A 478,003-nucleotide genomic window follows, 5' to 3' on the forward strand; every position below is an offset into this window, starting at 1 on the left:
AGCTTGAGAAATAATGTAAATGTCTTAGATGTTAAATGTCTAATGGAGTTTATCATTTCAGCATTAGTAGTAATAACTACCGATTATTATGCTGATATTATGGATTTTCTGATTTGATCTCAAGCGTCTAATTGGCCATCTGATCAAAGCATTTTTGAGTGATGGCTGTCAGGGTTGGTAAGCCAAAGTTTGCCAAAAAATACCACTAAATGGCTGCTTATAGTAACAATAACAAACATTTGGTTTTTGTGACATTGTTAATATTTCTTATGAGCAGCACCTTTGCACAAGCTTTACCTTGTATGTTTTTTTAGTCTACACACTGAAGGTATTGTTGTAACTGTATGACATAATGGATCATTTTCTATCAATGGAAAAAACTTAAAACTAACAACAAATTACACAATGGTGCAGGTCATGTGACCACCGTCTTGTGACGTAAGGTTGCCCTTGCCCTTAGTGAGATAGGGATAACTTTTCTATTAGAGATTCTAACTAAAAGAAAAACACTCATGAAACTACTAAAATAAATCATTACAATAGCCTGGTAAAGGTCTGAGTGCTTCTGGTTCTTTCATGCTACACATTAACTGCCTTTGCTGCTGCATTTACTGCATGCTTCCTTACACAACATTTCACATTTTAGTCATTTATGTCTCCAAATGATGAAAAAAAATTGTCTCCTGTCATTCAGACTGCATTTGATTGCTCCTAAAGCATCTTCTGCAGAAAGGGATTATGACCATAGACATACAATCACATTCACAAAGAATCATCTTCAGCAACAAAGAGAGCACAGAGCATCAGTCGTCAGTGTGAGATTACAAAAACAGACAGAGAGACAGAGGATGTTGAGACAGGCCACATTTACAGAGGAACCATGACGAGCATTTAAATACACTTTGATCAACCAATTTTCCAAGTGGTTTGAAGCACAGAATTGCTGTTCATTTAATTGCAATGGATGCGAACACTGTATTGGTTTGATATAGTTTTTCTTCTCCTGCAGTACCTACGAAGTTGACTTTAAAAAAAAAAGAAAGTTTAACAGCAATACAATTCAGAAAGATAAAAATATGAAGAAAAATGGACCCTAATAGTCAATCTTGAGAACAGCAGATTTACTCACAGTGACGTGTCACTTTCTGAAGCAGATTCTCAGCCATTCTGGTCGCTTCTTGGTGAACAGACAATCTTACAAAATACACATGGCAGAGCTGTCTCTCGGCCAAAACAGACAAATACTAAACAAACAGACTGCAGGAAAACTATGAACAAAAACAATAAGATGGTCCATGTGTCTCCATTGTGTCATCCTGGGCTGACTCCAACAGACCCTGTGGTACTGTTAACACATAAACCCACAAAAGAAAAAAGATAGATAATGCATACGTAATGCACATCCTAGCATGCTTACACAACACTACCCCATCCCATAAACATCACCCTTCCACCATCTGATTTATTCATGAAGGTTGATTAGGCTCCAAGGCCAATATAAGCTAGTTGCATCATTGTGTGGGTAAATTGCTGTTAGTCAGAGCTGCTTGCTAGATTTACAGCTCCTTAATGGGGCGAAATTGGAGGAGCGATGGTCGGTTTAATTAAGGAAGCAAAAACAGCTTCCAGTGCATTGATGCGTATATGCAGAAGGTACATTCTGGCGGTGCCTGATGGAGGGTAGATGGGTGTGTGTTTACATATGTTTATCATCATTTATTTAAGGAGGCTGTGCAGAGCACCTCTCTTCTGTTACGGTACGCCTTTCCCACTAATTCCCAGCTGGAATCTGACAACTGGCCAGTGCTGTTCTCTACTGAGCCTCTGGTAAAATACATTAAGGCTATATTCAAACAGAAAGCCTTGAGGGTCCCGTTAAGCAAAACCAGGCTCTTCTATCAGACAGCTTTGGCCAGCATCATTTGGTCGTGTGTAGTGATGACTTAGTAGTTTATCAGTGAATCCACTGAGATGCTGCAGATTCTTCAGACCTCAGCATAAAACATGTTTGGCAGCTCATTAACAACGTGAGCCATATCAACTGATGCAGCATGTCCAGAGTTAAGCTCCATAGCCTTTGATATTTTGTCTTTTTTTTCTTTTTTTTTTTTACTCCAGATAGAAAAAAAAAGCCTATTACCTAAAAATATCTAAATAAATATATATAGTGTTGTATTAGTTAAAGTGAAGAAAGAGAAGAAATATGATATGGCTAATCAAGTACAAAAGCCATTTAACCACCTTGCCACAAAGTTGGTAATAAAATAACATTTTGATTTGTTTAGATTACAGTAATTTGCATGCAACTATTTTAGGTCATATTTCTTTCATTTTTTTAAAAATAAATATTGCAAAGGTACAAAGTGAAATAAAGTTAACATTAAAATTTTTAAGTGACTAAAAATATATTGAAATCTGACGGGTGCCAAGGGTGTCCATGTACAGAAAAAATGAATGGAAATGCATGCTAAACCACCTCCACATGGGGAGATGGTTTAAAAAAAAAAAAAAAAAAAAAAAAAAAAGATAAGATCCAGGCTGACAGTTTTAATAAGAACTGTTTTTGCAGGAACTCAGTATTCATCCACTTGTGACACATGCACTGAAACTGAAGTTGATGTTTGTGTGTATTTCTATTTTAACCCAGCAGTTACACAACTCACACTGGACTGACTTCTTTGGTTTAATTTTCCAGGAAGTTTCTTGGGAGTCCTGCTTCTAGTTGTGCACAGAAAGTAGATGGTGAACACCCTGCGAGAAGCTGCTCTGCTGTTGCTGCTTCCAGTTAAGGCTGACAGAGTTGGAACACTAGTGGCTTTAAACTAAGAATCATAGCAACACATTGGCATTTTGAATTTCACTGTTATTGATGATAAAATATTGCAAGTCTTTGCATTTCACATTACATATAACATGATCATGATCTCAAAATTGCTTTTTGGAGAGAAAAGTATTTATCCCATTATATTTATATATATACACATATATATATATATATATATATATATATATATATATATATATATATATATATATATATATATATATATATACACATATACACCGCTGTATATATTCTGTGTATATAACATTGTGCTCATTATAAACCATTTTTGTTTGAAATGATGGAGGCACATGAACTGACTGAATGCTGGGCCACCTGCTGTGACTCAGAAATGATTCCAGTGAAATTACTATGCATGATGTCTTAAAGGAGATTTGATGTTATCCACCATGAAGCTCAGCAATTTGTCAGGTTTTTATTTTGATGAGAGGATTAAAACCAAACTGGAACAAATGTTAAATAACACCTGTACAGGTAAAATTCCATACGTGTTTCGATCCAACAAAGATCGCATCAAGACAAAAATATATTTGAGCTGTTTTGCTGATCAGTTTGTTTACAAGAGTCAATTCAGTGCTGCTCTACAGCAAAGAGGCAATTTTCCAATTTAACAGCAGGTTAAAGTTATTTGTTTTGTTTTTTTTGTTTTTTTTTCCAACCTTTTTCCTGCTTTATTTCATTTAATTTATTACATTTATCAAACCAGGCAGGTCACTAAGAACAAACTGTTATTTTGAATGGCGGCCGGACAAAAGGCAAAGCCTCTTGAGTAAATTGGACAAGGAATAAAAGACATGTCTCAAATTGAAGGGCACCAGGATAAATTTAAAAAAAAAAAAAAAATTGAAGCAGCCACTACTTGCATGGAAAGAGGAATATCAATGGCAGATGATTGAAAAAAAAAAAACAAAAACGGAGAAACAATGCAGCAAAACAACAAAAAAAGATGCGCAATGATGGGCCATAACATTACAACCACTTTCAGGGACAGAAATCATCATGTTTTGATCTATTTTGTGCTGGGAGCCCTGTAACCTGGCATTCGCAATGATACTCCTTTACTACTCGCTACATACCCATACATGTCTGCAGCCCTGTCATTTCCTCTTGTTTAAAACAGCAGGACGGCAGTGAGCACCATAAAAAACTGCTTAGGGAGGGCTCGAGGAGCATGCCGTCTAGTGTGAGGTGCTCTTCGGGACTCGAAAAATTCCCTATAAATAAATCTGATGGGTTCTGATGGCAGCTGTGTGAAGCCAAACCCACCAGACCCAAACGGTCCACTGCTGTCGTCCCACAGACACTAGAATAATAACTAATTCCATTTTCCAGTTGACATTACTATCCTTTTCTGTTCAAATCCAATCAAATCAAACTTTATTTCTATAGCACTTTCCGTGCTTAAAAACAAAACAAAGTGCTTTACATAATAAAACAATTTGCATCAAAACAGATAAACACACACACACACACACACACATACACCTATAGTCCCCTTTCACCCACCCACAACAACCCTCACCCATGCCCTATTAGCCCCTATAACAGTTAAAAGAAGATGAATGGCCAGGTACATTTGTACTACATGTGCACCAGATAAGGAAACAATATGGGCAGCTGTTCATTACAGACTTAAATTCTGAGGTCTTTAAGACCTCTTTTTCTCTCTTAAACAGAGACAGTTAGTAGAATCATTGCACGAATAGTTAAATCTGTCATCGTCCATGCTATAATGAACAACGGCTACTCAGTCTAACTACACTAACCATGCTGCTGTAGCCATGGGGCAAAGCTCTTACAGCTCCTGCATTTATACGCCCCTCTACTATTTATTTATTATGTAAAAAAAATATTTTGATGGTGTAGTGACTTTACAACAGAATAAATCTAACACATTCCTTAAAGTGCTTACTCACCACTAATAACTTGGTAATGAGGCTAATTAGAGTATTTGGCCTTCAGTACAAGGCTGCACATGCACTGTTGAGACCAAAATGGAAAACCAGTGTTACAAATGGGGCTCTTGCTGTTTAATTTGATTTTTAAATTTCTCCTGATATTTCTGGTTCACCGACTCCAAACCAACAAACCACCAAGTCCAAGTCAAAATATTATTTTCTTTCAATAACCCGGGGCACCGAACAAAAATGAAGCTTTTCCAACAAATACAATGTTATTTATTTGACTTTTCCATTCAGACTTGTGAAGAGCTCCAATTCAGCAGATAAAATAAACACAGGCACAGCCAAGAAAAAGAGTCCAATGTCGCAAAAAACCTGAGCTGACTCTGCTCCTTAAGGGAAAGAAAAGTTGATAAAAGCTCCTTCTTAATCTGGGATTGTGCTCTCCTACAGGTCGATGATCGCCACAGATTTAGCTGATCTTTCATTTCAGAGTGAATCTGCTTTTACCTTTTGTCTCTGAGTTCATACATTAAAGACAGGATTTATTAGTCTGACACGCAGCCTGGCTGCTTCAGGACTTCCTGAACACACCTCCTTTATCTTTCTGCTTAAAGTCCTGATGTCAAGATCAGGGAAACATAACTCCAGCTAAGCACAAAGCATTGCAGAATAAAGTGTTTTCTATCTTCTTCATTAATTTCTTAACCTCAAACTTAAAACATCATCATATCCAGTCTACAAGCTCAGTGTGTGTCTGTATTTCTCTGTATGTGGCTGTGTGAGAGTCTTCTCAGTGAGTGTGTGTGTGTGTGTGTGTGTGAGGAAGTTCATAGGAAACAAAAGGCTCTCATGCATTATGGGCAGCTGATAAAAAGGCGAAACATGAACCCATTAAGGCCCTGGGTCTTATCTATTAGCCAGGAACAATCTCAATGACCTTTCTGTCTACAATAGCCTGACCTTTAAGCAAGTCTGACGCAGACATGCGGCTACTTAATGATCTTTACCCCAACAGTACGGCTTTATTCTTCCTGCCGATTACCAAAGGGGGCTGTAATTATCATCCATTATTACTGAACCTTTTGTTTTGTTTTGTTGCTTTCCTCCCTTGATTCTTTACTTGTGAAAATTTGGTTTTTGAATTATTCATTTTCCAATATGTGACTCCATTCTTTGGCTTGATCTAGAGTCTCAAAATAATATATATGACACTCCGAGTGCCACATCAACAGGATTTTAATCATTCTGTTTAAGTGAACAGGTTATGGAGTGAATATGTTGCTCCTTGAGCAAAAAAATAGGACGTTTCCAAACTATCCGATCAGAGTTTACTGAGCAATTATTAGATGTGGTGTCAGCTAAATGTACTAAGGTAAAAACAACTGATTCTACAAGAACATAGTTTAGGTGAATTAATGTGTAATGGGTTATAGTTATTACATGAAATCAATGCCACTCTCAGGTTTGTGCAATAAAAATAAGGTTACAGCAAGTTACTAAGTAGTTTTTAATGATCATGCACACAGAAAACCGAAAAATGGCAATTCTGCCTCTGAAAAGCCTTGAAAGAAAAAGCTCGAAACTCCACAAATGATCAGTTGATAGAGCCCGTGTCCAGCACACCATTCTCAGAAGAAGAAAATAAATGCTCGTGCATCATTCAAATGTTCAACTTGAGTTGAACAAGTTGACAAGGAAGATGTTTTTTTTTCCTTACAGTATTTCAATAAAATTTTAGAATATTATATATATATATATATATATATATATATATATATATATATATATATATATATATATATGTTTAGGGCTGTGATGATATGCTTTTGTCACGATTCGATTCCGATTCCGATTTTTTGGGGTGCCGATTCGATTTAAATTGCGATTCTCACAATTCTTCGATATTCTTCATTTTTGTAAATTAAAAGCAAAAAAATGCATAAAACTTTTTTTTTTAAATCATTATCTTGATTTCAATTAGGAAAAACAACACAGTAGCCAGACCATCATTATGCTGCTATAATGCCCAAGAAAACAAGTAAAAAGATCAGTAAAAACAATAAAAATGACCAAATTTTTGTAATGGATTATATTTATTTATTTGAAAAGAAAAAAAAAAATTTTGAACAAAAAATCGATTTCAAAATTGTGAAGCAAAAAAAATCCAGATTCTCGATTTTTCAATTTGATTTTGCCACCCCTAATATAATATATATATATATATATATATATATATATATATATATATATATATATATATATATATATATATATATATATATATATGCATGTATTGTATATAACATGATATATAACATGATCATGATCTCAAAATTGCTTTTTAAAAGTATTTATCCCATTTTTCTGATAGTGTGTGTGTGTGTGTGTGTGTGTGTGCGTGTGTGTGTGTGTGTGTGCGTGTGTGTGTGTGTGTGTGTGTGTGTGTGTGTGTGTGTGTGTGAGCAAATTCACATTTCATTCTCAAAAAACAATATGACTTGTTTACAGTTCTGGGTTGTGATTTATAATATTTATTTTTATTTGGGAAAAACAAAAGTCACAATAGTCCCATTGATATGCTACTCTAGAGAAGAGTACACCACATGGTTCACTGGTCAAACAAAATATCAAGAGACATCTGGACTACATCATCAATACTGACAAAGTGTTACTTTAGGACAGTTGCTTCAGAGCTATAGATTTATTTACAAGAAGGTTTGTCTCCCAGGCAACAGTCCTAAATTGCCTGAAGTCAGTCATCAATGTGCTGCGAAAACAAAAAGAAATCTGAATGATCACCATCTAGTTCCTGTCAGGCAGTTACTCTCCCACATCGAAGCCTTTACCCCAACTTGTCTGAGACAACAATAGTTTGGGACTCTTAGAGATTCAGAACGTTCTCCTTCTCTGGTTCTTCGCACTGGCCTGAACCTTCTGAACCTTCTGAAAGGACAACATACATTTTGTTCACTCATCTGCTTTTAGTGTCTGTATCCCTGACACTTTTAGACTTCATTAAGTAATATTCACCTTAATAGCAAGCCCTTGAATCCTTCATGTCCTGTAAGAGCCGCCTGGTGATGTGAAACTGAGCAAGAACGTTTCCTGCACAACAGTTTTGAGGATCAGATGTGAGCCGAGCTTCATTCCCTACTTCCACTACATGCATTGTGTTTCTGCTCTCGCATGCACAATGCAAACATTCTGTGTATCCATGCTACAAAGAACCAGCCATTTTAGAGGATTGATACATAATTAAAACGCTACAGTATTTATAGTGATGGTGTCCAACCTGAGTTCTTCTGCAAGGACCCCACCAGCAGACTAGTAACAGACAGCCCAGCAACAAGTTTTCCTTTTTTTTTTTTTTTTAAATGTGATTAAGACAACTGATCTGTCTCCACACACACAGGGAGCTTTCTGCTACAGAGACCATCCAAGTATACTGCATCTGAGCTCCACAACAGCTGATAGAAAGAGCAGCAGCAGGGTGTCTCCAACATCCAGAGGATCAGTGAGATCCAGGATTCCTGCCCTGGAGGACATCTACAGCTTCCACTGCCTTAGAAAACCCACCAGCATCTGTAAGGGCTCCACACACCCATGCCATCATTTGTTTGAATTCCTTCCATCTGGCAGCTGGCACAAGGCCTTTCAAACACCCACACTTTCAGCCTGAGAAATGGCTCCTTCCTCACAGCTATAACTGCTCTGATTCAGTCCACCACATGCCCCATTATAAGCTGACCGACTGCTCTCTTGAATGTCTGGTACAAGTGACCTCACGCACACACACATGCAGCACTATGACAGCAATAGGCTACGCAGCTCACAGCAGTCTCTCATCCATTCTGAGCTGCTGGCCAAATATTATAATCAATATCCGTATGAGCAACACAGTGACTGCTGCCGTAGAAACCTGCACTATACAGAAACAATCAATTCACCCAAATTTGCTTTTCTAAAAAACTAAAAGAGAAAAAGAAATGAGATGTTTGCTGCATTTTCTGGTGTTTGGACTGTTGTATTACTATTTAAAGCTTGAAATCCTTTTTATACTGTTGAGGCTGTACGTACGGTTTATTTAATTTCATACCTAATTCATATTGTTTTCTCACTGTTGCATGTATTTAACAATGACAAAGTGTACTTTTACAACAAAACATGCTGATTATGAACTTTACATCAGCCCAGGTAGTACATATACAGTAGTATAGTTAATTTATATTACTGCTTACATGTTAAGGGAACATTGTCCAAGTACGATGCAGTATCATAATCATATGCATTTCCCTCAAAGCATAAAGAATTTTATGGTTGTCTTCCCTAGCTCCAAAAGAAGTCAACTCTTTTTCACTGCAGCCTTTGTGTTCTGCACTGGACTCTGCCTGAGTGGAGAAAGTATCTGTATAGATGAGTTTTCATGAGGAAGTAGTGTGTTGCAAGACAATATGCAAACTCCATTTGGGAAACGCAAGCAGCAATAGAAGCATGGTCACACTTACATAGTCACTAATCACTGTTCATTCCTGATATCTTGCTTCATATTATTCAACCTGTTTGCTGATCCAGTCATCGTTTTGTTTCGTCCAGTGGGTTTAATCATCCTATATAGCTCATGTTTTACTATTTGTGTTGATCATGTTTTTGTTGTTGTAATTAACTTTTCTTTTCTTTCTCCCTCAGTTTATCTGTCAGCTTGGCAGCTTTTCTTTTCTTGAAGAAAAAGATGTTGCAGGTGGTGTTCCGCTTCCTTACAGGTGTAGTCTGTTTTTTTTTTTTGTTTTGTTTTGTTTTTTTTTTTTTGTTGTTGTTTAGATTGAACATCTATGTTTATCTCCATCTGGTGTCCTCTTGTCCTTGGTCCCTCTTTGCTTTCTTTTCTCTTTTCTATTTACCTCCTCCTTTTTTTGTCCCCCAACCCTCTTGTCCAAAATTAATTCAGCAAGAGAGAAATTTAAAAATAAAGAACAATACATTTTCAAGATGGGCCTTATTTCATTAAGTCCCTTTTAGCAAAGAAATTTTTGTTGCCACAACACAGGAGCCAGACCATCATTCTGCTTGCTGGATAAAACAGAAAAAAATCAATAAAGAAAATAAAGGAAAAAATGATATTGCAAAGAAGTAGTATACATGTCTATATAATGTAAATAAGAACAGAATACACCAAAAAGATGAATTCAGTTGTTGCTGAATCTGAATATGACCGTATCTGGGCCACTAAACTGTAAAAATCTCAATATTTCTGTGGATTTTACTTTATTCAATGCTGACCGTGACAGCGTTGAAAATCTAGACAGGATTTTGGATGCTCAATGTAGGCAGAAAATTTGCTCAAATTTCCCCATTGAGCATGCAAACTAAATGTTTTAACCTGAGTTTCTGGTTGTTTTTAAATGCAGCACCACTTTACTGGTCATAAAACAGTTCACAGATGGTCTGAGTATGTTTAAAATATGGCAAAAACTCAAGCAGCACATATTGATTTGATAAAGTCCACAAAGTCATAAGCAAACACTGTTTTATCAGAAGTTTGACTTATTTTAAGTTTAAGGTGATTAGAAAACATTGTTCACACATCAAGGCATTTCCTAGTTTATTGTTTTTGTTTATGCAAAATTTGTAAACAAGTGCAGTAATTTCCTTATAACAGCTGCTGTTGAGCGGGCTGGACGAGTTTGTGGGCTGTTGTTAGTCAAAGTGAAAACAGTTATTTTCCTCCAATTTGAGCCATTACAGAGACGTACCGCATTTTCTTCACTTTTCCTGACTATCTGGTCATTTGATTTCCCTCAGCGACTTCTTTAGAGAGACAGAATAGAGGCTTAAGGATGAGCACAGACTGAGCCCCTTTTCCTCCATGTCCTCATTTAATTGACTAATCTGCTCTGCCCTACCCATGAGCGCAATAAGCCAGTTGTCGACTCAAAGAGACCACTCACTTCAGATAAATGAAACAAAAATAAAAAAATAAAAAAAAACATTCAACACTGTAGCTGGATTTTATCCTAAACGGGGAGTGGGAAGAGACTTGTGAATTCTATTAAGATGTATGAGAAAACAGTTGTCAAAGCCATTTAATCGCGCTTTCCGTTTCGCTTAATCCTAGCTGGGCAGATGTCTGCCTGTAGGTGAAGCAGGACGGACAGTTGAGTCATGTAGCCAGTCAGAGGCGAGAACTGAAGGGAAACAAAAATGTCACATATACTTGTCTTGTTGTCTATGTGAAATATGTGCGTAGTTCATGTTTATGGGAGTGAACATTGGATACACCGAGCCCTAAATCTGCACATTGAACCCTTCTGTCACCTCTCTCTAACAGCCTTTCTGTCTCTCTGTTTCTCGTCATTTCCTTGCTTCCACAGGCTTGTTTGTCTCCTGTTATTCTGGCAATCATCGCTATCATAAAAATGGGATGCACAAATCAAGATGAAGAACTTTGTTGGAGCCACCAGCTGTGACATAAATCTGCATGATGTGCAAGTGTGAAAAGGAATGATGGAGAGGCTTAAACCGTGTTGATAAAGTTCCTGAAAAATGCTCACGCGTATAATTCGGAGAAAGAATATTACAAACACGGAGGAGTAGTGGTTAGTACTGCAAGAACATTGCTGGTTTGATCCTCAGCTAGGGAAGGGTCAAATAGTGGCTTTTCTGTGTGGAGTTTGCATGTTTCTCTCCGTCCAAAGACATGCATATTAAGCTGATGTCTGGTGCAGGAACTATAAACACACTCTTGTTTAGCACAATCTCTAACTGCATCCTCAAGTCTGCAAATAACACTGTTAAGCCAGGAAGCGTAGCATTTTTTGCATCCATGTTGTATTGAAATGGCTCATTAGCTGAAGAGGAAGATGATCTTATGATTGCTAATTGTCATGTGAGACTTTTGACTTGACTCAGTGCACACATGTTACTGTGATAATCACAACAAAGCCACACGTTCAATAAACCAGCTGCGAGGACTAAATACAACAGCATCACAGTAAGGGAATTAAGGCATGGAAGAATTGCTCTGAGCAAATGAAAAAAAAAAAAAAATTATAACCAACGCATCTGTTTAACACCATCAAATTAGGAAAATGTGGGGAGGAATTCATCCAGTAACCAATAACATGTTAACATGTGCATTGTCTCTAAGAGTGTCAAACTGCCACTTCACATAGTCATGAGAATGCTGCCATATAAACGTGTTTTTAGTTCTTTTTCACAATACAATATTATTTACAAAAATTCATTCACTCTGCAGTGGTTGTAAAGTGTGCAAAGCAAAATTTAGTGATGACAAACAATTTGCTGGCAGAAAAAGATGAAAGCAAATATTTTAAAGATTGCAATCTACTGTATCACTTCTGTGCACATGCTTCCTGCTACAGCAATCATTAAATTTGTGTCAGGTTAATGGCAGTATGCAAAACTTTCTACTGGGATTGTTACGCAAAAACAGTTTCAATATTTTCACAGCGATAAGGGAAAGTCAGACAGAGGGCACAACTAAATGGTATGGACTGTTTTTCATACAGGCAAGTGAATCACCCAAAAACCACATTTTATCGTTGCAGTATTGTAAAGGGAGCTTGCCAGCATGCCGAGTCTTTCATGTAATAATTCCTGTTTACCACAAAGACTTTAAGGGATTGCTGCTACAGTCGCTCGGTTGTCCTCGGTCAGTCTGCTTAGTTCAGTGAAGTCCAGGAGACGCATGGGTGTGTTATTGTCACCAAATCTGTCACTGACAACAAGATGTCAGAGGATTAAAAGGTTAAAAAAAAAAAAACCTCTCGTCTCTCATACTCATAGCTATTTTTGTTATTACAAGAGCACTACATTCTCTCTCTCCTCCTTTAATCTGATAAATAGACATCGCTGTCATTAGTCATGAAGGTCAGAGAAAGTTTTTCTGGTTGAGTAGCTGCCAGAAATCTATCTACAGCACAAAGCAAATGTCAATATTGGAATGAGTTAAGGATAAATGGGTGATAATAGACAGTCAATGAGGATGAACTGCAGAGCGGCAAGTATGAAAACAACCCACAACCCGAGTTATACTGGGAAACATTCCACGACTGGCAAATCTGCAATGCCGTAAAGATGCAAACATTTTTATAACAAAAATATCATTTCAATTGCATTTCCTTTATTTTTTCACATCCTCTGGAACATGACACAATCATAAAGCCACCGATCAATATCGCTTTATGAGCAGGAAATCTGAGTGGCAAGCCCACTTAATAAAACGGCGAGTAAGCAAACAGACTGTGACCCTATCTGTCTTGCAATTCTACTGGAAAAACAATTAATGTGTAGACTTGCAGTCATGGAAAAAGTTATCAGACCACCAATCTTTTCCAAACAAATGAATCTTAATTCATACCAGGCATTTAAAATGACCAGGAAATTTTGGTAAACAAGGGTGGTCTAACACCTTTTTTTCACCACTGTAAATTGTCTAGTCGGGTTGCCAAATGAAATCAAACATCAATATGGTCAAAAACATGGATGCAGTTTAGAAAGAAGTACTTAGATTCCAGTCTGATGCCCCAAGGCTGTTGACTTGCACTCTGCCTGGTACAAACACCAAAGAAATCAACTGGTCTCGTCATCGTCTACAAAGATAAGGGTTTGTCAATAAAGGTCAGTGAAAGCATCAGGAAATAGATATTACTTCAGATCATAGTTTATATTCAACAAATGCAAATAACCCTTTTGAGGCAAATGACCTCAATGGTTGCCGGTGGTAACCAATTCTATTTGCACCTGGGGTGGTATGTGTGGTGCATTTGAGTGTAATTTTCTGGTGTTTTTGAGTAAATTAAAGGCTACAATGAAAGCAACATTTTCTTTTTTCTTTTTTATAATGCTTAACAATATAAAAAGTTTTTATGTTTAACATGTTAAAGAGGAATATCAATGAGCAAAGGCCTACAGACAAACTTCCCCTCACCTTTTGAGGATTTAGGATTTAGAGTGCATCAATGTATCTCTAAGATGCTTGGCAGCACATCTTCCTCAGACTGAGGAAGGGCATCTAATCTGTGCTGGATTTTTATACCTGCCTCCCGCCTCGGGTAATCTGAAGTACATCATGCATCTGGCAGAGCTTTATTTCAAGAGTCTAGAAAATGGATAAGCAAGTGACAGAGATAGAGATAACGTTAATCCCACAATGACGGCAGGTCGAAAAATGAGTGGCTACTATGGAACAACAGGGTAATGAAGGCCTAGAAGCCACAGCTAAGCCGTTCTGAAATAGAGTGGGGCAAATAGAAATGAAGGGGGGACAGGCAGAGAGATAAGAAGAAAAAAGGCTGATAGAATGAGAAGAAAGACGACAGATGATGAGGAAGGGTGAGAATAAAAGGAAAAGGGAAAGAGTTGTGAGGGTGATCAAGACAGGCTAATGGAAGCACGTAATAATGTGGAAAAGAAATAGATCCCTTTGGGAAGCAGCAGCGTTTGAGCTGCATTATTACAAATATATCATTCTGTATAGCTAAATGAGGCTGCAGTGCATGCACATCCAAATCTCGTTTGCTCGTGTTTTTGTTTTTGTCTTTGTTTTGTTTTGGGTTTCATTTTTTAGGTTTTCACAAGTCCTAAAATGATTGATGGTGAAGTAGATAACTTCTTCGCATTAAAAGTTTATGACAACACTGATATGAGATATATGGGAGATGAAATATAGAATTTTTCAAATGTCTAATGGAGCAAACATGTCAGAAATTTAAAGGTTTGATGTTCAGGCCAAAGTGGGAAAATCTTATGCAGCAACACAAGGTTTAGTTCCATCAAGCATTGCATCATTTTTCACTAAGATCTAGTATTGGTGACAGGAGAGTTCGACCACTGTAAAACATTCTCCAGCATGTTCTAAAGATTTTCAGTGGGGTTCAACTCTGGACTTCAGGAGGATGGTTTCTCATGCATTCTAAACCACTTTTTTTTTTTTTTTTTTTTTTTACAATTTTATCCACAAGAATCCTGACATCTCACAATATGTCCACGCCATCAGGAGAGAAATAAATTCTATTGATTGAATAACTTGAGCATTCAGTCAGCTGACCTCATTTTTTGGACACATAATGTTGCTGAATCTAAATCTGCCTCTCTTTTTCCTCTAATAGCCCTGCCACTCTGGAATCATCCAGAATCATAAGACCAAAGACTCTCTATTGTTCCAATCTTTATGCTCCCTAACAAATTGAAGCCTTTTCTTCGGTTAGCTTCACTGACTGGTGTTTTCTTATGATAACTCAGCTGTTCAGTCCCAACCGCTTCAGTTTCATTTACGTTGTTTATTTCATGGAAATGCTTTTACATTTATCATTAATCATAGCCCTGAATTTTACTGTTGTTTTTCTTCAATTTGATTTTGTCACATGTTTAGATGACTGCCAATCAAAACTATTAAGGACTTTTTTTCTACAACATGTTTTCCTCAGAGACAATGGTTCTCTACTATCCTTCCAGTGTGTAATAATGTGTGGACAGCCCTTAACACCAATTTAAAAGTTTCTGCAATCTCTTCAGGTGTTTTCTGCATTTGATACACACCAACGATTTGAATTTACCATAATCTTTAATATTGTTGCTTTTAAACATGAAAAGCTACTCATTACATCAGCAGGAGTTAAATAACCAGGGAACAAGAAGAGAAATGGCACATTTGCCAGTCAGTAGCTTCCCATAATGCCTACCTCCGCCTCTAGATGTTTGTTTTTTTGCTCTTTTGGCCACTGTACATATATCATAACGGGACCAGATTATTGATCTTAAATTAAATTCTTCTTATTCTTTCTATGATTATTTCTTTTGTTTTACTTTTATCAGAAGGATTGTGAACTTTTAGAACTTACAGTTTGGAGAACATTTATTACCGATTTGTCAGGATGAGCAATAAAGTACATTTCCCATCGATCTATTAACTGTCTATTGAATTTTCAATAAATAAAATAAAAAGGCTGGTTAGTACGCCTTCATATTCTAAAAAAAAGAATATAGCAACTATCTATAAATATGAATATTTTCTATTTCGTTGATCCAGTTATTACCTTTTTCCTTCATAACATGTTTTTGTTTTCAAACCAAATGGAGATCAATATGTCATTAAATGCTTTCTTGACAGTCAAACTGCTGCAGCCTATTTTACAATTACAAGGCAGTAAAGTCAACATACAAAGGGCTACTTTTATATGCATAAGATCAGAAAGATATTAAATTAGATAAAAAAAAAAGTGCAAACATTTAATGGAAAATAAAAATACATTAATCGCTGAAAACAAGGTTTTAGCAGTAAGGTGATTTTTTTCATTACATTTTTAATACCACTACCATGCTTGTTACCATAATAAAATCCACTTACGCCTTAACACAATTTCATACTAGGTGAGAATAATTTTAGTTTCCAATTACAAGAACATTATAGATAACCAGGAATAATGAGTTTGTTTTTAAAATGGGAGCTGCTAAATTATGAGAACAATTCAGTTGTAGATTATATTGTAGCTACTGTAATGTTCTATACCATGCATTTCCGAGTGCAGTCTCAGTCAAAGCTGGAGCCAGACAAGGACTGGGAATGACAAATCTCTTCAAAGCGACACCTCTGTGACAGTCCTGAATAAAATGTTTGACTCAAGTGTCAAATATTTGAACTCCTTGAACTGTCAGCCTTGCTGTTGATCTATCTCGCCAGGCAATCTCAAAAGTGAACATGTCACACTGGTGGAGGGTAACAGAAATCAAGCTCTCATGACACCCTTTTTGTTTTTTGGGTTTTCTTTCTCAGTCTATCGTAAAATTCTGTGAGGTTTTGTCATAGGTTTGCATTGCACAGCAATCGGATGCACTTTCCAAATTCAGATGTCTACGGGAAGTAAATAAAAAGAACTATATACTATAGTACAAATACATTTCATCTTTTCATGTGAATGTTCTACATGAAAACACCTGTCTAAGCTTCAGTCTCCCTGCTGAGGGAGACCGACTGCCATTCAATGGTGTTTGACATCCAGATCAGAATCGGAGTTGTGCTGAATGTTTAAGGCTGTTATTGCAAACATGTATTATCATTTTGTTTGCTTTGTTTTTTCAAGTATCTAATAACTGTAGCATACAATTTTATCATCCACACTCTTGAGTGGACAGCATATACAACTGATTTAGTTGGTCAACAAGAATATTTTTCCTTTTGAAGATGACCAAATTTTGACATACTCCACATTAAACAGTGTTTTACATAATAATGAGGGAGTCATATTTTGAATGATGTGTTTAATTATGATTACAGTAGAGGCTGACTGTGATGCTACAGATCACAGCAGGTTTGCAGGATGGGGCCAGTGCCATTTTCATTAGCCTTAGCAACAACAACAGCACTGACATCAAAAGCACAGAAGACAAGAACATTTTAAAACTGGTAAAATTTCCTAAAATATCACCTTAAATATCAACTGCTATTAAACCTGAGAACAAACGTTATTTATCTGCAGTGATAATATCTCAAGGTTAGTTGTAGTTTTTATGGAACTATGAGCTAATTTTCTTGTAATAGAGAACTAAATTGATCCTTTTCCTTTTCTGACAAAACTTATTATGAGAAAAACATGTGTTTGGTTCAGATCACAAGATAAAGATGAGAACCTATTTTTTATTTTTTTTATTTATTTTTTTTTTGTTTTAATTTAAATCCCACCTGAGTTCAGCTTCCAGTATCACTGACGTGGCTTTTATGCAGATGATCCATTAGAAAACACAATAATTCCACTGCATTTGCTGTAGTTCAATTATTTGAGGAGACAATATCATTTAATTGTCAGCAAAGTGGAAAGGTTGTACAGATCTCACCTCTGAACTGTTGCCAACAGCTGCTCAAATACACATTACTGCTGAAAGCATCAGGCCATCCCTGTTTGCCATCTGACATTTCCAGCTTTAATCAGCTACCGCAGTTGTCAGGATGCCATCTATGCACACCGACGAAACACACCTCGTGGCTTTGAAATGGCAGCCTTTTGTTTTTGCATGCTTATGAATATAATAAATTTGTTCTCACAAGAAAACAAGTTTTATTAACTGGACATATAAGACAGTTTGTCAATAAAGCACCACTCAAAGGTTTCAGCTTTGCTGCATTTTTGTAACATAAATGCCCAGTGAAGGAAATATATTCATTATATTTCCTCTCTTTTATTCATATATACTGTATATGATGTATTATTGCATTGATCAATTTTTTATAAATTTCTTAACACCGGACGAATTTCCAGTGTATTATGTTACGATCATCTAGCCAAACTTGGGTCTTGGATCAAGTTTTTGAATAGATTGCATCTGATTTTAAGCTAATTAGAACATGGATTGATTATTCACTCTCATTCTTCAAGGGAACACAACGGACATAAAGGAACGTTGAAGCTCGTGGCCAATTCCCTGAAGCCTTTTTGCCAACTGTGTCCTCAGTCTGGAAGTTAAATTAAAAAGGAAAACATCGAAAAAACAGCAACAGAAAATTTGTATGGAAGCCAGTTAATTAATAAATAAACAAATCAAAGGGAAATCCGTATGAAGACATTAATGCCAAAAGCACTTTGTCTCTATACTCTACTCATTAGAAGTTTAATGAATCCTTCAATTTTCACCAGTTATTTATGATGCCCTAACAATATGGTGCAGCCACATACATCACAGCCCATGTTTTAATTAGGACTGAATGGGTTATGTCACTGTGATGGAGAATGGGGTGGGATAGGAATACCGATGCGTGGTGGGGGCCGTGCAGCTGTCAGCCGTCGTGCATCAGTTCTGCATCCATCCAGCTTAGAGGCGCAGCAGCTTCTTTCACACCTGTCTCTGTCAACGCACAAGCAACTCTTCATCAGCACATATGAAGGAAAATGGATTTTCTTTGCATTTTAAACTGCAGAAGTAACAAAGGTAAATTTAAGCAGTAAACACAGGACTTGGGCAATTGCTACATCTGTTGGATAATAAAGGACACCTGTTCAGATTTGAAAGCAGCAGTTTTCTCCGCAGCTGTCACAGTACTCACACCTTGTGAAATCCTTGTGTTTTTCTCACCCTTGTTCTATTTGGCAGTTGACATTGTCCCAAAGGTATTGCTTTGTGACCCTGGGATCAAGCCAAACTACTAAATATTTATTACGAAACTGTCAAATATGTTGCAGTCTACTTGGTGAACGGCTGGAAAACTGACGGTTTCTAAATCGACAGGATTTTTTTGCCGTATCAGAGGTTGAAAGCTCAACAGAGGGATTTGCAGAATTGTCAACAGTTAAAGTGCTTGTTACATCAGCCTGAATGTGCACAGATCCAATCACGACTTGATAGCTCAATTAGCAACTGAGCTGGCTGTCGGCTCAGCGTCGTCTAAGCGTGGGAAAGCATCAGAGGGAACATTTGAAGAAAATTAAGCACCGCATTTTCACCTTTCGCTTGTTAAATAAAAGAAGTTTGCTTCTGCACATGTTGCAAACTTAACCTCAACCTGAGAAGTGTGTCATCACTGTTGCATCAGCTGAAGTCCGTTGGGAGAAACCCCCTCCGCCATCTCACTCTTTCAAACTTCCAATTTTCCAAGAACATTTGATTGCTAATTGCACTACCTCGCAGGTGTGTGTGTGTGTGTGAACGTACAGAAGAATGTGCATGTCTGCATGTGTGTTGAAGTCAGCAAGCTTTAATATAATATTCAAATGTTCCCATGGTGCTTGTACATCAGGGAAATATTAAAAGCTTCTCTTCACCAACTGTTCCAGTGAGAGTGAGAACTGAGCCTAATGATCAGAAGAGGAAAGATTCCCTTCAGATCTGCCAAGCGAGCATATTCTGTGACTCTTCCCTTCCACAAAGCTTGATATTTAATGCATATAGGTGCCACGGCAGGCAGTGATGGATGGCGGGGAACGTTAAAGTTGACGTCCCGCTGGCAGAAAAGCCGTCAAAACAGACTTGCCGTCGGTGAGGCACATCCCATGCAGAGAGAGAAGGGGGGGGGTTAGCAGGAGAGAGGCGAGGGGCTGAGAAGAGTGGTGAAATGTGTCCAGGTGACAGAAACCACAAGAGACAGAGAGGAATCATGGAATCATGTAATATGTAAGAGAATGATGTGCTGATCGAGATGAGACCTGATGCAGAGTTGAGGAGCAGTTGCAAAGTGAAATGGAGCATAAACATCATTACATGATAAATTTTTCACATTACCATCTAAAGCTACTTATTAAAAGGCTTCAAATGAAAATAGTGTTTAAGGGAATCCAGCCTAAATCAAAACTCAACTTTTTCCTACTTTTTAAGAAGAAATTTTGATCATGGATTTACAAGCCTGATTACGTTTGAGTGGAATTTTGTAAACCTGGTGTAAAACACGCATTTATACATTGCCACAATCCATTAGATGAATTTTCAGAAGATTTATTGGCTGTATGGTGAGTTTAACCCTTTCTCTACATGGTAAATACCCCTTTAAGACCAACAGTCTCGCTGGCACCAACAGGATCTGGAGTGTACAGTACAGCCCAACCCATGGTGATCTGTTCAATCGTAAAGGGTGAATAGTAATGTAATGGTAAAGTAATGGATCACTATCTGCTTAAAATGATCAGTTTTTCTGTTCACATTTCCAGTAAGCTTTCTCGCCAGTTCTGTCAGACATGTCTATGAAATAAACAAAAAGATCTGCAACCTGTTTGTAATTTGGAGAAGTAAATAACAGACATATAGTCTTAATGAGGTAAGACCAAGACTGCAACATATGTTGTCAACATATTTGGCTGGATGGATGGATGGATGGATAGATGGAAGGATGGATGATGGATGGATGGAGCTAAGTTATATTTAATTATCAAAAATGCATATTGAAAATAACTTATATAACCAGACAGTAGAAGTTTCACCCGCAGTTTAAACATTTATAAACGGTTTTCTGTTGCTCATCTTACACAGATTTGAGAAAAAAAATGGTGTTGCAACTCATTATCACTGTAAAACTTTGCAGGAAAGAAGTTTGAATAGCACTGTAATTTGTCAGTTTAATAAAGATATCAGTAAGATTACTTTTAACGGTTTGTCCTTGACCACATGTGTTGCTGCACACAGTCCTCCAGTGTTGTGTTTAGAGGTAAATACCGTATGTGTTAACCATATCCTACTTGGTTAGATTGTTAAGGTTATAGTTTATGAGTGGGATTAACAAACTAATAGAAAAAAATTCATAGCTGAATGTGGCCTAAGGGATTCAAAGTATTAATTGGTGATTTAGTTTCTAATAACAAATTACTGTGCTTCTGACTCATCTTGATGGTACAGGGACATCAATTATCTACATTCTTGACACCACCCTGTAAAAAACTGCACATCACAAGTTTATGTTTCTGACAACTATGTTGCTTGCATGTCATGGATCACACAGAAACTGGGACAATGACAGTTTGGGAAACGCACTCTGGTGACTGAAGCAAAGTAAATTAAAAGAAAAAGTGCTGAAAAAAAAAACACAAGAATCTGACTTTTACTTGCTGGAGAGAGCTCAGACAAGAGACAGGATTCAAGATGAACAACAGGTTGACAGTCTGCTGAATTTCAGTGGTGTCACTTGAAAGTAATAACAGGGTTTTTCTTCTCCTATCAATGTGCAATAACTATGAATGTCACTGAACCCATGCCAGAACTTGTTAATACAGTTCTACCACATTTAGTCCACCAGAAATGGAGTTTATTGATGCTACACTAGTTTCAACCATCATCTTACCAGATGTACCACACTTATTGTATACTGGGAAATACTACAGGTTACTTTCTGATGACATACAAATTTACACCAGACCACACCTTCAGGGTGATAGTCATCTTGCTTCCAAAGCTATACAAAATTAAGTAAAATATACCTTTTCATTATGCCAGTAGAGTCATCGTTCCGGCCCACATAAATCTAATCAAGGCCTCTCCTCTGGAGGTTACTCCCAGCAGGCTATTCATCATGTATGTATCACATGGAAGAACCTGTAGTGTATAAAGTATAATGTTTCATCTTGCGATGACAAGTTTTTCCAGTAAAACATGCACAGTGGTTGCTGAGTGACAATACCCACTACATCTTGTAACAGGCTACCTGACAAGGTTGTGGGGTGTTTACTGTGAAATGTATGGTGGATGCTGCCTCGTGGCTGCTTTGTGCCAGACCTTACCCAAATGCTGTAACTCTAATGGATTCTAATGTAATTTTTCCATCATGCAGCAGGTGTTTCAGAGCCGTCTTCTACAGTATGTCACATTTCTCTCTGCCTCAGGGAATAAATAAGGTAAATGTAATATATATAATGCAACTTTTTAAAACTGATTATCTTTTTCTCACAAAGATTTTATACATGTTTCATTCTAAGTCATAGCCCTTGAAAGTTGGGAAGCAGTCTACATACATGCACTATTCAGATGTTTAGTCTATTTTACTTAAAATGATCATCTAATACATGAATGGATTAAGTCCATGAATAAATTTGTTACACTAGATAAACTTAAAGCTGACATAGTCAGTGGTAATTAACAAAAAAATAAAACAGTTATTTCAAGTTCATCACATAAAGGCTTTCAGAAAGGTAAAAATAAAAGTAAAAGAGGGAGAGAGAGAGAGAGAGAGAGAGGGAGTTTGGGATAAAAGCTGAGACTCTCATGCTGGCAAGTGAACAACAGCCCATTGTTGTCCTCAGTAACAAAAGGCCACAGAAAACTGGACAAGGACACACAAATTGTCAAAAGACAGTAATGACTCAAGTCTTTTAGTTAGTGAATTTTGGTCTGAATGAGCCAAATAAAGCGAATCACAAAGAAAAGTCCAACAAAGAGATGAGAACTTTGAGCAAAAGAGTACATGGTTGCTGCCTACACTAATGCAAAAGTGCTATGTGTGTGTGTATATGTGTGTACGCTGCTTTTAATAACTAGTCTTAAGCAAATTGGCTGGTTAAATTTATCACATTTGAAGTCAGTGTAACTATGCAAGCCTGGAGGAACAACTGTGGGATGTATGAAATTGGCCTCGTACACAGCCGCTTTCAAGCAATGCAGAAATCACTTAGACCATGATCACATGGATTTAGAATAAACATAGATATACATTACAAGTCAGTTCAGCATCCTTAATATAACTGATGTTTTATTTAGGCTAAAATTTTCTGTTCTGGATTAAATGTATCAAATGGATGGATGGATGGACGAACAGACAGACAGACACATTGGATTTAGATAAATATAATCAAGTAATTGGCATGTGTAACCTCCACTGTATTTTATTCCAGAGCATTTCATTTTAATCAGCAAAGAGCATTTTACTTATGTATATTAGCACTACATAACATATTACACACGAAGTACTAAGTTACGACACCAGAATACTAAATTCCAAACTAAATCCTATGTTACTACGTGTACCTAAACATAAACCTATGTGAAATTATTTACTTCCTTAAAAAAAAAAAAAAAGGAAGAAAATGTACGTTTTTTCCCCTTGCTTATAAAATTTATTTAATCAATTGTTTTGGAGCAAGTAACATTAAATGTTTATGTCATCTACATTATAGTGTAGAACATACAAAAGGAAAAGAAAGGCAGAAAAAAGTAAAAAAAAGAAAAAAAAAAAAGTTCATCTAATAGTAAATAAATACAAATCTTGAATATTCCATAATCAAGAGAAAAGCTGGCAATGGGTGAAAGGGGCCAGAATTAGGCTTAACAAGCAATTATGCAAAATTGCAGATTGCAAAATATGTAATTGTAAATAAGGTTTTTTTACTATAATTTTTCTGAAGAGATTCTGGAGTCTTGGGAAATCTCAGGATGTGAAACAACTGTTTGAATAAGATACTGTATAAAAAAATTCTTATAGTCTCTGAAAAACATTGTGGTGTTAAACACCAGCGGCATCAGGAACCACACAATTCTCTTTGAAGACTTCGTCACATTTATAATCAGCGTATGAGAGTACAGTATTGTGTGTAAATGCCTGTCTTGCGCTACAAGATGTTACGGTTGTGTTTTACCTCACTGACAAATTTTGGAGGCAGCAAACTCTCCCCAGTATTAAAATGGGGAGGGTTACTGATAACTGTCTGAACGCTTTTGAGAGGTCATTTAAAAAATGAAGAGATGTCCAGTTTTAAGATCAAATATCTTGCACAGTGGACATTGGGGAAAATGGGAAGAGGTTTACACATTATACAAGACCAGGGTGAAAAAAAAAAAAAGGCTCTGCATTGGATACGAAGGAAAATTTGGTACCTGATCGGTATCTGGTGAGTTATGACAGCTGTTTACAGAAGGGAACCTCTTTGTTACAATGTCATCTCTTTTATTAGATGTAGCTGAATTTTCCCCACTAAAAACCTGTTTATTCACTCTCCTTTTGTCCTGCTCAAACTTACATATTCAAAGTAAACTTATTCTACACCACTCATTTGTCTTATTTTAAACTTCAAAGAATAAGTGACCTATGAACATAAAAAAAAAAAAAAAAAAAAAAACCAACATAAGTCTTATATCTATTACCTGAAAGAATTGTGGACTAAAATCAATGGGTATTGAGATTGTAAACATTGTGGGTACATAGCTGGACCTTCTTATATTGATAAGATAAGTGGCAAATATGTTACCGAATATGTAGCTTCAGGCATCTTCAAATAAACAATCATCTCTACTATTTAAGTGTCTGCGAGGGAAAAGACAGAAAATAGATGCTGCAGCTATGATACAGCCGTATTTGCAGACTCGTCACAGATCACTCATCAAAGAACCTTTTAAATCAAAAGCAATTCCCTTTGATTTGGGAGTTTCTCTAAATAAAACATGACTGCTTTTTAAAAGGCCTACTTTTTCTCGGTGCAACCAGTCTGTTTATTCCAAACACACTCCTGTGGTTGCTGCCTTCGCCAGTAAATGCATCACTTCCCGTGCAGCAGAGTGCTTCAAATCTTTGACAAGCTGGAGGTTGAATTGTATTGTGTTACGTCAATAAGCAATAGAGCACCCCTCAGGTGTAGGGAAGGGCGGTGGACTGCCACCTCAACTGCTCGACACATGTCTGCCGATATCCACATGACACTAATGACCCCAAGCTATGAATCGTTCTGGCAGATATTTCAGTCCATATTTCATTTAAAGGGATACAGCTGAAGGATTTGTGTATCAAGGAGGGCAATAGTGGAGCCTCCAAACGCTGCTGAGCTACTCCTTGAAAAATGGCACAATGATCACATATGTCATCACCATGCATACCTAAGATTGACCCTGGAGAAGTGAAATTAGCTGCTGGATATGAAGAAAAGACTACATGAATAAGAGATGGGTCATACATTTTCCATCAATCCTGGCTTAGTGTTCTCATTAAAACGTTTTTTTTGCTTTTAGCGAGGTAAAGAGGGAGTCGGTGGGTGGGTGTTTTTGTCTCCTCTGAGGGCCATTCCTCAGTCCATTGGTCATATTGCTCACTTCAAACCACCTCATCAGCTTTAATACCTTCTATGAGATGATACACCCATCAACCTGCTCAAGGAGACACACGCACAAATATTCATGTTTAATATGCTCATTACCGCAGTCAAGGATATGCAAACACCTTCACTTTGCACCTCAGCACCTCCAGGTCCTCAAGTTGCCAGAAGCTGTGCTCTTGTCTGTGAAAGGCACATACTTAAGAGTACACACATGTAGGCCAGAGCATTTGATCAATAGGTAATTCCTGATGGCAACAGACCCGGAAAAGGTCACTGAACCCTAGCCAGATACAGATAATGACAAACATCCATCTTGACGTGAAAGGAGCAGATGAGGAGACGGGACACCAGCCAGGGTCCATGACATGATGTGATGTGTGTGTGCAAGCTGCTGCCCTGATTCCTCTGACCTCCTCTGATGGCCTCCCCCGGTCAGACCAGCCTGACTTGCTTTCCACACTGCTGTTGGTCCACTTACAGTTTTTCCAATGAATTCTCAACCATGAATTTCAAGTGGGTCTGCGTTCCAGTAATCCCTCCAATACATTTTTTGAGGTGAGGATAAGATTATTGGAGCTCCTTGATGATGGGTGCAACATATTTTAAGTGTCCCTGATAATTCTGTGCTTGGGCTATTTAGGATCTATGACTTCCAAAGAACTTATTTAAAACAGAATAGTCAATTTTAAGTCTACAATTTTAAACCCTATGTCTATATTGTGATTAAAAGGAAATAGATTTTTTTTCTTTTATTTATTTATGTATTTATTTAATCTAAACCACAGGCACTTGAAATGCTTTCATCAAATGTTTTCGTCATGATGATCAGCTTCTTTTTGTAACTACTGCATGCATGTTGCCCATCAATGTTTCAGGTGTCCTCTAAACATTATGGCCAATCTGCCTGTTAGGTACTGTAGAATCTGGAACATTTTATCTTTTTCCCTCATCACAATTTTTAAAAAATTCCAATGTGTTTACACAACAATCGGTGTGAGGGTATAGTGTGCGATGCTTCGAATCTTCAGCTGTAAGATACAATCACTGTACCTGGAAAATCAGGACACTTTTGTGTGAGCGTTTTTATATTTTTCATAGAGTTTTTATGTGAAAGATGCATTGAAACACAACATGAAAACGTACGTTTCTGGACGTTGCATGTGAGGAGGGTGGAGGTTGCAGTCCACCCTGGATTGAAGACATGGCCTGCTGCTATTTGCTGCATGTTATCCATTTTTTATCTTCCCATTTTCATGGTGCTTTCAATCAATCAAATAACTACTACCACTACAAATGCAAAAAGCTCTTATTATTTAGGTACATTTTGGCATCTTTAATTGCTAGCAATGATTTGCACCTTTGAAATTAAACAAAAGGCCACAGCAATTACCCAAATCACCATTTATTCCCCTTACAAGGAATTTCTCTGACAGCAGCAGTTATTTTGAGTACGGACCATGAACATGTATTTTCTGCATGCCGTCTTTCTAGCAATTTAATCTTTTTTATCCAGTTTTTTTTTTTTTTTTTAATGGTAATATGTACTTACTATGCCGGTGGAAAATCTTTGTCCAAAATTCTTGTCAAAGACATTTTTGTTTTGCGGTTAACATTAATTGGCGACACTGGACAGTAGTCAAACAGGTTTCCTATTTTTCAGATTTCAGAATACCTGAACATCATGGATCAAACAGTGTAGACTCAATTTAAATCTACATTTCAAATGCAGCAGCTGGTTAACTAGGAACAAACTGTCCATTGCAAAAGTAAAAGAAACAAAAAATGCTGTCGTTAACAGGAGATGGTTAACATATGAGCACTATAACAGATCGATATTCTAGCTTAATGCATCGAAAGAGTGCAGGTCTTAAAATAAGAAACGAAGCTCTGCATCTGGACTGGGTGGCTCATGTCGTCATGAAGAGCTGTCAACTTCGGGACAACTCAAACTTTTCAATTAGGCTGCATGTAGGTAACTCCATTATACATGGCTGAGATCATGAGATGGTCACAGTCTGCTTCACAGTTCTGTGAAACAGACCAGTAGTGGGAAATGTAATCTATAAGGAATATTTCAATTTTCCCACCATTAGTTTCCAGAGATTTTAATTAAGCATAAGCTATAAATCTTCATTTTTTCCTCATTTCTCTGCTGTCCCGTTTTACATTCGATGAGCTCAGTCAGTGTGCTGCATAAGAAGCAGCACGGAGGATATGCAAAGTCTCCTTTGCTGCATTAGTTTCAGCACACAACTATGACGCCGTGTTAATATTTGAAATTCCACTGCCTCCAATATACTAAACCACTCTAAGCTGTAAATGTCTGCCCAACAGGCATTTTTTTCAGTTTTGTTGTGTTTTTGTTTTTTTTTTTTCTTTTTACTATGTAACAAGACAAATTAAAAATAACACACATTTTCACTGCTGAAGGAGCAAATGAGGTAATTATTAATCATCTCATTTGTGTATCTGGTCATTTAAATGGTCTATGTAAGGGGCAGAGATCAAGAGATTACTCAGCCATTGTAACATTTAGCAAATCAAAGTAGTGATGTGTTTACTCAGCTTTCTATTGCAACCCTATACACTGGCTTCATGCAACTATAAAGATATGCAGACAGCCACCCTAGACTGTCTATAATACCCTCATGAATCTCCAAAAGTAATGGGATTTACATAAATACATCCACACAGTCTTGCATAAATATAAAGAAATACACAAAAGCTCTATCTCACATCATAATCCTCTGCATCTTTTATCTCACATAAGTCATCATGAAGCTCAGACAGTTCGGAAATTAAAAATATGTAATTATCCAGCATGTGTTTTTGATGGTGAAATAATTCGTTTTGGATTTTGCTGGAAAGGCACAGTCAGTGTTCAAAATATAGTAATATGGATGGACATGTTTGCAGGAGCCTTATTTTGCCTGCAGGATCAGTCATAAAAATCTGGTCACTTTTCCTTTTGCATCATGTGAATCTTTATTTTGCACTTTCATAATGTGTTAAAGGCCGTTGAATGAATCGCTAGCGAATTGGGCGGAGGCATTCATAAGACGTTAAGATGAAGCAGAAAGTGTTGATCCCTTCGCCTTTCATCCAGCAGAAAAAAGTTAAATATCTGGTTTGTGGTTTTATCTGGACTACTGTCAGTCTAGACTAACTACCTCTGAATATTTCAGCTATCCTGCCAAAAAAATGTTGCACAGGCAGCTTGTTCTTTAGAGGACTAAGCCGAATGACATCAGTGACTTTTCTCATGGCAACGTCTTTATGCTGACATTTATTTCTGTGATTAAATTTGGAACTGACATTGAGCTCAACTTTGGGATAAATTTCTAATTAGAGGGGTTGCTTAACTTTTCCTGTAGCACCAAAAGTAATACCAAAAATGTCTGTAGTTCCTTTAAGCTCTGCTTTTATTTATGTTTTTTTTTTCTTTTTGAACACCTCGCCAGAAAGCTGGAGCCTATCTGGGACGGGTCACCAGTCCAAACCCAGCGCCATGTCCAAAATCGCATCCCCAAAATTAAATGAATATGATGCTGCAGTCTATTTGTCACGAGGACAGATCACTTGTGAGATTTGTTAGGATGTGCAAACATCATTGCATGTGATACTGGTGAAGAGTAAACGAAGCACAAATTGAAAATGTTTCAGGCTCATAACCAAAGGATATATATGAATATGAGATTATTAGACCAGAACAATGAAGCTGTAGTATCAAACCTCTGTCAAATCCTATTACTATACATGAATGTTGTGTCTGGAAAGGCCAACCCTGATATAGCAAAGCAGAACAAAATTTGATATGTTGCACTACAAACAGTTCAGGCAAATGAAATGGACATTGTGGCACAATTTGATACAGAGTCGACTGACTTTACCAGACCAGTGTTTCTTAATCCTGGTCCTTGGGACCCACTCCCCATGTGTTATAGGTAACCCTACTTTAACACGCCTGACTCAAATGGCACATTATAAGGTTTTCATAGATCTTAGCAAGCAGTTAAGTTAATCTGCATCACACTACAAAAACTGAAATCTAAGTAAGATTAAAAATCTTAAAGTGAGTACACATATGCTTATTTTTTAAAGGTAAGATGTTTTAAGAGTTTTTTTTACTTGTTTTGGGAAGTCTTGACAAGCCAAATTTTCTTGTTCTGTTGGCAGATAATTTATCTTATTTTAAGCAACATTTACCTAATTTTTGTATATTTTTTCTTGTTTTTTGAGGCTGAGTTTTTGCAGTGCAGGTGTAGGCTACTGGAGTTGGTAGGAACCAGAGCATGCAGGCTTAGGATCAGGCTTAGGGAACACTGTACAAGACTATACAGACAAGACTAGACTGACACCACACATCATCATTCCTGCAATTAAACAAATAAATTTGAACAAGTGTCTTCTCTGCAGTCCTATCGTGTGATGATGACAGCTTAATTTGTTGCTTTACCTAGGAAAAAAAAAAAAAAACTAAAATCCTCAATTTATTCCTCAACTGACCATATTCAGACACTCCCAATCATGTCTTAAACTCATCTTCTTATGTGCTTTCAAACTAGTAATACTCATCTGAGAATTCTTCTGGATCCATGCTAATCAAATCCATATTGATTTATCATTGTGATCACTATTTAGTCAGGTCAGTTTTTAAAACATCCTAATCCCTCAGTGTAGTAGTATTGAGACAACACATCATGAATAATATGTATTCCCTTGCTAACTGAACATTCCCATTCTGATATTTTTTCCAATTATCACACAAGCTGTGATTCTCCAGTGCTGCACTCAGTCGGCAAGTTATTAAGAAAAGAACAGGAGGGACGGGGTGATACACATGCCTTATTGTCTTATTCTTGGCCAGCAGCTGTTTCATACAATGCTGTTCTAAAACTTGGGAGCAAATCTTCTCTCCTGTTTAAAAATCAATACTTTCTTTTGCATGTTTTTAATTTTCTTGCCTCGTCTTCCTTCAGAAGCTCCTCTACCTCATCTAAACCTCCTCCGGCTGATCAAGAAGACGTATCACAAGTCTCCATGCACTCCGTTAGAGACTTTCTCCCGCCAGTGCAATCAGTGTTCCGTTCACCCTCCACACGAGCCGATCCTTCCTATCTACTGCCTGAGTAATGGGCTTCAATCCGAGCTCTCTGGTGACCTGCAGGGTCCCCTCAGTAGCCTTTTCCTCTCCACCTACTCACGCTATACTCTCTCTCTCTCGGCTGCCAATTAAAAAGCAGCGACGGTGGTGACAGGGGCCCCGCTGGCACGAGTGATTGGATGAGCCCCAGGCTGTGGGAGTCGGAGGCCCGTCCATCTCCTTTGATCTCGGCCGACTTCCCCATGACCAATAAATCATTTTCTCAGCAACTGGCGCCTCTTTGACCGAGGCAATCAAGAAATTCCACTTTATCTGCTGCTGATATCAAAGCCAGCTTCGCCGTTAAACATTAAATGGTGATTGTGAGATGACCCCAGGATAGGCTGGGGCGCTCAGTGAGCCAAGTCACATGTGATTTATTTGTGCGGCACCAAGGAGGAAGAGACCCACAGCGCCATGTAACCGCATGGAGGGAAACAGATTTACACATCCAGACACACATCTGTCACAAAGTTTAACTATCATTTTGCAGCATTTTCAAAGAGTTCTGGTTTTCTATCTCTTACTTCACCAACAGCTGAGCAGAGCAACTGCAAGAATGAGATAAAATACACTAAAAGCATAACGTAGGAAGCATCTCATAAGAGCCTTCTCTTATTTCCATGGCCAATACCTCTGACAAGGTTCCAGATTAAACCAATCTGCCAGATTTTGGATTAAGGGAATCGTAACTGTTCAATATTAATCAAACTATCAATCAATGGCCAACTTTGATATAAAGAAGAAAAGTTTCCTTTTCAAACCAGTGTTGGGGAACCTTGACCCTTATCATGACAGTTTTCCATGCCTCCCTGTTCAAACACACCAGATTCAGACGAATGAATCACTGCGAAGATAATGATAAGCTGTTGAATTCATTTGATTTGAATCAAGTATGCTGCACCAAGGTTAAATGGGATACCTGAAGGATTCCAGCCTTCAAAGACCAGGGATCCCCCACCCCTGTTTTAAGCTATCTATTTCTATCACAGTTGGTCAGCTCTGAGGCTGGTGGAGGTACTGGTAAGAAGGCCCCAGACCAGGAAAAGAGGGCACATGTAAATGAGGGGTTTTTGAATAAAGGGTTTTAAATAAAGGAGATAATTGAATAAAGGAATAAATGAATAAAGGAGATAATTAACTGATTTGTACAAATGAAGTTAGTTGGTCATCTAATGTAAAAATCATGGCTGTAAAAGTTAATGCAAAGCAATGACTTTGTAAAGTCAATAATTATTAATTCATTAAAACAATTGATTACATTAATGTGCATAATGACTGAATGACAAGCGTGATGCTTTCGTCACATCTGACAATCTGGTCCGCAGTTGTTACCAGTTGGTTAATGCACCAAATATTTGCATGCTGAAGAAGAAGACATGATGAAGAATACAGTAGTATGAGGATGAATTACATGCACAGTTGCATTACATGCTGCATTCACTTACACTTGAGGTTCATCCAAAAGGTCACTTTGTACTGAATATTTGTTTAAATTTAAATTTAAATTTTTGGGGTGGCGCTTGGGAGTTCAGTCCGACTTTCAAAGGTGGGTCACTCCCTCCCTCAAAGCCACCATTCTGGCTCTATTCTTGTCTTTTTGGGTGTTACACAGTGAAAAAAAAAAAGTAGGTTAAATTAGACTGCATTTTTAAGCTGCATTTAAATGACTTTTGGTTTGAGTTAGTTGTAGATGCATAAACTGAACTAAAGATAAATCTGATTCAACATGTTATTCAACATATAGTCACAACAGTTTTATCACGAATTGTAAATAAAAAGAATAGTATTTTAACATGTACAAACAGTAGCTGTTTATCAAAACCTTTGGCCAAGACAGAGCGGACTCATTTTCTAGTTTCCAGCTGTCATCTTTTAATCTTCTGCATACATTTTTACAAATCAGCGAATCCATTTATTTTAAGTGTATTCCTGTATTTGTCATCTAAGCTTCACTACATTGCAAAGCTTCATCAGAAGGTGTCTCAGGTATAACGGAGTCAAACTGAAAAGACTAAATAAATGAACAAAAGAGAATAATTAAACCAAAATAAAAACCAAGACTGCAGTAAAGGTCAGTCTGCTCAGTGTAATGTAGAAACCACTCAGGAATTCCCACACAATTGTGAATGCCAGGAACTCGGGTTGCACATAGTTTTCAAAGGATATTAGAGCTGATATGCAGACCGAGGTGAGAGAGCAAATATATGGAGAGAAAGCTTTGTATGAAGTACGCTGCAAGGCATATGCATGTTGTTAAATGGGGACATTTTTTTTATCTGCACTACAGTCATCATGCAACAAAACTAGGTATGAACATTCAATTAAAATGTATTAAATGATCATTGGGAGAATTAACTATCAATCTTAGATTAATCATTAATATTTCTATATTAGCCCTGCGATGGACTGGCGAGCTGTCCAGGGTGTACCCTGCCTGTCGCCCAGAGCCGGCTGGGATAGGCTCCAGCTTCCCCGCGACCCTGAATTGGAATAAGCGGTTCGGAAAATGAATGAATGAATGAATGAATGAATGAATTTCTATATTAAAATTTCTTATTTATAGACTGTTAAAATCCAGTGATAGTAGAAAATAAAGTCTGTTTCCTCATTTAGATCTTTATTTCATGATTAACAACTGTTGGGGCAGTTAAATATGATTAATTCAATGATTACACTGGTAAATATGTGCTCACATAAAATGTCAACACCAATCAAAAGATGTGTTAGTTTTATTGATTAAAAATAATGTCTTCAATAAAACTCCTCACGATTGATTAATCAATCAACAATTAATTATGCCAGTCCCTAAACAGAACTACTGTCTGACTCCACTTACAGCCAAATTCTAAAATGCTTAAATACTATTTTTCATTTGTGTTTAGGTAATGACGACATCTCAGCCAAAGCACTTTGGTTGTTTCTGAGGTCAGTAGATTTTACAAGCAGAAGAAGGCCTCTGCAGGTTAATAAATAAATAAGTGGATGAATATACTGGAAAGAGATTCGACTTTGATCAAACACTGACAACTTTAGAGACCCGTGGAGACAAACGCTCACTGGGTCGCTCTACAGGTCATTGAGCCATACGTTTCATGACATCACATCACCGTTAAGTCTCATCACCTCTTGTAGGAGCAAAACTCTCCATCAAGGTAAATTTATTCACTTGTAAACCAAGATCATGTAAACACAAACACAAATCAGTGCACCGAAACGCCCATGGACACAAGCATTTATTAGCTAAATTTACCACCTCTGCAACTTGCAGATGCAAAACTCATCTGCAAAAAAGCCCCCACATTTACACAATTAAACACACACACACACACACCCAAAACACTTAAGTTACATCCCCTACATTACCAGTGCCTCCCTCTTCCCTATGCATGGATCACTCCCAGTCAATAGCAGCAAATCCCCTCGCAGTTTCTAATCAGACGAAGGACTATCGGAGCTTAGCTAATGAATGCGCTGGAATAATATAATCTCGATAATCTCTATAAAGCTTCTAATTGAACCATATGCAAAATGTGATGTATTACTTCATCATGTCTTCTTTTATGTGATGTTGTTAGTGACCTTGACTGGCTTAGTGCGTCACTGTCGAGGCAAGAGTCCAATCCCGTTAAAGCTATTCACTGTTGCTGGCACATCACAGCTGACTGCGAGATCAGCCAAGGCGCCAAGTTGAAAGCGGTGCCACAAACTTGGAAGCACGTCTGATCCTGGGAGAAATTAAAGTTAGAGAACAAAACGTAATGGCTCCAGGATAATGTCTTAAATACAGCATGCAGAATATTGTGTGATTACCCTGCATTTGCCTGAAGGCATTTTTGACCTGGTTATGCTATAATTCAATTAGATTAAATCACCTCAATAAAACATTTATTAGATGTTTGACTTTATATTCATTTTGACAAATTCCAAGCAATTTTGGTTTGTGAGACTTTCCCAAGGACATTTTACTACATTCTGCGTTTGCCAGGGTTTGAACCACCACACACCTGGCACACATAGATAAAAAGTAGAAAAAATAGAAATCCTGTGTAAAGAGACCTATCATTAACTGAGAGAGGAGAAATATACTGGAGAATGTGTGTTACTATTATTATTTTTTTTAACTTGTGAAAAGTTTAGTATAAATGTTTGAGTCCTTATTCTTGTCTGACATTTTGGGTCATTGGTATTCCCTTTCTTAGTAAACTAATGAGCAGAAGATTTGTAAGCAGGGAAATAAACTGATGCTGAGGTGTTTAGAGAGGAAAATAAAAAGGAGTGAGAAAAACATTTTTGATTTTCCAACAGGTTTATACGATCCAGGTGTAATCTGTTTTCCCTTTGTGTTTTAAGCTAAATGTTTCTTAATCAACTAGTAACAAGAATTATATTTATTTCCCTTATTTGTACATTCTGACCACTACTGTTATTAACTAGTGCAAAACTTTTATCCTTTCCCATAGCAGGTAACCTGGTGTTTCTGAGTCTCCTCTTCATACCCCCACCAGTGAGAGAGGTGACAGACTGTCTTTCGTTCGGTTCTGCTTGTTTTTATGAACTGGCACCATAATTACAACTATAAACTGGACTTAATTAGTCTAAATTGAACTAAATTTGATTATAAAGAATTTTACTGAATTAAACTGAATCTGGGATAGGCTCTAGGCCTCATGTTGACCTCACACTGGACCTGATGGGTAGAGCTGACAGACAGAAGAATGAATGGATGGATGGGTTGGTCTTAAGGAAACTACTGTTTTTGTAAATTGTCTCAAGTTAAAAGCTTGTATAGACAGAAACTGAACTGAAAATAAACTATATTGGAACTGACTCAACAGTTATACTGCATTTCTATGCACAAACAAAGAAATTTGATAATGGGTTCTGTTTTTTGCCACCAAGAACATTCTTAGCTTAAGCTGCCATTTGCTATCCAATCTGAGTTTTCTACTTTATATCCTAAAATAAATGTATGGTCTCTGTCACACAGCAACCTGAGAACAAACTGAAATCAAAATGTCAAATGACGCCATTGTAAAACCACAAATGAAAAAAACTCTACTTGGAGATTACTACTATTGATCTATTTAGGTTCTTCTCAGTCTCTGTACATATTTATATGAAAAACTTTTAAACTATTTGAACTCACAAAATAGGCCAGTAAAAAGTTGGTTTTGATCAATTTATGTGGTAATGATTTGTATAGTTCTACTGTTGCCAGAAGACATGCGAGATTTTTAATGGAAAGCGAATTTTATGCTTTCAATCTGAATTTTAGACCCGGGGGAAGAAATCGGTCAAATGATGGTGGTTCTTTTACAGATGTTTACTCTGCTTAGCCTCAGTTTTGAGCAGAAGAGGAAGAGCAGAGGAGCAGTCTTGCAGAAATTTGTGAGACTCACCAGGAAATATCCAGTTGAAGGGCAACAAGAAAGGTCAAAAGTTCATGTTGTTGTTTTTCTCTCATAACTGCTTTGTTTACTTGCACTGCAAAAATTAGGGTGAAAATGGTTTTGTGTGAATGCTATCTTTTGTGTGAGTTTGGATGAGATTTATAGAATATATATGTCTGTATTTAACGTTAAAACACTTGTGATCAGATCACTCACATTTTAGTCTGAACAGTCACACTGGCACCCATGTAGAATTCCCTGTTCTGGGTCCATGTTGCAGCAGAACTGCAAAGTTTAACACTGTCACACCACACCAACTCACAACTTTTCTACTGTTGTCTGTCTTCTCATACAGCAAACAGGCAACCAAACAACCAGGTGACATCCTGATAGTGATGACTGATGCCTATTAAACCAGACTGTTTTGTTGTGTTTTTTAAAACTGTAAAGGCTGAAGATGGAGATCAGATATTTTCAGATCAAACCATAATTGTAAAAACAATAGCTACATACCAGACAGCAGATATTTCAGAACCGCAAAAGTTTGAAATCCTTATTTAATCTGAGAAGCATAAAAAACCATGGCAAAGGCCGTGCCTGAGCTCTCTGCTGTGGTACATCTGGATACTGGCCGCCGTACATTAAAAATAACTCAGTAAACCAGTCTGATTCCCATCTCTATGGATACTGTGCACATGATTAATTGCAACTTCTTCAAGAAAATGTTCATTTGAAGCTAATAGTACATCAATCTTTCTGCTATTAATTGACAGGCACATGTATGTTATCATACATGACACTTGACATAAAAGACTTGATCGTCAATATCCCCCCCCCCCCCCCCCCCCGCCTGTAAATCTGTTCTGTGTTCTTGTTCTCAAGCCGCTCTGAGCTGCTTCTCAATGCTGCTCATCTCAAGTATCAGCCCGAGCTGCTTTATTATTTATAAATATTGATTCAGATCAAAAGCGTTCCCATTGATTTCACACTTTATAGATGGCAGAAAAACATACAAACACACACACACTCAAATTTCATAAAAACTCACTACGATCTGGAATGACACACATCTGAACCCTGTTGGGATTGTAAAATGCGGAAGCATATTCATGTTAGCACTTTCCCCAAATATATCACGCATGAGTAAGTTCAAAGCTCTTATTGGGTTAGTCAGCCAAAACGAGGTGGAGGGGGGGGGGGGGGGTTATTAGATGGCATTTTGGAATTTCTTCTCATGAATTAAATATGTAATCAGGCATGCAAACTGAGCCAGACAAATTTGGAGTTTTAACTTCACTGAAACCAAGCCAATAAAAGAGGAAAAATGCCTCTTAGCAGCATAAATTAACATTATTACCGGCATGGCAATTTGGAAGTCATTTCCCTCCCTTCATTTGGAAGAGTTTCAGCGAGTTAAGTATCGCATTTCACCATGACAACAAAAGAAAGTCAGATGAACTGTTGCTGGTATTCAATTTGCAACAGGGATTATAATGAACACAAAACCTTTGCTGAATTGTGCACAGACCCATGCTGACTGCTCCTATCATGGAAGCCATGAAGCATTTGAAATTAAATTAAACCCTTGAATATTTTCCTGTGAGCGCAAAATGTTCGATTGTGAAAATTTACTGTCTTGAAGTGTGTCTGTGCAGGATGCCACACATGTAATGGACTTTAATTAAAAGGGAACTGCCTTTATGAGCTTGACATTCAGAGAACAATGACAAAAAAATGCACTTAATGGGTGATACTTTATTATTCATTTTTATGACCACATAGTAAAAAAACAGAGTAAAAAAAAGCCTTTTTGTTGCCAAAAGAGTTTGAATTTGTTTATTATCAAAACATGAATCACATTTAACACGTTTAGAAAACCAAACTAAAAAGGAAGGTCCAGGGTTTAGGGTTTGGTTTTGCTCATCTTTGCTCAGAGTCAGAAGGCGTGATCAGGTAATCCACCCTTCTTTTTCCTCACTATATTCATCTCCACAAACTCCACAGGGGAACAGCTGTGTTTCTGCAGCTGTAGAGACTTTTTCCTGTATTTTTGCCAACATGTCTCTGTCTCTGCCTTTGTCTTTCTGCTGTTTGATGCGCAGTAGGTAGTGTCAAGAGGTTTATATCAGCTTACTGTTTCTTGTGGTTAGGAAAAAAAAGAAAAAAAAAACACTAAAAAGCTGCTTAAAACTGAAATGTTTGCTTCTGATTTTTAAAAGATCCCTAAACTTCAAATATTAGTCATTTGATTTATTTTAACGCAAGTCAGCCTTTTCATGGCTTTGTTTTTCAAAGCTTCCGTTGTTTTCTTCATTCCTGCCTTGTGTTGACCAGCTAAAGCAGAGGAAAGTATATTACGTCTTTTTCAATGCCGTTATTGGTACAATTTCAACATCTCTGCTCTTCACTGCCTCACATTTATGTAAGCACAGTGACACACATTTAGCAGGGGCTGTGGGGACATATCGAACCAGGCAAGGAAGTTATTATCAAGACTTCCCAGATGCTGCAGCATGTTGGCCCAATGCATCTATGTGATGGGTTTTAATAATAACACCCCAGCCCTTCTACTTCGTTCCACTTTAAAGCAACCCGCTCAATCGGAGCTGGAAAGACGCCGATGTTGGGTTGTAAAATATATTGTAGAGCAAAGAAGTTTGTTACTGATGTGAGAGACAAGGTGAAGCTGTGTTGTTTGATTTCAGTTTTTTTCTTCCCTTTACAGTCAAATTTCCCTGCCCTGAATGCACCGTGTTAAGCAGCATGACTACAAAGTAACATGGACGTGAGCATACTCCCCAACTTCTCTTAGCGCTCACCTTCTTTTTTTTGTTTTTCTCTCTCTTTGTATTATCCAAACTCTGAATGCTTGCACAAGCACCAAGTACATAAATTCTAATAAAGTGGGTCAGGAAAGTACAATTGGTACATTTCTCCAGCACAACCTGTTTGGCTTACGGCAGGATGCGAGTGTGGAAAAGGGAGCAGGTGGTGGTGGTGGTGGTGGGTTAGATCTCCTTTAACAGCAACAGTAAAAATCAATGTGGGGAGTTTGGATGTCAGAGCCAATGAATCCAGATGATATGGCTCAATACGCAGATCAATGCCGCAACATATAATCATTGTATTTCTTCCCACTAAATGTCTTTCCTCATCATTATCAGGAAGTGGAGGAGAGGCAAAAGGGAAAGTGGATGAGTGGAAGGTGAGAGAGAGAGATTCTGTTGCAGCCGGTTGTGGTACCGGATAACTCATAAAAAATGAACTGCCTTGGAGCTGAGAGGGTTTGATGTTCCTTAATGTTCCTCCTTCCAGCATGTGACTGGGACCTCGGTAACAGGTTTTATATTCGACATCACTGATGCATGATGTTAGAGCAACAATGCACTTTGTGTTTATGCAAATCTTTGTTTCCATTTTAAAATTTACATCCCTGGAACATGCAGGAAGGCAGTAACAGGGAAATTACCTTGTAGTCATGTTGGTGTTGCAAGCCCTTAGACTTACAGGAAATTATTTAATTCTGGCCTCACAGGAACTATTTTTTTGTATTTTCTATTTTTTTTAGAGCAGGTATTGTGCATGTTCTCATTTAAGTCTGATTAAAAAGTTGCCAAAATATTCCATCAGAGGAAGCGAAAACATTCCCACTGAGAAGCTCAGTCATTTCAATCACTAACAGATTAAATAGATGAAGTCGATAATGTTGTGAAAATGGCGAGTGTCGAGTGTCTGAAGCAGTCACGTTTCACTCTCTATGCTGGAGTGCTGGAGGCAAGTGAGACGGATGGACTGACGGATGGACAAACTTTTTTATTTTACAGGAACACGCACAGCAAACCATTGAACTCAAAGGGAAACTGCTATGGTGGTAGGCTTTGGCAAAGCTGCTATTTTCTACCTACAGTACCTGGACATTTGTTAAAGTATGCACTAAAATACAAAATCAATTAAAAAGATAAACAGTTATGTTTCCAAACACCCTCACACACACATAAACAAACAAAAACACATCCAAAAAAAACAAAAACAAAAAAACAATGGGGAGTTTAATGGTATATAGATCTGAGTGAGTTGGGCCTCATTCAGAGAGCTCTGGTCCTCTAAGGCTATTGTACTGCAGGTTTTACATATTTCCTGCTTAAACACACCTGATTATGATTCAAAGGTCATTGTCGACAGGCTTGGGGGAACTTGGTAATAATGATGAGAAGATCTTTTTTATTTTAAAACAGGTGGGTTGGAGCAGCGAAACATCAAAAACCTGCAGGGTAGCAGCCCTTACAGACCAACACTCGACATGTCTGCCCAAATTAAAGGGACATTACAATAATAACAAAGAAAAATGTAACTTTTAAAGTCTGCAAACACATACAGCCACACAGCCTGAGATTAAAAAGTAAATGTAAGGATTCTGATCAAGTTTTGTGTCTCAATGAATCCGGGTTTTTTGGCACCGCAGAGCGAATCAACAGTTTATCAGGTGGTAATTGTGCTTTAGCTTGTTAATTAAGATACTCTAAAGCAACGCAGAATGTATTGTAATATATCTCCATTTGGGAGGCATTGACATATGCAACCATTTGGGAATTTCTATGTCAAGCCATCAGTAGAAATAAATTAGCCTTCCCAACTTTAACTCCTCCAAAATTTTAGCTTCAAATGCAGTATTCACTGTGGAAAGTCATCACTTTCATTTTGTTTTGATAGCTACAGCAAATTCAATCAGCAGTTTGACCTAGAAAGAAAAGGAAAACTCTTTAAGCATTATTTATTACATCACATCTCCAATGCTTCAGCTAAGTGTATGAAAAAGTATGTTAAATCAAATCTGGTGTTTATCCTATCAAGTGTGAAAGGCACAAAAAAAAACAAAAAAAAAACGGGAAAGACGAGAGAATTATTTGTCAAACACCAAAGAAATTCTTGGCTAAAGGCTAGATAAGATCACTCTAGGCATCTCTGAAACCTCACATAATTATGAAGTAACAATAGCCAAACCTTGCTGAAACAAAATGCGTCAACAAAACCATTTTCAAAAGCAACATGAAAATGGACCAATCCCTCAACTGATTTTCCAATGAAAAACTCATTAACAAGACGCATTTTTCTACACCACTCAACAGCTTAGGCCATAAGAGTATTTGGAAGCTGCTTATAATAATAAAAAAAAGAAATCCTCTGTGGATTAAATAAAGAAGGAAGTTTCTTTTTCTCTCCACAGTGGTAAAAAGGGTATTAAACACACCCCACCCACATGCATAACACATGACACACAAGTGCCCCCTGACTCTCCCTACCCCCTGTGAAGATTGAAATGTCAGCAAGGATTTAGACCGCTGCACTTCATGTCGGAGCCTGGCTCAGGATTAATGTACATATGGGGAACAATTGAGCGTTCACTGTTCTCAGTGAGGCTGACTGTCCGCATACCGTCCTACTACATCTGCAGCGGGATGTGTGAGGCTTTTCTTTCAGAGGAAGCGAGCACTTTGATTTACTGTGCAGAGACAAAGCAGGGAGGAGAATGAAACATTTCAACAGTCCCTCCCTTCTTTCACTCCGCAGCACCGTTTAGTTTTAAACAAGACACTGAAGCCAGGAATGTCTAAGAGACGAGCCATGTTAGTGGTGTTGGTTTTGTGGGATATTGTCTCTTGATTTATCTGATTTCTCTTTATCATGGGGTTCTGAATTGAGTGTGTGCATGTGTGTGTGTGTGTGTGTTTGTGTGTGTGTGTGTGTGTGTGATTCACAACACATTCAAGAGATGATAAAATCCACAACACCAGTCTATATCTCTCAGATATACAGAATGACATCACTTCTTTCGTTAAACTCCTCAACAAACCCTCTCAATGCAGCAGCGATACAGAGGTACAGTACCTCCATCAATCAATAATCAATTACTGGAGCTCCACATTGCTCAAGAGCATCTTTCTGTGCGGCTTGATAACGTTGCTTAAAGATTTTTCACTGCCACATCATGGTATAACGTACATAAAAAAACAACACGCGGACAAGTCGATAATTGTAGATTGGTTTCCTATCTGGTTTATAAATACTTTGCTTTCAAGGAAAGGTTGAACATAGATCAGATTTGAACCCCATCATTTCTGTGAAAGGTATAACCTTCATGAGGATAGAGTTTCTTCAGAGCGAACGTGACCAAAATGAAGTCTAACAATAAAAACATTAATAATGATAACATTACAGACAATCATGGTACCACATGTAACTAGAACCCCATAATGAAACTGCATCCTATTCTGGATATAAAAACTAGTTATTTTTAAATATGTTGATTCATTTAATAGTTTATTTATACATGACATGGTAAAAAAAAATACTTTAAACTCTGTCCGATCCAATAAAATTTTTATTAAAGTAACAGCACATATGTTTAGGACCCTGAAACTGCAGCTGACTCATTTTGATGGCAGAGTCATATTTAGAGACGTCATTGCTCTGCAGCAACCTGAGGCCGAGAAACCACACTGGACAACATGGTGCCCCAGGCCGTAGCGTTACAAGACAGTTTTGCTTCACTTCACAACATCACATAGCATCAAGTTGTTCTCAACATAATAGCCCTTTTTAACATATGCTGAGTCAGCAAACAAACACAACAGGACATCAGAGGAAGGAAGGAAATGTCAAAGAGGAAAAAAAACAGCAATAATCAATACAAAATTCATAATTGGACTGACTTTTCAGCACTAACTAGACAGAGCTGAAAGGAAACAGGCTGAAGCCAGATTATCCTTCACTAGGGGGCGCCAAAGTGAAAAAAAAAAAAAAAAAAAAAAAACCTGCCAAAGCTCAGTAGTGCTGCATTAAAGCTGGGGTAGTAATGTTGGGGGGCGAGCAAGGAGTCAAAGTGTAACCCTGTCTTGGCTCCTCGCCCTCTGGTTTTGCTCCTTGCATGATGCAACCTTTTTTTGTTTTTTTACCTCTGCCAAGGAGGTTATGTGTTTACCGGCGTTTATCTGTTTGTGTTCAAGACAACTCAAAAAGTTATGGACGGATTTTAATTTAATTTTCAGGAGTTTTTGGATATCTGTAAAAGAAGAACTGATTTAATTTTGGTGGTGATCCGGATCACTGTGTGGATCCAGGAGTTTTTAAAAGGCCTTGGTGGAGGTTTGCGTTCTCCGAGTGCTTTTATAGTTCGCAGTTTTTTTCACCAACATTTTTCTGTTTCTCGGCTGTTTAGCGGGAGGAGGCAAATAAACCAAGCCGGGTCGGGGAAATCCTTCCTGCATTTTCTCAGCCATGTTTGCCTTCCGAGTTTCTTTGTTACTTTTTAGTATTTTCATCCTAACATGCTATTTATATGCAGGGTGTGACCCAGAGTAAAAACAAAACATGTCTCTAAGCAAGATTACCTACCCCAGCTTTAGAGTTCATCATGTGTCCAAAACCCAAAACTTTCAACTCAAAAAAACACCAAGAAGGACTCACACTGAAGAAGATGTGACTCCTCAACATTTTGGCTATTAAGCACGATCTTCAGGATCAGTGATCAACCATCAAGGTTGTATTTCAACTTTAAAGTTTAATGGAGTATAAAATTCATTAATGACACAAAGAATAATGCTTGAAAATATTATCATTATTATTATTACTATTAGCATTATTATTCAAACTTTACAGAAAAATTCAACTATTAAACTTATACTAATTTTCATGTGGAGCCAGTAGAGAAATGTATAATTTTTCATCAATACCCTTTACATGTATATATATATATAAGTCACCTTTGTAATTATGTTACTTTTCATAAATGTATGAAATAGTTGTTCATTCTAATCTTCAGCATTCAATTATAAAATATTATAGGGACATAAAATTAAAAAGTCTTTATTTTGCAAATGTTGATTTAATGCTGCTAGTTTGTAGAATACACTGATATACTTCAAGTCTACACACAAAACCTCTGTTCAAACCAATCCACATATAATAAATCCTATAGTATTGGTAAATGTGTGAAATTATTATTCTATTCTGTTTTTTTTTGTTTTGTTTTTTTTTTTTTTAATGCTTTGCTGGGTTTGATGGTTTATGCTTGCAGAATATTCTTCTAGTCTAACTCTGACCAAAATAATTGGAGAAGTTCATTGTCCAAAGGTTAGATGGCTGTTTTAACTAGTAATTAGGGCTGTCAATTATTTCACAGTCAATTGACTATCCCATTAACGGACTTATTGTTTCTTTGTTAAGGCTATCATCAACCCAAATCATAAAATGCCCCAAGTGTGGTTGCATGATTCAGTGTTCCTGCATAAAGAAATGGATGCAGTATCAACTCAACCTGAAGAAAATCCATTGTCATGACACCAACACAGCACAGAGAAAGAGCAGCCCTTCTGTAGATGAGATATTCCAATGCATTCACAGCTCTTTTTAAAAACCCTATATGTACACCTTGCACTTACAAAGACAGCCTGCAAAGCTTGGAAAGGAGGCTTTTGGCCAACCTGAAAGCACATCACATCAGCCTTAGAATAGGCGGAATTTTCAATGTCTTATCCTTGGAGTTTGAAGGGCAAAGCCATACCATATACTTCAGTCAATCACTAAAGAGCACATGCACCGAGGGCACGCATTTACATTTTTATACACACATTAAGCTGATGCACTCGTCTGCATTCTGGCTTACAATGAAAACACAAGAAGATCCAGTTCAGTTTGCTTAGATTGTCTAGATCTAAGGTTGGACTGCATATCCTTCGCTTATTTCCTATTGAAATACAGTGAATGAGGAACATCTGGAAAGAAGAAAAAAGTGGAGGAAATAAGGATATATTTTGTGGTGGAGGATTGAATTGGCTTCCAGTGGTACTTTGTCACTGGGAAGAAATAGCAGAAATATCTGCATAGTTATGTGATGGCAGACTGGCATCTTCACAAGGTCTAATCTGAGGCTGTTGGCTATGAAACAGGACTGCTGAGGCCCATGTAGTTCTGATGTGCATCATTAAAAGCGCATAAGTCATTTCAGTGCAGGGGAATGTACTTTTGCACGCCTACATCACTTCTGAAAGTGCAGACTGGGGAGCGTCAAAAGGCTTTTAAATGGATTCCACAGGGTCTGAAGCAAAATGAGAGGTGGTTTGATTTAGCGCTTATTTGATTGTGCTGCCCAAATGTTACGATGCTGAGAGAATGCATAACGGGTTACTGGTGAGTCACAGATTCCATTTCACCTATTGTGGATTTATCATCCCCAGCCACAGAAACAAACAGCAACAAAACTAAATCAGGAAACAACCAAGTTTCCTTTTACACATATAACACAGTGTAATGTGTGGTGTAGTGCGCGGCCTCAGGCAGTGATTCAATAAAGATGCTGGATATTATATAAGTGCACTGAGATGCAATCATATTGAAAGGGAAGAGAGGCAAAAAAAAAAATGTGAGGTGTGAAGTACTGATTACTTAATGCTGTTAAATGTCATCTAAATACACATCTCTAACTTTCTTCGCTTCAGGATTTAACATAGAGATCATCGCAGACATGGGTGACATCTGGAGCCTTAGTGTGCTGGTACAGCTGATCGTCTATCTATTCTGGAGTCAGATTCTTTCCTTTATCATTATTCTCCGGCCCGTAGGCCCGGTTGAACGTTGTGTAATGCTTTTAGGTTACAGTGAACGCGGCCTCTTTTTAAAATGCTTCATACCATTTCATCGTAGCCAACATATCACACAAAAAGACCAAACCATGTGTTAATGCATCTCTCAATGCAACTTCAACACACTGTGACACTCAGCTCAGTGGTTTTCTAAAGGAGTGGCACAGGTTTCATTCGAACACGGAGCAATGGAACGTTTGGTGCTGCTTTCAGTGGATTCATACGCATTTGGCCCCCACGTTTATTATGTAAAGGAGCACATTTGGGCACAGATACCCAGTCATTTTGTATGAGTAGGCGTGTCCAGACTTTTGACTGGTACAGCGTGGGTGTAATCTAAAGCAGGTACAGTCAGTTTTTCTTCCAGTAAATTAGTTGTTAAAGCAGAATCAACATAGCATATGGGTGGCGGTAGATCAGGAGGGAGAGCAGTTGTCTTTCAACTGGGAAGCTGGGAGATTGATTCCAGGCTGACTGTGTGCCGAAGTGTCCTTGGGCAAGACAATGAACCCCAAGTTGCCCCCCGATGTGTCTGTCAGGGTAGGAGTGTGTGTTCTCATTCACATGTAAGTTGCTTTGGATAAAAGCGTCTGCTAAATAACTGGTTAATACAATATATCATTTAAGCAAGATTATTATTGCCCTGGAAAAGAAAGAAACGCAGAGTAAAAGTCATAAGCGAACACTGATTTCCTTGTGTTTTGTTTTTTGAGAGGAAAGAATTTCTTGTCCTTTTTTTCAGAAAAAGTTTCCTGATCAATAGTTCTCCAACCTTTCTGAAGGTCTTTCAAAGATTTTCTTTTAACATTGGCCGCTTTTTCTGTCGTCTTAGTCCTGTTCTTGCACCTGACAGCTTCCAGGAGAAAGTGTGTTTTCTTTGTTAAACCTCTTTACACTCACATAATCATTAGAGGACAACAAAGCGTCACTCAAAGGATGAACCAGTTTTGTCTTAACAAACATTTGAGCAAAGATTTTATTTTAAATTGAATCTTTAGCAACTTTATTACCATCAAAGACAAAAAGCCTGTTATCGTTTTTTTTTTTTTTGTTTGTTTTTTTTTGTTGTTTTTTTGCTGCATCTATGAGAAATGCCAAAGAAAAAGACATTTTGCAACAACTAACAGACAACTTGTGCATGTAAGCATGATGTGCAGTGTGTCCTTAACCAATTTTGAGGAAACTGGTCATGCAAGGTAAAAAAAAAAAAAAAGATAAGAAGCATCAGGCGTAATAGCAGATGAACCATTTCTTAAAGAAATGTCAGTAAGATCTACGGGAAAACCCAGCAAAGACCTGATACAGGATCGGCTAGAAACATCTGGACCTTTAGTTTATCCATCTACTCTTCACTGCAGCCTCATGAGAAATTTCTTTCATGGAAGGTAGACTGCCAAGAAGTTATTTTTAAGGAGGGGGAAATCGGGAGAAAGAGCTGAAAGACTGAAAATAGGTGTCAGCAACAGATCTTGTGAAGAGATGAATTTTCCCCAGAGCCGGACCCTCGACATTACTGAAGTAGCGTGGAACCAGGATGACTGAAAAGGGAACAAAATGCAGTCAACATCCAAAGAAGAGCAGCGGAAAGTCCTTCAAATAGCCCAGAGAACTATTCCTCAACCTTTATTAGATTACAACAAAATGATGTGTAACTTAAGATTCCTGCAATTTGCTTGAGTTTACCGTAGTGTGGTGCACAATGCATGGTGGGGTGTAACATTGTCCGGATATTTGGCTTTAGGTTTGTGGATGACAAATATTTTTAAAAAAGCCCGTAGCACAGACTTGGTGCTTCATGTATTGAAAAATGTCTTGACCAGAGAGAATTACTTGGTTGGTTTGCAGGAAATACATGGGTCCTTTTTCAGCTTTCACAAATGGGACAAGATAAGGACGTCTCGTCCACTCCCACAAAGCCCTCAATTTTATTTTGCAGCAATCACGTTAATACTGCGTAACTGGTTGCAGCCGCACTACTTTGCTCTAAATGCACATTATAAGATGAAATAGTCTTGAAGCAAGCAAGACAACACCATTTACAATTCTGATGATAAATAGCAGCAGTTTTGAGTGGGCTTACATCATTTTACAGTCAGTCTTGGCTAAATCCTCCACTCCCACTTGTCTATATTCTCTAATGGCCAGTTCCTCAGCCTACATCACTGAATGGAGGTTCTAACATTCCTTTTCAGTCCAGTCCTGACGTCAGCGTGGATGTAGACTTTAACTGCCATTAAATAACGTGTCATTAGAGCCCCAGTGTCACGCACTCTGCCTTTCATTTGCATCCTCTCAGAGCTACGGTATTTCACAGAAATGTCTGTGTTGTTGGCACATCTCACCTACATTTCAGATCATACAATGAGTAAGGACGGAGCTCTTCAGGTGAAAGTATTTTTCTTTTGTGATTAGATGTGCTTGCAAATGGGATGTTTACTTTGATTTGAAAAAAAAAAAAGTATTTTTATTTTTCCTCCACTTGGTGCTCTGAGTTTTTTTTTATTTGTCAAGCTGAATATCCACCTTTTCCACACACGGATATGTTTAGGAGTTCCTCTCCTGGAGGGAGAAAGCTTTTATGTCTGTGACAGTGGGTTTACAGTAGAAGTCTGAGGCAGCATCCCCTCTACTCTGAGGATTTCTTGCAAGCGCATGCAGCAGGTTCGACAAAGTAGCTGACGGGTAAATGCTGTGCTTACATGGTTCAGAGCATTTGTGAGGAATTGTGCAATGCGTTGCAGGCATTCGGGGTGACTGATGGAGCAACAACATCACGCGCACGCAAGCAGAGAGAGAGACATTCAGGTGAGAAGGAGAGGCAGGCAGGCAGGAAGGCATTCGTCATGAGGGGAGACAACAGGAGCCCACATGGTGGTGAGATGAGGCAAAGCAGGGGTTGAAGGACAAGTCAGGCTTTTTTATATGGGGGAAAAAATTAAATGACGGGGTGGTTTTTGTACTGACACACACATACACACTTTGTTGGGAAGTTGCACGAATGCATTGAGCCAATCGTAGACGTTTCCAGTTCATCAGAATGTGGGAATGCAAAACTATTAAGCTCACATTTCCCTGCATCCATTAAAAAAAAAACGTTTTGAACGCACTTTTTGGAGAGCGGAATGACACCTAAAAAAATCCACACTTGACTTGAGATATTCATTTCCACGTCCACACTCTTTGCATTTTTAAACCAAAAAAAGAGGACTAACAAATCCTTTCTGGCCGTTCTTCACGATGTTAAACAGGACAAACTCGCCTCCCATTAGCTCTTTTCCCATTCCCAGCATCTCTGATCGATCATGCGTCACTGACCATCCGGAGTCTGGATGTTCTTGTACACGTTAAGTCAACAGCGCGCTACGCGTAAAAACGCGCATGGCACAAAGGGAAAAAAAAAAAAAAAAAAAAAGGAAGGCACAACAGCAATACGCTTACACCTCCTTATACACCCCCCCAAACCCGACTTTTTGTTGTCGCTCGAGTGCATAACACAAACTCAAACTCACCCCAGGGTGCGAACGCAGTCCTCCCCCCTCGCGTCTCTGTGTGTTTGTCCGCGTATCCGGTAAAAAAAAAAGAGGTGGGAGAACACCAGCAGCAAATGCGCCAACGAAGCGGTGGACGGCAGCCAAAAGCCACCGACTTCCCTCTTCTTTCTCTTCACTTCCTCTTTTTTCCTTCTCTCCTCACTCTTCCCTGCTTCTCTGGGGCAGCTTGAGCGGCAGTTGCATTAATCCAGGCATTGTCCTCCTCATCTGCACACTTGGAGCAAAGATGGGTCGATTTTAAGAGCGGCGTCGGAGCACACAAGTTGGGAGTTCACAGAAATCTACCTTTCAGACTAAATGTTGTGTCCAGGGTACTCCTCGCTTAGAGACAGCCTGAGAGAGCAGTTCGCGTATTCACAAAGCTCCGAAATGATGCTTATGAGTCAAACAAAGAGTTCAGTTGTTCTTGTGATGCAAGATGTCTGTAAGTCTGCTTTAAAAGAGACTGGAAAGCACGAAATGCGATATAATCCCAGGAGGGTATCTTCTTCTCTCACTTCCCTCTAATCCACAACAACTCCATTTGGAGAGGCTGCAGCGCACCTGCGGCCTGAGCAGCAGAGACGCGCAGGTATCTACTATCTGAGCACCTCCTCCCCTTTCTGCCCCTGTGTGTTTTAGTCCGCGTTTTTTTTTTTTTTTTTTTTTTTTTTTTTTTTTTCTTTTATTCCAGCTTTCTCTGCGCCACGGTCATCACTCAGTGTCAAGCCTGGCGTTGCTTCTCAAAGAAGCTCCGGAAACGTCTCTTTTCACCGGCGCTCTCCTCTCTCCTCTCCCTCTCCTCTCCTCAACAAGATCCGTCCATCCTACTGTTGTAAAAAACCACACCTCCCTTCGGCGGCGATTGGCTGGGAAATCGGAGAGGGACGGAGGTGAGCGCCGCTGTGATGCGCAATGAGGAAGGGAGGAGAGACAGGATGGAGAGAGGGAGCCAGGATGAGAGGATGGAGAGGGAGATGAGAGACGTGGGATGCAAGAGAAGTGGAAAAAAAGGGAAAAATGGAGGGAGAGTGAGCCAGAGGAGTAGGGTATAAGTGTGTGTGTGTGTGTGTGGTGTGTGTGTGTGTGTGGTTGTGTAAGGGAGGGAAGTTCATGCACTGAGCTCTATGTGTTTGAGCCCAAAGGGACAGGCTGGCTAATGAAAGTGAAAATGCCTCCCTTCTATTTTTGACCCTATAATACTCTTTCAGTGTTTAAGCCAAAATATTTCAGCTGCAACTTTCGCTTTGACTCCCAGCAAAATCACACTTCACACTGACAATGTCCCTCCGCTGATGAGCACAATTAAACACTCCTGTCTTTGCGCCGGTCCGTCAGCCTTGGCTACTTCTCTTTATGAAATCTGGTGTCTGTCGGCGAAGCAGCTTCCTCACTGAGCCGGTGATGAATAAGTAAGTGGTTTAAGGGAGACTGGAGGGTGAAAAGCAAGTTGAATACTGCCCAGGGGTGTCAGGGGTGGAAATAAGGAAAAGCCTCTATTGCTTTTGTAATGGGAGCAAATGAGGTGGGCCGGATATTGTTGTGGCACAACCGCACACAGTAGCAGGGGAGGGTTGAAAACAAACAAAAAAAAAAAGACTTGACAGCTCCTGGGAGAGCCTTTGATTGATGGCAACGCTCCGGGGAGTGTTTCAATATGAACTTGGTTAACTTGAAGCTACATGAAGCATTCATCACTAGCTGCCATCCAGGAGTGAGATGCTCCCCTCAAGCTAGGCAGCATTTTATTTAGGAAAGCACCTGGGGAACATCATCACAGGGGTTGCAACCATTTGCAGCTATTTTTAAGGTTCACGTCAAGTAATCTTCAAGACTCAAAATATCAACAAGGAGCACCAACTTCAGGTTGCTGCTCATCAAGCTTAAAGCTGGGGTAGGTAATCTTGCTCAGAGACTTTTTTTGTTTTACACTGAGTGAACTGGTTCCTCGTCCTGATAGTAGTCGATACATTTTGTAATCATAAACCATAAGAAATATAGTTAGAACCCTTAGTTTACTGTAAATCTGTACTCTGACCAATCCAAACATCTGGAATGAATTGATGTTCATTTCTTATATTTTGTAAGCTTCTTCTCCCGGCTCCTCTCCTCCCCTTCCCGCAGCGCATACCTGATAGCCACACCCTGCATATAAATAGAGTGTTAGGATGAAAATACAAAGTAGTGACAAAGAAATTCAGAAGGCAAACATGGCAGAGAAAATGCAGGAAGGATTTCCCCGACCCGGCTCGGTTTATTTGCCTCCTCCCGCTACACAGCCGAGAAAGAGAAAATCATTGGTGGAAAAAGCTGAGAATAAAAAAAGCCTTGGATCGTGTCAGGAGCAGAACCAAAACCAGAGGGGGAGGAGCCAAGACAGGGTGCCACTCCTATGTGGTTCATCAATCAGATGGTTCCATTTATATTAAAGGGGTGCTATTATGGTACTTGGAGTTTTCTGAGCTTTCTACAGTGTTAAATCCTCATCAGACATGTGAATGACACTGTTTTTTTTTATCACCTAAACACATGTTTGAGTTTGAGTTCCAGCACTCTCTCCATTCGGTTTCCATGGCGACGAAAAATGCGTCGTTTTAGAGAGTTTTTTTTCTACTTGGAAATCCTTGTGACGTCCCGGAGGATAAGGTTCGGTGATTGGTTACCTTCTACTAGTTAACAAGGGCATGTACAAATACATCAGGTGGGTGGAAAACGTCGGATAAAGTTATTTCCAACGATGGCTGGTGAGTTTACCAAAGAGAGACATCCTGCTGCATTCATTGCTGTGGGTTGCTGTTTTCCACTTTGTTTTCAGGGTCTGATTCAGGTTCCAACATGTAGAGCTGTATGCTATGTGTTGACATTGTATTTTGTTTCTTTATTGAGTTCATATGAGCCTAATTTTACATGAGCCCACAGTCTCATGTAAAATTCTTTAAAATATTAAAACTATGCACATGCATTACATGCATGTAAACTAACTGCTCCAATGCAGAGTAAGTCCTCCCAGGACTAGTTTCAGAACAGAGTATACATGTTTTATTGGATCATAGACTAATTTCAGCAAGTCCTATATGAAACTGTCTAACAGGTTGTTGACACACTGACGTAGTCACTCCTTCATCACTTCCCGGATGACATTTGTGCAGTAAAACTACTTGGTTAAGAATATGATAAAAAAAAAAAAAAAAAAAAAACTTGGGTGAAATTTGTAGATAATTAGAAGCTGCATTTCCGTTACTTTTTTTTTTTTGCAAAACTAAAGCAATATTTGTAAGTTTCAACAAACAATTACAATTTGCAGGTGTTTCCATTGAAACTACGAGCCCCAGCTCTTGTAAAATCTCGTCAGCATTTCAGCTTCTGCATGGTAGCCACGTAGCATTATTTCAGTTTTTCTTTCTCATTTTATTTTCTAAAACTTTGACATTTGCTGTTGTGTGTCGCGTTACATGGTAGAAGTGTGGATCCAAATGCAAGAACAGGAGCCGGGGATGCAGATTCAAGATGTTTTATTTAACTAATCTGAAAACTAAAATGTTAAACTAAGGCACAGAGAAGCAAACACAGGATAAACTAACACATGGAGCAAAAACATGAAGCTAACAGAAAAACATTGAGCTAACAAATGAAACTAACAAAATGAACCAGCAAACAGAACTGAAACCAAAGAATATAAATACAGACAGAAACAGAACCAGCTCAGGTGTAACAACTTAACTTTATGAGTCCAGGTGAATCTAATAAACAGGAAAGCAAAACAGGAAACAGGAAAAAATGGAACTGAGTAGGAAAAACTACAAATTAAAACAGGAATCCAGAACTAAAAAGACAAAATGTGACAAAATGTGCAAACCATGATAGTTGTGTGTTCCATATCACGCCATCTTTGCCAGAAATGAACTGGTCACGAGCACCCTTGTCACTTTTCGGGTGAATGTGAAAAACATTTTTCATCACACTTTTGAAATATATTTCTATAAAGAAACATTAAAAAAAATCACCTCACGATAAAAATATTTTAGCAATATTTGAGACTTTTTGAAAAGTAGTGATTTTCTTTGTTTTGTTTTTTTTTGTTTTTTTTTGTTGCAACATTTAGTTTTTGCACAACTCCATGGAAACGCAGCTGTAGTTGGAGCTAAAATACGTACATTTACTTACAGCCTTCCTGTCATTGATTCCATTTTCACCTTTCAAATCCTGTTCTTCTCTTATTGTCTGAGGTCTCATCCTCACCCATCCATCCATTTCCTATACTGCTTAAACTATTCCAGGGTTTTGGGAAGCAAGAGCCTTATCAAAGACAACGAAAGACCATGACTTACATCATGCTTGCATGATTGTAAGCCACACAAGCATGCTTTGGGAGGAGGACAGTCAGCTTAGCAGGTGATAACATGGAGATTGAATCATTATTTTAAAACTCAATAACTGGAAAAAATAAATAATTTAAAAAACATTTGGAAACTGGATAATGTTGTTTATTTGTTTGTGGTGTCTGGGTTCCTGACTTGGATGTTGTTAAAACTTAAAAAGGCACTTGGCTATTTTTTATTTTTGCAGAATCACAGCTGCAAAGTGGAGCATCATTAAATTTCTACTTTTCACTGTTATATGCAAAGTAGACATGCAAGATATAGAGAATCGAAAGAAAAAAATTGAAGAGTTTAGTTCTGCTCCATTATGTGTGCAAATATTTTTGTCTTGTCCCTCGTCAAGTGACCCAGAAAAGCATGTCAGTAAACCAGCATGAATAATGCCGGGATCCTGGAACTGGGACAGCTTAATGGAGGCCTATCGTTGTTGACGTGATTAATTACACCTATACTTCTCCTACAGGGGGTGTCAAAACCATAGGCATGGAGAGGGCTTGTTGTTACAAAGTGGACAGTAGCTGAACTAAACACCTGGAACCCATTTCTTTAACTGGTTTGGAGAGCAGTTTATGGAATTTACACCTCACAGCAACAACAGCTCAAAAAATGCAAAGAAGAGACTCAGGCATCAAGGGCAAAGCAAAACACCGAATAAATGGTGAATATGACAACCGTTGATGCCACACCACATCCTTGATGTATCAAAGTGATCTGCCAAACAGAAGCATTTTTAAAAAAAAAACATTTCTCACCTCAGGTAACACACAAACAGAAGAGCTAAGCCTTCATCGCTGACAGCTATAGAAGATTTCATTGGAGGGATGAGCATCGTTAGCATGAAGGCACTGCATTTGGTGTCACACTCAAAGTCAAGTATGCTTACATGTGTCTTCTCATCACGACACTCAGTGTCGGATTGTTCATTCCTGCACTTGTCATACCTCCACCGCAGCCCCCTCTGAAACAAATGAGGGATTAAAACGGAGTCGTCTGCAACAGAAAGCCCCGATAGGAGAAGAAGACGCTGACAGCTGCTCACTGCAATCCACAGAATATGTATGTCTTTTGTCTGAGGGTTTAGAAAGTACGACACCCACTCAGCAGCACAGCTTGATCTCAGTTTTTTCATTATTTCCTTGCTGCTGCGATGACACTGAGAACCGGACAGCAAACGCTGTTTTAAAAGCACCAAATGATGATTACAGCAATATCACATTTGTGTGTCTTCAAACGTGCATTCATAAGAATCATTGACTGGTTTATTACAACATGCTGTGTTTTCATAGTGTGTCTCACAAACCTGGAATACAATACTCACGGCCACACGTCAGATTACTAGCCTGGAACTGTTTACAAAACATCCAAAATAATGGTTGTTAGATGATAATAAATGTTCTAGCTACAAGACAGCTGTTTTCTCCTTATGTCTTGTTATTGATAATGTTGTGTGAATTTTACTCTGTTGAAATGCACTTCTTTTGCAACACACTGAACACTTTAACATCATGTGATGTAACTCTTCACTGTACAAGTTGACCTAGACCTCATTGGATGGGGCACTCTCTCGTGTATGTGATAAATAACATTCTTATTTTGTTATTATTTTTTTCTTTTTATTATAGTGATTATTTTGAGCCTCAGTCCCTCCCATGGGCTCACCATCTGCGGGAGGAGCCGTAGGGGTCGGGTGCAATGTGAGCTGGGCGGCAGCAAGGGGCGGGGACCCTGGCGGTCCGATCCCCGGCTGCAGAAGCTGGCTCTAGGGACGTGGAACGTCACCACTCTGGTGGGGAAGGAGCCTGAGCTTGTGCGCGAGGTTGAGCGGTTCCGACTAGATATAGTTGGACTCACCTCGACGCATGGCTTGGGCTCTGGAACCAGTACCCTCGAGAGGGGCTGGACCTTCTTCCACTCTGGAGTTGCTCATGGTGAGAGGCGCCGAGCAGGTGTGGGCATTCTCATCAGCCCCCAGCTTGGTGCCTGCACGTTGGGGTTTACCCCGGTGGATGAAAGGGTAGTTTCCCTCCGCCTCCGGGTGGGGGGACGGGTCCTGACTGTTGTCTGTGCTTATGCACCGAACAGCAGTTCAGAGTACCCACCCTTTCTGGGGTCCTTGGAGGGAGTGCTGGAGGGTGCTCCTTCTGGGGACTCCATTGTTCTGCTGGGGGACTTCAATGCTCACGTGGGCAATGACAGTGAGACCTGGAGGGGAGTGATTGGGAGGCATGGTCCCCCCCCTCTGAACCCAAATGGTGTTTTGTTATTGGACTTCTGTGCTCGTCATGGATTGTCTATAACGAACACCATGTTCCAGCATAAGAGTGTCCATATGTACACCTGGCATCAGGATTCCCTGGGCCGCAGTTCAATGATCGACTTTGTAGTCGTATCGTCGGACCTGCGGCCACATGCCTTGGACACTCGGGTGAAGAGGGGGGCGGAGCTGTCAACTGATCACCACCTGGTGGTGAGTTGGCTCAGATGGTGGGGGAGGAAGCCGGTCAGAGCTGGCAGGCCCAAACGTGTTGTGAGGGTCTGCTGGGAACGTCTGGCTGAGTCCCCTGTCAGAGCGAGCTTCAACTCCCACCTTCAGCAGAGCTTCGAACATGTCCAGGGTGAGGCGGGGGACATTGAGTCCGAATGGGCTGTGTTCCGTGCCTCTATTGCTGAGGCGGCCAGCCGGAGCTGTGGCTGCAAGGTCGTTGGTGCCTGTCGTGGCGGTAATCCCAGGACTCGTTGGTGGACACCAGCAGTGAGGGATGCCGTCAAGCTGAAGAAGGAGTCCTATCGGGCCTTCTTGGCCTGTGGGACTCTGGAGGCAGCTGATGGGTACCGGCGGGCTAAGCGGCATGCGGCTTCGGCCGTTGCCGAGGCAAAAACTCGGGCATGGGAGGAGTTCGGCGAGGCCATGGAGAAAGACTTCCGGACGGCTTCGAGGAGATTCTGGTCCACCATCCGGCGGCTCAGGGGGGGGAAGCAGTGCTCCATCAATACTGTGTACAGTGGAGATGGGGTGCTGCTGACCTCAACTCGGGACGTTGTGGGTCGGTGGAGGGAATACTTCGAAGACCTCCTCAATCCTACCAACACGTCTTCCCATGAGGGAGCAGAGCTGGTGGACTCAGGGGTGGACTCTCCTATCTCTGGGGCTGAAGTCGCTGAGGTGGTCAAAAAGCTCCTTGGCGGCAAGGCCCCGGGGGTGGATGAGATCCGCCCGGAGTTCCTTAAGGCTCTGGATGCTATGGGGCTGTCCTGGCTGACACGCCTCTGCAGCATCGCGTGGACATCGGGGGCAGTACCGCTGGATTGGCAGACTGGGGTGGTGGTCCCCCTTTTTAAGAAGGGGGACCGGATGGTGTGTTCCAATTACAGGGGAATCACACTCCTCAGCCTCCCTGGTAAGGTCTATTCAGGGGTCCTGGAGAGGAGGGTCCGCCGGATAGTCGAATCCCGGATTGAGGCGGAGCAGTGTGGTTTTCGTCCTGGTCGCGGAACAGTGGACCAGCTCTATACCCTCTCTGGGGTCCTGGGGGGGGCATGGGAGTTTGCCCAACCAGTCTACATGTGCTTTGTGGACCTGGAGAAGGCATTCGACCGTGTCCCCCGGGGGCTCCTGTGGGGGGTACTCCGGGAGTATGGGGTACCGGACCCCCTTGTACGAGCTGTCCGGTCCCTGTACGACAGGTGTCAGAGCTTGGTCCGCATTGCCGGTAGTAAGTCGGATTCGTTTCCAGTGAGGGTTGGACTCCGCCAAGGCTTCCCTCTATCACCGATTCTGTTCATAACTTATATGGACAGAATTTCTAGGCGCAGCCGAGGGGTTGAGGGGATCCGACTTGGTGGCCTCAGGATTGGGTCCCTGCTTTTTGCGGATGACGTGGTCCTGTTGGCTTCATCTGGTCGTGATCTCCAGCTCTCGCTTGAGCGATTCGCGGCCGAGTGTGAAGCGGCTGGGATGAGAATCAGCACCTCAAAATCTGAGACCATGGTCCTCAGCCGGAATAGGGTGGATTGCCCTCTCCGGGTCGGGAGTCAGGTCCTGCCTCAAGTGGAGGAGTTTAAATATCTCGGGGTCTTGTTCACGAGTGAGGGAAGGATGGAGCGTGAGATCGACAGACGAATCGGTGCGGCGTCTGCAGTAATGCGGGCTCTGCGCCGGTCTGTCGTGGTGAAGAAGGAGCTGAGACAGAAGGCGAAGCTCTCGATTTATCAGTCGATCTACGTTCCTACCCTCACCTATGGTCATGAGCTGTGGGTCGTGACCGAAAGAACGAGATCTCGTATACAGGCGGCTGAAATGAGTTTCCTCCGCAGGGTGGCCGGGCTCTCCCTTAGAGATAGGGTGAGGAGCTCAGTCATCCGGGAGGGGCTCAGAGTAGAGCCGCTGCTCCTTCGCATCGAGAGGAACCAGTTGAGGTGGCTCGGGCATCTGGTCAGGATGCCTCCTGGACGCCTCCCTGGTGAGGTGTTCCAGGCACGTCCCTCGGGGAGGAGACCCCGGGGAAGACCCAGGACACGCTGGAGGGATTATATCTCTCGGCTGGCCTGGGAACGCCTCGGGATCCCCCCATCAGAGTTGGCAAATGTGGCTGGGGAGAGGGAAGTCTGGGCTTCCCTGCTTAGGCTGCTGCCCCCGCGACCCGACCCCGGATAAGCGGCAGAAGATGGAGTCTTCGTTCATTAACAGGTTTGTTGTGATAATGTTATGTTAGTTTGCCAAGAGACAAAGAAGGAAAATTAGCTTTGCTACAATCCAGCATGTTTACATAAGAAATGTATATAAAAATGCACATTCTCTTTAAATGAAAATAACCAAAACATACTCCTCCTGTTCTGGCAAACATATTATTTAAAAGATTGAAATCTTTTTAGCCTTAAAAAATACAGACAAATTTGTTGGGAAGATGCAAAAATGTCTGCAAAGATTTAGAGCTTGGATGATTTTAAACTGTGCAAAAAAATAACATCACCAAAGGGAAATTAAGTTCAGATTAAACATTTACATTCAAATTGCTTTGCCCAACCATCAACCCTGTGTGTGTTTGTAACGAGCTAAATGAAGCATTTTACTGCTTCTTTTTAAACACACACTTCCAGGAACATTTGAACCAGCTCTCAGAGAATATATGGTGGTATGAGGCAGGGAGAAATTTAAAAGGCTATTTTGGCAAAATGGAAAAAAAAAAAAAGAAGAAGTTTTTACAAAAGTTGCGTTAATTCGCCTAATTTTTTCACAGCGTCTTTTGTGCTACAATAATACACGTCACGAAGAGTGTGCTAGTAATTCAGTTCAAATCAGCTATATTTGTATAGCACCACTTCACAACAATGTTGTCACAGGGCACTTTACATACACATCATTTCAAGCCAATTCATACATATCCTATAATAGAAACCAACTGATTGCATCGAATAATGACTTCGATCCAATCCCCCATCCTGAGCATGCACAAGGCGACAGTGGGAAGGAAAAAACTCCCTTTTAACAGGAAGAAAACCTTCAGCAGAACCTGGCTCAGGGAGGGCAGCCATCTGCCTCGACTGGTTGGGGTGGAGAGGACAGGAAAGACAGAACAACATGTACAACTGCAGTGATGCTTTAGCCACGATCTTCACTACAGATGTAGGAAAGCACATTGGACGCTTTATTATGCTGTAACTAAGCCTAAGAAAAAAGGTTTGATGGTTTTTCCTAAATGCACATGTATTTTGTCATTCTTACTTTCAGTTGGCTTTGGCTCTAATCACTGACGCTATCTTTGGGGAACTGCTGCTAACTTAACATGGACAGCCTATTGGTTAAAACTCGTGCTTGTATAAAGGGGAGGTGTGAGCTTTTGAGGATTGGGCATGTGTGTAACATGTTTTGCAACATCAAAAGAAAAAAAAAATCAGTATTTCTCTTCTTCTGTCGCAGCTGTCAGCCTTGGAGACCAGCATTCAAACAGCAGTTTTAAAAGTGAGTCGAGTCAGTCAAAGAAGATACCTGTCATTTTTCTGACTGCAGCTGGCCCTGCAGGTTATTGATACTCCACAGATTTTGACACTGTGGAGCCCTGCCTAGCATTTAATAGGTTCATCAAAATAAAGGTTTTAAGTACCTCAAGGAGTGCAACATATGGGAGATAGCTCTGGTGCTTTGCTCAGACAAAATTTAGGCAATTTCTTTGAAAATTTGTGGTGCTCATTTTGCTCTTTCCGACAGATATAACAGTACTTTGTCACAGAAACTCTGAATGAATTTTCAAATGGCCCTGTGATGGAGTGGCAACCTGTCCAGTAGGGGTGGGAAAATTTAATCGAAGAACATAATTTTTTGCTTCACCATTTCAAAATCGATCATTTTGGGTTTTTTTTTTTTTTTTTTTTCAAATAAATTAAAATAATCCAGTATAAAATTTTTGTAATTTTTTATTGTTTTTATTGATCTTTTTATTTGTCTTCTTGGGCATTATAGCAGCAAAATGATGGTCTGTCAACTGTGTTGTTTTTTTGTTTTTTTTTTCCCAATTGATATTAAGAAAAATGACGAGCAAAACAAAAGGTTTGTTTTTTTTTGTTGGTTTTTTTTTTTACATTTTTTTTGTTTTGAATTTACAAAAATCAGCAATAACAAAGAATTATGATTATTGCAATTGAAAAATCATAATCGTACTGAATCAGGACAAAAGCATATTGTCACAGCTCTACTGTCCGGGATATATCCTGCCTTTCCCCTGATGACTGCTGGGATAGGTTCCAGCTTCCCATGACCTTGAATTGGACTAAGCGGTATAGAAAACAACTGACTGACTGACTGCATGAAGTTCTGGCCAAGGCAGCAGTGAAAAGGAGATTTATGATTAAATAAATTTAAAGCAGAGCAAAATTCAAGTTCTAATGTCACCTTTTTAAATAATGTTGAGAGGAGGAATGAACTATAACCATTAAACTGAAAAGTTAACCACTTGGAGAGTACATACTTCCACCAAGCAGCTTGCATCCACCCATACTTTGATTTCTGCCCTATGTACTGTAGTCCTACATTTAATTTATATGTAGACACCATTACATTGCTAGATTCACTTAAAATGGAACTATTATGTGCATTTCAGGCTAATTTTTTTTTTATTTCTGAGACCAGAAGGGCTGGGATTGATTGAGTTATTGCCCTATATCGCTTTCTTTACTTCAGACCGACCCTCTCCGTAGGCTGTCAGATCAGCCTGTGGGCAAAACGAGTGGATTGAGACTCTTCCGCATTAAGCCCCGCCTCCCGCCACTGCACTACATTGGGAGCGCGCAACACAGCTGCTTTTGTCGTCATTGTAACGTCTCATAAACAGAAGGATTAGGCTCATATGAACTCAATAAAAAAACAAAATACAATGTCAACACATAGCATACAGCCCTACATGTTGGAACCTGAATCAGACCCTGAAAACAAAGTGGAAAAAGAGCAACCCACAGCAATGAATGCAGCAGGATGTCTCTCTTTGGTAAACTCACCAGCCATCGTTGGGAATAACTTTATCCACCGTTTTCCACCCGCCTGATGTATTTGTACATGCCCTTGTACGGAACCAAAAAAAAAAATCATGACAACTAGTTCAGTAGGGTTCACATGATGTTGCTGACAAACTGACTGACAGACAGACAGACAGAAAGACAGATAAGAGCTGGTAAAAACTTAACTTCTGTCACCTGTTAGCAGAAATAAAAATAAGAAGGGCACTCATCTACTCATGTGTAGCTCCAGTGTTGGTTAAAAATGTCTCTGTTGTATCATCCTGTCAACTCGTGCTTCCAAACGTGGACCCTTGTACATTTTACATAATAGCTTAACTTGAACTAATGAGTCTGAGTGTCATCAACGTTTAGGGACTTTCCATTAATATTGTTTTCATGGTGCAAAGACCTATTTCCTGACATTATCTGCTTCCGGCGTGTAATGCGGTGCTTAAAAGGTCATATTCCTGCATTCCTTTGTGTTTTCATTTAAATGAAAATGAAAACACCAGCAGAGACGCAGCATCACACAGTCAAAAAAAAAAAAAAGAAAAAAAAAGAAAGAAATAGAATGAAGAAAAAGTTAAGGACAAAGATTTAAATAGTGACATTTGCTCAGAAAAGTCAGCTGTTTTGATAATTTAAAAAGTTCAGTGAGTCTGTGAATCTTTGAGCCTCAGGCAAAGCATGGTTTCACCCCGAGGCTGTGATCACAAAGCTCCATGAAGTCACTGCTGCAGTCTGGGCCTGCAGGCTGCTCGGTAATTTTACACTGTCTCAATTGTGAAAACTCAGAGGCAGCTAAGTACACAAAGACTTTTATTAAAAATAATAAAAAATATCACAATAATATACAAAACCAGTTCTCTTGCTCCATTCATGATTATAACCAAATATGTTTACACCAAAGGTTAATCATCACGTGTCTCTTGAAAGATTGTGTCTCTGCTCCACAAAGTCCCAGTCACCTGAATAAAGGCTCCACCTAAGGTAACAGACAACACTGTTGGGAGGAATATGTTCGCAGTGCTTGCAGTTGTGTGCAGATGTGTGTTTCTGAGTTCATTCAGTTTGCTGTGATGACAACTAAAGCTCGAAAATGAGATAATAAATGCTGCAGTTACTTCTGTGTACAGATACTATTACTGCTTTACTGGATGCTTTCTTTGTAGGAAACCATTCAAATCTATTTTTAGCTACTGTACTGAGAAATACTGTGGTTATTTCCGCTGCTGTGTATCACCATTTATCCGACGATCTTTCCGAGAAATATGTTTCTCTATGCTGTTCAGGAAAGTTCTCCCTGGTCAATATGCTGTAGTTCGTTCTCTAATAGTGATTTGCTTGCTGTAGCAGTGTCGCTAATTCAGCCGTCTGACAAATTTTCTTTTTTTTTTTTTTTGATGTGAAACAAGACCAGGATAGCCAGTTTGGCTTTGGCATCTCAGCATACTAGCGCCGATAAAAATAAGATGTGATATAGCTGTGCAAGTATCTGCCTGACCGGCCACTGGTTCCCAAACCATAGCCTCACCCCTCCTCCAGACAGGTGAGCTGGAGCAACACCGACAACCACACCTGCGGTCACGCCTGGACTGGGACAAAAAATTAACCCAGGCATGTTGAGCCGAGACTGGCGCACCAGGTATGGATGGCAAGACAATTAAAGCTGTGAATGAAAACAAAGTTTCTTATGAGAGTGCTTATACACTGCCTTGTTAATAAACTAAAACAACACCACCCTCCCTGTCCCATTATTCTATAATGTAGCTGTCATAGTCAATAACTTAGCGGAAACCAAAAGTGGAACTTTCCTCAGCATTACCATCCATCATAATATATGGCAATGTTAAAATCACCAGTTAGGATAAAGTGGGGAAAAATCAATAGAGATAACCAACATTGATTTAGAAAATTCATGAATAAAACTTCCACAGTGTCTTGGATCTCTGTAGATGATTAAAATTGGAATTTAAGAATAAAATAAGAATAATAAGATTGAGAAACCTTTAAAAGTTCCATTGTTGGAAAGGTACAGGTGCAGTAGCAGAAGCACGCAGGTGATATTATAGAGAATATACACAGAAAATTAAACAGTACTAATAACATGTACAATATATGGTCTGACAGGTATTCCAATTAAATTAAAGTACCAAATACAATATCTTTAAACTGGAACAAATATTTAAATGAAAACTGCATTTGTTTTGGTTCCTTAACTTTAAATAACTAACAGTTTTTTTTTAATGCAGTACAGAATAACAGAAAGAAGAATGTGTGTGAATCTGAGGCATCAGTGTATCCACTGAGTTCAGCAGCATAAATCTAGCCTATACTTCAGCCAGCAAACTTTACTTGTATTCCAGCTTTACAAGAAAAAATATATCAGTAGTTTCTATTGTTCACTTGTTTGAAATGAGGAGGTGTACAAGTTAGGGTTAGGGATGGCAGTGCATGTGTAGGATCATGTTTTGTGTCCACGTGGCTGCAGCGAAGCGGCTGTGCAGTGATAAAACCTGCAAGAATAAAACTGCATATTTTACACACTAACCACATGCAAGCAAGAGTAAAGCAGGGAAAGTGTAAAAATGTCAGATTGTGTCAGTGCTGCACTGTTCTGTATGAGAGTCAAGACCATTGAAAAAGAAGAAATTGGAGTGGAAAATCAAATCATGTCAACATTTCTTAGCTTTTTAGGGAACTAAAATTGTTTGCACTACACACTTCTGTCTGCCATGACATTAATCTAAGTTTTTTTTTCTGCCTTTATAAGGTGTCTCATGTCTCTTCTGGTACAGCGTCAAAGGCTCAACTTCCACTTAATGAGGCCTATATGCTTAAAGTGAAATTGTCAAAAGATTTACAAATAAACCCTTCATCCAATCTGAGCACAAGTCAGTGTGACTCGGTCCTACACAACTTGTTGTCCATTTTGCTTGTTTCTTTCTTTTTTGCCAGAAAGAAAGCACCGAGTTATTATAGCTACCTTTGACTTTCCCAGCTGCAGTGGTTTGTTTGCTCTGATTAAAAGTGTCAACTACAAGCCAGAGTCCCATTAATTCTAATTGTTGGCACTGACACAGGCCTCCCATTACATTTCCTGTCATTGTTTGGACTGTCTACAGGCGTAATACTTTATCCATTCTGATTTGTAGGCAGAACCACAAAGTATGCTTGCATTAAATAAGATTGGCAGAGTTTCCTACTGCCTGCTGTGTTATGTACTCCTCTTTTTCTGACATGGAGATGTGGCTCCAGTTAAAGCACAAAAACTGGATCTTGGCCACAAGAAAGGCAGGGGTTCCATCTTTTTTCCTTAATGTTTCCACTTGCTATCAAAGATTGCCTCATGAAACAGTGTGTAAACATATTCACTTGCTCGGCGTAATGAATCTGTTAAACTGCCAAGTGACTCTAATGCCTCATTTTCACTGCTGTCTCTGTGGACTCCTTCCTGTGCATAAAATTGTTACAAGTGTGATTGTAGTCTGTGGAGGCACAGAATCCATTTTTTTCTTGAACTACTCCAGGGAGAGCAAAGACACACCTTCTTTCTGTGTCCCCTAACTTGCAGAGGCCACACACGCACCATACAAACAGCTAAATGTCAAAAACAAACAAAATGAAGAAATGACAATAAGCAAACAAGGAAATAGCCTGTTATAGCTACTCTTCTATTTATTATATAATACAGTAGACAGAATACTTCCAGTTAAAACTAATTCCTCTTAATTTCTCTGACATAGGCCACGTCTAAGCCAGTTTTGTTTGTTTTCTTTGTTAAAACCTTGTTTTCAGCAAAAAAAAACCCCAAAACCTACCAATACCTTCAGCCATGATTATTCCAGTATTTCTAGTTAAAGAAGACATTGATCTGTAAAATCAAAATAAGGAAATGTTATTTTTCCCAGTCTGTCCAGTTCAATACATTCATTGTTTCCCAATTATAATCTAAATCACACAAATTTATAACGTGCTCCATTCATTCATTGTCTATCCCACTCATTCCTTTATTGCAGATTCACCATTTCTTTCCTGCAAAGATTCTTTCTTTCTCTCTTTTCTTTAGCATGGTTATTAATGTTATCACTAGCAGTTAGTACAGGGAATAACCTCTGTCAGGATCAAACAGGCTATCCTGTCCATCAGCATCAGTTCGTCTAGAAAGTAGTTGAACTATTTCTGTCTTGACAAACAAAACTGACTGTAGTTTTTGGAGATATATATATATATATATATATATATATATATATATATATATATATATATATATATATATATATATATATATATATATATATATATATATATATATCTTTTTTCAGCTTCCATCATTTCCTTTGGATCAGGTAAGTTAATGGAAACGCTCCCTGATCTCCACACCATCAAGCTGCTCTAGATGTAAAATAGTTCAGCTCCGCAAACACTTGTGGGAAATATATTTACAGTAAACCTCAAGAGCAGCTCTCATTATGTCAAAACATGTCAAGTTGAAGTTTCTGCCATCTCTTGCAAGTGAAAAGTGAGTAATTTATTTAGCAGGAATTGAGCAGTTTAATTTTGCAAATTTCCAACAGTGCAACATCTGTATTGCAGGTAATGAATTATTTACACCGACGTGCATTTAAAAATATCTTCTTTAAAGTATTTTCAACTGTTAGGGTCTATCTGTTTTGAACTTTAGCCTCCTTCACTCTTTAATCTTCATCATCTGCAGATTAAAGACATTAAAAAAATATATCCAAATCCAAGCCAGAGCTAAATTTGATTTGACTGTGTGTAATGCTCTCTACCAGTCTACCCTCCTCTCTTTCTCTTTCCTCTCCTCTCAGACTAAACTCTGACTGCCTCAATGTCACGGCAGCGAGGCAAAGACAATTAAGGTGTATAAATATGTAAATATGGTCACGGCAGCTCAGCGGGAGGAACAGCGTAATGACATTTTGTGCCCTCGTTTGGCTAATCCCCAAGACACCTCCGAATTAGAAACCTTAATGACAACCAATAATGCACAGATGGTCAAACTCTGGGGGCACGTCGGCCCTTCTGATGCTGCCTCGGCTCCTTGCGGCATTGCTCTTCATGCCAACAATACACACACAGGCAAAGAGGCTCCGAGATAAACACATGGACCCTGGCTAGCCGGCGTTTTCATGCAGGGAAGCAGGCATACAAACATGCGTGATGCAGAACACACACAGCGTAAACACATACACATGCACATTACCTAGCCAGATGTCACCTGTACCCATGGGGGTGATCATGGTTGTAACTAGAAGGTCAGGTCTTGGCAGGCCGTTTAAGGCCAGGCGAGGCTCTGCTTCAGTGTGCTTTTCATGTGTGTGTGTGTGTGTGTGTGTGTGTGTGTGTGTAGAGGTTATTGTTTGGTGTCTCAGGTAATGTGTCCGGTGAGGCTTTATGGCAGATGTCGACCATCCGTCTTGTAAAAGCTGACACACAGAAACACTCAGTCGCCGCATCTCAAGAGACAGAGTCGACGCGAGAAGAAGAGCGCTTTCGGTGGAGAGATTATGCGTGAAATACAGAGAAAAGCAGAAGAAGAGTAAAGACAGAGCAAGGTGCTTTGGCTGGTTTCCGACAGTAATTAGTTCAACAAAGCTATTTGTGCTTCCAGCCTCTATTAGGTGGGAAAGTGTTTCTGTGGGGAGTAAGCAAGTTTCTACAAAGGACAAAGCAGCATGGGAGACTTCACTCAGATTTACTCGCCCTGCTTTGATTTCCGAGTTGAAAGGACTGAGTCAAAGAAGTTAAATAAAAGTGAATAACTTGAATAATGGGTCAGTGAGGTGACTAGAAATGAGGGACTTTTCTCCCCTTTTGTGAGTGTTTGCAAACTGGCATAGCTCTTCAGTTTCTGCTGGAAAAATGTATACAACAGAGTTGTTGTCATGTAAGCAGCAGAAATCCCACAACTCTGTCCCGCACTGGTGTGTTGCCAGCATTTGATGTCTTTCAGGTATATTCTTTGATTGCAGCCAAATTATGACCAGTGTGAGACCTGACGCTGTACCAGTCAGAAGTTTGGACACGTTCGACTGGAACTGTGTGTCATTCCTCTCAAAGGTTGGGGAGGGAAAACAATGTAGAAATGGATCCAGCATCCTTTGAAATAAGAGCAAACAGAGGGAAACTCTTTGTTTGTGCACCTGATTTCATAACCATTGAAGTATCTGGCTCCAACTGCATTGCTGTGAGAAAAAAAGGGTTTATTGCAGAATCACTGAGAGAAATTGTGGAAATGATCGAGTTGGTTGGCAAAGGTTGAAGACTCAGAATGGCTGAAGGCTAGGCATGCTGGACACTGAGCTGCTGGTTGAAGCCAATCAGAATTTATCGCAAGATGTAGTTTTTTTTTGGAAATGCAGACTTAATACCTGACATGAATACAAGCAGTTTTAGGTTAGGTAAAAGTATGAAATGTGAACCTGAAAAATAGAAGATTTGCATTTTTTTTTTTTTTTTTAAGTAAATGAAATGTGAAGCAGCTCTTTTAATGTTTCCTTTGTTTCATCATTAGGAGTACACAAGCACTCTAACAAGTCTGAGGGCGAGTGTTTCAGGAGCTCGTCTGAATATTACAAACTGCTGTAATAAAAAGGAGCAGGTTTGTGTCAGACACCCAGTAGAAATATTGCTGTTGTCTGTGATTTTCCTGTCAGAATGTGCAAGGATTTGATCATATGCAGGAGACCTTGACACCATCTTAAACTCCAGTGTCTTCTATCTAAGCAGCAAGAGACTAAAAAAGACCAAATGACCATGGTAGATGAAGGAAGAGAGCCAGAGCATGTCATGCTAAGTCAGCTCGGATACGTTCTTCTACATATCTACTGATGGTGAATGTTCAGTCCAAGGAGAATTAACAGATGTTTCAGCAACACAGTCAAATATCCACATGTTAAGCACTGACAACGAGTTCTGTGGGAGTGGATGTTTGACACTGAGTTTATCAACCTTCCATGTTCTCATTTTTGCTCCTCCTTCAAATATCCTCTGAGCTGATGAAAGAAACCATAATCTGTTCCAATGCTTCTGCCTGTGACTCAGTTTTTACATTTACATGTTTTTGTGTGTGTGTAGTGGCAAAGAGCCCTTTTGTGTGTAATTTCATTATGCAATTGTGTGCTGAGTTATGATAGATAATTTGAATCTAGAAGAAGTAGATTTGTCAAGAAGCTAATTATAATCGCACCTCTCCAGCTGTTATTGATCTCATGGGAGCTTCCAGGTGCCTCATTTCCTGTCCTCGCGCTTCGTTTTGCATTTTCAAGTTGCAGCATGAAAAAAAAAAAAAAAGGTTCCATGGGAGCTGGAGTGCATCTCCGGCCTTTCAGCATGTTCACCGCTGCTGAGATGAGGGAGAGATATAGAAACGTTGCAGCCTGTATGCCTGCCCCCCCTCCTTAAGCTGACACGCCATGGTGATATAATGTTATTCTGGGTGAAAGACTCATTATACATGTGGCAATAAATTAATAATGCTCCAAGATATTATCCATCACCAGAATTTCCTTTAATAATTTATCAACTACCGTATCACACTTCGCCCTGTGAATCATGTGTGCTCATTACACCGTCTGCCACGGTCCGAGCAGCAGACTCAAAGTAGATATTTGCAAAGAAATATTTGTTGATGGCTGTACAGAACAGGGGAAAGCTACCTACTGTGGACGACTGTTACGAGTAGAAGGGACAGTTTAATTGGCTTGGATCAAAGCTTTTCTGTGAATCCCCCGTACCAGAGTACAGGATTACTGTTTGTATGTTTGCAGAACGGTCAAAGGTTTTAGGGCTGAAAAATCAAATTGGCATAAGCAGCATGCTGCATCCAAGTTTAATACGAGGTTCTTTTCATCAGTCATTTTAGCTGACTTTACTGGAATCTACCTCATGTTAGATCTAAATCCTCTTTAATAAGTAAGAAAGAGGCTTTTAAAAGTGGAAGCTATACGGAGACAGCCATTAAGACTTGGTGAAAAACCTGCAAATGGCAGATGGAATGAAGATAGATTTGGTGCACTGCAGTAAGTGAATCATTACAGCAGAGACATGTAGCTTATTTAGGCAGGTGAAAATGTAAATAATTCTGTGGTAATGTGGAGGTGATGCATCCTTATTTTCTTTTAACAGTCTTATGGTATCTGTCTAAAATGAACATTGTTTTGTTTAGTCCACCTGGAAGCAAAGTTAAAATAATTATCAGGCTGATTTTAAAACAAGAAATACAAAACTTCATTTCTAATTATACAGACAAATCATGTGTTGGAATCAGGATATTGTTTGTTTAATACGCAGCAGAATACTCCATTTAATGTTAGCAATGCCTTCAATGATTTAATCTTCTCATAATAATTATCATTTAATATTGTTTAAACTTTTGTTTTGTGCAAACAAAATGACTTTCACACATCCACTGGTAAGCACCACACCTCATCACTGTGTGTTTGATGGTTTAATGAAAGGTAAAGATTAATTTGGGAAGGGATTTGGAAGTTCTTTCATTGGTTCATGTGGTGTGTGTCATGTTTCAGGGCTGGAAGGAGAAGATTCAGTGTGGGGGGTTCCGTTTCAGAAAGCCAGTGACGCAAACTGACTTACACTTTCCAGAAGGTACCTGGAACAAGAAGGAAAGAAATTAAAAAGATGTATGAATAAGGGACCATAGGTATCTGTATGATTTTTAGTGTTTCCTGCCAGAGGACTGCAGATTTAAACCAGTCTAAGGCTTACTGGCAACTGTTACAGTAAAACTGACATGGCCCCTTATAAATAAAACAATAACAATAATGGAAAAATCTGTATAAATTGATGAATGAGGGAGGTGAGGATGAGTGACGAGGGAAGGGGAAGAAAGATCAATAGATGAGAAGGTGTGTATTGATGAAGTAAAGGAGGATGGATGGTTGAGAGAAGAGAATAAGGATAGATTAATGAATGTGGGAGAGAGAGGATGGATGGACAGGAGGGTGGAGGGGGGAGTCAAAGTGAATGGATCACAATGAGATGGTTTGAAGTGAATTTATCTCTGAAGGGTTCTGGGATGACTCCGTTTTGAATTGTCACTAAAAATAAAGCTGAATTGAATTAAATTGAATTGAATTGAATTGAATTGAACTAAACTAAACTAAACTAAACTAAACTAAACTAAACTAAACTGAACTGAACTAAACTGAACTGAACTGAACTGAATCAGGGCTGCATGGTGGTTAGCATTATGGCCTCACAGCAATAAGATTGCTGGTTTAATCCCCGGCTGGGGTGAGGCTCAGACAGTGGTCTTAATGTGTGGAGTTTGCATGTTCTCCCCGTGTAAGTGTGGGTTCTCTCCGGGTACTCTGGCTTCCTCTCATCGTTCAAAGACATGCATGTTCGGTTAATTGGTTGCTCTTACATTGCGCATGGGAGTGAGTGTGAGTGGTTGAATTGAATTCTCTGTGTGGCCCTGCGATGGACTGGCGAGCTGTCCAGGGTGTACCTTGCCTTTTGCCCAAAGACTGCTGGGATAGGCTCCAGCTTCCCCGTGACCCTTCACTGGACAAAGCGGTTAGGATAATGAATTAATAAACTGAGTTGAATTGAACTGAGTTGATCAAAAAGAAAGAACAAGAATAGGGAGGGTGGAGTGGAGAAAATGAGATAAATGAGACTGCCGAGAGGGTGAACCAAAAGGATCATGAGGTGACAAGAGTTGTGGTTGAGACACAGTCTTGATCTAAAACCTGCAATTATCTCTGGATTATCTCCGTGCATTGAGACATGTCCTTCACATTATAGTTAAGTTTTTAGGTGTATTTATATCCCTGACAAAGATTTTTTGTCAAAAAGGGGCAGTTGAATTAACAGAGAACCATGGACGTAACTTTATAGTACCAAGGTGTATGAGAAAAGGAAATCATAATTTTAAAAAAAATGTTTTATTAAATGTACTTTTTAGAGTCACGCTCATCATTTGTTGCTATTTCCCAGCCAGTTTTAGTTGCCATGTTTGACAGCTAGAGAGCTGCACATGACTGTGAACCAGAACATCAGGGTCTATCCGGTTCAATCACCTAACTTTCTGCACTGCAGTTTGAAACTTTGCTGGTTTCTATTTATTTCTGTTCTGGCTTTTAATGCATATTTAAAGACTTATTGAAGGCAGGTTTTACACTTTGTGACACATGTAAAAAAGTTACAGCTGCTGTATTTCCATCTAGTTTTGGAAAACAGACTCTGGCAGGGATTGTAAACAAACAGAGACACACTGACTATGCAATATACACTGCATAAAACCCACATGACAGCAAAATCAAGAATTATTTTAGGATTATTTAGTAATGTGCTTACATGTGATTAATGGACACAGAACAGAATGGACAATTCAGTAGATGTTACAAGACAGCCATGGACAGCCAGGATATATTGTCACTTGTTTTTAGCACTTTTGCACAATTTTCCCACAGACTGTAAATTAAGGTGCAGAATCAAATTGGAGACCGTTTACTGGTTTCATGTCAGTTTTCTTTGTCTTGCTTAATTATATTCTAAGATTGTATTTTGTGTCTGTGAGGACAAAGAATAATATATTTTCTACAACTTTTCCTGCTTATGTCAATCAAAGTCTGGTTCTGCTGGGATAAAAAGTGACATCAGGACAGAAAGCATCACTGAAAGTTCCCGCAGTATGGAAGCAAAATTTAGGATGACAGGGTGCCCATGGAGACAATTCACACTGCTTGACAGAGTGGCCTAGGTTCTAATTTTAGCCATAACAAAGAACGTGAACACTTGACAACAGATTTTTTAGACCCTGGCAGGTGGCTGGGATGGTTTGTGGCCTTCCTGTCCTTCCTGTTGTTTACCTGCTTCTGGATTCTGGTCAGAGTATAAAACAAATGTAAAAACTACATACAGAATTTGAACTAATTTCCATTATGAGACTCTTTATACTGAGTGATTTTTTTTTATTATTATAAATTAAATTCTAGGAGGCTGAAAGATGACTTTAAAGTACTGCTTTTAGTGTGATTTCCTGTGGATGAATTAAGGCGTTGTTTAATCGTCTTATACCATGGTGCCACATAGCAAACATAAACAAATGTTTTTATTTTTTACAAAATTTGCTGAATATGCTAAAGTTTAGGAACTGTTTTACAGTGGGTTTGATTTAAATTTTATGCCAAATAACTATTGTCAAGTATGTTTCCTTTATTCACTTGACCAAAACCAGCTGATGAAAACCAGTTGATTAACACTTCATTATGGTGACGCTTATTACAGAATGATATAACAGTGATTTAACTCACTGTTGTACGTGCATGTATATATGAAAAAAATGCATGCCAGCTGATGTTAAAATGATCACTGACATTGGTATAAGACTTAATAATCTTTTCTTTCTGTTGATTTTGTGCTTTTAGCTTTGGTAATTTTATCTTTTATTGCATTTAATTTCTTATCTGTTGGGTGTGAGGTAATAGGGAGTCTGAGATGGGTTGGTTTTTTTTTTAGTTCTGGGTGTTATATTATCTTGTCATTGTTCAAAAGTCATCTCTTGCATTACTGCTTTATAGAGGGACCCCTGGAAGACGGCTGCTGCCAAGGCAGGACTGAAAGGGGATCCTTGATACAAATAAATAACTAAATAAACTGATTCATCTCAAGTAATTTTCTTAAAAGGTTTGATTTCTATTCTTAGTGTCTTCCTCACAGCTTGTTTCTTTAATGGTAAAATCTTTGCATATAAGGCATCATCTTCTTAAGCATGGTATTAACTTTCTCCATATGACCTTTTCTTTCACTGGCAGGGTGTTTATCCCATAGAGCAAAATGGCATTTTCTGCTGTTTAAACTACGAGGGATACTTTTCTTGTTTCTTTTATGATCTAAGTCAGATCTTTCTTAGTGATACTGAACTGTGGCACAGATAGCGCATGTTAATGCTGATATCTGGGAGCCAGAGAAATGAAGATAACAGCTTTTATTTGTGAAAAATCAGCAGCAATGGTGCAAAAATCATCACAAATGTAACCAGTCAGTCATAAATATGTGTCATCTACCATGCAAGATGTTTACGGACAGCAAATTAAAATACTCCATTAAATGTAAAAATGTCTACTATTAAAAATTCTGCAGCTTTATGCTTGTGATTAAATTATAATTCTTAAAAAAAACATAAGTTCAGCAGAATGATGGACTTTCATTCACCCTCTCTTGCGAGTAACTGTCCAGTTTTGACTCTCTCTCTTGCTCTTTCCTCTTGCCTGTTTCTTTTGCGCTCTTCCTCTGATGATGTCCTCTTGCATTTTTTAAAGCATAAAGAAAAAAATCACCTGTCAAAGTACTAGAAGAAAAGTTGTGAAATGCTTCCCAGCCTTGAGTGAAGGACACTGCTGGCGAATGATGATTGTACATAACAAAAGTCACCATGCCATTAAAACTAGCATGAAACACATATTGTAAGGTAAAAAAAAAAAAAAGTTATATAGAGGTACTTTAAAGTAATTGTTTGGTGCTTGTCATTGATGACATCCTTCGATTATTAATAGTGAACAGGTTTGGCTGGCTTCACACAATGAGTGTGGCCGATGTATTATGCATGCTGTGCTGAAATGCTATGTCACAGCAGGATGTGTGAATTCACACCATCGACTTTGCTGTTGCACCACTGCTGCACAGCAACTGATGCACCACACACACTGATATTCCTGGTTAACATCTTTGTGCGATGGTCGGTATGAATAAAAAAAGGAGGAGCTGAAAATTGCAATAAAAGTTGTTTGTAGACAGACACATGCCACTGAAATGACTTAAAAATAAGTCAGTACCATCTATAGACACTATCATATATTGACTGTAAATTTAAGTTTTAAATTTGAAAGTTCCACATTGCTTCACATCAATCTGACCATTAAAGGAGAAACACAGTAAAACTCCAGCCAGGATGCAGCTTCTTCTCAGGTTACACCACAGCTGAGATGCGCATTGCGGATCACTCAGCCTTTGCAACGCAATGAAGTTCTTATTTTAAAATAATTGCAGTGGAATACATGCAAACTCTAGATAGGACACAGTGCATAGAGAATTTGACAATGCAGGGAAAACTATCGCACAAGCTATGGCATTAAAGTAACCATGTTGCTAAAAATAAGTTTAGCAAGGGAGAGTTTTAGACTGCAGGATAAATCAAGGTCCTCTTTCATAAAATATAAAAACATCCACATACTTCTGTTTCAAGCTTTAGTTGATGTTTCAAAGTACTGTGTATAAAGATGACCGAGATCTAGTGGAAAACATTGGCATATAGATTGCTTCAAATGCCCAAGCTAATGTGAGTGGATGGTGGCTGTCAGAAGCCAAAATTCTTTCAGCTATAAACATGGTTTCATCTGTGAGAGGATCCAGTGGCCTCGGGTGCTGTGATGATCGCACTAAAGGTCACTACTTCAGAATTGTGTACATGCCTTCTTTTATTTGTTCTTTAAGGTGATACTTACCCCATACAGTGCTGCAGCATCTAACAAACACAGTCAGTACTGCAGGTTTAAAGCTCAGAGACCTCTCCAGACACCTTAGTAAAATGGCCGTTACCATTTACAAGGATCCACAACAAGTAGATATAAATGCTTCATTCTGACAGAATAGAAAAGTTATCTTAGTATAAGAAGATATCAATAGAAATACAGTTTTGAAGATATATATTTCTGTCATTGACCTTTGATTTAGTTGAACTTTTTCTATATTATTTAAACCCTGCAGACAGGCCAGAAAAGATGGAACTCTTTGGCATGGCTTTTTTAAACATTCAGACTGGGGGTGTTTCAGTGGCTACAAGTATCTTCCATTATTTAGGACTATCGCTTGTGTCCATTATCTGAAATGATGTTATGCAAACATAAAACACGGGTGTGGATGGGATTTGTAAAAGCAGAATGTTGCAGTAAAAGGACCAAAAAACGGAGATTCTAGTTATTACCAGTATTGAGGATGGTTTCATGAATATGTGTGTTATATGCACAAATTACAACCCTTTTCTCAAGAGCAGTTTTCACATAATTTGCTGCTTAGCTGCCTAATTGGCAGTTTCATTTGAGTTATTTTTTTTTTATTTTACTAAAATATAAAACGATTGAGAAGCAGCTCTCATTTCCAAGCATGACCTGTACAAATGGCTCCAGGACAGAGATAAAAAAAAAAAAAAAAGAAAATAGCTGCACATAGAAATAATAATATATAAACATACAAAAGATAGGTGAAAAAAAGATCTCCATAAAACAAGCATTTAAATCCATGAACATAATGGGCTGTATGTATGTGTTTATGACAAAGGCATGTGTGTGCATGTATGTGTGTGATTCAAGTGACGACCAAAGTGACTACCATGAGCAAAAAAAATCTTTCAATCATTTACTGATGAAAAGAAAAAAAGAGGATTTGAGGCTAAAAATAGTAGACGTTTTGGGAATAATGAACTTGATGTGGCAGCTTGTCAGTGGTCAGATCATTAGCTCCCTTTGGCAGGAATATAGTCTCCTGCTCCATCTATGTTACCTCTGCAATCTAAAAATCCACAGCCATGTCTTCTTAACTATCTGCTGTCTACACTGTAACATCAACCAAATACAATGACACATATTTCAATAGTCCTGTGACAAGAGCAAGTCAACTGGAAATCTGTTTGTTCCCCTGGGAATCCCTTAATCTCTGACAGAAATGGAAAACTCCAGGAGACTAAATGGTTCGCAATAAATCAAACAGAACAATTATGGGATGATTTATTCGCTATGACTAATATTCAGTCCAGTTAAACAACATATTAAAAACAGTGTAATTATTATTAATTTGATTTTAAGATTTGCATTAGAGGATAATGTCGTGCAAAAGTGCTCGTCCCAGAAATGGATCTGCCTCCATGCCTCTCCAGCCACTCAGAGTTGTATCAGTGGAAGTACAATTACTGCTTTATTCTTGTGGAGCGAGTTATCATGTAAAAAAAGAGACCTGATTGCACGCCTGTGGTGTCCATGGTAGCAGGAAAAGAATGTCCTCTGAATGATGTCTCCAGATAACTTCAATTAACGTGAGATTTTGTCATTTGGAGTAATAATGATTAATTAACAGATGGTAATTTGGCAGTGGCTGCTAGTGGGAGTGATCTCCTGTATCTTTTTTTTTTTTTTTTTGTCTTGATGAAGCCCCCCCACTGAACAGACGCTGTTGTTTCCTTGCTGTGTTGTGTGGAGAATGTGAAGAATTGTCCATTACATTCAGTAGCTTGTGCAGCATTTTTTTCTGAATAATCAGCTCCAGTGGCTCACACAGAAACACAATGATGTGGCCCCTTTACAACCTCCATGCTGTCCCACAGATGCAGATCAGTGTCTGATGGACAATAACATTTCCGTGTGACATTGCCACCAGCCAATTGAAAGCGCCTATTTTTTTTGACTGAGGCCCTGTCTTTGTTGCTGAGGGGACATGTTCAACATTGAAAGCTTGATTTGATTCTGAAAAAAGTGCAAAGTCATTTTGTTGTTTCTCAGTTTCATATTGGCAAACAGTGTGAATTAGGCACAATCCTTTGACTGGACTGACATGTTGAACAGGCATGTTTTTTTGCCACCTCAGGCTTAAAAAAAATAAAGATGATTCAATTTCCCCTTTTTTCAAACTGAGTCAGGAAGTCAGAGCGGTGTTAGTTTAATGTAATCTTTATTTAATCCTATAAAGCAGAAGCTCAGGCTTGTTCACAACTGGCTAGAATGTACTTGTGAGCACTATGTCCATGTAGTGGGCTAATGTTTTACCTTTCTGGCTCATTTTCAACAAGAATGTATTAATTGCTAATAGAGGTTGTTATAATGAAGAACTCATGTTAGAGAAAGCTTCAATGTGACATAGAGGAACAGGAAGTTTAAAAAACTGCAGCACTGATGCTAAAAGTTAAAGTGTTTCTTATTTATTATTGGCATTTATTATTAGTTTTGTTTAATCATTTATTTAAACATTAAAGTGTGCAGAAAAGTTCTCCAAATATTTTCTGAGTTGATTCTCTGTATTGTAAGTTTCTTATGATAACTTCTATAGTGAATCAGGTTACAATTTCAGTCCCTCCATCTGCAGCTTTCTGTTAGATTAGTGAAGTCAGGTTGAAAATGATTGTTCTGTTTGATTTACAAACCAAAAAGAAAATATGTTAATCTTCTAACTGTTCTTGTGAGTACTGTTGATCACAGTCATACAAGCCTATGTAAAACGAACTGTTCAGAGGTTTTAGAAAACTGCAGAGGGAAGCAATAACACACACATCTTCAGTGTCATGTTAAAACCTAATTATAAAATATTAGCTGATGAATATTTATAAATTTTCCTTGTAATAAAAAAGAAAGACAGGATGCTTTAAAAGAGCAGAAAACTGGTTTCAACCTGGAGGTAACCACCAAGGGGCAGGGCACAGCACTTGGACTCTGAAAGAGAGGGTCTTGGCTGTAGCCTGGAGAATGAGGCGGGGTTGGATGTCTAATCCCAACCCTAACTCTAATCCAAACCCTAACCACGCCCATTTGACATCCAACCCCGCCCATTTGACATCCAACCACGCCCATTGAATGTCCAACCCCGCCCAATATCCAGCCCTGCCCCATTCTCCAGGATTAGAATGGGGCAATGCTGAAATAGTGAACAGGCTAATCTTCCGGTGACATTGGACTTCCCCAAAATTTCTGTAAACAGTTTGCCACTCACACAACATGTTACTTCGCATCAATGCAAATGGCCTATGAGCTAAACAAATGCTAGGGATGCATGACAGCTATGATACATATGGATACGCACTGCTGATAGCAAGTATTTCCCGACCCAAAGACTATGTATAGAGGGAGACGAAGGATGAACAAGACACTAGTGTTATTCAATAACTGAAACATGGTGAGAAGCAAAGCCAGGAAGTAAAAGGAACTGGAATGAACAAGAACAACTATTGAAAAAGAAAAAAAGCAAAGAGGCAAAAAAAAAAAAAAAAGAAAAAATTCTTACAAGCTGGTGTTTTTCATCCACATTTAAAGAAAAAAAGTTACAAAATAGATTAATAGGACAGCGTGGTGACCTGAAGCTCCACAACTAAACTTGAGCAGAATTTTCACACATATTCCATATTCAGGTTAATTCGGGATCTATTTTGCATCTTGTCTCTTCTCTGAGCTTTCTCTATATCTTAAACGTCAGCCTGATGTTGACTTTTATTTTGTCCTTTGCTCTGATCTTTGATCTATTTCTTTCTTTCTCTAGTAGTGAAAAACAGTATATAAGCCATGAGATGTAGCAAGTTAATTATGGTCTCTAAAATGTATATAATAAATCTCAGTTTGCCATCAAAATGAATCAAAATCACAGAATTTTACGGGACAACTGTGTCGTAATCCTTTATATGAATCTTCAAATACTCATGTCCTTTTCTTACAGCAAAAGAACAATACAATGTTGAAGAATATGACAAGCTCATAAACTGGATGAAAGTCAGTCATACAGAAAGCTATTGTTTCCTCTTCACCTTAACTGTCAGGACACTGTTCACTGTCTTCATGTGTGCCTTGGTATAAATCATAAATAAAAAGCATATATTTTACCTTAATTCTAATTATGCTTCCATTATGAATAAATGACTAATCTAAAACTTAATAAGTCAGTTCTATTTGCCTTAGTCCCCAAACATTGTTTTATGATTGCAGCACAAATCATTTTTAACATTTCTCATGTGAGATTGTGGTGATGCATTGTTCATATTGTAATCTTCTGTTGTCCTCATTCTAACAAGTTAAAATCCCAGATACAAATAACAATTTCTACATCCAAGAGTAGTGCTTTTCCATTTTAGTTCCATACAGCTTAGCTTTAATCACAATATCCAAAAAATCAGAATCAGAATGGTTTTTATTGCCAGCTACAGGATAAAGGGCATTTGGGTTGGTTTTGGTTTTAGCTGCAAAATAGAATAAAGAGTGCAAACACACATAAAATCCAGCAAAGGGCTATTAACAAATATACAAGTGTTTTAAATATGTACACAAATGCTCACAAACATAGAAATAAGTAATGGTATACTGCCTTTTAAAGATTTTTTCCACATTGTTCTCCAGTGATGTGAACAGAATTCCCTTCAATACAACTCACCCATCATTATCCATTTAATTCAGTGACCTCTATTTGACCCAGTTTCCCTGAAGCTGGAGCTGCACTTTTATCCAAGTAAGACCACACATCCCCACATTGCAAAGAAATAAAAACATGTGACAACAAAAAAAAAAAAAAAAAAAAAAGTTTTCCAACCTCAAAAGACTTTGAAAAGTTCCAGCCTGTTCCAGCAAAGATTAGAGAATATGACATCAGAAAACTGCCAAACGTAGAGCACAAAGTGTGCAGGTGGGATGAGAGGTTCAAACTGTTTTATTAATTCAAATGAGGCAGGGCAGAGTGGGTTTTTGGTATAATCAAAGAACAGATAGGTCTTACATTTCACTCCCACTAGCCAAAATTTCCTGTTATTTCAGTCATTAAAGGTTTGTCACATTCTATGGTATGATGAGACCACTGATTATCTGATCACAGTTTAATAGGAAGACAATGTGGAAGACATGAGAAATCAAAGTGAAAAAATGCTTCTAAAAATGTTTTGAGATGTCTGGGATCATCAGAGCAGAACAACCATGACTATTGTTTTTATTTGGATTTAAAATGGCCTGAAGAGCCCTTGTTGAGCTTTTAGGACTTTTCACTGGATTATAAGGGAATCGAGAGTCAAGAATTGAAGTTTTAACGCCTCACAAACTACTTTAGAAACCAACTATTATCTGCTTGAGTATGCTACTAAAAGAGTCATTTGAAGAAGGTGTGACATTATTCAGCCTACCAACAGCTCTGTAAAATACCTTTCAAATGAAATACAAGCTTACTGTAGTTGGTGTCTTTGCTAGTTTCCGTTCTTTGAAAGTTGCCTGACAAAAAGAGGTTGATGAGAAAGGGAGGGAAATGCAACAATATGCCACAGGCTTTGACTGAAACCCAAAGAGATAAACAACGATTTACACCTGCTGGTTTGGAATTCAGGAAACTGACTGAAATAAATAAAAAAGATCTTCAGTTATGACTTTATTTACAATCATTTTTATCAAAACTGAAAAAGTCAAATCAAGCCAGCCGCATCGGTCTCCGGCTGCAGATTTGCAGTGTTATGTTCAGGTCATACTGCTCTGCACAATGCATTCCCTTTCCATCTGTTAAGCCTTTCATGCATTGCTATGATTGGCACAGTTGTCGCAGAGCCATGAAACCAGTGATGTCACTGGCACAGAGTGGATTTATTAACCACCACACCGTCTGATTCATATTAAACTTCTGCCAACATTTTCTAATTCTTTTCACTGCTGCAGGTTGGAGAAGCCCACAGGGTCTGTGTTGCAAAGACCAATTTATTCATCTTTCTCCCATTCACAGTCAAAACAGGAGGATGCTTTAATGATGGAGGCAACTTTAAGAGCTATATAAACACCGATGATTCAAGAGGATTGAGAAGGAAATGATCTACAAACATACACGCACACAGAAAATACATCTATACAATGAAATCCACTGCAATTTCAGGGTTTTACAATCCTCTGGCTGTAGCTTAAAAGGCTCTGCATAATCTGCATCCGTTTGTCTGAAGTGGCATGTTTACATCATGTGCTGAGCATTTGAAGAGGCTGTAACTGTATCTACTGCAGCCTGATCCGAACGTGCTGTTGGAAGTTCCAGCAGCACGATGACAAAGGCCTTTTCTCGGGTGTAATCAACTTTGCTACCCACGCAGGGGATGAGGGGTGAGGGAGCTGAAAAGATGAATCTGTTTGGTTCTGATCACAGAACAAGTCATACAGCAGGCCAAACCCTCGCTAGTTTGGCAACGGGAAGAGTCTCAAGATTAAACAGTGAGATCTTTCTCTTGATCAGGCTCGCTCAGTGTCCCCTCCCCGCCATCTCTGCACCTGCTCCTCACAGCCCACTGATGTATGTGCTCTCTTTTCGCTACCCCTTACTTTCTCACTCTCTGCATCTCAGCTGTCACTATCTTTCTTCTGCCCCCTCCTCATCTCCTCTTCCCCAACGTCACCTCCTTTCACTGCTTTTGATTATCGGCAGCGACTCGGAGCTTGTGCGAGCGTACCTATCGCAATTTTATCTCTGCCTGGCTTGCAATCACTTTCACATGTGCACAGTCTGACAATCTCTTTGCACTTACATTCATTTTCTGGTGTCCATCTCTCGCTCTTTTCTGACACGCACGCTCACACTCACACTCACAGTAACACACTTTGTTAGAGAATGCAGACAAAACTAAAGGTGACCCGTTTTTTTTTTTTTTTTTTTTTTGTGTTGATCACAGTATGATAAACAAAGGAGACGCGTCTTTGAATCCATGGCAGGAGCAATGGATTTCCTTTTTTTTTTTTTCTCACCAAATCAGGATAGTTTCAGTATGCTGCTAAAAGCACAATTAAACAGGCTTCAGATGGCCTGAAGATAAGTGGAGCTAAAAATAATGGTATTTTATAGATTCTTGGTGAGAAGATGAGTGACTTCTGCACTTTAACAGAGAGATCAGAGGTCCTGTGTGGTGTAGAAGAGCTTGGGTTTGGAATAAAGGAGAATGCAGACAGAAATATGCCCATTGATATTGAAGTTCCAAACTGTGTCTTCAGTTGGAAAGAAAGTTAATTAATAAACAGAAATATTTTAGCACTACTTATGGGTAAGTAACGTGATGCTGCTAGAATGAATTAATATCTTCTGGCTTTGCAGCATAGTGAGGCGCCTCAGGCCTATATTTTCCAAGAAAAAAAAAAAAAAACAACATTTAGAACCTAATTGTAATGTCATTTGAAACCATATCGTGGTAAAGACTTGATGATAAATATGGCAAAAACAAAAACAAAACAAAACCAAAAAAGCTCACATTAAAGTGCATTTTTCCTTTAACAGGAAAAGAGTTAATGTGACTATGATGGTACAGTCACAGTAGCTCATACAAGTATTGCTAACAGATTAGCTCAAAAAAACACAGAGAGACAAAAAAAAAAAAAACAACAGCCACTGTAGGTCTGAGCAGTTTTATTTTCAACAGCTTCTGCTGAGTCATAGTATCACATAAAAATAAAAAGATGAAAAATATGTTTTGGTTCAAGTGGTGAGACTCACCTTAAATACCAGCTCATTGTGCAGGTTAAAAACATTTCTTTCCTCATGCACCTATGCATGAGATCTGCACAGCAACTTTTAATTCATTTTGCTTTTAACTATTTTAAGATAATTTCGGATTTTATTGTGATTTTGCTCTTTGTGTTGTCTGTTATACTTTTATTACACAATCTGTAATGCTTTTAATGAGTCACGGAAAGCACTTTGAATTGTCTTGTAGATGAAAGGTGCTATACAAACAAACTCGCCTTGCCTTGCCTTGTCAGTTCATACACTCAAAGTTTCTGTGGTCGAGACAACTCAGATAAACAAGTGTCAGGTGTGTTCAAATAAATTATTTTTAAAGTCCAAATTTTCTGATTCTAAATTAAGTCCAGACTCAGTATGTTTGTGGGAATGTATTCTCCATACATGAAAATTCAATGTTCCGCAGAAATGCAAACAAACCTGAAATGCCACATTATTTCCTTCATTTCAAGCAAATTATGCCAGCATGTAATTACCTCTGGCTAACTAACTAACTAACTAACTAACTAACTAACTACATAAATGAATAAATGGACCTGATTCAAGATAATGACGGATCCATGTACCAGCATTTGTCATCCTGGGTTCTGAAGCTGTGTGTTCCCGTGTGATTATTGCAGGCCTCTATTTCTGGATGTTCTATTACTCTCTGGACCCCACTTAGATCATCTTGGCCAGTGCTGTTGGCAGAATGAACCCTTCTCTGAAGTCAGAGCAGCAGAGATGCTTTTATAGGCTCAGGGTATTTTTTTTTTTTGACATTTACACCTGACAAAACATCTCATACAGCTGGGCCGAAATGAAGTGAAGCTCTAAGGTTAAGGAGAGACTAAAGATAATCTTGAAATACATGTTGCTCCTATTACCACACAAGGAAAACCTTTTTTTAAAAAAAACATGAAAACATAAATAAATAAATCAATAAAAACAATCTGCTAGGCTAATTTAAACTGTATAAAGAAATTGAGTTCAAGAGGGCAACTGTATAACAAAGAACCATTCGCCACTGATGTTACTGAAATTATTCCAAGAATTCTTAGCTGAAGCTTCACCACATTCTATGCAATAGAAACTGAACACAGCCAGATATTTTATTTATTTATTTATGTTTTTTTTTATCACTGGTTGCTTATAAATAGCATTTAGTGACATATCTCTTTCTTGGTGCAGAAACCTCGACAGGTTGAGCAAACCTTTTGAATTGACTCTTAGATACTCTACTTCTGAATGCCGCCTGGCACTTAGTGTTAACAGCACTTCCTGCAGGTCTTTGCAGAGAAATGTGTCTTGCGAAGAAGATTAAACTTAAGCAACCATCGAATTTCTAACAAATGATGGAATAGCGTGTTCGATGAAGGCAGTTGTCAGTTTATCAATTTCATGCTCTGGGGAGTATTTGCAAGAACTTGGAAGGGTAAATAACTGGAGTATTGGTAGGCACATCAGGAGAGGAAAAGGTTTCAGAGTGAAACTTTGCAAGCAAGTAATTTATTTTTAATATGTTGTAATTTATTGACATAGATAAATATTCTGCATCATGCCAGCTCCTCATTTTACAGAATCAGATGCTGACATATGTGAAACTTGTTCAATCTTGGAAACTTCTCACAATTTACCATGAAGTAAACTTCAAATTTGCTTTCAAGTTGTACTTTTAGACTGTCGAAGTAATAACGGCTTAGACATAAAAAAAGAAAAAAAAAAACAAAAAAAACATAGACACCCAAATACTGGACAATTTTTAAATAGTGATTCAAAACTCTTTAACCAGCTTCTTGGGGAACAATCAGCCCACCATAAATAATGAATAGACTTGCAAATTAGTTCCCTTATTCTCTATAATCACTGTTTAGTTTTGAGGAGTTCACTGTGAGAGGCTGACTGTTACTCTTCCCAGCATTTTATTTGAAGCTTTGATCCTTATTCCTGCCCTATTTGGGTCTTGTAAATAGTTTCTGTAGGGAGCAGAAGAACACTCAGAGAGAATGCACTTAATGGGCGACTGCAGAGCTGCTTAAATATTAAATGGATGGACAGTGGTGACACAGAAAACGCAATCTTCTTTTCTTACGGCTTTGCATCCAAATCCAAATTGCAGTTGTGTGGGGATTTAGAGTCGAAAAGACCTCCATAAATTTAATTCTCAATGCTGTTTAAACTGAGTATGTGGATGTTTTCAGTGGTTTGTTTGAAATATTTCCCTTAAAAATTAAGTGTGGTGTGATGGATGATACTATTGTCTTGTCATAATTAACACTTTTAGCACTATATGGTGTTGCTGCATAAAGGTGACTACTGAGAAACTGCCTTCTGCTACAACCATGCTGGTTGTGCACAGAGCAGCTGTGAGTGATAATGTTTATTTTTATATTTTATTTTATTTATTTTTATATATACTCTGTTCATTTTATTTATTTTTATATATACTCTGTTCATTTCCATAATCCAATTCTTAAAAGATGACAATACCACAGTGTAAGATTGCACACAAAAGATTAATCGGGTCTGTTTTCAACTCTTGTGTTTAAATTCTATTGCTTATATTCTCATAGTTGTTTACTGTATAAATGTCGTACATACATATTTGCAGCTATATGAGCTGATTAATTAGTGATCAACTACTGTGTCACCACTGGGTATACAAAGGACCATTAACAAAAAGGGCTCAGTCACTGTGTTGCATTTATTTTTTAGTTAGTTTGACGTAGAATTGAACTTCAGTCTGTCAGCGAGGCCTTTCACTCTGACAGGGATTTCAGTATTGCAAATTTACACAAAAAAGGCTAGGTGGCAACAATGCTAGAGAGCTAGTAGCTACCTCACCACATCACACACAGCTTATTCTAATTTGCTGCAAAAGCTTTCAACTTAGTTCAGTTTTCAACATCTATAAGGAATTTAGTTAACAACATAGTGAAAAGATTCAGGTAAGAGACATGCTGCTTTCAAAGTGATGTCATCTCTTGTGGAGTTGCTGGTTAGTTTACGAGGACAATGTCTCATCTTTCAGCAGAATGACACCACTGTGGCTTCCTAGACACAATGCATGCAACAAAATCTCCTGCATGCAGTCCTGTCATGCATTTAAAAAAAAAAATGTACCATATAATGCTTCATTAGGAAGAAAAAAAGACAAAAATCACTGAAGTTTTGTATTTTGTTAGAATTGACACTTTTTTGCAGTAATTTATTCCATTAAAATGATGTTTCAATTGTAGCTAACACAGACACTATTTATGGGACATTACAAACACTGACGGCACAATCAGTAAGTGAGTGCATCTGCACCATCAACGGTGCAATTATGCACACATCCAGGCTAGAGTCCAAAGCATCAAGAGGTCAGGTTCACAACTACAGTGCTGTCCCTTGGAGATGATATGCAAATTTGAATGTGAGGGCAAATATGAAATTAAATTCAATTTAGAAAATGCTTTTGTTCATGAGACTCTGGGGCTACTTTGGGTGGATTTGCTATTTGGAATCTATGCTGAGCCATTACAGAGCTATTTAGAGAGTTTATCGATCAATTACAGTAAAGGGGTCAAAGGCATTAAAACACCACCAAACAGCCACACAGTCGGTGCACAGCAGTGTATCTACAAAAATCATGTGACTGATCATTGAATAGAAACAAGAGGCGTTTGTTTTCTGCACTGTGAGAGCCCGCCGGTGTACCACACTCCCGCTCACTCACTCAGCTTCCCTCTCATCCACCGGGCTGGGAGACTCCAGCAGCCTGCAAGAGAAACAGCGAGGAGGGGGAGAGGAAAAAGGAGCGACGGAGATGGCGAGCATCAACATGGAGCCGAGACCGCTGCTGCGGCTGCTGGGGCTTGTTTCGGTCCTCCTGGCCTTCCTCGCGTCTCATGTCCGCTGTCTTAACGGCGACGAGGACCAGGGCCAGGACACGGAGTGCAAAATGAAGAGTGTCACCGTGTCGGCGCTGCCGTTTTTGAGGGAGAACGACCTGAGCATCATGCACAGTCCGTCGGCCTCTGAGCCCAAGCTGCTGTTCTCTGTCAGAAATGATTTCCCCGGAGACGTCGTGGTGGTGGACGACCTGGAAAACACCGAACTCCCCTATTTTGTCTTAGGTGAGTTTTGGAAACACGATGGTCAGCGTGCTTCATTAGCTTCTAATTGAGAGGATTAAACCCCGCAAACTCTGCTGTTGCACCGCACATCTGTCTATTAGCTCAGGCCTGGCTACATTACCATGGTTTCACTGTTTTCATAAATGGACAATTCAGCAGCCGAAATGGACAACCAACAAAAGTATCGGCTTTCAAGGGTAAAAACCTTTCTAACAGCTGATAATTAGCCAAACAGCTGTTAGAAAGAGCAACACTAAGCACTCTTTGTTGTAAAAACAGGCCTGGTAGCATTCACTTGCTAGTAAACACTTTCTCTGTTGGCATAAAAACTAGACATAAATTGACAGTAGGCTACACTAGAGGCACACTGAAATGAAGTTTTATTAATATTTTCTTGCTAGCTTGTGCTCATGGCTCAGTTAGCGAACAGGTGTGAAAAATAACCTGCTAGTTGACACGCTAGCAAGGACGCAGCCAAACTTTACAGCCTGTACAGCAACTTGCACGTGTTTGTATTTATGGTTTATCTGTGCGGTCTGTTTCTTCATATGTGTTTTCGGTGGATTAAAATGTAACCCTTCATGTCCCTTGTTAGTTTTTTTTGGTTTGTCAAGAGTAAAAGAAACGTACAACAGGAGAAGCTCACGTAAACTGGATTTTAGGACAGCCTTTAATTAATGAATTAAATGCAAAATTAATGAAAAACACTTTATTAATCCCCAACGGGGAATTCAATGGAAGAAAACTGCAAGTTTGGCAGGAGACGCTGGAGTTGAGGGTGTTTAAATTGGCTGGCCGCTGTCCGTGGTGCTGAATGTCTGCTGACGCTCTGCGTGACAGCTGCTGCTGCACGAGATCATTCTGCATGCAGCGGCACGAGACCATCTTTGTGGCCTTGTCGAAGTTTGAGGTTACACCGAGCTTTCTCTGCTTTGTGTTGTAGAAAGTTTGTGTGAGAGTTGTCCAAACAGTAAAGATGGAGCAGGCTGTGATTTGGACATTTTATCTGCTGGTATCTGCTTGTTGTGAATGTTTGGAGCGGTTCCCCACATGATTCACGTGAAGCTTTGTAGGATCATGTTTTCTTTTGTTGTACCGATAAAATCCTTAAAAAATGACCAATATTTCTTTGGAAGTAATATGCTTCACAGAAATCAACTTCTTTGTACAATTTGAACATGACTTAACATTTTGGTGTTTCAAAAAAAAAAAAAAAAAACAACTCCCAAAATAACAGAGCTATGCTAAATTCCACATTTGGTAAAACTTTTTTTTTTCTGCTATGACTTCTCTGAACTAGTCTGTGATGCTGATGGAAATTTGAAGTGGTGGTGCTTAATGTGTAAAACCATGAAATGGAAATTTCTGCTGATTTGAAAGATTCAACAGCGTTGAATAGATGGTTTTAAGACATGTCGTGGTGAAGACATGGACAGTGTGTACCCACACAAAATTCTGCTTCATGGTGAACAAAGTTTTGGGTTAAGTGTGAAATTCCCAAGCTAAAGCTAAATTTGTCCTTATCTTATCTCATCACTTCATATGTGTATCATGTGACAAGATTAAAGCCTGAACTTCTCTGTGAGAAAATTGATTGGTTATTTTTATAACCATATTGCGAAAACAATTTCTTTTGAAAATGATAAGAGACAGTAAGTCATAGATGTGAGGAAGACACATGAGGAAATGTAAGGAAGTCTGTGTCAAATAATTATCATATGTTCATCATCTTAAATTCATCTGAAAATGTTACCATTTAAATTAGACTCTTTAGTTTTATTCACCGTTATAGTTGGAACTATAATATAATTCATGTTTTGCAACAGCCCGCAGCAGAAATCATGGAAGCTGATGTGTTGCTGCAGGGCGTGCAGATACTTGTGGCTGACAGGTCTCCAGACCATGATAAACAACAGGTGCAGAAATAAAATAAAAAATAAAAAAAAACCTTTCAACCAAAGTGAATGTCCAGAAAAACATGTCAAGCTAAAGTAGAACTAAGTTGTTTCCATTTATAGAATTTAACACTTGAAAAATTGGGATTTTTTAAATTATTTTTTTTAACAACAAGGACAACTATCTGAAATGTGCTGTTGCTGTAAACAACCCAACAAGTAAAAAAGCTCACATGATTTTCACAGGTTATAGAGTTTAGGAAATATATAAGTAAAATACTTTACCTTTCTATAATGTGTCACACAGCAGCGACATACAGTATCTCAAGTAACAGCAAAAACCCTTTATATTTGTGTCTTTTATGGTTTTGATTTTTTAAAAAGGAGGAAATGAAGTAAATCATGAATTCCCTGCATGTCAGGAACTTAGTAAGACCCTCAGTGGTGGTTTTGTTTTGACTGCACTTTGCAGATCCTGCTAAAATCTTACTGCAATGCTATTTTCTGTAGATCTGTAAATCTCTAGAGAGTGTAAATGAAATAAACGTATCTTTAGCAACCATCTGTTAAAAAGCCCTTTGTGGATTTTCACATGTAATTTGAGAATAACCTAATGACTAAGGTATTCTTCATTCCTTTTCCATTTTGTTTTCTTTCTTCTATGCTTTCATCTCATCTTAAATTTCTGTTTTTCTCATCTAGCAGTAAAATACTGCTTGAAACTCTGATTGCTACTAAAGCTCTAAGATGGTAATCCTTCCCATGTACTCTGTCAACTTTGGAAAAAATATGACATTACAAATGTATTCAGGTTACTGCTTGTGAGCACTTAACTGTCTTCTTATTGGTTTCTCTCGATTTGTGAACATTAACAACTTTCCTTTTCACAGTAATGTGCAACATCGTAGAACAGTAAATGCTCCAACACATCTTTGAAGTGTTGAAGTTAAACTGTGATGTTGAATCATCAGCCCAACTAAACTTATTAAGTTTCAGGATATTTCTATAGGTTTTATCACTGTATTAGAAGAAAACATAGCACCCTCATCATACTTAAAAATATTTCTCTTTAGGATATTGCACCATCCTTTACACTGCCTAAATCAGGGGTGTCCAAAGCCAACCCTCAAAAGCCGAAGTCCTGCAGGTTGTCATTGTATCCCTGTTCCGACAAACCTGGCTTACATCAAATGGATCCAAAAGCTTATGAGGATCTGCACAATGTCTGATTAATTTGAGTCAGGTGTATTGGAGCAGTGAGACATAGAAGACCTGCAGGATGGAGGACTGGAGCAGGACACCCCTGGCCTAAACTTTTGCATGTTTTTAAGCCTTGGTCTCTCTGTTTGGCATCCTCATGAAACTGAGCTTGAAGGAATTTTAAAAGATTTTACATTTTTCCAGGTGACTGTTTGTCATTGTTTATCTAGCTTAGTCTCATCATACTTTGTAGTTTTAATTTTCACTTCTACTTACCCAGGGGTCATTCCAGGTGACGACCTGAAAAAGTTGGTTCAAACATGAGCGATGCTGTGCAAACTTGCCCATATTTGTGGCTGCGCTGCAGGGAGTTGATTGTACTTTTCCACTCAGCAGTGGATGCTCAAGCTTTCATCGCAATGAGTAAAATGTGGTTGTACTGTCACTGAGATGGTGTATTTCTATGCCTGTTTTAATTAACAGACATATGGATGTGGGGAATTGTCCTACATTATAAATATCCTGAATGATGTTTGCAGCATTATTGAGAGTATCCACCTTGAGACCACTGGATCTGAATTGTTTGAATAGTTCATTTAAAGGCCTAATTTAGACAGCACTTGATTCATTATGGGGTAGAGGAATCTCTTAAGACTGGCGCTGCATATTGATGAATCTCAATTTGTGTCTGACATTTCTATGTGTAGCTTTCTGCTCTGGGCCGGAAAACTTTTAATGAAAATTCACACCGGGGAGGCCAGTGCAATTCTGCGTTTGGGGTGCGAGTAACTTTTCTGCTTTCCAAATACAAACAGTGCAACAGCTGCTGTCTTTTATTTATTTGTTTATTTATACTCCTCCTCTTTTATTTCCTGCTTGATTTCCTTGGCTATTTAACAAACCCCTTTGTGATTTAAAGGGTGTCGGCTTTGAATTGCAAACCAGAGTTTCATGTTGTGTAAATGCCCTCTCAGATAACAAAGCATTTTGAGTCAACACAGTGTAGCTGTATTGATAAAAAGCAGTAATTGCATTTGAACCTGTGCGATAAGATTACTGCTGAGCTTCACTTTAGAAGAAGCACTCAGCTCTCTGTAGTTGCTATTTAGGATTTGAGCAGTTTTGCTCTAGCCTTTACTATGTTGTTGAGGTTACCACAGTCACGCTCTGATTAATGTGGCAAATATTCCTTTAAGCCTTTTTTTTTTTTACTCTCCTCATAAGAAAATAAGCTGTATACGTGTTTTTGTCAAGTGTTAATATAGTGACAGGAGACAAACCTGAGCAACTCTTAGGAAATCTAGAGACAATATGCAGAGATCCATTTCAGTGTAAAATTTGCTGTTGGAAATATGGAGTGTTTCCTTTTTGGTGCATCACTTTGGAAAATGCATTGGGATGAGTTTTGCTTTCTTGTGTTTGCAGTGTGGAAGCATTTCTTTATGCAAACTGAAGACATGCACTGATCAAAGCTCAAAAAGTATTTTCATCTGTACCTTGATATGCTTTATGAAAATCCAGTAAAAAGCATCTGAATATTTACAAATGTTAACTTTTTTCTTGGCTGTTTTGTTAATTAATTTGATATTTTTTATTTTAAATAAAAGAAATATCAATCAAAACAAAACATAATGACAAAGTTATTCAACTGACAACTATGCAAAAACCAAAGCAATCCTTCCTGTTTTGTATGCATGTTTTGAGCTATTTTTAGTGAGAGAATGCCCAAAGATGGGTGCTTTATTGATGTGTTTGTGAAAGAGATGGAGAAATAGAGGTTATAGCAATGCACTGTGAGCAACCTAACTGTGAGAAACAATTATATCAATTTCAAATAGTAAAACAATGGAAAATCAATATGAGGAAAAGTTGTCAAATGTACATGAGCATCTCTTAGTATCAGGGTTGCCATGTTAATAGATTTTTTTCTTGCTTTAAACATTCAGCTCCTTAAGCATGGATTTGTTGAAACAAGTATTTGTATTGAACAGGTAAATACAGATTATTGTTAGTGTGTTGAGGAAAAGAAATATGTTGCGTTTGGGGTGCTATAGATATTGGATGCTGCAATGGTATAGATTGTGAGAGAAAAAATGTTCCAGAAATGTTGCTTCTAGCATTCTCTGTGAGATGAAAAACATTCATGACATACATGTATGTAAAGTAACATAAACATCTTTAAGTAAGTTGAGCATTGGTCTGTTCAGAGGACCATGTAACTATAAAATGTGGATGCCTTATGCTCCAGCAAGTTGACACAAAGGGTTTTAATTGACTGTTTTCCAGTCCCATTTTCTAGTGCTTTTAGCCGTCTGACTAAAAGAATAAAAATATTTGGAAGTGAATGAGAGCAACTTCATAGGGAATGCTGCTTGTAATGGACAATAAGGTCTCAAAATAAAATGTCCGATATTTTTCAAACGACACCCGATTTTAGTCATTTTTTTAACTTTTCCTTCTGAAAAACAGAAAAAAAAACCTTACCAAAAGCAACATTACACCCAATTTAAGAACAGACTTGGGAGAAAAGGCAAATATTTTAATCTGAGGTGTTCGTTGGGCAATTTAAAAAAACGTGAAAAGAATTGCATTTTTTTTTTTGTTTTGGGGTGGGGTGGGGGTGGGAGGTTGCCATTTATAATCTTGTTATTAGGTCAAAATTATAAAAGTGTGGTCTCTTTCCTGGTTTCCATTAAACAACGGGTGACAATAATCAGACACGGGGTTTTAAGCACATTTTCTACCATAAAGTGATATAAAAAGTCAGAAATTCTAAGTATCAAATATGATACTAAATATGACACATACATGATACTTAAAACAAAAACTTTTTTTTTTCTTTTTTTTGGTGACATGCAGACATAGATCTCTTTAATTTCTCTTCTGTTACTTCTCAATATATTGCTTAAAAGTACATTTAACTGCTTTCCTTTATAGTTGGTTTAAAGGAAAGCACGATCAGTGTTTGAAAAGAACAGTACAGAAACCATTATCATAAATGGGAAAGTAGATTATGCTTTAAATGAATATAATTAAGCTTTCTTTTAAGCCTACTGATGCCACATGCTTCATAGTAAAACGACAGAGTATCACTTTAAATGCACAACCCTGGCCGCTTCCCTCTGTTTAATATACAGTAATAGCTTATCACACAGTCGTCCTCTCAGCAGCAGCAAGTCGTTCTGGCAAACACAGTCCCTCATCTTCCATTCCACCCCAAGGCATTTCATACTCAGCTAATCCCTGATAATTATTTGGGTTGTTGAAAACCTTGGAGACAAAGATATCATAACCATATTTAGGGATGCTTTCAATGTTAAAAGGAGAAACTATAAAGCAGATCCTTCATTTGAAGACGAGGAAAATGAGAAATAATATTTTAAAGCATGCTTGTTTTAATTAACACACCTTGCATAAATTTAAAAAAGTATAGATCTGGTTTCATGTGTATCCGATGAAGGGGCGCTACTTGGGTTGATTTAAATTCTACACATTTTCTTTACCATTTCTCACATTGGCTCACATTTTTCATGCCAAATTGCTTCTCTGTGAAGCATCTAAGAAGCAATTTGAGAAGGTGGAGGAGATTCTGTGACTGACAGTAAATTGTGACTGTGAGACTGTAGCCACTCGTTAGTGTCAGAGAAGCCAGGCTATGTTATTAGAAGTTTACCCTTTTGGTGTTGTGTCATAAATTGTGTGGGAGGTGAGGTAATAAAGTTGCCCTCTGGGCGAGACTTGAACTGTATTTTCTCTGTCAGTGATTTGCACATCTTAGTCGAAAAGCTTTGAGGGAGGTCGCTCTAAACTGCCTCCCATTCAGAAGATCTTTGTGGAACAGTAATTTAGCTTGTACAATTCATATCTGTGTAGGAAGAACACGTTGCTGCCACTGAAATGGGCATAAAACTTTAAAAGGGCTTGTAAATGTCATGGCATCTTTTAGTCCTCACTGCAGTGCGGTCATCATATACAGTGCAGCAAAGCAGAAAGGACTTCAATACCTGCTCGTCACTTAGCCTTCTTACATTTGATGTGCAGTTAAAAACCCATTAACCCATCATTAATGTAAAAAATAAAAATGTATTACTCTCCTGACATGTAGGCCTCTATATATGTTTTTCTTTTTTTTTTTTCATTCAGTGCTTTTACAATTCTGTGCACCACCTTTAATTGCAAGATAATTTTAACCTTTCATATATTTACAGTGTCACACCAGGTTGCAGTTGTTTTTATCCATAGCAAGTGTATTTGTTACACTTTCTTTAACTTAAGCTTGAGCTTGAAGCCATTATTTTTTCACCTTAAAAATGTATGACATGCTTAAAAATACATTAAAACAGCAACATTTTTCTTTTTCTCCCACAGTCTAGATGAAAAGTAAATAATAACACTGTTATTACTGGTGTTAATGCCGCTGCTATACGTTATAGTTATGTAAATACTGGGAGCCTCTGCAGTCAAAATGCCATGCTCTGGGCTTAAGCAATGGATGACAATGGATACAATCTGGCTGCAAAGCAGTGATGATGTCCATTTTTATCTGCATGTGAAATATTTTAAACCCGCATCACCTGGATTAAAATAATGGAGGGAGATTTGAGGCTGCATTGTTACAGGAGGATTTAGCTGAAAAACATCATTATAATTATCAATAACTGGCGAGAAGATCTTCACAGCTTTCCACAGTAAAGGTGGTTTCTATCACTGAGAAGAAATTTTAGCATGAGATGAGATCATGAAACAATGGCCTACTACTGCGTAGCCCAGAGCAATTAAAACCGCCCTCATATACTCCTGCCATAATGAATATGGTACAGAGACTTTTAATTACTGCACTTGTAAGGTATCAGAGGCACTTTGCTGAGCTTAACAAGCACAAAACTTGTATTAATTGGATTCTTGCACTACATATAAAGCTTTTCTCTTATTACAGGTGAGTTACATAATTACAGCCAACATATGCTCACATATAGAACCAGATGTTTTTCTTTTCTTCTTTATACTCAGCGACAGAACATCCTAAGTATTTTCGATGTGTCCAGTATACCTGTATAAGAAAGAAGTTGATAGGTCACATTCCTTTCACAGCATGTTCAGTTTTTACTTTTTAGGTTTTATATATGGATTTTTTTTCTTAGGCAATTAAAATAAAAAGTTTACTTTAATAATTAAGTCTGTAATAGCTGATTAATCTTTGATTTAAATGTTTCCCCACCTCACACGTTATTTGTTATTTTTTGTATAGAAACAAACATGCTGTGGCTTCTTATTAAAGCAGCTAATAACTGGTTTGAATAGTTAGTTATGGGTGACTTAGGGTTTGATTGTAGGAAAAAAAAAATCAGTCCATGTGAAACAGAAACAGTGTTTTGGACTATGATTGTTGCTCTGCTGGAGTAGCTCCAACCAGAACCGGGGTCAGTGACCTCCTTCCTTAGAGAGGTGGCTCAAACTGATACCTGGGAAATGTGTCAAAGCTTTTGACAGGTACTGTATATGTAAAGTTCCAATTTATTTATTTATTCATATTTTTCATTACTTCTTCTTTATACAGGTCAAATAAGAAACCATAAATAAAAAGTGCCATTGATATAACATTATTTACAACTTTGAAAATAAATAAAAAGGAATTATTTTTAATTAATGTGAGATGAATTAGATAAAACTACACTTTATTTCACATTTAATGGTACCTCATCACATTCGTAGCCCTGCACTGCACAGTATCGTAGCTAATTACAAGATATCTTTCATATTCATGTTGTACTGATGGGTGTAGCTTTGTAACATCCATGAAAAATAATTGCATAAATATATTTGTGCTTGAGGTATAGATCAGTAGATTACAGTGATTGATGAGACCAATTTGTTGGAACTACGATAATGTGATGATATTGTGAGTCTCAATAACCCTTTGTTAATTCAACTAGTTTAGAATCACATATTGGAACACATCACAAGGTAATTGGTCACAATTGTAAGGCTGTTTTTATTTCTTCTTTACTTTCATAAGTTTGCATTCTTTGAACTCATCCTGTCCAAAACTTATATTTTGCCCAGTATGCATGTGGCGAATCTTTAGCACAGCAGAATCCTACATTCCTTCATGGCTTCATGTCATCTTTGTTGAGGATAAACCTGCTTCTCACATCAAGCAGAGATCAAGGATTGTTTTGGTGTTTGCACAAGGCAAGGACTAAGAACTGTGGAGGAGAGCGTACGAGGAGGAATTAGGCAGGGGGAGAGCAAAAAGATGAAGATAGAGAGAGAGAAGGAGACGGAAAGAGATTGGGAGGCACATAACTGCTAGTGAATGGTTACCATGGTGACGTGGTCGGGTGCTTAGACAGGAGTTCTAAAGAAAGGTGGCGTTTTTTATCACCGCAGCAGGGGAAGGCAGGATGGAAGGAAAAAGAAACATTTCAGGTGGCACCTTTATCTCCCCCCACTGCTCCTATCTGAATAATAACTATCATAAAAGAACATTAGGGTATCAAACATCCAATCATCAGATTTTCTAAAGCTCAGGGACAGTTTAGTCTCAGTTACAGATTTGCCAGACTTCTCTTTTCTTTTGTTTACTCCTGTGATACCAGAAGCAAACCAACAGTTCTTCAGTTGTAAAGAGGCAAAGCAGAACCAGAAACTGGAAAGCTTCTAATGGTCAATAACATTTCCATTTCCATTTCCATCTGAGTTAAAGGTACATGATATATAGGACCCACAACATAGCTTACTGCTACAAAGTGAAAAATAGCATTAATTATTGATTGCGTCTTGTGAAGGTTACTTGTAAACAAATGGAAGTTTAGTTTATATACAGCCTTTGCCACAAAAGATGTTGTGTTTGTCCTTGAGGCATAAAGATCTTTATATTATTTATTTACAATGTCTATGGAGAGTTTTCAGGGCTTTTTTTTTTATTAATGTCAAACTGGATCAATTTTGCCTCCCCTGATATGTTTACACACAGTTCACCAATATTTTGGACTGGGTTTTTATTTGTTTAAAGTAAAAAAAAAAACATTTTCTATGTAAAAACATATACACTCACAGCACATTCACTGATCTTTGTAATATTCTTTTACAGAATACAAAGAAACATTTTCTTTTATTGCTTTCATGAGCAAATAAGTTGATTTTCACAGGAGAACAAATATAAATCAGAAAAAAAGCTCATATATGTATTCATATATCTATATCTATATATATCTATATCTATATATATCTATATATATATCTATATATATATATATATCTATATATATATAGATATATAGATATCTATATATCTATATATCTATCTATATATATATATATATATATATATATATATATATATATATATATATATATATATATATATATATATATATATGTTGCAATCTTTGCCAGCCTCAGTTCACCTTGTGGATATAGTTCTCAAATATGGTGCTGCTACCCAGATGCGTTTTATTACGCTGTCAAGTCATGAGAGACCAAGGCAGAAAGAAACTTTAATCTGTATGCAGACTCACAGGGGCCACTGGGAGACGGTAAGAGGGTGGACAAACAGCCTGACACTGCCGAGGAATATTTTCCATCCTTTCGCAAAGATTCAGGTGTGGTCATTTATGACAACCCATGAACACACTGTGTTTGAAATTTCTTACATCAAATAAATGAAAAGATAAAGGAGTTTTATAATGTCACATATAAATTTAGAGAGGTGAAAATCAAATGACTGAAGGCTCTTCAGAGGTTTTTTTCTGATTAGCTTCTAACAAAAAGAAGAATCTATAGATGTTCTTATGTTGAGAACGGCCAACTAGTTTCTTGGTTTCCCCCTATGATGTCCTGATTTCATCATCCCTGTAAAAGCAATACATCTTAATTTGCCACTGTCACCACTGGCTGGCCTCGATCTGTCAGTTTCTCAACCATGGGGATAGGTGTTACACACAAGAAGGACATCGGTTCAAAGGCAATACGACATTCTAGCAGTCGTTTCTGTCGAGGGCTGCTTATGTTAAGCTTTGATTGAGTTCTGCAGAGTGTCACTGGATTTGTTGCAAAACTTCCTATTTATCTTAACTGACCTTCAATATCAGAAGTACATTGATTTCAAATAATTTTTTTTTATCATCACTTGAGTCAACTAAATAAATAGTAAAGGATTTTTTTCACTAGTAAGCTGGAATGTTTCTCTGTTATTACAACTTCACATTTAATATTCAGTCACTGCAAGACGTTAATAAGGTTATAACATTTTATTAAAACTACATGTAAAAGATTAGAATGCTCACTTTTTTTTTAGCTCTTTAAGCATTCAAGCTAAAATACTTGATAATTTCATTGAAAACATATGCTTGAAGATAATTTTACATAATTTGACATATCTTTTTCAAGGTTCAGTAGTAAATAATGATATTGAAAATACAGGGTTTTTTTGTTTTTTGCTCTACCAGAAACAGTGTGCCATACCATACCATACCATACCATACCATACCATACCATACCATACCATACCATACCATACCATGCTATTTTATTTCTAAAGCTCTTTAAAAACAAGACAGCTGACCAAAGTGCTGTACAATAAACAGCAAAGGCATAGAAACAGCATACATATGAGAACAAAATAAAAAAAAACAAATAAAAAAAAAATACATGAAACAGCTATAAAAAAAAAAAAAAGTACACAGATGACAAGTCATTCTTGTTAGTGTAGTTTTGGCACCTTGCTTGGCACTTACTTAAAGTGGAACTATTATGTGCATTTCAGGCTAATTTATTTTTATTTCTGAGACCAGAAGGGCTGGGATTGATCGAGTTATTGTCACAAATCGCTTTATTTACTTCAGACCGACCCTCTCCGTAGGCTGTCAGATCAGCCTGTGGGCAAAACGAGTGGATTGAGACTCTTCCGCATTAAGCCCCGCCTCCCGCCACTGCACTACATTGGGAGCGCGCACCGCAACTGCTTTCGCCGTCATTGTAACATCTCATAAACAGAAGGATTAGGCTAATATGAACTCAATAAAAAAAACAAAATACAATGTCAACACATAGCATACAGCCCTACATGTTGGAACCTGAATCAGACCCTGAAAACGAAGTGGAAAACAGCAACCCACAGCAACGAATGCAGCAGGATGTCTGTCTTTGGTAAACTCACCAGCCATCGTTGGAAATAACTTTATCCAACATTTTCCACCCGCCTGATGTATTTGTACATGCCCTTGTTAACCAGTAGAAGGTAACCAATCACCGAACCTTATCCTCTGGGATGTCACAAGGATTTCCAAGTAGAAAAAAACTCTCTAAAACGATGTGTTGTTCGTCGCCATGGAAACCGAACGGAGAGCGTGCTAAAACTCAAACTCAAACTCAAACATGCGTTTAGGTGATAAAAAACAGTGCCGTTTACTTGTTTGATGAGGATTCAACACTGTAACACCGTAGAAAGCTCAGAAAACTCCAAATACCATAATAGCACCCCTTTAAATTATGTACGCTTTTTATTTCTCTACTCATTATAACATAGTTTTCAGTTTGTTCAGCTCTTACTTGATAATGAACTTGTGGACACCCAAAATAGATACCGACCTTCTACATGAATCTGACAAATAGTGTAATCATGTTTTAAGTTTGTGAAGGTGGATTTTGCCATTAAACCACCAACATGAAGCATGCTCTGCTTAAACATACCTCAACCACTTTATTGTGAATCTAATTCTCCCGATAATGAAATGTCATATGTCATATTATTGTATAAGGATATGTCTCTCAACATCATTAATAACTATGTTTAGTTGATCCAGTAGGAAATAAATTACGCATAACTTTTACCCCTTGAGTGGTATCATTTATATTAACCTCATGTATAGATGGTTCAGCAGCTTGTCTGACATCTTCTGTCTATAGTTTACTTCTGTGGAGATATTTGTAGCTACCTCCTTTCATATCTCCATCTCCCTTTGGCATTTCATGACCTTGTTATGTCAGTCTTATTCTGAACTAGGGAGAAATATGGCTACTTAAGATCAATCAGTCAAAGTGCAAAATGGGACATAGACTTTCTCCCCTCAACTCTCAAGGAAGCTGTCTAAAAGTTAAAGTATGTTTATTGGAGTTCATTTCAGGGGTGACAGACTGTAAGTTTCATTGTTTTTTTCCCACTATGGCCTTAATATGTCAAACACGGCATATTTTATCTTTAAGGTCAAAGTGTGTTTATGTGTTTATTGAGTGCCTTATGGTGCCATTATTCTTCCCAGTTTTATCCCAGTTTTTTTGGGTTTTTTTCTCGCTTTGCCATTTGGAAATGAGCTTTGAAATTAAATCATCAATATGATGTGAGTATAGTCAGTGAAATACAATAAACCTAAAATATTTGCTTAATCAGATTTTGATTAAACTTTGTGGCAAACTTTCCCCTGTTCTGCCACTGCCAATTGCTCATTTTACAAAATGGCTAGAGTGATATGGCGCACATTATTATCACCGTTATGCCGCATTGATTGGGCCTGCAGCCTAATTGTCAACTAAATGACATAGATTATGATGGGCACCATGTTATCAAATGCAAATAATGTAACTAAATTACAACATTATCAGCCATGCATGAGAATTGTTGTGATCAAGAGCTGTTTCCATTTTGTACCAAGATAATTAGCTTAAATAGTTGCCAACCAAAGACCTTAACTGACTGGAAGAATAATAAAAATGTGTTTGAGTTGAGACAAGTTGTTTTGGAAAAATGCAGTTAGCGACTCTGTGCCATATTGAACTAATTAGAATTTAGCTGCTTCAAAATGGCTTGAAATCAAGACATGGTTGTGGAGTAAATTTGATGCAAAAGTTATCTGGAGGAAAACAAAATAAAAGTTTGATTTCTTTTTTCCTTTGTAGAGCTTTACTTTTAATGTGAGAGGAAATATTTCCAAGAGATGACTCTATTTATGATCCCATCCTTCCTCCCACAGTGATACTGCACCAGATATCAGGCAAGCGGTGCTGTATTACTTGTTACAGGAAGCCTTTTTTCTCTTCCCGTTTCATTCACCTGGCTTCCGCATGGAGCAAACAAAAGAAATGTGCAGTAGTGGAATGTCTCATATTTCATTCCAACCTTCCATTTTATTACCGAGCTGGCACTGCAACATTTCAGTGAGTTGTCTCATAAAATCACCTGGCCGACCGTGTCAAAGGCGGATATAGCATCTGGAAATTTAAGCCCGGTCGATTAATGTGAAAAGACTTTTCTTTTTTTTTTTTTTTTTTTGAGTTGAGGCTGTTGAGGCTGGCCAGAGGCTGGCACTAGAGCTGCTGCAGATGGCTGTGAATGTGGCATTAATGCCACATTCACTAAGCTGGTGAAATATGCACATGGTCATGAATTTTCAATTTGTCAGGGTTTGCTTCCTTGCAGGGTATTATCACCTATAAACCATATGGAGGGTAAAAATAGAGTCTATTTGTTATAAAATGGACAGTGACACAGAGGGCTAGGAATAAAGGAAGTATAAAGTTTAACAAGACTTCGTCGGAGAAGAGATTCTCTAATGCTCTGGGCTAAGCTTAGTAACTACTTCTCAGCTGAATTCTGTAATAGTTTATGGGAATGCTGGATATGTTATCGCTTCACTGAAATGATTGGCATCACCTTTCAATAAGATTCCATTTTTTTTTTTTTTAAATTAAAATACTGATATCGACTGCTTAGCAGGTTGGGAGAAATTTATAGCTGAATTTTGTCAGTTTGGAGTTTACAGCTGTGTTTAGATTCAGAACTTTATGTGTGCCTTTGAAATGTCAAATGCTTGTTTGTTTTTTTTTTTTTAAATAACAAGAATTGTGTCTGTATAATTATATTTCTATCCATGTTTACCTTATAAGAGTCTTCTTTATCTCAGGGTACGTTGCTTCGCCTTCACCTACCGTCATTATTTGATCTTAAATAATAGGTGAAACTTTTATCTTTTACCTCTGAAAGAGGAAACACGTCCATCTTTTACATTTTACCATTAAAAACACTGAAAATTGCTTTGTTTTTTTCTTTGTATTTCATTAAAATAATAAAATTTGTTCATTACAAGATGTCTATCTTGGTCTTTTAAGATCAATAACTCATAAAGAAAAGCTGCAAGTGCTAACACTGTTAAATCCATAAACTGACTAGATAATTACTTTTTTTGTTCCTGTGCAACGGCTATGCTGTCAAACATTTCGATTGTGTGTAGGTTGAACCCACTGCAGGCAGAGATGACAGTCATACCTACAGAGATATGATGGTGGCTGCAGAACGTGCTTGTGATGTTGTTGCATCAGACTTCTGAATGTGCACAGTGTTGATCTCTCTTATTGGTTGGGTGACTATTAGCTTATGGTCTGCAATGTTATAAAACCTGAAAAAAGTCAGCAGTCCAGTCTGGTTTTATTGATTTAATTTTGTTCACTCTGTATTTTGAGTGGGTTTTTTTTTTTTTTTTGTATGATTTCGGGCTTTAACAACAAGACCATGGTTTATTTTGGGGCTCGAGCTGCTTCATAGTCTGGATCACAGCCTGCAGCTTAATACTTCTTCTTCATACTGTTCTTTATGAAGCTGATATAAATGGTGATCGTGCTCAAACCTTTATTTAGATCCTGTTTTTGGCATTCTCTACAGGAAGCATTATTTTGTCATTTATCGGGACTTTGAGTTTAAACCATCTCTAAATAACTAAAACACCAGCTCCTTTTCAACAACTTCCTCCCTCTCTCTGCCTGTGTCCATTTTCCTGCTATAGGAGTGAGCAGCAAATGACGGGTAGATCATACTTTGACTCAGAGAAAGAGGCAAAGCTGTGAAGCTGTGTTATAGCTAGGTAGATTAGAAATGCACAAACTCAAGGTTCTCTTTGGATAGCTCTTACAGAACATGGACTCTGTCTATATAAACTGTGTTGTCTAAATCTCATGTTAGATTATATCCATAATGTTTAAAAATACAAGATATCACCTGCTTCTCAACTCCTACTCATCTGAATGGACAAATTGGGCATCAAGTTATGCATTTGTCTGTCATTCATTGTCAGACAAGTGAATAACCCAGCACTGTGTCCATGTAATGCATCAAGCCTAAAACAACTGTGACCAAACATATGTAACAGCTGAACAGTCTGAATGTAGGAGGGCTCCGTTTTGGTAAACATTCATTTTACATTGCTCACTACTTGTAAAAAGGGGGGGGGGGGGGGGGGGGGGGGGGGAAAGAAAGTGTTTGGTATTGAGAGATCACTAACCAGAGAGGATACGTGCCTGTGTTTTCCAGCATTCCTTAAATAGGGTGCGACATTAAGCTGATGATTAAACCCCTTGAGGGTGACAGGTGAGGGAAGCAGGAGACAGCGTAGCGAGGTTGTGAAAGACAGCTGACAACAGGAAAAGGAGTGAAGGAGATGGAAGAAGGAGAAGGAGGAGACAGACGACAAACCCGTGAAAGTGGAGTGAGAGAAAGGATAGCGGGTTGAAGAGGGACGAAAGATTTGCATCGAGAGGAGATGGAAAGACAAACAGAGCGAGAGATGAGCTGGTCGATATATTAGATTAAGGGCTGTAATTGTCAGTAAGTCTGAGCCTTGCTGCTGATGAAGCTTGGCTTTCTTTGGTGTGTGGTAATGGAATTAGCTTTTAGATGTAGTCATTCTCAATATCCAAATGCTAAAGCGTTTCTTATTTACTACCACAGTGTCAACGAGGACACGCACAAAAGCCAAGCAATAAGTAGCTGTCTCTTGTTGAAATGTGTACATGGAGACGTGCACTTTGTTATTCAAACATTTGAATGAAGCATCTGAGCTGCTGTATTGCAATGCAGACACCATTTTGTTCCAAAAGATTGTGCTGACCTCAAATAAATAAATAAAGAACTGCATTATTTACCACACAATAGAAGCATCACATTTAATCATGTTGTATTGGAGAGGCAGCAGAAAGATGGAGAATAAGTTATTGCCATGTGTACTGGGAACTTGTTTTGTAAAAGGTGAATGCCTGATTTTTTTTTAGCACTCAGTGACTCGGGAGCCTTTTGAATCATCTATGTGTGGACATGTCTGCGTAGTAAGATAGCCTCCTCTCAAGTCCGGAGTGTCTTTTTCCTTTTTCTATTGTTCTCCTTTGACATTGCCTTGCTGACCCAGAGTGCAATATGCATCTTTCCAACTAAATACTGACACACTTCAGCAGTGGCTGGATTGTTTTTTTTTTTCCCCACTCATAACATCAGAAAAACATTAGAATGGTAATCATCTCCCTCGTGGCTTTGACTGAAGATACGATGCTACAAACAGAAACTCATATAAAACCAGCACCGTTCCTGGAGGGAGAAATGGCCGTTTAATTCTTTATGAGTGTTGGAGCTGAAAGGAAAAAAATCTCAAACTGCGAAAAACCCAAAGTTTTCCCCTAGACAGAGCTATTTATGCAATTTAGGCAAACATCCTTTGAACAAATTAATTTTACCACTTTAAAACTGTGAGGATGCTCAGATATGAAGCTGTTGTTGGAACAGTAGTGTCTACTGTTTGGCAGCCGAATACAGCCTGTGTGTCACCTTCACCAGCTATCCTAACAGCTTAGTAATTCAAAATACAATACATAAAATTGCAGATTATGCTGTGTGATATAAGGACTATGCAGCGTTTAACTATGTAAAAGTAAAATGTAACCGTGATTTTAATATTTGAATATAAAAAAAAGGCAAATGTGGATTTTAAAAGGTTAGTTTGACACAAAAAGTATTGACGTACAATAATTAGAATAGAGTCTTAAGTAGTTTGTGTTAGACTGCAGTGTTGTTTCAAGGCTAAGTCTGCTGGCTTCACCTTTGGCAACAGGTAATGGTGGAGTGTGGGGGGCAGATGGTATGTGTCTTGAACATGAATAGCAACAGAAGTGACATTTATAAAAGAATAGATGATGGACTAATAGGCTGGGTGGGAAAAGAAGGATGATTACTGCAACAGATTAGTGACATTATGATTGATGTGGAGGGTTTGACAGGGTATAAAACAAGGTTATAGCAGGGTAGCAAAGGAAAAGTCCAAGTGGTGTGAAAGATAGGGGAAGAGATGGATCAGATGTGCCTTTTCTGAACTTTGACCGAAGCTTCATTTGAACATTAAGCCTACAAGGTCATTCCTATTAAAATTCATACATGCTGGCTAATGTTTTCACCAGTGCCATTTAGCTATAGTAGCTTATGTGGAAAATAAAATGGCACAAATTTGGTTCCAAGACCTAAAAAACCAAAAGAAAACTTCCATGCGTTGTCGATAACACAAACACTAACTTTAAGGCATTTACAACTTAATGAGAAGTTATTACTTATGAGAAGTAAAACATGTCATTATAGCTAACATTTTTAATACTCAACTACTTCATTAAACTGCACCCTCCCTACATTGTCTCTGCTTGTTTGGAGTTATGAATAGTTGAAAGCCCCTGGCCACATGGCTAGACGCATCTCATAACTGCTTTGATTATTCAGGTTTGTTTTATTAGCATGGATGTTATACAGTTGAGATGTTGGCATCATGGTCTGTCATTAAAACACATAGGTTTTTTTTTTTGCCAGTTTGGTACAGGAAAGCTAACAGCTGTTCACGATGGGAGCATCAAAAGTGCAAAGTTTTCACTATGACTGAATAACCTAAAAAATAGCCATAGCAGTTTAAGCCAGAGCTACTGTATATCAGGGGTATTTACACCATATTGCTTCTGCATCAAACACTTTTTAAGCTTCAGAAGTTTAGCAACCAGTTACAAAGTGTGTTCAAAAACAGTCTGGTTTGTGTCATTGTGTGGTAATATAGACTGTGCGACTTATAGTAGTCTGGTACTGCCTGAAGTAGAGGTTGTATGGTGTAAATGTTCATAATCCAGCTTTCATATTATGACAGCTTTTAGGTTTGAATGGGTGCTAATAGTAAAAGTAAAGTCAGCTGTAGTGATGAGCTTGTCTTGAGTAGAGTTTCCATGTGCGGTTCAGTGACTTGTTGTCAACACAATGTGCTGCTGCTGTCACTGCAGGGTTCATATTACAACCATCTAACCCTTGATTTGGCAAAAGACCATGTTTGATAATTTCTTTGGACATACAAAATGGTCCATGCACCATATTTTACAACAAGGTCCGCCAGTTCAAACAGAAAATATGACCCCTGCTTTTTAATGTCAACTTATGCCTGATATCTAGAGAAAGGGAGAATTATTGGGTATGCATGTGTGTAGCTTGTGTAAGTGGCCTTGCAGAGCTTGCATGTGCCTGTTGTGTTGGGTCAATGCTGTGCAGGTTGTCATCTGCTTGTGTCGGGTCAATAAGAAACCTAGTGTTGCTGCTACTTAGATTTGCTCTTTGAGCTGCAATTGGATTTACCAAACAGGAAATCACTGAGATCTTCCCTTAACACTTCAGTCCAAAACTGTGACACTGACATGTGGCAACATTTTATTTGGTATAAAAGAAAAACGTCTTCATCTGTTAGCATGAAGCACTTGTACAGTTGTCACTATAGTAGGGATATTCTTTTTTTACAAAAAAAGCTTGAACTTCATGTACTTTTTTCATTTTGGCTAAACAGGTATGTTGTTTCCCAGCTTCAGCAGCGTAATGCAGATGGATGCACTGATGGACCTGCAGCACATGTACTGGCAATGTTTCTAAAATAGGAATCAACAGATCAATAAAATACCACAGTTTAAAGAGCTTCAATGCTCTACATTTATGGGTTACATTTTATCAATTGAAAAATACACAGTTTTAGCAAATCTGAATTAAAGATTAAACTTGATTTACTGAAAGGAGAACTAATTTGTCAGTGATCTAGCTTAGTTTGTTTACTCTTACCTTAGCAACGTTAATGGTTATTCTTTCTATTATTACAGATTTTATAATGTTATTATTTAGCATGATTTTGGCCTGAGATCTACGATTTGTCCTGTCTGGGACCCAAGCAACCGGTTTAGCTGTTTGTATCATATTTGTGAAAACAGCTGTGTGTTGGGACATAGACTGCTACATTAACCCTCACCACAGTGCTATGTGCAAGTGTAGAGTAAACAGATGTTGTATTTTACCTTAACCATGATCAAGACCCCGAAAGGCTTTAAATCCACCGCTTGAGGCAACAACTCTGCCCTCAGAAGCAGGAGGGAGCAATCCGCTTTATAAGAGGGTTCCATGTTTTCAATGTCCAAGGTCCTGACTCTCATCCCAACTACTTCCCAGTAAGCTGTAAAACACCCCAGTGCATACTTAAGTTCACGGTCATGTTCACAATCCTTTCCATGAAAATCACACACAAAACTGGTGACAAGAGGCAACCCCAGTGTGGGCAAGAACCAACTGGGAATGTGTTTTACTTCTTGCCAAGTATGCTGACACAGTTCATTCTTGGATTATATAATCATTGTCTGGCGTGTACCAGTGGCTCCGATACCTTGTACTCCCCTAATGCTCCCCACAAGAATCCCAAGAGAGATACAGCATAAGTATTTGAGGGTTCTACAACACACAGATGGCATTTTTTCCTGTTGTATCTGTGGCTCTGTAAGTCACAGCCTTTTTGTTTCTATGTGATAGTAGATATAATCCTAGATTAAGAAAAAAAAAAAACAAAAAAACAAAACAATAAAAACAGCTTGGTTTGTTACCAGTAGTGTGTAAAAAAACAAGGTCAGGCTGATACAACAGGAAATGAAAGATTCTCTGTTACATCATCGACAAAAAGAAAATATCTGCAAATGTCTATTCTAACCTAAAAAGAAATTTAATCTAGTGGTTCCCAAACTTTTTCTGCAGGGCCCTGTTTTCATCGACAACAATAATGCCATCTCTCTCTCTCTCTCTCTCTCTCTCTCTCTCTCTCTCTCTCTCTCTATATATATATATATATATATATATATATATATATATATATATATATATATATATATATATATATATATATATATATATATAGGTTTGGTTTATAGTATTTCTTACAACTGAAACTTATGTCTTATGATAAGCTTGTATTTGTCACAAAAGGAATAGTTTTCAGTACCTGGTTCCTTTTTTGTTGAATTTAATCCATAACAGTTCAGCAGTTTTTGCTCCCATTACTCCAAATGCCAGAATGACAGTAAATTCCTTCCAGGAATGTGGTCTTCCTCTCTAAAATGAGCATGACTGTTTTTCACTCAAAAATAAAGGTCTTGAAGTCCCCTCTCTTTACTTGCAAAAAAAATAAATAAAATAAAATAGAATAAAAAAATGCACCCAAGCATGAAAAAACCCAAAGTGCAGACCTGATGTTTTGACAGGCTGCACTTAAAAAAAAAAAAAAAAAAAAAAACTTGCACAAACATAATTCATGAAAATGGAGACATTCAGAGAAACCAAAGAACAAAACCAGCTCCCTTTATCATAGTCTATTTGTTCCACTTATCTGATGTAATGTATGTCATAATGACATAATTGCGGGAAATTAACAAACAAGGTCTTTTAAAGAACCCTACTGGGTAAGCCTTTGTCATGTATTTATTTTTTCAGTCTCTGAGTATTTTCCTGTATGTCTCATAAAACAAAGATGAACTATTAAGCCTTTACGTAATGTAAAACTACATTGTATTTTTTCCTAAAACTAAGAGCCAAATACTCTTTGTATTTGAAGGAAAAGCTGGTGCTTCAGGAGAGATGATTAGAGCTACATTTACCAAACAGTTCTTATTTCATACCTTTCCTTTTATCACATACTGTTTGTCTAAACATTGTAATTTTTAAAAACCTATCGTGATCATGAAGTGTTTGGCTATGATGGGCTTAGCTGTGAATCTGTGGCACGTCATAAGAAGGTTAAGCGAGCATCTGTTGGTCACAGAACATATGGCCATTTGGCTGTGTTAGTGCAAGGCAGCGGAGGCCATTTCTGTTTATCTAGCAGGACCTTGTTACATATCCTGCACAGGACTCACATGAAAGGGTTACAGCCAGAGATCCTGAATAGATCGATGTTCAGGAAAACAAAACATGGCTCTTTCCATTTAGATTGGTTTTATTGTAGTTGTTTATCCACCATCTGATCCTAATCAGACTTGAATTCAGGAATTCTTGTGCATCAATTCCTCACATAAAGATTTTATCAGACAAAGAGGACATGCATCCTTAATTCAGATGGACTTATCTGGCATCTAAAACAGAGGCTTTTAAAGAAGATATTACTGACATGCGTTCAAAGGAGGGTCGAATCAGATAGCTGCTGTTGCGTTTACATACATACGCACACAATGTCAGCAGGAAAGATGTATGGCCCTGCGTCTAATCAGCATATGATTGTTGTCCTCTGCTCACCATCCTTGTTGTCATTGTCTTTTTATTTTTTTACAAGCCTTCCCTTTTCTTATGTGCCATATGTGCTAACAGATGTTATCGTCTTTGCCCAGAGGTAGAAGACAGATGACCTGTCGTCACAACTGAAGCTGAGAAATTGTTTGTATTTCCTTTTCCTTCTTTTTTTTTTTTTTTTTTTGTGATGAAGGCTTCACATTTGCATTCTGTACCAGTTTTTACTTTAGCTGCCCACACCGTAACAACAGCTTGTGTAAGGACGGTTGATTTTATAGGAGTGAGGAAACATTTTAGATTAGTGTGGTAAGCTGACTGCATGCTGATCTTCACTGAAGACATACACTCCAGTCTCTGCAGTACATTGAAAGGGATGCTCGCCATGCCTCATCACCTCAAATACAATACCATGCAGCAATGACAGAAGTATATTTACAGATGAGATTATCCACAAACACAGGAAAGCATTTCTTCAACTCCCTGTGGAGATGCATTAATATGCCACAATCTCCCAAGCATTCTTTCTGGACACTATGCCAACATTGCAGTTAAACCACAGCTTGCTTTATTTACAAGACCATCACATTTAATTAATGTGCCTACAATTCAACATCCCGAGTTCCCCTCAAGAAAAGAAGTGCCGCTTTGCTTAATTACTGCAGAAATTAAATTTTAATAAAGCTAACAGAAGAACTCGACATGCAATCAGGAAGCCATTAAATAGATGAAGGTAATCCTGAAGGATTGAAGTAAAATTAGAAATCAGCTGAGAACAAAAACAAAAACAAAAAAAATAAGGTAACAGCAGGGTCGAAATGGATATTTCATCAAAGCTTGTCTAAAATGATGGAAGAACACTATTTTATTTTTAATAATGTTTTTGTATTATTTAATCAGTTTTTTTTAAAAAGTTCCAAAAAGAAATAGATATAAATGAATCGATTCAGGTATTCTTGGATTATACAACTGTTTATTTATCCTTATTTTCTCCAAAAAAAGCATGTCAACTATATTAAAATAGTAGAGGGATTGCAACCATAACACATCACAGCTGAGTAATGGCAACATCATCCAGTAAGACTTGCATTACATGGCTTGTAAAAATGGCTGTAAGTGGCACTGCTGGATATGTGAGAAATTATATGTGCAACATGACAGCTAGCAGACCTAATTTAAATGGATGTAGACTGAGTTGACAGAAAAAAAAAAACCCCAAAAAACCCATCCATTTTTAGACAGGAAAAAGAAGATGCAGCATCAAAATCCTTATTTTTGATGTGCGTTTTGCTTTTGGCCTACAGGATAGCATAAGGATGGTCCACAGTAGCATTCATCAGAGCTTGTTTAAAATCACCAAGACAAATGGTTGCTGATTGCTAAAGGCATTTTACTGTTGTCTGTCAGCTCTGCCAAAAACTCACTGTGAGTCATTACATGTGATTGTGTGGTTAAGTAATGACTGTTCAGTCTTAACCATTGTTAGCAAAAACCAAGCAACATAATGCTATGCATTTAACAGGGTGTGGGATTAGAGTTTACTTTTGATGTTGATATGGCTTTAAACAATCATACCTAATAGCGTTTTTTTTCAACATATTGTGCAATAAATAAAATGCAAAGGTGTTGCATTCAAAGTAATTTTTATTTTATATTTGATTTGACTGAGTTCACCTAATTAAAAAAGTAGGATGAAATTAATTAACTTGCAAGCATGTTGTAATGATCTTTTAATTTGGGTTAGACCTTAAAGCTAGGGTAGGTATTGTTGGGGAGCTGGCAAGAGGTGAAAATGGCACCCTGTTGCTCCTTGCGAGATCCAAGACTTTTTTCTCACCTCCACCAAGGAGGTTATGTTTTTACCGCCGTTTATCTGTTTCTGTTCAAGATAACTCAAAAGTTATGGACGGATTTTATTCAAATTTTCCGGAGTTGCTGAAAAAGTGAAAAAGAAGAACAGATTCAATTGTGATGGTGATCCGGATCACCGTTTGGATGCAGAAATTTTTGTAAAGGCTGTGGTTGAGATTTGCGCACTCAGAGTACTTTTCCAGTTTGCAACTTTTTCCACCAACGATTTTGTCTTTCTCGGCTGTTTAGCAGGAGGAGGAAAATAAACTGAGCCGGGTCGGGGAAATCCTTCCTGCATTTTCTAAGCCATGTTTGCCCTCCAAGTTTCTTCTTCACTACTTTGTATTTTCATCCCACCACACTATTTATGTGCAGGGTGTGGCTGTCAGATATGTGCTGCGGGAGGGGGAGGAGGAGAGCCGGGAAAGGTTGCGAAATATAACGTTTGGATTGGTCAGAGTTTTTACAGATTTACAGTAAACTGAGGGGTTTAACTATATTTCTTATTGTTCAGGATTACAAAATGTATAGACTACTATTAAGATGAGGAACCTCTGTACACAGAGTAAAAGAAAAGAATGATTCCCTACCTCAACTTTAAGTAGCATTTTACCTTCCACCTTCAGTCCTGCTGACAAACCATGCAATAAACTTGAATGAGTAAGCTTGAATAAAACATCTTGAAATGAAAAATACCTTGTGGAAACATGCTGTTGAAATGGAAAACTAATGATTAAATTATATTAAATTGTTATTATTATTATTATTATTATTAGTAAATGATATCTTTAAAAAAAATTAGGCAAGAGAGCTATTATAAAGCTATTATAAAGAAAGTCACATTCATGTTTAAAGCAGCAACAATTCAGTGAAATTGTTATGATTAAAAGAAATGCTTAGAGATGGGACTGATCTGATCTAATATCGGTTTCAGGCTTGGCTTCAGTTGTTTTGCACATACACTGCTGTTTGTTGTTTTGCTTGACAGGCTGATTTCAAAGCCCAGCGTTAGCCATGCTTTTACTATTGCAGTTTTCTTTAACTTTTTTTGAGCCAAGATACATTATTTTCAATAAAAAGATCACAGGGCACACCGCAAATCATAAACGTAGAAAATGCTAATTGGTTATTTGAGGACGTTGCAGCTAGACTCAACAGTACCTTTGATGATCAAAAGTCCTCTTCAACCAAATGATGCCAATACTACAGAGCACAATCTGTATACAACAGTGTTAGACTGTCTAGATAATTTAAACACATCCTGTTTTCCTTTCAACACATTCTTTTGTATCCTAGCTATAAAAATAAACAGTTGCTACTGTTTATTTTAACTGCCTTTGTTAATCTATTGAGATTATAAAGCAGCTACAGACATTGTTTTCAGTTCACTTTAGAATTTTTTCTTTTTTTTTTTAATGAAGTGCGTTGAAAAACATTTAAATTAGAACAGTATAGTTCATCCGTTGCCATCTTTAGAAGTGATGTGTGATTTTCAACAGACTTCAGAAACCTGGCAAAATAACAACTGCAAAAATGATCATAATCACAATGCTCACTTAAGATGATTTAGTATTGGAAAATATTAGTATTGACAAACATTCATATCTGAGATATCAGAAGTGGATCAGATCCATAAAAAAAAACAAAAAAAAAGATAAGTGTATCTCTAGATATGCATATAGCTGCAAAGTCAATACATTGAAAATGTGAAAATTATGCTATCTATTAATTTCAAGGCATCTTGGCAGTGCTTGTCTTGAAAGAAACTGAGAGAGAAGCCTAAATCTTAGCTTGACTCTTTTGCCAGAGCATAAACTTTTTGTTATATAACTGTTTTTGATACAAAATTGCAGAGCAAAACTTGGTGGAAAGATGTTAAGTGTAACTGGCAGGTAGCCATTTTGCCTGATGGACCCTCTGAGCTGCCATATCACCAAACTCAAAGTCCCGCCTTTCAGTCAAATGTTAGGGCCAGTGAGTTTGTCTTGATGAAAAATAAGAGAAAGTTTGAGTGGAACTCAATGCTTGCAGTACCATGGAGAGTGACAGGGGATTATTGATGGTGGGGAAAGCAGTGCATTTAGAGGATGAATGCATTTTCAAAGACACTTTGAGCGTTTGAAGAGGTATGCAAGTATTTCACTGTTGTAAAACAAAACAAAACAATACAAAACAAAACAAAAACTACTCGCTCAAAACAAGGTTCTTCTTAGTTTAGTTCTGAACTGAGTGCAGTTTTGAGTGTGTGTAGATGTTTCTCTTCTTTTAAAAGAAGAATTAAAAAATTACCATTGTTACTTCAGGTGAGAATGGAGAGATGGAAAGGTGTTGACATCGATGCTGTTGATATGTTACAGGAGCTGAATCTGCTAGTGTGTGTGACGACAAGATGGTATGGTGATATTTCCCCAATAACGCTGTGGGCACTCAGCTTATTCTGCAAAGCTAGCTTGCTGTGCGAGCAGATGCTGATGTAGGGCAGATGTGTCTTTGTTTATTCTGTAAATTACTAGAGAGAAATATTGACACAATGTAAAATTTTTTTGTGTGTCCCAAAGACATGTCCCGGAAGACATGGCTTCAGTAATTTTCTATAGTTACATGACGAATTTAATGTGTAAATTTGAACAAAATGCCATTTCAATACAAATACAAAAGTGAATTATTCCTATCATTTACTTAACATGCGGGCACACTTCGCTGATGTTTGTTATGGTGAATAAACAGTTATCAGGTGGAATTTCATTATCAGCAATAATTATAACAAACTAAACAGATAAAAAGTTGTTACGCTCAACAGCAGAACAATAATAAGCAACATACAGTAGTTGGTACACAGGCAGTTTCGTCATTAGCACACTACCATGTAGACTTCTGCTTAAACAACTTTGGTTCAGTTTTGTCTATTTAAACATTGTTAGCTACAGAAAGACATGCTTCCCACACATATATGAGAATTCTCAACTTACAATGTCAGGATGTGTTTGATTTGATTACTGGTCAACAGTTTTCAGTCAAAATGTTACACATAATGTCAACCATTAGTGTTACAGTACAGTAAATCATTAGTACCGGTTACATAGGAAAGCAATATTATTAATAGGTTCAGATTTGTTTGCATAATTTACATTTCTAAAAATTAATAACACATACTGATGTGGGTAGTATAATAATTCACTGTTTAATTATACAAGCTACATTGGACATAAAATAAAGTTGAAGGAATCGGATTGAGTTGGGAATTCCAAGACAGCATGCGTATGAATCAACATTTTATGTATGCTAATCAGAAAATGCATGGATTCAGTCTTACTTTTGCTGTGAAAATGTATATAGTTCATGCTGCAGCAATTGACAAATTAGTTTTTGCTACATATAATTGGAGAGATACAGTGTAACTTTTGATCTAAACATTAGCCTACAGCAAGTAATAATCGATTATTTCTGGGGTCAATATAAAGTGGATGATGTGTATTGGCACCATAGACTGTATATAAAAGATGGACAGACCCTTCGTGACGTCACCCTTAGGTTTCTGAAGATCTGAATTGAAGCTCGGTGGGCGGTTTCTACCATCGCCATCTTGGCAGAGGCATGTGTGTCGTCTCGCCCAGAAAATACAAATATGGGCAAAAGGTTGGAGCTGAGAAGGGGGCTGTGAGCGTCATAGTGGTTGATCGACATCGAGCGAACTCCGAGCTGCCTGTAACTAAGAGCTAACCGAGCTAACCCGGCGATAACAGGAGCTAACCAGCTAACAGAAGTAAGCAGGATAATGCTAAGTCACGTTGTTAACTGACTAAAAACCAAGGTTGTTCTACGTTTTTCTTACTTGAAGCGGGAGATTAGGTACCTGTCAATTAAAAGGACACGCCCCTAACTATGTCGAAACCTGACCTATTAACCGAAAATGGATTTTTGAACCAGGCTGTAAACATGTTTATTTATGCTGTGAAGTTAGCCTTTTTTAACATGGGAGTCTATGGAGATTCGTGCTGTTTTGCAGCCAGCCCCTAGCAGCTGAGGGGAGAGTTGCAGTTTTATGCACCTCCGCATAGGCTTCACTTTTAACCGCCGGAGGTTGCCGCTTGGTTGGCACTCTGAGGGAGCTGCATTCTTCAGAAACCAGAGACACTGTTGCAGGAGCAGTCCGTATCTCATGTGATCATGTGACCTGGAGCACTTTGCCTCCTCTTCAAACACAAGTTTGTGATGGCTGAACAAATTAAGAAGGTGGAAAGACACGAGAGAGAAAGCGGGAAGAACAAAGACAAGAGTTCACCTTGGTGAAGAAAGAAACAGTGTGGCTGCAAAATGCACTCTGTTTGACTCAGTATTATGAGACAACTAAGTTAGCTCTTTGCCTGTTGAGTAGATGTACCAAAATGAAATGTTCTCAATATCTTTCATCCAACTTTTATTCAAAACAATTGGGGTAAGTGCTTGCTGAGCAGAATACATCTATGTCTTTAATTTTGCTGTTTAAAAACAGTTTGGTAGAAAGGCAGTATGGCAACACAGTGGTTTTGTGGTAGAGCACAGATCACTGCGGCCTCATAGCAAGTGTGGATGGAAGAATTTGCATGTTCCCCCAGTGTGTGGTTACTCCGGGTTCCTCTTATCCACATGACATGCATGTTAGGTTAATTGCTATGGTTAATTGATTATTTCTCATTTGTAAGTCACTTTGGATAAAAGTCTCTGCTAAATGACTGTTGAACAGAATACAATAGCAACTAAATAGAGCCAATTGAAGCTAAGTGGCTACAAATGAAAGTTAATGGGAGTCCTTAAACATTTTGCGCAAGTTGGGCTGGTTTGCATGCATTAACTGTTTTTCCCATAATTCATAAAAATATTAAAGAAGCAATGGAATGATTAACAACTGGGCTTGTTTATTTTTTATGGTTTTCAATAGGAAGCAGTAATACTGTGATATCCCATAAGCTAAGCGCTAATGCTAACATTTTAAAAAAAATGAGTTATGAGTTTTGACAAATTTACAGCTTCATTTGATAGTCAGTAAATTTTATAGTTATGTTTTTGAGCCAGTTTTTGCTTTGTAATTTTTTCAAATGGGTTGTTTCAGAAAAAAAAACAACCTCTTTGGTATTACATGTGTTATACAAAAACATAGGAGTTCAATGAAGAATGCAGTAATTGCATTTATTCATTTATTTATTGCTGGCTATTGAGCACTTTGATCACTGTATCTTATGCAAGTTGCTTTAGATAAAAGTTTCTGCCAACGAAATAGAATAGAATAGAATAGTTATCCTAATAAATGTGATTACTGATTTAATCAATGGAAGCATTGATGTCCACAAATGTGTGAACATTAGCTAAGTGATTGCATTGTTTTCACTAAATACAAAATATAGCGTACTATAAAGCTTAAATGTAAATGAAAGCTTTCAAAACATTATTCTCGATGAATATTTAAAGAATAGAAATATGTTATTTAATAAATTGTGACCTCAGTATTTCCTTGATTACATAGAGTACCTTCTGCCTAAAACAAGTACTTAGGGTTTAAGTGGACATAATGGCTAACATCAAGAGGTCTGAGCAAATGGTTGTTTCCTGGTTTGCTTCTCATTAGGGCAAGCCTGTGGTCCATGAAGGGGTTATCTCACTTTATTATTTAAGCTGTCTCACAATTGTAGAGGTGGTCAGCCATGTACAGGGGTGAGAGCTCATTCATGAGGATGACCACATCATGGGGTGCGTCTGCTAGTTGGGCACACCAGATTAATATATATTGGTTTGCATTATGTTTTTGGCGTTTGGTTTTAGCTTCAGTCTTCACTTGTTTTTTGTATGTTCTTATCTTGGTTTTTGTGAGATTTTTTTTGTTCCTGTGTTCTTTGACATGATTGTTTTTCATTTTTCACTTTCAGAGTTAAGAGCTAGTTGGGTTAGATGAACCTGTGTCAGCAATGTTTGCACCCACACCTGTCTTATCACAGATGTTCATAACTGAGATTAAAGGGAGCTGCAACTTTTTGATTTTGCTGCTTTCACTCTTTCTGTATTAATAATTAACTACAGCACTGCTGCTGTTGACTTTGTGCTTCAAGTCTGTCATTGTTTCTCACCATCAATGTAGTCTATTGTCGGTTTGTGCTGTCAGATCTGGAAACCAAAGAAGCATTCATTCCTGTTTTGTCATTGTTTTTGTGGATGACAAGACAGGGAGTGTGAAGATTGTCATATCAATTAAATGCAACATCCTAAATGCCCTTCTCAATACTTTGAGGTTCAAACACTTCATGATTACCTGCTTCTCACTAAGGAATAATTACTGATGTTCGAAACTGGCTTTTTTACTGATATCCAATGTTCCATTTGTGTCCAACTCTTAAATTATGATGCTAATATCAATCGATACTGATATATTTGGAGTGAGTTGTGCTAAACAAACAAAATCATCTGGAAAAAAATATACATAACATTGTTTATGTTTTGTCATTTTGAGTTAGAGGAGATAAAACTGAAGAGTTTGTTGTATAATATGCGCATAATGAGTTAAAGTTGTGTCATGAATGAATGTCAGAATGTAAAAACGGATAAAATAATTTCCGATATTGTATTTTTATGTCAACTACCGGGTGATAATATTTGTAGGCTTATAATATTAGTAGGCCAATAATGTTAGACATCTCTAGAAATAAGGTTGTGTCATCATAAATTAATTTTTCAAGGTTAAGAAAACATTACCGCTCACATTAAAATAGATGCAATCAAAAAGTAAAAAAATCAAAATTTTGTTTAATTGGACTATCGGGTGATGATCTCTGTTCGCTCTGCAAAACAAACATCTTTGTTTCATGAAAGAACAGATTAATATTTGTCAGGGGCGGTCGTTTAAACTTTTTTAGTCAAAATATTGGCGTGGAAAAATGGTACCTCAAATTTAGTATTGATCCTGTCTACAATCAGAAACAGTCGTGGCACGTGCGTGCACACAATTTCATAAATTGGGATGTTTTTTGGTGCCACAATTGCTGTTTTTTCTATGTATGCCGCTTGTAGTCCTCGTTGCCATGCACAGTTTTATAAATGAGGCCCCTGGGCTTCTATAGTTGGTGTTGTTTCTGTAGAATGATAAGACATATCTCTGTTTTCTTTTAGTTAGCTGCTTGGCCTGCACAAGGACAACTGAGAAAAGATCACCTGCAGGTCTTGTCTGAAAGTTGCACACTAGGTGCTTTAGCTTGAGAGGGGGATGAATACATGAGACTGAGGACCTTTGGAACATCTATAAATAGTTGAGAAAAATAAGGATTTTTTTTACCACTTGTACTCATCATTATATAGGCTTAGGGTTTGCTGACAGAATACACTTTCATTGTCTTGATTGCTTTTTGCATTTCAGAGTTGACAGATCTTGTGCACACTGTGCTGACATCATCTTTGATCAGAAAAATGGATGAGAGAACAAGGCTTCAGATCAAGGTTGAAGAGAGACAGTAGAATCCCACATAGCTATCGACTCAGGCTTTTAACACTCTGAGGCCCGAGTCGAAACTGAAAAACTGTAGAAATATTGTAAAAATAATGTCAGCATAATAATCTCACATACCACAGAATCCTTATCACCCACAGAACTGAGGTAGTTTAACAGTCAACAAGGTCTCTTTACTTTTAGGTTTACTTTGTGGGATTTTTACTGAAGCACATGTGGTGATGGAAATGTTTTAAAGAGAAGCAAGAAAAATATGTTGATAATTTACTTTTCTATACAGGTTTTAAATGCATTACGTAGGAATAGTTTTGCAAATCCATGAGCATCATTTGGCTAAACTGAATCAATGAATCTTGCTTTCTGTAATGACACATTTAAACTTGATTTAGCAGCCTAATTTTAATTGTTCACAAACAACCCGCTTTCTTTTATCTGTGTGACAGAGTTACACATCATGTGTGAGCAGGAGTAACTCAATGGATATAAGCTAGCACCTCCTGAGAGTCACAGCCAGTAAATATTAGGTTAATTGCTCAAGCATATTTGCACTTGTTCCTTACGGTTGTCATTGACTTCCATTAGCATCAATTAAGATTAGCTCTCCTTTAATTTAACAAGACGAGGGGGAGACTGGGTGATGTTGTTGAGAGGAATCAAGCTTGGCTTCCTGTCACTCAGCTGAAGCAAGGAGATGTGAACTGGCAAGGCAGCCAGAATAAAGACATTCGAGGTCTCACAATGTGGCATCAGGATGTTGATAAATTGAACATACATTTTACCAAAACAAACAAACCAAAAAAACAACAAGACTGTAAAAAGACTGAAAAGTACTCGTGGTGCATTTCCCCGTGTGTAATTTGTTATAATTTGTAACTGGCTTATATGCATCTACGTAATATAATATTTGGGCAAGATTTTACAATAATGGTACAAATTACATACTTAAGTAACGAGCAACTCATAATGAACTAATGCAATAATAAGTGAAGACATTATCATGAATTCCTGTTGCTCATCATGAACAAATGGTGATCTCAATGATGATTCATGTGATGAATTGACCCCTAATCGATCATCAGTTGATCAACATTAATTAACTGTTAATTCATCAATATGTTGACATATTTGTCAGTTTGGATTGAAATATATCTTTTAAGTCCCTGCTACTGATATTTTTGTTTCACTTTTATTTTTTGTAAGACACACTCAAAGAAGTTCACTTGGGTGAACATGGATATGTAAAAGCTCTTTCAGTGAGTATTAATAAAGTTTGATTTATTTATTTATTTATTGTTTTGTTTTCTAAAGCAGCTATGCATTTAATATAAAACATTTCCACATATACCAGTACCATTAATGCAGTGTTAAAAACCCTAATAGTCACTTCAAGTGCTTTTACATATTCATGTTCACCCAAGTAGACTTCTTTGAGTGTGCCTTGTATTAAATAAAAATGAAAAATAAGTAGCAGGTAAATTTAATGATATATTTGTGTCTAAACAGCAAATATGACAACATATGGGTGAATTAACAGTAAACTAGTGTTCATCGATTGACAATCAATCAGTCAAGTAATCACAAATCATTATTGAGATTATCGTTAGTTAATGATGATCAACAGGAATTCATGATAAAGTCTTCATTAATTAATGCATTAGTTCATTGTGAGTTACACATCACTTAAGTATATGATTTGTGTCATTATTGTAAAGTGTTACTAATATTTGTCATTTTTAACAACATTAAGTCAAAGCAATTTAGAGTTTTAGTAAAGCTGGGCAGATTAATCTTAATGTTCACCATTCAACAAATAGTTTCCCAAAAACTACAAATCCTACAAAAAGTGGGCCTCATGGTAGCCCTGGGGTGTACATATGTCCTTCACAAAAACCTGAGAAATGTTTTTCTATTAAGATGGTATATTCCTGTTTAATTTATCACAACAGTTATATCTTAGATCATGGCATGCTACAATACAACAGGACACTTCAGTAGGAAGCCTAATTCAGGTACTGATGCCAAACAATTTAAAAGAAAAGCACCCATTAAATCAAATCAAATTTAATTTATAAAGCACTTTCTACTTTCTACATTAAGCCTACAAACAACCTTGGCTTTATTAGTTATGATACTATAAAAAAAAAAATGACATAAAAAGCTACTTCAGACTGTCACTTTTCAGATCATCATCACCTGTTGTAGTTGCCCTCTTAGGATGCTGCAATCTTTGTTTTTTTTAATTAAGAGATTACCAAGGTATGCATTAGACTGGAGATGCCCAAGTCCAGTCCTCAAGATCTACAATCCTGCAACTTTTAGATGCAACTCTTCTCTAACACACTTGAATCAAATGAATGGCTCATTACTATGCCCCTGTAGAGTTAATTCAGCAATTTGATTCAGGTGTGACTGAGAAAAGTTGTATCAAAAACTTGCAATATGTAGATCTTGAGTACTGGACTTGGGCATCCCTGCATTAGACTAAACTGACACTGGAATATGATATGCTGGCTCATAAAGAGCCAGCAGAGTATAGGCAAAAGTGATGGTTTGAGTACTTCCAGGGATTCAACAGTATTGTTCTTATATAAACTTAGCAAAAGTGGTAAAATGACTTTATCAGTGTAGATGAAACGGTAAAAAATTCGTATTAGAAAAATGTTCCAGACACTGAAGTGCAAAGATATGTTTGATTTCATTAAACTTGATGACTCATGGCTCCTTTGTCATAAGTAGAATTGGTCTTGACATCTCACCACCCTGGTGGTTATTATTCTGTCTTTCTCCAGCAGTTGAAAAGTAAATTGGAGGTCTTGGCTTTGGCATGGAGGGAACATGTCACTCACACTAATTTCACACAGTCAAGACAAGACAAGAAATAATGTTCTGATCCTGAATAACTGTTCATGTCATCCATTATGATAATTGAGTTCCCTGTGGGTAAATAAGTCAAACTTCAAACATTAAACTTGTTTTCTTGTTCTCTCATACTTACATACATACACACACAAATTTTATATGTATATATATATATATATATATATATATATATATATATATATATATATATATATATATATATATATATATATATATATATATGTGTGTGTGTGTATGTACTGTGCTGATCTGTAGTTTGTGTAAAAAATTAACAGTTAAACATAACAGTTCTTTTGCTTGCAGACAGAAGTTCAAACCTTTTCTCTTCTAGAATTTCATTTACTGAAAACCTACAGGGACAAGGAGTTGTGGTCTGTTGCCCCTTCACTCGCCTCTTTTATCAAATGTCATCTAATGCAAGGGTTAGGATACAGGAACACAGTCAACTAGTCCTTGAAAACCATACATTTGGCTTCCTTCGTACCCCGTTGTTCTTTCTGACAGCAACTAAAGTTGGTTTAAAAACCAAGGCTGAAATAGATCCACTGGCACATTCCCTAGTACAGTTTTAGTTATTTAAAGTTTAACTACTCCTTTAAGTGATTATGCAGTTGGCTGAGTTATGAAACAGAGTTTCCAGATAGTTAATGAACTACCGGGTAAAAAAGCTTTGAAAAAGTACATTGCATCATTTGGTTGTAAATAGACAAACTATCCTGATCTGAGGTCCGAGAATTGGTTAAAAACAAGTCTAATCTTTGTTGTTGGCCTGGAAACTGAGCATGTAGACAGCTTTCTGTCTGAACAAACCTTTTGTTTTTTACTGTTTATGGCAGGACGTGATGCAATTGTTTTGGTGTGAGTTGAGATAAAAGACACAATAAACTTATGTGGTTTAAGGGCCAATATAAACCACTTAAATTCTGTAGCAGGAGAGACAGTACTGAAGAAAAATGCTTTGAGATTTAGCCCTTCTGTTTAATTTTAGAATATAACTGCAATATGTATTAGATAACATATTTAAAATGGATTTATGAGCAGAAAGTGTTTTGGTGATGAAACATGTATCTTTGCTAGGTCAGTTACTCACCAGTCACAAGATTATAACCACTTGCCAACGACAGGACAAACAGTTTAGCTCTGTGAATCATCAGATAGCATTTTCTGCAACATATTGGTCATTAACAGTTATGTCAGTCATTGCACTGATCGTGGAAAACTTGAAGATAGGCACCTGTGAAATGAACCTCAAATTTTCCATTTGCCAGATTTACAAACCTGACTATATACAGCAAAAATGTTCATATCTTAGATGTGAAGGATATGCCAGCTGGCCCTATGATGCATCAGTAATGGCAAAAACTATTCATAAAAAGTCATAAAGACTGAAGTGTCCTGTGCAGACATAGAGGTGACACAGCACTGAGGAGAAGTAACAATCAGAATGCCAAGAGAGATGAATGAAAATGAATAATATTTAAGTTGTGCTCTGACATCTGTTGCTTATGAATCATTACAGGCGATATTTCAATAATTTAACAACAGATATTTCAATAAAATGCCAATTATTTACTCCCAAACTTGGACAGGAAGCCTCTGGTCTGATCCCATGCACAGGTTAGAAGGAATATTGTTGTGGCAGGTTGACAAGAGTGAGAGGCCATAGAATCAGTGTTAACATATATTCACATACTGAATGGTAAAATGGTAAAAGGTAATGGCAAACTGGTAAATTTACATACTGAACCTTCAACAACTCATAAAGCACATCACCATCTGCTGTGTCCAAACGTATCCTACATCCTTTTAAGATGTGATGTACCAGAGAAGCAAATGTGTGCATTTGAATGGATAAAACCTTAAAGCTGTGTCTGAGTTCAGGACAAAACCTGGTTCTCCTAATAAAACTACTCTTTATAATAACTGATATGGAAGTCCCACATTTATTGAGTGATTTTACATGTGGTTTAGGGAATGGATATGGGAGGATACAACATGCAGTAAGTGGAGTCTACTAGTTTGAGGAAGACCAAAATTAAAATAAAATCTTCAATCAACCTAAAAACAAAACAAAACAAACAAACAAACAACAAAATATTACTGTAAGATTATATGTGATTTTTTTTTTATTATCATACCTTAAAACAGAAGACAACAAAAATGCTGGCATTTTCAAACCTGTTAGTACTCAGATGGTCATAGAATTTGTTCTTAGCTAAGAGCAAGTCCAAGATACAAAGATTTTTGTGAATGCCACCATCTTTGTGAAAGGTTTGTCAGTAGAACAATTAAGAAATGATAACTAATGTTGCTGAAGGCCAGACAGTGTTATTGAATAAAAGCTGAAACTGTGTGCTTTGCATTGAATCTGGGTTGCACGAAAGCATAGCTACCACTGGAGTAAATATCACTTATGGTGGCTTGAAGCAACTTGAAACTTTAAAAGCGACTCAGATGTTAGACTTCAATATAGTGGTTAAATGACACAAGTCTTTATGCTGCAATGGAAATATTGTCACAGTGACAGTCTATTTTCCCAAAACATGCTAGTATGGTATGGATTAGGAATTAACAACAAACCCAACCGAAGCTAATAAGACTGTCAGTAGTTTTGAGTTTGGTCAGTGCATTTTTCTTAAGTTTGGCAAAAGTGTCGGTAGTTTGGATGTTGGCTCCTCCAAAGCCGTGCTACTATTATTTCATAATTATTTCTTAATTAACCTTACACAAATATTTAGGGAGCTTTTTTTCATTGGCAGTTTTAGTTTAGAAAGTGGAACCTTATATTGTACATTTTCTTTTAAAAAATCACGCTGAGAGTTGTGTTCCTAAGGAAGAGATAATGTCCAAACAGTCATTTTAAGGGCAGTTTGTGCTACGTCAACTTGTTTTTCCTTAATTAACACAACCTCTAAGCTGCAAAGTCAATTTACTTCCGCCATAATTAACACTCACCTTGGCCCCTCTGGGAGGGTCAGGGCCCGATGTAGATGAATCTGACATTCAGTTTAAAATACTATTAATGTCAGGGATGTATGGAGCAGAGGGTCAGAGCAGCAAATAGATGTCAGTGTGCATGCCGCTGATCAGAGGCCCTGACTAAGGATGAAAAGGTGCAAATTAGATTCACCTATTCAAAGATTCAAAGGATTAAAGCTGAGACCTTTGTTTCTTCATGCCTGCTTCATAAAAGGTCCTCTCCTTTGCAGTTTTGCATAAATTGTTTCAGAGGAGACAAAGCATAGCTTTGGATATAACTGGTACTTTGGTACTAACATTCAGGAAAAAGTGATGTGCGGTACTTGAACATAACTTGAGTTTTTAAATATGGCAATATTTAATTCAATACATTCAAATCAGATTACAACAGCCAAAGATGCATTTTTTGAAAAAGGATAATAAGAGGATTTCAGGGTATTTATGAAAATAAAAGACTTTATGTTCAAATTCCACACAGAACTGTAAGAGATCATGTCAAAAGAAAAAACAGAGGGATTAAAACTTTGTTGATACAAGCTCAAGGCTCATTGTGAAGAAAAAAAAAAAAAAAACTGATTCTTTGGATAAAATGTGGTGTTTTCTTGACAATTGTATATCAAGTCCGCCCTGACTTTTAATATTAAATTAGTTTAAAGATTTCATCAAGTAAACCATTTTGTATTCAAATTCACAGTGTCAGCAAGACTGATATGTGCAAATATAAAAACATTCAAGTTATTTGTTGTTGCATTTTAAATATTTTAAAATGTGACAAATACTCTATGCACAGATTTGAAGTAAAAAAAAACAAACAAAAAAAAAACTTAAACTGAAAAGATTTTACAAAATCAGCATACCATCTTTTTCCAGAATCACCCCAATAGTGACGGTGGGGTAAAACTTGTTTCTCTAATATTTTGAAATGGAATGGATTTTCACCTTTTTTTGTTAAAATAACCAAAAGCTTATTATTGAGGTAACAGTCAATTTTAAAGTTTTACTTCCTTATTTTTTCTGTAAGTTGATAATAATTTACTCTTTTTGAAAGCGGTAAGCATTTTGTGTTTATCAAATGGTACATACCTCAAAAAAGTTCATGATAACCTCAAGCAAAGAGGCATCAGAAAAATGCCAGCGCGGTTATTTATGTAAGGCTCAGTTTACTGAATGCAATAAAAGCAACTTTACAACAGTGAAGAAGGTGATTAATGTCACCTAGCTATTTTACAGAGGAGAAAATAATGAGAAATGCCAAACAAGTCTAAAAAATATGGATCTAACTCTTTGAACATCAATGTTCATTTCATTCACAGCGTTGTTCAGCTGTGTGTAACATGATAGTAAGGTAAATTGAATAGATGCCTCTTTTTTTCTTATGCGGTTCAGATTAACTGAGAAATCTCACATTTCTAAACTCAGCATAATACTCTGAATTAACAAAGTATTTGTTTCCTTGTGCTTTTCTACAACTGCAACTTTGAAATGATGTGAAAATCAGGGTTTATAAAAACATTGAAACTTTGAAAAACTTCTCACTTTTTTTTTTCTATTTTAACTCTGACCATCACTGCTATTTGAAGATGAACATCTTGTTGCAGCAAAGACGCTGTTTTCCTTAGAGATTCATTTGTGCTGAAACAGATGTAATATTTGCATAACTCATCAGTGGCTTGTTTTGTAGATGGATTAAGGTAATCATTGGTTACACGTGAATGTGAGAGTAGAGAAACAATATTTGCATAGAAAATCTAACATTGTCAAAACATGCCAAGAGCAAAATCTGTGTGGAAAATAGTCCAGCTACATGTATCCTCTCATGAACAATTTCCATGAAGGACATTGTTAAAGGGATAACACATTTTAGTCTTTAATAAAATTTAAATTCTGACAAATTGAGCAGTGAAGTGGAAGTGGGGGTGCTGTAGTATTGCATACATAACTGTGTTATAAACAGATTGTATAATAGGTTAGTTACGTCTAAAAGTGCAACTGGATCGTGTCTTCATTTTCTTCCAGTGTGGTGCAACATAGTAAATTATGAGGAAGATGATTATATTAATAGCTGATGCAAGTAAAACCCCAACCAGTTCTAGTGATCAGAGAACATATCTGGGGACAGATCTCATTCAATTAATAATCATTTCAGGCTTTGTAAATATGGACAGATTTTATTATCACAATCATAATGAGTAAAATATTTTAAGTCATCATTAAAATGAAGCATTGAAAAGCACATTTTCTCTCTTTAATGTCACTTCTGAAAGTTCAGAATGAAAAAGGAAGCAAAAAAAAAAAAAATGCAGCCATTTTTAAAAAATTGTAAGATGATGAAATAAGAGTGAATATACCTTTATAAAGCAAATTGTTCAGCTCAGTTTGTGTGCTTTCTAAGTTTCTTGAGAAAATTATACGCTTTGTCTACATTGTAATCATTGTTTAGTATTTTGAGTCATAAATGACTTTGACTCAGTAGGGGGTCTTTCTGTGAGAGCTATTACTGTAGCTGTATCCCACCATGCAGCCTTTGTTGCTGCCGTGCCCCTGGCCAGCACCATTTGAGCTTAACAGAAGCGAAACATCACAAACAAGCTTGTTGGCAATTTGTCGTGGGATGCAGCTTTGCATGCCAGTTAGTTTGCCAGCTCGATATGTTTAGACATGACAAGCCTTTACTGAATGTAAGGTATGGGTGGTTAGATCTGGTTACATTTGTAAATTGATTGAGTAAATGTCCTACGAATGTCTTTCAAGGTAAGAGAGCTCAAAGTAGCAGATTCAGATTATGATAATAATGCATGTTCTGGGTCCAACGTGTCCTCCAAATACAAGTTTTTAGACATAACAGAAATTGGTTCTGAGCCAAAATCTTAAACACCTGCTGTGTTTGGCAGACAGTCGCTACTTCCCTCCTCTGCTTGTCGTAAACCAATTTACTCATGACATAGTCTGCAGGGAAACATGAAACGCTGTTTTTGTACAAGTCAAAAAGGTTTTTCTTTCCTTTTTTGCTTTCTTTGGCTTGCTGGTTTTATATCAGACTCAAACTTAGTGGCCATCATTTTGCAGTTATAGTTTTGTGTATTTTTAGACCCAATGAGTCATTTCATCCTTTTATATGACGAAGAGTTACTTACAACAATCCTCAATCTTTAAAATGATTTAACATGTATTAAAACCACGTTGATTTTACATGAACAAACCTATTCACGGCAAGAAGTTGGTCAAATAATTCTGCCATCAAACTGAAACAATCTCCACCACATAGGCACACAATTACTGTCGCGCCCCAGTTAGCTTAAAAATTCCTCCTCACCACAACCTGAGTTACATTCCAATGTTCAACATGGCTTAGTGCTAGTTTGTCATCTGAGTATGTGCCAAGCACTGTCCCATTTTGACAGAGCCTCTAAATCCCCCCAATAAACCTGCACTCCCTTTGGAGTTTGGAGATGAATAAGCAGCAGTTGGGTGCCAAGGAGTTGCCACATGTTATTTTATTCAATTCACTTTAGTATAAATATATATACATATCAAAGCCACATACATCAAAGTCATTGAAATGATGTAATATTTGATATTGAGAGATTTTAAAGGGGTTAATATAAGGGGTCTACCTGTAGAAAAAATGTTTTCAGTTTCAAGGAACAGGTAAAAGTAAAGAAATAAAAGTCAAATTTTCAGCTCCATTTGGGTTTCAAAAGAGAAACAGGGAAATTCTGGGTAATAATTGTCACATATTCAAATGCTTGGCGACAGGGGGCCTGGAGCACAATAACATTGATAGGAAGGTGTCCCATTTCTAAATGGTAAGTGGTCACAGTAGACTACATCTATGTAGGCAACTCTGTAGTCTGCATAGATATGGTCTTCCACAGCATGTACAGCATGTACAGTTTTTTTTTTTTTTTTTTTTTTTTTTTTTTAATGAAATGATGCTACACAACCTATGTAACCTGTGTAAAGAGCCTATTATTTCCCAGATTTTTTCTCCATTTTCTTTTTTTATTCAACCTTTTGGTAGCCAAATTTTTGTTATTTTTTGGCCACTTTTCAACCAGTTTTTGGAGACAGACACACTCATGGTGCATTCAATGGCAAATTCAGTTAAATTGGAATTCCTGTCTTTTAAAATGTATTAAATAATGGCATTAGCATTATTGGCTCGTTTATCTTTAAACGACCTACAACCCGTCATCCACATAGCGGACACAGTTCTGTTAGTCTGCACCATCATACGAATGCTGTTTAATTTAAACGTGCCAAACACACCCATGGACACTTACGCTGCCATCTGGTGATGTCAGACATTTTTTAAAATTTTTTATTTAAGATGATATTTATATCATGCCTAACAAATATCAGTGATGTACAATAAAAACAAAAAAAAGACAACCAAAAAAAAAAAAAAAAAAAAGTGTTTTCTGATACATTTGCAAATGAGAACATTTATATTTATTGGTTTCTGCAAGCCACAGATAACAAGAAGGAATCTAAAAGACAGTCCACACTAAGACTTGGGAGCTTCACTTCGGTGAAATATTGGCTGCTGTTGAGAATTTGATGTTAAGATCAAAGCAAACAGCAACAGGAAACAGTTTGGTACATCAGATGAAGTATTATTTGAACTTGAAAAGAGTTTGAGATAATTATAAAGGGGCTGAAAATTCGACTTGGAGCTTGGAGCCATAATCTACATTTGTTCTTGTCCTAACTGAACTGTAACCATAGCTACAACTTTGTATTGATGATCTTTAATGTCATGTTAATATGTATTCTAATTAGCTTTGACAACATTTTGATATCGATGTTGGCAACATTTTTTAAATATTTATTTAGTAATGCATTTATTACATTTGTGTTCTTATTTTTTTTTTTCTTATAGCATCATATCTGTCATGTCTTGGCAGTTAAAAATGCTCCTCAGACAGTGTAAACCAAGTAGCGATTATCTTGAAACATGGAGAACATCCGATCTCATTTATGACAGCCTGTCAAATGGAGGGAACCACTGTGATCCACCTATCACCTCTCGTCAGGACAGTTATTGAAAATCACCTTCAATTTCCTCCAGATATTGACATTGCAACGAGAAAGTCACCATGTTCAGTTTGATGTGACGATTACTCCGATCATACCCCAAGACAGGACGGAGAGAGTCAAGCGTGGCAGAATCAGACTCAGCCAGATCAAATGGGTTGGAAAATAGGACTATCTTTGAATATGAAACCTGGATTGGAAGGAGTGCATGCCAGTGCCCATCACTGGGAGGTTTCTCCTATAGTTTAATTGATTGTAGAAACAGAAACAGAAAGAATAGAGACAATATTGAGACCGATAAAGGCTTTTAGAGCTTCGCCTCATACAACTCCAATGATCTCTCTGTATTCTCTGCATTTGCCATGAAATATCTAATATTAGAGACAGTAGCAGAGTCAGAGCGTAACACGCCTGTCTGGGTATTAGAGTAACCCCTTTGCTGTGTTATTCTGCTCTCAAAATTACATTGCATGCTTTAGAAAATGTCTGTATGGAATGTTGATTCTTCATTTGCAGTCTGACACCATATTTCTGTCGCTGCTTTCACAGCTTCACAGCTAGCAAATAGTCTGAGACTTATCTTTGTTTCTATTAGAGTTTTGTACCTAAGATAGAATTTTTTTCCCCCCTGACCCCCTCAATAGCACTTCTACTAAAACTTTTATGTATTCTTGTGCCACTGTAACTGATTCAGCAGCAAAGAAAAGAAAAAGCAGGAACAGAAAAGCCCTGCTGCGAGCTTGTGCAGAGCTTCAATCAAAATCCTGGAAGCTAGTTGACATTCAGTGTGTGGAGGTCTCTGCAAAGTTATTGAACTTCTTTCTCTAGTTTTATTTTTTTTTTCTTTCCAGCAGCAGCTTTTTATATTACCTGGCAAAACTTCTCCTTCATTTTTCACAGCCTCTCTCTGTCTAAAGCTGGAGCCTGTGGTTTGAAAGGCCCACTGTCCCTTGATTAGGTTCTGCTGGTGTGTATGATCAGTGAACCGGAGCCGGCTCATGGTTGGAGCCTCATGGCAGGGTGGCAGCCACATCCCGCCAAGTAGCTGGATGGTGATAAGTTCATTGTTGTGCCTCCTGCGTGGCCCAGATAAGCCTCAGCATGTCATGAGTTCACCGCGGTGTGAGCAGGACACGGCTGGTCAAAATGCGCTGTTCTGACAGATTGTCATTCCCGGCTCTCAGGGTGTTTAGTGCTAATTTACCAGTCTGATTACAAAGGCAAACAACTTTGCTGCATGCGGCACATGCTGCTTAGATTCCGAAATGACAAAGAGATCACACTGTATTTATACATCAATATGAAAGTCCTACAAGTTGTGTTTATGAAACTTGAAAAGGACTCTATACAGCCAGAAATCTGGAAGTTTAAACCCTGCAGTGTATGTGAACATTAGTCAAGTGGAGAGAAATCCTTCCCCATTATGCAAGACACTTAAGAGCTGGCACAAGCCATCAGTTGTATCTGTTGAAATGCTGCACAATGGCTTTTATAGCTGCTGAAATAAATAAAATGACATTTTCAGACATGTAACTGTTACAGACATGTAACATATAAATAATGAATATTTTGTGATATCGGGTTAACCCTCAAAACTCCAAGCCATTTATTGCTGTTTCATGTCCGCTTGACCTGTCTGTTAATGCATGTATAATCTCAACCTCTTCATGCACAGTCACGCCATTAAAACATCTTTTATTTTCAGCACAACCTGGGCAATCATAATATGTATTGTAAAATGATACCACATGGATTGATCAATAGTTTTATGATAATAAAAACAAAATGTAAAAATTGAATGTCACAGAATTTGATTAAAAAAAAAGACATAGTTCAACAATGTGGAAGCTTTTTTTTTTTTATATGTTTCTCTCACGCCTTGGCTACTAGGAGAAAAAGGTCTGAACAGTCTAACATAGACACAACCAAAATTATTTACATTTTTACATTTTTTTTCCACTTGTTTTTCCCCTCACCTCTTCAGTCACTTGTGCCACTCTTGTAAATAGTTTCTGTCTGGAACAAGACAGAGGGCTACAGCACACATCTCACACTCCCAAGAGATGGACTGTTGGGTCAGCCTGTTTTTTGTACTTCTTTTTACTTCATTACTTTGTTTTTTAAGATCAATATTTCAGCTCATGCTGATCTTCGGCTGCTCGGATTGGATGTCACATCATAAAAACAAAAAGAAGAAATTTGAGCTTTTTATTGGTCAAGAGACCGACAAGCAGTCATGACCATTTACATAGAGCTTAATAGGGAGGTCCACTAACATAATTTACACATTTTTAATTACAGAATGCAATCAATCCTGAATGTAATGCGATGCAATTCACCTACGAAGTTCCCGTAAAAATGCAGCACTTATCAGCTGGATTAAAAAACATTTCCCAAAAGGCTAGACGTTTCCGTAGTTCACGATAGATCACCCAAAGTGTGTGCTTGTGATAACAAATATTCCCATTTAGTTTCATTGTGTGGTTCCTGAGATATTTCTGAAAGTGTTGATGCTGTCGCTTGCATTAGATTGGCGAGGCATCAAATGAGTTCTTAGAGTTAAAATGCAGATTGCAACCAATTAAAACATTACAAATGGAAAAAGAAAACTGTTTTCCAGTTATTTATCTTTTTTCTCACTTTTAATGATTAAAATCTTTTATTGCATCAAAGAAAAGTGTAATGGAGTCAAGAGTAAAGAAATCTTTTTGCTGCAACCACAGATACCTTGCTGACAGTAGAAAAGATCATTGATCCCCTCTGTGACAATGTAGTTCCACAGTCTGGTGAGTGCAGAAAGAAAAATGTGTTGAAGGAGCAAAACCCCACATTGCATTCAAATATAAAACATACCACGATGAAACATTGTGAAGACATTGATTAATATTTTAGTTGTATGGTAACATTTGCAGAAACTAGCTGTTCTGATGACTTAGATTCTCAAGTGCTGCTGATCTGCAGGTTTTAGATATTTCCCTGCTTCAACACATGTGACTCAAATTATTGGGTCTTTGTACAGAAGATGGTGACAACCTATTGGATCCATTTCATTTGAATCACGTATGTTGGAGAAGGGAAGCAGCATCAACCTGCAGGATAGTGACCCTTGAGTTGAAGAGCCCTGCTTTACCACAGAGACTTACAGAATATAAAACTATCCCGGGAAAGATGCAGTGAACTGCAGCACTTGTGCCTGTGGCACATCTCCAGATCTGTACTTATTCCGAGCAGATACACTGCGCCTGAATCACAGAGCAAATACAACTCTGACAGAATGATTTGAAAATGCATGCACCTTTTCTTCTTTAAAAAAGAAGTTTTTACTGTGAATGCAAGATTTTTTTTTTTTTTTTTACCATCTTGTTGACAGTTTACCAATCAATATCTGTTAAAACCTGTATTTCTTTTTCAGAATTGTAAGGCATGTTGCACCCTTATTTTTCTTTATTTTTGAAAGTGTAGCTTGCACCAGTCAGCAGCTTACATTGTTATTCGATCCATACTGCATTGATGTTTTGTCTAAAGCCAGCCTTCCAGTGGATGGCCATGCCTAACTGCTTTGTGGGAGCTCAGCTGACTCCAGAGTCAGGGATTAAACAAATCGTAGTGCTTTTCCAATGTCTTCGCTCTTTACAGAAGTGGGATAAAACAAGAAGAGAAACTGTTTCTCAATGGACGGAAAAAAAATCCAGTGTGAGGTTTGAAAATGATGTATTCTTCATGGGCAGAACATTATCTTGGCTTTTCTATGGTCTCCCACTTCACATGAAGTCACAACACATCTGCATATTATATATATTTAATGACTTATGTGAAGGCAATAAAATTTATGGATAAACAAACAAGAAGTGGTGTAAATTACGAAGGGTGTAAACAGGAAACTGGTGATAAACTTTTGTAAAAGCAAACGTTCTTAAGACACTTCCTTGCTCTGACTTTTGCTTTTACTGACACAATATAATGCTGCTTCATTCCCATTGTCGTTTACTAGGATGAAAATAACACAACAGTTTAGTTTAACCCTGTAATTTCCTTCCATTTTCACCCAAACGTGTTTTTAATTGATTAAAGACTTGTTCTGGATTAAGTATTTTTCTGAGTAACTTCTATTATTTATTTATTTGTTATACTGAACTATCTTTACTGGATTCTTGCTGATGTACCAGGATCAGAACATGTTTGGTATCAATACAAAACACCCAATCACTGTATTACATATTCTAGCATCTCTTTTCCACTTTCTACTCCAGTCAGACCGATGTTACCTTTTTCTCTACAGCTGCCAACTCTTAACTCAAAGGATTTTACTTTCAGTGTTGTCCATGTTAATCTGTTCACCACTTCTGTATAGTCTCTTAATTTCATTTTGGTAGTCCAAAAATCATTTTCTGACTGCTCTTATTGAACAGGGTGTAGATTAATATGATAGACACATAGCTTTAGTTTCTATAAGGTTTGCTGGTTAAAGCAGATGCATAAATATTTTAAACAGCATGATTTATAGTTTAGACTAGCCTGTACAAAATACTACTTCATGTTTCTTGTGTGTGTTTTCAGGTTTTGGAATCACTTTTAATAAAAGTAATTGGTAAAATTCTAAGAAAGATCTGATTAATATATTTTATAACTATTCAGTTATAGCTGTATATTATTACTAATTGATTATATAGTGAGGCTTTTATCCATCAGGCATTTAATATTTGGAATGATGGCCTCTTTGTATAATACCTAGAGGATGATGAATTAAAGAGAAAAAAAAAAACAAAAAAAACTTTTACTGATCCATAACTTCAGACATCATAGCAGTGGTACTTGATCCAGTCCCATGTGGTCCGCTATCCAGCAGGTTTTCCATGTTTTCCTTCTTCAACACACCTGAATCAAATCAAATGCAACTTACAGCCTACCAGGTTCTACACAGTGACTCATTCATTTGAATCAGCTGTGTTGGAGCAGGAATACATGCAAAACCTGCTAGATTGTGGACTTCGGAATGAATTGAGCACCCCTTCGCTATGACTTTAATACTTGTATGATAGATTTCCTTGTTCTGAAGGACATTTCTGAACTGTGGACTCTGACAAAACAGTGATGATTGTAATATTGTTACAAGAATTTAGTAGCTTGGCACAAAATGTAATATTTTTAGCTCTTAGATTTTGCCTTTTTGGCTTTAAAACAATACTTATTTGCTTTTTTCTTTGAGTAAATATGAACCACATACTGCTGCATAAAATTGGACTGAGCTGTGTCACTGTATGTCTTTCTGTGAGACAGGGGTCCATTTCAGTGTCAATAATAGTACATGGTGGTCTGCAAAGTATCAGGGAAGAACTCTACAAGTCGAGTGCAACCAAGCTCAAGGCTGATGTTGGTTGTCTTACAAGAATGTGCTAGATCAAAGAATTATGTATATTCCTAGTTTTTTTTTTTTTTTTCTTGCATACAGCCAAACATCTGACACCTCATTTGCTGCTTTCAGTCACCTCCATTATCCAACCATATGCATAACTAAAGAAATCAACACCTTGGTTATAGGTGACTAGAATAAATAGATTCTAGTCAGCACACTCTTTTATGTGCTTCCTGTTTTCCTTTCAGTGTCACTCAGTCTTGTCAGAATATGAGAATGAAAAGTGTAGAGTTCATGTCACGAAAAAAGCTCATTGATCAAAGTGTTACATTGGAGATGAAGGCAAAAAGGCAGCCGCTCTTTGCTCACCTTTTGCTCACGTCACATGTTTCTCAGGGTGACTGTGTCAGCCACATTCTGGCTCCTTTCTGCTTGAGCAACGAACCGTTACTGTGTTTACATAGTCTAATAATCAATACGTGATGTACACAGGGATACTAACAATAACTTCCCAAAGAAGTTTCTGAACAAAACTTCAGAATGTTGCATTGAATGTTTTTAGCTTCCAGACATGAAAGTTGGCAATAAATGCTTGCAGTAACATTTTGCAAGTGACTCTGCTTCTAGCTAACAACAAATAAATGAAAAACGAAAGCAACAAAAAGACTATAATCCCAAGCTGTGATTTACTCTTGTTTTTCTCTTCAAGTCAGAGGTATTGTTGTCAACACAGGATTTGTGAAGCGAGGATCTAAGCCTGGGGTGAGCTTTGTAATATAGTTAAAGGTGTGACAAATTAATTACAAAATTAAATAAAAAATCTGTCTCCTACTTTTAGTTCAGAACTTTTTTTTTTTTTTTTTTTTTTTTTTCCATCAGAAGATAGAAATAAGAGCTCCGTCCTTCGGCCCCACTTGAACCCTTCACCCACATCAGGATTTATGTTCAACCTTGTTTCAAATTAAACAGAAGACTGTACATTGAGGCCTGAAGGCCATTACTGAAGCAACCATTTACTCTACTTAATGCAGACCTGTTAAAGTCACTACTTTCACACCAATTCTGTTCATAGAAATCTCTATTTATATTGCTCTTAAAATGAGACAAAAAATGAACATAAAAGAGGTGAAAGTGACAGGCAGAAAGTAACTGTTGTTTTCAGCCCCCCGAGCAGGAATAACTCAACTGGGCAGTTGTTTTGGAGGTGTATTAAGATTGCACTGCTTTTTGTCAAGTCAGAGCTGGAAAATAACCTGAAAGCAAACAAATGATGTATTAACAGATGGTAAAACATTTGGAAAACAAAGCTTTATATGAGGTTTTGTTTTCCGAATGTACACATATTTGTTTCTCATATTATACGCACCCATTTGTTTAGTTGTTAGCAGACAGAACTACCCACGTCATTGAGTCATGAGCCTCCTACTTTAACTGGATGTACTTTGCAACTTGAGGAAAGAAGAACTTGTTATTCATGCAATGCTGAGGTACCTGGGCTACTTGGCAGGCATGCTAAATTGCCCATGAGGAGAGCCAAGCAATCCCCACACTATGCTTAAGTATTCAAGGTGACTTTCGTAGCAGGGTCACTTTAACCATTTTCTGTCAGCCATTAAACTTTTTTTTCTTTTCAAGTAGGACTATAGGGCATTTGTAGTTTGACCTGACATAAACTATACAGGCCCTTTAACTACTTAAATTCATCGGTTTCAGGCATATAATGCCAAAGAAAATCCTGTATGCACTCTTCTAGGTAAAAGCTGAACCTAATTTTACACAGAAGCATATCTGAAAACCTTCTTTCAGGGTAAGAAATCCCAACCATGCAATGCATTAAGTATGAGCAATACATGAAAGCGAATGGCGCCTGGATGCAAGTAAAATGAGGATTAAGATATTTTCCACGATCAACATATCTCTTACACATGGAGATTAAGTTGTTTTCCCATTCCGTTGCTCTGCAGAAGAACAAATGGGTTCGCCAATGAGACATAACAGGAATCGTAATTGCTATTCGTCTCAGGATGGCAAATGACTCTGGTGTTTGTTTGGTTCATTGCACAGCGAGTGCTTTCTTTGCGTGAGCTGATGTGCATGTGGAATTAAGTCAACACTGAGATGAGAGGCTGCGGTGCAGGAGAGCGGCAGTCCTGTTAATCTCATTGTACATGGAAGCAACGATTGAATTTGTGCTAAAGCTTGACACCAGGGTTTTTTTTTGTTGTTGTTGTTGAAATAAAACAGCATGCTTTCCAGTCACAGCACATATTTCTCATTTTTGGCCAAATGATGCAGCAGGTTTGTCCTGTTGAGGGACGATGTGCTCGAGAGTGAGTCTTTTTGATTTAGTCATGACATCTTCAAGGGTCGGCTTGTCCATTTTCTATGACTCAGAGATTTATATTGCCAATATAGTTTCCAGTAAGTGGATAGGGTTTGTGACATTTAAGAAATTTTAAATAATAGGAACCATGACATAAAAGTTGCTCTTTCTGGACATGACATGTTCTTTAAATCTGGGAGGAACAACACTTCAAAAGATATATATATATATATATATATATATATATATATATATATATATATATATATATATATATATATATACATAATATGTATATATGTATATATTTTATATATATATATATATATATATATATATATATATATATGTATATATATGTATATATTATATATATATATATATATATATATATATATATATATATATATATATATGTATATATTATATATATATATATATATATATATATATATATATATATATATATATATATATATATATAAATTTATTATCAGTATTGCCATGTATTTATATATGAAAAAAAAAAAAGAACTATGATGATAGTTTAATTGCTACAAGGAACTACATAAAACTTAAAGTGGCTGTTTGGTGATGCAATGCATGGTACAAAAATTTTAAACTAAAGAGATAAAACGGAGAGAATAGCACTGAACAGTGTTGAATAGAAGGAATATTCTCAGAGTTAAAAATGATTCATTTTTAATTGCTAATTAAAAATTATTTTCAGCGGAAAAAAAACAAAAAAAAAAAAACTTAGCTGCAATTTTTGCTTTGATATTAGCCTGTCTTTAGTTTAAGTGTGGACTGTTAAACAGTAAAGCTCTGCTTTGATATATAACACAATGTATGATATAAATCACAGCAATGTGGAAATAAATACATTGACATGTCACAGGAGTAATTAATGACTGAAGATTCAAAAATTGGTAGATTTACAGATTCTTTGCAGGCTCAGTGGTTCATGCTCCAACTTATTTAAGCATTTACTGAGCAAAAAATACTTTTAATGTTATTAGAAACCCTTCTTGAAATGTAATAAGCCAACATGTCTGCTGTGAAAGAGGTGTAATGCAGCAAAGGGTATGCATAGCTGTTGGTGTTTTAATCATTAAGATTAATCATCCAAAAACCATCAGCTATTTAAAGTGTCTTACAGCTGCGAACAGATGCGTTATATCAACCAGTCTTCTCAAAACAAGCATTTCCAACCCTACATGTGCACAACAGCGGATTCCAGATCTTTGCAGTGGTAAGCATCTACTTATTCCACTTTGTAGTTTCAGCTTAAAAAAACCAAAGTGATATCTGCAGCGTTTTGCACTTCCAGATTTATTTTGTTTGCCTCCTTCTGTAGAGATGCATTCCGCCTCAATGCTTTCCATTTAAACAGCTTAGCAACCTGTCGAAACAGTTTTGAAGCCTCCAATCTTGGCAACAATCCGTTCCATCTGCTTCGTCTCGCCTTTAATGGGGTTCATCTGTGTCATCACAATCACAGAAACTCTATGGGGTGTATGACGGTTCCTTGACTTGAATTTCTAATCACAGCCAAGTGAGGTCAGCCTTGTTGAATCTCATCAAACAGCACTCCATGTATATTGCAGCAGCTGCTGGCAGAACCTCCTGTGATCTCAGCTCACCTTGAAGTGGACCATTTCCCCTGTCCTATACACTCCATGTCCCATACATAATAATCCTACATGAAATTTTAAAAGAAGAACTTTGCAAGCTGCTGCAAATTGCCATTTGCCAGCTGTCTTGGTTAATATGCACAGTCCCTTGTTGAGTTGCTTGTTAGGAAATGGACCGACTTTGATTGATCGCTCTGTTTCCTATTCTCATTCATGTAGAAAATTGGCAAGGCTCAAAGAAGAACACCTTAAAATGAGGCCAGTGACGTTCCCTTTGGACATAACAGTGTATATGTCTGTCTGTAAATGACTCCTTTGGCTTTTGTTCTTGTCATACTGTCTGCCTTCTCTCATGGAACTGAATTATAAATAACTTGATCACGTCAAAAAATAAATATGATGACAAGCCCCCAAAGTGTTTTACTTATGAATGATTGAATTGTTTACCTATTTTTAGTGACATAAAACTTTCTCAACGTGTGCTGGAAGCATTGTACGCCTCGGCTTTGCTGACTTCGCTGCGTGTGGCGGTAAAGCTTTCTTTGGTGCGCATTTGAGACATGTTTAGGCATCTGCTTATACATCATGTGTAATTCATAGTTTGCAGTTTGTGTTGAAGGGCTTGAGGGGTTATAGCAGCAGGGGTGAGTCCACATCCTCAGGTTTGAATTGCGAGTAGACCCAACTCTTTATCTCTTTTATGCTTTTCTTCTTCTCTGCTTCTTGATTTCATGCAACCTTACTCCACCACTCTCGCTCTACTTAGCTTCGATTTTTAACTCCCCCGCCCCTTTTCAGTAACCTTCGTTCCCACTATGACTGTGAAAGGAGTAAGAGAGGGCAGCTTCTTCTGACACCGCATGAGTATGTGAGCAGAATAGCTTCAGCCATCATCATTTCTCACCTACATGTGTACACACGTGCACACACACACACCACAATGTTACTGTTAAATCCCAGTACAAAGATAACGCTTTGTAGCCATATGGTCTCCTCCCCACTTTCCCCCTGTCCCACTGGGTAAACAGACCTCAGAAAAACAGCGCTACTTCCAGATTGTTGTTTAGCTCCTGATCTCCCCGTAAACAGATCTTTTTGCCTGTCTCATTACTTCTGAATGCCTCGGTCGATATCTTCACATTAAACTCTCAGCTGCTTGTTCATCCTCAAATTTAAAACAGACACGGGCCGTATAGTCTTTCTATCTCGGGTTTGCTGTCACCATATGTTGCCTGCAGCTTTAATGAGACACTGCCTGCATGCTCCACGCAGAAAACAAGATTTTGTTTAGGAATGTAAAACATCCATTAGGTCCAACTTTGATGGTTTATAGATTCAATTTACAAGCTTGAATTGCATTCTTTTAGTCATTCATTCAGTTACAGCAAATTACAACTGAATCAGATGAGTAAAAAGAGCAGTGAATGAGCATCCGAGAAGCTGTAAAAAAGTCTTTTGCTAAAGGACTGTCTTTAATAATTTCTCTTTTTTTCCATCTTTTTTTAAACTAAACATGAAACCAGACATCATTGCAGTGTACTATATATATATATATATATATATATATATATATATATATATATATATATATATATATATATATATATATATAAATAATTCTATGGAATTTGAATAGACATTTCTTTAATCATATTACAAAATTCTTGCAGAGTTAAAAGAGAACAGTGGGTTGGGCTTTTTCAGACCATTTAAATAGACAACTGACAAATCAGAGAACAATCTTATCTATCAACAAGAGGTATTAAGAGAGACACTGACATTGAAAAGACTGTTTTTATTTTTTTATTTTACATTTTTTTAAACTAAAATATAAGCTGTATGGTTCCTTAAAGGAGCTTTATTATTCACATTTCAGTCTAATTTATTTTAATATGCCAGAGAATGACATTCAGAAAAGTTCAGAATGGCAAGAAATATTCAGGCATTTTTCACAAACCTCTTCATTCATTTTGTATTGATCCTCTCAGATCAGCCTCTGCCAGAAACAAACGAACAGAGAAAGCCTCATCCTATGTCCTGCCGGCAGGCTGCGTCTGATTGGTCAACTGCGAGTAGTTATACAGAGCAGTGAAGGTGGGCGTGGCTTTCTTCTTGTGAACGTGCACAACCTAGAGAAGATGACCAATCAGTAAGTCCCTCCCCAGGGACCTCACTAGCATTTCAAAATAGAAAAAAACTCTCTAAAACCAATAGTTTCTGTCGCAATGGAAACATGTGTTTAGGAGATAAAAAAATGTGGCACCATTCATATGTCTCAGTATTCAATACTATAACACTGTAGAGAGCTCAGAAAACTAGAAACAGCCTAAATAGTGCATCTTTAAAACTGATGCATAACAAAAAAGTCATACACAAAAGCTACATTTGTTTATTTAAAAAAAAAAAAAGTGACTTAAAATAAAAGAGTATTTTTTTTAAAAAAAAGTAAAACTATAATAATCTTTTTTAGAAATGAATACTCATTCTGTTAACTTAATGAAATTATTTAACTATATTATAACTAGTCTCACAAGATTAATTTATTTTATTTAATTTTATTTCAGAAATATTTCACACATTTAAGCTAGTGTCCCCAGGTACATCAAGGCTTAAAGTGATTGTAGTAGAAAGTCAAAATACTCTTAGGAATGTGTGAGGCAAACACATGTTGTCATTTTTGGTTTTTTAAATGTGAGACATTAAAAGGGGATCACTTTATGACACCAAACAAAATAAGAAGTAAATTGGAGTGTTTGGCCTTGGTCTTCTGCAGTGTCTTTATTTGCTTATGCCTGTGTTGTAAAGTTGACTGAAAATCCCTGTTAAGACTGCAAAATCACTTTCAATATGTATCTTCTTTAAATTCCTTTTGAAAAATGAATTTTGTTTGGTTTTTCATATTTATCTTTTTGATAGCAGCAGCACAGACTGAATGTTGATTACACAAAATTAAAGCCAAATTAAAATTCACAGCACAATGTATCATAGTCCCAACGAGGATGTTGTCAGATTAGAGAAAACTGGTTTCGTGCTGGTCTGAGTAATGACACTACAAGGCATAACACATCTTGTGCCATTAGCAGTTAGCTAATTTAGTTAGCAGAAGAGGAGCATGTGAGAAGAGTGTTTGTGCTGTAAGGTTTGATTAGATGTTCAGAAATATTTGGTGCAGTCTAGTTGAGAAAAAAAATACACATACTACTTCATGTTTTCTTTTCATATGCAGTGCAAAGTATTCCTGCTTTGTTTGACTGACTCAGTTGGATTGTTCTACTTTAAATCTAGGATAGCAATGAACAGAGCTGGTAGGTTAATGTGGCATTAAGAAATAAAAACTCCTGCAGTATATTTAGATTGTTCTTTGGTAAATGTCATACTCTAAATACAGATAGATTTATTTCTGATTTTAGATTTGTTGCAGCCATTCCTTTGATATCGATTTAAATCCATTAAGATTAATTTTATTCATTCAATGGGATTATTTTGACAGAATTAAAATAACATTCCACCTACACTGCATACAAATCCATTATTTCCCATGTAGTGCAGCAGTTGTGTGGTACTTCTTTTCTTTTAAGTCAACTGTATATATATTAGCACGTTTAGACAGGTGACACAGCTTGACTTTTTGTGGATTCACTCAATAATCTACATGTTTCACTTTATTTGATGCCACATTATCATAATCCAAATGATCTCATTTCCTGTGAAGAAAAAAATCTTACAAATGAAAGTTGCATTTGCAGATATCAGAGTATTATATTATAGCCTTTTGTTTCGAGGTGATGGTTTTCATGATCAAGTTTTGTTTCCATGGTTTCCAGGATCTTCACATCGGTGCCACACTTCCAAACAGACATGCAGGAAAGGGGCAGGGAAGACATTAAGATGCTAGTGTCACAAGTAAGGGTAAAGACATAAAAATTGAAGGTTTTATTATGTCAAAGATAACCTCTGACATCCTGTCAAGGCTGAATAGCTATAATATGAAATGTGGATACTTCACAACCCCCTCAGGAATAGGCTCTTCTGCTGTTTTGGTGTTGTTTGAGGACAATCCTAAAGGACAACCTCCATGAATTCACACCGGATTATGATGTGGAAATTGGCTCACCTCTCCTTCATACTTCCCTTTTCTCAGCTTCTCGTGTCTCATCCTGAGGATGTCAGGTTTTCTTCAATAGTCGTTTATAAGTGGTAAGTTCATGTAATTCAGAATCAACAACTCCAAAGTAATTTCTTCTTATCAACCATGCCCTCTGGTGACCGACTGGTGTGACGATCAGTATCAGTTTCTCGGAACATAGTGTCATAAGAAAGACAAAATCCACCAGTGGCGTAACCTCAGAGAGTCCATGCAGATGAAACTTCAGGCTTTTACCTGGGTTTTCTTTAAAATACTGCACATGTTATTAGCGATTTATTTTTTCAAATGAAAAGCAAAAATCCAATAGCAAATGATTTGTGTATCTGCAAAAGTAAAAAATGCTGAAAAAAACATCTTTTGAATATAAATCATTATTGCTACGGCGACATCAAGATCTGCATGCATCAACAGTGTCATGCAAATGTGCAGGCACCCTCGGTCAAAGTCGTTGTTCCTGTGAATACATAAATGAATAGAGCATGAAGTGATCTCCACCTTATAGCTATGCAGTCGCCTTAAGTGGAAAATTAGAATGATGTGTGCCGCTTGAACAGGAAAAGGATTTGCAAAGATAGCAGAGTATTTCTGGTGGGTGTGATCTGTTTTTAATGCAGTACCACTTGGACAATTATGGCTTTTGGTTTTCAACCATGTCCATTTTGTACAGGAAGGTTACCTAAAATTATTATGTACTGCAGATAATACAATACTACATTTATCGTTTTTATGTTTTATGTTGTAAAACTTAATTTTAAAAATTGTTAAGTTGACCCATCAGTCCACACAATCTTCCAGAAAGTGGTGAAATCCTTATTTATATCCTTTAAAAGAGTTTTATGTACAACTTTATCAAACTTCAATTAAAATGAAGGAACAATTAACTTGCCAAAAAATTTAAATGTGCATAGATAGGTTTCAGAGGCTTTCCTCGAAGTTCCTAAGTTGCCTTTGTCACAAAATGGCTTTTGGCGATGTGTAATTTATCCCTAAAAGGGTTCTGGATGACTATACATGCAGTTATATTGGAAAGTGTGGCTCTGTTGCTGCTTTCCTTTCAGTTGTAATCAGACTGTTTCTCCGACATCAATAACACCTCAAAGCTTACTCCAACACAGAACATATACCACAGAGCTTTCTGACTTCTGAAAAAGCAACATTTATGTCTAATAAATCAATTTAACAACCATAAAGCAACCCTGTAAGTCAAGCTAGGTGGTAGTGTCCTCTGTGGTCCTTTGTGGGGCTGGAACGCCATGGTATCATTTCCTCACTTTAGTGGCAACGCAGAAGTTTCTCCCCAGTTTACCATCTCTCACATTTTTACATTACATTTTACAATGTTAGATTACATTTTGGATGTGTGTTGATTACAGAGACACAAAACCAGAATCTGGGACTTTATATTTAAATGGAGGGTGTTGGAGGAAAATACAGCCAATATAAAAAAATGTAAAAAAAAAAAAAAGTACATTTTAATATTACATTACTCCTGATTGATTTACTTGATTTCAGAATGTTGTTGTTGTTTTTTTTTTTTTTTATTTTTGGCTTTTTTTTTAAAAGAATTTTTCAGCATATGCCACTCTATTACTTGGCATATAGAAAGTGGAATGAAAGTAAAGATTTTTTTTTTAATTATTTAACTAAATGGTCCAAAATTACCTTTAAAAATGAATCAAAAGTGTAAAAACAAGCTGTTAAACTCTGTGTAATAAGGAGTAATCTAACTAGCTTGATTTTTAGCAGTGTCAGTACAATAGCTAAACAAATGCATCATAACCTTACTTTTATTAGTTATAAAACTGCTCTAGCTGTAATTCATAGTGATACTGGTTGCATACTACTAGAGTTAAACTACATCTTTTTCTTATTTTAATGTAAACTGACTGAGACATACAATGTTGTTACCCCTGTAGCCACAAAGGACGACTTTTATTATTTTCAGTTCCAAAAAGAGCTTCAGAGATCCAAGTGGGCTGTGATAAATGTGTTGCTGTTCCCGTTAAACATTCAGTCCCTCATCTTATCTGGAAGTATCCTCCAATGAGATGAATGGTTTTATTCCACCAGTGACATTTTGCTGTGATGTTATTGCCTGGAACAGAAAAAAAAAAAAGAAAACTCCCCACAGGGTGCTAAAAACTGACACCTTTTTGGCTGCTCCTGCCATGCTGCATCAATTCTACATCTAATTCTAGGATGTCAGGTAGCTCAACCGGTTGAAAGTGTGTCCCATGTGTAGGGGCTAAAGCTCCTCAATACAGGTTTAGGCACAGTGCCCCTTCTTTCCCCTTTTCTTTCACATTACTTTCTAATAGACATTACTAGGGCTACAAATCCTTAACATGTCACAAACTTCTTTTTTTTTTTTTTTTTGTTATAACTCCGACTTGAACATATGAGTGCTTTTAAACTGTAGCTATTTTAACAGGAAGACGTTATTTCCCATCATTTTTACAAAGCAAAGTGCCTAAAACAATAAAACAGCTCATATTTATACGAAAATTAATATTAATTGTTTTAAATTACATGCAGTCGGAAGAAAAGACAGCTTTAAATACAAATCATATTTTCTTTAAATGGTGAAACATTAGTTTTCTCCTTGTCAATCAGTCCACTTACCATCCCAAACGCCTCCTCATTAGTCATACCATGAGTTGTGGCAGCTGAGCTTCTGCAAGGAGCTACTTTGCAGAAGTTACCATAAAATAAAAGATGTGTCAGACTTACAAACCTCTCAGCGGACTGCGTCACATTTAAACGTTTAACCACACAGCATTTTGGTTGCTTCATTAACGCTCAGTTGATAAAAGGCAGCCATGTCTCCTAAAGCATCTCAGCAGAAGCAGGAAGTCGATCTAGGATTTAAAGCCTCACACCATTTTGAATTTGTGCAAGACTTTCAAGAGGTTTGATTTGTTGCACATGTCCGAAGTGCATCGTTCCCCAGTGTCCGTGATGCATGGGTAAGAGAATCATGAGCCACAAAACTCATTTGAAGTTCTCTGTAATCGCTTTCTGGCAGTCCAATTGTTCCGTCAGAGGGAATTTTATAAATTCTGTGTGTTGCATTCCTCTGTGGTGGCACTGTCCATTTACTCATACTTAGATGAAAGGTTAGGCTTTCAAAACGCCAAAGCTAGATACAACTTCAATTGAATTTCACAGCATAGAAAGTACTTTAAACTTAATGGTTCAGCAAATCTGCATGCAGGGGAGGTAAACTAGCAATGCAGCGTAATCAGATTACCTTGAATCATGTTAATGCTAGTTGTTGGCCACCCTCTATTTCCCTCCTTCTCTACCACTCCCTTAATCTCCTCCCTTTCTCTGCCTCTGCCTTTCTCCTGTTCCTTCCTTTTTTTTCCCTTCCTTTTGTTCCCTTGCTCTTGCTCTATGCTGGGTGGCACCATATAGGTCTCATACAACGGTGGTCTCATTACTCAAGCTCTCGTGGCAAACTAGACTCCAGGGAGGGAGAGCACAGTTTTTAAAAAGTGCCCTGTCACACTGTGGCACATGATTTGCATTTAGGTTAAAACCAGTCGGGACTCTTAAATCTTATTTATGGGCAGAGGGAACTCCCTCTTCACTGCAGCAGCGTGGCATCAGTTATTGTCAGGCCAAACCTTGTTATACTCTCAGAACTACAAACACACACACTGCTGTATCTCTGTAAAAAGCATTATGTATTTTGATTTGTAAACAAGTTTTAATCTTTATAAGGGTTATGGCTATTATCCAGCATACAAGGTCTTCTTTTGCCCGTAATCAGTGTAATGGGCGATTTGACAAAGAGGGTGGACTCTCAGTCAGAGCGAAGTGAAGTGCTGCATTGTACTCTTATGCATGTACAGCTCGGGCACAAATATTAATGGTGTCAGCTCTTATCATGAATAGTTTAAACCAAGTAAGCACTTATGTACTTGGTGCAAAGAGAGGAAGGCCTCCATCTACATATGAATGATTTCAGCTCATTAAAGTACTTTAGACAAGACTTATGGATAAAATGCTCTTAACAAGTTAGCAGTTTTGAAATGCTCGGTATTCCAGTATCAATCTGTTAACCTTATAAAACTTTAGGACTTTAAACTCAAAAAAGAGAAATAAAGAAGCAGCAAATGTTCCCTTGTATTTAGAATTTCGGGTGATATATTATTCCAGAGATTTGGTCATATAGCCCTAACAGCCTTGCAAACATCTCTAACTTTGTTCACTACTATAACATTTATTAAGTAAAATCAGAATAATTTCATATGTATCATTTCTCCATTTATATAACAAATTTACAAAAAAAAATTGATTACTTTAAAAAAGTTATTCATTAGATTAAACTGAAGATGTTCCATGCATAAATTGAAGTTCAAAATTTAACAAAAGAGTGACTGCCTTGGTGCACTTAGTTCTAGAAGTATCAGACCAAAAGGGCTAAAATCTTAATAAATTACTCATTAATTATTATTATTATTATTATTATTATTATTATTATTATTATTATTTAATTGTATTTGTTTATTTATTTGCTTCAATGAAGCATTACAGCAAATGAATGAATGTTTGCATGAATGTACAGCATTACCCAAATGCAGAAAACCAACGAACATTAAGAAAGAGATGAAAATCTTAAAACTTTGAAGCAATTTCAGACAAAACAAAAGCAAGTGAAAACAATATGTGTAAAAAATGTAAAAATATATTATCTCAACAGAACATTGCTGACACTGCAACATCTTAGCACAGAGCAGAGCATTTTAATGAAAACCTGTATACAAGTTAGTGATTGATGCTGGTCAGAAACACATATAATACTGCCTGGGCTGGGCCGTACTGCAACTTTAAGGAAAAAAAAAGAAAGAAAGAAAGAAAATTAATTCATTCATTCATTTTCCGAACCGCTTATTCCAATTCAGGGTCACGGGGAAGCTGGAGCCTATCCCAGCCGGCTTTGGGCGACAGGCAGGGTACACCCTGGACAGCTCGCCAGTCCATCGCAGAAGAAAGAAAATGTTTATGTAATTTTCTAAAAATGCAACTTGTGTGGTGGAATAATAGTATCATAGTGAAAAGAGAAATGTTTGACCTGAGGAGACACTCGTGTAACTTTCACATTTGAAGAGCTGACAAGGTGACAGCTGTGTGTGTCTAACATCACAGTGATGTACATGTTCACCTGGGAGCATATGTCTAATTACACAAAGAGGTGCCAGGTGTTGCCATAAGCACATGTATGTTATATGTCACCACTGATGTTAAAGTTACTGTTTTTCAGGGTAATTATTGCTGCTGTTAAAAAAAAAAATCTCAGGAAACTGGTTTCGTTCAGATCAGTTTTAGTTCCTTAAAACAAACCGATAAGCTGAATTAACAAGAATTGTCTTATTTTATTAATTGTTATTGTTCTCTAATAAAAGTCTTTTTTTTTTTAACCCTTTCATGCTTAGCTAGCCTAAAGTGGACATCTCCTTACAAGCTATTTTCTTGCACATTCATGAATGAGGATGGTATTTTTGTAAAAAAAACCACTTCAGTGGATGTTAGTGAGATATCCAACACATTTCCACTCACTGGAGAATAAATAAATATATGATATAATTGAACTTAATGTAAATACACAAATTTGCCTTTGTGATAAATACAAAAAGAAAGTGATACAGCAATATTTTATAGAAGATTTACATAATATAATTATGATTATATATTATTTTATATATGTTTTATAGAATATGTTCAAATAAGTCAAAAGTCATGATAAATTCTAAATATTACTAATAAACAAAAAAAAAGTATTATTTCATACGTCTGAAGAGGTAAAATACTGCATTGTATTCATTAATTCATGCATGAAAGGGTAAATGCAGTTTCTTTATATATTGATGGAAAAACCCCAGATTGCTTGACTACCTATTGCTTGAATAACCTTCTACATATGTTATGTGAACTCTGCTTGCTGTTCTGTAAAAAAAATATTCCTCATTCAAAATCAAACATTTATCAAACATAAACGTACCTTGAGATTGCTTTGTCATTTCATTATGGTCAACAGATAAAGCCGAGCTGAATTGCATATATAACAAAACATCTGTCATGATATTATTTAGTTTAGTACAACTACACTGTGGATTGCAGTAAAGAGAAGTAGAATTTAAGAAAATATTCGCAAAATCAACATTCTGATAAGCCTCAAGAAGAGAACTCCTCCCTTCATTTCCTTTAAAACCACTCATGGCCTAGTTCAGGTCCATATCATAGTAACAGCATGCCCCCAATTATTAGCTTTTATTACATTATCCCAAAAGTCAAGCTGGGATAATCCTGGTGACATCATCGGGGAAATTTTAGTCCGACTTGGAAGAAGCAGCTCCAGAGGCATCCTATATCTGACTTTGCAGGCTGCGAGCATCCCCAGTTACTGTTTAGCCAACCTCAGCGTGTGAAATTGATTCTTTCCCTCTGACCAAGCATCTTGGCCACAGAATGTTTGACCTTTAAAGATTTGAGTCATTGTGTTCAAGGCGGAAGTTTGTGAGACAGATGACAATGATTTAAAGCCGTGAATCATTTGAGACCCACAACTGCAGGTGCAACGCTTTTACAACTTGATCTGTGTGCCTGAAGTTTTGCACAGTGTGTGGAAAAACCTGCGATCAGCAGTAAAATCCTGCTTGCAGCCATACATCTCAGGCAGTAATCAGTGTAATGGTCTTGTGTGGCATGGGGTTGGCCTGTGTTTATATATGTAGATCTCCACACTAAGCTTTACACCGACAAGACGGTTTGTTCGTGTGAAAGCTTTGCCATTTTCACGTTTCTGTCCTCCGCCGCTCTGCGCTGCCTCTCCTGGTTTCGCATTGTTCATCTCGTCTCCGCTGCAGCGTGCGTGTGCTACGAATGACTGCATGAGTCATTCACGTCTGATCAGCTGTAATCCCCATTATTGTTCATAGAGAGCGGTTTTTCCCTGCAACCATCACTGCTGCACCACGTGGTCCAGACTTTGATCAGTTATGGCTACTCCCTAATGGATTGTGTCCTCTCGGTGCATCCCTACCATTCGTCTCTGCTCTGTTTTGTGATTGTCCTTGCTGCTATGTGACGTTCATTCTGACATCTGTGTGTGAAACGAGCTTTATTATTTGATAGTTTGTATTGTCTTCCAGTGGAGTTACGATGATATATCTGGATAATAGATTAGTGCACTGCTCTGGGTCATGATACCAATTAGTGTAATTGTCTGTTTCATGGGCAGTGGTTTCTAAAGTAATCCATCAGCAGTATAAGGATGCACACAGTGTACTTTTTCTCAAATGGTGGCCTTAAGGGGAACTGAATGTGGAAATTCCTAATTGTAATTTAACAAAGGAAGAAATGACCCACCTGGCAATGCTAATACTATTATAAGGCAAGTTTTACAGAATACAAATACTCTACAAATAATCATTTTGAATATAGAAAACTAAAATATTTAGAGGCATTACTAAAGTTTGGCAGTTCTTGGCACTTTGGCAGCCTCTAGAGCAGGCTAATTCAACCTCCTGTCTCATCGCTGATCTCTCTCTCCAGTCCGCAAAATGTCAGTCTGATGATGATTTTTGTTTTATCATTTCACTTTCTCTTTGTCTCATTTTGTTTTTTTCCTCATCACTTCTTCTCAATCATGGCGTCAAAAAATGGACAGTTTGTTGTTATCAACCATTACACGGTGGCAGAAATGTGAACACAGCTGTTATGTGACGCTCCGGGCTGGAACATCAAGTCGTGCAGTGTGGTTTCTCTACATTGATCCAGGGCGAAGATGGCTCCAGGAATGTAAACAATTAATGCTAATGTGTTATCAAAGCCAGCAGAGTTGTGCATAATGCAATTAGGCATTACAGTAATGATATTACTTTTCTGTGTAACTGTAAAGTAAAGTATCAAAATGACTTCATTATACTTTAGGAATGGGCTTTCCTGTATGACCCCGAGTTCTGTTTGCCGGTGTGTAAAGTTGATCTGTTGTATGTCCTTGCCTGGGTCCGTTGCCATAGAGAATGATTTGTGTTAGGTAACTGCTCATGTGTACAGACTTCAGAGAAGAAAAAAAAAAAAAAACCAACAGGTTGCACCTAATTGGAGTTTTTATGCTACTGGAATTCTTTTATTTCACTTTACAGATCAGTGGAAGGAAACTCTTTGTCTGTTGTATTAGCTGATCGATCAGATCCTGTGCAACTTCATCATGCCATTAAAGATCTTAAAATGCTGATGGCATAGATTATATTTCATAACAATTATAATATCTTGTAGTGCATTCAGTGAAAAGCTACAACAGAGATCTGACATGGAAGTTACATGTGATGGGAGGGGCGTGCACTTCTTCTCAGAAAGCGTTTATAGCTCTAATTTACATGATAACACTTAGTTGATGAGGTGTTGATGAGACACGAGGGACTAAAGGTTTATGAAAATTTCAGATCGTGCAGTTATTGTGGCATGTTTCAGCCTAGCAAGACGTCATCATGGCTGCCTCTTTCCAGTTGTTTGTGGATTTTACAGAGAGGCAGATTTCTTCCTGCAGACAGTACGTGTTGCGACATGATGTGTGCTCCATGTAGCTACATGCTAAATGAAGACAGAAAAATAACATAAGTGTTGATAACCCGTTTCCATAAATGCAGTAATCTTGTGACAATTTATAGAAGTAACTGTAAACTTTTGCATATATAAAACATATGAAAAGCATTTAAGTTTTTAAGTGTTTAACACGGTTTAATAACTAAATATGGCCAATATTTCTTGGCTGTGTTTGAAATAATCAGAAAACTATTTGGTGTCTGTTTATGAGTTAAATTTCATTTTCACTTCCAAATATCAGTGTTCATAATGCTTCACAATGAACATGGACACATGTACCTACAGATTGTACTATATTACTTCAATAAAGAATGTATGGAAAGAGCTCTGCTTTGTCCAATAAACTTAATGGGATGCTAAAAGGTTATGTCAAAAAACACATATAGTTGGTTTTTTAAGCTTTTACAGGCTTCATTACAAAGAAAATGATCATGTCATACAGGCCAGTTTAGTCCGTGAATGAATGATAAGAAACATAAGAAAACTCTGTATGGCACATAATACTTCTAATCTCCAAGCTGTAGAGAGTGAGAGCAGAGTTGATGCTGATATAAGTGACTTTATTTCTTTATAAGCCCTGATTTGGTTTGGACTTAATCTACACTGAGCAGAATAGAGCTGAAAATGTTATGCTGTATATTCCACAGCATAATAAGTGTGAATTTAAACACGTTGCATTAAAATTATGCATGTAATTATGCTGTAATTATGATGCATAACCTCCAAATGAACATTTTTTCAGTTGTTTGGCACATTTTTCCACCTTCAATCAAATTGTTTGTCTGACATGAAAATCACCAGAGATCAGATGGAGCCACAGATCTTGTCAGCAGTACATACTAAATTCTTTTCCAGCAGGAGCCTCTGATGGAGGAGGAGTAGCAGAGTCGGAGATGGAATCCAGTCTGCATGTTCAGTAATCTCTCCTTTGATTCACTTCTTCACCAGTACTTTCTCATCAATCACGAGTCTGGCGCATCTTTGACATTCCTCGTATTTACAGAACATAAGAAAGCACCCATAAAGCTCGGTCATGCATTCATAATGTTTTCCATTTCTGCACTCTGTGTGTGTTTTTGCTGCACATAACTAATATTTCAAACAGGCTCGGAGAGAAATGTATTGTCTGGGGAACTGAGGTATGACACGGGGCACAGTGTTTCTCATGCTCCGCCGCTTCCATAAAATCACTGTTTACTCATTATTATCTCTTGGGTTTTAACCATTTTGTTGGGATTTTTTTTTTCTTTTTTGGTTCTTTCCATCATGGATATAATTGATGGCAGCTGAGACAGTGGGCTGACTCATCGGTAAAGATTATGAAAACACTTGAAAACTCTAGGAAAAAGGAGTAGATAATGATGTCTGTCATGTCATTTCATGTCAGCCGTGCCTGAACTGTGCTGTTTTGCATGAATTCATACAACAGATAATCATAAACAGGTTATATTGTTCCTTGGGGCAACCAGGATTGTTCAAGGTTTAGTGTTTATTTACTATTTCTGTAATTCAAAGAACAACATGGAAGATATAAATAACATTGTCAATCATATGATTTATATACTAACATTAATATTAATATTAATAATAGTATCACCATTTTCCTGCTAAATATTCAACAGTCTGTTAGATCAATGACCTAACTGCAGCAAAGCACAGTGGATGCTCTGCTTTTTATCCTTGGAAATTGCTCATATTTTAGTGGGTTTCTGTGATTAAACTGGCCGTTTTAACCAGTAATCCTGAGCTGTTTGGAACACCAGGTAGGTTCTCATTTGGTGCCATTCTCTCTTTCTTTTTGGCAGAGATCTCTGGGAACTCAGAGGACATCCCGCTGGTGCGCTGGCGGCAGCAGTGGCTGGAGAATGGCACTCTGCTTTTCCATATCCACCACCAGGACGGCAGCCTGAGCCTCCCAGACCCGACAGATGACCCGGCCAATGATTCTACCAAGGAAGAACTTCGCATCCTACACATCTCTGTGATGGTAAAACCTTTTGTTTCTGGGACTTTGCATTGAATAACAGAGAGAGAAAAAAAAAAAAAGAAATTCACTGTGTTTTCTTTTTTAACACATTGTTATGAGACTTTTTGATGGGTATTCATTACGAAGTGTATGGGCTCGACTTTCCAAAAGCTTTTTTGGTAAAGTTATTTTTCCTGAGGCTGACACATCCTTAGAGATGTCATCTGTGAGATAAGAGCCTTGCTTTTGATTTCTGATCTTTTCCAAGCAAAACTGCTGACTGCATAGATTTTGTTTTGTATTCTTAATAAAGGTTTTTGTAGGGAGCCAATAGATCTAGCAGATCTCTGTCAGGCTACAATGGTAAAGTATGTTTCAATTATAAAACATTTTACCGTTCATTCCACTTTAAAATGTTTTATTTGTCCCAGTACACATGATATCTGTAGAAACATTTCCTTTTTTTTTTTTCTCTTTTAACTCTGTCACTCAGCTGCCAGGTTTATTCACACTGATCACATGAAGTGTTTCCCTATAGCCTGTTGTTCTGCTGTTTGCTGCAGCACACGCTTGTCAGAGAATATGATGTGCTTTAACCGCAAAGACGCAGGGATTTTAAAAACTCCTACCCTGAAAGAGCATGTTTTTCTTGTTTCAAAAACAGATGTATGCTTTTACCCTTTCTATATCAGACAGATATTAAATCATAGCAGGAGGACCTGCATTTATGAAGTTCCACATCCCAAGTAGGGTGTAGATTTTTGCATGCGTGCACTGTATCAGACCTTATCTGCAATGTCGGCCTAGGAAATGAATCCTCAGAACTCTCAGCTTCCTCCTCTTGCCTGAGGAAATGTATATTTATTAGATCTTAGAAATGCCACACCTACTCCCAGTGCCCTTTTCCAGCCCAGAGACATTACAATCATGCTTTGATGGATGATATGTATTTTCAGATATTGAAAGCATATTATAGCAGCATACACAAATGATTAGTCAGCCAGAGAAAACTTTGGCCAGCAGCAACGTCTGCTGAACGACGGGAGGGAGATGCAATTCTATACCTTCAGAGCCTGATGTGATGATAAATAATGCCCTTGTTTTGTCCTCTACATGTTTTGCATGCATTAGCAAACATCAAGTTGATCCACTGGGTGTATAAGTTTGAAAGGTGGTGACATTCTTGCTTGGAAATTAGATGTCGAGTGCAGAGGCTCCATTTCTTCTTACTTTTTACAGTAATCTCTCATTTTCACTCCCTGCGCTTTCTGCATTTCCCACCCCATCAGCCTCAGGTCCGTGTCTTTGTGATTCCTGATCTGTTAATTCCTCATTGTGAAAGCACTGCCACAAAGGTGCTTTCATGAAGGTGTGGATAGAGAAGGATTAGCATTCGAATATGAGCAGACCGTAACGACAGATGGAAGCTGTGTTGCCACTGGGCTGCCCAGGCCCCACTGCAGCTTGCCACCCGGCTGGAGCCCCCGACCTATAAATCCAAAGCCCTGTCACTTGTTCAGCTCCTTGTGGGCACAGAAAAAAGGTCCTTTGAAGGCTGTTTTCGTGTTCCTTTTTAGCGTAGCGCAAACACACACATGTCATGGGACCTTTTCTAATTGTATGTCAGTGGAGCCTACGGAATAACTGATCTAAGCAAAGATCATTAACTAGAAAATATGAAGGAAAAAAAAACCCAGTAAACTACAACATCAGAAATTGAAATTTCATCAGATTCTTGCATATTTTATGTGATGACAGATGAAGGAAAACAATTCCCAGTTTATTTTTTTTCTGTTAGCCATGACTTCTGTTAGTGATCTGTACATCTTACTTTACGTAGCACTCACTAAAACCTTTTTCTAGCAGTATAAACTATTCTTTGATCTAATAATATAAATAATAGCAGCATGTCTGTGTCAACCTGAACAAAGCATGTAACGGTGTTAGATATGTGTGCAATAAACTGTCTTTCCACTGTTTAAATAGAAAAATCTTTCGCTGAAACACTTACAGCTGGTACGATCATCCTCCTCACAGCATCATATAGTGCACATTTATATCACATATGTGCAAAATATGCTCCATTTATTGTTCTTGAGACACTAGCTGTAGTAGTGTGAGCCTCTGCAATTTTTTATAGACACCACCACGACATTTTTATTTATTTTTTTTAAATCTTATTTTTGTTGCGTAGCCGCATCTGCATGGTTACCAGATTCAACTCTGCTCCCTCAGGGTGATTCTTTAAGGACTAAATGAATCAAATTGATGTGACTAAATTTGCAACCACAACCTGACAAAAGACCCGAAGCAGCAGTATATATTTTTACCGAATCCAATCTATTACTCACTGTTAGTCATCAGGTGCCTAGTGGGGATGCATCATCTGCTCTTTCTTTTGTTGGCCTACTGGGCATTGTGTTAGCGACACACGTGTGCTCGAAAAACTGGCACAGAAAGAAAAAAAAAAAAAAAAGAACCTGTTTAGCCTGGCCATCAGTCTAAAACAGTTGTGTATTTAACTTGGGAAGATGGCAAACAGAGTAAATAGCCGATCCAGTTATTAAACCACACAATGGTGGGTGTATTTACTTAAAACAAGAAAATGATTCACTGTTCATATAAAATGATTATCAAACCAGATGCTGATTATTTAACTCTTGATGGATCACTGAAATCACTTATTTTTCCATGACATAAGTTACGGAGCAAGTGTGCCAGATATCTAGTCTTCTCAGGTTTAAAGGGAAATCCTTTTATCCATAACATCCTTTGCTCCTTCTCAACATCTCAAAAGGATGTGTTTTGCAATCAGTTATTTTTCTCTTTCCTTCTCCCTCTCTGTCTCTTTTTCTTTATCCCAACACGATATGGACTCAAGCTAGTCCCTGTTCTGCACTACTGAGCCAGGTCAGCTCAGCCAGGAACATCTAATCTGCTACAGTTGATTGCTTGGCCATCATAGCTACCAGGAGACTATTTATGCCTAATGGACGAGTAAGGACTCTGGCGTTTTAAGGCTTGCAGACAAGCCAAACTTGTCATTGGACTGCTCCTAAAGAGGAATCGGGTTCAATGGACTGCATTAACATGTGATCCAAGGCTGAAGAAGCTAAGTTTTTTTTTTTTCCCAGTGACTTGAGCCAAGAAGCGTTATCACCTGATCATTTAGTTATTTTTCAAGCTACAGATCTGAATGAATGCATAAATGTGCAGAGGTTATTTTCTGTGCTTTAGTCTGTGTGCTTTTGAAATTCTGTAAAGTTGGAGGCTTCCGCACACAGGGTTCAAAGCTTCTCCCTTTGCATTCACATAAACAAGGTGACCACGGTGTCCTCCAGCGGCTGCAGCTGGTCATCCATAATAGATGACTAACCTTGTGTTTGTCTGTACCAACACCAGGTGAAACACTGGCATTTCAAAAACACATTCAACTCCAGCATGAACCCTACAGGCAGACAGCTGGAAATAAATCCCTTCACTTTTGCTGAATGGAGACAAACAAAACCACTATAGACATATAGATTTATTTAGAGAGCATCGCGTTTTCATTGTGTTATGATTGGTTTATCTATAGAGAGCTCCAGTGTGTTATTGCCCGTGCACATTTCTCCCTTTTTAATTTCCAAATTTTAATTAGTTGCTGTTTTGCTACAGGGCCTCAATGGATCAATCCAATCAGCACACAGAGTATGGAGGCATCCAAACCAAACAGAGTCAATTACATTATATGATTGCCTAATATTTTCATGCTTAGGGTGAGATGCAATGTTTTCCCCCTGAGAGTCTATTTTGGCTCTATTGTTTTTCCACAGAGGCCAAAAATCCAACTTTCAAGTGTGCACAAGCATTGTAGTGAAAGGCAGAGTAGAGTAGAAATGCAGGGAGAGAAACATTCACAAAAGAATAAATGACTGTGTAATAAAATAAGTTCAAATAATAAAAGAAAAAAGGATTTCAGCCCTTGTGGCTGCTGATGTTGCTTATTTTGCTGCATGGTGTTATGTTCGGACAATATGGGCAGATTTACCCTCAACTGTGGCACAGCCTTCAAGCATTCAAGGTTCAAGTTTACTGTGGATCAGTGGTGTGGAAGTAAGAAAAAGAAAATCCCACACTGTGCCCACTCAACCCAAAATGTGAAGTGCAACCTAGTCTGTCAGAGCTGTGGGGTGTCTTATGTTAATAACTGCTAGGTCACACTTTCCTCTTAGTCTGCTTCGTGCTGGCTGAAATACACACTATGACGCAAAAACATTACGGCTTTAATGGGTTGTTCTATGAGCACCAGCATTTTCTAATTGGCCCCATCTAAGTGTTAACATCACCAAATCCTGTTGTAATTTACATATGTGCTCTATGGTTTGCATGCTGTAAAAGAACCTCTCCAGCCAAAGATCTGTATCCAAAAACATCAGAAAACATTTCTAGTAAAAAATATTTGCAAGCTGGAAGCTCAATATGAATATTCAGCAAATGGGGATACATGTCTTATGTCTTTAGTACTTTACATTTGACGTTTGGGTAATAAGGCTGATTTCTTCTCCTTTTATGCACATGAACAGGTACATCAGTTTTAAATGTTGTCAAACGTCACTGCCCACATACACAAATATGTGCTTTAGGCCAGCATGGCTGTTAGAGAATACTATTATTATTACAGATCATAAATCTTGCTGGAACATGAACGGTTGTTTGTCCCTCTGTGTTGGCTCTGTGATGGACTGGCAACATGTCCAGGGTGTACCCTGCGTCTCGCCCAATGATTTGTGGGATGGGCCCCTCAACCCTTAATTAGAATAAGTGGCTAAGAAAATGGATGGATAAATGCAGCAGAACTCTTAGATTCAACGGCTCAGGTCAGCAAGTCTAGACCAGAGTCCAGACTAAACATGGAGGGAGGAGTCTTTGTGAAACAAACCACTAGTGGAAATTCAATGGTCACTAAATGTTGATACTTTTAAATATCATGCACCTTTGCAAGAAATCTGCAAAGTAACTTTTAGCTTATATCGACTGTTGCTTCATTTTTAACCATTTTAATTTAATTTGAATATGTTTTATATTATGCTATTTATGACTTTTGCAGTGTGATTCTTTTTCTCATTATTTCTTTTATGTGCTTTCTAATGCTTTTTCTGCATCCAACTGTAGAAGTTTGGAAGTGGTTTATGTAAAGCACTTTGAATTGTCTTACATAAAATGTGCTACGCAATAAACTGGCCTTACTTAGTAAATACAGTCACAACAGAGCTCTTAAAGTTCTTAGTTAATTTCTGCATTCTAATGCAAGTTGTGATTGCAACAGAGAAAACATCGTGGAGAATTTATAAAGGCAACATGAAAAGAGGCAGTGCAGTAGATCAATGATTTCAAACCTATTTTCCCTTGGCACCACCTTCATCCGACTACCAAAAAGCTGTGAACCCAGCCCCACCCACTCCATGTTGGAACCACTTGGTTTTATGCTTTCATTAGCTGCTTCTCACCGAAAAAAAAGATACATTCTGACTACATATTTTCCTTTGATAAAATCAGTTAGTGTAATAACTAACACATACCCTTTTTTTTCTCTGAATGAATACAAATAATCTGCACTGTGATATTTTTCAGTCACGTCCTGTTAATGACATGGTGCAAAGTTAGTGAATCCAGGCTCCTAAAACACTGATTCTGTGTGAATGAAACACCCAAATGACAAAGAAAATGAGCCTCATCTCATCTCTTTGTGAACATTGCCTGGATTTTATTTAAATCGTCTCTTAACAAATAAATCCTCTTGGATCCCCTTTATTTTTTGGGGACCACCTCGGGGATCCAGGCACCCCAGGTTGGGAACTACTGCAGTAGATGGTGATGGTCTGTGCACCTTTTTAATAGAACGCAGCTGCTTCATCATCTATTTTTCTGATTGTTTTGCTGGTCATACATGCTCAACATTGCTGTGACTATTTCTGATGGGTTTGCACAGTTTGGCCACACATCTATAAGCTGAAAATATACAGAGATGCACATAAAATGACCGCAGAAGACCAACTGAAGACTGTCCATATGCATATTTAATACTGAACAGAAATCAGTCCCCAGGTAGACAAAGAATATCAGATATTGTAGCATTTATGAAATATCTCAGTCAATGCTTTGAAAGATAATCATCTCTATTGAACTTGATATTGTAAATTTTCCTTGTGCATAAATACACTGCTCAAAAAAAGAAAGTGAACACTTAAACAACACAATGTAATTCCAAGGCAACCACACTTCTGTGAAATCAAACTGCCCACTTAAGAAGCAACACTGATTGACAATCAATTTCACATGCAACAACAGGTGGAGATTATAGGCAATTGGCAAGACACCTAATAAAGGAGTGCTTCTGCAAGTGGTGACCACAGACCACTTCTCAGTTCTGATGCTTTCTGGCTGATGTTTTGGTCACTTTTAAATGCTGGTGGTGCTTTCACTCTAGTGGTAGCATGAGATGGAGTCTACAACCCACACAAGTGGCTAAGGTAGTGCAGCTCATCCAGGATGGCACATCACTGCGAGCTGTGGCATAGAGCATGTGTTTTCTCAAACAGTCAGAAACAGACTCCATGAGGGTGGTATGAGGGCCCGACGTCCACAGGTGGGGGTTGTGCTTACAGCCCAGCACCGTGCAGGATGTTTGGCATTTGCCAGAGAACACCAAGATTGGCAAATTTGCCATTGGCACCCTGTGCTCCTCACAGATGAAAGTAGGTTCACACTGAGCACACGTGACAGACGTGACAGAGTCTGGAGACGCCGTGGAGAACGTTCTGCTGCCTGCAACATCCTCCAACATGACTGGTTTGGCAGTGGGTCAGTAATGGTGTGGGATGGCATTTCTTTGGAGGGCCGCACAGCCCTCCATGTGCTCGCCTGGCTGCCATTAGGTACCAGGATGAGATCCTCAGACCCCTTGTGAGACCATATGCCGGTATGGTTGGCCCTGGGTTCCTTCTATAGCAAGACAATGCTAAACTCCATTTGGCTGGAGTGTGTCAGCAGTTCCTCCAACACAAAATAGTTGATTTTATGGACTGGCCCACCCGTTCCCCAGCCCTGAATCCAACTGAACACATCTGGGACATCATGTCTCGCTCCATCCACCAATGGCAAGTTGCACCACAGGCTGTCCAGGAGTTGGCTGACACTTTAGTCCAGGTCTGGGAGGAGATCCCTCAGGAGAACATCCGCCGCCTCTTCAGGAGCATGCCCAGGCATTGTAGGGAGGTCATACAGGCACACGGAGGCCACACACACTACTGAGCCTCATTTTGACTTGTTTCAAGGACATTACATCAAAGTTGGATCAGCCTGTAGTGTGTTTTTCCACTTTAATTTTGAGTATAACTCCAAATCCAGACCTCTATGGGTTGATACATTTGATTTTTATTTATCATTTTTGTGTGATTTTGTTGTCAGCCCATTCAACTATGGAAAGAACAAAGTATTTCATACAAATATTTCATTGTTTTAGATCTACAAGGTGTTACTTGAGTGTCCCTTTATTTTTTTGAGCAGTGTATAAATGATGGACTTACTTGAAAACTCTTGTCTGGGTAACAGGAGGATGCTGTTCTGCAACATAAATCCTGCTAAAGCCTTGGTGACAGATGGAGGAAAAAATCAAAGTCAGAAAAGGCACAGGTGAATATAAAAATAAATAAATACAAAGAGAATAGGAACAAACAGGGTATATGATGTCATGACATGCTTCTTCTTGGCCTCTGATTTCGATTGATGCTCTGTAAATTGATACTTTTCCTAGACGCTCAAATACCCACAATACCTTTTATTTCTAGAAGCAATTTTTTCATGTCTAATTAGATATGTAAGACTGGTAATGAGATATAATCCTACTTAAACTCTCGTAAACATTATAAACTTTTATTTATTTTTTTTTTTTACACTCTTCGGTTTTCAATAATTTTACCTGGTGTGGAGCAGATATCTTCATCATGTAAAAACTTTCACCGCTGGAAAACACAGATCCAAATAGAAAATATGAACAAGTTCCAGTTGCAATTAAATGTGCAATTCGTAAAGAACATCTAAAATGTCATTTAAGCCTAACTGGGAATTCCAAGCTGAATTCAGTTTTGCTACATCCTCATTTCACTGCTGAAAGCCTCTGCCATATGAAGCGATCACAGTGCTAGCACTGTTAGCACTGTTCGACCACAGTTCATTTCACAACACAATAGCAAATCAGCTTTCAGAAACACACACAGACGCATATGTCCTCCATCGGTGTGTGGGAGTGAACGGTCATTGTGACAATGCTCGGCACACGATATCAACACAGTGACCCTTCTTAAACTTGCACTGATAACATTGATCGTATAAACCTTAAATCTATGCGGCTCTGGTCACTGCAAAGCAGTCGGCTCTGCTGAATCTCCAGCCTCCTGAGATGCTCTCTGAGCATCACAGCATGGTGTGTTTTTGAAAAACCTGCCGAGCGAGACGGACCAATCCATGGTTTCCCTATGGGCCATGAGAATGGCCAAGCGCTTGGCCTGTCTGTGAGGCTGTTGAATCGCTGATGCAGACATTTGTTGGCTTCCCAACAGAGAGAGAAAAGGGAAAATTAGAATATCTGTTAAATAAAAAAGGCAGCCTTTCAACCTCACAGCTGAAAAAGCTGATATATTAACACTGAGTTGATTAGTGTTTTATGAAAGCTTCTTGTAATCAGTAATTTCAGTTTCTTTAGTAGTTGATGAAAACAGTTAATACATTTTAAAGTTATTGCTGAAGTGCTTCAGCTGGAAATGCCGGCTGCCAACATGCATGCTTGAACAGTACTATGGGGGGTTAACTATGAATAAACTGTGAATGTGAGCTTAATTCTCTTTTATTTAGTGGCTTTAATGTTGAATTGTTCACGTTAACTCAGCCCAGTGTTGCTTGAGCACATCCATCTTTTAATTATTTACTCCTTACTGCAACACAGCCAGAATTAAACACAATGAAACAAACAGGATGCACATGACAATTTTTCTAAAACTGTTCTACATTTGCTTAAAGCTGCATCTCAGTGAGCACGCAAGAGAAGTTAGCCCGGCTTGTATTGATGTCAAGAATCCAATAATTTCCGCTCTCAGAGGATATTTCAGCAAGGATGAGTGTCTCATAAAGCAGAAAACATGCTTATAATAAAGCAGACTTGCATTGAAGCTGAGATGTTACACGCTGGTCGGCTGGTTTATTTTGCTTTGCTAATGTAAAGGATGCTGTGCTTGCTTTACAGTGAAAAAAAAAAGATTGAAAAAAAAAAAGATTGCTGAGATTTTTAGGCCCAAGTTAATTTCCTGTACAGACAGGCTAGAACAGAAAACAAACAAACAAAAAAAAAAGTCAAGAGGTTTCTTAGCCAGAAGAGATAAACATAATACAAATAAACATTTTTATTTCTTTCTGCTGTCATGTTTGCTTCATCCGGTTAAATGAGGCATACAGTGATTCTTCGCAGAAGACAATCACACATTTTGTACAAGCATGTCGGTCAGTGGTGTAATTACAAACATTACATAGACTCAAACTTCAATTACAAATGCAAATACTTTCCAGTTGGCATAATTTTCTTAGTTATCTGCTGTATAGTGACCCAGTAATGCTCATGCATGCCACATAATTTTACTTTTGAAAAACAAATGGCAAGGCTGAGAAAAGCTTGAGACGATAAAAGTCTCAAAATATGTGTGAAACAAGTTCTTTTCAAGTCAGTAAAAAAAACAAACTACGTAAAGACTATTGTTATTCCCTGAATTTGGATGCCATTCCTTTCCGTGGAACAAGACAATTCCTCTTATCTGAACCCAGCGATCATCACGGTTCCCTACGCTAATGGTAACCCAGTATCATAGAGGTATTATGCAGAACACCTACACTATTATTTTTCTGGCATTCTACCATAAACTTCTAATTTTCAGAGTATTTGCTGAAACACTGTGACTTGCAAGCTCTCATTCGCCTCTCCCAAATGAATTAGTCACACATGAGCGAGTGTAAAAATGAGTTTTGGATTTGTGCTGATGAAACTTTGGGATTGATAGCTGTTTGAAGGAGTTAAACATTTGCGCCAAGAGAGATCCAGAACAAAATATGTACGCACCCATTTGCAGAAACCTTTTTTCTTTCCATTGAAATATAGTACAAATGTTTTATACTCAGAAAGTTTAACAAAATAAGTAGAAAGTAAGACGTGCAACAGGAACAACATACAGGGATTTTATCAGGGTGTGGCTGCAATGGCTTTGCTAATATTTATTCACATAAAATGCATACTAGAGTAAACTCAAGAACTTGTCTCATGTATTGTTTTTAATTGTGGTAAATCATGTAAGGTTAGGCAAATTTGGATGTTTTGCTGTGGCACAAATCCTACAGTAAAAACTTATTATTTCTAAATTTTCTAAATAAACTAAATTTATTTCTGTAAGCATCTAAAATAAATGCAAGCTACTCTTTCTTAGTAAACAAAGCACCTTTCTCTCACATTTTTCTCATGGTCTGAAATTACAATTACATAGCTGTAAACATTTTATTAATTACAGCACAAGTACTCAGTCTCATTGTGACGGAGGGGCACAGTGAGAATTTAACCTGTACTGACTTTAATGGCAGCTTGGCCAGTTTCCCTTCTTTATTGGAGGCTTTTACATGGTAGCCACACGTAGAATGACTTTATATCTTTACACTTTGCAGAATCAGAGTTAGATTAATTAATTACATTATCCAAAGAGGTGGCGGAGGTTATGTTTTTTGCTGGTGTTTATCTGTCTGTTAGTTTGTTAGTAACTATGAAAAAAAACTATTGGAGAAATTTTCATTATTTATAGTTTTTTTTTCTTTAATTAGAGAATAGGTCTTGGTCTAACTTAGCTTTCATTAAATGTTGAGCGTGATCTGGACCACTATCTGGATCTAACAATTTTTTGAAGGAGTCTTTGTCATTTTGAGATAGGGCCATTTTCAGTATTTATGCATAAAACTTAACAATAAGTAATCAGGTGCCAAAAATGCGAGAGTAGTTCAGAACAGGTGTTACAATATATAAATTATAGATCTGGATCCACGTAAAATGCTGGATACTACAATTCAGAATAGAAAGAAATAAGGGATCTTTGGATTTTTTTTATCACTGCAAGAGAATAAATTAAGATATAGACATGCCACAAACACCACAATATAGCCAAGACACAGTTGATTCACTAATGGTGTATATAGGAATCTATAGATTTATACAAAAATGAATGTAGCACTGTGAGGTGGAAGCGCCAGTGTAGGTGGAAACAAGCTGCTTGGTGGAAAACAGCATTATTTGACTGCTTTTTCAAGTTAAATCTGCACTGAAGGATTCAACCAAGATGGTGCTTTGGATAGCACTTAGAAAACCACAATAAATAAACCAAATTTCAAGCTTTGGTGAGTTTAGTGGTCGTAACATAAAAAAACAAAACAAACAAACAAAAAAAAATGCTAAATACAATTTGTCTCGTCAGTCAAGGTTGTATTATTCTCAAAATTCAAACTTTTTTTAAGGTGTAAAGTGGCTTTACAGTAACATTGTCATACACTTAAGCTGATGTACCATCCCACAATTAAAACAGTATGAATATCAAGCAGGTAATATTTCTAAAATCAACCATCTTAGCTTAGCATAATGGGATGCTAGCATTTGCTCATTAGCTTCTTCTGTGGAATACATAAAGAGCTTGTGTGTGTCTGTGTATCAACTAGCATTCAGGGAGCCATGTCTCTTTAAACCACAAACTTGAAGCTTAAATATCAAACCATTAATAACAAAATTGGTAACCAGGTATGGCTGAGATATGTCAATGAAGCAAAGCGGTGGACTGATTCACAGCTAGATTAAATTTTCAGTTATCATGTTTGCTTCTTTTTTTGGGAACTTTTTGAGCATTACTCATCGTTCAACCTTTTTTTTTTTTTTCTTTTTCTTTTTTTTTACTTTTCAATGTTTCTATTTTCAGTGTAGCATTTTTAGTTTTTAACCTGCAGTTTTGTTTTTTGTAACTGTATGTGATCTAAGCAAAGTATCTTTTTCTTTGTGAGTAAACCTTTGTCTGTTTGTATGATTAAACATTAGAATCCTTCCCAAGACAATGACAGTGGCAAATTTGAATACAACATGTATATGATTAAAAAATAATCTTTAAATATTTTGTAACCATTTAAAGCTTTAAAATTACAGTAACGTATACAATCATAATACTATTCATATTAATATCCAATTACCACAAAGAGTCCAACTACCATGCCTTAATGCTTTATTACCTTTTATGAAATACTCCAAATTGAATCAAATGATGTAAGCCATTTTTCTCATTAATTTTCATTTCCATTGGGTTAACCCTAGTGTGATGTGTTTGAAATGGGCTTTTGACTTTCACATTTGTTCAATGTCAAAAATCTGCACCACATCTGCTTAAAATCCCCACAGCTTCAATTTATTGGTGTGAAATGTTGTAATTGAACCCAAGATTCAGGAGTTAGCACGATAACAAATGCATGAAAGAATAGATTTAGATTTTGAACACTGCCGCTTTCTATCACTACTGTGACCTGATATTAAATTCAATCGGAAACTCTTCTGCAAAGATAAAGTTTATTGTAATCAAAGCAACAAACTTCCTTTTGTTATCTTGTAACTGTCAGATTGTCCAGATCTTTCCGCCTCCCTGATTCGCAATGCTTTGCATCCAGAGACTAAGTGACAGATTTATAGCTCAGCTCTGATTCCATGTCTCCTCTGTTATCCTGAGAAAGGCCATGTCTTCTCTTCTCCATTCAGGACTTACATGACAGGAGTGTAAGTCATAAGGAGCGCTGGTGCCATTATAACATCATCCCCATCCGTTAGTAAGTGGATTATGGGGCTGGAGCGCTGGCATGCTTTGATGTGTGGTTTGGTTTTATTGGCAATATAAGAGGACACAGTCCACTTAGTCTCTGCTCTGATTCCAAGTAATGCTGGCATTAACTTTTTTTTCCACATTGCCTGTGTTAACCCCCGTCCTCTGTGCATGAGCGCTAATGCGGGTTGATGGGTTTAAATTCCATTTGTCACAGAGGTTGATGTGATTGAGAACCTTTCAAAGAACTTGACATTTGATATCTTATTCAAGCTTGCTGAGGAATGAATGAAACCATAGACCTTAATGTTAAATTTGGACATATTTTTCCAATATTGATTTATTTGCTTTTTTTACACATGAAGATTTCTTATTTCTCTTATTTATTTCAACATGTTAGGAAGTTAAAGTCTTTTGCAACCAACATTGTGGACACTGGAAACCTTCCCCTTCCTGACATCTTGCTCCATTCTCACATCACTCCTGTAACTGTCTCAAAGAGATTTTTTGTTTTTCTTTTCGACACCTTTTCACACATCTATTCCACCTGTGATCTAGACATCTTCACGTGTTTCACCACAGGCATGTACCTCAGTGGGCAAGCTTTGAAGTTAACTAAAAGGAAGTTGTTCTTTTATGTTGTAATAGTATCTCTAAAAAACTGGAGCCAACAGATTTTCTTGAGAAAAAGAAAAAAAACAAAACAATGAAATCAATCAGATGTGGAGTAGTGGGTCATAAAAAATATTGAAAAAATAATATAGGAAATTGATGGTAAATAAAAATACACTTATAAACGCACTATTTGGGGTTCATGAGTAGTTTTTGTAAGAATTTTACTACTGCATCTAAAACCATTAAACAGAAAGTGATGTTGGAAGAGGGATGTGAGCTTGTATTTATTCTTTTTAAGGGTAATAATAAATAACTGTCATTTACAGGCGACATGTGCTTACTGCACATTTTCCAATTGGGTGCTTTTCACTGCATGGGTGCTTTTTTCAGCACACCACCATCTCCTTCTTCCTACATCACTTCCTGTCTTGGTGTTTTAGATGCAGTTGTAAAGTATATTACTACTCCAAAAAATATTAATATGGTTGTTTTTATTTAGCATTGGTTTCCAACTATATTTTTCCATATCCTGATTTTAGGGGGGCTCTAACCTGCAACACGTTCTTTATTTTAGTTTATTTTTTAAACTGTCTGATGTGTTTATTTACTTTATGTTCATTTAGTTTTATATCGCTCTGTAGCATACCTTGACTTACTTCCTGAAAATAACAGTCTTTTCCTCTACTTTTAGGTATTTGAAGTGTATTCACTGCTTTCTTGGCATTTCAATGAGTTTCGTGACTTTCCAAATTTGAAAAAAAAGGTAATCAGTGCAAACCAAAATGACTCAGGTCTCCCGCCCGTCCACTGTGAATATAGATTTACTGCATAAGTGGCCCATATCACAGTGTCATTTGTTAATGTCCTTGACTGTGCAGATTAAGCAAACAACATATGCAAATAGGACTCTACTCTTTCCAATTTGAATTAATTTGAGGAACTGTAACTCCTTTTTCTTCAGCCTCAGAGCCTGATATGTTTGAAAAAGGATATTCTATGTAAATTACTGATTAAACCTCAATTTTTCGTTCTATCATTTTGGCTTATCTTTTCATAACTTTACTTCTTTGAAATCACCGGCGCCCTGGCTAATTCTAACAGCCCCCTCCCCAAACAAATGGGGTTTTAATTGAATTTGTTTAGTTCTCTCTTAAAAAGTTGACAAACCAAACTTTTAAACACATTTGCTGAAGAGGAAAGTATCTGTTGACAGAGAGTTACATAGAAAACTGCACTTTTTTTTTTTTTTTTGGTCTGCAAAACATTCACTTACTCTTTAAAAATGAATCTGTCTCGAATGGTAAATTGCCACTGCCTGTCTCTCTGTGCTGTCACCTTGACATTTCCATAACTCTTTTTGACATTTTCTAAATTGCAACATGTATCTGATTTTTATTCATTTGATTGCACTCAGCTGCTAGCATGAAATTAGGCTTGTGGAAGTGGTAAATTGCATAAACTGAACATGTGATGTTATGCCCTCAAGTCAATCCTGTGGTCTCATCTTTGACGTCTCTACTCTAAATTGAATTTTACTAACCTTAAAAATGCAAATGAATAGTATTAGAATAGGGTAAATAAAACATCCCAGGAACTATCTTTGCCTTTATTCACAAAGGGAGTATCAAACCGACAGTTGATTTCACACCTTCCTGTGTTTCCACAGACTGCATACTTCTGACTCGCCTTGACTTTGATCCATATCCTGCTTCTTGGCAGGTTCCTCCGACTCGGCTCTTGCCTTTTCTGCTCTCTGTTTGACGCTTCCCCTATCTCTGGCTTGCTCTCTCTCTCCAGTTTCCTTCTGATTCTGTCTCTGTCCTCCCCACTAACCTGTCCTCGGGGCAGACTCATTGCCCTTCATCTGTCCATCCTGTACGATCTCCCAGCCCTGTGCTTGTGTATGTTTCTGTATCCCTATACCCCAGTAGAGTCTCATAAGTCATTAAAATCAGGGAGAAAAAGAGCAGAACTGAAATGTTCATGTGGTCTGACCCAGTCATCTGGTATCAGTCCTTCCTGGAGAGCATGTGCAGCTAGAACTGATATTGGTATTTCCATATACTGTGAGTAAAGCTGACTTCCTTTTTGACTTTAGTCAGATTTCATGGCTGTGATGAAAAATGGACCTTTGCTGATCACATTCCTCTTTGCAGCATGGCAAGGTTACAAGAGAGGTATTGCACTTGTGCTAATAGCTTTTCAGATAACATCTTTAACTACCTTTATTTTTAGAATATTCTTCTGCTTAAACCAATCAAATATCCAGTTCAGTTTTAACCACTTAAATACAACAGAACAAAACCTTCAGAAAAAAAAAAAAAAAAAAAAAAAAATCCTATAGTTAGTTACTCCTCCGCAACTGCAAATAAAACGCAGCAAAATTGGCATCAATGGATCAGAGGCGCACTGGGAGATATTGTAATACCCTTCAGTAAGATTCTTATCACTCGGCCATTGTGAAATTTGGAAAAACTCCAGCAAATTTATGTGGTCTTCCATTTAGTCAAGTTATAAATCAAACCTCCAACATGCAGGTCGATGAGAGGATTTCACATCTTATAGACTGTCAGGATAGCTGATATTAATAATCTCCCAACTGCACTTTGGAGAATGGCTGCTGCAGTTAGGGCTCTGAGATCAATGTTATTATTAGTATTTGGTAAAAAATCATTAAAGAGATGTTCTGGACCTTACTTCACATTGTTTCAAGGTGAAATGGTTAGTATCACAACTTCTAGCTCTTAAAACTCTGTAGGAGTTATTCACCAAATTCGAGCCGCGACTTTTTTTTTTTTAAATTGAGCTTTTGGCATCACAATGTTGACTTTGATCCATATTCTACTTGGCACGATTCTCTGACACTGTACCCGCCATGACTCTCTGCTCTCCCTCTCGCCCGCCCTTCTTTTTCCTCTCTCCTTGTCTTCTGTCTCTGTCCAAATGCCACCCTCCCCTCCTCAGGGTGGGATGATCGCCCTTCTGCTATCCGTGCTGTGCCTCGTCCTGATCCTATACACCCGCAGGCGCTGGTGTAAACGCCGCCGCATCCCCCAGCCCCAGAAGAGCGCCAGTGCTGAGGCAGCTAATGAGATCCACTACATCCCATCGGTGCTGATGGGAGGGCAGGCCCGGGAAAGCTTAAGGAACTCCCGGGGTCAGGGGCCGAACTCCAGTGGAACCCTCAGCATTCGGGAGACGCCGATTTTGGATGGGTACAGGCAGGGTTGGCTGGATTAGGGGGCTTTAAGTGTAATTTGAAACATATAAGTTCTGAAAATGATCACACTGATCAGGAATGAGCATATATGATATATTATTACTCATTTTATGCAACAGTCTTAAAATTGTTAAGAATTTAAAGGACCCTTTTCTTGCCTGCTGCCCACTTTGCTTTGTTGTTCAAGGCCACGGGTGCCCAAAGTCGGTCCTCAAGTGCAGCTTTTCTGCAGGTTTTCAATGTATCCCTGTTCCAACACATCTGGCTTCCATTAAATGTGTCATGTCTGGTGGCACTTAAGTCTTATTTTCCAAGCACTTCCTGTTTTATTTTGTATCACTTACCTGTTTCTCGTTTCAGTTCCCTACCCTGCTCACTGTGTCTTTGCCTGTGTGATTACCTGCTCCGCCCCTCATGTCCCACCTGTGTCTACTTGTCCTTCCCGCCCTCGTTAGTATTTAGTGTCTGTGTGTTTCCTCTGTCCTTGCCAGATTGTCTTTGTTCGTGTTCAGGTAATTACACTCGCTCCGTGTATTTTATGTGTCTTCTTGTCTGTGTGCATTTTGGGGGTTTTTGACTTCTGTCTTTGTTCGTGTTCAGGTTCAGCCTGCCTGTGTTTTCTGTGAAGACTATTAAATTGGATCCACGCATTTGGGTCTCTGTGCTTATTCGTGATAGCACAATCTGGCCACGATGAACCCAGCGGGCTCGGACCCTGCCTCCCAAGATCCTGTCCATGCGGCGCTGCAAGCGCAGGGACATAGAATCCACCGGCAGGAGGAACAGCTGTCACTGCTTCGGCATGATCTAAAAGAGATGGCCGCTCGACAGGAGTCCATGATCGCTGCCTTCACCAACCAACTGACGGTACTTGCGGAGAGGATGAACCCCTGTCCTCCTGACCCGCACTCAGCTTCAGAACATTCCACCTCGTCAGACCCACCTGCGAGCAGTTCCCCTTTCCAGCCTCTGGTTCACGTTCAGCTGTCCCGACCGGAGAAGTTTTCCGGGGACTCAGGGGACTGTCGGGCATTTATTACCCAGTGTGAACTGCATTTCGAGATGCAACCAGGTGGTTTCCAGTCTGACAGAGCCAAGGTAGCGTATATGATCTCACATTTGACCGGCAGAGCGGAGGCTTGGGCAGTTGCTGAATGGAATCGGCGCTCCCCCGTGTGCGACTCGCTACAGGCTTTTGTTCAGACGCTGAGTCAGATTTTTCATCACGTCACTCCTGGCAGAGAGGCTGCTCGAGCACTGGTTCAATTGAGACAAGGCGAACAGCGAGTGGCGGACTACGCGGTCCGATTTCGTACGCTGGGCGCTGACAGTGGATGGAATCCCACTGCTCTGTTTGACGCGTTTCTGAACGGATTAGGAGAGGACATAAAGGATCAACTGGCTCCTCTGGATCTGCCTGAAACGCTGGATGAACTCATAGCGCTGGCTATTAAAATCGACAGGAGGGTCGTGGAGCGTGAGCGGGAGAGATCCCGCGGTCACGCGCAGTATCGGAGAGGGCAGCGCAACCCCCAGCCCCTCTCACTTCTGAGTACAACCAACTTGTCCGCGACCTCTCCCTCTGCTCTTTCGGGAGAGGAGGAACCTATGCAGTTAGGACGGACCCATTTGACACCGGAGGAGCGACAGCGGCGGTGGAGACAGGGGCGCTGTTTCCACTGTGGTCGTCTGGGGCATGTTCTGGCCGCCTGCCCAGTAAAAGCTCGGGCTCATCAGTGAGGAGGAGGGCACTGGTGAGCCATAATATTCCTGTTAACCCCTCTCGTCCTACCCCCCTGGTTACTCTCACCTCCTCCACGGTTTCCTGCGGATCTGCGGTGCTGATTGACTCTGGGTCCGATGCCAATCTGATGGACCATGCCCTGGCTCAGGAGCTTCAGTTGGCATCCATTCCCCTGGAACACCCCCTCGCAGCTAGTGCTCTGGATGGCCGCCTTCTGAGCCAAGTCACGCACCGTACAGAACCGGTAGGGGTGACCTTCCCCGATCAGCATACCGAAGACTTGAGGTTTTTTTTGTTTCGTTCTACTCAACACAGACTGATATTAGGATACCCCTGGCTCGTGCTGCACAACCCTGTGGTGGACTGGTCCCGCGGTGGCGTTTCGTCGTGGGGGGTTGATTGTTACAAGACATGTTTTGACCCACCTGCGATGGGCCCCTCTCAGCTCAAACCCGCTCCTGTCGAGCCTGATTTCCCTGATATTTCCCGTGTCCCGTCCTGCTATATGGATCTAAAGCAGGTTTTCAATAAGGCCAGGGCGACCTCATTACCTCCTCACAGGCCCTACGACTGTGCGATCGACCTCCTACCCGGTTCCACCTTGCCTATGGGCCGGTTGTACTCTTTGTCGGGCCCGGAGGCCCGGACCATGGATGAGTATATTGAGAAGTCACTCTCGGCGGGATTAATCCGCCCGTCTTCCTCTCCAGTTGGGGCGGGCTTCTTTTTTGTGGGGAAGAAGGATAAGACGCTGAGACCGTGTATCGACTATCGTGGATTGAACGCAATCACGGTGAAGAACAGATACCCCCTTCCCCTCATCACTAACGCCTTGGATCTCTTGAGAGATGCTAGGATTTTCACTAAACTCGACCTCCGTAATGCTTATCATCTCGTCCGGATAAGGGAGGGGGATGAATGGAAGACAGCCTTTAACACCCCCACGGGACATTATGAGTATTTGGTGATGCCCTTCGGGTTAACCAATGCCCCTGCTGTTTTCCAATCGTTGGTGAATGATGTCCTGCGCGACATGTTGAACATTTTTGTATTCGTTTATTTGGACGATATTCTCATTTTTTCTCGGGATATGAACGCCCATGTCCAGCATGTGAGGAGGGTGTTACAGAGACTCCTGGAAAATCAGCTGTTCGTTAAAGCCGAGAAATGTGAGTTTCATGTCCGCTCAGTTTCGTTTTTGGGTTACATCATTGCAGAGGGGGAGATTCAGATGGATCCGGCGAAGATTCAGGCGGTAGCGGACTGGCCTACGCCTGGGACCCGCAAACAAGTACAGCGCTTCCTTGGTTTTGCTAATTTCTACAGGAAGTTTATAAGAAATTTTAGTTCAGTTACTGCTCCTCTGCATGCTCTCACCTCTGTTAAGTCTAAGTTTCAGTGGACATCCCAGGCCGACCATGCCTTCGGACGACTGCGGAAGCTCTTCACCACCGCCCCAATACTGGTACAACCGGACCCTCAGCTCCAGTTTGTGGTGGAGGTGGACGCATCCGAAGTGGGGGTAGGGGCTGTCTTATCCCAGAGGTCAAAGAAGGATGGCCGTTTTCACCCCTGTGCCTTCATGTCAAAGAGGTTGTCGCCAGCGGAATCGAACTACGATGTAGGGGACCGCGAACTACTCGCCATAAAATTTGCGCTCGAGGAATGGCGGCACTGGCTAGAGGGGGCGGAGCTACCCTTTGTGGTCTGGACGGACCACAAGAACTTGGAGTACCTGAGAGATGCTAAGAGACTGAACCCTCGTCAGGCCAGGTGGGCGTTGTTTTTTAGTAGGTTTAATTTTTCCGTGTCCTACCGTCCAGGCTCCAAGAATGTAAAGCCCGACACACTGTCTCGACTCTCCGACCCTGAAGTGGCTCCTAAGGTCCCATCCCCTATTCTTCTGCCATCATGCGTGATTGGAGCCATTGTCTGGGAGATCGAGGAGGTGGTCAGACGGTCCCAGTCCTCGGTTCAGATTCCTGCGGGGTGCCCCAGTAATCGATTGTTTGTTCCTGCCTCACTCCGTTCACGAGTCATCAACTGGGGGCACAATTCACCGATGTTCTGTCATCCTGGGGTAAGAAGGACCATGTTCTCTATCCAACAGCGGTTTTGGTGGCCTGCTATGAGGAAGGACGTCAAGGACTATGTGGCTGGATGTACGGTCTGTGCTCAACACAAGGTTCCGCGTCATGCGCCTTCTGGTCAGCTGCATCCCCTCCCCGTGCCTCACAGACCCTGGTCGGACATTTCCTTGGATTTTGTCACTGGGTTGCCACTCTCCGAGGGTAACACTGTCATTCTTACTGTTGTTGATCGTTTCTCTAAGATGGTTCACTTCATTCCTTTGACCAAACTGCCTTCAGCCAGGGAGACCGCTGAGATAATGCTTTCACAGATCTTTCGCCTACATGGTCTTCCCAGGGATGTTGTATCCGACCGGGGCCCCCAGTTCGTGTCCGCCTTCTGGAAGGAGTTTTGCTCTTTGCTGGGAGCTACGGCCAGTTTATCGTCTGGTTATCATCCGCAGTCCAATGGCCAGTCTGAACGCCTGAATCAGGAGTTGGAGTGTGGACTGCGATGCCTGGCCTCCCAGAATCCCTCTTCATGGACAAAACAGCTGGTATGGATAGAGTATGCCCATAACTCTCTGCCCTGCTCGTCCACAGGTCTTACCCCCTTTGAGTGCGTGTACGGTTACCAGCCACCGCTATTTCCAGCCTTGGACAAGGAGGTGGCCGTTCCGTCAGCCCTGGCCCTAGTGCGGCGTTGTCGTCGAGGCTGGAGGGGGGCTCGTCGTACGCTCCTCCACTGTTCGGAATCCTATAAGAGGAGCGCGGACCATCACCGCCGCCCGGCGCCTCCTTATCTCGTGGGTCAGAAGGTCTGGCTCTCTACGAGGAATCTCCCGCTGAGAGTGGAGTCTCGCAAGATGGCTACTAAGTTCATTGGCCCCTTTCCGATCTCCCAGATCATTAATCCTGTGGCTATACGGCTGAAACTCCCTAGGTCTCTGAGGGTCCACCCGACGTTTCATGTCAGTTGTGTTAAGCCGTTTGTTGAGAGCCCTCTTGTGCCTAAGGTCAAGCCTCCGCCTCCCCCTCGCCTGATTGATGGTGGCCCAGCATACACAGTCAAGAGATTGCTGGCAGTGAGACAGCGAGGACGGGGACGGCAGTACCTCGTTGATTGGGAGGGGTACTGCCCGGAGGAGAGGAGTTGGGTCCCTGCTAGGCACATCTTGGATCCTGGCCTGATACGGGACTTTCACCGTAACAACCCGGATCGGCCTGGGCCGTCGGGTGTCGGCCCTGGGAGGGGGGGTACTGTCATGTCTGGTGGCACTTAAGTCTTATTTTCCAAGCACTTCCTGTTTTATTTTGTATCACTTACCTGTTTCTCGTTTCAGTTCCCTACCCTGCTCACTGTGTCTTTGCCTGTGTGATTACCTGCTCCGCCCCTCATGTCCCACCTGTGTCTACTTGTCCTTCCCGCCCTCGTTAGTATTTAGTGTCTGTGTGTTTCCTCTGTCCTTGCCAGATTGTCTTTGTTCGTGTTCAGGTAATCACACTCGCTCCGTGTATTTTATGTCTTCTTGTCTGTGTGCATTTTGGGGGTTTTTGACTTCTGTCTTTGTTCGTGTTCAGGTTCAGCCTGCCTGTGTTTTCTGTGAAGACTATTAAATTGGAGCCACGCATTTGGGTCTCTGTGCTTATTCGTGATAAAATGGATCCAATAACCAATCAAGATCTGCACCCCAAGTAATTATCTTAAGTCAGATTCGTTAGAACAGGAATACATGGAAAACCCTTCAAGGACAGGAGCTGGGCACCCCTCCCTGCTTGTAATGACCTTTAGGCCAAAACTCACCTTGTCAATATACTCTGTCACACTTGGAAGCCTCCAAGTGGAAAGCAGACAAGCAATTGTGACATTTATTCTTCTATAAAGAATGTAAATTAACTGCACCATTATTCCTAGGTATGAGTATGACATTACCGACCTGCGTCACCACCTGCAGCGAGAGTGCATGAATGGGGGGGAAGAATTCACCAGTCAAGTTACCCGAACCCTGGACTCCCTTCAGGGCTGTAATGACAAGAATAGCATGGACCTTACACCTGGTAAGTGAACTGCATGCATAAACAGCCAGAACAGAAAAGGCAAAGCGGTTAATGAGCAATAAAAATAAAACTGTACCAAACATTTTTCCCTACACTTAATAAGGAATTTTAAAGAGCAGAAAGAGCTGTTTTCAGCAGAAGAGGCGTTGACAGAGCAATCAGATGAGCATTGGCAGTTTGTATGCAGGTTGCCAGATTTGGTGGAAAAAAAAGTGAAACACAACAGTGAAAACATGCAACTTTATTTTTTATTTTGCAGGCTTTTTTTTTTTTTATCTTAAGACATGAATTATTTTATTTGTTAGGACCAGCAAATATGAAACTATGATAAATGCACACAAACAACAAAAGGTGCAATATTTTACAACTTTGAAACTCCTGAATTTCCATTCTAACTTAGACTGCACATGCATTGTGTTCCACGCAGGAGCATAATCAACACATTAGCATATGTGCGCTTTAGGAGTCTTGGGAGGAAGAAGACTTAGTCTAGTGTACATTTCATCTTCAAAACATAGATAATAGATTTCCTTTTAATGTATCTCTCCCCAGAGATGGAAAAAAAAACAGTTTCCGTCTAAAATTCCAAAGTCCTTCAGAAATAAAAGGTTACTGACACTCTTTTTTTTTTTTTAAATTGTCAAATTTACTTCTAATTGTTTTAACACTACAAGACATAGTGCATTTTAACCATTTGCATTATTAATCTGTGATATGTAGGCATGGCTATATTTGCAAATGAAGGTTTTTAATTAAAATAACATATATTTCAGCATTAGCCTGCAGCATGTGACTGCTGTGCTGTCATCCAACATGTCCCTTACTCATGGAGCTTTTCACTTAATTTCTGATTTTGAATTATCTTATATTGCAGATGCTTTCCCTTTGCATTATTAAGAGAACGTTTTTTCTTTCTTCACAGCTGTACAATTTGAAGAAAACAAAGTAATAAGACAGCAAGTCATAAAGGTTACATTTGCCACTGGCTCAGAGGTGTATAATTATAATAACACAGCTGCGGTGTTAAAGGTAAAAAATAAAAAATAAAATAAAATAATAATAGAAATAATTGATTTTTTTCCCTTGTCAATCAAATAAGTTTTATTTTGTTCAAGACTGCAGGAGTACAGCAATGGTTAAAATAATCAAGAAGCTTGTGGTGGAGGATGAAAATGAGCTTTCATTAACATGGAATCAGGAAATGATTTCCAAGAACAAAACAGTCTATAAAATGGAAGAAGAATGAATTTAACTTGATTTTTGTCAATAAGAAAATAATTTTTTGTTATGTCAGGTCAGGATGAATGTTTTTAGATGATCACAATGTGTGTTATTATTTGTTTTCCAAAGATTCACACTTGAAAAGAGAAAAGCACTGTGTTTTTTTTTTTTCAGAACATTATTTTTTCATTGTCAATGGCTGGTGGTGTGGTACACCACTACCATGAATATTTTGAATAAAGTGGAGTTCTTTTACAGGCGTACACTGAATTAAAACAAAAAACAGCAGATTCACCACTTAGATTACTCAGTAATGGTCACGGTACTCTCACACAATGTTCTTAAACAACCCGGCTCCAGTGCTAATGGAAGCAGGGTAACACTGTGCATTATTCATTTCGGATGGATAATGCAACAGACCAGCGGAATAGATGAAGCAGGCAGCTGGTCATGACTGGAATCCTGATAGAAATACATTTGAAAGAGGTCATTGAGAAAATAGGATTGTATTTTTACTAAATTGACCCAGATTTCATATTTTCAGTATTTAGTTGGCTGCCCCACTCTTGTTTGTAGAAAAATACATTGGTAACAATAAATAAATGAATAAATTATACTTTTTTAAAAAGGTTGAAATATAAATAGGTCACTTGCAGTATTTCATTGTAATTTACTGAATAAACAAATACATTTACCAGTTATTATTATTATTATTATTATTATTATTATTATTAGTAGTAGTAGTAGTAGTAGTAGTAGTAGTAGTAGTAGTAGTAGTAGTAATAGTAGTAGAAGTAGTAGTAGTAGTAGTAGTAGAATTACTAGTATTCTGTACATGCATATTTACAATACACCTGATAATTCCAAAAGCTATCACAGCTGTTTTCCTTATGAAAGCTGTTAATACAGCACTTTATTGCTTTCTGAAGTGAAATCTTCTCCTAGAGATGCAAACAGCTGTCAGAATGCATACTGTCATGGTGCCGCTGGTGTTCAGAAAGCAGGATGCAATATGTTCACGCATTTTAACTTTTGTTGAGAATGTCTGCTACCACTTCTCACCAAAGGCAGTAGTGTTCATCCTCTAGGGATCATCAGTGTAACATCTGGAGAATTTATAAAGTATTTGCACTTGTAGACTTAACACTTTTAATATTCAAACCAAACATCACGGGCACGTATCTGAAAAGAGAAGAATGATATTTTTCATTAAATTGTTCTCACAACACTACTTGTAAAGTTCTTGTTTGAATTGAACTTTGCACTACCCAAGGAAACCACAAAAAACCAGTAAAAATATTCTGATGTATTTATGCATGTATTAAACAAAGTAGTTAATTAGATTAAATACTATATTAACCTTGAATGCATAAACAGGAAATATGTATGATATTCAACTAAAATTTGTACTGTGAGAATGTGTGAGAATGTAGAAAATATTAACCATAATGTTAATTAATTTAAACAAATAAAGAAGTTTTGATTTAAACTAAGTTTAACGGGTCATTTACGAGGTAAATCAGTGATTACTAAAAAACAGATGAGTTTCCTTTCACTAATCTTTATGATAACAATCAAGTTAATAGCAATCTGTAAGAGGTGATCTTCATTAGTAGGTATAGAATTTAGTTGAACTATTCAGTCGGAGTGTTTCTGTGTCCCAAAGGAAGCAAATCCAGTAGATGGGTCCCCACTAGACTGCCAGATCACCTCCATGTTTGTCCCAAACTCTTTGCGAGTCTTCAGCAGGGATGTTGGGTTGGATGTGGTTCTTCCTGTCTTTTGTTCTGTCTCGGTCAGTGATGCAGCTTCAGGACTTGTGTCACAATACGGGAGAACAACAACAAATAGGCTTCTCACAAGAGACATGAACAAGTATAAAAATTGACACTGATTGTTTACTTTGATTAGTGTTGATGGATTAGTATTGTGAGGCATTGGTGTACCAGCAGTGAGGGATGCCATCCAATTGAAACAGGCCAGGCCTGTTTGGCTTGTGGAACTCTGGAGGCAGCTGATGGGTATCGGCAAGCTTAGCGGAATGCAGCTTTGATGGTTGCTAAGAAAAACAAAAAGGTAATGAGAGGAGTCCGGAGACACTATGAAGGATAACTTCTGGACGCTTCAAAGAGATTCTGGTCCACTATCTGGTGTCTCAGGAGGGGAAAGCGTTGCTCCATTAATACTGACTACAGTAAAGATGAGGGTCTGCTGCCATCAACTTGAGAGGATCAGTGAAGGTAATACTTCGAAGACTTTATCAATCCCACCAACTTGTCTTTGGATGAGGAAGCAGAGCTGGGGGACTCAGAGGTGGGCTCTTCTCTCTCCAGGGTTGAGGTTGGTGAGGTGGTTAAAAAAACTAATCAGTGCCCAATGCCTCTGTGGTGGACTAGATCTGCCTAGAGTTCCTGAACCCTATATTGGACAAATAACCAAATTTAATCATTTTATTACATATACATAATGCATCTGCATGCTAGTCCATGAAATCTTAGAGCGATAGTAAGTTTTCACCAACCATCATGTAGATGGTCCTGCATCCTACTTCACTGAGATCAGTCTTCAGCATAAAAAAAACTGTTAAAACTTACAGCTTTTTTTTTAAATTTATTTAAAAATATTCAACTTTATAAGTTTTGTCATGTAATCCAATATTGTAAAAAATATAATGTAAATTATATTTTAATAAGTGGTTACGTCTCTGGATACTGTGGTGATGTCTTAGTTGATACACCACCGCAGCATTGCATGGACATCAGGGACAGTGTCTCTGGACTGGCAGAAGACCCAGGAGGAATCGCATCTCTTGACTAGCCTGGTAATGGTTCAGGATCTCCCAGTAAAATCTCCCAGTAAAAAGGTGTCTGGGGAGCAGGAATAATGAGCTTCCCTGCTCAGGGAAGTGATGGATGGATGGGTGGATGGGTGGGTGGATGGATGGATGGGTGGATGGATGGATGGATGGATGGATAGATGGTCGTATTACCTACATGAACTTGATACAAATGAATAAACATGAATGATGGAGGCGTCACTTTGTGAATACATCAAACAGGAAATATGCTGCTGCTGAAAGACATAGGTGTGACAGACGAACTAGCAAAATGAAAACAATTAAGACTAAAACACTTCACACATGCATGTTTTTTATCAAGCCGTTTCACAGACTCTTCTTCTCTCTCCAGATCCCTAACATTAAAACAAAAACATGCTAAATATTACACTTTAGCTCTTTTTCTTCCACATTCTTTTATTTATTTTCTGTGATTTTTTTTTTTTTTTGTTTTGTTTTATTTGTGGGTTTGAGCTTTTTAAGGGCCGTGACTTACTGGCTTCAGAAGCAGATGGCTTCTGAGCTAAGGTTTAAGATCGAATGTTGAATGATTTTAATTTGAATATCATTGCTCGGCATCAAGAGCCTTCACAAATGTCTGTTTATTCTTTCCCCTGTCTTGAAACATCAGATTTTAAACATTTGCGAGTATTGCTGCATGTGATATGTTGGAAGCAATTGAAACAATGAACAGGGAAACACAGGTCAGAACAATGAATTGTTGTATCTTTAAATCAATGTAATAAGTGTAAATAATTGTATAACTGTAGATCTATACTCGAGTCCAGAAGAAAAACTGACATCATCATTATTAAAACAATGTTGCTACAATTGTAAAAAAAAAATGTTTTTTGTGTGACTAACTTGTAAAACTACTGAGATAAATTAGTTAAAGATAGTTTTGCAAGAATGATATTCTGTGATATCATTTCTGTTGTTTTCTGGGAACTTAATCTCTGAATATTTGCAGAAAAAAAAAACACAATTTCACCCTCTGAGTCTTATATTTCTATTTTGGTAATTAGTTTTAATTTCATGCCAGCTTTCCTCGCTGTGTAATTGTAATTGTTCGACTTCCACTGCAATAAACAGCATGCTGGATGTGTTTGCTTAGCATCACTGTACTTTATGAAAATCCCCACATTCAGCAAATATGAAAAACAATTTTTCAAATGGATGCTTTCTCATTTTACATCCAAAGCTTCCAATTTGTGTGTTTGTAATTGCACCTACTTGTCCACAGTGAGCGACAACACCAAGTTGGCCCTGATGAACAAATACAAGGACAACATCATTGCCACCAGCCCCATCGACAGCAACCACCAGCAGAACACTTTACTTCCACACAACACCTCCACCAGCCAACGCAAACGCCTCTCCAGCAACACCCGTGGTAAGTCACTTGCTCTCACTGATTTTTTCACAAACTGGTGAGAAAACAAATTACAATAAACAAACCTTCTTACTACAGATATGTTACTAGTTTGTTCCATGTGCACGCTGAAATGTTTGTTTTTTTTCTCACTTTCTCTTTATATTGAACTTTACCATTGTTTTCCTCTAACAAACTAAAAATTTAGTAATGTTTAGAAAAATAGTCATTCTTGAGCACCTCAGTGGGTACATAGTATTTAGTGACAGAAAACTGAAAGCTGTAGTTGCTAAGAGATGTGCTTTCAATGTCTGAAGGGGACATAATGTGATCATTTCATCTATGAAGATATGTTTTTCTCTTGTCTGTGAGTCTGTGTAATATGAACTATATCAATTCTTACATAAGCTATATTTCCAATCCTAACATCCATTCACAAAACAGTTTAGTTGTTTTCAACTTAAAGGGTGAAGATGTAGCAATGTCTCAATAAAGTTCATGCCAAGTTGTAAAAACAACAGTTATTAAATACTAACAATCAGTGTAAGAGCACCTTGTAGACTTTATTCACAAACTGTAAAACTGTAAAGGGTTTGTAAATTGAATTTAAAATGCTACTAAATGTCATGGGGTCACATAGTGCTGAGGATGGATGGATGCAGAAACTAGGAACTCGCTTCCACAATGTGACATTTTTACTGTGTTAAACGTGTTAGAACAAACTTAAAACAAGCCATCCTATGTCAAATCATAATAAGGTTTTACATTTTTACAAGAGTGAAAAAATCCTACTCAACATAATTTAGCTAGCAGTATATGTTGTCCTCAGATCTTTACATGTCACATGGTGTTGAGGGCGCCTTCACAGATGAAATGATGGAAATCCACCAATGTATTCACACAGCATGATCAATGACTCCCACCTTCCCCTAGTTCATGTTACATTATAGAAGAGTTAAGAGTCAATGAATGTGGCCGTTTTTTTCTTTTTTAAATGTTCTTTTATGTGGATTCTGCAACATATGTATTTACAGACAGTTTAAAAGTAGTTGCAACCTGCTGATATTTGCAGCTTGTTTGAAAAGAGGACCACAGCTAAAGCAGACATGCCCAAATCCAGAGACATGATTTTCATTTAGTAAAATGTGGCAAAGACACAGTTTTTTTTTTTTTTTTTTTTTTTTTTTAATAAATGGATTACAGTGAACCATTTTTAATATTTTAATGAAATCCTAGGATAACCGATCCTGAAATATGTTAAACTAGTTATCTAAGAAAAGTGATAAAGAATTAGCCGAAAAAAAAAGACCTTAGCAAGAAATCAGGTCTAACACTGTCATGCTGTATACAGCATAAATTTATATGTACCATTTCTTTTTTAAAAGTAAATGAATTTCTAAAAAAAATATATTGTTTAATGTGAAAATGACAACTTTTAAGTAACTGCACATTTCAGTCAATCATTTCTTATTTCCATTCATATAATCCACATTTTACACTTGTGCTGCCATAGTCACAACCTCCCATTTCTTCTCATGATCACCCCTCCCCGTCAAAACTGCTGTAGTTAAAGTGCCGAATAACCAGAGATGGAGACATACAGGAAATGGAGAAAGAGAGAGGGTACAGTCAGTGAATTGGAGAGACATTAGCCCCGAATGATAAACAGAGGAAATAGGAGGCATCGACATTTTTAAAATGTCATTTTGGAAATTTTCAGTTGACCTCAAACCATAATTCACTTTCATCCACAGTTGGCTGCACAGACGCTGTATTTTCAGCCCAATTAAAAGCAATTCTGCAGCACTTCATGCTGGGAAAGAAGGAGGAAAAGTTTACAAATGCACTTATTTTCCAGCAGAAGTACAGAGTGCATCACAGAGAGAGTCTTTTAGCCCTTCTTGTCAAACTATCAAGCAAAGTATATTTAACTGTAAAGTATTTATAGTATGAAATAAAAACAGAAGCATGCATCTTATTCCACCTGGCTGTCATATATTTTTTTCTAGTGTTTCATTTATGACTGCTAGAAACCCAAAATGATTTTTGGAACATTAAGTTACTAGTTATAAAACATATCTTGAATGCGCTAGTTATCCATGTGTGGCTTTTCTGAACTTAAACAGCAACTTTAACTGAAAAAGTTTCATAAATAAAAAGTGAGATGAATAGTTGGAACGAAGTAAAAACATCATTTAGAACACAGCACTCCTCGCTGTTCTCCAAATGAAGGCCTCAGGATAATAAAAGCTGCAGAGACCACAACTCCTGCATTCAGGTTTCTGTGGATGAGACATGACACTAAGTTTTAGTTTGCCAATTTGTAAAGCTTCATACCAAAATGATGAAGGTTAAAAGGGTCTAATGATGCTTTTAAGTTGATCGTGTTGTGTCAAAAAAAGTCTTTTCATTCATTTTAATACAGCACGGACCTTACACAAACTAATATATGGCAGAAAAAAATTAAAAATACTAAAAATATCAACCATCTTGTTATATAAATGGCGTCATTCTGCTACTCGCAGCAGTTTAATTTAAAATACACTGTTAAAGATCACAAGTAGCATCTGTGAAGTGCTTTTTAACACCTTGTGTTCAATATTTAATATATTACCAGGTATTTCTTCAGACTTGGAAAAATATGTCTCCTTAAATCCTAATATCCATTTATTTCACCAGGAGAGGTGAATCAAGCTAATTACTCTACACTGATTAATGCAAATTTTTCCTTTTTTTACCTTTTAATTTTAAGTCACACTGCTGAACTTTGTGAGAATTTCACACACCAGCGTCCTGTAATGACGGCTATTTCAACATCTCGGCTCTATCAAGCATGCATGTAAAAGTCAGTCCAATGTCGACTCTTAAATGACATCTTACTATTATGTCTTGCTCTTTTCCTGCTTTCAGATTTTCCTACTTTTCTTCGTCTCAAATATCTAGGCTGCACCAGGCATCCAAAACAAGCCAATTTTGACATCCAGTTGCTGGCATGTGACACAGTGCTGTAAAGCACAAAGCAGCCGCTTACCTTTTTATTGATTTATTATTTTTTAATGACCAGTGTGTCTTGCAGAGACCAAATTTATTGCTTTAAACTAACCTTAATAGGAAGGAATTTTCACATACAGATTGAATTTTCTTCATTGAGAAACCTGTATTTGCTGCTTTCGGATATGGTGACTTCTTTGCAACTGGTCTGAAAATGTTTTATATGATGGCTACATTCTCAACTTGGAAAATGCACAGAGCCTCAACTTCCAACCTTATACAGAACCAGAACCATAAAGCTTGTAGGGGAAAAGAAGTGGGATATTCTTCTAATCAAAATCAGTTGTCAGATTTTTTTTAGCATTTGCCAACTGACCCTGGCGGTTATGATATATATCCAAAGCAAGAAAATGGCAAACATTTCCCCCCGCAACGGCAAAAGAAAAAGGTCTCTTAAAATTGAAACATATATTTTCGCTGAGCCTTGAAAGGATTACAGAAAATGATGTCAAAGTTCTGAGATAGTTGTAGGATTGCTATAATTCACTTCCATCAAACAATGCTAAAGACTGATTCTTCCACTATCAGCCTGCTTCTTGAAAATGTGTTTGCTGAATGATGCAGAGGCTCTGGTCTTTGATCTTTTCTTTCCAATGCAGGCTGTCTTGTTTAAGTCACTTTATGTCTCTCTTCTCAACAGCATGTTAGACAAACCTCTGGTCTCTTTGTTGTCTCTGAACTAGCCAATCTTCTGACTCCACAGCCCCATGAACAGACAAAGCAAACATTTCTTGCCTAATTAATTTAGTTGCATTTGTTCATATGGACTGCAGGAACACAGCATACGCAGGCAGAAAGTAACGGAGAAGAAGAAAAAAAAAAATCCTGTGCGTTCATTATAATGTTGTGTCAGTAGTACAGTATCAGCTTAGTGTTTGAAAATACAAGGTTTTGCATCCCAAGGCGCTTAACACACATCCATACACACGCAGGTACAAATTAGTATTCTCCAAAGCCAGCTGCATAGGAATGAGTTTGCCTAAGCAGGCAATTAGGCCTGCTTCATGCAGTTTTGAGTTGCCGTTGTTGGAGTTTCCAGTCGACAGTTTTTATCTTTGTCATAAAATATGCATGTAGGGGTATTGTTATCCTCAGTGGAAAAGATATGCACGTGTGGGAGACAGGTAAGATATTCACTCCTTCTTTTTGATGAGAATGCCCCCGTGCCTATCTTCACCACTTTCTGTCAGCATAATTCAATGGACCAAAGTTGCCAAATGGGAGAAAGTGAATAGTGAGTGAGATGAATGGGCCCAGGCCTGGAGGTCCCAGTATTTAACAGAGTTTATAGCTGAGTGGATCATAATTAAATCCTAATTAATTGTTGACCATTCAGGATAATAAAGCTGATGACTAAAATTACTTTGCTTCAAGATAAATACTTAACGTTGCCCTGAAAGCCTTTCATTTAAAGAATAATGTTAAAATAATTATAGACCACGATATTGCGTATCTTCGGGGTGCATCGTGTGCTCCATTTATCAAAGCAGTACTGCGTTGAAGATTAATATGCTGCAACTGATCCTCTCTGTTTAGGTGGCATTTAGCCACCAGTGAGGCAGCATTAAAACACTGGGGGACACAATAAGTTGTATTGCTCTGTTTGAACTTTCATTGCTAGCTAAAATGAAAATTCAATTGGCATATATGCAAGAAACAGCTGCACGTGTTACAGAAATGCCTGATTTAAAAAAAAAAAAAGTCATTATTATTAGCCAGTGTTAGCATTACCACTGGCAGTCTAGTGGAGTGACAGCTGGTTTGCTCTACTTCTGCTGTGCCATTACTATTATGGGTGAGAAACGTGCAGAATTCCACTCAACTTTGACAGTTATCCAGATGTTATTTAGTGACTCATAGCCACACTTGCTACTCAAGTTAGCAAAAGAGCAAATACACCTCAGTTGCTCTGATAGCTCCTGAGTCAGTAACATCAGCTTGACTTCATGCTTCCTCAGGTGACATCTCAGTAAAATAAGCACATGCACTAGCATCTTCCTACGATGTCCTCTACTGTTTAATTTTGTGCTTGTGTTGTTCTCACTCATATGTAAGTCGTTTTGGATAAAAGCGTCTGCTAAATGACTGTAGAATAGAATAGAATAGAATAGAATAGAATAGAATAGAATAGAATAGAATGTTGAATGTTTTGCCTTAAAAAGAGAACACTTGCAAACTATTCACAAGTGATATTTGGGGGTGTTGTATGCCATAAATTATATAGTGCCAAACAACATAAAGTACTTTGTTCACTATGTATAAAGTAGCTTTTTCACTCTAAAACAACATCTCTGTGGACTTTTCTGCCATTTTCCTGTTCATACAAGGGCATTACCACATACAGGCGGGTTATTGTCAGGTGTTTCATGGCACCGCCCTGCCCACAACTCCGGACAGTTAGCGGGAACAGGTCTCTTGCCTGAGGTTTGTAAAAATAACTTCAAGTTAGTGAGAAATCTTTGGCAAAAATGCAAGCACTAATGGTTTTGGTTTACTTTTTGACATAAATATAATCTTATGTTTATTGTAGAAATGATGGCATAAATAAAAAAAAGCAAAAATCTGGTCTGTAGAGAGGAGGATGAAGCAAGCTTTCAGCAGCATGCACTTTCACATTGTTCACTTAATAGGAGCAAATGCAGAGTACTAGCTGTTGCATTTGCACATCAGCTCCCTGACTGATGTAGAAGACATTAGGGTTCCCCAACCAAGTGTTTTAACATTAATGTCTTGAAATCATGTAGAACATGTCAGGACTGCAGTGTGAAAACAGGATATGATTAAATCATACGTGGTTTTCAATTGGAAAGGGATTCCTGGTTGCAGAATGCATTGGTTGTTCATATTTACCTGTCAATGCACCATGTTTTCATAGACAACATTCCTCATACTTTGCAGAAGATTCTGTATATGTCCACTGATATTTGGCACACAAGTATTGATTATTCCAGTATTATTTAAAGCATACAGGGTTTGAAGGTTATACATGCTTTATAAATGTAGGCAGCAGCTACAGTATGTGACATAAAACTGCTTCTATTCGAAGCAGTTCTCTGCTTTCTGCATTTTCAGTAGTAAAAGAGAAAATAGGCTACTTGGAAAAGCTCCTGTAAAAAGTCATATTGTAAAATACTTTTCACAGCAAGAAATATTTAAGGTTTACCAGGTAACATTCAATATCTCATTTGTATTTGAATCACATTTCATTCCCACTTTCTCCTCTGATAACAGCCCCTCTGTTCTCATTTCAAAAGAATGTTACTTTCTTTTAACTAAAGAAATGAATCTTCTCGGGGAAGAAAAGCCTTTTTTATCCTGATGCTATCAAATCGGGGCCAAAAGAAAAAAGAATCTGTATAAATTGTTACAAGATTTCTTTATTTAAAAAAAGAAAAAAAAAAAAACTATTTTCTGACTGTGACTGCCTCCTTTTTTTTTATTTATTCATTTTTCTTGTAAATTCAAACATCATGCTCACTAACATTGTTGCTCATGGTTTTATTTGACTCATAAATTCTTCTCACAGTAGCTACTTGTAACACTCTCAGTTACTTGTAGGTATCACTAAAGCTTAATTTCACCAATGCCTAATGTAAAGGAGCTTTGGAAAGATTTGGGCCAGAAGATAGGTTCGGCTACTAACAGGAGCGGTGACATGAATGAGACTCAGACAACGGCTAAAAGTTTGAAAAGGCCGGCTTGTATTTTTTAAATAAAATAAAATAAAAAATAAAATCTTTTCTTTTTAAATAAATGTTTTCTCGTTTGGTACCAACAGTTGTCTCGATAACTTTGTCTACAATCACAAAAGTTACCTACAATTCTTACCTGGGTGCACCCTTCTAATTGTACAATCCAGTTTTCAAATCAAAATAAATCACAGTTTCAATAGCATGAACAGCTGACATCACTCAGACCTCAAACAATTCAGTTCTCAACAACAAAACCCAAATGTTACTAATGGATTTCCACTAGCCCGCACCAAGTCCACTTCCTGCCCGGGAAGGTGTGTAGAGTCCGCAAAAGTCCTTAAGAGTTCCAAATAAAACGTCCAAGAGTTCAGGGGAATGTGTGTATGTGTGTTTCGAAAAGGGGCAGCAAGTGACGAATGGTGTGGAAGGGGTTTTTTGTTGCAGCTGGCCTACCACACTGGACCGTGCAGTAGAGAGATGAGCTGACCAGTTCGTTCCAGGGATTGGCTCGCCATCAATAACAGGTCCTCCCAACTAAAAAACCTGACCTGTCAACAACAGTGTCATAAAATACTATATGTTTTCAAATAATTGCATTTCTCAATTAGTTAGCTTGTAAAAGTACTGCTCGTAACATTAACCATGTTTACAGTTCAAAATAAAACAGTAGAAAAATATCACATTTGCATCTGTTTCAATATTTCACCTCAATATACATTCAGAATCTTAATAGCAAAATAAACAACAGGGCATTGCCTCAAGTTTTAGAAAAATAAAATATTAATTCAGCAAAATCAAGGCAAATAACTCAAAGTGCATTTTAGAACCATTTCTTCTCACAGTGAACCACAAAAAGTGCAAATTAAACCATGAAAGTATAAAATAAAATGCTCACCGATCTCACAAGAGTTCAAGGCAGGGAGCACAAAATGGTGGCGCCTTGTTGCCTTTGCTGTCTACAACCAAAAGTAAAGAGCACTAAAACTAGTTAATATTTCGGTCTTGCAACATTGTCTTAGCAATATAAATGTGTAAAAGCATGCCTAGCATTAGCATGTGGCTGCTAACTCTTCATTTTACAACGTTTTTATACCTCTTTCTGCAGTTTTCCGTCCGGTTTTCACAGCAGAGTTCTCAAGGCTCATGTCTCGCGGGCTAGAGGGAGAAGGAGGCTACTCCCACAGACACGGACACGGAGGGCGGGACAATGCGCTGTTTACTAGCAGCTCATTGGCTGAGAACAATACTTGAGCAACAGCTCATTGGCTAAGAGCGAAGGGGAACTTTAACTCTATAAATGCTGTAGCTTATTTACTAGAAGACAGCAAAACAGCATGTATCACTAGGTTTAGCACGATGCACTGATTTTAAGGCATTTATTGATAGCCATATTTAAATGTGGGCTACACCCTCCCCACTTAGAAGGTATGCACGTCCCTGTGCATCCGAATAGCTAAACGGTTGCATAGAGCTTGTAATAGCTTCGTTTAGGCTATTAAATACTGCATCTACAACGTACAGTAAGGGATTGCCTAAGGTTGAATACTGCAACCTCTCTGGTCTCTCATGTGACCTTTGAGATCTACGAGGAACATTTTGACTTTCCTGAGAGATATTCGGTGAGTCAAGTGAACTAGGCTGCTCAGTTAACACTTCAGTTTGGGGAATCTCATTGGGACACTCAGGCAATGTCACATTATCACTGGGTAGTGTTTGTTCACTAGGTTGCTGGTTTTCTTCCACTGTATCATCAACATTACTGGCATTTTCCAGAGAACAGGGTTCAGGTAAGTGCATATCAACAGGTGGGGTATCACTTTCTTTCATTTCCTCCATTTCTTTGTCTCTTTCGGTTAGGTTGTCACATTCGGCTGAATTGTCATGTCCGGTAAGATTGTCATGTTCAGTTTCATTGTCTTGTTCAGTTACATTGACTTGTTCGGTTTCATTGACTTGTTTGGTTTCATTGACTTGTTTGGTTTCATTGACTTGTTTGGTTTCATTGACTTGTTCGGTTTCATTGACTTGTTCGGTTTCATTGACTTGTTCGGTTTCTGTGATGGGCACAGGGAGAGTTGGCAACATTTGAGGTGGTTCAGCTGAGGTGGAAAAGGACAGAGGCATCCAGGTAGGACCCTCTAAGTATTCCAGATCTGAATCCTCCTCATCCTCCTGAACAGCAGTTTGCCTTGTCTTTCGTTTAGTCTGAGGCCTTTGAGGCTTCTTTTCTGGTGGATCTGTGGTAGGTATGAAACTACAAGGGAGGAGCAAGTCCCGATGTAACGTTCGGACTGGTTTCTCTTTGCTCTCCGGTTTGACTGTATAAACCGGTAGTTCACCTGCTTTCCTCAGAACCACATAAACGTCATCCTCCCATCTGTTTGCCAACTTATGCTTTCCTCTCAGTTTAACATTGCGTACGAGGACTCTGTCGCCCACGGCAAGAGTTGAGTCAACGACTTGTTTGTCAAAACGTGTTTTATTGCGTTCTGCATTCTTTTGAGCATTTGAGGTTGCGATCTTGAAACTTTCCTCCAATCTTTGCTTTAAATCACTGACGTACTGCGAGTGTGACTTTTTTTTAGCGTTAACAGGCAACCCGAATGCTAGATCGATGGGAAGTCTCGGTTGCCTTCCGAACATTAGTTCATAGGGCGAGTAGCCTGTTACGTCATTTTTGGTACAATTATAAGAATGTACTAGAGGTTTTACGTACTCTTTCCAACGCATTTTTTCGTTGTCACTCAATGTACCAAGCATTTGGAGGAGCGTCCTATTGAATCGCTCAACAGGATTGGCTCTGGGGTGATACGGTGTTGTGCGTATCTTTTTTATGCCGGTAATCTCACATAGCTCGCTAATCGTCTTTGATTCAAAATCTGGGCCCTGGTCACTTAAGAGTCTCTCTGGGACACCATAATGGACGATGAAGTTTTCCCAGAGGGCCTTTGCAACAGTACGTGCTCGTTGGTTGGGTGTAGGGATCGCCACCGCGAACTTAGTAAAATGATCAGTTATAACTAATACATCTTTTGTGTTAGACTGATCTGGTTCGATGGACAGATAATCTATGCAGACCAATTCGAGGGGCCTACTTGTCTGTATGTTCACAAGGGGAGCTGCTCTCTCTGGTCTACACTTTCGGCGAACACAACGCTCACACGTACTGATCATGTTCTCAACTGATGCTTGCATCTTTGGCCAATAAAACCTGGTCCGGACTAAATCGATGGTGCGGTCAACTCCTAAGTGGCCCATGTTATTGTGAAGGTGTTGGAGAGCCATTGGTCTTAGCTCCTCGGGGAGCACGAGTTGGAAGGAGATGTCAGAACCGGTTTGTCTTTTGCGATAAAGGACCCCATTTTGAAGCTCGAAACGATTAAGCTCACGCAGTAACAAGGGAAGTCCAGGTAGTTCTGCTCTAAGGCTAGGAGGTGGAGTTTGACCAGTTTCTAACTGTGTAATTACAGCATTAAGAGCAGGATCTAACCTCTGTTTATGTCTGAGCTCGTCTTCTGTGATAGAAGGAACTAGAGGACAACCATCTAGCTGTTCTGCCTCAAAGCTATCAGGAACAGCAGTAGCATGTAGGGCTAGAGACTCAACTAAGGCTAAACCTGGACAGGTAAACGACTCAGGATCTAGGTTTACAGTTGTAACTGTATGCCTGTCACAGATGGCCTGTATGACTTCTCTAGGGACTGTGTCTGTGTCATCGCTGCTAAGGTGGGTAAGAGCGAACTGTTTGATTCTTTCACTTTCTTTCTGTGAGACAGGGTCATCACCTGGAGCACCATGAGAACGACGAGATAATGCGTCCGCATCTATGTTTTGCTTACCGGCCCTGTACTGGAGTTGGAACGAAAAAGTGGACAAGGCCGAAAGCCACCGGTAACCTGTCGCATCTAGTTTTGCAGACGTAAGAATGTACGTTAACGGATTACTGTCCGTCACTACCGTAAAATCTGTACCGTAAAGATAATCTGAGAACTTTTCAGTGACGGCCCACTTAAGGGCCAGGAACTCCAGCTTGTGGGCAGGATATCTCATTTCACTCTTTGAAAGCCCTCTGCTAGCAAACGCTATGGCCCTCAGCTGTCCGCCCTGAAGTTGGTACAGAGCTGCACCCAGACCAATGGTGCTAGCGTCCGTTTGGAGGATATACGGTAGTTTGGGGTCTGCAAAACCCAACACTGGTGCTGAGGTAAGCTTGAGGATTATCTGTTCGAACGCTTCTTGGCATCTTTGAGTCCATCTCTGGCCAAATGGCTCTTTTGGGTTGTGGTATGCAGAGCTCGGTTGCTTTAAGGGATTTTTCTTCCCTTTTCTGAGTGGTGGGTAACCGGAAGTTAGTTCGTTTAGGGGCCTTACGGTACTGGAGTACCCCTGGATGAAACGTCGGTAATACCCGGCAAAACCCAAAAACGACCTTAGCTCCTTAAGGTTGGTAGGGACAGGCCAAGTTGTTAGGGCTTTGATTTTCTCCATGTCTGTTTCTACACCACGCTCTGATACTACATGGCCGAGATATTTGACAGAGTTCTGAAAAAATTTACATTTCTCAGGTGCCAATTTTAAACCAAATTCTTTCAACCGTAACAGAACTCGCTTAAGCCGCTGCTCATGTTCTTCGAGGGATGATGAGAAAATGATGAGGTCGTCTATAAAGACGAGGACCTCCTTGAGGTTCATTGGGCCCATGCACCGCTCCATGAGCCTTTGGAATGTGGAGGGTGCATTGGTGATCCCCTGGGGCATTCTATTGAACTCCCAGAACCCCAGGGGACACACGAAGGCGGTTTTCTGCTTGTCTGACTCTGACATCTCAATTTGATAGTACCCCGACTTGAGGTCCAACACCGAGAACCATTTTGAGCCTGCCAGAGCAGAGAACGCTTCCTCTAGATTGGGGAGTGCGTACGCATCTTTGATGGTCTGGAGGTTGAGCCTCCTGTAATCGATGCACAGGCAAACAGAACCATCCTTCTTTCTGACAACTACGATCGGTGAGGCGAACGGGGATTCAGATTCGCGTATGACTCCCGCTTCTAGTAGTTCTTGGAGGTGTTTTCTCACAGCCTCTACATCATGAGGATGTATTGGTCGGGCTCTGGACTTGAACGGGGTTTCATCACTGAGCTTTATCTGGTGTTGTACATGTTTTGTGTGTCCAAAATCTAGCTCATGCTGCGAGAACACTTCAGGCATTGAGTTGAGCATTTTGGTGACACGTTCTTTCCATTCAGTGGGCAAGTTGTTTCCAAAATCGAAGCTGATCTCTTTAGATTGAGAGGGGTCTTTTGATTGGTCAGATGGATTTGACACTTTCACTGATTGCTCTTTATGAAGGACTCGGGTTACAGTGTTAATGTCAGCTAGCACACTGTCTGAAGGGATGGCAATGTCGTGATCTGTCTCATTTTTTATTACGACTGACAGTTTACAGGGCTGCTTAGCTGGCAGGTCAACAAGACCAGTTAATACAAGTAGGCCACTGGGCAGAGGAGAGGCTGATGGCTGTTCAACAATGGCACATTTCTCAGTGACAGAGTTGGGGATGTACACTGAGGCCTCAAAAACGGATATTCTGCCTGCTTCCACTACAGCTGGGTGCTTATCTTTCAGCTTTGCACAGCCTAGATTACAGTTACTAGATGTTTTCTGGCGCATTTCAAGAATTTTGAGGAGCGCTCGATAACCGTAAGGGACTGGCTGAAAACTAGCACTAGATTCATGGAAGTCAGCATAAAGGGCATCTAAGGTGTTTGTGCCTATCAACACTTGCTCTTGCGCCTCAGCTCGCGTAGGTGGAATAACTAATGCCAACGTGTTAACAGTAATGTCTGAACCCACAAAATCTTTTGGGAAAGTGATAGAGAGCTCTACGTAACCTAAATAGGGAACGGATTGACCATTAGCGCCCTCTACATCAAGAAGATCACCCAACCTATGGACAGGTAAATCTGAAAGGTACTGCTCATAAAATGTTTGGGGTAACGTTGTCACCTGTGACCCCGTATCTAAGAGACAGTTTGTTTCTTTTCCAGCAATCATGACATTAGCAGTGGTCCTGGTACCGACCAAGCCTTTTGGAAGGTTTACAGACTGCACTTTTGACTCAGTTTTCTTTAAAGAAGCTTTTCGTGTTTTGGGACGAGAATTGTTTTCTGTAGCCCCCACTTGTCCCACACTGGAGGCTGGAGTCAGTTTAAATGGGACTCGTCATTGGCACCGTTAGAAGCTTCCCAACTGGCTTGTTTTTCTTTTAACTGCTTTTTCTTTGTGGCAACTAAGGACGGATTTGGTTCATTTTCGCAAGACGAAACAATATGGCCATCCTCGCCGCATTGAAAAAAATACCAGGGACGCGGTTTTGCATTGGTTTTGGCAAAAGTGGTTGGTTGTCTTTTTCACAGGACGGGCGTCGACTTTGGCATTTGTTGTTTGGCACTTAGTCTTTGTTTGCTTGGGTTGTTTCTGTTTTTGACTTTCTGTTTTCCAGCTGTTAAGTTGTGCACTCAAATCAGCTATTTGTTTCTTTAAAATGTCAAAATCTGACTCACTTGTATTTACAGTTTGTTCATTGGACATGACCCGTTGCTTTGGATTATTTGGAGCGGGTTTGTTCCGACCAAAGTGTTGCTGCATACTACTGACCTTTGCTGCTTGCTTGTCTTCTTCGGTCCGTAAAAGCAAGAGTAAGTCCGAAAAAGAAGGTGGGCTCTCTTTTCTTTGTCCTAGCTGGAGATCACTGATGAGACTATCTTCCCAACAGCCGCGACAGAACTGCCGTAACAACTGTTTATCAAACTCTGACGCACTAACACCACCGCGCTGCATTGCTTTTGTCAGACAAACATGTAATCTTTGCAAATAGGTCGATGGTCTTTCACCTTCATTCTGAAGTGTGTTCATAAATCGCGCAAAGAGCTCATCGCCATCTTCGACAGCTCCATAAGCGGAATCTAGCACTTTAAGATACTCAGAGGGTTTAGCTTGTGGACCTAAGTGCTTTGTTATGTCTGTAGCGGGCGGCAAAAGGCTGTCAAGTATTCTCTGTGTACAGTTCAAATCGGAAACGGCTGGATCATTTATAAGCACTTCAATACTCGTGCGCCACGTATCGTAATCGGTTTCGTTGTTTGGACGAGGTATACGTCCAGAGAAGGAGCGGAATCTATTCGACATGGTCGAGTGTGAAAGTGTCTCACTACTGCGCACTACATGTTCAACCACAACTCGCTGGACAGTTGGTGGGTTAAGATCGAGTGCGGGATTTGATTGCATCTGAAAGTTGAGATCGATCAGGTTTTGGTTTATGCTGGGATTCGGATCATTCGACTGGGTTGAATGAACTGGAAGTGGATCTGGGGAATGGTCACCTTGCGCCTGTGAGCTTGTTTCAGTGCTATTAGAAGGCGGGGAGACTGGAGGCTGAGCGGATACAGTTAGATTAGCTAGCTCTTCTTTGAGCATCTCCTCTAGTGAGTGTCCACTCAGATTGGCCATTTCTGATAGCTGTTGCATGTATGCTCTTGTGACATTCCGTGCATTCGCTTCATAGACCTCTGCTAGACTCTTAATTTCAAACGTGATATCTGGTTGGGCAGTGCTTTGGACACTAATCGGTAAAAGTGGCTTTAACGTATCCATTGCACTAGCATGGTTGAACTCAGCTATTATCTGTTTGTGAAACTCGGAGTTTGGATTGTCAATGCGGATGTGGCGGTTAATGGACCCGTGTTTTTCCAGGTAAGTGGCTACTTCTTCGTCAAGATCACTGTTGGTAAGCCCTTTTATGATTACTGAGTTAGGAATTTTAATTGACTCCTGTGTTACTATTTCCATTGTTGAAAGATTTTGTTCTGATTGTCCCTGGTTTTTGTAATGTTTAACAAAAAGAGTCTCATGCAATTTCACTACAGCTCCTGGCTGGCAAACTCGCCACTTGTAACACTCTCAGTTACTTGTAGGTATCACTAAAGCTTAATTTCACCAATGCCTAATGTAAAGGAGCTTTGGAAAGATTTGGGCCAGAAGATAGGTTCGGCTACTAACAGGAGCGGTGACATGAATGAGACTCAGACAACGGCTAAAAGTTTGAAAAGGCCGGCTTGTATTTTTTAAATAAAATAAAATAAAAAATAAAATCTTTTCTTTTTAAATAAATGTTTTCTCGTTTGGTACCAACAGTTGTCTCGATAACTTTGTCTACAATCACAAAAGTTACCTACAATTCTTACCTGGGTGCACCCTTCTAATTGTACAATCCAGTTTTCAAATCAAAATAAATCACAGTTTCAATAGCATGAACAGTTGACATCACTCAGACCTCAAACAATTCAGTTCTCAACAACAAAACCCAAATGTTACTAATGGATTTCCACTAGCCCGCACCAAGTCCACTTCCTGCCCGGGAAGGTGTGTAGAGTCCGCAAAAGTCCTTAAGAGTTCCAAATAAAACGTCCAAGAGTTCAGGGGAATGTGTGTATGTGTGTTTCGAAAAGGGGCAGCAAGTGACGAATGGTGTGGAAGGGGTTTTTTGTTGCAGCTGGCCTACCACACTGGACCGTGCAGTAGAGAGATGAGCTGACCAGTTCGTTCCAGGGATTGGCTCGCCATCAATAACAGGTCCTCCCAACTAAAAAACCTGACCTGTCAACAACAGTGTCATAAAATACTATATGTTTTCAAATAATTGCATTTCTCAATTAGTTAGCTTGTAAAAGTACTGCTCGTAACATTAACCATGTTTACAGTTCAAAATAAAACAGTAGAAAAATATCACATTTGCATCTGTTTCAATATTTCACCTCAATATACATTCAGAATCTTAATAGCAAAATAAACAACAGGGCATTGCCTCAAGTTTTAGAAAAATAAAATATTAATTCAGCAAAATCAAGGCAAATAACTCAAAGTGCATTTTAGAACCATTTCTTCTCACAGTGAACCACAAAAAGTGCAAATTAAACCATGAAAGTATAAAATAAAATGCTCACCGATCTCACAAGAGTTCAAGGCAGGGAGCACAAAATGGTGGCGCCTTGTTGCCTTTGCTGTCTACAACCAAAAGTAAAGAGCACTAAAACTAGTTAATATTTCGGTCTTGCAACATTGTCTTAGCAATATAAATGTGTAAAAGCATGCCTAGCATTAGCATGTGGCTGCTAACTCTTCATTTTACAACGTTTTTATACCTCTTTCTGCAGTTTTCCGTCCGGTTTTCACAGCAGAGTTCTCAAGGCTCATGTCTCGCGGGCTAGAGGGAGAAGGAGGCTACTCCCACAGACACGGACACGGAGGGCGGGACAATGCGCTGTTTACTAGCAGCTCATTGGCTGAGAACAATACTTGAGCAACAGCTCATTGGCTAAGAGCGAAGGGGAACTTTAACTCTATAAATGCTGTAGCTTATTTACTAGAAGACAGCAAAACAGCATGTATCACTAGGTTTAGCACGATGCACTGATTTTAAGGCATTTATTGATAGCCATATTTAAATGTGGGCTACATACTCTTAATCAGAGCTTTTGGGTTTTTTTTTTTTCCATTTCCTTTTTTAACTTTCACTGTCAGAGTGGTTTTGTCATTAGGGTCCCATCATGGCCTCTTCAATATGAAAGTGCTGGAGCATTTGAAATAACGTTTTATTTATGAGTATCCCCTCTGCCTGCGACATAATCAAAGTTGTTGATGACCACCCTGCCTTTAATACAATGTTTGAAGATGCCAGATGTAGGGATCACAACTTCTTTAATGCTCTTTTGCACTGAAAACACAATTTCATACTAAATTTTTTTTAACTTAAGATGAAAATTCAGTTGGATGGTTAATGTGAGCGGCTATGTGAGTAAAAGATTACCTGATTTCCAAATAGTATAAATAAAACTGGCACATCTATTTAATATATTAATTTTTTTTTTAATAATTAAACCAAAAGAGCTGTTTTTATCATCAATATTTCCAGATTTATTCAAGTTGTAAATTAAAGTTAGGAATCACATGATTGGAGAGTGGAGCCATGTGTTCAAGCAGGTTTCACTAAATAGTACAACACCGAAGGCTTGATTGTTAAAGTGTAGTTTTTAGCAACAACAGATTCTTGAAAAAAAATTCTCTTAATGCTGTGGACGTAATGTGACCTCCTCTGTTCTTCTTAAATAACATTATTTATCATTACTGTTATACAGCTCATGAGTAGATGAATAAAAGTTTCATTGTAGTTTGGCGGTTAGGCCTTGCATGTTTCTATTTAAATTAACACTGGAGTAAATCCTCTTTTATCTAGAGCCTACAGGTGGATGCCACAGTGGCTCAAAACAATAAGCATGCAGTATGTTGTAGTAGTAGCGAGTGTGGTGGCAGCAAGCATGAAGCAAACAGCAAAGGGATGAAGAGAGCAGCTTAAATTTACTGCCCAGATTAGAAGGATATATTAGATTTGTTACATGAAGAGTTGAGGTGGACTTCATTGGATGCGGCACAGCAGCTCAAATTGTCTGCCTGAACTAGCTTGAACTAGCTAGCTTGGTCATTTTACGAGGGAAAATTTAATCATGAATAAGTTCAAATTTGGATCCCCTGCCTTAATGTGCATACATATGAGCAAGCAACAGCCTTGGAGAAGTGCAATGATCTTGTCTTCCTGTTTTTTTTTTTCCACATATAAAGCAAACATTACAATAATGTTACTGACAGCATTGAGAAGAAGGCTAAATCTTTATCAGCATATGAGATAATTTAGTCTTCTGCTTGCTGAAGCTATAAAGTTATTACCGAACCTTTTTGCATCCCGCAGTACCTTACATGTAAGATTGAGTTTTGATTTCTCTGGAGGCACTTTTGGTCTCGTCTGTAAGCCAAGTTATGACACACCATTACAGCTCAAGTGCCATACTGGTGAAAAATGTTGAAGGAAATGAGAAATGTAGGAAATAGAGGGCAGCAATAAAACTCTTGAGTAAACACCACACTAAGTCCTTTCAGTATAGTCTTTTTTCTTTTTTTTTTAAATTGAAAAATAAAACAAAAAAACTAAACAAAACTAAATACCCTCCCAACTTACAGTAAAATATTTACACCTGTATTTAACAGATTTGTTGATTTACCACGTTCTATGTATACTTTTATTCATCCATCACAGTAAGTAACCTTATTGAATGTAGACTTATTCCTGTGATAGTTAATTGTAAACTGCTGCCTGCACAGCTGTCCTGGTAACGCTATTCTTTGAAGACTTTAGAGGTTGCACAAAAGCTAAATTCCCTGTTAATATGAAAGTAATATTTTCCTTTTGCTTCCTGCATCTCCAGCATCATAGTAAACAACAAGCGAGTCTATTGGTTGATTGATACATGGATTATGTTTCAGATACTGTTATGTACTTGTGTCTGGATTAACTTGATTGCAAGACAGTGACAACAGATCTTTTGGCCACCATCATTTTCAAAACCTATTTTTTGTCATGTTTTCCTGTTGTATGTAATCAAAATGTGCAAATATAATTGTTTGTTTTTTTTGTTTGTTTGTTTGTTTGTTTGCCAGTGATCTGAATCTGTACAAGTCTCACAATTTAAGTTGGACTCTGCTGCACTTGTTTGTGATCTGATGAGTCTCAAAACATCAAAATGTATCATGAATTACAACCAGTCATATAATTCTAAACTTCTTTTTATTTAGTCTTTTCTATAAAAAAAACATCCCACTGAAAATATTTTCAACACCATTGTTTACCAGCAGACCTTTTTTTTTGTGCTGAACATACACATACCAAAAAAAATAAAAATAAAATGAGAATCTCTGCAAAGACTTTTCACACAACAGTATTAAGATAAGGAACTTCCCAGACAGGAGCAAATGCTATAAACGTAAAAGCAGGACTGCAAAAGCAAAATAATTTAAAAAAAAAAAAAAAAAAAAAAAAAAAAGTGCTCCTAAAATGTTCATGTCAGTGAAGTGGTCATGAAAGTAAACTCCAGTCTTGCTGGTATTATATTAGGTATTGCTTTTTCTGTCCCCACAACTTTGGGATGGCTGCATAGCTACAAAAGTGGCAAATAATTCAATGGTTCTCTTCCCTTTCTAGTAATTGGAGGGCAAAGTGGAAAGCACTCAATGCTTGGCTGATGATTAGTTTGGCTAGCTGTGCTCCTTGGGGTTGCAGAGAGTAGGTCAGAGTGAAAGTGGCTAACATGGTACCTTTAATAATTTAGATCTTATTGGTTCCTTTCCTTGCTGGTGGTTACATCTTTTTTTTTTTTTTTTTTCTGGTACACTGTCTAACATGCTTTTTTCTTCTTCTTGGAGTTTTATTGTAGGAAGGCATTAGAAATTGACTTATTAGTAACTAAAACTTATTAGTTTAATAGCACATTAACAAATGTTCTAGAGGACTTTGTTCTCTGCCAGGAAAATTATCTGAATGGGGAAGTCAATGCTGTCTGTTGGTTGATTATTAAATCGGTCGTGAAAAATGCTGCTGAAACAATAGCACCATCACAAAAGGCTTTCCACTTGTATAGCAAAGCCACGCCAACATCTGTGGTGGCAGATAGTCATGGCTGCCAATAATATTTATGCAACACATTCATATCTTCAATGCGTATTGTTCTAAAACCAACAACATAAAAAGCTGATGAAGCTGCTGTCATGAAAAAGTCCTCCACATTTTGCCACACTGACATTGCTGCCAACTGTGCTTCCTTTCCTCCATTGTTTCCGAGGGAGCGTCTCCAGTTTAATCAAACACTGCCTCTTGGTTGGGGATTTTTAAAGCTCTTGTCACAGAGTGATGTTAGCATGAATTTTATTTCGACTCACATATATCCCGCTGAGGCAGCAAATCTTGGCTGCTTTGATGGATTTTCCCTCACTTTGGGATGTGCAATCCGCTAACACTTGTAAGACAAGCTTCAATACATGCACTCTAAATATAGCTAATGCCTGAGCTGAAACACTCAGTGGAAATGCAGTATCGACATTGTAAAAGTAGTTTGTTTATCAAATTGTGTCCCATAGGCATCAAAATTACTCCTCCACACGTTAGCTTTAAGGATCATACGTGACTTTTAAGTGGCAGACCAATTTCCAATTATGGCTGATGACTAAAAATAAGATTTTCATGTCACATTCTTCCTTTTATATGAAATAGTAAGGCATGGAAAACATTTAATATGGGAGACAAAACAAGAGAAAAAGGGAGCCACATTAGTATCGTCCTGCTAAATTCCATGTTGGAAGTTCTCTTCATTTAGTTTTGTTGTTTCCCATCTAACACAACATTACAAGCCTGAGACAGTCAATAACATGTAACACATGTACACAGTATCAAGCTGCCATATATGAAATAACAATTGGTTTCACCTTCTTCTGACACAACTGTGACACAGACAGCAGATCTGCCTGAACTTTAGTCAGTGTTGACTGAGCTCTAGATATGATAATAGATATGTTGGCAGCAGAAGAGTTTACCAATACATGCAGAGTCATGGAATGAAATGTACATTTACTTTAATAAATCTGTATTTTTTAAAAGGGCAGCTGTAGCTCAGGAGGAAGAGCAGTTGGCTTGTAACTGAGAAGTTACAAGTCAGGCTTCCCCTGACTATGTGCTGAAGTGTCCTTGGGCAATACACTGAACATGTAAGTTGCCCCCCGATGTGCCTATTGTGGTATTAGTGTGTATGCAAGTTGCTTTGGATAAAAGCGTCAGCTAAATGACTATAGAACAGAATAACAGTAAAAGAATGTACTTCCTGTTGTTTACTTTTTATAAAGTCAAGAGAAAGACTCCGTAACATCAACATTGGAGGCTTTTACTGATTCGGTGTCCTGTGTGCACAAAGCTGCCAGTTAGTTAAAACACAAGTCATGCAAGGCAGTGCATTCCTGCAGTAAATGTGCTTTCATAATTATTATAATGCTCAGCAGGAAGCTGCTTTTTGAGTTGTCATTGATCAAAACACTGTTGATTCTGTTATGATGGTTCATCTGACTAATAGAGTGAGTCAGTATAGCACAGCCCAGTGTACTGCAAACTAAAAAATGCTTTCATGACTGCACAGCTTAATCAAAAGTTTCTAAAACTGATTAGAAAAAAAAAATAATAATAAACTGACTATACCCTGATGATGCTACTGAACAAATCCCAACAGTAGGAGTGTGTAATTAACAGTAGAGTCATTGTGTGGCCTTTGATGAAAAAGTAAAGGTTGATAAGACAAAAGATTTGGAGCTGAAGCAGAGGTCAGATTTCTTGAACTGAGGTGGTGGACCACTTTAATGTTTTTAAAAAGACCAGTCCTGGGTGTCTGCCCTGGGTGGCCGGTGCCCGGCGGGGCCGGTCCTCGCTGGTCCGGGCCTGCTGGGGCCTGTTTCCCCTGACTGCGGGGGACTCTGGCTGGGACCCCCCTCTGCCTCCTCCTGGGTCGGTGCATGGCTGGCTCCGGGGTGGGGCGGTTGGGGTCTGCGCCTGGGGATGGCTGCCGATGGCCCTGGTCTCGGGGGTACTCCTGGCGTGCCTCTTGCCTTTGTGTGGGAAGGGTCACACTGGCATGATCACCTTTTCCGGAATACGTTCCACTCTGCATGTTCTGCATGTGACACAGTCACCGAGTCGTCTGCAGGTTTATTCACTAACAGCAGCTAGTTTTCTCATTTCTGTTTGTTTCTCATTTATATTTAACTTTTTAGATTCATAGTTTAGTTACTATGATCTAAAGTTGGCTTGTATGTGTATGTATATGTGTTAATACTGGCAAGTGCGTATATGTTTGTACGTATGTATGTGTGTGTATGTGTGTGTGTATATGTATGTGTGTGCCTGTATGTGTGTATGTATACATCTGTAGGTTGTTTTCTTTCTTTTTGTTTTTGGGTTATTTTTTAGTTGTTGTTTTTTTCTCTCCCTTTTCTCTCCCTTTATCTCTTTCCCTTTTCTTATGAGGTGTTTTTTCTCCTTTCTCTTTCTGTCTTTTGTCTGTCCTCTCTGGTCCAGCAGTACAAACTCTACAATTCAAACAACAATACAAAATAAACATAGAAATAAAATAAAAATTCAGAAAGTCAAGGGGATCATTATATCTATAAAGCTTCCCCTGGCAGAGAAAATTTGCTCAGCAGAACACAGCATCCAGACCATCATTCTGCTTGCCTAAATGCTGGACAAGACAAAAAAAAAAAAAAGACCAGTCCAGAAAAGAAGAAAGAACAACAGAAAAGAAGCAGGATAGAGAAATGCCGTTTAAGTATGTAATATTTAACATGGAACACAGCAACAAAATGGTGAATTACACCAGAGAGCAGCTCAGTGAAACCTAATTCAATAAGCTAGGCAGGTTTTTTGGGGGGATTGGGGGGGGGGGGGGGGGGGGGGGGGGGGTTGTAGCTGTAGCTGTTTCCATTGAAAGCTCGCTCTGCCAAGACTGATTTAAAGTGATCAATGGCCTGAATTTGCATGTGTCAAGTTAATTGTGGTTTAAAACCACGTCGATTTGCTTTATGTCCACAAGCATAACAACTGATTTCCCTGTTGGAGTTCTAGCTCTTGAGATTTCCCTGCATAAATGCCGGTGTGCATAAAATCATAATACAACATGGTTCACATACTAGAAAAAGTGGAACACTACCTTTGAAAAGTTTATGTGTACGTAGGATTGAGTTTTGTGGAAGGATTTAAAAAGAGACAAAAAAAGAAATCAGAACATCAGGTGTGATGCGTACCTGGTTCAGTGCAAAAAAAAAAACAGTTGATTACACCATTTATTTTCCATAAGCCTGAATGTGGTGATATATTTGGAATGCCTACAGCAGTGCTGCAAATTGCTTGTGGTACTTTAACATAGGCTTAGTTTGTAGTTATTATCAATGAAAACATGTTTGTTTCAGGACAATAACTTTAATTTTCCCCTCACCTTTAATAACTCATACGTTGAGTCTGTCCTGTTTGAAATTTCTTCAGATTTTAATTACTAAATGAGGAAACGATTCAAGCTGATCTTTTTCCTTACTGAATAAACCACTGGATTCATCACTTGCTCCAGTCTTTTCACTGCCATCTCTATGATGCTGACATGAGGACAAAATCCCCACCCATTGGCCCAGTAGTTTTTACGCTCCACTTTTTTTTTTTTTTTCCATTGGAGATGTATTTTTGTGTAAATCCAACAGCGGGTTCAACTTTCTTGAACCCAGACGGGGACTCTGGGACGGAGGCAGACAGCGAGCCTCAGCTGGCCTTTTACACCGACCCAAACCGCAGTCGGCGCCGGAGTCGAGGTATGAGAAATGGTAACGCCAACAGCGCGTGGGGCTCTGGGGGTAAGAAGGACTCATACACTTACAGTTTATCCCACCAGTGGTATTACCATTACCACGACGCATGACTAGTAACTTGATGGTTCTGGACTTGTGTATGCTTTCAACTCCTAAAGGACACATACAGATTGTATGGACGTCATGCAAATATATTTATACATTTGAATATATATATATTACATATATATATGTATATATATTAGCATTTGTGAGCATGTAGAACTGACCTTGCTGCATCTGCATAAAATCTTGTTGAGTAAAATCAGACAAGAAAATGAGATCAGAAGTTTCTAGAGGTAAAACTTTATAATTTGTTGCATTGAATCTTGGATACCATATGAGCACCCCGTTTTGAAATAATATTACAGACAAATATTATTTCTGAAGAGGACCCTGTGCAAATGCTGTCAAAGTGAAGTGGTGGAGCATGCTTTATCTGTCAGCATGCCATGTCTCTGCGGCTTTGATGTACAGTAATAGGTTGTGGAAAGGAGATGGTGGGAAAAAATAATAATAAAGAAACAATGCCCTCAAAATAATAGCTGCTGTCACAAGGCGTTACAAGCCTTTACAAAGCCTCCAAGCCAATTATCCCCCCGTCATGTGCGCAGGTGTCACAAACATGGCGAAGCCGTCAGAAGTGCAGCCGACACCTTTAATTAGAGCTCGGTATAAGAATAGAATAAGGTGGTTCAATCATGCCTTTAACTATGTTGTTTAGATCTAGAAGAAAGGATGAATCATGAGACATGACAAAAGCATTTCTACTCATTTAATGTTAAGAGAAAAATCAGGGGAGGAAAAGAATACTGGAATATTTCACTTTTTTTTTGCAAAATGCACAAATACATACCAGAGATAGCCTCTGAGGAATCCCAAAAAAATATTCTCAAATGGTAGGAAGTAAGCCAGAAAGGTCAAAAAGGTAAAATGGTGCCCATATCCAGTTTCTGGGTAAGTTACTAGATTAAATAAACTAGCTTGAAACGGGATACAAAAGGTCAGCTCTCCATTTGTTTAAAGGATCGCCTCAGGCAGCTTTTGACAGAGTAAGCTCTGCCAGAGTAATTTAAAAGTGACGATAATAAAGAATCATTCTGCTGGTGTTAAAGAAAGCACTTTAAACAAAGTGTGAATGCCTGTATTCAAGGTCAGCGTGCATTTTCTGTGTGTGTGTGTGAGCGTGTGTGCATGTATGCATGCCCCTGTGGGTATGAGGTCACGTTTACCACTCTCTGTGTTGCGCTCTGGAGTAAAAGAGATAAGAGAAGAGTTTTCACTCTGGCAGAGGAAAGAGGGAGGGTTGCAAAACAGCCCCATGAGCATTTTTATTTATTTATTTATTCTTTTTTTTATCATTATTATTTACGCCCTTGTCATTTCCCCCACACATCCCAGCATGGATGTTAAAACCCTTCAAAGGTAAACCGTACGTCTGCACCACTGAGCCATGCCTGCTCTAAACCTCCCAAAGGCTTGATGTTTTTGATCCAAAGGTCCGTTTTATGGGCGCTAAGCCCATGTTTTTTTTTGTTTTTTTTTTGGCCTGTCGGTAAAAAAAATTAAAAAAAAGGCAGTGTGTTTAAATGTTTGGGCATCTGTATGCTTTTATGTATGTGTTTATGAAAGGGGTGCGGGGGGTAAGGGTAACCACTGCCTCACATATTTCTACTGTTTGTTGCTCCCTCCTCCCCCTCTCTCCCTCTGCGTTTGTTCCCAGCAGCAGGTTCCCCGCGGAGCCCCATCAATAAGACCACCCTGACTCTGATCAGTGTCATCAGCTGCGTGATCGGCCTGGTTTACTCATCCCACCTCTCCTGCAGCCTATCAGTCCGAGTAATCTTACATGTGCCGGAGCATCTCATCGCTGACGGTAAGGCTTTGTGCACTAGCCTGAGGTTGTGGATGCAGCCTTTCCTTAACACACTCTTCTGGAAGCTCAAAGCCCTCGGGGGGCTGAGCTGGTACTTTTCTGCTGCCCTCCAGGGAGTTCAGCTCACTATATCTCTCAAAGCAAGTGCCTGTGCTTTGCGGTCGAGCTGCTGATTTGCTTGGCTCTCAGAGACAGAGGGAAATGCCAGGTCGACCACCCTCTCTCTGTGTTTCCCGTCCCATGGCTCACGGCAGATGTGCCCTCAAAGCATCGCAGCACATCCAGGCTAGGGCACAGTGACCATCACTCTTACCTTTGTGCTTCCTTATGCGCTGAACTAAGCTTGCTAATGAATTTCAATGTTGCAGCTACAGGGAAAATAAGTGTAAAAAAATAACATCAAGGGGGCTAAGTGCTGGCTCCTGCTGCCCCATTGGCATTTTTCAGCTGTCATAAGAGTGTGCTGGCAGTCTAGATATATTATAGACTGTGACTGTGGCTCACTCATCTATCATCTGGAGGTCTGATTCGATTCGGAGTGCTGCAGCTTTCCGGTGGTATATGCTGGCCTGCCAGAGACATATTAAAATTCAGGGGAACCATCCAGGGAGGGAACTTTGAAAGGAGAGATGAAAGATGGCGATTCCGCCTGTTGAATTACCAAACTGGGATCGATTTAGAATGTTTCCATAAATGTCTCCACAATCTCATCAGAGTTGATTTGATGTCATGGCGAATCAGATCAGAATTTGGATTCAACCACTGGGAAAAGAAGCTATTAATGCCAACAGATGCACACGTGTCTGCTTTTAGATTCCGCAAAGAAAAGCACAGAAATGTAGGGTCACACCTTTCTCAGTGCCTTTCAATGCAGGAAAAAATAATCTTACATGAGAGATTGTTGGGTATTATATCTACTGCTGTCCAAGATACATAAGGCAGGACAGAACAAAGTTTCCTCTATGGAAAAAAACAAACTTTGAGATGGTGTCAAATAGAGATGTAGCAGAGGTTCATTATTTTAGATATAAGATGAATGCTCATGGCCACACAGGCAACAGCTGTCAGAGGCATCACCCCTTGTTCTGATGCAGGCCATCTTACTCCCAATAAAGGTGGCCATCTGAAAGTCCTTGGCATTTTAGAAAGGCAAAGAAAAAATGTTTTTAGGAAAACTCCAGTTGTTTGGCAAGTTTCCAACTTAGTTATAAGGACAAAAAGATGACAGAGAGGCTGTATAGCAACAAATCTAAACTTTTTTTTTTTTTTTTTTTTAACATTAGTATGTTTAGACGTTTGTTCAGTTACATTTGGATAGCAACAATTTGCAACTCAAAATATCTGCTGCAGGAAAATAAAACTACTGAGTCATTTTGAGTCAAATAATAAATGTGGTAAAAAACAAAACAGAACAAAAGAACAATATGATTAAGACAAAAAAAAAAAAGCAAAAAAACAATGTTTTCAATAGAATGAAAGTTCTAGCAAAACCAGGGTCAGACATTTTGGCCATCTGCCTCAACCACAAGTGGTTAGAAGACAAGAAAATACAACATACTGTAAGTCAGACAAAAGGCAACACACAATGAACTCCTGGAAGGTCAGGCCTGAAACCTCAGAACATACAGCTATGAAACCATACAGAGATACTGGGAGAACAGGTCGAGACGCACTGAAAAGAACTTATTCCATTATACTGTAAAGTGTGTAACACTAAAAACCTTCCCCCCCTCTGTATTCAAACAACGATGTTAAAGAAGACAGTAAATACATAAAATTGCCATTGATAAAATAGTAATACACTGTATTATATAAATCAAAGTATGTACACTGTAAAATAACAGCCAAATACTGTTGTCAGTTGCCAATATTTAGCTGTTATTTACAGCGTATACAGCATAAATTGGGTGCAACACTGACATACTAATGAACTGAAGATAAAGGAGAAGAGAGTAGCTCGATGCATCATGGGAGGTTCCTCTTCCCCCAGTCTGGGTCGAAAGCTGCATAATCAAATAGTTCAGCTGGACACTTTTCTGTAAGCTGTTTGGGCATTGTGATAATATGGAATAACAACAGTCTAGCCTAGAGGTAAGAAATAAAAATTAAAATCATCTGTGTCACACAGAAGCACATATTTTTTTTTTAATATTGACAAATGAATGCAGCTAAAAGTGTGTAGCCCTAAAAAAGTGCATGTTTATTAGAGTTAAGTTTAGGATGTGTAAGTTAAAGACATGAACTGGGTCAAAGTTTGCTTTAAGTTTCTGCTGTTTTAGTTGGAATGTAGAATTTAGCATCGTATCCATATTTTATATCTGGATATTACCAACTTTTAAATCTGCAGTGCTGATGATTTGTTAGTTAAACAGTTTAAAACAGTTGTCTGCTGCTTGTATGATAATATTTATTTCATTTTTTCTCTATTAATTGGTCCTGATCTTGCTGATTCATCTACAAAAATAAAAATAAATATTTTTTTTTTTTTTAAAAAAGAGCATTGGTGAGGAACTCCAGTCCTTCAGATATTAGGAGTTTCCCAGCTGCAACACACCGGATTCAAACCAATGGGTAACAAGCAGACTTGTGCAGAGTTTGATGTGAAGCTCTGCACGAGTCTGCTAATCAAGTCTGTTGTGTGTCATTTATGTTGCAGCTGGCAAACTCTTAACATTTGCAGGATGGCTGCCCTGGAGGAACGGAGTTTCCCATCCCTGCTTTAGAAACTTCCAACAGTCCAACCTCTGGCCCTCAAGGGCTACCATCCATCAGGTTTTAGTGTTTCTCTGGTAAAACACACCTGACCCATATCGACGGCCCATTAACAGGCAGGTGCAAAAGATAAGTTGTTGAACAACCTTTTCATTTGAATCAAGTGGGTTGTAACTGGGAAACACTTAAACCTGCAGGATGGTAGCCCTCATGGACCAAAGTTGGGGACTTCTGCTCTACAGCTACATTGTGACAGAAACATCAGGGTATTGTTGACTGTCTTTCCCAGACTGGGCTTAGTAAAGCGGCATTAAAGTCAGTTGCTTGGAGACTCCTGACTCTAAGTGCTTGGCTGGTTTTAGTGATCCTCTTAACCATACCTTATTACAGACAGCCACCAAAGTGAGAAGAGAAAACTTCACATATGAACCAGATTTTTAACTTTCTGCCATTTAGTTACCAGCATTAAACCTGCAATTACTCGAGTTTTAAGGTGTAGTCAGTGAAGCTCTCTTTTAGGAAAAAGTTCTTTGCTGCCTTTCAGCAACAATACAATGATAGCAGAGAGTGCCTTTTAATGTTGTCTAATTCATTTAGAATTGTGTTCTTATAAAATATCTCTTGCCTCCAGTACATTTTAGCTAATTATATTAATTTGCAGTAATTTGCCCACATTTATCAGCTGTGACAAACTTAAGTGTTGATCTGATGCTGAATTTTAACTCAAATCTAATTATGTAGCTATCAAGACATGTGTAAAGGTTGAGTAGGTTAATGGTAGTTAGCGTGTAGACTTCTGACATGTTCAGGAGTGAGAGGCTTTAAATAGAATATGTTTAATGGTGTTAAGTAAAAATACAAGAAAATAAAGGTTGTCATGACCTGAGTCAAAAACCACAACAAAGAAGTGGTACAAGGCAGATCTACAGACAAAAAGAGAACATAACAAGCTCATCATTGGCCTGATGAGCTCCTCCCACCACTCTGCATTGGGAAATAAGTCATAGGAATAACAAAACAAAGCATCCCTTCTGGCTGTTACAAACTACAGATAAATTGGTGCAGATACAGTATATTAATACCGGTGAGTAAAATTTTTTTTTTTTTTTTTTTTTTTTTATTCAATTCAGACTTTACTTTTAACTGGTTCACATGTAGCCATGGTTACCACAAAGACTTGTTTGCTTGGTGGTTGTTGATTTAATTTGAACATGGCAGCAGCTGGATAGTAGCACAGACTGTGTGCAGAATGTCCATGTTTTCACCTCGCTGCTATGGGAAGGAGAGATGTGGTGGAGATTCCATGTAAATCCTTCACCAAACACAAGAAACATCATTCAATATAAAATTAAATTAACACAGGCCATGAATTTCTGTCATTTTCTGAATTTTAATATGAGTGAATATTTATTCATACAAATATTTTTTCTTTCTTTTTTCCTTTTTAATCATAAAAATATTAATAAGGCTCTGAAAATGTTAAAAGTTCAAAAGTGTGCTTCATCTTTTAGAATTGCGCACATTCCTTTAATAGCAGTCTAGTGCCTCACTGTCAGTCACCATGAGTCAAACTATTTTCATTCAATGTTTCAAGTTTTTATCACCAGTAAAATATCTTTTCATCTCTGTCTCAAGTACCGAAATGTCATGCATGCTCTTCTCATACTTTCATCCCAAGGTCTAGTATGTCTTTTTTTTGTGTGTTTTAAATCCAGAAAAAACATTTTTTTTATATTTTGCCCTGCTCCTCTCACTTCCTGTCATCTTACTCTGTTCTTCTTCTTCCTCCCAACCTTTTCCCGCCTTCCTCTCCTCTTCAGGTTCAAGGTTCATTTTGCTGCAGGGAAGCCAGCTGGATGCGTCGGATTGGCTTAACCCAGCGCACATCTTGCTGTATCACCAGCAGAATGCCAGCGGACCCTGGGTGAGCGAGCTGTGTGGCAGACGCCTCCTGGATCCATGTGAGCACCAGTGTGACCCTGAAACAGGTCAGAGTAAACTCCTAAATATTTTTCCTGATGTTTTAACACACAAGCCAAGCTGACTTGCAGGCCAGTAGGATGTGTTGGAGGTAAGCTGTGGGAGCAGGAATGGACCAATGAGGAAGAAAAATAATTATAATAATCATTTCTGCATTAAAAAATAAAATATCCATAAATTTTTACAGCTTTAAAGACAGGCTCTCGTTTTTCCACAAACACTTCTTATTACAGAACCAGAGAGCAACATTACAAAGTGTCTTTTAAAGGCTGTCTTTACAGCCCTTTTCATAGCAGCTGGTATTATGGGATGGAGAGATATACTGAAATACACAAACTTTATATGGGAAGGTGTTTTATTATTCCTCAGGTTATTTCCTTTCGTTTTACTTCAACCACAAACAACTTTTACTAATCCTTTTGATCACGAGTCATGCGATGACGAACTTCAGGGGATTCATCAGTAACCATCGTTTCAACAGCAGATGTTTCCTGTGGGGGTCAGAAACTTTACGGACCTCACTATTTGATGATGTCAGAGGGCTGGGATGCCTTTACAAAATTATTGATGCATATGAGTAGAAATATGTATTTACTGTGCAAATATCAAAAGGAAACTCTTTCATGTTTAGTTCAATGCAGGAAAACTTCTGTTTCCACCACATCAGAGCAAAATGCTTTACCACATCACGTCCAACCACAAGTCACTTCTCATGCCCAGAGCTGGCTATAGTCATACAGACGTGTGTTTTGGGTTGGGTTTACTCACAATGTGTGATGTTGAACCCACAATGCCTTTTGTGTTGTAATCCACTTCCTGCTTTTGCTTCACTTGAAGCAAACTGGGTGCAACACACAGTTTGCTTCTTCGATTTGCATCTGAGATTTTTGTGTATTCACACCTCCCAGCATGAAGCACTCCCTGAGAAAACCAAGCTAAAGACCCAAAATGCTTCCACACACTAGCTTTCATTGCAGAGGTACAGGTTGGATTTTACTCCCAGCCATTGTGTCTGTTACATGCTCAATTTTGAGTTTCACCATTTGCATTCTTCAACTTTGTATAATGTTTAACATTTTATACATCAACTGTGAATGTTTTTTTTTTTTTTTTTTTTTTTTTTTTTTTTACAATGCATCAAAAACATCTTTATTGAATATCAGATTTTTTTTTTTTTTTGGTCAGATACAAACCTAAAAGCATTTCTGGTCTAGTTGTACGTTTTACAAAGTTAATTGTTTTTATTTATCAGTTTCTGGGCGACAGTAATTTTCGGAAGAAGAATGATTTTTTTTTTTAAAGTAAATCATTTTGAGCAGATGGAGGAACAATACAAAGCTCCTTCAAATTATTTTTTAAGATCAGTTGTACCTGTTTTAAGTATTCAAAGTACAGAAAAAATGTGTTAATTTTTCTTTTTTCTATTTTAGTCTCCGACAAATGTCAAGTTAAGTATTTTAAATAAACTCAAGCCTAATGATAGTAGTATTAGTGCCCGTCTCATTCTTGGAATAAGGACTATGTGCAGCTACTGTACGTAATGTTTTATTCATGATGCAGACCATATTCACATTCCACATGATGAGAACATTGTGCTCATAAAACAGAATAGCAGAACATTTTGTTGTTTAACAAGCTCTTTATAAATCCTCTGCATATGAATTCATTTTGATCTTTCCAGCATCCAAATTTGCTAAGAAAGTGGGAACCTGTAAAACAGAATAACGTTACATATCTGGTTGTTTAAACAAGTTAGAAACAATTTAATCTGAAAAACACATGCTTTTGACAGACTAAATCTTACCACATATGTCCTCAATAATTTTAGCATTTATTATGTTTAAGAGCTGCTTTGAATTATTCCCAAGTTATCTTTTGTTATTTTCATGAAAATAAATAAACCTTTCCAATACACTCAGAAAATAATCAGAGCCTTTAAATAATTGCTCATCACAGATGAGTTCTTACTTGTATCTTTTTAGCTATTTTGATCACCAAACTGTTTCAAAGCAAAGTGTTAAATGTGACACATTCTCTCTTCCTGTGGAGGTGTTGAGAGTAAACATGTGCTATGACAAAAAAAAAAAAAGACAAAGAAAGATTCATGATTCTCACTTACAAAAATAGTTGTGGCTCAGGAAAAAAAAAAAAAAAAAAAAAAAAAAAAAAAGCAGCACACATCACAATAAAGCCTTAGAAAAAGACTTCCTGTATGAAAAATGCATCCACTTTCAGGTTCAGATTAATTAAATATGAAGAATTAGGTTGTGTGCCTTAAATAATAATCAGCTTCAGCGCGCACAGTCTACACATTCCTCATCTGTATGTGGATTTATACTGAAAGCTGCTCTATTTGATTTATAATTCATGTTTTTTTTTTGTTTTGTTTTGTTTTTTAGATGTGACCAAAGGGTTTCTTATGCTTGGAATTTGTAAACAGAGTTAACCACAAAAGCTGCTAATTCTCTCGAAGGTTTTGATAAAAGTGTCATAAAGCAATCTGGGGCCCAGTTTCTTGCCTGAGACACTCAAGAACAACCCTAAACACAAGAAATGACAAATAACTGTAAACATTTGATGCGTTCAGAAACTTTCTCTGTAAATAATTGCCAAGTCTTCATTGAAGCAATCAACAACCTGACAACGTGGCTAACAATGTTCCTGCATGTCTCTGCATTCTTAATTGGACTGATTATTTATTGTTTTGTCCTGGATACTTTGGCTCTTTGTGCCAGTTCATTATCTTTTTGGGAAAAACCGCTCTGCACAGTGCCAAGTTTTTTTTTTTTTTTTTTTAATTTAATTCTTTTTAGACTTTCATCAAGTCAGCAGTGATCTGGAACTAAGTGGCTAGGAAATGGTTAATAGAAAAAAAGCATGTGCATTTTGGAGTTCAAAGCAAAATCCCATCCAGAGTCAGTGGATTTATAAGCAAGATTTTTTTTTAACCTCATAAACTTGGCCATTCTTACTTATGATGAATTCTATGAAATCACACTGAAGACAAAATCTGAATTCCATTAGTTTAATAAAGACTCAATAAACACTGAGCTTTCACATCTATCTGTAACTGTAAACATTTGACTGTGCAGACAGTATCAAAAATATAATTTTTCACAAGTTACATACAGAGGCTGGATTCTAAAATCTGCCTTTTTATTTAAACAGTTTCAAAGTAAGAGGAGTAAACTGTTTTTTAGTTGCTTAAAGGTTCCTCTTTACTGCCAAGGGAGGGGTTAAAATGACCTGAGTTGCTATTAGTCGGTCGCCTGTTCATTGGGTTAAAGTAGTTTGTAATTGAACGGAAACAAATATAGGCTGATGCAGTCTGTGTTTACGATTGATACATCGATTTCTGAAGATGAATGGGTGTTTCTGTCTGATATGGCACACATCTCACTGCTGCACTGACTGAAGCAGACAGTGTGTGATGCCTGTGCATGTCGATATGAGCTGGCTGTAGAAAAAAGTGAAATGTGGGAGGTGGGCAACATTTGTGGACAAGATTTAATCCTTACATATAATGTATGTAGATTATTTACACATTTATTTACATTTCTTTTGTTGACGTGAACATGAATGAAAAATTGCAGAATTTAATTTCATCTGATTTCTCAGAGCATCTCGAACACTGCAAGACTCAGCTGATGAGTGCAGGAAGAAATCTCACATTTGAAGCAGTGGAAATGCCTTCTTTATTTTACATCCATTATTTAGCAGCCCAGCCCTCCCCAAGGAAATCAGAGTGAGCGCTGAGACCTTTGAATGAATGAAAAAGTGCATTTCATGCTTGCTTTGTGTGGAATCATTTCTGATTTTCCCTCATACATGCGAACTTACACTTTGTCCACTTCAAGTGACACACAGAGCAACAGCAGAGTCTTTGTGTTTCTACTTATGCCTTAATTCAGCTCCAAAGAAAATTTACATCATGAGTTAGAGCTTTACAGTTGACTTAAAGGGGCCCTAAGCCCTCTTTAAACGCTAACCCTCCAGTGTTTTCCTTTTTCTCAAACTACCTAATTGCAAGCTGACCCAGAAGCATTGGAATTACCTTCCGAACTTCTGGAGCAGAAGCAATTTAACATAAATAAAAGCAATCCAGGAAGGAGAAATGTTGTGTTGCTTTGAAAAGAGGATGGTACTAAAGTACTTTGACATCTTTTTTGGCCAAAACGTGACTACTGCATGCTGATGCTGTATGTTTTCATGACAAAGGAGGAAAATGTTTTCCCATACTTGCTGCTTCTTTTTTTTTTTTTTTTTTTGCCTCACTGCCTATTCAAGTTCCTACAACCTATTTGTTGCATCAAATGAATGAAAATATGGAGTTTCCTTCATTGAAATAAAATGAAAGTATTAGTATGACATGCTATTCAAAAGCCACATCTCATACACGTGATTATGTGTGGGTGTGTCAGCAGGACAGTGTGTGCATAGAAGTGAGTGAAAGTGTTTGTGTGGGCTGAGAGCAGATTGCAGAGCTGCTATGGATAGCTTAAATCCAATCTTTTTTTTTTTTTTTTTTTTTTGCAGCGGAAGATACTGATGAAAAGTGAGATGGGTTGTGACAGTATCAGTGCTGCTCGTGCAAGACATTAAAAGAGGCAACAGATGCTTTAACACACGGTGCTTTCCTCCCTGCTCAGCGCCGACGTTTAAAGGCTGTTTTCACCACCTTCATTTCCCCCTCTGTCTGCTCGGAAGCTTGTGTGGAACTTTTATGAAATACAGAGGGGAGAAGTCATGCCTCTGGAGCGCCACGTTCACATCCTAACATACGGACTTGATTAATGCGACTGCATAATAGATCAGTGTGTGGATATGTGCTTGATGAGCTGAATAATTTGTGCACAAGTCACACAAAAGCGCATGAAGGAGAAAATACAGTTCCCGGGCGTTGTTGTCGCTGCCCAAGCTCCAGTGTTTTGAAGGGCGATCCGTGCGTTTGCTCAGCCTAGCTGACCTAAATACAGTCTGCTTCTACGTTTTGTTGTTTTATGTGGTGACTATAAGTGAGAAAGGCAGTAAAAATAAAGTGTGAAGATTGGAATCTTAACTCTGTGCCTATAAATTGAGCAATTAAGGAGGGTAACACCTTGCAGCTGTAAAACAAGTTTGAGCTGAGTCCCTTGACCTGAGAGCACAGTTAGATAGCAATTAAAGCATTTAGCATTGTTCAGCAGATGCCTGAAATGCTGCTCTGACATTGCTTTTCTTCTTTCTTTTTTTTTTTTTTTTTCCTTTTCAGGTTTTTCTCTGGACAGTTTTACCTGACATTTAATTTTTTTTATGCTTTTAAACTTTTCAGCTTTAGTTTTATACAATTAACAAAGCAGCAGTTATATTTAGAGCTACGGCATCTGCAGTGTGGGACGTCTGCCAGGGAAAGTGTTGGTAAGGCTTTTAAGAGTTTATGAAAAGGATTGTTTTTTGTTTTTTGTTTTTTTTTTCCTCAAGTGATTGTTTTAGAAATAATCATCTACTTAACAAGAATGGTTTCATGAGGTGAGATGAACAAAGCAAGCACTCAATGTAACAAATTTGAGCAAGCATTTAACTCGGCTTCAACCCTCAGACAGGTTTTGCTTCTGCATGGTGATATGCAGAAGCATGAATAAATAAATACAATTATTGGATTCACATTTTCCAAATCACATTTTATGGAAAAATAGAGGAAAAAAAGCACAAAATAAGGAAACTCAAAAGTCACAATTCACTCAGCAGTGATGAAGAAATATAATTTAAGAAGCTTTGTCATGTAGTAAACTACAGGTTGTTGAAAACAAGTGTTTTTTAGCTTTTAGCAGTCCTCATCAAGGGAAAACGTTTACATGTACAAGTAAAGAAGGAAATGGAATGTTTTTAATGTTTAGTTAAAAAGATTTTAATTTAGTTAATATCAGTAATTTTTTTTCTAAAGTCTTCTTTCTGTTATGATTTACAACATATGTCAGAACTTTTTTTCTATTTCTACCTATTGCAGTAAGATATCTTTAAAGAGAGTGAAAATGTGAAGAAGCAGAAATACACCTCCGAACTGCTCAGAGTTCATGTAAAAGAAACATTGCCATTCTTTGCAGACACTAAAATGTCTTATTTTGCTGTTGCTTTACTCAAAACTCTGTGTTGATCCCCAGTGATACTGAAACAGGTCATTGAACTGGTTTTGACTCAACCACAGAGCAGACAGAGAATGTTGTCACTACAGCTATGATGTCAAATGTAAAAGAAAAATGACTCAAATCATTTCCTTTTTAGTCCGTACCATGGACAGTAGAACGGGCGGATGCGTTTTCTTTTCGCCTGGCAGGTACTGACAGCTGACCTTTTCCATTAACAGGGGTGTATAAAAGCCCGGGGCTGGTGCTTCTCACTTGCCTCTCATTGAGCATGAGGCGAGCATGTTGTACACTTTACCCCTGGGCAACCCTCTAAACCAAAGGTGAGCCCCCATCAATCATAGTGAGCAAAGTCAATGCCGACATTTCTCCTGGGAGCTGACAGCAGAACAATAAGCTGATGCTCTGCTGTTCTTCGTTAACAGGCTTTACTTATCGGCATGATGCCAACATAGAGGATCAACAATGTTTATGTCCCATGGGTGAGGTACTGGACAGTTTAGAGATTTTTATTCCTTGGTATCAAGCCTCACTTTACCTGCATGCCCGGGACAATCCCACGTGAGGTGTTGAATAACGTTTAAAGCTTCTGTTTCACATCATTTGCTGCGTCCCAGTTTAAATGTTGTACTGATGAACAGTGCTCCGTTTGGTGCTGCTTACAGCTTCCATAAGACTTGACCACTTGGACTAAGTGAATTTGGAGGAATCTGCAAAAAATACATTCTTAGAATATGATTGTACTGCTGACTGATGTCTGAGTTCATCACTTGTTCTTGAGGCAGGAGACAGTATTTTTTGGATTACTTTTGGATTCATACTGAAACTTCACTTAAATGCTAATTGTAAGTAGTTGTTTTTATTGAAACTCTGAGTTGTTTTGTTTGGTGTTTGGGGAATTGTGAAATTAGGTTACATGTATACAAATGCAGGATTACTTTTTTTTTTTTTTTTTTAGTTTTAAAAACATTGTAATAAATAAAAGCAGCAATGATTATAGCTTCTAAATTGTTGACAGATTCGCTACCCCCTGTGGCTAACTTGAAGACTTAAACAGAAGTTTTTTCCGTTTAAAAAAAAGAAATAAATAAATAAAACAAAACCAAAAAAAAAAAAAAATCTAGAAACCTCATATATCCCCAGCATGACTGCAAGTGGAACAAAGATGTTTGAAATATTAAGTTACTTTAGGAGTTATTGGTGTGTGTGTGTGTGTGTGTGTGTGTGTGTGTGTGTGTGTGTTTAAACTTCTGTGGATGATAATGTGGGGAAAAATAAGCTCTGCAGAATTGTGCTTTCATTTTTATATATTTTTTTATTTTTAGGAGAACATGTACAATCTCAAGTGTAAGTGTTTTCATTCTATGCATTCTATCTGCGTTAGCATTAAGCTCATTCACAGTGAGTTAGTAGATAGAAGTCTCTCCACCCACACGGACACAATCACTGGCATTTTTGTCAGATGATGCTTTAGTATTTAATTAGAACCAGACAAAAACACCTAAAACTTTTTTAAAGAAGCTGCAGGTCAGGTCTTTTAATTGGACTCCTTTCCACTGATTCACTGCGTCAAACTTGGTTATTATATGAATTAGAAGAGCTTTATTGACTGTATTCACTGTTGTACAGTTTAGGTGAGCACAGCAAAGAGAAATGAAAACCTTTTCTGTATGAATGTGTAACTGGAGCTGTTGTAGAAAACATTCCTCCTTGGCTGCAAAGCATGTTTCTGTAGTATATGTTGGTTCTTTGCAGCTCTCTGCAGTTTAAAGACTAAACCGAAAATATCTTACACCAAATGACCAAATCGACAAACTGTTCACCTCTGGTTCATACCACAAATACCACAAGGACAAAACATCCAGACATAGAATGAAAGAAGTTAAGTGCAGTGGATTTTTTTTACGTGGAGGAGATGAGAAGTTTTGATCCATGATTACTCAACAGAGGAGAACCTCCATCTATAATGTAGAAGTTTTTTTTTTTGGTTTTTTTTTAAGGCTAATAATGTAAAAACTGCTCACAGACATCAGTCACATGTGAAGTAGCCATGACAACCCTGCAGTCTTGTAAGCATTATTTGTATCTAGGATCATGTCACTAAAACATCTCAGATAATGGCCGTGAGTGTGTGAAAGCCTTTGCAAGAGGAGCTCACTGGTTAAAAAGAATTTCCAGGCAACAAAAGCCAGAAAGATCATTTTAAGTCAGTGTTAAAGGTAGCGTGTGTGCAAAGGAAAAACAATCTATTTCCAATAAGGGAAAAAAAAACATTAGTGAGCAAATGTTTCTTTCAGTGTCCGTAAAGTCGACTACTAGCATGTCGGACAGGGGTGAGAACTGTTATTATCCTTTCCTGCCTTTGGTCATTTGTGGACATTTTTAAAGCAGCTGTATTATAGCGCTGGAGTTGATTACACATGTTCCTGCTTGAAAACTTCTTTTTTATGGGCAACCTGGACTTCCTTGTTAGAAATAAAGAATGATCATGAGAGCTCTGAATGCCTCAAGAGGATCCGCTGTTGAATCACTCTCATAAAGTTAAAATAAGAGAGGAGTAAAGGGAATTTCCGGCGAATTTAAAAGGCTCCACTTTAATGAAGACATGATTAAATCACTGTCTTTTTTTTGTTTTACAGGAGAATGCCTTTGCCTAGATGGTTACATGAAGGACCCTGTTCACAAGCATCTCTGCATCCGCAGTGAGTGGGGGCCCAATCAGGGGTAAGTCATGATAATCGACCTGTGATTGTTTGTGATTGCTCGTTATCATGACAAAGGGAAGCAGTGGAAGAACAAGAGACTCAGTCTTCTCATAGAAGCAAAAAGTGGGATTTTGCTTTGATGAATCAAAATGGATTGTGATGTTGCCAATGCCAATTAATGTTTGCATGATCACAAAGTGGATATTCACACAACTTGTTTTGTTTATATTCATTTAGTCTGAAATAATTCTTTACAGATGCGGCCAATTAGAGAAGCCCAGCATAGGTTTATGCTGGCAAATCCAAGTAACTGCATCTGTATATATCCTTAACAACCAGAAATGTCTACTGTACATAAACAACTATTGTTTTTAAAATGAAAAAAACATGTTTTCAACTGGAATGCACTTTGTAAATGATCTATGAGTTAAATATTCATTTTCTTTTCACACTTTTCATTTTTTGTTGACATCCCTTTGAAGAAGTCATCAAAAGTAATACACTTTTGTTTAATCAATCTGCTTCCAGAGGTCACTCAAGCTGCCCCCTTTATCCAAATATGGTAATATGTAATTAAAAAAAAAAAAAATAAATAAATAAATAAATAAAATAAACATGGCGAGGCCAAATACCAAAACTCAATTTTCAAAATGGTATTTCATGAACCCATCAATGAAAAATATATTACTGATTTAGAGTTTGTGCCCACAGCTTGATCGGGAAAAAACCTACATATGTTGCTTTTCATGCTGAGTAATTTGCGATCTAAGTACATTTGCAGGTCTGTTATCTTCACACTCAAAAATAGAGGTACCAGCTTGTACCTAAAAAGGTACAAATGCTTGTCGCTGGGGGTGTACTCTTTTGAGAGACATTTCTGTACCCTTCAGTTCTGGTCTATTTTTGTACCTTATCAAGTTCAACCTCACCTTTTCAAGTTATGTTTTTTATGTTTTCCACAGCATTAGGCCTGGTCCATGCAACTTAGCAATATTATCTTATCTTTAATCTAGAAATAATCTTCAAAAACTCAAAATACTGACCAGCCATACACTTAATTTGCAGCATCTGACCTTCATTGACTGGTGTAGTAAATGACTGTTAAGTAGTACTACTGTCATCACTCAACTCTGCTCTAGTTTGTAACATTACAGCCATTAACATTACATTTTTCAGTGCTGCAGGTACCCTTATGGTCGAAATGGTACAAATTTGTACTTTATGTCACTTTGAATCCTTTTTCATACTCTGAAGGTGTGCTTCTGGTCTCTTAAAGACCAGTATTGTACTTTTGAGAGAACATTTCTTAAAAATGTACCTATAGGTACAGAAATGTCCTTATCTTGTACCTCTATTTTCGAGAGTGTTGCTTTTAGGTCTGTTCAGCTTTCAAGATTGGATTTAAGTTTCCTTCCTAAAGTTAGGATTCAAAGTGCTGACTTGATATATTTGGGCCATGAAATGTTTTTCTGCTGCCAACCTAACCTCCCAGGAAGTCATATAAACATTTAATTGGGTTCAAATCAACTTGACTTTTAGTCCTTGAGATACAGCCACAGCTGCTGCCATTGTCTCAGCTACCGGGTGACTTCACAGCCCCAATAACCTCACCTCGAGTCAGAAAAAAACATATTAATGAAAAGTACCTACACTGACCCTACTCACTTAACTTTACAAGAGAAAGGAATGCTGCGAATACCACGATGATTAGCCCAATAAGGTTCTTTCTGCACCAAATCAAAGACATGTAAGGGACGTGCGGTGCCTCACAAGGATAAGAGCCACTCGTAACAGGGTCGCTTTACAGAATTGCTCAAGGCTTAAAACTCCACAGGATACCTTTTAAGAAAGGTTGGGGCGTTATGTGTTGTGGATTGCCACTGTGTTCTCCGCCACTTAAAACCTCTCAGCAAGGGTCAACACAGTAATGGCGAGAACGGCTAGATTCTTAAACTTTTTCCAACATCAGCTTGCAACAGGTTGAGCGTTTGCTTTTTTTTTTTTTTTTTTTTTCCCCCGTATTTTGACTTCATCCACACCATGTTCAAAATGCGGATGTGTGTCTATATTTCATTGCACTTCTGAAGATTTGCATTAGCTCACCCAACTGTGTAATGCTTTATCTTATTCTCCAGCTCCTCTCGCTGTGTCCCTGTCGCTGTGTAACAGAGTGGGCACCCCTGGGCGATTTAAATGTTTAATGACCGCAGCCTGTGGCGTAGAAGCCGCTACCCTCTTCCCGATGTTCTTTTTGCTTACAGTAGAGAAGGAGTTTGCTCAGAATGACATCGGGGCCCTTGTCAACCCCCCTCCTGCATTCTCACTTTGTAGACTATTTAGTCCCTGAGCTGCCACTCCCCATTAATCTCAATCATTCTCCCTCTCTCACTTCTGCCTCTTGGCACTCGTCTCATTCCCATGACATTACCCTCTCTCTCACACTCCCACTCTCACTCTCCCCCTTTTTTTTGTTTCTTTTTCAACCAGCATCTGCTCTTTCCATCACCTTCTGCCTGTTCCTCCTTCTTTGCATCTTTCTCGCATTCTGTCTCATCCTGTCATCCCCTTCTCATCCCCTCCTCTGGTAAATGGATATGAGCCAAAGTCACATTGCATGTCAGCTGCAGCAAAATACATTTTCCATTATGCATGTTTACACAAAGCTACACTGAAATGTTGTTTGTGATTTGGGGCGCTTTTGGAAGGCGGGGAGGAAGGTGGGCAGACATTGAAGCATGGCTTGTGATTTTGGATGGTTCGGATTAGAAGGATGGGTAGTCTAAAATATTTAACACCTCTCTGGCTTTGATTCTAACGCTCAGTTTTATTCTCTCCTCTTTTTTTCTTTCTCTCTGAACTGTTCTTTCTTCATGTTAGTCCCTGGCCTTACACCATCTTCCAGCGTGGTTTTGATCTAGTGATGGGGGAACAACCGTCTGATCGTATTTTCAGGTAAGTAAAGCTTCATAAAACTGTGTTTCATTCGGTTGTAATACATTTTTATTTGGTGTGTCAGACACATAACTTATAGGGTTAGAGAACAACAAACAATCAAGTCATGTAAAAAAAAAGCTACTTTTTCAACATATTTAAGTATAGTTGGAAATGTTTGTCCAGTTTCTTGTCACTTGCTTGGCAGCATAAATATGTAATGAGTTTATCCAAAAACTGAGCAGTGCTCACTCAAGTCAGCTGAACAATCCAAAATACATAAACAAAAGACAAACAAACAGATAACAAAACAACAAACAAAGCGTGCAATACTGCAAAGGTGTTTGACCGAGAGTGTTCAGGGCTTGTACCTCTGTGTGCAACGTGTGTATCATCCATTACAGAAATGCTGGCGATACACCCAGGCTAGTGGAAATAATATCACTCACTATATATTGGTTAGTAATAATAATACTATTAAAATTATAATTATTTGTACTATTTGAAACAATAACAGTAATCATTATAGTATCAATAATAACAGGGAATAATAATATTTATAATAATTTTCTTATCACTGGGCTCTGCATATATGCATGCACATATCATAGCTCAATTCATGACTGGAAAAACTCATTGAATTTTAAAACAGTTGATGAATATATTTCTTAACTAAACAGACCTAAAGTTAATTTTGTTACATCCTCCACAAGAAGTTTCGTCTGCAGTGGGGAGGGATCACTACGGGCGTCGATGTCGGCTTTATGTGCAATGAACCCGGTTATTTCAAATTTACCGAGCAACTTGGTCTGTGGCAGGATGGTTTGTGTACATGGCTGCATCCATGTGTTTTAATGCCACATGGTGTAAAAGAAAAAAAGTTTATCCCTTTTTTTTTCCATTTTTTACCACTTGATCAGCTGTTTAATCTAAACGATCCATTTTACCTCTAACAGCAAAATGCAGAAGCGACTTCATGTTTTTACATCTTAACCACGCCCACTTCAAATGTCTGACCAATCACACAATATTTCTCAGAGTCACAAGGAAAAACAGCCTGAAATGTGTGGATAATTGTCTTCAAACACGTCAACGAGAACAAAACAGTGTCATTTTCTTCTTGGGGCCTAGAGAACAAGAAAAAAGTTCTTGCTTATTGCAGCGGATGTAACAAGCTTAAGTGTCACATTAAATGCTTCCACTAACAGCTCCAGCTGTTGTCTAAGAGTTACAGTACTTTTAACTTTACAATGTTTCCATCCACATTGTTCATTAATAGGCATTATTATCTGACAGTAAACCAAGGCAGATCTACCAGTGTCAACTTCATACTGGTCATGCAGCAGATAGTGGTAAGGTTGCTAAGTAACGGAGGTCTGCTGTGTGCATTAGTGTAATTGGTCTACAAGGAAACTATGCACCGACTAACATTCTGCAATTTTTTCCATTTTTTTTTCTTTAATTAATTAATCCTTATTTATGCATTGAAGTCCAACCCCAGATCACATATATTGAAATCAATTGTATAGGACAAACATCTTGACAGATGTTTGTCAAGGAAAGGAAAATATTACAGATGTGTGGCAAATATTGGCAAAATACCCAAATCAGGGCAATTTGAAAGCTCATCTACACGGTTTAAAACTAGACTTATTAGTTAAGCGACACTCCTTCAAATCTTACAATTGAGGAGTTTCTACCCAAGCTGGTTATTCATCATGGCTTCTTTAACCTGATATATACCATAATACCATCTAAAAGCTTCAATTACAAAGATTTTTAAGTATGGCTCTTCAAACACACACATCACTTATTAGATGCTTCTTCTTTCAGGGCTCCCTTTTCACATCATCACACGGCAACTCTTAAGGTCACATTTTGGATTCATCGTCTCAGGATTTTCATGTTCTGACTTGAGTAAGAGCTGATCTATCAGCTACTGAAGTCCTCTCTGTTAAGTGTCAGACTACTTCCACTGGAATTCAAACATTCAGATTATTTCTCTTATTACTTGCAGCACAAAGTACAGTCATACAGATTATGCAGACTTTTGTTTGCTAGGACAGTCTGTTGGGAACAAACGGGGAGGCTGGCATCACACTTTCATTCATTTATTCATTATCCTAACCGCTTAGTGTGATGGAGGGTCGCAGGGAGGCTGGAGCCTGTCCCAGCAGTCTTTGGGCAAAAAGCAGGGTATACCCTGGACAGGTCACCAGTCCATCGCAGGGCCACACAGAGACAAACAACAACTCACACCTATAGGCTATTTAGAATAGCCAGTCAACCTAACATGCATGTCTTTGGATGGCGGGAGGAAGCCGGAGTACCCACAGAGAACGCACGCATACATGGGAAAGACATGCAAACTCCACATAGAAAGGCCACTGTCCAAACCTCGCCCCAGCCGAGGATTGAACCAGCAACCATCTTGCTATGAAGTCAGTGCTAACCACAATGCCACCGTAGAGCCCGGCATCACACTGAATGTCCTGTAAATACTCTGAAATATTCCCTCTTGGCATGATCTCTAGAATAAGCTTTTCCCCTCTGTGAAGCTGAAAGTTTCATGTTGTTCTCAGACTGCTCTCACCCATCTACACAACCTCATTTAACTGTTTCATTTTCCAACAAACTTCATAAAACGATCGTACGCCTCATATCTGGAAAAGTCCTGGACTTTCAGAAAGCTGTCGGAAAGCATCACAGTTGTCATTTCCTTTGCTGAAGCGGATATCTAACTGTTAAATATTTACATACTTACAGGAGGTTACCTAAAGCAAACAAACAAAAAGAGAAGAGATAAACGCAGAGAGTCAGCTTTCAGACACACACCACTTGCTACCAGCATGGTATTAGCTGCAGGAAGTTTCTCTGAGGACTGCAAACATGTTTTCTTCGCAACAACTGTTTTCTCAGGGGAACTCTTAGTTTTTTCCACCTTCACTTCTCACAAGGAGAACCAAATAAGTCCTATAGCACTGCTCAAGTCCCCAGTTGTCCATTACAACACAGTGCTCGTTAAGTGGCTGCTAATTTGTCCTGTGGTCACCTTTTTTATGTCACAGTGCGTCACAGGGAATATCATCGCAACACATTCCCACAAGAGCAGGTGAATTGAGAAGTGGCAACTACTTTGAAATGTGTTATGAAAATATGAATTTTTAAGCATCTTATTAAAACGTACTTGAACCAAACGCTCTACATTAAAAGTTTAAAAAAAAACAAAAAAAAAAACCAACCTCACAGTGATCTCCTTGAAATTGTCTTTAAAACAAAAGGAGTAATTAGATTGATAGAATTTAATGTTGTGTTTCTGTAGTGGTTTTAATCAGTCTGGTCTTTTAGTGACTGGTGGTGCGTGCAGCCCTCGCCATCCGCTGGCCTTTTCATATGCTAAGTTAGCATTTTATTAAATGCAAATTGAACAATTTAAAATGAGAAAATATGTTTAGCCTGCATAAAAAATGGCTGTTAACCATTTAATCAACAAGTTCCCCTCTTTTGCATTTGCAGTTTGCATGCATTATTCATCAGTGCTAATAATGCATTTGATGTTAATCTGCCTGCACTGCTTAACTTAAACTTCCAAGTAGTACATTTCATCTGCAAAGTGTTTAAGGATTGATGATATTCATTGCATCACAAATCAAAAATGTTTAAAAGCCTTTGTTCCAGACATCTGTTGTTTACAGATTCATCGCCATCTTTGGTCCTCAGGGAAACTCTTATTGGTCTTTTCTTTTTTTTTAAGTCAGAAATGCTCATAAGGTATGCATTGCATCCATAAACACACAGTGTCCCTCTGCTCTACAAAGATTTATGCAAAAAAATGTAAAATAAATAACCTCATACCAACTTGAGACCCTAACTTGAAATAAGCAATGTAGTGAAGATATTTATCTATGAAGAGTAACTATGTTTCTACAGTGGCAATTCCTTTTTTTTGTCTTTTTTTTGTTTCTTTGTTTTTAAGAGGATGAGAGAACTTTTTGACTTTTTAAAGTTTGTAAAGAGTCTAATGACATGACCTTAAAAAAGTTACTTATTTCTGGGAGATGTCAAAGTCCTGGAAAATGAGCTAAAGTGTGAGCTAAACTTTAGAAGCATGAGATTCCTCTGAAAGATGTCACAAAGAATTCCGCATCTGCATGGAGTTTTACTGCAGACTACAGCTGCCATATCCTGAAGCAGGCTAAACTCAACGTAATCCAAATCAAGATGTCAGAACTAGGTGTTGTCAGATAGTAGACTTGTGCAGAGATGTTATAAGACCGGCACGTGTGTGTATTTGTAGAAAAAAAATGTTTCTGTTTGTGGTTAAAAGATGGTTATGTCTGCAAAGCCACTTGAACACCAGAATGTAAAAGAGTTTGACACAAAATGCCATTTCAACACATGAAACTATAAATAAAAATGTCACAATTCCTATTTGCCTCCATAGGACTTCTGATGTCAATAATCACTCTTTATGCTTCAGTTACATGTGCCATGAAGGGAAAAGCTTAAGATTTCACTTCTGCAGTATTGATGATACATTACTGTTTGTATTGGAGTTGTTTGGTTGGTGAGTTTCACATGTCACATTAAGTTACTGGTTTTAGTCTCACTTGAGGGAACAATTTATCCTTTCTTACTCCTCATCAAGCTGTAGGTTGTTCTGTGTTGTGTACTTATTTTTTTGGGTGCTGGGGGCAGTATTAAATACTAAACTAAAGTTTAAAGTAAATACTAAACTAGAAAAGAAAAATGATGATGGTTTAAGATAATACATACATTTAGATTTTTTCCCCCTAAATTTTTAGGTGTTTTAAACTTAAGACAGAATGAGTCCAAGTAAATTTACATTGAAATATTATAATTTTATATTTTGTACAAACCACAGGTTTGGTTTGTAGTATCTGCTCCTAAGTGTTACACAGGCATGATGACCAAAATTGGAAATACCAGCTAACTTCAGCTGTGTTGGTCTGTTCCATAAGCTTCCATGACTTCTAAGCTCCATACCTGACAGTGTCATGTATGTCTTGTATGCAAGTCAAAGGATTGGTCCTAGGGAACCTGGGAATATATTTCTCTGCGTGCTATAAATGATGGAGCTGAAACAGATGGTCAGTGGGAATTTCCACGACTAGTTTTATGAGTCTTACAGATGCTAGACTTAATGTAATAAATCTTACTATTTATCAAGCTGGTGTCCAAAACTTTTTTTTTTTTTTTTTTTTAACCTCCAAACCATCTTTTTCCACATCACCTGCCTCAAGTAATACATATCAGGTTGTTCCCAGTTATCACACATGGATGCTTTGTCAGGACTGTAAAAGCATTTCAACAGACACTTTTATTTTTATGAAGAATTTAACCGAGTATCTTTAGCTCATAACCTAAACCATACAACTAGTGAAAAAGAAAATAACAGACAACAAGTTGGAGAAAAATAGGAGTTATGCACCACTTAGTTTTGCTGTGTTGGTTTTGCACTGTCTGGCTATTCATGGGACTAAAAAGATCACTTCCTGTTACTCTGATCATTTTTAACCAAATAAATCTGAATAATGTTTTCTCACAACACAGAAAAGAAAGAACATCGACAAAGTTGATCATAATTATTGGGATATTATTGGTAAATTCTATAGATGAAATATCTAAGTGTAACGATTTACTTCTTTCCTTTAAGTTACATGTTCCATTTTTTGGTTTCTTACACCTACAGTGCTCATCTGTAACTTTTCTTGTCCTTCTGCAGATTCACTTACACTCTGGGAGAGGGAATGTGGCTGCCGCTGAGTAAGAGCTTTGTGATCCCCCCTGCTGAGCTCGCCATCAACCCATCAGCCAAATGCAAGACAGACATGACGGTGATGGAGGACGCGGTAGACGTGAGGTGGGATACATTCAGTAACCCCCATTTTTTGGATATAACTTTTGGAGATGACAAACGACATTCTTCCTAAAGAAATAAAAATGTTTCAGTTTGACTGCTTCACCTGAACAGGAAACGTCTGCTATTCGCTCCACTTGAGCATCACTGGAAATTTCTGTCGACAATACTTTATTGTAACAGATGTCAACTTATCAACACATATACATATTTAAACATGTCTAATGACTTTGCCCTTTTTATCCCTCAAAATGCAGCTGTCAGCCCCGTTGTGTGCTACAACAACAGCTTTTCTATTTTCTATTTACTGTTGTGGCAGTGAAGTTTAATCATCCCTGTAAGATTGATCCACAGGTCATGATTAAGAGGGTAATAAATTAATAAAATATATAATAAAAAGAAGAAAATGAAACACAAATAGAAAAACAATAATAATCCAAGCTGCAAACAGCATTCCGATTGTTAAATGGTACATAACTCTGACGACGATCTGCTCTGTTTGCACTGATTGTGTTTGTGTCTGGACTACAGAGAGAACTGTAACCGAGTCAAAAACAAAGCCGCAGCCTGGAATTGGACCCAGCCGACATCTGTGATGCAACATAATTAGCTAGATGCTTTGCTTTGCTAGCAGTGGATCTTTAACTAAGCAGCATTTGGTCAAGAAGTACACATCTTCATAACAAGGCAGGCATTTTATGACTTGGCATCACTTCAATTAAATAAATATAAAACAAGTTATGGAATGTTCTCATTAAAAATGTAATGCACACTCCTTTGTTTGTCCCTAACACTACATATTTTCAACACATTTTAATCTAGACTAACCAGGAATATCATATCAAATTGACTCTCAGTACAGATTATAGGTAAAGATGTGACGATGTTGCACAAATTGGACATGAAACTTTGGTTTGTTTATAAGATAAACCCTTTTTGTGCATAGAATGGCAATGTCCTCTTCGACCCTGTCAAACCACAGTAAATGATTTTTTTTTTTTCAGAAAATAGTCCATACTGTATGTATGGACTATATGTAGACAGTAAATTTGTCAGCATTCATGTTAACAGCAATTAATTAGAGTTGTCTTAATCAGTTTCCTACAATGCAGTGCACAGACTTGTTCAGAGCTGGTTTGTAATTATGAGCTTTGATTAAACATCTGCAGGAACAAACACACAGTGGAAAAAAAGATGTTCTGGAAAAACATGCTGTTATTTCACATCTATTAAGAAGTTTAATTAGCAATAACATGAATTCACAGTTTGACTTAAGCAGATGTTTGACAGCTTTTCACATTTATAAATAAATACTACTTTTAGTGGCTAGAGAAGAACACATTTATTTACTCTATATATAAAATATATAGACAGCAGTAAATAATTCTAACTCTAAACATGTTGACCTGAAAACAGCAAGGTTGAAGCAAGATGTTTGAATCTTTAAAAATGTAAGGTTGAAACTGTAATATACATGTTGCACTTATGGAAAAAACAAAATTAGTACAAAATTCTGTTTGCCGAGATTAATTTTTTTTTTTTTCAGACTGCAAAGCACTTTTCAGTGTGTCAAAACTTTATTTCAGGTTTTCAGTTTTTTTTCATTTATTTCAGATTATGGCAGGATTCTCATCCTATAGTTGCTGAGCTGCTTTGTTTACTGATCAGAGACATTATAGATCACTGAAAAGGATAATGTTGTTGCAAAAAGTCTATGCAAACAGTATTGGCATGCAGTCATGAGGAAGTTTCATGTGACAAATGGTGGGAATTACCTTAAAGAGAATGCTGGCACATGTCCTCTCTACATGGTAATGTGCATAATAGTTTCAGATCCTGCCCTAATTTTCCGATGGTCGTTTGCCCTGTGACAATGATGTCAGGTAAAATTAGTCTCGCTCACACGAACATCCCTATTATTTCTCCTCATTAGCACATACTGCAGGCTATCAAGGAAGGGTTTTTTTCTTTGCTTTAAGTCTTTATGTTTTCTATTTTACAGAGCTAGATGTTAATACCTGACATTCATTTTATATAAAATAGTTCAAAAGCAAGAATTTTATACATGTTCATTGTATGCTGTGAGGTATACCATAAACTTTAAGTCTGAATACTGTCTAAATAATTAGATTTAAGTTCTAATGTGATGAGGTAAATGTGACCAAGGAGGGAAAAACTGGGTTAAGTTTGTTTGACAGAAATATAGTCCACTATGTTAGAAGTCACATGACTGTACTGCAGTACACCATCTGCAAGTTGTTTATCAATTATTAGGTTAAACATGGGATTCTGGGTTGTTGTTTTTTTTTGTTTTTTTTTCTTGTTCCATGTTTTTTTTAAAGTCACTTTGAATTCAGTGATTTTATTTTTCTTTCTTATTTTTTCTAATTTTGTGCAATTAAGAATTAATTCAAAATTTATATTCGGTGTTGAATTTTCATAAATGAATAGAAGTTTTTAAGCTCTTGTTGTAAAGTGAAGAGCTGAACCAAAGACAAAAGCCAACTTAAGGATAGCAGCAGCAGATGGAAATGTGAAATCCCAAAACTTGATTGGAAGTCTAACGCCACGTTTCAATTAGTGTCCTAAAATGTGCAAGGGGTATACAAAAAATAAATAAATAAATCTGTATTAATCCTTATTCTGGCCTCCCATTGGTAAAACAGCAGTCACCCGGACAAAATTGCTTAAGAAGGGCCTGAAAAGGACAGAACAGAGACCCTCAGGTGTAGATCTGTCTCCCAAACTCCCCAGATGCTAATCTGATGGAATCAGTGAGGAGCAAACCCAACCGAAAAAGCCAACCCAGAGGGCTCAGATGATCTATTGCTGGTACCAGGCACTCCACGACCTCCTCTGAAATTCTCTGTCTGCAGCCTGACTGATTGGGGCTCTTTTAGAGTCTTGAGTGTAAAAAGGAAGGCGGTGGTAAAGTTAAATGTTCCCATAAGCTTATCCCTAAAGCTTGTGTAATTATATCTATTTTGTACCGAACAGACTCACACTGACCTCAAGTTACAAGGAGATCAGCATTGTGGATTGTGTGTGGACACTTCCAAACATGTCCTTATCAAGATGGCTTCTGATTTAATTTGATTTATTTTGTTATAATCCTTTTGTTTATCTATCTATTCATGTAAAGAAGGGTCTGTAACTAAAACATTACACATACTGTCCTTTTTTCACACATAGTGCAGCACTTTGTGTGACTATAGAATAAATGCAGTGACGGTCCTAGAACAATATACTGAAACTATCATTTATTTTAAAGCAGTATATGACTAGATTTTAATTGCATTGAGACCCTCAGCCTGAGATTCCCACCTTCTTTCTGTACACACTGCTGCTGAGTAGGGAAACTTGTTCAGCCGAACAGCAGCACAGTGATCATCATGCCTGATGCTTCCACAGAAAACAAAGCGCCTAACATCATAACTTGACAGGGAAAGCTGGTGCTCTTACGCCAATGGATCTTCCCCTTTTGTGCATGGTGCACTCCTTCGCAGAATGTGCCCTGGGCACTTGACCACATTGCCTATAGCAAACACCGCCCCTGAATAAATAAAGTTGATGTAGATGTACAGCAGGTTGTGTTTAGATATGTAATGGCTGTGGGACACATTTGCTTTCATGAAATAGCTGCTGATGATTGATGAAAAGGAGATTTCATTTGGGCCTAAAAGGCAAATAGTAGTGGCTGGAAATAAAAAGGGGTACACCAGGGACAACGGCATTCACCCGTTAGCCCTCTGGTAATTTAATTTCTCTGTTATAACTGGCTCATATTGATGAAACCTCCATGAATGCTGTTATCCACCTGACAGTCTATATATGAATTATTTTGGCAATTTTCTACAGAAGGCAAAGAAAAATGGACAAAAAGAAAAACAAAAAAAACGAAAACAGTTACGCTTTGATTTGGTAGATGAATTAGTTTATTGATAACCATACATTTGACAGTGGCAGAGTAAAAAATATTTGCTGGTTTAAGAGAAGAAGGTTATCCCACAGAAAATATTGAAATCCCCCCTTAAGTTTAGATCTAACCTATCAGATGTTAACTGTGGTAAAAACATGTGACTCAGTTGACCTAATCTGCAGAATGTTTAACTTACTGAACAACAATAATTCAGTAAAAGTCAGTTTTATGTGAATAGTTGCAATTTACTTCAGGATATTTCACACAGGGAGTCAGAAAATCCTACAGTATGGAGTTAACTGTTAAATTACAAAAAAAAATTAAAGTTTGGTTTTAAAACTAGGCAATATTAGTCTTGATAAGAGAGCATGTGCCTCTGTCTGCTTGTTGTCCAAATAGTTCATTTTAAAGTTCCTGAACAGACTAAAAATGATTAAGACTGAATGTTTCTGTCTGTTGTTTATAAAGAGAAAAATGAGACCACGAATAAATAAATGATTGTAATCATTAGACACAGTTACCTCTCATTGAGTTATGGCTTTATAGCCATGAGCTATGGCGTTGTCTACTGTTAATTGTTGCATCCAAGCTGAAGAAGCCTCTGACTGAACACACTGCAGTTCAATCATGGATTGTGAGGTGTACAGCGTTTTCCATTATTTAGAGCTGTTTGCAAAACATTGTTCTTTACATAATCAGCTCTTGTTGTTCCAGGAAAGCTGTCAGCACAGAGCAAGCTTGCTTTTATCAGTTCATTCATTTCTTCTGAGTCACTGGCTCTGATGCTGCTGCCACAACAGATGGCTGCAAAGGCAATTACATCCCTCACAGTAAGAATTAAGAAAGACATGCATAATCTTTCTGCGAACATTGAGCGACCAGAGGTATATAATAAACAAAATCTGTACACCTCATTCTTGGAGACTTCCTCATTATTACATTTTTAGCCTATTATTATGTATTATTATGTAGTAGTTGACTACTACATTAAAACTATTTGATTGAAATTATGTATGGCTTGTTCCTGGTTCTCATAAAAATCAATAGTCACTTCCTTTGTACTGTTGTCATTCAGAATTACATGGTTCTCAAATGGAATTTTGGTCACCAATGGGTATATTGCCCATAAAGACTTTCTCATCAATCCAAGTTTGTAAAACTTTACAGGGTAAAATAACCTTTCACTCTGACTCTGAGTGAGTAGGGAGCCCACTAATATTTGCATTACAGCTTGGCCATTTCTTACTTCCATAGTTGATTCAGTTTGTCATCTTTCTGGATATCTTGAAACTTAATACCCAAAATCATAGAACATCATTTGATGTTTTGAATCTGCAATTCAGTGAAAATTAAGATTTTGGTCCTAAACCATGACATGTTCAGAGACTTTAAAGCCACTTCCTTTAAAAACCATAATGATCGTTCCTGATAGAGGTGGTTGGAGAGGCAGCGCTAGCAGAGAGGGCAATATTATCTTAATAATCTAATCTGAATGTAATTCAGCTCAAGGCATTAAGCATGAAATATATTGTGATTTTGATGTCGACAACAAAAGTAGTCAATGCAGCAAAAGGGGCAACACAAGGGTTCAAAAGAATAATGAATGTTCAGTCCAGACCCTAAATTATTTTAGTACCTTAAGCAGTTGAAAGCTTTTTATTCATTCATCCATGTGCAGACACCGAATGTCCTAATCAATTCAGCCTATTGATCTTTGTGACCTAACATGAAGAGTCGGAGTAAGGTTGGGGTTTTTCCTTTTCTTTTCTTTTACATCAATATTTGCTCATCTTACATCATGCAAGGTGAGTGGGAGTAATGTAATGTTCTTTAAGCTGTAGCAAAAAGCATCTGGCAAGAAGACTTGGAACAGGGTGGTTGGCATTTCATGGTTCGAAGCTCAGCACCAGTTTGTGAACTTTGCAAAGTTGATGGAGATCACTTCTTGTTTTCCACATTATACAGTCCTTAGACTAGAAATAAAACTGTAAGAAATAGCTGTGAAATAATAGTGAAAAACACTAACTGTGTTACTTTTAACTGCTCTCATAAAAGATGTCACCGGGTGCCAGAAAAGATTGAATAGCACTGTGCAAAGGGCATTACGTTGATTAACCTGTCACACACTGTTATTCATTTTCAGACAAGATTTATTTTCTTTTAGTTGCAGAGCCATTTGACTTCTCTCATTATACTGCACCGAGCCTGGAAGAGAGCTCCATTGTGTCTTTGTGGTTATTCATCAGCAGCTCTCTGAATTAAAATCCAATTGAAAAATAAACAAGGATTTATTCTCTAAATTAAAAAAACAAAGAAAAAAATTGTGCTAGTTGATGGGCACACATCACCAATTTGATGCAAATGACTTGTGAGTGAAGGAATTGTACAGGCATGCATGTGCATGTACTCCAGCTGTGTGTGTTATTAATTAATTTGCTTCCTTGGCCACAGCTGGTCAAAGCTACCGATGGGGTGGGCCTAGACAAGTTTATATTTTTAAACCTATGACTAATATAACAAAGGATATTTATCCCTTTATCAGTGGAAAAAAGACTCACTACTTTTGCTTTGATTGTCATTGTTCTGGTTGAATCATGGGAAGATATGGCTGAAAAATAATTCAAAAAGGGATTTGCATTTGTGCAGCTCAACAGTATGTTGCCACAGGAAGAAGTAGCGTATACTTTGTGTATACAGAAAGAAAAGTAAGATCAAGATGAGTATGACAGTACAGCTCATATCTGTCAATGAGATGCAATTCAAATTCACATTTTTTTGCAACCATAACAAAAACCCTAATCTCTAGATAGAAAAAAAAAAAAAAAAAAAGAAGTTTGGCTTGTTTGTTAAATTCAATTCAATTTATTTCAACTTTATTTATATAATCACGGCAATACCATCTCAAGACGCTTTACAGACTGGAAAAAAACATAAAGAAAGCAGGATGTCTGACACAGCCCCTATCCTTGAATATAGAAAAGAGATCCTCTATTAAATTTAAAAGCAACACTTTTACCAGCTCCAACCAGTTACCAGCAGCTGTACATTGGACTATTATTTTAACTATTCGCAAATGCAGGATTTGTTTGTTTATTTATTATTTATTTTTTTGTGTGAGCCAGTATAAAAGAATTTAATCCTACTGTGTCAGTAAGAATAATGGGAATAATGGTTAAAATAATAGTCACAAATTGTTAGCATGAATTAATGTTTGTTTTTTGTTTGTTTGTTTTTTTTTTTGTCAGGTGACAGAATCATAGTTCTCTGACAGTCATTGAGAGGAAGGGATGCTGAAGCAGGTTGAGAGGCAGGGTCACAGCAGGGTAACCTTAACAGTCAAAATAGTGACTGATTAAATTTTTAATTCATCATGTAGGAAAAGTCATGGTGGAAGTTATAATATCGAGCCTCTGGTATTTGTAATTGTGAATGAGATGAAAGCGAAACAATATGAAGTTACAAAAGTATGAGAAAGAAAGTTATTAATGTTTTTTTTTTATAATCGATTATACTAAATTTTCTGAATGATTCAGAATTTAAAATTCTGAAGACTTATAAAGACAACATTTTATTCTTACATGATCAATTCAACATTACAGAAAGTTTAGAACTAGATCTTTATCCAAAACCCCCTATTTCTTAGTTATTGCTGTAGTGTTCCACATTAAATTTACTGTAAATGCTTTTCCAGCAAAAATTTGCTTTTTTTTTTTTTTTTTTTTTTTTTTTCCCTCTGTTCACACAGTTCACACACTTTTGTTTCACCTCTGGTTTTTCAACAGTTTATTTTCATGTGGTGGCTTTCTTTAAGATGCTGTATAAATAACTGTTATCTGACGAGCGCGTTCCCCAGGCATCACAAGGAAACACAGTTAAAGCTTTCTTGAAGCGTGCTGATTTACCCCGCTTTCAAGCCGACCCCCCTCCCAAAATGTCTGATCATTATTTGCATCATCGCTCTTCTTTGACAGATAAACAGCAATGAGTCCCAATGGCATTCTTTGATTAGCTGGTGTGAAAAAGACACCGCCTATGGTTGTATTTAATCGCTGAAATGTATTTGATGACTTGCGTTACGCCTCCTTCAACTGCCACTGCAGCAGCTCAACAACTACACCATTTAGCAAATGCTCAGATGTTTTTCTTTGTTTTTTGCTTTTTTAAAAATTTTATTTAATGTTTGTAAAAGTACCTTGCAATGGTTGTGTTTCCATTACACCAGGGCTCTCCAACTCCGGTTCTTATGAGCGACCATTCTGCAGGATTTAGTGTTTACTTAGTACAACACACCTGACCCAAATCAATAGCTCATTGATAGGCAGGTGGAGAAGATGGCAATTTGTTGTAGAAACTTTTCTCTTGAATAAAGTGTTGTACCAGGGACATACTAAAACCTGCAGGATAGTAGCCATCACGGATTGGAGTTAGAAACATTTGCATTATAGTTTTGGAAAATAAAAGCAAGATTTCTGAAATAACTGTTGGTGTGTTTTCATTACACCTAAAATTGAGCAAGAAAAAAAGTTTTGCAATAAAAATGCAAATGGTAACACCTTCATTTCGAAAAAAGACTGAAATATTGCTGAAAAGTTTTTATGCACTCCTACGGTGTTTTTTCAGACATTTCAAAATAGTGTAATGGAAACATTTTTTTCCACATTAGTGTCCCCGGACGTTACGTGAGGGGCTGTGACCAGTTCATTGTCAGTAAAAATGGCACAGTATGGAACAAACAATAACATATTTTAGTAAAGAAATGAGGGAGAAAGGTGTCAATAAGCCATACAAAATTATCCATAGCAAGTAGAAAACCCCAAAATAATGCTACGTGGCTATGCTGAATAAGCCACAATCTGACGAGATTTTACACAAACTGAGACTTATGCGCTAAACACTGTTCAATGGAAACGCCTGTAAAAAGCAAGTATTTGTTGAAACTTAGAAATACTGCTTTTAATTAGCAGAAAAATGTTATTTGAAACACAGCTAATTGCAATTTGCAGGCATTTCTATTGAATGGTGTTTAAGAGTTCCAACTCGAACATCTCATCCCGTGGACAAGATTTTATGAGAATTGCAGCGTTGCTAGGTTACCATGTAGCCATGTAGCATTGCTTTGCTTTTCTAAGCTCTTATTGCTCATTTCCCTTTCTAATTCATTGTAAAACTCTACATTTTGGTGTTGTTATGTAACACAGTTTTTTCTCTTTCTCCATACATCCATACCATGCCTTCCATGACATGTGACCAGTTTTTGTAAATGCAAAAACCTTCATTTTCATTTTCAATACTCTTTTGTGATATACATCTATACTGAACTGTCTGGGGAAAAAAAATGTCATGAGAGCATAACAGCATTTTAGTGATTTTTTTTTCTTTTTTTTTTTATGTAGGTGTTTCCAATAACAGTTTTTTAATTGTGATATTCAGGTTTGGTATAATTGGTATAATTGTAGGGGTAATGAAAATGCAACTACTGTCATACTCTGCTGCTGTACATGTTTCAAGAGCATGTTTTGGGCAGAAGATAAAGCAATTAAATAGACATTAATTTATTCATTCATTTTACCTTTTTTTCCATCCACATTTTAATACAAATCAAGACTTGTTTTTTGTCCTGTTGGATACTTCTTGGGGATTGTGCTGCACACAGTGTGTAGATGTGTCTTGACTATATTGACAATGACATAATAATGTACACTCACTCCTTTATGTGCATCTCATCACCTGCTGAGGATCTGTTCTACTGATCCCTTCAAATTAAATAGAAGCAATGGAAAACTATTAGAGCCATTGCCTTGTAAGATATAATCAAGTTGACTTTGAACTGGAAGGAAAATTGTTTTCTTTTTTTCTTGCTGTAAATATCGTTACTTAAAAATATCATTCAAGGGCAGTTCATGGTTGCACTGTTACATACATTTACAAGTACAAGTTACCTTAAATAACTGTGATTTACACTAAATAAGGACAGACTGGGGTTTAATCTTTCTTTCTTTACTACCTTTCCAAAGTATTTCTACTGTTGTTCCTCCATTTGATCATAACTTCATTTGATCATAACTTATTTAGCTTGCAGAAGGTTCACGGTACGAAGAAATAAATTATTAAGTCATCCTAAGCAAATGCTTTCAGCGAGGTTAGAACAATTTATTCCTTGTGTGTTTTATCTCAAGTCTACTGCTTTGCTTTTAGTACTAATGCAGATAAATGCATATTTCTTGACATTAAATCAATGCTAACAAATTGCTAAATCCCATTAAGATTCATCAGCTTGTTTACTGTATTTGTTGAACTTTTCTTGGAAAGAATTATGATATTTGCTGACATGGAAGGAAAATTGGTGATTCAACAATTATAAACTGAAGGCGTTGTGAATTGTTTACTGTGTAAAGTTGCAGAGACAGAAATCCATGTTCTGAGTAAAGTCAGGCTCTTAAATGTATCATTTTGTGAAGTTTGTTTAAAATAGACTCAATATAGGTCTGATTTTTGTCTAGTTGACACAATTCTTTTAGGTCTTTGTGCAATATCTTTGACCTAATTTGGTCAAAATGCCACAGAGTAAAAACACTTTTCTAAACTTAAATTGGTTGTTTTTTCATTACCCTTTTTCTTACAATTTTGGGTCATGGGATGAGCAACTCAGCTTCAGTCCACCTTAGTTTTCTGCCATGCATCTACTGTGCAGACATAAATTGGTCTCTGTTTAAGATCAATAATCCTGAATAATTATAGTTAACCTGATGAGATGCAACATTGTTTCTGCACTGTCCATAATATTCAGACAAAATCAAGTCATTCATAGAAAATCTGTTTCTAACATATTTTCAAATAAATGGCTTTAACCTAGAACTGAGAGAAGAACATATAGAAGGAACTTTGTGTTACAGATAATACTGCCAACAATAACAACCCACTGCCCCTCTCCGGTTTACAACATTGCTTTATGCTGTCGCGTTTTACATTCGTGCAGAGAGGAGTTGATGATCAGCTCGTCCTTTGACTCCTTGGAGGTTCTGCTGGACTCTTTTGGGCCTGTCAGAGACTGCACCAAAGACAACGGAGGCTGCAGCCGTAACTTCCGCTGCATATCTGACCGAAAGCTGGATTCAACTGGATGTGTGGTGAGTCATCTTTTGCTTATGAAAATCTGACCAGAAGCCGCTACATGTCAGTACCAGTGATAGAAAGACTACCTTTCCCAAGCTCAGGATGAAAAGTAAAAGAATCAAATTCAAAGTAATACGATAAGCTGTAAAGCTCAACCACTCCATCTAATGACTGATCCAACAGCACCATATTATTGCCTTCACCTCCAGCAGAATCAAAGCTGGAGTTTTATTTTTATATTATACCCACATTCACGACCACTTTGCTAAAGGTTATCCAACTCTAATTTTTCATGAGTATCATGTTGTGGTCATCGGTGTTTAAGACTAGTACCTGTATAAAAATTCATGGCCATATTAGCTGCAGGCCACAGTGACCCACATCAAGGACACATAGAAAACCTGCCCTCTGTTTCTGAACAGACATTGTGACTCTCCCTGTTGTCTCACGTCTCTTTGACCAACAACACATTCATTACCTCCAGGTGGTGCTTAGCAACCAGGAAATACACCAGCCAGGTTTGTTTTCTTCTCCATCTGTTTAGGACTCCAGATTTACTGTTCTTATTCGCCGAATCTTACTGCCTTCTGCTAGTGTTTTGCTTCTCGTAAACCCTCTACACACCCCCCCCATTTCTGCAGATAAGCTGTCAGCCACCATCCCCCTAAAAATTTAATTTCTTTTCAAGTGCTTTGATCCACTTGAGTTGAGCCGTTCAGGTGGTCTGGGAAGATGCTATTTCTGCTAGGCACTATGCTTATCTTGTGTGTTGCATCTCAAAAAGAGGGAAACAGCTAGTGAGATGATTTAAACAGGAAAATTTTCCATTTGTAAATTAGAGTGAAGATGTGCATTTCCAAACAACTGTTTAGGTAAGTTGCAACACTTGCACAGAGGAGTAAATATATATTTGGTAGCAGTAAAAACACATATGACATGACAAAATTTATGAGTACATGTTTGGTCTCTGACTATTTGACCTTTAGCAGATTGTTTGAGATTGGAAAGAGTTTTAAAAATGTTAATAAGACAAGGTGAAATGTTTTTTTTTTACTCATTTTACTCTGTCTTTTCTTTATTTTTAGCAATGAAATATGAGGTTTAATAATAAAGTAAAGATATGAATTTACAAAGCTGCAAATCTTTTTATTTTTACCATTCATATCTTATTTATTATTATATAACACTTTACATACTTCATGGTAAATTTTCAATTTATAAAATTAATGGTAAAACGTGAGATATTAAACTTTTACAAAACGTTTAAGCATGGACTATAAACGGATGAAGATTTATTCTATGAAAGGAAAGAGGGGATAAGTTACAAAAACATATTTGGAATGGCTCATTCTTTCGCACAGTTATCAAGCTGTAGCTCATAAAAGCACTTTACGAAGCTTCATGGTGTGTTTGTGGCAATTTCATAACAAATTCTCCCAATACAAATGCACACAACATTGAAACTGATTGGTGATCACTATTTACAGCAAAAAAAAAAAAAAGTTAATGTACAGATGTGAAGTATGTTCACATCTCAAATAACATGTAGAACAGTTTAAAAACCCAACATACTGGTATAAAATGTATATGAATTTATGTCCTTTGTAGTTCTATCACACCCATGGTCAGTGTATTTCACACACTAATAACATAAGATTAAAAGGACTTTGCGTTGAGCATCTTGGAGCAGTTCTAGTATATTATGAGCTCGAACATGTGTCCTACCTAGTATGACAGGAGAGGTGGCCAGTTACATGAAGACAATCAAGACACGCAAGGTGGATTCAAGCGTAGGTCTATGTGTGAAATGTAGTATGTGCAGCTATTTTTTTTTCTTTTTCTTTTTGTGTAAATTGGTCTTTATTTTTTTTATTACTGCTGTCAAAAATTGTAATGGAAATAGTTCTCTTGTGAGCATTTGTCTGCACACTGTTTGTGGCCCAGGCACAGTTGGTTTGTACCAACTTGGCTTCAGGAAGAAATGTAATTGGGTAAATCTTGTCCGTAGTATGCTGTTATATTCAGATTGTTTAAATCTCTTGCCAGGTATTATTTTTCTGTGTGTATGTGGATGCTCTTTCCCAGTCATTTATCAGTGCTGGACTTCCTGATAGTTCTAAAGACAGCATAAACTATCCAGCGCATTGTCTTATTTTTGCTTTGCCAGTCAGTTTTCTTAGTTTGATTTATTATTCTGAAACATTACCGCTCTTATTATGAAATGAGGATTAATTCACCAAAAGAACACTCTAGTAGACCTCAAAGCTCCTACAATTATTACCCAACAGGTTTTGTCTGAAATATTCAAATGGTTTTAAGAAGTTTGATTTAGCTAAATATTAGTACTTTTAGGTAAATATGAAGTATAATAACTAGTTTATTTTAGTTTTCTCTAACTGGCAACAAACAAGACATAAACATGAACCTGATTGGAAGCTTATAACACTAAGTTTTCTTAATATATCCGCCACACTTCACAGCAGTCTGATGTTAGAGACAACACACAATATCTAGCGGCATTATAGTTTTGTGCATCTTCATTGATACATTAAAGTTAGCTTTTTTTCATGAGATTTTATAAGGTTATTAAAGGGTCCATAAGGTTTATAATATATTTTTTTTATTCAGATGCAACTTCCCTGATTCAAAGAAGCATATCTAATAACAACCTCAGCTGTTTCTTCAGTGCTTGTAGCTGGGAGAAGCACAGACAAAATTTGAACTTAGCGTGACTCAGGGTAGGCAGAATCCACATCTTGGCATGAGCATCATCTTAATCATGTAAGTTATTCAACCTCAGATAGTTTACTTTGCAGGTTTTGCTGCGCGTCATTGCATGCATGGTGGCTGGTTGAAATATCTTGGTGCTTATCAGCTCTGATTGACAATCCGGTCAGTTTAATCCCAAAATACCATCTGTAAGGCACTAAAAATGAGAATGAAGGTTTGAAAAGTACAACCACTTACCACCCTTTAAATCTTTTCAACTATATTGCCCAAGAGTGAGCTATCCAACAAGAGTGTTGGGTCTGTCACGGCCTCATTATGACAAACTGTAAACTTTGCTGCCTGGTCAGTATTTGTCCCTGGTTCTCTCGGATTGGTGAGATACTGACAAAATATAAATACTTCCAACACATACACATTTATTTCATTTACAAAATGTCAAGCTGTGTTGTGAGGAAGACTCCATATATATGTATGTATATATATATATGTATGTATATATATATATATATATATATATATATATATATATATATATATATATATATATACAGATTTTTTTTTTTTTTACACTGTCCTCGTGGAGAAACACAGCAAATGCCTCTATTTTATTTTTTTTTTCAAAATGCATAATTTTTTAAATATAAAGAAAAAAATAGAACATTTCATCTATGTATTTTGAATGTTTTTTTTTTTCTTATCTTGCTTTGAGTTGCAAATGCTTGCCTGAAGCATTATGCAAAATAATAATAATAAAAAAATCTTCATTCTTAACTTAGTCCCACAAAGATCTAAAGTGAAAAAGTCAAAGGATTTCTTTGTAATGATGTGAGGTGTCAAGAGACTTCTTCGTATTATATTAATTATTCACTGCTTTGTTATCCATTCATTTATGTAAGATGCAGTAACAGGATGTTAAACAACTTAGTGAGAAATAAGTTTGTACTGTGCACTAGCAGCTTCTAATATTTTTAAGATCTGTCATTTATTAATGTCCATCACTATTGTAACATATGATACAGAAATTGCTGTTAAAAAAAAGAATCTGTGTTTTGACCAAGCGGCAACCTCCGGCAGTTAAAAGTGAAGCCAATGCAGAAGTGCATAAAACTGCAGTTCCCCCTTCATCCGCTAGGGGCTGGCTGCAAAACAAAGCAAATCCCCATAGACTCATATGTTAAAAAGACCAACTTCACAGCAGAAATAAACATGTTTACAGCCTGGTTCAAAAATCCATTTTCGGTTTATAGGTCAGGTTTACCTTCATGACAACTGTGGGGGGATTGAATTTTATTTTCTAACTCGCCAATTTAAAAGTCATTTAATCTTGAAGTTCGGCATATTTAGGGGCGTGTCCTTTTGATTGACAGGAAGATTGGCTTCAAGTAAGATGAACGTAGAACAACCTCGGTTTTTAGCTGGTTAACAACGTGACTTAGCTTTAGCTCGCTTACCTCCATTAGCTGGTTAGCTCCCGTTATCTCAGGGTTAGCTTGGTTAGCTTTTAGCTACAGAAAGCTCGGAGTTTGCTCGATGTCAATCATCCGCCATGACGCTCACGGCTGCCCTCTCAGCCCCACATCTTTGCCCATATTTGTATTTTCCGGGCGAGACGACGCGCATGACACTGCCAAGATGGCGATGGTAGGAACCACCCACTGAGCTTCAATTCAGCTCTTCAGAAACCTATGGGTGACGTCACAGAGGCTACGTCCATTTCTTTATATACAGTCTATGGTTTTAACACTGATATTAGCTGTTAACAGTAGCTTGGTGCCAAATACATGGAGGGCATGACTGTCAATTATCAGCATCAATAATGAAACAGAATTATATATTGTTTGATACTTAATTTCATGATGGGACACTCCAACTTGTGCAAGATGTTGACATTTTCACATTTGTTACTCAGCTCTTGATTAAAGCTTTCAACTTAATTTTATACACAGCAGTAACTAAAATCATACCTCCATTGCAGTCTGGTTTGTTTAAACTGTTTGTAAATGTTACGGATACATGATAAAATCAGCTCAGAACTATGCACAAGTTGTAGATTCACAAAGAGCAGCAAAGCAGTAAAACCACCCAGACAACTGGTTAATGGAGCCATCATTAGGAATAGAAATTATTTGGATGATGCTGTTGTTCCAAAACAGCAAAGACAATGTGTTAATTATAGCATTTAGAACATCTAAAAAAAAATGTTTATAGTACAGAAAATTCTCACTGAGACCAGGAAATACAATTTTACCATCTTCATTACCGTACAATGGGGCAGAGTATTGTCCTTTCAACCCTAGGCCAATGCTCAGTGAATCAAGAACTGCTTTGAAGATGCTGCAGCAATCAGTTAGCATGATAAATGTATGTGACAGTACAGTTAAACAAAGTATGAACAAGTATGGCTTATCTGAAAGAGTTGCCAAGAAATAGACTTGACTTGCCAAAGAAAGAACATGACAGTATGGGTTAAGTTTTAAAGTTGAATCTGAACAAACCACAAAACTACTACAACAAAGGTCTATTGGAGAAATGAGAACAGAGTGGACATGTTTTTGGTTTTTTTGTACAGCACACTGTTTGGTGATATTCTAGCACAGCACATGAGCACAAACCATATCGCAGCAGACAAGATGATGGTGGAAGGCTGATGTTTGTTTTGAAGTCAAAGGACATGCAAACCTCGCAGCCATTCAGCTTACAATGAACCCCTCTGTGCACCAAAGTATTTGGCTTTTTTTTTTTTTTTTTTTTTTTTTTTACGGCTGAAGCTTGGCTGAATTTGGATCATACATAAGAACAGTGATCCCAAAGTCACAAGAAGAATGGCTGAGAAAAAAAAATAAAATAAAATAAGGTATTACAGAGATAATCAGAATCTAGATCTAAACTTGATCAGAATTAAATGATGGGCATAAAGAGTAATTACTAATCATTAAATTATGTGTTAATCATTTGCATAATTCATAAATGAACCTGAATGAACTGAAGAGAGGTTGTCAAGAAAAGTGGGACATAATTCTTCTGCAATAATGAGAGAAATGTCATATAAAAAATGAATAACTTAGGTTATTGCTGCTAAAAGTGGTTCCATAAGCTATTAAATCACATGCTGTATTTAACTTCTCACACAATTTGGCTGAATTTTCATTAAATAAAAGCTAAGGTGAAACATGTTCAATATTTTGCCATTTTTTTGGGACTTGCAAGACTCGTGATTTTTTTTTTTTTTGTTTTTATCTCGTTCTCATTAAAACCTTGAAAAAGTGTTGAAAGGTAATCAACACTGTTCATGGAAGATCTAGACTAACTTAAAACATTAGTTTTCACTCCAGTCCTCATGTTACTTTAAGAGATGCGAGTCAGGATAATAAATTAAGTTCAAATTAAAAAGCAACTTTTAGAAATTCAGGTAAAATAAATGCTGCTTAGCAAAAAATTCTGCCACTCATCACGTACAATAAATGCTTTTTGTTTAAAAAGATCCTATTTTTAAAAATCATTTTCCATTGGATTTGAGTTTGTTTTGTACCTCTGAATGCTGCATTATTTGACCTTCAATATAAAAAGAAAAAAAAAAAAAAAGAAAGAAAGTGACTGTAGAAATCGTAAGAGAGCTAAACCAAAGCTTCCCATTATGAAGTGAGTCAAAACAATATATGAACAGTTGGTGACTTCATATTTTCTCACAACAAAGAATGCTCCATGGTACCAACTACAAACAGGCTGGTAGCAATTCCTTTTGTGGACGATAACCCCGGCATTTAGTGTGATCAATCAAACTTTTTTATCTCTTTTTATCTGATGTACTCTGAGTATCTGCGCAGCTTCTCCTCTCTCACACATAAGCTTTCTCTTTTGTTTTCCTCAGTTATTCCAGCTCCCTTTATTTATGGTTTGTTTTTGTAAAACGCACCACAAGTCTTCATCATAATTTGCTCTCTTCAGCTTTTCTACAGGTCGAGTAAAACTATGGCTTCCTTAGCATGTTTTGTTTCTACACCCCATTAGCAGGCATAGATCGTGCTCACAATTGGAAGAAAATGGATAGCTCAATTTCACCTCGCAAATTTGTTTATGCAGATATGTACGCAATTATCAACCCTGGAGAAAATAAGAGGATGTATATTTTTTTCTTTAGTTTTTGTGTATTGACTTGACATTATCTGCCATAAGTAATGTATTTATCAGTGCTGAATATTCCTTTGATTTTTAAAATCCTATGCCGACTGTGAATTGATTAGTGTTGTGTTAGAATGAGGCATGTCATCATTGTCTCATTTTCTAACAATATTCACCATCGCTGCGAGTTTGCAACGCGATGGTTCTTCGCCCACACATATACAGATCCCACTCCTGTCCATCACCTCACAGGACTGCTTTCTCTCACCATTGCATATATTAGCTGTGGGTTTCAGTAATTATCTTGCAACTGTCGAGCTTATAAATGAGCCTCTCATCCGTCTAATCAGGGTGGTAAACTGGCTGGGCCCCAGTGATGTGATTCTACACTAATCAATTAACACCTTGTCTGATTCGGCGCTGCCAGTAGCTGTCCTGTCTGCGTTTAATATCTTCTCTTGTGAGAGTCGGCTGATGCTTGCGGTCTGCGCTGACTGACTGACCCGCTCTGTCTTGCTGATGTATTGCACTCCTGGGAAGAGGCAGCATGTGACGCTTCTGGAAGTGAGAGCGTAATAATCACAGGATTATTGTGAGATTAATTAGTTTCGTCTTGTCACTTGTCTCCTCAGCAAAATGGTAGAAAACAAGGATGCTGTTGACAGAACAGATTGCCACCAAGATGTAACGGGGAAGATGGCTGAGTACCATGCACACGGCTCATAATGAGTACTATCCGCGTGGCTCATGCAGCTTATATGTATGGTTGTATGGGCTTTAGTACATACACCTGAAAACATGCCGCTGCTTTGTTTTGTTTATTCTATAGCACTTGTGTGCTCGGAGAGTAAAACAGCCATATTAATCTGGCTGTGTTGATTGTGAACACAGCAACTGCAGCGGCAAAGTCAAGGACATAAATTGAACCATCATTTTTGTCATTAAAAAGGATTTGTTGTCTGGTCCAGAGAACATTTTTATTTTCCTATGCCACTGACGAAAATGAAACAGAACTCTAACCAGGCAGTTTTTCCAAAGAAATTGTGGATTTAAAGTGAATAAACAATGTATAACTGGGCAATTGACTCTGGTAGGCTTTGAGTTGATGGTACAGTGAGATACATGCACATTCACATTATGCACATTCATCCATCTTCCATAATTCAGACATGCATTATTTTCCATGGTGCCACATCCAGAGAGCACAGTGAAAGTTCCTGAACTGATAAATGGCATAAATGTTCCCTTACAAACACAAAAAAAAACTCTGCACGCTGTATAAATCATACCTATAAACAAGGAGCAAAAACTACTCTGGTGTAGCATTTGGCTTCCACATATAAAAAGCTAAAAGGGTAGCGTCATTGTGATGTGACAATTTCTTGTTTAAACTTCGCAACAGGAGCCGCACAACAAATGAAAGCAGTGGTAAGGAATATCAAATTACAGTTTCTTTCAGCTGGCTGCTTAATCATGAACACATAAGGCTTTACACTGCAAAGCCTTAAAGATCAGTGACTCCCTCCCTCCATGTAAAGTCACTTCAAGCAATGATAGATGAAAGATTCTCTTTTTACCAGATGAGTGTAAAAACAATTCACCTATTGGAGAAAAAAAGACTCTGATAAACAAAGGCTTCGGGGAATGAATATCTCATAGTACCTCATTTACACAAGGTAATAGGATTTCTAGCTTACTATGTAATCCCTCAATAAGATTTGTGGTTTTGAAGTTTATAGTAAGTAAAATGGCAGCATTAGAGTGCATGTGACTACCTAGAGGAGGTTTCTCTACATTGAAAGTGTGAGCTGGTGTGTACTGCATGTTCATATGTTGGGATTTTTCTCAAAGAATTACTCGGAGCAAAGAAGTGCCATCAAACTGTCGTCTGATCCTTATGCGACGGCCTTTGACATGTCATCAGTGCTTAAAATCATTGTTTCTTTGCTCCGTCTCCATGATCCTTTTCTACATCACTGTTATCTGTATTTGTTCCAAAGCTTTTAGTGATCGTCTAATTTTAACTTGAATGCCATGTATTAAATTTGGGAGACTAGTCATGGTTAAAAAAAAAATACAGTTAACATGGAAACCCTGATATATTACAGGTGTAGAGGGTGTTCTTCAATAAACATCTGGTTTCCTGCAGCTACCGTGATGTGATTTTCTTTATTTTTTTTAATTTTTTTTATTTTTTTTAATTAAAGTTCTACTACAAATATATATAAAGAAAAGACAGATTTAACATTTTATTTGTTTAGGGAAATGATGCTTGGAAAGAGTCTGTTCTTCTTTTTGGTTTTAGAACATTGTATGACACCGTTGTCCAGCAATAACTATAATAATTTCCATTATTATAAATGGAAAAAATAACATTTCCATCAAATTGGACACATTTTTAACTCATTCTGCTTCATGGAACATCTTCAACATATAAAGATCTGACAGATGTTCTACATTTTCCTGCAGACATAAGCAATTTAATTCAGAAAACATTCATAACTGGTGGAAATGTCTCTGCTGATGTGCAGTCTGATGTTTATATGAAGCAATGCAGCGTTCTTCATTCATTAAACACAAATCTTCCTAAGTACTCCCAACTAAAGGAGGGAGTTTCTTTCAGACTCATCTGCTAGCAAAACACCTGAGTACTTATTTTACAGAAAGTTAACATGTTTCTGGTAGCACTGCCCTATACATTTTAAAATATGTCTTTAGTTGGGTAAAAATGACAAGTTATAACTGTATAAATTTATATTTATAAAGATGAATTCCTTTTATCTCTTGATTTTTCTTCAGTATCACTCATAAGCATTTGTTTAAACCAGATCATGTAATCCAACAGCAAAGCTTTCACACACAGTCAGCATGGTGCTTGTTCAAACCGCACAAAAAGTCCAACAATCAAAAGTACTTTTTGGACACAATATTGCATAATAAAAATAAAATACACTTCTCACCTCACAAACCAGTTTGATCCTTTTTAATAAAACAACCTGAGCCACATCATCTTTTCTTCTGCTGGTAAAAGCACTTTGTCTATCCACTTTGTATTGCTGCACTTCCCCCTTAGGCAGCAAATACCAATCTTGACTGGGATCGCATTTTGGGACAGTAAGCAGTCTTGAGTGGAGTCAATACCTGGCAGAGATAGAACCAGAACTCAGCCCTAAAGAGGACTAGGAGCACATTAGATTGTCACTACTGATGATTTCTCTCCCCGGGTCACTGGATTTTTCTGGAGGTGTTTAGACAGACTTTTGTAGAGATCCATGCTTACTGCGGCTTGGTCTCACAGAAACACCTGAAAAAGCTTTTTAACCCCACTTTATGTGATAGGGACTACTAGTTAAGCTTCCCTGGTTCTGTGAATGAAGTGCCATTAAAGTCATGAACCTTTTCATGAGCGCCATAAACTTGAACCATTTACTTGAAATCTTCATGTAATTTCTTTTACATTTTTGTTTTCCAAATGAATCATAAAAAATCATGAAGCTTCTGACATCGTTTAAGAGTTTCCACACTTGATTACCAAAAGATGACAGCAGTGTTTGTAAAATATTTCACACACACACACACACACACACACACACACACACACACACACACACACACACATTCATGGAGCAATTCTAAACAAGGCCAAACGTCTTTAATGTGAGCATAAAAAATAAATAAATAAATAAACAAAAGAGTTAAGTGAACAAATGAATTTGTGATCTCAAAGAAAAATCTCAATCATCCCCATCTCATTAGTTTAGGTGACTTCTGTATTGAAGTGGGACTACAGCAGGAAGTTTCCACACAGTATTTAAAAGTAATATTACATATCCTCACATACAGGCGGCTGAAATGACTTTCCTCCGCAAGGTGGCCGGGCTCTCCCTTAGAGATACGGTAAGGAGCTTAGTCATCCAGGAGGGGCTCAGAGTAGAGCCGCTGCTCCTCCACATCGAGAGGAGCCAGTTGAGGTGGCTCAGGCATCTGGTCAGGAGGCCTCCTGGACTTCTCCCTGGTGAAGTGTTCCAGGCACGTCCCTCTGGGAGGAGACCCTGGAGAAGACCCAGGACACGCTGGAGGGATTGTATCTCTCGGCTGGCCTGGGAACGCCTTGGGATCCCCCAACAGAGTTGGCAAATGTGGCTGGGGAGAGGGAAGTCTGGGCTGCCCTGCTTCGGCTGCTGCCCCCGCGACCCGACCCCGGATAAGCAGAGGAGAATGGATGGAAGGATTATTTATACTTTCCTTTTGTCTGATATTTTGCTCACAGAAAAAGAAAAAAAAAGGTTGAATTTCTTTTAAAGTTTGCAAACAAGTTTAAGCACTGACTTACTAAATGAAGAGAGTAAATGCCGTACAGGTTTAATGAAAGATGTGGAAAGACTTTTGAAATGAACAAATCTGTGTTCAACATCGAGAGATTGTTAAAATGATAAAATATTCCAACTTTAGCAGTTCTGTAGCAATAAGTTAAAGAAATTCATAAATGAGACATTCGAGGTCTGAAAACATGACCTCGATGAAAGAAGTATACAGTTACCATGCATCTGTCTGAGCAGAGGTTTTCTCCAAACTGTTGGGTTTGCACTTTACGGAAGAGTTGATCATTTTTAAAGGAAACTGGAAGGGATTCTTGGATGACCCACGACATAAACTGCTAATCTAATTGTCCAGTATGAACATCTAGACGTCTTCCTCAATGAAGATCAAGAAACATGAAAGACTAGTTGATAACTTGTGGTTCAACACTTACAGGGGCTTTTTTCTTGGCAGTAGAAGGAAAAAAGAAATTAGTCTGATCAAGAGTCGCGGGGGGGTGGATCCTATCCCAGCAGCCTTTGGGCGAGAGGCAGGGTACACCCTGGACCGGTTGACAGTCTATTGCCGGGCCCCACATAGAGACAAACAACCATTAACGCTTACGCTCACTCCTAAAGACAATTTAGATTAGCCAATCAATCTAACGTGTATGTCTTTGGACGGTGGGAGGAAGCCGGAGAACCCGGAGAGAATCTTCACATACATGGGAGAACATGCAAACTCCACACAGAAAGGCCACAGTTTGAACCTCCCCCAGCCAAGCATCAAACCAGCAACCTTCTTGCTGTGTGACCACAGTGCTAACCACTACGCCACTGTGTAAAAATAAAAATTACAAAAACAAAATGAAAATAAATAGATAAATACATATATTTGTTTATATTTTATTTTCTCTATTTCATTATTTGTTTCAATGCACAGTGTGGCTGTCATGTGATTGGATGATTAGTTATTCCTCTTAAAAAGCAGCTGGACAGATGTAGCTCATCGAGGACTCAGTGAGTGTAAACGTTTGCTACTACTCACAATTGTTGTAAAATATCTCTTCAGAACCACCAGACTAGTTATTCTATCTTATATAATATATAAAGGTAACATTATAGACCGTGGTACGAACAAACCACACCTGCATGAACACACCCCCTCACACACACACACACACGCGCGCGCACACACACAAAAAATGGACTTAATAATGCTTATTTAATTGTCCAATAAAGACAACTGGCTGAATCAAAGCTTTTGTAATGTCTTGATTACAAATCTATCAAGACTTAATTATTTTCAGGGGAATGCATAAATGCTCCTTATACCTCTGTACTGATTTGCCTATCAGACAAATTTGAAAAGTGCATAGCTTATCCAACTCCTCTCGCAGGGATTTGTGGCTGTTTGGCAATAGCACACTGCTGATTCCCCTAAGCCTTAAAAGCACTGCAGGAATTTATCACCATTAAGAAACAGGATTAAAAGCCATGGTTAGTTTAAGGGGTTTTCTGGAGTGGGCTTTGTACTCGTCTCATCTTCTAAAACACAGCAGACAGCATTCTTACTCACTGTCTGGTTATTGAATAATCTCAGATAAATGATGATTAACTTTGCCTTTAAACAGCCCTTTGTTAGTGTCAGTGGATAGTCATTATCCAGTGACTGGTACATCATTTGGAGAAGAAATATTCACTTTCCAGTTAGTTGCACATTTGTACTGTAAATGCCAGATAACTGAGCACATTGATATTACTGTGTGTTTTTTTTTAACCAGGTTAGAACCATCCTAATCAATACAACCACTTATTTTAATTAAAAGCTGTCATTTTATATTTCTTTTAATCACCAAATGTGTTCTAGCTTCAACTCTTTTAAGCATTGGTATTGACTAAGCCCAGACAAAAAGTTTAGTGCACTTATATGATCCATCTATCTGGAGAGAACGTTCTCACTTGCCTGACCAAAGATTGAAGAAAGCTGATGTTGAGCACCATGAATATGGAAACAGTGCAGCCTTTTAGATTTTGTCATTTGACATGTTCAGGAAAATTGACATCTTTTTTGTTTATGCTTATTGAAGTTCAAAACATTTTCCAACTCTGAAGTGAAACTATAATATCTAAGCTGAAGCAGAATTGAGCTCTTGTTTTTTTGTTTGTTTGTTTGTTTGAATGCTTTCCACCCACAGTGTTTTAATCATATACAATTATAATGATGTCCACAGTGAGGGTTTCATCTTTACAAATTGTCCATGAATTTTGCTATACCTCAAATTCTAAGTGGTACTACATTACTCTCACTTTAAATTACTTAATTATTATAAGATTATAGAACAAACACATTTTAAAAAACTTTATATCCAAAATATTTCACTTATTACTAATGCTGCGTCATTAAAAGGAATCCTTTCTTGGCCAGAGGCTCTATCCAATCAGATCAGTTAAGAAAAGCTATTAAAATAATCACATTTTAAGAGATTTTGGTGGCTGTTTCCATCATGTTTGGGTTTATACAGATGATTACAAATGATTCACCCAGGATTTTAGACAAGAGTTGAGAAAATCTCGAGTGTTAAGTCCACAGACAAAGAATCCAGCAGGCACATGTTCCTGATTATTATTATCCTACAGATAACTGGACAATAGCCTGGAGTTATCGCTATTCTGGCATGTCGGAAGCCTATTATGCAGTCAATAATCAGAGCTATCTGTGGTTTCCAATCTGTAATGCAGAAATTCATCAATGTATATTCCTCTGCCAGCAACATGTATCCACACATCCACGGACTTCAGCAAGTTCCAGTGATTTAAAGACTCCTTGCCACAGATATGTTAGAAACCCAGTCTCATGTGCGCTTTGCATTACCAGTAATAAATCATTTGCCACCATGTTCCCTCACAGGGTGACAAAATCAATAACAGTTTATACAGGGAGCAGGACCAGACACCACTTATTCAGCATGTGACCCCATTCTGTACAGGCTCCTCTATAAATACATAACAGCAGACAAATGTCATATGTAGTTCAGCTAGATCATTTAAAAGGAGGGTTTACATGAAAATAAGCTCATAGATTTTTTTGTTGTGGAAAATTTTACTATTCTATAAATTGCCAATAGGTGCTGAAATGGGAGGCAGAAGCATTTGATAACCGTGTTTTGTATAGTCATATGAAAGCATCAGTTTTGAAGTTGTTCTTGGTTTTTTAGTCCCTTTATTAAAGAAAATGTCCACCCAGCTCACACTCCTTGTCAAAACGATTCCTCAGTATTTCCACTTTAAAGAAAAAAGACTATTTCTGAACCACAACAGGAGATCAGCTCCACAAAATAGCTTCATATATTAAATATGTCATCCTGTGACTGTCCTTTGAATGTAAGGATTGAAATCTATCAGAAAACTTATCGTGAAGGAACAGAAAGTGGTTATTGATGGATTCAGTTCGTTGCTTTGACATGTCCAAAATCTGGTTCTTTTGGCAAATGCCTAACTTTGTTTGTTTTTTTTAAATGACATGAGTAATAACTTCTTTACAAGTTAATGAAAAAGAATTTTTTTTTATTGTTTTCATTCTAGATTTTTATTTCTGCATTAAGGCATTCATTTTGACAGTCCTTTTCAAAACTTAAAAACTTGTTAGGAGTGTTTATGTGATTTTACACGTGAACACAAGTGTCGGGAAATTAATAAAATTTTAATAATTGTGATCATCTTCCAATTGTGAATATTTCTTTAACAATATTTGTACTAATGAAATCTCTAATTTGACACTTTTATCCAGATCCCGTTCATCCCTTTGGACGTAAGCTTTGTACAGACTCTGAGAAGTAAAAACTTTTTTTTCTTTTTCTCAAGGATACAAGAATAAAAAAGTTTGTCTTGGTCTCGTCAATTTACATTTCACGACAAGCTTTGTCTCAATGAGGCAGGATTAGTTTTTATTGTACTATAAAACTATTAAAATGATCCGTCCAACCTCTCATCAGCAAAACAACAGAAGCAACTACTTTCCACTTTGTGCAATAACTGCGCCCACCTCAGATGGAAGACTAATGACACAATACATCTTGAGAGCCCAAGAAGAAAGTTCTGGTCAGCTAATGCACCGAGAACAAGCCGCAGACATCTGCACGGTGGCGCAGTGGTTAGCACTGTGGCCTCACAGCAAGAGGGTCGCTGGTTCAATCCTTGGCTGGTTTGGTCAGTGGCCTTTTTGTGTGGAGTTTGCATGTTCTCCCCGTGTATGCGTGGGTTCTCTCCGGGTACTCCGGCTTCCTCCCACCATCCAAAGACATGCATGTTAGGTTAATCGGTCACTCTAAATTGCCCCAAAGCCGGCTGGGATAGGCTCCAGCTTCCCCGCGACCCTGAATTGGAATAAGCGGTTCAGAAAATGAAATGAAATGAAATGAACTGTTGATATCGACTACTGATTTTTCTACATGATAAAAACACAGTGGGGTTATGCTTGCAGTGGAACTCTTATACCAGAATCTACTAAAGTTTGCACATACTAAAACATGTGCAAAGTAATTCCACTTGCAACAATCTGCCAATGACTGTTGGTACATCCAACGTAATGTTTAATATGGGGCGTTCATGGCCTGTTCTGTGTGTGTTTGGGAGGAGAAAACGTAGATACATCAATTTAACAACCGCAATGTGATTTATTGAACCTGAGAGCAATGTTGCTAATAGAAACTAAGTCTATATTTATTATGTTTCAAAAGGACGTGCAAACATTCTGTGTGTTATTGTGCACGTGGCTGCAGTTATTGCCACAAGAAGGAGACACTGAAACAAAGCAAAAGACGCAAAAAACACATTCTTCAACCTTGTGTGAAGATTTTTGGGATGAACGGAGAAACAATCATAGAAACATTTGGCTTATCCAGCATTTTGGAGCTTTTAGAGGAAGTCCTCATGGAGAGGAGTCCCGCACATGCACCTGCAGATGACAGATATTGCGTGTCACAGCTGGGATCCCCAGATGTGCTGTCCAAGTCCTAAATGTCCTGTGTCGCTGGGTGGTCATGGTTATTAGGTTTCCACACACGCAGCAGTCCCAAAAAACCAAAACCAAAAAGTTAGTTTTTATTTGTGTCAATCAGATTTCTTTGCTGTATTATCATGTTTTCTCTCCAAACTCGTCATGCTGCAAACCACGTCACATCCAAACCCTATTTAAAATAGATTGTGCCCATTCACACAATCACTGAATCACCAGTAAATGGTGGTTCAGCCCCACAGAAAATTCTAGATTGCAGACTGGGAACATAACAGATCTGGCTTTAGGTGTGTCCGTGTGACTGTTATACATGCGCCATTGCGTATCCATGTCAAAGAGCTGGGCTTCGCATTTTGAGGTTGCACACAGGGGGAAGGATTTGGCATGGTGGCAACGGGTCCATTTGCATAAATCAGCTCTCTCAAATGTGCGTAAGGTGTTGACTGACAGCAGAACTTATAAGTTACATAACAATTAGACTTGAAGTAATAAGAGTTAAAGTAATTTCATCCCAAAAATGATAGGCCCCTCAACTCTGTGGGCCCCTGGGCTTCAGCCCAGGTAACCCTGTGCATTAAGGTGGCCTTGCACATAAGCATAAGGAAAAGCACCAATGATTTGTCCCTTCCTTTTTAAACATCATGTTTAGAAAACTAGAAAGGTCCTCACTCAGCTGAAAAGTTTAGAAAAAACTAGAAACTGGTTAAGCAAATTTTTGGACAAAAATTGGTCAGAAATGTTCTACCTCAGTTAGAGAGCTGTGGTTGTGTGATTGGTTGAGAATGTTTTATCCACATCCTATCAATAATTACACATTACAATCTGGAGCACATTCAATAGATTAATGTAACGAAATCAGTGCATACTGAAGTTGTCAAAGTTTTATAAAAGCTATGTCCCTGAGCTGTCTTAATGTCTTCACTACTTGTTAATTTGCCCCTTACAGTTTAAACTGTGCGGTGATTGAATGATTGGAAGTTGGATTTTTTTACCCAATACTTTTATAAATTACATATGTAACTCCAGTCCCCCCCAAAAAAGCTGGTACTTGTCATGCCTGCCCTCCTCCCCTCGGTGCTGCCTGCCTACTGATCATCAGCCCCTGCACTGCATCCCCCAGGATACCTCCATTCATGCCATTATATAATACATCTGTGTATCCCTCTGTTTTATGTGTGTATGTACACCTCCCCTGTGTAGACTTGTTCTAATGTCTAGTCTTTGCCCCCTCACCATTATGTTTTGTGTGCATAGAGATGTACACAAATAGCAGTGCTAAATTTAAGTAAAAACAGAATTTGTAAAACTCATAAACACATATTTTATTCCAAGTAGAAGATGAACAAAATAGAAAAATGCTTATAGGGAGACTTTTTATCATTTCATACAAAATTTAATTTCAATTTGATGGCAGCAACACACTTCAAAATAGTTGGAACAGGTAATGTTTACCATTGTGTAGCATCTAGGGGTGGTCAGTACTTTTCCTGTCAATATTATACCGTAACTTTAAAGTATTTTTTTGTCACTAACACCGACACAGATATCTTTATTTCTTGCAGTTTACAACAATCACTATTGTACAGTTATCATTAATATCTGTATATCTGTATTGCAAGTTCAATTTTCAATATAAATAAAATTCGACAATAACACCTGAAAGAAATACTTTTGAAAAAATTAAGGAAAAAATGTTGATGATTAAACAACAGACTAAAATAAGATTAATCATGTTTATTTATAAATAAAATATTTCAAAATTATATAAACGTAATAGAACATATTGTACAGTAACCTGCATTAAACCAGTACAGTGCCGATAACATAAGCAGCATAATGGTGGCATTAGAAGGACTGTTGCTGGGCTTTGTATGCAGTTTTATAGTCTAAAACTCTCAGAAGTGGAAGCAAATGGCATGTTTTTATCAAGTGAGTGGTATCTTAATAATTTATTAAAAGAATTTAATTTGATATTTTGACTGGCAGATATTAAAAATATGAACTTGCATTACGAGTCAAAGGTTTGGACACACTTTCCTATTAAATCCAATTGGAAAGTGTGTCCAAACTTTTGACTGACATGCTGATACCTAGTGCCATCCCTAGTTTATGAATAAATACATAAATAAATGCATAAATAAAAAATGAATAAATAAATAACCAACATTTGAGAAGGTTTAAATTTACTTTAATTTGTTTAAGTTTTATTAAATGAATTTAAATTAAACAAACAAACAAAAAAAGCAAATATGTTCTTGTCAGGGTGATAATGCAAAACTTTAGTAAGTAATGTGTTAATGAGTAAATACGTATACATCAACCTGGGAAAAAATAGGTTTTTCTTCCACATTTGAACTGGTTCCCAGTACAAATTAAGTAGCATTTTAACAGAAACAAACATGAGCTTCATCAGCCAAATAAACTATGTGGATGCTCTGATGAATGCAGCAAGTAGGCATAACAAAATGAGCCAAGACAGATTCCTTTGCTTAAAGGATCTGAGTTCCAAGTCAGTGTTGTCAATACAGTGGTGTCTTGTTAAAATGCATTTCATTAAAGTTGCCTTTGAAGTAACAGCTGACAGAAAGTCGTAAAGGAAATTAGCTTGATGGGTCTATAATGGAAAAAAAAAAAAAAAACTTGTAAAATGATTGAATACGGCTGCAGTCGGAGAGAAGTCTGGTCACTGGACAAGTGGAAAAGGATAGTCAGTCCTACAAATATGTTTTATGTTTACTTTTTGATATTAATTACTGTTTTTTCCAATTTCATGTGCTTTTTAGTGTTCTGAAATAATAACCACCTTGTTAGGTTTACAATATAAATGCTCATGTCCAGCCTTCAAGGGATACTGTCTTGCAGGTTTTTAGCACACCTGGATTAATTCAATAAGTTATGAACAGGCTTGTGAAGAACTTTAAATAAAGCTATGGAAACACATTTCATTTGAATCAGGTGTGCTGAAGCAAGGATAAAACCACAATTGGACAATGGAATATCGTTAAATTTTTAGTCAGGGTTAAATTACTTTGCTTAATAGCATTAATCTAGCATTAGAATAAAGAATCAAAAATACACAGTTGCATAGTTTTTATTTGATACGGTGAAATGTTATTCTAAGGCTACAGGTTGATAATTGGCGTTGGCCGAGTTAGACAAGGTTAGCTGGATTTTTGGCTCTTCAAAAACTGAGAAAGTTATTAACAAATAACCAAAAAGCCCCCTCAGCCATTATTGCGAAAACAAATGAATTCTATGCACATCACATCCCAATGGAATGTTAAAATGTATTCATATCTTAAGTACTTACAAAAACCAAAAAAGGCTTGAAGGTTTAATTATCCACCTCATGTACAACAATCATTGACCCTGTGTGATTTAAATGTGCAGTCTTCCTCTTTGTTATTTTTACTTTGTTTTTAAGTTGAGGAAAATGACCGTTTTCTCCACCAGTTTGTTGTGCCTCTTATGCATTGTTCATTACAACTAGACAGCAAACTCTATCTATGTTTTTACATGTTTGTTGTGGTATGTTTAATTTACATTATGTTTCTACTACTTTACTTCATCACAATTGTTTTTTTTCAGACTCATGACTTGGATAGAAATGATCTGACAAACTAGGTTAATTTCCTGTAAAATATATATTGTTTTGTTTTTGAGTAACTGCTGTAGAAGTTGAGTTAACCACCAGAAATGCAGGTGCTGTAAGTTTCTGCATTCTTGCAAACAACAAACCTGGTAAAGGTTTCATCATAAATGCACTGAATAATTTTAGCATCTGTTATCAATACCTCCTGCATCTCATCCAAGCTCATATGGTAGTTTCCTAACTGAAACAGACCAAGAGACATGTGTCACCGTGTCTTTCCAACTGATATGGTCAATTTCAAATCCGTTTGACCTAACATGCACATGGTTGCACTGTGGGAGGAAACCCATGAACACCATATGGAAAGGAGTGTTGTTAGGAAACAAGGCTAAACAACATACCACTATTCCATCATACTTCTTTCTGTATCACTTATTTACTCAAATGTTCTGTTCACTTTTTAAATTCTAAAACTGTTTTATAAAAGTCACTTATTAGTGGGAGTTGTTGACTTACAAATAGTTTTTCAACTGGTTGTAGCCCTTGTCTTGCCACTACACTATAATCCTTGTGTTGGAACCTCGCACTGTTGTTCATGCTGATAACATGATTATTGTTTGTGAAACATTTTGCCTCATGGAATTTACAAACTAGACTCGGTGCTCACGCAGGCTGCACTAATGGGAACAGAAATCTGACTGTTTGAATTTTGTGGCACAGATGTTAAGGGGTCTGTTTACCTCCCCCATCAGGGATTAGTGTTAATGTGGCAGCTTCTCACAGTTTTAGGCAGCTCTGAGAAAGTGTCCCTGAATAAAATAACAGTTAATAATTGCCAACATCAGTCATTCCAAAACACTTTTTTCCTCACACAGTGCCCTCCAGGGCTGAGTCCGATGAAAGATGGGACTGGATGCTATGACCACCACATTGGTATCGACTGCTCAGATGGCTTCAATGGTGGATGTGAGCAGCTGTGTCTCCAGCAGCTGGCCCCTCTAGAGGATGACCCTACGCTCTACAACATCCAGATGTTCTGTGGGTAAGAAATACCACACTCAGCACTTTATATCCATAATTAGTGTGATTATTATATTTTATAATCCTGTCATATTAACTCCTGTCACCATTAACTTGACAGGCCTTCAGATAAGGCAAGACAAAGCTATATTAGGTCTTTCCATCACTTTATCAGCACTTTGGGAATTAGCAGGGGGATCTTGCAAATTAACCAGCACTTTCAAATAGTATGTTTAGGAGTCAGGGGAAATCTTTCAATAACAGCAGTCATTAATATGAAATATAGACTAATATACTTGGCACCACCAAGCCAGATACCCTAAACATAATCCCTTTGTTACTGTAACAAACCATCCATCTATTACTAGTCCAATTTTATTTATCAATCTCTGTCAGATTATTTTACCACTGTTTGAATGGCTATTTTAAAACTACATCTCATTAGCCTCCAACCTTAAAACTATTGTGTTTCTGACATGTACTAATGGCACATTGTGCACGTTCCTGGAGCCATCGTTGCCTGCAGCGTTTTGGGGTTGAGAAACCGTAATTCACAAGTTTGTGTTTCAGCCCAGGGCATCACGTCACATCTGCACCTTTCTTTATGGCATCATGTCACAAGCTAGCAACTGGGTATAAACATATTGGGTGTTTTTAATGTGCTAGGGAACATTATAAGAGGAAATGAGAAAGAGAAAGGGGAAAAAGTGACAGCAAAATGTGAGATTCAAAATTGGATTGAGTGTTATTGGCTGCAGTGAGCTCAGAGAAAAGACTGGATGCAAGAGTAATGTCTAATTAGCATTATTTGGAGGTCAAAGTGCCAAAGTTCATAAGTGAGGCTTTAACTGTGTAGTGTTCTTGTGGCTGGTTTAAATTCAGCCTGTATGCAGCCTTATTACCGCCTTCTCTGTAACATAATAGGCAGTTCCTATCCATGCTCATCCTTTACCAGCATATTGATTAAACTTGATACAAAATGCTTTGCTTAAATTTAAACTGCAAAAACAACAAATTCATTCAGATATATGTATAAATAAGCATGAACTTCATTCTTATCGTAGGAAAAGCAGTATTTTTCAATGCAAGTGTTCAGCCAAAGCATCTAATCGACATGTTTTTTATTCCCATCAACAATTTATGAAACCTCCAGTGCCTTCTGTACACTCTTTGAACCCCCCAATCAAAGTCAGTCGGATCTTTTATATCTCAATCCAAAATTGGGGTCACTGAGGCATGCTCAGTTACAAACATTACATCCCTCATATTGTGTAGGTGCCTCATGCCCCCAACACATGGTAGAACTCAGGACCTTTGTGGCTGCCCTGTGGTTTCTGGCAACACAAGCCAAGCAGCTGATCCTTGGAACCTGTGGGATTCATGTTGTTTTGATCTTGTTCCCACATCCCATGGTTATGCTATCAGATTGGGATTTGGGGGAGTTTGAAGTGCAAGATCAACACCACCGTTTCCTTGTTGTACTCCCCAAAGAATGATAAGGGGCAAAATGCATATTCAACTAAAATCATCTAAAAAAAACGTATTTACCTTCCCTGTGAGTTTTTTAATGTAATAAATGGCATTCATGCTGTCCCACACATTGGACTCTCTTTTGCAAAAGACCACCTGATGGTAATGGCAATGAGCACCAGGGGGAAAAAAATGGTCAGATTTCCTTCAAGGTCCCACCAGGTGATAGATGCATTACGACGCATGTCAGATGACGTTTTCAGATGTAAAGTGTCAGTTAAAACACGTCAAGGTAGAAATGACAGCTACTTAAAAGAATATTTGTCTGATTTAAAAGAAACTTTTAACCCCACAATGTGAGTAGACAAAGTGTTTGTAGTCACACTAGCAACACTGCTCGATAGAAATTTATATGTTAAATGAAATTTGATTAATATTTGTTGGAAGGAAGGTTCTGGAAGAGAGAAACATGAAGGGAAAAATATTTTTCTTATAGTTATTTGACACTTTGCAGATTTTAACAGGTTCATATAAGAAAAAAGGAACAGGGAAAATATGAGATCAGTCTGCTGTTAAAGGAAGGAGCTGTTAAAACATAGCTGGTTTCACTGTCACAAGTCAGTGACCTCACTAGACGTTTTTCTTTAGCCTAATTAGTTGTTGAATCGTCGCTGAATTCGAATCCGCCAGAATGACAAATCAAGCATACATATGCAGAGCTTTGACCTAAAACTGAACTAAATGCAAAAAGTGTTCATATTCTACGTCAATCAACTCTCAGTGGTGGTACTAATATGCAAGCTTGTATATTGTATGAAAATGAAAAGCTGCCAAGGTCAATTTTTGATCATGTCCATACATAAAACAGAAGCCTTTCCTTTGAACAACACTTTTCTAATTGAACACAGCAATCTTTTGTCATCTCACTGTTAAACATCATGTTGCATGCTTGGTGTTTCATGTCAAATTTACATAAGCAGGTGATACAAACTGCTGCTAATTTAATTCTCAACAACAGCCTTTTTGTTGTTGTCTCTTCCTGTAATGCAGATGTGGCTAATCCTCCACTTCTCATTGGAGGCTGGCATTAGCTTGTCATTATTTGGTGTTTTGGGGAGAAGGTCTCCTATAATGTAAATCCCTGAAAGATTATCTTCTCTCACCCCACCACACCTCCCATTTCACTGCTTTACCTTGAGTGCTTTTTGGTTAATTTTTGAGTATTACACGCCATGATGTTTTTTGCCTTCCGTTCCCATTTCAAATGGAGTTGTTTAGTGTGAAATGAGTGCAATTGATCCAAATTCTCTACAGCGAGTTGTGAGGTCTAAGTTTGAAATGTCTTAACCCAATAAAATGCAGGAGGGAACATCGGAGTAAGGGTTGGGATTACAAATTGTTTACAAAGGTTATGGAATAGAATTATTGTGAGTCCCTACTGTCTGAATGAAAGGGGTTCTGGATGCACCAGAAGAAGTTTTAATGAGTGTAGATTTAGGTTAGGAAAGAAAAGTGATTATGAAACATTACACCCCATTCTACCAGGTCCATCCATTACAAGTCACTTCATACCAGGATATAAACATATGCTTTGACCTTGCAGGATTTCCTTGCCCCTGCACTTTGGTCAGGCCAGAGAGATATTCATAAGCAGGTTCTTTCCTCCTGAAGATTAGCACCTCGGTGTCAAAATAACTCGGATCATGTAAATGTATGCCAGCACAGAATACTTTGTTCTCAACAAAAGCATAGCTTTTATTTCAGATTGGCTTCATCTTGGGACTTAAATAAGAAAGTACTCAAAAGAATTTTGACACCAGCCATGCCAGTTTTCAACACTACCAGTTAGAACCAAGTGTTCTTGCTAAGTAACAGTGCTAAAATTGTATGCTTAGCATTGGTTTATATTTTTCTTCTTCTGACTAAATACTTTATAGTAGCTGAAGATACTTTAGTGAAATAATTAAGACAAGAAAAGCAGGAATATTCATTATAATTACTTGACTTTATATAATTCCCATCACTCCAGGTGCATTGAGGACTACAAGCGCGGTCCTGATGGAAGGTCGTGCCTGCCACTTTCAGAGGCCTGCACTGAGGGTATTGACTGTGGTGAAGCGACAGATATCCCTGCAAACCAGACTGTGTTTGGAGACCTTTTTTACGGATACAACAACCACACCAAGGAGAGCACCTCCGGACAGATTTTAAAGGCCACATTCAGGTAAACACACAAGCTGTTGGTGAAGTGGAGCCTGTGGGAACATTGTTCTGCCATTTGTATCTCAGCTGGAAAACCATTAGGGAGGGTTTAGGTAGTTGGCTCCTGCAGTGCTAACATCATTGTAATAAATCTGTACTTGTGAATATACTTTAAAGTGGTTTGGATAAATTAGATTCAAAAGGCTCAAGTGAATGTTTAAAATGCGTAACATGAGGCTAAAGTAAGGTCAGTGATGTTCATGGCCTACAGGACAGTGCAGCGTATGTTTGGATGTTGTGAAAAAAACACAAAAGACAAATAAATCTTGTGGTTTTTTCAGTGATGTTGTGTCAAATATATGTAATATGCTGGGCATGGATTGACAACAGAAATACTACCATGGTATTATTTTAGGGTCTCAAAAATTATAGTCACATATAATTCCCTTTGAAATTTTACTATCCAGACATTCATTAAGTAATTATTAAATGTATTCTGTCTTGACATGAATCATCTCATGCGTCATGCTTGTGGACTTGTGCTTCCCATTGTTGCGGTGGTCTTCACAGCAAGAAGGTCACTGGTTTGAGTCGCAGCTCTTAACATGGTTGTTTATGTTAGTCCTGTCTGGATACTCCATCAATAGGACATGCATGTCAATTTAATTGGTGACTCTAACTTCCCCCTAGGAGTGAATGTGTGTGAGAAGTTGTCTCTTTGTATTGGCCTTCAAACAGGCAACCTGTGCACAATATAGCTTCCCTCCCACCTCCTAATTACTGGGAAAGGCTGCAGCCCCTCTGACCCTGAGTTGGACTAAACGGTATTAAAAAATGAATTGTGGACATTTGTTTATGCACAGTTCTCCTGAGGTTCATAACCAGGTGTGAAGTGGCTGAGATCAGAATCAGCACTTTAAAGTCCCAGACAATTGTTCTCAGCTGGAAAAGGCTGGAGTGTCATTTCCAGGTAAGGGGGTGAGCTCCTGGCCCAAGTGGAGGAGTTGAAATATCGTTGGGTCTTGTTCATGAGTGACGGAAGGAACGACAGGCAGATTGGTGCAACATTTGCAGCAATGGGAACTCCGCAACCATCTGTTGTGGTGAAGAAGAAGCTGAGCCAACAGGGGAAGCTCCCGATTTACCAGTCTATCTACTTTCCTCCCCTCACCTATAGTCATTAACTCTGGGTCATGACCAAAAGAACAGAATTGAAAAAACAAGCAGCTGAAATGACTTTCCTCTGCCGGGTGCAGGGCTCTCGCTTAGAAATAAAGTGAGAAGCTTAGACATCTGGAAGAGGCTCAGAGTGGAGCCGCTGCTCCTCTGTATCCACGAGCCAGATGAGGCAGCTCAGGCATCTGGTTAGGATGCCTCCTGGACACCTCCCTGGTGAGGTGTTCAAAGCACGACCTTCTGGGAGGAGACCACGAGGAAAACCCAGGACACACTGGAGGGATGACATCTGTTATCTAGTCAAAGAACACGGCTCGCCCAGAATGAGCTGGTGAATGTGGCTGGAAGGAGGGAAGTCTTGGCTTTTCACCTCGGGCAGCTGCTCCCCAGACCTCATTTCAGATAAGCAGCAGAAAATGGATTGATGGCTGAAATTCTGTTGTAGATGTCCTGCATTGCTTAGCATCCTCGTCCTGCTACTTGATTCAGTTTTGACCAAGCTTTAGATGTCAAACGAATAGTTTCATATTTGAATATTTCTGGATGCAGACAAATTCATGGCCAACTCAAATCATAACATGCCTTGTTGCTATGGCTGCAAAACAAACCAATCCTCAGTTCTCCTCCACCATGCTTGGCAGTTTATGATAATTTGCTGCATTTGGTTTGACTTACACCATGAGCTGCGCTGCTATGTTTTATAGAACATGTTTTCTCTTGGCAACATTATAAACCCACCACATTTATTCAGCCTATTTTTTTTTTCCTTTTTCATTATTCAGTCATGAACTTCAGCCTTAAACATGCTAACTGAGTCCTGTTGAGACATTAATGTAGCTTTTGGGTTTTTGTAATGTCTTTGACAATTGCATGCACTGACCTTACTGTGAATTTCCTGTGATGTCTACTCCCAGAAAGTTCACTGCATTGCCTTGATTGTTCTCCACTTGTGAATGCTTTTCTCACTGTAGAATAATGAACTCCAAATTGTTTGGAAATGACCTTGTAACCCTTCCCCTTCTCAGAATGATGAGCAACATTAATTGCTTTTCTGAGATCATTATTTCTGTCCTTATTGGTATTGCACACACACACCTGAATTCTTTGGGCCAGCAAATGGCCATAACTTTGATTTTTATGGAGCTACACACCTGCTGATGGTCAGTTAATCGAATGGATTTGATTTGCAGCACCTGGCTGGTACTTACCTAAACACTGAGCTTACTTTGTTAAAGAAATTGTGGCATTTTTCTAAAATGCCGTATGTTGTTAATCCTGACTTTAAGATTGGATTTTTCTATTTTGTTTTTCAGTCAGAATGAATGTGCTCATACAGTTAGAACAATTTCATCAAACTTAATAATGGAAACAGTGTCATTATATTGCTCTACTTAATGCAGTTGTTTTTTGTTGGACTAATGTTATATGATAAATACATCTGTACATGCATGCATTTTCCTTTAATCTGCATTACAGACTGGTGCACTAAGTTCACAAGAGGAAAGTTAACTCTGACAAATATTTTAAATATACAAAAATTCAAGATAAAAAAAAAGTATTGCAAATCATTGTTTTTAATACTATGTACCTATGCATGTGTAGTAACTCTACACATGCGTATAGTAATGTGGGAGCTGCTGTGAAGAGACTTGGGTTAATTACCAGTGTTAACGCCTATTCACTGGATCTGTGTGGTGTTTAGAGCAAAGTGTATTGATTTTTTTTTCCAGTTGTACCATATTAAACCAACTCTGAACAAGGTCAAGACCTAATAGGTAGTTAAGTCGATTCAAAAACAATACAAGTCACTTGCAGTTATCCTTGAGGTGAGGTAACATGTCCTCCACTGCAACAGTTTGGTTTGATAAATGCCACTGAGCCCAGTGGTATTAATTGCCAAAGCAAATTAGGGTTTACATTGGCAATATTTTGGTCTAAAAGGGGTTGTTACAAACCAAAAAAAAAAAAAAAAAAAAAGAAAATTCCACAACTATCTTTACTCTGAGTATTCGGGATGTGCCAGTTCAAACATCTGCTCACAGCAATTTGTATAATTTTTAGAACAGAATGCCAAGAATTTTGATCCCAATACACTGTTTAGTTTGAGTTCTTCCCAAAATGAGAAACATGCCTGCAGAGTGAATCCGCCTTTCTGAACTGGGTTGTTTAGCCTGACACTGACAATGATCCAACTGTGTTTGTTTGTGTCTGATCATTAAACCAGAACAAGTTACTACGCTGCCACACACATTCGTAACCTCGGGTTAAAAGTGAAAAGACATCCCTAAAGATACATTTCAACATACCAACATCTAAAAACTGAAATGATTGGCTACTTTCACGCTTATAAACATTAACACGTCATAAACTTGTGTATTGGCATTTTCTATATTTTTCATTTACTTGTTAACTGTAATATCAAAGAGGAAAATATGAAGAAATATGTGTGAATTTACTTACAAGAAGTTTAAAGGGTTATATTTAGTCAGAAATCTTCTACAAACAGGTACAGGTCATTGTCTTAATCTTTCTGGCTTTCAGAGAAACCATTTTCAGCACATTACTGATGGATTTCTCATGGTGGAATATGTTTCAGGTCACACATTAACAAAATACCTCCACAGGTTGTGAAAGCATATCAGATTGAATCGACATCTGTAAAGGTTACTTGTGATGAGCCAATAATTCTGTGGTAGATTTTATGTCGGTTCTCTCCCTATAAAAAAAAAAAAAAAAAAAAAAATAGTGATTATAAAACCTGTCCTGTCTGAGATTGTCCTTTATATAAAACAAAAAAAGCAAAAAAAAAACAAAAAACAAGACATCCTAAGGAAGAAGGCAACTTCTTTGTGAGGCTTATATTTTAAACCATTCAGGTCAAGCTGTTTCATTTGAATTTGTACAGGGTTTGGCTGGGGCAGAGTACTTTGAAGGTGGTTAATTATCTCTGTCTGCATGCTGCAATCATTTCCATTGAACCCAGGAAGCCAGAAGGTCAGCAAAGGCATCTGCGGCTCAGGAACTTAATTTGGGCTGTACATGGATTCCGCCACCGGAGGTAGAGCACCCACTTAGGGATCCACCGCTAGAGTCCGATAGAAGGAGGGATGGGTGAGGCAGGAAAGTTAATATCATCAAGAATCTAAATCTCAAATGCTCTGATCTCATTTGAAAGTGCTTGTGAATAGGAGGCACCGTCTGAGCCAGACTTTGACAAACACCAAATGCTTCCTGTGCCGATGAGGTGGTGGAAGAGGAAGGATAACTCTGCTGGGAGGCATGGTTAATGCAAGGCCTAATTATAAGAGATAGCAGCAAGCAAATAAATGCTGACCAGGAGCCAGTGTGCTGAAATTGAATTTAATTGGACCAGATGAACGCTTGAATGTAAAATGAGCAAAAATTACGGGAAGAGGGCATCACAACTGCATACAAGATATCCGTCTGTGTTCTGCTATTGATGGAGCATTCAGTTTATTGCAGGAAGTATTTTAAAACTAATAACGCAACAAGAACTTTTAGAACAATTTGTTATATTTCAAATATGCCTGAAGGGATTGCACGCACAGCAAGAGATGGCAAATCTGTCCCCATGGAAACTAAATGTCAAATTTAATGGGACACTGCAAGACAGACTTGCTCATTGAGCTGTTTGAGAAATGTCTTGATATTGGAAAGCTGTAATTTAAGCCCCCTTCCCTAATATGCATGGCTGCAGGTTCACTCATTCTGCTCCATTTCTTAATGGGTTAAAATATCAAATGGGACCCCAAATTATTGCAAATACACACTACATAAAATGTGTCCCTCAGCCTAAGTAATCTGCTCAGCAGCTGGTAAATGTCTCCTGTGGTTCTTTAGAGGTTTCAGTCTCTAAAAAATCATGAATGATGCTTGAAAAGATGTTCGAACGTGGCTTGGAAAGAAAGAAATGTTCATTGAAACACTTGGATTTTAGTCAAGCTATTTGGCCTGAATTTTTTTAAGATGGGATATAAAGTCAGTGTTATGTACCCACACCCCTCACTGCCTTAAACACTACTGACCACCAACAGCCCTACAGAGCTCTTTCAGCAACAGAATGCTGCATCCAAAGCAGGAAGGAGCTTTTGCAGGGGATTTGAGTCTCTAAGTCTTTCTAAGGAGTGAGGACGAGTCTGAATGAATGTTTGCATTTCTATATTGGTTCAGTGATGACCTAACAGCACCAGGCCTCAGGAGCCTGCATTTGAATAATCCGTTATCTCGAGAGAACATTTGTTTTCTCAAGATAAAGCTTGTTTTCACGAGATGACAAGATAAATTATCCCATTATCATGAGAAAATGATGTTAAACAAAAACGTGCCAACATGGCCGCTCCCACCGTCCGTAATTCCCCACATCTCTTTTATATTTTGGTTTTTTTGTGTCCTTTTTCTTCTTTGAGGATTGTTTTCCGATTGGAGAACTACTTCTATTGACTTGATAACTAGTTTGTAGCATCATCCTGCAGAGACACTATCTAGCCCATCAATGGACTGGTGAATGTCTGATCTTGATTTATTGTCTTGATTAATAAAAACATACATACATACATCTTCATTCATTATCCTTATTCATTATCCTAACTGCTTGATCCAATGAAGGGTCGCAGGGAAGCTGGAGCCTTTCCCAGCAGTCTTTGGGCGCAAGGCAGGGTACACCCTGGACAGCTCACCAGTCCATCGCAGGTGCAAATAAATAAATTAATAAATGTTGTAGTTTCAGTCCACTAAGTTATCAGGAAAATTCTGTTGCTTAGACTTCACGAAGCAGTTTTCTTGGACCAACTTGATCCATGGGAATGAAAATTTATGGATATTTAAATCCTCAGCACGGTTGTGGATTTAAATATTTCAACCAATATTTGGTGTTTTAAAACCCAAAACAATTACTTAAGAAAATTATCAGCTTGAGATTTGTGACAGTTTGTTTACTTTCACACTGCAATTTTCACAGCTACCAGTGGTTAAAGTGTATTGTGCATTAATTGGTGTCTATCTAGTCTGTTTGATCAGCAAAAAAGTTAATCACAACCATTCTGACTTTGAAGATAACTAAATAGTTCAGCTACAGTGTGGACTCATTCATAGACTGCAGCACATGCAATTTTTGGCTCACAAACAAAAAAAAGGGAATTGCAGTATTCGCAGGTCTTAACTCTGACAACCAGACTGACTACAGTTAACGATTATCTCTTTAATAACATCAAGTCAAAGAATCCCTTCAAGCTGTGCATCTTTATTCCCACAAGTGCTAAATAAAAGTGAAAGTTGCAAACAGCTATTGACTTAGTCATTAGTTACTAAAATATGCAAGCGAACAGCAGTGCGACCCATGTCCTTAGACACCCTGATTAGACATCCCGCTTGCCTTTGAGAAAAGAAGCAGGGACAGAGAGAGAGGGAGAGATGGAAATCCTTCATGTGATGTTTACTGGCACCTCTTCAGAAAGCCTATTCCTGCTGTGCTGGAGTGGCACAAAGCATCTGTCTCCATCACTCAGTCAAAAGAAGAAGTCAAATTTTAATATTGTTTAACCACCAGTGGAGGTTTGTTATTTTCGTTGTTTTTCTCTCACTCTAAGCATGTATCATCATGTTAACTTTTTTAAATGTTGTCTCGTACATCTGCAAGAGCATCAATATCACCTTTTTTTCTGTTTGTCAACTCAAATATACCTTTTTTTTTCAACCTTCAGTTCTCCCCAAATCCCCCTCAAACAAAATCCCCTTTTTTATCCACAGAAGGCCAAAAAAATGTAAACATACATACAAAGTCAATGGTTTTTTTCTGCTAATGTTTTATTTATCTGGGATATAAGCCTGTTTCTCTGTGTGTGGATGTGTGCTGAGGAATTCATGCTTTTTCACTTTCAACTGCACAGAGTAGCAACAGAGGGTGGGTGAAGGGGGGGGGTGGCAAGTGGTGTGAGCAGGTGGTTGTTGACATGACACTCCCCAAGACAAAGAAAACAAAAGGAGAGAGCCAGGTTGGGAGCCAGGTTGGGCAGGTGTGCACATAAATGTGCTCAAATATTCACAACCAAAGCTGCAGAAATTTCAGCTGCATCTCCCGGAAGCATCGACACACACTTGCACGCACACACCGAAGTGGTTTGAGTCTCCCGCTCAACACGATTCCCTTATGGTTCATCTTTTAAGCTCTCTTTTTATTATTCTCTTTGCTGAGGGAAATGGATGTCAGCCTCCCTGTGCAGTCAGCTTGTTTTCTTCAATTTGAAAAATAACACAGAGTCTCTTCATTTGGTTTCCTGTCACGAGCAGCTGGCTTGTCGGGCACAAGATAATTTTGGTTGCAAAGCAACCCAAGACATGCGCCTGTGCCCAGAAAGGAGGTCCTATCACAGCGACATCTTGGGAGCACTGGGCTCGAAATGATCTGACTTTGAATTACAGAGCTCGGTGACAGGGTCTCTGTCTGTCAGTCTCTGTGGGCGCTAGTGGACTCCAGTAATAAGATGTTAAGAAGCTAACCTCCTCTCGTTACTCCTAACTGTCCTCCCCCTCCTCCTCTCAGCATTCCTCCTTTTGTGTCTTTATTCCTCTCTTCCTCTACAAGCTCACAGCAGGTTTTAATGAATATTTTAGTGCCCTTTGTTCTCATTCTGCTTGCTGCTCGGGATCAATGATTAAGACCACGCTCCTACCTGACAGCCCCCACCCCTCTGTCCTAACTATTTTGTGCGAGCATCCTATTTCTTTCTCCTTCATCTCTAATTTTTGGCTTAATTCAGCTTGCGGAACCACACCCATAACATGACACCCTCAAGAGAAATACTTCAAATGAGTCAGGTAATTAAAATTTGAAGGGTGTTTGCTGCAGACTAATGAAAGTGCTGTGGTGGGAGTGGGTTCTGGTGGCTGACATTGTCTCTTATTGCAAGCTGCGGGTGTTTTGGGCATAAACATGGTGGGGATCATTGAGAGGAAAAACAGTCACAAGTGAAAGGGTTGTTGATGCAAAGCAAAAGTGTCCAAGTGCGCTGTCACATGTCACATTTCAATAGTTTGGAATAGTAGTTTGCTAAAGCTCCCTCTAAGAAAGAACCTAAATGGATTCAGTAAGTTTTGGCAGTTGCACAGAAAGTTCCCTGAACTTCAAGAGTAAAAAATGAATAACGACGTCCTCACAGTGCCAGCTGGTTGTTAAATGTTACATGTCATCCACTAACAAAATTAACTGTGAAAATTGGCAGACATGAATGCAATGAAAGGAAGCAGACCCATGTCCCACTTAGCGTGCTTCTAAAAGAAAAATCACCATCCTCTGTGAAACAACTGAAATTCAGTCATTACGCTCCCAATTTGTGTGCTTTGTTAAACTGACAGCTGAAATCATGCATAATTATTTTCAGTTGGGAAAAAAATGACAGATGTTTGACTGCTGTAATAAAATCCCAACTTATGTTGTGTGTTGCTTTTTGGGGGGTGCAGCTCACAACAAGCTGTGTTTCAATGCAAACTGATGATCCATACAGTATTGTGCACAAAATGCAGACATAGTAAATAGTAGAATTCAGGTCAATGCTCCAGTTTTTACTTAGTAAGTGTGTGCATGGTCTTTCAAATGGAACCTGCCATGATTCTTGTGTGGTTCTTTTTACAGTTGCTTTTCCTCAAAGATGTTGAGATCACCGACTTTGTGCTGCTGTATCTACTGAAAGATCATTCATAAAACAATGATTTGAGGCCAAGCAAAGACCTTCCTGATCGTAGCATGTAATTAATATAATTCTGAGCATGAGAAATGTTTTAATGGATGCACTTGGTTGCAAAGCAGTGGGAACATTCATCTACTCACTGGTGTCGTTTTTAACACTGACTTTCCATGAACTTAAAACTTTGTTCAGCTAGGACTAGGGGTTGTTGTTGACAGCTAATCCTGTCTCGCAAGGGCAGTCGTGGCTCCCCTCTGGTTGTTTTCTTCACCAGAGAAGGTCTACAAGCAAAGACGGGGGCAACAGATTTTTGTGCATCAGTAGATGTTCATGGATTCCCAGATCGAGGGTAAAAACACCCCCAACATTGAGTTTACATACAGCCAAGAGCTTTTTCTCTGCAGTGCCAAAAAGAGACTCTACTCAGACTGGAAGCAGAGAGGAACACTCTGCCAGTGATTCAATATCAAGTTCCATCACCCAAGGCTTTTACAAGTTTTACCTTTTGCAGATACATTTTGTCAGGCTTTCAGGGAAAAATGGAAGTGTGTAGAAGAAGAGCTTGATGATTACGGTGATTATCTTGAAATTTTACAGTTTTTTTATGCAGTTTCTTGCTCTTTGTTTACACCACACCAATGTTTTGGGTTGCATAAAGGACTGCCAGAATAGTCCACCATTTTCCCACCCTGCTTGATCAACAGACAGCTTCTAATTACCGTTTTACCCCTGGCCGAACCATGGCCATGCAAACATGTTATCTTTACGCTGTATTTGACACAAGCACTTCAGCACTGTCTATACTGCAGCCAGTGGCTTTTGCTGTTCCAAAGCTGTGACTTTCCCAAAGGCAACAGTTTGAGATTTGTAAATATTTGTATTTTGTTTGTTTGTTTGTTTTTTTTTTCTTTTCTCTCTCTCTCTCTCTTCAGCTCAACTCTTCCAACACTGCATGCATAGTATGGTGTGTTGTTTGAATTAGCAGGCAAACTGACAGCAAAGTGAAGCACAAGGACCTTTCATGTGTTTTTAATGCCAACTGATGTGTATGTTTATAAGGCCCAACACCGTCATCACTTAGTTTTAATAAATGTACACTTGTCATGAAGTGGGCTGAGAAGAAAAACATCCATTTAATCTAATTCAGTTGCTCTCCGTCTTACTTGCTTAATTAAATAACTTATGTCAGATATAGTTACCAGCAGTAAAGCGTACAGAATGGAGCGGTGGTAGAGCAGCAATGAATCATTCATTCAGCGATGTCTAAACATAGAAAATAATGTTGTTTTGCATTTTTATAATTTCATAAAGTCAGATACTGTATAAAAAATGACAGCATACATCAAGAAGCAGCAACTGAAGTCAATTGAATACAATAAAAACCCTGCAAAAATATTCCTCAGACCTCTGATTCTTACAAGTTGGTTGTAATTTAACTCTGTGGCTGTAATGGTTTGTGTCGAGTCTCACCACTCTTATTAAGCTGGTTTCTAGTGGCAACCAGTCCCTTTTACAGCAGAGAGCTTGAGATAGAAGTCAAATGAAGAAAAGTTAAGATATCAGTGGAGCTTTTACCATGATTATAATATTCAAAGCAATATTTTTTTTGCAAAAATAACAGCCAAGTAATCTGTAATGGATATAGCATCTAGCACATTTGTTTTTTTTTAATCATTTCTACTCCAAGTCGACCAGACAGCAAAAACTGATCAATACCATCTTGAGCTACAGCATACATTAAAATAAATATTTCTGGATGATATGCAAGGTTAAAAAGTGATTTCAATTTTATGACCCGTTAATCAAAATAACTATGGATTCTTAGTATAGTAAAAAGATATTTCTCCATCAGCTTTAATCCTGAAATACAAAAATTTTACAAAAGTTATTAATTGATAGAAGTTATTGTGCTGTTTGACCTTGTGGTGAAGGTAAATGACTTTGTGAGTAACAATGGGTGAGTTAATCCAGAAGTCAAACATCAAAAGGATGTGCTTTATTTGGAAAATGTCACCTTAAAACACAACTTTGTGTGATTATAAGTGTATAGTGTTTTGTCTGGAATGACATGTCAAATCAAACTTTTATATCTAGAGAGGTATAAACAGATAGTTTATAACATCCATCTAATCATTTTCTGCCTCTTATCTGGTGTCCAGTGTGATGTGTCAAAAACTGTCTGCAACCACGTCTGCGAGAACAAAATGAGTCGCGAGTCATTCGCTTCTCTGAGCCTCAAGAACAAGAAAAAAGTTCTTGCTTCACATGAAGTATGCAGCAGGCTTTACAACAAGCACAAAGGATATTAAGTGTGAACAGACAGAAGTTTTTAAAGAACATTTTGGGTTGTACCTTTTAAGTGACTATGGCTGTATATCACTGGGCATACTTAAAAGCAACTATGCAGTCGTAAATGACTATACATATATTTTATTTAGATTTTGTCTCACAGTCTTTGAAGTGTGCTCAGAGCGCACACATCACTGAGAATTTCAAATGTGCATTGTTTGTACAACAGAAACAGACTTTGAGTCCTGATCTGGTTCTTGAATTAGTAATTTCACAAAGTTAAATGATTGTCTGTACCTGTCAAATAGCCCACCAAGCAGAAACATTTGACCATTCCTAATAGGCTAACTGTTTTTCACAAAGGCTCACTAATATTTTGAAAAATGCAAATCCGACATGTCCTTCCGACTGTCACCACTTCCAATCAACCTCTCCTGTATAGCTTTATCATCTTGTTTCCTTTCTGTCTCCCTCCTTTATTTTTCATCCTGTTGGTTAACTGAGCCGTAATGTTCCTAAATAGGAGCTTCCTTTTTGTCTCTCTACTCACCAGGCAGAAGAACTTTGCCCGAGGCATTGAACAGCAGCTCCCAGATGGCATGGTGGTGGCATCGGTGCCAACGGAGGTTCAGTGCCACGAGGAGCTGTCAGACCCTGTGCCCGACCCAGAATACCTCACGGGTATGAAACCATATTTCATCATTTGGCCCTGTAGCGCACTCCTGTGCAAAAGTATTTTATCACGTATCTGTCTGCAAGAAGGTAGCCACTGCTATAAACTCTTACCATAGAACTCCACTCAGTTTCCCGTCACTAACCTAGGATCTGCTTTGGTTCAGGTATAAACTGACAAAAGCAGCAATGTATATATTGAAATGGTAAATAATGGTAAACCTACACTTATTAGTACACTTATTATAATGTTTTTTTTTTTTCACTTATATAAGTAAATCTAACCTTTTATAGCTTTGGGAATATATCGTAGTTTTAACATGACATATTTTCTAAAAATAGATTCTAGATGAAGAAATCTTATATTTCATATTTTGACCCTCACAGGGTACACTTCGTTATTCATTGTGCTGCATGCTGACATTTGGCATGACTACTAGGCTGAATTATTATCAGGAAAAAGGTTTCAGTGAAGGAGTCTGTTGCTGTAGGTCTACTAAAAGTGTGTCTTATACCCAAGGGGACATGAAGAGACTAAAGTCTGACAAACTGTCATAGTGTGTCTTTGGGATTGTAACAACAGACATCTGTGTCAGGGTTCCTTTTTCTACTGTCCCCTGAAACTGGGTCTTTTTGTTATTTTTGTTAAATGTTGACGTAACATGTAGAGATGGGAATTTTAGGTAATTTTTCAATGACTAGTCAAGTCAGTTAAAATACATTTGTTTTCATCATGACGTCAATATTAAAATGATAGGTACTTTCTCCACACATTTAAAACTGTGAAATAAATGTGAAATTATTTTTTGATTGTGTGTGCTCCTCTTATTAGACTTTTTAAATTTTATTTTAAATATTATTTTAGCTCTTGTGGGCTTGTACAGTTGGTAGATGAGAAAGTGGATCAGGGAGACGCTGTGACTGAATCTGGCCTGGCTGCATCAAGAGGCTGCCACTTAGGGCAGGTGCTGTACCAGATTAACTAAACACTGCCCACAGGAGCATTCAGCTACATCTAAACCAGTTATTTTCCTTGTTTTTCCATCTGGTCTTTCTGCTCCTAAAGTGTAACATATTTGTAAAGGTTTAGTAACCGTGCTACTTTGGTCTGTTGCTTCCACTATCAGTGAAAACTCTGGTAGAAACTGCTGTTAAATTATCCTGCTTCCATCTCCAAACCAAGGTAAGGAGGCAGAGAAGAGGCTGTTCCTCCTGGACTGCTTAAAGCCTAAAGTTCTGTGATGTTTACTTCTTAAGGTTGTAGCTAAACCGGCCGTTTCTCATCACTAACTTTGTCTGCTCAGGCGACCCCACTCTCATTCAGACATTTGCTGTGTGTCAACAAGCCGTCATACTGTGCATCTCTCTTTCTCTCTCTCTGACTCGAGCTCACCCTTAAAGGGATGACACCGTTATTTTAACACAGCGCTCTAAACAGTTTAGCATCCCTGCACATTGACACTCCCCCTCTGAAGTAAATATATATATATATATATATACATATATATATATATAAAATTAATGAAAAAGTAAATTGTGACCTTTGGCAAATGACTACAGTGCCTTGTTTCGACTCATTTTCCACATCACTGGTACCATCATCTGCATTTTTACACTGGCAAGTGTACTGGAGGTTTTAAAGGCCAGGTTTTCTAAGCAGAGTCAAATGTTTATGTTCTCAAGTTGAAGTGAGTTGTAGTTTGTCAGTATGCATCCCTGGACAATTCAACTAAAGGTGTGTACATATTCTGGATGAGCAGAGTGGCAATAAGCTCTGGCCAGGACTTGTCATACTTCACAAGAAACCTCATGCATGTACAACGCCCATCAGGGCTTCGCATCTCTGGCTTTATGTGCCTTACATGATGTGCTGTGTTGAATTTTTTTTTTTTTTTTTAACCTCCCAATGGCTTTAGATACTTCTTCCTCAAAGCTACCTGTCCAATGTTTTCAAGTTTAAGAAAAATATTACTTCTTTTTTTTTTTTCTTGCAACCCTGGAGGAGGGAACAAATTCCTTTCTTTGTGCAAAGCATATGCATGTGTTTACTCTGAGAATTTTATGACCCACAACTGCATATGCTTTACTTGGTCAGCATAATACTAGTATCAAGAAACCCATTGTCAAAAAAGTCAAGTCAGCTTGTTGCCCTTTAAGCATCTGAGACCTTGTTCACACAGTGATGAGTGTTTTCACAAACACAGCTTTTTCTTTGTACTTCGACTGAGCAGACGAGCGGGTTTTGAAATAAATTCATCCTAGGAAAATGCTTGGAAACTTTCTGTGTGGTCATGTCCCATGGATAGTCTAATTTAGAGTTTAAAGCTTGCCGTGTTAGGTTGTCCTGCCCTGTGTTTGGACTGCAGCAAGAGGTGCACACTACAAAGAACATGGTGCCGCCTTTGTTAACAGAGCTCTTATTACATGTTGGCACGTGCATGAAAATCACAAAGGCATCAGAATGTGCTATGAAGGTCACTTCAACATAATACCACTACAAAAAAAAGAGGGAGCCAGAGAAAGAGAGAAATAGCAGAGAGAAGAGATACAGAACAGATCAGAGCAGTCATTGTGGAACAAGCATCATAACCTCTTTGTCTTTAACCTGATTTAAGCACATATTTCCATTTAGATTCCAATTCAGACAACTTTATTAATCCCACAGAGCGATTCATGTTTACGGCTCACCCACGCCTACATTTCAACAAATAAGTCAACATAATAATTTTCAACATTGGTAGCAACAGTTAAAAAAACACACATGACCAGAATTTAAAATGAAAAAAATGACTGGTGACATGATAAATGAAAGGAAAGATGGGATTCCAGGAAATATGATCAATTCATTTGAAGACCAGAAAAGCACTCAGAGAGCGCACACCTCCACCTCCAAGCACAATATTAAAGAATCCTTTAAAAAATTCCTGGATCCAAACGGTGATCCGCATTACCCACAAAATGAAAACAGTTCTTCCTTTAACATTTCTGACTCCTTAAAATTTAATGAAAACATGTCCATAACTTTTTGAGTTATCTTGAACACAAAAAACAAACAGAAAAACAAACAGAGAAACACCTGCAAAAACATAACCTCCTTGGCAGAGGTAATGGTACTAATACCAAGATTACAATCGGTATCCATCGATGTCAGCATGACCTTATTGTTTTCTCTTTTATTGCAGAGGGTATGGGGGTTTTAGCATACTTATGCTCATTTTTTAATAAACAGTTTCATGAAAGCAGATAAGGAGTAGATGTCTTTATGATGTCTTCAAGTGTTATAATGAGCTGTTCTTTTCAAACTTTGATCCACATGGTTTTAAAGCAGATCCAAAACAAATAGAATGTCCATTTACAAACATACGTGGTCAATATTAAAGTTGTCTCCACGACTACATCACTACATCATTACATTACTACATCATTGGTAACACCTGTCACAATTTGTTATATCCTTCCCACGCAATAACAACTCGACTTAATTATGTTGTTAATAACTCGTGGTCATAACTTAATTGTGTTATTAACAATTCGTGGCCATGACTTGATTATGTTGTTTAGTCGTGGCCACGACTTACTTATGTCATTAATAACTTGTGGCCACAAGTTAATTATGTTATTAATAATTTGTGGTCATAACTTAATTATGTTATTAATAACTCGTGGCCACAACTTAATTATGTTGTTAATAACTCGTGGCCACGACTTAATTATATTATTAATAACTCATGGCCACGACTTAATTATGTTGTTAATAACTTTTGGCCAGGACTTAATCATTTTGTCAATAACTTGTGGCCAAGAGTTAATGTCGTTCCCACGCAACAATAACTCGTGGCCAAGATTTAGTATCTTGTTCCCACGCATTATTAATGCATGGCCACAAGCTCTTTTTTTTAATATCTTCGTCACCAAACAGGCTCCGAACATTGCGTTACATTGCGCTGTAATAACGCGCATCTGAAGCACATCAAAAGTCTGCGCATAAACATAACAGATGTCCTTACCAGCGGCCTCTTCAATAATCTTGCGGGTACTTGTTGCACAGTCACACTCCTTGGCCACTCTGAAACCTGTCATTTATTTATACCTGCAGATCCATCGGAGCCAGCGCTCTGGGTGCAGCAAATATCACTGGTTCCGCCATGAACTGCCTTTCCCAGCAGCTCAGTGCGACACAGTTCAAAAATTCCTGAATCCAAATGGTGATCCGGATCGCCACCAAAATTAAATCAATTCTTCATTTCACATTTCAAACAAACCCTGAAAATTTTATGAAAATCCATCCATGACTCTTTGTGTTATCTTGAACACTAACAGACAAACATATAAACCAATAAATGGTGGGTAAAACATAACCCCCTTGGTGGAGGTGATAAGGTGTCTGATCATCAGCATTACAGGCATGATGACTGACTTGAATATACTAACTAGCGGCAGCTGTAGCTGAGAGCTGTAGCTGTCCGTTTCTGTTCAGATTCCATAACCTCAAGGCTCCATATGTGGACAGTGTCCTAAGTCTCTTTTGTGTAAATCTCATGTTTGGTCCAAATGTGAAATTAAGAATGTCTTTGAGCTGACACAGGTGGTCAGAGGGATTTTGTACAATAAGTTGTAGGGGTCCTCACAGATTCCACAGATCTTCTTTAAGTGACAAAATTCTTTGGAAGAAACCTTTTCTATTATTTATTAAGCTGGTGTCCAGAGCTTGTTTTACCTTCAGTCCATCTTCTCCATGTCATCTGCCTCAAGTACTACACTTCAAACAGTAGTGTCACAAAAAAAAGACCACCATCCAAATTCTGCAGCCTGATGAATGAAGGTATTAATGACTTGATTTGTTTTACTTAGGGCAGCACGGTGGTGGCAACTTGAAACCATCATCACATCATCTCCAGCCATATTGTGATGGGCTTTGCCGATGATAACAAGCATTTTGGGGAGGAATGAAAAAAGTTTAGGCTAGTTAATTGTGTAACCTTTTCTGATTGTGTTTCTTTCTGGGTAGGCTTCCTAACTGTACTACATGTTCTTCATAAAACCAAGGTTCATGTGTCCCATCAAAGGATGTTGCTATGGAATGGACTACATTTTTTCTCTGTTGACTTGAGCTAGAAGTAAAAACCACATTATTATTTTATCTGCTTCTGCAGAGAGAGTAAGTTGTTAGGTTTATTTATGTTTACTTGTGACAGGAAAGCATAGTTCCTGTATTTTGCATTAACCTAGAGGGGATTTATTTCATTTATTTTGTGTGCACTGAATTTTTGCTTAGAAGCAGAAAAATGGCCGTGTACATGTAGACGAGTCTTCACTTAATGAGGGACATCCAAGTCTTAAATCAACACACAGCAAAAAAAAAAAAAGGAACCAAAAACAGACAATTTTGTGGAAGAATTTTCAAAATAGCTTTTTCTTCTAAGGTATGTGGAGGACAGAGGTGGGCAGATTGTATCCCTTCTGTCTGGATTTCTAACTATTGATATCAGGGGGAATTGCATCATTCTTCTCATTACCGGCTGCTGCACGTGAGAGCAATTTTTGACCAGCACAAAACCGTCTAGTGTGATACAGCTGTCATTTATATTGAGTAAATAGAAAAAAAAAGGATGAAAATAACTCTTGGCTTACTGTGTACCAAGCAATCCCATTTGGCCAGAAGAGTTGTACCATCCATCTGGACTCCTCATTATCCACAAAGTTTGACCTCAGTGTGTGCTCACTTTCTATCTTAGTTTTACAGTTTATGCTCTACATGTCTGAAATCATTCAGTGCCAATGTGAATGTTGCACTTACTATTTTAATTGGGGATAGAGGGAAAATAACTATGCAAAAGTGTGCACATATATATATACATATATATATATATATATATATATATATATATATATATATATATATATATATATATATATATATATAAAATGTGTCTTTTTTAATTCCCTTGCCATCCATTAAGTTGACAAACAGCAGCAAGTTTCTCCCTGCTGCCTACATAAGCAACAAACTTTATCTTGGCATTTTGCTACAATGGAGGATTTAATATTAATAATTATACTTCAGCATATTTCCGAGGAATGCTTCATTCAGGCAGGCTGCTGGCTAAGCTTATTGCAGGCACCTGTGTAAAGTGCCACAAAATCACTTCCCAGTATAGGAGGCAGTGGTCTTGTGGATAAGGTTTATTTCTTGCTGTTGATAAAACAGCAGAGACACAAGGCCAATCATAACAGCAGTTGAAAGCAGCAGCATCCAGGGTTACCTGCAGCATGATAGACAATCAAACGATAAATGAAGATTAAGCGACAGTTCAAACTGCTTTTCTTGGGAAACTTTAGAGGATATTAAAAATGTCTAATCTAAATGGATCTTTAGCTGTCACGCCTTTAAGCCATGGTCTCCTTCATATCAGCCAGTCCCCTCAGTCATTGCCCCTGCTCTGCTTGCTCTGCTCAAACCTTTTTATCCTCTCCATTGCCTCTGGGTTTGCAGCACACTCAGCCCAGAACTGAGCCCAGCTCAGCAGCACTTCTGCTCTAGTGCTTCTCTGCTGGGCCTTGCCTGTAGCAGATGTGGGCCTTACTGAAGAGCAATAACAGGGAGTGAGATATTGTTTGAAAGCATCCAGCAGTGTTACACAGAAGCAGACACCGTTTTCTCAAATACAGTGGTTTCCACCCATTTCCCCACTAATGATAGAAACCAGACTGTGCATGGAAACCTTGACATTGAATTATTTGAACTCCTGGCATCACATCTAGGCTAGCTTTCCAAGCAAAAGAAAAAAAAAAGCAGAAAACATCATGACCTTTAGGTTAATAACAGCAATATTTTTAAAAAGTTGCTTTATGTAGCTTTTATTTCCCAACACATTTATAATTAATCTGCATGTTCTTTCCCTTTCTTCTTTTAGCTGGAAATTTTACAAATTATAGTAATGCTCAGGTTGTAATTAATAAGCTATAATGGCCATTTATAGTTTGTATTCTCCAAAAATAACACTAAAATTTAAGAAAAAGAGTTGTCCAGTCCACTTTCACCCATATTAGCTTTCCAAATGTGTTGTAAAACAAATCATATAATTCACATTTATCAATCACCAAGGCTGAACTGATGTGTCATCCAAAGCAACCTGCACTTTAAACTTACTACAGAGGAAAATCACTTTAAAACCCACATGCCCAATTTTTTCCACCAGCATTTATATGCATCATATAGTTGTGAAATCTCTGATTAGACCTGGAAGACTGAGTCTCCAAATCCTGCACGTGCACCTACACTTATCTGTGCTTTTCAGGCAATTTGTGCACACACATTAAATAATTTATGCAAAGGACATGACATTTGTTTAGAATGATTCTGAGATTGAATTAAAAAGATTTGTGTTAAATATCAATACTGGTGCAGTTTGTAATTCCTGCTTTTGTACATTTATTTTCTGTTCAGAATAGCTTTATATGTGTGTGCTTCTGAACACAGTTGCAAGTACCAACACTTAAACACAGTTTAAAAATAATGTTTGTTACATATATACAATAATGTTGAGTCAAATGTCTCTCTATAACCCAGCCACCATTCTGAGATTAAAGCAACAACTAAACTCTTGACAAGTGGCATTTATTTTACCATTTGACCAACACATATGACTGTTATTGATCCAGATGCTGAAATCCTTCCACAGAAATACATGTTTGATGGTACCAGTAAAGCAAAATACTATTTAAACCTTCAGTGTCAAACCTCTTTATCATGACACAAAAACAGAGTAGACACAATTTTAATCACATCTGACAGTCTCTCTTAGAGAATTTAATTTGCTGACTGCACAAGAGGGAATTAGTGTGCCACTAAACGATGTCCTAAACTTGTTTATCTCTGTGACGACAGTGCAAACAGTTTGCAAAGGATAGCTGCGAGATGCCATTAAAGCCTTTGGAAAAACTCTGTTAGCCGATGTGAGAATAATTGTTTTGACAAACTGCTGTTTGTGAGATTAAGAACAACCCATAATGCTTAGATAGAAAACATGTGTACAATAACTGGCAACACTTTCATGATGAATGAATCCAACCCAACCAGTAATTACAATGGGTGAATGAATAAATGATAAAAATGATTTAGTGTGTGACATCGGCTTGAAAACCACGTGTTGCTGCTACTGTGTTGGCTGGCATGAGGCACAGAACCTTGATGTTATTACATTTGATCTGTTTCTCAATAAACTGACTGTCTCTCTCGGCCTGTCACATAGCATGAAAGCATCACACAAGCGCCTCATGAAAGATGACGAGCCGTCACTTCAGGCAGAATAAATGCGTTGCGTAACGCAGTTCATATGCTGGCCATTTACTTCATTTTTCACAGAAAATAAACAAAGTAAGAAATACATTAGTTAAATTACTTAATTTTTTTTTAACAGTGCTTGTCTCAGGAAACTCAGGCAGTGCTAAAATACCTTAAGTTCCTAAAATTCACCTCATGTTGCATTCAAACTTAGTTGTAAAAATGATTGGTTCAAACCTTTTGTTAAAGCTGACTCAAAAAGATAATTTGTATTACCTTTGGCATGAGTCAGAAATGTGCTTTCTTTGTATGACTCACAAATTGGTGGCATATTATCTTGAAGTCCCTGAATTACAGTTATAAAACAATGTTTAGTGAATCACATTGTTGTTCTTTCTCCAAGTATATTTACAAAGTGAAAATGTATGGAAGCTTAGGGAGTTATTTTCACAAATTGTTTTTTCCTACATAAAATGCCTTTGCAGAATAACTACAGGTCTGATAAAGCCTCAATGAAAGGTAACACACATATGCATATGTATGCATAAATATATACCTATGTATATATTTGTAGCTTTTTTTTCGGTTGTGGGGTTCCTTTAATTTCATCTAGTTGTAGAATTTCATTTCCAAGTTTTTATTTTTCTTGTTTTCCTCTTTCTATTCAACCATCTGTCAACCACTTTTTCAATTATCACCTGAGCAATGTTGATCTTTTAAAGCCCTATGACAGATTGATTTGATTTCATGGAAGAGTCTGCAAGGTCAAACCTACCACCTCTCATTAAAAAGAGAAACAGAAACCTCACTGTCCTGACAGGCACTGCTCTTAAAACATCATTTGTTCATTAATCCATTCATTCATTTATTCAAGTATAATTTGATCGAGTTATGACAGATGAACACTGTTGTACCAACCCCTACTTGAAATATATTATAATAAAGTCTTAATAAGTCCAATATTTAAGCTGACATTGCTGGTTACCTGTGTTATGTCTGAGTAAATAAGCTCTTTTGTCACACAGGTTTTTTTCTGGCTGGTGCTTTTGCAGTGTCTCCCACCAAAGCGATCTGAACATTAGAAATGTCTGAACATCAGTATCCTCATAGGTCAGCACAGCCATGACTGAATACACTCAACTCAATTCAACCATTTATTTGCACATAGTGAAGCAGAGAGAAGGGGGCAGGAAATGCAGACTTGTTTCTCCATCGCTTTCTGTCTGCATCACGTATCAGCTGCAACAATGTCAAATGTGAATTATATATCTCATACATTTCTACAATGTTGGGAGAAAGCATTGAATGGCTTTGTTGGGGTGTTTTGTTGATGTGCCAGGACTCACAGCTCTTTGTCGTCCCATTTCCATGCATTTCATTGTTATTTTGGAGATTTTAGTATTTCGAATAAGACAAATAAAGTTTTATGTTCAGGTCAGAGTTTTTGAAAGCTAGTAACTCACCATTTTTGAGCATAATCATAATGTTCTGTGGAGGGGTAAGAGTGCATTTGTATGCTGTCCTTTTTGAGCAGATGGCCCATCATACCCTCATTAAATCTTTCCTTAAAAACATTTACCACCTCTCAGCTGTGTTGGGCGAGATGCAGCAGAAAAACATGTTTCACTCTAGAAATCTTGGCTGGAGAAGTGGTGGCACTGTCCACATTAAGTCACCTGGGGCATTTTTTTTTTTAACTTATCGCACCTGTTCCCTTGGCTTTCAATGCACAAACACAGTTGTTCGACGTGATGTTCCCCAGGCCAGTCTTACTGGCTCACTGCCACCTTTGCTCTTCTCCTGGCAGGCTCTCAGCATTATCACTGCGCCTGCAGTTAATTGCGAGGCTCAGGTAATTGTCTGTGGGGTAGACAGACGAGCAGAGGCAACGTCGGCGAGTGGAACGTCTGTTGAGCCGTAACGAGCACATGCCACCCCTCTGTCCCCTGCTGATTCATCCAGGTTTGGTTGCTTTGGTCAGTGTATTTGTCACAATGTCAACACTCCTTGTTCCACCTGACTCCAGCCCTCACATGGCTGAAATCATTCATCTTCCTATTCATCTCAGGACTTCCAAGCCATTCATCATGAGCCCCAAGACCTCCATCAATTATTCCAATGGGAGTAAGACTGGGGAAAGAAAGGCTTTTGAAAGGCAAATACATCTTGATTTAATTGGAAAGCAAGTGTCCTCAAGACTGCGAAGCAAATTTCCCCAAAGATGCAACTTGAGAGATAACTGACCCGAACAGAGATAATAGACAAAGAAGGAAAAAAGGTGAGGAGAGAATGACACAGTGCAGAGTTACAGAGATGTACAGAAAGACCGTGAAAACTTTCGTAGATGAAAGACATAAAGAACGGCATGGAAACCTTAAAAAGAAACCCACCAAAGGAATGAATGACAGGCATTTTCCTGTGAAGTCTCCAGGCAGGAGGAGAGCGCAGCCCTGACAAAGAAATCCATTGGTTGGGGTTAAAAAGGTCAGCAAAGGGGGCTTAACCTGCTCACATCCTCTCCCTCCAGCCCCGTATAATGACACCAGCAGCTCATACAACACATCTCTCTTTTTGAGTGGGTGTCTTTTCTGCCATGTGTGTGTTCAGATGTAATGTAACAGAGAGCAGCAAAGGTCATCCAGTCATCATGGCGCCGCAGCCTATTTCCTGTCATTTGTCGACAAAGGCGCAGACTTATGCTGATGGCTTTAGATGAGAGAAATGGCTGACACATGAGTTTAGGAGCTCATAATAGAAGTTTTAAAGGAAGAGACAGGACTGGAAAAAGCTGCTGAGGGTATTTTTGAAAAAACTGCATGAAAATTTCAAGAAAACTTTTCTCATGTAGGACGTTTTACAGAAAGAGGCTTGAAGTGTGGGAAGGGACAGTTCCTTGAAAACCATCGACATTAAGACTGATGTTGTTGATCACTGTGCAAAAGTTCTGAATCATCTGTTCAAAGGTGGATTCAGGGTTGTGAGGGATGCTTGAGAAGACTAAGAGAAAGTTATTCTTAAATGAAATGTAAAGGCAGTGACCAGATGAGTGAAGGCCATGAAGGATTGAGAAATGGGGAGGGAGAGTGAGAGCTCAGTCCTCAGTCTTAAGGCCGTTACACGCCCAGACCGATGTGAATAAACGACATGGAATTGCAGATAATTTGGAGATGAATTATCAAAGTTTCTGTCTATACACACCAGGTGCGATGCCAGATTGTGAATAAATGATGAAAATTCTAAAACAAACTTGTAAGATCGATTCCACATCAAACCATGACAGCAGTGTGCTGATGATGCAAAAGAAAAGACAAAAAAGAGGCAGAGAGTTCATACTGTTTTAAAAAAGAGAGGAGAACTTGGGGAGTTTCATTGTTTAATCCAGGAAGTAAAGCTGGAATATGACCGTTTCAGGACAGATTTAAGATGTCAGTGGGAGTTCGAAGATCTGGTGTAGCAGCTAGTTGCTTGCTTTTGGAAGCAGAGAATCAATAATAGCCACCCAGTCACGCTGATATGTTTTACCAGTGATAAATCAGTCAAGAGGCCTTCTCTGATTGGTTGACTATATGTCTGTATGATGTGAATATTAAAAATTATCAGTGGGAAAAATAAAAGTCACAAAATTGCTGGACAGAATTCTGTCACTAACGTGAATGTTCCCATTGATTTAACATTGATTTGCTAAAAAATATTACCATGCGAATTATTCAGTACATGTGTAAAGGCCTGTGTTGTTATCCTACACTCCAGTAAGGTTTGACTTGTGCAAAACTGTCAATAATTAGGTAAATACAAATTCTGTGTTTAAGTTATGTTTGAAGTCCCAGTGAACTGAAACTCTTACGTTTTATTTGGAAAGTAATTTTTGCTAAATTGATTGTTATTATCTTTAATGCGACATGTTCAGAGGGGCAAAGTATCAGCTGAGCAGGTTGGAAGCCAAGAACAGCAGTAACCTCAAGCGAGTGTAGCTGCATAATCTTTTCTTGTGCTGCACAAACATCCAATATACATACACCAATGTGAGTAAAAGGTTGCTTGCAAATCCGTTAGATTGTCATCATTCCATTGTGATATACACACACACAGTATCTTGTATGTATGTTAGACGACCTGTTGTACTGCAGAAATGTAGCAAAAAGACACGTGGAACCCCGAAGAAGATTAAAGGTTGATATTCACATTTTGTACTTGATTAAAACCACAAGGCAAAATCCAATTCCTTGAAGTATGGCTCCTTTTTATTGGCAACATTTATCTTCCTGCATTCCTGCTGATTACATCACACAGGCATCCTGCCACAGGCACAGAGATTCACTGTATGTCCTTCATATGCGTGTGTGCGCATGTGTATGTACTGTATGTTTGTGAGGAAAAATGAAGGAGAGAGACTTTTCTTTCATACACCACCATGAAATGTGAAATCTCGCCACCGATGTTGGTAAATCAAATCTCAGATCGTCTTTCACACTGAATTTCAGGGTCTGAATATATATATATATATATATATATATATATATATATATATATATATATATGGCCAAAAATACACACGGGCCGGGATGTATGAAATCGCTGTTGGGTGAACTTCAAACTTTTTTCTATTAGAATTTGTCTTGACATTTCTGCTGAAAGGTTAAGACAGAAAAGTTAAATGCCAATTGTTCCAAACTGAGCTCCTATCCATTAATAATACATGGCTATTGGTCTGGACTGCAGTTTAGGCTAATGAACATCATCACAATCAGTGCATTTAAATATTTTGTCTTGATTAGATTCAAAATTCCTCTCAAATTTAGCCTTTTTGTTCATTTATTTATGCTCCTCTTAGGCTGAATTTCCCCCATCAAGGTCATCCTTTGTACGAGAGTATTCCCCTCATCTTGTCATTTTCAACCTGGCCTCCCCTCGGGTTCCTCCCATGGCCTCTGTGCACACTCCCCGTGCTACCAGCCTTTAGATATGTCAGCACTGAGATGGCACATAATCTATATTTTATAAGGCCTTGATATAATTGGTGGCAGTGAGGGAAGGTCATGCCTTCGGGGGCCTGCTTCTTTTCCCCCTGATAGTCTCCAAGACAAAATCCTCAAACAACAGCCCCTCTAGTCAAGAATGTGAATTGGACACAATGATGCAGATTAGGCAGTTGGCACAGTGTCACTGTTTTAAGGAGTGGAGACGCAGAGTGTGCTGGAGCGCAGCAATTATTCAGCATGTATTTGCTCTGAAAAACATGCACAGGCTTTGATTTATTCAGCATGGAGACACATTCTGGAGGTTTTTTTTTTGTTTTTTTTTCACATGACAAAAGTCTGGCTCATTGGACTGATTGTTCAGGTTACAAGTGTAAAAATAACTCCAGCGTTTTGTGTGTTTGAGTTCGGTGAAAGTTCTTTCAGTGAAACGTTTTAGTCATTTTAATTAATATCAACTTCAGTTTTTTCATGCGTTTGGCATTTTCAAATGGTTAGCTTTTTGTTTTAGTTGTGTACCAAACGTTGCTTGTGTGTGTTTGTTTGGCATGAAGTTCAAACAGTGTTATTCTCTCTGAAAGCTTGACTTTCAGAAACTCTCCTTTTTGTGAGGGAGTGTGTGTTTTAAAGCTAGTTCTAGCATCTGCTTCTTTGTTCCCTTCACTCCTTTAGCAGGTTAATAGGATTTATTGACATCAATCTCATGAAATGACATTACTAAAGCTTCGGGATATAATAGAAGTTTATATTTCAAAACAGAAACAGATTGTTTTAGTTTCCGACGTCAAAGTTAGGAATGACCGCTACCTTTTAACTTTTGTCTCCATTTGTCTTTTCAGCGTTACAGAGAACTCTGCTTTGGTTCTGATATTTTTGGAGTTTCTGTGCTTAATCGCATAAAATCAACAGGCTGTAATCAGCCATTTATATGCAGCAGCTTCTATTATGAAACTCATTACCAGCTTATTGTTAAATATTAATTAAACTGAAATAACGCTTCATCCTGATGTCACTTTTTTGTTAAGATGAAGGTCTGGAAATAAATAGTTTCATATCTGCTTCTCAGCAGTTAGACTGGTTAGACTTATATGCAATGTTAAAACAATGTGTTCTCACTTCAAAAATAGCAGGGGTATTCATGTTTTAGAATTTTTGTGGACTGATTATGATTTATACAGTAGCTTTAAACTTGCAAGACTTTTCAGAAACCTGTCATACTTCCTGCAGAAGTGACATCATTCAGGCGGTGCACCCGAGCTTTAACAGTGGAGGTTTTTGCACCTCAAGGACATGTCAACCACTGCTACGTCTCAAAAACCTTTCTTTCTTTGTGATATCTCCAGATTTGATTGCAAAGGTAATATGTGGAAATAGCTGCAGCATTTTTCAGATCTTTGTTTTATGAATGAGGTGCAATTCTATTTTAGCTTTGGAGCGAGATTGAAGCTGAGAGTAAAGGCCAACCCACTGTGGCTAAAAGGGTACGAGTTTAATCTTTCCATCATCAAATAATCCATGTAGGCTTAAAAAATTGTAAAGGAGAAACTGAAATTTATCCATGCAGCCCTGCTTTCTTTCTATCTTTTTTTTTTTTTTTTTTTTTTTCTCGTGTAACATGGTTCATGGAAGAAACCCCACAAATCTTACTGCTGCTGCAACATCCTGTGTGGTCAATACTGAGTAACTACCCCTTTGGCAAGTATCACATGTTGTATATCTGGTAGCTGGCGAGGAGTCAGCTTCTCTTCTTCCTACCCAGGGCATTTTTTTTATACAGAGACAAGAGACCTGAAGAATTATGGCTATATTCCATACCCTGCTTCTCTTACATGACTGTACCTAAAGGTACAGTGTGTGACTCATCTGGCTTTTTTAATGCAACAGTCAAGTATTGCATTCATTAATATGTATTTTATTGAAGTCTGATCACAATCAGGTCCAAATGACAGCGTTCTTGTAGCTTAGAAAGGGTTATTTATAAATGTATAGGTGCCAGCGCGCCCAACAGCGGGCTGTCATGTTGTATCGCCATCTTTGAATATTCTCTTTGAATATTTGAATTTCTAGGTATCTGACCAGTTTACAGAAACCCAGTAACACCAGCCAACTGCTGGGACGTAAAGAAGTTTTCTGAGCAGCCCCTGCATTACTTTTGTTTTAAATCCAACAGTCTTATGTTCTCCACAACATGTTAAATTCCAATTATTTCATTTAAACTTAATATTATATATCTATCTCTTTCCTTTTTAGTTAGAATGTCGAACTAAATAAAAAACAAACAAACTTTAAAACAGAACAAATTGTCATTTCAACAAACAAAACAAGCTTCTTAAGTTCGAAAATGGTCTTGGAAGAGGTTGAAGATTTACTGTTGCGTACATTAACATCAGGTGTGCAGTTAATTTTTTTAATTAATTTTTTTATTCAGCTTTTAATTATTTTATTATACTTTATGATTTTATTGTGATTTTGTTATTTGTATTTTTTTTATGCTTTTTTTTTTCTGTAATGCTTTTAATTTTTCATGGAAAGCACTTTGAATTGTCTTATACATGAAAGGTGCTATACAAATAAACTTGCCTCGCCTTAAACTGAGCGATCAGGATGCTTTGGTGGCTGTAATAATTGGGGACGCATGGAGGATGAACAATGAAATAGTTTTATGATCCTGTCCACCGGTCTCTTTATCAGCAGCTCCTGGTCTGAGTTGTTCATCCTCCGAGGTTGGTGAAGGGCATCTACAGCCCATCATTTCACCAGCTTTGTCATCACACCCCTCCACCCCCTCCCAAGAGACACAGAATAAACAGTTAATGCTGACATGTAGCTTCGAAACCGTTGTCCTCTTCTTCAGTGTTATCAATCACCCTTACTCGCACGCAGCATAGCAGCACAGTTTTATGAATATACTTTTATTTAGCACACATGGCACACTCGGGGACACATATGAAATCACAACAAAGTGTAGCAATCACACTTTTCCTGTGTTGTGCTTTGACCTGATGGTGTTCTTTCGCTTTAGCTGCACTTCTCCTGCTAAGAGGGTTATAACCCTGTGACTCTTCCTGTCACTTCGCTCTCTGTTCTGGACTAGTTTTAAGCTTTGTCAGTCTCCATGGGTTTCTTTTCCTAAGTGCTTCCCCGTCATCCACCTCCTCTTTATCTGTCAGCCCCCTTCACATTCAGCCAAGTTCATCATAACTCAGTGCTTCTATAAATGCATTCACTAGATAAAACTTTAATGCAGTTTTTTGTATTTTCACTTTCATTTAGTCTGTTCTTATGGTGTCAACAATATTTCTTACTGCTATTCCATAATGTAGTAAAAAGCACATCTTGTGCACACAGTTATGTAAAGCATTTTAAAGTATTTTGTTTAAACACCTAAAATACTAACAAAATGTTTCAGCGTCTTTTATTCGCTGAGAATTTCAATTATCTTTTAGGTTTCTTAAAAATGATCCCTTTCTGATGAAAATTTCCAAGAATCTTGACTTTCATAAGTAATTAACCTATCAGTTAATTCTATTTATGTTTTTTTTTTCTTGGTTCAGAATGTAATTTAATCTTAAAATATGTGAAGATATGAAGAATACAACTCTAATGCTGCAATGTTACAAATAGTCCTTCCTCATTATTTTGTGTAAAATATAGTCAGATATTAAACTAGATATTTTCACTTTTTTTATTGAAGATATCCCAGTATAACTGTTAACACTTTTTCTTGGTACTACGTTGACTAAACAGTGTTTCAAATGAGCTGAGCTAACAAATTTTCCCATACAGACATGTGGAACAATAAATAAAGAATCATCAAGGCAATGAAACATCACCTGCGTCAGCTTCTCACAAGTTTTTACATCCTTTTTTTCTCAGATGCAAGGATACTTAAAATGCAAGTATGACATTATTTCCCTAGTTTTCATCACTGTTGTTGATGCTCCATCCAGATGACTTCTCACAGGTAGAGATTATACTGTGGAAAACACAATTCCGCAATATAAAAACTCCCAAAACATGAGCGATAACAGATAAGTTACTTACCAGTGAAGCTGTCAAATGTCTGAGCTTTTTGTTTGACCAAAGAAAAACATTAATCTTTGCAAACTGCCTTGATATCTCTTTCCCGTCTGCAAGACATAATAGATAAGGAACTTTTTTAACCTTTTTTTAGCCTACAGCAAACTAACTTTGTTCAGTGTTAATCAAGCCTGTTGCTTTATAATGCCTCTTGGATTTATCATTCCATTAATACTTAGATAGTTTCTAATCCCTAACATTGATTTCAATTTGCATGTTCATTGTACATGTACATGATGCCCTTTATAGTGTTTGCCCTTTACAACTTAATTGCATTTTCCGTAGGCAGGTCTGAGTTTAGTCTCTCGTCTGTTTTCCTTTCCAGGAATTCTATTAGACAAAGCTCACAGAGTGAAGACGCGGGCTGTTCGGAGAAACACTTCTGTTTTCAGCCATGAAACAAATAGAACATTTGAAGCTCAATTAAAATTTAATTTTGACTCCAGACTTTCAGAAGTAATCACATTTAGGAGGGATTTTAATTCATTCCTCTACACTGATTAATTGCATGGAATTGCTCCAGCCACTTCCTATGTTAAACGTCAGGTAATTACCTGACAAAGCTGGATAGGATAATTAATACAGCTGAGGGTCATGGCGTGCTACCAAAGGGGAAAGCTCAGGCTGGAGGGAGGGCGGGGGGGTCCTGGGGAAAGAGACATACCTACCTTGTAGCCATATGCTTTCAGTGTGACCAACAGGATTGGAGTCCAAATATTCCTCCTCAGGCTTTGTTTGTAATATTTGAAAAAGAATTAGACCTCAGTCACCACTTGTGTGCTCCGACAGGACAATGTCGAACGGGATGAACAAGGATATCTGTGATCTACAGCGGAGGAAGACTCTCTGTCAAAGGCTGCAGAGTTTTTGTTGTTTGTCTTTTGAGGTAGCTGAAGGGCATCCAGAGTCCATCACTTATTGAAGTTTGGCCTTGATTCTTTATTATACCTGAGTACACCCACCTTGCCCCACTCCCTTCACACACTCTTACTTACTGCTAAAGCTTTGATACTCTGAAGTTATCCCCTGAAGTTTTGTCTTTTTTAAATGCCTTCGTATCTTCATATGTTCACATGAATTTTGTCTCTTAAAATTTGAGACATTCAAACAGTAATCTAATCTAATTACTAAAAAAAAAAAAAAAAAAAAAAAAAAAAAAAAAAAAATATATATATATATATATATATATATATATATATATATATATATATATATATATATATATATATAAATATATATATATATATATATATATATATATATATATATATATATATATATATATATATATAATATATATATATATATATATATATATATATATATATATATATATATATTTTATTTTTTTTTTGTATATATATATATATATATATATATATATGTATATATATATATATATATATATATATATATATATATATATATATATATATACATATATATACATATATATATATATATATATATACATATATACATATATATACATATATACATATATACATATATATACATATATATATATATATATATATATATATATATATATATATATATATATATATATATATATATATATACATATATATACATATATATATATATACATATATATATACATATATATATATATATATATACATATATATACATATATATATATATATATATATATATGTGTGTGTGTGTGTGTGTAAACACACACGGATTGTTATTGATTATTAATAATTACAGAAAAATTAACACATTTACCAAATGGTCACATTTAATTACAGAATTCCTGATACATTGAATACACTGATGCAAATGCAATACAAATATAACTTAAGAAATATTTACTATTTTTTTACCCCTCTAGTGAATATATTTGAACAAAATGTGACTATGAACTTTTTTTTTTTACTTGATCTCCACCCCTAATATAAATATGGATCACATATGGATCGATATATTCAGGATATTGTTTTTTATGGTGAAATAAGATTGATTTAAAATCAACAGGAGATTCAAAGTATAAAATCCTTCATAATTAAATCCTATTCTACATGTTACTCTTATTTATAGAAAGGAGAATCTTCTTAAATCCAGTAGAACAGGGCTTTTGAGACCGTCAGAGTGGCAATGATTCATAGTTCAACTGAGTCCCTTCCTCCCCAAGTCCCTCATAATTAAAGTCAAAGCATATGGCATTGTGACCACACAAGCGCAGAGCTATCTGCTGAACTTCTCTGGCATCTCATTTGGAATTGCTAACAGTGATGGTCCCTTTAGCTGCCTTTCACAGCAGCCCAGATGATAAAACATGTCACCTTGAGATGCCACAAGCCATATCTGCAAAAGCCTTTTCTTTCTTTCGTGTTTCTGCCTTGACTCCCATGGAAATAAGAACCAAAACCATGCCTAAATCTGACGACTTATCCCAGCCTAACAGCATCTCAAACTGATATAAACTTAACACTCAACACTGATATACATTTATCAGTTTAGCCAGCATAAAATCCTTTTAGAGCCACACACACACACACACACACACACACACACACATTCCTTCCTGCAGCAGCACCCAAAACTTTTTGACCAGTTCTTTCTACAGAGAAGTCAGCAGATCTACGAACGCCCACCTAAATAAAGAAATAGGTCAAAATACATGGGCATCCTTCAGTTTCCAGTTGTAAAGTGCTACACATTTGCCGTTCTTTAAGCTACTTTTTGTTGCATGGTTATTAAACTGGAAATAGTATTTTCACTATATCAGAAATTCTTAGTGACTGACTTACCCAAAAAAAACTCTGGAGAGAAGAAACAGAAAATGTGACCATATCCTAGAAGAACAGAAAAAAGACGCTGATGAAATATTCCTTTCAGAAAGTCACAAGGACTGTGATGTTCGCCTTGGCAACAGTCTAAATGTGAGCAAGGAGGAAAGGTCAGGCATTTTCTGACTGAATACAGTCCATATAAACAGTAACGATGAGATTATGGCTGGCATTCTGAAGAAGATGAGCACTCGTGGTGATGGTCTTCAGAGCGTTCTTCCCATCCAAACCATCACCTGTGGGTTCTTTTTGCCTTTTCTTTTTGTTTTTTTGTGAACCAACCTTTTCGCTCCAGTTCCTCTTTGTTTCCTTCCTTCCAATCAGGATTGTTCCATAGAAGAAATCAGGGTTGTGGTGTTTCACATTTAGCCTCCTATTAGATTAGAAGAATGGGCTTCCAGATAAGTCCCAATATTCACCCCTAACATTTTTTCCCCCAACCTTCTCACTCACTTTCTTACCCTTCTCTTTCCCACTAAATCATTCATTCCCAAACTTATCCGAGAGTGAAATGGAGCACAGGCCAGGCTTGTTAATGGGGTTCTATGAGCCGTAAGATTACTTTCTTACCTGAGCTCATTCCTATGAATCTTCTTTAGAAGAGCGACTGAAATAACAAACCGCTTTCCAGCAAACACGGAGAAGAAATGTTTCAACAGATATCCGTCACCTCTGAGCTTTCAGCTTCAGGAATTAGCAAGGCTTTTGTTTGTCTCATATCCGCTGCATGGCTTCCCAAAGCAGTCGAAACTGTTAAAGAGAACTCATTTCACATAACTTTACATTCAGCAAGCAGCTTCATTTGAGCAACAACATGCTGCTGGGATTCTTCTGCGCTGGGCGGCATGTGTTGGGATTTGAAATATTTGGCATTACAATCTAGCCATTATGATAATGCACAATTAGTTGCCAAAGATCTAATATTAATGTTATTACCTTGCTTTTTTTTTCTTTTAAATATGGACTCAGACTTACCTGCTGTATAGCCAGTCATCATTTCTCACACCGAGCTCTGAAATGTGTACGTGTGGTAGTATCAGATTATGGTGATGTAAATTGTTCAGGGATGAGTTGATTCATCCTGACAGGTGTGTGATAATGTTGAGATCAGACACCATGCTATCACAGGTCGTTTTCAAGTAAATAAAGCATTTGATCATCTCCACAAGTCACAAATTGTCATAAAGATTGCTTACTTTTCAAAACTCCTTTGTCACAAAACTGTACTGTACTTCACAGTGCATGCTGATATTCACTGGAACTTTGAATGTTGGTTAGCATGAGCATTATCTTATAATGGTTCAGCAAAAGGAAGCAGAAATGCTGAAAAGTTTACGAAGAAAATTTACTTTGATAAAATGTTGGGGTTGGTCTTTGACTTGAATGGAAATGCTGAGAGATGTGAAAAATCACACATCTGCCATTTGTGCAACTTTTTTTCCTTCATCTTTGCGTTTGGATGATTCAAAAGCAGATCAGTTCAAAGATTAATTGCACTGCAAAAAAAAAAAAAAAAAGAAAAAGAAAACAACAACAACTCAGGAACTGAACTCTGTTCTTCACTGGTTTGCTTCCCAACGGGCTGCACGCAGTTTCTCAGAGAGCTGAAATATTGATTTGATTTTATTTTGATTTATGTGACTCCTGCATGGATCCGAAGCCCAACGGTACACGAGTTAAAGATGTAGCTGCTGTAAAAGATAAAAAAAGACAAACCTTTTGCTTTATTACGGCAGCCTTCAGCATACATATTGAAATCAGTTATTTTCATCAGCTGATAAATCTGCATGGAAACTAATAATTATTGATTTCCTCTTGCCCCACCATCACCTTCTAACACACAGAAAGTAATTTGTGAATGGTAATGTAATGTATACAACAATAAGTCATAGTAATTTTCTGTTTGACTTAAACATAACTGTCAACGGGATCCTGAAAAGACATAGGAGGTTATCGGCTTCACAGCTGGAATAGAACCGCTGAAACTAATGAAACTGTTTGTCATTCACTGTTTTTCATCCTGCGTTTGGCTGCATCTTGTTCTTTTTTTTTTTTCTGTTTTTCTTTTTTGTCCAAGGTTTTTAAAGTCTCTTGTCAGCAACAGACTAACAACAGGAGACACATGGAGTTCTTTCCTCATGCTCCTACTTACCTACTGCTAATAAGAGCTTCTCAGGCACTGAAAGAACTTCAGAAGACTTATTTTTTGATAAAGTATAGCTTGACAATAATGAGGGCCCTGATGTCTAATTTTAGTCCTCTCTAGTCCACCTTGAAGTCTTCATCAAGACACGGCAACCGCTGTATTGGTTTGGTTGCTGCATGAGCCACTTTTTGCTGTCCTAATTGCTTCTATTTCTGTTCTGAGATCTTTTGCAGTGAAACTGCAGCTCAGTTTCACAGATCTCCTTAAAGATGCCTTTGTGTTTTACTTATTCCTTCTTTTCTTTTTTTTTCCCTTCAGGTCTTGTGTCTTTTAAGTTACTTGATGAGCGTGTTATGTCTGAATCTTTGTTCCATATCGTTACACTCTCGTTCTTCTCATGTCTAGCTGTATGTCCTCTGTATATCCTCTTCCAGTTTCAGTCAAACTGTAAGAACCATTTCCACCACTACATGTGGTTTTATCTCCATGCGTATTGCTTTGACTGATGTTAACTCATTCTTTATTAAGTTTGACAGCTAAAGAGATTTTTGCAACATGAAAATTAAAAACAACATTGCATTTTTTTTTTTTTTTTTTCATTTCAACCTATAGTGCAGAAAAATGTAATTGGGCGCCCATGTTGTACCATGTTCCTATTGTACACAGAGGCTGTGAATGTACAATACAAGTAGCTGGTAAAGACTACATAGTATGACACATTTCAGCACAGATCTCTTGATTAAACATAGACAGGATTCCAGCATAACTTTCTTCACTGGTTACTAACTTTTTAAGTTGGTTGCAAAAAAAAAAAGAAAAAAAAAAAACTCAATTGCTTTCAAATTTTCTGAGTGTCAAGCTCAGCACCACATTTGAATACATTTAAGGGATTATATTTTTATCATACCCATTCATACTACTGGTTATTTAAATGGTTGTGAAACAAGAAGGATTGTCATGATTAAAAAAAACAAAAAAACAAACAAACCTAAAGTGTTACCTTTAATTAACCTGATGCAAGTAAACATTTCAAACCTTGAAATGGCTCATGAGGCTGTGTTCCTTTTGGAAATACCTGTCTTTATTATTCGTTAAATTCTTCATGTGGGAAACAGAACAATCGTTCAGCTCCTTTCATTTAAGTGTTTTTTGTTTTTTTTTATTTTTTTTTTATATGTACTAAATGTGAAGAATTAAATAAAAAAATAAGTTAAAATTATCAAAAGTAAGGACCCACATCTTTCCAGCCTTTAACTGTTTTTTAAATCACATTAGCCAAGTTTACATTGAGATTTTTTTGCCTTTGACATCATCCTGATTCAAGATTTAAGAGCAGCTGTTTCGATCTGATTTGTACATGGGATGACATTAAAGCAGAATGGTTCTGTCTGACATGCGCATAAAGATGTTTACATCACAGGATTTATCAAAGATGGAGAAGTCGACAAACTGTTCAGTGTTGTGGTTTTTGCAGTATTTTCAAGCAGCAGTTTGACACTCATGCGATTCTACTGCAAACAACAAGGAGGAAAAGGCGGAGAGACAGTTTGAATTAAAAACAAACTTTCTTCTGCTGTCTGCTGTGCCAAGTGAGGAACGTCCCTTGTTGTGCATTTACATGTAGTCAGACCATGCGCTGCAAGAACGCAACCTGACAACTTTCTGATTCAGTGTTTACATGATGCCACGATCGGTTTGGGAAAAAGAATTTCTACCACTGTGAAACTTTTGGACACATTTGGACGGTGGTGTGTACATGGATAATTTTTTATTCTAATCGCAGTCGGTACATTTGGCTCCATGTAAACACAACAACTGTTATTCTCTGAGTTCAGGTAAGGATGAAATGAAAACAAACTATGCAGATGGATATTTGTGGAGACAGAAGTTTTCCACTTAGACCTGCTAAATGTTAAGCTCACTGGTTTGACAGAGAAAAACACTTAGTAGCACTTGACAAATTTGGCCTGTTTGTGCCTGAAGGGAGGTTTTTCCAAATCCCAGAAACACTTTTAAGTTGTACATGACCAGTCACTACCAGACCTTCTTGCCTCACAGCAGGAAGGTCTCTCCGGGTATTACGGCTTCCTCCCACAACACAAAGCTGTACATGTTAGGTAAATTGGTCACTCTAAATTCTGTCTCACAGTGAGTGTGAGTGCTTGTGTGTCTGTGTTGCCCTTGTGTTAAACTAGCAGCCAGTCCAGGTTTGGGCCTCCGTATCTCACCTGCTAATAGCTGGGCTCCAGCATTGGCTATAATGGAGAAAATGTGTCCAAACTTTTGACTGATACTATAAGTTAAAAGAAGACATCAGAATGTCTTCACCTGTTTTAATGGAGAAGCATTAGTCAACAGCTGACTGAGTTGTTTGATAAATAAAAATTCTTGTATTCTAAGTCCTCATGAAATGTATTTAACTTCAAAAAGAGTTCATGCTGATAGAGCCTGAAAAAATAATTATTAATAATAAAAAAAATAGAAAGAAAACTGTAATTATCATTCAATAGTTGCACAAAACACTAAATTGTGCAAATTAGCAATGAGAAACAGCTAGCACTTATTTATTTATAGTATATTAATCAGATAATAGAAAACGCCATAATTACAATTGCAGCTATGAATGCATTTATCTTCCTCTTCAGGCCCCCTCTTTACCCCCAGCTGGAGGTATTGTTACTCTGACCAGGACTAGGCAGTAAGAGCCATGGAAATGCTATACGACAGCCGTATTTGCTGCGTCTGTTCAACATCTTGAAAGCCAGTAATGCTTATTTATTTCATGCCTTTTATCTTCTTCCTTGTGTAGTTTTGACAAGACATTTTCCACGCTTTTTTATTTTTACAAAGGGAATCAGCTGTCGTACACAGCACAGCCCTGACCAAGCTGCTTCTGCAAGGGGTTCTGGCACCAGCTGCACGGGGAGGGAATGTGAACTTGGGATGTTTGCAAAGTGAAGTTCAGTCAAATTAATCATTGTGTCAGACAATGAGAGCAGAGCACCCCAGGGCTAAAAGGCAGACAAGGCCTTTCAGCAAGAAGAAGAATATGCTGCGCTACTGTATATGTTTTGGGCTTGTTATTCATTTTCACTAAAGGAGGAGGTTATGTAGCGGTGTACTCTCACTCTCTCCATGCCGGGGAATATATCTATCGTTCCAAGGAGCCATTTCCCATAAGAGGGGATAAATTGATGTAGCTGAAGGTGAGGACATTGCAGGAACATCACATTTAGAGGCTTATTTATCAAGTTCATAGGTGGTGTCAGGTCTCTGCCAAATATCGCATTTTCACAGAATCCTTGTAAAGAAACTGTTACCAGCCTTGCACGTGTTCTCAGTATTTATACTTCATATCTAATTTGTGTCTCCATGTGATAACTCCAAGCAGTCAAAGGCAGGTAAGTTTACTCCTCAGCCCTGGGGGATTTGGAAGAAACATCTAAATTCTGTTTTAGGTGTCTAAATGTCTTTTAAGTGACATGTTTTTTTTTTTGTTTTTTTTTAAGGTTTTGTTTAATAAATATCTTTCAATTTAAAGCTGCTCCATTATGTCATGAAGCTTATGTTTTCAACCTTATGTCCCAATCTTGTTCATGTTATATTAAACCTGTCGGGTACTTGTCTCATCTCGTTGGGTCTTGAAATCGCTGGGTCCGTCAAAGTGGACCGACCCAGATGACTGCCATTTGTTTAATTCTTGAGTTTAAGTAACTTTCAGAATAAGGAACCACTTTTAGAACAATGGAAACTATCTGCCCCTTAGCTTTCTTTCATCATAGTTTATGATATAAGAAAGCGTTGGAGGTTTTATTGAGGGTTGTGTAATAGGAGGATTGCAACTGTACTTATGTACATTTCAAAAAATGCATTTATTAATAATCCATTTAAAGACATTTAATGCATTCTTAATCCTGCTAATGTGTTTTAATGGGGGCAGGTTTGCATCTTCTTTTCGAATAATTAACTTGTACAGTGTGAGTTTTTGTATACATCAGAATTCACTGACGTTAGCTAAAGCAGATGGAGATTTTAACATTGCATTGTTTTGCTTCAGTTTAGAGAAAAAGAAAGTTTTCATTGACGAACAACATCTAGTTTAAAGCAAATGCATCACAAAGGACGACTCCATTCCTCTTTGTGCTTGATACTGATATATCTTCATTGCTGTGACATGCACACAAACCGCCACCCATCACTCCAGACAGCAGACACTTTCTCTTTATTCTTTCCTCTAACCTTCTTACTCGCTGTGCTTTTGGAGCTCACTCCTTCTTCTTGTGCCATGTCTCAATTTATCACTTCCCAACAAACCCAGTGAAAAGTTCTCCAGTGTGTTCTCACATGAAGTTTTACCTTTTCTTTCTCTTCATCTCTCTTTCTTCTCTTTGCTTCTTTTCTTTCATGTCTGTGGTTTGGAGAAATCTTTCTCTATCACCAGTGTTAGATACCAGATACCTTCTGGATGTGCTTGTGAGCATGGCGGGGGCAGTCACAGTGATATATGGCTCTAATCCCACAGCTGCTGCATGACACGGCTGTCAGTTGCCATGGGAGACTACATGATTTATATTCTGTAGCTCTGCTTCTGGTTTGATATAAGTGATGTTAAAGGCCTGATCCTGCACTCTTGTGCAAAAATCAGAGGCTCCTGTCACTGATTTGAGAGAGATTTTATTCTCCAGGGAAACTATAGCATTATTATTATTATTGTCATTATTATTTATACGTACAGCCATCTCCATAGGAGTAGTTCTCTCACCTCATGACAGATCTGTAATTGATCTGTTAAAAAAAAAAAAAAAAAAGCATCTGATTGGTCCTGAAGCAGCTCTGAAAAACAACTGGATGTTCTCCAGTCTAGTGACAAGCATTTGTAAGGTTTGAGTAAGCAGTGCATCAAAATAATATAGATTAATGTAAATATGTTAATACTATTATAACATATTAATATCTGAGAATTATTAACACAACTCAGGACCACCAGTTCTGATTTTCTAGCTTTTTATGTTATATTGAGGTATGGGGTAAAAGAAGACCTGTGATCTCTATATAGTTCTTTAACTCAGTCATTGAGAACTGGTATGACCTGTGAACTGGACTGGTCTGAAATCCAGAGGTGAGCAATGGTGGATGACCCATCCACCGTGAAGGTGCATCTGTCGCGGTTGTGCATCCTCTCTTTCTGCTCTCTGCTTGGATTGTAGGTGTGATCTGACAGCAAATTGTAAAAATTACCATCAACTAAGTGATTTAACGTTCAAGAATTTAGAAAAACTTGTTTAGAATAAGATAAAAAAGATTTTCTTCTGGTTCCATCCATCTATTTTTTTAACCTCTTGTTCCAATCAGGGTCGTGAGGAAGCTGGAATCTATCCCAGCATTCATTGTGTGAAAAGCAGGGTACATCCTGGACAGGTCAGGGTTAGAAAACGAAGGAAAAAGAGCCTTTTGTCTGGTGGTTTTCATCATCACAATATGTTCATGTTGACCTTTATGACCTCTGGATATCAAACCAATGCTGTAATTTCAGGATCAAAATAGAGTGATGTGTCCGATCAGATTGTCCGTACATGGCTGATTACTTTATGCAGTGGAAAACGGAAAGAAAAGCTAAGATAGTAGCACTCTATGAGTGCAGACCAGCGTGAGAGAAGACGAGACTCAGGATCTGACTGCATTTTACTGGAGGCAGACATCTCACTGAAGATACAGGAGACAAAATAGATGTAGAATTAGTTGTTGTTTGAAAACTTACCTAAGTTCAGCAGCGTAGCTTTAAAGACCTAAACAATTATATAAATGTCTCTCATACCACCATCCTAAGTATAGCTGCCCGAGAAATCTTGGTGAACTTGTGAGAATTCATCATTTAGGCCTTTAGTTATGCTGCAGAATGGATTTATGACAACTGGGATGTCTCCGATATAATTCACTCTTAAACTTGAACCTATGAAAGGAAATTTATGAAGCCAACATTAGTAAGTACGCATAAATGTTATCTGTTGTAAAATTACAAAGTTTGAAACACCGAGGTTAATAATGAGGTTATTAATCCATCCATCCATCCATCCATTTTCCTGCCGGAGGGATTCCCAAGGCGTTCTCAGGCCAGTCGAGAGATGTAGTCCCTCCAGCATCGTCTGGGTCTGCCCTGAGGTCTTTTCCTGGTTGAAATTGCCTTAAACACCTCACCAGGGAGGCATCCGGGCGGCATCCTGACTACATGTCCAAGCCAAAGGGGAGGAGCAGCAGTTCTATGCTGATCTCCTCCCACATAACCAAGCTTCTTGTACTTTCTCTAATGGAGAGCCCGGCCACCCTGTGATGGAAAGTCATTGCAAATGCTTTTGTTCATGTTCTGGTTTTGGCTCAGCACCTACTCTACCGCGACAGACCGATGCAGAGTCTGCCTCACTGCAGATGCACCGATCCACCTGTCGCTCTCCCGTTGCATCCTTCCCTCACTCACCAACAAGACCCTAACTTACCTCACACCCAACCAGGACAGAATGCTGAAGCCTTTTTGAGGCTTTTAAATGTTGTGGAAAATCTGTTTCACTTCCTTCTTTATCACAACGTTGTGGTATAAAAAGCGATCAGATCTTGCTTAAATATCCCTTCATGCATGGCATCTTGAAATTATAAATACATTTGTTTCAATTTATTTAATTCATTTTTAATTAATAGTTTTTTAAAGTGGAATTTGGGCTCCATTTTCAGCCTATTCCGCACTCTTGCCAGCTCTGAATGGTTTTTCTATGTTTGGATTTTCTGGTGGAAGACAATCTGCAAATCTGCATACCGTTTGATCAAACACTGCAGACACTCCACTGCTGTCTGCTGTCATCTAGAGTCGTATTAAAGTTTTATAAAGGGTCCTCTGGGTTGTCTAGGTTAAATAAGCAGTAATAAGATATACAGGGCTACCATTTCATTTAAGCCTCCAACCCCCACCCCAGCCCAAACACCCAGACACAAACACACGCGCAACTGTGGAGTAAATAATACATTGGCTGTTATTTGGGCTTGTTGTGGTTTTTTGTCCTTCTGTTTTATTTTTCCTGTATGGAATTAGACAAGTGATGGCAGACTACCACCATGCGGTGTTCTACAGTACACCGCCTGTGTGCATGTTAATGGATTTTTGTTTCTGTTCTGTGTAATACTACAGGGATGGTGAACTACAGCGAGGTATCTGGCTATCCCCTTGTTCAGCACTGGAGTCTTTGCTCTGTGTTGTACCATGTCAAGCTCAACCAGTGGGTCCTGTCTCAAGGTAAAATTACTTTGCAGTTTTATCCATTATTCCTGTTATGCTGAAGAAAGTCTTGCTACAGTGTCCAGAAAGCAAAACAGCACCACTGACTATTAGTTACTAATCATGCTGGAATTAATGTGACTCGTCAAGGTTATCCGCTCCACATAACAGCTTGGATGCTTCAGTTTTCATTTTTGATCAGCTGTGAAGTTGATTGGCAGTTGAATTTTTATTTTTTTTGGCAAAAATTCAAGTACATGAGTGTTTCAGGGGTAGTCCAGTGTGATTGCTCTGTTGCAGTGCAGTTTTAACACCGTCTTCCAACTCTTTACACCAAACAAGAAGATGGATCTAAGACCTATTTTGAGCAAACTCTGCTTTAGTGTGACTGGTCCGTCATGACATGTTTTTAAAAAACGTCATCATTTTTTTTATTTCAATCGATAAATCATAATCTTTTCCACTAATCAGCAGACAAGAGGTAGAGTACACCCTGGACAGGTCATCACTCCATCAGATGGGTTTCTTAATTTCAATTTGGTTCAAATTTCCTGTATAAGGAGATGTTTTATTGTTAAGAAATAAACATACACTGAATTAAATAAATATTCAATGAAATAAACAGATATTTTCTTGAAATATTAAATGAATGAATAATGTAATGCACATTTTTTGAAGTTTATTTAATGACACTTTTCACATTTATTTATCCACTTGTTTCTTTGTTTGCACTTAATTTGCAATTGTTTTGTTTTTTTTATGCAAACTTTTATTTTGTATTAATAGGTTTAACTTTTTTATTTTGCAGCAACACTTTTATTTATTGACTCTTTTATTCCAGATTTTTATATCCAGCTTTAGGGACATGGATAAAACGATTCAATCAATAAATAAATAGATCAAAACAAAGAAAAAGAAAGAGGTTCAATATGAATATCATTATAAACATAGAGTTAAATAAGATAAACCTTTGAAAAATGTACATTTTTATTGATTGATTTTGCTTTTGTATCCTCTGAAATGTAACAAAATACACAAAAAATTAATATAGTTTGAACTGATATATAAAACTAACAACACCAAAGACATTCTATTTGTACTAGTAAAAGAATGCCACCAGATGAAGCCCACTGAAGTCCAATACACCCATAGTGTATCTTGTTTTAACAACATTGCTTTGAAAGTTTGGAAGTCCTATTAACTCAAAATATCTATGCCACAGAAGTGTTCTGGTCAGGGTGTGACTTTGTCCAGTTACCCAGCCACTTCTTTTTTTTTTATTTTATTTTATTTTTTTTTTTATCACATCTAAATATGCAAGTGTGAATGGCAAAGTTAACCAGGAAAAAAATAAAAAAAATCACAGCAAAACTTGCCACGGTTGCATGTATTTGGTTTATATAATTTGTTACTCTAGACCAGTGTTTCTCAATCGCCCCCGTTGCCCTGCATATTTTAAAGGCAACCCCACATTAACACAACTGAATGAAATAAAGGGCTTGTTATCAGGCTGCAAAGAATGTGATGAGGAAGTTCAATAATCTGACGCAGGTGCTTTGGAGGAGGATCATGTCTAAAACAAGCAGGGCAGGGGGGCCTGAGGACCAGAACTGAGAAACACTGCTCTAGACACAAATAGCACCTCGGCTAACCCTGAATTATTGACTGATTAAAAACAACTAAGCTCACTTCAAACTTTTTGTTTTATAAAAGATAGTTTTTAAAAAAAGTAAAATGAAAAAGAGAGAGAGAGATGTTTAGAAATGTTACAAAGAGAGTTTTTTCAAACTGTGCAAAGCTAAAACACAGGTAATTAAATCTCAGCAGCATCAGTAGTCACTGCAGGCCACATTTCAGGTTCTTTGTAATATTGTATAAAGGAAGTCAAGTTTAGTCAATAATCTGAAATTAAATTCTTGTTGAAACTGCCAATTTTACTCTAATTGTGATGATGTGATTCAGCTGCACAGTATGAGGAGAACTCTGAAAGGCAATAAGTGGCTAAGGCTCTTAGTATACCCAATGGTTGCAAACTAAAACCTGCTCATGATAAGTAACCAAAGAGGATGCTGAAACTATCTCCTGGTTAGTTGTATTATAACTCCTAATGACCAACAATATTTAGAGGCTGAAAAACAGCTCCACAGTTAAATTAAACCTCATGAAAAATGTTTTTTTCTCAAAGAGGCTGCTCTAAATACCCAATATTTGTAATGGTTCACAGAATAACGTCATGCACAAAAACTAAGGGATCAGTAACAGAGAAACATGCTTGCCTTGGGTGCTTTAAACAGTTGTATTCTTGTTGTAACAGAGAACTAGAGAAGTGTTAAAGTGCAAATAGTAATGATTTAAATGGGATGCAGTTTTCCATTCCCTTTGTCAAAAACAATTTTACAGAAGAAAAAATCAAGAAATTAACATGTATAAATCTGTTATGATTAAGATTAAAATGATTCACAGAAGCTTATATAACTTTTTTAAATAGACAAAACTATCCTTAGGTTTATTCCCTTTCATACGTGACCTGCTGCTTTAAATTATTCTATATGTTAATAACACTTTAAACTATCATCATATATTCACTAAATTAATCTATTTGCACTGAGAACTGTTGTCTTTTGTTTCAAGTTCTGATTTCCTCATAATCAAGCAAATAGTTCTAACATACCATTTTATCTCATTTTCACTTCACTTTTTCTCTTTCATACTTTTATATAAATCCTCGTAATATGTTTAATATTCATAATGGTGAGGAGTGTTATAAATCTGTATATATGTGCATTTTGTCCTCACTGAATGATACTTTTTTTTACAAAGAAGAAATCAGTTCAACTTGAGGCAGTTTGGTTGTTTGATATGTGAGGTAACGATTGTTAAATGTGGACATTAATGTAGTAAATGAATAGAAATACTGCAACATGAAGTAAAGATGCTGTAGGTGCCTTTGAACTGAGGAGTTGTGACAAAGTCATGGCTGTAAAAACTCCTAAATATCTGTTTATTTTCTATTGTGTTTTTGCTGTTTTTTTTTTGTTTGTTTTTTTTTTTTTGCTAAAGCTATGTTTTAACTTGTGTATTTCCACAATATTCACACAAGTCAAGTGTTCAAGTTTTCTTTTAAAATTACCACCATTTTAACCAATGTTCCTTGCTCCTTTCAAATAACAGGTAATTTCAAGGTCTACATCTGATGGGTTTTTGCAAAGTGTCAGTTTTTGACATCAGATCTGTTTTTGGGGCTCCTCTTGGCAGAATAATGTGACTGCCAGACCATCATGCTGCTGCTGCTGATGCTGGACAGGACAGGGTAAAAGGAAATATATGTTTTTGGTTTTATTACATGTAACAAGTACCAGCATTGGGAGTATATGTATACGCCACAGGGTGTCTGGTGAACTGGCCGGTTTAAAATGTCAGTCGACTTTGCTTAATTGTTGCAGCTGCATCAGAGAATGTTTACTCTGATACCAATGATCTCCATTTGACGTTGTTTATTAGTAGCAAATGTCAGTCGATTAACTCCAAAATACCAAGTCTGGCTATATGTGTTTTGGATGTATTTTATTTAAACCTAGAAATTGCGGCAATAATTCATATTGGTTCATTTTTACATACAGAAAATTATTATAATGCATACCGAAATTAAAGATGTTTTTTTTTTGTTGTTCTTTTCTCTACAATGCTCTACAATGATATATTGATTCAGGGATCAACAATCCAAGAGCAGCAATGTACAGAAGAAATATTGACATAAATGCCCGAATCACTTGTGAGACGATTCAAGCATTAATGTCAAGATGTCCATACATAGGACTTTAATCATTATGCAAGTTGTGGAAATACTTTGTTTTAGATTTATGTATAAAATAATGCTTACACAATGTTTGTTTGTTGTATGCTAATGGAAATTTCCGTTTCTTTCAGTGTTTCTATACATTGTATAAAATATTTCAAGCGAAGTGTACAAGATATGTTGCTTGATAATCTATCTGTTCTAATTACAAACACGACATTGTCCCCCGCTGTCAAATGACTACAAGACTTTTCACTATTGATCATACCCAGAAACCTCCAAACTTTATTTTAGTGTCTTTCACCACTTCAAAAGCAAAGCATCCCACTTGACTGAAAAGATAAAATGATGAATAAATCAACTGATGATCTTGTTAACTGATCTCACAGAACAACGGGGGGTGTTTATGTGTTTATGGTGCCCTATTTCCTTTAATTGTTCTTGCAAACTTTTGCTGCACTGTAGAAATGTAATGTCATGGGGAAATATAGGATTTTCAAGACATCAGATCAGCTCTGAAGTGGGTTACATGCAAATACAATGATTGATGTTGAAATGGAAACAAATGGATGAATTGATGGATGGGTTGCTAGAAGGGAGGTCAGCATACTGTTCAGAAATAGGCATTTCATTTCATTTTTCTTGTCTACTTTTATACTTTCTCTGATTGCCTGTCAAATATGAGAAAGCTTTGCGTTTCCTAGGAAGACCAAAGCATCCTGTCAGCGCTTGCCTTGGAAACTTCATGGAGTGAAGTAACTGGATAGGTATTTAGTGAAGCAATACATCCACTGAAGGCTCCTCCTTGCTACTGGCACATTGAGGATTATACTTAATATTTTCTGACAGCTTTCTCCCCATAAAAGGTGTCTGAGGAAAAGAAGACTTATTTTATGTGTCGCGCTATTTTACATAGGTTGTTCTGCTGTGATGTTTTTTTACTGGAAGTAAAATCTGTTGAAATATTGAGTTCAATCATTCTTCCTCCTATGAAATGTTATTTAATCATTTGAATTTTGGTCATGTTTTAAGTGCATGCATGATTTAAAAATCCATCATAAACAGCTTCTTTTCTGATAAGTGCAGCCAGCCCCTCTGTAAATACACCCATGACACCTTTAATGCATTTCCAATGGCGCTGCTGCAGTATGAAAGTGTCTGCCACATCTGCTGAGGATACACTTTCTATTTTCTCCTCCCTCACAAGCAATTCAACAGCCTCCATCTTTTTCTTTTTTTTTTTTTTTTTTTTTTATTTCTTACTCCCATTTCCCACTTTAGCTCATCATATTTCAACAGCCACTGGAGGGGTGAGGCTACTGATTTTTACATCTGATAGCAAAGCCCCCATCGTTCATCGTCACTGTGCTCCCTGTCTCTCACTTCAGCGGCCCCCTAATTTAATTTTGGAGCAGAAGTAAGAGCGAGTGAAGCATGAGTACTGAGGTATTAATACTGCTTCCTCTGGAAATCACGATGATTAACTGCTCCTGCGGTTTTGCTTTCCAATATTCGCTGAGCGAGAATCCCACTGAGCGCGTGGACATTTAGTTACATCTGTGGATCATATCAAACATACTTCCTCATGCCCTGAAAGTTCATGTGCTGCCCACTCATTAAGTTCTCTAAGAAAGTTTTTTCCCCGTCATTTTAAAACCTTGCGTTAGCATAACCCAGATAAAGACAGTTATCTGAACAGAGTAGTTTTTGCTTTGTATTTATGTATTTTTTAAAATATTTTTATTATATTTTTGGTAAGTATTAACTTTACATACAAACCTCTGAAAACAAAAGGCCACTGTGAAAGAGTTTTGGTCCTAATGACTAAACTGTGGACTCTAATGCATTTTTGTTGCCATCTGCTAGAATAAAATGAAAGAAAACCACATGTAACACAGTGTGTAGTAGGTCCTTTGATTTTATAGTTTTATAGTTTTCCTTTTTTCTATTTAAAAGCTACAGTAACTTGATATATAGACCCGTTTTCTGTAACAAAAATAAATTCTGTTTTATATCCGACAGATTTTACAGCAAATCTTGTGCATTTTTTTTCTCTTTCAACACGTTAGTTTGCTGCACAAAACCCTCTCCTCTAAACTTTTTCACTTACTTTTAAGTTAAGACAAAAAATTGTTGTCCTTTGTTGCTGGCAAATTCATTTTAATTCTTGGTCCACTTAATTGGATTTTCCTGCTTGGTACAATCCCCCATGCTGCTGATAATTGATTGTATGATGTGGTCCGAATCTCAATTCAAAGCTGGAAAGTTGAGTCTCAATTTTTGTGAATGTAAAAAAAAAAAAATGTTTTGTGGAAATAAACAGTAGGAACCAAGGGGTTTTGTTTCTTAAGATGTCTGTTTATAAGTAAAATACAACCATTTTTTCTAAAAAAAAAAAAAAAAAAGTGTTAATTTCAGTCCTATTTTCATTTAACTTTTGTTTCAGACTGATTCTTGTGTTGAAAAGGTGCAACAGGTACCGTTGGTTTACTGACTTTTTGTTCACCATCTCTATTTTTTGGAACATAAGAAAAAAGGCCTGTGTTTTTGGTACCTGGTGTGGTTCTGGCATGGGGCATTGGATCTTCGAGATGAAATGCAGCACACACTGTGCTGTTGTCTTGTTATATGCTGTTGTCTTGTTGCATGTTTTAACTTCTGTTGCAAACCAAATTGGCAGCCGGGGACATTAAAGGGTTTTAAATCAAATATTATAATAGCCAAAGCAAAAAAAAAAAAAAAAAAAAAAATATATATATATATATATATATATATATATATATATATATATATATATATATATATATATTCAATGTAAATGTACACAGATTCACTCAGGTTTCAGTGCAATAATGTGACAGGGTAATAAAGTTTCTGAACCCTGTATCACTATAATCCTTCATTAACTAACTATACAGTTAAACCCAACCTTAACCTTATGAGTTATCTTCAGTTTTGTTAATGTTGAAGTTGTTCCTTTAGTTGTTTATAGTCTGTCATATTTTAAGGTAGTTTTAGTTAAGCTGCAAAAGCACTTGGAGATCACACACCTTCACCAAGCAGCTCATTTTCACCCATATTTCCAGCCAGTGCTATTGTCCTACATTCATGATATGTAGCTATACACTGTTAGATTCCTAAATACACTGATCATGAATCCACAGTGTCTCAGCAAAAATTGTGGTGTTTCTTTACATGTTTATATCTTAATTTGTTCTCCTGCAGCGATGCAAATTCCAAAGATCCATTTTTTTTGTCAGGATCCAGATCGGTCTACATTGTGTAAAACCTGTATTTTTTTGTCCAAGCCCCGTGAACGCTTACTCTGGAGTTATGTGCAAATGGTCCTATCTCGCAACCATAAGGAATCCTTCAACAGATCCCTGGATCCAATTGGTGGCCTGGATCCCTCCAAAGATGTAAAGAATCAAATGTAGACTAAAACCGATTTACAAAAAAAAAAAAAAAATCATAAAAATCTGTCTAATATATATTTCTTTGCATAAAGCTGCTAGTAAACAAACAGAAAAACAAATAGAAGGCAGAGCTATAATAATGCAAACACTATTGATACTAAAGCAGCTTTGGATAGGTGGCTGAGTGTTGTATGTCCTGGTCAGAGGTTATTATGTGTCTGCTAAATAAACATTCACTCATTTGTGATGCTGGTTTACACTTTTGATGCACTTTTATACAATTTGTTTTCTGTTGTTTTTCTAAACTGATCCACCAACTGTGTTAAAAAAATAAATAAATAAACGCATATGTATGTACATATATTTCCTTAAGGGAAACAGTCAATTTTCAATGTTTCCCTGTTTCAACACACTTTCAGCTCATTTACAGACCGAAAAAAAATTAAAGAAGAATAGTGGATCACTTAAAAAAAATTCCTGCATTTGTTTGAAACTCTGGATGTTTAAAAAGCTTCAAGTTAATTTTCTGTCCCCAATGCCTCACGCTTAACTCATCTCCTTGACATGCTTTGGACATCAGATCCTCTGATTTTCATCCTTCATCAGATTTTATGGACTTATGAGTTGTGTACACTTCAAAAATCCGTAGCGATGCCAGCACCACTGCTGGAAAAGATTTAACATCAAAAGGATTTTAGTGTAGCCTAAATTTGCCCATATCTGTGTGGACACAGTGGATAATCTGCACTCTTTGGTTAAAAGAGTTATGAATAGTAAGCAGCTGCCTCAGATGTCCAATAAGCCCATTTGGTGTCAAATACCTGATAACAAATCCAGTCACCACTGTGATGATAAATATCTTTGTTCAGTTGTTGATGTGGGGTAGAACAACATGGATGCAGAATTAAGACCTTAAAACGTGTTGTAGTCAAACACCACATTCCCAGGATGTCATTATGAGCAGGTTTCACTGATCCATGCTGACTACGCAGAAATTGATAGAAGTTACCACAGTTGGCCTTTACATCATCACATTATATTAAGATAGAATTATATTCAATGTCCAAATAATTACAAAGATAACTTTGTTGCAATTTCTCTGTTGCCTGTTGTTTCACTTCAGGTTTTAACAAGAGATTTGTCTTTAGCATATTGGCCAGATTATAACTCTAAAGCAGACTGGACTGTTTCAGAAACTAGTCAAATGATGGGCAGTTAAGTCTTCGCGAACACTGATGGTTTTAAGTGGGGTTTTATACCCCTTCTTATTCATGAGTAATTTATTACTGACATTTGGTGTGCTTTGAGTGTTGAAAACCTTTCTCTTAAAGCACCCAATTTGGTAACAAAACAGTCTCAGGATGCATAATAAGCTTGGGAAAAATTCCATGAAGTTTTTAGCACTGTTCTTTTTTTCTTGTGTATTTAAACACCTCACCATGATGTGTTTGTAACTTATCTTAGCAGTTTTATTAACACATTTTTTAATGCAGAACTATCCCAGAATACAAAGTTTTTAATAAAAAGAAAAAAAAAAAAAAACTTAAACTACTGAGACAAGAAAAGAACTGTCAAAGCAATAATCTGGAGCTTGAACCTGTTTGAGAGGCAGGTGTAACCCTGATGAGCTTTTCCTGTTACTGTTTATTTGGTGCAGCAGATGTGTCACTTCAGGCATGACAGAATATTTAGTATAATGGAGCTTTATAGCATTGATGGAAAGTCCCATTTATGCTCACTTTATGTATATGTTTCAAACATCACAGCCCATGTATTCCCCATGTGTGCTTGACACTGGAATGGTTGTTAGGAATACATTCACTAGGGGGCAGAGTGGAGTTCAGGGTTCACTTCTTAGTAGACTATGTAGGTACAGCAAATATGGTGACTGTTCCTAAGGAGTTGTCAGTCCCTATGATAAGGTTGGGTTACATACCAGATATATGTGTGGTTCCTTCCACATTAACTTGCCATGTCATCAGAAAATGTTCCTTCTTTTCTGTTCCTTTTGCTGCCCCAACACTGCCACTGCAATTTTTATTGGCACTGTTCCATTTGTGGCATTTAGGTGCACATCTGCAAGTTCTCTGATAGCGTACTGAGATGTGCATGACATGAATTCAGGATATGAGGACAGACAGAGGATTTTGTCCATAGTTATACCCTGGGTAATAAAAATTTAAGCCAAAGCGATTTTGACCTCCCCATATTTTTTTTTCCCCCCCACAAGCCAAATAAAAAGTATCTGCACTGAATAATGTAGGTCAGGGGTGCCCAAAGTTGATCCTCGAGGGCCGCTGTGCTGCAGGTTTCCAATGTATTCCAGTTCCAACACACCTGGCTTCCATTAAATGGATCCAACATCCAATGAAGTTCTGCACAATGAGTGATTAGTTTGAGTCAGGTGTTTTGGAACTGCGAAACGTGGAAAACATGGAGGATTGTGGCCCTCGAGGACCGGCACCCATAATGTAGGTAATCCGTCAGTTGTTCATGGCCCATCCCAGAATCGGTTTAGTGTTGGATTTTGTTCATTACCTTTATTTCAGCACCTTCATAATTAAGAGTGCAAACACGCCAACTCTGGCTGATTAAGTGAAACCTCTTTCGCTCCAACTTCTCAGCTTTCAGCTCAGCCATCCATTCTTTGGATGGCGCGACGCAGCGAAGTGACTTCGTCTCCATCCTCAGGGAGTTCGGTAACCACTACGTCCAGGAGGCAGTGTACGGCTTTCAGGAGTCCTGCAACATCTGGTACCCCAACAAACAGGTTCAGAGACAACTGTGGCTGGAATACCAGGACATCAGCAAAGGTAGGAGACACAAGCCTTCCGCATGAAAACTTCCCATAACTCTTTTAAAATGTTCTGTGATATCAGCTTTAAATATTTTTGGTTTAAACTGTTGTTACTCTCAAATTTTGCACGGAGAATGATGGATATGAAAAACAGAATGAAAGAAAATATCATTCTGTGTGTGTGTATGTGGTATTTTTCACATGCTGGGCCTTTTGTAAATAACTGTACTCATTTATTTATGGCATTGATCAAAAGATTTAAGCCACCGATCATTTTCCCATATTTTACCAAGCAGCCACGATTTCTTGTAACTTTTCAAATTGTGAGCAATACTTCTCCTCACTTTCCAAAGGTCTTTTAAAATGTATTTCTTTCAACACAGGCTGCTTTCTCATTCAGGTTTGACCAGTGCTTGTACCAAAGTATGTTCAGTATTTTTACAAGCCCTTTTTCTATCTTAGTGTTGTGTCTACACATAACTGACATCTTAGCAAAGAACTTGGTGTCTTGGACATATATGAGGGAGTGAAGGATAGTTCAACATCTTTCTACAACACCATATAAGCTGTACACAACAAAGCTGTTGAAATGATCTGTTAACAACAGGTGCAGTCTGTCGGTATTGAATATTTTGTTTAATATGGCGCTATAAGCACATTTAATGATATTAGTTATATAAATTTAGCATAACTTATATTTTGCACAACATTGATCACTTTATATATTGTTCAAACTTTTTGTTTCTTTTTTTTCCTTTACATTTGACACTTTTGTATGATAATATATAGAACTTCACCAATCCTCACAGAGTGGTAAGTGCCACAAAACTATGTGAACCTCGAATGATTTCAAATACAAATAAGGCTGCTTGTCTCATTTTAAAATAGACAAGTTGTTTTCAAGTTGTCTGTGCAATTTCATGTGTCCAGTTAAACTAAATGTAAGTCTTCAAGATTATGTGTAGGTGACAGTTACACGGTGAGGCAGTTGTTTAATTCCATAGGATCTAATCATGTTTGCTCTTTTAGCCAGTTGTTATCTATACTACATGAAGTTTACGTCACATGTGAAAGTATAATGTGACAATGCGTTTCTTGAAAGGTATCACTTAATGCTGAAATCAGAATTAACTCTATGTGAAGCAGTTACACTGAACTGTTCAGTGCTTCAGGCTTTACCACAATCAAGCAATCATAAAGCCAAGGCCACGGCTTTTTGATTAACTCCCAGTGCCGGCTCACGCTGGCCTTCATACCTGTGCTTGTTTTCTCTCTGAGTCACAGCAGAGATAAGTAATAGTCCATCTCCCATAGCCGTTTCACCTCACTGGCTCCAAAATGACCACTGTCAATTTTGCTGTTTGTCCCAACTACTTTTGTTCCTTTCTTTTTCCATAGACACACTTGCTGTGTTTCACTGTTCATTTAGAGTTACTTGTTACTTCTGTCAACATCAGATGACAGAGTTTTCTCACTTGTAAGAAACGCATTACTCTTCATTTTCAGACCTATCTGATACACCAGTTGGAAAAAATGTTAAAACGTTTCAAAGAAATCCAAAAAATTGCCATACTGTCTTTTCTTAAACTCGTCTTAGAGGCTTTTAGATTATTCTTTAAATGAGGGCAATTTTCTTCAGATTGATGTCAGTGAACCTGCACCTTCCATAAACTGTGGATGGAAGCTACAATGAAAGCATCACTGTGTTTACTGTTCATACATGTGCTTTGGCCTTGAACATGTTCTTACCTTCAGAGCACAGTAAGTAAATGTTGCTGTAAGAGTCCGTTTCCAACTTTGAACTGAGTAGCAGATGAGGGTCCCAGAACTTCAGAGACCATTGATGTGTTTTGAAATGAGGATCAAGACCTACCTTTTTAGGTCTAGCTTATAACTAGCTCTTATTTTCCATTTCTTTACTTGTAAACTAATATGATTCTAGTTTTTATTTATTTCCTTACTTATTTATTTATTTTAAAACATATATCTGTTTATGTAAACTTTTTAATTCTGCTTTTATTGTTAATCTATTTTCATCAAGTTTAATTCTAGTTTGTATATTTTTACGCATTTTGGAGTTATATACTGTTATTAAATGGATCTTTTATTTTTATTTATTGTTTCACACTGATGCTTTCCTCTGGGGGTCCTCTACATTGGCAGTTATGCCTACTCTGACTGTGTGGTTGTTGTCATGGTAACAATCCATGCTGGGTAGTCAGGGATCTGTACTGCATCCTTGTGGTTGTGCTGTGGACCCATTCTGCCCTGATCCCAGGTTCCCATCGTGACCAACTCTTTGTCTCTTGACTTGGATGGACCCCTAGGTATTGTTTTCTCACCTGGTACCCGAAGCAGTTTCTTCTTCTTTTGTGCATGAAAAGTGCTTTATAAATAAAGTTTAATTTGATTCAGTTTGACAAACTGTTCTGCAAACCTTACTTGCTTACTGGTCCAACAGAGGGAAATAAAAACACCAGTGGACTTGTTGTTCATGCATCTGTTGTGGTTATAGCTTTGAACTGAGTAGCATGTATGAACATGAGAAAAACACGAGAGAAACATAAAGACAAAATAAAAAAAATCTCTTTTCTAGATCAGAGGATCTGCTTCGAGCCTTTGCTTCAGTCACTTCTTCAGTAAAAACTCAGCAGATGAATGAAAATCATCTTAAGCTGCAAACTGACATGTACTACTGTGCTCCACCTTCATTCATTAGACTTTGAACTGCCGCTTCATTACATGCATAATGTAACATAAGTCTCTTTTTCTTCAACCAGTGAAAATTTTAGACTTAAAATGATGAGGTTGACCTGTTTCAGGTCAACCTCAGTCAATGCAGAAACTTGTCCTTTGTAGAAACTAACTCAACCTTTGTACTAAATAAAAATAGATTTTCCTCACAGAGCCAACAGCATAAAGTAAAGAATCCTCTTATGTTTTGATGTGCTCATATCTCATCTTTTCTGTTTGATTGTATATTTTGACATTTGGTCAAATAACGCTGGCAGTCCATAGCCCCAGCTTTTACCCATTCAGCAACAGAAACCATTACTTTGGGAGATTGCAAAAAAACTTTACAACTAAGTTTACCATTTCAACTTAGAAATGTTCTTCCTCTGCCAGCTTATGAAATACTGGACTAAAGTTAGAATTTATGTATGTCTTCACAGACGTCTTTTGTTTTGGGGAGAAAAATGCAAGGCGAGTTTATATGCGTCAAACATTTAATGTGCAAGACTATTTAAGGTGCTGCACATAAATGTCACAAAAATTACAGTTTGTTGAGAAGAAGGATTGAAAATGACATAAAGTAATATCATGAGATTCAAAAGATTATATTAAAGCAAAATTAAAAGGTTGTGCAAAGGTCACAATAAAATCATCTTAGTTTTGTAAAAATAATTAAATCAAAATTAACAGTGTAGATAAGTTAAAAGATAGCACAAAGATTTTATTGTAAGGCATGTAAGAAAACAAATGTTTTTAACCTGGATCTAAAAGTTTTTATATTGATAAATCTTTAATGTCCTTTGACAGTTTGTTCCATAGCGTAGCAGCTAAATGCTCCATCTCCATGTTTGGCCTGGGCTAACTGACCCTAAGTCCTTAGATGTAAGAGTCCTGATCAATTTGTTGTCTCTAAAAAATATCACAGATGGATTTGGGTCCTAAATTTCTTTGTGATAAGTAAATGATTGGTTTTAGAATTTGAGACTGACTGTAAAACAGAACAAAAATGTTAAAACTGGTGTAAAATGTTCAGATTTTGTGGTCCTGGTTAAAACTCCAGCAGCAGATCCAGTTAAAAGACAATTACAGTGATTCAGTCTACTGGGGATAAACACATGGATGAGTTTCTCCTAAACTTTTTGGGAAACAAACCATTTAATCATAATCATGTTTTTTAGCTGGTAAAAACATGAGTTGAGCCTGTTGTCACCATAACAACGCTATGTGTGGGTAGTCTACCTGTGTCCAGTCAGTAAGCAGGCTATTCTTATTCCTGTTGTCAAGCTGAGCAAAGGAAAAAAAAAAGACTTTGACCTCCTTTTATTCATTTATTTTTCTGAACTTGCTTTTTACACTCTGGCTCCAAATTTATGATGAATGAAAGATGTGGAATCGACTGCTGTTCCTGAAAAAGAAAAACGCCTCTGCTGCTCCAAACACAAGTGCTTATAGAATTTATATGGCAAAGATATTGTGAAGAAGCCTTGCCATGTGTTTCATGTGTTACTCTTGTGGTTGCACACCAGTTTGCCAGCTCTGCAAAGTCAGAACATGCACGCATAAAGTGCCATAACATGCATGATACTCTGACACTTTAAGGACAAAAGCCTCTGGCAGAAGTATTTAAAAGATAGAAATGGAAGATCTAGCCCTCATATCTCTCTTGGATTACAATGTTTGAAGAAACTAAATATGCAGTTCTTTAGAGGTGACATTTCGGCCAGTTCATTAGTCAACATTTTACTTTAATTGCAAAGAATTAGCAAGATTCTGTCTTAGTTCACTGAGGGATTTAACATGGAGAGATTACTTTACAGCTTTTATCATGTACTAACACAGTTTAATGCAGTGGTTCTCAAACTGGGGAGAGAAAATAGGAAGGAGGATGTCAACCCCTGTTTGACCAGGTAACGGTCAAGTAATAGTATTGATTAGTGATCAGTAATGATGAGACCACAGTGTTTTGCATGTCAATATATGATCATTTAATGTTATGAAGTATGAAGCCAAACAACTTACAACATCACTTGATGACTTTTCATCCAGAATACAAAGAAAATCATGATGGTTACCTCACACATAAACTCCCCAATTATGATAGATAGAGTTGTTTTACTAAAGCAGCATCTGTCTCTTTGAAATCTCTGCTCACCTGAAATAATTTGCAGAGATTCCTTGTTTAAAACATTTCACACCAAAGCAGAAGAATAGATCATAATACTGACACCTATTTAACTATAGTTAACGAATACAGCCACTAAATTAATAAATAATTTCTTGGAATCTTCATGTGACATTACTGTTGTTGGTAAAAAAAAAAAAAAAAAAGCAAATGTTTGGGAACCACTGGGTTATTGCGTTTATTTTCTTTGAAATCATTGCTTCATTGACCTTCTTCCTTTAAAGAGGAAATGTTTGTTTCTTTAAATGTCCGGTTCAGTTTAGAACAGGAAGTGATTTCACCACTCACATACAGACTCTGAGACTCGGTAGTTTCCTCAACCATTAAAGTGAATTGAATCAAACTGATTCAATAAATGACGTCCAGCCTCAGTTAGTTTTATCAGTAATGTATTTGAGATGTTCCCATGTTGAAGCTGATTTAAGTGGCCCTCCCATATTGTGTGTTGATGTTCAGTCAGGAACACCGGTGCTACTAGTATAAACAGTAAGTATGAATCCCTGCAGACATTGTTACATGAAACTGCACAAACCTGAACAAATGATACAAGTGAAGCAGCATGGGACAAGTTGGCTAGTCAGAAAAAACAGCCAATATAAATATAAATCTACTGAGCCACAATTGTTGAGTTTCAACAATTATGATCTATGCAGCAAAGTCAAACATAGTTTAAATTCAAGTCTATTTGCATTTTTTGTTCCATATATTATTGCTCAAATCACCATTATTTTATTAACTTAATCATGTCAATACATCTTATGATAGTTCATAATTAGCGAATTCCCATCACTTTCTGCAGCTATCATTCCCTGTGTTAAGACGTCAATAAAACATTTGATTTGATCCATGCGGAACTAAAATTGTGATTGTTTGAACTGTGCTTCTCCTCTCTGGCAGTGAGAAGTGGGGAAACTGCTTCCACTTCAGCAACCCAGGACCATCCATTTCTAGGAAAAGAAATTGATTCCATTGGCAAAAATGTGAAATCAGGGTCATCTTTCTTAATCTCTTCCTGGCTTCTTGAAAACATCCTGCCCTTTTGCTGGGAGTAATGAGCTCACCAGAGAGTTTGATGATCCATGTCCTCACCCTTTGCTCCAAATACAAGATGTGCCTGACTGCAGCTTCCCTCCATATTCAGGGAGAAGCCAGGCTGATCATTTTCTATTTCTTTGCCGATCCTACCACAGCTGCTACCAGTTGTTTTTAGATTTAGTTATGTATGTGTCAAATATTTGTGTCAAACACATCTAAAGAAAAGATTTAGCATGTCAGATCCTTCCTAAAATGAATTCGGAGCGCGTCGGGGAAGAAACAGTGGCATCCTGTTGGAAACAGCAGTGTGAGGTTTAAATCATTTCAAATTTTGTGAAGAATATATATTTCTCACACAATCAAATATTGTGACTGCATCTTTAAATAGTAAATACATGCAAGTTTGCACAAGAAGAGCTAATCCTGCTGAATACATTTTTTTTAAGACCTTAAAACAAATGAAAGGGTTCTCCAGCATAGCGGTGGTGAATTTCAACAGACCACCCAGACCTCAGATGCTGAAACAATCTCACCTTGTTCACTGTGGTCTGTAAAGTTAAGTGAAGGCTTACATCGGTTGTTTCCTAATGACCCAAGAACCTGAAAATGACACACTGTGTATGTACACATACACATGATCGGACTTCCATTACTTTATCGGTGATGTTTGTGTAGACACAGCTATAGCTCATTAACCCGCATGGTCAGCCAGTGTGTTTGCTTCTGTGTGCGAGTTCGGTCATGATGCCTTGTCTGGGTGATTAATAGCACTTTCTTTCCTGCACTGGGTTTTTGATGTAAGTTTCCTATTGTCAGACATGACCTCAATTACCACACCAGAGATCAGACATGCACAGCATGAAAGCAACTGCCGCTCTGGTCATGTTGCGACCATTTATTACATCAAGAAATGCATTTGATTTGAAAGTTATTTCAGCTAGAAGCAGTTTCTGGGAGGAAGTTCAGTTAATAGAAAATGCTTGGACTTCTTACTAGCTGGAACTGGTTTATTCAGGGACTTATTCTTTTCCTAGAAATTGTCTTATCTTGCGACTACCAGATATTTGCCCAGTTCTAGGCGTGTTTCTTTTTAAAATTCTTACAGCAACTGGATCAGCCTCTACACATTTATTACATACCAATTCATGTTACTGTGCAGCTTTAAAACTTCATTTTCCTTTTTGATAAACTCATAGTGAATTGCTACCTGTTCTTTACAGCGAGACACACAAGAGATGACTAAAGCTGTTCATCTGACCAGTTATTGGTAATTCTAATGTAAATGTAAAATATATCTTTAAACTTCATACAAAATTTCTTTGCAGAGGCGGAATTTAAAACCAAAGCAAGCGCAGAATCCAGTAACAACTTGAACATGAACAAGGGAGAAGGAAAAACTTGGGGATGAACTAAGTTTGTAAATTTGCTAATTTAGGGTATCGTGGTTGTGACTTTCAGTGAGACCTCGGGGCCACACGCCTGCATGTTGTAGTTCTTTCCAACTCCGGCACACCTGATTCAGATTAACTGAACCGCTCCTCCAGTTCTTTACAAGCTGTTCATTTGAGGCTTGTGTGTTAAAGTATGGACACCTGGAAAACCTGCAGGGTACTGGTCCTTAAGGACCGGGGACCTCAATTTATCAACCATGCATACACAGAAGTGGGCTTAATGTGTGTGTACCAGCATTCCCACACACGTTATCAGCTTGTATGTAGAAAATTGTATGAATTTAAGCACAAGTCTTTCCATGCATAAACTCAAAACCTTGTGTCAGAACAGGGAAACTACATTATTTTTGCAGGTGACACAGTGATCATATCACCCATGTTCTCATTCAGTTAAAATAATTACTCAGCAAGTAAAGTTTTAAACAGCAATAACTTGGACATGTAGCCTGATTGGTTTCTAAACTTACAAAGACACCTGTGACAGACAGGTGAGAACTGATCACCACCCACTTGATATTCACCAGATATTTCAAACCCTGAGCTTCGCTGTAAATACTGTCTCCTGTTGGGAGTTCTGCCTTCATTTGGCGTGTGTGTTGCAAAGTTTGTTTGTACAATGACCGATTTGTTTAACACAGAAAACCTGCAAGATGGTGGCCCTTCAGGACTGGAATCCTGAAGGGTCTATAAATTTAGACCTTTATAGTATCACTTTCATGATACTATATCATGAAGCGATCGAAGCTAACAGCTAATCAGAAAGAAAATAAGCTAATGGCCAACATAGGAGACACCTGTATAATTAAAATAAATGAGAATGAAATGTGACTGTATTTCAACAGGTACACATATTTACTTTCACTTGAATGCTAATGTTGTTTCATATGTGCCAAATATATAAACAAAATAAAAGGTTGACATGCAAGCTAACTTCTTGGCAGTTATGTAAACTGTCATCAACTGAATCTCTCCTGGTATACCAATGCATAGATTAATCCACCTTATATTGGCTGTTTGAGAACTACGGTAAAAATGTTGTAGTGCAGGATTTCAAACTTCAGTAATCAAGGCCATTGACAAACAAGCATCTCATAACAGAAATTGTAATCCTATCTGTAACTTTCAAACTGGATAATTGTAACAGCTCTTAAACAGACACTAAAGGCACTGTTCCTCGTTTATTTTAAATTGGGTGTGTTCAAGCAGAGAAACGTTGTTTTTTTAGAGGTTTCAGTAATGAGTAAACTGCTTTTCAAAAGGAAATTTTATATTTACTTAAAACACTCCTATGTAGAAAGTAGCACCACAGCCATCTAAACAGATGGATGTGAACACGATGAGCAGCTTTACAAAGCCCTGTCTCTCATTTATTGAGCAACCAGGAAATAGCTGATACCAAATTTTGCCTGAAAACAGCTTTAAAATAATGAGATACAATAGGGTTTTTTTCAGTGTCCCAGCAGCAATTAAACATGCTTTAAAATCTGAAGGTGACTTTGTAGAGCTTGATTAATTGCCATACATCAGAACAAATTAATATAATGAATGGTGATAGAGATTTTTAGACACAAACAAACTGTGTCTGCAGTAAACAGTCAACACTGCCACAGAGCATTAAAGTTTGTCCTATTTTTCTTCCCTTTCTCTTTCCAACTTTCTGTCTCAATTAAATCACAGTGATCTTCTTCCTCAAGCTCAGCGCCCTCCCCAACCGAGTCAGGTGTCAGCTCTTTACCGACCTCTGGTTTCTTGTTGCGTGCTGGTATGTGCTGTGGGTGTGATCACCCTGCCACAGGTCAGGTAAAAATAGGCACCTTATTTATTCTATTAGGCTTTGTCATTTTAACAAAGAAGAAGTCGACAAAGTCTCGCTTCAGGGAAAGACAGAGGAGTGCAGGTGGAGGGAGAAGACAGTGTTGAAGAAGAGCAGGAAAGACATGGGAAAAATTATTCACTACTGGCCGCAACCCGTGTGACCCCTTCCACCCACACACACTCACACACACACACACCTCTGATAAGCACCAGCTGCCCTGCCAGGTTACCAGCTGGGAATTACACAGCACTCACTGTTAATTCCTGACAATGTGTCTCCTATTGTACTCTTCTTTCTTTAATCGTGTGCTTCATCATATGTTATGTAGGACACGTTTGAGCTACGACTTCTTAGAGCATTAATGTACATGTCTGAGTTGTTAAAGCAGGTGGGTAAAATGCAGAGTAAAACGCGTTACACAAATTAAACTGTATGATGTAAGCTGACATGTTGCTAATATGGTGAATATCACGTTTTTAATGAACAAATGCAGAATACTTGCAGGATAGGCTGTAAATGTAGACAAAGATGACAGAATGAGTGCATTCATGGGAGCAGTTGTTTTTTTTTGTTTTTTTTTTATTCTGCTTAAAAGTCTCAGTAACTCATATCACCATCAATTTTCGGTTTCAACAGCGACAGAAACATTTGCCAGAGGTAATGGACTTTGTGTTTTTTACACTGAGCGGATTTAAAAGCTTGGGCTCTTTTATGTTTTGGCACAAGAAGTTGACATTTCTCCACTTTATCAGATCTATGATCCTGTTGGGTTATCCCAAACTGGGGAAACATCAGCAGTCTTTGCTACTCTGCTTTTATAACAGTAGTGTCCACAAGTATTGGAGGTTAAGCTTCATTTACAACTAAGCAGTACATTTATGGTCAGTGTGGTGTGTTTTCCCATTTCCTGTTTTTGTTGTCCAGTGTATTACTGTACGGTTAAACCAGAAATAAGAGTCAGAAAATGTGAAATGTGTTCTGGTGAAATGTCATCCAGCAAGCCTGAAGCCGTAGGCTATAAAGTCTGCTATAAATATTCTCCATGTTCAGGTCCAACTGTAGCTGTCCAAATGCTGGCTGCACTCGTCCACTTTTATTTTCAAATATTCTAATACAGGTACATTAGAGAGATGCCAAATTTCTAATCAACTTTCCATCACATATTAGTGCAAATATTTGCCCTCAGCATGGCTGCCTGCACAGCAGCTCTAAGTTTAGTGAAAGTGATGAGAGCTTTCTTGTTTTGCAGCAGTGCTGGTAACTTTGTAAAATTTTAATGAAACCCCACTGCTATCATTTGCAAATGTTTTAAACACTGGACTGATGTGAAAACACTGATTAAACATCAGCTAATTACTTGAAAATTACTGGGGGTTTTTTTCTTGTTAAAGATATAGTACACGGTCATTTTAAAATGTGACACCTGTGACACATTAAAATGTGACATTGACATGATTCCCCGCCGGATTTGAGTCGCCCTCAGGCTTGGCTTTGCTTTGTCATATTTTTTCAGTGGGTGACAGGTCTTGACTGTAGGCTATTTGAGCCACTAGACACTTATTCAAAGCCATGCTGTTGTAACATGTGCAGCATGATGTTTGGTATTGTCTTGCTGAAATACTGCAAGCAAGGTCTTCCCTGAAAAAGATTCAATATGGACGGCAGCTTGCTTTGCTCCAAAGCCTGTATATAATAATCGGCATTAATAATGCCTCAACAGATGTGCATTGCCACATTTGATAACACACCCCCTATCGTTACAGATGTTGTTGAACTGGGTGCTGATATCAAACAGATGCTCCCTTTCCACATTAGCCTGAAGTCTGCCGTGCCCGTGAGTTTCAAAAAGAATTTCAAATTGTTATTCATCACACTGCAGGACACTTTTCCACACCGCCTCAGTCCATCTCAAATGGGCAAAGTCCCTGAGAAAAAAAAGTCACATTTCATTTCTGATTTTGCCCTTTTGATTGCGGAGATATCGACAGTATTGCAGAACATTTGATCTTTGAACATGTGGATTCATGACACTATTATGTGCCAAGAATTAAAATGGACACTGAAATATATGAAAGGCTTTGCAACTTTTTGCAGCCTGCTTTTTATTTCCTTTTTCCACGGTGTCACACCTTTTTGGGAAGTGAGTAGTGTTTCATCAGTCCAGCATTTGGGTTTCACATATTTCACAAATATTTTGCCCACATGTAAAAATGGAGAATTTTTATTCGGCTTCAAAGCTGAGATATTTTTCTTCATCCTTTGTCTAAATATCTGCAGACAACTTTTCTTTTTTTGTCTATATTTTCTCTATTTTTCATATAATTTGCCATAATCACCTATGAGAAGGCTTGAAAATGAGAGAAATCCTCACTTATGGCTACCTGGAAAGCATAAACATTATCGAAACTACAGAATCTATTGTCAGACTTGGAGACGGTGGGTTTTATTTCTAGAACTTTAACAACAACTATGTTTCTTTTTTTTTATAGAATGCTTGTCTCTCACTTGTGAAGTACATAAAAGACAGGAAAAAGCTTTTTCAGAGGTTAATGCTACCCAACTTTTAATGCTACAGTAAAAACCATTCTGCTTAACCAGTGATTTTATGGGTAATACTGTAAAAATTAGTAATTGTCATTTATGTTACTGTTTTTGTTCACTTCTCTGTCATCGTTCAGGAGAAATTGTTGAATTGAAATGAGGAAAAGGAGGCGAGGATGGCGGAGTGGCTGTTGAGAGGAGTTAGGTGTTGGTTGCAGTCATTAGATAAAAAGAAAAAAAGAGACTTGACAGGAGAGCTGGATGAAGGAAACGCAGGCTTCCCAACAAGGGAGGCATAGAGGATTGCTGAGACCTGCAGGAGGAGGTGAGACGAGCTGATTATAAATAGCAGAGAATGGGTACAACAAGGAGGAGGACAAACAGCGAAGGTGCAGTGGAGAAGAGGTGAACACTGGAGGAGCTGTGATAGGTGGCAGCAGAGGAGATCCAAGGAGGTGTGGGAGGAGGTGTTGGAGGATATGTCATCTCCGCTGCAGAGGAGGCAGGGTGATAAATGTACTCTCCTTGTTCAGTCACCAGACAATTACAGACAGACATGAGGTAAATGTCTGCTATCTCAAAAAAAAAAAAAAAGCCCTTTCTAAAAGTGCTGCTTTGCACGCATGCAGAAATATTTCCTCTTGCATAAGTGGAAAAAAAAATCAACTTTAGTGCACAAGTGTGTGTTTTAACTCTGCTGCAGAGGGACGAGAAAGACTCTCATTCAAAGAATCGGGTGTAACGAAGGGGAACAACTCCAACAGCCCAAGTTAAAGTTGAAGATGAGAAACAGATTGTCCACTTAGAGTGCCACAAAACTGGCTGATATGGAGCTTTGTCAGCACAATCGCAGACTTCTCACCTCATCAGAAGAGACAAAGACAAGGGTGTATCAGTTTCTATGCAGGAGGATTACACAAATCACATCAGCACATGATTATGTGGAAATAAAGACAAAGCACTGCTGCTACAAAGACATTAGGAATCCGATTTTAAGTACTTTTGCAGATGATATGTAGTTTGGAAGCATGAGAATTTTAAAAAGGCTCTACATAAAGTAGGTTTCACACCCTGTCAAGGGCAGATAGTTTATTTTGGTGTTAAAAAGAACAATGAACAAACTTCCTGAGTCTCTTCCTCTCTCTGAGTCCAGCTCTGATCCCTTTGTTTTCTCACTAAGGACTTTCTACTTACTTACTTTTGGTGCTTTGAAGACTTACCTGACGTCTGTTTTCCTTGTCTCCGCCATTTAAGCTGACCCAGCTGCCTAATGCATTGACACACACACACAAAAGCACACAATATACATCGTGGCAGGAGAAGCAGCGCTTCTTAGCTGAGCAAAGCCAATAAATTGGGTTTAGTTTTCCTGATGCAGCAGAGCGCTAATGATTTTCAGTCAGTGTGTAGGAGTCCAGAATGCTTTAAAACCAGCCAGAAACTAATTACGTCTCTTTCAAGAGTGAAGTCTTTCGTTTAAAATATGAAAATAAAATGACACAATGTCTGCCTCCTAAAGTGCAGTTTGATAAACTTGATAATATATAGATGATATCAAAGAAGTATTACTCTTTTCAAAATAAATTGATTTTCAGAGTTTTTGGGGGTATATCATAACATCCATACTGAATTAAAACAGGCTGCTATGATGTTGTTGAAAGTCTACCTTTTCAAACAAACCAAGCCCCTTGGAAATTGGCTGTAATGTAAGTGAGTCATGTTTTTTTAAGTGTGAGTATCATCATATCTAAAAGCAAACCCACAGTCCATAATTAAATGTTTTCCGTCTGTCCACTTATGGATGCTGGAGTGTGTTTTCTACATTCCACGTTTAATCCATTAACCAACATACTGATAAATTCCCATTTCCCAATGAGATGTCATTAACATCCTGATGTTTAAACTAAAGGAAGTCTATGTGCACACAACTCCTTAAATACATTTCATTGTGTTTCCTGTTCAGTTACAAGACATACGTCTGTTTTTAAGCACAAAGTTGACACTGCAGATTGTTGCCTTTATGACTCGCAGGAGCTTAGTCTGCCATTTTTCTTGGCTTGCATCCACAACTTTTCCTCAGTTCATGGCAAAACACTGTAATCTCTCTGAGTGTTGAACCATTTCATCCATCATCTTTGCTTCATGGTACAGTTTATTGCTTTGTCATTTTTATTTAAGAATCTACTTTCTGTCCTCAAGATTTGCACAAGATTTGCTGTTCTTTTGGGGTCGGCAGAGACCTGCTGAGAACTGCATCCCTCCCAACAATGTCACAACCACATGCTGACACTTTAAATCCTGATTCCTGCATAATTACTATTAGTAAATGTGATATACGTGTTATGCATACAAGACACTGCAAGGGGAGGTGGGTCCTTATGGAAACACTACATGTTACCTGAAGGGAAACTCCCCAAATCCGATGTGCATACATTAAACGACCCAAATACAAGCATGGATAATTAATTCCAATCAAAAATGCAGTGGACCTGAACAGACCCTAACACAGAGCACAAACACATGTACCAACAGGATGCACTATCAATTAATTAACAGCTGGGGTGGGTAATAATGCTCTTAGAGCCAGTTTGAAGTCGGAGAAACTACAATAATTTATTCATATTCTTCAAAGACAAATTTATCCTGCACTGGCAGTCAAAGTTATTAGAGTTGAAAGAGTAGGGGCTACCACACACACACTCAGTCCCATTAGGGCGCTGGCCTAATAAACATAGACCTAAAATAGGTAACAATAAAGAGACTGTACCAATCCTTGTTGATTAACTTATATTTGGTTTCAATGCATTACCACGTGAAGTTTTCTTTGAATGATTTATTTGTTTGTTTAGATTCCATAGGATGAGGACTATAGGCATACTCACCTAGATATGATGACAGTATATATTTAAGACATCACCATGAGCATTTTGTGTTTGTAATGAGATTTTCATCGAGAAGACACTACCTTATAATTTTATTTATAAATTACACTTACCTCATAATTACCTAATTTTATTGTCTTCTTTAAACTTATAAGATGGTTTATTTGTCATACACTGCTCTTCAAAGTTCCTGTTACTGATTAGAAAAGGCTGATCTGCTTCTGGGAAGTGGTACACATGTCATGAGATTGTGTCAGCCATATTTCATATTTATGCCACCAACCTATAAAAATATAATTTAAAAAAAAAAAAAAAAAAAAAAAGCAGTTCCCAAAGAAAGACGTTAATAGTTCCAATCAGAGTCCAGTTTCCTCACAGCTAGACACGCAGTGCTTTATCTGAAATGTGTGAGGTAATGGTCATTGTTGTTGTGCGTCATTTGCCTACTCTGCCATTAATCTGGCTGTAATCTGACTAATAAATGGTGGGGAGATCCTACCTGAGGAAACAGCAGACAGACAGGAATGGGTTGAGAGAAGACGAGCTTTATTGTCCTGAAGGAAGTTTGGCCAAAAATAAGTTTGGGTGCAACTATGTTACATTTGCTTATCTACTGCAGTCTGGTCTCCAGTTCCTTGTCTTCCCTGCTTTTGTGTTTTCTGTCTTGCTTTCTCTTTTATTTAGCTAAATCTTTGCTTTGATCTTTTCTGTTTGGTTTACTTCCTGCTCCTCCTCATCCGGTCTTTAATGGTCACAACTGTCTCTTGGTCGAAATCGCTCCATCAGTATTAATGCGCCCAGGGTTCCTTTTTCTGTTGAATTACATCGTCATGTTACTGCTGGTCATATTTGTTATTTGTTGTCTTGCTCGGTTCAGTTAAAATGTTTTGTTGTTTTCTGTGTTTGGTCTTGCTCTGATTTCAGTTCCCTGCTTGTGCAGCACTTTCTCTTTTTCCACAATAAACCATCAGTTATGTTCACCCACTACCTCTCATCTCAGTCGTGCTTTTTAGGCCCTACTTCCTTGTCATGTCTCCATGGATTCAAAGAAAAGCATTGATATTCATACTGTGTGTTGACCAAATATAGTGCATTTCAAGAATAAGAAAATTCTGTAATGGTTCATCAGTAATCGAGTCTTCCACATCCAACCTTAACATTATGTAGAAGAACAGTCAAGTAGTCCTTTTTTTTTTTTTTTTAAATAAATCTTTGTAGAAATGTCAGACTTTTTGAACAGATAAGAGTACCTCTAAATTGCTCCTTTGTCTCATTTATATTAGTTGATATAAAAATCATCTATTTTTGTATTCCAATTTTCCACTTTAGCTTGCAGGCAGTCTGTCATATTTATGAGCGCACCAACCATCAAATCATTCAGTCAGTCTGGAAGCCGGATATTTCTTCACATCCAAATGAAATCCTTCATTCAGATTGTGAAATGAGTCTAATTCAGAAGTGAGATTCATGCTGGAAAAGTGTGGATAGGCATGCTCCTCTGATTCCACAGACACACAAGCATAAATACACACACAAAGAAAGTACTTGCAGCTTTCCATCTGTTATGTGTGTGTAGACCAGTTTATTTCACCAAAAGTGGAAGCCTTGAGGATATCATATGGAAGGAGCTGTCTGCATGAGTCAGTTTAGTGTTGACTCATAATAACTTCAGGTGTTTCTTTAGTAAAGGGACAAGGCGCATTTATGTTTTAGCATCCATCAGCCGCTGGATCAGAAAACTCTGGATTATCCTATCTTTTCCAGTTGATCCGGAGTGGAGTAGGCCTGGTTTTTGTATTCCAATTATTAACCTTTTATTAATTATTAACCTTTGGTTAAAAGATGAATAATCAAGCTGTGAGACCCCCACAGGGTTTTCTTCTTGTTGTTTTACATATAATTCTATTCGCTATGATTTCTAGAATTATCCACCGGGACAAAGTGAGACGCCCCCACAGGAGCGGCCGGCAAATAAGTTGTGATCCATGATGCATTGCAGCCTTTCCAGAGTTGGGCTGTATTTTCTAATCATGTCCTACATGATCTGTTCCACTTTGGCCAATGGAGTACCCACTCTTCTTCACAGAAATTTAATTCTGCTCTCATCCAGTCAAGGTCATCCCACAGATGAAATTTAAACATTTTATTCCCCTTGGTGGGAACGTGTGGAGGAGGAGATGCAGGCACAGAGGGTTAGCCAGCCTGGTATCATCGCTCTCTCACTCCTTTTCATCACTTAACCTCCCTCTCCTCCACCTTCTGCTTGTAGTCTTGCCAGCAAAAATGAGCATTCTGACTTGTTTGTCAAAATACAAGGAGTGATCCTTATATTTAGTGTTTAGTATTTTGGTCTTCATGTAATTTCTAATCCATTTTCTTTCTTGCTTGGGGAATTATCTAATAAATGCTTTTCAGTGAGCATTCATCACATCTCTGCATTTTCCCTCTGGTGTTTTCAGAGATTGTTTCATTTTATTTTTGGGCAGCTGTCGCTCAGGAAGAAGTGCATTTTGTCTGCCAGTTGGAAAATTGGTGATTTGATCCAGGCTTCCCCAGAATACATATCAAATTGTCCTTCGGCTACATACTGAAAATCACATTGCCTCCAATGTGCTTATTGGTGGATGTGGGGGATAGTTAGCACTCTGTAGATAACTCCTAAAGTGGCTCGAGACTACATAAGTGGTATATAAGTGCGGTCCACTTTTCTTTTTACTGTAAGTCACGTTAAAGATCAGAATAGTTTGTGGGTTCGGCAGACCTGAGTTATGGTGGTACCAACCTGAGTTATGGTGGAACAGACCTGAGTTATGGTGGTACATACCTGAGTTATGGTGGTACATACCTGAGTTATGGTGGAACAGACCTGAGTTATGGTGGTACAGACCTGAGTTATGGTGGTACATACCTGAGTTATGGTGGTACATACCTGAGTTATGGTGGAACAGACCTGAGTTATGGTGGTACATACCTGAGTTATGGTGGTACATACCTGAGTTATGGTGGAACAGACCTGAGTTATGGTGGTACATACCTGAGTTATGGTGGAACAGACCTGAGTTATGGTGGTACACACCTGAGTTATGGTGGTACCAACCTGAGTTATCGTGGTACCAACCTGAGTTATGGTGGTACATACCTGAGTTATGGTGGAACAGACCTGAGTTATGGTGGTACAGACCTGAGTTATGGTGGTACACACCTGAGTTATGGTGGAACAGACCTGAGTTATGGTGGTACAGACCTGAGTTATGGTGGTACACACCTGAGTTATGGTGGTACACGCCTGAGTTATGGTGGTACAGACCTGAGTTATGATGGAACAAACCTGAGTTATGGTGGTACAAACCTGAGGTATGGTGGTACAGACCTGAGTTATGGTGGTACAGACCTGAGTTATGGTGGTACACACCTGAGTTATGGTGGTACACGCCTGAGTTATGGTGGTACAGACCTGAGTTATGATGGAACAAACCTGAGTTATGGTGGTACAAACCTGAGGTATGGTGGTACCAACCTGAGTTATGGTGGTACCAACCTGAGTTATGGTGGTACAAACCTGAGGTATGGTGGTACAGACCTGAGTTATGGTGGTACAGACCTGAGTTATGGTGGTACACGCCTGAGTTATGGTGGTACAGACCTGAGTTATGATGGAACAAACCTGAGTTATGGTGGTACAAACCTGAGTTATGGTGGTACACACCTGAGTTATGGTGGTACATACCTGAGTTATGGTGGAACAGACCTGAGTTATGGTGGTACACACCTGAGTTATGGTGGTACACGCCTGAGTTATGGTGGTTACAGACCTGAGTTATGATGGAACAAACCTGAGTTATGGTGGTACAAACCTGAGTTATGGTGGTACACAAGATGCACAAATTTATACTGTGAGCCTTGGGGTATTCTACACTGAGTTCAAAGGGAAGGAAGAGTAGAAAGCTGGATTACTGTAGAGTTTCCTGCATAAAACAAAAATATCCTCCATTGCAATATTTTTTTCTTTTTGGGAAGGGGATATTTTATAAGAAAGAATGTTATTTTTCTCCAAATAGCATCAAATTTTTAGGGACTTTTTACCAGCTGGCAAACTGTAAGAGTGTCCTAGTCAAAGCCATCTACTTCTTATTAACTAGGGATTAAGCATGCTCTGTGTGCGTTCTGTACTTGTCCATGTACAACAGTTTGTGTGCTCTTTGAAGGCGTTTTTCTCCACTTACAAAGTCTGGCTGGTTTATGATTTAATGAGGACATGTGACAAAAATATCTTTTCTATAGAGAGACAGGGCGTAAGAAGGGAAGAGTGAGCGCAAAGAGAGGAAGATATGAAGGACATTTGGAGAAATATCTGTCAAGTCAGCTGGGACATCTTAGCGCTAAATCCGCGACCATCCCTCAGTGTTTTCACAAATGTCTAAAAGCAGCCACTTTGCCAACTTTCTAATCTGCTGCCTGCATTCAGTCCATTTTAATTAACAATCAAGCCACTTTACTGTGATCTGTGTTTGCCGCTGCATTATTCATCGTTCTGTTTGGGTGAATTTGTGTGTGTGTATGTGTGTGAAAGAATAAATAAACCTTGGTTGTATCGCCATTTACTTTAGTTTTCCACTGTAATTATAATCCTACAATAAGTCCATTTCCAACACAAGTGCTACTTAAGAGCCTGTGACTTTAATCAAATAAAAGCACACACTGATGTTTTAAATGGAAAGGTCAGTCTATAAGCTGTTATATCAGCTATGACAAATTTATCTCTAATTCTGACTTAAAGTTCCGCTCCAATATTTACTAATTCTCTGTGAACTCATCTGTGCATCTCCAAATAATATATGTTTTACACCTTTTGCTGTATTAAAGTGGTTTGGGTATAGCTAACCTATTTTTCCCCTCATTTAATGAATAAAAGATCTGAAAACACACTTATTGTTTCCAGCCAACATGAAATTAGAAGCTAGCAAGCTACAAGGACAATTTACCAAATGGCAACCGAGCTCGGCAAGCAAGTGCTCGTGGCCCAGACCATGGATTTCTCCTTGGTGGACATCTCTTATAAATTGAGGGAAAAATCTGCATGTTCTGTGTATGATGTGTGTTGTCCTGTCATGGTGTGTTTTGTGTTGTGTCTTTAGTTCTAGTTGCCTGTTTTATTTTGTAGTTTTTCCCTGTTTAGTCGCCTTGCCTTGTTTTTTTTTTGTTTTTCTTTTTGTCTTGTCCAGCATTTAAGCAAGCAGACTGATGTTCTGGATGCTGTGTTCTGCTGAGCAAATTTATTTTGCCAAGGGGAACTTTTGTAGATGTAATGATCCCCTTGTATTTCTTGATTCTTATTTTATTTTTCAATTTTGTTTTGGATAATAGCTTGTATTACAGAGTTTATGCTGCTGGACCCGACCGGAAAGGACAGGAAAGGGGCAGAAAGAGAACAGAAAAGAGAACATAAAAAAAAAACAAAAAAACAAAAGAAAGAGATCAATGCATACATGTATATGCACATACATACCCACCTACATATATATGTATATACACTCGCACATACATTATATAATACATATATACATACATACATACATATACACATACATACACATGCATACACACACGTACACATACATGCATACATAAAGATAGATATACATACATACATATACACATACATACACACACACATATATATATATATATATATATATATATATATATATATATATATATATATATATATATATATATATATATATATATATATATATATATATATACAGATATACACATATACATACTCACATACATACACATACATATACACATACACACATACACATACATATACATACATACACATACACTCACACATATGCATACATATATACATATCCATACACATACATACATACACATACACATAGGTACACACACATACCCACCCACACACATAAATATATACACCCACACAAGCCAACTCTAGATTCGTGGAGAACAAAACCGTTGACAATCATGAGGACCAGAAACTAGCAAGTTAAGTCAAAAAGACAGAAAGAGAGGTACCTGCTGTTAGTGAATAAACTTGCTGGATGACTCAGTGACTGTGACACATGCAGAACATTCATGCAGAACATTCAGAGTGGAACGTGTTTAGAGAAGAGTGATCATGCCAATGTGACCCCGCCCGCCTACAGCTAGAGGAAGGCCAGGAGAACACAGAGACCCGGGTAACCGACAGTTACTTGCCTTGTTTCCTGTTTAGCCTTTGTTCCTGTTTTCACCTTGTCTCATTAGTTTCATCCATTTCACCCGTGACTTGTTGTATTCTTGTGTATCTGTTGCAGTGTTTCAGTTAATGGTCCATTGTGTATACCTCTGGTAGTCTTCCCATGTAGTTTGTCATCAGTTAAGTTGTTTTGGTTTTTTTTCTTTTTTAAATAAAGCATTTAGACTCATAATCTCTGGCCCCTATCCCCACATTTGGGTCCTCACCTCCTCACCACCGTGACATTGTCCCACATGTTAACTTCTTGTTAACATCTTCTTATGAGGATGTTTACAAAGTTTAAACCTTTTGACTACATAGTAAACTGTCTTAGTTTTTGCAGAGACCTTATAGGTAGCCACCACTCAAAATAGTTTTGCATTTACTAAATATACAAGCCAGTTTGCATGCAGTTCATTCTTTTTTTTTCATTAAGTTCATGAATATTAAACTTTGTTTGCAATGATCACTTAAGTTAGTTTGAAATAAAAGCTGCCAAAAAGCATGGCCTGGAAATACAGTTTCATGTAGAAAGTCCAACTATAATATTATATTAACTGGAATTAAATGAAGGCATTAAGATATGATTAATATCTTTTCATAATAATTAGGAATACTGCCCTTTAGACTGTCGCCAGTGTTTCAGCTGTGACAGCAACATCAGATCAGACAGTATTAATACCACACTGACTATGCTATGTAACAAATCACATATGGACATATAGATTTCACAAACAGAGAGATTATGTGTCTCCAGTTTACCTTCATTTTCACATTAAACAAGAGATAATGTGCTCTTTGTGCACAAAAGCAAGCACATGAGAATTTTGTGCTGGAAATGATGTTGGAGCAATGATGTTAGTTTGTAGAACATATTCTCCAAAGCTTTCCTTTCAGTTGCTCAGATGTCAAGCTGCAAAGAAAAATGTTAGGAATGAACTACAGACAAACAGAAGTGAAATGAGATCTTTCTAAAAGCAAAGTCTACTGTCTTCTCTGTCAGATGAATCCTGACATTCAGTTCAAGATGCAGAGGAAAAGAATCTCACATGGGGTGTGTAACAAGTTGAACTGATAAGCCCCAGTGACACATGGAAATTCATTATACACACCAGATGAAATCACTTTACCTCATATTACACTTGTAAACATCACAGGGTAGAAGCAGGGAACAAAAGATTTGTATTGTGATAATTTCTTGTTGAATATATTGTGTCCATAACAACTGAAATATATGAACACAAACTTAATTCGTCGTTCAAAATGACAATATAATTATTAAATCTACACAGTGTAAACAGCTGCAGGTACATGCTCAGAAAAAGACCCTACAGTCTTGCTGAAATATAAGGAATTAGTCAGCTGATTGTGTTCCATGTCCTGTGGAGTTTGGGAATTGCCTGATGATTTACCAGAAGACGCTCATGTCTGTTTGTTTTCTTCCTTTTTTAATGAAAATAAAGACAGAAAAAAAGCTTTGCCCAGACTGTGACAACATGACTTTCGAATAGTTTTGAACAAGGTCTTGAATTAATGGTGGTGATTATGTGACTAAAGTCAGATATCCCATTTATATGACAAAACGTTATTAATATATACTTTTTAGGTCATTTATTTAACCATCTTTCATAAAATAATCACTTTTTGTATACAGTTTGCAAATTGTCATTATTTTTTTCTGTATCATCCTACTTTATTTTTCATGGGAGAATAAAATGGCCCATCAGGGCTCTGTGCACCCACTCTTACCACCCAGAACATCCGGTCTGGCACTGAGTTTCACCTTCATTCTTCTAGCTTCTTTCAACACATTTTAACAATGAAGTACCCTTCATCATCCCCTTTGAAGTTTTAAGACTTATAGTGCAGTTGATTATATATGCCTTTAGAAGTTATCATCAAGGTTGATGACATCATGAATTTCATTTCATAAAAAAAATACTTTAGGAGTTATATTACTAAATTGTATTACTATATTAAGATTATATTACTAAATTGTATGACTAGAAAAGTAATTAGACTTCATGTTGAATGCATTTGTCCAGCGTTTGTCAGTTTTAGTAGATGCACCAGTCATATGAAAATGTTGGTCACGTGTCTTATAACCTGTCCTGGGTGCACAGTGTCTATTACCTACAAATAGCTGGAATCAGCTCTCTCATTACTCTGCATTGGTATGAGAGGGGATGGATGGATGGATGGATGGATGGATGGGACATATTCCATGTCTAAATTACACTCAGCAGGGATATAAATCTATATTCTGTAGTTTTGTTTGTGTGTGTGTGTGTGTGAATGTGTGTGAATGTGTGTCTAAAAAGTTCCAAACTGGGTACTTTCCAATTAAAGTAAAATGAATTGCAATTTTTTTTTTAAAAATCCGCCATGCAGACATTTATATTATTTTATAAACCTAGAGAAAGTGCCCCAAAGTTTAGATACAGTGTACCAGCATTCTGACTATCAGGCAGAACGGTAATGTTTTGTTATAATCATAGACCGTATTAAAAACATAGACGGAGCCTCCGGCAGTTAAAAGTGAAGCCTATGCGGAAGTGCATAAAACTGCAGTTCCCCCTTCATCCACTAGGGGCTGGCTGCACACCAGAGCAAGTCCCCATAGACTCCCATGTTAAAAAGACCAATTTTACAGCAGAAATAAACATGTTTACAGCCTGGTTCAAAAATCCAATTTCGGTTTAATAGGTCAGGTTTAACTTCATGACAACTGTGGGGGGAGTGAATTTTTTTTTTTTAACTCGCCAGTTTAGTAATAGTAATTTAATCTCAAAATTCGGCATATTTAGGGGTGTGTCCTTTTTTTAATGAACAGATACCCGATCTGCCGCTTCAAGTAAGAAGAACATAGAACAAACAAGCTTTAGCCCGGTTACCTCCGTTTGCTGGTTAGCTCCTGTTATCTCTGGATTAGCTCGGTAAACTCATAGCTACAGGCAGTTCGGAGTTTGCTCGATGTCAGTCATCCATCATGATGCTCACAGCCCCCCTCTCTGCTCTACCTCTCTGCCCATATTTGTATTTTCCGGACGAGATGACGTGCATGCCCCTGCCAAGATGGCGATGGTAGGAACCACCCACTGAGCTTCAATTCAGCTCTTCAGAAACCTATGGGTGACATCACGGAGGCTCCACTCATCTTTTAATATACAGTCTATGGTTATAACTGTGGTGTTCATAAAATCAGGCATATAAAGTTGCTTATTTTCTGTAACTAATGACATGTTTGCTTGTTTTTCTATTGCACTCATTTATCAACAAAACCTAAAATTGCTTTGCTGTTGCTATGGCTACCCCTGCATGACACAGGAAGAACAAATTAATGGTGTTTAAGTAATTAACAAACAGATGATGACATTATCAGTCAATAAAATTCCAGTCCTCACCCAGGTCATGTTGCAAGCTTGATTAAACCACATCTTTCCTTTTTACTAGTTTGGAAAGTTGATTCATTTACTTTTACAAGCTTTGACTGCTGCTGTGACTGTATGAATCATTAACCGGGACAGTTGGGCAGCCACTTTCATCCAAATATCTATTTGATTGGTGTTATTAGTATAATATTCCTGGTCAGAGAAATATTAGTCTTTTTCAGAAATTTGAGTCAATGACAGTGATAATCATTTTTAATAAATGGAATAATTATTATACTCAGGAGAGGCAGCATTAGGTCAAAATGACTGGAAACCAATACAAAAACAACAATTTGTTAGACAGAATTGAATTCCACTTTTTGCATTAGTAATGTCATACTGAAGGGCTGGTAATGACAGGAGATGTCACTTAGCTACATGAAAGAAAAAAATCTACACTGTAAAAAATTAAAAATGACTGACCTTATTTTAAAAGGTGTTGAATTTCTCCGCATCTTCTGGGGTGAAAACAGGGACCAGATAGACTGTTTTTATAAATATGAAAAGGATCTGTCAAATACAAGTAAAAACTAACTTTCAAATACACAGAATACAGAATGTTTACAATAATAACGCCTATAGATTCAGGGGTTTTATAAAGCTGTTTGTGGTAATACACACTGAAACTGCTTGTGTGTAAATATATGAGCGAAGTTGGATGAATAGTTTCTGTGTGGATTGCACTGCAGCCTCGTTTTAACATCAGTGTTGCAAATTTCAACATGTCATAATGCCTTAATGAAGCAGATGTTAATTTACACCTGTTAGTTGATACACCTGACTCATTAAAGAACTCCATCTGCTCCAGTTACTGTAAAGTTGTTGGGTTAAAGGTCCTCTGTAAGCTGGTCAGTAAATCTAAAGATGATGTGGTTTAATTTGTGTGTGTGTGTTTGTGTGTGAGGGGGTGGTTTGGGAGGAGAAAAATGCAATCCTTTGAGCTGTAATATTCACATACTAGATGTCACCGCTTTGTGCCACGGCAACTGACCTGCACCCCCTGCATGGTATCTTTTTATAACCAACTGACTTTTATTTTCATTAGTCCTCTGGATTCTGCATTTAGTTGTTGCGAATCCTGCTCAAACAGCTCGTAAGTCAGACTCTGCGATTGTCGTGCATGTGTGCGTTCCTCTTGTCCACATTGTCTGCACCACTACTCAGGCTCTTTGCATTTGTCCCTGACTCTTGACGGTGGCTGAATTGATTGAAAACTTTTGTCAAACTGTCAAAACTTTAAGCTTTGCTGCAGAAGATCTTCGACAGTAATTACACTCAGAGTGAAACCTTTTTGCCCACATTTGGTGCAAGAACGGAGCAGCAGAACAGGCTTTTTTAGGATTTTAATTACTGCTCATATGGCGATGGCGTTATGCTCCAGCAGCCTTTTTGTTGCCAAAGATTGAGATGGTCATGGATGACAAATTGCTGAAGTTATAGAAGGCAATGTAACGGATGAGCCACATGGAAATGAGACGAGATAGGAGATTATGATGTGTTTGCAGCTTAGTGTGTATGTGCTTCGTATGTGTGTTTGTATTTTAAGTAAAGTAAATGAGAATTGATGACAGTGCAGCTCAGGAGCTTCTGTTGTGTTCCTGCATGCATGTGAGGGACTGTGTGTGTGTGTGTGTTTTGCTGTTTAAGGCCTACTCAGTTCGCTATCGAACACAAGAGTTTTGCTCTCTCTCCCTCCTTTGCTCAAACTTGAGGAGAGAAATTCTTGCTATAGATTAAATATAAACTATTCAATCTTGCCCAGTGTCCAAATATGCTTTTTTTCCTTTTTTTTTCTTTCCTTTTTTGTCTTTCTTCTGCTGCTCCAAGTCGATAGTTTCTTGTTTCCACAAACTAAGCAACGAATTCTGTCTCCTCCTCCTGCATTATTAAATAAAGCAGGAGAATTAGCTTGCTGCCCTGGGGACTGAGTGATTGAGTTTGTGGATGTGTGTTACACGAATAAATCTTACAGCTTCAAACTGACAAGCTCAACAGAGTTGGGTCGTGCCTGAATAAATTCATGGCTGCGTGTGTGTCTCCATAACTGTGGCAGTTGGGAGGTTTTGTATGTTTCTTAACATGCACACGCATGCTCACAGGCAGCTGGTTTCACGCCACCCCATGCTGACTTGTAAGCTGAGCGCGACAGCGTCAGGTGTGTGCTTTTATATAACAGATGGAGGTGTGAAGGGACTCCTTAATGTTCAACACCGATGTCTAGCAAATGTATTCTAATATATTCATAAAGAGAACATGTTTCAGCACTGTTGTGTGTATGTGGTTGTAATATAAATCCAAGACATGTGCTCGCTTTGATTAATCTTTGTTTATCCTGCCTTGGCATGTTTCCGTCATACTTCTAGATGGAGATGGAAAGAAAAAACATGGGAAAGGTGGATCTGAAGTGTGTGGTAAAGTTAAAGGACTTGCAACTTTCTTATATCCTTGTATAATGATGGTTCAGTCAGACACAGGCGGCTGTCTATTTGTGGCTCGGACCGGGCCGTTTATTCGTCTCGGCGGCTTCACCCTTATGACGGGATACAATACACATTAACTCAAGATGAAAATGTAATCATAACAAAGACTCACAGTGAGCCGACAGCCCAGCAACCTACAAGAGCTAATGTTGTAGCCGACATGAAGCTAGCGAGAGCCACAGCCAACACATTTATGCGAACACAAATAAAATTAACATTTTTTTTAACCCTGAACATCTTGCTGAACATCGCACATGTGTGTTTAAACACCCCAGCCAAACAGGATGCCAGGAGGATAGGCTACCCATCACAAAACATCCACATTTTAACAGACCATTATTTCTGCTGCTCACCTTATGACGGGACACAATACACATTAACTCAAGATGGCGCTGCTACGGAAGCATACTAAACAGTCAGGACAAATGACTAGACAGAATCAGCGCGCCATCTACCGGCCTTCTTAGGCAACTGCCCTACATAATCAGTTGTAAAACATTGAAAATTGTGGAATGTGCTTATATGTTAGTATTACATTTTTGTTGATGGATTGATGGATGGACGGACGGACAGATGATCGGATGGATGGATGGATTGAGTGATGGATGGATGGATGGAGTGATGGATGGATGGATGGATGGATGGATGGATGGATGGATGGAAGGATGGAGTGATGGATGGATGGATGGAGTGATGGATGGATGGATGGAAGGATGGAGTGATGGATGGATGGATGGATGGAGTGATGGATGGATGGATGGATGGATGGATGGATGGATGCATTTTAACTTTACTAATTCCATTAAGACCATTTTTTTGCCACACCGTGCTCACAGTAACAAAAATAAAGCACAAATGCTACATCTAGAAAAGACGTCAATACAAACAGAAAACATAAAAGGGAAATACAAAAAGACAATAAATAAAAAGCAATATGTTTAGTAATACATGACATATTAGAAGATTTACAGTACATAGTTATTGCTAATGGGAGAAATGATACAAAGTAGGTATGGTTGCTATTATACTGATTACTTACAAGTTGTATTTTTTGGAAGGATGTAACATGTTCACTCTCATTGTCTTCTGGTAACTCGCTGCAAGTTGTTTTAAGAGGTTGCATGAACTTGAATATACATATTTAAGAGGCTGGTGTCGGTCAAAATAATTTCCTCTTTGTTCCAGTATTTCCCTGTCTGTGAAGCTGAGATAAAATTTGGATCTATATAAAACAAAATAAAATAATAAAAAAAGGAACAAATAAATTTTTTAAAAAAGGAACGAGAGACACTGCAGAAATTGAAGTTTACATTGTTACTCTACAGTTGATTGAATATATGCATAAATTCCTTTATGTAGTTTGACCTTAACCACTGATAGTGCAAGCCAGATTGTAAATATATTCTGCCATTAAATCTTAACAAATATAAATAAATGTCTTATATAACAAATATGCAGATTATAACTAAAAATACCACATTGTAGCAAGCAATATATGAATAAACAATAAAAAATAAATAGCCCGTAGTCATGTGATAAATACATTTATTACCTGATCCTACCACATTGCCCTTCAATCAGATTTACCCCCCCCCCCCTTCCCTTTTTCCTTTGATCTTAGATTTGCACTGCAGCCCAGTCAGGCAACTCTGACAGAGTAGAGACGATATGGAAGGATATGGTGATTTTTAGATTTAATCCTGTCAAGGCTGAAATGTCTCCTGTCTGAAGCTTGATTTTACACAGACTCTCCACTGTGCCGCGTTACATTAAGTTTGAAATTAATTTATATGCTAATCAAAGAAATCGATCTTCCAACTTCCTGACAGACCATCTGTTAGATTACACTTTAACAGTTGAACACTGCAACTGCTCACCTCCAGCTATTTGATTTTTACTAAAATCTCAAGTCAGTAAAGCACAAAATACTCTTCCAAATGTCATCATATGATGAACTGAATTATTAGCATAATTCTGTAATGCACCTAACATTATAGAATTCCAGTGCTGCATTCACTTGCACAGAGACATCAGGATTCACTTCACAGCTTTTTCCGGCATCTTTTAAAAATCATGTCTGTTCACCCATTTCTGGTTCTGCCCAGTAATGTTTAAATGAAGAAAAATAAGGTTGCATCTCATCTTTAAACAAAGCAGTTCTTACGCTACAACAAATCTGCAGACAGGCATGCTAGTTTGCTGCTTAAATCAGGCAGCAGAGGCACCATGTGTGCAAGTCAAGCAAGTCAATATCAGCTGTCCAGCATGTCTGCTGGCCTGCTATTCACCTCAGTCAGCTACAGTAGTTGTCATGTCTGAGGCTCCTAAAAGTGCTGCGAAGCACAAGTTAGCAAGATAGACACTACTTACAAAATGTTATGGATGTTTAACTTCTGGATGAAATGTACAGAAAATGTAAAGTTTATGCTAGCGGGGTATTATGGCATGATGGGCATGTAGTTAAAACCATCCATTCTTTCATCTTAAGCAGGCTATCTAAACGACAGCAGACAGCGGTGGGTAGACTACCGCCTAACATGTCCATTTCTGAATAACTTGTGTGTTTGGTGTCGTCTTGCTCTGATGAGTTTAACAGCATAATGAAGAGGACTGTTACAAACAAGTTTCATTGAACCATAATGATTTTTTTGTTTGTTTTTTGTGTTTGTTGTGATTAACCATCCTGGTAAAGCACAACATGTAAGTACAGAAACACTGAACAATTGTACACATGCATTTAACAGGTAAACTTAATTTGACCTTCTTTAATCTGTAAAGGTTAAACAGTAATGTCTAGCATTATACAGAAAGACAAATTCAATTCAATTTAATTCAGCTTTATTTGTATAGCGCCACTTCACAACAATCTTGTCTAAGGGCACTTTATAGGCACATTATTTCAAGCTAATTCATACATAGCCTAGCTAAGAGAACCAACTGATTGCATTGAATTTTGACCTCGATCCAATCCTCCATTCTGAGCATGCATAAGGCGACAGTGAGGAGGAAAACTCCCGTTTAACAGGAAGAAAAAACAACCGGCAGAACCCGGCTCAGAGAGGGCAGCCATCTGCCTTGACTGGTTGGGGTGGAGAGGACAGAAAACCAGATCAACATGTACAGTAGCTTTTATTCACAAATACCTCGAGTTTCTTGTGAGAAGTGTACATATAAAGTTATGGGGCCAATTGGCCTTATTTTGGAAGCGGTATATCAGAAACATGGCATTTTTCTACAACGTGAAGAATTGTATATTTAATTGTTTAACTTCATCTTCGCTGTTCTACTGTTTATCATTTAGTAGAGTTTGAGCTGTGCATTTACATCTAAAGATTATGTAAACTGGAGACATTCCTATAACTTTTGGTTTCATTCGAAGTAATAGTGTTTAATGAAGTTGACAGAAAAGAAGATTTGTAAATAAACAAGATGTTTGCTACTAAAACTAATTATTCATCCGTTAGGATCAAATCCAAACCGTGCCATCTCTTCACTGTGTGTTGCTAATTACTTTTCTCTCTTGTATGACCCTCTGCATTAAACTCACTGAACTTATCCAAGTGTGAATGTGGCAACAGCGGATCGCTTTGAGATGCAGTTACAGTTTCCTCGTTTGCTGATGAGTCGTGACAAATCTATTTATCACCAGACAGGTAGCATATCTTGCTACTCTCCTTATTGTTCTAACACAAAGTTTGGGAGCTGAGGTGTGCGTTCACCTAAATACTTTGCACAATTCCAAGGTAAAAATAGATAAATAGAAGATTATGTTAAGGAGATAACTTTGCTTAAACCAGTATAAAATAATTTCACTCCACCATTACTTGTCAGCGCTATGTGGATGGTAGCCAATTCACCCTGCATAAAGGAGCAAAACATCTTGGTTAACATATCTTAGCACACTCAACGTCCTGCGCTGACAGTTTACTTTCTAGGTAAAGCATTTACATAATTCTGTTAGTTCGTCTTTACCACATATAGGCATGCCAGAAAAAAAACCAAAACAGAAATCCTAAGGCTTCCCAGCAGGATGCAGCAAGCATGATGGTAAAATCTCTTTGACTGGTTACATTTCATCATCATTTCTTTGTTCCTGCAGCTGTGCCGCCATTACCATTGAGATGTTGCACTGCCTTACAGTAACTCCCACCCTGATTTCTTTTTCATCAAAGCAAACACATCTCCAACTGAGACCCCCCCCCCCCCCCCAATTCCATTTCATGGGGTTAAATATCTGTGATTAGGATATAAAGCACTTACCCTTTTCATGGGCCTTTCAATTAAAAGCCTAAATAAACCCACCAACATTAATCCTAACTACATGGAGGCATTGACAAGGAAAAAAAAAAGACTTACTCATGCACACACGCACACAGAATGGTAAATTAACCATCAATCCCAAATGTAAATGGAGGCAGCAATTAATTTGTTGATGAAAAACCATTCATCTTTAATTATTTCTTGTTTGGTTGGATGTGTCAGCCCACTCTTGCCAAACGCTGTTCAGCATCTGCATTTTGCAGGAAATCAACTTTAACTGAAATGATTCTGAACTGAAACCAGAAGCTCCCAGCATCACACAGAACTATGTCACCGTGACACACACATCCACACACACACACACACAACAAAGTATGTCCCTGTATATTGAGCAGTGTGGTGCAACTAAATTGCCCCCTACAGGCCAAAAGTAAAAATACAGCTTGAGGGGAGGGAGTGGGAGTCCCAGCAGTTGGGGTGTATGCACGGCCACAGAGCCTTGAGGGGGGCAGCCAAATCAGTTTCAATGGATTTATGAATATTAGATAGTGTAACAGCCTCAGACCTTTCCTTGCTATTTGTCCTTCTTATTTGCCAAGAGAGCTTCATCAGTCCTCTTAGAATTTTCCCATCTACAGAAGACAACTTGTGACTTTCCAGGGCTTTCCATTTTCCAAGCAGTGCACATCTTTAGTGTGACTATTTGCAAAATGCATGACTAATGCACTAATATTAAGCAGAGAAAGGAATTAAAAAAAAGGAGAGGTGACCCATCCAAGGTCTTTGAGCTCCTGACAATTAAAGTAGCTCATTTAAAAGTTGGATTTGAAATGTCTGTTACTGTATTACATCACTTTACACATATAGTGCAGTAATATGTTTTCCCTCAGGTTACCAGTCTGAGGGCTGGGTGCGGACCACATTTGTGTCCAGTCTGCAGATAAAAAGGAGGAGCAGTGCAGATTGTGGGATTCAATCAATTATTATATGTTAGCATTGGCTGAGCAGGAGATTTGTGAACCATTGCTTCCAATCAACCTGGCTCTTCTTAGAAGTTGCCGCCCCACTGTGTGCAACCTGCAACAAGGCTCGACATGAATTCCACTGTGTTCTTTCTACTGTGCTGAACAGTAAGCCATCAAAATACATAATAAGCAACAGTGAAGGAGAATTCGAGCTGCACTTGGGGGAAATGATGAAAGCAATAAGAATAAAATAGTCAAATCCGTGCACGAATTAAAGTGCATTACATGAGTGCTTGCATAGAGATGTAAAGTTGCTCATTGTTAATAACTCAAGAGAATATTGAAGGTTAGACATACAGCAGTTTGTTCAGCCGTGTCCATGTTAGACCAAGCCCGATGATCTCAGAGGGTTTTTGCAGTTCAACATCTTATAAGTCTGCCGCTGACAGACTGACGATGGATCTTCACCACATGTTGTGTCGGAGAAAGCAGACAGGATCTGATGCAAGGCTTTCCTTTCTGAGGGATACCAACACAATCACATAAAACAACAGTCAGGTGCAGATGTCATTTTACCGGAACCCTCTGTAAACACAGCATAAACTGGGGGTTTATTCGAGAGGTCACCCAACCAAGACAGAAAATGTGTTTTATTTGTTAAAAAAAAAAAAAAAAAAAAAAAATCTGTAAATGTGCATTAAAAGCTAAATACATTTAAAAGCAATGTTGGGATTGTAGTTGCTGGTTGCTGTACAGGTTACATTTGAAAAAAATTCAGGGTCATTTTGAGGCAGTTTAAGTTAATTGATTTTCTAACCAAAAACACGCAATTTATAACACATTGTATATAGAATATTCTCCACTTACCTTCTACACTTGTACACACACATGTTTTTGTGCAAATCTCTCAGTAAAGATTAAGACGACCTTGTGGCACCTTGTGTATGTCTTGCCACATGACTTATGACTGTCTATCCGCATGTTTTCAATCTCTTTTAGATAAAAAAAAAAAAATCCCCCTACTGAATTCCAACAAGCTGCCTGGCCTTGGACAGAACACTCAAATTCTGAATACAGAGAGAGAAGTTAAAATGTATGTGTGTGTATAAGGAGGTGTGTTGTTAAGTATGATTTGGAGTTACTTTTTTCATTAATTTGGAAGTTTGTCATTGACTCAGACATGCGCCTTGTAGCTCTTCCTCCGTTCTCCATCGGCTTACTCAAAACAGAAACAAAGCCTGTGCTTGCAGCTGTTGGAACAGGAAGCTGGATCGTCGTTTCTAAGAGCTTCGTGGAAACTTATGCTTATGTTCTTATGTTTTTTTTTGTTTTATTTTTTTTTTATCTCTTTTTATTAATCAGAAAAACAAAGTCAAATTTAATTGGTCAATATAGCATCTTCAATCAAAGAAAATGAGCGCTGATCACGGTAGAGGTTTGGAAACAAGCATCAAAACAAGGGATTAAATGGTAAGTCCTAAATAACATAAAGCAAAAAAACAAAAAAATTATAATAAATCAAATGCAGCAAATTATAGCCCTTGTGAAAAAAATAATAAAGTAAATATAAAAAAGTGGATTTGTTATAAGGCTCTGAAGTGGTTTTCTGTAAATAACTTGAAGATGTTATGACCTTTACATTGCAGTAGGCCATAAACCTTTTGCAGATTTTCCTAAATTATAATATGAAACAGAAACAATTCTTTGGGCCTCTGAAGAATACACTGAAGTTTTTTCTTTAAATGTCTGGCGCATCTGGTTTTCTTGCTTTCGAGATGTTCTCTAATGTAAGTTTATGTTCTGAAACTAAAGGAACGCATGTCATGGTCGCAGAGGAACTTGGTCTTTTAATTAATAAGACAAGTCAAATGCATTCTTTCTCACTAGGAATTACAGATGTTAGGTATCAGAATAAAGAATTTAGGAATTCACAGCTGCAAAAGAGTCAGAGAATAAAATATTCAGCTGCAAATACACGGATGTGAAGAGCACCTGCCTACAGGAACATAATCTATATCAGCACACTGATGTTCGACAGCAGAACTCTGACTGTTTGATATTTCTGCAGGTTTCTGTGCAGCATCAACAACCCCGGCATACATATTTAATGTATTTCTTCGTGCCACTAGAATTGTGATGAGCACTGGAGGTCCACAGGGTTCAGTTCCACTTTAAAGATCAAACCTGTCCATGTCTTCACAGTCTGAGAAACGTTAACACACACGGACCACACAGGGATAAAAGCAACACAGCCACTTCCTTCAAAAATGTGAAATTATGAGATCACACATGTTTTAATGGGATACACATCTTTTATTTGTTTACCATTTGTGAAAGTGGCACTAATTTTCCCAACTGTAACCATGTATGTATAGTCAGTTGGTACAAATTAACAAACAAATGATGATTCTCAGGAATTTGTGATGTTTTAAGTCAATTGTTTACAAATATATTTATTTAAACTAAACATTAGAGATGAGCACACAGAAACATGGTAAACATACGTGCTTCATGTCTGTATGTGTTGCAATAACCAACAGTCGTTTACTCTTTTCCTGACCTTGAAATTTGCTTAGTGCATATGTGTGATATTTTGTTGCCCAGTGCAAAATGCTCAGCAGTACACGTGGGAGGTTTATTCAAATACAGCACAGTCAAGCCAATTCTTCCACTGACAAAAGATATTTTGAAGCTAGAAATGTGTTTTCTGCGGCCACTTTGTTGGTTCATAACAGGAGCAAAATTTCAACACTGCCTTCAAAGTTTGGCACAAACCTCTTTTATTTTATTTTATTTGTTTTTTTTTTTTCATTTCAGCAAGACACATTTGTAGGTTATTTACACCAGAGTGGTATGATAAGGATATGATGGCACGACTGTCTTTTTACTTTTTTGTTAAAACAAAAGAGAATGACTCCAGAAAGCTGCAAAATAATGCTGATTATCCACTAATACATTGATTTGGAGATGTTGGATTACAACAGCTATCACTTGCTACCCTCCACCTTGTGCTCAGTTAACATTTAGATATGAATTTATCAGTAACCACACCTCAGGATGCTTCTTTGCATGCTGCTCTGTTGCATAAACATATATATAAGATGTGTTTCGAGATGACTGCTGTGGCTTCTTTCTGTTTAGATTGTACTTCAGTCTGTGACTTGATGTAGAGGTAGAAGTCCCACTATCTGAGGGAGGTTTTTAGAGATTGAAGCTGTGTTATATCTGAGCATCCAGATGGTGTACATGTGAGGAGTGAAAGTTTGAATCCTTAGGAGCAGCTAAAGGAAGGGAACTGCTGCAGTGTCTGTCTTTTATAGCAGCAGATGCCCATCTCACCGGCTGGTTCACACATCAGAAAACATGAGCAGCAGTTCTCAGTTCTCAAAGCCTGCATCAGTCAGACCAACTGACCAAATATGAAGATATTATGAATATGATATTGTATGATAATATGAAGATAGGAAAAAAAACAAATTAAAAAAAAAAAAAAAAAAAAAAAAAAAAATATATATATATATATATATATATATATATATATATATATATATATATATATATATATATATATATATATATATATATATACATATATTAAACAAAAACTGGGACAAACATAAAAGTCTTCAAGAAAAAGATATTGTGAAGAAACTGCATGATCCAAACCTCTGAAAGTTGCCCCTGTCTGAGTTTTCACAGCTGTCTTCTGAGTTTGAAATGAAATTAGGTCAAAATTTTGGATATGCAGTTAGAGGAATACAAGTCCTGAAATCCTGTGTTCATTCTTTGAACACAATCTTTCCAAAATACCTGCATTAGCTTTAAAAAAGTGGCCAGCGTGAACACAACGTCAGATACAATAGTACAGCCAAAACAAACGTCTAAGACTGTAAATAATCCGAACAAAGGTTTAGGAAGTCTTCACTTCTCTTTGTGGCAAAACAAAATGATATGAGACAAGATGCAACATGGAGCAGTAGCATTACAGGAAGAGTTTAACTCACCTCCTCTGACTGCCTCACCTTGTTTCCTCCTGCTTTTCTCCCCAGTGACAAAGCAGGACCTGCAGAAGAGCGTTGATCTGACACTGCATCCGTTTGCTCAGTGGATCGGAAATCTTTCCACACCTTTTAATCCACTTGTGACTTCTGCTTTCTCCTTTCTTCACTTTATGACCACTGGACAGCTCAGTGAGTTGTTCTGGTGAGTCGTAAACACAACTGTATTTCTGTATTCCTTTTGTATTTCCTTTTGCTTATTCAGTCAACTTTCAAAGTCCATCTCTGCCTGTGCCCTTTACACTATTATCACATTTTTTTTATGAAAAGTGAAGACAATAACTTGCTTACGGTGCCAAGTGAGCATCTCACTGCAAACCTGCTAGCGGTGAGTACAAAATGATGTGGCTGTTACATTGGCAGGCCATATTGTCTGACACTACCCCTAAGGTATCATCTGCTTTCCACTTATGTTGGCTTTTTTAACCTGTTTTGAGCTCCAAGCTATAAATCATAATTTAGAGATACAAGGAGTCAAAATGTTGTGCAGTCCGTTGTTTTCTCAGTGTTGCCATGACAGCAGAGAGGTCAGAAGTCACCAATAGCTAGAAGTTAGAGGCTGGAATATCACAGTGTCTAAGAAATATAACAAAATCTGCACAATCCTTGGAATCAGACCAAAAGAAAACCGAAGAAAACGAGAGAGATATAGCATTAACATATTTAACAGGAGGACGTTAAACAGTGGAGGACACGTCTTTGGCACACAGGCCTCAGCTGCATTTCACAAAATCCTCATGAATACCGAGTCGCCGCCTGTTCAGCACTTTGAAGCAGTGGTTGTTTTTTTGTCAACCCCTTCACCCAGAATCGTCCTCTGAGAGACAGCATGCTGCCTTGTATAGGGAAACTGTCTAGAAACCTGAACTGCATGCTCACTGCTTGGGTGATGATGTCGCTGTTCATCAGAGTCAAAATTTACAACGTGTACAATCTTGAGTAACTGTGACAAAAGCAAGTCCCTGATGGTGTTTGTGGAGTTCAATAAAAAAATAGACTCATTTATCAGTAAAAATGGAGATAATTGTCCAGGAAGAAATGGATAAATGGAGGCAAACTGTGTCAACTGAATAAGAAACTCAAGTTATTACCACCCCTCCCTCAAAAAAATCAATACTTAATCTGAAAGTAAACATTAGACAAACACAACTAAGCAGATCTGTGTTTTACAGTAAATCCAAATATGCACAAATCTACTCTATAAACTGGAATAAGTCAGTTCCTCAACATGATTAAGAAACGTGGGTATTATTGATAAATAATGTATCCAGTGGACCCCGTATGCACTTTTGAGAAAAAAGTCAGAATCTTGGCTTCATACGTGCAGACCTCAGCCCAACATGGAGCAGTGCATCAAATTCTTAAATTATCTAATCATCCATTGGTGGAACATGGAAACTTGCACCTTGAGCTGATCCACCACATCTCACCCATTAAGGAGTGTGATTAATTACCTTCTCACACCAGTATGCCAGCTTCTGAATCAGATCACAGCCACGGGGCCACAGATTGGATGGAGGATTGACTGGAATGTTAATAAGCAGCGTGCCAGACTGCCTCGCTGCCGATCTACTAAAGAAGGAAATGAGGTGAAGGAAAGTGCAAATAAAGACAATATCACCCAAGCAGCCATGAACTCATTTAGTTGCGGTTTTGTAAATGTGTGCTTGAGTGGGAAATTTCTGGTATTTTGGTGCACGGGGAGGAGATCATGCTCAATTTGGGGCTTTGCGAGAAATGTTATTTTCCTTCTTTAAATTTAAAAACAAAAAAAAAAACCATCCCCCAACTTCCCTCTCTTTCCTTACACACATATCTATGAGATATTATCATCTTCTCTTTGTGAATCTTTCTGCTGGTAGCTCCTGCAGCTCCACAGTTGGAAACTTTTCTTTTCATTAAAATCCACAATCACAGTCTCACATCTTGCACATCTCCTTCTTATTTTTTGCTCCTACAACAGCAGACTTTTATTTACCTACCTGCTTTGTGATCTGATTTACATGAATAGCCAAATAAAACCGGGGGGGGGGGGGGGGGGGGGTAAAAAGGTAAAAAGGGTGGGCGAGGTATACAGGGGCATTAGATGTTAAATAATTAAGTTAAATGATCAGGTATGTAAATGAGCCCTCATACATAATTAAGGTCCTTCCGTATTTTGCACGGAGATGAATAGATTAGACTACATATGGGTTCGGATTTTTACAAGGTCAGTACTTACAAATAGCTGTTTGATCCACTCCGTCTCTTTGAGTATTTGAATACAAAGGCGCCCTACATTTGCCAAAGTTTGTACATGACAATGAATATCATACTCAGCCGAACCAGGAGACGACGCCTGAAAAAACTGTCCTGATTTCAGACGATGCCTTGAAGAAAGCAGGCTGACATTTCATGTTGAGATGTATAACCTAATTTAAGCACCTGGTTTTAGTTTGAAATCATTTATTTGTTATTATTGCTCATGGACAATGATCTGATTCAACCAGATCTGATTAAAACCCAAATAGTACGGACTCATGAACAAATTCCAGCTTAAGTTTAATGATTTTCTTATTTAATTAATAATTTTCTAAATTACTCTGACAAACAGTGATTTTGGTTTTTTGTCTGATTTACTTGTGAGCAGTTTGATATCATCAGTCCTTTTATAATGCTTATCAGTCTCCTGCTCTTCCTCTACAGCACACAAGGGATGTTATTATAATCCCTCTTTTGTTTTGTTTTCTTGTTCTTACTGTTTAAAATAAGAAAATGACTTGCTGGGATTTTTTTTTTACCTGCCAATCGAGCCAGAGAGGTTTTCAGATTTTTAGTAGTCATTTATTTTATTCATTTTTCAGCATCCAGCAGAGTTCTTTCTTTGTCAAGAACTCTGCTTAATGTGTGTAGATGACTCCAAATTCCTTAAGCGTTAACTACAAACTCCATTTAGTGGTTGTTTCATGGTTAAACAACTTCTTCTGGTATTAAGCAATACTTGTACAATTGCCCTCAAAAATTTTAGAGAAAGTCATCTGGAAAAATTGTTACACATTTCATAATGTTACATCCATCAGAAAGCTGAATATCCCTAACTTTGTATTGCATATATATATATATATATATATATATATATATATATATATATATATATATATATATATATATATATATATATATATATATATATGTTTAATGCATTAATTACAATTCATGTAATTAACTGATTAATTATAATGAGTTAATTACAGAATAATGAATGCATTAAGATAAATTAAAGCATTTAATTGCAGAACCTTTGTCAGAGCAGAATTCCCCGGAACATTGATTACCCTGATGCATATGGTACCTCCATTTCGCTCTTAGGCACATTGGTGCTGTATTTAGCGTGGTTTCAGACCTTTCAGTGAGTTTATCTAAAGACAAAATAAGCATCAACAGGTCTAGCATCTTTTTCTTGTTGTACTGGGACTTTGGTGAGTAAAATAGTAAAATAACCTCTTGAACGTGTAAGTGAACCATCCTCACAGGGGTGTTAAGTAACAACAAAACCAGTCTTTCCATGTATTTCCATCTCTATTTTTTTATTTTTTTATGAAGCAGAATTTCTTTAGGTAGCCACACTGCTCCAGTCTGTTGCCTTAACTATCAGTGAAAACTTTCCGCCTTCACACCAAGGTCAGGAGGTGGAGGCAAGGTCGTTACTCCTGAAGGTGAAGCAGCATCTAGCTTTGGGTTAAACTCCCTTCCTTCACTTTACCCACAAGTGGTGAAACAGACATGGGAGTCTGTTGTAACTAGAAAAGCTGTGTGGTGTTTATTGCTAAAGCTTATACCAAAAACATTCACTGCTAAATGGGCAGTTTCTCGCTGCTAACTTTCTCTGCATCTATTGGAAAAAAAAAAAAAAAAAAAAATATATATATATATATATATATATATATATATATACATGTATACATATTTCTAATATGTATCTTACCAGGCAGAAAAGGAGAAGTGGAACAATAGGAATAAATATCTCTTCGCAGAAGTTATAAAGTAGACAATAAAGTAAACTTGAAAATGCTATATTTTATAATTTGCATCTTTCTCAAAGCAACAGCATCACAATCCTAAACGTGTTCTAACTCAGAACATTGCAGTTTTACTTTTTACATGAAGACATTTTTGAAACTACAGCTCCAAAATGTTATTTGTGTCAAAATAGGACCAAGCCAGTAAAGGAGGAGGAACACAGGTGGCTTCAAAAGAAAATGGTTTTATTTGCCCAAAACAATGTTTTAAGAAAAATGGATACGGTTAACAAAACACAAGCAACAGTTTTTGAAAATACAATGGATCCTCAATGTGAGTGCTAACAAAAAGAAGCTAAAGCATTTCAACTAAGTTTAAATAAATGTAAAGAAAACTAAATAACTGAAATTGTGTTTGTGCTCGTAGGTAGCACATTTAGATATGTGGCCATTTGTATGGCCATCACAGCATCCATGTTTGTGTATAAAAATCATACAATACTGCCTCTTGGCATTGTGTAAAACTTTAATACATGATCAAGAAATAAGAATGTACTTCATTTTTCAGGCCCTAAAAACTTTTTTATGAATATGTTTTCTAGTTTGGATTCAATAAAAAAGTCACAAAAGCAGTGTTACACAACTGTTCTTTGTTCAAAAGTTTTTATTAAGAAGTAGGACGACCCACTATTGTACCACGGAACCAAGCAGAACAAGTGGCCAGTAAAATAAATAAAATGATACCACCTCTGTTCTTCTACACTTTTACTGTAGCACAATTACTTTTTGAACATGTGGACTAACATACCTCTTACATGATGTCTCATTGGACTGGGCTGCGTCGGGACTTAAAACAGATGTCGTCTCAATATACAGAAAATAGGAACATTTCCTCTGCAGACATGCCTCAATGCAGCTGATTCCATTTAATTTCATATTTTCTCGGGCTTGTATCCTTCCCCAACTCATTTCAGCTCCTCTGCCTCCCTCATTGCATATCCCTGATGTGTTCATCTGATAGCTTTGCTCATTTTTTTTTTCTAAATTTATACCATATGTTAATTTTATTTTTTCATTGGTATTCTGTCAGCTGTTTGTTTCAAGAGGGAATCCATCCTTCAGCTGATCTCCCCTCCTTCTCCCCATCTTCAGCTTAAAAAAAATAAAAATCTTTGTTTGAAAAAAAAAAAGAAATATCTTTTACTTCCTCTCTTCTTCACTTCATCGCATGCATCCATCCTCCATATGCTACTATATTCCCAAGTGCCAGTGTCTCTGGGCCTTTGGAGCCTGCAAGAGATGATGAGATGTGACAAGCAGTTCCTCCTCACAGCAGGAAGAGGGGGGAAAAAAAGCTACAATACAGATTCAAACCATAGACATTACTCCAATATCTCTCACCCGTCCTTTACTCACTCCATCTAAACTCCCACAGAGGCTTTAAGAGTTCCTCTAACCTCCATAAGCCCGCCATATTCTCACCTGCCTCCTGTCCACTGAGTGATTACATGTGTGCTACAGGAATGAGGGAGGAAGTGAGTGCATGAGAAAGCTGGGGGAATATATCTCCCTTTGCCTGTGTGTGGATGCAAATTCACAGAGGAGAGAATGAAGAGCACAAAAACATTAGAGGGAGACAAACGTGCTGGGGTGCAGAGATGAGAAAGGATAAAGGGAGGGGAGTATGGAAGGCGACTGTGGTAAACGAGAATTGAAAGGGCAGTGTGAGAATAGAGAGAGCAAATAAAAAAAAAGGGAAAAAGAAATGAATAATGTTTTGGCCAGAAGGAGGAGCGGCATAAACAAAGAGAATAAGAAGAAGTAAGATGGATAAAGAAGTAATGATTCAAAAGTGGCAAGATGAGAACCCAAGGAAAAGGAAGGAGGGTAAGGACAGATAAGCAAAGGAAGCATTGGGAAAAGAAGACACAAAGGGAAAGAAAGATGAAGAGGGATGAGAGAAGGCTGGAAAAGAGCCAGAGGAGTTTAGAGGATGGAGCAGTAGCTGTAAAACCATAAGTAGGCCAGTGGAAATTTCAGAGAAATTGATTAGCATTTAAACAGACATAGTAGGTTGTGTGTGGGGGTAAGGGGGAGTGGTGATATGTGTGTGTGTGTATTTATCAGAAAAAATGTCCTCCAATAGCGTGCACATAGACAAATCCTCATGCTATGGAGGGAGAGAGAGGGAGAAGGGGAGTGGGTGTAGAAGGATACCTGCTCAGATGGAAAAGTGACAGAGAGTAAAGCAGCAGGACAGAACTCCGGCAGCACAATGAGACAGAGACATAGAGGGAGAGGAAAAGACAGTTGTTGGAGACAGACTGAAAGAAAGGGGAAGAAAGTGACTGACAGAGTGAAGGGAGGGCTGAGGGCTGTGCTATGTTAACACGTCCGCAGGCTGTACCTCGCTAGGTGAACAGATAAAGGCGGCAACTGACTGGATTGTATTGAATGTCTCGTAGCATTGCTGGTGTGTGTGTGTGTGTGTGTGTGTATTACTTTCTCCTAGCCCAGGGATGTTTTGCTGTTTTTTCTTCCTTTGTGGTATCCCTGGGATGTGGCCTTGCATTAATTAGCAGGATTCAGCTGTGTGTGTGTGTGTGTGAGTGTGTGTGTGTGTGTGTGTGTCTGTGTGTGTGTATGTGTGTGTCGATGGCAACAGAAAACAAATCTTCATCTAAGGTCTAGTTGCCTCACATAGTCTGCTTTATGTCAAAACAATGGTTATTTGAATAACTATGAATTTTTATTGTGTTTAGAATACATTTTATTGAATTTAACAGCAGATCAACAAAAGAAATGATGCAGCCAGATTTTAAGATGAGTAGTTTACTTTAACCTTGGCTTGTTTGAACAATGGTCTACATGACTTCTATTACCTGGGCTGCATGGTGTTGTGGTTAGCATTATTTTATCACAGCAATAATGTTACTGGTGTCTCATTTATCAGCCATGCTTGCGCTCAGACTTCTAAATATTTAGCATGTAAAAACTTTTCCTTACAAAGTTTGTATTTTACTAACTGGTACTTGCAAGCTGCAGTGATCATGTCAGCGGTGGTAGTTGCAGGAAGCATTAAGGAAACAGCAACTGAGGAATTTTGCAGATTAAACAGAGCACCCAGATTGGTTGTCTATGTATGATATGTAGCATGAATGTTTGATGCAGATCACAAGGGAAGCGGGACAGCAGCTCAGATTGTCTGCAGGTGTATAATCTGGTGTATATGAAAGGTTTTAGTCACCAGTATGTGGTAGGAAACAGGTCAGATTATTCTTATGGTTAAGATATACTTGCTGTGTATGCTTGTATATACTTGTATTGAATAAACATTGTAAGCATGCTGCAGCCAAGCTGGAGGTCACCGCGAGGGGACAGTACACAGCACTAGGACTCTGAACTAGTGAAAAGGTTAATCTGCCATTAACGTATTCTGAAAACAGTTTACCACTCTGCGGCTAGCTATTAGGCTTGGCTGTTTATCACTATGTAGTGAGGAGGAAAAATGATTTTAAAAAATGCCGGTAAATGCGAACAAGGTGTCAGAGGTGCTAATCAGAACAATCCATCTTTGTGTTTACCTCTGATTATGTGTTCATGCTCTTGTTCGCACAAGCTACTCTAGCATTTAAGTCAAAATTGCACCTTGTACAGGTGACGCGTTACCTTACATCAAAACATGTGGGCTACAAGCAAAACGTATGCTGACAATGTGTGAGCGCTTTGGTACGGATGCAGCAAGTAAATTCCAGGCCTTTAGCATCGCTAAACTGGATTACACCGTTTGTGTTGGATGTGATCTTTTCTTTGGGCTTAATGTTCATTAGTTACCATTTAACAATGAAAACATTAAATTAATATTAAAAACAAACTAAAGAACTTTTGGTCCCTAAAACTGCAGTGGCATCTCGAGACTGTAGAACGGCTCCGCACAACTTTTCTTCTGGTACGCTGTTTGACGTTTAAGCCGAGTTGTGCTTTATGCACAACGTCACATGCTAGCAAGTAGCTATAAGCACACAAGCTATTTTGAATGTGCACAGTAGCTGTTTCAGCAAAGGACATTTTCAGAGGAGAAAGGACAAAGAGACAGAGAAAACCTGGGGCAAGTGTCTACATGATTTTCTGGTCAGAGAGAGCTCAGAATACTGGCAGGATGGACATGGAGGCTGAAATAGCTTTAGTTATGGAATGCTTCATTAAGAAAAATGGCTGCATTTGCAGTGATGCGGCCCTGGGGGGTGGATTGGGGGGCTTGGGGTCCTTGGGGCGGGGCGGCTCTCGGGCCGGGGGTCTAGGCGGGTCATTGCTTTGGGCGCTGCTCGCCTGGCCGGCTTGGAGCTCTGGTGGCCTGGAGGCTGGGGTTGCTTGCGGGTGGGCCGGGGGGCGGCCGGGAGTTCGGGGCGGTCGGGGGTTGGCCTGGGCTGGATGCCCGGGTTGCTGTTGTACGGGCTGCGTGGGGCGCCGGGACCCCAGGTTTCGGGGCTGCCTCCCTCCGGGATGGGGAGGTCTGGCCTGGGCCTGGGGGGCCTTGGTCACCTGGAGCATGCTCTCGGGGTCGTGTTGCTATGGTACCTGGCGGGTTTCCTGGGAATTGTGATGTGTCCGTAGAGGGATGGGGTTTAGTGCGGGTTGGTAGAGGGAGGAGGTGGTGGGGGAGGGGGGTTGGCAGCAGAGGGGGGCATAGGAGGTGGGGGGAGGGCGGCGTAAGAGGGGGGAAGGGGGTGGGGCGGTGTGTGTGTGTGTGGGGGGGTGGGGGGCGTGGGAGGGAGGGGGATGGTTGGGAATGGGTGGGGTAGGAATAGGGTCCATGGCAGAGGGGATCCTCCCTCTGGCTCTGTCTCCTACCGTCGACGGCAGTCTTGGCGTTGCTGGTGGCACCGGGCCCCGGACCTGAATGGATGTCTGGGTGGGAACCGGGGTTGGAGGAAGGGGGGGGTGGGAGTGTTGGGGACGGTAGGGCTTGGGAGGGAGAGAGATGGGGAGGGTGCTGGAGAGGGAGGGAGGGGGGATAGGAAGCAGCGGGAGGGTTGTGGGGAGGGGTTGTTGGGGGGATGGTCTACGGACGTGTCCTTGTCCTTGGGGATCCCACCCCTGGTATTGTGGTGGCGCCGGCCCGCAATGGTTTTGCTCTGGGCGGGGCCCTCTGGGTCTTGGCCGGGGCTCTGCCAGGGTGGTCCTGGGGCCTGTGGGCTGCCGGCTCTCTGTGCGGCCCGCGCTTCGGCACCCGGCTCCCGCCAGGCCAGCTTGCCGTCGCCCTGTGCTACCCGGTGCTCCTGCCGCGTCGCGCCGGGTGGCGCCTGCCTGGAGGCTTCCACTGCTCTGGGCTCGGGGGACGGAGGCTCTACCTGCTTTGCCTGCCCGGGCTCTGTGCATGGTGGGCTTAATGGGCCCTGGGGGCCTTGGCTTCCCCCCCTACACCTCGGGTCGTGGTCATGCTCCCCTACAAGCACTCAGCTGATCTTTGATTGCATGATCACAGGTTGAACACTCACTCGTGCACGCCCACAAAGCGCTCATCTTCCCATCTGCTTCCTACTAAATGTTGCTGATGACTCTCTGTAGGTATGTTTGATAACGGTTGGTATCGTAATTGTTATTTTATGAATTCATTTACTTTTTTTACTTTTATTTTTCTTTTTTTTTGTCTGTTTTTGAATATTGTCACTATCCTACTTATGTCTTGTTGTATTTTTTCAGTACTTTATATTGTTTTGCAAATACTGTAACTTTAGCAGCTTAGACACGCCTTTCTTTTCTGTCTCTCTTTTTACTCCTTTCATTTCCTCTTTTTTTTCCTCTTTCCCTGCCAGGTCCAGCTCAGCCATATCAAGACTGACGATGATTGCAAAATGATAAAAGGAAAAAATAAATAAATAAATAAAATAAAATAATTATCATAATAATAAAAATATTCAGATTATCAAGGGCAGCTATTTACATGAGATGTCTCCCTTGACAGAGCAAATCTGTCTGGCAAAAATATGGCACGCAGATTGCTGTTCTGTATGATGAGATGCTGGACAGGACAGGTTTAAAAAAAAAAAAAAAAAAAAACTCCTTTCTCTTCACTTTTTTTTTTTCTTCGTTTACCTTATTTTCTTATTTTGTGGCATTTGGTTTCAGAAGAATATTAAGTCAAATTTATTGCTTATAAATGTGCTTATATTCCTGCAATGGTTTGGTGAGCTGTCCAGGAAGGACCCTGCCTTTTGCCCAAAGACTGGTGGGTTAGGCTCCAGCTTCCCCGCGACTTATGTCGGACTAAGCAGTTAGGATAATAAATAAATGAATGCAAGTGCTTTATATTTATTTTGAAGATTTATTTAACATTTAAGGTAAATGAGTGAACTAAACAAAGATATCCAAAAAGCTGATTTATTTTTCTCTCCATCACTTTGAGGAGGAACCCATGCCTTTCTGTGTGATATCTGAAGCAGAGCGTTAACTGAAGGTCTTTCTGAAAGGAACTGTGAACAAACGGGTGATTTAGAACATGTCAGATATGTCAGCAGCTCAACTCCACATGTTTGATCAGCAAATGTATTTTTATACTTACAAACATTTTAAATTAAATTAAAATGGCTGGAGGCTGGAGTTTCTTCATGAAGGACTTATGACACATCTTAGGTAAAGGGAAGACGTCTTAAGTGAAAACGTGGATTCAAGAGGAAATGCAGAGCACTGATGTGGAGGAAATAATCTGACCAAGACTCAATGAGAAGATCACCACACTTGGGTTTATTTATACTCATGCAGCATAAGGAGAGCAGACACCCAGAGTCACACAGGATATCAAAACGAGGCTCAGATTGTGTCTACCTATTTATCTTTCAAAGCTTGAGAAAGACAAAGAGCAGTCCAGATGGGAGGAGGTAAGGAATCAAATGGTTTTGTTGTTACAGAAGTCATTTGCATACAAACTGTATTCATTGTTGTTCTTTTGCATGCAGGCCGCATTCAGTGCTGTTCAGACTTTATTCTTTCGCATAAAAACTCCTAAACTTGTTCTGTTCTGGGGAAAAATTTCCATCACGCTGCGTGCAAACAACATTAGTAAACAACCACACTTCTACAGCCGTGAACAGCTTCATTCCAACGGCCTGATAAAAGTTTTAGGAACTCAACATGTTTAGGTTCATGCTGCGCCATCAGAGAGGTGTGTGTGGATGGATCCAAATTGCTTCTGCAGCACTACGGCTAGAGTCAGCAATGACAAAAAGCAGAGGGAGTCCTGCTGTGTCCTACAGAAGAGCTGCTGTAGTTCTACTTTCTGAAACAACCTATGTGCCAAAAGAAAAAAAAAAAAGAGTTCACACAAAAGGGAGTAATGGTTGCTGTTTTTTGAAGACAATGAGTGGTCACACTCAATTCTACATATTGGCTTTCTTTTTCTTTGCCTGTGAACTTTGCACTAAAGTAACTGACTGATAAAAAAAAAAAAAAGTACTTGTTTCATCACAAAGTTAACTTTATTCATTACCTGACCAAATGAAATGAAATCCCCATTTTTAGAAGTACACATAAAAGTCCTCAGTTACTGTCAAAATATGACTTTTTCTTTTCTTTTTTTTTTTTTTGTTATTGTCATTAAAATTTGCAAGCCCACTTTTTTTTCCTTCTCCCTGAGGGCAGTTGTGATTAAAATGCTGTTTTCTTTAATAAATCAGAAGAAATTACTTGTAAATACCTGTTGTCATCCCAGTTTATTCCCAGCTGACACAGTAAGCTGTGGTAGAGCTCAGTGCAGCACGATACATAAAATACACGTAACACAGAAGCTTGCTTCAGGGTAACAAGTATTACATCTTATAAATGCAAGATCTGCATTAAAAAACAGAGCTTAGGCATTGAAAATGTGCTGCTCATGTAGATGATGGTTGTGCCTCAAGTCAAGCATCCTTCTCTTAAAATGTCTTGTTTCCATTCATACTTCTTTTATCAGCCACCTCATTCCTGCTCATTATTAATCTCCAGGACTGATTAGGGAAGTCAGCATCAATTTATCTCTCAGTATTTCATTAGGATGGGATTTCCAAATTTTTTTGCTTCAAAACATTGCATCATAATACTTGTCACCCCGATGTTAAACAGAGATTTTCAGGTAAATCTTTACTTATATTCAACTAAACATATCACAAGGGTTCATCACCTATAGAACTGACATGTGTATAAAATCTTTCCAAGACTGCACAGATGAACAATGTTAATGAATGTTTATTTATACTGCTTCCATCTTTCTAAGTGAATTTAGCTTAGTTTGTTTGACTCAGGCCCAGATCTACTAAAGGCTTGCTTGTACTAAAACGTGCAAACTCACTGCATACGCAAATACAAAACAATACAAAAAGTACAAACTGATTCATTAACAGTGCACTAAAGGGTTGTGTCTTGCAAAGGTGCAAAATAGCGTATCTGCATCCATTAAGTATGTCTTCATCAATAAATATGCACTATAGAGCACACTTGTTGTGCTTGTTCTTTCTAGCCAAGGGCGCTGACAGAGCAGGCATGATCTTTTCTGCAAAACATGCATTTGAAATAATCACTCGGGCTATTGCAGATAAATGGTGATCAGTCAATCAAAACTTTATTTATATTACTTCATACAATTAATTGTGCATAAAATGCTTTACAAATAAAAACAGAAGAAATGAAGTTAATATTTAAACATACCGATGTATGCACACGCATACTTGCAGACAAGCACGCTGTGTGGAGTAAACTCCTTTTAGGGCATGTTGGGGTAATTGCATATGTGTTATTGCTTATTATCAGCCAGTCACCACTCTGTCGTTATCCTAAGTTGTTATATTATTTTCTCTGTGTTGTGTATGCGGGGGTTTTAATTGTGAAAACCAGGGCGGGATGCAAGCCCGTCTGCGCCTGTTACGGTTTGAATCTGTCTTTCTGCGCAGTTATAGTTGTTTGCTGGTGAGGCTGAGCTGGTAAGAGACGCTGTACTTAAAAGCCTATTTATTTCACGTAGAACGTACATATGTTGTCGTTCACGTGTACATGCTTTAATATTCTGTTTGTTCATTTTGTTTTCCAGTTGTTTATCTGGCAACGACACGGTTACGTATGGAGGCTAATGTAGCTAGCTTGTGTGTTGCACGTTGAATAAATGTTTGCAATACAGTGACCGGTTGTTGGAGTAAGACACTGTTACACCAGTTAAACACACCCTGTGCAGTGGGAGTTATTGCGCAAACATTTGTTAGCGTAGTAAAACCGTACACACGCCCATACACACACAAGTAAAGTACCAGTCAAAAGTGTGCTCCAACCTCACCCTTGAATTATTGAATTTAATAATGGTGAGACAACAAAGTAAATATTTTCTCATGTCAGCACTTTACAGTGAGGACTATGCACATTTTTATATAGGTTTAAGCTTCACTCTCCTATTCTAAATCCTAATTTTGTTCTACCTGGAAACTTACCAAGTCGCTGACCATCTTAAAAGCTACTCAAAATCTAAAATAACCCATCATCCTCAGATTTTTACTCCTTACAGCCTAACACAGTGTCCTCACATAAATGACAGTACCATAAATTTCATACACTGAAATGGGCTTTTTAAATTCAGCATTATAGGTCTAGATGGTTTTATCCTTTCAAATCATTATCATTGAAAGGAGGAAACATCGGTCCCCTCATCTTATGGAATTGGCTCTTTGATTAAATGAGCGTTCATCATCCCTCACACACACCTCCATCCTGTGTGTGTCTGCAGTCAGATCATCTTCCCTATGAAGTCATCTGGTAATGATGCGAATCACATTAGATGAATGGATAGGCTTACTAATCGCATAAAGCCTGTTAATTGGATGCATATTGTCATGGCTAACTATAATAGCATCATAAAGTAGCTGAGCTGAAGAGTGCGGCGCTGCTCTGAGTCTGCATTTGCAACACTAACACGGGACGGGAGCAAATAAGCATGACAAATAAGACACTGAGGCACCCAAAGGGTCTATGTAATGCATGACCACCATCTCTGTCACCTTTCTCTCACTCTTTGCTCTCGCTCATCAGTCCCCAATAATCATTTTTAATCCCAGATTAGAAAGCACTTCTTTCTTGCCACTTCCTTCTCCCTGCCCACCTCAGGGATTTTCATCAGTTTTTTTCTGCTTAATTACCTCAAAGACGCTGTCACTCTTACCTAATTATAACTCCATTTTCAGTATTCTCTCTCTGAGGGGCGGGCTTGGAATTGAACCATTAAAAATCTGGAGTATTTTTGTGACCTCAAGAACTCCCATCTCATAATATGAGCACATGTTAAAAATTAGCTGCTGCTGTGACCCTGAATCCCTCATTTAGTTTCTACTTACAAGAATAAATAAGCAAAAATGTACAGAGGGGCATCTTTTTTCCCCTCTGTGTTTGTGAAAGGTCTGCAAATACAAAAGCCCAAAGCTTCCTCAAAAAAGGGAGTTATTCTTAAATACAGAAAACACTTGTCCTGAGCGCATTCAGGTGTTTCTTATATAGCCCCAGCCTTCTCTTCCTTCACTTAATTATATCATCATAACTCTTTTGTATCATACTTATTCAATGACTATAAAAAAAAACAAAAAAAAAACAAAAAAACAAGCTGTTTGCCATTTTACATAAATCAGATGACTATTCAGAGCAAACTGGGACATTTAACAGCAGGACTTAAAGCTGGGGTAGGTAATGTTGGGTAGCAAGCAAGATGTGAAAGTGGTGCTCTGTCTTGGCTCCTCCTCCTCTGGTTTGGCCTTGCGTGATCCAAGGCTTTTTTATTTGCAACTTTTTCCACCAACGATTTTCTTTTTCTCGGCTGTTTAGCAGGACGAGGCAAATAAACCGAGCCGGGTCGGAAAAATCCTTCCTGCACTTTCTAAGCCGTGTTTGCTTTCTGAGTTTCTTCTTCACTACTTTGTATTTTCATCGTAACATGCTATTTATATGCAGGGTGTGGCTATCAGGTATGCGCTGCAGGAGGGGGAGGAGGGGAGCCGGGAGAAGAAGCTTACAAAATATAAGAAATGAACAACTCTATTTTGGTTCAGAGTTTTTACAGATTTACAGTAAACTGAGGGGTTTTACTATATTTCTTATTGTTTATGATGACAAAATTAATAGACTACTATCAGGACAAGGAATCACTCCACCCAGAGTAAAAAAAAAAAATGTCTCTGAGCAAGATTACCAAAGAAAATGGAAACAAAGCAACAAATGTTGTAGCAGTGTTCAGAAAGAGAATGTTATGTTGTCTAAACATTCAAACAAACATATTATTGTAGATAATTAAAATGAAATCATTAATAGGCCCACGGTAACAAATTTTGTCATGCGATTAATTGTCTCAGAAATGTTTGCGACAGACGATATTAAGCTTTTATTGTTGTCATTTTGACACCATTTTGAACTAAAATAACAATAATGCCATAATAATTCAAGTAAACCAACTCAAAGATCAAAACACTTGAATTTCTAAAGAACATTTAGCTCGATGTGCTGACTAGTTAATGCTCATCTTGTCCCCAGTCTGCCTAAACAGATCAGAATTTATCCCAGGGTTTTAGCAATGTGATTATCTGGCACATATGACCTCTAAACACTGTGTAAAACAGTTACATAGTCAGTTGTAAAGCTCATATAAGGGGACATGTTTGGACTTGACCAGAGGTGGAATGGTAGAAGTGAATGTCTTTGATCGCCTTCAGTATGTCATTTTTCATGTCATTGTAAAGTTGTGGAATAGCCGTTTGTAACATGTTGTTCATCCAGGGAATTCATACTGGCTGTGAAATGTTTGCAACATTTTTCAAAATGTCGCATTTTTAACAATATCAAAGGGCAGCATGGCTTTACCAACCACATTGTCTGACTGTACACTATGTTGCACTGTCGTGTTTGTATTCAATCTGTCGGTTAAACATTGCCGTGATGGGGGACTGTCGGGAAGATGGTGCTAACCTGTTTGTTGAGGTCTTTTTTCACAGCTGGGAAAACTGCAGTGTGTCAAGTGCAGATGGAAACTTGTTGTATTGCCGTGTTTAGTTAATATGTCTTAAAACAAATGTGACACGAGAAAAGAAATACAAATTAATATTATTGCTTTCGGCAATATTGGCTTATATTATTGGCTTTCGGCTTATTGGGCACATTTTTGCTTATCATGTGATTAATTGATTAATTGATTAATTGATTTATTGCTTATTGCAACAGGGCTAATCATTAACCTACAAATCACCATGGTATGGGTTCTTGAAAGATCCCTAACATTTTCTAACTCCTTACCTGGCAGTAGATCCACAGTCGCTTTGACTGTTGATCCCCTTTGTTTTTATTCCATTCACACCATTAATTCAATTTCTGTTTTCAAAATAAATCTTTAGTATTGTCAGACTTGACAAATGACTGCTGTTTTTCTTACCAATTTCTTCCTTTTGATTTCTTCTTCCCTTTCCTCTCTGAGCAATAGTCTGCTCTGTATGACTACAGCACAAAAGAAAGAAGATGTGCTTTGAATACACTTTAGTATTAGTATATAACTAACACAAACACACACACATATACATATATATGTGTGTGTGTGTGTGTGTGTGTGTGTGTTAGTTATATACTAATACAATGTTATATCTAAAAAAAAAAAAAAAAAAAACTCACAATGTAAGTATTTGGTGTGTTATATGGAGTTTTTTTGCCCTGTGTGCTGGTGTGAGTTCTCAGACTGTGTCCTGTCTGCTCTTTCATGTGGTAATAAGCGGCCAAAATGAGTTTGTCCTACAGGGTGTCTTGGCTGTCCCTTTAAGGTGGGATAAAGCTGGATTTATGCTTGCACAGTACCACTGCAAAGTCAGTTACAGTGCCACTGCTGTATGCTGTGTGTACCTGGAAGTGCTCCTTTGTAATTGTTTGGTTTGTGATCACACCCTCCCAGATTTCTGAAATTTTGTGCTAAACACGGAAGATAAACCCGATACCGTAACCATATGCTCGAGGCAGGAGCACATCTCAGCTGTGGCGGCCCACAGACACTATACGAGAACAAATCCAGCTAGAAGCTCAGAGTAAAGCTGATGCTCCTCTGCATTAAGGTGGCTCAGGCACCTGGTTACAATGGTTGTCGGACGCCTCCCTGGTGAGGTGTTCCGAGCATATCTACCGAACATGTACCCCATAGAAGACCCAAGACATGCTAGTGGGGCAACATTTCCCAGCTGGCCTAAGAACACCTAGGGACAGTCCCAGGATAATCAGGAAGAAGTGACCAAGGAACAAAATGTCTGTACTTTTCTGCTTTGGCTGCTGCCGCTGTAACCTGACCCCAGATAAAGTGGAAAAGGAGGGATCCCACTATTACTGATCCTCCAAGAGTCCAAAAGTTTATTTATTCTGTTCATTTGCATAACTAACTTTTTCTCCCCCATCTGAAGAGGAGCCCCTTCCCAGCTGGCTCCTCTTCAGCTGCCAGTTTAACTTATATTTCTGTATGCCTTTACAAATAGGATACATATTAGTCTTTCCCTCATAAGAACCAGATGACTTTTGGCTTTTTTTTTTTTTTTAGCATTGTTGCATTTAATATTAGTCTAGCTTGTGCCTCAGAGGAACACAGGTGATAAGAGGGTGTCTTATAATCTTGAAAAATGTGCATATGCATGTCTTTTCTGCATGTCAGTTTAGAAATTTTTAACTTCAGTAAAACATGGTGACCAACCAAAGATCACACTTTGGTTGGTCACACTTACAACCATTCTTGTAAACATCAATTTTTTGTTGCCATGACATCTATCATTTGGATCTCATAGAAACTGGAACAAATTGCATGAGCAAAATTACACATAAACAGTTCATCATATGCTCAGAAAATTGCACTCCTAGACAGCAAATCTCCATAAAATTATTTTCTATCTGCCATATAGCAAATCCAGAAATGATCAAAGCAAAAGTCACCAAAGTGGCAAAGTATCACAGACCATCTGTGGGGAAGTAAAAATAAATCAATTCACAATTGTCTCAACTCTTTGTCAATAACTAGTTACCAGTATGGGGAGTAACAACCAACAGTCCCAAAAAGAATAGACGCCAGATGGGTTTGAGTGTTTGGGTTTGTGATACATATTAGAAATTACAAAAAGAAAACATTGGTGTTTTGTTTGTGTTATCAGTTTTACTTGGCTATCAATCTATATTTCCATTTTAAATGGAGCCACATTTGTGAGGAAACTGGGCAGCAGAGTTTAGTATGTGGGTCGTGCCCATGAAAATTTCCAAATCTTTTCCAGCAATGCCAAACAGATCATTCTGTGTATTCTTTGGACGGTGGGAGGAAGCCGGAGTACCTGGAGAGAACCCACACATACACGAGGAGAACATGCAAACTGCACACAGAAAGGCCCCTGACCAAACCCCTCCCCGGCCAAGGATCGAACCAGTATATGTATATATATATATATATATATATATATATATATATATATATATATATATATATATATATATAAGGTCATGATTTTATATATATATATATATAGATATATAGATATATAGATATATATATGTATATATGTATATATATATATATATATATATATATATGTATATATATATATATATATATATATATATATATATAGATATATATATATATATATATATATATATATATAGATATATATAGATACATCTATATATATATATATCTATAGATATAGATATATATATATATGTATATATATATATATATATATATATATATATATATATATATATATATATATATATATATATATATATATATATATATGTAAACCAAATAGACATGCATTTCTCCATATATCTAAAAATACTGAACCAGCAGAGCTGACATGATTCATAGTTCACATGCTGATTCTTTGAAGTTGAACCCATGCTGTAAAAGCCCAACTTCTGCCAACAGTAAATGATTTAATAACAAAACTAGAAATGTCCTGATGAACACAAAAGCATCCCATGTAATGTTTTCTCCATATGTCCAGATTCTATTTAATCCCAAAGCAGGAACCTTTCAAAGGAATAGTAGATACTTCTGATCTAGAATCTGTTTTCAATTTTGGGTTTTAAGATTTAGCGCTGGTATGGACTGTCGAGCTGTCCAGGGTGTATTCTGCCTTTCGCCCAAAGACTGCTGGGATAGGCTCCAGCTTCCTCGCGACCCCTCATGAGACTAAGCAGATAGGATAATGAATTACTAAATCAATGATTTTAAGATTTATATAGAAAATAGATATCCACAAAAGTGCATAGATAGATAGAAAACTTCTAAAAGAAGCATGTAAGTGATGTCAGATCACTTTAGCAGTTATATTGAATATTGTGTATAAACTTCCTACTGTTGGAACCGTAGTTACATCACTGTGGTCCTTTGTAAAGGAAGTAAATGTGTGGGGGTTTTTTCTAATAACATTATCATGAAAATACCAACTCTATCTAACTAGTCATATATGGACACGTGCTGTAGTTTATTGGAACATGCATGTTTATATAATAATGTTAATGATATTATTTGGCCCTTTGTGATGAGCCTTATTCCATCTAACTCTCTTTAGCTGTTTGGAAAGTGGAATGTAGTTTTTTTTTTTTTTTTTTTTTTTTAAACCTGATTCCTCCGTAACGCCTCATTAATGAGTTTACAAAGGTTAATGGTAAATCACAAAAGAAGCATTTGTTCTTTAAAAAGTAATAGATCAACTCATTTGACATGGCACTGGTCATTTTTTTGCAGAAATTTTAACACTGCAGAAAAGCATGCTTTGCTCCAACATCCAGTATGTTGGATCAGGATTGTTGCTGTCGCTCATAAATGATATGTGGAGCTTTTGTGTGGCTCCAGGGAAAAGGCTCCATTGTTCTGTGGCCACACAGCTGATATGAACATGGCTCACATTCATATTGTATGTAGCACTAACTCTCATTTTTGTGTCACTTGCTGGGAACAAACTAATGCAAGCTGCTCAAAAACTAAATCAAAATTCTTGTCTTATTGAAATAAATAAATGAAGACTCCAGTGAACATATAGTCGTGCCATTCCAAACCATGCAGAGCCACATTTGGGTCTTCGTAACCAGCTGTGCAGTGGTCTCTACAGGTATTAAATATTGATAATGCTGATGTGCACATGAATACAGTATGCTTATCACCACAAAGGCTGCTTAGAGATGTTGAAAATGGGGGATATGAATCTGGGCAAATAAACAACAGGAGCTCTTTTTATTATTAATTCTTTGAATTTCAAAACAAAGCCTCTATGAAGCAATAACCTGGCAGCCCAAACCCACTACTGTTCTACTGTAACATTTGTAATACCATGCTTAATGGTCACTGCCTTCTGCCAAAATAAATGAGGTAAATAATAAATTTGCCAGCTTCTGCTAGCTGCTGAATCTGATTAAAGCACTCAGTGGATGGATCTGAAGGCGGAAAGCTTCTGCTTTCTCCTTTCTGCAAGCTAACAACACCTAATATCATCACACCTGAATTTAAAATTCATTTGAGACACTTTTCATCTTTTAACATTTTCTTAGTTTTATTCACAAGTTAGGTCTAAGAATCTAGTTTGAGGAAAAGAATGTCGCCTCATTTTAATGCAAGAATGCAAAATGTCAAACAGCTGACTTGAACGATGTTGTTCCCATACACCGTGTTTGCCTAAAAAGCTTCTATTTACCAAAGGCTCTGCTCTGGAATCATTATTATGCACTTTTCTAGGTTCATGTACAGCAAAAGTAAAATCCATGTGCATGTTCCTCTGCAGTATCAACAAAGATGTGTGTGTGCAGCCACAGAGCAAAGCAGAAAGCAGAACCAAGATCCTGAACATACATGATGTGGTGATTTACTTCATCAATTGCTTTAAAAGATAGGCATTGTTCAGAAATCCAAGGGAAGCACAGCATGCTGCCAAGTGCAGCGATGAATGTGGATCAAGGCCAATAAAAAAGCAGATTAAGGCCCCAAAAAGAAGTCCCAGCAGAAGGAATGGTCACACACAATTTCTTTTTTGAAGCACTACAACAAAGAATATAATTATATGTCAATTACACTGTCAATGTGTATTAGGAAATGCACTTAGTGCATCAATATAGGTGCAAAAAGAACCCATCAATGCGGGTTGGTCAAAATTTGGCTTTGCCTCTGTCTGTAAACATTTTAACTGATATTTAATCATTTACTTTAAATCAAACAAATAAAGAAAATATGTAAATACTTTTCTGATCCCACAAGGATCAAACAGTAATAATTGATTAGAAAATGAAGAAGATGGTGACTTTTCCCAGAAGGTGGTGACTGCTGGCAGCAAAGATCTCCAGTACCTTTCTGTCTCGCATTTCAGTCAAAGAATGCAAGACAGAAAGTTGAATGAAACGTGTTATAAACTATAAAATGTACCGAATGTTATTGTACGTCAAATACAAAAAACAGAAACACAACAAATAAGTTTTTTGTGAAACATTGCCAGCTAACATTCTCCTCTGGTCTTTATCACACCATGAAATAGTGTTTCTATAGATTTGACTTATTTCATTGTTGAGTCGACGATGAAAATGTGTAATAAGAAGAATGTTTCTAACAATCTCAAACCTCCTGAATGTGCATGTATCCAATTATGTTTGTAAAATGGAAAACTGACAACAGAGGGCAATCATTTCTACTTGATGGAGAATATAATGGTCAGCTTTTTTTCAAACTTGTCTAAGAGAGAGATGGTTAGTGTCTGTTTTGTGGTGGCATTGATTGGGAGCTTTGGGAGTTTTCCCAGTGGACTGCTGTTCCAAATTTCTATTTCTTTTTCTAACCCCCTGCCTTTCTTCTTTTTTACTGTCCTCCCAGTTGCATAGACTTTACATAACGACTTTTTTCAGAGCGCGCTATCAGCATTTTTAATTTAGAATTTGCTGATTTTTTTTCCAGAAAGGTCCTGTCGCTTCTTTCTGGTAACATATATTGGTGCTGACTGTCAACTGGAGAGCTTAGGCAGTGATGAAGAGGCAATACAACTGTCGTGCTGGGTGGAAATTTTTATAATGGTCAGAACATGCACAGGAAAGCTGCTTTGTAGGAGCAGATTTCCTGGATTATTGCATGCTGCTGGTGAGTGTTGCGCTTTAATCACTGCACCAGTCTCAAGCTTGGTGTTGTGAGATGCTTTGACAACGTGCTGAAATGAAGTCCTCCCCAGCAATATGTCCGTGCCTTTCTGCTAGAACAAAACCGTATGGGCTCGTCCACCACTTTGATGATTATTTTGTTACTTCATCTGCTCTCTATTGGCAAGTTCTTCTTTCTGTACTTGTGACAGAATACTAAGCAAGTGATAAGGACTATTTTGAAAAGGGGGGGTACCACATAGGCTGACAGCTCATATGAACCTTTCTATGGATTGCTGCCAAGTAAAATGTGACTTTATCACAGAAGTTTCTTCAAATACTAAAGTTAAATGAGATCTTTATTAAGAGTTTAAAGCCCAGTGCTCATGCAATAGAAACACTCATTCATCACAGTCTTAAAATCTTTGAGCATAAAAATAACCCTGTAAGAGAAGCTTCACTGCACTGAGGTCGGTGGGGAAAAAAAGAAGCTTGTTGGCTTAAAATGTATAAAAAGCTTTCAGAAACCACTAATCTAAAACTATTTTAGTAAAAATGCATTTTAAACTAATTAAAACTGAGGAAGAATAACTACAATTTTCATTTCATTTGTAAAATTTCTCCAGATTTGTCCTGCTGTGATAACCATGAAGGTTATAGTTTATATTGCCATTCATCGCAAAATTCCAGGAGGGGCCAACCATAATTAAAAAATGACTTGTTTAATTGTAACCACCAGACAGAGAAACTCATGCTGCTGGGTTTTGGTCCTGAGTGTGTTCAGTGTCAATACTGAATGTGTATTTTTTTGCCAGGCTGAATACCTTGCAGCAGCCTTCTACTTCACACGTGTCTCGGCTTAAAAGAATACAAATTGCTGCGCCTTTATATCAGACTGTTGTTCATTTATTTACCTGTCACAACAGTGTCATGCCCACAATTCATGCATATTTTTGGGGAGTATTGCTATTGTCCAGGCCAATACAAAGGCTGTGTGGTTGTTCTTTACTTTTCTTTCACTGCATGTGATCAGCAGACTTTATAAATCTCTTCTTTGTCAGTACCTGAAACAGGCGGGAGTGCAGACCACACATTCCTGCCACGTCTTTTGATTTTTAGAGTATTGTCTGCTAAATAAGTATTCTGAGGTTGAGTCAGGTGTGATGGAATCCAGCAACTCGGTAGGAAACCGGGTCGGTGTGTATGTGTGCACTCATCTCTCTGTCTCTTTAATGTTTCTTTGATGTTTGAATTTAAAAAAAAAAAAAAAAAAAGTGCCAGTCTTGTGTGACGGAGTCCTAGAGCTGCATTTCTGTGCACTTCTTCAGCACAGTGACATTCACCCACAATGCCTTTTTGAAAGAAACAGATTTGTTTTTATGTGCGTGCTTTATTTATTTATCTAATTTGAAACAAATGGACCAATAGAAGATGCATGGGGGTTTTAACTGGAATTAATTCAGTTGCTGTTTTATGTCAGATGAACCAGCTGATGTTCTTTCTTCTTGGTTTTTAAGACAAAATCTCCTCTCTCTAGTTACAATCCTGTTTTGCCATAACACTGATCTTTTTTTTTTTTTCTTTTATTCCTAAAACCAACAACAACAGTTTCTATAGTAAATGCAACAGAATATGAAATCGTTATTGTACTAGAAAGAAGTCTGAGGTATGTTCTGGTGTAATGAAGAATTTGACATGCTTTCTCTCTGATACAAGCAAATAGTCAGTGGATAACAAGTCTAATCATGTTAATCATTAATGAAGTATTCAAGTTGCTGTTGCTGATATTTACCCAAACCACAGAGGTTTGAAGACGTAAAATCATCACAGAAAAATGTTTTTGTTACCGTTAAGGTTAAATTAAACTAGTTAGGAACATTTGGTTTGTAAAATGGCTCAGAAAGCATTTTGGGCCTTGTCCACACGTAACCGGGTATCTCACAAAAACAAAGATTTTTCCAGGATTTACCCTTTCATTCACAAAAATGCTAATTTACCACATTAAAAACCAGCCTTTGAAAAACTTCTGACCAAAATGAAGAACTGGGAATACTGCGTTTGTGCGTCTGCACGTGGACATACATGACCAGGGTTTTAGGTCTCAGAATGCCCCTGCCTGTCACAAAAAAGGCTCAACATTACATGTGCAGCCTGTGTTTTACTCATAGAAACGCCATAGATGCCCTCTGCCCTCTAAACTATGCTTACTCAGGTACTTTGTGCTAACCAAACCAAGTGACAGTTTGTGACAAGTTGGGAGGTTCACTTGGCTTGGCCTCTGAGGCAAAACGACAAGCAGTGTGTTCATTAATCAGAATTTCTCAAGACTGAAATGTTCACTTCGCTAACAGCTAGCTGCTGTGTTGAAGTTAAAGCTATTCTATATTGACTCTTTAAAGTAAAGTCAAATATTAATTTTAACAGAGGGTTAGTAATTGTCTTCAGACTTTGTTTCTCTGAATAACATTTAGTCATAAATGGTTCAATATTGCGATCTACCACTTTATCCTCTGCTCCTTTTCTTTACACCTGCTACATTAAGGGCACATCACCATCTGCTCTGGACACAAATCATGGGGCAAAATAATCATCACAGAATTTGTAGCAGCAATAAGTCACATGCGCTATGAAGGCTGATGTGACATTTTGGACATTAAACTCATCATCAGCTGCTTCAGCAACATGTTTTGCATTAGCCTACATTTTAAATGATACTGGGACCGTGGCTATTTCCATTTAACACACCAGAAAAACAGCAGATGTGCCAAACCTGTAATTAGGTAGCTATCAGGCATGCTCACATCTCATAACCACAAGCATGTTCAGTTCACACGAAGCATGAAGTTAGGCTCTGAATATTACATTAAAGCCCATGTTAGTTCAGCCCATTTCCATCCAGTTTCATGAGGCACATAGGCACATGAAAAAAACCCACACTGAGTGGTGGCCTGTACAAAGATAGCAACCTGCTGCGAAGACATCATTTATTTGCAGGAATCCAATCAAAGGCTCAAATTTTCTACAGTGGAACTTGTTAAAATGGCTAATGGAGACAGGCCCAGACAATAAGAGACCATGAGAAGTGGATAGATGGATGGATGGATGGATGGATTTAATTTATATTTGTGCTATACTGCAACATGTAAACAAGATGAATACTGATCTGAAATCACTTCACATATAACCATGTCATAGAGATTAAGGAGGCCATCTTTCTTAGATTATGTCTTGCTTTTCAATATTGATATTTTCTATAAACTCATTACCTGCACTTGTGCAACACAGATTATGTTGCCTTCATTACTTAAACATAAATATGTGTACTGTTCTGTATGTCCCTGTTCTAATAGGTGCAGATGTGTGAAGTCTGGCAAAATGCCAAATGAGGCAGAGATTAGTTGTTTACATGCTTCCTGTTGTTGGTAATGACTTCAGTATTATACCTGGTGTGTGAAGTGCGTGGGGGTTGGTGCATCCAAACTGGTTGCTTTTCTAAGTATTTCCATGTTACTACAGGGTTTGTAGAAGCAAAAAAATGGATGTTTCTATTTGCCCAGTGAAGTTATTTATCAACCTAAAGTACCATTTGCTTTCTTCACTGTTTTTTTCACCGCCCCAATTGCAGCTCAGCATGAAGTGAGAGATGAGTGCCGGCTGCAGGGGGAGGTTAGCCCGGGGCTGCTTCCCTGATTGAGCTGGCAGGTGGTTGCGTGCAGGCCAGCCGCTAGCTGCTGTAGGCTGCTCACTCACTGCCATTGCCCAAGTAGATGCCGGCAAACAGCTAGACAACAACTTCAGAATACTTCCCTAGCTTTTTATTTTCTTTTGTTTGTTTGATTTCTGCTTTTTTTTTTCAGCTTTTTATTTGTATAGCGCCTCTTCACAACAATGTTGTCACATGGTACTTTACATATACATCATTTTAAACCAATTCATACATAGCCTATAATAAAAACCAACTGATTGCATCAAATTATGACTTTGATCCAATCCCCCATCCTGAACATGCATGAGGCGACAGTGGGAAGGAAAAAAAACCCTTTTAACAGGAAAAAAAACCTTCGGCAGAACCCGGCTCAGGGAGGGCAGCCATCTGCCTCGACTGGTTGGGGTGGAGATGACAGGAAATACAGACCAACATGTACAGCTGCACTTATTCAAGAAGACCTGATTTAATGGTTAACCCAAAGGAACATTATATAAATTGAACAAAAAGCTCTCCTCACTTCATATTACTCTGCAGTGAAGTAGCATGAATGTGTTTTTCTAACTGTCAGCCTGCATAAGATAGCAGCTTTTACTGTCACACTTTGGATAGATAAAAACTTAAAAAGAAAAAAAACAGTAGTCATTTCCATGCAACCATCTGCACCTGGAGGTAACATAAACTTTATACCCACACCACCCTAGCAGGGAGTCCATCTCATCGAGTGGCTCACCCCACAGGGTTTCCCGCTGTCCTTTCTTCCTCCACTGTAAATTGAGGGACGCTGTAATCAGCGGTGTGACTCGATTGGTAAGTGACGGCATCGATCGTGTGGGATTGGAGAGTCAGTCTTAATACCAGCTGGTTTCAAGAGTGGGGTAATGTTGAGGCGGGGATGCCTTGGAGGCAAGAGGGTTTTTTTTTCGTAACAAGGATGGATGGACAAGATGGATGGAGGGAAAACTGGCCTCTGTTCTCATTTGGAAACAACCAGCTTCAATCAAAAGACGCCACGGTTTACAGACTTGTGATTCAACTGTTCAATCCTTAGCCAAGATTAGAATTAAGATTCGAAAAAGGTTGTAGATTCACAAAGAAACTTCACTCTTAGGTTTCCAAAGTGTTGCACCCTTGGGGAAGCCAAGTAGTTTTCCAATTGTAGGCTTATTTATCACAAAACAAATCTTAAGTACTGCCTTCTTTCAGAACCAAAGTAAGATGAAGTGTGAGACTCTTACAAATTCATTTCTAAAAGCACATAAAGATGAAGATAAAGATAAAGATAGATGAAAAAAGAGCTCCATGTCACATAGACTAGTTATATAATATATGTACTTAGCTGCTTTCATTTAGAAATGACTCAGTAACACAGGAGGAAGCACTTTTCCTTATTCATTGTAAAAGCATACTTCAAACTGTGCTATTCACTCAGGTTCATGAAAATATATACTCTTACTAGGAATGAAAACCAAAACGGCATAACATGGGTGATGAAAATAACATCACCCATGTTATAAAAAGCTTGGGTTTTTTCCACCCAAGCTTTTTATACATTTTAAGCCAACATGAAAATAACTAATCCTGATCAGCTTGATAATAACCAGAGGAAAATATGTCAAATACATGTTTTTGCTGAAAATAATTGGATTTCCACATGTTACAGAATTGACCATGTTCTCGTTTAGTCTATCAGATTTTCAAACCCGACCCAGAAGTGATGCAGGACCGTCACATCATTAGGTGTTCCAGCTCATCTCAAAAGGGATGAGCTGAAATGAGCTCCAGGTAGAGACTCTGCAAACTGGCTCTGTATTAAGATGCTAGGCTGTTGTCTTGTTTTCGTTCTATTTAATTTAATTGACCTTCATACAAAAGGTGTCCATAAAAGCATGACATCTTGCCAGTTTTATCTTTAGACAGTTTAGACCAGAAAGCACACAGGAATATTTTGATGCTTAATAATAAAACCAACAGTCTTTAACTGCCCCATCTTCATCGCCATTATGATACCATTTATGTTCCCATTGGGGTGGTATTCAAGTTCATGGTCATTATAGAGTCAACTCTAATACAGATTAGCAATACTTTTTTGAATGATATAAATAAGTATCTGTTGTAAAGCAGTACAATAAATGAAAGAATGATTATAATGGAAACTGTATTAGAATTATTATAACAAAGATAACTTAGTTTGGGCTGAAAATGCACCTTTATTGTACCTCACTCCCGACTGTTATCTGTGAAACAACTACTTAGTGTTTCTGTCAGTGCACCTACACTTTTTTTTTTTTCCTCCATGTTCACTTGTCTCTCTGGAGTCAGTGCTGCCAAGCTGCATTCAGCCATTTCACACTCCTCAGGTCTTCTGGGAAAAAACTATGTGTTCATATATATATATATATATATATATATATATATATATATATATATATATATATATATATATATATATATATATATATATATATATACACACATTCTGCATACACACGAACATAGTTCTGAGATACTAAAAGAAATGTAACAGCAAACTGGGATGCTGTTATCCAAACATTGTGTCATCCACTTCATAACACAATTATCATGTAGCTCCTCTGTGGTGTTTTTTTGTTTGTTTTTTCATTTTCCAGCTGGAAAACAAATCCTATCACAAACGTCAGAACATGCAATAAATCAGTTCTCTTCCTTGTCTTCTCCTCAGTGCCAAATATTTCTCAATAATAACCTAATTTTGGTATAAGTTTGCCTCTCTTAGTAAATTTGGTAATATTAAGCTTGATATTGCTTTAAAAACAATAGAAAAGAATAAAAGGGATAAAAATCCCAAAAATGTGCAAATATAATGCTTAGAAATGCTAAGACTTATTGTAAGAGTTATTAAAAAAAATCAATGGTCAAATAAAAGCAGTATGACTTGTTTTAGAGACTACATATTCAGCTTCAGATCTGAGACAAAAACCCAACGTGAAAATGGCTATCTGTCCTGCACAGCAGGTCTTCTTTAATTCAACTTGCCTAATTTGTTTGTTTCTTCCAGCAAGGTGGGAAAGAGTTCACATGCTGTTGCTAAGCTTTTCACACCAAAGTGCCTAAATTAGAAGACTTCCACATTATTTATAGCCTGGTTTAGTGTAAATGTTAGATGTGCTTGGTTTGATTGGGTTTAATTAGACTGCAGATTTTTGCTGTGGAGGAATGTGCTTCGAAGGGGATGTTCTGGGAGATGCTTTCTCGGTTTTTACAGTGAAATTGTAATCCAAAGCAGCATCTGTGAGGTGTTACTGCATTGTGTCCTGGTTTACCCCCCCTAAATATACTGTTGCTGTGAAGCATGTTCAGTTTTAGTCACAGGCAGCGAGGTTTTTCACGAGACTTCATCAAGGTGTGGTAAATGTTCATTCCTAGATTGTGAGAAAAATCCTTCACTCCGACAGCACCCATTCCTGGATGCCAAAGATGAACTCGGAAAGAAATGAAAACACAAGCTCAGCTTTCAAATTAATGAAATTCTGATTGTCAGTTCATCCAAATCCAATCTGCTTTCTGTTGAAGTGTAAAAGGAGAAGTTGACATCTTAGTTTGGATCGTTTTATGTATAATTTGTTAAAAAGGTTTTAGTTTAAGAATTTATACAGCTTTTTAAAAGGCAGCTGCAAAGTGTAGCTATCAGATTAATCCAGCTAGACCTCAGATGTTTAAATAAATAACTTTTTAGATTTAAAGTACAAGGCATTTTTTAACCTTCCTAAAAGTGAAAAACAAGTCTCTGTTTTAGGTTTATTTAATTAGGTTTACTTAAAAGAAAGCATATTGGGAATATGTTCATACTGAGACTATTTAAGGAATTACTAATGGTGTCGGTTCCAGTGTGACAAGGTTCCTGATTGTAGGATCCATTCATTATGTCTAATTACTCTGTTTTTTCCATTCTATTCCAACCTTAGGTTTGACTTAATCATGTAATTATAGCTTTGAATGTTATTATCAAGCAGTCTGAAGTTCTGCACAGGACTCTTTGTAAGCCTAAACTCACACTGCAAGAGAATCCAGCCTTTTTGCACATGTACAATCTGTGTCTAAACTTTCAAGATCTTTTCAACAGCACAAATCAGATTTTTTTTCTCTTTTAAACCAACCCAGGTCCCAGTTATTACTGGTAATAAATCTGTAATGAAGTGACCTCTATTTAAAGGTGCAAATATTGCCAAGTCTGCATCTTTGGTACCATTAAGAATATATGATTACTAACAGACTGAGATGTTGACCAGTGGCTACCAGCTATCATCCACCACCAGCAACAGTCACCAACAGAGAGCAGCTGATGAGTAATAGCACATTAAATAAAAGGGATTGGCTGATGGGACTGCACATATTTAATGTCTTCTTTCCGTTGAAAAATGTCTTTGTGTCCGTCCGTTTTTTGTTGCACACTGCCCCGTCTACCTGCTCCGGTAAATCTGCATTCCTGTACTGCAAGGAAAAAAAAATGATTAGCACTCTTAAACAGCATGAGAGACACGAAGAGCCTTCGGGTGAAACATTTCACCATAATTTCTTTGTTAATTGCTTCTCTGGGGAGACTTGAGCGCAAAGGAAGCCTGGGGTAACTAAGTCTGCCACCATTACACACTGGCCTGCTTTTGGAAGAGACTTCCCCTCCCTTCGTCTGCTGTCCTCCTCCTCTTCCCTCTGCTTAATAACATCTTGTTTCCTGCTTGCATTTTTTGTTCTGTTTGGATACTTAGCTCATCCACTCCCCCCACCACCTTCCTGTTTTTACTTTTGTTCACTTATGCTCCATAACCTTTTTGCCTTCCTATTTTTTCAAATATCGCCCTTTATGATGTATCAAGAGTGGTAGTTTCCCCCCCTCCACCGTGTGCTACCCTGTCATCTTTCTATCCCACCTTCGGAGAGAAAAGTGCATTAAAGCAAAGCTACATCCTCACATCGCTGATTTATAGCATTTGATGGATAAAATATCTTCAGGCACACAAGACAGCCATCAGGAAAGGAATGAAATGCCTCGAGTTGGCAGTCTTCATCGCTGCCTTTACCCTGCGGTGAATTATACACCTTGTTGCCCAGAAAGAGAGAAAATAGGAGTCTGAAACATCAAGAGCATTTTCTTTATCTGATCTTACTTTGATGTGTCTACTAAAGCACTTTGTTGGTCTTTTTTTTTTATATACAAGAGCGTCACACTGGCATGTAAATCCATCGTAGTAAGAAAAAGCTAAAATGTGTAACAATAGTTTGTCTACCCTGAGATACAAACAAGTTTTTGGAGAAAACCTTTTCATTCACCGTCTCCTATGGAGCCTTCAAATGCATGATAGAATGTTGGAAAAAAGGTTTTTGGTTTTTTTTTTTCATTTCACAGAAGGTTATTAGGGTCACCAAATGTACTGAGTAAGAAAAGATTAAGGATAAAGTCTTATTCTGTTTCTTCTAACATTGTTAAATTTCCACAGACACTTGCAACCTTTAGTGGCTTTACAATTACTGTAGTGAGGACTGATTTGGAAAACAGTAAGGGACCATGCAGTTAACCAAAGTACTTTTGACATATCTAAGAATTCACTATGATACGTAAATTTTAATCCAAGATTACTTGTTTTTGTTGGGTTTTTTTTAACTTTTTTATGTGTATGTGTTATTTATTTGTATAAGATAAGCTTAAAGTTTCATGGAAAGTTATTTTAAACTATAATTTATTGTATTGTAAAGTCTGTGATATGAACTTCATTCCATTTGTGTTTATGTGAAAAACAAGAAAATGAGAGAAAAAATGCATGGCAAAAACCTCCCAGGGACAGGCTTTACCAAATAGTGAAAGTACTATCTTTGTTGAAAAAAGAAAAGTTGAAACAAATTGCTGCAAAACTTAAACTGAGGTTCTTGCAACTTCTGTTACTGCAATCCTTATTTGCTTGTAACCAAATCATGTGTTTGATGATACATTTAACTAGCATTCAAGCCATGTCACTCATCTGACCAGATTTGTTCATCTTGCTGTTTTGTAATGAATTTGGCACACATTTTTTTATCCTGTCTCTTTTCTGAGCTCTGTCCAATCAGTAAAAGTCGGTCCGATATTGACTCTTGTCTTGAATGTGATAATGAGTCAAAGGCTCAGTTTTAAGGTCCTAAACTTCTGTAATATTGCTTCAAGAAAAGAGTAAACAGCTGTTGGAAAATGTGTCTATAAAGTGGGATAATATATATAAAAAATTTGAAGAGTTTTTTTTTTTTTTCTGCAACTGTCCTGAATACACACAGGAAACACGCTTCATCTTTACAAAAACTAATAGTTCCAGTGTCCCTGCTGGATGTCTTGGTTTTACCGTGTTATCTGCATCCTGAGTCAGAGCTGAATTAATTCCATTTTGTTCTCATTTAAAAATCTGCCTTTAAATTATTCAAACTTAAAAGTACCATTATTTATTTAATGTGTGAATTCTGTTTTTATTCAAGTCTAAAGGCCAGGATGCTTTAGAAAGTTGCAGATCTGGAGACATGGACTTTGACTCCAATATTGTGAGCTCCCATCTATGCATGAGTGTGAATAGAAGGGTTGCTGAAACACAATGAGGATGCCCAGTCAAACTTCCCCAAGCAGAAGAAAGGTTGGCCTTGCTGACTATCCTGTCCTCTACAAATCTGTCCGGCATTTTGTACATGAGTGGGTGGCATAGGGATTCTATTTGACACTGTTAGGCGTTAGTCAATTTTCACACCTCAAAAGGTCTGAAACAAAAAGCGTGAACCGTAGGGTTGAAGGAGACCAGCTCACTCCCACTGATGGAAATGCCCCAGAATAAGTTGTCAGAACTGTTAACTCTGGCATTTTCAAAGAAGCCTTTTATGCCATATGACATGGTTGCTGTGGTGATAACCTTCTTTACTCTCTTCTATCCCAAAGTAAATTCTAATACATTCAAATCAAGGACCTTTTAATTATGCTGTTATGTACACAGCAAATAGTTGACCTTTGATAAAAGTAGCTGCTGTTGAGTTAGATGGCATTGACCTTTACTGGTTTCAGAGGCAGAATGTTATATGTGAGTGCTAAAGAAAAAGAAAGAACTTTTATATGTATTTAGAGTTAAATAGGAACCCAATACAAATTAATGCTAATTTTGAACAATAGACAGAAAGGTCAAAGGGTTAAAGATGTGTAATGGTGTCCAAATTGTGTTCAGTTTATTCAGGATCAATTGTATATACTAAATAAGAGAACAGAAATGAAGATTACTTTGGATTATTGGAGGTTCCATGAAAATGATACAGGTTGTACCATCTAAAATCATGTGGCGAAACTGTAGAACTCTGATTCTTTTCATATTGAGGTGACACACACGTACCATTCAGCATTAACTGTCTCAAAAACATCACTGTCAACCTATCAAGTCACTTCCTGCCTCTTTGGCAGGTATTAGCACTTCACTGCTGCTAACTCAAACAGCCTTTTTTTTTTCCCCTTTTGCCTTGTCTGCACCGAACCAAACTGTAAGTGAGAGTGAAACAGAAAAAAGCGTTCACGGGTGGCTTACAGGACATCTCAATTTCTGCAGCTGTTTTGACCTATTTTAGTGATTTTAATTAAATAAAATGGTTTGGAGCATTAGTTTGAAAAAGGGCATGCTCTAAAGTTGTCACTTTGATTCATTGTAACTGTCTTTCTGATAATTTTTAGCCTTCTTCATCTCTTAATGTGGAAAAAAAAGAAAATTCCATCATTTTAAAAATCTTTTTTTTCTTTCTGTACATAAAGGTTGCCATACAGCCTTACATTTGCCCAAAACAGCCGTTAATAAGCACATTTATATAGATGTATTATACTAATCTAATGCAATTGATCAAAGATCCATGGGTTATATATTTTCAAGTAATTTTACTTATATGCCATATATAACAATTTAGATAGATCATTTTACCTAAATAACACTTTTGATGCAGAGGTTATATCTGTAACAGACTGTAGGTCACAGAATTACTTCTTCTACTTAATTGAATCTGTCACTAGACCCTGTAAGAGCTTGTGCAATTTTGGAGCTGCTGCACCTCTCAGGCTGACAGCACTTTGGTGGTTGTCCCCACCGCATTGCATGACCCAAATAACAAAGCTTTTATCACCCCCCGGTTAACCTTTGAGGCTGATGATCTCTCATACACCCAGAAGCTTATCTCTGAGCCCCAGAGGTACATTCTGTTCCAGACTGCCTCTGAGATGTAGTTACACTGAGGAGACATAAAATAAAAAAAATAAAAAAACAAACTATAGATATACAGGAGATGCAGCCTAATCATTCAAAGAGTAAAGCTGGAGGACTTGAATCGACACTTTGTTGCATGATAATTTAATAACCACTGCCAGTTTTTTAAACATGACCCCTCAGCAAGCATCAAAAGACTTTGCTGATTGTTCTGCACGCTGCAGAACTGAACCAAGCTGAACATGTGTGTTTCTACAGCAGTATATGGTTGACAAGAGTCCTAGAGCTGGTCCTAAAAAGCTCTATTAGATGTATTTTGCCTTCAGAGACATGAAACACCTGAAATCTTCCAGCGTTTTGCTTGAAAGATTAGTCATTTTATGAACAATTATTGCACAAACTGTATATGACTGGCACTTGCAAGGCTTGTTTATTTGAAATATTATATTAGCAGGAAACAAAACAAGAGCATGTTTCCATCCATCACATATGGGTTTAGCTCCCCTCTGTATCATATATCATACATCAAGTTGCTGAGATCTTTTTTGTCACTTTATGGTAAAAACCTGCCGGAACTTTGTTGTACAAAATCTAATGTTCGTCTCCTGCCCCCTGGTGGATACAATAATAAAACAATAATGCACTGTACTGATTGTGATACATTACATGGTAATAAATGGCAAAAATAAATTTAAAAAAAAAAATCTAAATTACTTTTTATACTTTGTTAAAAGACCAAATAAACCTGTCAGATTTAAACAAATGAAAACACACACACACTTTCTCTTGGGTTATGCTTTAAAGAGTTCAAATTTACAATTTGAACTCTGGTTGGGTGAATAAATGGCTAATTAGTTTTTTGTTTTTTTTGTTTGTTTGTTTGTTTTTTCAGGTCTTACATAAGAAAGAAATTCAGAAATCAAAAGAATATTTGAAAGGAAAGTAAGAAAAATTAAAACAATTGAAGCTGCATTTTGTCTCTGAGCTACAATTTACTGTTAGTCAGGTAATATAACTTTGGCCAGGATATGAACTTGCTGTTTCGGAGTCTGAGCTGTCAGAACTAAGCTTTGGAAGGTGTGTGTGTGTGTGCTTCACTGTGACTGAGCAAACCATTATGTTTTGAAATAAGAAGATGGTTTGTTTACTCAGTGGAAGGTTACATGTAATATTACATGTGTGTGCACGTTTTCTTCATGCACTTCTGCATCCTTGTTTCATTGTGCAATGCGGTCAAAAACCAGGGAGAAAGCAGCCATTAAACCACTTCAGATTCATTCTGTCGCTCCATACCCGGCACATCTGCCAGAGAGAAATGACGACATGTCAACGCCTTGTCACTCGCAGACTTGGTTGTTCACCTTTCATCTCAAGTCCTTGAAAGACACACAGCAATAGAAAGATGTAATAAGAAAAAATCATCCAGATATCCCACGGTAAGCACGCATACAAAGATTTAATGTCATCAGCAAAAAAAAAATAGCTTTATTTGCGTGTACAGGAATTTCTTTTCTGACCGTCTTGTATAAGATCAACCATGTGTGCCGAGACATTCGTTTCTCATCTTTAAATGTAGAGGTGCACACATATGCTCAGCTCTCCGCTGGGACTGGAGTAAATCAGTGAGTGGATTTTCGGGGAGTGATGGTGACAGGATAGACAGGATAGATAGATGATGGAAAGGAGAAGAAGATGAAACCTGAAATGGATTTTAGAAGTCCAAGCATGTACACTACTTTCTGTGTGTGTGTGAGAGAGAGCAAGAGTCAGTGTGTGTGCATATCAGATCTCTGTTGTGTGTATATTTTGACAATGTGAAGACAGCTATGGCTATTTACACTAAATGGTGTCTATTTGAGATAAGAAATAAAAGGAAACTGAATTAGAGCTGTGTTTAGCATTAAGAATGTTTCTTTTACTCATTTTTTCCCTCTTGTCTCTGTAAAACCTTCTCCCTTTCACACACTTATGCACATATCCACAAGATGCACATGGCAGAGTCCTGCCATCTCCAAGAATGCACTGAAACGTATCTGTCAGCCAGAAAAGCTCTTCTCCCTCCATACTGAACCAGAATGATGGTTGCATCATTACTAGTGTTGGAAGCAAGTGTGTGTCTAGGTTTGAAAGTTTGTTTACTTACATTAGTGTGATTCCATGCCCCATTGTCAGTGTGTGTGTGTGTGTGTGTGTATGAGTGTATATAGTCATTGCCACCCCAGTGTCCATCTGTTTCGCCTTGACAAATTGGAAAGTTTCTGTCTAAACCCTCCAGATGTATTATGGATCTCTGTCCTCAAGGCTTTTGTGACTGCACAGATGTGTATGTTTGTGAGTGTGTGTGTGTGTGAGAGAGAGAGAGTCATCTGTTGATTGTGGAGGAAGAGATGTAGAAGAGAAAGAGGAGACACCGTGCAGTAAAAGTGAGAAGGGAAAGAAAGACTATAAAACCAGTGCGAAAGGCAGAGATGTGAAGCAACATGAAGAAGAGTTTGAAGGAAAGACAGTCAAACTAATGACAGAGAAACAACAACAAAGACTCGAAGGCTTGACGAAATGTAAGAGAAGGAGGCTGATGTCTGAGGTTGTTAGTGTGTGAACGGAGGGGAGCAGATCAGACGGCAACTGCACGGCTAACAGGGCGGACTGATACAGCGCCAGATAGAGGTTTGAAAGGATAGTTGGCTCTCTTGAAAATGGCAGAAATGGACCCCGTTTTCCATCAGTGAGAAAAGATCAGAGCACTCCGTTCTAAAACACTCACATTTACTAGGTCTGGAGAGCATTTCCAGTTCAGTCTTCACCACAGAGGATGATACCAAGAGATTGTGCTCCATATTAAGCCACATTTTATATTGTGGCATAATCATGTTGGTTTCTTTGATTTACCAGAAAACAACTGATTTCTCAGAAAAAAGAACAATTGTATGAAACCAGCCCCACACTTGTGTACTTCAAGTTTTAAACCTTTTTTCTAACATTGTTGTCACTAGTCTTTGGTTAAGCAGGCTTTACATGTTTATGGAGAATTGCTGTCATCTACCTTTCATGTTCAGGTAACACGGTTCTTGCACGCAACTGCATGTTCAAAATCAGAAAGACAGAAGGAAAGTTGACAACATGTGTTTTGTGTGTGATGTGGAGGAGTTCTGTGATCTGTCCAAGCTGCATTAAAGTTGTGATGATCAGGAAAGTTGCAAGGACTTGCTATATTTACAAGGATTGGCTGAATTTGTTCATTTCCGGAAGTGCTAGTTGTTCTTCAAAATCATCTCCTCCCATTATTCCCTGCCTTCTCCATCACCTGGCTTGTGATCTTATATCTTTCACAAATTGTGTTCTTTCTTGTGAGGTTTGACTGATCCTGATGAAACTATGCTGTTGCACCCCTCCATGCTTCAGATGTGGCCACCTAACTCAGTGTAACTAGTCTTTATCAACCATTAAACAGTTGTGCTTTTTTTTTTTTTTATCTTTCTGCTGCTATAGTAACTCAGTTAAAAATGGAAACCTGGCTAAGGTCAGAGGTTGTAAATTTCCCAGTTACAATATGTTCAGAGCTGTTTCTTATAGCAATAGATCTAACAAATACTGAACCTCAAAGACTATGCTGTTGTGTTTCATTGCAATAATATGATGTGGTGACCGTATGTAAAACTATATCGTCGTAAATGTGACAGAAAAATAAAGCTGTCAAGAGAAAGTGTTAATACACACATGAAATGAAAAATACTTTATTAATCCCCAAAGGGAAATTCAATTCACAATTCAACACACACATAATAAACAGATTGGTTTATGGAGCAACACAGCTACTCATTTGAGCCATTAAATAAAATTTTACTATTATACACTAAACTAGTTTGACATTTATTATAACCCCAACTTTAGCATTACCTCCGTGAGAGAAGCAGTCCACAATTATACAAGTTGAAGTTACTCTGTAAAGTTCTTGTTCCACCTCCAAGAATCATCACTTTGTGCAGGTTTACTGCTAAACAAAGCCAGCATGCTTCAGCATATGTCCGCTTTGTCTCACACCTTGTCCACGCCGGCTGTCCGTTGGCTCAAGCCAGACGTTCATACATTTTTTATGAATCTCATGTCCCCCTCTGCAGTGACATCCTCGGTGTGTCTGAGATACATCTGAAATTGATGCAAACCAGATATGAGGCACTGTCTGCAGACAGTTGATTTAATACTTAGTTCTTGTTTCTGCTGTCACATCCACAGTCGTGATAGCTAGCGACAAATGTTTAGCTAGCGTGGTAAATATTACATCTGTTTGTTACAAGCTGTTTTATATTTCAGATCTGCAGGCATGTCATGTTTTTTCTTTTTTTTTTTTAACATTTACCACATCCATGTCGATGTGTTGTCAGATGCTGTTCTCACAAAAACTTTGTCATAGCATTTGTTTGTCGGATGCTTAAAAGAATTATCAGCTGATATAAAAAGTTATAAAGTAATGGATTTTCTTGACATTTCGTACTTTGGCATATTTTCAAGTTGGAATGCAAACACTCATCCAGGTTAATCTTGTAAAGTAAGAAAGTAATGACACACTGTTGGTTAATGGCATATTTTTTTACCTCATAAGTTTGTAATTTAAAGGCTAATTAATATTTCCTTGCACTGTTTACGCTGGCATGTTTGCTTGGCAATAATTCCACTAGAGGATAGTGTGGAGATTTGAGTTCAGCTCTGAGTTCTGACGTCAGTTTCAGACAACATGGTGGAGGAAATGGTAATAATGTACATTTTCAGAAAGAGGCATAAAAGAGGAGATGCAGTAGATGGTGGTTGGTCTGTGTGGCCATCAAATACATTGTGGTTTCTTCTTCTTTTGTTGTTCCGTTAGCTACTTGCACGTCAACTTTACTGCTCAACACTGCCCCTGTGTCCAGAGGTACTTCTCCACTTGCAAGCTCAGACTGTGCACCCACAAGCTTTATGACAAGGGAACTATTATATGAATGTAAAGGATGCAGAAGGATAGAACGCTCAGTCTTATTGAAGCATTTAGCTTTGAGCACAAACTAGCTTTAAGTCTAATAATGCAACACTGAAATCAGACTAAAGGGTTGCCCTTTTAGCTTTTCCTGAAGTCATTGGCAATGTCATTGGATCTACAGGCTTTGCAAGGCTACATTTAACTCCAATCTATGATCTTAACTATTGAGGAAGCTTTGTTTACCAATGAGTGAGCCAAGGAAGATGACTCCGATGAGGTTGGAAAAGAGAAACTCAAGCAGTTCTTGGACATTTCTGCAGCTTTTTTCTCTGAGATTAAACGCTTCTGTGTTTTTCACAGTTTCGTCTGATGACCAGATTTCATGTTATGACAGACACTCAAGCTTTGTCAGCGATGTTGGGTCAAGGGGCCAATTTCCTGACACAGAGCAGCTTAAAACAGACAGGGCATCATCTCTCTGGTCCTCTCTGCCAGCTGTCCATCTTCTCCTCCGTCAAACACACGCTCCTATTTTCTTTCATTTGTCCTGGCTCTCTCCCACTCTCCATCATTCCACATCTGAATGGCTCAAGTCCTCAACCCTCTCCCTCCTTCTTACCCCTAAGCTATACAATCTTTCGTCCTCCACCTTTGCTGAATCCATCTCTTTTTGGTAAAGCATTAAAACTGACTCTTATTCTCCCTCTCGCAGCCTGCCTCTCTCTCTCTCTCCTATCCATCTGTCCAGACTAGTGTGTCTAAAAGGCTCGGGGTAGTGTGCTGTGCCAAGCTGAGTGCACAGATTTGGATAACCGCTGTCTGGAGATATGTCTGAGATAACAGCTATAGTCACTCACTTCTGGTTTGGCTGCCAACTGCTTGTGTGTGTAAAGCTAAGTTTGTGTGTGTGTGTGTGTATGTGTGTGTGTGTGTGTGTGTGTGTGTGTGTGTGTGTGCATGCTCAAGATAACCCTAAAGGCTCTTGCTCCTGTCCCAGCCAACAGTGGTTTACAGCTGATAGCGACAATGAGGAAATTTCACGCATCACAAAGTGGACACCTTGGAAAAACAGATATCCCACAGAAGGGAAAACACGGAATTTGATAAAAGTTTGACAGCCAGTCAGGGAAAATACAGAAAATAAATACAGATCGGGGAATCTGATGAAATATAAAAGCATGTGGATTCCACTTAACTACCACCAGACCAGTCTTTGTGAGTCAAGGTACAGCAGGTTTCAACAGGTTTCTATAGGAAAGCAAGTCCATGTTTATTTAGAAGCTTTCTGCTGTATTATATTCTGGTATAATGCACCGCAACTTGTGTATCCTTTAAAGGATTCCTTTCATGTGATTGGCCATACAAACAGGCTAATTTGACTGACATATAAAATCATAGAGGTTTTTTATTGTCAATGTCAGAAACTTGGAATGGCTGTATGACTGACGGTGGCAGTCATGCAGCATATAGACAAATAGTAAAATATGTGAAATATGTTATTTCAATCATTGTTGGGCATCACTATGCACAAGCAACAGGAATCTTAAGCCCTTTAAGCACTTATAACCACAAAAACAGAGCAAGCACCTTGAGTTCAGCTGTGCTTAGAAATCGCAATATATGTAGTTACTCCTAAAGCCCGCTGGTGAAATCTGGTGTTAATGCATGGTCAGCAAACCTGAGCCAGGTCTGGACATCCTTTCCTTTGCTCTGCAGCTCCTGAACCTAAGCATGCTGGTGATGGCTGTAACAGCTCCCTGTGGACAACGTGTGAAATCCCAGTTCACTGGATTCTGATACATAACATGCCTTAGACTAGTGGAAGACGGGTGGATGTTCATCTGTATCTGGGATTGAAAACTTCAGATTCTCTTCAGTCTGCTGTCAGAAAGAAATTATTACGCTGACTGGACACATCTGTCCTCATCAGATCAGATCATTCTGACGGGGATCAGAAGTTTACAGTTCACGATTCAGCTGAACACATGCCTGCCTTCGACCAGGGCAGCGTATTTCCATTAATGGGGAATTTATACATCCAAATGCAGAGGTTGTCCATCTAAATCCAGTGCATGGTATTCTTCATTGTGTTATATGTCACAAAAGAGTGGAGAAAAGGGTTTCAGTAGGCGCTCTGCAGGATCATTTTGGTTTAACATCACTGGCTTTATCAATATCACATTTCTTCCAATAAAGCACATTAAAGCTATAAAGAAAAAAAACAGTTTTCCTTTAAAACTATTAATTGCCTTTTGCACCAATCTTCCTTTTCAAATTTCATTTGTGCAAAGAAAAAGGTTTTCAAATGTGCAGATGTTTTAAATTGTAAAAGAATCGTGTCATAAAATCAATGATTCAGCTTTTCAAAATTGACAACGTTGAATCTTCTCTGACATCACTCACTACAAAATTATGCCATCCACTTAAAGGAGACATCATTTTTTCAGACAGCTTCTTGATTTTAATTATTTAAATGAATTAGTTAGACACCTTATTGCTTAAAAACTCCCCTGTAGTGCGATAGCTGCTGATGATATGCCTGCAGAGCTGCAAGCTGAATATCTAAAAATGTTTAGTGGACACCGTCTGAAAAGGAAAATAAAAAAAAGAAAAAGCCTGTAGAAATATGAGAAATTAGTCCTCAGATGGACAGAAGTTTAACTCTTGTGGTTTTTTGGTCAGATCTCCTATCCTGCCACTATTCACATCTTACACAGTATTTTAACAACTCTTAAATATATTTATGTTTTTAAAAATGGAGAAGCACCTGGACTCTGTTTGCATCTCTCAAATAATTTAGATGAGCCCTGTGATTTTAAATTTACATTTTAATTACTTATCCTAGCAACTATATTTCTAATACATTAAATCATTTTCATATAACATTTCAATTAATTGAGGAATGTTGGCATTCTTTAGTTTTTTGTGGAATGTTTTATTGTGTAACTACTAAAGTTGCTTTCAGTTGTTTGAACTGAAATACCTGGAACACACACTTAGAGCAGCATCATTATTGTTGTATGTTTACATAGTGATTGCTGATATTAAATTGATGTGTGCTTGTTCATTTGGGGTTAGCTGAGCATATTTTAGGACATTTTAATTGAATTCATAATGCTGAAATGTCATACAAACCCATGCAGAGAAAATTGAAATCATGGGTTTGTATTATTGCAGCATGCAGCTTATGCATTGGACATGTGAACATCATACCCAGCTTCCAGAAACATGGATTATATTTTTTTTCTCCTGACTTTGGGGCAACTGGGGTTCTCTGATAGCAACCTGAGATAAGCTGTTTACATAGTGAAGCATGTAAACAGCTTATCTCAGGTGTCTGAATGTGTCTACTGGCAACGATACAGTATAAGTGACTGAGATAAGAAAATTTGACACATGATCAGAAATCTGGATGCTTAAATGATCAAATACACAGGGACATGGATTTTCTGGTTTATCAGGTTCTGTGTAAGCATCATGTTCAAATGGTGATCAAAACTTAGATAAGACTCAAATCTGGGATGCCTCTCCATGAAATTCCCATCAGATAGCTGGCGCCAACCAACAGCTGACTGTAATAAAAGATGTTCAGTGGGTTTTTGGCTATGCTGGTGTGTTACAGATTGACTTTCATCTTAAACGTAAGGAGCTGCAATTGAAAAGGTAAAATTCCTGGCCCTTTTTTTTTTCCAGTTAGATCAGTTTGAATTGGAAGCCAGTTAATGGGCAGCTTAAAATGCCTTAGAGAAAATAGCAATGATAACATGTCAAGAACATGTCTCATTAGAAAGATGCCATCTTTTAACCACTTTGAATATCAAAATGTTTTTTTTTCTTGATCACAAATTAGTTGTACCAGGAAAAAAAAAACAAAAACAAGCAAACAGGATTGGCTCATAGTGAAAGTGTGTACCAGTCTGCCTATATTTAGCTTGTCTGCATTTGTATGCAGAGTACTGCAGCGATGTTTACTTGCAAAATATTTGAGATGTGTCATCTGAGCTTTGGAAACTGTGTTTGCCTCTTATTGCAGTCGCTGAGCACAATGTTTGACAAGTGCTTGAACACAGAGGAGTCAGCGAGTGTTTAACATTGACCAGGAATCAAAAATCACAGCAAGTGTTGTTTAGCTATAAAATAACTTGCTCATGATTACACAATTCAGACGTTTTTTTTTCTAAACAGGAATTTGTCCACATTTACTACAAAAGTCTCTTGTTAAGTTAAGAAATGAATAAAACAACTATTATTATTCACTTAGTTTGCTATACAAATGAACAAGCATATGACCAACTTTATAATAAACTTATCTTTTCAGTTCTTAAGAAGGTTATCAGTCATCTTTGACTTAATTTATTTACACCAAAGTAGCACGTTTACACCTGCTCAAACAAGCCAACCAAAGCCTTTCTCATCACATGTAGAAGTGGGTTCATCTTTACTGATCAGAAGCCTACAAATCCCCTGTCCAATTTACGTCCAACTTCCTAAGGCCAGGTGTGTCGCCATGACTGGAGGTTTTGCATTGCACTGTGTTCTAATAGCTATTTTACCAATGCTCACAACTCTAATTAGCTATTTTTCACACATATGCAGATTTCAGTCCCCAGGAAAGAGAATATATTTCCAGCTGAATTGAAAGAAAGTTAAAAGAAGGGAAAAAAATCTCTGTGTTTCTATTAATGCTGAACTGACTTCTAGCAGAGTAAAACCTGCAGTTCTGCAGCATCATTTGACATAGAATTGAATGCCAATTAAACAGTTTCACATTGCACTCTAGGGCCAGATATGTACACAGGTGGCAGCGAGCTTTTTTAGACCAGTGTAAAGGGGGCTTTAGAGACAGTGGGCTCCCTGACAGTCCTATTATTGGCTGTACAACTTGTGTTAGTTATACTTCTACCTTAAAGTTGCTGAAATTCATTTCAGTTTATTTAATGTACCTAAAAATGACTCAACTCTGCAAAATCCAAACTGTTCCTGAAAAGTCATGCCTCAGCTTAACATTTTAGATCTAAATTATCCGTCTTTTGAGGGTCATAATAACTCCATCTTAAAACTATTTCAAAAGTCACTGGGGGAGAAGGAACTGTCATTTCCTTACTTTAGTGCTTGGTTTGCAGACGAATAGCTGGACTGTTTTTTCTCCCTAACATTAAATTCATAGCTTTGATCCTTTTTTAACAAAACAAAGTAAAAAAAAAAAAAACGTTTTTTTAGAGGCAATAAAACCTTTTCTGAAAGCACCACTCTTATATTTGGGTACACCTTCAAAGAACATCTAACAAACAAACATGCCACCATTGGACTTTCTCAAAGATTGTGAACTTTTCACTTTGACCTTTTCTTTGCTTGCTTTTGAATCACCAGTGTGCTCTGAATTTGCATTTATTTGGAAAGGATTAAATGAATCCCTGTATTTAGTGATCAGATAAGGAAAAATACTACATCTTCTCTTTGGATGCCTGAGCAGGACTGTATTATTGTGTTGCCAATACAACCCAGTTGTGCAGTTTCTCAGTCAATTAGAAATCATTCTGGAGAAACATCAACTTTAGATGAAAGAAATATGTTGCCTCAAGGTTGATTGTCTGTCTCCATAATCTCTTAACTAATTACAAAAAAAATTTTCTCAATTCAATGGAAATTAGCTCAGTAAGGAGGGGAATTTCAAACTGGACTTCAATCAAGCAAACAACTCCAGCTAGACAATGTCTCATAGCAAAAATAACAACTCAGAAAGAGGTGATTTTCCCCTAAAATGACTGCTAATCAGGGAGAAAGAAGAAGAAAATCCAGCCAGTCCATTTGCTTTCACACGTTTCCACTTGCTATAACGTGCATGTGAACCAAGACCCTCAGTGTTCAAACAGACCAGAGCTTCTTTGATGTGCACCAGAGTTCGAATGGCACTGGCTTTCACCCACACAATCCTCTACAGTCCACTATTCCATGAATAAAACTGTGTCTTTCCGATCACTGTTTCCTTCTATTGTTAAAGACAGTTTTTAATCTGGTACATTGTGCTGTAGCATCCTTTGGTGGGAAGTTGAAATTCTGAGAATAAGAAAATGAAGGATGGCGCGCGACAAAGGTCACCAGTACTGTGGGTATAAAACAACTTCATAGCCATTGCTACCACTCACTCCCCTCCTAATGAAGCCAGCAATCCCCTCTAACAAACTTAACAAATGTCTCAGACATCAGGCAGTAATTGCTGGGAGAAAATGCTCTCTGCCTAATTACTGATATTTCCTGCTACACCGATTGGACCTGCAGCATGCAGAGTGTGTGGAGGTGGGAGGGGGAGGGCTTGGTGGGTTATTATTTTCCATTTGCTGGGACAGCTCCTGCGGCAAAGCTGCTCTCTGAAATGTCTTCCATAGGTTATTTATAATCACTAGGAAGTGGTAAAGACAGGCTGCGTGAGAGCAAGGGAGAGAGAAAGCAAATTTGTTGGACAGAGAGAGAACAGAACCAGAAATAGAGAAGAAGCTGAGAGAATACTGAACTGTATAGAGACAATGTGTGAGATTATGAGGTGTGAAATGATTCAACCAGCCAATATCAAATGGCTCAGCGGTGCCTACTTATACCATATGAAACCTGACCACATTTATGCAGGTATCAGCTATTGGTACATTGGTACATTGGTACTTGGTACATTTGAAGGTGTTGTATTAGTGGCGATTTTATTTAAAAAAAAACAAAAAAAAAACAGTGTACACTTGTTAGGGCAACCTGTTGTGTTGCTTGTTAACACAAATAGCTAACCAGCCAATCACGTGGCAGCTGCTGCTCAATGGATTAGGCATGTAGACTTGCTCAAGATGACTTGCTGAAAAACAGGTATTTAAATTACTGAGGGACATGATTGTTGGTGCTGATATGTGAGAATTTTAACACACAACCATCTCTAAGGTTTACAAGACAATCATCTAAAAAAGAGAAAATATCAGGTGAGCAGCGGCTGTCAGGATGAAAATGCCTTGTTGATGTCAGAGATGAAGAGGTTGACTGGTTGAAGATGATTGAAAGGAAATAGTAAGTCAAATAATCACTCGCTAAAACCAAAGCATGTGGAATACACAACATGTCAGACCTTGAAGCAGGTGGGCAACAGCAGCAGAAGACGGAAATGGGTGCTACGCCTGTCAGCTTAGAACAGGAAATGTAAGCAAGAATTCTTACAGTCTAACCAACACTGGACAATAGAAGATTAGAAAAATGTTGCCTGGTGTGATGAGTCTAAATTTCAGCTGAAACATTTAGATAGTAGTGTCAGAAATTGGCACTAACAACTTTAAAGGGGTGCTATTATGGTATTTCAAGTTTTCTGGGCTTTCTACAGTGTTACAGTGTTGAATCCTCATTAGACATGTGAACGGCACTGTTCGGTTTCCATGGCCACGAAAAACGCGTCGTTTTAGAGAGTTTTTTCTGCTTGGAAATCCTTCTGACATCCCGGGGGATAAGGTTCGGTGATTGGTTACCTTCTACTGGTTAACAAGGGCATGTACAAATACATCAGGCGGGTGGAAAACGTCGGATAAAGAGAGACATCCTGCTGCATTCGTTGCTGTGGGTTGCTGTTTTCCACTTCGTTTTCAGGGTCTGATTCAGGTTCCAACATGTAGGGCTGTATGCTATGTGTTGACAGATGTGCATTTCAGGCTAATTTATTTTTATTTCTGAGCCCAGAAGGGCTGGGATTGATCGAGTTATTGTCACAAATCGCTTTATTTACTTCAGACCGACCCTTTCCGTAGGCTGTCAGATCAGCCTGTGGGCAAAACGAGTGGATTGAGACTCTTCCGCATTAAGCCCCGCCTCCCACCACTGCACTACATTGGGAGCGCGCACCGCACCTGCTTTCGCCGTCATTGTAACATCTCATAAACAGAAGGATTAGGCTCATATGAACTCAATAAAAAAAAACTAAATACAATGTCAACACATAGCATACAGCCCTACATGTTGGAACCTGAATCAGACCCTGAAAACAAAGTGGAAAACAGCAACCCACAGCAACGAATGCAGCAGGATGTCTCTCTTTGGTAAACTTACCAGCCATGGAAATAACTTTATCCGACGTTTTCCACCCGCCTGATGTATTTGTACATGCCCTTGTTAACCAGTAGAAGGTAACCAATCATCAAACCTTATCCCCCGGGACGTCACAAGGATTTCCAAGCAGAAAAAACTCTCTAAAACGACGCGTTTTTCGTGGCCATGGAAACCGAATGGAGAGCGTGCTGAAACTCAAACTCAAACATGCGTTTAGGTGATAAAAAGCAGTTCCGTTCACATGTCTGATGAGGATTCAACACTGTAACACTGTAGAAAGCTCAGAAAACTCCAAATACCATAATAGGACCCCTTTAAGGATTGTTCCTGACCGTGTCAATCCATCTATGACCAGAGTGTTCTTCTGATGGCTACATCCAGCAGGATATTGCAGCATGTCAAAAAGCTCAAATCAAAATGTCAACACAGACGAAAAAATCTTTGAGAAAGGTTTCCCGCACATTGGTGAATGTGTGCAACGAAAATTACTTTTGCATGAATCTGACAAGACTGTAACTTATTCATTGCAAACGCCATTAAACAGTTCAGTCAGTGAACTGAATAGTTTTTGGCTCAAAAACACGTATAATAGATGTGTCATCCAAATCCATAAAGGCAGAAAGCAATGTGTTTTTATCTGTGCTATGGAAAAGTCCATGTCTCTTTTCAAAGATACAAGTACATCAAATCTTATCAATCTGCTTCAGTGCAACCGCTGTGACAAATATTTGTAGCACATACGTATATCTAAAGGCTCTGTTTGCTTTATGAAGTATCCAAGTAGCCTGCATTTAAAGCAGGTGTTGAAACGTTTGACATAAACTTGTAGTCATGTTTGATGCCTGGTGAAGTTATGAAGCGATAATTACGTGAAATCTTGAAATCAACCCTCACTTTCTGTAGTTTTGTTTTGCTGCATTCTTTCTCACTTCTGCTCATGCCTTCAGTCATTTCCCCAAGTTCTGACAATCTTTCCTTGCACCATTTCATCTCTACGGCCTGCACCTTCTTCTTTTTCTGCTCTTTACCACTAAAATCATTGCAGACAAAATTAGATCGAGTTAGTATCCCCTAATGATTAACAAGTCTTTCCCAAATAGAGCCTTTTTTTTTTCTCCATTTGTCCAGACTTTCATCCCTTATATCCTTCTTTTATATTCCTTTCATGTTCAAAATGAGCTATACTTACATGAAAGCAGCCGGTGTTGGGTTGATCTGATGGATGAAGAGCTGGGACACATGCCACATTAGAGCAAATACACCAAGCAGTGATATGCAGCTTCAATTACATGCTCCATGCTGTGCTACTCTTTTCCCCATATCTCCTGTCTGTATTGGTGTATCAATTTTTAAAAATGGACAGGGATAGAAGTGATGAAAGCAGGAATGATTTAGCATGCCTTACAACACATTACTTGCTACATGATTACTGATAAATGACAGTGACAATGCAACAAACACAGTTGAAATGCAGCTTGATTTTTAGACTTGACGTATTTAGGGGAGGATTTATTTCTGCTGTGTATGACTTATGTCCCTGATACTCCACTGGAGGACTGGAAATCACCAATCTTAAAGTTTGGAAAAGGTCATGAAGAGTGCACTGTTTGTCGGATGTAAATTTGGTTCATAAAACTACACAGTTAGCGTCATCTGTCCAATCACTTACAAGGGTTTATGAAGTGTTTTTGAAAGTGAACCCAAAGGAGAAAGCATGCAAAGTGTTTCCTCCTGCAAAGTAGTTAATATGCTTCATTTTAATGACTTTTCAATCAAAGGGCCTGAGAAATCGCACTGTATTAAAGTGCTGGATCGATGGCCAAAACACTGTGCAAAACCATGATGAATTACGCTTTAAGCTTGCTCTCGTATTTGACTAATGCTTCCTCTCACAGGATGAGTAATTAAAAAATAATTAAGAAAAATTTGACTAAAAAGTAGAACTGGAGAATTCTCCCATGACTCTCCATCCACTGCAACATCAAACAAAAATTTCCCTGCAGTTGTTATCGGTGCATACAGTCGAAGCTATAAATTACTTCTGACTTTACGTTAAATGGATTGATTTTGACTCGCCATACTCCAGATTTTCCACAAATTACCAGTGACAGACAGTGAATCCATTATTCTGTGTACAGTGTGTGAGTTTGTAGAAACGGGTGGAGGATAATTGCTGGAGAAGTGGGCTCCCCAGGGAGGTGTGTATTCTCACTGCTTTGATTCCTAAACAGCCAAGAGATTTTACGTTAAGCCCTATAGCTTGTCAGCAGCCTTCAGCAAGCCTCTGCAGCAGAGCCTCTGGAACGAGAAGTGATTGAAACACACTTTGGAAACGAATGGTTTTCCTTTCTCGCTGCTGTGAACTTTACACAGGTTTTTCTTATGTGAGCTATGAGATTATACACTCGGTGATTCCATATTTTCAGCCATTGCCCTTTTACTTTTTTTTTTTTTTTTTTTTTGGTCTTGGCTTGTGTTACGTGCTGTCAACTCATCTTACGTCACCCGTTTCAAGCAGTACTGCAAAATGGCCACTTACATTTTCCTTATACTTTATTTGTGCATCTTTTCTCTTGGAAAATGTCCTTTTTGACTGTTCTGTTCGATCATCTCAGAGGCCAAACTACTAAAATTTCTTCCAGTACCACCACCAGGTCAGACTTTGCCCATTCTTCAGTGAATTGTCTGAAATTCAGCGAGGAGGATTGTGTAGGAACTACAGTTCCTACACATGATGAAAGTCAGTAAACCAAGTAGAAAGTATGTTGTTTCTCAGTTTGTCTTCCTATAGGTGCTCCCAAAGTCTGCTTTGTTGTCCCTCAGCGGCTGCACATTAGGCTGTCCTTAAGCAAGTCTCTTTAGCACAACATGGCAGCCAGAAGAAATAAAATAAATAAATAAAACAATCTGTAATGAGAGTTTTAATGACTCAGACTCAGGTTATATTTCATTCTGTTGGTATGTTTTCCCAGATATCTACTGTGGCAATCCATGCAGTACATTAGCTAAAAGCAGTTTTTATTTAATCTGTCAGAGAATGTATTTCCAAATGCGCCAGATGACTCAAGCTTGAACATTAATTCTAACCCTGACCATTTCCTCTCAACTCCAGACCTAATTCCTGACCCTTGTGAGTAAAGTAGAAACACAAGAGAGCGCGAGTGGGGGGGGGAGTAGGAAAGGGCAGTTATTTCAGAAGCCATTGTGCGGGAATGTTCTTGATCTAGCATTTTCTTATAACTTTCAGCATTTCTTCCTTTCTCCTCATAAGCATTTGTGGACAAATGGAGACCTATAACATGAATATTGGACCTCATTACATAGAAACATATTGACCTGCGATTCATTAGCCGTATTAATTTATGTAGTGAACATTGTAAAGACAAACCAAGCTATCATTCTATTTTAGTGCTGTGAACATGTTATTGTTAAGGTTTTGGGGTTCAGTTGAGGGAATATGTAGGCTTGTAGTGTTGTCCCAGTTTCCTGTTTTATTTTGTAGTTTTTTAATTCCTTGTGTATTTGGTGTAGCTTCCCATTTCCTGTTCATTTGTTCACCTTTCATTTAGTTTACACAATCCACCTGTGTCTTGTTGTGTTCCCTGTCCATGTATTACTGTTCTCCCATGCCAGTTAGTTCTGTTGTCCCCATTGTCGTTGTCTTCCATGTAGTCATTCCTGTGACATGTCATTTCTGTTTGCCTTGTGTATGTTAAACATCCTTATCTGCATTGTACCTGCTTCCTGTCTCCTCTTACCTGTATTGGGGGCCACACCTCCGCATCAGAGATGCAGGCTTCCACGCGTTATCAGGTTTCCATTAAAAATGGCATCTTCATGCTTAAATGTGAAATGCTTAAATGTAACAGTATCCATAAATGGTTAGATACCAACAGATTTATAAAAGTGCAAATTTGCCGATCACATGTCCAACTAAACTGAAACACTTTAATATTTGGGTTGCCTTGGTTTTCACAAACAGCCCCTTATATGTCACTTATGTTAGATCAACCTTTCTTTCCACTGTCCCCATCCTACAAACTAATAGATTTGTTCCCAAACCCTAAATCTGTTTTTGAGCCCATATAAGTGCTGTGTCTGTCCAGCAAATTTGTTGATTTGTTTTGACAACTTAATGACCACCAACAGCTAAAGTGAATAACTCTGCTTATTGATTTACAATCAGCTCCTGCTTGGAAAACTGCATCCTTGTTTCATATAGATACTACTCTGACCATGTATGTATGGAATAGACCACCCAGCTATGTCCCATCCATGGAACATATAGTACCAATGGGTTAAGTCAAGCCTATGTTTAAGCCCAAAGCTACTTTTGGTGGCATCAATAGGCCCTACTAAATGTTAGGCAGAGGGCCATAATGTCATGGTTGATTGATGCATCTCCTGTACTAGAAATGAGTCTCAAAAAGTCTAGGTTTTTTTTTTATTATTATTATTTAAGATAAACTAGTACCAGCTGGGATTGGCTCCAGACACCCCGTGACCCTGAATTTTAATGAACAGAAATAGAAAATTGATGTATAAGTGGATATTTAAGTTATTTGCTGTATCTTTTTGTTGCACTACATTTACAAGGTAAAAATTCTCAGCAATGACATTGACGGGCTTACTTTTCTTCAAGTCTACCTTGAAGCAAGTTAAAAGAAATGTAGGCATGAATATGTGGATGAATAATTTTCTTTTTCCTGATAGAATAACTTAACCGGCTTAGGGAGGGGTTAAAGTATTCTGACCCTTGTGTCTACCCTAAACACAACACTGATAAATCCCAGACGTTTGTCTGATCAATGATCAAAGTCACTGTGGTTTTCCATCTAACTGTTTTTTTTGTACTTGTTTTATACTTTTCTAGTTCACAATCCCAATATCTTGACATTTGCTCAGCCTGAGAATAACAGCTGTAGATGTACTGATGATGGCACCAAAGACCAAAAGTTTCAGATGCCTTTTGCTTGACTTTTAGTCTCCATTTTTCAATTTCTTCCATAGCTGGTTTGAACGAGGTGAGACTTTAGTGGTTGGAGGAGTGTTATACCCCGCTGTGAAGGTCAGTGGTGTGTCTGATAAAAGTAGTGCGAAGAAAACTTTCCCTCCCTCACTTCTCCTGTAATCTCCGAGCGAGGAAAATGCCAGCTGCCAGTCCCATTTGAAGATAAGGACCCAGCCTCAAATGCAGCTGCCTGGCCTCCCACAGCAGAAAAGCAGGAAGAAAATAAATATGTAGACGATGGAAAAGAAGAAAGGGAAGAAATGTTTAAATATATCCCAGCTCACGGCTCAACACCTGCAGATCCCAGAGAAAATAGATGGTGTAGGTTTCCCAGGTTCTATTATATTGTTTGAGCATGTGTGTGCGTGTGTGTGAGAGAGAGAGGACATGTGCCTGCTGTCCAGTCTTCACTCCAACTCCCAGTTGGCAGGGTAAAATGGATGGCCTCTGCTATGGATTTTTAGCAGACAAGTCCCCCTACAACCATCTTATATCTTATTACCAACAGCCTCAGACACTCAAATTGATCTTTATCGGTGTGGAGAAAAAAAAGTAATCCCCCATGGCGTAGCCGACCTTTATGGTCCTCACCTTTCATTGGTGATTTTTTTTTTTTTTTTCCCCCCAAACATGACTTTTGTGTGTGTGAGTGTTAGTGTGTCCCATACAAGTGGAAACTCTAGGAAACACATCAATAAGCAGCAAGCACATCCAAAGTGATATTTTCTGTAGATAAGAATGAAATGAGATTTTTCTTTTTTTTTTTTTCTTTTTTTTTTTTTAAGTCCTGATCTGCTTCTGCTACATCAGGATATTCTGCCTGCTATAATTTGTCACTTTATGTCACTTAAGAATAAATTGTTCTTCTGTTGGCAGGAAATTATTTTTGTGGAATAGTGATGAGTTGAGGAGACATTTCTTACAGCAGCTGAAGCTCGCAGCTCTTCAGTGTTGACAGTTCCCCTCTTCAAGCTCTGGGAACATTGTCGTTTTCGTGAAAAGCAGGTGTACGTGGAAGCTCGGCTAAATTTACTGAGCATGAACTGCCATTGCTTCGGTTGCAGGGATAATGCTTTTTGTATTTACGTCCTCCACAAAGTAAGAATGCACTGGTCATAACCTTAAGTCTCCAAGCACAGCCATCTGTTGCAAAGATGTATGGAGCTGCTTTATTTCCCAAAACGACTTTGGTTGTAATGGTGCTGCTTAAGGTCACTGCACAGGATTTAAACTGATATATCAATGTAAAGCACAAAGCGGGCTGCTCATTATGCAGTAAAAAGTGGATTCCTGCTGTGCCATAAAGCTAAGCAAGCAGAAACAATCAGAGCTGCTTGAAAAGTGCTTTAAGCCACTTCGATGCAGGAGAAGTTTTAATATGGTTTTCAGCTTGGAAACAGCTTTAACGTGCATCATTAATTTATAGTTTACCACAAACAGATTTTTTCATTTTGTTTTGTTTTTTTTTTTAACTGCCAATAATGGCATCTGAACTATGACTATGATCTTGTTACTTCTGTAGATTAGAGAAATTAGGTTGGTATCGGCGTCCCAAACAGCAGTAATTACCTAAACTGAAGTCGTACATTCTGAAACTTTGGCGCAGAAAAGACTAAATCAAAATATCATAAAATTAAGTTTATGATATCTCAAAGTATGGCTGCACCTTTTTAATCTGCTCAGTGAATGAAGGTTAATGAATGTACAAATTAGGCTCTGCCCACCAGCAGATTAAACTGCCTGTGCTGTTTAGCCTGACTGTTAAAGCTGTATTCTGTTTAACACTTCTAATTTTTAACTATTGAAGCTGGAAATGTCTGAACCAGAAACTGCTTCATGTTGTCTTCATCTGCACTTAGCCTGTGCTAAAGTCTCTTCTAGCCTGCGCTTGCTTTGCATGTCATTGCTTTCTCACATGTCTGTCACAAGGGCGATGCTAAGGATTCAAAGAGCAAATGGGAATCTGGAGCTGAGAAACAAACTTTATTGACATGAAGGAGTTGAGCTGCGAGAGGGAATGAGGTCAGGGGTGTCGGTGGATGCAGGTGTGGCGCAGGAGGTTGTTGCACCTGATCTAAAGGAATCAGGTGGGATTCTGTAGGGAGACAATACAGACAATAAATGAGAAAAAATAGCTAAAAGAAACTCTTTAAGTACTAGAGATCAGCACTTAGTACTTAAACTATCCGGCTTCAAACACAGGATGGAAAGATGTACTGCTGGTGTGATGCACTGATGAATAGCAGCTGAAAAGGCTGAAAAGCAGATTTCTGAGCATTAATAGGGATGATTTGCTGCGATTTGACTTTTGATTGAGTTTGATTTGATTGATGATTGACATCATTGGTTCATGATGCAGAAAAAAAAGAAAAAAAAACTTAGGAACATGTTATCAGGTAGGTTTTGTGTTTGTTGGTTTTACTGGGAAAATACTTATTTGATTTGTGTGTTTTGGTTCTGTCTTTAGTTGTTTATTTAAAGGTTTGGTTGAAATCTTAAACAATAGTAATAGCATTTTTTTTTTCTTTTAGTTATGAAGAATATATTAAAATAGGACTTTTATGACAACACTGAAAATGAAATTTCTTACCAAACACACAGTACCAGTTGCAAGTTTTTCTAACTGAGCCAAAAGAGCTAAATCTATGACATAAGCAAGATTCCCATCGCAAAGTTGCTTCTTTTTACAACTCAAGATATCACCTACATTTTTTTTTTTTACTATTATCAATGTACGTTTAAAGCACAAAAGCAACGACATAATTTTTGGATACATGATACTGCATCTGTTATTTAATTGTACATTTTTTTAATATATTTAATATATGGTGTAGCTTAAATTCCAAGTTAAAAACCTACCTGATAATTGAGTTCTGAGACTTCCTTGTTCATATTCAAACCCAAAAGAAGCCAGGTCTCAGGATGTAAGTCTTCCCCGTTCTCCTCATGAAAGTGTTGGAAAGTATCACTTTGCTAAGAAATTTGTTACACTTAAATGTCCTTCAACCCAAACCCTTATTCATTAATTCTCTTACGAGAGCAGTTTTCCATCTCAAGTTCAATGTCTGTGTTTTATCTCACTTGATAAGTCTTAAGTCGAAATTACTGTTCAAAAGTTAGAGGGAAACTGTGACTGGAACACTTCAACAGGGTCTGCAGAAATCCGCTACCTCTACTAAAAAGCCATTAAAGCTGTAGTCAGTGTGGAAGTGTGTAACTTTGGCATGCCTCGCTCCTCCATTCCCTGCATTTGCAAGAGGAAACATTTTCTCCTCGTCGTTCCCTCATCAGATTCTGTCTGCCAAAGGCGTTACACAACAGTCTGGCAAACTGCACTTTATTAAGGTGATGTGCTTATACATATAAAGTGAGTCTTCTGTATTTTGGTGCTGTTGTATAGGAACGTGTCGACAGTATGGGGGAATATGAAACAGACATTTTCTGGGTTTGCTTAAAGGTAAATGCAGGGCTGTACTTTAGACCTGAACATTTCTTCAATAACACATACTGACATTTTCTTACACTATTATTTTTATTTTACACTATCGTTATTGTGGATGAATAACTGATTATGACTCTTTTTTGTTTGTCCATGTCATGGAAGAAGACAATTGTAGTAAAAACAGAACTGGAAAAAATGGCAATTCTTGAATAAAATCCCAAATAGATACATATTGTCTGATCTTCCTGTTCTTGTGCGTAAATGCAAGTGCAAAGAAAAAGGTCATCAGTCTTAGAAGTGTTCATCTGTTGCCTGTGACAGACACTCTTGTAATAACTGAAGCAGCACTGCCTTTACTAATGCAAGCCTGGCCTTTTCACTCATGCCTCATGTTATGTCTCCACCACCAGCAGCGTTTAACCTCCTTACAACATATTCACTTGTTTCTCTCCTGGATCCTGGATTTCCCCTCCCTCTTGGCATTTTTTTCATACAGAGATCCAGCAGAAACCGACATGAGACCACCATCAGCTAAGAGACATTTTGCCACACTATATTAGGCTAGTCTTTAGCAGCAAGCAAGCTCACAGTGAATTATAGCCCCCAACCATTTACAGATGTATGAAGAAACATGGTGTAATATTTGATGGTGAAGCAAGTGGGAGGAAAAAGCAATAAATCGCTCTTGGGTCTTAACACCTCTCAACAAACTCATCCAGCAGACGGAGCAGGTGGGGAGACGTTTTAAATACCAAAAGACCAGACAAGGAAGAGGTTAAACAGAGAAGTGAGGTAGAAAAATTTGAATAGGTGATAATATTTACACTGCTGTGTGTGTGTTGGCTTATATATATGAGCATGTGTTTTGTACACCTAACATTTCAAATGTTAATTTATCTCTTCAAGTTTAGATCAGACTTGTGCATGTGCACTCATCTAGTAATAAAGTTCAATATCAATATAAGAATAGTTGTCTGATTCGGACAGTGTTGTTGCAAAGATCTCGGTCACGGGAATCCAAACTTGGTCCTTGAGAACCAAAGTCCTGCAGGTTTTTAGTGTGTCCCTGCTCTTACACATCCGGCTCATATTAACGAGTCACTGTGCAGAATTTAATCAGCTCTTGAGTCAAGTGTGTTGGAGCAGGGACACATTGTAAACCTGCAGGACTGCGGCCCTTATCGGACTCAACTGGACAGCCCTGATCCTGGTGGTGTATCTGACTTTTATACCAGGGACGAGTACAGAATATCTCTACTTCCAGCATGCAACACAGAAGCAAACATTACCGCCACACATCAAACACATCCACAGAGCTTTCATGCAGACGAAGACTAAATGCTTAAAATTCTTCATTTCACTGAGTGGTAAAAACATCCTGTGAGAGTAATTGGCACTTTCATTGTTCTGAGAAATACAAAAAGAAAAAGTCATGAATCCAACCAGTTTATGATATATTTGTGTCTTATGTAATCGCTTTAATGTCTTTGGAACAACCTTTTCTCTTTCTGTTAACGTAACATCATTTTGTCACAAGTGGACAGACACTTGATTGGGGGCCCTTTTAAATTAATTAGTTTTTTGAGGGTACCATAGAAGTGCAGGGTTAGTTAAACTTAACCCAGCAATGTTGTTTAATAGTTAAGTGTAGAGAGTTAAAAAAAAACAAAAAAAACAAAGTGACAATCTGAGGCTGGACTCAGACATGAACAACTTGTTACAGAATTTGCATCCAGCCCATCGTTTTCAGCTGTCTTCCTGTTTGCTGTCATGTCAGGTACAGCCACACCTGCATTGTTACTGCTTTAAAGCAGCTATCAGAAAACTGAAATGATCCTTTGTTTGAGCCAATAGATTAATCAATAAAACAACTATTTCCATGCATAAACAGACATAATGATGTAATATTTAAGAGAGAAAGAAGAAATAAGTGGTATTAAATATCTGATAAAGCAGAGATCATAGAGTATATGAAGCCTAAGAGAGGAAGCCGAATAAGTGAAGCTGATGAAAATGTACAGAGAACATGCAGACAGACGGCGTTACCAGACCCTTCAACATCAGTGAAGGAGATGTCACTAAAGGGCCTGTCAGGCTGCGGTCAGCAGCTCTAATAAGCACTTACACAAACAGCACTGCATGTGCCACGTACTCCTTTGAACATAAAGCTTCCATCAAGACTTAGTGAGCCTTGTCAAATACTTTTGCAGATAACATCTCTGTCTGACTGCTTACGTTGGTGGGTTGGATGAGCAGAATGAAGGGCCTCGCCCTGCAAGGCGTGACTGTGAAAAGGGCAGGGTCATGCTGCAGATGTGTTGTCAGACTGAGGAAACGTTACGAGGGCTTTTCTTTGAGTGTTTTTCCTTGCTATGATGTAATTCCTGATATCGCACATCTTTTTTATCCGTTAATCCATGCCTGATAGGGAATAGCTTTTTTTTTTCTTGTGATCTTTTCACTGTTGCGTGCCAAAATAAATCTTGAAATCGCACTCTTGCATCCATTGAAAGGATCTTTTCCGCCTGTCTTTATCTTTTTTTTTTATTAAAATGTCAACTTTTCCAGCTTAGTTTAACACTGATATGAGTAACTGATATATTTTCTTGACTTTTTTCGGGTAAGAATAAAATATTAGACATATAGATTCTCAGTATATCATGGGCATTTCTTTCTTTCCTACCATGTAATTAAATGCTAAGGAAAGTTAGCATCTGTCAGGGTTATGGCGAAGGTGAGGACCCAAATGCAAGAACCGAGCCAGGAATGCTGAATGAAGAAGTTTCGCCAAACACTGAGCTGAACTGAAGGCAAGCAAACACAATGAAGCAGCAAACAGAACTGAAACTATAAATACTGGGGAACAAAACAAGACACAGGTGAAAACTATGAACAGGAACATAGGTCACACAAGAAATAAGGCAAGGGGACTAAACAGGGAAAAACCACAAAATAACACAGGAAACTAGAACTGAGAAAAATGCATGCAACATCATATCATGACAGCATCACTGTGAAAATAAGGCATTACATTTCCTATTATGGCATAATCACATATTCCCTACCTGGCATTGCTGTTTATGAATGGAAAGTTTCATCTAAAGTGGATTTTAAATTCAGTCGTGTCTGAAAATCTATTCCCACAAATCCCTTTTTGGTAAATAGTTCTTTAACATCAGCTCTATGAGAGGTCTTTTGAAGTCAGACCTCAGAGCGGCTACTACAGGATGTAGAGGTAAATTGACATCCAGATTTTGTCAGTTGCCTGCTGAACTTCTATAAATCATCACTTTACTATAAATGTATCTAGAGCTTGAAGTGTTCACAGTGAAATATTACTGGACACAAACTATTAAATCCACAGATATATATCTTGAATGCACCTGGTGATGTAAGATGGTCTGACAGGCCAGAATCTGAATTAAATGTCCCTCACAGCAATGGAATAGAGATACTTTTGCTAAATCTTCAAACAAGCCATTTAATGACTAATAACATCTACATGACATATCATTAACATGCATTTGTAACTTATCATTTCAAACCAGTATATTTCCTGACAAAATTCAAATAGTGAAGGTCATAGAAATACAAATCCTAGAAATATCATTCAAAAGGACAAATTTGTGGAAAAACAAACATTAATCACTGAAAGTAGATAGAAAGGAGCAGCATCAGTGGCATTAACCTGTTCAATTGTGGAGAACACAAGTTCAAAAGACTAAAAATGTCAATGGATATTTAGGAATCCAAAAGAAAAAACAAAGCTTTTGGCACAATAATCCTGGACTCTGTGGAAAAGGTGGTGGAGCAGAGGACGCTCTCTAAGATCAGGGCAATCCTCTCCAATCAGAGCCACCCCCTATATCTTGTCTTCTCTCGGCAGAGGAGCTCTGTTAGCTCCAGGTTTCTCTCATTGGGCTGCTCCACTGATAGACTAAAAAACTCTTTCATCCCTCGTGCCATCAGGCTGTATAATGCAGCCACTTCAGGGAGGAGCAGGAGAGACTGATACTAGTCCTGAACTTTGTTTTTTCAGTGCCTTAACTTGTAGCACCTTAACCTGTAGCACTTTATCTTTTAATGCTGTTGAATTATTTATTTGTCTGGTTTTTTTAAACTTTAAATTTTCTCTTTTGCTGTTTTATGAATGTGAGCAACGGACAACTGCACAATTTCCTTCGGGATTAATAAAGTATTTATCTATCTATCTATCTATCTATAATAAGCAACTAGACCAGTACGGCATCAGGGGGAAATAATTAGACTGAATCAGAAGCTATGTATCTAAAAGGAAGCCATTTGTTCAACATGTTCAGACATTACTTGTGGCGTCCTCCATGGGTCAGTGTTGGGCCCTAAACTTTTTTTTTTTTTTTTTTTTTAAATCACTGACATGCAAGGTCCTAAAAGTAGGAGATTATATATTTTGTTCTGGTAGTGACTTTCAAATTCCTACAGGTCATTACTAGTAAAAAATTTTTAAAAAACTAATTCAAAGCATGGTTGGACAGAAATAAATGTTGAGAAACATGAATCACAGAACAAAGCTGCAGTTAGCGATACAGTTGAGTGGGTTTTACTATTGAAAATAGTAAATGAAATCAGAATTTTAGAGGTTATGATAGATGACTAAATCAGTTGGAAATCACAAATTAAACATGCACAAATCAAGATTCACAATTTCAATATGCATTGCAGTAGTAGATAAAGCAAATCAGGAACTGGGTCATAAATCACTCCACACTATACTATTCATTAGATCTTCCATATCACATTTACTGTGTCGCAGTCTGGGGTAAGAACTACATAAGCATAATACATTCACTGCTCTTTTTACAAAATATAACAATACAGATCATTCATGGAGCAGGATATAGGGATCTCATGAACTCATTTTTCTGACAGTCAAAACTAATAAAATTCAGAGATATTGTGGAATTTCAGACAGCACAAATCCCATTCAAAGCAGAAAACAGTCTCCTACCAGTACAAATATTCACAGGAAGGGAAAGGGTTCATAACTTCAGGGAAACCTTTAATTTAAGAACACTTCAGGTACACAAGGAAAACTTCATTTTAACTTATAACACCAATATTAATACTACTTGGAATAACAGCAATATTAATATTAATGAATATTACTGCCCTATTCAAAAAAAGGTGGGATAAAATGAGTGTGTACTTTCTCCTACTTCTTTTCGGGTATGTAGAGTACGTAGCATTCAATTGTTGTTTATTTTTACTTTTATATCATTTACGTCTGTCCAATAATGTGCAAGTATTTGCTTATCACATCACAAAAATAAATAAATAAATGATCTATCTAAGATCTAGATAAGGTGAAACATTTTTTAAATAATGCAGCAACACATTTCTGAGAGATAAACTGTTTTGACCATTTGATCACATTTGGAAACATTAACTTTCGTTCACTTTGCATGACTTTACATTTGATTTATACTAAATGAGCTACAGTGCCTCCACTTCAAAGAGCCTCAATTTCTTGCGCAGAGCACCTAATCCTGATCTGTTCTGAGCAGATGCTCACGCAGGTTCACACTGCTCATACAAAGAAACAGATGACAAGAAAAAATGAAAGTTTATAAACAGAAAATATCTAAGCCCTTAAACATTTCAGTCAGTTTACAAAGCTGATTATTTTTGTGTATACGGCACAAATAATAAGTTCCAAGCAGCGTTATTTTTCACATTCTGTGTTTCTGCATCAGTTCAGGTGGCACATCACTGGGCTCAGAGATCACTTAGCATATCTGGCCTGCAGCAAATACTCTGGACCTCCTGATGGTGCGCAGCACATCAGTCAGCACTGTCCACACACAAAGCCTCTGCCAAGTGCACTGTATCCTTGAGAGCCTCCCTGATGGAAACTATTGAAAAAGGCTCAAGTGCTAAAAAAAAAGGAAATAAATACTCAGGAATCCTTTTACATTTGTGTAGGCCAAATCTTCCTGCCTTTAATCCTCTTTTCAGATATATTTTATTATTTTTCCGTAAGTCTGGGAACTAATTCAATTACATCTTATAAGTGAAGATAATCTGAATTATTACTGTTGACATAGTTTTAAAATGATAAACAAACATGCAGACCGCTAAATGATCTTTTAACTTATTGCTTAAATGGATATGTTCTTCATCGGTAAACATTTCAGTAATTACTAATCAATAAGAAAGCAAATTACTATAATCTTTTCCCCTCAGCTTGTCTCTTTCTGTATTACCAAGTCCTTAATGGAGGATATTGCTAAATTCCAGGTTAATGAGCTGTTAGCACAGCAAATGACTGATCTGTGAGTTAATACAAGGAGGCCGTGTGCTGAGGTGCAGGATTTCACATCCTGCTCTGGATTACTTCAGCACAAAGATCAAACTTCAGGTTGAGGCCTTCAGGTCAATGATAACCTGTCTAATCTATAAATCCTGTTGTTATTTTTGGCCCTGCTGCTCGGAGAGGTGCAGTTGAAGGGTAAAATCTGGGTTTGGATGCAGTTTTTCAAAGATTTATGATTTTATATGATGTTTGTAGCTTTTGCAGGTTTTAGGAGTTGCTGCTGATTGTTGCGCTGAAGTGGCTGATTGTGCTGCCACTGGAGTTCAAGTGTCGTTAGGCTGCAGAGCATACGAATGATAATGCTCACCCTCCCACACTGCACACACACATTCCTCTCCGTCAGTCATTTTAAGCCATCCTTTTCTCGCACAAACACATCCAAACACGCGCTGCTCGCACCTCTCCATGCCTTTTGTGCAAATTGACAGACAAATGCCATCCGTTTTCCACTCATGAGCAGAAACAATCACGCCATATCGCAGTGTGGCCCTGCAACCCAAGCAACGTGGCATATTTATGCTTTACAATTTGCTTTAGCTGGATACTGGCAGAGAGTGACCCTGCTGCTGTGAATTATCAGGTACAAGCTGCTTGCAGATGCTTGGAAAAGGTGTCTTTGTGTGTCTGAATGCATTTATGCACACAGGGAGAGCAAAACTGCACCGCACATCTGAGAAGATTTGCCTGTCACACAGATTTGTTTAAGCGCTCTGATATATTCCATTTTTCAAGCTTGGAGTTTTAGAACATATTGCGCGGGCCGACACACAGCATACCCACAGTATTGTTTATCTGTGTCTCATTCAGTTTCCTCTGTGCTGCTTCTAATTCTGTTTATCGTTTCTCTTCATAGTTACAATTGGTGAGATCTGTCCAAAACTCTCCCTCTCTAATGCGGTTTTCCATCTCGCTGCTTTCCCATTTACTAAGCCACTGCCTGCTTTAATTTCCGACATTCTCAGATCAGCGGAAGCTCATGATTATGTTCCATAACCACGTAATGTTCATCTCGGCCAAGCACATTTAAAAGGTTAGGTATGACTTGCCCTCGTTCTGTCTGATGAACAGTGGAGCATGTACGCTGGTGCCTCCTCCTTCCTTGTGGTTAAAGCTTGAGTGATCCACTAGCATCATCTTGTGGCTAGAAGGAGGTACTCCACCATAACTGGTCTTTCACAAAGGACTGAAAGAGGGATGGGTCCAGGCTGGAAAAGCCTGGAGATGCAGAGTTCTCAAGTGTGATGTGTAGTTTAGACGCCCCTGTTCAGAACATGACAGACACTGACAGTATCAGGGGTTAAAAATCGTGTTGCTTTCATAAAAAAAAAAAAAAAAAAAAAAAAAAAAATAGATGGTGATTAAATGAGTCTATGTTCACAAAGGAATCTAATGAAAGGCATCATAACGAGACGCTGCAGACCCGCAATAGTCAGGAAATGAAGGCTTTCGCTGCAAAACAACATCTGACAGCGTGCGTAGATATCTCTTGACCTCTCCCTCCCACTGCGTCTCTTTTTATTTTTCTTCTCTTTTCAAAACAGCTATACAGATTCAAAAGCCTATTTCTGTAAACAGAAGGACTGACTTGAGTCAGTTGGTGGCGGATGAACTGGAGATATATCTCATTGGAGAGTGTGGGAGGAAGGGCTGGATGAAGTGGGATTATAAGAGTCTGAAAGCTCCGAGCTCCATCTGTTGTGTACCGTCGAGATGATGATGAGTCACTCATCCTGATACAGCATGGGTCAAAGCAGCCCCAAATTCCAACTTAAACCCCCCCCACACACACACACACACACACAAACCTATGAATAAATACCTAAATAGTCCTGTCTTTACAGTTTGTTGAAGCCCGCATCAGATACGTGGTTTTCACGCAACGTATATAAGCCTTCTGACTTCTCAAGATGTTTACTGACATTGTTTGGTTCTGCTCGTTCATTTTCTCTTCTTTGTTAACTTCTTTTGCTTTTTAATTTTTTGCCATTTCTTGAAGCATGAAAGCAGGGTGGAAGTACAAAGTTAAGAAAGTAAATCACACAAAATAACATCAGGAGTTTCATCATTCTCACACTGCTGCAACGGAAAGAGATTTAAGCATGTGTAGCACAGTAACATGGTCAGACTTACAGAGACTTACAAACACACACAGGCTCCCAGAAATACTTTCAGCTCAGCCCCTGTGGTCACAAACAGATCAAATCAGCCGGGGTCCCACCAAAATTGGATCCAAAATCATATTTCCAGAAGGTTGAAGCACAGGAAGAGCAGGAAATGGAAGTGCTTTTTCTTTGTTTTGTCCTGTCATTACTTTTCCTCAGTGAGACATCAGACACAGATTACTTTTAATGAGCTTTTTGTTTGGGTGTGTGTGCTTATATTTCTCTGCGTGTGCATTTTCCACATGATTTGTCTCTCTAAACCAATACACAGCTTGATGGAAGCTAAAAGCATGTGTGAGTTCAGGTTATGTGGAGGGTGAGGCTGACAGTTGCAGTTTAGTTGCTCAGATTAATATATAAATGTACCATTTAGCTTTAAGAGAGCTGAAGCAAAGTGTGTACTCAAGACAGAAAATGTTGGTGAGATGTCTTGTTTTAGGTGGGAGGTGCAAAGAAGAATGCTCAGATACCATGCTAGCAATTTCCCCTCCTCACAAACATGAATTTGCATTGTAGGATCAAAGAAAATGAGGTTTGGACGGAGGCATATTGTTTAGTAAGACGGACAGAGGAGCCACAAAGAGGAGACGATGCAAAAGGAGATTAAAAATGGTGGGAGTGGCTAAAAGAACAATACATTTGAAACAGTTGAAAAGGGAAATACCAGCTGAAAAGTCATTCATTCATCATGTGTAGCTCAGCTGCAGAGGATAAGTCATCTGAATGGAAATACTGAATTAAAGGAAGCAAAAAAGAAACAATAGCACACCTTACTCTTTGTGCACCCCACAACCTATCCAAACTACCCTTCCACTTTTATGTAGAAGTAGATTTATGCTCACGCTTCTTCATCAAATATGCATTTAAAGGTCAGGCATTCATTTTCACTCATTAATTAAATTCAAGGTGCAGCTTTGGTGAGACTTGGTAGGGTTGTTGAGAGCAAGTCAGTTTTGTGCATAAAGGCCATTCCTTTAGTAATCCTTCTGTGTTATGCATCACATCAGACCCGCTTTATCACACAAATTGATATTCATAAAACAGAAGGGAGAAATGTTAGCGCTCTTTCTGTACTTATCAACTCAGGGCATTTGATTCTCCACCAGCTTCCTGCCAGATGGCTGCCTGGGTGAGTCTAAGGGGATAGAAATTGCTTGCAAAGCTTTTTGCAGAATGTTCTGAAAAAGGAGTTTGTCTTTTTGTTAAAGGCAGCACCAGTCTTGATATGCAAGACAACAGCAGATGTGTCCAGTTTTAAGAAATATGAAACCTAGTTGTAATGTGTAATGATATTTTAAAAATGGGGAAATATTCACAAGACACAGTGCAATAATTATATCCGACTGACGCTATGTCATCTTGGGTACAGACAGTGGGATTATTCTTTTAAAAGTGGTTTCAAATGGTACCAATTTACTGATCCATTTATGCCAAAGTCAGACATTTTTGAGCCTGAAAATGTGCTGATGAATAGTTAAGGGTGGCATAAATGTCCTCTACATATTCTATTCAAGCAATCTTAGTTAAATTCAGGAATGGTAGATTAATTTCTTATGTGTTTTGCTCAATCCTTTCCTCCACTGGGACAACTGATGTCCGTGCCACAGGTTCTGGTTACACACTATGAAAAGAAAAGACTCAAAAAGATTGGCATCTGAAAAGTAAAAACAAAATGAAAGTTCAGTCAATAGCAGGTGATTTCCCCAGTGCCAAATTCAAATCAGATGGTTTAAGGTTACCTGTGGACACATTTCTAATAATTTTGATCATTTTCTAATAATTTTATGGTATGTACTCCTTTTTGCTAGTCTGGAATCAATAAATTTGTATCTTTAATACTCTGTACTTCTGACTAACCCCAAAAGCATTATGTAGAAGAAGCCCTTCATGGCACCATGTAACATGCCAGCAACTGACGATTACCACACTTTCCATTTTGGACATGCATCATGGCTGATTCAGAAAAAATAAACCAAGAAGATATTATCGTTGGAAAGCAAGAAAAAGCAAGAGATAAGACAAAACCAACATTGGACTGACTTTTACTGGCTAGCGAGAGCTCAGAGAAGAAACATGATGCAAGACAGATGCTGAGTTAGCCTTTGTCATGGAGTGCCAAAGCTGCTTTTAGTCTGTTTAATTGCAGCATTTTTTAAGATTGTTGTCCCATCAAGGGTATTTCTGGGCCTTTTTACAGCTATAAATCAAGCTTTACCACCATTTTAGGAAGTCATGACCTCAAAACCAGAAGGATTTTGCATCTTGCTGTTTAAGTATGAACTTGTGAAAGGCAATACATAAGAAACTAACAATAACAACAATTAATGCTGAACTGAAGGCCATATTATTCTTCTCTGTAATACTGTTGGATCATGTTAAAAAAATGTTATCACTCAAGAGATGTATTCCCTTAATCATTGTATATACCATGTATGCTTATCTGTGCTGTCTACGCTAACCCATAGTTTCACAGTTGTTAGGAAGGAAAGAGGATTTTTTGTGATAATGTGGCATGTTTGGCCGTCAAGTGTCCTAAGCTCAGGCTACTCATCCATTTTAATTCTCTCCCATCCACAACCAAAACTAAACTGAGCTAGTCATTGCCAATTTTCTTTGCTCTAAAAGGCAACCGCCTGGCTAATATAACTGCCACATTTAATTTCCATCTGCCAAAAGGTGGTTAAATAAAGATAGAATGATGAGAGCTGATTAGGAGGAATTGAGCCAGCTTGACAGGGATGGATTAAAGTTTGGCTGATAAAGAGTCCAAGGACATGGGCTTTCTTGGCAATGTTCAGTCCATGAGATATTCACAGATATTTCCCAACAGGATGTTGGATTTCACCCTTCTTTAAATTGCGGGGCTGTTTTGCTTTCTTTTCCTTTATCGCTCTATTCAGTGTGAATGCGATTCACCGCAGTGCTTCAACAGGGTTCAGAGCTCTGCACCAGTTTCCAGTGTCCGGTACATGGCAGCCCTATTAATACTAAGAACTTTGTCGCGAATTGACCTTCCCAGCATGCTTTGCAGCCGTTATTTGCACCAGTTTCCAGTGACTGGTACATGGCAGCCCTATTAATACTTACAACTTCCATTTTGTTATGAATTTAGCAACAGTTTCACAACAGTTATCTACACGTAAATTTGTTTCCTAATGTAATGCTGCCCTGTGCTAATTAAAATCTTACAGGTTTTACATATATTCGTGGTGGAACTTTAATTTTATTGAAACTGCTTTAAAAAGGGGGGTCTAACCTTGTTACATCAAGTCAACTCAGTACTTTTATTTTGTCATTTTGCCAATTTATCCATTCAAATATTAAACTATTAACCTCATTCAGGAGATATGTGTGGTTATTTTTCACTCTCAAACTTTTTTCAGATATTCCGGTTTTTGTCCATTTTTCAATTCTGTCTTGTGGTTGGAGAAACAGAAATTCAACTCAGCAATTGGTCATGATGAGCTGCAGACTGATCATCTGGGTGCACCGCGACACAAATGCATAGTGGTGTGCAACGCACAGGTTTTCATCTAACAGGCAGCTTCTTGATAGTCACTGTTTGGATATTATGAGGCTCTCTCTGATGCCTTTGACTGTTGATGTTGATTAATTTCTTCCAGCTGTGTGCCACACAGACTGTAAGTTGCAGTGTAAAAGGAGGCAAAATGTCCCTGAATAGTAAAGTGGAACATCAATATTGTTGAAAGTGTTCAAATTTGAGAACACAGGTATTTTGAAAGACCACTCAAGCAGTTTTAAATGATTGTTTATAATAATTTCAACAACCAAACACAAATTTTTACTTTTGTGCATTCACTAGATGGCACTCTAAGACCAGAAATGAAAAGAAACTGCGTGCTTTTCAGTCTATGGTGCTTTTCAGTTGACCAACAAGTCAATGGCAAAAAGAAATACTGCTATGGGTGCTGCCAAGTCTTCTGGTGGTGTAGTGGTTCAATAAAAGGGCTGTGGTTCAGATGTTCACAGGTTTAAATTTTGGCACTGCATCATGTAAAATAGCAGTGCTTGTTTTCAGCCTTCTGCGTCTGTTGTGCTACATCACCCATTCAAATATTACAACAGCAGATGTGTCCAGTTTTAAGAAATATGAAACCTAGTTGTAATGTGTAATGATATTTTAAAAATGGGGAAATATTCACAAGACACAGTGCAATAATTATATCCGACTGACGCTATGTCATCTTGGGTACAGACAGTGGGATTATTCTTTTAAAAATGGTTTCAAATGGTACCAATTTACTGATCCATTTACGCCAAAGTCAGACATTTTTGAGCCTGAAAATGTGCTGATGAATAGTTAAGGGTGGCATAAATGTCCTCTACATATTCTATTCAAGCAATCTTAGTTAAATTCAGGAATGGTAGATTAATTTCTTATGTGTTTTGCTCAATCCTTTCTTCCACTGGGACAACTGATGTCCGTGCCACAGGTTCTGGTTACACACTATGAAAAGAAAAGACTCAAAAAGATTGGCATCTGAAAAGTAAAAACAAAATGAAAGTTCAGTCAATAGCAGGTGATTTTCCCAGTGCCAAATTCAAATCAGATGGTTTAAGGTTACCTGTGGACACATTTCTAATAATTTTGATCATTTTCTAATAATTTTATGGTATGTACTCATTTTTGCTAGTCTGGAATCAATAAATTTGTATCTTTAATACTCTGTACTTCTGACTAACCCCAAAAGCATTATGTAGAAGAAGCCCTTCATGGCACCATGTAACATGCCAGCAACTGACGATTACCACACTTTCCATTTTGGACATGCATCATGGCTGATTCAGAAAAAATAAACCAAGAAGATATTATCGTTGGAAAGCAAGAAAAAGCAAGAGATAAGACAAAACCAACATTGGACTGACTTTTACTGGCTAGCGAGAGCTCAGAGAAGAAACATGATGCAAGACAGATGCTGAGTTAGCCTTTGTCATGGAGTGCCAAAGCTGCTTTTAGTCTGTTTAATTGCAGCATTTTTTAAGATTGTTGTCCCATCAAGGGTATTTCTGGGCCTTTTTACAGCTATAAATCAAGCTTTACCACCATTTTAGGAAGTCATGACCTCAAAACCAGAAGGATTTTGCATCTTGCTGTTTAAGTATGAACTTGTGAAAGGCAATACATAAGAAACTAACAATAACAACAATTAATGCTGAACTGAAGGCCATATTATTCTTCTCTGTAATACTGTTGGATCATGTTAAAAAAATGTTATCACTCAAGAGATGTATTCCCTTAATCATTGTATATACCATGTATGCTTATCTGTGCTGTCTACGCTAACCCATAGTTTCACAGTTGTTAGGAAGGAAAGAGGATTTTTTGTGACAATGTGGCATGTTTGGCCGTCAAGTGTCCTAAGCTCAGGCTACTCATCCATTTTAATTCTCTCCCATCCACAACCAAAACTAAACTGAGCTAGTCATTGCCAATTTTGGCACTGCATCATGTAAAATAGCAGTGCTTGTTTTCAGCCTTCTACGTCTGTTGTGCTACTTCACCCATTCAAATATTAAACTCCCCAGCTCATTCTGATAAATGTGCTTTTGCACTATTTATAACTATATAACTATAGCTTCTTTGGAGTTCTTTCATACATTAATAATTATATAATATATTATATATAGAACTTATATAATTATAAGTTCTATAAAGTACTAGAACATGGGCCTTGCAGCCATCTTTGCAGATGAATGCACATCTCTCCATTCATCCATCCTTCTTTCCACACTCATTTAATATTGAGTCATGGAGGTAATAGATGCAGGAGGAAGACCCAGATATGCCTCCTCCCAGCAACTTTCTACAGCTTCTCCAAATCCTGAGCATTCCAAGGTCAGTTTAAGTAGTTTATGTCTGGAAAATTTCCAATGGAAGGTGATCGGGGTGCATCCTGATCAGATGCCCAAGCTACCTCCCTTGATCGATTTGCTAGAGAGGAGCAGTGGCTCTGCTCTTCCTAAGTTACTTAAGTTCCTTTCCCTCTCCTGAAGGTTAAGCTCGCCAATGGAAGGTCATTTGAGGAGATTGTATCCATGACCTCTTGTTTTATTGTCAGCAGGCAAATCTCATGATCATATAGGAACCCATAAAATGAAAGATTTACCTTTTGGTTCAGCTCAACCTTCACCTCAACAGACATGTGTAACCCCGCTGCTACTGTTGATTTAGCACCAGTTCCTCTGTCCACCTCTGGCTCCAACCCACTATCACATTTTAACAAGAGCCCATATTAACAATTACAGCACTATATTTGCTTTCCACCAACTGCTTAACTGAGTCTTTATAACTTTAAAGTTAAATTGTTGCTTTGTTGTATGTAGATCTGTTCCTGGTGCTAATTTAATAAATGCTGCAATGCGACATTTGCATTTCTTGTCATTGTTGCTTTGATATTGTTATTTAATTCATGGTTCAAAATATTTACTTTCACTTTAAAGTCTTTAGCTTGTTCATTTTAAACCTCCTGCAGTATCAATAAAGGCAACCCAACGGGTCTAGAGGAACTAAAAGGTTATGAGTCAGTGAACTGAATTTAGCTTGTATTTAGTTATAAAAACAGCACTGAAGACACTGTAAACATATAAAGATGTTGTAGATTGGAGAGCTTTATTGGTGGCTGTATGATGAGAAAGCCTCTTATCTTCTGCCTTAATCCTTAAGAACTACATTAGACTGTCTTTGGTTCATTGTTGTGTGTCAGTGACGTATTACAGGAAAACCTATCGGGGAATATTTTGGAGACAAAGTATGATTAACAAAGTTAGAAATGCAAACTTGCGTACTAATTTCTGGATAATTATACCCAGTACTAAGACGCAGATGTGCCTCATTAGTGTGTATGCACACAGTCAAATTATTATGCACCATATCTGACTTTTGTCTTCAACTTATAATAATTCATAGTGATATATGCTTCAAGGGAGTAATAAACAATCATTTCCTAAATTTGCAGATGTTGTTTCTTTGCCTGTGTTCTGTGCGTGCAATTGAGTTTGTGTTCATGTCCCCCCCCCCATCATCCCATGGCTCATAAAATGAGTTGTATTTCATCAAAGGTACCTTGCACAACAAGACTATTCCCTAATTGGTCCTTGAGTTTTCAAATTGCCCGTGTTTGTCCACATTCAGTTCAGCTCCCAAAATGCTTATCTGGAAATTTCTCCCTTTTAATAAAGAGAAACAGTGTCAAAGTTTTGCTTTAATAATGACTCCCCCTCCCACTGCTTGTTTCCTTCATTTGCAAGTTGGATTCCCCGCTGAACTAGGCAGAAGACTTTTTAATGAATAAATATATCATAGTCTGATATCTTTAATCACAATTAATGTAATGCAGAAGTTACAGTAAAGAAACATTTGCTAGGATCAAATGTTAACTTTCCCCTTTTCTATATTTTTATTTAAATCCAATTATATTGTTGCTCTGTACATTGTTTTGTGTTATTGCACACTCCTGGTTTAAATAGTTTTTTCTGTTGCTGCTGTTGCAGATTTTCTCGTTTAACTCTATAACCTGAGCATAAAAAAGAAACAAAGCATCAAAGTCAATAAAGCATTTTACAGCAAGTCACATCGTTACAATGTAAACATTTCATTGTTCAGGCTAGACATAACTCACAGCCTTTTTTAGCTGCAGCACAAATATTTATACTCTTGCTTATGGATTCAGTCTGAGATTCAGAAAGATTATAATGTCTGCAGAAAGATAGGAGTATTTGGGAACACATTAATGCTTTTTTTCCCATTCAGCATCTTTGGGAGAGAAAAAAATCCCTGTTCAGCATTTTTCATCCCCTTATTCCCCTTACTAGTAACATTTTTGCCCCACCATCTGTCTACTTTACGCACGTATGCAGTAACAATATGGATTAAATAACATCTTTTGGACTTTCTTTTGTGTTTTTTAGTACTTTTTTTGGATTCTGGCTCCACTTCATTACAGTTCAGAAGATTGCTGAGTGAATTTTGTGTAGTTCATCTATTGTCCTCTTCTGTTTCAGGCAACTCTCCTTCAGAAGAGTCAGAGGAACGTGACAAGGAGGCCAGGACGCTGACCTACCCGGCATACATTGCCAGCCTCCTGGACACTGGTGCTAAACGCATGGCAGCTGGGGTCCGAATGGACTGCAGTAGTCAGGGCCAGTGTCCGCGCTCCTGCCACCTCTGCCACATGAGCCCAAGGGCGGCTCAAGGGCGGCAGCAGTCTGAGCCTGTTCTTTTGAAAATCACCAAAGCTGCACCCATCTATGAGCTGGTGTCTAACAACGAGACCTACCAGGTGTGTCTAATGGTTTTTGTGCTGTGTTTGTCTTCCTGAACAAATGAGGAACTAACTGCGTTTAAAGCTTATTTAATACGGCATCCACACAGTATGACTTTTTCACTACACTTTTTTAAACCCGTGGCTCTATTGTCTCTCATCTTTCTGGAATAGATTACCAAATTTTCCTTTCTGGGGTGTAAGTTAAGCACACATTCATTGTCTGTATCTTCTTGTCATTCTTTGTTCAGTTGGATCAATGTCTTTTCAGTTGCATGTGGAAAAACTTTTACGCTATTTTTTTCATCAAAGCTGTAAACTAATGCATGAAGACAGCAGTTATTAATCCAGGCATGAGAATAGCTGTGAGATCATTAAAACAAGGATCTATTAGTTGGCACCCTACTACGGCGCCCTCATTGAATGTGTGTGTGTGTGTGTGTGTGTGTGTGTGTGTGTGTGTGTGTGTGTGTGTGTGTGTGTGTGTGTGTGTGTGTGTGTGTGTGTGTGTGTGTGTGTGTGTGTGTAACAGTATGCTGGAGGTGCCAAACCTTGTGGCCTTATTACGAACCAGGTCATGGATGCAGAGAACTTTCCAAGGAAGCCTTTTCCTTTCCGTGTGTCATCCCCCTCTCTGCTGCTAGCATGCTGTGCCATAAACTGCTGCACTGTGCTGTGACTTCTCTGTCTCCATCAATACTGTACGTCAATGGTACTTCTACTCCTCCAGCAGGAAGGAAGAGTCGATATGGTGCTGTCCACTTCTTTCATCCTCAAGTTCAGTCAGACTCAGCTGCTTGTATCGACAGAGGTTGTTTAGTGTTGTTGTGTTGACGCAATACAGTGGGTGCATTATGAATTATTGTACATTGTAGTTGTTTTACACGTAGGGGATGTGAGAGAATCAGTCAGTCCCTGGTATATATCTGCTGTATGCAGATAGATTTATCAGCTGGCTAATCTTTCACCACTTTCCACACACGTGTCATGTTAGTGACAGTTCTGGGTGACAGATGGACAACTTTTCTAAAATTTTCTGCTACATTGTTTATAATAGAAAACTTTTTGTAGGCACTGAAACCACATTACAACTCTCACTGTGCCCAAGTGTTCATGTTTCTGCAATATTGTTAGATGATTAAAAAATATGACCATATTTCATCTATTAACATGCTGTGAGTCAGTACTTTATGAAGCCAGAGAGCAGAAAAAAACGTTTGTTTTCCTAAGAAAACAATGATTGATGGTTTAAAGTTAGTGGTTACTGTGTTACTCATGATTTCACTGATCAAAAAAGACCCCATAAGAGCTGGGGAGAGTCATGGTGTGTGTGTGTGTGTGTGTGTGTGTGTGTGTGTGTGTGTGTGTGTGTGTGTGTGTGTGTGTGTGTGTGTGTGTGTGTGTGTGTGTGTGTGTGTGTTGGGTGTGTGTGTGTGTGTAATTTGGTTGTTGAGTCAATCTTGATAGAGGTAAAATCAGATGCATTGACCAGTGATGGATGTTCCTCGATCTGATGTCATCTAGTGTCCATTACTGGCTCAACTGTACTGAGGCATCCCATTACAGAACAGCTCTGTACTGGGATTCCTCTTAGAACCACCAGTTGAGGTGTTGGGAAAGAAGAAGGTTAAGATTTTTGATCCATGTTAAAGGATAGTCCACCCCACACCCTTCCTGAGCACTTACAGCCCTTCAGAGCTCCGTCAGAGACAGGCTGCTGCATCCAAAGACTGAAAGAGCTATTGCAGGTCCTTGATTCCTGCAGTGGTTCCTCCTCCCAGAAGTTCACAAACACACTCATAAAATTTAGAATGTACATGATTAATTGATCTTGTTTTTATCTTTCTTGTTCCTGTGCATCCAGAAGAAGAAGGTTTCTGGGGGAAACCTTTGTGTGGTTTTGTGTGGATTCACTTCCAGCTTCCTTTCACAGTTCAAAGACATGCATGTTCGAAGTGACTGCAGGCTGATTGAATGTTTCATGAATATCTCTGACTCGGTTCTGTGATAGAATGGGAACAGCTCCGGTTTATTTCCTAATGTCCTCCTACTAAATTATCCTGTTATCATGAGAAACAAAAAAATGCATCGCTGCTCTCGACTTCCATAGCACTTTCAATATCTGCATTTTTGCGTCATACATAAGTAAATGTATTTCACATGACAGATTTTATCGCAACAATGCACTTTTTTTTCTTTAAGTCTGTTTAACTTCTACAGAAGTACAACCATGAGCAACATGACTGCCACCTTCTATTGATATTACACAGCATCATTCATTTTCTTTTGTGGTTTTTCAAACAGAGGCCTGACTTTTGATCACATGATTATTGATTTAAACCTGCCAATGAGCGCATGTCATTTCTCATATCTTTCCTAAAAGTAATGTGAGAAAGAATAATTTATCTGCAATGCCCATCAAAATGAAAAATGTTGGTCTCCGTCTCTGTTTTTAGGCTCTTCAGGAGGCGATGATGAGCATGCTGTGGTGCTCAGGCAAAGGAGACGTTATCGATGACTGGTGCCGATGTGATTCCAGCGCTTTTGGTTCAGACGGACTGCCCACCTGCGCCCCTCTTCCTCAACCTATGTTAGTAAAACGATGCTATCGTCTTTTAGTTCAGCCCACTCAGAGGGGTTGTCATGAATCGCATCCATCATTTTCCTGACAAAATCCATCACCTGCTACTAGAGTGTCTGATAATACAGGACCAGTTTCTATGGAAACAGTTTTTAATTATGACTAAATATCACAGCAGTCAATGCATTATTTTCTCCTGTCTTGTATGTGTGTGTTAATCAATTAAATGAGCTTCTTTATATTGATTGGATGACATGAAAAAGTCTACTCTGTATGAAAGTTGTTGGCGAGTCCGACTTCATAGGATAAATGACCATATTTTCTTTTTGACAGAAAGGTTTGCAGAAGGATGATGTAAGCTGTCAATTATCCTAATGAGGCCATTTTGTTGACATCTTTCACTGTGGTGTTCTGACTCTGTTGCTAGGCTGAAGCTATCTTACACCTACGAGCCCAGCAGCTCATTGGTCATCATGGAGTGGAACCACACCGAGCCACCAATTGGTGTGCGGATCGTCGATTACCTCATCAGCCAGGAGAAGGTGACGGAGAGGACCGACCACTCTAAAGTTGAGACAGGTACAGATGTTTAAAACTATCAGTGTCAAGAGCTTGCTCATAAATAACACCCACCACTTGAGAAATTGTGATTTATATACCAACAGTTGCCAAGCAACCAGTGATCATTAAAGTCTTTATGAATCATAAAGATGTTTATCAATCAGTTTGTGGATACGAAGCTTTAGCCTCCACCTGCTGCCTCTTGTGGGCACATTTGCATAATTTGTCTCTTCCAACGTGGATGAGTGAATTGGTTTCTAAGTTATTCAGGTGAGACAACTGGTCCGTTGGTGTTTTTAATGGGAAATGTTTGAAGAGATACAGTCAGTCAGTTGACTTTGGTTTGTATTAGCAGCTTTCAGGCTTGTTTTTATTAGTTATTCTGGTACAAACCAATTTGTCGACATCATGTGGCTTCAAACATCTCATTAGTTTTAAAAAGAGAAGAAGTGGGTTATAGAAAATATGCACAAAACAAAACAGATATGGTTATGATTACAGCACAGCATCCATCTGAACTCCTTACATTTGTTCATTTTCACCATAAATCGCTTTCGGTTAAGACCCAATTTTGTATGTAATTTTTGAGGTTACCACAAGATGGTGTACACTAGTAATAATTTGCAACGTTTATTAGACTTTCTTATGCACCTTAAAACAGTTATAAAACAGCTGCTGCAGTTGTTTTGTTGTGGGCTTTCAGAGTAACAAAGCATGAGCTTTAGCATTTCTTGTTTTAATGATGGCATTATAGTTACATGACAGCATAGCTTGTTTAAATCTCTCTTTTTTGACAACATATCAACAAATTTGATCAAAAGTGTTACAGTAAAAGTAATTTGCCCTTTTTTCAAGAAGTTTTTCTATCATCATCAAAGGGATTTCTGTGTTCCCTGTTTATTCCAAATCGATGTACGCATTAAGGTGTGCTTTCCCTGATGTTTGCACTATAAGTAGGAAGTCATATAACAAGCCACAGGGGCAGGAAGAGTGTGTGTAACTACCCATGACAGAGAGGGATGCTTGTTTGGCTGCTGCTGTTTGAGTTGAAGGTGGGAAAATGAGGCCAGTTTATTTTAGCAGTAATGACCCAATCCATAATGGAGACGGTTTCAGTTCCCTCTGAGTAGCAAAGTTTGTTGTTTCTTAATGAGAGAATAAACTGTGCCCGACAGAACTGTGCGGATGATCAACAGATACAGTGAGTTTAGGAGAGAGAAAAGGAGTGTTTTCTTTATTAGTGCTATTGTAGTGAACATGAGCTATGGGCTCTGCTTTAATGGCTTTGCTTAGTTGTATAACTTTGAATGTGCCTCTCTACATCGGGGCTTCAAAGGTTTACAGGTCACAAAACACATGAAGCAGTTTGTCTTTTTTCAGATTCCAAGTGCATATTCCAGCATATCTTATTGTTCAGTCATCTCAGACTGCAATCACAAAGCTTTTCCTGACATTTGTTGCATATTTAGAACATCATCACTGGAAATACTTCATTTTGATCACATCTATTAGATGGAACAATGTAAAGTTGATAAATACAACCTCATTTCATTTCTTGACTAGTTAGGAGGAATTAATTCTTTTGAGCTCCTTTAGGTCTCATGAATGTTGCATTCTCATAATGAAATGTGTATAACTCTACGGCCACACAGTTTTGAATACTTCTTGAAACATAGTAAAGGAAACACTATTGAGAGTTGTTAAGATGTGTAAAAATAAGCATATTTATGCTACTGGTGAAGAATAAATGAAGATGACACATGACCAAATGAAATGAAAGATGTTTCAGGTTCATCTAAAGAATCACTTTTAGTATGAATGGTCGCTTAGGAATGACGCACCTGTAGCTCTTAACTTCCATCAAATCATACAGTATGTAAACAGTTTCAGTGCCAAGGCCAATTCTGACAAAGCAACAAAGGACCAAATTAAGAGGTTTTAGTGGAGACACTTTAGGTGAGCTCTCAGAGTTTGGCACCAACACTTGTCATTTTCTCTCAATCGGGGGAACTCAGCTTTCAAAAGGTTAATTTTATTAAATGTGAAGGATGTGCGCAGTATATTAACATTTGGAAGAGTGCAATTTTAAAGTTGTATATTTTTATTTAAATCAATTAACTAAACCTATCTGAAAAATAAATAGTCCAAAGGTTAAACAGTGGGAGACGGAGGTTCTCTTTAAAAGTGTGACATAAGTCCTGAAGACATTATTTTTTATGTGCAAGAATACCATGGTAACAAGCAACACATGCAAATGGTAAATAGCCTATTTACATGATAGAGTTTACTAAAACAAGCAGCACAAACAGCTTATAAGACATGATCAGACTGTAATTAACAGTTCATTAAAATTTCCATTACCTTGTTCTATTCTATTCTATTCTATTCTATTCTAGTCATTGTTGTTGCATGAGACCGCATCAAGTATAACTTGAGGAGGAAACATAAAACAATCGTTTGATGAAAAAATATTCTCTTAATACAAAGCAAGTTTGCGGTGGACTTTCCAAACACTTCAACACTCAGGAAAAGGCATATGAAATCTCAGGAGCAAAGCAACTGTACAGTACAGATCAGAAAATTAACACAGTTTGCCAGAATAACATTCCATGTCTTCAGGGTGTTGAGGTTGTCAAAACTTTCAGCAGCTCCCTCTCGTTGCCATTTGGACTCCGCGATGTGTGAAATTGCACAGCACTGCTCTAATTGCACGAAGTGAAAGCTATCCAGCCACGGCTGGTAAGGCTCATCTATATCTTAAAAAATTATTTTAAAAAAAGATAGATATAAAAACACGCATAAAGCAGTTTTATCACATCTTCACACTCATGGATTTTTGGATGATTGATTACAAGCTGGAACATACTGGCAAAGCTGACTGGGTATGGACGTTTCAGAGTAGAATGAAGACAGGAAAAGAAGACCACAAAGGAGAGCATAGAGAAGCCACAGGCGGAGAAAGAAACTAAAAGCAGAGGTGGAAACATATGAAAATGTATAAAGCATGGGGTTTTAACCTTTTTTTCTATTTGCCCAAGGTGCACCAGAAGCCAAACTAACATGTAAAAGTTCGATTCATTTCTCTGCCAAATAGCCTCAAAATTTCATGCTATCACTTGCTCTGAAAATGCACATTTTCAATTTCCTAATTCAGAAGTGAGTTTATTCATGTTTCAGATCTAGCATTTTTACCAGTTTCCCAAGAATTGGGGCACTTACGTTTCTGGAGTTGTACCCTAGTTCCTTAGTTGTACTGAAGAGAGGGCAACTCTAAATCATCATAAAAACACCTAAGAACTCATGTTTAACAAAGATACATGAACTCCTGAGACTCTGTAGGTACACCATAGTAAACTAGAGTACCTGTGATCCATGTGGAACTGGGGTCTCCAACTCTGGTTCTCATGAGCTATCATCCTGCAGGTTTTAGTGTTTCCATGGAACAACGCAGTTAATTCAAATGAAAAGCTTCTCCAACAACTTGCTGTCATCTTCTGCACCTGCCTGTTAATGAGCCATTGATTTGGGTCAGGTCTATCACAGCTGGGAATCACTAAAACCTGCAGGATGGCAACTCACAAGGACATGAGTTGGAGACCCTTCATACGGAGCTTTAGGTGCTACTTTGTTGCTCTTCAGGTGAAATTATCTGGATATCTAATCTAGTAATAGCTCTTGATTTAAAAAGAAACAGGAAAGACGGAAAGAAAGAAAAAACTCAAATCTCTATTTTCAAGTATGACGTGGCTGCCTATGAGTCAGTTAATGCCGCTGAAACATTTCTACAGAGCTCTGTTGCAGATCCTCGTGTTTTATTGTTGTAATTTTTACTGTTTTGTTAAACAAAAGCTGTTTTAATGGTAGGTTTGCAGCATTTGACTCCAGAGTTACTCATGTATTTATTTGTTTTTTATTTTATTGCCTTCTGTATTGCAAGTTTTCCTCAGTTCAGCAGTAAACTCTTAGCTTGTAACTTGTTTGTATCAGACACATTCCACCTGTCTACCTACCTCTGGTTAAGATCTCCAGCTCTTTCAAAGAAGCCAACATTTTTCTCAGCATGAAAGTTCTGTTTGTTTGGGGTTTTTTTTTTCAAATGGACTGACCCTCTCAGCTTGCATTGTCCAACTTCTGCTGTAATCCTGCTGAGAGCTGAAGACTCAGCCTATCCAGTGACTCATCTATATTGATAGGTTTAATTAAACTATCAATAAAAAGGTTTTTCTCATCTGTTCTTCAGAGGAGGAGTCGTCTGATCATCTTTTCTGATCACAATTTGTATTTTTGTCCCACATTTCTTTTGTCACACCTGAGCCTTGTTTCAGCCACGCCGGTGTGCTCTGGCACAGAGTTTGGGAACCACACTACAAAGCCCTCTACAAATGGTGGTTTTTATCTCAGTTGTTAGTCTTCTGTCATCTCCAGAAGTCAGTCTCACATAAGCTGATGTTAATTTCTTCCCAGACACAGTAATCTTCCTCATCTGCCTCCCCTCTTCTTTTTTTCTTCACCACCTTCTCCTCTTTCATCCCCTTTTCCTCCTCTTCTATTGCCTTTCTCCTCCTGAAATTCCTACCTTTTATCATGCTGTCCTCTAACACTTCATTCCTTACTTATCTATGCTTTTTTTTAAGCCATTTGGGCTTTTTTTCATTCCTACTTTATCATCAAGATAGGGAAAAGTAGAGTTGATTCTGCATTTACTGGATGGATATTTCTCCATGTTTTCAGGCTGCCATCTTTTATTACAATAAAGCTATACATGCATATTTGCATCTTGCTCACTATTTAAATAGTTGTCATCACAACTAGTGATAGCAGTGATAGCAAAATCTTTAGCTCTATGCTACATTATGGTTTATGACATAACAGATTGCTGTATCTTCGCTGGCATTTTATGAGGCATTTATATGATGATACCTTTACATTGATAGCATTGATGTAACAGTGATGTAATAATAAATGGAATGGAAACCCCAATGTAGATGAATGATGGGACAAATCCAGCAACAGGTTTCTCCACTTTCTTATTGACAGGATGTACAGCTTGCAAAGAGCCCCCAGAAATGAATTAAGTTAGTTTTTTTTTTTTTGTCTTTATAAGTCAGACATGTGCACAGTGTTATTAAATGAAGACTAAATGTTTGATTTTCACAGTACATTAGAGTAGGAGTTAGAGGGTTTTTTGTTTTATGTTTGTTTCTTACTTTCCCCTCCACAATCTCTTACCCACCACCCCTTTATTGGGAAGTGAATGAAGTAAGTAAAACAGTAAAAGTGGTCATATTACACTTGTTGGGCTTTCCCTTTCTTGTCAGGGCATTACATAAAATATTCATGCAAAGAGACAAAGCCTAAAGTCCATGACAAATGGAGTAATTATCTCCTACAGAAGGCACATGTCTTGAACTGCCTTACACATACAATTTTTTTCAATATATTTCCTGTCTCACCTGTCTACATCAAAGAAAAATCATTTTACCTCTGCCTTGCAGTTGTTGGAGCACAGCTAGAAGCATAAAACAACTTTTATTTTTCCCCAGTAAGCTGACAATCCAAGCAAAGTGATCATTTCAGGAGGAAACAGGTCGCACAAGAGCTTAAAGTTGCTTTGTTGATGGAAAAATAATCATGTAAACATATTCTACAAGATTCCGAACATATAAATGTTATAAGCAGGCGAGCATAGAATAACCAAGTCAACCAAATGTTTGCAGTAGGATTATACATGGAAATGCAATATGAATTATTTGTTTTTACACTGGTGCCACTGTTCTTGGAAACTGTTTGAAAACTCATATTTCTTTCCTCAAGTTAATCTACAAACAGCGTGCATGATAAATTCCAGAAGGACGGAGAAATCAGGGCATCCATTTACGGGAAAAGATCTGAGCCGACACTAGTGATCATCTCTGTAAGAAGCAAAAATGAAAAAAATAAAAGACCAAATATCAACCCTTTACTTTCTCTGAAGGCTCATCAGAAACAGATGTTTCTTACAAAACATCCTAGGAGCTGTGTTGTTGATACGCAGAGCATATACTTGACAGCTGCACGGTTGCTCTTGTATGTTTTCTTTTTCTTGTATGTGATTATGTAATGTTAGATAAGTCTATGAGGATACAGCTGAAGGTTATAACATCCAGGACTTGACTGAAGTTGACAACAGCTTGTTTGTGCAGTAATCTCTTCCTTAACAAGCTGCAGGCACACAAAATGAGATCATAGCTTAAGAGCAGACATTCACTCACGAATACGTAGGGTCCCCAGCAGATGTATGGACACTCTTATGATTGGGAAGTTTGCTTTAAGCCAGGGCACCACCTGACCAGTCTCACCGTCAAAGCAAACATCCCCTGAATTGGAAGCCATCCAATGGCGTAACTGCTTTCATCACCCAATGAGGAAAGGGTTTGCTCAAAGGTCAGGACAACTCCCAATCTAATCAATAAACTCATGAAGTACCTATTTACTTCATATCCTACATATACAGGGACAACAGAGATGACTGGAAAGTGTGGCCCAAAAGCTAAACCACACATGCCTTGGTCATTCGGGTGAAAAGTGGACAGAGCTGTCAACTGATCACCACCTGGTGGTGAGTTGGCTCAGATGGTGGGGGAGGAAGCCAGTATGGCCTGGCAGTCCCAAACATGTTGTGAGAGTCTGCTCGAAACGTCTGGCAGAGTCCTCTGTCAGAGCAAGTTTTAACTCTCACCTTCAGCAGAGCTTCAACCATATCCAGAGTGAAGAGGGGGACATTGAGTTCGAATGGGCTGTGTTCCATGTCTCTATTTTTGAGGCAGCTGGCCGGAGCTGTTGTTGTAAGGTTGTTGGTACCTTTCGTGGCTGTAACCCCAGAGCTCGTTGATGGACACCAGCAGTGAAGGATGCCATCAAGCTGAAGATGGAGTCCTATCGGGCCTCTTGACCTATGGGACTCTGGAGGCACCTGATAGGTATTGACAGGCTAAGCGAGATGTGGCTTTGGCTGTCGCCAAAGCAAATACTCGGGCATGGGAGGAGTTTGGCAAGGCCATGTAAAACGACTTCTGGACGGCTTCGAGATGATTCTGGTCCACCATCCGGCAACTCAGGAGGGGGAAGCAGTATTCTATCAATACTGTGTACAGTGGAGATGTGGAACTCCTAACCTCAACTCGGGACATTGTGGGTCGATGGGGGAATCAGGGGTGGACTCTCCTATCTCTGGGGCTGAGGTCCCTGAGATGGTTAGAAAGCTCTTTGGTGGCAAGGCCCCAGGGTTGGGTGAGATCTGTCTGGAGTTTCTTAAGGCTCTGGACGCTGTGGGGCTGTCCTGGCTGTCACATCTCTGCGGCATTGGGTGGACATCGAGGGACATCAAGGACAGTACCTCTGGAGTGGCAGACTGTGGGGGGTACTCTAGGAGTATGGTGTACCAGACCCCTTTGTACGAGCTGTCCCATCCTTGTACGACAGGTAGTCGAGCTTGGTTCGCATTGCCGTCAATAAGTCGGATTTATTTCTGGTGAGGGATGGACCCCGCTAAGGCTGAAAGTTCATAACTTTTATGTACAGAATTTCTAGGCGCAACCTAGGTGTTGAGGGGATTGGGTTTGGTGGCCTTAGGATTGGGTCTCTGCTTTTTGCGGATGACATGGCGGATGATTGGTGTCATCTGACCGTGATCTCCAGCTCTCGCTTGAGCGATTCGCTGCCGAATGTGAAGAGGCTGGGATGAGAATCAGTACCTCCAAATCTGAGACTATGGTCCTCAGCTGGAATAGGATGGATGCCCTCTCCAAGTTGGGAGTGAGGTCCTGCCTCAAGTGGAGGAGTTTAAATATCTCGAGATCTTGTTCATGAGCAAGGGAAGGACGGAGCTTGAGATTGACAGGCGTATCGGTGCAGCGTCTGCACTAATGCAGACTGTGCACAGATCTGTTGTGGTGATCTGTTGAGCAGAGCCAAAAGGCAAAGCTCTCAATTTACCAGTCGATCTATGCTCCTACCCTCACCTATGGTCATGAGCTGTGGGTCGTGACCAAAATATCTTGCATACAGGCAGCTGAAATGAGTTTCCTCCACAGGGTGGCCGGGCTATCCCTTAGAGATAGGGTGACGAGCTCGGTCATCCGGGAGGGGCTCAGAGCAGAGTCGTTGCTCCTCCGCATCGAGAGGAGCCAGGCTCGGGCATCTGGTCAGGATGCCTTGTGGATGGTTCCCTGGTGAGGTGTTCTTGGCAGGTCCCTGCAGGAGGAGACCTTAGGGTAAATATGAAACTAGAATATACCTCACTGACACACTTATAGTCTGTAGGTTTTGGAGAAAACTCAGAGGTGCCGACTTAGTAAGTGCAAGTCTCAAACTGTTCATTGTAATACAGAATTTGAAAAGGGGTCTTGATCTCTTTTCATAATCATTTTATTTCTTTGTACTGAGTGTCTTCAGCTTGCTTTGCTGCAGTATTTTATGATGAACTATGACAGATATGTATGTTAGTAACAGAATACTAGTTGATTTTAACCTCACACCATGTTTTTTGTTTACTTTTTTGTTTGTATTTTTGCTACTTTTACCAAATATCCTCAAACTGTCCCTTTAACCATTCCTTAAAACAAGGAATGATGACATTCTGACCCTTATCAGGAAGAATATGAAGTCAGAACACCATAATAGAGATGATTCCAGTTTTCTTTGTAGTCCAGTCTCAAGAACCTGATCTGAATCCTAATCAGGGTGCTATTTGAATGATCATGTCAAGGTCACCAAGTACACTCCAACTCTTGATATCTGCTGCTTTTATGTCAGCAACAGTCATTTCCTTTAATGTAAGATAATAAGCAAATAATCAGCAGTGCATTGACGTGCATTCCCAAAGCTTTTTCTCATGATGTCATATGTGCACAGCAAGAATTTCTCCCAGCACATGTTGAACATCTGTAACCCTTCTATACCATTCAGCTGGTGGGAGAAGGTCCCATGTTGTTTAATTAGAAACAGGATCATCACAGTGCAAAACACTACATTTCCATTTTCCTGAAAAAAATTTAATTTAATTTAATTTAATTTAATTTAATTTAATTTAATTTAATTTAATTTAATTTAATTTAATTTAATTTAATTTAATTTAAATTATATGTTTAATTTTTCATTCTGCAACTTCAACCCCTTAGCCGGCGGTGGCCCGCCCGTGGGTCGTTATACTTTTTTTTTTTTTTTTTTTGTATCACGCTCCTACAACATCGTAGACATTTCCTATTTCAATAAAACTATGCATGATGCACCGGTACGCTCTCCCCCTCTGATTGACACCATTTATGACCAAGTGGATTGATCCATGGTCCTTCCTTTACCAATAATATCCACTGAGTGTCAACTCAAGTGGCCTGACAATCACATACTTTTACGCATCCAGATCTCGCCTATAAGCTCTGATGCCAGTTCTGACACCACTGTCGTATGACCTTTTGAATTTCCGTCATGGCTTCTGTGTGTGGGATGTAAAATGGTTTCAGAAAGTTCGAGCATAAACATTTCCAACAACTTGCGTACTTGTGTGCATCCATGCGCAAAAGCAGATGAAGCCTTTTTTGTGCGCTTTTTCTCTGTATGAATAATTGCAAAACACACCAAAAAACGGAAATACACCCGCGAGGAGGTGGTGGAGTCGTTTACACAGAGGGACGATGATTTTTACAGAGGAAGACGTCTCTGACTGCAGAAGAAGATGCGATTCCTGAAGGAGAAGAGCGTGAAAAGTAAGCACAAACTTTTCTATGCAGCTATGGTGTCTTTTTAAGCTGTTTTGATAAGTAACTCTGTTGTTTATGGGGCTGGGGGAGGGGGTGCTTGTTTAAATTTAGAAAACTTGGGGTATCGGCTCAAAAACGTAAGACCCCCACTTTGTGTGTGTTTCGTTCAGTCCAAGTGTGCGTGAAAGCAAAAAGACAAGTTATCGAAGAGACGCAGCGGTTCAGCACCTATACTTCCTCCAGTTGTAAACATTTGTTCGTCAATACAAAATCATAGAAAGAAAGAAAATAAGCTGCTGCTGATTTATCTGTGTGGGTGTGTGTGTGTGTGTGTGTGTGTGTGTGTGTGTGTGTTTGTGTGTGTGTGTGTGTGTGTGTGTGTGTGTGTGTGTGTGTGTGTGTGTGTGTGTGTGTGTGTGTTTGTTAGAACATACAATTATTACAGTCACTGTACTAATGTGGGATAAAAACCTAACTTCTTTTTCTTTGTTTTTATTAGTCTGTCATCTGATTTTGAGTGGAAACCCACCAGCTCTTCAGATGAAAAAGGACCAGCTCCATCCAGGGGAAGGGGTAGAGCCACAGGGACAACAGTGAGAGGAAGAAACAGCAGTAGCAGGAGAGAGTCATCAACTCCAGGTTTGAAAAGCTGGCATGATGTTGATGAGGTAGATACAACACCACCTCAGCCTACATTCCTGCCCTTCAGACCATCAGGACCCCTGCTAATCATAACAGCTACATATTCTGCTCTCCAGCTTTTTCACTTATTTTTTTTTTTTTACAAACACTCTTTATCCGACAATAGTTCAAAACACAAATACCTACTAATGTAAATATGTAAATTGTATTGTGTTATGGTGTTTTTATTATTCCATTTTGTTTACATGACACAACATGCCATTATATTGTTTACATATATGAAAATGATTACCATGAAACTTATTCTGACTCTTTTATTACAATGCACAATAGAAAAAATAAGCTTTTAGTGTGTTTATGCATCACCTGGTGAATTTCAATAATGCTGAAAGTAAATATGAATATACAACAAGTTTCCTCTTGATGCCACCCTTCATTAGAGTTCTCATTGATGACTGTATTTTGAAGTGTTCTGGAGTTATTGAGTCGAAATTGGAATTATCCAAAGTGGCCATTTGGAGACTCCAAATGGACACTTTGGGGAGCACGTGAACATACTTAGAGTAAAGTACTCATAGAATAATGATTTTGGCATCTTTTGTCACCAAATTTTAACTGGGTATAGGTAAGCCTTCATGCTACAGCTACATTTGATTTTCCAGTCCATACCTCCATCTCTCCATGTGCAGCATATTGAGAAAATAGAATAAAAATTCAGGTGAGGGAAAAAAAAACTTAAATTTCCTTGTGTTCCAACTTCAATTACTTTATGCTGGTTACAGTTACAATACATTTAGCCCAGGGTAAAATCTTAGAGTGTTATCTTTAAAAAGAGACCATGCTTTTGAACGCACACCAAAGGGTCAAGAACAGCATCTAATTTTATTTGGGTATGTCTTTTTTTAGGCATTTTTGGCACTTTGGGGGGTGACTGTTAAGGGGTTAAACTAATTCCATACTCCCAGACAACTTAATTTATGTAGCACATTATGAAAACACTGATATAATGCACTGTACATGGAGAACATTCTTTCACACATATAGACATAGACATTGCCTGCAGAGCTAGAAAGTTTGCACTCCAAATGACAATAAGGCAAAAAGAGCAAAGATAAAAACTTTGAAAAACAAAAATACATTAAAGAAGACTAAACTATACTGAAAAGACATTGAAAGATATGTAAAAGACTAAAATGCATGAAAAGCTGTTAAAAGATTCTTCACAATAGTAAGACTTATGCACACAAAAATTGTTTAAAAATAATTCAAAGCCTATAGGTTACACTTAAACCAATCGAATGATAAAGATGCAGAAAAATAAAGAAACTGAAATACCCCAAAACAATTAAAAAAGTTTGAGTGTGCCATCAAGTCCTGCACAAGTCAACTAATGCCCCATTGATCTTAGTCAGGTGTGTTGCAACAGGGAGACTCAACACTTGTAGGACGGCGTCCCTCAAGGAGCTGAGTCACCCACGTCTGTTCTCACAGGTCTGATATGTAAGTTGGTGCCAGTGTGTTGAACAAAATTTAATTGAATTTAATTAAAAAATGAAATCTTTCAATGAATTCTAAAATTTGTGCCCAAATGTAAAAAGGGATCAGAATTCTGCTTTGCAAGGCATGCAAGGAAGTAAAACATCTGGAGCAAAATGAGTTGAATTGACAAATTAGTGCACATGGAAACACGTTGGTTGTGTGAGACAAACACCTGACAGACAACACAGCCTCTCCAGAAACACTTAAGGATTTTAATGTGAATTGTCCATAAGAGAATAGAGCAGAGACTAATTGGGCAAATATTCAGCTGCATTGATGTATAATGAGCAAAAATTTTGCAGTGTTTGATGTATCAAGCATTGTATGATTTGTCTAATTATTTCCCTGATGTTGGGCCAGATTTACGTTTAGCATGCAATGTCTCTCTTGTTAACTGCTGTCAGTCGGTCAGAGGCATCTATGTCAAATCATAAAATGATTCATCACCTCTCTGAACAAATAAATTGCACTGCTGTGACGCAAATGCATCTCAGGAATATCCAACAGAAGGTCAAGAGGAAGTTCCTACTTTCTTTTCCGTGCAAGATGATTATTTTTTTCTTTTCTACTGACACGTTCAGGCCATCCCTCCCTCTGCATCCTTCCCTTCCTTCTATTCTGCAATTATCCCTTCACATCCAGTGGGATGTTGTACTTCAGAAACTACACAGCAATCCTGCCCATGTGGCGAAACATGACGGTCTGGTAGTGGTTGTGATCAGCACTGCAGTGCCAAGAAACAGCCGTGATGTCTTTGTCCATGATAGGATGTTGTGCTGCTGGTCTCTTTTCTTTTTATCCAGTAGAAAGGTGGACGAGTGGGTCCAGATGTTATTTGTTAAAGCTTCTCTGCCAGTTGTCCATGTGTATGTGTGGGAGCTCCCAATTACTTCTAGTTACAAGGAAGCTGTCTGCTTTAACAGAAGTGGAGGAACTGCCTGGCAGCCTATAATTAAACCTGTTATAGGATGGAGAAAGGAGACCAAAAGACCATTTAAGCTGAAGTGTTTACCTTTATAGGCAGAATCTGTGTGTTACTACATGTTTGTGTGTGTGTGTGTGTGGGGGGGGGGGGGGGTGCGTGCTGGTGCACAGCAATGTAAACTTCTCATTTACTCTCTCCCTCTCTTTGCTGTTATCCCTGCAGCACCCACTCACAGAGCCCCCTCACCCCTGCCCCTCAGTTCATCAGGTTCAGGAAATGTTTTCCTCTCTTTATGTGCATGACCGTTTTCGCTGTAAAACACGCCGCAGGAGAATGCAGGAGAAAAACAGAAAGGCTTAAAATCATTAGACTGAAATAAGAACCTAGCTGCCTTGAATGTATTCTGCTCCATTTGTTATTGTGTTGGATTTACTTTGCCAAGACACTGCTGAGTGATTGTTGGGTTTTTTTTTAATTTGTTTTCAGTGTAGTTTAGGCTTCAGCATGCCCACGTGTTATCACTCTAAAGTTTTTTTTTTCTTCTTAAGAATTGAGCTATTTGAGTAAGATTAAAATAAACCATCTACCACCACATCTATTAATCCAATCTCCTTCTTACAGCAAGATTGGTAAGTTCATCAAGCTCTTCTCAGCCAACCGTGTCACACATTGCCAACAATATTGGGACCTTATAGCATCGCAAAATAAGACAAAAGTTCACCTTGAATGTCACCGATCTGTACTTTGGATTCATGAATCTAGCTAAAGAAATTTAGTGTTCCTAAACTTAAACAGGTTAAACAGGTTGTACTGCTAACCAATTATGTTGTATTTACTTAAATTTAATTTTAAAGCAAGTTAAAAATTTTAAAAAAAGCAAGCAGGAGAGTGAAAACAAAGGAAAAAATTATAACAAGCCCCTGAAATAATCCTGTGCCTCATCACCATGAAAAATCTTCCTTCATAACTTCCTTTTTCTCATCATATGGATGTTTTATCTACACGGAACCAGTATTTTGGAAGCCTTAAAATATTTAAATCTGAAAATGTCTCCATCTCTTGTTTAACTCTCATGCAAAAATACTGTAGCGATACAAGTTTACGCTTATAATTTCTTAATGTCTGTTTTGCAGTGTTTGTGGCATGCGACCTGGCATATTCACTACTGTATTTTAAATAGTTTTGTGTGAAATGTGTGAACACACACATTTCTTTAAATGACTCTGTCTTTACAGAAAATATGTATTGTCTCTTGGTGAATGTAGCCTCAAATTGCCATGTCTGTTGCTAGCAAGTCCGACCATTATCAGAGATGTGGTCTGCATCAAGCCATGAAAACGCTCAAATAAAAGGGGTCATAAAACCATCTATTATCATGCACTTTTGCAGACTTTGGGTCATTTTACAGTATTTTATGAACTTCAGACAAAGCTTGAAAAACTGTTCCCCTGCACCATCTTGTCTGGTCTGTTTTCTAACCATGCTACATTAGTTTGATTTAATGTCATTCTCTCTCTCTCGCAACAGAACTTTAATTCTAGCTTACAAAATGTTTAACATTTCAGGAAAAATGTTGAAAAACCTGGACAACATCATGTTGTCATGGGTGCAGATTTTGACTTAAAACTCATTTTGGAAGGCAGATCTTAAATGTAAACGTTTAATTTAGGAACTGATCTGGCTTTCTATGCTGGTTATAGATATGCCTGACAGACAGAAAAAACACACATATGCAACATGACAGAATAGCTTTTAGTGCCATATAGAAGTATCTGATACAGATTGAGATCCAAGAGAAAAACATTATCATCTTTAAAGCACCTGTCCTTTCGATTAAGAAGCTGAGAAAAACAGCAGTGGATTGGCTAAACACACACACACACACACACAAGCCTGGACAACTGAACTGACGACAGCAGGCAAGACTTCAAAAGTTACCCCATAATTCAAATCAGTCTCCTGGCAATCGCAGACTTTTCCAACCAATGCATACAGTAAGAATGTTCAGGGTAAACAACTCCAGCTGAATGACAAGTTTCTCAGAGTTGCGCTTCTTGATCCCCTCTAAAAACTGGACCTCTTGCAATCTGAGTGTGGTGTGTGTTTGATCAGTAAAAGGTCTTTATCATATATGACTTTACTTAAAAGCGTGACAAATGTGTTACTGTCCTTAATGTTTAATACACACCTGAGTTGACATTCTGAACACAGGAAACACACAACTATCTCAGATAAAAGTGATCTTTAGCGTCGTGGTTATTATGCCATTACATGTATTGACAGGTTGACATTATGGGGTAATAATAATAAACTTAGTGAATTTGTTACCTAAATCTGGAACCAAGTGAGAAATAACAACACAAAGCAAGTGCCAGTGGAAATAATAGCACCTGAAAAAGGTTTGATAAAAGTAAGAAACAGCAGCATCAGATGAGAAACAAAACACAGTCTCCCGGGTAAAAATCCTGTATTTTAGTCAGACACACTAATTGATTAAGGAATAAAGAGCAAATGGAAAAAAAATAGAAACCTTCCCAGCCAGTAATATTCACCAGCTTCAGTGTCTCCCATTGTGGCTGCATGAAATCTTTTCTGTGCACTCAGGAAGTATCAGGGCTGAATTTCCTGCCTCGGGCAGATTTACCGATTCTGCTAAATAGACAGATTTACAGCACTTCCCAGCTGAACCTTTAACATTCAGCCAATGTCATCCTGGGATGAGCTGCCTTGACATGGAAGTGAAATGCAGGATCATGTTCCTCAGATGCTGGGAAATACACACTACAGCAAAACTGAGGTATACCAAAGTGTCTTTTTGTGTTTTATTTCTTTGGTTGTGCTTGTTTTGTTTTTGTTTTTTTACTTCTCTGATATAACCTTTTATCAATCTTCCATCAAAAAATGCCATTCAAATGATGTCTTGGCACAAAATGTAATCTTGTCTCCATATAAAGTCATGTTGCTCTCTCTTTTCATTTTTATCTCATCTGGAGTACCGCAGAGTTCAGATTTTGATTGACAATTGCTGTGGAAACTGTTACACAATAGAAATGGGATTTTCTTCATGTACTGAGGCTCACAGTAAATCATAGGTCTGTTAAAGATGGGGGGTTATGCAACCAGTCAGAGGATGTGGAGTCCTAATAACTCTTTAGGGGACTAGTTTGCAACCTTGGAAGAAAGTCACAATGATGAAATGGCTTAGAAATCAAGCATTCATAGTGAATAATCAGGTGATAACAGCGCAAGGAAATGATAAAAGTTTAAAGTTCTTCACACTGTTTTCTTAAGAATTTCAAATAACCAGTGCAAGCTGGCCAAATAAGCAGCCGTTAGGAGTGAAGTGTGTCTCTGATTCACTTCCAGGATCAATTTCATTTTCGTCTGCCAGCAATCAATGTAGTGCTTTTTTTTTTTCTTCATCCAACTTTTTTTTCTACTTTGGGTTGATTTGCATCCATAAATGCCATGGCAGCACACAATGTTCACTGTATAATAGGTCTCCTTTGACTGAGATGTTTGTTAGGGTCGGATTAGTTGTACTTTCTGTTCTTTTGGCCAGCAGGCCACCCACATCAAGCATTTCTCTTATGGTGACAGCACATGTCAGGGTTCCTCAAACTGCTAGTCGCACCATGTGTAACAGCTCTGCTGGTTTGATTTACACAAAACTGGCAGAAAGATTTTATTGACAGGACAGATTGTGCAGGATAAAGAAAGTAATCATCTCAAGTATCTACACCCACAAAAAGCCTTTGTTCCAAGGCTATCTTCACACATGTTCTGATAAGCATATTGTAAATGAAATCACAAACACACTCCTCCTGCCTCTGCTAAGTCTCACAACATGGAAAAAAAAAAGGCTCTCTGGGAAAGCCGAGCACACAAGGGTGTGAGTATGTGAGAATAGATCAACCATCTGTACTTTGCAAACAATTTTCCAATCATAGTCTAGTTCATGCTGCCAAATGCTAAATACACACCTGAGATCAGTGTCTGAAGCCGAGCCAAATCTACAATATGGCTCAAAGCAACAATATGATGGATGTTTCAGGCTGACTAGGATAACTCCAATTTATTACCACTAGCTGTCTTGCGTTTGCAGATTTGGCCCAAGTCTCAGTGAGTTTTACATTTGGCAAAGTCCAAAAGGGCACAAGACGTGACAAAGAAAATAGCCAAGTTTTCACACAGTAAATGCTTCGCTATGCAGAGGCTAAAAACCAGCAAGAGCTCCTGACAGCTTGAAAATAGCACATGGGGGAAAAAGAAGGGATGTTCACCTTTGCTTGATACAGACAGAAACTAAAAAAAAAAAAAAAAGTATTTTAGCTATGTTTTACAATATTGAATAAAATATACTGAAGATCTTCTGGTTTGTTATGAGCCAAACAGATCCCACAGGTCATCAAGGTCAAATCTACTTTCTGTTACCAGAGTTGGAACTAAACATGGAGAGGCGGCATTCGGGTTTCATGCTCCTCACACGTGGAACAAAAACTTTTATTTGCCGCCTTTTATCAAAACAACTGTCAATTTAAGCATTTTATCTCATTTATTTTGGTGTTTTTTCTATTTTTATGTAATATCTTTATAAAGATTCTGCTTTCTGCTCTCCGTTGTCCTGCATTTAATGTTTTTATGTGAAGCACTTTGAATTGGCCTGACTTTCCTTTGAATCAGTTGTACCCATCTGCCTCTAGAAGGCACTGGAAGAACTGATGCTAATTGTGAGTGACAGATATCTTCATTCATAAACAGTATTATAGAGATACTTTATGTCACAGGGGTCACAAGGTTATGAAGGAAGATATTGGGGCAGCATTGTCTTCATACTGTAGATTCATAATGTAAGATGTGATGGAAGAACGTGAAACTTTTTAACCCTTCCCATTCTATTCTATTCTATTCTATTCTATTCTATTCTATTCTACAGTCATTTAGCAGATGCTTTTATCAAAAGCGAATTACATAAGAGAGTGAGAACAACACAAGCACGAAATCAAACAGTAGTGGACATCATAAGAAAGTACTAGTGGACTACTGGTGTCCAGTTGGACGGCGGTCTTGACGTGTAGTGCTACAGGCTTTTTTTTTTTCCCCCACAATATTATCTATGTTAAAATTCAAAGAATAAATACCATAAAATTTGTTGCAGAGAACCGGGCTAGGTTCTCCAACTTTTCAACAAATATAGCCAAACTAAGTGCAGAAGTGCACTTTGAAGAGCTGAGTCTTCAGCTTGCTCTTAAAGTAGACAGGGACTCTGCAGAGCGGACAGAGTTCGGGAGGTCATTCCACCATCATGGCACAACAGAGGAAAATAGTCTGGCTAGTGATTTGGTCACAACACGAGGCGTCTTTCACTGGTGGAACATAGCTGTCGAGAGGGAGTGTGAGTTTGGATTAAGAAGTGATTTTGTGATTTTTGTTTCCCTCTCTGCTGCAGCTGAAGTAACTAGTAGTTTCAGTCTTTAAGTGATAAGTCCAAGTCAAGTCTCAAGTCATGTTATTGTTCTAATGAGTTGTAATGAGTGATTAGTCATGCAACACTTGGCTTCTGTTCTGCTTGGAAGACTGTATTATAATATCCGAGCAATTTCAAATCTCTACTCACCCTTCCTGTATCAGCATTTTGCACATAACATTGATCTTTAGGTTAAGCTGACAAATGCTCTGTCCCTCTTCCATGGCCAATATGTGTGTTTTATTTGGAAAACCTGTGGATGAATGTGGAAATGTACTCAGATTGGTAAATATGCTCCAAGCAAACTTATCCTTGAATTTTAATGTGTACAAAAATCCATCTGGACACTTAAAGAATTTTTGAATACTAATACTGCAGTTCAAAGTATTTTTTCCTTGAATGAAGTGAGGAGGGCCAAGATGCTGCACTGCAATGCTGGGAAAACTGATTGTCCTGCAGGTTTTAGATGTTTCCCTGCTGCAACACGTCTGGTTTAAATGACAGTGACTAACTTCTACTGGCGTGTTTTAAAGTGGATGTGGTGGATCCAATTTCCTAGGTTTTCATACTATGTTGAAGCTCACTTTTCTCGTATTTGTTCTTTTTTATTCAGTTTTTACCACCCAAAAGTTACAACGGTGTTGCAGCAGCAGACATCTTCACCAGGGCTGTTATTGTAACGAGTGATTGCATTTGCGGACGTGTCTGTGCTTTACATCTGGGGAAAGTGACAACACACTACACACACAGCAGAGTGATCAGACAGAGAGGGGATCATGAAAAAGTTTAAATAAAAGATTGCTAGGTTGAGTCTTAAGTCTTTTGATTAAAAGTCTGAAGTCACTGGAAATGCGACCGAAGTGTGACTAGAGTCCAAGTCCCAAACTCGAATCCACATTTTTGACATGTAGGTTGTGCTTATTACAAGTCATTGTATTTTATTTTTCCCCATAAAGACATGTAGTCTGATGCGTAACACAGTAGTTGGGATGTACTTGTGACAGTTTCTTCATTGTGAAGATTGATGCTGGGGACAGTTGGCCATTTCGGGCCCCACTTGCTCATATATTGGGAGAATTGTTCAACATATTTCCAAACTGCCTCTACAAGTCAGAGTGTTCAAACACACCTCCTTGCACACGGGGAAGATATTCCAACCAGCACTGCAATTAATATGCTAAGTGGTGCAAAGCTTTACAATGTCACTTTTCATTTACATCTCCAGCAGTGTTTATATCTTTCACTCGCATGTCAGTCTCAGCACTGGGTAAACACCTCTCCTTGACAGCTGCTACACACTTTTTTTTCACTCCCATGCTCTCTTTATCCCAATAATTCCATGTTACTTGTTTACCACCTATTGACATGAAGGAAGGTTGGAGGGGGGGTTGACAGCAGAGAAAAGGGTGACCACCTTAGAGTACCCATCACTCACCACATGCATGTATTTACCCACTTCTGCTCACACACAGAAGGGAAGCTCTTGTATCAGAAACGGCACCAGGTGAACACTTCAGGGCGTCCATCAGTTCACACACAGACAGAGCCGCTGTTTGTGCAGAGGTGGGTCACAGATGACCACATTAAAGCCCCCATCACGTCACACACCTTTGAACACACACACACACAGACTTGGCTTTTACAAGAAGAGAGTTTTCCTCTTTAAAATGAAACACACACCCGGTGGCAAACTTGCTTTTCAATGTGCACACTCCCTGCTGGGAAAACACAACCAGCTGCTCATGTCACCACCATCGTCATAAGTCATCGGCCGATTTTTAGTGAAGAAAGATGACAAATATTGTGCTGCGTCGTGTTCAGAGAAAATGCAGAAGCGTAAGAGTCTCTTTTATGGTGGAAATAGACGACATGTGGCACAGTTGGGTGGATTGTTTTGGGGAAAGTGGACAATGATGCACACCTGCTGCACATCACAACTTTAATACGGCTTGAGAATCAACAAACCTGAAGTAAATCTTTGCTGAGTTTTTCTTTTATGCATGATAAAAGTGAAATTAGGGGCATCTAAAAATAGGGATTGTTAGGCAGCTTGAAAGACCAAAAACATTTCATCTTGTCATGAATGTCGGGGGGACGGGGGGCTCTTTCCTTCCCCAGCATCAGGAGTAAAGTTGAAGGCTGTTAATGGACAGTATGTGCAGAACCCTGTAAGTGTGACACACATCACCCTGTTCTTCTTGCTTTTCACTTGGCAGGTGCGATCACTGTCTTCAGACACATCTGAGCGTGTCTGGATCTGATTATTTAGTCAGTAAAATCTCCTTGTCACACATGTTTGTTATCTTTAAAGGATCTGTTCCAAACATTTAGCGCTCATCCTGTCCTTTGCTTAATAAATCACAGTCAGTTCATGTTTTTATTCATCTGTGCTGCCACTCTGATACAACACCTGACCTAACTCAAAGAAGCCACAATAGTACACATCAAGTCGACATTATGATTAAAGAAACTGAATGCTCATCTGTTTATTACCTCCGCCAGAGGTTAAGTCTATACCAGCTTGTCTGTTTGTTTGTTTGTGTTCAAGGTAACTCAAACCATTATGGACAGATTTTAATTAAATTTTCAGGAGTTGTTGGAAATGTGAAAAGAAAGAATTGATTTAATTTGTGGTGGTGATCCAGACCATCATTTGGATCCAGGAACTTTTTAAACTCCTTGGCGGAGGTTTGCACTCTCCGAATGCTTTTCTAGTTTAGAAAGTTTTCTGTATAATGCAAAACTTAACTAATGTCAGATTGTATTACCTGCCTTGTTAAAACAGATATAATGCATTTACTCCAATACCATAGACAGAATTTAGCTCGGACTTGGTGTGATACTTGCATTACATGATGGTATGGAGTTATTTGAAGTTGCACTGTCTGTTCGCATATAAATCCCACTGAGATAAAATCTCGTAAAATAAAATCATTCCCTCCACTGCAGAAACCCTTTTGAGCTTTGTGGATGACATCTTGTCCGGTGCCAGGTCTCCATGCGTGATGTTGGGGGACATCCCGAACCTTCTTTCCTCATCCATCAGCATGATAATTCGCTGTCTGGAACCTGACACCACATACATGTAAGTTTGCTATTTTAAATTAATTTAATCCATATAATTTATGTGAACTGATGTTGTGATTTGATATAAAAACAATATCAAATTTTGTTGTGGTTGGAGATTCATGTGTGCTTCATCTGTGGAACAATGTTGTTGTGTGATGGAAATTGGCACACTCAGCAGAGCTTGGCTGAAAACGATAAAACAAAGACCTGACCTGCTTTGACTTTAGCTATCTACTATTGACTAATTCCAAACAAGGTTATGTTGGTGTACAGTATTCTCTCTAGTTGGATATAAGTAAAAAAAAAAAAAAAAAAAAAAAAGCTGTATACATACTAAAAACATATGGTGCTTGATGTAAATGAACACTGTTGTCACACAATGCAGTTTACAAAGGAGGTGGAAGAGTTTCTCACAGCTGGAAAGAATTACAGTAATTGCAAACCCAGAGGTGACATCGAAAAAAACTAAATTGGAAAACATCTACTTTTTTAATGCAAAGTTTAAATTTGAGTATTATTTCATGATAGAAGTTTAATTTCTGTCCACAATGCCAACTTTCACTGTGCGGACTTTAAACAGTTATGTTTTTGTGAACAAACTGTAGGACTGGAAATAGTGAAAGATAACACCAACAACTAAATGCTGACGGGTAAAGTTTGTTAACGTTAAATAGTGTGTCATACCAGCTATTACCAAGACAGATACTAGCTTATATTTCTTTGTTTTTAATTTAATTTGTTAGCTCAAAGTAAGCTGGCTACACCCTTTTTTTTTTTCTTTATCAGTGTAGCAGTAACCTTAAAGGACAATTTACATGGATAGAAAAAAAATATATAAGGACTTGATTGTTGAAATATTCTAGCTCTGCAGGAGCTAACTTGTCTGTAGCAGTAGCTGTTTTAGCTAGCAACAGTTTCCAGTATAATTTCTTCCTTGTTTGCAGAAGCTTTCAAATTCTTTTAAAAGGTCCAATAAAAAGTTATTTGAAAAAGTTAACTGTGTTTATTGGCACTGTACTTATTAATAAATGCTAACTTATAAACTGAACATCTGTGCTAAGCTTAGACAGGCTACAAATATCACTGAGCTCTATCTTTACATATGCAAGATATAATAGAAGTTTTGATATAATTCAGATACTATTATTTCCACTAGCACTTGGTTTGTGCCTTCTTAATAAACTTATAATAATTAAATTTGCACAACATTTGAAAAATATTTGACTATTTATGTGTATTTACGTAATTCTTGTCTTTAAATAATTAAAGATTTATTCCTACGTAAATGTAAAAATCCAGATTAACTTTCTCGAAGTTGGGTCTGAAAACAATTTTCAAAACTTTCTGTCTTGATGTTAAAAGATCAGATTATAAAGGAAATAGATAAATTACACATCTAGACTGTGTGTGCATATGCCTGCTGATAGGTATTTAACAATATGCCGTGATCAAGGACAGATGGTAAAATTGCTCACACTTATCTCATGGACAACTTGCCAAAGGAAAAGCCACACGCAGGTTTTAGAGAGGAAGGAGAAAGTTGGAACAAAGTTGGATGTAAAACTGTGTGTGTGAAAAAAGTGCTCAAACAAATTTTGGAGATTGAAAAGTTCAAATTTGGGATTATTACAAGTAAACCCCAAAATGTAGAAAGAAATAAAAGGCCAAAATGCAAAGAGACAGAACGCACCCACAGTTTGATTGATGTGGCAGGAAAGAGCAGCCAGACACGCTCTTTAAATTCCAACATTGAGCAGATTCCTGCTCTCTCTACAGATCATTTGTTTCCTCAGGTCAAAGCCTTGTCTGAGTGCAGTGCACGCTCTTTATATTTTATATATAGACAGATCCATAACAGAGCAAGATCACAATCCTGCCTTGCTCAGAGAAAATAGATCATGCAGACAGAAATAAGAAATACATGCTATTATAAAAGCATGACATGGAGAACATACTCTATGAGGACAAGTTATGTCTCTACATGTTGGGAAATTCTCTATGATCCAAGTCTCTCTTTAACTGCTAACTTGAATTAAACAGTCTCCAGAGTTTCTGGATGACAAATTTTCTAGGGTGATCACAGTCATTGCAGGTAGCTGCAAGTTAAGTTTTACCCACTAGGTGGAGATATCAATTCACTCACAGGTTCAGCCTGCACAGAAGCAGAAACTGTCAGTCTTGCAGAGGAGACATCCATTTTCTGTGTCTAGACATAGAGAGGATCTGAATGGCAGTAACGGTTCTATAAAAGGTATTAGCTGTCACATTCGATTTTTTTGTAGTAGTTTCATTTAAATGCAGTGAACCAAATAGGCATACAGGGTTTAGTTCATCATAATCAGAGATTTTATAAACATTTCTGTGTGTTTGTTTGTCCCTTCAGGTTCCGACTGTGGGCAGTAGACAATACAGGACGCCGCTCCAGTCCCAGTGAGGTCACCATCAAAACTCCATGTCCGACTGTGGATGACGTCAAAGCCCAGGGTGAGGACAGAGAAACAGACCAAAGACGGTTCTGATCACAGATATGAGTTTCATATTACAGCGTTTGGTGTGCACAAGGCTGGTTGTGAAACAACAAAGCTTAACCTTTGCAGGATGAGAAGTTTTGTCAAAGTTATTTTAAAGGGAAAATAAGATATTTTGTGATTTTCCATTATGATGTAAGATGAGTTTATTTACAGGACAGGCATTATCTCTTTCTGTTTAGAATAATAATTCAACACCTCCCAAACCAGATGTCAAACGGGTTCATTGAGTAGGTGATAATAATCACAGGCAGATAGTTTTCCCCTCTGGAGCAAGACTCTTTATAGTCAGTACACTACAATTTCCATGCGGATATTGACTATAAAAAATGTCTTTCCTTGTCAAAGAAAGTTCTTTGGTTACCCTCAGCACCACTCAGAGCTCCACAGCAAAGATGTTATTGTGAATCCTGCTGCTGATTTGAATCAGCTATTACAAAAATGCACTGTTCAGTGAAGTGTGATCCTACTGGGCTTACGCTGTTAATCTTAATGCCTGGAAATGTATGACTGCTGTGAAATGCAATACTTCCAATGAACTGACTTTGTTTTGAGCTGACTTTATTATCATCCAGAAGAGGAGGGCAAGTTCCTTACCTTACAATCCATGCAAAGCTCATCAACATTTCTCAGTTAAAAACATCTTACCTCTTCTTTGGCTGGGATTTATTTGTTTTAAAATGGTTCTGGTATAAAGAAATGTATGTAAAATAGCATATGTCTTAGTCATCTGGAAGTGGGAATGTAGAACAAAAAGTGAAGAACATCAAATTAGTGATAACACAAAGAGTTTTCAAATAAATCCATTCTCCGTGAAAAGATTTAATTTGGGCCAAAAACATATTATCTTTTTCTTTAGCATGTTAGAGATTACAGATGTAGCCTGAAGGTTTGTTTTTTAAACACTTGAATGATTAATTAGGATTAACCAAAACCTCTAAGCTTTTGAAAGAGATAGAAATATTATATTCCACAATCATTTGGTCAACGATTTTATCCAGAGTGACTTACACATGAGTGAGAACAACACAAGCAAGAAATCAAACAGTAGAGGACATCATAGATAAGTGTCAGTCAGGCTGCTGTGTGTCCAGTTCCATGAAGGTGTTGCCATGTAATGCTACAGGTTGTGATTTTTTATTCCCTCCCTGCAATTGTCCCATTTTTAAAACAGAGAAACAACAGATACCACAATATCAACTTATGTTCTTCCACAATCCAATTTACGGGGTATAAAAAAACATCATCAATGTCAGATCTGGCTGTGTCAAAGGGTCCAATCTAAACGCAAATAAAATTCAAAAGGAAACAAAAAACTAATAAGGAAGAATCTTCTAACCATAACTTACAGTGGTTACATGAACACTGAATAAACCAGTGATTTTTTTCTTTTTTTACAAGGACCAACTGTTTATAGATTGTTTAACACAATAGCAAAGATGAGAGCTGACTAAGGGTGTCAGAAATCTTGTCATCAAATAAAAATGTTAATTTTATAGACTACAAGGGAAATGACGAAGGTCTTCTATGGCAACACCTCAAACCAATGAAGTAATGAGAATATTACCAAAAAATCTAAGGACAAAATGTCCTACCAGGCCATGGAGCCAGATACCATCCTCCTGGACTGAAAAGTGGAACAAACTCAAAGTGCTGATAACTGAAGTCTCTGACATTGGCTATGTAGTGCTGGCTTTGGACTAATGCCCAAACTGACAGAGGCAAGGGTTTCATGGCAAAAAAAAAGTTTATTTGTATCATAATTATTTTGTCATACCTTATTGTTTGGGAGCCTGTTTGTGCAACTGTTTTGTTATAATCACTGCCCGATGTATGGGTTTGGTGTCCTCTGGTTGTCAAAGGAAGACTCGAATCAGCAACTCTAGTCTACTGCGTTCTGTCAGCTGAAACTAAAAGTAATGGGGAAAAAAAAACACTGACTCTTTTGTAAAATGCTGTTTTGCTAAACTGCTAAATGAAATAGTTTGATGTGTCAATGTAACCCAACAAACAACAGCACTGAACAAGTAAGATCTTACTTTATCACAAGGTAATGGAATATCCATTTTTAACACAATCTTACTGCTGACCCCTGCTTGTTTGTTTCCCTTTCAGAAATTGCAGATAAGATCTATAATCTGTTCAATGGCTACACGAGTGGCAAAGAGCAGCAGACAGCCTACAACACTCTTATGGACCTGGGCGCTCCCACGCTGCATCGTGTGCTTTACCATTACAACCAGCGCTACGAGACCTTTGGAGAATTCACCTGGAGGTGTGAGGATGAGCTTGGACCCAGGTACAGCTATCATCTGATTGCTTTTTCTTGTTATACTTTTTTACTTTACTTAAAAAAAAATATTTTCTGAACTTTTAACAGAAGGCTAAGCCCAAAAGTAATTGCCATGTGAGTCAATTCTGATTGGTTGGATATCTAATAAGTGAGGTAAATGACAAACAATGAGACTGTCAAACAAATGAAGCTGAGTTTGTAAATGAAAATGCCCACATTTCGGATGTGATCAGCCCAACACATTCCCTCCAGTAAATTGATCATCAACTTCAGCTTGATCCCAAATCTATCAGAAGAACTCAACATATACAAATCCCTGTAGGTCTGTCCTGATTCATACTATTGCACAACCCCAAAAGAGTGAGCCGTCGTATTAATGCGTAGACTGTGTTAACTCTATTAGTCTCTGAAACTGCAGAAATGTGTGTATGTGTGTGTTTTCCATTCGTGAGTCGCCCTCCCACCAACAAAGTGCAGTCCGTCATACTGAATTTGTGCAACTGACAGCAATATCCTCAAAAAGAACACTGCAGCCTGGTTGCAAGATTAAACAAGAGTGGCAATAAGGCAAAAGCCTGCATTGGATCACAGTTCAGTGTGAATTCCACTTTAAATAGCAAATTTAGTAGTGAGCCTTTGCAAGCTAGGATTGGTGTTTTTTAAACTTGTATAAAAAACAACATGTTTTTGTCCCACTCCCCTCTACAAACTACAAATAACTACCCATCACGTAAAAGTGTAGGCCCAGTGTATTCTAAACAGAGCCATCTGTCTGATATAAAATGTACTAATAAACAACAGTCCTTGGTGCATGCTTTAACTTTCACAGGTGAAACTGATTAGCCAAGGCTCCCTTAATTCTGTGTTTCTTTCTCCGTCTGTGGGTTCCCCCACCCAAAATGAAAGGTTGTTTTTAATAGGGACCATGCTGGAAAGAGTTGATGTAATTGAGGGAGCTGCTTCTGAAGTGTTCCATTAAAATACACTTAGATTAACAGAGCCTCAATTTAGTTAAAGGGAGGAGTGATTGCTGTTAATAAAGGCACCTCAGAGCTGGAAAAGCAGCAGAGAAGTGCATTCAAGGTGAGGCCTGGCAATGGGGGAAGGAAGTATAAACATGTTTTGCGTAGTCAAGGCATCAAATGAACATTAGACTTTCCTGTGTGTCTAGTTTTGTGTGAGGAAAGACCATTGTAAAGCTGAGCCGCATGAAGTCCAGCAGAGAGGTTAACAGTCCTGCAGCTCCACTGCTGCCTGTTTCTGTGTGCTGACAACTTCCCCACCGTGTCAAGAACTGCACGTCTCTGACATTGTTTGACCGCAGGGAAAAGCAAATGTAGGGAAAACGGTTGGATCAAAGCCAGGACCAAAATACTACTCATATCATTTCTAGCAAACCAAAATAATGGTCATGCAAAGTGTCTGGCGTCCAGTGTTGATGTTGGCTTGGTTCTACAAAAGCTTTAAAGATCAGCTTGATTATTGTCATTCAGCGGAACCAAAGTTGACTCTGAAAGTAGTTTGAGCACAGATCTCGTCGAGGTTAAGGTTTTTATTTTATTGTTTTAGTTAAGTCCAACCAGAATTATTGATCAAATGTTTTATATCTATGATTTGTTAACATACTTTCTGTGGCTAACTAATCACTATCGACTTATTTATATTTTTTTTCTCTTAGTCTTTCTACTTTTTTTGTCTCAAACAGAAGTAGCCCCATTATCACTCGCTGCCCCTTCTCCCTCTCTCTGCCACTTGAATTTAATAAATGGAATTTAATTTAAGGTTCTCTGAAGCATAGAATAAAAAAAATGAAAATAGATGTGACTTTATGTAAAATATGTTATCTAACATAAGGGTTTTTAAAAAGAGGAATATTATTATGGTCAATTTGTTGTAAAAAAAAAAAAAAAAAAAAAAAAAGAGAAGAAGACACCATGAAATTCAACCAGGTCACTAAAAATGCATTGTTATCAGTTCTTGTCCAACAGTTTTGTGCCAAAAATTATATGGAGAAGAGATTTCCTGGGACTAACCTAAATGGTCACAGTCAGTCCAAACTTTCTGAGTATGTTCATGGTAACTTTGCTACAAAAACTTCCTCAAGTTTGCACAGAAGCCATGTAATGAACCAAATTACATTTAAACAATTATATTTATGATTACTTCTTGAACTTGAACCTGTGTATTTTTGGAGAATTTACACATTACTTGTTAGCAAAGTAGCCGTATCAAATATCTTAAAGGTAGAGTATGTAAGATTTTCAATATTTTTAAAGTAAATTAACTAAAAAAATAACTACAACCATAATTAGATAGTTTTTTAAACATGTAGGTTCCAGTCTGTCCATATTTGATGCGTTATTAAATTGCAAGTTTAATTAATGACAATGACCCTTCTTGAATGTTTTCTGACCAGTAAAAAAAAGTACTTTTTTTCCACCAGTAGGGTGAGTATAAGCCCATTTAATGCAGAGCGGTTCTGAGCTACAGCTCACAAGCGATTCCTGCCCTCATTGGAGCTGGCAAGGAGGAGGGGTGAGGGGTGAGTTTTGCTCATTACTGCCAACCTGCGGTTGGCAGTAATGAGCAAGGTAATGAGTGGAGGTAACAGTTTTGTGGTTTTGCTCACGACCTGGTGTTTGCCACCTGGTGGTGGAAAGAATCACCTTGAAATCTCTCTGCCTTTAAGTAAACTTTACGAAAAGAAAAGTTAGAAAAACAATTAGGTCATATATGCACAAAAATCTAAAGTGGATCAATATGCCCTCATCTACTGACTTGCTGGTAAAAAGTCATTGCTGTAATTGGACATGACAAACTTCAGACAGGTGTAACATGCTGTGTTGTTCCAGTTCATGCTTCTCATAAACCAGTTCAGAGTCCAGTTCATTTTAGTTGCTTTACATTAGAACTGAGAATGAAAGATTGAACTTGAAAAACCTAAAAATAACCAACGAACCTGTTGCTGGGAAGTCATACCCCTGAAAGTTTCATTTGAGAGCTCACGGAGAAACGAACACGGTGAATAAACATGTTCATTTGATTCTACAGGCATGCAAACTGCAATGACGTCAGACTGAGTAATATTGTAATGAAACAGATATGTCACGTCATGTTGCAGTTGAAAGAACTCCACTGCTGCATGTCTCATCTTTAAGTCTTCTTGTTTAGAGACTGTGTATTTGTATTGGAGGCTCTATATCTGCAAAAGCCTATTGATCTGACGGATAATAAGCTGGTGTTGGTAAGTAAGCAACCCCTGGTGGCAAATGATCACTGATGAATCATTTGATCAGAAACTCAAGTAAGCTTTAATCCAGCTACCGACTGACTCATGCATGCTGAGAATGGAGTGCTATCTTTAATGATAGCTCTTCTGTTACCTCTGCTATACAACTCTTGCTGTTGGCTAATTAGAGAAGATGAATCTTACTAGGAGGAACAAATTCACTGCAGATTTCAGCAGCTGCTTCGTTTAAGATAAGGTAGGAGATCCTGGAACAATGGTTGAAGCACACTTCATTTTAAAAGTGTACAATTCAAAAGTCAAAACTTCATTCATCAGAATCCCACACCCCAAAGCACAGAAACGCACAATGCTTGCTCCCGAGGGATTGCCATATATTGATGTAGAATGTGAGCTGATGTAGCTGCTAACCAAGCTCCCCAAGTCACCTTCACAAGTGCTCCAAGTCTCTGAGAGCATGTGATCAGTGCATCAGTACGGGCATTCACAGAGGGAGGATGGACGAATGACAATTGAGTTTGATTTCATCATCCAATCATTTAATTGTTTAGTTGGGTAAAACATTTAGATTCATGTTTGTTTGTTTGTTTTTTCAGTTCTGTCTATTCCACAAGTGACTATATATTTTTATTTATGTGTTATAGCATTGACTAAGTGGCTGCAATCAGGGTGTGAAGGGGATTTTAAGCAGTACAGTAAAAACTGGTCCTGGAAGACCTCTCCTGCTCTACCTTGAACAGATGCTATAGCTCCCCCTGTGAAAACAATGACTGCAAATCTAACAGAACTGAAAAGCCATTTGTGGGAAGAAGTGATTAAAAATCAGCCAGACAAGAATTTTAATCCGGCAAACAGCAGTCACCCTATGTTAAATAATCCTTTCAGTTATTTCACTTTTGATCAGGGATCCTATTCATAAAGTTATTTTTTTAGCCATAAAACAAAGGACAAATATATTGCAAGGATATAAAAAAAATCTTAGAGTCTTCTTTTACTCACTTAACTACTCACAGTAAGAAAAATTTAAACAGGGGTGGTCAAACTTTGCATGTCGCTGTAATTGGCACCAGTTACAGCAACATTCTTCTAAATATCGTCTTGATTTACTAAACAGTCTTGCTTAAGTAGTTTTTCTTTGTAGTTTGCTCTTAAATCACCTTTTTTTTTCTTGGCCACTGTGAGAGAAGATACCTCTCCCATCCAAACAACACATCTGTGGTACTACCGCCAGTAAACAGAACTGTGACCACACATCCACACACACACGCACAGTTTCATCTTGAGCTCATCTGTTGCGCGGAGAGTTCCCTAGTTTTCCTGTCACAAATAGTGAGGACAGAATAAACTAGATTTCCATTAGCTAGTCAAAATATAGATAACAAGAGCTCATTTCAGGCTCTAACTCAATGTAAACTTCTATCAGCCAAGTAAGCAATATCTGGAGGCAAATGAAGGAGCAAATGTGGCTTTATCTTCCTTGTGGCATCAGATATTCAGATGTGCTGTTTTTTAAAAACATATCGAATCTCACTGACGAGACTGTTTGGCATCCTGTGCAGGACGACTCCGTTGCCTTTTTCAGGCAACATCGCGTGATGTTTTAACTCAAACCATAAACTCTCAGAAAGACTGTCTCTCCCAGGCTTGACACTTCTCCCCCTGAGGGCCAGACCTTATCATCGCCAGGGGAGTACCCATCATTTAAGGCACGCCACTTGGCTGTTGACTTAGAAATGCTAGATGTTTTGGCTGGACTGAAAGAAAATCCTCGATCGTGGCTATTTCAGCCCAAAACTGTGTCCTTGGTTGGACTCTGTGCCCTTTGATGAACTAAAAACTCTGATTCTTTTTTTTCTCTTTTTTTTTTGCTTTTCAGTTGACAGTCTCTCTAATCAGAGGAGTGCTTGTGATAATATGTATTGTTATGGTTGGAATTTCTCTCAGGAAATCATACTCACAATCACAGCAGGCTGTTTACTTTGCTCTCTGACTTTAGTGAAGGACAAAAATACACACAGTTAGTGCAGAGAGGCCTCCTAACCGTTAGTCCAGCTGTGATTTATTGGTTTCCTGTATAACCAAAATGTGAACAGAAATACATAAATATTTATATATCTAATATAAACTTCTAATAAAAATATCCCATTATCCATATCAATACATTGTTATAAGTTTACTTAACCATTAAAAATGCATCCTTCAAGTCACCCAGGGTGATTCAGAGTACCGTTTCTGCAGTTTCCTCTAATATGTAAAACAGCTGAATTTCTTTCATAATACTAATAAAATTAGCATTTTGTTGCAACATGTTATATCAAGTGTTTGCTAGTACGCCCGTAAGAACTGTAAAACTTCCTAAAATGCCAGAAAGAAAAGTGCACCTTATGTGTTTGAACCTTCATTTAACAGGCACACATCTAAGGATTATTATGTTTTAGTATAAATGTAAACAAATTAAAAATGTATGTATTTAACACAAAGAAAAAGAGATACAAAGGGGAAAAGAAAAGCTTATTTGTTATAGAAGTATCTCTGCTGGTTGTAGAGGATTTCACAATCGGCAGAATAGTTGGCAGCAGAAAAGGGTGCCACAATTGGGTATGTAAGGAGCCTCCACCAAAGGCTTTGTTTTTCCAAGTAAGGACGAGTCATGCTTTACAAGATCCTGCCCTAGGTTTAAGAGTAGGGTCCGATGAGGTAACTCAGGTAACGGCCTCCCTGCTGAGGTATTCTGGGCATGTCCCACTGGGAAGAAGAACAATGAAAAATGTAAAGACACTGACTAGTGTCAGCTCGCCTGTGAACACCTTGGGTACCCCAGAAGTGTCTGTGGAGAAGGTAGTCTGAACTTCCCTGCTTCACCTAATAAAATAATTATGTGTGGCTTAATTGTAGTTCAGTAAAAAAAAAAAAAAAAAAGAAGTGCAATAAAAGGATTTTTCTGCTAATATAATTAGAGTCTGCTTTATTTTGTCTACTGTATAAATGTAGACATCTATTCACTTCAAGTGATCCAGATGCTAAGTGGACTGCAATGCATGTGCCAGAAATGAAGTTGCCAATAGAAAAGTTCTTGTTTCTTGTTTGTCATTTTTCATGTCTTTACCTTCTGTGATTCTTGACCCAGCAGCACCTCAGGGGAGGAGGGGAATATGTTGGTTTGACTAAGTGCAGTGTCCAGTTGAACTGGTTACCCAACTGTTCTCGCACACTATTAGGTCAGAAAACTGCCTTATGTTTTGCTGTTTCTTTTAAACAAAGCCAAAGAAAATTCTAACCACAGTCCTGATGCGTGAGTTTGTCTCTTTTGTTTATTCATTTTTGGGGGGTTGTTTTTGTTCATAAGTTAGGTTTGGAGTCACCAACATTCCAGTAAAGAGTAAACAGTAACTTGCTTGAATTGCAGTGGATGGAATTTGTTGCCAAAGTTGCTGACGTAGATAACAAGCCCTCATTCTCGCAGTGACAGATATTGGTAAATATTTCAAAGGAGTTACAGAGGCCCTCTCAGATCTGCTTGGTCCCCAATTGCTGAGTTTATGTCACTCCTACTAAGTAGCCAAGAGTCGCTCATTATGAGCTCAGTTGATGTTTGAATCTTAATCACCGCTCTGATTTTTATCCTTTTTACTTAACTAAATTTGAAACTTCTGAAATCCAGATGAGTCAAAAGTTTCAACCAGCTGCTTGTTGATTGATACATCATGTCAGCACTGGTGTTTCTTTGTGTGTGTGTACGCGTGTGTATGAAACAAGTTTGTTTTACATGGTGGGATCAGTTGAGTTCAGGTCCGTCCCTATGTGTCTCACAAAGAGCTGTTTTCTTCTCTGTACAAATTGTTGATGCCTGTTAATTTGACACAAAGCTGTTTTAATGCACCTTTTTTACTTTTGCTTTGATGCCCTGAATGTGACTTTATTGACAGGCATCATGAATAGAAATGAAGATAACTGCACATGAATTTCATCTATCCTACATGTTTATATGTGGGCAATCAAAATCACAAGAACGTTTTGAATTTTTCTGCTCTTTCAGGGTACTTATGTTGTAATATGGGGAGTGTTTTCTACTCTTACACATGTGCAATAATTTATGGGGAAAAATGTTGATATTTCTCAGCCTTCCCGAAAAATGGCGGCATAAAACAACAAAATATCTGCAGCAAATATCGGGAAACAAGATGTATGATATGAAGGACACTATAGCAGCAGACTACCTGTACAACACAGGGGTTCCTGTAAGTAAATCTCTTCTCGGTTTTCAGGGCAAAAAAACGATCATGGCTGTTAATGTTAATGTCGTACTAATGTTGTCCGCACAGCTCATTAAATCTAGGAAAACTGTATCATTATCCAAAAACAATTTTTTTTAACTTAATCTGGATGTAAAATTCTTTGGAAATCAGACATTTAAGAAATAATTTTTAAAAAAATCTTTGTGCATGTGTCTATGTGCATGTGCGTGTGCCTGTTTTAACAGTTTGAATAAATCAGTTTGCACTCCTGCAGAAATAACATTTAGCAGTAAATACGGCGATGCGCCCAATGTTTCCAGCACTATTGTGGAGATGAAATCCAGTAGATCCACAGGCCATGGTGTCTGCAGCTTATCAGCAAAATCAATAGTGAAAAAAAGACTTGTGGGTTATCGTCTGAGCGAGTGTTTGACAAGCGGATATTAGTTTACCACAGTAACTGGAACACGCCAGTCACACATAAAACACTTGCGAGTTACTTTCATCCTGGACCAAAATTCTGATCCGGATCCAAACCAGATCGTGCAGCACTTATTACATTATGTAGCCATGTATTTTTCATATATTACATTTCTATTTCCTAAACTACCTCCTTTATAACTTATCCACGACTGCATAAGGGGTCAAGATAATATCAAGTGTGTCTGCAGTAGTGAAATGGAGCCAAAATACTTTCTAATAGATTTCTTTTTCTTTTTAGTGAACAAAATATTATCTTTGGTTTAAGAGTTGTTTGTGGAACAGTATGAGGCCCATATTGCAACTGTGAGACCACACAGCTGCCTTTCTGTGTGTGTGTGTGTGTGTGTGTGTGTGTGTATCTATTTGTTTTTGTTGTGGTAAGAAGGACCAAAACTTGACAAGACACAAACCTTTGGGGATGACATGTAAATTCATGGATTCCAGTTTTATCCTCACAGACACAGAAGGTTTTTTGAGGGTTAAAGCTTCTTTTTAGGCTAAAAGTTGGGATTAGGCAACAGTTACGTGACCTGACTGAAGCAGAAGATGCAGGTGACAACAAAAGCAATGCACGCTTAAGTAAACTCTAAAATACTGGATATTAATGGACGGGTTTGCTGAATGGAACAATAGTTTATTTATTTGTTTGTGAATTAATTTTTTTTTATTTTGCTTTACATTCAGTTGCGAATCAAATGTTTCATTCACTGGTTTACAAAAAGCACACACAAAAGAGGTGAAGCAGCTGGACTCTTTTATTTTTTCGCATAAAAAGGTTCATGTGTTAACTGATGATGTCGACATCTGTGAATTGTCAATGTCAAGAAACATGAAAAAAAAAGCTTTGTCTCATTTGTCTCTGGTCCCAAATGACATCACAGAAGTGTCTTGACCAAATAAACCTTGCATTTCTAGCCCTATGTCCTGATAAAGAATCTTAGTTCCAGCATTTTGTGTGCAATTTGATGAATTTAGGGTGCAGAGGTGAGGAGATGCACAAACAGAAACCTGAATTCATCACCAAAGATATAATTATGCTACTACACAAACTGAAAGAGACATGCACAAAATGGATAGACTGTGTTTATAAAGGGATTTTCTAAACTTGTGTATAAACAAACAGTTGTAGATGACCCATCCACATATACAGCATACATAAATTCCCGTTTACTCCATGTTAGTGTTTTTTCTCCATTATATAAACACCTGCACAGTTGACTGTGGAGGGTTACTGCAGACCCTAGTTCAACTGATATGAACACCAACCGTACATGGAGACATGTTATGGTCCATACATGTGTGCTAATATAGCTAGCAAAACCATCAGCGGCCCACAAGTGGCTTACCGGAATAATATATATCTATATATCATCACGGCCTCATCAGATTTTATGGGAGAAATTCCAGTGTATTGAGGGATTCCAGTCACAGGCAAATGATAAAAAGAGTTATGACAAATAGGAGTTATGGACAGGTAAAAAAAACACTAAGCGACTTGTCATCACTGTTGTCATTTGGGAACTGACTGTGTAGCGTCATTAGTCTGATGTCTCATCAGTTCATAAGCATAATACCCCTCTGGTGGTACTTTTGTATCCAGCAGACTTGTGGCTTTAATGGCAACGCCGTGCTGTAGAGTTCCTGGTTTGGCTGTAGAATGAGGAGAAGCTGTGTGTGGAATGAACGAAATCTTCTCCCGCTGCCATTTTCTGACTTCAGACAAACACTTGACAAAGTTTCACTGCAACGGCCTATCATGCTGCACCAGACTTAATGGTTATTTATTGTACCCAGAGTCCCTGTGAGATGTCTTTATGTGAACTCTGCATCGTGTTACCAGGAGAGATGATTTTTCAGCTGGCCCGGTTTGGCCGGAGGACGACTTCAAGCATTTCGTAGTCTCTGCCGTGCCTCTCAGCGGTATTAAAGCTGTTTTCTTTCACAGGACCCTTGCCATGGCCATTCATGTCTTCATTCATTCATTTTCCACTGTTTAACTGCCATCAATCCTGCTCAGACCTTCAGCAGCCGCTGTGTGGTTTGGGTCAAAGTCAGAATGTGTCGGTAACAGTGCACCTTACCCCGAGAGCTATTCAGACAGGAAGCAGCTTGGTTTTAGGTTTTGTAATACAGTGATGTCATTTTGAAACTACGGCAGAGCCACAGTGTGATTGATTGAGCGCAGATAGTCCACTATATCTCATGGCATCAACATGGAGACTGAGCTTTCCTTCAACTGTTGCTCACAATTCTCTGCATTTCTAAGTGATATTATTTGATTTGACAAAGCTTTTATTGACCTGGTTTCCTCTGCCATCTGTTAAAACATTTTTAATCAAGAAGCTGTCGAATCCATTTGATTTGATTCAAGTGTTTTGGAGCAGAGAAACAGCAAAAGCATCAATGATAAAGTATAACGACCCTCAGGCCTTGTCCATACGTAGCAGGGTATCTCACAAAGCAAAGAGATTTTGTCTCCGATTTGACCTGTCATCCACACTAAAACGCAGATTTCTGCACTCAAAATCAATAAATTCAAACACCATCTGCATGTGGACATGTATAACCGGAGGTTTTAGGTTTTCAAACATGTCGTCTGCAACAAAAAATGCCATGACGTCCCGTGTGCAACCTTTGTTTATGTAACCGAGGGTCTCGTTTGTGCGTCTATACTTTTATAATATGTAAAACAAGAGCACAAAGATGTTCTGCAGAACTGGCACATCCGACATCTATTTATTCTCAGTCAGCACCGTCAAACTTTCACCAACAACAACACAGTGTAGACTTCCAGTCTGGCCATTTCAAAATAAAACCATAACACCACTTACTGAACACATGAACTCTGGGACGTCCTAGAAACTGTGCTTATTGGTTGTCCAGGCACTTGTGTGTTTGATTCATTGTGTGTTTGTTTGTTTTTACAAGATCAAATAGCACTCCACATAAACTACCAATGGCAAAGGACGACATTAAGGACAGTTATTTTCCACTACCAAACCATATCACGTTAGAGGAATGTTTGGTGATTTGTAGAAGTGACGTCGTGAGACAGAAGGTTATTCTGATTGGACAGGATTAGGGGCGCTACGGCCGCCTAAAGGTTTGATATGCTTCTGGATGGGCTTAACAACGCAGTTATGCAGATATGTGTGGATGGATTCGTTTTTGAAAAACAAGGTGGTGTGGACTCTTTTTTTTTTTTACTGGCCGAAAGGGGAGGTAGATATTCGGTTTTACAAAAACCTACGTGTGGACAAGGCCTCAGTTTGACACTCTGATTGATGGGGGAAGCAGCCTTCTTGATGAGCGCGGCGCCCAGATTAACAAGCAACTGATGGTAAAATCTCCAACCTTTCCGCAGAAGTAATAAACTCTCAGCTAAGGAGGGTCTAATTACCATGGTAACAAAAATAATGGAGGAGACATTTCCTTATTTTTTTTTTTTTTTATCTTGTATGATTTTAAAAGCCAAAGCCACTTCAGTTTAATGCAGCCTAAAAGGTATTTTTGAGATGCAAGTTTCATTTAGGTTTTTTTCTTTGTTTCTTTTCTTTTCTTATTAAACTTTTTTTTCTCAAAGTGGGTAACAGATCATTTCCACAGCAGCAGTTAGAACATGAAATAGTGATTTTTAACACAGGTGGTACTGATCCCAGCTCTGCAGTGTCCTTGTTAGTCACATTAGTAGCACCGGAGTGTACCTGAGTGACTAAAACAGCTTCACTGCCTCTATCAGCTGGCTAATGAAAACATGTCAGGGAGGTTAGCATGCTACTGCTTAATAGTCCTGCAAGCTCTTAGAAAGTTTCGGACATCTGTTTGCTGGAAATTCTTTTTACACATCATGTATTTCAGATTTCAGCTGTTGCTATGGTGATCTATAGCTCCCATCGACAGCAATGCTGAGTTAATGTTGCATCAGTCAGACTGCGTATCTGAGCACAGTTTAGAAACTTTTCTCTCTGTCTAACCTCTAAAACAGACCGAAACTGGAGAAATCTTCAGTTTAACCATCTGTGGAAAATTACCCTAATTTCTGTGGAAGTAGAAGAAGTAGGAGAAATTCTAAAGTTCATTAAGTGGGAATTGTTTGACATGTTTATGTATTTCTGGACCGAGATGTGCTTTTATTTTTTTTTGGTGGGGGGGGGTTGGACAAAAATCACTTTGTGTGTGTGTGTGTGTGTGTGTGTGTGTGTGTTATTAAAGTGTTTAAAATCCTACACAAACACACTTACATACCCAATTGTGTTTGTCCCAACAGGAAAGCCGGCCTCATCCTCTCTCAGTTAGATGAGCTCTCCCCGTGGTGTAAGGGTCTCCTTCAGGAGCCGAAGATTGGACTTCGCAGGATGTCCCTCAAGTTCCTCTCCTGTCGATACACCGACACCAAGGTCTTTGGACTCAACTGGTCAGCCATGGGGCCTGACGTGCACAAGGCCTGTGACGAGCAGACGCTCACCGTCATGTATAACGACTACGGCGAACCCAAGGAGCTCTAAAAGTTTCAGTTTGGAGCGATTTGATCGACGTACCAGAAGAAGAAGTGAGGAGGGAAAAAAACAAACAGGTTTTAAATGCATTTTCATAATGTGGCGTTTATGGCCCATACTTAAATCCTACATGGTTTTGGAAACTTATTTACTTTTTTTACCTTCACTTCAGTACTGGCCTCAGAACCAATTCATCATTAGCATTAATGTTTATTAACAATGAGCTGTGGTGCCTGGTGTTTGTGAGGTATGAATCTGCACCTCCCTGCTGCACTTTGCTGCTTAGGTCAACTCATATCTTTCAATGGAGGCTAAAAAAGGAATTCAGTCTTGTGACATTTAAGTCTAGATTAACAATTACAGCAGTTCTTTCATTCTCATTCCCTAATTCCTGAATAACACAGCAATGTCGCTTTTAAATTTCTTCTTTGACACATATTTGAAACTAATGATGAACATTGCTGGTGGTATTCTTACTGTATGTGATACTACGCATAACATGACTTTTTTTTTTTTTTTTTTAAATGAGCAACTAATGCCAGTGTGTGTCTTTCAGTTGAAGCATTTTAATAGTTGTGAAATCTTGCGCAGGATTGGACAGACCTAGAAGACATGAAATCAGATGGAAAACATTAGTTTGTGTTTGCATGAGGGTTTATTTGACAGCCAAGCACTTACAAGAGCACAAGTCTAATCCTGAAGTCTTAGTTTCTCTGATTTATTCTAATCTGAGTGAATCTCATGGCTGACTAACAACACCTGGCATAGTGGGGGAGGGGAGATTTTTAGTTCTTTATATTTATATATTTATTTTGATTTTATCTTTTCTCATAATTTATGCATAGATTAATACAGATGTGACAACCTGGCAGACACCCGGGCTAACATCTTTGCAGACCTGAAGCACTTCTCATGTTTGTTGATGACTTGGATCAAGAAATGAAGGTTTTAAGTCACCTCTGTACTGTTTTGGATCTCACCAGCTGGAAAGAACAACTATGTTTTTGTCTGTCATTTAAACTTGTTAAAATGTAGATTCAGTGCAAAAGGTTGTACATACATGAAGTTTTTGGGGTTTTTTTTTTTTTAACTTTTTGTGTCTATCGCAAGGATTTGTGTTTAGCAGATAGAGCATTCCTTTTGCAAATAACTACACTTAAATGGACGACAGAAGTATTGGTAGTAGAGATTCATGTTATTGCAATGTTGCTTAAATGCCATCTAATCATTCATTTCACTTGAATAACATATACACACAAACATATGTGTGTGTTTGTGCTTTAAATGACATTTCAAACATGCCACAGTTGTCATTTTATAACATTTTGAGCAAAAGTGTATACTCCCTACTTTTACAAACTTGTATGATCCGAATCCAGGATAAATTTGTCCTGATCTGCATGTCAGTGTTGATTTCTGGCCAATATGTCATTTTAAAGCCCTTTTAGGCAAATCAGATAACCTCTTATCATCTTCAGTTAGTAGTGTAGATCTTAAAGAAACCCTGTACATAGTGTCATCATAATGTTTTAGCAGTTTAACCTACTGAATGTAGTAGTTTGTATTCAGAAATGAAGTTACTGTGAAAAATCTAACACACACCAGTTAACTCATTATGTGTCCAGTAAATGCATTTAAATGCATAATTAAGGCTGGAAAAAAAACAGCAACTTAATGTTTTTATTGGATAACTTCTGACATATATCGCCAGTGTATTAAAAGTATGATTTTGCCTTTATTAAACTTCATATGACAGATTATTGTTATTTTATATATTTGAAGTGACCATGTTGGCAATTTATGTCAAAGAAATGCAAATGTATTTCTTTTTCTCACATGTTAATACTAAAATGAATGCTTGTAGATTTTTGTATAGGCAGCAAAGTATTACATAACATTCTAATGTTTTAATTCTGTATATAAAATGTACAACTGGTGTATTTTACATTCCCCTGTGCTTTATTAGATGCAGTATCGTGCTGTTATATCTGCTGCGTATTGTAGTTGTTACAGGTTGATGCACAGATTCCAGTCTTATTGGAAACAATCTGATTGATTTTAAAGATGCAGTCTGTTGTTTTTACGTCAAAAATTGAAACTGAAGATGAAGAGGATAAAGGCAACAAGACAAAGACCTGTTATACTATTGCAAAACATGAGAAAAAAATACTATCTGCATGATTTACTGTCTATAATGTGCTGTGTGTGGCATCATAAACTCAACTTTTTCACTTTGATCTTTGCTACTCCTGAGAATAATAAAGAGCATATGATGAAAAGTGGTTGCATAGAACTTTTTCAGAGCCTAACAATGAGAATTTAACCTTTTATATGTGTGAACTCATTGCTCGTCAAATCCCACACGCTGACAGCGCAGAGACTGAAGTTACCAACTGCAGTTGCAGTCAGACTGATGTCTATGTTTCACTGAGATAAAATGACTTAAATATGTGTGATCTGTGTGTCGGCTGTGACATATCTTCTACGCATAGCTCCAGACTGGTTATTACCTGCTGAATGTAGCATCAGCTACATAAGACGACATATAAAGAAGATAATATTTAATTGAACTGAATTTAAACTCAATATTCTGTCATTGTGTTGAATAAAATATACTTGAATGTTTTTTTAATAAAGAAAAAAATATGACATGGCCTTGTAAACTGTTTTTCTAAACCAATAATTTGGACAGGTGTAACTAGAAAAGCCCTTAAGGAGCGCAGATCTCCACCAAGCAGCTCATACTGTGATTTCCACCTTATAGGAGACACAGTTAGTTACTTACAGATATTGTTTGTGAATCCCCAGTGTCTTTTCTATATTGTGGTGTTTGTTTGAATGTTTATTATTAATTTGGTGGTGCTCGAATTTAAAGATCCCCTATATTTTTTTCCTGTTCTGGATCGTAATATTCAAAATTTAGCCGGGATCCAGATTTATCTGTGATATGTTTTAAATACTGATCGGAATTTCTTCTGTATTTTTGGCCAAGCACCCTAATCAAATATTAGGGTGTTAAAGTATACACTAAAAATGGCCCTATCTTACAACAGTTAAGTATCCTTAAAAAACTTCAAAATTTAACTGAATCTAAGTTAGACCAAGTCCCATTGTTAGAAAAAACAAAAATAATAAAAATCCATCCAGTTGTTTTTGGGTAGAGTTGTTAAGAAACAAAGAGACAGACAGATTTAAATATAACCTTCATGGTGGATGTAAATACACAAATGAGTCTGCTTCCAGTCTGCTTGTTCGAAGCAGATTAGCAGGCAAAGAATTAATCAAATTTAACACAGAAAAAGGTTGGTTATACCAGTCTGCTCTGTCTCAAGTTTGGAGCAAGTACATAGAAAATGGGAAGCTCTTATTTATCAATGGACAGTTGTACCGCGACCCAAACATCACTACGTGGCTCTACTGACTTGTTGGTATGTTCCTTAATAATCTTAAATCTTAAATAAGTTATGCCATATTTGTAATACTGTTGTTTCAAAATAATTATCAGTATTTTCTCCACCCGTCTCTGCTACACCGTTCTCGTCACGGATGTTTCTTTTACATTATTTTCTTCCTTTGGCACGGTCACTTTTTTCTCTTTTCACTTTTCTTTGTTTGAACCCTTTCACTTTTATCAGTAATGTCACCTACTTCTCTATTTATATGTTTCATGGCGTACGCACAAGATTAAACATCGGACACAACGTTATGCATGATTCACACATACACACACAGTTCAGTATGAGGAAAGCACACATAGAGACACTTAACGCGCAGATCCAGGTACCGCACACAGCTGACAGGCGCACAAGCAGCGGGTTACACACAGCCACACGCTGTGGTAATATGCACATAACCTCCATCTCTGCTGGTTTATGGATACACTGAGGTTTGTAATATGCAGATAGTCTTCGTTTTTGTTGGTTTATGGATGCACTGAGGTTTGTCTCTTGGAATGTGCGTGGAGCTGGTACAAGAGAGAAGAGGTTAAAAATTCTTAATCAGATGCGTGAAATGAAGGCAGACATCGTTCTCCTGCAGGAGACTCATTTATCTAATTCAACAATAAATCTTTCAACGGACCAGTTTCCACATGTTTACTCAGCTTGCTATAATTCCAGACAAAGAGGAGTAGCCACTCTCATTAATAAAAGTTTAAAATTTGACATTGATCAAACAATCACAGATCCAGAAGGCAGATTTTTAATAGTTACATTATCTATTCAAAATGTTAAGTTAACTATTGCAAATGTTTATGGCCCAAATGTTGATGACTCCTCCTTTTTTCACTCCCTCTTTACTTCGCTCTATGATCACTTAGATAACACAATCATTGTAGCAGGGGACTTAAATGTTATTCTTGACAAATACAGTTCATCAGGGAAGTATCGAGGTTGGAAATCAGCTGAAACGGTTAAACAGTACATGAAGGATTTTGGTCTTTGCGATGCATGGCGTTCTCATCACCCGACACTGAGAGAATACACTTTCTTCTCTTCAGTTCACCATACCTATTCTAGACTAGATTACTTCCTAATCAGCAGTTCACTCTTGAGTGACATATCAGAGATAAAGATCCATCCCATAATCATCAGTGATCATGCACCTGTATCATTAACCCTTAGAAGTAAAAACTGTAAGCCAGCCACTAGAAACTGGAGATTGAATACATCATTATTTACAGATTCTGAGTTTATCAGTTACTTTAAAAGAGAATGGTCCTCATATCTAGAAAACAATAACAGACCAGAAACTTCAGCGTGTGTTCTGTGGGAAGCAGGAAAAGCAGTAATGAGAGGGAAAATAATATCCTTCTCTTCCCATAAGAAAAAGAAGGAAACTTTGAGAACATCAGAATTAGAACTCAGAATTAAATCACTAGAGGAAGCTTACCATGTCTCCCCAGAAGAACACACACTGAATGATATTAGAAAAGCCAAATTAGAACTTAATGAAATAATAGATAAAAGAACACAATTCATGGTGCAAAGACTTCGATTGGACAATTTTGAACATGGTAACAAATCTGGAAAGTTCCTGGCTAACCAACTAAAGGCAAATAAGGAGAAAACAACAATTTCCTCTATAAAAGATTCAGAAGGAAATATCAGCCATGATCCTGACATGATAAACAATACTTTCAAAGAATTTTACAAAGCATTATATTCATCACAAATAAATCCAACAGATGAGAATATTAACCAATTTCTTAGCAGCATCAATCTTCCTAAAATAAATCAGGAAAATAAAATGGCTCTAGATTCACCTATTTCAGTTCATGAGCTCCATGAAGCTCTCCACCATATGCCAAATAATAAAGCACCGGGTCCAGATGGTTATCCAGCTGAATTCTACAAAGAATTCTGGACCACACTGGCTCCAACCTTTTACAGCATGGTATTAGAAATAAAGGAAAAGCAAAAAATACCCTCCAATATGAACTTGGCGAATATTTCAGTCCTATTAAAACCAGGAAAGGACCCTACACTCCCATCCAGTTATCGTCCAATTTCATTAATAAACGTAGATCTCAAAATAATCAGCAAAGCTCTAGCCAGAAGGATAGAGAAAATAACCCCTTCCATTATTCACCCTGATCAAACAGGCTTTATAAAAGGTAGACATTCCTACACTAACATGCGCAGATTAATTAACATAATAGATTATTCAACTCTACACAATCTGAAGTCCACAGTTATATCTTTAGATGCAGAAAAAGCATTTGACCGTGTAAACTGGAAACTTTTATTTGCAACTTTAAAAGAATTTGGGTTTGGGTCATCATTTATTGACTGGATAAAAATATTATACAACAACCCAAATGCATGTGTGAAGACTAATGACAAAACTTCTCCAAACTTCTGCTTACAGAGAGGCACCAGACAGGGCTGCCCACTTTCTCCATCACTCTTTGCCATTTTTATTGAACCTCTGGCAGCTGCCATAAGACAAAACCCAGAAATCAAAGGAATTCAAGCTAAAAATATTGAACATAAAATTAGTCTTTACGCAGATGACATTTTACTTTTCCTTAACAACTCACAAACAACACTTTCTCAAACAATCACACTAATTAATACATTCTCTTCAATATCAGACTATTCTATTAACTGGTTAAAGACTACAGCAATGCCCATTAACTGTGACTTTAAAAACATATCTAACACCACTATACAGTCAGGAAATATTAGTTATTTAGGTATAATAATCTCTCCCAGACTAATCGAACTAATAAAGTTAAATCATGATCAGCTAATAAAAACAGTAAAGGATGACCTCTCGAGGTGGAACCGCTTGCCCATATCACTTATGGGGAGGGTTTCCACTGTTAAAATGATGGTTTTACCAAAAGTTAATTACCTTTTCTCAATGGTTCCCATCAGACCATCCTCCACTTGGTTTAAATCACTAGACTCCCACATATCCAGATTTCTCTGGAAAAACAAGCCATCCCGCATTAGTCTAAAAACTTTACAACAGACCAAAGACAGAGGTGGGTTGGACCTGCCAAATTTTAATCAATATTTCTTATGTAATAGGCTGCAATGCATCGCCAAGTGGCTTAATCCAAGTTCTTTGGATGAGCCATGGCTGGATGTTGAGCAAGCATTGTGTGAGGATTTAGTCATCTCTGATTTACCATTCATCAGCTCAACTGTCAAGTCATATAAGTGTTTTAAAAGCATTAACATCAGCTCCAGTTTAACGGCTTGGTGGGAATTCCTGAAAGTAACCAAGTCTGCGCTTATTCCATGTAAGCTCACACCCATCTGGAACAATCCTGACTTCCTGCAAAACAAAAAGATGATAAACTTCCCTCGGTGGAAGAATAAAGGAGTAAAGCAGTTAGAACATATAGTAGAAAATGGAAACTTTCTGCCATTTGATGCAATTTCTTCACGGTATGAATTCAGCAGCACCAAATTCTTAGAATACCACCAACTTAAATCTATCATAAGTAAGAAATACACCACTGATCAACTAAACTTACAGTTACCTATAAGGGTTGCAGAATTCCTAAATCTTAAGGCCCCGAAGCTACTATCCAAAATATACAGATTACTATTGAAGCTAGAAGATTCCATCTCTCTCCCAACTTCTAAATGGGAAGCAGACTTATCCAGCAACTTCAATCAAAATGAATGGTCACAAATCTGCTTAAACACATTCAAAATGACTAAGAATTCAAGCATGCAATTAATACAATTCAAAATTCTACACAGAACTCATTATACGGGACACAGGATGTTCAAGATGGGTCTGTTACACTCACATATCTGTTCACACTGTACTGACAACATGATTGACAGCTACTACCGTGCCTTATGGTCTTGTCCACCTGTCCAGAGATTCTGGCTCCAGGTATGTAAAGATCTGTCAGACTGGTTTAAATGTAATATCCCTGCAAACCCCAAATTGTGCCTATTGAGTCACTTAGGTGAAAATAACATAGGGTTTAATTTAGCAAAACCAATCCTCAGCAGCCTGTGCATTGCAAAGAAATCTATCCTTGTGAACTGGAAAAGCAAACAGAATCTGTGTATCCAGCAGTTTAGAAATCTGTTATTAGATTACATCAGCATGGAAATGATGTCTGCCTCCTCAAAGGATCAGTCAGTTGAATTTCACTCTCTCTGGTCTCCTGTGATCAGCTCCATCACTTAGTGTAGGGGGGAGAGTGTGACCTCATCCCGCTCGGGGCTAGGGAGTGGCTGGGTGGCTCAGGTGGCTGTGGGTCTGGGGTGGACCCCTGGGCGGGGATCTTGGCTGCTTCATTACTGGGGGGGCTAGGTTTCCAGACCTGGCGGGAGGCCTTGGGTTGATCAATGGTTGGAGTTGCCTTTTGGCGGTGGGGCGAGGTCGCTGGCGGGGGCTGGATCGGCGGGTATTGGCTCCGTGACGGGTGGCCGTGCCGCTGTGGGGTGGGCGGGGTGCGGGTCCTGGGCTCCGGTGCCCGGGGCTGTCCCCTGCTTCTCGGGGATGGGGGGTCGGCCCTGCCGTGGGGGGGTTGGGCTGACCTGGACCTGCCGCTGCAGCGGGGGCGGGTCCGTGCCCTGGTGCCCGGCAGAGGGACCCGGGCCCAAGATAGTTGAGGATGGGGGGGTGCCTGTGTATATATGGGGTGTGTATGGAGGAGTGTAGTGGTACATGAATGTATGGGGGGTAGGGGTGCGTCTATGTGGGAGTGTGTTGAGGCATGTATGTGTGGGGGTGTATGTATGAGGGAGTGCAGTGGTGTATATGCGGGGTGTGTATAGAGGATTGTAGCGGTACATGAAGGTATAGGGGGTGAGGGGTGTGTGTATGCGGGAGTGTGTGAGGGGTGTTGGGGTGGAGGTTTAGGGGACTGTGATAGTACATGAGTGTGTGGGGTGTAGGAAGTGTGTGGTGGTTTATATGTGGGGGGTTTATGGGGAGTGTAGTGGAGCATGAGTTTGTGGGGGGTAGGGTTGTGTGTAAGGGGGAGTGTGTTAGGGCATGTAGGTGTGGGGGTGGAGGTTTTGGGGCGTGTGATAGTACATGATTGTGTGGGGGGTTGGGGTTGTGAATGAGGGAGTGGGTGTGTGTGTGTGTGTGTGTGTGTGTGTGTGTGTGTGTGTGTGTGTGTGTGTGTGTGTGTGTGTGTGTGTGTGTGGGAAGGGGTAAGGGCTTGTGTGTGGATAATCTGGTGTTAAATGCATGGGAGATAGGGGTGTGTATATAGAGGAGTATTGAGATGCATGTGTATGGGGGGTAGTGGCCCATGTGTAGGGGGGAGTGGGGGGGTGCATGTGTATGTAGGTGTATAGGGGGGTGAAGGGTCATGATTATGAAGGGGGTAGGACTTCAGTGAGAGAAGTGGGGAGTTGTGGTGGTTTGTTCTAGGGTAGGTAGAATGAGAAGGGGTGTTTTGTGATGGGCAGGGAGGTGAGTGGGATGTAGGGTTTTGGAGGTGGACTAATCTTTTGGCCGTGTATCTGTTAGAATGGGTGTGTATGTGTATAGATGTATGTGTGGGTCTGTAGGTGTGTGTGTGTGTGTAGATGTGTGTGTATACCAGGCTGATGGTGAGGGGGTGTGAATGTGTTGGTGTGTAAAGGAGAAGGGAATGCAACGTGTCTCTGGGTGGGGGCGTCTCCTAGGGGTGTGGGGGCGGTGGGCCCTTGGTCTGTCTCTCCTTCTCCTGCCCCTCCTCTTCTTTGCCCCCCCCCCCCCCACTTTTGCATGTGGTTCGTTGGTGCCTTCTGGGGCCGGTGGCGGCTCCTTTATTGGGGTTGCTGAGGGCCCTGGTTGTTGGGGCAGCTGCCCTTGGCCTGTCCTGGCCTTCGGGGGCCCCGGGAATGGGGGACGTGCCTCGTGCCGCAGGTGGCTCATCTTCTTGAGGGAGGCGCGCTTCCCTCGGGACCTAAATCCCAGGACCCCCCTCCTTCCCTTCTTCCACCACATACAGGCAGGGCGTTGGGAGGTGGACACGTTGATCTGGATGGTGAGAGAGGCCATCAAGGTGGTTTCGATCGCTGCACCCAGCATCGGTTCACCTCCCAGTTTTAATTACACTTAGTCAACATAACACAAAAAACACACACTGACAACACATGGACATATTTTGGGGGGCGGGCCATGCAGTGTGCGGTGGGCGGGGCTGCTTTGGTGGTCCCGCTCCCAACATGATGTGGTTACTTCTTCCCAATTTTAATTGCAAACAACACACACTTCACAATCATTCATAAGCTGGGAGGGAGGGGGTGACAATGGGGTCCTGCCACGCCCCTATTTCTGGGGCTGTGCCGGAGGAGTTTGGGCGGGGGAGTGGTGCTGTTCAGGGGGCCTGGGTCTGGGCTGGCCTGGCGGGGGTGGGACTGCTGCTGGCCCTGGGTGGTGCTGGATCGGCTGCATGTGTGGAGTGGTGGGGGGGCATTGACAGGGGTGGGGGGTAGTTGTGGGGCCCTGATCGGGGCCCTCCTATCCCCTGCTCCCCCGGGGTATCTCACAGGGGACACGTTGGGAAAGAAAGGTGAGGGCGTGCATGAGCCAATGGATAAAGTGGTGACTGAATGTTAGGGTAGAGGGGGGGTGGGGGGATCAGGGTGAAAGAATTTAGGAAAGTGGATGGCCGCTGGGATAGGAGGAAGGGGGGGTGTATGCAGATGGGTGGGGGTGCGTATGTGGGGTTATGTTGGTGGTACAGGGAAGTGATGGGGTGGGTGTACAATGAGGACTGTGAATGTGGATAGAGGGGTGTAGGGAGGTGTGTGTGTGTGTGTGTAGAGTGGGGTATGCGTGTATGGAAGAATGGGTGATTATAGAGGGAGCAGGGATGTGTGTGTGAGGGGGTGTGTGTGTATAAAGAACGGGGGTAGGAGAGTGTGAGTTTGAGCGTGTGTAAGAGAATGGGTGTATAGGGTGTGTTTAAGGAGGAAGTGTGGATGCGTGTGGGTGTGGGTGGGGGTAGGTGGGTGGGTGCATGTGTGCGTGTGCGTGTGTGTGTGTGTGTGTGTGCGTGTGTGTGTGTGTGTGTGTGTGCACATGTGTGTGCGTAAGTGTGTGTTTGTGTGCGTGGGTGCGTGGAGGGTCTTGGTGCTCGGGGAGCGCTGCTGGTGCGCTGGGGTGCGGCCTGGCTGCCACTCGGTGGCGGTCTGGGGATCCCGGCCCTCCGTCGGTGTGGGCTGGGCCCTCTGCCTGCGGGGGTGGGGGGTTGCTTCTGGGCTCTTGGGGCCGTGGGGCCCGCGCTCTGTCTGCCCTGGGTGGCCGGTGCCCGGCGGGGCCGGTCCTCGCTGGTCCGGGCCTGCTGGGGCCTGTTCCCCCTGACTGCGGGGGACTCTGGCTGGGACCCCCCTCTGCCTCCTCCTGGGTCGGTGCATGGCTGGCTCCGGGGTGGGGCGGTTGGGGTCTGCGCCTGGGGATGGCTGCCGATGGCCCTGGTCTCGGGGGTACTCCTGGCGTGCCTCTTGCCTTTGTGTGGGAAGGGTCACACTGGCATGATCACCTTTTCCGGAACACGTTCCACTCTGCATGTTCTGCATGTGACACAGTCACCGAGTCGTCACGCAGTTTTATTCACTAACAGCAGCTAGTTTTCTCATTTCTGTTTGTTTCTCATTTATATTTAACTTTTTAGATTCATAGTTTAGTTACTATGATCTAAAGTTGGCTTGTATGTGTATGTATATGTGTTAATACTGGCAAGTGCGTATATGTTTGTACGTATGTATGTGTGTGTATGTGTGTGCATAGAGGTGTGTGTGTATATGTATGTATGTGTATATGTATGTGTACATATGTATATATATGTGTATACATATATATTATGTGTGTATACGTGTGTGTATATGTATGTGTATGTATGCGTGTGTATGTGTGTGTATATGTATGTGTGTGCCTGTATGTGTGTATGTATACATCTGTAGGTTGTTTTCTTTCTTTTTGTTTTTGGGTTATTTTTTAGTTGTTGTTTTTTTCTCTCCCTTTTCTCTCCCTTTATCTCTTTCCCTTTTCTTATGAGGTGTTTCTTCTCCTTTCTCTTTCTGTCTTTTGTCTGTCCTCTCTGGTCCAGCAGTACAAACTCTACAATTCAAACAACAATACAAAATAAACATAGAAATAAAATAAAAATTCAGAAAGTCAAGGGGATCATTATATCTATAAAGCTTCCCTTGGCAGAGAAAATTTGCTCAGCAGAACACAGCATCCAGACCATCATTCTGCTTGCCTAAATGCTGGACAAGACAAAAAAAATAAATAAATAAATAAATAAAAGGGAAACCCACAGGCAAACCAAGGAAGACAACGGCAAAACAGATATGAAGAAAAAAGGGAAATGTGCAACAAGAAAAATGAAAAGCAAATGTGCAGAACAACATGAGTCAATGTTTGCTGTAATAAACCAGCTGAAGAAAATGAAGTTGACATTTAGAAAATCCAAACGTAAACACCTAAACAGAAGGAATTAGCGTCGCAGAGCGCTGAGGAGAAGCAGTCACGGATTCTGAATGTTTTGATGACCATTAGAAATGAATCATAAGTTTTTGTTGGACAAAGAGATGATGAATTAGTATTTACTTGGCGTAGACTAGATGCAGTATACAGTTCAATGATGACTGCGTGAGGAAAACAAGTTTCCAGTCGATGATCTGGGTTGACGTTGGATAAATGACCAAAGAAGACAGCTGTCATACCTCGACTGTAAATATTCAGGTGTTTGAAAGTTTGGGCGCTTTGCTGATTCCATTGATGGAAAGAAGGTTTGGGGATTTTGTCTGGATGTTGATTTGTTTTGCCACAAAGGAAAGAGCTCTTCGGGAAAGCCATAACGGCTCAGACGTGGCCAGCAAACAGTCTGGATGCCAGTCGGAGGTAAAACACTCCGTCCTGCAGAGCTGATCTGTCAACTGCTGTCGAAGAAAGTGGGACCTTGACTGATGAAGAATTTTGTTTTCTCATCCATGAAGTTCATGCCTCAAACAACAAGTCATCACAAGTCAGAGGAGGTGCAAGAAAACACTGGTTGTCTTTGGTTTTCCCTTTTTCTTCAAGGTGTGGTCTTTTGTTTTTATTTTATTGTTTCTCTGCTACAACACACTCAGTTCAAATGAAAAGGTTCTCCAACAACAACTTGATGTCATCTTCTTCACCTGCTTGTGAATGAGCCATTGGTTTGGGTCAGGTGTGTTACAGACACACACTAACTCCAGCAGGATGGTAGCTTATGAGGATCGGAGTCGGAGACCCCTGGCTGGCACCAACAGCTTGAA

General features: G+C 38.2%; 1 protein-coding gene across 1 annotated transcript; it reads left to right on the top strand.

Moving 5' to 3' along the window:
• Nucleotides 1–85,866: 85,866 nt before the first annotated feature.
• On the top strand, nucleotides 85,867–465,284 carry astn1 (astrotactin 1; the record flags this gene model as incomplete). Its single annotated transcript, XM_079244285.1, has 24 exons — nucleotides 85,867–86,176; nucleotides 152,716–152,897; nucleotides 169,364–169,614; nucleotides 175,348–175,490; nucleotides 180,791–180,940; nucleotides 203,833–203,982; nucleotides 205,703–205,852; nucleotides 210,385–210,552; nucleotides 219,306–219,390; nucleotides 222,249–222,323; nucleotides 228,049–228,186; nucleotides 239,079–239,229; nucleotides 259,847–260,013; nucleotides 263,491–263,685; nucleotides 275,382–275,509; nucleotides 304,980–305,084; nucleotides 314,903–315,091; nucleotides 423,213–423,490; nucleotides 425,929–426,062; nucleotides 426,481–426,632; nucleotides 447,874–448,009; nucleotides 450,377–450,477; nucleotides 452,637–452,820; nucleotides 465,047–465,284. The coding sequence occupies 24 exons, from the start codon at nucleotides 85,867–85,869 to the stop codon at nucleotides 465,282–465,284; spliced, it is 3,960 nt and encodes a 1,319-aa protein (XP_079100411.1).
• Between the last annotated feature and the right edge of the window lie 12,719 nt (nucleotides 465,285–478,003).

The sequence above is a fragment of the Telmatherina bonti genome, assembly GCF_933228915.1.
Source record: "Telmatherina bonti genome assembly, chromosome: 7".
NCBI classification, from domain to species: Eukaryota; Metazoa; Chordata; class Actinopteri; order Atheriniformes; family Telmatherinidae; genus Telmatherina; species Telmatherina bonti.